The sequence below is a fragment of the Hemitrygon akajei genome, chromosome 26 (assembly GCF_048418815.1).
Source record: "Hemitrygon akajei chromosome 26, sHemAka1.3, whole genome shotgun sequence".
Taxonomy (NCBI): domain Eukaryota; kingdom Metazoa; phylum Chordata; class Chondrichthyes; order Myliobatiformes; family Dasyatidae; genus Hemitrygon; species Hemitrygon akajei.
The window spans coordinates 19360966-19867594 of NC_133149.1; the positions used below are offsets into that span (position 1 = coordinate 19360966).

At 45.8% G+C, this 506629-nt stretch overlaps 2 protein-coding genes across 8 annotated transcripts in view; both read right to left on the reverse strand.

The window, feature by feature from the left end:
• The window catches only part of LOC140716678 (CMP-N-acetylneuraminate-beta-galactosamide-alpha-2,3-sialyltransferase 4-like), a 65908-nt gene extending 2460 nt beyond the window's left edge, over positions 1-63448 (reverse strand). The window contains exons 1-12 of the mRNA XM_073029500.1: positions 63310-63448; positions 50920-50996; positions 43298-43382; positions 31391-31423; positions 30223-30264; positions 27044-27103; positions 26843-26943; positions 22675-22735; positions 20530-20625; positions 16857-17046; positions 15491-15622; positions 10003-10152 (exon numbers count right to left, since the gene is read on the reverse strand). Of these exons, the coding sequence (XP_072885601.1) occupies positions 10003-10152; positions 15491-15622; positions 16857-17046; positions 20530-20625; positions 22675-22735; positions 26843-26943; positions 27044-27103; positions 30223-30264; positions 31391-31423; positions 43298-43382; positions 50920-50935 (966 nt within the window). The 5' untranslated portion in view covers positions 50936-50996; positions 63310-63448. The remainder of the gene's footprint in view (positions 1-10002; positions 10153-15490; positions 15623-16856; positions 17047-20529; positions 20626-22674; positions 22736-26842; positions 26944-27043; positions 27104-30222; positions 30265-31390; positions 31424-43297; positions 43383-50919; positions 50997-63309) is intronic.
• A 63345-nt stretch (positions 63449-126793) lies between these two features.
• Positions 126794-422563, reverse strand: LOC140716780 (CMP-N-acetylneuraminate-beta-galactosamide-alpha-2,3-sialyltransferase 4-like). Of its 7 annotated transcripts, none has more exons than XM_073029671.1 (11): positions 421945-422316; positions 201955-202037; positions 178651-178741; positions 170026-170094; positions 169820-169920; positions 165891-165951; positions 165364-165459; positions 164094-164283; positions 158608-158751; positions 145749-145898; positions 126794-126976 (listed from the first exon to the last, which is right to left on the reverse strand). In XM_073029671.1, exons 2-11 carry the CDS (start codon positions 201968-201970, stop codon positions 126962-126964), a joined length of 933 nt encoding a protein of 310 aa, XP_072885772.1. In that variant the 5' UTR covers positions 201971-202037; positions 421945-422316; the 3' UTR covers positions 126794-126961. The 7 variants fall into 7 exon arrangements, with proteins under 7 accessions (XP_072885772.1, XP_072885770.1, XP_072885769.1 ...); XM_073029669.1 differs by lacking the exons at positions 126794-126976; positions 421945-422316 and adding exons at positions 132753-137288; positions 422359-422563; XM_073029668.1 differs by lacking the exon at positions 126794-126976 and adding an exon at positions 132753-137288 and having other exon boundaries at positions 421945-422313.
• Positions 422564-506629: the final 84066 nt, after the last annotated feature.

Consider the following 506629-nt stretch of genomic DNA (forward strand, 5'->3'; position numbering starts at 1 on the left):
GGAGTGAGGTGCCACAGGGGTCGGCGCTGGGCCCATAGCTGTTTACCATTTACATCGATGATTTGGAAGAGGGGACTGAGTATAGCGTAGCAAAATTGTATAAAATAGTATCCTCTGTACTAGCTTTGGAGGCAGTGCAGAGGAGGTTCACCAGGTTGATTCCAAGGATGAAGGGGTTAACCTATAAGAAGAGATTGAGTCACCTGGGATTATACTCTCTGGAATTCAGAAGAATGAGAGGGGATCTTATAGAAACATACACAATTTTGAAAGGGATAGATAAGATAGAAGTAGGAAAGCTGTTTCTATTGATAGGTGAGACTAGAACTAAGGGGCATTGCCTCAAGATTCAGGGGAGAAGATTTAGGACGGAGATGAGGAGAAACTGTTTTTCCCAGAGAGTGGTGAATCTATGGAATTCTCTGCCCAGGGAAGCAGTTGAGGCTTCTTCACTAAATATATTTAAGATACGGTTAGATAGGTTTTTACATAGTGGGGGAATTAAGGGTTATGGAGAAAAGGTAGGTAGATAGAGCTGAGTTTACGGACAGATCAGCCATGATCTTATTGAATGGCGGGGCAGGCTCGATGGGCCAGATGGCCTACTCTTGCTCCTGTTTCTTATGTAGAAAGGAAAGGTATAAAGGGGCAGTGGCCAAATGCAGACATAGATGGATGAAAGGGCCTATTTCTATGCAGTATAATTCTATTGACTCAAAAAGCATCTTGCTCGGGTGCCACAGTAGCGTAACCATTAGCACGATGTTCTTACAGTTCGGAATTTGGAGTTCATTTCCGGCGTCCCCTTGAAGGAGCCTCTGTACATCCTCCACGTGGAATGTGCGGGTTTTCCCCAACTGCTCTGGTCTCCTCCAAGGGTCCAAAGACATACAGGGTAGATTAACTGGTCATTGTAAATTGTTCTGTGATTAGGTTAGGATTAAACCAAGATCATTGGGAGTTGCTGGGATGGGGTGGCTCAAAGGCCTAGAAGGGACGATTCTGTGCTGTGTTGCTAAATAAAAAATAAATGCACTGTGTAATGATGTGATCTGAGTGAACAGTACACTAAGCAAGCATTTCACTGTATCTTGATACTTGTGACAATAATAAAGCAATTCCAGTACCAATAAATAAGAACAATAATAGAAACTGAAGGAGCTGGACTTAGTGCAGATTGTGCTGCTGTGTCAGAGAGGCGTCTGAGGAGTCAGTCCAATCTAACAGCGAGTGAACATCCTAGTTGCTTTTCTTGTGATTGCAAGACACCGTTGGACATTATTAATGTAGAATGCTGAAAGTCTGCTTCACTGGTTTATTGTCGAGTGGCAAGGCAGGTGGCAAAGGAGCTGCTTGGCCTCAGTCGTAGTGAGGACTGGGCCTCAAGCCACAGTTTTGCCTATTTACAGCTGCCTATGGGAAGGCATTGCATTTGGGCACTCCACAGGAGCACCGGAGGTGGTGTGGCACGGTGATCATGCTACGCTCCAGTGTTCACTCAGCAGAAGACAAGCTATATTGTGTTTGACTGCAGACTCCTGCAACATCCATGGACTCAAGGACTTGGATTATAATTTTTTTTGTGTGTGACTATACTTTACCGCTGTCTTACATGTGCCTTGTACTGTGTATGACTGTTGGTTCTGTTTTGCACTTTGGCCCCGAGGTAATGCTGTTTTGTTTGGCTAGATTGATTGGTATTCATGTATGGTTCAATGACAATTATACTTACCTTGAACTAAATATGTGCACCTAATATACTATATATTATTCAGTGCACAACTTCATTGGTATTAGTATTAGTTTATTTTAGCAGAAGGGTAGCAAAGAATAACAATGGTCCTCTTGAAGATCAGCATGATCATCTATGCATGGAGTCAAAACAGATGGAGGTGATCTTAAATGGACCTTTTGCATCTGTATTTACTCGGGAGATGGACAGAGAGTCTATAGACTGAGGCAAAACAGCAAAGAGGTCTTCTGATTACAGAAGAGAAAGTGCTTGCTGTCTCGAGGCAAGTTAGGGTATATAAATTCTTTTTTTTATATATTTTTAATTAAATTGTTAAGAGAATTACATAAAATGAATAATAGAATAATTAAAATTAATATTAGCCCTCTCCCCTCCCCTTAACCCTTCCCCCCTTAACATCCCTATCTAAAAAAAAAGAAAAAAGAAAAAAAAAGAAAGAAAAAAGAAAGAAAGAAGGAATGCCTGGATATCGGCGGATCCCCACATGCTCCATGGAGTTCAAAATAACTTTAGTATATATCTTTATTTTTTCCCCAAATAACTAATAATTTTATCTTCAAAGGACCTATATATTTAATCCTATCTTTTGTAGATAGGGGTGCCAAATTTTCAAAAATATATCATATTCATTTCTTAAATTATAAGTAATTTTTTCAAGTGGAATGCAGCTATATATTTCATTATTCCAATGGTCCATAGTTAAGTATGAATTTGATTTCCAAGTAATTGCAATAGCTTTTTTGGCTACTGCCAATGCAATTTTTATAAATTTTTTCTGATATTTATTCAATTTAGATTTCAGTATTATCCCTTCAATATCGCCTAATAAAAATAATATTGGGCTATGTGGAAGTTGTATTCCAATAGTTTCTTCCAGTAAAAAGTCTTAGATTTATCCAAAAAGGTTGAATTTTAAAACAAGACCAAGTGGAGTGTAAAAAAGTATCAATTTCTTGATTACATCAGAAACATTGGTCAGATAAATTTGGAATATCGTTGGAAAAATTGACATGTAAATTTGACCTAGGAGGGTTACAACTCCCAAATTTTAAGAATTATTATAAAGCAAATCAACTTAGATTTATCGCTTTTTTTTATGAAGAAAAACCGGCATGGATTAGAATAGAGTTAGATAAGATAGGAGAAAATATACCATAAGATTTTATATATAAATGGGAATCCAAATGGATACGGGAAAAGAAAGAATCTCTTATATTAAAACATTTGATCGATTTATGGAATAAGATAAATGTGGATGATGAGATAAAGAAATCTTTGTTAGCAAAGAGAACCCTAATTCAAAATAGACTTAATCCTTTTACAATGGATAATCAACTTCTATATAACTGGTTTCAAAAAGGGATGAGATATATAGGTGACTGTTTTGAAGGAGGTATATTGATGTTGCTTGATCAATTAAAGAATAAATATAATATCAAATAACACTCTTTTCTGTTATTTTCAATTAAAGGCCTATTTAAGAGGGGTCAAACAATGTTAATGCCAAAACCTAATGAAATAGAAACTTTAATTCAAAAAGGAAAAATTAAAAAATTTACATCTTGTATGTATAATTTGATTCAAAAACAGACAATTAAACCAGGAATTCATAAGTCAAGACAAAATTGGAAAACTGATTTGAATATTAAAATTGATGAAAAAAATTGGTCAAGACTATGTCTTGATAGTATGACAAATACAATAAATGCCTGACTTAGATTAGTACAATACAATTTTTTTTACATCAATTATATATTACACCACAAAAAATAAATAGGGTATATAAATTCATAGGGCCTTGTGGGAGACTTGTGCAGAATTTGCAGGAGCCCTAGCAGAGGTATTTAAAATGCCCTTAGCCAAGGGTAAGGTACTGCAGGATTGGAGAATAGCTAATGCTTTTCTATTGTTTAAGAAAAGCTCTAAGAATATCTGGGAAATTATAGGTTGGTGAGCCTGACATCAGTAACGGGTAAATAATTGGAAGGCATTCAAAGGGAACAGATATAATGTGTGCATATTTGGCTATACAAGGCCTGATTAGGGATAGTCAAGGGGACTATGCATGCAGGTCATGTCTAACCAATTTTATGGAATTTTACAAGAAGGTTACCAGGAAAATTGATGAAGGAAAAGCAGTGGATGTTGTCCACGTAGACTTCAGCAAGGCCTTTGGCAAGGTCCTGCATGGGAGGATGGTCAAGAAGGTTCAGTCACCTGGCATTCAAGGTGAGGTATTAAATTGAATTCAATAGCGTCCCCCGGTCCTCACCTATCACCCTACCAGTCCACAGATCCAACGTATAATCCTCCGTAACTTCCGCCATCTCCTACGGGATCCCACCACCAGACACATCTTCCCCTCCCACCCCACTCTCGGCTTTCCACAGGGATCACTCCTTACGCGACTCCCTTGTCCATTCATCCCCCCCATCCCTCCCCACCGACCTCCCTCCGGGCACTCATCCCTGCAAACGGAAGAAGTGCTACACCTGCCCCCACACTTCTTCCCTCACCACCATCCCAGGCCCCAGACAGTCCTTTCAGGTGAGGCACCACTTCACCTGCGAGTCAACTGGCGTGATATACTTTATCCGGTGCTCCCGATGTGGCCATTTATACATTGGGGAGACCCGCCGCAGACTGGGAGACCGTTTCACCGAACACCGGCGCTCAGTCCTCCAGCAGTGGCGGGATCTCCCTGTGGCCACACACTTCAATTCCACAGACCACTCCCACTCCGATATGTCTGTCCACGGCCTCCTCTACCGTCAAGATGAGGCCACACGCAGGTTGATGGAGCAATACCTTATCTCCCGCCTAGGTAGCCTCCTACCTGCCGGCATGAACATCCAACTCACAGACCTCCGTTGATACCCCTGCCCCCCCCCCCCTTACTCCATCCCTATCTATTATTTTAGTCTGGTTCTCTTTCTCTCTCTTCCCCCCCCCCACTATAATCTCCCCCCAGCCCTACCTTTCTTTCTCTTTTATTTCCCATAATTCTCCACCTTCCCCCTAGCCTATTTCCCTTCAGCCTATCACTTTCTAGCTCTCTACTTTATCCCTCCCCCCACTTCTTATCCCCCCTCGACAATCCCATGTTACTTCACTCCTGATGAAGGGTTTCGGCCTGAAACGTCGTCACTACCTCCTCCCGTAGATGCTGTCTGGCCTGCTGAGTTCTGCCAGCATTTTGTGTTTTTAAATTGAATTCACCACTGGCTTTGCAGGAGAAGTCACAGAGTGGTAGCACATGGTTGCCTCTCTGACTGGAGGCCCATGACTAGTGGTGTGCACGAGGACCAGTGCTGGATCTGTTGTTTGTCATCTACTGTATATCAATGATCTGGATGATAAAGTAGTAAGCTGGACAAGCAAATTTACAGATAACACCAAGATTAGAGACAGCGAGAAAGACTATCAAAGCTTTTAGTGGGATCTGGAGCAGATGGAAAAATGGGCTGAAGAATTTAATGCAGACAAGCTTGAGGTGCTGCACTTCAGGAGGACAAATCAGGGTAAGACTTACACAGTGAACGTTAAGGGACTGAGGATTGTGGTGGAACAGAGGGATCTGGGAATACAGGTCCATAATCCTTGAAAGTGGGGTCGCAGTTATATAGCGTCATAAGAGAGTTGTCAGCACGTTGGCCTTCATAAATCAAAGAATTGAGTACAGGGGTCGGGATGTTATGTTGAAGTTGTATAAGACTTTGGTGGGGTTTAATTTGGAGTATTGTGTGCAGCTGTGGTCACCAATTACAGGAAAGATATCAGTAAGATGGAAAGAGTACAGAGAATATTTACAAAGATGTTACCCAAGTTATAGGGAAAGGTTAGCTAGGTTAGGACTTTATTCCTGGAGCATAGGAGATTGAGATGAGATTTGGAAAAGTTTTACAAAATTATGAGGAGTATAGACAGGGTAAATGCAAGCAGACCTTTTCCACTGAGGTAGGGCGAGACTAGAACTAAAGCTTATGGGTTAAGGGGGTGGAAGATGAAAGCTTTAAGGGGAACCAGAGGGGGGGGGGGGGTTCTTCACTTACATACAATGTGATGCAACTGTGCAATGAACTGCCAGTGAAATTGGTGGATGAGAGTTCGATTTCAACATTTAAGAGAAATTTGGATGAGTACATGGATGGGAGGGGTATGGAAGGCTTTAGTTCATGTGCAGATCAATAGGACTAAGCAAAATACTTTGTAGTTCAGCATGAACTAAATGGACCGAAGGGCATATTTCTGCACTGTAGTGCTCTATTACTCCATGACTCTAGTGATCTTGCTATTTATGCTATGGCAAAACGCATTTTGCAAGTGTGTTGCCTTTCTCATTATTTAAAGGGAGGCTCTGCTAACATCAAGAAAGCTGACTAGATAGTTGATTCAATCAGCCTTCTCATCAATGAGGACAAGCTATCTCTTCTGGAGGTGAGAGCACACAGAGTTAATATAATTAAAATGCTCCAGCAATCTTTCTCCATTGGCTCTGAGATGCATTTCCTGAAATATCAATGGAAATTCAGATAATTTTAATATTTCAGAAGTGAATTAGATATATAATTGTAGGAGCGTGAGTACAGGATCTGTAGGATGAATGGATGAGTAGAACTCACTGGATATATCTTTGAGATTGGTAACACTGTGCAGCAAGAGCAGAATAGTCTCCTCAGTAAGAAATATTCAATAAAATCAAGCTTGGCAATGAATGAGCTGCCTCAGATTTTCAACAATTTGCCCTTTGTTAAGTGAACCCAAATTTCAACCTGCCTTTAAACTAATTAACATAACAAGGAGGACACTTTAAAACCAATGTTGAGAACTCAGTCACTTGAAGGAACAGTGTTTGCATTTAATAACCAGATTTAATCTCACAGTAGAAAGCATTACAGGTGATGGACCATAAAATCAGATTTTCCTTAAAGAACAAAAGTTTGCATTCCAAAGTAAACGATATCATCACACTGAGGTGTGCTCGTAGAGTATCTGAGATAAAGACCTAAAGTAGCTTATACACATGAAATTTTAGGCAGAATATTCTATGCTTTAGTGACCTGCAGAGATTTACATTTAAATTAATTATCACTGCTGTACGTGTGTAATCGTCACCCTGTTACCATCCTGCTCTTTTGTCTAGGTAGCTCACTGCAGCACCAGATCCAACCTAGACATCAGTGATTGTTTCCCTGTTCATTATCGTTCCCCATTCTCCATCTCCAAATCTTACTCAGGATCCATCATTTCAATGCTCTTCCAGTGACATCACTTATGGACATGGACTCAACTTCCACAACAGCTAACATGGATTTAATGGGGTGAAAGGCCTTCTTCATTATGCTCCAAGTGTTTTCTGGGATTCACTTTCATCCATTTGCCTCCATGATTAAACCAAAACCTTGTTCCCCATATCTTTCTTTCTATCAAATTCCAATCATTTAAATTCTCATCCTTAAGTTCACCATCTTTCCATGGCTTGATCCTCCCAACCCTTAATATTTCACTCAGCCAAATGCTACCACACACAGAGTGTCAGGAAAAAAGGGCTTCATGTGAATGCTTTCTCCATTCCTACTAACTCCAGCATCTCAGTGCAATCAACAGCCAGAGTGTTTGGACCCACAGATGATGGGAGGGGAAGAGGTGAAACAGCAGGTCTTGAATCTCCTACAGCTGCACCAGAAGATGCCATGAGAAGGGGAAAGGGTGTTAGCAGAGAAGGATGAATGCACCAGAGATTGCAGAATGAACAGTCTCTTTAGAATGCTGAATAATAGGAAAGGAAGATGTGTCTGGTAGTAGAAACTCATTAAAGTCAGTAGAAATTATGCTGCCTCATTGTTGCCAGAGTTTATATTTCCGTGTCTGTTGCTACATACATCTTCAAATTCATTTTGGAATTCATCCTTTTCAATGCTCCCTTTTGTTCCCAACCTTCAAGGTGTTATGAAACATTCTGGAGCAGGAGAGGGACAAACAGACATTCTGGTCTGTATTGTTGCCAATGACATTGATAGAAAAATGAATGAGGTTCCTTACTTGAATTTAAGAACTAGGAAAGAGATTAGGAAGCTGGCCATCAAAGATAATAACATCTCTGTTACTTCCAAAGTCATGCACCACTGACTAAAGAAATACAACAGTGAAAAAAAAATGTGCAGCTGGAGAAATGATCTACAAGTTGTGATGGTATTGAGTTCACTGTCCACAAAGCCCTTAACTCAAAAGATGTTAAGCTCTACCCAATATAGATAACTATAGTACCCTCACTATAAAATGTATACTGTATCAACCTACTCTTCAAAGACTAGCTTACATCTGTGCCTAGTTTCACTGCCAATACCCACGGTTTGAGTGGTTTGTTTCCCTCCCTACCAAGGAGGAGATACTTCCAGCTAATGAAGTATTTTAAACAGTTTGTTTTAATGGTACTCTTGGACAAATAGTTCTTAACACACCCTTGAAACTGATTTCTGATTTATAAAAGATTTCAGAATTACAAAAGATTTATAAACTTCATAGGGTTTCCAAACAATTCTTATATATCTAAAGGACATACCAACGAGTTGCAGACAAGCAAGTTGTCTGTCAGAAACTGAAGGGTTAGGAACGAATTCTAGTTCTTTCTGTCACTCAGTCTTTCCGTCATTCTTAACAATCTCTAATGCCTTCTAACATCTCTACTGTTTTCTATTAGTTGACATTATCTGCATGTGATGTTTTACAGATACCTTTGCTGGGACAAAGTAATTCACAGATGGTCTTAAAGCTTCTGGGGACAGAGATCCCAGATACTCAAAATTAATGCTCTGAGGACTGACTCTCAGAGTACAGAAACATTCCAACCATTGATTAACTATACCTGCAACCATGTCTGATGTGCTAAGACACAAAATCAGTCTGGTCTGCGAGCTTCCTTGAACTCAGTCACAATGGTGCAAACAACTTAGCCAGTGTTTGATGCAAGCCAATTAATATAATCCCATTGTCTTACATAAACATGGGCTTACAAGTCCTTGGTGTTTACTTGTTCATAACAAGAAGCTAAGCAAGGAATATTGGTTAGAAGTTTAACTTTTGTCAAAAACAATGCTGACCTTTGGAAAGGTTATGCTGTTGTGTTAGAAAGCTGAGGTTAGCAAAAGGCTTCTCAGGGCTTGGAAAGTGAATATCCTTCACAGAGGGAGTACTTTAGATGCTGTGGTATTGAGATCAACTCTAAGGAAGTGGTCTATGTGTGAGTCAGATGTATTTCACTTCAACCAAGCTGGGAGCTAAGGGTTCAAAGGAAGGTTCTTTGATACAATAGGGTGAGGACGATGGAACACGAGGTAGCACTGAAAGGGAAGGGAATAAAAAGTTGCAAAAAATTCGAGATATACGAGTACCATCAACGTGGAATAGCTTTAGGCTGAATCAAACCAAGAGAAAGTATAAGAAGCATTGAGATAGGTTTACAGTATCCATGTACTGTAAACCTATCTCGATGCTTCTTATACTTGTACGTGGATATTAATGCAATAAGTAAATTAAACAAGTTTAGTGACTTTTTGGGGCAATTGACCATATGGTGTTAATTTGTCATGGGAATTAGAGACCAGACTGGGAAAAAAGGCAGGGATCAGTAAAAACATAGTTATCAATACAAGGGATGAGAAAAATGAAATGCTAGGAATGTCTAATACTAGAGGCCATAGCTATAAGGTGAAAGGAGAAAAGTTTAAAGGGATGTATGGGGCAAATTTTTCATTTTACACAGTGTGTGGTAGGCGCCTGGAACACGCTGCCAAGTGTGACAATAAAAGTAGGTATGACAGTGTTGAAAAGACTTTTCAAAGGCAGATGAACATGCAGAGAATGGAGGGATATGGATCTTGTGCAGGCAGAATGGACCAGTTTATAGGCTATGGGTAAAAAGCATGGGGATCATCCAGCTTGATTGATCTTACATGGAGCCTATGTACACATGGGCTCTAACCAAAATGAGGATCTGTGATGAATTGGGTGACCCAATATGGAGCAAGTATTAACACTTCAGATGTTGACTCCATCTGGAAATGCTTGAGTTCTTGCTCCCAAACAAGTAAGCCCAGGTAGTTGTGAGCATAATTCAATAAACATAATGCATGCATATAATCATGAAAATGACTGAGTCCACTAAACAGAAGATGGTGACTACAAGAGATGATAATTTATGACAAAGGGAGAGGATGTAAAATCTAGGATTGCTCCTATTTGATACTTACAAACATGAACTCCATCTTCACATTATCAAAATAATGAATCAGTCCTGTTTTTTGATTTATTGGATATCCAAATCCAGCAAGATGCACTTCATCACAATAGTTCAGGGCCACTGTGACAGCTAAAAAGCCAGTGGTTGCATAAGGTGCTTCCTGTGATAGAGAAAGAAAATATTTACCGAAAAGTGCAACAATGCTAAAGGCAAATCAGACTGAGAAAGTAACAGGGGAAACCACGAGGAAAAGAGATGGATCAGTGAAGGTGAGGAGAGTAGAGGCATACGGAGACTTTTGAAATAAAAAATAACTCTTAATACTGAACAACGATGTGGAATGCGGGGCAGGGGGAAAGGAAAGGATTACAAAAAGATTAACCATTTAGCAATGAAAAAATGGCTTCACTTCCAGATTCTTGGATTGAATGGGAAAACCACCAACCCCATTAAGAGCATACAAAAGAGTCTTGATTTTGTTAGTTTGGACTTGAGGAGGAAATTAAAAGGTAAACAGACACATATGGTATTTGAGAAGGAAGTTCAGATGAACAATTCCCATGATGACAAACCGGCAAGGAAATTGTAATGAAAGTAAGTTCCATTCTAGCATAATGGAATAGCAGTGAAATCTTAGGCATGTCTGTTTTATTTATCTGAAGATATGGGAAATGGTGGGAGGCAGTATGCATCATTCATTCATTCATTTATTCATTCACTCATTTATTTGCCATTGTATTTTGTATATTAAATGTCAATTACAATGTTTGTGATAAGATTAATATGTAGGCTAGCCAAAATAGAGATGGCAGTTTTCTCTCTATGAGGGAATAAGTGAAGCAATTAAGTTTATATGACAATTAACAATCCATCAGTTTTAGAGACAGAGTCCTTCAGCCCATGTCCATGCGGACTTTTATTCCCACCTACACTAATCCCATATGCCTGCATTTAGACATTATCCTTCTGTGTCTTGCCCATTCAAGGATCAGTCTGAATGGCTCTTAAACATGGCAATTTTATCAAATTTCACTGGTGCAAGGTCCAGATATGAAAATATAAACACAAGACTCTTATAAAAGATTTCCAGATGTCAGCCACTCGCTGTGGAAAAGCTTTATGCCTCAACCTACGAAGTCAAGCATGCCATAGTCCTCCTTCACAAATTCCACAAATTACAACATTTAAATAATTCAGTTTTACAATTACTGAATGGATAAATATAACTCACTAGATAATTACATAGCAAATACTTCCATTTACATCACTGCTCAGATTCCCCTTTCCTATGTGTAACCAGCTAAAAATCATTAATGATTAATAAATGTGTGACATGAAAGAGCAATCAGGCTTTCTAAAGGATGTTCAGTAATGATAGGAGATTCTTTGAGATGCAATCAAATTTAATATTGTCAATTGTTCAGTACTGTTCAATGAAAGAGCAACATCATAAATGAAGATTAGAACTAGAGGACATAGCCTCAAGATTCAGGGGAATAGATTTAGGATGGAGATAAGGAGAAAATGTTTTTCCCAGAGAATTCTCTGCCTAGGAAAGGAGCAAAGGCTACTTCATTAAATATATTTAAGGGAATTGCAGGGGAATTCAGGGTTATGAGAAAAAGGGAGGTAGGTGATCTTATTGAATGGTGAAGCATGCTCCATGGTCCAGATGGCCTAATCCTGCTCCTATTTCACATGTTCTTATATTCTTATGAAACAGCTAGTTAAATCCATAGTGGGTTTAAAGTTCAGTAAGCCTAATCAATGTACAGCCATAGGGGTCAGACATATACAATAAATGGCCGGGCACTAAAAAATGATGCTGAACAGAGAACTCAAATCTACAGTTCCCTGAAAGTGGCATCTCAGGTTTATAAGGATGGTGACCAAGGCATGCAGCACAAACTAAACTGCTGGAGGAACTCCATGGGTCAGGTGGGATCTGTAGAGGGAAAGGTATCATCAATATTTTGGGTCAAGCCCCTTCATATAGACTGAAAGAGTAGAGGGGAGATAGTCAGTAAAAAAGGGGTGAGGAGAAGGGTTGGGGCAAGAGCTGCCAAGCAATAGGAGAGATGATGGGCAGATAGAGAAGGAAAGAGTGCAGAGTCGAATGCTTGCCCTTATAGGTCAGGGCACAGATTACAAGAGTTGGAATGATATGCTACAATTTCATAAAACAATGTCTAGGCGAAACTTGGACTATTATGTGCAGTTCTGGTTGCCACAGTAAAGGGAAGATGTGACAGCACTATAGATTCACCAGGATATTGCCTACATTGAAGGACTTTCTTCATTGGAAGAGATTAGATGGACTAGGTTTGTTCTCCCTGGTTTGAAGGAGGCTGAGGGGGTGTCCTGTTTGAAATAGATAAGATTTAGAATGGCATAGACAGAATCAAAGTTCAAAATCTTATTCCCATGGTGGGGGGGGGGGGTATCAAAAATAAGATGACAAAGGATTATGGTGTGAAAACGGAGTTTAAACAGAGGACATGAGAGTTAAATGTGTTACAAGGAGAGTGGTTGATATCTGGAACTCACTGCCAGAGGTGGTGGTGGAATCTGGTACAATCACTACGTTATGGATTATATTTACAGTATTTAGCGATGCGGCATGGAGTAGGCCCCAGCGACCCCCGACCAATCCGATTTGTCCCAAACCCAATCATGAGACAACCTACAATGACCAGTTAACCTATCTGGTACATCTTTGGCAAGATATAAAGGGCACAGTCCTAATACAGCAACTGGATTAGTGCAGATGGACTAAAAGGTCCGCGTGGATATGTTGGCTGAGGATCCATTTTGGTGTTGACCTAATCTGTCTCTATGACCATGTCTCAATAAGAACTTCACAAATATGTTAGAGTTCTTCGAGGAAGTAACAAGCAGGGTGAACAAAGGAGAGGCAGTGGATGCAATTTACTTGTATTTTCAGAAGGCGTTTGATAAGGTGCCACACATGAGGCTTCTTAACAAGATAAAATCCTATGGCATTGCAGGAAAGATACTGGCATGGATAGAGGAATGGCTGACAGGCAGGAGGCAGCCAGTGGGAATAAAGGGGGCCTTTTCTGGTTGGATGCCAGTGACTAGTGGTGTTCTTCAGGGATCAGTATTGGGACTGCTGCTTTTCACATTGTTTGTCAATGATTTGGGTAATGGCTTTGTGGCAAAGTTTACGGATGATATGGCGATAGGTTGAGGCGTAGGTAGTGCTGATGAAGCAATGTGATTGCAGCAGGACTTAAACAAATTGGAAGAATGGACAAAAAGTGGCAGATGGAATACAGTGTTGGGAAATGTATGATAATGCATTTTGGTAAAGGGAACAATAGTGCGCTCTATTATCTAAATGGGGAGAAAGTTCAAACTGCAAGTTACTTAGCAGTCCTCTTGCAAGACTCCCAGAAGGTTAGTTTACAGTTTGAGTCGTGGAAAAGAAGGCAAATGGCATTTATTTCAAGGGGAATAGAATATACACGCAAGGAGATGATGCTAAGGCTTCATAAAATGCTATTTAGGCCGCATTTGGAGTATTGTCAACACTTTTGGTCCCCACATCTCAGAAAGGATGTGCTGTCATTGGAGTCCAGAGGAGGTTCATGAGGAGGATTCTGGAAATGAAGAGGTTAACATATGAGGAGCATTTGGCATCTTTGGGCCTGTACTCACTGGAATTTAGAAGAACGTGGGGCAATCTTATTGAAACCTATTGAATGTTGAAAGGATTAGATAGGCTGGATGTGGAGAGGATGCTTGCCAATGGTGGGGGTAACCAGAACTAGAGAGCACAGCCTCAAAAATGAGGGTCATCCTTTTAGAATAGAGGGAAGAAGGATTTTTTTTTAATCCAGAGAGTAGTGAATCTGTGGAATGCTCTGCTACAGACTGCTGTGGAGACCAAGTCTGTGGATATACTTAAGGCGGAAGTTGATAGTTTCCTGATTGGTCGGGGCATCGAAGGATATGGTGAGAAGACAGGTGTATGGGGTTGAGCGGGATCCAAGATCAGCCATGATAAATTGGCAGAGCAGACTCGATGGACCGAATGGCCTAATTCTGCTCTTATGTCTTACGGTCTTAAGGTCTATGTTGCATCACCTGAACAAGTCTTGAAGCAACTGTTGGCACCCTGACATGATTTCACTTTGACCAGTGGGGTCAGTTTTATTTACCAAAACATGATAGAGACAGTCATACATTAGATGCATGAGGGAAAAGACTCATGGGCTAACAAGCAAATAATAAGAAGATAGGGAAATATCACCCTTATGTTTATGATAGGAAGCAACTTGCATTGATATTTTGGAGAATGATAAAAACTCGTAAACCACAAATCCTAACCACCACCCCCCCCCCCCCGCCAACAACTCCCTCGCACAAAAACTAGTAGATTGCCCACTCAGAAAACGACAGCTAGGACATTAACCTCCTGCCATGCAAAAAAAAGTGTCAATAACATCAAACTCCCAACCCCTCCTTCGCACAAAATCACTCTCAGATGTGGAAGGAATTTGGTTCATTGTGTTGAAGAATTATAGGAAATTTCAATCCTACCAAGACTCATCCAGCCTGGTATATCCATGCCAGGATCTGTTGTGAGCCCTTCTGAAGGGAACCACAGGCCTGCAGGAACCCTCCCGCTCTTTAGTCTGACAGTCCAAACTGAATGTCACCACCCACTTCCCCCATTGCTTCTCTCTGCATCTGTTGATTAAAAAGCTTAGCTTTCTGCCATGGTTCATTTCTGCCTCTGCAACAGTCCAACTTTCTCTGAAAGCCAGCATATCATAAGATGTAATCTTTACACCAGCAGGTCCTTCAAGAGCCAAATCCAATCCTCATTAAAACTCTTTGGGGGCTGTACTGTTTCCTAAAGCCATCCTCAGCCACCAATATCTTCCTGAACAAGTATAGCTCCAACAGTCCTCCATTAGCAACTGCTGCCCACCATATCATCCAGTCTGCTTGAACACACGATTCCCCAACCTTAGCATATTCCATCCAAAACATCACTACAATTCATCACTAGCGTTCATCTTCAGCACCTGCCAGTGCCTGATTCCTACTTCAGCATCCTGACTTACTGCTGGTTCTTCATCATCTGGAACCATTATGGGAGTAGCTTCATCAAAAGAACTACATTAGTTCAAAAAAAGATTTCATGACCACCAGAATGCAGTGTAGATGGATTAAAACTATTTTCTCATGTACCTGCTTCATGATTAAATCCACATGCTGGGCCCAGGGCAGGTCACCCAAACTGTTAGCTCCCAGAAATTCGAATATGCTTACTCTTTCTACCTCTTACTCAGTAAGTGTCATTTACTAAGAACTTTGAACCAATGAGAACTGGCATATGGCCTCCTGACAACTGAAAACTGAGGTAAACTTCCCTAATTAAGATACTTAACTGTTTCTGGTTAACTGAGAGTTCAGTAACTGTATTCCCAATTGATTTCACAAGAAACGTTAGAATCATGCCTCACCCTTGCGGTGAAATCTGCTTTCTTCAGTAATTCTGTCGTTGCTTGATATAAGTAGAAAGGGCTGAGTATCCGCAACTTAGAAATATCCAACTTCTTTATTATAGGCGGTCTCCTCCAGAATCCATTCCTTATCTGGTGGGAAAAATCAATACAAATCAAAGGGAGTCTATAGTCCACAAGGCTGTATACCTTCCTTCAACCACTTGGTTCTTGAACCAACCCGCACAACCTTAATCACTGCCTCAGTTTCAGTGACACTATGACCATTTTCTTATGAATGTCATGTCTCTCATGTAATGAGTCCATGCAAGGAAGTTTTTCATTGCATTTGTGTATATGTGTGTTTGAGCATGTGACAATAAACTCAGCTTTGACTTTGACCATCTGTCATTCAGTGTCTATCACACATCCGCTTTCTTCGTTCCACCTTCCCTCTACAGTGCAACTGTATTTTTAACTTATACCCATCCACATAAAAGATGATTGATCTGAAATGCTAACTCCATTGCTTCTCAACTTGTTGAAAATGTCCAGCACTTTTCTGCTTTTGTTGCTGGCAGAGGTCAAGGATAGAAATGGGCATGCTGATATTAAAGCATCAGCTAAAGACCATGGGGAAGATTCAGAAAATCAGTTTGGATGCAAGGGCCAGAAGGCATTGGTCAGAACTGTATATGGAATCCCAATCAGTATTGTTGATGTAGGGAATACTACAACTCAGGACACATGTCACAAAGGCAACTCCATAATCACAGGGTCTTTAATTTACATATAACCAAGGTAAGCCAATTTTAAGTCTAGTTGTGAGGGGCACTTTAGAGAAAAGTGATCATAGCATGATGAAATTTTTGGAATGGTAGGATGTAATTTAGTTCAATGTGAAAGCAGAGCCTTAAACTGAACAGAGCAAACTATAAAGATATGAGGCATATTGGCTATATGGCATCAATAATATCTCGGTCAACAAGCAAGGCAGGGCTAACAATTAAAGAGTTAATAGGTAGTTTATAATATATAAATTTTTCTGTAAGGTAAAACCCCAACAGAAGCATTGCCTAAAATGTTGCCTAAGAGTAAATATAGTGATTATATGAGATCAAATAAAAAGCTGCCAGGAAAAGAAATATCTACTAGTTCTCCTATGAATCATTCCGTCAAGATCCTGGAACTCCCTCACTAAAGACCTTATAGAAATACTTTCATTTAGAAGGACAACAAATATTCAAAAATAGCATTAAGGGAGAGGCAAAGATATGCTGGCTTTGCTGTCTGTAACCCAGTGCAGAAAAACTTTTTTTTTATGTTACGAATCTGGTTATGGGAAGTATAAGTGGTAAACAGTACAGTTCTCATGCATGATACCTACGCCTCTTTTATTATATACAAGTTCCTTCAGCCAGAGGAGATCAACTGTTTTGAAGGGTACCAACACAAAGAGCATGTCAGGATTATTTTCACCAGAGAGGTCTTCAATTGCCGATTCGGGGTAAAAGAATCTCAGAGTAGTCTTGTTGCCAACATCCTTTTCATAGCCTCTCACTGGAGCATTGTTTAATCTAAGAAGTAGAGGGAAATTGGTAGAGGTTAAAAATCATGGTGTCCAGTAAGATACCTGATTTTGAATTAACACTCTAATTTACAGGACAGATGAAGTAGTTTTGGACATGGTTTCCAATAAGGAGCACCACCATTGGGTGAATTAAACAGAAGTTCATTGAAGACAGCTCTTGCTTCATTTCATTTTTTTTAACCTTTACCTCCCAAGTGAACTATTACAAGAGAATGACACCCTTTAAGGTGCCTCTGGTTCATTCATTCAATGTGTTCATTTAACATTCCCTGACCATTCTTATATTCACCTTGCAACTATGCATAACAAACACAGCTTTTTAACACAATTACTAGAAACTTAAAGAATGGAGCTACACTCAATAATCTAGTTGTGTTGAAATCCACCTAACCGCCGATGGCATATTCTCCAAATGTGCGGGGTGGTAGTTTAATTGGCCACTGTAAATTAACTCTCAAGTGTATATGAGAAATGGAAGCTATTGATGGGAATGTGGGGAGAAAAAAAGTGAGATTAGTGTTTGATCAGTGTAAATGAATGGTGGTCAGTACAAACCTAGAGGGCTGAAGGACCTGTTTCTGTGCTCTGTGACAACGATATATTTGTGCTGTGCTTCTACGTGCACAAAGTTGTCACTACCAATGGTTCGACATAAGTGAGGAAAGGCAATGAGAGAACAACAATACAGTCGGCCATTTTCTGCTGGGAGCCAGCACTGGAGTGACAACTTGCTAAAGCTCCCCAGTCTTTAAGCTCTGGGTTCTGCTGATGGAAGTTCCACTTGTTTGTTCACTAGAATGTGGATTATAGGATTACATGAAAGAATGGAGAGTATATACAAAACATTTGTTTTTTTTTGTTTTGTTGATGTAACTTATTCAAAAATAAGTGCTGCAATTGATTTCATTTACTTTTTGAAATGCAATATCTAAAAATGTTTCAGAATGAATAATTGAAGCATTTCTGAATGTTGGAGATATCAAGAAAATCAAAAACCCATGACAACTTTGATTAATCTAATGACAGGACATGACCAGCTATTAATCTGCTGGAAGAACACAGTTGGTAAACAGCATCTGTGGCGGAATAAGAATTGTTGAAAGGGTTGGACTGTTTGCCAAAGTCTTCAGAGGAACCTGAAGGGCAAGGTTTGTTAATCCACTCTCAACATCACTCAAGTCACAGTTGTACTCAGTGTCTCCCGAATGGACTACAAGTTTACGGAAACAGAGGATGCTGGAAAAAACAGATCAATTTCTGTAAAAAACTAAACCAATTTCAAAGTACTGTAAAACAAAAATCAGAGGCTGCAGATAAGGGCAAACTCATGTTACTGCATTCAGAAGATAGGTTGTTAGCACTGACTAAAACTGACACTCAGATGGAACAAAGACACAAGAAACTGCAGATGCTGGAATTTGGAGCTAAAACCTGTTTGAGGACTCAGTGGGTCAAGCAACTTCTGTAGAGGAAGAGGGACGATTAATGTTTCAGAATGAGATCCTGCACCAGAAAGAACATAGAAGTTAGTTTGCAAGAGAGGTTAGGGTCTGATGACGCCTGTTAGATTATAAATGGAACAAGATGACATAGAGGAGATAAGTTTTTGTTTTTACATTTTTACAATTTATACAGCATTGCTATAATTTTTCTTTGTTTTACCTCAATGCACTGTGTAATGATTTGATCCGTACGAACAGTATAACAGACATGCATTTTACTGTATCTTGGTACATGTGGCAAGTACCAATGCCAATAAAGATGTGCACCTGATGTATATTAAGAGCAAAAGCAATGAACAGAATCAGCCCTCTGGGAGATCAGAGTGGTCATCTTAGCACGGAGCCAAAATAAATGTATTTTTTGCATCTGTATTTACTTAGGAGAATGATGCAAAGTATATAAACGGAGGCAAAAGAACAGTGAGGTCATGGACCATATACAGATTACAAAGGAAGAGGTGCTTGCTGTCTTCAGAAAAATAAGGGTGGATAAATCCCCAGAGCCTGACAAGGTGTTCCCTCGAATAAGTGGAGAAGAAGTTTTGTACTTTTACACTTTATTCTGTATTGTTAATTGTTTTACCTTATTCTACCTCAATGCATCGTGTATGAATTCTGATCTGTATGAACAATGACCTGTATGCAAGAGGCTGTTAGATGATTTATAAGGGGGGGGTGTGGAAAAGGCGAATAAAGGGACAGAGACACTGGGTGGACTGGCGGCTATGGGAAAGGAACATGAGGAAGTTGTGTTTCCTGAAATTGGAAAATTCAATGCACATGCATTGAACACTAAAATAGGTCGAGAGCAGAGTGTACCACCATAATTTTCTAAATGCAGAACGCGAACCCATGGCCAGCTTCAACCCTCATTGATTACAACGTCAAGCGAGATTGAAATCGACAAGCACAAGAGCGGAAGTCGAGCAGTGTTCAGCAGCATCTGCCTACATTTCACCAGCCTCCCTCTCCCTGCCACTGGAGGAAGGTGCAGGAGTCTTGGGCTCGATCGCCTTGGTGGCACAGCTCATGGCTGTGTGTCTTTGTCGGGGGAATCTGCAGGTTGATGTTTAATGTCCTCAACACTGAACACAACCCATGGACTCACTTTTTTGCTATTTGCGCAATTTGATTGAGGTGCTTTGGTGCGGAACTGCTTCTGCAGCTAAGGCCTGCAATCATTGGCACAGTTACAGTTGGTGGCGTAGTGACATCAGTGCTGGACTTCGGGGCGAGAGGTCCTGAGTTCGAATCCAGCCAGTTCCCTTGCATGCTCTCCATCCATGCCTGGGTTCAGCGTCGAGCTAGCAAATCAACCTCGTAAAAAAAAAACCTGGAGAGGGATGGGCAAGATACCCAAGGCGATGAGCAATCACCAAAAAGATTGGTGCAAAAAGCTTGTCATGACGGCGCTCCAACAACTCCACCAGGCGCGTACGTATACACGCACACACACAGAGCAAAATGGAACTGACTCAATGGTTGTCACTCTTTGACCATTATTGGGGACTCTGAGGTTTGAGGTTTAACATTCTCCATGTTATTTACTCGTTTTTTGCCATTTGCGCGATTTGTTCCTTTTTTCGCGCATTGTGTCTTTAATGCTTTCTTTTAATGGGTTCCATGTGTTTGTTTTTTGTTTAGTGGCTGCCTGCAGGAAGACAAATCTTAGGCTTGTATACTATAAACACACTTTGATAATAAATGTACTTTGAATTTTGGATTGTAGACTACCCAAGCAGAATATGAAGAGCTGTTCTTTTAGCTTGCATTTGGCCTTACCCTGGCGGTGGAGTAGGCTGAAGCAGACAGATCAGTGTGGGAATAGGAAAGACAGTTCAAATAATGCACAACCAAAGGTTCAAGGCTGGCCATTAGACATTGCATAGATGCTGTGCAAAACAATAACCCAGTGTACACTTGGTCTTGCCAACGTGAAATAAATAAGATGGCTGGACATCACTCACCGAATAACAATGTCGTATTTGTTGATAACTTCTCCAAGTAAGCTGTTCTTTAAGGTGTTTCCATTTCCGACAACAACACACCGTTTACAGACCAAACTAGCAAGAGACCAAGAGCTTAAAAAGAACTGGAGACTGATCACAGTGACTGAACATTACAAGTTAGTGATGGTGTCAAAACTGGAATTCTTACTTGGTTTGGTTTCAAGGTTTATGAACTAGTCACATGCATGTCCTTGATTAACATGACAGCCTAAGTCCTTCACTTTTAATTCCACATATTCTCCAGATTGTTATTTCAAATCTTTCCTTACTCAAGTCTTGCCACCCACCACCGCTCTCCCTTTCAGTCTCAGCTTTCTAAATCACAATCCTTCTATATTTTCTGATGTTCCAAATCTCTTGGCATTTTCCTACTTGCTACACTTCATAATGAATTTCATAGAGAGCCTGGAAATTTACATTGAGCAACCCTTCACTGCATCCTTCCTCCTCCATTTCATTGCCTGTACCCACTTACTCTGTCCAAAACCTGTCCATTCCATCTGCTCTATCCCACTCTCCAGTCATCTCAGCCTACCATACCCTAACCTCTCTGCATTCCTGTATGCACCATCCCATTTCCTCCTGCTACCAACTGCTCCATCTCAATCTCTGCTCAATCCCACCTGCTCCATCAATATCCCCATCCTCTTCCTATATATAACTGAACCCTCCTCCCCTTTCAAGTTCCCATTCTACTGTTATATGCCCACTGTCACTGAAAATGTGAATGCTGGTTTGGTGGTTAGACATCTCTAGACATGGAGATAGTCACCACCTGGTCATTTTCCTTTTATCTGCCCACGTCCCAATGTTATTGAGTTCTTGTTGTATGCAGGGAAGAATCAGTTGCCTTGGGTCTCTGATGATTGATCTCCATCAGGCACAATTATCTTTCTTTGTACAAGATATAATTCCAACCATTTGAATGCTTTCCCCAGATTGACAGGATTTCAATCAAATGCCACATTCACTTCAAGGGAAGGGTATTTTCTGGTGAAAAGCCATTACTTAGGTCACTTCACTTACTTAGGTAGAATGATAAGGACAAAGCACATATGTGTATATCATGTGCCAGTTCTCTCTAACTAGCATATCACTCAGGACTTGCTCAGCTCGGTCAATGGTGTGATTACCATTCCCGATGAAGTCCCTGACATAAGGAATATCCTGTGGATGTGCAATGTATGTTTTTATGCTTTTTCCCCTCTGCTATCAGATTTCAGAATAGAGAACAAACCCATGAAAACTACCGCACTATTTTGGTCTACTCTGTGAAAAAGACCATCTATCTTGTGTACCTCATTATATCCCAGAATAACTAAAGGAAATGACCCCTAGAAATAGTAAAGGCAATTGTCATCATCTTCCAAAGTCCTAGACACTGGAGTACTTTCAAAAGATTGGAGGGCACCAACTATAACCCACAATTTTTAAAACAAGAAAGGTAACACCATGGAATTCCAGACCATTAGGCCTAACATCAGTAGAAGGGAAAGTATTAGCATCTATTATAAAAGATGCATAACATAACACTTTGAAAACACCCATGGGATTAAATAAAGTCAACACTGGACTCTGACAATGCAAACATTCTCAATATGGAAGCAGTATTCAGCCTGCATCAATAGTAGGGCTACATCATTTGTATGTCTGATTGCAAATTCCTGAAACAAACTCAGTTACTGCAAGAAATTTCCAGGAGGACTGAAGGAAAGCCAAGAATATCCTTAAAGCTTTCTTAGGGACTCATCCTTACTGACCCATGAGAACTGGTGGAGAGTTGTTTGAGAAAGCACCAGTTTTGAGCCTCTCAAGTGAGAGCACACAGAGGGTGAGTGTAAATGGTGGGAGGCGTGCAAACAAACCAAGAACCCCTCATCCCTCCACCCAACTACCCTACCAAGCACCTCCTGTCACACTTGTGACAGAGTCTGTGGATCTCACATTGGTTTCATCAGCCACTCCAGGCCTACAGAACCCATAGAACTGCAGTGGAAGCAAGTCATCCTCGATGCAAAGAATTGGCCAAAGTAATGCCAACCCAAACAGGGAAAAATGTCCAAAACTACTAAACCCCCCTCCCCCTCAAGGTGAAGCATTTACCCGTTGATCTTTTCCGGCATGTTGGACTTTGTTTGGACGAGTATCTGTCTGACAAGATTTTCTGGAAAGATTAGAAAAATATTAGGATACAATGATTGCTTTAGAATGTGTACAAACTCTTCCACTTACTGCTACTGCACAACTGGTGATTTTCACAGAAATATTTAAAGAATAATTATTTCTATCACTGCTTTCAGTTCCCATTACTCAGGACTTGAGCTGCCGCATCAGTGTGAGGAGGTGATTTGAATGGAGATTTTCAGATCACATTTCAAGGACTCAATTAACTATTTTAGAGACCAAAGGTCTTTTGTTTATTTACTGACATACAATAAAGCCATGTAATCTACCGACCTCATAAATGATATTTGAACCTTGGCCTTGGAATTAGATAACCTGCAGCATGTAATGGAAATCAAAATCAGCAAATATGAAATAAAAACAGAAAATGCTGGAAATACTCAGGAGGCCAATCAGCATCTATAAGTATCGCTCTCCTTTCACTCCACCAACCTCCACAGTCAATGGATCATTCTTCACAATTTCTACCAATTCCAGCAAAATTCTTCTACTACACGGATAGCATTTGTCCCTTTCAGCATTTTGTGGAAACGGCTCCCTTTGCGATTCACAGTCCCAGCAACCACTTCCCACACTATGGCAATTCCCAACCAAAGCAGATGCAACAAGTCCTTACAGCTTTCCACATCCCACCATCCAGGGACCCAAACAGTCTCTCCAGGTACAGCCTCTTCTTTCAATCTGGTATACTGCATTTGGGGTTTCAATGTGATCAGCTCTAAAATAAAGAAACCAAACACGTACTAACTGATGGCCTTACAGCACACCTACCCTCAGACTGGTGTCAGCATACTCCTTCACCTTAAGCCTGACAGCCCCTCTGTTGTACTAAGCTGCTCTCATGATGTTATGCAGACAGAAGAGGACACCACGGTGATTACAATTGGACACATGTTCAAGTCCAAAGGTTATATGGATTGAAATGCACCAGATGATGATGAGCTGTTCAATGGAGACTGTGACCTGGGGATTTACTGTCAAATACACAAATTGTGAAGTTATTAATTAAGTCTGAGGCCCATGGACTGGAATTGCTCAGGATTGCTTACTAGCAGGTGGAGTGAAACTTATTCTGAAAACAGCTGATGGATTTGCTGGTCAGCACACAAAAACATCAGCAGGATTCCTCAGAAGTCTTTGACTCCATTGCTTTGTACCAATGGTGTTCAATGATGAGAAGCAGGGTAGTCATTATGCCGGGACAGAAATTGTAGATGACAAAAGATGTAGTGGCAACAACGAGCAATGAATCACCAGGAACACTCAAGACAGTTCCTGAATTCTCCTGGCTTCATTTGCTTACTCTGATGTCCAGATATCATAGTAGGAGCGTCTTCAAAGCTTTAAGTTGGCACTGGTCTCCCCGTATATTCACAAAATAATTTGTAGCCAGCTGAATCATTAACCTCAAGTTGCTAATCTTTTCCCATACAATGGCTATCCCATACGGCTAATAAACCTTTGTGTCAGCTGACTGGAGGATGGCATTGTGCGTATCTCACTTGTCAAGCAATTTATACAAAGTCTCCAGTCAAACAATATAATTGCTTGAAAATTGAAATGCAAACAGGAAAAGAGAAAGCAGAATGGGCAAATCAACAGAATCATATTCCAGGCAACACCTAGAACAGAGCAGAGTGTGCACTAGTAAATAGTGAAAACTACCCTTGAATGGTATGAAGCAACACACACAAAATACTGGAGAAACTTAGCAAGCCAGTCAGCATCTATGGAAGAAAGTACAGGACTGCCTAAGGGTCTTGACCCAAAGCGTCGACTGTACTCTTTTCCATAGATGCTGCCTGGCCTGTTCAGTTCCTCCTGCATTTTGTGTGTGTTCCCTGGATTTCCATCATCTGTAAATTTTCTCATGTTTGGATGGTATGAAATTCTTTTTCCTGATATCCTTAGAATTGTTGCTGTTCATTCTGTCAATTTCTCATCCTATTGTTGTGCATTCCTGAATCAATTGTGTTCTGTTTTGCATTCACTGAACTTTAATGCATCATAGTTGATCAGTAGTTGAATGCCAGTGTTTATCTCTGTTTAAATAGAAACACATTTTCATACCCTGTGCTTTGTATCCAATCAACTTCATTGTGCTTGTCACGTTCACTTTGTCAGCTGTGTTTGTATTGTTTACACTGAGGATTCCATTGTTTTAGTGGTGCAAATTTGCTTCTCTTCATAGTTTCAAAGTACATTTATTATCGAAGAATGTATAAGTTATACAACTTTGAGATTTACTTGCTCAGAGGCAGCCACAAAGCAAGAAACCCGAAAGAACCCAATTAAAAATAAAGGTAAACACCCAATGCGCGGGGGGGACACAAATCATGCAAACAATAGAAGCAAGCAACAACATTCTGAACCAAATTGAGTCCTTAGATCTGAACCCTGGAGCAGCCCAGAGTAGGCCCAAAGCCTCAGTATCAGTTCATCATATTACCGGGGTACAGTGTACAGCAGCCAGGGATCACAGCAGCAAATCTTAAGACTTGAGCTACATATACTTAATTGCAGATGGAAGTGTATGGTCATGTACTTTGGTAGAAGAAATAAAAGCATAGACTATTTTCTAACTGGAAAGAAAATTCAAAAATCTGAAGCACTAAGGGACTTCGGAAGTCCTTGTGCAGGATTCCCTAAAGGTCAAATGCAATGTTAAGATTCATTTTGAGAGGACTAGAATATGAAAGCAAGGATGTGATGTTGAGGCTTTATAAAACACTGGTAAGGCCTCAGAGCATTATGAGCAGTTTTGGGCTCTTATCTAAGAAAGGATATGCTGACATTAGAGAGGATTCAAAGGAGGTTCATGAAAATGATTCCAGGATTGTAAGGCTTGTTATATGAAGAGTGTTTGATGGCTCTGGACCTGAACTCACTGGAATTCAGAAGAATGAGGGGGGATATCATTGAAACCTATCAAATGTTGAAAGGCCTCATTAGAGTGGAAGTAGAGAGGATGCTTCCTATGGTGGGTGAGTCTCAGAGGACACAGACTCAGAATAGAGGGATGTTCATTTAGAACAGACATGAGGAGGAATTTCTTTAGCCGGAGAGCAGTGAATCTGTGGAATTCGTTGCCACAGGTGGGTGTGCAGGTCAAGTCACTGGGTGTATTTAAGTCAGAGCTTGATAGATTCTTGATTAGTCAGGGGGAGAAGGCAGGAGATTGGGGCTGAGAGGGAAAATGGGTCAGCTATGATGAAATAGCACAGCAGACTCGATGCGCCAAATGGCTTAATTCTGGATTAATACACACAAGAAACATTGACTGTACTCTTTTCCTAGATACTGCCTGGCCTGCTGAGTTCCTCCAGCATCTTGTGTGAGTTGTTCGGATTTCCAACATCTGCAGATTTTCTCTTGTTTGTAATTCTGGATTAAATTCCGTTTGGACTTTTCTACTCAGCTACTTAAAGAAATATAGAGTGTATGAAAAAGCTAGTCTCAGTAACTACAACATGAAACTGCTAGACTGTTACAGAAATAAAAAGCCCTTCCAGTTCATTAATGTCCTCAGGCGAGAAAACCAGCCATCTAGTCTGACCTACATGTGAAGACAGACTCATGTGATATCACCGGAGACATTAAAAAATTCTGCAGATGCTGGAAATCTGCAGGATCTCATAGATGCTGCCTGACTCTCTGAGATGCTCCAGTATTTTGTACATTGATATTACTGGGGTCCTGTTTAACAAGTGCCAGTGATGTTCCAAATAATGTGTTGAGTTACATTTAGGCAGCTATTTGATTTCTGGACTTTAGGCAGCTGTCGCAATGAATCCCAACCTATCCAATTATGTACATTTCTACAAATCTCATGAAGAACTCTCAGAATCTAACACTCCCTAGCCAAGAAATGTAAGGGCAAATGCAGCACACGTGTGGAACCAGCCTCCATCACCTCTGAGTTAATACGAACCAGGCATCAATTCTGAGACCTTCTGGTACAGGAACATCAAACCTTACAAACTAATGGTTCATGCTTACTATTCAGTTTGCAAAGAGAGAGCTCTATCAATCATATTTTCAAAGGAAAAAGAAAACAGAAAATGGAAGTCATTTGAAGGGTCCTCACCATTGCCTTTTATCCCATATGGCAAATTATAAGACACTATGTTCGGCAAGTGCCACCAGTCACCTTCAAGTGTTAAAAAAATATTGGGATTCTGAGACAACCTGTTTAAAAAGAAACAAAATCAGGTGGAGAAACATCAAAGCTCAGCAAATGCACCATTTTAGAATCATCAGATCTTGCTGTAATCAATAAATGACTTACTTTAAGATGGTCGGAGTAGTGTTCTGTGAATACCAGCTTGAGCAAGGCGTTATGGTTACTCTGTAATTATGTAGAGATAATGCAATAATAATGGAGTGTTGGTTTATATTTGGCATAGCAGAATCACTCTCCTGCCCAAAGCTTTCTGAGGCAGAATCACTCAATCCCCAATCCCCAAATGTGCTGCAAGTACCACACCAAGTGAAGTCTGGAAACGACATACCAGAACATGCTTTCACGGCCCTCACTGCTCCAGCCAAGGCCTGTATTATTTCATTGCCTTGAACCTCTTATAATACAGGGCATTATAATACAAGAGAAGAGGATTTTTCTTCTTCAAAACAGCCAATACACAAAATGCTGGAGGAACTCAACAGGCCAAGCAGCATCTATGGAAAAGAGTACAGTCGACGCTTCAGGCTGAGACCCTTCAGCAGGACTGGAGAATAAAAGCTGAGGAGTCAGAGTAAGAAGGTGGGGGGAGGGGAGGGAGAAACACAAGGTGACAGAGATGCGGTTGAGGGCGGCATTGATGGTGGAGGAACGTCGACTGTTTACTCTTTTCCATAGATGCTGCCTGGCCTGCTGAGTTCCTCCAGCATTTTGAGTGTGTGTATTGCTTGGATTTCTAGCATCTTCAGATTTTCTCTCGTTTGTGTTTGGAATACAACAGCCTAGACAACTGAGAAGCCTCACTAACCCACGGTGCTCTCCAGCATTTAAATGCAGCCTGGCTGTTCATTTTAATCGAATAGATTATTTTCAATAAAGCAAAGACCAATGTCTAAATATTTTTAACTTTATCCAATTATAAAATGCCCTGAGGCCTCTTCACAGGAATCATATTTTCACCAAAGTCTTATGCCAGCAATTGATGTTAATCGTGCCAAACTTATGATGCTGAGATGCCATTCTAATAAATGCAGGGTTGTTTACTTGCAAAACAACAGAAATGGCATGCAATGAATGGAGCAGATCAACATCACAGACAACAGAACAGATCAAGGATCCACAGTATTTTCACATCTGGTTCTGGTGGACCAACGGGAACAGCAAACATATGAGAGGCAGCTCCAATATCAGCTGTTCTCAGTGATGGCAGGGTCCAGCACATGAGTGCTAGAGAAAAGGCTGAGGCTTTCACAACTTTACTAAGTCAAACGTGACAAATAGCTGATTTAGGAAATTCCTTTCTGAGAACTTATTGACACAATCCTGGAAATGCTGCAGTGGCCATGATTTTAGTTTAACACAAGCCAACTCGGCCAATCACCAACAAAGATGTGCCGAACTTGAAGATATAATATTGAAAGTGTATTCAGCTTTCAACATTTATTCTCAGCTGGTGAATCACACAACTACACTCAAAAGTTGTTATCTATCCATGACTTCTCAATAATTGTGCAATTTCTATCTAAACAAAGGACACAAAGAAGCTAGGTGGTACAGATTGTCTGGGAGAGACTGGGGATGATATGAAAGACTATAACGATGCAGAGGCACAGGTCAACAATGGTAGGTCAATAGAAGACAATAGAAGATCAAAGACATCAGACTTGGCACAAAACCCATGGTCTACCAGGGAACAATAACCCATGCTTCTGATACCTGGCCTACAGTTGGCATTTCATTGCTGTGGAAAAAAATATACCACCTTTTCTTCTGGAATATCCTCCAAGTTCACTGGAAGAATAAGCAACCCAGTGTCAACCTCTGTTCTTGGGTTAACATTGCCAGCACAGAGAACCTAGTTACTTACCATTGGCTGGGTTGGGTAAACTACATTATTCCAATGACTGACACAGTCTCCTGAAACAGTTAGTCTGCTCCAAGCTCTGTCATGGGTGGAGTTTACCAAATAGATGGAGATTACCAAATAGATTTAAGAAAATGCTCAGAACTTTCTTGAAGAAGTGCAACATTTCAAAATCTCTCAGCATTTAAAAAATACTCAACATTTCTGTATTTTCTACTAAAATGGAGAACCTTACATGGATTCTATTCTTTATTCAGTCTTCTGTGTCCTTGCCCATTCACTTTCTCCATATTCCTTTTAAGTCTCTTTGCCTCCTTAGCACCATTCCTACTCCCACTAAGTTTTGTATCACCAGCAAACTTGTAAATGAAATATATTAACCCCCAAACAAATCACTAATAGTTGGGGTCCCAAACACTGGTCCCAATCTATCGCTATCACTATCATGTTGAATGAGTTAAGGATACCTTACTCATTTCACCAAGTATGGAAGAGACAATGATATTACCTTCAGAGGTCACTGATATCCTAGCTTCTCAGATACTTCTCCCCTACCAACTGCACTCAAAGTGGATTCAAAATTGGCTTGGAGGTAGAAAACAGAGGGTGGTGGCTGAAGGTTGTTTCTCAGAATAGAGACCAGTGGATGACTAGTGGTGTGCCTCAGGGGTCAGTGTTCGGATATTTGCTATTCATTATTTACATAAATTATCTGAATGGGAATGCCCAAAGAATGATCAATAAGTTTGCAGATAATGCAGAATTAGGTGGTGCTGTTCGTAGTACTTCAGTAACAAATATGTGTGAAGTCATGCGTTTTGGAAAGTGCGACCCATGTAATGGAAAAGAACTACCTAGAAATACAAATTCATAGCTTATGAAAGCCAGTTAGAATGGTAAAAGCAGTACAATCAAGGGAGAGCTTCTTGGTGGTTGACAGTGAATCCTTGTAGGAGCACGATAGGGTGGGCAGGTTTGTGGTTTGTGAGGTGCTGGTCTTCATTTGCCTTTTTACACAGGCCATCAGTTAAGACCTAGCTCAGAGACTCAAGGTTCTCAGAGGCAATATAAAATACTTCTTCCTTACTTTGAGCTGTCACTGGTCAGGGATTCCATAGAATCAATGGGGATATCGCATAAATTTTGATGTTGGTATTAGCTTATCATTATTACATGCATCGAGATAACTTGAAATGCTTTTGTTTTGTGTGCCATCCAGACAGATCCATGTGAGAGTTACAGGGAACATGGAGGTACTGTTCTTCCTCCTCCAATACTTTGAGATGGCAAGCAGTATGGAGTGAGAGGAATATTGATGAGTCCCCTTTCTCCATTCCAGAGACTTTACACACTTCTAATAAAATGTACAGGTGAGATTAGAACAGGTCAGGGACAGATGCAGGTATCAAATAGTCATACTTACAGATCAGCAGGATCAATAGAGCTCGTATTTGGGAATCCGAAACTAATAATAAAAAATTAACATATGAGAGACAAATCTTTAGGAATAGCTAACTTGTGAAGTACTGAACAACAATGATGGCCCACAAGACTGACTATATACTCTTGGTTCAGTTTCTGCTCTATTCCTCCCTTCACTAGGTCATTGTTTACATAATCTCCTCTGATTGTCCCTTAGTGTTTCTCTATCTGTTCTCTATGGCTAATTATTTCAGTACCTGAAAATCAGCATTACAAGACATATATATGCATCCAGTCCAGAAGCAAACTATCTAATTATTGATCAATAGCAGAAGATCAGTCACTTCTCTGTTTCTCATGCCCAGCTCCCTCCTTAGATGTAACCAGTCTGGTAAAATAAATATACCCACCTTGCAGGCATATCTTGAAAAGATGCCTGAACATGGTATTGGTCAACTCAAGTCAAGCCCTTTGCATTACATCCTCTGGACACATGCTAATGTAACAAACTGTAGAGGGCATGGCCAAGTACCAGAATTATAATGAAGTAGGAGCACAGATTTTATGTGTGATCTATACCAGGTCAAACAAGTGGCATGCATTCAGGTTTTAAGAGCAGGATTCAAATTCAAATCTGGAAGACAACAAGTTGCCATCTAAGGGAATATGCACAGGAATATGGGCATTTGCAATTTGCCCTGATATGTTGATAATATACTCAGAGTACAATGCAGCTATCAGGGCAATTGCCTCACAGTTCCTGTGACTGGGTTCAATACCGACCTCTAATACTGTTCGTGTGGAGTTTGCACACCCCTCCTGTGACCATTCAGGTTTGCCCAGACTGCTCCAGTTTCCTCCCACATTTTCTAATTCTAAACATCCGTGTGCCAGAGTAAACAACCAGAGTCTGCCCCCTCTCAGGTGATTTTAATGTACACTTGGGTATTCACAAACCATGGAGACAGGAATAACCTACGTGTGGACTCACATCTGGATAAAAAGGGCCCCAGCATCCTCTCTGTGCATAAATCTCTAGGATTCCACAATCCCATGATGCTGGTAGCATTTGGAACACAAATAATTGTGCTAGCTATTTGAAGTCTTTCAGCAGTTAAGAAAGATGAAAATCACCAACAAAAGATAACAAAAAAAATTCCTTTACTTACAGTGGAAAGAATATCTTCCTTCGAAAGGAATGCCTGAAACACAAAGAATATGAAATAAATGCATGCTGCACATGTCTATATCACTCTCAAGCTGTCAAAAGAATGCTGGTGTTGGCGCGTACCCTAGTGGGCAAGGCATCAGACTAGTGATCTGAAGGTCACTGGTTCGAGCCTCAGCTGAGGCAACGTGTTTGTGTCCTTGAGCAAGGCACTTAACAACTCATTGCTCTGCGACGTCACCAGTGCCAAGCTGCATGGGTCCTAGTGCCCTTCCCTTGGACAACATCAGTGGCGTGGAGAGGGGAAGGCCTGCAGCTTGGGCAACTGCCGGTCTCCCATATAACCCTGCCCAGGCCTGCGCCCTGGAAACTCCAGGCGCAGATCCATGGTCTCTCGAGACCGACGGATGCCACCACCATATTCTACATTTAGTGCTGGTTCTCAGAATCATAACAACTTTTAAACAGTCATAACAGAACATAAGTGTCCCAGTTCTTTAAGTCAATAAAGACAAAAGTAAAATAAGATTTACAAAGCAGGCCTTTATTGCAGAATTCATGGTATTTAGCAAAACAGGAAAATTTGCATTTGTTGGTGATTGACATTTTATAAACTTATCTCTTTTCACCCTGTCTTCTGTAAAACTGATATTCCCTTTTCTCAGTTCCTTCGTTTTTGTATTGATGCAGCCCTTACCCAAATCTCCTCCATTTTCTGAACATCCACACTCACCCCATCTTCACACTGCCTTCACAATGATAGGGTTCCTCTTGTCCTTACCTATCACCCCATGGGCCTCTGCATCCATCACAGCATCCTCTTCAACTTCCGACATCTCCAAAGGGACCCCATCACCAAACAGATCCTTACCTCCTTCATCTCTCTCCACTTTCTGCAGGATCACTCGCTCTGTGATTCCCTTGTCCATTTGTCCGTCCCCACTAATCTCCTTCCCGGTACTTATCCCTGCAAGCAGCCTAAATGCTACACCTGCCCATTCACCTCCTCCCTCACCTCCATTCAAGGCCCCAAACAGTCTTTCCAGGAGAGGCAACACTTCACTTGCAGAACAGCTAGGGTCGTCTCTCACGTCTGGTGCTCCTAATGCTTCTACATTGGTGAGACCCGTCGTAACTTGGGGGATCGCTTTGTTGAGCACCTCTATTCCATCTGCCAAAAACAGGACTTCCTAGTGGCCAAACATTTTAATTCCAATTCCCATTCCCGTTCCAACATGCGAGTCCATCGCCTCCTCTTGTGCCAACATAAGGCCACCCTCAGGGTGGAGGAGCAACACATTATATCCCATCTGAGTAGCCTCTAACCTGATATATTGAATATTGATTTTCTTCTTCCAGTTAAAAAAAAATCCCTTCCCTTCTCTCTTCTTCTATTCCCCACTCTGGCCTCTTACCTCTTCTCACCTGCCTATCACGTCCCCTGTGTTCCCTCGTCCTTCCCTTTCTCCTAGGGTCCAGCCTCCTCTCCTGTCAGATACCTTCCTCTCCAGCCCTTTACCTTTCTTACCCACCTAGCTTCACCCATCACATTCCAGCTTGTCCTCCTTCCCTGCCCCCTCCCCCCACTGTTTAATTCAGGCATCTTCCCGCTTCCTTTTTCAGTCCTGAAGAAGGGTCTCAAACCACAGATGCTGACTGGCCTGCTGAGCTTCTCCAGCATTTTGTGTGTGTTGCATTGGAATTCTAGCATCTGCAGAACATCTTGTTTTTATGATTTGGTATCATTGACAGTTTGGGTCATACTTACATTAAGACAACAACATACAAGAGCAGAATTAAGCCATTCAGCCTATCAAGTCTGCTCCATCATATAATGATAGTTGATTTCCTGCTCTCTCTCCATAACACCTTTACCAATCAAGAACCCATAAATCTCTGCCTTACATATACCAAATGAATTCATCTCCACTACCTTATGTGGCAACAGATTCCACAAAGTCTCCATCCTCTGGCTGAAGAAATGCCTACTCCTCTCAGATTTAAAGGGACATCCCTTTATTCTGAGACTGCTCCCTTGGATCCTCGACTCTCCTACAGATAGAAATATCCTCTCCACGACCACTCTATCCAGACCTTCCTATGTCCAATCGGTTTCAATAAGATCCCTGTTCATCTTTCTGAACTCCAGCAAGCATAGGCCCAAGGCCTTTCATGCCCCCGTTTTTGTAAACTGTATTTATAGTTAAATATTTATACTAAAACAATAGTCACAGAACTGAATGAAAGACAAAACATAGACACAAGAAATTGGTGATGCAGGAATTTGGCTTCTGCTTCAACACTCCCACCTCCTCCTGCCTCACCAGCCTTCATTTGACCATGAGCCCTCCATTGCCCTACACCCATATGGGTTCACTTATCACATAGCCGCCTCTTTCTTACCACTCCCTTTCACTTCTGTATGCTGGATATCTACCCTCTACACTCTCAGTCCTGATGCAGTGTCTTAACCTAAAATGTCAGCAATCCCTCCACTCCATAGATGCTGCTCAGCTCACTGAATTCCTCAAGCAGTTTTTTTTTCCTGTAAGAGGTGAAATGTGTTGGGTGCCTACAAGAAGAGGTAATTAACTGAGATCACTAATGGCAGAGTATAGGAAGACAAGTAACAGAAGTAGCAGAACATATGTACAAAATTAAGGGAGGGAAGTTTAGGGGAGACATCAGGGGTAAGTTGTTTTTTTTTAATAACACAGAAGGTTGTGAGTGCCTGGAATGACTCGCCAGGGATGGTGGTGGAGGCTAAAACATTAGGGGTATTTAAGAGCCTCTTGGACAGGCACATGGATGAAAGAAAAATAGAGGGTTATGGGGTAGTGTGGGTTTAGCACTTTTTTTTTAAGGATGATATGGGTCAGCACAACATGGAGGGCTGAAGGGCCTGTACTGTGCTGTAGTGTTCTATGGTTCTAAGTACAAATACCCTTCAGCCCTTCGTGTCTACACTGTTACTTGTCAAGATCATAACATACTTTTAGCATCAGCAGCACTTCCCTGTACTCTATATCCCTTAATTCCTCAAATATCTAAAAAATGTATCTTTATTAATACTCAGTGACTGAGCCTGCATGGCCCTTTTGGATAACGAATTCCATATACCTATACGTATGTACTTGACTCTGGGTGACTAACTTCCTTGTCATCTCTATCCTGAACAGTCAATCGCTTCTGTAGAGCTTGTGATTCCTGTTTCAAAACAGTTCAGTCACCATCTACTCTGTTGTCAAGAACATTGTATGTTTTCATGAGATCACCTCCCATTCGTCTAAACTCCAGGGAGCATACAACCAATCTGCTTAATCTCTTCTCATTCAATAAACCTCCAACCCAGAAATAAATCTCATGCACAGTATATTCATTACATTTCCTCTGGGGCTGGTATATCCCTCCTCCGACAAACAGACCAGTGCCGAAAACAACAGTCCAACCACACTCATCAGAACAAACTCAAGAGATTCTGCAGATGCTGGAAATGCACACAAAACGCTGGAGGAACTCGGTCAGCCAAGCAGCATCTATGGAAAAGAGTAAACAACCAACGTTTCCGGCAGAGATCCTTCAGCAGATTGACCTGATGCTGCCTGATCAGCTGGGTTGCTCCAGCATTTTGTGCGTGTTGCATCAGGACACAATTCACTTTCAGTAAGGTTGATTTGCTGTTGTAGTCATATTGTCTTGCAATAAAGACCACATTTTGTTTGTCCTCCTAATTGATGTCATGGCTGCATGTGAACTTTCTGTAATTTATGTAAAGGGATGCACAGGTCCATTGAAACACCAGTACACTTCAATCTCTTATTTCAAATAATGCTCTACCTGTCTAATTCATTAATCCAAAGTGGATTTCAATGCTGTATTATATTCTCTGGGAAGCTTTTGGAATATATGGAATTGTGAATATGGCAACCAGAGTAATTGCTTGCTCCAGCATCACCGCCTTCAAAACTCTGCAACAAAGCTCACAGGATTCTGAGATTTGTGGCTTTCAATCGTATTTAAGTATATGATGCATTTTTTCCCTAATGCAAGTTCCTCATTTACTGTGGACATGTTATTTTACACTCCTTTTGAATTAGTTAAGTATTCTGTGAGAAGAGTGGCTGACTGTACTTGCATTACTGGGGCTAGTACTGCACCATTTTTACCACTGCAGTTAAACTTCAACAATCCACTCTATTTTGAAATCCTGATGGTTCTGGTACACCAGGGTGTTGTTTGCCAAACTCCCTTCCCACTCACCAGAGACCTTTTACATTTCCCAAGTTCATTGGAACATTTATACAGTGTAATCAATATATATATTAAAAAAGGTTGAATTAAAGTTAGTTGCATTTATTAAAAATCAAATGTTAATAAAATTAGTTATAATAAAATCCAATAAGCCAGAATATCTGACAGATCAATGCCTCCAGAGTCCTGAGAGTGCCAAAATAACAGAGTTTACTGTATTCCAGGGGTTCTCCAGAAAATGATAGCTCTCCTTTCTATTGTACTTTGAAAGTACCAAACATTTCGAAGGCACTGAGTACAGACTATGAGAAACCAAATGGCTCAGTCACAGCCCATTTACCCAGAGAGCTTCCTTCACCATACTCTGCAAAGTAGAGAATGAATGTTGTCCTGAGAAGCTTTATAGATGCTACTTAGGAAGACTGACACACAGTAGTCATTTGTTATGTGTTTGTTAGACTTGGCTCACAGCATAAAATGCTGAAAAGTTCAAACCATTTGCTTCTCCCCTTAAAATGTGTTCCAATGTAAATACTGTACTAAAGTCATGAAATGCAACTGTCACAAGCTTGAGACAGGGAAGGAGAGTGACTAGAATTATGCGTTCAGAAAAGCAGGAGTGAGAAAATAGTGTTGGATTGAAGAGTTTCTGTGTTTCCTTTGGTTATGGCTATGGGATTTTATGTGAGAAGTGGGACACCTCAGACATAGAGATATTACAATCCAGACAGAAGCAGCAGTCAGAACAGAGTTAATACAGGAACTACATGAATGACAGGACCTACATCTGGAAGGGGGAGAGTTACCTGGATTCTCTGTTTCAGGAGGTAGTCACACCCATTAGATTAGCTGCCACAAATTCAGTCTGTGGTCAGGGTCAAGAGGGTGTGACTGTGAGTGAGGCGGGTAGTGGGATCCAAGAGACAGTGCTGGAGGAGTCTCAGCCCTTGAGTTTGTCCAACAGGTCTGAGATTCTTGCTCCCTGTGTGGATGAGAGTGGGGGCTGTAGGCAGGATGAGCAACCTAACTGTGGCACTGTAATTTAGGGAGTCATTCGAGAGGAGGGGAAGAAGAGAAATGTAGTGGTATTTGGGGATAATATAATCAGGGGAATAGACAGAGTTCTCTGTCATGAGGATAGAGTGTCCCAAAGGTTGTGTTACCTTTGGGACATCTTATTTGACCTGCAGAGGAATTTGCAGTGGGAGGGGAAAGATCCAGTTGTCATGGTCCATGTGGGTACCAATGACGTAGGTAGAATGAGGAAAGAGGTTCTGCTGAGGGAATTTGAGCAACTAGGGACTAAAATAAAAAGCAGAACCAAAAAGGTGGTAATCTCTGGATTGCTACATGAGCCATGTGAAAATTGGCATAGGGTCAAGAAGATTAGAGTTAAATGCGATGCTTGAGGATTGGTGTGGAAGAAGTGGGTTTGAATTCATGGGAAATTGGAACCAGTATTGGGGAAGGAGGGAGCTGTACCAATGGGATGGGTGTCACCTGTATTGTGATGGGACCTGGACCCTGGCGAATTGCATAACTAGAGTTGCGGATAGGGCTTTAAACTAAATAACAGGTTGGGGGGAGGAGAGGTTCAACAGATTGGAGAGGTATTGATAAAGTAAAAGAGAAAAGTGTGGAGAAAAGAGATAAAGAAAAAGCAAAAGATAAAAAATGGAAAAGCAAGGGTGGAGTAAAGAAAAGTCAAGTGCAAAAGAGAAAAAGATTACAAGATTTTAAAAGCACAATCAGTGTAAGGGCACTTTATCTGAATGCCATTGGTACAGAGGGGCATAATTTAGTGGCCATTACAGAAACTTGGCTGCAGGATGGAGAGGATTGGGAATTAAATATCCAAGGATATCAGGTTAATACAGAAGGATAGGCAGGAAGGTAAGGGAGATGGGGGTAACGCTCTTAATCAAGGATGAAATCAGGGTGATAGTGAGAGACAATATAAAATCTAAGGAGCAGAATATTGAATCCATCTGGGTCGAAAGTAGGAATAGTACACAGAGAAATATCTGACGCATGTAAGAATGGAACAGCAGTTATCGTGGGGGACTTAACTTGCACATAGGTTGAATGAATCAAGTTGGTTGAGGCAGTCTTAAGGAGGATTTCATAGAATGCATCCGTGATGGTTTTCTTGAACAACATGTTACTGAACCTACAAGGGAATGTGCCATCTTAGATCTGGTCCTGTGCAGTGAGACAGGTAAAATTAGCAATCTTGTAGGTGGGGATCCTCTTGGAAGGAGTGATCACAGTATGATTGAGCTTCTCATACAAATAGTTCGATCTAAAACTGGTGGTAAAACTGGTTTTATGCCTAAACAATCGAGACTACAATGGGATGAGGGAGGATTTGGCTAGTGTTGACTGGGAACACAGGCTATATGGTGGGACAGTTGGAGAACAGTGGAAGACTTTCAAAGAGATTTTTCACGGTGCTCAACAGAAGTATATTCCAGTTAAAAGCAAGGACAGTAACAGCGAGGAGAGCCAGCCTTGGATAACTCAGGAAATAAAAGTAGGCATCAAACTAAAAGCTCGTGCATACAAAGTTGCCAAGAGTAGTGGGAAACTGGAAGATCGGGAAGTCTTTAAAAAGCAACAAAGAATCACAAAGCGAGCAATAAAGAAAGGAAATATAGAATATGAAAATAAACTAGCACAAGATATCAAAACAGATAGTAAAAGTTTTTATAATTATATAAAGTGGAATAGAATGGCTAAAGTGAATGTAGGTCTCTTGGACGATGAGAAGGGGAGAATTGTTATTAGGTAATGAGGAAATAGCAGAGGCTTTGAATGACTATCTTGTGTCAGTCTCACAGTGGAGGATACGTCTAACATGCCAAAGAGAGATGTTATGGATGTGATGCAAGGTAAGGACCTTGATACAACAGCTATCACTAAAGAGGTAGTGCTGAGCAAACTTGTGGGCCTGAAGGTAGATTAAGTCCCCTGGTCCTGACGGAATGCATCCCAGGGTACTGAAAGAAACGACAGAAGTTACAGTGGCTTTGATGATGATTTGCCAAAACACTCTGGACTCTGGGCAGGTCCTGGCGGATTGGAAGATGGCGAATGTCACACCACTGTTTAAAAAAGGATGTAGTAGGCAAAAGGCAGGTAGCTATCGGCCAGTTAGTTTAACATCTGTACTTGGGAACATGCTTGAAGCTATCATTAAAGAAGAAATAGTGAGGCATCTGGAAAGAAATGGATCCTCCAGGCAGGTACAGCATGGATTCAGCAAAGGCAGGTCCTGTTTGTCAAACTTACTGGAGTTCTTTGAGGATATAACAAGTGCAGTGGATAGAGGGGAACAGATGGACGTTATTTACTTGGATTTCCAGAAGGAGCTCGATAAGGTGCTGCATAAACGTCATATCCATAAGATAAGGCTGCATAGAGTTTGGGGTGATGTATTAGCATGGGCAAAGAATTAGTTAACCAATAGAAAGCAGAGGGTTGGGAATCATGGGTGTTACTCTGGTTGGCAATCAGGGGTCGGTGCTGGGCCTGCGGCTGTTCACGATATGCATTAACAATCTGGAAGAGGGGACCAAGTGCAGTGTATCTAAGTTTGCTGATGACACTAATTTGAGTGGAAAAGCAAATTGTGCAGAAGATAAGGAGAGTCTGCAGGGAGATATAGATAGGTTAAGTGAGTGGGCAAGGGTCTGGCAGATGGAGTACAATGTTGGTAAATGCGAGGTCATCCACTTTGGAAGGTAAAATGGAAGAGCAGATTATTATTTAAACGGTAAAAAAAAATTGCAGCATGCTACTGTGCAGAGGGACTTGGAAGTACTTGTGCATGAATCACAAAAGGCTGGTTTGCAAAGGCTGGCAAGAAAGCAAATGGGATGTTGGCCTTCATTGCTAGAGGGATTGAATTTAAGAGCAGGGAGGTTATGCTGCAACTGTACAGGGTACTGGTGAGGCCGCATCTGGAGTACTGCGTGCAGTTCTGGTCTCCTTACTTGAGGAAGGATATACTGGCTTTGGAGGCGGTGCAGAGGAGGTTCACCAAGTTGATTCCTGAGATGAGGGGGTTAGACTATGAGGAGAAATTGAGTAGCCTTGGGACTGTACTCACTGGAATTCTGAAGAATGAGAGGAGATCTTATAGAAAAATATAAAATTATGAAAGGGATAGATAAGGTTGAGGCAGGAAAATTGTTTCCACTAATAGGTGAGACTAGAACTAAGGGACATAGCATCAAGATTTGGGGGAGTAGATTTAGGACATAGATAAGGAGGAACTGCTTTTCCCAGACAGTGGTGAATCTGGGGAATTCTCTGCCCAATGAAGCAGTGGAGGCTACCTCAGTAAATATATTTAAGACAAGGCTGGATAGCTTTCTGCATAATAGAGGAATTAACGGTTATGGGGAAAAGGCAGGTAGGTGGAAAAGAGTCCATGGCCAGATCAGCCATGATCTTATTGAATGGCAGAGCAGGCTCTGTGGGCCAGATGGCCGACTCCTGCTCCTATTTATTATGTTCAATCAGGACAATGTTACTATCAGAAGAATATAACTTTGTCAGAAGATGGAGCTAAAGTCAGGAAATAATTACTGCAGTTAAAATCCAGACTACAAGCAAAACAAGAGCTATACTCAAGAAGAGTGGCCAAGCTTCAAACTTCTGTAATCCCTCTCAATTAAATTATTGACTTCCTCAACAGGAAACCACAGACAGTATAGACATAACATCTCCTCCTTGATGACAATCAACACAGGTGCACCTCAAGGATGCATGCTTAGCCCACTGTCTCTACTCTCTCTACAGTCATAACTGTGTGGCTAGACAGAGCTCAAATGTCAGCTTTAAGTTCACTGATGACTCACTGTTGTTGTCACAATCTTAGACCACACTCAATGTTTTAGGAATAGCTTCTTTCCCTCTGTTATTAGACTTCTGAATGCTCCATAAACCTATGCACTCTACCTCGCTGCTCTTTTGCGCTATTTATTATTTTCATTGTAAATTACAGTGAGTTACACCTTCAAAATGCTGGAGGAACTCACCAGGTCAGGCAGCATCTATGGAAATGAAAAAACAGTCAACACTTTAGGCCAAGACCTTTCCTCAGGACTGAAAATGAAGGGAGAAGACACCAGAATAAAAAAGTGGGCAGAGGGTGAAGGAAGATAGCTGGAAGGTGATAGGTGAAGCCAGGTGGGTGGAAAGGTCAAGGGCTGGAGAGGAAGGAATCTGATAAGAGAGGACTCTCAGTGATAAGAGAAAGGGAAAGAGGAAGGGGCCCAGGGGAAGTGATAGGCAGGTAAGAAGAGGCAAAAGGCCAGAGTGGGGAATAGAAGAAGAGGGGAAGGGGAGGAGAAAAAAATTACCAGAAGTAGAAATCGATATTCTTGCTATCAGGTTGGAGGCTACCCAGACGGAATATAAGGTGTTGCTCCTCCATCTGCGGATGGTCTCACTTGGGCACAAGAGGAGGCCGTGGACCCACATGTTGGAAACGTGAATGGGAATGAGAATCAGAATTTATATGTTTGGCCAAAGAGAAGCTCTGCTTTTGGCAGATGGAGCGAAGGTGCTCAACGAAGTGGTCCCCCAATTTCTGACGGGTCTCACCAATAGAGAGGAGGTTGCACCAGGAGCACCAGACACAATAGACTTATGGTAAGTTGTTATGTCTGCACTGTATTGCTGCATCTAAACAACAAATTTCACAACTGATGTCTGTGACAATAAACCTGAATCTGATTCTTGTTCTTATCATTCATAGGAAGATTTCAATAGCTGGATCACTGAGGCAGGAGCCGAAGTCATGAATGTGACTGATGTTGGTAGATTAAACCCTGAAATTTTAGTGTGGTGCCCTTTACAAAAAACTCTCTGGTGAGGGCCTTGCAAATCAGGGGTATTCATTTGTCAGCCCATTGTAGAGGGCAAAGGAAATTCCAGTCCTACAATGACAGGCACAACTTATTCATTTAATATTTTGGTTACTGCTTAAAGAGTCGTAGAATCATACAGTACAGAAACAGGCCCTTCAGCCCACCTTGTCATGAGAAACTCTTTGGCCTAGTCCCATTGACCTGCACCATATTTTTTTTAAATGAAGAGGATAATTCAGAGACTTTAAGTATAGCTTGCAGTGAAGAAAATTGAGAGACTAAGTAAACTTACATACACTAAGCAGGAACTACTGGGGTCTGGAAGGAATGCTGGAGAGAGAGTCTTAAACGTAACTAAGACAAAGGAAAATATAGTTCAGTGACAGGACATAGAGAAAACTATTCATATAAAAAAGCGTTAAGTACAGAAAACTCCATCAGAAGCAGAAATTTGTTACACTCAAAGCCCAAACCTCAGGGGGACATATAGCTATTGTATGTGTTCAGAGTTAAGATGGACCAACTTGCACTTTACTTGTGCGTGGGTGATCAGCGGGCCCTGAGAAAAGATTTCCTCATCCAGAAAGAAATGAATCTTTGGAATTCTCTATCCAACAGTGCTGTGCAATTCATTGTAAGCAAAGGACAGACAGACTTTTTCCCCAAACATTATGCACATCAGGGGTTAGTGCAGAAAAGTTATGATAAGGAAAGACATGACTAAGATCGCTATATGGCCTATTTCAGTATTTCTTTGTTATGCTGACCTGATCACGAATGGTTGGAGCATTGGAGGAGTTCAGGGCATCAGACTCTTGCATGTAAAAGAGGGTTGGGTGTTGGACAAAAAACAATTCCTGGTGTTTGGTGCTGGGGAGAATCGGGGAAGACCAACACTTGGTTTGGTGAGATTGGGAAGAGACCGACAAGTTATTCAAATGAGAGAAGAACAGGATTTTTTGGGGAGGGTTAGAGGAGACCTATGCTTGGTTAGAAGGGATCAGGGGAGAGGAGACTGGAGAGTGATAAATACTTAGTTGGAGAGATAGGGGAGAGACCACCATTTGGCATTAGTGTGATCAGACCCCTGATTATGACCGGCAGTATTCCAGGGTAAGGAGTGAAACTGGGCATGGTGTACTCCAGGAGGAATGGGGATCATATGGTGAAATTTGCAGATCTAGTTGGTTGGGTGAGAAGTTGAAAATCGGTTGAAGTAGTGAGGTCTCAGCTCTTTATGAAGGGGCACTTGAGGACAAAATTAAATTATTTACTTGCGCTCTGGCCTAGCACCCACTTGCCAAGACCATATTGTTCTTGGAATGCTCAAGAACAGGTGTCCCCAAAAGTCCATGATCTCAGACAATGATCCAAAAGGAATGGTGTGAGCATTGACCTCATCCCTTGCATCCAATACGGAATCACAACAGTACCACTGAGTGATTGGTACCATGAAGTGCTCAAGGAAATTTCCGACTCCTGAATGATCTGGAAATGATTAATCAAGTGTCTCTCCAGGAGAAAAAAAACTGCTGAAATGTTTAATAGTGTTGAATTTGTTAGCATAATAAAAAAGATAATAAAAATTGGATTACAATCATTATTATCTAATTATATTGAATTGTTTCCAAACTGAATGCCTGAGAGACAAATAAAATATTCAATTTGTTATTAAGTAAAATATGACTTACAGAAAGCTAATTTCTATTTAATTCATGGAAATGATAATTGCACCCAAGGACCAGTTTGGGAATCAACACCAAACAGAAAGGACTTACCCAAGGAACTCATTCCAAAGAATAGCAAAGAAGGAGAGCAGCACTATAAAAATGAAGAGATGACTACATCCAAGGTTACTGCAACCTAAACACATGAATGAAAAAAAATTAAATTACTTAGCATAGCTGCACAACAACATCTCAGATAATTTACAATCAGAGGCAGACTATGAACAAAAATGTGCTTCAATTATTGCCTTAACTGAAAGCAAGAAAGTACATCCCTTTGGGGACCTCAAAGCCACTTTGATAAAAATATAAAGGAAATGGAAAGTGAATTGCAAGCCAGAGACCTCTTTCTAATCTGTGTAAATAAGGGTTGTGCATCTGCTTGGGGGTAGAATGATTTGCCAATAACTTTGCACTAGTCATTTGGTGTCAGGCAGTAGTGACTGTCTAATGCACACTTCCTTATGCTGGTGACCAGGGGATTGGTTGGGCAGGCAGAATGGGCCAGAATTTGGGGTCAGGCGAGAAGGCATGCATCAAATACACAAAGGTGAATTACAATCAAAGGTGCCAATTAAATTTGCAGGTAATTCAAGCTGCAAATGATCACAATTGCATTTCCTCCCTGATAACATCACTTTTCAAACGTGTAGTACAGTAAAATAAAATATTACATCTCTGACTTACTCAGCCTAACAATCAAATTCAAAATCTTCCATTCGCAACAGGCCAAAATTTCTAAAATAAAATTACTGATCTTTAAATGCAGTCACAGTGGATCGTGCTGGGTGATGGCCATTTCCTATGTATGCTGCTTGGAGTTTAGTCAAGTGTCAAAGATTTGCTGAGGAGCACTAATCCATGAAAGATAGAAATCACATCATTGGCAAATCATTCAAATTTGTGAAGTAGAAGTAGTCCTGATGAAGGGTCTCGGAAACGTTGACTCTTTATTACTTTCCATAGATGCTGCCTCTCTTGCCGAGTTCCTCCAGTATTTTGTGCACGTCACTCGGGATATCCAGCATCTGCAGAATCTCGTGTCTATTACATGAAACTTATCTATGGATTGGAAATGTCTTGAGGTTTCTGCCTTAATGAAGGAGCTATATCCAACTTCAGAAGTGTACCCAATGTGCTTAGCACTAAGAGCCAAGGATGAGTGTCTCAGCAGAGGAGCTCCTCTGTTTTAAGGTCCTGGGAATGAATGAGTTCAAAGATTTATCAATGCAGTGAGTTTTAATAATCTGTCTGCATGTTCGGTCCATGGGCTGATCACTCAGTGTCAAGTCCTTCCTGACTGCAGATATATCCAATACATCACAGCAGATCCCTCCTCACCATCAAACTTATCTACAAGAGTTTCTGCCTCAAGAAGGCAGCATCTGTCATTGACATTCCACCACCTCCCCTCCTCCCCCACATCCAGGATGTGCCATCACTTCACAGCCACCATTAGGCAGTGGGCACAGACGCCTGAAGTCCCACACCACTAGGTTCAGGAACAGCTATTTCCCTTCAACCATTTGATTCTTAAATCACCTGCACAACTATAATCACTACCCCAGTATCACAAGTGAATGGCCACTTGGACCACTTTACACGATAACAGACTTTGTATTATTTGTTCTATTTTTTATTTTTTATACTTAATTTATTATTGTCTTGTGAATATTGTGGGTCTAATGCTACACGCCTGTGATGCTGCTGGAAATAAGTTTTTCATTGAACCCCTGCATACATATACTTGCGCAGATGAGAATAAGCTTGATTTTCAAAGTCAAATGCAAGTATTTTGGATATTTTGGACCAGTGTCTCCTTATACTTCCTTGTATTTCATTGCTTGAATGCATTTGTTTGAAGCAATTTTCTTCTGCAGCCAAAACATTTCTCATTGGTGTCCTGCCAAAATTATAATCTTAAGTTATAGAGACATAGATCACTACAACACTAAACAAGGCTGTCAGCCCATCAAGTTGGTTCTAGTCTCACCCAACCTCAGTGGAAAAAGCCTGATGCTGTTAACCTATTTCTACCCCTCAAAATTTTGTATACCTCTCTCAAATCTCCCTTCATATGCCTGCACTTCAGGGAATAAAGTGCTAACCTACTTTTCCCTACAACTTAGGTCATCAAGTCCCAGCACAATCTTTGTAAATTTTCTCTGTATTCTTTCAATCTTGATATCTATCTGTATGTAGGTGACCAGAACCGCACACAATACTCCCAACTATGCCTCAGCAATGTATTTTACAGCTTCAACTTAACATCCCAACTCTGCATTTTTTCCCTCATTAGCTGCTGACCTGCCAATGTTTTCAATCATCTATTATTTCTGAGGGCTTAGGCAGTCGTAACAGCAATGCTTTTGATTCTTCTCATACTTTTGAACACTACACAAGGAAACCACATACTACATAGTCTTCCCAATATATAAACTTATGAAACACCCTGGTTTCCTTGGCTGCATAAGTCTAGGGAAGACAACCTCCAACCCCACCAAACTCGTGAGATTGAGGCGCACTCAATCCCACCCCAAACCTCGGTTTCTGTGAATGCTGTGTCATTTGCTACCCTGTTACAAATTAATGCCATGAAATAACTGACAACACACTGCATACGATTAAAGGAATTATATTTATGAATCTTAACTAAAGGGTTAGTTTGGACTGTTCCAAATGAACAGTCAAATGTGCACAAGTTGGAGCTCATCTTGAACTTCTCTGTCGCTCACTTGCTGGGTCCTCAGTCAGCGTGAAAGCTCACACCACCTTCCCAATGTTACTCGCAATCCATCTCTAACGAACAGGTCTCCCACTGGATTGTACGCTACGACCGGTTCTCCCCAACGTCTTCTCTCTTCATCTCCTCTCGAACAAAAGCCCCAAGCCCAATGTCAGTGTCCCTCAGGAGAGAAACCTCCCCTTCAATTCAACCATCCTAATTGGATGGTGCACACTTCTCCTCATCTCTTTATCTTCAGCAATAACCCAAACAGAAGCTGAAAACAAGCAGCTCTCACAGAACAGCAGAAAATGGAATACTTACAGTGCAATTGTAATAATAAATATGAACTAGGGCATTACACTTAGAAAAACAAAAATGCTGGAAATTCTTGAGAAGTTAGATCACGTCTATGAAGGATGAAACAGAGTTAATATTCCCAGTTATAAGCTTTTACTATACTGCACTTGAAGGAAGCTCATCAACTTAAAATATTTCTGTTTCATTCCTTGCAGATGCTGCCAGGCTGGCTGAGTATTTCCAGTTTATCAGAACATAGAAAATAGAGCAGTGCAGCACAGTACAGGCCCTTCAGCCAGTTATATCATGCTGATGATTTAACCTACTCCAAGATCAATCTAACCCAGGGGTTCCCAACCTGGGATACACAGACCCCATGCTTAATGGTATTGGTCCATGGCATAAAAAAGGTTGGGAAACCTTGATCTAACCCTTCCCTCCCAGGCACCCACTTAGCCTCCATTTTTCTTTAATCCATGTGCATGAAAATCTGGCTGAGTGATGCCACAGCAACAATATCAGCAAGACCAAGGATGTAATTATTGACTTCTGCAGGAGGAAACTGGAGGTCCATGAGACAGTCCTCATCAGGGGAACAGAGGCAGAGAGGGTCAGCAACTTTAAATTCATCAATGTTATTGTTTCAGAGAAACTATCCTGGACCCAGCACGCAAGTGCTATTAAAAAGAAAGCATGACGACATCTCTACATCCTAAAGAGTTTGCGACAATTCAGCATGATATAACCTTGACTAACTTCTATTGGCTGGCTGCATCACAGCCTGGTATGGAAACACCAAGCCCTTCAATGAAAAATCATGCAGAAAGTAGTGAATACAGCCTAGTCCATCACGGATAAGGATGTTGCTGGGTCTGGAGGATCTGAATTATAAGGAAAGATTGAATAGTTTAAGACTTTATTCCTTAGAACGTAAAAGACTGAGGGGAGATTTGATAGAGGTATACAAAACTATGAGGGGTATAAATAGCATAAATGCAAGCTGGGTTTTTCCACTCAGGTTGGGTAGACTTCAACCAGAGGTCGTGGGTTAAGGTTGTAAGCTGAAATGCTTAAGGGGCACACGAGAGGAACTTCTTCACTCAGAGGGTTGTGAGAGTGAGGAACGAGTTGCCAACACAAGTGGACCATGCAAGCTCGATTTCAACAATTAAGCAACGCTTAGATAGGTGCAGGGATGATGGCTATGGTCCAGGTGCAGGTCGATCGGAGTAGGCAGTTTAAATGGTTTTGGCATAGACTAGATGGGCCAAAAGGCCTGTTTCTGTGTTGTACTCTAGGACTCTATTTAAAGCCCTTCCCACCATTGTACACATCTACACAGTGTTGCTGCAGGTAATCAGCATTTATCATCAGAGACCTCCACACACAAGCCATGATCTCTTCCCACTACTGCTATCACGAAGAAGATACAGGATCCTCAGGACTCACACCACCAGGTTCAGGAACAATTACTACCCTTCAACCATTGGGCTCCCGAGCCTTCACTTGCCCCATCATTGAAATGTTCCCACAACATATGGACTCACTTTCAAGGAGTCTTCATCTCATGTTCTCGATATTTCTTGCTTATTTTTTTCTTTCATTTGCACACTGGATATTTGCCCTGTTGGTGCAGTCTTTCATTGATTCTATTATTGTTATTGGATTTATTGAAAATGCCCAAAAGAAAATAAATCTCAGAGTTGTATATGGTGACATACGTGTAGCTCGATTGTAAATTTACTTTGAACTTTGACATTTATTTAAAAGTCTCTTAATGTAGCTGACTCTACCACCACATCTGGCAGTGTTCCATGTAAAAATCCTACTTCTGACATCCCCCCTATAATTTTCTCCAATCACCTTAAAATCATGCCCCCTCGTACAGGCTATTTCTACTCTGGGAGAAGATCTCTGGCTATCCGTTCTATCTATGCCTCTTATCATCTTGTACATCTCTTTCAAGTCTCCTCTCACCCTCCTTCGCTCCAAAGAGAAAAGCCCTAGTTCACTCAGCCTTTTCTCACAAGACACGCTCTATGATCCAGACAACATCCTGTTAAATCTCTTCTTTGTCCTCTCTAAAGATTCCACATTCTTTCTATAATGGGCTGACAAGAAATGAACACTTGATATTTTTATTTCAGTTATTTAAAATCTGCAGGACTTCGTTTTAATTATATTTCCACAATGTGGAAATTTGACGGGGGTATATACAAAATTATGAGGGGTATGCAGTAGATAGGGTAAATGCAAGCAGGCTTTCTCCGTGGAGGTTTGGAGAGACTAGAACTAGAGGTCATGGGTTAAGGGTGAAAGGTGAAATGCCTAAGGGGGATACAAGGGTAATCTTCTTCACTCAGAGGGGGATGGGAGTGTGGAATGAATTGTCAGTGGAAGTGGAGGATGCAAGTTTGATTTCAACATTTACAAGAAATTTGGATTGGTTATATTGATGGGAGAGGCATGGAAATCTATAGTTCGGGTGCAGGTTGATTGCAGGTTAATAATTTGGGAAAGACTAGATGGGCTGAAGTGCCTGTTTCTGTGCTGTAGTGACTAATTTAGTCAGTTTGGAGCATTTCGTATTTTTCTAATCATGCCTTCTTTATACTCTTAGCAAATGTGTTCAAATAGCAAAGTGCCTGAACCTAACTGGTTGCTGTAATGTAGAAACTAGAGCAGTCCTGACACCAATCTCTTGGACGCATGTCCTACCCTAGCTTTACTCTTCTATCCCTCTTTGCACACTGCATCCCAAATTTTTAATCCCACCCAATGCTCCCTGAAGGTTCACAGCATTGACTTGAAAATAGCCTCATGCAGAAAGTTCTCAAATCCCCTTTGGAGGCTTGGTGAATAATGTTTACAAGCTTTAAGAAATTAAGCAGACGAACCAAAGATTGGGAAGTTTAGAAGGTCAACTATACACCAATATTAAAATCCATTGTTTCATAAGGGACTGAAATGAATGATTCTTCTGTTGTTGAGAAGTACTTTATGATTTATCTTTAGTGAACAGTTCTTTTACTTGTCTTCATTCAGTGTTTCTTCCAACCCCCCACGACACTTCACTGTTCTTCATAAATAGGACACATTCTCTATTAGCTCTCTTTGCTCTCTGATGATAATCCATTATTGCCTTTGAATTCTTACACTATATCTATTTTTCATGATGGTCATTTCATGATGGCCACTTCCAGTAGAAGTGGTAGAGGCAGGTTCAGTATTGTCATTTAAAGTAAAATTGGATAGGTATATGGACAGGAAAGGAATGAAGGATTATGGGCTGAGTGCAGGTTGGTGGGACTAGGTGAGAGTAAACGTTCGGCATGGACTAGAAGGGCCGAGATGGCCTGTTTCCGTGCTGTAATTGTTATATGGTTATATGGTCATTCATTCTACTTTGGCTGACACAACTTAGTGGGATTGTCAGTCCTCCAGGAAAACAATTGAGGATCCAGGAATTTCATATTACTATCCAGGACACTGCTTTCATCTATTCCAAAGGAAAAGGATACGGGTGTTAAACAATATCACCCTTTTGCCTGATTTCTTTGTAGGCTTTCATTTATTGATCATGAAAAGTTTGGGGACAGAACAGAACTGCAATTGAAGGATAGACCAACGACAGGAGTACAGGTCAGTGTTGTTTAAGGGAGGAAGGTCATGTAATGAAAGATCAGGTATTCACCGAGTTGTTTGTGAGTTGTTGTTATGTCTCCCCTCATGCTGTGAAACAGGGATATCTCTTTTTTCCCTTATTAGGAAGAGAGAAAGCCTGTGGTATATCAAATTACCAGGAAAACAAAACTGTGTCTTTGTTGATGTTTTAATGCACGCTTGAGTGCTCAGTGGAGGACGTCAATGCTTTTTTGCCAGTGGGGGTGGGGGGTGTGTTGCCTCGCTGCTGCTTGTGCATGGGAGGAGGGAGCTGGGGTGGGGTGTGGCTTTGCGGTTCTAATGTTTAACTGTCATTCATTCTTTGGGGCACTTCTCTGTTTTTGTGGATGTTTGCGAATAAAAAGAATTTCAGAATGTATATGTTATACATTTCTCTGACATTAAATGCACCTATTGAAACCTGTGGAGTCAAATCACAGCCAGCATAGTACAGTGGGGGTTGGGTTTCTCACAAGTTCTCTGTGAACATTTAAAAGAAATAATCTTTCAGAATGCTGTCAGCATGTCCTCATTCAGTTGCAGTTTTATTTTTAAAGGCTATAACCTCTTCAGTGACTGACTTCTTAAATCCTTTTGTAACATAAAAGATAATATATGAGACATTGCTAGCAGTTATCAGTGTCCTGATCCACAACCATAGATTGACCAGAATGAACAAACAATCTAATTATTCCCACATTAGTGTTTTCCAAGTACTTGCTTTATTCAAGTTAATGGCTCAATATTAACTACAATAAATTTGTGACTGCTTGACTCTATTCATTGTAAAGATAAGAAAAACCTTAAATGTAAATATGTTATTTATATAATTCCTCTGTTGGCCTTGATGTCCCTTAAATTTATACATAATTTTTATAACAGACTCCATTAACAGCCAACATTTTATTCTCTGTGAACTTGATAGAAAAACAGTAGTAACTAATGAAGTGATCAGAGATATTGGAATACAAGAAAACACACCTACTTGTTTTGCACTTCATCTTTGTTGGAAGAGAAGAGAATTCTCAGATTTTGGAATCTGTGCTTCCCAGTAGATTTATCCTGCAATAGAAGGAGGACATCCTTTTCAGCTGCCGTTCCATTTTATAACTTCATAATAAACCTAAAATTTAAAGTTTTCTTTCTGTTAATATACTCAGTGGCCATTTTATCAGGTACCTCCCATATCTAATAAAGTGGCCACTACAGTGTACGTCCACTTCAACATTCGATGTGTTGTGCAGTCAGAGACGCTCACCACTGTTGGAATGCATGGTTATTTGGGTTACTGTCGCTTTGCTGTCAGTTTGAACCAGTCTGGCCATTCTCCTCTGACCTCTCTCATTAACAAGAGGCTTTTGTCCACAGAACTGCCACTCACTGGATTTTTTGTTTCATTTTCACACCATTCTCTGTAAACTCAAGAGAACTGTTGTGTGTGAGAATCCAAGGTCAGCAGTTTCTGAGATACTCAAGCCATCCCATCTGGAAACAACAGTCATTCCATGGTCAAAGTCACTTAAATCACATTTCTTCCCCCATTCTGATGTTTGGTCCGCACAACAACTGAACCTCTTGGCCATGTCTGCATGCTTTTATGCATTGAATTGCTGCCACATGATTGGCTGATTAGATATTTGCATTAATGAGCAGGTTTACCTAATAAAGAAACCACTGAGTGTATATTCACAGCTTCAATATTCTCACACACTCTGCAGCATGGTTCTACAAACACTACAGTTCAAGATTTTACAGCAGAAATGCCAACAAAATTATTGGCAAGCACATTGATCATTCCTCAGAAACCAGAGAGTCATAAATTCACAGTATCAAACAGCACAGAAGTGGACCCTTCATCCCACCACATTCTTGTTGACATTTTCACCCATCTACACTAATTCCTTTTGCTCGCAATTAGCTCTAAACCACTATGTCTTGTCTATTCAAGTGCTGGTCTAAATGCCCCTTAAACATAGTGATTGTATCTGATTTCACCACCACCTCGGACAACAATTTCCAAATAAAAACCACTTGCATTGCAAGATGCCTTCCTCTAAATTCCCCTTTAAAACTTCTTCCTCTCCCCTTAAATCTATGCATCTTGCTTTTGATAATCATACCATAGGATTAAATTCTAAGTACCTACCATATTTATTGTAAAACTCTAATTAAGCAGTGGTTAAATCTGCCATTATTTTTTTTTTTTACATACATGAAAAAGCTTTTACTATCCACTTTGAGATTATTTCCTAGCTTGCTTTCATATTCCATCTTTTCCCTTCTAATGATTCTTTTAGTTGCTCTCTGTAGGTTTTTTTTTTAAAAACTTCCCAATCTTCTATCTTCCTACTAATTTTTGCTTTGTTGTCTGCCCTCTCTTTTGTTTTTTACATTAGCTTTGATCTCCCTTGTCAGCCACAGTTGTACTATGTTGCGATGTGAGTATTTCTTCATTTTTGGAATACACATGTCCTGTACCTTCTTCATTTCCCCAGAAATGCCTGCCATTGCTGCTCTGCTGACATCCCTGCCAGCAGCTCCTTCCAATTTACTTTGGCCAACTCCTCTCTCATACCACTGGAATTTCCCTTACTCCACTGAAACACTGCTGCATCAGACTTTACTTCCTCCCTATCAAATTTCAAGTTGAATTCAGTCATATTGTGATCACTCGTTCCTAAGGGTTCTTTTACCTTAAGCTCCCTAATTGCTTCTGGTTCATTACATAACACCCAATCCGGTATATCTGATCCCCTAGTAGGCTCAGCAACAAGCTACAGTACTCTAAAAACCCATCTCATAGGCATTCAACAAACTCACTCGAGATCCATTACCAACCTAATTTTCCCAATCAACCTGCATGTTGAAATCTCCCATGACTATCATAACATTGCCCTTTTGACACACCCTTTCTATTTCCCATTGTAATCTGTTGTCCACATCCCAGGTACTGTTGGCATGTCTGTATATAACTGCTTCAGGATCCTTTTACCCTTGCAGTTTCTTAACTCAACCCACAAGGATCCAACATCCTTCAATCCCATGTCACTTCTTTCTACTGATTTGATACCATTCTTTACCAGTAGAGTCACACCTCCCCCTCTGCCTACCTTCCTATCCCTCCGCTACAACGTGTAACCTCGGACATTCAGCTCCCAACTACAACCATCCTTCAGCCATGATTCAGTGATGGCCACAACATCATACCTGGCAATCTGCAATAGTGCAACAAGATCATCCACCTTATTTCTTGTACTCCACGCATTGAGATACAACACTTTGAGTACCATATTTGCTACCCTTTATGGTGGGGGGGGGGGATGTCAGAAGTAGGATTTTTACATGGAACACTGCCAGATGTGGTGGTAGAGTCAGCTACATTAAGAGAATTTTAAATAAATTTCAAAGTTCAAGGTAAATTTACAACTGAAGCATTTACATGCAATGTATATATGCAATCATATGCAATCCTGAGATTCATTTTGCGAGCATATTCAATAAATCCAATAACCATAATAGAATGAATGAAAGACCACATCAACAGGGTAGACAACCAGTGTGCAAAAGATAACAAACTGCACAAATACAAAAAGAAAGGAAAATAAATAAACAAGCAAGAAATATTGAGAACATGAGATGAAGAGTCCTTGAAAGTGAGTCAATACAATGTAGGAAGAGTTCAGTGAAGTTGAGTGAAGTCATCCCCTCTGGTTCAAGAGCCTGATGGTTGAGAGGTAATAACTGTTCCTGAACCTGGTGATGTGCTATGTGGTGGGGGTCCCCAATAATGGATGCTGCTTTCCTGCAACAATGCTCCTTGTAGATGTGCTTAATGGTGGGGAGGACTTTCTCCATGATGTACTGGGCCGTATCCACTACATTTTGCAGGATTTTCCATTCTAGGGCATTGTTTCCAAACCAGCATGCCCTTGTTCAGTTGTGGTTTTATTTTTAAAGGCCATTCACTGTGCAATCCTTACCCTGGTGTGTCCTGCCAAAGTGCAACACCTCACAGTTCTAGGTGACTTTCCTCGGCAGTCTCTCCTGAACAACCATATCCTTCCCATACATGGTGATCAGAACAGCAAACAATACTCCAAGTACAGTCTAACCAATGTTTTGTAAATTTGCAACATAACATTGCAACTCTTATAATATATAGGACTGTGCAAAAGACATAGGCACACATATATAGCTAGGGTGCCTAAGACTTCTGCACAGTACCAAAGTAATTTTATGTACTGCTGCCACAAAAAAAATTCATGATATATGTGAGTTATGATAAACCTGATTCTGGTATGGGTCTCTATTGTGGACTGAGAGTGGGAAGGGGGTAGGGAGAGGGGAATCATGATTGGGAAAAGGGGAAAAGAGAGGGAAACACCAGAGACCTTCTGTAATGATCAATAAACCAATTATTTGGAATCAAATGTCCTTGCCAGGTGTCTCAGGGCTGGCTATGTCTGCACCTGTGATACCTCCCACCCCTAGCACTCTTTCTCTGCCACCTGTCCCACATCGCTCCCAGGGTATTCCACCCTCGCTATTCCCAACATGCTTTGCTCCTGCTAGATTTACAAACTCATTCTCCGCTCAACATTGACAAATACAGTACTGTGTGCTTTGACTTCTGAAGGCAAGCATACTTTATGTCTTCTTCACCACCATGTTGTCTGTGTTGCCACTTTCAGGGAATGAAGGACTCTAGGGCAATTTTATTCATCAATGGTCTTTGCTGCCAGTTTATTTACTGTATATTTCCTACATTTATTTGACCTCTCTTACACTGTTGAGGTTAAATTCCACCTGCCCAACTTTCCATCCAATCCATAGTCCGCTATGGATTTAGACAACCTTCCTCAATATACACAACACCACCAAATTTTGTATCATCTGCAAACTTACTAATCATTCCTTCTATTTTCACAGTTAAGTCATTAATATTTATGATAAACAACAAGGGCCCCTGCTCCAATCCAGCTGGAGCACCACTGGTGACAGACTTCCAATATGGAAAGTTTCCCTGCACAAGTACCTTCTGCCTCCTATCACCAAGTCAATTTTTGATCCAATTAGCCAGCTCACCTTGAAGTCCATATGCCTACATGACTGAGAGCCAATTTGAGAATTTTCCACATGTGCAGTTTAACACAGAATTCCCATAGTTGTTGTCAATGATTTGCTGCCAGATCCACAAACTGTGCTATTTGGAGTTTTCAACCAGTGAAATCAAGGAGTTCAAAGTTCAAGTTCAATGCAAATTTATGATCAAAGTACATGTATGTCATCATATACAACCCTGAGATTTGTTTCCTTGTGCACATACACAATAAATCCAAAATAAAGTAATAAATACAACACATTTGTCCATCATGTCAAAAATGGTGTTTACTTTTGATTGTAGCTTCATTAGGAACTATTAAAATAAAGACCTTATTCACGGACATAGGCACAAGACCTGAATAAATTCAAACTTGTGATAGAAGTGGTAGGTAAATTCATGCCAGCCAAGATAGCGCCTCTACTTTCTCAGAAGTTTGCACAGATTGGGCATGTCACCAAAAACTTCTATAGATACACAGTGGAGGGTATCCTCACTGGTTGCATCACAGCCTGGTATGGAAACACCAATGTTCAGGAATGGAGAATTATACAGTAAGTGGTGGATACAGTACATCCCAATCCATCACGGGCAAAGCCCTACCCACCAATGAGTATGTTTACATGGAGCGTTGTCACAAGAAAACAGCATTCATTGTCAAAGACCCCCAAGATCCAGGCCATACTTGTTTCTCATTACTATTATTGGGCAGGAGGTATAGAAGTCCGAAGTTCCACACCACCAGGTTCAGGAACAGTTATTACCCTACAACCATCAGGCTCCTGAATCAGCATGGATAACTTCATACACCTCAACTCTGAACTGATTCTATGACCTACAGACTCACTTTCAAGGACTCTTTAACTCATGTTCTCATTATTAATTTTTATTTGCACAGTTTGCCTTCTTTTTGCTCATTGGTTGCTTGTCAGTCTTCGGTGTGTAGTTTTTCATTGATTCTATTGTGCATGCCTGCAAGAAAGTGAATCTTAAGGTAGTATGTGGTGAAATATATGTACTTTGATAATAAATTGACCTTGGCTTTGACATATCTTGATGGCAACATTTGTGGCAACAACTAAAATTAAAGCAGTCTGGCAAGACCAAATTTATCCCTCTTTTTAAATACATCTCTACCTAAGGAGGTGTAAGGTGCTCCTTCCCTCTGCTAGCCTGCAGGTGACGCTCAGGTAAGGGATAGCACCTGCTTATCAACGCCACCCACCACCCCCCCACCCCCCGCCCAAATCAGGGCCAGAGAAGCCATGGGAGCAGGCAGTGCAAATCACAAGTCCTGGTTATGCGACCACTGATGCCAGGCAGACAATCTCAGAAGAGTATTGATAATGGCCGAGGTCACCCATCTTGTAAAGTCACTGTCCAGAAGAAGGCAATGGCAAACCACTTCCATGGAAAAAATTGCCAAGAACAGTCATGCTTAAGACCATGATCACGCACATCCTACGACACAGCACAAAATGATGATGATTTTTAAATAATACTGTAGCAGCTATGGCCACAACCCTTCCTACAAGAACCAAGAATTCACCAACCCCCACTGGATGGTTTAGCCACTTAAGATACCGTCAAGCCTACTGAGTAGTTCATCTCCAGTTTTATCTGTTCTGGATTCCCTACAACAGAATTTGGAGTACTATATACATTTCTGATCACCTACATAGAGGAGAGATATCAATAAGTTTCAAACAGTGTGGAGAAATTTTACAAGGATGTTGCCAGGACTTGAGGACCTGAATAATATGGAAAGGTTGAATAGGTTAGAACTTTACTCCCTGGAGCCCAAGAGAATGGGAGATTTTACAGAAGTATGCAAAATTAAAAAGGATGCACTTAATGCATGCATTCGATTTTCCATTCAGGCTGGGTGAGACTAAAACTGGAGGTCATAGATTTAGGGTGAAAGATAAAATATTTGAGAGAACCTGAGGGGAAACTTCTTCATTCAGAGGGTGGTGTGAGTGTGGAAAGAGCTGCCAGTGGCAGTGCTAGATACAGGTTTAATTGTAACATTTAATATAAATTTGGATAAGTACAGTACTGTGCAAAAGTCTCAGGTTCATATATATAGCTAGGGTGCCCAAGACTTTCACACAGTACTGTAGTAATTTTATGTATTGCACTGTACTGCTGCCACAAATAAAATAAAAACAAATTTTATGACATGTGAGTGATGATAAACCCAATTCTGATATGGGGCTCTGTTGTGGACTGAGTGGGAGAGGGGAATCATGGTAGGGAAAAGGGGAAGGGAGAGAGGAGGGAATGGGAAGCACCAAAGAGACGTTCTGTAATGACCAATAAACCAATTGTTTGGAATCAAATGACCTTGCCTGGTGTGTCAGAGCTGGGTGTGTCTGCACCTGCTCCAGCCCCTGACACTCCTTCCCTGCAACCTGTCCCACATCCCTCCACGGTGCTCCACACTCACCATTCCCAACATCCTTTGCTCTCGCTCTGCTCCATGTTGACAAATACAATGCTGTGCAAAAGTCTTAAGCAGCCTAGACATCACACACACACACACACACACACACACACACACACACACACACACACACACACACACACACACACACACACACACACACACACACACACACACACACACACACACACACACACACACACACACACACACACACACACACACACACACACACCTACCTACGCCATTGACAAAGTTCTCTCCTGTGGTAACTGCCAAATGAAACAACTAACTTAGCAGCTCAGCCTTCTCCTCACAGTTCATCAGCAGATGTCCAAGTTATCTCGAATCAGTCCCACTGCTCTTCCAATAACTACTGATTCACTCCGTTAGTTAGGCACAAACTAACGGAGATGGGAGTAGACTCTCACATGGTGGATTGGATAGTGGACTACTTGACAGATAGACCTCAGTATGTGCGGTTGGGAGACTGTAGGTCTGACACGGTGGTCAGCAGCACAGGAGCGCCGCAGGGGACCGTGCTCTCTCCGGTCCTGTTCACCCTGTACACATCAGACTTCCAATATAACTCGGAGTCCTGCCATGTGCAGAAGTTCGCTGATGACACGGCCATAGTGGGGTGTGTCAGGAATGGACAGGAGGAAGAGTATAGGAAACTGATACAGGACTTTGTGATATGGTGCAACTCAAACTACCTGCGTCTCAATATCACCAAGACCAAGGAGATGGTGGTGGACTTTAGGAGATCTAGGCCTCATATGGAGCCAGTGATCATTAATGGAGAATGTGTGGAGCAGGTTAAGACCTACAAGTATCTGGGAGTACAGTTAGACGAGAAGCTAGACTGGACTGCCAACACAGATGCCTTGTGCAGGAAGGCACAGAGTCGACTGTACTTCCTTAGAAGGTTGGCGTCATTCAATGTTTGTAGTGAGATGCTGAAGATGTTCTATAGGTCATTTGTGGAGAGCGCCCTCTTCTTTGTGGTGGCGTGTTGGGGAGGCAGCATTAAGAAGAGGGACGCCTCACGTCTTAATAAGCTGGTAAGGAAGGCGGGCTCTGTCGTGGGCAAAGTACTGGAGAGTATGACATCGGTAGCAGAGCGAAGGGCGCTGAATAGGCTATGGTCAATTATGGAAAACCCTGAACATCCTCTACATAGCACCATCCAGAGACAGAGAAGCAGTTTCAGCGACAGGTTGCTATCGATGCAATGCTCCTCAGACAGGATGAAGAGATCAATACTCCCCAATGCCATTCGGCTTTACAATTCAACCGCCAGGAGTAAGATATGTTAAAGTGCCGGGGTTAGGACTCAATGTATTTAAGTAAACTACTTAAGAACTTTTTAAAAGCTATTATTAATGCTTTTTGAGAGGGTGATTTTAGATGCATATCATATTTTTACTGAGTTAAGTATTGTATGTAATTAGTTTTGCTACAATAAGTGTATGGGACATTGGAAAAAATGTTGAATTTCCCCATGGGGATGAATAAAGTATCTATCTATCTATCTTCAGTATTAGCATTTCTTCTTTTATGAAGAACTTTTACAACTCTATTTCCGAACATGGACAATTTAATTGGAAACAGGAAACACAGAAAAGCATTTAATATCTTTAACAGGGTCACTAATAAATTGCCACACTTAATAGAGCTCCCCTAAACATCAGCAATCATAATTTGAGGAAAGCAAAAAAAAAATAAAAGCACATAGCTGTTGTATTGTGGAAATATGGCTAAAACATGGAGAGGATGCTGATAACTAGAACTAATTGCATACTGTGGGGAGGACTGCACTTCCAAGTTAAAAGTTCAAAGCAAATTGATTATCAAAGCACATATATGTTACCATAGATGACCTAGAAATTCATTTTCTTGCAGGCATTGACCAGAAAAAAATGAAGATAATCAATAGAATTTATGAAAATCTATACATAATCAAAGATTGACATAAATAACCTGTTGGTGTGGAACCTAAGGCTCCTGTACCTTCTTCCCAATGGCTGCAAAGAAGAGAGCATGGCCTGGTTAGTGGGGGTCCTTGAAGATGGATGCTGCTTTCTTGTGATGGCACTCCTTGTAAATGTGCTCAATACTGAGGGCAGCTATGCCTGTGATGTGCTAGACTGTGTCCACCACTTTCTGTAGGCTTTTCCATTCTTGGAACTTCTATACCAGGCCACGATACAACCAGTTAGGATGCTCTCCACTGTGCATCTACAGAAGTCTGTCAGGGTTTTAGATGACATATCAAGTCTGTACAAGCCTCAAAGAAGGTAGAGGCATTGCCATGTCTTCTTTGTGCTGGTCCCAGGACAGATCCTCTAATATGATAACACCAAATAATTTAACATTGCTGACCCTCTCCATCTCCAATCCCCTGATGAAGACTGGCTCATAACCTTTGGTTTCTTTCTCCTGTAGTCAATAATCAGCTCTTTGGCTTTGCTGGTGTTGAGTGAAAGGTTATTGTTACGGCACCATTCAACCAGATTTTCAATTCCCCTCCTGTATACTGATCCCTCAGCACCTTTGATTCGGTCAATAACAACGGTGTCAACAGCAAATTTAAATATGGCATTGGAGCTGTACTTAGCCTCACAGCAAAGTGAGTAGAGCAAGGGGCTAAGCACACAGCCTTGTGGTGTAACTATGTTGCTGGTGATTGAGTAGATGTTGCCAATCCATACTGACTGGGGTCTACAATTGATAAAAGTCAAGGATCCAATTGCGTAAGGAGCTATCAAGGTCTAGATCTTGGAGTTTGTGATTAGGTTTAAGAGGTTGATATTATTGAATGCCAAGCTGTAGTCTATGAAGAGCATCCTGATGTATGCACCTTCGATGTCAGGATGCTCCAGAGCAGAGTGAGAAGCCATTGAAATGGCATCAGCTGTTGACCTATTGTGAAGGGAGGCAAATTGAAGTCACTCCTCAGACAGGAGTTGATATGCTTCATGACCATGCTCTCAAAGCACTTCATCGCAGTGGATGCAAGTGTGACTAGATGATAGGCATTGAAACAGGTTACCTCAATCTTCTTGGGCACTGGTATGATTGAAGCCTGCTTGACACAGATAAGGCAAATTCAATACCTTTCTCTGGAGATGTGTACATCATGTTTCTCTGCAAACAAAATCTGTTTTGTTCCTACAGATGAAACGGAAATTAGCTTGCTTGACTGTCACAGCTCAGAAGCAGGATATACACCACACCTGAGCCACATACAGCAACACTGAGAGTATTTTGCACAAGACATCAGGTTCACTCCCATGATTGAGTAGGAGCACTGTTCCCACATTCCCAGTTTCAGTTTTAGCTTGGCTGTTTGCTCCTGAAAGTCCCTGCTGCATGCACAGGCTCCTCCAAGTTAGATTTTCAGCAACTTCTGGTAATTTGACAGCAAAGAGAAACAAATAGATTAGCTTATGCTGTGATAACCCCATGAGGTCAATTCCAGTTGATTGCAGCTGCTACATGCAGGAATAGATGGCTGGATTACATCAATTTTAAAGCAAGAAGCCTGACAAATAAAACAGCTGAGGATATTATTCAACAGATGAGAATGTGATAATATGGTAGCTGCAGTCATGGATGCGTGATTGAATTAAAGGCAGCACTGGCAAATCAACATTCCAGGGTACAGATGGATTCACGGACATGAAGATAGTGATGCTAGTGTGGTGCAGGGGATTGTGGGTGGGGCTACAGAATGTAAAGGAGGAATGTATAGAGTACACTGAAGACATTGGCATACAGTAGATAACAACCCTTTACATTATACCTTATCATTTGCAAGTCAATGCAAGCATAAAAGAGGGAGTATTCTTAGAATCAAATTATGTGGTTGAGGTATTAAATCTGTATTTACCATAGAAAATGACATTGTGAGATTAGTATGGTGCATGCTAACATGCTTGGGCATTTTGAAATCAAGGAGATGGTGACACTGAGTCTTTTGAAGAGCAGCTGGATAGACAAGTCCTATGGCCCCAATAGGATACATCTCAGGTTATTGAAAGATTGACTAGCAGTCTCGTGAAAAGGAGAGCAGAATGTGTAAGTCTCTCCCTGCAGTACACAGCCTCCCCAACAGCAAGCCTCCTCGCTGGCGACACACGGAAACTGATCTCCTTTCCGACTCAGGCTGAACTACAGAGGATGGGGAAGAGGTCTGGTCCCCACACTCGCAGCAGTGGACATGCCCTGGTGCTCATGTACCAAATCCCTAGCTCTGGATAAAAAGCCCCACTGCCTCGTAGGCAACCTCAGGAGAGACGAAGGCTACGGGAGTAAACCCAGAGTGGATCCCCTAAGGCAGCTGGAAGTCACTGAACATCCTCCTGGCAGCTCCTGCAGCCAAGCTGGTGCCAAACGTATCGCTTCACTTTCCTTTGGACTACACCGGTGAGGCTGAGAGGAGGATCGCGACGACTGGGCATCTCTAGATCTCCACACTTTCTGCCCAGGCTTGTGCCCTGGAAAGGTCACCCCAGTACAGACTCCATTGTCTTTCAAGACAGGCAGATGCCATCATTGAAAGACTGAGTGTTTTGAGGAGGTGATAAAAGTGATTGATAAGTGTAGAGTTATGGATGCTGTCTATAAGCATTTTAATAAGGAGTTTGACAAGGTCTCTCAAGTTAGACTGATTAGGAACATGGGATCCAAAGTGACTTGGTAGTTTGGATTCAGAAATGGCTCAGCCAAAGATGGCAGATGGTAGTAGTGGAAGGGTATATGTGGCTGGAGGTCCATCATCAGTGGTGTTTGACAGGAATTGGTGCTGGGCCCTCTGTTATTCGTGATATATACAAATGACTTGGATAAACATGTGGATGGGTAGGTTAGTAAGTTTGCAGATAACACAAAGCTTGTTGGAGCTGTGGTCAGTGTTAGAGGGCTGACAAAATGTGTAGTGGAACATAGATTAGTTACAGATACAAGTAGAAAAATAACAGCTGGAGTTTAATCCAAGCAAGTGCAAGGTGGTGCACTTTGAAAAGTCAAATATAAAGGGAAAGTACACAGCTAGTGGCAAGTATTGATGTACAGAGGGATCTTAGAGTCCAAATCCAAAAATCCCTGAGTCACACAAATGAATAGGGTAACAAAGAAGGTTGTACTATTCTCTGATATCCCCCCCCCCCCCCAACCAGGGTTGAAACTGAACTCAGGAACAAAATAATAGCAAGGGAAGATAGCTACACCTCAATACATCAAAGCATCATCCAAACCTCCAGCACAAAACAGCAACTCCAACATCATCTAATATCATATAAAACCATCCAATAACATTCAACATCACTATAACCATACCACATCCAACATCATAACAATAACTATCTAAACCCACTACACCATCCAGGACCACCAATACCTTTCAACATTTAAAACACCACCTACCACACCAGTCAACAGCACCAACCCCACAAACTCACCAAAACTTTAAGCGTCATCCAGTGCCGCAACACTGTCTCCACCAGCAAACAATCCCCAATTAAATTAGGTACTACAAAGTCCCTTTATTTGCTATTGAGAGAAGTATTTTGATAATAATCTACTTTCGTTCGGAAATTAAAGCAATTAGCCAGTAATGCACGGTTCAAACCGGCTTCACTCAGAGACAACCTATATACACAAACCGTCCGTGCCTCTGTGTCAGGCTGACAAACAAACCTTTTGCGTCTTACGCAAATATAATTGTTTACGGAGATGCATTAATAAAAGGTTTGCTGTCTTTACAGTTAAAATATAAGTTTCCGCGCATTTTAGATTATTAAACTAAAATAATGCAACTTTACCAACTCCCTCGGTACCTGTCCATATTGAGAATCCGATTTTAATTATCTCGATCATTTAATTACTTGGTCAACTGTCTCTGAACGCAAAATGTTTTTTCAAGCAAATGGAAAAGGTGTAAAGTTTAAGCGGCTTTTAACACCAATGACAATAGTCCGGAAATAAAATATGGTAAAATACTTCAAAAGCTGACTAGCAAGTGTAATTCCAACGCATAATCTCCTGAAATAAAGGGGCGGGAAGAAAGACAGGTGAGTATTAATGATCTGACGGAGTCAAAATTAACCTGCTTTGTTAACGAAATGATCGGCTTGAAACCAGATAGCTATGGCAGATCGCCAACTGATTACTACCGATTTACGTACTTATACACCTCCCTACAGGACGAGTATAACGTAAATATAGTCCAGCGCACTTTCTTATGTGCTTTCATCACACATTGATGGTTGTTTATTTTTGATTTATGAGTTAGGAGATCTGAGTTTGTATTGTAGCACTCGGGTTGATGGTTGACAACCCGCCCCTCCCAGCATTCCTGGCGGCCAGCCCTATTTATTATTCATGTTTTAAAATGCGTTCGTGGGATAATGGTGGGATGTTCAAGTTCATCTGTTGTTACATTTTAGCTTGGATTTTACAGTTATTCGCTTGTGTGTTTATGGATCACCCGGGCCGTAACTGGGGTGATTGATCATCGCCTCCTCCGTCTCCCCCACCGAGTGGTTCTCACCGAGCAATGACGCTTGGTCTGTCATCGCGCTTGTCGCAATGAAAACATCGGTTACGTTAAATGAGCTCACTTTGTCTGTCGTCATCAACTGGGTGCTCGCCGTTTCATGTCCTTATTATAATAAAAAAACAAAACGAATAGTTTTGGGTAACCTTATTTTCCTTAGTTGCATTGAAGCACTGGTTAACGAAAAGGAAGCGCATACAAGCGCATCCTGTGAGGGAAACGGTTTGGACCCAGGTGCTCTTTAAATAATCAATACTTGGCGCCCAAGTGGTTGGGTGTGTCTCGAAACAAAGACCAAGGAATACCAGGTACTTGAGGAGTAAAAAACATGCAAGCGAGCACTCAAAGGGAATTCAGGAGGGCTAAAATAAGGCACGAGGTTCCTCTAGCAGACAAGGTGAATAGAAATTCCTAAGGGCTTCGACAGTTACATTAAAGGTAAAGGTAGGAAGGGGGGAAAAAAACCTGATCTACTTGAAGATCAGTCTCGTCATCAGGAGCCAAAAGAGATGGGGGAGATCTTAAATGGGAATTTTTTCAACGGTATATACTTGTGAGGTGGACACAGAGTCAAGAGAAATGAGGTAAAACAGCAGTGATGTCATGGACCATATACAGTCTATGCAGAAGGACTTGTTTGCTGTCTTAAGGCAAATTAGACATAAATACCCAGGACCTGACAAGCTGTCCCCTCAGACCCTGCGAGAGGCTTTTACAGAAATCGCAGGGGTATTTAAAATGTCCTTAACTACAGTTGAAGTACTGGTGAACTTGGATAGCTAACATTGATCCGTTGTTCAAGGAAGGCTCTAAAAATAAACTGGGAAATTATGGGCTAATGAACCTAACATCAGTAGTGGGTATTTTATTGGAAAGTATTCTAAGGGACAGGATATTTAAGTATACATGACAGCACACAATTAAGGATAGTCAACATGACTCTGCATGGTAGGTTGTGTCTAACCAAACATATGGAGATTTTCAAAGAGGTTACCAGGAAAGTTGATGAATGAAAGTCAGTGGATGTCATCTACGTGGACTTTAGCAAGGCATTTGACAAGGTCTTTTATTGGAGGCTGGTCAAGAAGGTTCAATCACTCGGCATTCCGGATGGGGGATTAAATTGTATTCAACATTGGCTTTGTGGGAGAAGCCAGAGAGTGGTAGTAGATGGTTACGTCTCAGATTAGAAGCCTGTGACTAGTGGAGTGCCGCAGTGATAGATGCTGGATCCATTGTTGTTTGTCATCTATATCAACGATCTGGATGATGTAAAATGTATCAGCAAGTTTGCAAATGACACTCAGACTGGACACATTGTGGATTATGAGGAAGGCTATTAAAGCTTGCAGCAAGATTTGGACCAGCTGGAAAAATGGACTGAAAAATGGCAGACTGAACTTAATACAGACAGGTGTGAGGTGTTGTAATTTAGTGGGACAAGCCTGGGTAGGACTTGTGTAGTGAGTGGTAAGGCACTGAAAAGTGCAGCAGAGCAAAGGGATCTGAGAATGCAGATCCATAATACCTTGAAAGAGCAAACACGAGGAAATCTGCAGATGCTGGAAATTCAAACAACAACACACACAAAATGCTGGTGGAACACAGTAGGTCAGGCAGCATCTATAGGGAGAAGCGCTGTCGACGTTTTGGGCCGAGACCCTTCGTCAGGACTAACTGAAAGGAAAGATAGTAAGAGATTTGAAAGTAGTGGGGGAAGGGGGAAATACGAAATGATAGGAGAAGACCGGAGGGGGTGGGATGAAGCTAAGAGCTGGAAAGGTGATTGGCGAAAGTGATACAGAGCTGGAGAAGGGAAAGGATCATGGGACGGGAGGCCTCAGGAGAAAGAAAGGAGGGAGGAGGGAGCACCAGAGGGAGATGGAGAACAGGCAAACAATTAAATATGTCAGGGATGGGGTAAGAAGGGGAGGAGGGGCATTAACGGAAGTTAGAGAAGTCAATGTTCATGCCATCAGGTTGGAGGCTACCCAGCCGGTATATAAGGTGTTTTCCTCCAACCTGAGTGTGGCTTCATTTTGACAGTAGAGGAGGCCATGGATAGACATATCAGAATGGGAATGGGACGTGGAATTAAAATGTGTAGCCACTGGGAGATCCTACTTTTTCTGGCGGACCAAGCGTAGGTGTTCAGCGAAACGGTCTCCCAGTCTGCGTCGGGTCTCACCAATATATAAAAGGCCACACCGGGAGCACCGGACGCAGTATACCACACCAGCCGACTCACAGGTGAAGTGTCGCCTCACCTGGAAGGACTGTCTGGGGCCCTGAATGGTGGTGAGGGAGGAAGTGTAAGGGCAGGTGTAGCACTTGTTCTGTTTACAAGGGTAAGTGCCAGGAGGGAGATCGGTGATAGGGATGGGGGGGACAGGTGGACAAGGGAGTCGCATAGGGAGCGATCCCTGCGGAAAGCAGAAGGGGGGGGGGAGGGAAAAATGTGTTTGGTAGTGGGATCCCGTTGGAGGTGACAGAAGTTACGGAGAATTATACGTTGGACCCGGAGGCTGGTGGGGTGGTAGGTAAGGACAAGAGGAACCCTATCCCGAGTGGGGTGGCAGGTGGATGGCGTGAGGGCAGATGTGCGGGAAATGGGAGAGATGCGTTTGAGAGCAGAGTTGATGGTGGAAGAAGGGAAGCCCCTTTGTTTAATAAAGGAAGACATCTCCTTCGTCCTGGAATGAAAAGCCTCATCCTGAGAGCAGATGCGGCAGAGACGGAGGAATTGTGAGAAGGGGATAGCCTTTTTGCAAGAGACAGGGTGGGAAGAGGAGTAGTCCAGGTAGCTGTGAGAGTCTGTAGGCTTATAGTAGATATCAGTAGATAAGCCGTCTCCAGAGATGGAGACAGAAAGATCAAGAAAGGGGAGGGAGGTGTCGGAAATGGACCAGGTAAATTTGAGGGCAGGGTGAAAGTTGGAGGCAAAGTTAATGAAGTCGAGCTCAGCATGCGTGCAAGAGGCAGCACCAATGCAGTCATCGATGTAGCGAAGGAAAAGAGGGGGACGGATACCGGTATAGACTTGGAACATGGACTGCTCCACAAAGCCAACAAAAAGACAGGCATAACTGGGACCCATACGGGTGCCCATGGCTACACCCTTGGTTTGGAGGAAGTGGGAGGAGCCAAAGGAGAAATTATTGAGAGTAAGAGAATACCTTGAAAGTGTTGTTGCAAGTTGATATAGTTGTAAAGAGAGCTTTAGGCACATTGGCCTTCATAAATCAGAATATTGATTACAGGAGTTGGGATGTAATTGTATATGACACTGGTGAGGCTGACTTTATAGTATTGTGTGCAGTTCTGGTCAACCACCTACAGGAAATATATCAATAGTACTGAAAGAATAAAAAGAAAAGTTTAAAGGATGGTTGGCTGGACATGAGGACCTGAGTTATTGGGTAAGATTGAAAAGGTTATAACTATACTCTGAAGCGTAGGCGAATGAGGGAAGATTTGAGAGAGGTATGCAAAATAAGGGGTAAAAATGGGGTAAAAACAAGTAGGCCTTTTCCACTGAGACTAGAACTAGGGTGAAAGGTGAAATATTTAAATATTTAAGGAGCACCTGAAGGGGAACTTCTTCACTTAGAGGGTGGTAAGAGTGTAAGATATGGATGCGTGTTTGATTACAACATTTAAGAGAAGTTTGGATAAATACATGGATAGGAAGGGAATGGTCTAAATGCAAATCAATGAGACTAAGCAGAATAAAAGTTCAGCATGGAATAGATGGGCCAAAAGTCCTAATTCTGTGTTGTAGTGCCCTATGAGACTTTAATTCTATATGTTTTGCTTTCTCTCCATGAAACCTATTCCTAATTTTGAACATCATCTTCAGATTTGCTCTTAACAATCTTGAAAACACAGTTTCAGCACCTCTGAGAAAGCCAAAGCTTCGAATCCATAGTACCATCTTAATGGACCATCTCTCAACAGATGCTGCTTGACCCGCAGCAGATTGTTTGTTGAGGAACTCATCTGATTATTTATCTAATAGATAGCGTGCAGAGCAACCCACCTATTCAACGCTAGCCGAATCACAGAACAACTTACAATGACAAATAAACATACTAATCAGGATTCTTTGGACTGAGGGAGGAAAGCGGGACACCCAGAGGAAACCCACACAGTCATGGGGAGAACACACAGACTTCTTATAGATTGTGCCAGAATTGAACTCTGAACCCTAATGCCCTGAGCTGTAATAGAATAGCGCTAACTGCTACACTACCATGATTATTTCCTATAAATAATTTAATAGTTGTCATCTAGAAATGAACTCTGTATTTTTATGTAATAACTCTGGTTTTCCTCTCTATTTAAATAATATTGTTCTTGCTTAACCATCTAAGAATTGCCAGCAACAGTCTTGGTACATAACAATTCTGTCTTCCATTCAAGAAACTGCTGTAGATTTCTTTCTGCTCCATCTTGGTAACATTAGAGGAAGCACAGTACATTTGTGTAAATAAAGTCTCCACTAGTTATACAGTCAGAACTGAAGAAATTCACCCTCTCCACCCTCATTTTGTCATGTTGGAGCATTCTCCAATTCACCACCACCCTCTGTTCCCACAGTTCATTCTTCTTGCTAACTTACCATGCTCTCAACTGGTTATTCTGCTATTGCTGATGTTTATTGAAGTTTACTCTCATGACTTCTGTCTCCCTGGACTCAATACAGTGATTATCGCTTGTTGAGGTGAAATTTAACACTTTCCCTGCTCTAAACAAACATTGATTAGTACTAATGGTAAAATATTCAGTTGATCTCCCTTTCTAGTTCCCAGGATACAATTAGCACTTAATCCACTTTTGTGACTGCAAAGGTAACACTTAACAAGACCCTATTGTTCACTAAAATATTAACTGCATTTGACTTTAAAGGAACCTCACTTCTCCTGAGTTACTGAGGCTCTTCATGTGTACTGTATACCTTCAAGGGGCTCCTAACCTTTTTTAATGCCAATGAGCCTTGCCATTAACTGAAGAGATTGTGGAGGCAGTAGTAATGATCTTTCAAAAATCAGTGGACTCTGACGTGGTGTCAGAGGGGCAGAAAATCGTAAATGGCACTCATATCTTTAAGAAAGGATAAAGGCAGCAGAAAAGAAATTACAGACCAGTTAGCCTGACCTCAGTGGTTGGGAAGATGTTAAAAGTCAATTGTTAAGGATGAGTTTCTGGAGTACTTGGTGACACAAGACAAGATAGGACAAAGTCAGTATGGTTTCCTTAAGGGAAAATCTTGCTGACAAACCTGTTGGAATTCTTTGAGGAGATTACAAGCAGGATAGATAAAGGGATTGCAGTGGATGTTGTATATTTGGACTTTCAGAAGGCCTTTGACAAGGTACCACACATGGGGCTGCTTACCAAGTTAAGAGCCCATGGTATTACAGGAAAGTTACTAACATGGTTAGAGCATTGGCTGATTGGTAGGAGGCAGCAAGTGGGAATAAAAGGATCATTTTCTGGTTGGCTGCCAGTGACTAGTGGTGTTCCACAGGGGTCGGTGTTGGGACCGTTTCTTTTTATACTGTATATCAATGGTTTTAATGACAGAATAGATGACTTTGTTGCCAAGTTTGTAGATGATACAAAGATTGGTGGAGGGGCATGTAGTGTTGAGGAAACAGAGGGGGGCTGCAGAAAGACTTAGAAGGATTAGGAGAATGGGCAAGAAAGTGGCAAATGAAATACAATGTTGGAAAATGCATGGCCGTGCACTTTGGCAGAAAAAAATAAATGTGTAGACTATTTTCTAAATGAGGAGAAAGTACAAAAATCTGAGGGGCAAAGGGACTTGGGAGACCTTATGCAGAACAGCCTAAAGGTTAATGTGTAGGTGGAGTCAGTGGTGAGGAAGGCAAATGCAATGTTAGTATTCATTTCAGGAGTTCTAGAATACAAGAGCAGGGATGTGATGCTGAGGCTTTATAAAGCACTGGTGAAGCCTCACCTTGAGTATTGTGAACAGTTTTGGGCTCCTTATCTAAGAAGAGATGCGCTAGCCTTGGAGAGGGTTCAGAGGAGGTTCACAAGGATGATTCCAGGAATGAAAAGGTTATCATATGAGAAACGTTTGATAGCTCTGGGTCTATACTTACAGGAATTTAGAAGGATGAGGGGGAATCTCGTTGAAACCTTTTGAATGTTGAAAAGACTGGACAGAATAAATGTGGAAAGGGTGTTTCCCATGGTGGGGGAGTCTAGGACAATAGGATACAGCCTCAGGATAGAGGGGTGTCCATTTAAAACAGAGATGTGGGGAAGTTTCTTTAGCCAAAGGGTGGTGAATTTGTGGAAAGGCAGCTGTGGAGGCCAGGCCGTTGGCTGGATTTAAAGCGGAGCATGATAGGTTCTTGACTGGACATGGCATCAAAGGTTATGGGGAGAAGGCCGGGGAGTGGGGCTGAGGAAGGAAAAAAAGGATCAGCCATGATTAAAAAGTGGAGCAGACTCGATGGGTCATATTCTGTTGGAAAAAGAGAGAGAGATACCACTTCTACCTCTTCCAATGATTCTGAGTGAGGCACAGAGAGATCTGTATTTACTGACAATTACCTTTATTGTTCAAACTAACTAATACGTGAATTTATACACTAAATACCTTGTGCGCACACCTGCTAAGTACCCCTGACTCTCCTGGATAGTCAAAGAATAGCAAAGGTATTACCCGGGCAGAGGAATTTACGCTGGCCAGGCGCTCCTTGTTCCTCGTGGTCCCGATTCACTCTCCACGTGCTTCACGCAGGGTTCTTCTCGCTTGTATCTGCGATGGTTATTCTTCAAAGTTACCGCCACCGGCACACACAAAGCATCCACTTTTATATCCATTGCTTATCAATTCAAATGTCGCATTCCCATGTCATTGGCCGCAGGTCATGTGTCTGGCCTTTAACACCTGGTCATTGGCTCTGGTCCAAGCAGCCTCCATCTATTGTCCTCTTCCCATCAAGGGACAGTTGCTGACTCATAGCTCTTTGTTCTCAGTCAGCAATGAGCTTGAATCACCTCAGGCATTCACAAGTCTGCATGTTATAGCCAACCAAAGAACACCTCACAAACAACTCCTTATTTGGAAATGACCTCCAGTCCAGCAGATTACCTGGTCTTTGTGTCTTCTTTAAAACACTAATCAAGTCCAGCATGTCAAGCTCACAAAATGGAGAATCGAGTGTCTTCACAAAATGGCAGCCCCCATCCCCCAAGCACACGACAAGAACAAAAACTGTTTCCACTGTCCTTGATTCATTTGAATTCACTGATTTGAAGATTGTCATTCTTTCTGGCCAACATATCCCTCCTCTTGATCCAAAGATTTATCTTAGGATCACTATCCTCCTCTATTCTATTGACCATCCACTGGATTGCCATGGATCCCCAGCAGGTGTGCTGCACTTACATTATAACTTTTACTCACTAAATTCATACAATTTTTATACCGGCCATCATTTTTTCAGTAGTGCAAAATCATTCCCCCTCTACCTTTTGCATAATTTCAGCCTTCCATCTTCTGCGTTGATACACATTAAATAATGCAATCATCAGTGTACAAAAAATTAATATTACTGCAACATGTGAGATTATTCTCACCCATGGATGTATTTGAACATTTGATCCCCGATTCCAAAATTTACCCCAAAAGTCTAAGTCACTCAACATTTCATTTGCCTTCTCAGCATGTGTCTTAATAACTTTTGAATGTTCAGCCCACTGATGAATTATTTCCTTTGCCTCCTCCACCACTCGTGTCCAGTCTGCAGTCAAATGAGGAATCGGTGGCAACTCAGTTACAACATAGACCCACAAATATCGATCTGTATCAGTTCGTTGGATTGAAAGACTTTCCTCCACTACCTTTTCCACTGCTGGTTTAGGCAAAGTTTGTCCTCCAATAGTCAAATTTAAAGTCACATCAAGTGCAACACTGTGACTTTCCACTCTTTCCATCTTTTGGTATAACTCATAACTGATGTCACCCACATAAAACCTCCCTTTATCATCATCACAAGTACCCAGTACCCTATGGAATATTTAATGTTTTATCCACACACATCAAACCATCTACCCCAGCATAATACAAATTCGAGTCTTCCATTTCTTCCACATGTGCCCGTATTACCCGTATCCGTTTGAGAAAAGTTTCTTTTGATCACCAAATAGTTTGCATATAATGACGTTGTTATTGACAAGTTCATCGGCAGTAATGGTTCAGAAGCACAACCAATCATGACCCAAGTCATGGTCAATTCCATCACCATAAGATGCATTATTCTCTTCATATTGAATTAAACCTGTAAATACACAAAGGGTAATATCTGCTCTTATTTCCAGTTCCAATCTTGAATTACTTTAAATCCACATTTTCTATCTGGTTTTCCAACCCATGCAATCTAAGCTCCCAATCACCTTTGGACTCAAGTCATCCATCTTTTCTCACCCAATTTCATTTCAAGACAGGGGAGGCAGCAACCAATGTATTTCTCCTCCTTATTTTATTTACACATCTCCCCTGCTTTTCAAACTAAGAAAATGGAAAAACTCCTCCTTGGTCAGATCTGTTGCCATATTCTTGGAATAACTGTTCCAAATTCAGATCTTCCAAATCAGAACTATTGTGTACATCAATTGCCAAGTCTCCAAAATTGGGACTATCATGTACATCAATTGTTACATGTCGATGATGATAATTTTCCTGTTTCACCCCCACCAATTTCAACTGGTTGATGTGGTACCATCCACTTTTATCTGGAGAAGTTAGCACCCTGTATACTGATGGACTTGCTTTGTCTATGATTTCATAGGGCCCTGCAAACCTTGGATTTAAAAATGAAATGGGTTGGTGTTTTCTAATCATCACTCTTTGTCCTGGGCTTAATTCTATGGGATTGACTTTTGAGTCAAAGTAGGCTTTACTCTGCTTCTTCTTCTTTCCTATTTGATGATCCGCCACATAATTGGCCTCTTTCACTGTCTCTACCAACTGTTGTACCCACTTTTCTGACACAATCCCATCTATTTCAGGTTCTGACAAATCTAACCCTAACAACTCCTCTAACCCTCTCATGTTTCTTCCAGTCATGAGTTTACAAGGGGTGTAACCTGTTGAAGATGCCACTGTATTCCTTATTACCATCAACACATAAGGCGGAACTGCTTGCCATGTTGTTCGATGTTGTTGTACCATTTTGGCCATCATGTTTTTTAAAGTTCGGTTCATTCTTTCCACAATTCCACTAGACTGTGGTCTATAGGGTATATGAAATCTCTGCTTAATTCCTAAAAGTGCCATGGCATCTTGCGTTATCTGGGCTGTAAAATGTGTGCCTCTATCTGACTCTATACTCTGAGGTAATCCCCAACGAGTAAAAACCCTTTCCAATAAGATTTTTGTAGTAGCTTTGGCTGTGTTAGTCTTAGTTGGGAAAGCTTCCACGCATTTGGTGAAAGTGTCTACTACTACAAGGATATATTTGTACCCTCCCGTGGTTGGTGGCAAGGGTCCAACATAATCTATCTGCAAATTAGTCCAAGGTCCTTCCACTGGTCAGGTATGTCAGAGGGCTCCTTTCTTTACATTTCCGTCAGGATTATATTGTGCACAAACCAAACATTTCTTGACATTGTGCACAAATCCTCCTTCATCCTAGGCCACCAACATACCTCCTTGATTTTTTCCAAGGTTCTTTCAGCTCCCAGGTGTCCCCATAAATCTTGGTACCAGTGGATCATCTGATTTCTTCCTAACTCTGGATCCACAAACTTTCCTTCATATAGGACTACTCCATCTTTAACATGTGCACCCTTGTATTCTTCATACATTTCTGACCTTACTCCTTCTATTATTTTTTTAATTATTTATCCTTCTTCTGCTCCTCGGATAAATCCATAACCTTAATCTGCTGTTCCTTCTGCCTTCCCATCTCCCCAATCTGTGGTTGCCATTCCTGCCCATTTAAAGCACCTTGCTTTGCTAACTCATCAGCCTTCTTATTCCCCTCAGGGGACAATTTAGAGTGAGCTTTCACCTTTACAACTCCATATTCTTTCCCCTTTGCTTCTTCAAATATATATTGCAGCCGAGCAGCAGATGGAAGGGGCTTTCCGTCAGCTGAAACAAACCCTCTTGCTTCCCACAGAGGCAAATGTTCTGTAAGGCTGTTACAAACATACATACTATTAGAGTGTATGACTGATCCAGGTGGAAAATATTCTGGGTGGCTAACCACGTATGCTACAGCTGCCAATTCTGCTGCTTGTGTGCTCATGGTTTTGGATAGCTTTAAGGCTATACTATACCTTTCCTGTCCCTGTTCATCCTCTATGTAAATGCCACACCCAGTTCTCCTCTCACCATCCTGTACTGATGAGGAGCCATCCACAAAAATTTCAAAATAGGGTTTTCCCTTCTCCTTTGTGTCTTTGGTCTCAAGCATTGTTTTGTCTGATTTGTCTCTACCCCCTCCTGTTTGTTTTGATACAAATGATCCCTTAGAATCATTTGCTATCAGAACCTGACACTCATGTTCACCACCTTGGTACACCAGGTTGTCAGCTAACATAGTGGCGGCACTTACTCGTTTTACAGTTATATTTCTCCCTTGCAACAGCAATGTCCACCTGGCAATCCTGTTTTGGCTTACTGAGCAGTCTTTAATCCTTCCATCTAACAGTAATTGTATGGGGGTATGTTCTGTCAATATCGTAAGTGGATTAAGTCCCACTATGTAGTTGAAATGTTGTACTGCCCAGAAAACCGCTAACAAATGTTTTTCACATACAGTATACCCCTGTTCTACTGGTGAGAGCATGCGTGATGCATACGCTACTGGTCTGAACTTCCCATGCGTCTCCTGTAATAGGACTGCTGAGAGGGTGGTATCAGTTGTAGCCACCTCCAATGAGAATGGTTCATTCGGATTTGGGGTTTTCAAAGCAGGCGCCATGGCCAGTGCTTGCTTCAGGTCTGCGATGGCCTGGGTGTGTTCTGATTTCCATTCCCATGCCACTTTCCTTTTCAGTAATTCCATTAAGGGAGCAGGCTGCCTTAGTGGAAAATCCATCAATGTGATCCCTACAGTAGCCTATTAGCCCCAGAAAGGACCTCAGCCCTTTCACATCTTGAGGAATAGGCAGTTTCATAACTAATTCTACTCTTCGTTTATCAATTTCTCTTTTTCCCGGTGTCAAGGTCATTCCCAAATAACGAACTTCTTGTTTCATCACCTGTGCTTTTTTAGGATTTACCTTTAGTCCCAATGCATGTAATAATTGCAACAGTTCTGTCAATAGCTGATAATGTTCGTGCTTAGTTTCCGTCTGCAGGAGTAAATCATCTACATATTGGACCAAGCATTCAGGCATTGTGAACCTCTTTAAGCCTTCCTTTAAATGCTGGTGAAATATCGATGGGGAATTATGGAACCCCTGTGGTAGGGCCGTCCATGTATATTGCTGTCCCTGAAAGGTAAATGAAACTTGTACTGACACTCTCTTTCTAATGGGATAGACCAAAGTCCATTGTTTATATCTAAAACTGTAAACCATTGCACTTTTTCATTCTGTTTGACTACTGTTTCTGGGTTAGTTGCTACAGTTGGGGCTGTTAAAGGGGTTACTTTATTCAGCTCTCGATAGTCTATTGTCAATCTCCAACTACCATCTGGTTTCCTCACTGGCCATATGGGTGAGTTAGTAGTTGAGGCTACGGGCCTCAGTACCCCTTGTTGTACCAAACTCTGTATTACCTTACCCACATCTTCCTCAGCTTTCTTTGGAAATCCATATTGCTTCTGTGGTTTGGGGTCTGGACCTCGTATGTACACACTGCCAGCCATCTTTCCGCAGTCGTGCTTGTACCGTGCAAATGCCCCTAAGTTTTGTGTAATGATTTGCTGTACCATGTGATCATTGCTCATCTCCTCTGGTTTTATCCACATTTCCCCCATGGTGCAGATTCTATCCTGATATCCACCTACTGGAATCTGTCTGTGACATGTATCATTCATACCGGTTGGCATTCGCCAAATCATACAGTTACCTAGATCAAAACAAAGTCCTGCTTTGGCCATGTAATCACTCCCCAGTATATGTTCCTGTTCCCGGGGTAATTCAACTAGCACTATGGAATGTTCTAACGCTATGTCTCCTATTCTAACTTCTAAGGGTGCACTCACATGTCCCACTTGTGAATGACCTGTAAATCGACTTAAGATAATTTTACCTTGTATTTCCCAGTTTGCATTAGTTACGTTAGTGGTGTTGACGGTGGTTCGGGATCCTCCAGTGTCCCATAAAAAGGTAACAGGGCGGCCTCTGACCCAACCATTTACTAGAGGTCTTCCAGTGTCGTCCCACCTTGTGTCACACACCCATGTTAGTGAGGCCTGACACCGTCATTGAAGCTCGGGGTACAATCCCCCAGATGGCAATGTCTCCACCATATTGTTTTGTGGGCTTGTTCTGTCTGGCCCCTCCAAGGTCACACCTCCTTGCCCTACTCTGACACTTCTTAGGTTTGGACATTCTCTCTTGATGTTTCCCTCTCGACCACAGTTATAGCATTTAAACACTCCACCTCCAAGTCTCCCTGTTCTCGACACTGTTTCATTTCCTCTGGTTCTCCTCGTCACTTGATAGTGTGGTGGGGTGATATTTGGAGTGGGTCCCCTACCCTCATTTCTCCAGGCAGTTGCCTTATCTCCAACAGACAGCAATTTCCCATTAGCGGGTTTATTTGGCCTTTGTGTCTCCTTTTCCCATGCTCTACTCATTTTCCTCAGTATCCATGCCTCATTATGTGTAGGGTCAGTGGGATCAAACATGTCTAATACCTTTTTAGATTCATCGGTAGAGTGAGCCACCAATGTCCTTAACCATCTATTTAAGGGCTCTGGTCCTAAATGGTCTCGATCTACTGTTGTTCCATATACTCCTTGGAACACCGTCCACAAACGGGATGCAAACGCCGTGGGATGTTCACCTCTCCTCTGGTAACATATGGCTAACGCCTCTACAGGATCGCCTCTGTTAATACCCATAACCGTCAATATTGCCGTCTTTAATTCCTCATTTGTGCCCCCACCTTGTTGTTGTATATTTGGCAAAGCCGAGTGTATATTTGGATGCAAACACATTATAATCAATTTCCTTTCCTCGGCGTCATCTAGACCGTGTATTATTCTCTGATGATTAGTGGCTTGAAACAGTTCCCGAGGATCATCTCCGAACCCACAAATTCCGATATCTTTGGCAATATCTCTGAGCTGCTGTACTCCAAACAGAGTAGTGCATGTTATATTCTGGTTTTGATTTCCTGCCCCAGCTCCCCCCCCTCGAATAGTAACTACGGGGGCTAGTGGTGCCGTTGGCACCGGCGATTCCATAGTATTGTATGCGGGCGGGAGATCCTCAGGAAAAAGTGCTTCGTCATTATCAAGACCATATCTAGTCGCATCATCGGCTAAACCGTTACAATCTATATCTACATATTCACTCTCTTCCCCTCTTTCAGATCCAAAAGCGCATATTATTCCCCTCTGTGCAGAGAGTTGGTCCTGCAGCTTTTGTATCTGCTTTAAACACTTTGTATGGTCACTAGTAATACTTCTCTTTTCAGAAACTGATTTCTGTATCACATTTATAGCTGTTTTTAAATCACTGCACTGTTTCTTTAATTCTTCTGCTTGGCTCTTGGCTAAATTAGCTTCCTTTTCCAGTTTACTCTGTTCTTTAACGAGTTTCTCACATTTCAGCTGAAAGTGATTCATATACACCAAATCCATGCTTCTTTGTCCCTGTAAATCTGTAAAATTTCCCTTGAGGATTTGTAACTCCTTTCTGAACATTTTGATTTCATTTTCTAACTCCTCTTGGATTCTTTTGTTTTCGTCTGCTAACTTATCTCTCTCAGCATCGGCTTCTATTAATTCCTCAATGAGGCAGGGTAACTGCTACTGGCTTCAGTAGTCGCTTAAATTCCTTGTCCGACAATTTCCCTCGGGCAATTCTAAACAACACTTCGCCGCCTTTACCGCTGGTGTGTCCAGCACACTCCCCATATTGTGGCCATTTCCCCAATATGTACTTCTGGAGGAATTCCCTCCAATCAAAACTATCCAAGTCCTTCGGACTTGCAGATTTCCCTAAATTCTTCATCCCGGGTCACTACCAACCAGTTACCCAGCCCCAATTTCTCTGTTTCTCACCCACGTGGTCCGGCTCGAGTCTCGTGCTGACTCAACAAGAGATTTAACCTCGAGCCCACCCAGGGACGCCAATTCTGTTGGAAATGTTACGTACCCCGTAACTGGGTCACTTACCAGCAAAGATAGAGAGGTCCGTTGAAGTCTGATGGTACTATTTTTAACAGTATTTATTGATAAAATACACAAAAATAATATCAATGCAAACATACAGATAATATACATAGTCAATACTAAATCTAAAAGCGCGGGTATAATAATAATCAATAAGAAATAGCTCTATCATTGTCTAGGGGATAATGTATTGTCCGATGGAAATATAAAAGTCACTTTAGTTCAGCCAAGCTGTAGGCTGCAGCCTTTTTGGTTGGAGAGAAAGACGGAGGTTTAACTTGCCCATTCCTTTTATGATGTCAATCCTTCGAGAGTCGTTGGGGGACTGATTTCCCCTTCGAGGTTAGCTAAAGCCGTGCTTCCGTGGCAAGACCCACCAATTCCGAGGCAAATGGAAAAGGACGCACGTGGGCTGGTTCCACCGGCTTTCGCTGTTACAGGAGTTCTAGCATTTCTTCTGGTGCGTCTGAAGGGGCTGTTCCCCAGACCCTCTTTTATCCTGACTCACAGGGTCTCAGATGTCAATCAGGTTGGGATGATGCAATCCCTCCACCAACCCCCCCCCCCCCCCCTCGGTTCATTGCCTGGGGGCTTTGATGCATCGTACAGGATTCAATACACAATCCTGTCTCCAAGAGACAATAGCCGCTATCCATGGTTCCGCCTTTCGGAGGCCAAGACACATTCCAAACTCTTTGTGGATTCTGCACGTCTTTCTCTCATTTCCTGGGTCTCCTGAACTGACTTAATAGTGATCTTGCGATCCTCAAAAAGGAGGGGGCCACGGACGTAACAGAAAAAGAGAGAGAGAGAGATACCGCTTCTACCTCTTCCAATGATTCTGAGTGAGGCACAGAGAGATCTGTATTTACTGACAATTACCTTTATTGTTCAAACTAACTAATACGTGAATTTATACACTAAATACCTTTTGCGCACACCTGCTAAGTACCCCTGACTCTCCTGGATAGTCAAAGAATAGCAAAGGTATTACCTGGGCAGAGGAATTTATGCTGGCCAGGCGCTCCTTGTTTTTCGTGGTCCCGACTCACTCTCCATGTGCTTCACGCAGGGTTCTTCTGGCTTGTATCTGCGATGGTTATTCTTCGAAGTTACTTCCACCGGCATACACAAAGCATCCACTTTTATATCCATTGCTTATCAATTCAAATGTCGCATTCCCATGTCATTGGCCGCAGGGCATGTGTCTGGCCTTTAACACCTGGTCATTGGCTCTGGTCCAAGCAGCCTCCATCTATTGTCCTCTTCCCATCAAGGGACAGTTGCTGACTCACGGCTCTTTGTTCTCAGTCAGCAATGAGCTTGAATCACCTCAGGCATTCACAAGTCTGCATGTTATAGCCAACCAAAGACCACCTCACAAACAACTCCTTGCCTCAGATTATCAGTCCAGCAGATTACCCGGTCTTTGTGTCTTCTTTAATACACTAATCAAGTCCAGCATGTCAAGCTCACAAAATGGAGAATCGAGTGTCTTCACAAAATGGCAGCCTCCATCCCCCAAGCACACGGCAAGAACAAAAACTGTTTCCACTGTCCTTGATTCATTTGAATTCACTGATTTGAAGATTGTCATTCTTTCTGGCCAACAATTCCTAATTCTACTCCTATGTCTTATGTTATTAACTAGGTATGCCTTTTGTAAGGGGTTCTCAGAAACATATTTTGATAGTAGCAATTACCATAAGACATAACTCACACAGTTGGCATCTTCACAATTTACCCTATAATTAGTTTCTAATAATAATATAAGCAGGCCAGAATGTAAGAACACAACATAGTGTCGGAGTGGACTGTTAGAAACTTTCAGTTTAGTCACTATTTAGTGTGATCTCATCCACTCCTAAGGAGTGCCTATAGCAGATGCCATTTCATTGGCTCTTTACTCAGCTCTGGGGCATTTAGACAACAAAGGTGCATACATCAGGATGCTCTTCATTAACTACAGCTCAAACTCAACACTATCATCTTCTCCAACCGCATCACTAAACTCCAAGACCTAGGTCTCGATATCTCCCTGTACAACTGGCTCTGCTATTTCCTGACCTGCAGATCCCCATCAGTTCGGATTGGCAACAACATCTCTTCTCCGATCTCCATCACCACAGATACACCACAAGGCTGAGTGCATGGCCCTCTGTTCTATTTGCTTTATACCCATGATCATACAGCTCCAATGCCATATTTATGTTTGCTGATGACATCACTGTTGCTGGCTGAATCAAAGGTGGGGATAAATCAGCATATAGGAGGGAGACTAAAAATCTGTTTGAATAGTGCCATAACAAGAACCTCTCACTAAACATCATCAAAACCAAAAGAACTGCTTATTGACAGCAGGAGGAAGAAGCCAGAGTCCTCATTAAGGGATCAGGAGGAGTGCAGGCTTGTCCTTGCAAAGTACAATGCCTCACACTTGTCTGTATTAAGTTCCATCTGGCATTTTGCAGCCATTTTTTTCCCAGCTGGTCCAGATCCCACTGCAAGCTTTGATAGCGTTCCTCCCTATCCACTACATCATCAGTTTTGGTGTCATCCACAAATATGTGAATTAGAGGCAACCATCTACTATCACGCTCTGGATTATCCCATGAAGCCAATTTTGAATCCAATTTACTCCCTTTTAACTTGCATTTTTATGTTCAGAATGTATCGTCAGAAGTTTTTCATTGATGATCTAAGTTAAGGGTCAGAGGGAGTTTTGAACCCTTGGCCTATCTTCGTGTTTGTTGCTGCTGTTGTGTGAGGAATGGACAGTTACCTTACGCAGTTCTTGTAGAGTTTTTTTTAAATTTCACAGACATAAGGACATGGCATATCCAAGCGAAAGTTACCAATTACATAGTGTCTGTCACCATTCTTTTCATATTCTCTGAAATATATTTGTGTGTGTACCCCCAGATCTTCCATTCATCAGGTCCAAATATAAGAAGCAACAGAATCTAGAACAAAACACAGAATGCTGAAGAACTCAGTGAGTTAAGCAGCATCTATGGAAACAAAGTACACATTCAACAGCTCTAAGTGAATTTATTATTGAAGTACATATTTGTTACCATATACAAACCCTGAGATTCATTTTCTTATGGGCAAACTCAATAAATCCATAATAAAGCAATAACCATAACAGTGAAAGTCAATGAAAGATTGCACCAACTTGTGCGAAAAAACAACAAACTGTGCAAATACAAAAATAAATGATAATAAATAAATAAGCAATAAATATCAAGAACATGAGATGAAGAGTCCTTGAAAGAGAGTTCATAGGTTGCAGAAACATTTCAATGATGGAGCAGGTGAAGTTGAGTGAAGTTAACCTCTTCAGTTCAAGAGCCTGATGATTGAATCTGGGGATGAGAGTACGTTGAAGTTTCAGGTAGAGACCTGAGTGTATTTATCCTACATGTGCCCCTCTTGATTTTGTTTACCTATTTAATATCACCTCTCACTCTCCTATGCTCCTAGGAATTAAGTCCTGGCCTGTCCAACCTCTCCCTATAACTCAGTCCCTCAAGTCCTGGCAGCATCCTTGTAAATCTTTTCTGTACTCTTTCCAGTTTAATAACATCTTTTCTAAAGCAAGATGACTGAAACTGAACACAGTACTCCAAGTGCAGCCTCACCAGTGTCCTGTACAACTAAACATTAGCCTAGTCTTTAGATTTATCCTATTAATTGTTAAAGTTACTTGTTCCCTCCATTTTGGGATACTTCCAACAGATGTGACTGTTGACTCTTAATATTCCATTCTGGTTGATTTAACATGCTGTCACGGAGGCCTTTGAGAGAAGATTATGATGGCAATTGTTTCAAAGTTTAGAGTTTGGGGAATAAATCTCCCATTGGATCCAAATAATCATCATAGATATCAGTAGCATGGTCCTTATTAGTGAGTGGGAATTGAAAAGTTTCCTGGGCAGTCAGGAAGCTCTCAAGATTGCCTCTTTTCTCTGCATTGTATTGGGTCCATCAAACAGTCCACAAGAAAGTAGAGGGTAAAGAGAATTAATGCTCCCAGGCAGCTGAGTAATTCGGGCCAAATCCTCTCTGAGCATAGATGACATCGGCACTCAGGGGTGGATCTGGTAGAGCCACTGCCACACAACTCCAGACACCAAGGTTTAATCCTGATGCCTACTGCTGTCTGTGTGGAGTTTGTATATTCTTATTGTAAACCTGAGAGTTTCTTTTGGGTGCTCTGGATTCCTCCTTTATCCCAAAGATGTACAAGCTGGTAGGTCAACTGCCTGCTGTAAGTTGCCTCTAGTGCATGGGTGAGAAGTAGAATTTGGGGTAGGGGTTGCATGGTGGAGCCGATGAGAATGCAGGAGAATAAAAGATGTGTTGAATGTAGGACTGATAGTAACGGATGGTTGATGGTTAGGCATGGATGCTGTGGGCCAAAGGACCTACTTAAATGCTGTTTCCCTCTGTAATTCCATGATCACTCTCTCCTACCTGGATTTTCTGTCAGAACGTTTATGAACTGGCTTGTGATTCATGGGTTAATCACAGTAAAAGTGATCCCATATTCAATGGCCACCACTTTGTTCCTTTTCCTGTCAAGTCTGGTTAAGTAATGGGAAGATGGTTCAGAGGAGTCAAGCAACATGAACCTGGGTCTGTGGGATCAGCACCTGCTCTCATCTTTGCATGAAAGAATGCAACCATTAGTTGCAACGTGCTGTCTGAGATTATGGTCAGTCAAACAAAAATGGCCCAAACTCACAGTTGACAAACTATTATCCAGTTTATCTGGCTCACTTTTGGAAACTATCCAGTTTAATTTCCTTGGTCATTTTACTGAAGAATACATATATTTGTCCTAAAGTGGGGCATATTAAATGTTCACAGAAGACATAAGAAACTTCAGATGCTGGAATCTGGGGCAAGGAGCAAAATGCTGGGGGAGCTCACTGGTTCTCGGTCTTGATGTAGGGTCTTGAATCAAAATGTGGACATACTTTCGCCTCCACAGATGATGCCTGACACACTAAGGTGCCCAGCAGTAATTTTTTTTTTACTGATTTAAAATATTCTGGGGAGACAGAGTATAGGAACAAATTTGGTACATTAGACATTTACTGAAAATTCTGAAATATCTTAGAGGATAGAGGCTGCTATGGTGTTGCCAAGGTTGGATATGCTATGACTAAATGTTTCAGCTTCAAAATAGGACTGTAATTACCAGTTACCATCGGTTACCAGTGGTGTTCGACAGGAGTCCATGTTGGGGCTGCTTCTTTTTACATTGTATATCAACGATTTGGATTATGGAATAGATGGCTTTGTGGCTAAGTTTGCTGATGATACAAAGATAGGTGGAGGGGCCAGTAGTGCAGAGGAAACAGAGAGTCTGCAGAGAGACTTGGAGAATGGGCAAAGAAGTGGCAAATGAAATACAATGTTGGAAAGTGTATGGTCATGCACTTTGGTAGAAGAAATAAACGGGCAGACTATTATTTAAATGGGGAGAAAATTCAAAGTTCTGAGATGCAACGGGACTTGGGAGTCCTCGTGCAGGATACCCTTAAGGTTAACCTCCAGGTTGAGTCGGTGGTGAAGAAGGCGAATACAATGTTGGCATTCATTTCTAGAGGAATAAAGTATAGGAGCAGGGATGTGATGTTGAGGCTCTATAAGACCTCACTTGGACTCAGTGTGCAGTTTTGGGCTCCTTATTTAAGAAAGGATGTGCTGACATTGGGGAGGGTTCAGAGAAGATTCACTAGAATGATTCCGGGAATGAGAGGGTTAACATATGAGGAACGTTTGACCGCTCTTGGACTGTACTCCTTGGAGTTTAGAAGAATGAGGGGTGATCTCATAGAAACATTTCGAATGTTAAAAGGTATGGACAGAGTGGATGTGGCAAAGTTGTTTCCCATGGTGGGGGAGTCTAGTATGAGAGGGCATGACTTAAGGATTGAAGGGCGCCCATTCAGAACAGAGATGCGAAGAAATTATTTTAGCTAGAGGGTGGTGAATCTGTGGAATTTGTTGCCACGGGCGGAAGTGGAGGTCAAGTCATTGGGTGTATTTAAGGCAGAGATTGATAGGTATCTGAGTAGTCAGGGCATCAAAGGTTATGGTGAGAAGGCAGGGGAGTGGGACTAAATGGGAGAATGGATCAGCTGATGATAAAATGGCGGAGCAGACTCAATGGGCCAAATGGCCGACTTCTGCTCCTTTGTCTTATGGTCTTATGGAGATGAGGAAAATATTTTTCATGGAGTTGGGAATTGTCAGAATTCAGACACCAGGGGCCAGGTGATATTTATGCAGACTTGAAATCTCTCATATTTTTGGATACTAAAGAAATTAATGATGGAATTTGAGTTGAGTCAACAACAAATGTGATCAAAGTTCAAAGTAAATTTATTATCACCATTTATTCACAAACTCAAGAAAATCTGCCGAAGCTGGAAATCATCTGTGTATGTGTTGCCTTGTCACCATATACTGCCTTGAGATTTATTCTCTTGCAGGCATTTACAAGAAAATAAGGAGATACTACAGAGTTTATGAAAAACTATACAGAGCAAAGCCACATCTCTCAATAAAAATCAAGGTCAAATAAAAAAAAATAAAAGTCTGACAAACATCCAAAAGAGAACAAATAGAGCCAATAATAAATAAAACTGAGAACATGAGTTGTAGAGTCCTTGAAAGTAATTCCATAGGTTGTGGAATCAGTTCTTCATTGAGGTGAGTGAAGTTATCCACGGTGGTCTAGGGGCCTGAAGGTTGAAGGGTAATAACTCTTCCTGAACTTGATGATGTGGGAACTCTGTACCTTCTGCCCAATGGCAGCTGTGAGAAGAGATCATGGCCTGGATGATAGATGCCACTTTCATATGGCAGAGATTTTAAATGTGCTCTTTGATGGGGTGGGCTGTATACATGACTTTATGTACTCTTCTCCGTTTCTCCATTCCTGGACATTGGTGTTTCCATACCAGGCCATGATGCAACCAGTCAGGATGTGCAACCACCGTGCATCTATAAAAGTTTAGATGACATGACTAATCTATGCAAACTTCTAAGGAAGTAGAGGGGCTGTGCGCTTTTCTTGTGATGGCAGTTACATACTGCTCCCAGGACAGATCCCTTGATATGGTAATGCCAAGGAATTGAAATTTACTGACCCTCTCCCCTGATGAGGTCAGACTCATGGATCTCTGTCTTCTTCCTGCTGTATTCAATAACCAGCTCTTCAATTTTGTTGACGTTGAGTGAGAGGTTGATGTTAGAGCACAATTCTATCAGATTTTCAATCTCCCTCCTATATGCTGATTCATCACCACCTTTGATTCGGTCATCAATAATAGTGTCATCAGCAAATTTAAATATGCCAATGGAGTTGTACTTAGCAACACGATCATGTGTATAAAGTGAGTAGAACAGAGGGCTAAGCACACAGCCTTGTTGTGCACTTTTGCTAATGGCATTTATGGAGGAGATGCTGTTGCCAATCTGTACTGACTGCGGTCTGCAGGTGAGGAAATGGAGGATCCAGTTGCACAGGAAGGTATTGAAACCTAGTGCAAGTCTAGGAGCTTAGTGATTAGTTTGGGGATGACGATAGCATTGAATGCTGAGCTGTAGTCAATGAAAAGCTTCCTGAAGTATGCATCTTCATTGTCTAGATGTTCCTGAACTGAGTGACTAGCCAATGAAATAGCATCTACGATGGACTTCTGGGTCAGCAAGGGAATGGCGATGTAGGGAGAGGTCTCTTGACAAAAAAGAAGATAAACTGCCCCAAAGCCGAAATTAGACAAATATTTAAAATTGAATAACTATATTAATAAAAGGGGCAAGGATGTTGTCTAAGAACAAGCGTAAGAAGTCTGCTCAGAAGGTTGATAAAAACAAAGAGATGCAGTGAGACGACAGGCCTAGCTCCCCCACGGCTAGCCTAGACGGAGATAATGAAGAATCAGTGAATTTGACTTTGATTCTCAGAGAGATTCGCGAGTTCCGACAAGATAACAGCAAACAGTTGGAAGATATTAAAGGAGAAATAGCAAACACTAATTTGAGGTTAGACGAAGCCGAAGCGAGGATTGTAGCGACTGAGGAGAGGCTGCAAAAAGCAGAGGAAGTGATAGCAATAATGCTAAAGCTGCAAGAGCAGCTCCAGTGGAAGCTAACAGACCAAGAAAGCTGCTCAAGAAGGGAAAATGTGAGGATCTACGGAGTTCCCGAAGGAGCTGAAGGTAAACCCGGATTGATGATTCCCTTCATGGAGAAGCTGCTTAGAGCGAATCTTGATATACCGGATGCAGAAGACCTACGGATAGAAAGGGCTCACTGTGCGTTAGCTCCTCTGCCCCCGGCAGGCGCCCATCCCAGATCAATTGTAGTCAGATTCCTCAGCTACAGAATGAAGGAAGAGGTGCTTAAACATGCATGGCAAAAGAAAGGTTTCATGTTGAGCAACTGTAAAATCAGTTTAGACCACGATTACACACCGGAGATCCTTGCCAGACGGAAGGAATATGCGGAAACACGGAGAGTCCTGAAGGAAAACAATATCAGATTCCAGACCCTGCATCCAGCTCGGTTAAGAGTCTTTTACAACGAAGGGATAAAAACCTGCGCTACAGTAGAAGAGGCAACGTTGGACATGGCGGACCGAGGACTACCTCTAAAAGTTATCACCCAACCGGAGTCGTTACTGGAGAGGATTCGGCAAAAGTCATGGCAGCCAGCGTGCGGAGGACGCTACACGAGAACCAGAGTGTCAAATTACAAGGAAAAGCTGCAAATATTCAGATGCGAACATACAGAGAATATAGATTAATTAAGAGAAATGACTGAAAAGAGTAAATCGGACTTGAAGGTAGAATGAAAGTTGGTATCTAAAAATAAACTAGACGGAATATAGCAATATGGTCGAGACATAAAAAGGAGAGAATTCTCTATGATTATTCACACTGCGGAGGGCCCTCTAACACAGGGTGAAGATAGAGGTATTCCCTCTGAACTGGTTAGGGTTAGGGTTAGGGTTATACACATACTATAACAGGTTACTAAGAGTGGAACGGAGACAATGATAGTGGGGCTAGACGCTGAGAAAGCTTTTGATTCAGTTAGTTTGGCATTCCCATATTGGGAGGATTTGTCTTTCAAGAAAAGTTTATTAAAGTAATCCAGACTTTATATGACAGTCCCACAGCTTGGATTAAGATAAATGGGGACCTCTCTGACTCCTTTATTTTAGAGAGAGGAACTAGACAGGGATGCCCAATTTCTCTCCTTTTTGCGCTACACGTTGAACCGCTTGCCCAACTAATAAGACAGAGCGAAATTGTAAAAGGTATTATGGTGGCAGGGATTGAGCAGAAAGTGGCGTTATTCGCAGATGACATTTTAGTTTATAGGATTGTTTACACTGTTGGATGAGTTCGGGAAAGTATCAGGTTATAAAATAAATGTAAAGAAAACGCAGGTTATGTCTCTAAATTATACAGTATCCAAAAAACTGCAGGATACATATGATCTTAAGTGGGAAGCTAAATCATTAAAATATTTAGGAATAACCCTGCCAAAGGATCTTTCAACGTTATCACAGGTAAATTATGGGCCATTAATTTTCAAAGATAAAAGCAGATATACATAGATGGAATTTTATACCCTTTTTAAGTTTAAATTCAAGGATAAATACTATAAAAATGAATATTCTCCCTCGGTTACTCTATCTTTTCCGGACTTTACCTGTAGAGGTGGACGATAATCAAATCAGGGAATGGGACAAATGGATTTCCCGCTTTATCTAGCAAGGAAAGAAACCTAGAATTCGATTTAACACCTTACAGTTAGGGAAGGAAGGAGGAGGAATGGCACTTCCTTGCTTGAGAAATTATTTTTATGCTTCACAGATAACCCCTCTGTTATACTGGTGTAATAAGGAATATAAGGCTAGATGGAAGGAAATAGAATTTGGATTGATTGACAGTTTTCCTCTGCAGGCCTCAATAGCAGACAAAAGATTGATAGCCCAATTGGAAAAGTCATAAACAGCTGGATAAATCTTACATTAAAAGTATGGCAGAAGGTGGCTAATTCATGTGGAATTAATAACATGTTAAAACTTGTTAGATGGTGTGCATATGATACCGAATTTCTTCCCAACAGAGTAGATAAAAGATTTGAACTATGGATAAAGAAAGGTCTTACAACCTATCTCTCATTTACACAGAAAAGAGTATTACAAAGTTTCCAATCTTTACAGGACAAACATGGCCTAGAACATAATGACTTTTTTAGGTACCTTCAAATACGACATTATGTTAACCAGAGTTGTAGATATATGATTTATCAACAGTAGAATTAGAATTTTTCAAGATTCTGAATTTGGCTTACAGTTCAATGCCAAGTAAATTAATTTCTCGATTATACAATGTACTCTTACATGCTAAAAATGAAAACACGTTGTATATTAAAGAGAAGTGGGAGAAAGAAGCGGGGTTGGTACTTTCAGAGGAAGTTTGGGGGAAAATATGCAGCTTTCAGTGGTCTTCGACTAACTCTTTGATTTGGAGAGAACATTGTTGGAAAAACATTATAAGTTACTTCAAGACCTCATATCAGGAAAAATATAAAGACACAAATGTGACGTGTTGGAGAAGGTGTGGCTCCAAGGAGGCAAATCATTTCCATATTTTCTGGGACTGCCCTAAATTAAGTTTATATTGGAAAGGTAGTCATAGAACTTTAGGTCAGGTATTTAAGACCCAGATACCTCTGAACTTAGAGACGCTCTATTTGGGACATGTACTGTTTTTGGATCAGAAGAAAGACATGAAGTTGCTACAAGTCCACTTAGCGGCAAGTAAGAAATCAGTCACCAGAAAGTGGCTAAATCCAATATCACCTACATTAGAAGATTGGCATGAAATTATCTTGGAAATATTTAAAATGGAAAAGATGACCTACTCTTTGAGAATTCAAAAAGAAAAATGTAATCAAATTTGGAATAAATGGATTGAATTTACAACCCCAAAGCGAGCAGACTTTGGAGGACTCTCCTAATGATTTATACTGCTTTTCTCATCAACACAGTAATATTGCTAATGTAAGCACCCTTGGTTCGATTGTTTACTGTTGTTTTTTGAAAATAGGGAATTAACACAAGTAAAGGTAAAGATTTGGGAAAGGGGAAAAATATGAAAAAATTAAGTAAATAAGTACATAGGGATTGGATAATTATGTTTGGGGGTAAGAGCAAACATGAACAAGTTAGGATATAAAATCCTACAATGGTAGTTACATAGGGTTACATATAATATTTTGGACCAGAAGTAATGCTTCAGAAGAGATACATGGAAATTATTATTAATCCACTATTATTACAATTTTTCTTAACAATTATCGTCATTGCTTAGTCTAATAGGGTGGAATTACAACTGCACATAATTATCTATTTAAGTGCCTTATTACTTTTTATATTATCTCAATGTGTACTTATGAATGTATACAATAGATTAAAATTAAATTTTTAAAAATTTTAAAAAAAGAAATAGCATCTACGATTGATCTGTTGTGACAGTAGGCAATTGGAGCAGATCCAAATCATTACTCAAACTTGAGTTGAGGAGGTCACTCTTAATGGTGATCAGACTCGCATTTCTAACAGGCACCTGCTACACTATGCTGTGCCCTAATATTCTGATGATGTTGTAAGAAACTAACTGCAGAGTTATTTGTCATCTGTGTGAGTAATATCCTTTCGTGACACCTATCATTCAATGCTTTTTTCCATGACACAATCCACATCGTTAAGCAATCATAGTCAATAAATAAGGAATATGGCACATGATCAGACTCTGAGGAGATACATTCACAAATGCAGGAAAAGTCAAGAACCCCAGTGCGATTATAAATATAACCACAGCAATATTATTAAATGGTGTCTGTAAAGGTCTAGATGGCCATTTATTCCAGGGGAAATCAGAAAGGGTCTAGAATGTTCCAACATGACAAAATGAGGGTGGAGAGGGTGAATTTCTTCAGTTCTGACTGTATAACTAGTGGAGACTTTATTTACACAATTGCGAAGTTAAAGCATTTCAGGATGTATATTGTATGTACCTTTGAAACAATTGTACCGTGCTTCCTCTAATGTTACCAAGATGGAGCAGAAAGAAATCTACAGTTTCTTGAATGGAAGACAGAATTGTTATGTACCAAGACTGTTGCTGGCAATTCTTAGATGGTTAAGCAACAATATGATTTAAATAGAGAGGAAGACCAGCAGTAATACAGAGTTCATTCCTAAATGACAACTATTAAATTATTAAATGATTTGAGTGAATTAAGTGATACCTGGTAATTGGATAGTTGAGTACGGCAAGAGGAATAGATTGAGCATGGAATGGCACACTCAGTCCTGGAGAAGTTGTGGACAACATTGGCCCAAAGCCAAAACTAGGACCATTCCCACAATAGAAAATGGCATAGGCCCAAAGTTAAATTTGGATATACAGTACAGAAAAAAACAGCTTCTATTTAGCCTAACAACAACACACACAAAATGCTGGTGGAACACAGCAGGCCAGGCAGCATCTATAGGGAGAAGTGCTGTCGACGTTTCGGGCTGAGACCCTTCATCAGGACTAACCAAAAGGAAAGATAGTAAGAGATTTGAAAGTAGTGGGGGAAGGGGGAAATGTGAAATGATAGGAGAAGACCGTAGGGGGTGGGATGAAGCTAAGAGCCGGAGAAGGGAAAGGATCATGGGACGGGAGGCCTCAGGAGAAAGAAAGGAGCGGGGGGGGGGGGAGCACCAGAGGGAGATGGAGAACAGGCAAACAACTAAATATGTCAGGGATGGGGTAAGAAGGGGAGGAGGGGCATTAACGGAAGTTAGACCTGGTCCATTTTCGACACCTCCCTCCCCTTTCTTGATCTTTCTGTCTCCATCTCTGGAGACAGCCTATCTACTGATATCTACTATAAGCCTACAGACTCTCACAGCTACCTGGACTACTCCTCTTCCCACCCTGTCTCTTGCAAAAATGCTGTCCCCTTCTCACAATTCCTCTGTCTCCGCTGCATCTGCTCTCAGGATGAGGCTTTTCATTCCAGGACGAAGGAGATGTCTTCCTTTTTTAAACAAAGGGGCTTCTCTTCGTCCACCATCAACTCTGCTCTCAAACGCATCTCTCCCATTCCCCGCACATCTACCCTCACCCCATCCACCCGCCACACCACTCGGGATAGGGTTCCCCTTGTCCTTACCTACCACCCCACCAGCCTCCAGGTCCAACATATAATTCTCCGTAACTTCCGCCACCTCCAACAGGATCCCACTACCAAACACATTTTTCCCTCCCCCCCTTCTGCTTTTTGCAGGGATCGCTCCCTATGCGACTCCCTTGTCCACTCATATCCCCATCCCTTCCCACCGATCTCCCTCCTGGCACTTATCCTTGTAAATGGAACAAGTGCTACACCTGCCCTTACACTTCCTCCCTCACCACCATTCAGGGCCCCAGACAGTCCTTCCAGGTGAGGCGACACTTCACCTGTGAGTCGGCTGGTGTGGTATACTGTGTCCGGTGCTCCCGGTGTGGCCTTTTATATATTGGTGAGACCCGACGCAGACTGGGAGAACGTTTCACAGAACACCTACGCTCTGTCCGCCAGAAAAAGTAGGATCTCCCAGTGGCCACACATTTTAATTCCACGTCCCATTCCCATTCTGATATGTCTATCCATGGCCTCCTCTATTGTCAAAATGAATCCAAACTCAGGTTGGAGGAACAACACCTTATATACCAGCTGGGTAGCCTCCAACCTGATGGCATGAACATTGACTTCTCTAACTTCTGTTAATGCCCCTCCTCCCCTTCTTACCCCATCCCTGACATATTTAGTTGTTTGCCTATTCTCCATCTCCCTCTGGTGCTCCCCCCCCCCACCCCCCCTTCTTTCTCCTGAGGCCTCCCGTCCCATGATCCTTTCCCTTCTCCAGCTCTGTATCACTTTCGCCAATCACCTTTCCAGCTCTTAGCTTCATCCCACCCCCTCCGGTCTTCTCCTATCATTTCGCATTTCCCCCTCCCCCCACTACTTTCAAATCTCTTACTATCTTTCCTTTTGGTTAGTCCTGACGAAGGGTCTCGGCCCGAAACGTCGACAGTGCTTCTCCCTATAGATGCTGCCTGGCCTGCTGTGTTCCACCAGCATTTTGTGTGTGTTGTTGTTTGAATTTCCAGCATCTGCAGATTTCCTCATGTTTGTTCTATTTAGCCTGTAACTTTAACATGTCAAAGCTCTCAAGAGTATTAGTGGAAGTCTTAGACGAAACATGACAGCAATCCTCATACTGACTTGCATTGGCTTAGCTACAGTTGAGTTTGTATTTGCTGGTAGGCAACTTGCTTTAGGAAAGATGGCCCAAGCACGGAGAGGGTGTGAAAGCTGTCTCCTAAGATGTCACTAAGGAGGAGAAGCTTTGGCTTTCTCAGAGGTACTAAAACTTTGTAATCAACCTTGTTAAGAGCAAATCTAAAGATGTTCAAAATTAGATTTTAAAGGGAGAAAAGGGAAAACAGGTAAAATCTATTTCCCCCAATAGTGAAACACTAAGTCACAGATAGAGCACTCAGCACAGAAACAGGCTGTTTGGCCCATCTAGTCCATGCTGGACTGTTATTACATATTCCCATTGATCTGCAGCTGGACCATGGCCCTCCATGCCCTTCCCATACATGTATTTATCCAAACTTCTTTTAAGTGTTGCAATAGATAGGGTGAAAAAAACTCAGTGTTTTTTCCAGTGTTAGGGAATCAAGAACTTAGAGGGCAAAGTATTAAAGTGAGAATGGAAAGATTTAATAGGAAAATGAGGAGCAACTTTTTTAACACGATGAGTGGTATATATGTACGGGGAATGAGCTGGCAGAGCAAGTGGCTGAAGCAGGCCAAATAACAATTTTTAAAACACGGTTGGACAGGAACATTGAATTGAAAAGATCTGCATTTTTGAGTCAAAATCCTGTATCAGGACTCTCAAGGTCTCAATCCAAAACTTCAACTCACTCCTTGTGTTTCCACAGATATTACTTGACCCACTGAGTTCTCCAGTGTTCTGTTTTTTGTTCTAGGTTTTGGTGTCTGCAGTCTCTTTTGTCCTCTTATATTTAGACCTAGTGATTGGAAGATGTGGAAGAGCGCACACAAATATATTTCAGAGAATATCAAAGGGTGAAAGAGAAAACATAATTGGTAACTTTCACTTGGATATGCCATGTCCTTGCTCCTTTTGCCTGTGAACTTTTTTACTCTATGACTCTGTGTCTATTCCTCATACATCAATAGCAACAATCTGAAGGTAAGCCAATGGCCCAAAAAACTTACTTAAAACCTAGTGTATTTAAGTTCATTGTCATGAGCATACATATCCATAGTATACTGTAAATACCACAAAATTAGCTTTTTGCAGCAGCAGCACTGTACATTGCACAACAAGATGAACATAAATTACATAAACCTAAATTAATATGAATTATACATAAGTTATACAATTCAATAAACAAAACTTACATAATGGCACTGTTGCAAGCTGAGGGTAATATAGTCCAAGGTTGAATTACAGTGTTTCAGATCAGTTCAAGAACCTGATGCAGTGGGGAAGAGCTGTTGTTGAACTTCAAAGTGTGGGTCTTAAAGCTCCTGTAACTCCTGACTGATGGTAGCATCAAGAAGAGAGCATGGCTCAGATGGTGAGGGTGTTCAACAATGTCTGTCACCGTCCTGGGACATCGCCTGTTGAATTTGCCTCAGTGGTGGGGAGAGGTAAACCCATGATAGAATTCACTGAGTCCACCTCTCTGTATAACCTTTTGCATTCCTGTGCCTTGAAATTCCCACACAAGGCTATAATGCAACCAAAATGATTTCCACTGTGTGTCTGTAGAAGTTTATCAGATAATTCAGTGACATGCTGAGTCTCCATAAAACTAGAAGGAATTTGAAGATGCTGATGCACTTTCTTCATGGTTGCTTCCATGTTCTAGACCAAGATAGATAGAATATAGAAAACCTACAGCACAATATAGGCCCTTCGGCCCGCAAAGTTCTGCCGAACCTGTCCCTACCTTAGAACTACCTAGGTTTCACCCATAGCCCTCTATTTTTCTAAGCTCAATGTAGCATTCCAAGAGCCTCTTAAAAGACCCTATCGTTCCTGTCTCCACCGCCGCCGCCGGCAGCCCATTCCATGCACATAGAACGTAAAACAGTATATCCCAGGAACAGGCCCTTCAGCTCACACTGTTGTGCCAAATCAATTAAATTAGTAATCCAATGCCCAACTGTTATAATCCCTTCTGCCTACACAATGTCCACATTCTTCCATTTCCTTCACATTCATATGCCTATGTAAACAACTCTTCAAAGTCTCGAATATATCTGCTTCTACTGCTACCCGAGGCAGCACATTCCAGACATCCACCACTCTCTGTGTAAAAACTTTGCACTGCACATCTCCTTTGAACTTAAACCCTCTCACCTTAAATGCATACCCTCTGGTATTAGACATTTCAATGCTGGGAGGAAGATACTGTCTGTCCACTCTATCTGTGTCTCCCATAATCTTATAAACCTTTATAAGATCACCCCTCAGCCTCCTCCACTCCAGAAAAGACAACCCAAGTTTTTCCAACCTCTCATTATATTTCATACCCTCTAATCCAGGCAGCATCCTGGTAAACCTCTTCAGCACACTCTCCAAAGCCTCAATATCCTTCCTATAATGTTTTGAACAGACCTGTATGCAATACTCCAGACATGGTCCAACTAGAGTTGTATAAAGCTGCAACATAACTTCCTAACTTTGAACTTAATGCCTCAACAAGCATTCATATGCCTTCTTAAACACCTAACAGATCCTCTGAGTTGTTAAAGCCCAGAAACTTGACCGAGGTCCTCTGATGATTTCTTGAACGCCATCCAGTCGACCAAATGGAAGAACTCCTGAATTTGCTCCTCCACCTCTGCTATCCAGCTCGTTGTAATCCTCTTCACCAGTGCCATGCTCGTCAATCTCTGCGCACAAGCAAAAACAACACAACTAGTCACTTGGTTGGAGGTGAGTGAGCATAAGAATTAAAACGTGAGTGGAACATTTCAGCAGGTTTGAGATAACATGATTTATTAGGCACTTGGAATAGGCCTATCAAAAGAAGTGAGGTATAAGCAGAACAGCCATTATGGGAGTAAACAGCGTTAGAGTGGGGAGCCTCAGGCTTTGGTTCAAGAGGCTTCGGCGAAAAGAGGTGAGGGGTAAGGTAAGATTCTGGTCAGTTTTGTTTCTTTCATTGTCTATTAGGCCTGGCTAATGGGAATAGATCTGGGATCAGTGGTATGTACTTCATGTCAGACGTGGGAATTCTGGTTGACCTCCAGTCTCCTGGATATCTAGATCTACATGAAGTGCATCCAGCTGCAGCTCCTTACAGACCGCATTAAGGAACTGGAGCTGCAGCTTGATGATCTGTGGCTCAAGTGAGAAAATGAGGATGTGATAGATAAGAGCTTCATGGAGGTCATCACTCCAAAGTTGCAGGAGGCAAGTAGCTGTGTGACTGGGAGAGGGAAAGAGAGTAGGCAGAACGTGTAAAAAGCTCCTGAGGCAATATGTAGACAGGCCAAATAGAGGAGAGGCCATACTGGATCTAGTGCTAGGCACTGAACAGGGTCAGGTATCAGATCTCTTGGTGGGAAAACATTTCAGAGACAGTGACCGCAACTCACTAACTTTTAACATGGCCTTGAACAGGGAAAAGAACAGATGGTATGAGAAAGTATTTAATTGGGAGAGGGGAAGTATGATGCTATTAAGCAGGAATATGGGAACATAAATTGGGAATCCATGTACTCAGGGAAGTGCACAATGGAGATGTGGAGGTTGTTTAGAGAGCATTTGTATGGGGTTCTGGACAGGTTTATCCCATTGAGGCAGGGAAATGATGGTAGGGTGAAGGTACTATGGTTGATAAGAGATGTGGAACATCTAGTCAAGAGGAAGAAAGAAGTTCACTTAAGATTTAGGAAGCAAGGATCAGAAGGTGGAGAATTAGAAGGTAGCCAGGAAGGAGATGAATGGATAGGAGAGATAGAAGGGCACATGAGAAGGCCTTGGTAAGTAGAACTAAGGAAAACCCCAAGGTGTTCTACACATACAGTATGTGAAGAGCATGAGGATGACTAGAGTGAGGGTAGGACCAATTGGGGACAGAAGATAAAACATATGCCTAGTGTTGGAGGAGATAGGAGAGGTACTTAATGAATACTTTGTTTCAGTATTCACCAGTGAGAGGGACCTTGACGTTTCTGAGGGCAGTGTAAAACAGGCTGATATGCTAGAGCATATCATTAAAAAAAGAGGATGTGCTGGAACTTCTGAAAAGCATGAGGATAGATAAGTTCCTGGGGCCAGAGGGAATATACCCCAGGATACTCTGGGAAGCGAGGGAAGAGATTGCTGCTACTTGGGCGATGATCTTTGCATCCTCACTGGCCACAGGAGCAGTAACAGATGATTGGAGGGTGGGAAATGTTATTCCTTTGTTCAATGGTAATAAGGATAATCCTGGGAATTATAGACCAGTGAGTCTTACTTAAGTGGAGTGCAAATTATTGGAGAAGATTCTTAGAGACAGGATTTACAAGCATTTTAAGAAGCATAGTCTGATTAGGGATAGTAAGCATGGCTTTGTGAGGGGTAGGTTATGCCTCACAATCCTGTTTGAACTTTTTCAAAGATGTGACAAAACACATTGATTAAAGTAGAGCACTAGATGTGGTGCATATGGACTTTAGTAGGGTGTTAGATAAGGTTCTCATGGTAAGCTCACTCAGAAAGTCAGGAGGGATGGGATCCAGGGAAATTTGACTATGTGGATACAGAGTTAGCTTGCCCACCGAAGGCAAAGTGCGGTAGTAGATTGTGCTTACTCCGCCTGTTGGTCGGTGTTCTGCAGGGATCTGTTCTGGGAGCCCTGCTCTTTGTGATATTTATAAGTAACTTGGATGAGGAAGTAGAAGGGTGGGTTAGTAAGTCTGCAGATGACACGAAGTTTGGTAAAGTTGTGGATAGTATGGAGGGTTGTACATTGAAGTGGATCACTGACAGGATGCAAAGCTGGGCTGAGAAATGGCAGATGGAATTCAACCCAGAAAAGTGTGAAATGATTCATATTGCAAGGTCAAATTTGAAGGCAGAACATAGGATCAATGGCAGGATTCTTGGCAGTGTGGAGAATCAGAAGAATCTTGGGGTCCATGTCCATAGATTTCTCAAAGTTCCTGTGCAAGTTGATAGGATTGTTAAGATGTATAGTGTATTGGTCTTCAGTAGTTGGGGGATTGAGTTTAAGAGCCATGAGGTAATCTTGCAGCTCTATAAAACTCTGGTTAGACCACACTTGGAATATTGTGTTCAGTTCTAGTTTCCTATTATTGGAAGGACATGGAAGCTTTCTAGAAGGTGCAGAGGGAATTTACCAGGATGTTGCCTGGACTAGAGAGAATTGTCATAGGTGGACATGAGACTGGACCCAAATGCAGGACACAGGCACTGAAGTACTGGGGGCAGGACAGGACAAGCTAAAGGATAGGACAAGATGTGGAGACCATGGCATGCATGAGGGACATGGCATTCAAGGTGATCCTGGGGTTCAGAGAGGATCCCAGAGTTCAGGGATGATCACAAGGCTAGGCTACAGGATGGGTTTTTGGGACTAGGAATGCTGGGAAGATAGCCCCCTGGGCAGGCCACAGAACTCCTGGGCAGGGCCCAGACCTCCCAGGCAGGAAACAGGGGCCTGGGCAGGTCACAGGGCACAACCCATAGGAGGCAAGGGATCAGAAGGGGCAGAGTCCTCCACCAGGCAACAGCAGTCCAGCCTGGCTTACCCAACAGAGGCAAGGAATAGGAAGGGAGCTCAGTTCAGGGTGACTTCCAGACACACTCACAGAACTCATCCAAAACAGTCAGTACTCCAAGCCAGGACGACGACAACCACCCCACCCAACTATACTCCGTCCCAGAGTTCCTTATATACACCGCCAACCGATAGGCATCAGGTGCGCCTCCTTGAGCCCAAACAAGCCAAGATGATCCTCAGGTGTGACTATTTGAGCTCAAGGCGAACCGAGGAACAGTCAAAGGACCCAGAGTCCGGAGTCCATGGACCGGATCAAGAACTGGAATGCGGGCTCTGGACCGGACCATAACAAGAATGTCTTGTGAAGATAGGTTGAGTGAGCCAAGGCTTTTTGCTTTGGAGTGAAGGAGAATGAGAGGTGATTTAACAGAGGTGTACAAGATGATAAAGAGGTATAGAACAAATGGATAGCCAGAGACTTTTTTTTCCCCCAGAGGTGGAATGTCCAATATAAGATGGCATAATTTTAAGGTGATTGGAAGAAGTTTTGGGGGGGATGTCAGAAGTAAGTTCTTTACACAGAGTGGTGGGTGTGTGGAACACCCTGGTAGTAGAGACAGATACATTCGGGACATTTAAGAGACTCTTAGACAGGCACATGGATGATAGAAAAATGGAGGGCTATGTAGGAGGGAAGGGTCAGATTTAACTTAGAGTAGGTTACTAGGTTGGCACAACTATGTGGGCCGAATGGCCTGTACTCTGCTGTAGTGCTCTGTGTTCTACTTCCCATATCTTCCTGCTAACTAACTTGTGCAGAGTGACTCATTGGGAGTGTGTCCAAACAGACTCAGATTCAGCTATGAGGACTCTCGCAGTCAAGTCTAATGACTTAGGCTGACATGGGTTAGGTATCTGAGGGCTGCCATTGCCTGCCAAACAAATCTGAAAGTGACTGGGAAGTGAGGAAGGAATAACAGGTGCCACAGGAGCCATCGATCACCATCTTCTACATCCTTGCCCAAAGAGCAGGTTAGTGAATTCCTGTCGAGCAGGTACTGAGGTCAAGTGTGGAATCTCAACAGCCGTCCAGGTCAGACAACACAAATCAGCCCAGTGCCAAACCTGGCACAGTCCTTTAGATAATTAACGACCAAACCTTGGTATGATTGAGGTTTCTATTGTGAGATGAAACTAACTCAGGCATCTGGACTAACAATATAGACAGTTCCTAGCCTAGGTTATAACTGGGCTCTGTTCCTTGGGGACATTTTCTGCACAAGTCAGATGCATCTATATTCTGTAGTAACCCATACTGTATCATTCCACATACACTGAATCACCCTAACACTACTTATAAATAATCTAATGGAATATACACTGTAGACAGTCTCTAATGAATATCACAAAACACTCTATTGTTATTATTAGTTGATTGAAAAATGATTTTAAGATGTCTGGGAGAATTTGCATGAAGTTGGATTTCCATACACCAACCCTTTCATAGCCCGGAGACACCGTGTACAAAGAGGTGAGCAACTCAGGCTCCACTGTCCACATCTCCACTTCACCAAAGCCACACATCTGCAGACGGTCACACTGTCCCCTGACACATTACCGCACAGTTGCTCTCCTGCTAGGTGACAGCTCTTTGGAATTGGAGATACACTTTTACATATCAGTCCTGGCAACATAAAAGGTTTGTTTAGTATTCTTCTACCTCTCTGAGCAAATGAAAAGTCAAGCTAACAGGTTCTGCCACATAATACTTGCTTTGAATAAGTAGATGCTGTGGCAAACATTCGGTCCATGATGATAGAGGAGAAAAGCTCGTTTATCTCAACTGACGTCCTTATTGCGACAAGCACAAAAAAATACCACAGACTGGGCACTATGACCCGGGGAGAAAACCCACTCAGTCACGTACAGACAGGGGGTGGTGGTTATCACACACCCAGCTTACAGTCAGGGTGACCCATAAGCACACAAGCGAATAACTCTGTAACCCAAACTAAAATGTAACAATAAATGAACTTGAACTTCCAACCATTATCCCACAAAAGCATTTTATCACAATAACAATAAACAGTGCTGCCACTAGGAATGGCTGTCGACCACCACCATCCCCCACACCTCCGCTACAATACTATATGCTAACCAGTAATCAGAACATACTGATTCTCCATATGGTGAATAGCACTCTTTTTAACATTACTATTGATACATCTATACTCAAATGGTACTCCAACGTGTCCCACCTTGCAGTGCCAACTAATCAGCTCTCACTGTGTGTTCATTTCACTAACCAGTGTGATCTGCAATGTTTCTTTTGTTAATTAGCACCGTGACCCCTTTACAAACCTGCACCATCCAGCATTAACTCTGTTGGTTTCTCTAGTTATAATTAACTGCAATGGTTCTTTGACCAACTGGTACTAACTGTGATGCACCCTTCAATAAGCCCCACTTTCAGTGTGGTCTGCTTATTACCCAGAACTGAATACAGTGCTCCCACTACCAATCAATGATCACTGTGGTGCATCGTTATTATCCGGCAGTAACTAAAATGCTTGCATTGATGCTCCATTTATGTAACAGCTGTCTGTAAGACACTCCATTTCCTAACTAGCAATAACTCCAATGTTTACTTTTCTTAAACATTGCCCACTTTAATTTTCCCTTTACTAACCAGCACCAAAAGCAATGATCACTTTATTAATCCATGCTCAATCAGATGTTCCCTTGACCAGCCAGTACTAATTGAGATATTACCTTTACTGTCGAATGGGTTTTGAAGAGTTCCCATTTACATCCTAGTGTTCATTGTGGCCTCAGTTTACTAACCAGTTCTACATGAGATGCTCCGTTTACTAGGTAGTGTTCACCACAATATTTGCTTACGAGCTGTGATGCTTTCTTTACTGGCTAATGCACAGTGGTTCTCCCTCAAGTAACTGCAGTGTTTCTTAAACAAACTGCTGCCGATTGACATACTCCCTTTGTTCACTAGCACCGACCGGAATCCACTCTTTTAACGGACTGTGATGCACTCTTTCCTAACCAGTGCCCACGGAGATGCCAGTTTGATTAACCAGCAGCAACGAAGAATTTCTGAGAAATATCGCTCCGCAAGACCCCCTCCGCTCACCGGCATTCACCGCGAAGCCCTATTTAATTAACCGGCACTTAAAGCATCTTCCCGGCACGACTGCACAAAATCTCCAGTGAGCTGCAGGTGTGCCTGGGCTGCGGCTGATAGGTCTACACCTGTCTCATTGCAGCACTTTCAGTCAGGTACCTGGGAGCAGATCAGGGGAAGGGATGAGTATTAAGTGCGATGCTTGTTAGTTTTATTTTTATTTAATTAGGAAGTCATAATCAGAGCAAACACAGCATATTTACAAAGTGCCTTGTCAAATTGGTCTCAACAGAACAGAGCAATAAATTACATAGAATCACAGACAGTCTACGGCACTGTCTGGAATCTGTTAACTACTGCTCATATCATCTTGACTGAGGTGTGGGCTCCCATATAGACACCATTTCACGTGGCCCCCGTACATAAAACCTACACGTGTACACAATCCCTCAAGGAAGGACTTCTGCCATCCTTATCTGCTGAACCTAAAACGGAAGGCCAGAGATACTGGTGTGAGCGACTCCTCAGTCAGGGGCATTTAGGGATGGCCAATGAATGGTGGCACGGACACTCACCCCTATCCTGTGAGCAGATGTAAAAGTGCGTTTGAAAATGCCTTCACTTACTGAGCACGGTCAGTCGTGCTGGCTGTGATCTGAGGGCGGCGTGTGTAGCCTGACACTCGTACACGGCGTCATCGATGAGCTGGGCTTTCTCGATGCGGAGGTTGAATTCCCCAGCTGCGTGGTCCCCCACGATGGAATAACGTGGGAAGCCTGCAAGAGAAAAGTAGCCAGCTCAGTGAAACTCTGTACTCTGAGGAAGGGTCTCGGCCCGAAACGTCGACAGCGCTTCTCCCTGTAGATGCTGCCTGGCCTGCTGTGTTCCACCAGCATTTTGTGTGTGTTGCTTGAATTTCCAGCATCTGCAGATTTCCTCGTGTTAACTCTAAATAGGATTGGCTCATCAAAGTGATCACTTCATCAACTACATGGACATTTGGTACTGTTTGACATGTTTATATTGCTAGACTACATGGAACATTGAACATTAAAGCACAGAACAGGCCCTTCAGCCCATGGTGTTGTGCTAGCCTTTTAATCTACTCTCAGTTCAATCTAACTCTTCCTTCCTACAAAACATACGAGGTTATCATTCGAGGAACATTTGATGACTCTGGGTCAGTACTCACTGGAATTCAGAAGGATGAGGGGGATCTCATGGAAACCTTTCGAATGTTGAAAGGCCAAGACAGAGTAGATGTGGACAGGATGTTTCCCATGGTGGTGGAGTCTAGGACAAGAGGGCACAGCCTCAGGATTGAGGAGCGCCCTTTCAAAACAGAGATGCGGAGATTGTTTTTAGCCAAAGGGTGGTGTATTTGTGGAATTTGTTGCCACATGCAGCTGTGGAGACCAGGTTATTGGGTGTATTTACAGCAGATATTGATAGGTTCTTGATTGGACATGCCATCAAAGGTTATACGGAGAAGGCCAGGAACTGTGTTTGAGGAGGAGAGTTAAACAAAAGATCAGCCATGATTAAATGACAGAGCTACTCGATGGGTCAGATGACCTAATTCTGCTCCTATCTCTTATAGTCTTATAACCGTCTATTTTTCTATCCTCCATTTTCCTACCTAAGAGTTTCTTAAATGTCCCAAATGTACTGTATCAAATTTTCCCCCACCCTTGGCACAGCATTCCACACATTTACCATTCTCTGTAAAAAAAAAAATACTTACTTCTGATATCCCCTTTATGTTTTGCCAATCTCCTTAAAATTATGCCCCTCGGGATTAGCTTTAGTTTGATTCCCTTTGTTACTGGAGCTTCCCTCTGTCTCCTTGAGTCCAACTGGAGTTGTGGATACTGTAGAAAGTTGTCGTATAGAGGAACAAAAAGATCTTGAGATCCATGTCCATAGATCCTTCTAAGTTGTTGCACAAATTGATAGGGTTCTTAAAAAGGCATATATGTGTTGGCCTTCAGTAATTGAGGGATTGAGTTCAAAAGCTGTGAGGAAATGTTACAACTGGCACTGTAATGTTACACTTCACTGCCAGATGTTTCAGGTCAGGGTAAGTGGAATAGGGCAAGACTGCCACACCCATGCATCATGCCAAGTTTATCATAAAGCAGGTGCCACTGCCTTTTCCCTTACCAAATCTGGTCCATGCAGTGGACCAAAAAGCCCTCAGACTGGAGTGCTGGAGAGATGTGTACGATATATGTTTCTGTGTCTTCAAACCAGACTAGAGCAACCAGGTAGGCAACTACTTAGCATTTTGTACAGTTATTAGAGAACAAGATAGAAGGCTTAAGGGCAAGATTGCTGCATCAGAGGGAAATGAGGGATTGCTGTGTTCTCTTTCACTGAGACATGGCTCACCTCTGACACTCCAGGCACAACATTCCAGCCCAAGGGCTTCTCGATCCACCAGATGGACTGAACTGCTGCTTCATGATAAACCCATTGAGGTGCTTGGATTTAGCAGTCTTTTCTTACTCTTGTTCTCCCAACCTGGAACATCTAACGCTTCAGTTCTGACCATACTACTTACCAGGTTTCTGACCACGCTTCATGTACTGCCAAAGGCAGCTGTCAAGCAAGTACTCGATGTATTGAGTGCCATGATTAAGAAACAGTCTACCCTGCACATTTCACATCCTGCTTACTTTAGTCCACATTCTGAGAAAGAAGATTAGTGATTTAAATAGATGCTGTTAAGGAGGCAGTATTAATTTAGCTCTAGGCGACTGCTTTTGAGCAACAGTGATGATGTTGGTGTTTAGTTGGTTTGAGAGTTTTTAATTAGTGGCCTTGCTAGCCTAGCTGTTCTGTATTTAATATTTCAGTAATGCAGTAAATATATTGTTTGATTAAGCATTTTTGTTGATTACTTAATGCATTGCAGGTTAACTGTAAAATTACGTAAATAGCATATGTTATCATGCCACTACATGCTGTGTGCATGGCTCACTTAGACTCGTATTCTGGACTGTCCATGTTTTCCTTCCAATTAGTTTTATGCTTTGGAGTTACAATACTTAACTCCACTGATTATTATTTTCCTTTTCTCTGTACAGTTTTTATTAGAACTCTAAACTGTTCATTCCATGTCTGTGTCTCTCTCGCCGCACTAGGGCCATCACTGAACTCTTGTCAGTGAGGCTAAGTCCAGTGCCATATTTAAGTTTGCTGATGACACTGTTGCTGGCCGAATCAAAGATGGTAACAGATCAGCATATAAGAGGGAGATTGAAATGTGGTTGATTGGTGCCACAACCACAACCTCTCACTCAACATCAGCAAAACCAAAGAGCTGATTATTGACTACATGAGGAAGAAACCAACAGTCCTTCATCCAGTCCTTATTAGGGGATTGGAGTGGAGAGGGTCAGTAACTTCCAATTTCTTAGATGTTTTCACAGATTCAGCATGTCCTCTAAAACTTTGACAAACTGCTATAGATGCAGATACAGTGGAGGGTATCCTAACTGGCTGCATCACAGCCTGGCATGGAAACGGCAAAGCCCAAGATTGGTAAAGCCTACAAAAATTGGTGGACACACAGCCCCATTGAATACAGGCAACCATGGTGTGCCAAAAGGAAGCTGCATGCATCATCCTTCATGTTGCTGCTATTGGAGAGGAGGTACAGGAGCTTGAGGTTCAGGAACACCACCAGGTTCAAGGACAGGTATTATCCTTCAATCATCAGGCTCCTGAACCAGCATGGATAGCTTCTCTCACCTCAACTCTGAACTGATTTCATAACCTACAGACTTGCTTTCAAGGCCTCTACAACTCATGTTCTCGGTATCATTTATTTACTTATTTCTCTTTATTTGTATAGTTTGTCTTATTTTGCAGGTTGTTTACGTGGCATTCTTGGTGTGTAGTTTTTCACTGATTCTATTGTATTTCTTTGTTTTAGTGTAAATGCTGCCAAGAAAATGAATCTCAGGATGGTGTGTGCTGATATATTTACTTTATCTGCGAAACAGTATACACAGCAATTCCTCATGTCACTCTGATAAATCAGTCTTGCTCTGAGGTCCTTAACCTGTTTTCTAATGATTGCACATTAGCCAGGAGGATGCTAGGGAGATCAGTGGTCTTAGGACACTGTACTTGAGCTTTACTTGAAAACCACCCAGTGACCATATTTTCTGAGACAATGGTGGCTTCCCCTGTGCTTCCATCGGCAGTGTTTACCTTTTGGATTGCCTATTCCAATTCTGTTAGTTCTGTCTAGGGTTTCATCTAAATGGCTTAAAATCATGTTGTTCACTACAGTCAGTCCTGCCGAAGGGTTTCAGCCCGAAACGTCAACTGTACTCTTTTCCATGGATGCTGCCTGGCCTGCTGAGTTCCTCCAGCATTTTGTGTGTGTTGCTTGGATTTCCAGCATCTGCAGATTTTCTCATGTTAGCAGCTTCCCCTGTAGTTTACAGGTTTAAAAAGTGAGATTTCAAGTATAAAACTACGTTGCTGCCAGCAAATTGTAACCTCTCTACAGTGCCATGTTTTGGGTCAGTACTGAGAGTAAAGTCCTGTACACTGGTCAGATCTAGTACAATAGATCCATTATAATGGTTGTGGAAGAAAATTAAGCCTGAGAATTAAGGGTTAACAAAATAATGAGAACAGCAGGGTGAGAAGCAGATGGGATCTGTCTATTCATTCTAATTAGCATAAGCCCTGTTAGAAATGAAGAACTGATCATTTACAGATGCTGTGTGTAAGGAGGAACCCTTAACCCTTAAGACTATATGACTAACAGCTTGTTTTCTTCTCATTAATGGGGAACTGATTGTAATGGGTATGTTCCTTCAGCTTTCAAGACAATATGACCAACAGCTTGGTTTCTTCTGATTGTGTTTGTGGGGACCCCATGTCTAATTTTGTGTAAGATATGGACATCCTGAACCTTGTCGATAAGTTCTAAGCAGGAACTCTTGAACCCTGAGAACTGCTGAACTGCATGTACTTTAAGGCATAAAAGACCGTGCTTGTGCTCACTTTAGTGGAGTCTCTTAGTGGGCTCTCCGTGGTCACATAATAAAGTAATTAAACCAAATACCAGGGTCTGTGCCTTTGTTCAAGTCTAATTGGCGATAGCAAATTTCTCTGAAAATCTGGCAACAAGGATGGGCTTCTGATAGATACGGGATCCAAGTGAACCCTGACTGAGAAATCAGAACCTCTGGAAGGGGAAACCGTCCCGTGAGACTTCCTTGAAAGACAGGAATCAAGATTGGGATGGGGGGGAGAGAGTCATCCCAGACCAGCTGGTGACCAGTCCTTGAGTTCATATAAGGAACAAGAAGACACTCGGAAGAGAGGACAAAACTTGTTATAGATTAAATTAGGGACCTTGATATTTGGTATTTGTTTGGCCAAGCAAGGGGGAGTTTTAGATAAGAAAAAGTATGCACAGTTAATAGGACAAATATGATGTATACAAACGAACGAGAAAAATCTGCAGAAGCTGGAAATCCAAGCAATTATAAGACAATAGACAATAGGTGCAGAAGTAGACCATTCGGCCCTTCGAGCCTGCACCGCCATTTTGAGATCATGGCTGATCATCTACTATCAATACCCGGTTCCTGCCTTGTCCCCATATCCCTTGATTCCCCTATCCATAAGATACCTATCTAGTTCCTTCTTGAAAGCATCCAGAGAATTGGCCTCCACTACCTTCCGAGGCAGTGCATTCCAGACCCCCACAACTCTCTGGGAGAAGAAGTTTTTCCTTAACTCTGTCCTAAATGACCTACCCCTTATTCTCAAACCATGCCCTCTGGTACTGGACTCTCCCAGCATCTGGAACATATTTCCTGCCTCTATCTTGTCCAATCCCTTAATAATCTTATATGTTTCAATCAGATCCCCTCTCAATCTCCTTAATTCCAGCGTGTACAAGCCCAGTCTCTCTAACCTCTCTGCGTAAGACAGTCCTGACATCCCAGGAATTAACTTCGTGAATCTACGCTGCACTTCCTCTACAGCCAGGATGTCCTTCCTTAACCCTGGAGACCAAAACTGTACACAATACTCCAGGTGTGGTCTCACCAGGGCTCTGTACAAATGCAAGAGGATTTCCTTGCTCTTGTACTCAATTCCCTTTGTAATAAAGGCCAACATTCCATTAGCCTTCTTCACTGCCTGCTGCACTTGCTCATTCACCTTCAGTGACTGATGAACAAGGACTCCTAGATCTCTTTGTATTTCTCCCTTACCTAACTCTACACCGTTCAGATAATAATCTGCCTTCCTGTTCTTACTCCCAAAGTGGATAACCTCACACTTATTCACATTAAACGTCATCTGCCAAGTATCTGCCCACTCACCCAGCCTTTCCAAGTCACCCTGAATTCTCCTAACATCCTCATCACATGTCACACTGCCACCCAGCTTAGTATCATCAGCAAATTTGCTGATGTTATTCTCAATGCCTTCATCTAAATTGCTGACGTAAATGGTAAACAGCTGTGGTCCCAATACCGAGCCCTGTGGCACCCCACTAGTCACCACCTGCCATTCCGAGAAACACCCATTCACCGCTACCCTTTGCTTTCTATCTGCCAACCAGTTTTCTATCCATGTCAATGTCTTCCCCCCAATGCCCTGAGCTTTGATTTTACCCACCAATCTTCTATGTGGGACCTTATCAAATGCCTTCTGAAAATCGAGGTATACTACATCCACTGGATCTCCCCCATCTAACTTCCTGGTTACATCTTCAAAAAACTCCAACAGATTAGTCAAGCATGATTTACCCTTGGTAAATCCATGCTGGCTCAGCCCAATCCTATCACTGCTATCTAGATATGCCACTATTTTATCCTTAATAATGGACTCTAGCGTCTTCCCCACCACCGATGTCAGGCTGACAGGTCGATAGTTCTCTGTTTTCTCCCTCCCTCCTTTCTTAAAAAGTGGGATAACATTAGCCATTCTCCAATCCTCAGGAACTGATCCTGAATCTAAGGAACATTGGAAAATGATTACCAATGCATCCGTAATTTCCAGGGCCACCTCCTTTAGTACCCTAGGATACAGACCATCTGGACCTGGGGATTTGTCAGCCTTCAGTCCCATCAGTCTACTCATCACCGTTTCCTTCCTAATGTCAATCTGTTTCATTTCCTCTGTTACCCTATGTCCTTGGCCCATCCATACATCTGGGAGATTGCTTGTGTCTTCCTTAGTGAAAACAGATCTAAAGTACTCATTAAATTCTTCTGCCATTTCTCTGTTTCCCATAACAATTTCACCCAATTCATTCTTCAAGGGCCCAACATTGTTCTTAACTATCTTCTTTCTCTTCACATACCTAAAAAAGCTTTTGCTATCTTCCTTTATATTCCTAGCTAGCTTGCGTTCGTACCTCAATTTTTCTCCCCGTATTGTCTTTTCAGTTAAGTTCTGTTGTTCCTTAAAAACTTCCCAATCATCTGTCCTCCCACTCACCTTAGCTCTGTCATACTTCCTTTTTTTTAGTGCTATGCAATCTCTGACTTCCTTTGTCAACCACTGTGGCCCCTTTCCCCCCTTTGAATCCTTCCTTCTCTGGGGGATGAACTGATTTTGCACCTTGTGCATTATTCCCAAGAATACCTGCCATTGCTGTTCCACTGTCTTTTCTGCTAGGCTATCCGTCCAGTCATCTTTGGCCAGCTCCTCCCTCATGGCTCCATAGTTTCCCCTGTTCAACTGCAACACTGACACCTCCGAGCTGCCCTTATCCTTCTCAAATTGCAGATAAAAACTTATCATATTATGATCACTACCTCCTAATGGCTCCTTTACTGCAAGATCGCTTATCAAATCCTGTTCATTACATAACACTAAATCCAGAATAGTCTTGTCCCTGGTCGGCTCTCGTACAAGCTGTTCCAAGAATGCATCCCGTAGGCACTCTACAAACTCCCTATCCTGTGGTCCAGCACCAACCTGATTCTCCCAGTTCACCTGCATGTTGAAATCCCCCATAACTACTGCGACATTACCTTTGCCACATGCCGATGTTAACTCCCTATTCAACTTGCACCCAATATCCATGCTACTGTTTGGTGGCCTGTAGACAACACCCATTTGGGTCCTTTTGCCCTTACTGTTCCTCAGTTCTATCCACACAGACTCTACTTCTCCTGACCCTATGTCCCCCCCTTGCAAAGGACTGAATCTTATTCCTCACCAACAGGGCCACCCCACCCCCTCTGCCCACATTTCTGTCCCTACGATAGCACGTATACCCTTGTATATTCATTTCCCAGGTCTGATCTCCCTGCAGCCACGTCTCCGTTATCTCAACAACATCATAGTTACCCATTCGCACCTGAGCTTCAAGCTCATCCGCCTTATTTTTGACACTTCGTGCATTCAGATATAGAATTTTTAGCCCATTTCTCCTCTCTCTGTTTGAATCGCTGCCTATTGTGCTTAACCCAGCTCCCCGAACTCCCATCCCTAGAATTTTGTTGTCCTTCCTAAATTTACTTATTCTTTCAACACATTTAACTTCATGTTCCGTCAGACCATCCCTCTGTACATGTGTCCTTCTTATCACTTGTTCCGCCTCACCTTTCTGTACTACACACTTAATATTCCGGAACCGTGTAGTCCCCACCTGTCCTTTATTCTTCATCTCGCTATCCTTTCTCACATTCTGGATCCCCGCCCCCTGCAAATTTAGTTTAAACCCCCCCAAGAAGTACTAGCAAACTTCCCTGCAAGAATGTTAGTACTGCTCCAGTGCAGGTGTAAACCGTCCCTTCGGAACAGATCCCACCTTCCCTGGAACAAAGCCCAATTATCTACAAACCTGAAGCCCTCCCTCCTGCACCATCCTCTCAGCCACGTATTAATCTTTATAATCTTTCTGTTCCTTGCCTCACTCACACGTGGCAGTTCTTAAGAAGATGAAATAACTCCTAGGTAACCCGTTAGTTCCCCCAGGTTAACCCGCTGACAGGGTTTGGTTAGAAATGAAACAGCGGACAGATACTCTGTAACTAGTGAGTTATATGGGTGGAGTTGTGGTGATTGGCTATATGGTGGGTCTTTTGATCTAAAGAGAATTCAGTACTGGAAATACAAAACAGAAGTTGGAAATGGGGATCCAAACTGGGACTTAAAATATACGATGTGGTGTTTTAATAAATGGGGAAATGGCAAGACAATATCAGCCACCAAAGGTTAAACCTAAAAAGAGAACCAGGTCCCTCTGAAGGCAGAGGTATCCCCCTCGGCTCTGACTGCCTCGGGCACAGGACTGTACCCTTCCCCAGTGACACGGAGATGGCTGTGGGCGAGTCTTAGTATCATTACCGTCAGCAGCAACAGCTGCCACGGGGGGGGGGGGGGGGAGGTGGGGGAGCTCAGAACAGGAGCAAGCGTCAGAACCACACGAGCCCGGGACAGGTAGGGAGAAACCAGGTATGGCCGGGCCCTCCGCCCCCCAGAACTCAATCCAAGACAAAGGAGGAAGAAATGGCCGCCTACTCCACAGAGCAGGGGATGGGTCAGCATCCCTGTGTTATAGTGGAGATGTGGGAATATTAAAACACTGGACCCCAGCTGAGGTAAATGAAGCCCTGACCCACTACAAAATCCACTGGCTGGTCCAGACACGTCAAATTTTTAAACCTTTGCCGGGAGACATTCAAGCACTGTTAAGGGTGGCATATGAGACCTTGTGACAGGAGGTAAGGAGTAGATTTAGGAGATGCCCAAAAGATTGGATTGGGCCCCGTGGCAGGGGGAATGATAGGAATGGGGATACGGATGTAGAGAAACTCACTGAGGAAAGAAACAAATGGCAAGAAAAGAGCAAAGGATGTCATTCTTGCTGGAGCTAGTCAGCATAGCAACTTTGGAGAAGTCACTAGGGCCACCAGAAAAAGGGGGAGATTTATTACCGATTTTATTGCGAGATTAAAGACACCTGAGAGTGCAGTCTGCGGATACCACTGGCCAAGAATGGACCGCTAGATATAGCAACTGCCCTCCCCACCACTGGACACACTAACACAAAGCAGCATCCATCATCAAGGACCCCCACATCCAAGGGAAACCTTATCAAACACCTGACTAAAATCCATCTGCAACACATCCACTAATTGACCTTCATCAACATACTTTGTTACATCCTCAAAGAATTCATTTGCGAGGCCCTGACAAAGCCATGCTGATTATCCCTAATCAAACTATATTTCTCGAAATGCTCGTAAATCCTGTCTCTAAGAATCTTCTCCAATAATTTGCCCACCATTGAAGACTCACTGGTCTATAATTCCCAGGGTTATCCCTACTCCCTTTCTTGAACAAAGGAATAACATTTGCCACCCTCCAACCATCTAATACTACCCCTGCTACCAGCGAGGATGCAAAGATCATTGCTAAAGACCACAACAATCTCTTCCCTTACTTACACCAGTAACCTGGGGTATGTTGTGTCTGGCCCCAGGAATGTAGTTATCCTAATGGTTTTTGAAAGTTCCAGCTCATCCTCTTTCATAATATCAAATCTTCTAGCATATCAGCCTGTTTTACACTGTCCTCAGAAATGGCAAGATCCTTCTCATTGGTGAACACTGAAGCAAAGTATTCATTAACTACTTCCCGTACCTCCTCCGACTGGATCTTTCCTGTTTTGTCCCTGAACGGTATACTTCCACTCTCATTATCCTCCTGTTCTTCACATATGTGCAGAACACCCTGTGGTTTTCCTTAATCCTACTTGCCAAGGCTTTCTCATCCTCCTTTGCAGCTCTCCTAAGTCCATTCTTCAGCTCTTTCTCTCATGCACTTTTCTACTTATCGCAAGACCCCTTTGGACATTGTTAATCTGATGTGCTGCAAATTCAATTTGCTGATTTAGTGGATGCAATCAGGGACAGATGGAGGGGGCTGAGTCCTTGGTTGTACCAAGGATTAGGCCTGAAGCCACGGTGTTGACTGTTTGCAGTCATCCAAAGTGAGGGGGCGAGGTCGGTGCACTTTCCTGGGGACGGTGTGGCACGGTGCACAGAACGGAGTCGAAGCTGCTCTCCTAGAGTTTCACTCGACAGAAGACAAGCTCTGTTGTGGCCGCATGCAGATTTTTTTAGTGGCACTCAATGGACTTGGCCCTCAGGGTGTGGGGTCACTTGCTTTTCAGCATTGTGCTCTACCAGGGGCGGCGTAGCACAGTTGTGGCAACTGTAGATTTAAAATGGACAGAGGTCTGGACTATGTACATACATATTTGTCTGGTTGTGTTTTTACTAATATTCTCCATGGGCTTGTATATGTGAGAACTGGGCCTCAAAGCCACAGATTCATCTAGCGGGAGTCAGGCGTCGGGGCGAGGAGTGGGCCATAAAGCCTCAGGTGTTGCCTAGAGGATATCAGGGGCCGGACAACAGATTATATCGGCGGGCTTGGGTGGGTGTCCTGACTATAGATATACAGACATATTCTGGGTCATTGTATTTTTAATGATATTCTATGTGGGTTAGTTGACTTTTATGCATCAAGTTGCAGGGTGGGGGGAGGTGAGCCTCGGGACTCCTATTACATGATTGTGATCGTGTGTCCACAAATCGTACACTGCATACAATTATAAACAAAGTACATATATGAATGTTAACTTAACCAAAGCGTTATTAAAGAAAAATAAACAAAAAGGGCCCATTATAATTAAATAGTCAAATGTCCACAGGTGGAGCTCAAATCTTCCAAAAGCCATTGTTTCCTATGCACCAATTCCTATTAACCACTGCCCGGTAAAAGTTCTCCTCTTGGGCTCCATTGGCTCGCACGTTCCCAGCTGATTGAATCCTACACTGGTTCTCTCCAGCTCCTTCTGTCGCCATCTCCTGCCAAAAACAAACTTGACCCACCTCAGTGTCCCCAGTGTTCTTCTAGACCCTTCTCCCAGTTCCACCCTCCTGACTGGATGACACACACCTTCTTAAGCATCCCTTACATTTAACGGTAACCCAAACGCTACCAGCAGACCACCTTGCCTGGATCCAACTTAATGAAAGAGTTAATTGTGCATAGTAATCACTCAATTAACATTAACATTCATACAATCCACTGACAGGGTCTGTTTAGGTGACAGACAGACAGGCCACTGAAAACTTTGACAAACCTCTATAGATGCACAGTGCAGAGGATCCAAACTAGTTACACCACAGCCTGGTAAGGAAACACTAATGTATAGGAATGGAAAAGTCTAGACAAAAATGGTGGATATAGCCACTGCATCACAGGAAAAACCCTCCCCACCATTGGACACACTTTAACACAAAGCAGCATCCATCATCAAGGACCCCCACATCCAGGCTATACTCTCTTCTTGTTGCTGTCATTGAGCAGAAAGTACAGGATCTTTAGGTCCCACACTCTCAGGTTCAGGGGCAGTTATTACCCCACAACCATTAGGCATCAGAACAGCAATAGATAAATAATTTCACTCACCACAACATACAAAGTAGTTTACAATGAATCTACAATTCACTTTTTATTTTGTGCAATTTGTTTAAATTTTCATATTGCTTGCTTGTCAGTCTTTGTTGACAGAACATAGAACAAAGAACACTACGATGTTGTCAACCATGTTGGGGGAAACTTTTAATCAATCTTTAGATCAATCTAAACCTGCCCTCCTACATAGCCCTTCATTTAAGAGTTTCTTAAATGTCCCTAATATGTCTGCCTCAACTACCACCCCTTGCAGGGTGATCCATACACCGACGTTTCTCTGTGTAAAATACCTTTCTCCCAATACTTTCCTCCAATCACTTAAAATTATGTCCCCTGTTATTAGTTACTTCTGCCCTGGATAAAAAAGTTTCCGGCTATCCACTCAATCTATGCCTTTTAGCATCTTGTACACCTCCATCAAGTTGTCTCTCATCCTGCTTCAGTCCAAAGAGAATATTCCCAGCTCGCTTAACTTCTCTTCATATGACACGGAGAATTGTAATATGTTGTAATTCAGACAACATCCAGGCAAATCTTCTCTACACACTCTCTAAAGCTTTCACATCCTACCTCTAATGAAGTGTCTCAAACTGAACACAATATTCCAACTGTAGTCTAACCAGGGTTTTATAGAGCTGCAACATTAGCTCACAGCCTTTGAACTCAATCCCCTAACAACTGAAGGACAACACACCATAGGCCTTAACAACCCAATCAACTCATGTGGCAACTTTGAGAGATCTATGGATGTGGGCCCCAAGGTCCCTCTGTTCCTCTACACTGATAATCCTGCCATTAACCCTGTATTCAAACTACAAATTTGACTTTCCAAACTGAATCACTTTCATGCTTCTCTGGTGCTGAACTCCATCTGCCAGTTCTCAGCCAGGCTCTGCATCCTATCAGTGCCCCATTGTAGCCTACGACAACCTTCTACACTATCCAGAACTCCACCAACCTTTGAGTCATCTAAAAACTTACTATCGCACCCTTTCTCATCAAAATCATTTATAAAAATCACAAAGAGCAGGGGTTCCAGAACAGATCCCCGTGGAACACCACTGGTCACCATCCTCCAGGCAGCCACGGTGTTGACTGTTTGCAGCCGCTGGGAGTGAGGGGACGAGGCTTCATCAGGGACGGTGTGGCACGGTGCCCAGAACGGAGTCGGAGCTGCTCTCCCAGAGTTTCACTCGACAGAAGACAAGCTCTGTTGTGGCCGCATGCAGATTTTTTTAGTGGCACTCAATGGACTTGGCCCTCAGGGTGTGGGGTCACTTGCTTTTCAGCATTGTGCTCTACCAGGGGCGGCGTAGCACAGTTGTGGCGACTGTAGATTTAAAATGGACAGAGGTCTGGACTATGTACATACATATTTGTCTGGTTGTGTTTTTACTAATATTCTCCATGTGTTTGTATATGTGAGAACTGGGCCTCAAAGCCACAGATTCATCTAGCAGGAGTTGGGCGTCGGGGCGAGGAGTGGGCCATAAAGCCTCAGGTGTTGCCTAGCAGGTGTCAGGGGCCAGTCATCAGATTATATCAGCAGTCTTGGGTGGGTGTCCGGATGTTACGAAATGTAACGTTTTAGAAATGAACCAGCAGCAATAGATTACACACGGAGTCTGGGTTTGATGTTAAAACCACTAGCTTTATTAGTAACTACTTATAATATAGCAACTTAAACAAAATAAACAGAAGTCAACAGTGTTATGTGTATATGTGTGTGTAAATATAACTCCCAAACTATTGAGCTTGGGGGAACAAGGCTTAGAGTCTTGAGATGGTAAAGTAGGAAAGTTCAGTCATCCACGAAATAAATGATGGGAGAGAGGTATTTGTAATCAATGTTGTAATGGAGAGAGAAATAAGTACAAAGTATTCCACAGGTTCCATGCTGATAAATTGAGATAATCGTCGCCATAGATTTTGTCCAACGTGACATTCCTAACCCACATACAAATTATCACCGAAAGTGACCTGTCACAGGAATATCATCTTCCAGGGGTTACCGCACAACAGACCCAGGCAAGGGTTAACACAAGTGGTCCCACAAGATATCCCAAAATCCACTCCTATGGATTATACAAACAGACAGTCCCATATTCGTTGTGCACTGTGTGCTGATGTTCAACCCAATCTTTTGGGCATGGAAGAGTTCCAAACCATAGCAGTGACAAGCTGAAGTTTCAGCTGACCTGTCCAGTCTCCTCTCTTAAAACTGAAGGTCTCTCTCTGTCTGCATAAAAATCCGAAACAAACTGCTTCAGCCTGTGACTGATGTCATAGTTCCGCCTCACTCAGGTGCTTAAAGCGACAGTCCACAGTAAACGAAACCTGCGGGTTTGTAACACTGGACTATAGATATACATGCATATTCTGGGTTGTTGTATTTTTAATGATATTTGATTTGGCTTGGTTGACTTTGTAGCAGTTGGCGTCTTGGACCTCCAGATGTGGTCCACAGCAGGGGTAATTAATAAGTCTGTGTCCTAAGGTGGAAGGAGATGGGTTATTAACTTCAAACTTTCTGCATTTTCACTCAAAGAGTTGAACTGCACGTGCATGTAACGGGAGCTGTGTAACTCATCTCCTTCTACCTTGGGCCACAAACTTATCAATCACCCCTGCTGTGGACTACTTCTACAAAGAAGGGATCCGTATGCTCCACGACGCTGGACTAAGTGTGTACTGTAAGAGGGGACTATGTTGAAAAATAAGTGTGCTAGGTTTTCTAAAATTGACACCTTCTACCTTAGGCCACAAACTTATGAATCACCCCTCCTATATCTGACTTTTCATTCAAGTATGTCAGGGAAAGCAAAACTGGTCAGAGGACAGCGATGATTGTGACTCACAAAGTACATTGCCAAAATGCTGGATGTGCCCTGATTTTGATGTTACTGAAGTAATTTTTGGTGTGCATTTCACAACACCACATCAGCTCTTTCACATGAAAGAGCATAAACGTCAGAGAAGCTTGACTCCATGGAGAATTCTTGGAATTGGTTTACTACTGTCATATGGTATTTGTTATTATCTTATACTCATAGGAAGAGCAGTTGCCATACCAAGTTGTGATGCATCTGAAAAGGCTACTTACAATGGTGCATCTATAAAATTTAGTGAGGGTCAACAGGGACATGCTAAATTTCCTTGAACTTCTGAGGAAATAAAGATATTGGTGTGCTTTTTTTCTGAATCATTGGACCATAACAGGGCTGTTGGTGATACACCTAGCAACTTGAAGCACTCAACCATCTCCACCTCAGCACCATTGAGACAGATAGGGTATGTGCTCCACTTCACTTCTTGAAGTTAATGATCAACTATTTTATTTGCTGACATTGAGGGAAAATTGTTTCCCTGACACCAGGTCATTAGGCTCCCTATCCCAGATTATTGGTGATGTTAAAACTAAGGAAGCTTTCAACTAACTCCACCTCAGCACCATTGAGAATGACAGGGATGTGTGCTCCACCCCACTAACTGAAGTGAATGAATAAATCTTTTACTGAAATTGATGGAATATTTTTGCAATGACACCATGCTACTGGGCTATTACCTTCCTGTACTCCATTTTGCAATTATTTTGCAATTTGGCCTACTACAATAGTGTCATCTGCAAACTTGAAGGTGGGGTTAAAGCAGCCTCAGACCACACACTCATGAATACACAGGGAGTAGAGGGCTGAGGACAGAGCTCTGTGAAGCATCAATACTAAGGATAATTGTGGCAGCTTATCCTTACTAGTTGTGTTTTTTTGGTCAATAAATCAATGATCCAGTTGCAGAAGAAGGTGCTGAATCCAAGGTCCAGGAGTTTAAAGATGAGTGCGTTTAGATTTTTAAGGCAACACATACAAAATGCTGGAGGAATTCAGCAGGTCAGGCAGTATCTTTGGAAAAGAATATGCAGTCAATGTTTCAGGCCAAGACCCTTCATCAAGAATGTCCCAATGAAGGGTCTTGGCTTGAAATGTCAACTGTTCCTTTCTATAGATGCTGCCTGACCTGCTGAGTTCCTCCAGCAGTTTGTGTGCTGTGACCTCTCATGTTTGTGTTGTTTAGACATATGACGTTGAAGGCAGTGCTTTATCAGTGTATCTGGCGTTGGTGTCTTTGTTGTACAGATGCTTCAAAGCAGACAGTAGGATCAGGGAAATGGTTTCCACCATGGACCTATTTCGGGGAGAGGAACCAATGGGAGAAGCATGTGAATGATAGGCAAAAGGAGTAGGCGGAAGAAGGAAACAAGGCTAGTCTGAGTGCAACTGGGTACACCTCCCTTACTTTGTTCCATGGTCCACCTTCCTCTCGCATCAGAGGTAACATCATTTTCAACCCTCTGTTGCTACTGCCAACCACCTCCCACACTTTGTCACTAATTCAAGGATTAAATTTAATGTCAGAGAAATGTATACAATATACATCCTGAAATTGCAATTTCCCCTCCTTAACTGAATCCACCAATCACCTGCCAGCTCTTGCTCCACCTCCATTTCCCACTACAGTTGCTGTCTGTCCCTTTGTGTTTCTCCAACATCTTATTTGCTTCTTGATAAACGAACTTGCCTTCCTGATGACTGGAGACCTTGTACTGTATGTTACTGGCACAGAACATGATAAGCAACATTCACAGGAAAAACATACACTATACAAAATTTTTAGATGAAAGAACACAATTAGAACAAAATATCAATTTTATTGCAAAGTGTTCAAAGTAGTTTTATTTTCCTTCATTCTCTGGTATACAGTATGTGTTCATTTTGGAAGTTAACTCTTTATTCCAACTTTTATAGTTATTTGCAAAGGTATTGAAGGAACAAAAGCGTAGGAATGAATCTTAATTTTTTTCTTACTCATTGTAAGTTTGTGTTCCTTTCTTTTAAACAGGAATCATGACACTGACAGGATACAGAGCTGGGCTGAGAAGTGGCAGATGGAGTTCAACCTGGTGTGAAGTCATTCACTTTGGTAGGTCGAATTTGAAGGCAAAATGCAGGGTTAATGACAGGATTCTTAGCAGTGGGGAGGAACAGAAGGATCATGGGGTCTGTAGTGCATTTAATATTTCAAAGTTCAAAGTAAAATTTATTCTCAGAGTACATACAGTTTGTGAATCCTGTAGAATTTTCTCTGTTTCTGCATAAATATTACCTGAAGTATCCCAAAACAGTAATCCAAATGTATAATTTTTCTCAACAAATAAATGAAAGAGTATAATGTTTTGTGTTATTTACTTAATTGGGTTCTCATTATCTAGTTTTAGGACTTGCGTGAAGATCTGATCACATTTTAGATCATAGTTATGCAGAAATAGAAAAAATTCTACAGGGTTCACAAACTTTCTAGCACTACTGTATCACCACATACAACCCTGAGATTCTTTTTCCTGCGCGCCTAGAGAACAGTAGCTGTAAATGGGATCAATGAACAACAAAATGTGCAAATATAAATAAACAGCAATAAATAACAAGACCATGAAATAACAAGATAGAGTCCTTAAAGTGAGACCCTTGGTTGTGGGAACACCAGAAATACAAACTTTTGTAGAATGAGTGTAGTTATCCCCTTTTGTTCAAGAGCATGATGGTTGAGGGGTAGTAACTGTTCTTGAACCTGGTGGTGCGCGTCCTGAGGCACTTGTACCTTCTGCCTGATGGCCGCAGTGAGAGAAGAGCATGGCCTGGATGGTGAGGATGTTTGATGAAGGATGGTGCTTTTCTACAACAACATTTCATGTAGATGTGCTCAATGGTTGCAAAGGTTTTACCTGCGATGTACTGGGCCAAATTCACTACTTTTTGAAGGACTTTCTATTGAAAGGCACTGATGTTTCCATACCTGGCTGTAATGCAGGCAGTCAATACACTCTCCACTACACATTTATAGAAGTTTGTCAAAGTTTTAGATGTGATGCTGAATTTCTGCAAACTCCCATGGAAGTAGAGGCACTACCTCCCAATTGCAGTTACGTGCTGGGTCCAGGACAGGTCCCCTGAAATAGTAACCTCCAGGAATTTAGTTTGTCTGGTGGCCTGGGATAGATCAACAAATTGAGCAGCTCCCATGCACTGTTTGGGATGCCAACACATCCAGAAGAAAGATGTCCAGAGCTGTCAGAACCACTTCCTGCAGTCCCAGAGTCAACTCCTACAACCACCAGAGAGGAGGTACTACCAGAACCCGAGATTGCTTCACAGGCACAAGTCTCACCTGCCAAACAGATTGAGCCACTTGTCAGGAAAGACGTCATCCCACAAGAGTGAGACATCCTCTTCAGCAATTAAATCCAAAACCCCAATGTAAGTGCTCTCTAACCAATCCCTGCATTTCCGTTGTGCATTTCCCTGACTACACCCATTCCCAATTTGTGTTTGCAAGCTCCTACCTAATAGCATCATAATTTCCCTCTGCCCCAATTAAATACTTTCCCATACCTTCTGTTCCTATCCCTATCTAAGGCAATGGTAAACATTAGGGAGTTCTGGTCACTGTCTAATACCCGACCTGGATCATTGTCCAGCACTAGATCTAGGAAATTCAGGAACACCTCTCTGATAATGACCACCAGCGTATGTAGCCAGACATCGAGGGCATCACTGACTACGCAAGGAAAAACAGCATCGACTGCACCAGTGATGCCTCCCTCCCTGATGCTCTAAACAATTGAAACCCCTTTTTAGATTCTTAGGCCACTGGGATCTGTTTTGGGGTAAGGATGAATTGTACAAAAGGGACGGGTTGCACCTTATCAGGCAGGGGACCAGCATTCTGGCAGGCAGGTTTGCCACTGTTACACGGCTGTGTTTAAACTAATAATTGGGGGGGGGGGGGGAGACGAACTGTGAATCTAAGGATGGAGTTGAAGGGAAAGAGAGAATAAGAAAAGTTAAGACAACAGAATTGATGGGGCAGAAAGCTCAGGAAGGGATCGGAGAGTATGGCCAAGTGCAATAGGGACCGATGTGAGAAGCGAGGGGAGTAATGGATTAAATGTATTATATATGAATGCACGAAGTATAAGAAATAAAGTGGATGAGCCTGAGGCTCAGTTGGAAATTGGTAAGTAGGAGTAACAGAGACATGGCTGCAAGAGGAGCAGGGCTGGGAAATGAATATACATCCTATCAAAAGGACAGACAGGTGGGCGGGGGGGGGGGGTGGGGTGGCTCTGCTGGTGAGGAATGAAATTCAGTCCCTTGTGAGGGGTGACATAGAATCAGGAGATGTAGAGTCAGTATGGATAGAACTGAGAAATTGTAAGGGCAAAAAGACCCTAATGGGAGTTATCTACAGGCCCCCAAATAGTAGCCTGGATATAGGGTGCAAGCTGAATCAAGAGCTAAAATTAGCATGTCACAAAGGTAATACTACGGTTGTAATGGGGGATTTCAACATGCAGGTAGACTGGGAAAATCAGGTTGGTACTGGACCCCAAGAAAGGGAGTTTGTGGAGTGCCTCCGAGATGGATTCTTAGAGCAGCTTGTACTGGAGCCTACCAGGGAGAAGGCAATTCTGGATCTAGTACTGTGTAATGAACCGGATTTGATAAGGGAACTCAAGGTAAAGGAGCCATTAGGAGGTAGTGACCATAATATGATGTTTTAATCTACAATTTGAGGGGAAGAAGGGAAAATCGGAAGTGTCAGTATTACAGTTGAACAAAGGGGACTATGGAGCTACGAGGGAGGAGCCAGCCAAAGTTGACTGGAAGGATACTCTCGCAGGGATGACAGTGGAACAACAATGGCAGGTATTTCTGGGAATAATTCAGAAGGTGCAGGATCAGTTCATTCCAAAGAGGAAGAAAGATTTTAGGGGGAGTAGGGGGTGACCATGGCTGACAAGGGAAGTCAAGGACAGTATAAAAATAAAAGAGAAGTATAACATAGCAAAGATGAGCGGGAAGCCAGAGGATTGGGAAACTTTTAAAGAGCAACAGAAGATAACTAAAAAGGCAATACGGGGAGAATAGATGAGGTACGAAGGTAAGCTAGCCAAGAATATAAAGGAGGATAGTAAAAGCTTCTTTAAATATGTGAAGAGGAAAAAATTAGTTAAGACCAAAGTTGGGCCCTTGAAGGCAGAAACGGGTGAATTTATTATGGGGAACAAGGAAATGGCAGACAAGTTGAACAGGTACTTTGGATCTGTCTTCACTAGGGAGGACACAGACAATCTCCCAGACATAATAGTGGCCAGAGGACCTAGGGTAATGGAGGAACTGAAGGAAATTCACATTAGGCAGAAAATGGTGTTGGGTAGACTGATGGGACTGAAGGCTGATAAATTCCAAGGGCCTGATGGTCTGCATACCAGGGTACTTAAGGAGGTGGCTCTAGAAATCGTGGACGCATTGATAATCATTTTTCAATGTTCTATAGATTCAGGATCAGTTCCTGAGGATTGGAGGATAGCTAATGTTATCCCACTTTTTAAGAAAGGAGGGAGAGAGAAAACAATGAATTATTGACCAGTTAGCCTGACATCAGTGGTGAGGAAGATGCTGGAGTCAATTATAAAAGATGAAATAACGGCACATTTGGATAGCAGCAACAGGATCAGTCCGAGTCAGCATGGATTTACGAAGGGGAAATCATGCTCGACTAATCTTCTGGAATTTTTTGAGGATGTAACTATGAAAATGGACAAGAGAGAGCCAGTGGATGTAGTGTACCTGGACTTTCAGAAAGCCTTTGATAAGGTCCCACATAGGAGATTAGCAGGCAAAATTAGAGCACATGGTATTGGGGGTAGGATACTGACATGGATAGAAAATTGGTTGGCAGACAGGAAACAAAGAGTAGGGATTAATGGGTCCTTTTCAGAATGGCAGGCAGTGACTAGTGGGGTACCGCAAGGCTCTGTGCTGGGACTGCAGCTATTTACAATAAACATTAATGATTTAGATGAAGGGATTAAAAGTAACATTAGCAAATTTGCTGATGACACAAAGCTGGGTAGTAGTGTGAAATATGAGGAGGATGTTCGGAGAATGCAGGGTGACTTGGACAAGTTGGGCGAGTGGGCAGATGCATGGCAGATGCAGTTTAATGTGGATAAATGTGAGGTTATCCACTTTGGTGGCAAGAACAGGAAGTCTGAATGGTGTCAAGTTAGGAAAAGGGGAAGTAAAACAAGATCTAGGTGTCCTTGTTCAATCACTGAAAGTAAGCATGCAAGTACAGCAGGCAGTGAAGAAAGCTAATGGCATGTTGGCCTTCATAACAAGGGGAGTTGAGTATAGGAACAAAGAGGTCCTTCTTGATTATACCTCTTCCCACCCTGCCAAATGCAAAAATTCTATTCCCTATTCCCAGTTCTTCCGTCTCCGCCGCATCTGCTCCAAGGATGAGGTTTTCCATTCCAGGACATCCCAAATGTCCTCTTTCTTTAAGAATTGTGGTTTCCCTTCTGCCATCATCAATGAAGCCCTCACCCCATCCTCCCGTCACCACAACAGCATATTATCCGCCGCAACTTTTGCCACCTTCAACAGGACCCCACCACTAAGGACATCTTTCCCTCTCTGCTTTTCACAGAGATCGTTCCCTCCGTGACTGCCTGGTCCACACGTCTGTCCCCATAGATCTCCCACCGGGCACTTATCCCTGCAAGCGCAAATGCTACACCTGTCCCTACATCTCCTCTCTTACCACCATTCAGGGCCCCAAACAGTCCTTCCAGGTGAGGCAACACATACAATTTACAATTAAAATGACTGTCCTGCCCAGATTCTTATACATGTTCCATAGCCTCCCAATTTTTCAAACAAAGACTTTATTCAATAACCTAAATAGTTAAATTTCAAGTTTTATTTGGAATAAAAAACACAGCCCAGAGTAAAGGAAAAAATACTACAGTGGCTTTGTAAGATGGGGGGTTTGGCACTTCCAAATTTTCTATATTACTACTGGTCAGCTAATATAAGAGATGATATTGCTGCTCCTAGCTGGGTGATTATGAAGAGGTCATCCTTACAATTTACCTCTTGGTCAGTAATACATGCTAAACTACCACTGTCACAACCTGTATCTAGTTTCACACTGAATCCAGTTGCGATGTACTCCATTAAAATTTGGTTCCAATTTAGACATCATTTTGCACTTACTAACCTCTCACTTGCTGTACCAATAGCAAAAAATTACATGTTCACCCCAGCAATAATGGATGTAGCATTTGATATTTGGTCTAAACATGGTATCACTTCGTTGTATAATCTCTACATTGACAGCTACTTTGCCTCTTTTGAACAGTTAGTTAAGAAATTTGATAGCCCTAGGACACACTTCTATAGATATTTACAACTCAGAAGTTTTATGGCCTCTCATATTGAGTGCTTTCCCTACTGCCCCCCCACATCACTCTTAGATTCAGTCCTTTAAGTGCAAAATTGATGTGAAGCAATCTGTAAGCAAAATCTATTTTTAGTTTATATATTTTTGAAGAGCCTTAAAATAAAATCTTTTTTTGAAGTCTTTTTTTATCCCACTCCCTACCTCCCACAATGCATCAAGCAGTTATTTCATTAATTTTGAAAAAGGGCAAAGAATGTAGTTCGTACCAACCAATCTCCCTTTTAAATACGGATACCAAAATCCTTGCAAAAGTCCTGGCACACCGAATGGAGAAGACTCTACCATTAATTATCTCACCCCATCAAACAGGTTTTATAAGAAATCTGTACTCTTTTTTTAATATAAGACGTCTTCTAAATATATGATTCCTCTGCAGCTAGTACCCTAGAGATTATTCTCTCACTCAATGCTGGAAAAGCATTTGACCGGGTGAAATGGGACTTCCTTTTCTATACTCTCCAAAAGTTGGGTTTTGGTTCTACGTTCATCTCATGGATTGAAGTACTTTACTTGTCTCCACTGGCAGCAGTACGTACTAATAACCATCCTTTTTTGAACTGCAACGTAGCACAAGACAGGGGTGCCCTTTATCTCCACTCCTTTTTGCTGCGGCAATTGAGCCACTCGCCATAGCCCTGAGAATATCGGCTAGTATCAAAGGTATCCAGAGGGGAACTTTGGAACATAAAGTGTCACTGTACACAGATGATATGCTATTGTATATTTCAGATCCAACTCGAAGTCTCCCAAATTTATCAATATTGCTCACTAAATTCGGTCAAATCTGGTTATAAAGTTAACTTTCAAAAGAGTGAACTAATGCCAATTGGGGCCACATGTTTGGACATTTCTTTAAAATCTATGAGCTACTTAATGTAGTTAATCCTGAGAATTTGGATTTATTAAAACATAAATGGGAAGAGGATATTGAGGAACAAATTCCAGATGACATATGGCAAAAAACAATTCACAGAATTTATTCATCCTCTGTGTCTTAGTCATGTTGTTCAGTTTAAAATTGTGCACCATTGTCATTGGTCTAAAGTTAGATTGGCTAAGGTTAATAAAAATTTTGACCCAATGTGTGACAGATGTAAACAATTCCCGGCTACACTCTGCCATATGTTTTGGTCATGTTCAAAATCAGTAAATTTTTGGGGTTTGATCTTTGAAACTTTTTCAAAAATTTCTGGACAATTAATTACACTATTTGGTCAATAGCACTATTTGGAGTGCCTTCTCAGAATATTAACGTCAGCAAATTACAAGCCGATCTCATTACTTTTTGTTCACTTCTTGCCAGAAGGCTCATCTTGTGCAATTGGAAAGACTCTTCCCCTCCAACATATGGACGTTGGATCAAAGATATTGTGTACTTTATAAAATTTGAGAAGATCCGCTATTCGGTCAGGGGGCAGTTGGCAAGATTTAACACCACTTGGCAACCTTTTTAAAGTTTTGTCAAAAATATGGATGCTGAAAAAATTATTTGAATGTGTAAGGTGCTCTATCTTTATATGTACACTAGGCCTTTATATCTATTTTTGACTGGTCTGGCTGCTTCTATTTGTTCTTGTTTATTGAGCGGTGGGGGTGTTCTTTTCGTAACAGGTTGGTTGTATTATAACATACATTCTGCTATTTTTCTTTGTTAATAAAAATACTTTAATCAAAAAAGTAAGGAGATAATCAAAAACAAACACCTTGGGTGTTTGTTGTAACAGAATTAGTTAAATTCCTGAAGGTTGAGTTGGGTGTTGTGGTTGCCCAAGGCATTGTCAGCAGTTCCCTGGTTCCACATTCCTATTTACTAGTTACTAACCCTCACTATTCTTTCCCCTACAACACTCAATAATTACTAAGATCCTTTACTTTATTATGTACAGTATGTGCTAACCTCATAAGTACTTCCAAAATGCATCACCTCACATTTGAATTACACTGCCAGCTTCACCCATTTCACCAGCACATTGATATCTCTATATATCATATAGGATAACTCTATATAGGAGCCTAAGGCTCCTTGTTATACAATCAACAACCCCACCAATCTTCAATGTCATCCATGTATGCATCCTTACTTTTAGAGCAAGCTGTCAAAGTGGTTGAGCCAGTTACAATAATAATATTGAAAGATATTTGGACAGGTTCATGAGTAGGCAAGGTTTGGAGGTATATGGGCCAGACACTGGTAAAGGGGATTAGTTTAGATGGACATCTTGGATGGCATGGACAAATTGAGCCAAAGGTCCTGTTTCCATGTCATGCGACTCTATGACATCCACATCCAATTCAGTACGGACCGAATAAATATGGAGGTTTCCTAAAAATATGGCACTCACTGGGAGGAAGTCTTCTGAAGGTCTATAACAACCTGTACACTGGAATGTAAAGTTTCTCTTGTGATTAAAAGTTCCAAGTTATTAATGGGAGCCATTAATGGGCGTTGAGTGGAATGGACAGTTGGCAGTGATCACAAGAAACCTGCAGAAGTCAAAGTCAAGTTTATTGTCATGCGCACAAGTACATGTTTACACAGGTCCAATAAGAAAATTACTTGCAGTAGCATCACAGACACATACTGTCAGATGCACAGCATTTCCAAGCAGTACCTAGGATTCCACCACCTTGAGGAGATTGGAAGTACAGGATAATTTAGTTAAACAAAACCTGTGAAACAGATAAATATTAAGTGCTGATCTGAGAGAATAATGGAACATTTAACCCTGTTTTAATGAGTAAAAGCAGAGCAAGCTCCTCACTTCAACAGAATGCATATCCTGTGCCATGTGGCAATTCAAAATGCTTCCCACACTCTGGACTACTACATGCAAGATGTGGAGCCAAACAGAAGAGCTTAAAATGCGAACTGTAGACTTTGAGCAGCAAGTCATAAACACAAGAGATTCTACAGATACTGAAAATCATGTGCAACATACAAAATACTGGAGGAACTCAGTAGGTCAAGCAGCATCTATGGAGGGAAATGGACAATGTTTCAGGTTGAGACTCTCCATCTGATCCAAATGAAAAGCATTAATCCAAGATGTTGACTGTCCACTTCTCTCCATAGCTGCTGCCTGACCCTCTGAGTTCCTCTGGCAGTTGCTGCAGATATCTTGTGTTTGCTTGTTGTGGCTCAAATAATAATGGGCTCTGTAAATTCACTGCCTGAAGGGATGGGAGATTAAGACACAGCATTGAAATGATACCAGGATAAACAACTTATTAACTTAAGCTGCAGAAGAAAGAGAGCTGGAAGTAGGTCTTGGACCACTCAAGACAGTGGGAGATAGGTCGCGCTATAGATATTCAGTGTACACCACAGGGTGGCATCAGTGAGGCTGGGGTTGATGAGTGTCACCCTGTGGTGTAGACCAGATACTGCTACAGTCATGTTGTAAAGGAGGGACGGACTCTTCCATTTCCAGTGTGGTCTCTCCCAGCTCTCTCAAATCACATTTACTGTTCAATCTAGTTTCCAAGACACAGAACAGGCACATAAATAGGAAAGGTTTAGAGGGATATGGGCCAAATTCTTGCTTAGATGACCCTCTTGGGCGGAATGAAGTGGTTGAGCCTGTTTTTGTGCTGAATGACTCATTTCGACCTGTGTACAGTCAGGAACTACACATGATCAGGTGCATATACCTTCCTCTCGGTCACTTTGTTCACACAGTTTGTGCATTCACAGGGCCTTGGTTCTCTTGGGATGTGAAAGAATGATTACACTGCACAAGCTTTTTCAAAAATGTTGCTTCCTCAGAATTTTTTTTGTTATGACAGACTACTTGTATCACACAGGAATTTGGAAAAAAGAAATTAACTTTTATTGAATATAATGCATTTAATTGCATAATCGTGCTGATGCTTTGCAATAGTTCAACTGAGCTAAAAAAAAGTCTTGATGATTTTCATTTGTACTCAGTATCTGAGGCCTCTCACTTAAGTGTCCAACAATAATCCGCCAGCACTGATGGATTCCAGTTGCCCTGATACTGTTTCTCCATGACCGCAATGTCCTGGTGAAACTTTTCACCATGCTCGGTACTGAAAGGACCAAGATTTGCAGGGAAGGAGTTTAAATGGGAATGCAGAAAATGAACCTTTAGTGACATGTTGCACTTCATGGTTTTGTATGTTTGAAGCATGTTGTCAACCAGCTGCATGTAGTTTGGTGCTTTGTAGTTGTCAAAAAAATTTTCAACAGCATTTTTGAACGCATTCCATGTGACTTTCTCCAGACTTACTAGATGTTCTTCGAATTGCCTGTCATTGATGGCCGGTTTGATTTGTTGATGAATGAAAAATGCCTTCCTTAATTTTGGTATCACTTATTCTCACTTGAATTATGAATTGAAATAACAAGAATAGCAATTTTTAAAAAAAATGCTGCATGATTGGAAAATTTCACGATGATTGTCATGATCAGCAGCCCAAAATCCATAAGATACACCCAAAAGTATTTAGAAAGCAATATCTTTGTTGGCCACTATTATTTAGTGGTGTCTGCCTGTACTGTTCAGCTGCCTACAGAGCCATCCAGAGCTGTTAATGTAGTCACTACCACTTCCAGCATGCATTGCTGCAGGAGCAAATCCTTCATTTTGTGTGTGTTGCATCTGCAGGGTCTCGTGTCTTTGTATTGCTACAGGAATATCTTCTTTATGTACTTAAAAGATTCAAAATGCAGGTCACTACCACCTTCGAGGACAATTAAGAACTGAGCACAAATGAGAAAATGTTTAAATGTTAAATGAGAAAATGTTTAAATGTTAAATGAGAAAATTAACTAATGCCTACACAATAAGACATGAAGGTGGGTCTGGGATGTGGGGGGGTTACATGGAAAATATTGGCCAATGCACATTGAATTCAGTTTGACTAAGGATGTGGTTATTACAGAAACTCAGTCATATTAATGTCAACCTGCTTTGAGCAATATTACCATGACCATTGTTTTTATCTAAACACACCAGTGGCACAATGGAAATTATCACATTAGTAGAGAGATATCTGAACTCATCAACGTGGCTTTGTAAGGGACAGGTCATGCCTTACAAGCCTGACTGACTGTTGAGGAAGTGACAAATCAAATTGAAGGCAGAGAAGTGGATATAAGAACATACATCAGAAATTGGAGCAAGAATAGACCATCTGGCCCATCGAGCCTGCCCTGCCATTCAATAAGATCATGACTGATCTGTCCGTAAACTCAGCTCCATCTACCTACCTTTTCTCCATAACCCTTAATTCCCCCACTATGTAAAAATCTATCTTAAATGTATTTCGTGAAGAAGCCCTTCATAACTTGACATATTTCATTCTGCACCCATTGCTTAAACACATCATTCCACATAACGTCTTGGTGAATGTCCCCTACACCCTCTCCACTGCAAACAGGTCCTTTCTGTAGTACGATAACCAAAATCATACATAGTACTCCCAGCTGTATCATAAACTCCTTGCTCTTTTTTCCCCCTATGCTGCAATTAATATAGACCAGCTTTCCATGCCTTATTTTGTCATCTTCACAGATCTTTGGACATGTACACTAAGATCCTTGAGTTCTGCCATACTCCTGAGAGTCCAATCCATTAAGAATATCATCTTATTATCCTCTCAAAATTGATCACCTCATTTTTCAACATAAAGTTCCATTAGCTACTGCTCTCCAACTTACCAATATCTTCCTGAGACTAAAGACCACTATCCTCAGTAGCACCACTGCAAATGGTTCTCTGCATTTCTCCTAATATTTTGTAATGTTTATCATTCCTCTAAATATTTCTATCAATCAGTGGACTAGGGTTGCAATCTATAGGAACTATTCTACAATCTCTAGTACTTTATAAAACAGAAACCTGTGGATCATCATCTGTAATGACACTTCCTTCAAAAACAGACAACCTAATATTTGGGCATTTTATTACCTTTACAGTTTCAGGAATATCTCCAATAGTATTGATGGAGGTAGAGCAGTAGATGTAGTGTGTATGGATTTCAGCAAGGCATTTGATAAGGTACCCCATGCAAGGCTTATTGAGAAAGTAAGGAGGCATAGGATCCAAGGGGACATTGCTTTGTGGATCTAGAACTGGCTTGCCCACGGAAGGCAAAGAGTGGTTGTAGATGGGTCATATTCTGCATGGAGGCTGGTGACCAGTGGTGTGCCTTAGGGATCTGTTCTGGGACCCCTACTCTTCATGATTTTTATAAATGACCTGGATGATGAAGTGGAGGGGTGGGCTAGTAAATTTGCTGATGACACAAAGGTTGGGGGTGTTGTGGATAGTGTGGAGGGCTGTCAGAGAAAACTAGAAGGAAGCTTCTGATATGACGAAGGAAGCCCTGAACACCACCAGCAGCATTACAGACAGTAAGTAAATCATTAAGCACATCAATTCCTACTTGATAAGTGCCTACTGTCACAACACATCAACAGTAGATGTCATTTCGTTAGACCTTTACTCAGCTCTGGAACATCTGAACAGTGAAGATGCGTACACCAGGATGTTCTTCATTGACAATACTTCAGCATTCAACACTATCATCTCCTCAAAACTAATCAATACACTCCAATACCTAGGCCTTGATACCTCCTTGTGCAACTAGACCCTCAATTTCCTCACTTGCAGACCCCAGTCAGTACAGATTGGCAACAACATCTCCACCACAATCAACATCAGCACAGGCTGTGTGCTTAGATACCTACTCTACTCAGCTCCAACACCATATTTAAATTTGCTGGTGACACCACTGTTGTTGGCCAAGTCAAAGGTGGAGACAAACTAGATCTTGGAGGGAGATTGAACATCTGGTTGAATGGTGCCACAACAAAAACCTCTCACTCAACAGCAGCAAATTCAAAGAGTTGATTATTGACTACATGGAGAAGAATCCAAAGATGCAAGTGCCAGTCCTCTTTCGGTGAATGGAGGTGGAGAGGGTCAGTAACTTTAAATTCCTTAGCATTATCATTTGACAAAATCGGTCCTAGGACCACTATGCAAGTCTCATTACAAAGGCGGCACAAAAGTGCCTCTACTTTCTTAAAATTTTTGCACAGATTTGGCATGTCATTTAAAACTTTGCAAACTTCTATAGATGCACAGTGTAGAGCATCCTGACTGGTTGCATTACAGCCTGATATAGAAACACCTATGTCCAAGAACAGAAAAGCCTACAAAAGTGGTAAATATAGCCCAGTCCATCACAGGAAAAGCCCTCCCTGTCATTGAAGACATGTGCGAGTAGTGCTACCACAGGAAAGCATCCAGCCTCAAGGACATCCACCACCCAGAACATCCCCTCTTCTCACTGCTGCCATCTTGAAGAAAATATAGGAGCCTTGGGATCCAAATTACCAGGTTCAGGAACAGTTGTTATCCTTCAACTATCAGGCTCCTGAAACAGCATTAGCATCTTCACTCACCTCACTGAGCTGATTCCACAAGCTATGGACTCTGTGAAGGACCAGGGTAAGCATAAAACTGGGAGAGAAGGTGCAGGTGAAAAAACAGGGGTTTTATTTACCCAAAAAGTTTACAAACTCACTAGAACTGTTCTAGAGTCCAATCTTGAATCAACTAATAGCCAAGATCTTGGTTCCAACAACATAGTAAATGCTCCTCAAACCAAGAGACACCACTCATCTCCTGACTGTGAGTTTATATTCGATGCTGACTAGTCCATAGTAAATTGTAGGGGAGAGAAAACATTCCTCTCCTTAAAAAGATACAGCATAAATGAAGCAGCTCCAGAGAACACCCCTCTGGCTGTAGCAGAATGGCACAATCCAATTATCCAGCCCCATCTACCGTACTTAGGCTGGTGTAACACAACAGCTCAGTTGTTTGCCAGATTATCAGTACAGGACACTTTAATATGCCCGGTTGATGGTGCGCTCACTTTCAAGGACTCAAGTGTAATGTATAGATCTATTTTTTTCAGAGCAATGACCCCCCCCCCACCCCCATTGATCTGTTGGCTGTAGATTGCTCTCTCTCGCTGCAATGTGAATACACCAGTTAAAACCATCTCCCGTGTGGGCTTTTATTTAATTGGTATGTAGTTGTGCACAGACACAACATCTACAACTCATGTTCTCAGTATAATTAATTTATTCATTCGTTTCTTTATTTTTGCACAATTTGTCTTGTTTTGCACATTGGTTATTTCTCATTGTATGCAGTTCTTCATTAGTTCTATTGCATTCTTCTGTCCACAAGAAAATGAATCTCAGATTTGCATATGGTGATGTATGTACTTTAATAAGTTTGCTTTGAATATTGAACTTTGTTCCCATGTTACTCTTTCTGTGAAGTCTGCCAAAAAAATATTTAATGCCCTTGTATTTCCTTACTGACCAGAGACATAACCTTAAGTCTATCTGTTCCCACCTTTAGAAACAGAGGAGCCAAATAAATGAAGCACAGAGAATCAGTATGATTCATAGACTTTACTGATTGGCAATTATTAAATACAGTCAATTGGTAAATTTCTAATATTTTCAATTATAAGTGCAAACTATCATCAGTATTTAATTATAAAAAGAAAAAACATGTAGTTCAGTTCAACTGAAGACAAAATCAACTTCTACCCATCCAAATAGTTGGAAGCACTCTTTAACATTTAATCACCAGCACCAAATAGACTACACAGAAACTTTCTGAATGATGTTAAATAAACTTTTCAGTTCAGTTCAATTGTATTCAATGACTGTATTTTTAAGGTTCATTAGAGCTATGTCAGTGCTCTAAATACCTAAAGGGCAATTCTTTCTGCATTAATTGAACTCTGCTAATCCTTGGTCACAGGACGGTGTAATTATACTCTCTTGGGCACTGCTTCAATTCTGGTATTTCACTCTTCATTGCAAGCTTTCAAGACCTTGAGAGGTATCTGTTTGGCTGGCTTGTGTTTTACAGCTCACACATTTCTTATCCATATATCATCATAGCAAAGTGAACTCCACATCCCTTTAGATGGTATCTAAACATGGGGGACCCCTCAGCTCTCTGCAGCTCAGCTGCTGAATAAAACCTTTGAGCCATAAGGTAAAATGTGTGGCTCACTACGAATGGTCACACATGTAATTGGGTGCATGGCTGATTTTACGGCTTGCCAATACTGACATTGAATTGATAAGGATGGGTAAAAGCAAACCCACTGATCCGGCCTATTTATAAATGAGCGGCTTTGGTTAACATCTAAATATTGCTTCTACCATTACATCACAAAAAATATTTCTGTGTAAGTAGCTAACAACGATACAGATAATATGAAATTATTTTCAGACCATCCTCAGAACTTGCTTATTAAGAATTCACCAATTCTTAATGTGTACAAATTTACTCCTCCAGCTGCTGAAAAATTGTTTTTCTTTTACAAAGAATCAAAAACACTTCTCCGATGATCCCATGCTTGTATCCTTCAGTTCATGTGATGGACAGCTTTTGACTTGAGCAGGATGTTATGGATGAAATTCAAAAGGGATATTAATGGTCACTTTCGACAGAACTACTACAGCGTAAAGGGGACCAATTTTGGTGCTGGTGTCTACTAAATGGGACATTGTTAATGCATTGTTCATTCCATAATTAAGATTATTGATAGTACAGACAGTAACATAATAATTGACATCATTCCTACCCTGATTCAAAGGCCATATTTTCTTCTGGGATGAACATCATAGGACTTCACAGGCTCAGAGGCTGCAAAGAATATTGACCAAAATGAAGTTGAATTGCAAAACCAAAGCTGTTGTAACACGCCAATAACTTGAATCCTTCAAATGGCAACAGCAGGCAGCCAGAGCTAACCTTTGACCTACTGAGACTGAAGACCATTCTTCAGAATACTGCTGAAAGGGATATGGAGAGAAGGCAGGAAAATGAGACAAAAAAAAGTCAGCCGTGATTGAATGACGGAGCACATTAAATGGACCAAATAGCCTAATTCTTCTCTTGTATCTTTTGGTCTAAAGGAGAAACACAGCCTGCTTACTGCCAGGAATGATCCACCTGAGTACTGCTCCAATTTGCATAGGGAGATGGGGTAGATAAATATGATTCAAAACTTGTTGATTGAGTAGGCCCATAAGAAAATGAACCTCTATGGTTGTATATGGTGATATATGTATACTTTGAACTAGGGAAGCAAGGAAATGAGATGGTTTGATATGGAAAGCGCAGTAAAGATTGTAGCTGGATTGTACAAAGGAAAGTAGCCCAAAGCGAAGTTTGTAGAGAGAAAATTTTAAAATTATGCAATAAAATTGGACTTGATGGGAACTGCACAGAAGTCTTCCCACTGGCTGAAATCACACCTTGGATATGAACTATTCCAGGTGTAGCTTTTGGAATTTAGAAGCTTAGCAATAATTTAAGTTTTCCAGGTATTAAGGAGGCATTATAGGAAAGATGGAAGGAAGCACCTTATTGGAGTGTTAAGGTTTTTGGTCATTGACTTTCAGTATAAAACAGGAAGATATATCATCATTGGTACTAGCCTCCATGGTATCCAAGACATCTTCAAGGAGTGGTGCCTCAGAAAGACAGCATCCATCATTAAGGATCCCCACCACCCAGAACATGCCCCCTTCTCATTTTACCATCAGAAAGGTTAAAAAAAAAGCCTGAAGGCACACACTCAGTGATTCAAGAACAGCTTCTTCCCCTCTGCCATCCAATTCTTAAATGAACATTGAACCTGTGAACACGACCTACTTTTTTCATTTGTGTTTTTTGTAATACTTATTTTAACTTAACTATTTAATAGACATACATATATATATATATATACTTAATGTAACTTAGTATTTTTCTCCATATTTATCTATCATGTTTTTCATTGAAATTAACAAATTTCATGACATATGCCAATGATATTAAAGCTGATTCTGAATATATCTATGAGCATAGAGAGATAAAAGTTAATCTGACATTAATATATTTCTGTTAAATTATAATATCAAGACAGATTAATAGAGATGGTGTTAGATCACAGGTCAGGCTTGACTCATTGAAGTGGTGAAGAACAGCTCACTCCTTCTCCATTTTTCAAATTTTCAGTTTTTTCCCTGATCCATAAGATCAAAGTCTTTCACCGTTCAACAAATTTTTGAAGGCTAGTACCAACTTCAACTACCCATCCTTTTGGGTCATATATTCTAGATCACAGCACCACCAGTTTCAACAAACAAACCATAAGACATAGGAGCAGAATTAGGTCATTCCACCACTGATTTATTATCCCTCTCAACCCTATTCTCCTGCCTTCTCCCATAATCTTTCACACCTTTACTAATCAAGAACCCATCAACCTCCACTTTAAATATACACAATACTTGGCCTCTACAGCCATCCATTAAATGAATTCCACAAATTCACCACCCTCTGGCTAAAGAAATTCCTCCTCTCTGCTTTAAAGGAACATGCTTGTGGTGGAGGGAAATTAATTTTCAGTAGTATGTCGCCTATGAGACTCTCAGTTGTGTGCCTTGGAAACTTGAGCAATTCAGAGTCAAAAGGTGTATCCGCTACTTATCAACTAAGTTTCCTTGGAGTGCACTGGCTAATTGACCAGAGATATGGAAATGAGGAAAGAATAGATGAAAGCTTACAAGATATTGGTCTTCAGCAATCAGGGGAAATCTTGCCTCTTAAATCCAGCAGCGAGATTTGAATCATCAGGGGGATACTGAGGTGGAAAGGTGGGAGAACTGGGAACTGTTAACGGGCAGGAGGACCATCTTACGAATGTCTTAAAAACTACAAAGAGAATTCATGAACTGAGGGATCCCTGATAGGATGAAATTGGTGAGGAGAATACAACATTGAAAGCTCAGATTACTCCTTCAAAATACATTCGGGTGCTTCCAAACCCCATGCCAAATTAAAGTTCTTGTAGCACGATACCAAACCCTAGGCAAAAAAACACAGGAAGTCACTTTGTGCCTCCAAATTCACTATCTTACATCCACAATGTGTATTCTCCCAGAACAGCAGAATTCATCCTGAAAAGTTGAGGGATTTGTACAATTTTCTACAGCGTACCCAAAAGAAGGCTGATTGAAGATCAGTCATTTTTTAAAAATTGAGTTCTACTTTGGAAAATGTCCGTACCATGAAAGTCTGTCTTTATTTTTTAAATGGAGAATTTCAAAATACATTCACAGATGGAAATAGAGTAGAAATTTCCACTCTCAAAACATTAAATTAACAGCAACTTTGTGCAGTGCACACAGCAAAAACAAAACCCTCAACGTGAGCAGAACAAATGGGAAAACTGGTCAGAGCAATCTTACTCCAATGGAACAAACACAAACAAGTTGCAATCGTTTGAATCACAGCTTTCTCTGGTGAATCAATGTAATTTCTAAGGTACGAACACATTCAGCACAACTTTGTGGGCCGAAGGGCCTGTATTGTGCTGTAGATTTTCAATGTTTCTATAAGAAAGGGAGGCAACAAGGTTATTAAGATAGCCACAGCTGAATGCACATGGCAACAGTGGACATCTGTATTACTTCAGTTACATTGTGCACCACTTTCCCAATTACAACCAATGTAAGCCAATCATCCTGTAGTGAAATGCGTTCTTGCATGACGAAAACAATGGGATATCCTTCTTTCAAATCAATACTTAAGTGCTGCCCCATTCCTCCCATTCATATTCACTGTCATATTGGACAAGGTAGAACCTCCTGCTTTTATTGTAGTAATTTTAGCAGTGCAGAGGGCAGCATTCACCTCATATTCTGTCCAGCATACATCAGAAGGGAAATCAAGCGGACTCTGGCAAAATACCACATTAGCAACTGAGGAGAAACCTCAATCATTTTAAAATGAATAAAAATCAAACCCGTCACTCTGTCCAAAACAGTAATCTACAGCAAAACAGTGAGGTATTTTATTGCTCCCACATCCACCAGTTTCTTCAGAAACAGCTGCTCATGGGTGATATTATGTTCAGAGTTCTGTAAAAGTAAAGAAAACAATTATGAAGCAGAAGAAAACACATACTTATTTCCCTTAGATCTTTTTGTCATAAGACAAGTTTCATTTGTCACATTCAAACTTGGTTCATGAGGTGGTGTCACAACCACAGACTCTGTCGTGGGGTCTACATGCCCCTGCAAGTGGGTTGTGCAACGAGTTCACCAATGCTCTTTCGAGCATGCGCATTCCAACTAATTACAACATCACTATGGTGGCATTTAACTTGTTCCTTTTCATTCTAGTCTTGTTGAGGCTTGACGAAAAGCACAGCAATGTGTTTATATTCCCTGCTTAACCTTTATCTGGGTCTTTCAGTGGGCACTGGTCTGTGCAAGAAGGAAGTTAAATATCACCATAACAGAGACAGCAATTAGTTGGAAAATACATATTCATAAGCTCAATTGCTGATCCTGCTTCACAACATGCCTGTGGAGGCATCTCGTTCCCACAGCAGAGTCCATGGTTGTAACGGGTAGGAAACAAATATCCTCGTAGGGTCAAGTTAACAGAACCTTTCCAGAGAATTACTTGTTGGCAGGAATCTACAGATCTTATTTTTCATTTTAGTTATCCCCTTTCTGATCCAGAAAACTGAATGGCTTATGACATGTTTCAATGAGACAGTGCCAAAATTACAGCCGCTGTCAGAGAGTGAAGGATGTTCCACTCTAAAGGAAGTGGCAAAGGCATTTGTTGTAGTAATGACAAGCAAAAACAGTTCCAGTTCATGGTCATACATAGGTTATAAATATCGTACAAAAAGAGGTGGCACAAAATTACATGCTCACACTAAGGCTATGCCACCCACATATGTGTCTTCTGCCGACTAATATCCAGTTAGTCTCACTCCATCTACCATTCCCTTAAATAGAATCCATTCACCTCAACCCCCCAAGAATAGAGTCTGATGTGAAATTACTAAAATTCCATCAAGTATCTTTCAGTGTAAAGAAAGGACCACAATACTATTTAAAAAAAAGTCTTCACCAGACAGTAGAAACTGTGTTGATTACACCGGACGACAAAGATTTTGCTTCCTGAATACTTTGGAGTGTATCATATGGATTTTAGGCTGCTGACCATAAAAAATCACGATGAAATTTCCCTATTATACACTTTTTTCTTTTAAAAAAAATCACCTATATTTGTTGTTTCTAATCAAAATTCAAGTCGATTAAAATGTTGCCCACAATGCATGCTGAAAGGTTTGTGACCTTGTCCAGGCTTGCCTGGGCATGCTTAGTCAGGGCAGATGCTGCGCGGCAGGACAGGTTTTAGAAAGGTTATTAAAGCATTTCGCACACGCCGTTCTCTGCATTGCGTTTACATGTATATAGGTTTGCGATCACATTGATGCGCATGCTCTATGCACATAGCATATTGTGTGTACTCAATATAATAAAGTAATTGTATTCTCGAGTATTTGTGATAGCAAAATGTCTCGCCAATGTTGCGACAGATAAAACACTTTGTTATATTTGTGGCAAATATGCGCTTAAATCTCAAATATAGTGCATAACTCCTCTTACTAAAAAAGCCTACGAGCTCTACTTAAGGTGTAAAATTGGCGACCAAGATAAAGCCTGGCTCCTCACATTTGTTGCGCAACATGCACTGTCAATCTTTGAGCTTGGTTCAGAGATACTAAGAAGTCAATGCTGTTCACTGTCCTAATGATACAGCGAGAGAAAAAGGATCATGTGACAGACTGCTACTTCTGTCTGACCAGTACAAGATTTCTCTACTAAAAACAAGTAGTCCATCAAATACCCCAAACTCCCTTCAGCCATGAGACCAGTGTCACATGATGATAGTCTTCCAGTACTGAAGCCACCAGAGACATGGAGACTAGAGAAAGCAGGCGAAGATGTCATGATACACAAGACAGGAGTGAAAAATAATATTGATACTGATACAGATTTTGAATTCTTTCTATTGACTGAGCCTCATCTGATAACTCAATTTGAATTAAATGACCTGGTCAGAGACTTGGGTTTGTCAAAGGCAAAAGCAGAATTACTGGGTTCAAGACTGCAAGGATGGAATCTGCTGTCACCGGGCACAAAACTTCCACAAAGGATTTCGATATTGGAGACAGATGTTTCCCCAGAATAAATGATGCCAAGATTAAGGAAGGCATTTTTGTTGGTCCAAAAATCAAACAGGTCATCAAAGGCAGGCAATTCAAAGAATTTCTAGTGGGACCAAAGAAAATCACGTTGAAGGCATGTTGAAGGATGTTGAAAAATTTCTTGGCAATTACAGAGCACCAAACTACGTGCAGCCGGTTGAAAACATGCTTCAAGCATACAAAACCATGAAGTGCAACATGTCACTAAAAACTATTTACTGTATTCCCATTTAGACTTTTTCCCTCAAACTTGGTGCTGTCAGTGATGAGCATGGTGAAATGTTTCAGCAGGACATTGCAGTCATGGAGAAACATTATCAAGCTAACTGGAATCCATCAATGCTGACCGATTATTGTTGGACACTTAAGCGAGAAGTCTCAGACACTGAGTACAAATGAAAATAATCAACAGATCATTTTTTCTCAGTTGAATTATTGCAAAGCATCAGCACCATCATACAATTAAACACAGTATATACAATAAAAGTTAATTTCTTGTTACTCAAAAATCCTGTGTGATACTTGTAGTCTGAAATTACATCTGTATTCTGCTTCAAGTGGCCTAACATAACCAGAAAAACTTTGAGGAAACAACACTTCTGAAAACATTTGCTGTCCAGTGTTTTCTATCAGCTTTACTGATTAACACAGGCAGAAAGATGCACAAGGAAAGTAAAGGACCAAAGTGTGCATTTAAATATTTAAGATGTGTTTTTATTTACACAATCCTTTCACAGGCATAGAGTTGATGGTGGTTCAGAATCATTTATTATCACCAGTACGTGTCATGAAATTTGTTAACTTAGCAGCAGCAGCAGTTCAATGCAATACATAATATACAAGAAAAAATAAAAATAAAACAGTAATGATAAGAAATAAATCAATTACAGTATACATATATTGAATAGATCAAAAATCATGCAAAAAACAGTAATATTATATATTTTAAAAGTGAGGTAGTGTCCAAGGGTTCAATGGCCATTTAAAAATCAGATGACAGAGGGGAAGAAGCTGTTCCTGAATTGCTGAGTGTGTGCCTTCAGGCTTCTGTATCTCCTCCCTGATGGTATCAGTAAGAAAAGGGCATGCCCTGGGTGTTGGAGGTCTTTAATAATGGAAGCTACCTTTCTGAAATACCACCCCTTGAAGATGTCCTGGGTACTTTGTAGGCTACTACCCAAGATGGAGCCGACTAAATTTACAACTCTGTTGTCAGAACGCTGGTGCAGGGATCCAATCGCAGACCCAGTACTGTGCACACAGTGATATTAATTGAGTAACAAATCCCTAGGTGCAAATGAAGTCGGCCTCAAAGTTCAGGCAGAGATCAAAACATCCAGAGAAATCCAAAAACCAGAATTGGGAAACAGGCAGAGTCGATATTCAGATGGACAGAGTACAGATATGAATGCTGGAAAGGCTCAGGAAAATTCACTGGCACGATCTGGCAACAAACAGGTGAAAACACAGGACTGAAATACACTGAGCAACAAACAGAGAGGCAGATGATAGGTGGAGCACAATGAGACAGAAGTGGCAGCAAAACAGATAATAATGAGAAACAGGTGAGAGGCGGAGTACTCAGTGATACAGGGGCCGGAGTAGAGCAGGAGCGGGGACAGGACCACATGGGCATGAAAACAAACAAAAGCACATGGCAATACAAAACCACAGACTGACGGCTAGGGGGAAACACACAAAAAGACAAAATTCAACTGGAGGTACTGACACCTCTGCAGCTTTTTTTGGTTCTGTGCAGTACCCCCCACCCCAATCCCCCATTCCGGACAGTGATGCAGCCTGTCAGAATGCTCTCCACGGAACAACTATAGAAGTTTTTGAGTGTATTTGTTGACATACCAAATCTCTTCAAATTCCTAATGAAGTATAGCCACTGTCTTGCCTTCTTTATAAATGCATCGATATGTTGGGACCAAGTTATATCCTCAGAAATCTTGACACCCAGGAACTTCTGATCCCTCTATGAGGATTGGTATGTGTTCCTTTGTCTCACCCTTCCTGAAGTCCACAATCAGCTCTTTCATCTTACTGATGTTGAGTGCCAGGTTGTTGCTGCGACACCACTCCACTAGCTGGTATATCTCACTCCTGTACACCCCCTTGTCACCATCTGAGATTCTACCAACAATGGTTGTATCATCAGCAAATTTATAGATGGTATTTGAGCTATGCCTAGCCACACAGTCATGTGCGTATAGAGAGTAGAGCAGTGGGCTAAGCACACACCCGAGGTGCACCAGTGTTGATCGTCAGCGAAGAGGAGTTGTTATCACCAATCCGCACAGATTATGGTCTTCGAGTTAGGAAGTTGAGGATCTAATTGCAGAGGGAGGTACAGAGGCCCAGGTTCTGCAACTTCTCAATCAGGATTGTGGGAATGATGGTATTAAAAGCTGAGCTATAGTCGATGAACAGCATCCTGACATAGGTGTTTGTGTTGCCCAGGTGTTCTAAAGCTGTGTGAAGAGCCATTGAGATTGCATCTGCCGTTGACCTCTTGTGATGATAGGCAAATTGCAATGGGTCCATTGAGGGTTTATTGGGCATAAATGCCCTTTGAGCCCTTAAAATGGGTGGATGAAAAGCTGGGATTGTATTAAAAAAAACATTCTGTAAATGTATAATCATTAAAGCTATAGAAATAAAGCCAAGAAAACAGTGGTGTATAGACTTCCCTGAAGATAGCTAAAAAAGTCTCCCAGTACAGTTTCCAACCCTTAATTTCCCTGTTTACAGTTTCAGAAACAAAGTTATAGTAGCTTAACCAAACCTGCCTGTCCAGGTAGACCCATTGTTTCTGCTTGTTCCTACCCCACCAAACTTATATCTGTATACCTCGACTCTGTTTTATCCCCCTGGTTCAGACCCTTCCAACCTACATCCATGACTCTTCACACACTCTGGATCTTTTCAGTGACGTCAAGCTCCCCAGCCCTGATCACCTCATCTTCACCATGAACATCCAATCCCTGTACACCTACATCTCCCATCAGGAGGGCCTTAAAGCTCTCTGCTTCTTTCTAGATAACAGATCCAACCTGTTCCCCTCCAGCAGCACTCCCCTCTGTCTGGGGACTGGATCTCACTCTCAATAATATCTCCTTCGGCTCCTCTCACTTCCTTCAAAGCCAAGGTGTAGCCATGGGCCCTCACATGGGTCCTATCTATGCTCACTTTTTGTTATCTATGTGGAACAGTCTATGTATAAGGTGCCTCTTGTCCTCACCTACCACCCCACTTGCCTCCATGTCCAGCACATAATTCTCTAGAACTTCCGCCATCTCCAACAGGATCCCACCACCAAGCACATCTTTCACTACCCCCCCACCCCACTTTCTGCTTTCCACAAGGATTGCTCCCTATGTGACTCCTTCATCCATTCATCCCTCCTCACTGATCTCCCTCCTGGCACTTATCCTTGCAAGCGGAACAAGTGCTACACCTGCTCCTACACTTCCTCCCTCACTACCATTCAGGGCCCCAAACAGTCCTTCCAGGTGAGGTGATACTTCACCTGTGAGTCTGTTGGTTCATCTACTGTATCCAGTGTGGCCTCCTGTATATCAGTGAGATCCGATGTAGATCGGGAGACCACTTCACTGAGAAAAAGCGGGATCTCCCGGTGGCCACCCATTTTAATTCCACTTCCCATTCCAACATGTCAGCCCATGGCCTCCTCTACTGCCTCTAGGCCTCACTCGGGTTGGAGGAGCAATATCTTATATTCCACCTGGTGGCATGAACATTGATCTCAAACTTCCATTAATGCCACCCTCTCATCACCATTCCCCATTCCTGTTTCCCTCTCTCACCTTATCTCCTTACCTGCCCATCACCTCTCTCTGGTACTCCTCCCACTTTTATTTCTTCCATGGCCTTCTGTCCTCTCCTATCAGACTCCCCCTTCTCTGAACCTTTATTTCTTTTACCTATCAACTTCCCAGCACTTTACTTCACCCCTCCCCGTTTTACATATCACCTACCAACTTGTACTTCTTCCTCCCCTCCCCCCACCTTCTTGCTCTGAATTCTCATCCTTTTTTCTGGTCCTGAAGAAGGGTCTCGGCCCAAAACGTCAACTGTTCACTCTTCAATAGACGCTGCCTGGCCTGCTTAATTCCTCCAGCATTTTGTGTGTGTTACTTGAATTTCCAGCATCTGCAGATTTTTTTCTTGTTTATAGTAGCAAGACTTGTAGAGACAAATCCAGAAACATAATTTCATTTCCCACAATACCATCAAGACAACACACATAAAATTTTGGAGGAACTCAACAGTTAGGCAGCATCTCTGGAAAAGAGTAAACAGTTGATGTTTCGGGCCAAGATCCTTCTTCAAGACTGAGAGGGAATGGGATGAGATGCTTGATTAGAAGGTGAGGAGAGGGGAAGGAGGGTAACTGGAAGGTAATAGGTGAAGCCAGGTGAGTGGGAAAGATCAAGGGCTGGAGAGGAAATAATCTGATAGAAGGGAAAGTGACCAATAGGAGAAAGAGGAAAGAGAGGGGAAATAGTAGGCAGGTGAGAAGTAGTAAAAGGTCAGAGAGGGGAATAGAGGGGGGAGGTCCATTTGAGTCACTGGAAGGAGAAACCAATATTCATACTATCAGATTGGAGACTACCCAAATGGGGGTGTTACTCCTCCACCCTGAGCGTGGCCTCCACTTGGCACGTGAGGAGGCCATGGGCCGACATGTCAGAATGGGAATGGGAATCAGAATTAAAATGTTTTGCCACCGGGAAGTCCTGCTTCTGGTGGATGGCGCGGAGGTGCTCGACAAAGCAGTCCCCCAGTTTATTCAGGAGTCTCACCAATGTAGAGGAGGCTGCATCGGGAGCACTGAGCACAATAGACGACCCCAGCAGCTTCACAGGTGAGGTGTTGCCTCACCTGGAAGGACTGTTTGGGTCCCTGAATGGAGGTGAGGGAGGAGGTGAATAGGCAGGTGTAGCATAGGCCGCTTGCAGGGATAAATGTCAGGAGGGAGATTAGTGGAGAGGGACAACAGAATCACAGAGAAGGCAATCCCTGTGGAAAGCTGAGTGGGGGAGGAGGGGTGGGGGAGATAAAGATATGTTTAACAGTAGGGTCTGTTTGGAGATGGCGGAAGTTGCGGAGGTTAATGTGTTGGATGTGGAGGCTAATGGGGTGGTAGGTAAGGACAAGAGGAACTCTATCATTATAACAACAGTGAGAAGATGGGGTGAGTGTGGATGTATGGGAAATGGTTGAGATGCAGATGAGGGCAGCATCAATAGTAGAGGAAGGGAAACCCCATTCTTTAAAAAAAAGGAAGACACATCTCTGATGTCCTGGAACGGTAAGTCACATCCTGAGAACAGATGCGGCAGAGGCAAAGAAACTGAGAGAAGGGAATAGCAACTTTACAGGGTGGGAAGAGGTAAAGTCAAGACTACTATAGGAAACAGTAGGTTTATAAAAGATGTTGCTTGGTAGTTTAGAGATCAAGAAAGGGAAGGGAGGTGTCAGAGATGGACCAAGTGAATTTAATGCCAGGGTGGAAGTTGGAGGCAAAGTTGATGAAATTGACGAGCTCAGCACCAATGCAGTCATCAATGTAGCAGAAGAAGAGTTTGGGGAGTATGACTGTGGAAAGCTTCGTGCATAGACTGTTCTACATTGCTGACAAAGAGGTAAGGCATAGCTTGGGCCCATGCAAATGCCATGGCTACAGCTTGGGATTGGAGAAAGTGGGAGGAGCCAAAGGAAATATTGTTAAGGGTCAGGAGGACCAGTTCTGCCAGACGGAGGCGGTGGAGAGGGGTTGGTTGGTTCTTTCATTCAGAAAAAAGCAGAGAGCTTTGAGGCCTTCCTGATGGGGATTGAACATCCATGGTGAAAATGAGGCAGTCACGACCAGGGAATTGGAAGTTACTGAGAAGATTGGGGGCATGAGAAGTGCCATAGATGTAGTTGGAAAGGGACTGAACCAAGGATACTAGCCAAGATACTGAAATTTAATTATTTAAATAAACCCAAAATAGTCACTTGTAATGGGGACTTGAAACAAACAACAGTCATTAAACTGCATCTCATTCCCTAAAATATTTTAGGACGGGGTCTCAATGACTCCAATAATAACAAGCTGGAAGGGCATTATGAATGAGCAATAAACCCGCAATCCACCATTAATTCCATGCCTTTGAAAGGATTGAAAAATACTTGAAAAATATATAAAAATACTTGGACTTAGCAACCATTCACTTTAAAATCAGAGATATAAAATGTAAATATCCCAGTAGAATTTAAATCCGCAGATACTTACAGTCATCGCTTTCATTGTAGTTTTGTCATAGTAGTGTATGGGAGTATCTTGTTGAGCTATTGGATATCCAAAGCCAGCAACATGTACTTCATCACAATAGTTCAAGGCCACTGTAATAGCTAGAAAGCCACTGGTGGGGTGCACTGGTTTCTGCAGACATTAAAATAAGAAGTTGAAATTTTGCAATTGACAAGCAAGAGCTAGGCTGGGACTGCTTTGGATGAGTTCTTTACCACCCCAGTCAGCTTGAATTACTACTCTGCAAAATACACACCCAACGTAAGCAACCCACCATAGGCAGTAAAGAAAAACACAGACTCCTAACAAAACTGGAAACATTGGGTTCCAGAATAAGTAATCCTTAGTCAAGTGAACAACAATTCTGTACACTTACAAGAAGCTCCCTTATCATGAGGGCAGGTAGAACATGTGAAATAGCAGGGTGAACAAAGCAAAATGCAGTGTTATTGAAGGATGGAAGGAGCACCCTGACTGATTGCATTAGGGCCTGGTATGGAAACACCAATGCCCAAGAACAGAAAAGCCAACAAAAAGTGATCGATACAGCCCAGTCCATCACAGGCAAAGCCCTCCCCACCATTGAGCACATCTACAAGGAGTGCTGCCACAAGAAAAAAAGCATCCGTCAGCAAGGACACCCATCATCCATGACCATGCCCTCTTCTCACTGCTACTGTTAAGTTTTCTAACTTCAAAACATTCAACTAATTCAAAGAAATACACAGGAGTCGAAGGAATGTGGGTGTTACTTTGTCTTTAAGTGAGCCACGCGCGTTTCCTGTGGTGACATGATGACATATGCAATTAATGGATTCTTACATATAACCAGTAATGAATTATTTAAACAGACAAGAATACGTAATTAACCAATATATACACACACAAAATTACTCAAATATTACTGAAATATTAATTTCACAACACCTTAGTTATAAAATCCAACTCAATAGATAATGCATCTCAACTATAAAAACAGAAAATTATATATTACAACTACTATATACAGACATCCACGGCATAGTAAATTTTAAATTGTCCCATTCAGGTCTAAAGATTTCAGCGCTGTAGAGACTTTGTGGGATAACATCTTTCCTGACAAGGGGGATTCTTCTGCTTGGCAGGAGAGACTTGTGGCTGTGGAAACAATCTCAGGATCTATGATCTGTGGTGACTGTACGAGTTGACTCTGGAACTACAGGAAGTGGTTCTGACAGCGGTAGTCAACTTTCTTCTTCTAGTTTGTGCATCTTGATCTTGGGAAAGTGCATTTCACTGGAATATTCTCTTACTAATTTTTTTACTCCCTTTACAAAATGATCTCGTGGTTAATCTGCTAATTAAATTTGCCGACGGCACTACATTGGTTGGCCTAATCTCAAACAATAACGAGGAGGCCTACAGGGAAGAAGCCATCTCTCTGATGTAGTGGTGTCAAGAAAATAACCCCTCCCTCAATGTCGCAAAAACAAAGGAGCTGGTTGTGGATTACAGGAGGAATGGAGTTGGGCTAACCCCTATTGACATCAATGGATCTGGGGATGAGAGGGTAAACAGCTTCAAGTTGCAGTCACCCCAATCACAATCTATTCCAGCTGCTACCATCTGGGAAACGGTACCGCAGCATAAAAGCCAGGACTAACAGGCTCCGGGACAGCTTCTTCAAACAGGCCATCAGACTGATCAACTCATGCTGACTGAGTGTATTTCCATGTTAGATTAACTGTTCTATTTATTATAAATTATTATAATTTACTATGATTGCATATATGCACATTTAGACAGAGACGTAAAAATTTTTACTCATGTACGTGAAGGATGTAAGAAATAAAGTCAATTCAACTCATTCAATTCATCCACAATATCATCTGATGAATCCTCTGTTATCGTATCTCCATTGACTCCTTTCTTTTTGACCTTCCATTCCTCCAGCTGGGATTCAGTCTTTGCATCTACTTTTACAAGCAGCTTTTTGTCTCCCTGATGCACCATCAATAACTCACTCTGAGACGTAAGAAGCGAGATATCAGCTTTTATTGACTGGAAGAATGAACAACACTACATCCTGGAGAATGAGGCCGGGCTCAGGCCTCAATCGCCTTTATACAGGGGTCAGTGGGAGGAGCCACAGGAGCAGTCAGCAGGGGTCAGTGGGAGGAGCCACAGGAGCAGTCCAGCCAGGTATATGTAGTTCACCACACTCCCACTTGAAATTCACTCAATAACCTTAATGCACGTAGAGTAGATTTTGGTTCTTTATACTCACAAAAACCAAATGCCTGCAACTTTCCTGGAGCTCCTTGAACTCTCTTCCAGATTAAAAGCAAGCCACGTGTCACAAGTAACTGACATGGTGCTATTGATCACTGCTTTCGTCATTTGCATGATTCATTTGAGCAGTAAAGCCCTTCCTTGGGCCAATATGCTTTCCAACAGAGGTTTTACCTTTCTTAATTCACTTTCAGTTGGCTTCATCGGCTTCACTTTCAAGGACTCTACAACTCATGTTCTCAGTTTTATTTATTTATTATTATTGTTACTTGTTTCTTTTTGCATTTGCACAATTTGTCAGTCTTTGCATGCAATTTTTCATTGATTCTATTGGACTTCCTTGTTCCACTTTGAATGCCTGCAAGAAAATTTTCTGACACATACATAACTTTGATAATAAATTTTACTTTGAACTTCGAGGGGAAGCACAAGGCTATATAGTTCCTACCTTTAACACTGATGCTCTGGGATGTTCATTCATTAAAATCCCTTGTTCAGGTCGTTCTATTTTAACCACTTCATGTGTAGAGGGGGCAATGAGGGAAGGTTTACAAAGATAGCCCATGGTGAAATGCTTTTTCTCCATTGCTCATTACTGTGTTTGAAAGAAGACATCTTGTAGAGACCACTATTTGGTTCAGCACATACAAATTCAGGGAGAGTCTTGGCATTTCTCTTCAACAGTGTAAGGTGTGCTGAACTTTCAAAGTTTAAAGTACATTTATTATCAAGGTATGTCAACTACCTATAACCTTGAGATTCATCTCCTTACAGGGAGCAGCAAAACAAAGAAACCCAATAGAACCCATTGGAAAAAAAGACTGTCAAAGACCCAATGTGCAGAGAGAAATAATATTAATCGTACAAACAATACAAGTAAGCATATAGCATTCAGAAAAGTGAGTCACAGATACGAAGGCAGCAGCCAGCCAATTCAGCAGCCCATTAAAAGCAGGCCACAGACTCAGTCAGTGCAGAGACAAGTAAACCTGGCAGAGCAGCAAGCTGAATCAGCCTGACCCACTCCTCTAGCCCCAACCTTTTCCATCTGGCTCACCGCTTAAATCATCCAATCCTGGGTCGTTCCTTCCCTCACACCTGGGCGATGAGCACTCAGCCCTGGGCTCCATCACTTTGATTCAACCCAGTGTTTAAATCGATCAAACCTTGAGTCTTATCTTACTCTTGGGCCCAGGTTCCGCCTCAACTCTGCCTCATTGAATTGCCTGCAAGTCCATTCCAGCTATAGACAAACATTGGCTCATTCCTCGCCCTTGTGCCCTGGGGAAGCCGCCTTGAGTTGACCTGTACATGCCACATCGCAACTGTCCTGCATCTTCGAGACTTCAGTTCACACAACAATAATGCCAGATCATAAGGCCATAAGTTATAGGAGCAAAATTAGGCCATTTGGCCCATCGAGTCTGCTCCACCATTTCATTACATCTGATCCAATTTTCCTCTCAGCCCCAGTCTAATGCCTTCTCCCCATATCCCTTCACGCCCTGACCAATCAAGAATCTATCAACCTCTGCCTTAAATACACATAAAGACTTGGCCTCCAGTTACCTATGACAATGAATTCCACAGATTCACCACCCTCTGGCTAAAGGTATTCCTCCTCATCCCTTCTATTCTGAGACTGTGTCCTCTGGCCTTAGACTCTCCCACCATAGGAAACATCCTTTCCACATCCACTCAATCAAGGCCTTTCACCATTCAATAGGTTTCAATGGGGTCACCCCTCATTCTTCTGAATTCTAGTGAATACAGGCCCAGCGCCATCAAATGCACTTCATATGACAAGATTTCAATCCTGAAATCATTTTTGTAACCTACCTTTAAACCTTTTCCAGTTTCAGCACATCAATTATACTCTAGGATGTGCTGAAACTGGAGAGGGTTAGCATTCACTTCCTCTTGAAATTAATGCTAACATTGCATTTGCCTACCTCATCACAAATTAACCTTTAGGGAATCCTATACAAGGACTCCCAAGTCCCTTTACACGTCAGTTTTTGTATTTTCTCCCAACTTAGAAAATAGTCCACCCTTTCATTTCTTCTACCGAAGTGCATGACCATATACTTCCTGACTGTATTCCACCTGTTATTTCTTTGCCCATTCTCCTAATCTAAGTCTATCTGTAGCTTTGCTACTTCCTTAAAACAACCTGCCCTTCCACCTATCTTCATAACATCTGCAAACTTTGCAACAAAGCCACCAATTCCATCATCCTAATCATTGCCATATAACGCAAAAAAGAATCGGTTCCAACACAGACTCCTGTGGAACACCACAAGTCACTGGCAGCCAAATGGAAAAGGCTCCCTTTATTCCCACTCTTTGCCTCCTGCCAATCAGACACTGCTTTATCCATGCTAGAATCTTTCCTGCAATACCATGGGCTCGTACCTTGTTAAGCAGTCTTATGTGTGGCACTTTATCAAAGGTGTCTTACAGGCAGTTCAAAAGTTCAACTCCAAAAGGGGAGTTACAGGCTATTGATTCCAGTGATAATTTACCAGAAAATGTGTGATTAATAAAGTAGTTAATAGTTTTCTTTGTTTTGCTTGCAACTGCCAAGTAGTTGCTGAGCTTCACCAGCACCATCTTAAACCAGAACTTTCTGGCAGATGTTTGCAAAATAATCATCTTCAGCAAGAGCGTCATCATTACTTACATGAGCCAGAGGAATTTCTGCTCTTTGCTTTTACAGGAGCCATTCCATTCAATGGAGAACCTTATGCAGGATGTCCACTTGGATCTTCACTATTCAGTTAGTAAGAGATAGACAATAGTAGAATAGAGCCCCAGGTATGAAGGTATAATGAAAGCGAAGTAATCAGTCATGCCTAGTACAGGAACTCAAAGCAATTAGATATGGAGGACTTTAAGGCCAGGTATTTGCAGAGTCTCTTTTCCCATTGGACACGCAAGCAAGTAAAATCAAATACTGAAATATGCAATGTTCAATGGAACTTGCAAGTTTCTTTGTTGGTCCTGACTTCAGAGTCCCAACAGAAATTGATAGAAACATAGAAAACCTACAGCACAATACAGGCCCTTCGGCCCACGAAGCTGTGCCGAACATGTCCCTACCTTAGAACTACCTAGGCTTTACCCATAGCCCTCTATTTTTCTAAGCTCCATAAAGCCATCCAGAAGTCTCTTAAAAGACCCTATCGTATCCACCTCCACCACCGCCACCGGCAGCCCATTCCACTCACTCACCACTCTCTGAGTAAAAAACTTACCCCTGACATCTCCTCTGTACCTACTTCCAAGCAATTTAAAACTATGCCCACTCATACTAGCCATTTCAACCCGGGGAAAAGCCTCTGACTATCCACATGATCAATGCCTCTCATTATGTACACCTCTATCAAGTCACCTCTTATCCTCCGTCGCTCCAAGGAGAAAAGGCCGAGTTCACTCAACCTATTCTCATAAGGCATGCTCCCCAATCCAGAAAACATCCTTGTAAATCTCCTCTGCACCCTTTCTATGGTTTCCACGTCCTTCCTATAGTGAGGCGACCAGAACTGAGCACAGTACTCCAAATGGGGTCTGACCAGGGTCCTATACAGTTGCAACATTACCTCTCGGCTCTTAAACTCAATCCCACAATTGATGAAGGCCAATGCACCGTACGCCTTCTTAACCACAGAGTCAACCTGCGTAGCAGCCTTGAGTGTCCTATGGACTCAGACCCCAAACTCCTTCTGATCCTCTACACTGCCAAGAGTCTTGCCATTTATGCTATATTCTGCCATCATACTTGACCAACCAAAATGAACCGCCTCATACTTATCTGGGTTGAACTCCATCTGCCAATTCTCAGCCCAGGTTTGCATCCCATCAATGTCCCGCTGTAAACTCTGACAGTCCTCCACACTATCGACAACACCCCCAACCTTTGTGTCATTAGCAAATTTACTAACCCAACCCTCCACTTCCTCATCCAGGTCATTTATAAAAATCACAAAGAGGAGGGGTCCCAGAACAGATCCCTGAGGCACACCACTGGTCACCAGCCTCCATGCAGAATATGACCCATCTACAACCACTCTTTGCCTTCCGTGGGCAAGCCAGTTCTAGATCCACAAAGCAATGTCCCCTTGGATCCTATGCCCCCTTACTTTCTCAATAAGCCTTGTATGGGGTACCTTATCAAATGCCTCGCTGAAATCCATATACACTACATCTACGACTCTATCTTCATCAATGTGCTTAGTCACATCCTCAAAAAATTCAATCAGGCTCATAAGGCACGACCTGCCTTTGACAAAGCCATGCTGACTATTCCTAATCACATTATGCCACTCCAAATGTTCATAAATCTACCAACCACTTAAGTAAGACTCACTGGCCTATAATTTCCTGGGCTATCTCTACTCCCTTTCTTGAATAAGGGAACAACATCTGCAACCCTCCAATCCTCCAGAACCTCTCCTGTCCTCATTGATGATGCAAAGATCATCGCCAGAGCCTCAGCAATCTCTTCCCTTGCTTCCCACAGTAGCCTTGGGTACATCCCTTCCGGTCCTGGTGACTTATCCAACTTGATGCTTTCCAAAAGCTCCAGCACATCCCCTTTCTTTATACATTCTCAAGCTTTTCAGTCCACTGCAAGTCATCCCTACAATCACCAAGGTCCTTTTCAATAGTGAATACTGAAGCAAAGCATTCGTTAAGTACCTCCGCTATTTCCTCCGGTTCCATACACACTTTTCCATTGTCACTCTTGATTGGTCCTATTTTCTCACACCTTATCCTCTTGCTCTTCACATACTTGTAGAATGCTTTGGGGTTTTCCTTAATCCTGTCCGCCAAGGCCTTCTCATGGCCCCTTCTGGATCTCCTAATTTCATTCTTAAGTACCTTCCTGCTCGCCTTATAATCTTCTAGATTCATATCATTACCTAGCTTTTCGAACCTTTCGTAAGCTCTTCTTTTCTTCTTGACTAGATTTACAACAACTTTTGTACACTACAGGATCTTGTACCCCACCATCCTTTCCATGGCTCATTGGAATGTACCTACTCAGAACCCCACACAAATATCCCCAGAACATTTGCCACATTTCTTTGGTATGTTTCCCTGAGAACATCTGTTTCCAATTTATGCTTCCAAGCTCCTGCCTTATAGCCTCATAGTTCCCCTTACTACAATTAAATTGATGATGAACTACCAAGTTCAACATCCCAATCTGCCTCTGTGGTCATGTGCAAAAACGGCCAAGAGTCTTCAGTGAGTACAGTCTTCATTACCTGCATTAATTGAAATAGAAAATAGCAGGACTTTGCCATCTGCACTGTGTAGCATTGTGTTTATGTCATAGAGCTTGATGTGGCAACACTGAATGTCCACTGATTTGTTGGTCAAGGAACAGCACATATTCTATGTCTCAAACTTCATAGGGCCTCGAGAAGATGAGTGATCCCACCTGTGTACAGATAGCAACTCCACGACAACACATCTAAGTCTCCTGGCTTCATAGAATCATGGGGAATCTATGAGAATGCAGGGAGAATTTTTTAAATGGGATTAGTGTAAATTGGTGATTAATGGCCAGCATGGGCTGAAGGGCTTGTTTTTATGCTGTGTGACTCACTTTCTCTCTCAAAATTTATCAAATAGGAAAGCTAAACTCTTCTGCTCAGCCAGGCACAGTAAAGAGTAAAGCACAAGACAGAGAGAGTTCACTGCATCTTCCCTATGTCAATGTTTCGGGTCGAACCCCTTCGTCAGGACTAAAGAAGGAGGGGGCAGGGGCCTTATAAAGAAGGTGGGGAGAGGATGGAAAACCAATCAGAGGAAAGATCAAGGGGTGGGGGAGGGGAAACACGGAGGGGATAGGCAGGAGAGGTGAAGAAGGAATCTAAGGGGAAAGCACTATGGGTAGTAGAAGAAGGCAGAGTCATGAGAGGTGATAGGCAGCTAGAAGAGGAGACAGAGTAGAGGTGGGATGGGGAAGGGAGAGGGAGGGAATTACCGGAAGTTGGAGAATTCGATGTTCATACCAAGGGGCTGGAAACTACCCAGACGGTATATGAGATGTTGTTCCTCCAACCGAAGTTTGGCCTCATCATGGCAGTACAGGAGGCCATGTATGGACATATCCGAATGGGAACGAGAGGGAGAGTTGAAGTGAGTGGCAACCGGGAGATCCTGTCTGTTGTGGCGGACGGAGCGTAGGTGCTCGACGAAGCGGTCCCCCAATCTGCGTCGGGTCTCGCCAATGTAGAGGAGCACCGGATGTAATAGATTACCCCAACAGACTCACAAGTGAAGTGTTGCCTCACCTGGAAGGACTGTTTGGGGCCCTGAATGGTGGTAAGAGATGAGGTGTAGGGACAGGTGTAGCACTTACGTTTGCAGGGATAAGTGCCAGGTGGGAGATCTATGGGGAGGGACGTGTGAACCAGGCAGTCGCGCAGGGAACGATCCCTGCGTAAAGCAGAGAGGGGTAGAGGGGGAAAGATGTCCTTAGTGGTGGGGTCCTGTTGAAGGTGGCAGAAGTTGCGGAGGATAATATGCTGGTGGGGTGATAGGTGAGGACAAGGGGGACACGGTCCCTGTTGTGGTGACGGGAGGATGGGGTGAGGGCTGAAGTGCGGGAAATGGAGGAGATGCGGGTGAGGGCATCATTGATGACGGCAGAAGGGAAACCACGATTCTTAAAGAAAGAGGACATTTGGGATGTCCTGGAATGGAAAGCCTTATCTTTGGAGCAGATGCGGTGGAGACGGAGGAACTGGGAATAGGGAATAAAATTTTTGCATTTGGCAGGGTGGGAAGAGCTATAATCAAGGTAGTTATGGGAGTCAATGGGTTTATAGAAGATGTCAGTGGTTTACAGAATGTTGGTGTTACTATGTATTACCCATCCCTAGTTGCCTTGAGGATGTGGTAGTGTTAAGCCTTCTTGGATCATTGCAATCCTTCTAGTGAAGGTGCTGCAGTGCCTCTATTTTCTTAAAACTTTATGAAGTTTCAGCATGCTGAATAAACTCTTCTTGGGCTTCCAGCCAGGTACAGATATCAATTATAGCTGACGTTTCATGACCAACTCTGCCATCTTCATCAGGGATGATGCCTGGGCATGTCTAGTTTGGTGGTGTTTATACCCCGGTTGTCCGTCCCTCCTGATTCGTTAGTCCTCATCCAGTCAGGTTTCCGCTCTCCCACCTTGTTAATCAAATTCCAGTTCTTACTTGGAGCAAGACCTTCATCTTTGTTAAAATTATTTTCCTCTAGTCTTATTTCAGTGGCTTTCTTTACCAGGCGGTCCCAAAAGCCATTGGTGTGGCATAGTGGTTCTGTGCTGTCAAAGTCAATCCTATGGCCATTGCGAATGCAATGTTCTGCTACCACCGATTTCTCCCGGTAACACAAATGGATACATCCCCTATGTTCCTTCATGCTGGTTTCCACCGTGTGTCCCGTCTGGCTGATATACGCTGCTCCGCATTCACAGGGAATCCTATAAATGCTAGCTGTCCTGAGTCCCTGGTCATCTTTGACCCACATAAGCTGTGATTTGAGCTTCCTTATGAATTTGTGAATGATATTAATCCAGTATTTCTTCAGGCTCCTGACAATCCTTCCAGAAACTGTGGAAATAAAGAGAAGACAGGCAGTAGCGATGGGTTCCTCCTCGTTGTTAGGTTTCTTGTTTTTTTCCATTGATCCTTTTAGGATCCAATTAATTTCCTTCATCTTGTAGCCATTCTGTAGGAACGCCGTGCATAATTGCCTTATTTCCTCGGAGAGACTCTCCAGGTCTGAAATAGTTTTTGCACGGTTAATCAAAGTAGAAAAGATGTTGGGAGGTGTGATGGTGGCTGTTATTGTTGAGGTACAAGTCCGTGTGAGTGGGTCTCTGATAGTGGCTATCCGAGGCTACCATCCAGTTTCCATTGTATTAGAATGTCCAGGAATGGGAGGCAACCATTTTTCTCCATCTTCACAGTAAATTGAATGTTTGGATGTATGTTGTTAGGATGTTCGTGGAACTGTTGGGACTGCCTGGCATCCATGAGGCCACATTATGAAGGTGCCATCGATGTATCTGAAGAAGCACTTGGGACATAAGGGAGATGAGCTCAGTGCCCTCTTCTCAAAGTCCTCCATGTAGAAATTAGTAATAGCCGGCAACAAGGGTGATCCCATGGCCACCAAGCCCGTTTGTTCATAGTAGTTCCCATTCAAGAGGAAGTATGTTGATGTAAGGGTATGTTCAAAAAGGACAATGGTAGCCTTATCAAACTTTGACCGCAGGAGGACCAAGCTGTCCTTAATGGGAACCCTCATGAACAGGGACACCATGTCAAAAATTACCACTATGTCCTCCCAGGTCAGCTGGATGTTGGTTAACATTGTTATGAAGGCAGTCAAATTCGTGATGTGATGTTCACAGCCCCCAACAAAGGTGGGCAGCATGGTTGCTAAATGCTTAGCGAGGTAGTAAGTTAGAGAATCTATAGGCCTCGGGGGGGGGAACCCTCCTTGTGTATGTTAGGGGGCCCGTAAAGTCTTGGTGGTAATGGCGCCTGAGGCAGAAGTGTCTTGCGTATGTCTGCTGGCTGACCAGATTTCTTCAGTAGAGCAGAGGTCACCCTCACAGTTGAATCCATGGGATCCCGCTGTAGGACCCTGTAGGTGGGATCGCCCAGCATCTGTTGGACTTTCCACATCAGGCCTGTCGCATTTCCTTTGCCTGCTGGTAAAATCATGATGGCTGTGTTTTGCCGTAGTGCCTGGAGGGCCAGTCATTCTCATTTTGTAATGTTCGGTTTCAGCAAACCAGGTTTTTTGAGAGCAAGGACCGAACTAGTCACCTCGTTGATGCTTTGCCCAGTTGATTGATGACAGACTTTTCTGGGTCCAGTGGTGGGGTAGCTGCATTTTGTTTGGATAGATCGTTGTATTTCTTGACCTGCCTCGCAGTGTTCCTTCGTGAAACTAATTCACCTTGGGCAGCGGTGGACCTGTCGATGTACTCCCAGTCACTAGGAGACAAGAGGGCTGACAATCCCAGGTGAAGAGACAATTGTCTGTTCACGTTGATGTCCAGAATGGATCTAATGTAATCAATACTTGTACCTGGCTGGATGCCTGAGAAGAGTTTATTCAACATATACACCGGGAAAGCACTAGATCCTTTTTCGGCATGTCATCTAAAATTTTGACAAACTTCTATAGATGTGCGGTACAGAGTATATTGACTGGTTGCATCATGGTCTGGTATGGAAATACTAATGCCCTTGAATGGAAAATACTCCAAAAAGTAGTGGATATGGACCAGTCCATCACAGGTAAAACCTTCCCCACCACTGAGCACATCTACACAGAACGTGTCACAGGAAAGCAGCATCCATCATCAGGGACGCCCACCAACCATGACATGCTCTCTTCTCGCTGCTGCTATCAGGAAGAAGGTAGAGGAGCTTCAGGACTCACACCACCAGGTTCAGGAGCAGTTATTGCCCCTCAACCATCAGGCTCTTGAATCAAAGAGGATAACTTCATTCAACTTCACTCAACACCAATATTGAACTATTTTCACAACCCATGAACTCACTTTCTAAGACTTTGCAACTCATGCTCTCAATATCTATTGCTTATTTATTTGTTATTTTTATTTTATTTTTTATCTTTTTCTACTTGCAGTTTACTGACTTTTGCATATTTGTTGTTTGTTTTTGTTGTGTGCAGTTTCTCATTGATTCAATTGTGTTTCTTTGTAGTTACTGTGAATGTTCACTTTGAACTTTAAGAGACTTTCAGGATTTAAACACAGCAGTAATGAAAGACTGGCGATGCATTTCCATTTCAGGATGGTGTGCATCTTGTAGGGAAGACCCTAATGCTGGTGTTCCATGCATCTACTACCCTTGTCCTTAGTGAAGGCTGTGCTGTTGTCTCAGTGCTGCAATCAACAACACCAAAAACTTTCAACTGTTTTGTATCTTTCACATAATAAATTGCCCCTAGGACTTCACCAAATTCTAAGACATTTGTTACCAAGCAACGTAAGATGATACAGGGGCAGGTGACTGAAAGACTGATGACATAGAGGGAGATTAAAAAAAAATGTCCTTCAGTCCACGTCAATTGTTAACCCACCCATTTACACTCATCTTTATTATTCCTATTTTTTTTTTTAATCGACCCCTCCCCCTTTGCCCACCCCTGGGTTATACATTCACCTACACACCGAGAGGCATTTACAGTAAGAAATTAACCTACCAAGCTGTCTATCTTTGGGATATGGTAGGGAGCCTGGAGGACACCCATGCAGTCACACGAAGAACGTGCTCAACTCCGCAGAGAACACCCAAGCTCAGGATTAAACCCAAGTCCCTAGCGCTGTGAGGCAGAGGCTCTACTACCTGTGCCACCCAAGAGGTAAAAAGCCAAATTTCCCAAGGTTGAATGAAAATTTAACTGTTTCATGATAAAATCTTGGTGCAATTCCACACCAAAAAATACTAAGGGACAATGAACTACACTTATTCTTCTTGAGAAATTTCATTCAAAAATTGTAAAATGATGTCCTTACCTGGTTGGACCTGGGAGGTACCTTCAATGGGATTTTCAATAATTTGGTTGCAGCTTGGTGTATGTAATATGGGTTGAGGATTCGGATATTAGAAGGATTTGCTTCCCATACTAAGGGTGGAGGCTTCCAGAATCCTTTGCTTGTCTGGAACAGAAAGAAATTATGCAAATTTAAAGAGCTGAAGGAACAGATGGCCAATAATTAGCTAGTTAATTGATTAAGTCAGTATTTGAAGGCCTTCCTTGCAATTGTGGAGGTACAAGGAGAAAGCACAGAAATACCAACTTGGACTGGAATACAGGAATAGGATGAAACTATTCCGCTCATTGAGACTACCCCAATGTATGAGATTATAGTGGACCTGCATCTGCCTTCCAGTTACCAATGTGTTTACATGTCCCATAATACTCTAAGTTAACAAAATTGTGGAAAGTCATATTTATTGATTGAGGGGAATTAAGTTTCCATCTGTATGGTTTCCATTGAAGAGGTCCTTTATAATGGGTTAGATTATGCTCACCCAGTGGTGCCAGTGAGAGCCACCAGCACCATAGCAACAGGCAAGTCAGCACAGTACACAGGAGGAACAGGGAAGGTTTGAATGATGGTAGACTACACAACACAGCAGCAAATTAGCTGACCTGTGGCTCTACCAGCCACACCTGGCATCACATCTGGCCTGTTCCTCTTCTGAACTCAGCACTAGACCAGTGGTGGTTCCATAACGTACCAAAGCAAGAAAAAGGTACACCACCACTGGTCTTTCAGCTCTACACTAGCCATTACTGGCACATCTAGTGCTGTCCCATGCATGTCAACCTTCACTGAAGATTCAAGGGAAGGCAAGTGATCTGTTTAATTTTACTTACTTCAATTTCAGAAGAAGAATGGCACAGAAGTAGACTGCCCAGCCCCTCAAGCCTGCCCTACCATTTAATGCAATCATGGCTAATCCAACCCAGCCCTCAACTCCTCCTGTGTCAGATTCCCGTAACTCTCAATCATCCAATCTTGCAAAAATCTATGTAATTCCACTTTAAATACCTCCAGTGATTTGTTCTCCACAACCTCTGGGGTAGAGATTTCCACCACTTTCTGAGAGAAAAAAATTCTACATACTTTGATTTCAAATGACTTGCCTTGAAACTGCTTTTAAGACTGAGCCACTAGGAAAAACATCTAGCCATCATACCAGCTTATTATTTTGTACATTTCTGCAAGATCAACCCTCATTTTTCCAATTAATCATATTTAAGATACCACATTGAAAATAGATTTTCAATGAATTAATGTTAATTTTTCATTCATATTTGTTTTGAAATTATTTAAATGTTTATAAATGACTGATGATAAGTCTTGTCAGAAAGCTGTAATGGAGAGGTTCAGAGTTACTGCTCACAAGTCCCTGCATCCTCAGGAATCAGTAATAACTGGGAGACCAGCAGTCAATAGAAGGTGAGTAATTCACTGAAGGTAAGGACAAGCATCAGGTTTCCGTGAGACACATACAGGCAAGATCAGTATTTAATACCAATCCCTGGTTGCCCTTGAACTGAAAGGTTTCTGGCCATTTCAAAAAGCAACCACACTGTTGGGTCCTCATCTGATGGACATCTGCGATAACTGACCAAGTCTGACTTAAGTCAGCAACTACCCCCTACTTAGCCTTTCCACCGTCCTTGACATCTGCACAGAGTGGCTGCCTTCTCATTCCTTCCTTTTTTTTTTCAGTTTGGGGTGGTGATCTACTTAATGATGGGGCAGAAGAAACATTTGCATCTGTCAGATGGTGTGGAGTTCAGCCCAGATCTCCACAGTCCCATAAATTATCCTGAGCCAAGTCTGAGCTCAACCAAGAGCTTGAAGGAGGAACCAGATTTCTGAGTTCTCCACACCTGTTGCTTGGAGGAGCTGCCAATTCTCCATATCCCACTGGACCGTTGCAAAGATGCAAGGAGACCATAGGCTGGGGCTGGGTGCCCTGCCATCAATATTAGCCAATCAAAGTGTTTTTACAAAACACTCGGTAAACAACACAATGATTGTAGGAGAAAGGCCACAGATTTAAGGTAGATCAATTGATGCTGCTGGTTCAGATAACATATTTTATGCACCAATAGATTGGGGTTTAAACCAAATAGCAGGGCAATAAATGGAAGTTCAACACCATTTTTAGAGGAAATTAGAAAACAATTTGAAGGAGGAAAATTGCAATTAAATGTGGAAGGATTGAAGGCAAACTAACTGGATCTTTCTTCAAAACAGCGAAGGCCGACTCAAAAGGCTGAGTGGCCGCCTAATGTGCTTTAACTAATCAAAACACAAAAATACAACTGCAGATGCTGTGGATCAAAGAATACGAACACAACGCTGGAAGAACTCAGCAGATCAGGCAGCATCCATGAGAAAAGAGTAGCCAACGTTTCGGGCTGAGCCCCTTCATCAGGAATGGGGGGGGGAAGAGAGAGCTGAAGCCCAGTAATAGAGATGGGGCGGGGGTAGGGCCTAGAGGCGCCAGGTGGCTACCGTCTGGGTAGCCTGCAGCCTGGTGGTATGAACATTGAATTCTCCAATTTCCGGTAATTCCCTCCCCCTCCCCCAGGTCCCTCTCTGCCTCTCTCCCCTTTCAACTTTCTGCTTCTTTATCTCTACAAGTTCTTTCATGCTTATCCCCTCCCCCTCCCCCTTTATCTTTCCTCTGATTGGTTTTCCACCTGGCGCCTCTAGGCCCTACCCCCTCCCCTATCTCTATTACTGGGCTTCGGTCCTCTCTTCCCCCCCCCATTCCTGATGAAGGGTCTTGGCCCGAAACATTGGCTACTCTTTTCTCACGGATGCTGCCTGACCTGCTGAGTTCTTCCAGCGTTGTGTTCATGCTTTAACTGAAGTGGGCCAACCCTTTTGTAAGAAGTGGATTTCACTGACTTCTTGAGTACAGTATGGTATTGAGGCCAATCCAGATTAGCTCAATGGCAACTGAACAACTCCAAGTACAAAAGCCATATTTACAGGCGGCTCAGTACACCACACTCAACATCTGCTTGACAAAAACTGGCAGCTCCAACTGATTCTGTCCAATCTGCGAGCAGAGTGAAGGCATTGGCTAAGTGCATAAGACCATAAGACATAGAGCAGAACTAGACCATTTGGCCCATCATGTTTTCTCTACATTCAATCATAGCTAATTTATTTTCCCTCAACTCCATTCTTCTGCCTTCTCCCCGTAATTTTTGACACATTTCCTAATCAAGAACCAATCGATCTTTGCTTTAAATATACCTAATGACTTGGCCTCTACAACTGAATGTGGCAATGAATTCCACAGATTCACCAACTTCTGACTAAAGAAATTCCTTTCATTCTCAGTTCTAAAGGAATGTACTTGTATTCTGAGGCAATGCCTCTGGTCGTAGACTTCCCCACTATTGGGAACGTCCATTCTATGCTTTTGAATTCCAACTAGCGACCTTAGACCAAAGTATTTTTTTCTCTTCACTGTCTTATGTAAATAATGTATATTTCATGTATACATGACAGACAAGAGATTCTGGGGACGTGAACGGGACACCCGGATGGTATGTTGCCTCCCAGGTGCCAGGGTCAGATCGCATCCACAACATTTTGGAGAGGGAGGGGGAGCAGCCAGATGTCTTGGTACATATTGGTACCAATGACATAGGAAGGAAAAGCAATGAGATCCTGAAAAGAGAGTTTAGAGAGCTAGGTAGAAAGCTGAGAAGCAGGACCGCCCGGGTAGTAATATCTAGATTGCCGACTATGTCACGTGCCAGTGAGGGTAGAAAGAGGGTGACTTGGCAAATAAATGTGAGTGTGAGAAGCTGGTGCAGGGGGCAGGGATTTAGGTTATTGGATCATTGGGATCTCTTCAGGGGGAGGTATGACCTGTTCAAAAGGGATGGGTTGCACCTGAACCCAAGGGGGACCAATATTCTCGTGTGGCTGACAAGGGAAGTCAAAGCTATTGTAAAAGCAGAAGAGAGGGCATACAACAAAGCAAAAATTAGTGGGAAGACAGAGGATTGGGAAGTTTTTAAAAACCTACAGAGAGCAATTAAAAATCATTAGAAGGAAAAAGATGAAATATGAAAGCAAGCTAGCTAAAAATATCGAAGTTGATAGTAAATGTTTTTTCAGGTATGTTCAAAATAAAAGAGAAATGAGACTGGATATAGGACCGCTAGAAAATGAGGCTGGAGAAATAATAACAGGAAACACGGAGATGGCTGATGAAGTAAATGAATATTTTGCGTCAGCCTTCACTGTGGGAAATACTAGCAGTATGCCTGATGTTGTAGTGTGTGAAGGAAGAGAAGTAGATGCAGTTATTGTTACAAGAGAGTTAAGTTAAAGTTAAAGTCTGTCCCGAGCCTTATAGGCTCATCAGGCCAGTGCTTATGCTGGTTTCCGTGGCGTGAAGCGACTGAGAGTATGAGACTGCCCCCTGGATAGGATGCCTCCAACCTGATGGCATAAACATTGATTTCTCAAACTTCTGGTAATGTTCTCTTCCCCCCCCCCCCACCTCACCATTTCCCAGCCTTTTTCCCTCTCTCATGTTATCTCCTTCCTCGTCCATCACCTCCTCTGGTGCTCCTCGTGCACCCCACACCCACCTTTCCTTTCTTCCATGGCCTTCTGTCTCTTTCACCAATGAACTTCCCAGCTCTTTACTTCATCTCTTCCCCCTCCAAGTTTCACCTATTGCCTGCCATTTCTCTCTCCCCTCCCCCCCCCACCTTTCAAATCTACTCCTCAGCTTTTTTTTTTATCCAGTCCTGCCGAAGGGTTTCTGCCCAAAATGTCGACTGAATTCTTTTCCATAGATGCTGCCTGGCCTGCTGAGTTCCTCCAGCATTTTGTGTGTGTTACTCAGATTTCCAGCATCTGCAGATTTTCTCTTGGTTGTGTCATGATAATAAACCTGATTTAACTTGATCACTTCATTCCTTGCCTTTTGCCTTTCCCAAACTTTGCGTTACAAATTCAGTACAAGCAATGGAAAACTGCCACATCGTGGGGACTTCATGAAAGGAGGCTATTGTCAATGCCATCAGCAAGGGAAATTAAATGGGCATATTTCAGATAATGGTTGGACAGTTTCATCAGAAAGTACTCTTACAACATTTGAGAAGTATCTGGACATGCATTTAAATTTCTAAGCACAGATGGCTACAGACCAAGTGTGGATAAATGGGAAAAGAATAGATGGGTTCTTTATGGGGCAAAGGGCCTGTTTCTATGCTCTATGATGTGCTGACTTCAAGATATCATTACAGGTTGTAGGGCAAACAATACCAAAGGCACAAAACTCAGAGGATAAAGATCACTACCCTATGGTTCCTATCTGACAGTTTCCCTTGGCTTATGGGGCATATTCATGAATTGACAGGAGAAAGAAACTTGATGCTTTCAATTGACTAAGCCCGTCAACAACCGGATCTTCTTCACAATAGTTCTCACTCAACTCTTTTCTCGTTATACAGGATTGCACTGAGCCAACGAGTGTCCACTTGCTTGAAGGGTAAAAACACAAGAAGTGTGTTGGGATTGTTTTCAATCTCGGACGTGAAACCTGCTGATTCAGGGTAAAAGAAACGCAGCGTGGTTTTGTTGCCAACGTCCTTCTCGTAGCCTCGGACGGGAGCATCATTTATTCTGCAACAATGAAAAAGAGGGCAATTTATCCACCCATGTCCTCACCCCCAGAAAGCGCAGTACCTCCTGTTATCATGTATGTGCTCCACAAGCTTCTTCACCATGTTTCTCTACTGCCCCTCGTTTCAGAGTTCACATGACCGGGGAGCAACCACTCCCTGATCAGTGACAACCAAGTTGAAGTTGGTGAGAATAGCCAGCACACTCACCTCTGTAATCCCACACCCCACTCACACCCCTACCCTCACAATCCACTGCCTATCCTGGAAGATGAAGCACTGACTGGGCTCAATGTGGATTAAGATAGATTAGCAACTAAAAAGGGCAGGCATACTAATGCTTTGGTGGCAAGGTGCTATCTAACAACGCCCCTGCATCTTCTTATCTTCATTGGCTTTCTATATAACCTCAAACTTTTTTTGCCTCATGTCCAGAACCCTTAGCATATTTCTGTACATTTTCCCAGTCCTTATTGGAGTGCTACATTCATCCAGTTCTGATCTCTTGGGAGGATGTACAGGAGCCTGAAGATCCACACTCCATTTATAGTTATTTTAAAGACTTTGCACCATAACGCTTCTACAAGAACAAATTTCACGTTTTATAAGTCAGTGCTAATAAACCGGATACTGAAACCCAGTTTTCATTATTTCATCACTATTAGCACTAGTGCCTTCAGTCATCAGAGCTGTAAACTGTGAAAATCCCTCTTCGAATAGCCCCTCTACCAACATTTTTCAACCCTTTTAAGATACTCCTAAAACCTTTATGGCTCTGGCCGAACTTTCAATCTCCTCGCCTGATCTCTCCTTATGGCTTGGTGTCAAATTATGTCCTATCAGGTGCTTTGGGACATTTTTATTAAGGCGCTGTGTTAACAGAAACTGCTGCTGGAGTTTGGGCAACTAAGGTAATATATGAAGGCTTCCTTAAGAGCAAAGGCAAGCGAAAAACTGGAACTGGGACCGAGGACACTTGTACCAGTTAGCAACCAAGTGAGCAGGTAGTCTGCCAGCTCACTCATGCATAGAACCAGAAGGAAATATTATCTTGAGAAGAACCACAAGAGTTGCACCTCACCGAATGACAACATCGTATTTGTTGATTGTTTCTCCGAGGGAGCTGTTCCTCAGAGTGTATCCATTACCAATGATAGCGCATCTTTTACAAGCCAACCTGAACAAAAGACACAAGACCTACAATAAAAATTTGTTCCCCTCAGTACAGTAACTAAACAACTGAAGCCCCTACTGAGACTACAGTATGTGATGCCTCTGCTAATGCAATGCCAATCGTATCCCATCACCTTGAATTTTCCACTACTACAGCCATTTATAAATTCTTCCCCTTAATGCAATGGCTATATGTTATTAACCTGCCTTGTTAAAACTTATGTTGAACAAACATCAAATTATAGCTTCATTGAAATCTATGTGCCATTTCTGGCATCCATTATCTTTTGACTGCTTCTTGAGATGATGATATCAGTTTCTTATCAATCAATCCAGCTAGACATAGGTAAAGGCACCAATAAAAGTGGATACCAAGGCACTTAAGGGCAACAGCTATTGACTACACATGTGACTCCTCACTGATAAACAACTTACCTCTTTATATTTTCAGGCATGTCATAACGTATTTTGGCCAATATCCTGTTAATTGATTGTTCTGGAAGGAAAGTGAAAGGTTTATAATGACTCAATGATTGACTCACCTCCTGACCCACACAGCCCACCATCAACATTCTGGGGATTGCCAATGACCAACAACTCAACTGGACCCTAACACATAAATAGTGGCTAAAGAGCAGAGCAGAGGCTGGGTTTCCTTCTGTCCACCCCAGAGTCTTTTCACTGCCTGCACAGTACAGCTCAGGAGTAGGATAGCATACTCACCATTTCCCCAGACAAGTGGAGCTCTATAATGACATTCAAGAAGTTTAGCATTATCTAGGACAAGGCAGTGTACTTGAATAGCACTCCTAACAGCACTGTAAACGTTTGCTCCCACCACAGCCACTCTTGGCTACAGTGTGTATTACCTACAGCAAACAGTGCCGTTACTCACCAAAATCTCTTTCTCAGTACCTTTCAAACCCAGCGTGCAAACAGAGGAAATACTAGCTGCAGATTCCCTTCCAAGCCATTCTTCAAGTACATTGTTGTCCTTTCACTGTCACTCAGTCTAAATTCTGGAACTTCTGCTCCAGCAGCACCACAGAGGTTCCATCACTGGAAGAGTTAGGATGTTACACAAAAAGCAGCTGAACACCATCAACCCAATGGCAGCCAAGGATAAGTAACAACTTCTACCTTTGATCCTTAAATTAATTAGAAATAAAGCAGTGTTTTGCTTGTGGTCTGCAGCCCACTCCACATTATCAGATGCTTCTCACAGCTGTATTCAATGTATAATAAACATTGAGTTCAAATCATTCTCCCATTTTAGATAACCATTTGTCTGCCTCAGGACCTCTAGCAAATTTCTACAGATGTACCATGGAGAGCATTCTAACTGGTTGCATCACCGTCTGGTATGGAACGGCCACTGCACAGGATTGGAAAAAAGCTGTAGGAAGTTGCAAACACACCCAACTCCATCATGGGCACTAGCTTGCCCAGCATCGAGGACTCTTCAAACAACGATGCCTCAGAGGTCCAACATTTAGGACCTCATCACCCAGGATGTGCCCTCTCCGCCATCAGATTCCTGAACAGACAATGAACCCAGGTACCTCACCATTTTTCCCTCATTATAGTAATTTATAGCTTTTTTAAATTATGTATTGCAGCAAAACAACAAATTTCACAACATATGCCAGTAATCTCAAACCTGATTCTGAACTCCCAAGTTAATACAACAGGTCAATTCAAAGTGAAGCTCCCTCCACTACTGTAACAGACCGCTTCCATTCTATACTCAGAACAAGCAGCTCATCTAGTCCAGTAGTGTCACATCTTATCCCAGACCAACTACGCAGCTGGGATTTCACTTGTAGCAGCAAACTCAGGAACATCTTATTCTGCAGGAGCATCTACTGGAAACCATACTGCTAATGCACAAGACTTACACCGTCTTTGCAACTGTATTTAATACCTGTCTAATTGTGGCTTAGTCAGACAAAACAAAATAGTGAATGTTGACAGATTTATTTTAGACACATATTCTGCTCCTGCACAATACAGATGGGACTATTATGATGGAGCGCCCTTCAATCCTAGCCCAATTTATATATAATACCACCCCATCCCTTACGGCCATGCAAAAAGAGATATCATCTTATCTTAGTATCTGATGTGGTGCTATTCCAAAATGCAGATAATTCTGTATTAATAATTGTAAAAATAAATAAATAATGTATTCCGAAACAGGATAATGTGAATACTATGCTATGAAATGACAGGAAAATTAATGCACAAAACAAATGTAATGCCCTGGTTAAGATTTCTACTGCTATGTTGTGAGGTACTTTATTTTAGCAGTTTTCTGTAAAAGCAGTGTGTCCTGCTGGTAAGAGTGTTTTGGCTTCAGCTAAAGCCACGTTGCCCAACTTGGGAATGTTGTGTCAATCAATGAGGATTGTGGGGTATGAGAAAAGGCTCTAGAGAGCTGGGCGGGAAGATATTCCTGACGGTCAATAGTCTGGTTTGGGGTCTTTTGGCAGGAGGTGCAGAGAGAAGATACCTGGAGGATCCCATTCGAATGTGGAGACCCTTTTGCTAGGTGTGCTTTGCGAAGCGGAGGGTTCCAAGAAGGGAAGTTCTACCTCTGGTGGTGACGAGAATTCAGCGCCATGAGTAAAACGATACACCCAGCTATGTGAGAAACGAGCTCCAATGTTTATGTGCACACTTAGATCAGTTTAATTGCAATGGGTCCTTTTATATTTCCTTTTCATTCCCTGTTAACTCTTTGATAAACTTGAGAATTGGTAAATATAGTTTCTTTATAATTTTATGCTGGTGTATGATCTGTCATTCTGGGCTACCGATAACTGTGTATGGGCAGTATTTACACAACATTTGCTCAAATCGAGGTTCCCTTAATCGGAATTCCCAACATTCCTGTTTGGTTGAACCCCAAATCATACCGACCCTAGATGTGTATTGCTTAAGAAAGGTGGCCTTCTCACTACTGAGTCACATGGCTGTTAGCAGAGTTAGCTAACGAGCCAAGTTGGTGTACGAGCCCCATTGAGAAGGTATGCTTCAGACAGTGCTCCATACATGTTGGTTTCACAGACTAGCTCCCACCTCGGCTGTACAAAAGAGTCTCCTGGTGAGCCCATTTGCAGATCCATGTGCTGCCTAGAGGTCTGCAGGCTCTGTCAGACGCAAATTCACACAGGTGCTAGCAGGGATGGCATGTGTAGGTGAAAATTGCTAAAGTTGCTCATAGCTTAGAGGTGGTAGTTCAATTCTGATGAGATGGTTAGATGGGAAGAGCAATGCAGAAGAAATTTAATCCTGGGAGGGGAAAATATGGGCAGGGCATTGAATAGTAGGACCTTGGGGAGTTTTGAGAAACAAAGGGGCTTTATGTTTTGAGAAACAAAGGGGCTTTAGTATACAAGCCTGAAGATGGCAGGACAAGTAGTTAAGCTGGTGAACAAGATATATGGGATACCTGCTTTCATTAGCAGGGCACAGAATATACGTGCAGGGAGGTTATGATATGACTATTTAAAACCTTAGCTAAGCCACAGCTCTGCCTCTCCTGTAGTGTAGCAACCACAGATGTACACAACAGCATTGAGTACAGCTGTATCTGCTGCACTACAGATAGGATGCCATTGTATTGGCGAGGACATAGAGGACATTCTCCAAGATGTTATCTGGAATAGTATGTTTTAATAACAAGGACAGATTGGATAGGCTTGGTTCGTTTTTCCTCCGAGTGAGGGAGGGGGAGGATCTGATATATATATATGTTTAAAGGGAATTTGAGAATGATTTCCCCCCCTCCCCCCAGATTGTGGTTGGAACCTAAAACACACTGTCTGAGGGAGTGGTCAAGGCAAGCATTGTCACAGCATTAAAGCACCTGAATTGCCAGGGAAGAGAAGGCCATGGACAAAGTGCTGGAAAATTGAATTAGTACAGATCGGTGCACAATGATCTGTATCAATGTGGTCTCTGGGCTGCAAGACACTTAAGATTTATTTGAGCGCATCTAGTACTAGACCTGCAAAATACACCCGCAAATATCTATTAGCCATATTTTGAAATAACAATCCCTTCTCTGCCAAGCATTTTTTTCACATGGGGCAGGGAAGGGGATCTCAAGCAGAAATAGTGAACTCAGTATTCTGGATATCAAAGAGTGAAACTTGCTGCTTCAAATCCAAACTGAAAGCTATCATGAGAAATGAATTGAGTAATGTCTGAACACAGACCAGGAGGAGTAAAATACTCAGGGTGTTCATTTGTCCACCACTTCTCCCTCCTCCTCTCACCCCAACACTCACCGTCAGCCCACCCTTGGACAATTTATTCAACCATGATTAAAGGGAATAGAGTGTTGAAAGACTTCTCACCAGTGCCTTTAATTCCATACGGTAATTCATGGATGGGATTGCTTTTCTCCTTCCACCAAACATCATTTAAACTTAAGAATAACTCTGTGTTTCTTGTGAAACTGAAACAAAAATTAAGGCGGAAAATTAAAACTCCAACATATGATCAAGAAACTCCAGAGCAATGACTGAAAGAAGAGTTTTGGAAAAATAAAGAGATAACTTACTTTAATATAACATGTTGACTGTACATTGCAGAATACCCAATTTTGCAGTCCTTTTCTTCCATGCTGTAACTAAACAAAGACAAATTTTAATAGGCCAACCTGCTGCCCTTTCATAAGCAAGAGAACCTGTTTGGCAGAGAACAAGGGAATCGTGTTTCTCAGTTCTGATCGTCAATCCCACTCTTTCTGGCAGTAGAAAGTACTTCCTGATGCTGCTGCCCAAACGGTCCTTATTAGGTGTCTTTGAATGGCCTCAGTCTATCTACTATCTCTCCCCCAATGCTCCCCATCTCACAGCACTTCCCCATACCACCGTGGAAGATGCAGTACGTGACCTATTACCACTTCCCCCCCCCCATCATTCAGGAACCCAGAAACCCTTTCCAGGGGAAGCATCACTTCGTTTGCAGTTTTTCCAGTGCCATGTATTTGGTGATCATGACATGGTGTACCCTATACTGAAGAAACCAAACACACGGATTGGATTAGTGCTTTATGGAGCACCCATGTCCAGTCTGCTGGGGTTACAGTACGCTTCCATTTGCCTGCCATTTTAATTCTTCATCCTGCTCCCAATGGTTTCTTGAGCTTTGTCCTCTCACATAAAGCCCAACAGATGATTATGAAACAGAATCTCATTTTCCAGCAAGATCCTTTCAGTCCTCAGGATTCAACATTGAATTCCCTACTTTATCTACCAGGATTGACCAATTTTGCTTCTATTTGTAACGTTCCCCATTTTTTCTCTTATCATCTAAGCATTTGCAGTCTCTCTCACAATCTCTTGTACCTCCTCTCGCACAGCAAACCTGGCCTCGGTCCTGTCCACCCCTTCCTTATCTATAATGTTAATTCTGTTTGTCATTCCACAGATGTTGCCAGAACTGTTGAGTACCTGCAACATTTTCTGGCTACTTTCAATCTAATTCAGTTGACCTTCCACCTTCACCTCCTCACCAACATGCTGCAGATGTCAGGCATGAACTGCAGAGACTCACCAAGACTGCTTCTGTTGTACATCCCAAAACCAACCTCTACCACCCAGAATGGCAAGAGGAACACTTACCCAGGAATGTAAGTGGCAAAGTTTTCTTCTAAACCACACACTATGCCAAGCTGGAAATATACTGACATTCCTTCATAGACACTCAGACTAAATTGAGGGCCTCTGTATTACCTTTACCACACAGGCGGCTGTCACTATAGAATGCAACTTCTATGAGGTCAGAGTTGGAGAATAAATGCCAATGATAATCAGGATACGTTAAAGGTCCAATAGTTTAGATCTGAAATAGCAAATATATCCTTTACAATCACCAGAAATGGAAAATGGAAAACTATTTTGTCAAAGGATTGCATTGATGAATTAGAGGTAAACCCAAAATCCCTGCCATATCTTACCTATGCAAGTTTGATGAAGAAGAGTGGAGGGAACCTGACTATTTAATTCTTGTTTCACCAATTCTGGGAATGTTTGCTCTGACTGTATAGAGAAAGTTGAACTGTATATCAGCCCCATGATGTTCATGCCTTGAAGTTATGTGTTAGGACATCAGTGCCATAAAGCACATTTATAAGGTTCTAAGTGTAACTAATTTGTGTTAAAATCACTTGAGCTACTTGCTTTAAATTTGTAAATGGATAACTGCTAATGTGTTAATGTTAATTAATGAATAACATTACTTGTTGTGAAAATGTTGTCTGTTTATATGCTTTAGAATTGTTATGTAAAAGTATATTCTGAAATTTGGAACAGGATATTGAGTATGGATAAATCAACAGTATTGATTATGGAGCACTTCCATCTCAAAATTGGGCAGCAGTAAGCTGCATCACAGAAGCACATTAAGGATTTACCAAACTCATACTAATGATCAAAATAAGGCAAGAGACATTTAACAACATGTGCAAAATGCTTTTCTTGAAGTCTACATATTAAATATTGGAGTTTTCTAAAATACATTGAACCTGTAAGTGATGGTGTTTCTCATGATAAAGGGGTTACAATAAGGTCCCTTTAATTCTCCCAAGGGATAGGGAGCTCTTTAATTCTTGCTGGGGATTTTCCCAGGAAGTAGCGAATTTATGGAATTCTCTGCCCAGGGATGCAATGGAAGCTACCTCATTAAATATATTTAAGATGCAGCTAGATAGATTTTTGCACAGCAGGAGAATTAAGGGTTTTGGTAAAAGGGTTGGTAGGTGGAGCTGAGTCCATGGCTAGATCAGCAATGATTTTGATGAATTATGGAGCAGGCTCAATGGAACAGATGGCTGACTCCTGCTCCAAGTTCTTATGTTTCTTAAGTGTTAGTGACGCATGCCTGCAGCAACAGGTAGCAAAAAGCACAGGTACCACTAAAGCTGCTGACAATGAACCTCTCCAGGGATATATCAATTTGCAAGTAAATTTTCAATGTCAGAACAAGCCGACACTGAGCCAATATTTTGGGCTCCTGCTCTTGCTACAAAATCCAGACCCCAATTTCTACCGCACACTGTTAACTGACTTCAGAAGAACATGTAGATATTCCTGATCTTTTGGTATGTCCCCCCCCCCCCATAAAATGTAAAGTTCTGCTTGGGGCAAACTTATGAATATGAGATCCGGGTAGGTAAGTCAATGGATAATGAGAACATAGTGTAAACTGTGCTTGTCACAGTAGCGTTTCACTAACAAGTATTCTTGAGAAAAAAAACACACAATAATTGGCCTGTCGGTTAACATGAAAGACTCCACAGAGCCATAGACCAGCAATACTACAGATAACAGCAAGAGAAATAGAATATCTCCAATAAAATTCCTAGCTAACTAGTAAATCAAATTTGGTTTCAAATTGAAAGACAGAGTACACTATTTTGAAGATACATTGCAGCAACAGTTTGTGGGGCAGAAGATTAGGAACTGCTAGAACTTGGTGTGAACATAAGGAAATGGACAGGTGGGTGGGGGACTGGTAGTGGACACAACCCTGTCCTCATTATCTGCAGAAGTGTTTGACAGCTTCAAGATTCTAGGTGTCCATATCATCAACAGCCTCACCTGCTCTCTCCATACTGATGCAGTGATCAAGAAAGCACATCAGTGCACGTACTCTCCAAGGCATCTGAGAAGATTCAGCTTGCCCACAAGGATTCTCTCAAGCTTCTACAGATGTGTTATAGAAAGTCATCCTGAAAAGTTGCATCTCAGCCTGGTGTGGCAAGTGCTTTGCTCTGGACTGACAGAACCTGCAGGTAGTATTACACACTGCCCAGTCCACCACAGGCATGTCATTTCCTTCCATCAGGTCCATCTCCACAGAGCATTGCATCAGGAAGGTGAGGAGTGTTGTCAGTGATGCCTGCCACCCTGAACGTTCTCTCTTCTAACTTTGAGGAGCTTGAAGACCTGGATGACCAAATTCAAGAACAGCTTCTTCCCCTCTGCTGTAGGCTTCTGAACCAATCAACTGTTTCACACACCTTAGCAGTGGTGCTACCACATATTCAAGCCCTAAATTCTACCTCTTCTGTTATCGTCACTTTAGATTTCTTTTTGGACTTCTTCAGTTTGCAATACTGTGTTGTTTTGTGCTCAGCACCGAATTTATGGTTGTATTTGTTATTGCCGTGTATACCATTTACTCTGTGAGCTTCACCAATTTCTTAACATCCTGGTGTATACGATAACAAACTAATCTGATCGATCTGATCCATTACACTGGACAACAAAGGTTTTGCTTCCTGAATACCTTTGGGTGTATCGTCTGGATTTTGAGCAGCTGATCAGGAAAATCTCCATGAAATCTCCCTATCATGCAACATTTTTAAAAAAATGCCTATATTTGTTATTTCAGTTCCTAATTCAAGTCAAGTCAATTATACTGGTGCCCATAATGAAGCTGAAAAGTTTTCTAACTTGTCCAGGTTTGCTTGGGCATACTTAATCAGGGCAGATACTGCATGGCAGGACAGATTTAAGAGCAGGTATAAAAGCATCACGCGCACTGTTCCATGCATTGCGTTTACATGTATATCAGTTTGCGATCACGTTGATGCGCATGCTCTAATAGCTTATTGTGCGTACAATTTCATACAAAGAAATTGTATTTTCAGGAGTATTTGTGATAGCAAGATGTCTTGCCAATGTTGTAACAGCTGCAATACATTGTTATATTTGTGGCGAGTATCCACTTAAATCTCAAAGATAGAGCACGACTCCGCTTATTAAGAAAGCCTATGAGCTCTACTTTGGGTGTAAAATTGGCGACCAAGACAAAGCCAGCGCTGCTCACATTTGTTGCACAACATACGCAGTCGATCTTAGAGCTTGGCTCGGGGTGCTCGTAAGTCAATGCTGTTCGCTGTCCCGATGATATGGCGAGAGCAGAAAGATCATGTGACAGACTGCTATTTCTATCTGACAGTGTGTCTGGTTTCTCTGCTAAAAACAGGAAATCCATGGAATACCCCAATCTCCCTTCAGCCATAAGACCCGTGTCACATGATGATGGTCTTCCAGTACTGAGCCACGCAGAGACATGGAGTCCAGAGGAGGCCAATGAAGATGCCATGATGCACGAGTCAGGAATGGAAAACAACACTGATATTGATACAGATTTTGAACTCTTTATGTTGAGTGAGCCTTATCTGATAACTCAATCTGAGTTAAATGACCTGGTCAGAGACTTGGGTTTGTCAAAGGCAAAAGCAGAATTACTGGGTTCAAGACTGCAAGGATGGAATCTGCTGTCACCAGGCACAAAATTTCCATGAAGGATTTTGATACTTGAGACAGATGTTTTCTAGAATAACTGATACCAAGATTAAGAAAGGCATTTTTGTTCATCAACAAATCAAACAGGTCGTCAATGATAAGCAATTCGAAGAACTTCTAGTATGACTGGAGAAAAATCGCATGGAAGGCATTCAAGGATATTCTTGAAACTTTTCTTGGCAACTACAGGGTGCCAAACTATGTGCAGCTGGTTGGCAATATACTTCAAGCATACAAAACCATGAAGTGCAACATGTCACTGAAGATTCATTTGTTGCATTCCCATTTAGACTTCTTCCCTGCAAATCTTGGCGCTGTCAGTGATGAGCACAGTGAAAGGTTTCACCAGGACATTGCGGTCATGGAGAAACTGTATCAGGGCAATTGATATCTATCAATGCTGGCTGATTATTGTTGGATACTTAAGCGAGAAGCCTCAGGCACCGAGTACAAAAGAAAATCATCAACACTTTTAGCTTAGTTGAACTATGGCAAAGCGATATGGCATAGCAGTGTTATGCAATTAAACAGAATATATTCAATAAAAGTAAATTTCTTGTTTCTCCAAGGTCCTATGTGACACAAGTAGTCTGAAATTATATTTGTGTTCAGTTTCAAGCAACATATCATAACCACAGAAAGTTTCTGTGGAAGCAACATATTAGAGACACTTAAGAGACTCTTAGATAGGCACATGGATGAAAGAAAACTGGAGTGCTATTTGGGGAGGGAAGAATTAGATTGATCTTGAAGTAGGTTAAAAGCACAAGGTAGTGGGCCGAACTGTACTGTTTTATGTTTTCACCTGGGAACTTGAAGCTCTCTCTCTCTACCCTATCACTATTGATCTAGACAGGAGCATGTACACTACCCCTTCCTGAAGTTAATGTTCAGCTCTTTTGTTTTGCTGACAACATTGAGTGAAAGGTTGTTGTCATGATATGTAACATCTAATGACAGTTAACTTACAAGATGTATAAAGCAGGCATATTTTAAGTATATAAAAAGAAAGAGAACAGTTAATGTAAATGGTGGTTATTAGAAATAAAGACCAGGAATTAATACTTGGAAATACAAAATTAGTAAAGATGTTGAGCCAACATGTTGTCTCATTCTAAAAGAACCTAACTACTGGTCAAAAACTGGAGGCAAAGAGAGGGTGGAGCGAGGCAAATAGTGACAACAAATCAATGGGATGCCAGAATGAGAAGTCCCCTGAACAAAATGTTCTGGATGAAAAGTTCATAATAAAAGTAGCTGAATTGAGGTTTGGCTAACTTGAGAAAAAGTTTCCGGGTAAATGGGTTACTTTCAGATAACAAATGTAACTGTGTGTTGTTACGGGGATCAGGCTGGGGCCACTGCCACTCTACATTATTGAATGATGGGATCAATTATATTATCACCAGGTTTACTAACAATATTGAAAGGCTTAGATCAAGTGGATATGGAGTGTATGTCTCCAATAGTTGTCGACATCAGAATAGATGGATTTCCCTTCAGAACAGGGATGAGGAGGAAGTTCTTCAATCTGCAGAATTCTTTGCCATCGATGGCTGTGCAGGCTGAGTCATTGGGTTTATTTAAAATGGAGGTTGATAGGTTCTTGATTAGTAAGGGTGTTAAAGGTTATAGGGAGAAAGCAGGAGAATGGCATTAAGAAGGAAAGTAAATCAGCCGTGATGGAACAATGGAACAGACTCAATGGGCCAAATGGCTTAATTCTACTCCTATGTCTTATGATTCAATGATAGGTAGGAAAGCAAGATGTGAACACAAAGAAAAAAAAAAGAGCCTGTGAAAGGTCCATGAGCCAGTCCTCATTAGGGCATTGGAGGTGGAGAGGGTCAGTAACTTTAAATTTGTTGGCATTATCATTTCAGGGGATCTGTCCCAGGACCAGCTCGTCAGTACCATCACAAAGAACGCACAGAAGCGCAGGTTCGCAATGTCAATTAAAACTTTGATAAACTTCTATAGATGCACAGTGGATTGTATCCCAATTGGACGCATCACGGCCTGGAATGGAAACAACCATGCCCAAGAACAGAAAAGCCTACAAAAAAGTGATGGATATAGTCCAGCCCATCAGAGGAAAAGCCCTCCCCACCATTGAGCACATCTACAAGGAAGCAGCATCCATCATCAAGGACCCCCACCATCCAGGCCATGCTCTTGTCTTACTGCTGCCATCAGGGCGGAGGTACAAAAGCCTTAGGTCCCACACCACCAGATTCAGGAAGTTATTCCCCACAAAGATCAGGCTTCTGAACCAGCGTGGATAACTTCACTCACCTCAACACTGAACTGATTCCACAACCTATGGACTCGCTTTCAAGGACTCTACAACTCATGTTCTCAGTCTAATTTATTTATTTATTACTATTATTATTTGTTTTTTTCCTACTTGCATAGTTTGTCTTCTTTTGCACATTTGTTATTTGTCAGCCTTTCTGTGTAGTTTTTCATTGATTCTATTTTATTTTGTTGTTCTACTGTGAAGGCTTGCAAGAAAATGAATCTCAAGTTAGTATCTAGTGACATGATCTTTGACGATAAGTTTACTTTGAACTTTGATATAAACAGGTTAATGAGCAAATACTAATGGCACAGACTGAGTATGATTGAGTTGGGGTGGGCTGGAGAATATTTGCTAAAATTATTTTATCAATTTAAATGGTGAAAGACTGCAGAATGCTGCTGTATGGAAAAGCATCAGTATCCATGGAGATGGAACACAGGAGGTTAGTCAACTGATCCACTCAGTAATTAGGGAGGCAAATGTAACATTAACCTTTATTGCAATGGGGTGGAGTAGTAAATATGAGCCTGCTGCGGTTTTGATCTTATTTGTACTTTCGTAGGAGTAAGTTTTATGAGGGTAACTCTTGGAATCAAGGACTTGCATTATTAGAACAGTGATCACAAATACTTTAAAGTTTGGATGATTACATTGATACAAACCAGTTTGGCAGAGTAGATGCTGATTGGGTGGGAGTGAGGGTGAAATAGGATTGCTTTCCTCTGTGAGGACTGTGAATCATTAGAATTCTCTATCCCAGGCAGGCTTGGAGGTATCATCATTTATATCCAAGGGCAAAAACAGGTCTTTCATCAATCAAGAAGTTAAGAATTACGAAGATTGGGCAAGAACATGGAACTGAGGACAAGATCAGATCAGCCATGATCTAACTGGATGGTAGAGCAAGCTCATGAGATCTAATGGCCAACTTCCATTCACTGTTCTTTTTTTTTTAAAAAGAGGTTGTTTCAAAATCAGAAGCAAAGCATAAAACATTGACAGGGGTAGCAATTACTTTCTTTCTCATTACAAACTCTAAAATGACAAATTGCAGGTATTTTGTTAAAATCTGACAGAGGTTTCCATCATCCATGCTGGTCAGAGTACAGCATGTCATGGACATACTCCAATGCCATATCTTCATAGAATTATCTATCCCATTCAGACCATTCTGCATGTTGCAGTTCTTTGAACGACTGAGTTATTTGGAGCATTCTTTGCCTCTACCCACACATACTGTTTATTTCTTTCCAAGCATTTACCCACTTAATATTTGTAAATTATTACTAATATACTTCCAGCAATGAATCATAAATCTCTGAATAACAAACACATCTCGCCTCTGGTTCCATTACCATTGAATTCAGTTTTGAAAACTCTCTCCACCAAAACCTTTCCCAAGTATGAAAAGCTTGATTCAATCTCTCCTTAGCATCTTCTGTTCTGAGAACAATCACAGTTTCTTCAGTCCATTCACTCAACTTTGGTTGGTAGGGCTGTTGTGCTTCAGTTCTCAGCCTGTCTGGGGGCAATGTAATGCAAGGAAGCTCTGAGAGAGACTTACGGAAGATTTGACTTCAGTGTCATGTTGAAGAGGATCACCATTGTAATCAGACTTGCAAAAATTAACAGATACTGCATGATCTTAGAACTATCTAAAAGACAAAAGAGATAAGGGAAAATTAATTTCTGCTGTTCCATTCATCCATTTCCAATGAAGTTCCCATGATATTCAGTGAAACCACACAGGCAATCCAAAATGTAGAGTGTTGAACTTAGCTTCAATTCCAGCAAATTTCAGTACTGCAGCTTGTAGAGGCTACTGCCTCACAACCACTTGTTTGATTCTAACCTCAATGCTGTTTGTGTGGAGCCTGCATGGTCTCCATACCAGGCAGGTTTCCCCATGTCTTGCTGCTTTCGCCCACATCCCAATAATAGGTAATTTGGTTAATTTTTTTAATAGACCACCCAATAGTAACAGAGACATCGAGGAGCAGATAGGGAGACAGATTCTGGAAAGGTGTAATAATAGCAGGGTTGTCATGGTGGGAGATTTTAATTTCACAGATATTGATTGGCATCTCCCTACAGCAAGGGGTTTAGATGGGGTGGAGTTTGTTAGGTGTGTTCAAGAAGATTTCTTGACACAATATGTAGATATGCCTACAAGAGGAGAGACTGTACTTGATCTGGTATTGAGAAATGAACCTGGTCAGGTGTCAGATCTCTCAGTGGGAGAGCATTTTGGAGATAGTGATCACAATCTCCTGTACAATAGCATTGGAGAGGGATAGGAACAGACAAGTTAGGAAAATGTTTAATTGGAGTAAGGGAAATTATGAGTCTATCAGGCAGGAACTTGAAAGCATAAATTGAGAACAGATGTTCTCAGGGAATTGTACGGAAGAAATGTGGCAAATGTTCAGGGGATATTTACGTGGAGTTCTGCATAGGTACATTCCAATGAGACAGAAAGGATGGCAAGGTACAGGAACCGTGGTGTACAAAGGCTGTTGAAAATCTAGTCAAGAAGAAAAGCTTACAAAAGGTTCAAAAAACTAGGTAATGATAGATCTAGAAGATTATAAGGCGAGCAGGGAGGAGCCTAAGAATTAAATTAGGAGAGCCAGAAGGGGCCATGAAAAGGCCTTGGCGGGCAGGATTAAGGAAAACCCCAAGGTATTCTACAAGTATGTGAAGAGCAAGAGGATAAGACATGAGAGAATAGGACCAATCAAGTGTGACAGTGGAAAAGTGTGTATGGAACTGGATGAGACAGCAGGGGTACTTAATGAATACTTTGGGAGGAGATTGCTGAGTCTCTGGCGATGATCTTTGCATCATCAATGGGGACGGGAGAGGTTCCAAAGGATTGGAGGGTTGCGAATGAAGCTCCCTTATTCAAGAAAGGGAGTAGAGATAGCCCAGGAAATTATAGACCAGTGAGACTTACTTCAGTGGTTGGTAAGTCGATGGAGAAGATCCTGAAAGGCAGGATTTGTGAACATTTGGAGAGGCAAAATATGATTAGGAATATTCAGTATGGCTTTGTCAAAGGCAGGTCGTGCCTTACGAGTCTTGATATTGAATTTTTTGAGGATGTGACTAAACACATTGATAAAGGTAGAGCAGTAGACGTTGTGTATATGGATTTCAGAAAGGCACTTGATAAGGTACTCCATGCAAGGCTTATTGAGAAAGTAAGGAGGCATGGGATCCAAGGGGACATTGCTTTGTGGATCCAGAACTGGCTTGCCCACAGAAGGCAAAGAGTGGTTGTAGATGGTTCATATTCTGCATGGAGGTCGGTGACTAGTGGTGTGCCTCAGGGATCTGTTTTGGGACCCCTGCTCTTTGTAATTTTTATAAATGACCTGGATGGAGAAGTGGAGGATGGGTTAGTAAATTTGCTAATGACACAAAGGTTGGCGGTGTTGTGGATAGTGCGGAGGGCTGTCAGAGGCTACAGCGGGGCATTGATAGGATGCAAAACTGGGCTGAGAAGTGGCTGATGGAGTTCAACCCAGATAAGTGTGAGGTGGTTCATTTTGGTAGGTCAAATATGATGACAGAATATAGTATTAATGGTAAGACTCTTTTTAGTGTGGAGGATCAGAAGGATCTTGGGGTTCGAGTCCATAGGACACTCAAAGCTGTGCAGGTTGACTCTGTGGTTAAGAAGGCATACAGTGCGTTGGCTTTCATCAACCGTGGGATTGAGTATAGGAGCCAAGAGGTAATGTTGCAGCTATATAGGACCCTGGTCAGACCCCACTTGGAGTACTGTGCTCAGTTCTGGTCGCCTCACTACAAGAAGGATGTGGAAACCATAGAAAGGGTGCAGAGGAGATTTACAAGGACGTTGCCTGGATTGGGGAGCATGCCTTATGAGAATAGGCTGAGTGAACTTGGCCTTTTCTCCTTGGAGTGATGGAGGATGAGAGGTGACCTGATAGAGGTGTTTAAGATGATGAGAGGCATTGATTGTGTGGATAGTCAGGAGATTTTTTCCCAGGGCTGAAGTGGCTAACACGAGGAGACACAGTTTTAAATTGCTTGGAAGTAGGTACAGAGGAGACGTTAGGGGTAAGTTTTTTACGCAGAGAGTAGCGAGTTTGTGGAATGGGCTGCCGGTGGTGGAGGTGGATACAATAGGGTGTTTTAAGAGACTCCTGGATAGGTACATGGAGCTTAGAAAAATAGAGAGCTATGGATAACCCTAGGTAATTTTTAAAGTATGTACATGTTCAGTACAGCATTGTGGGCTGAAGGGCCTGTAACGTGCTGTAGGTTTTCTGTGTTTCAATTATTTGATCACTGTATACCGTCCTGCATGTGCGAGTCAGTGGTAGGAACTGGAGGGAGTTGATGGGAATGCCAGGAGAAGAAAATGGGGTGAATGTGGAATTAGTGTAATGAAATGACTAGTTTATGGTCAGTATAGAATTACTGGACCAGAAGGTCAGTTTGCAGTGTAACTCTATACCCTGACAGTGAACATACCTGTACTTCAAAAGACTGTTGTTAGATATAAAGTTGTCTTTTTTTTTGTGAAAATCTCGATTCACGCAAGATTCATGGAAAATTTACAACACAAACCGTTCCGACCATTGTATAATAAAAGCTGTCCGACTGATGCCATCTTTCAAGCGTTAACTCCCCAAGCCTCCAGGTCACAGGAATTCAAGAACACATCCAATTTCTTTCTGCCTCAACCACATTTTATACAAGGAGTTCCAGATTCCTGATGCATTCTGGATGACAATTATTTTGCCCCCCCCCCCCATACTACTGAATCATATTAAATCCAGACCCCCTGGCACGTGAAACTGTGGACTCAAGCTCTTCATGATTTTACACTGAGATCTTCTCACAGCCTCGGTTCCAAAAGTAATCCCAGCCAATCAATCTTTCTTCATATCTACAATTTCCAGTTCTGACAACATCCTTTTAAATCTCCTCTGCACCTTAGCCAGTGTAATCACACTTTTCCCAAAACGTAGTGCCCAAAACTGCAGACAATACCTATATTGTGACCCAACTCGCATTGTATAGTTTTCCAGCATAACTTCCCTGTGCTTATATTCTATACTTTGGACAACAAAGAAAAACTTTTTTAAACATCTGCTCTCCCACCTTTAGATTCTGCTGATATGTCCTCCATAAACCTTTGGTTTCTTTGCACCATTCAATGTCCTCTTACTTACTTAATATTGCCTTATCTCTCAGAATGCACATCCTCATACTTCATTGAATAAAATTACACTTGCCACTTTGCAACCCAGCTCTACTAACTAGTTATCTGTAATCTAAACTCTTCCTTCTATGAACCACACTGGCAATTTTTGCCTCATCAACAGATTTCTGTATCAAATACCCACATTTAATTCCAATCATTACTATGCCATTGCAAGGAGGGCACCAAATCTCTCTGGTACAGCCTTCAGGCCACAACATCTATCAGTCTTGCTTTCTACCACTAACCCATTTTGGTAAATTGCTTTTACTGTCACGTGTACTGAAGTACAGTGAAAAACTTTGTTTACAAATCATTTTATCACTCTGGTTCTTAAAGTAATACAAGTGAAAACAATAACAGAATGCAGAATAAAAAGTGTTACAGTTAGAGAAAGTGAAGTGCAGGCAGACAATAAGGTGTAAATTAGAGCAACACATTCAAGATGCTAGAGCAGTGATTCCCACCGGGGGCAGTACCGCTCCAAGGGCAAAGTTACATGTCCTAAGAGGGCATTAGAGGAAAATAGAAGTCATCAGGGGTACTCAAGATTCTTGGGGGTGGGGGGGGGGGAGCAGTAAGCGGCACCCTAACTTGAGGCACGAGACCTGACCGACCGTTAGTAGAGCAGGCACTTCCAAGAAAAAAGGATGAGAAACTGGAACACTGGAAGAACCATAACTCTGCAGGCAGTGAGCACTCGTTGTCACAAATTGTCTGAAACTCGCCAATCGCATCCGACCTTATCAACCAAACAGACAATATTGGGGATGCGTAAATTAGCAACTAGGGTGCCCAACAGTTCCCCTTGACTCGCGGTATGGAACAAGTTCATGTAATTTAACAGTTGATAAGTGAAGTACACCCTCTCAACTTTCTCTACAGATCTACGGAAAACAGGTCACACAAAGATACAGCGCTCGCTGGAACCGAATGGTGAAATAGTGTCAATCAGTGAACCTGCCAACCCCAAGTATTCCTCTTTAAGTGTTCAACGAGATTCTCTTTTGTAAAAAGTTAAAACCAAATATCAACAGAGAATCAATCTACAAGTTCAAAATGTATATTGAGGATGAAAGTATTCCAATTAGGATCACAATTTCTTGTGTAACAGATGGAGCACCATATATGACAGGTTGCCATGCTGGTTTAGTTGCATTTATGAAAAAAGAAATTCCAAGTCTGTTTGCAATCCATTGTGTAATTAATTGTCAACATCGTGCAGCCAAAAACCTCAGCCGCCAGCTTTTTTCAAGCATGACTCTTCTAATACCTGCTATCAACAAAATTAAAGCTCACCCATTAAATAGCAGAATAATTCACCAGTTAGGCCAAGATAATGACAAAGCGTTTGAATGCTTACTTCTTCACACTGAAATGCATTTGCTGTCAAAAGGCTGCTGCTTAAAATGTTTCTTTGATCTTTTTGACACTGTGGTTCAATTTTTCCTCAAAATCAACAAGAGCTTGGGAAACAAGATTGAACATGTAGCATAGCCTTTCTGTATGACAAAATGAACATTCTAAATATGAAACAGCAGGGTGAGAATTTCAATTTAGTCCAGACAAAAAGTGTAGTGCCCACTTTTCTCAGAAAATTGGAAATACATGAGCAAAACATTGGGAAAAGAATATTCTTACATTTTCCCTATGTGGAAAGTATGACACTCTCTTTCACAGATGGTGATTTACAAGAGTACTGCTTACACCTGCAGTCACTGAAGAAGGATTTTCAGAATTGATTCAAGGATTGAAATGATCTGGAAATTTTGGATTGGGTAATTAACCCATTTCTTTGCAAGGTGGAAAGACAGGAAGAGAGCTTTCAAGAAGAAATTATCGAAAAGAAGAAGCAAAAATGCTTTTCAAAAACGTTGGCTTTTGTGGTATGTGACTACACTGTCATATGAAGTTTCCTGGTCTTTAAAGAAGAGCCAAACTGCTCTTCATTGCATTTCCATCCTCCTACCTTGTTGAAAGAAGCTTCAGTGCAGTGAACCACATACAAAAAAATCAGAAACTGTTTGGACTTGGTTACACATAGGGACTTAAGGCTTTTGCTGTCATAACTTGAACCAGATATTTCAACTCTTGCTAAAAACCATCAAGCTCAAGGATCACATTGATATTGAAGCTGCTCCACAGCGCACAGATACTGTGTAAGCTAGGTTTAAAGACATATAAAAACAAAGCAGAATCATTTTTTTCATGGTAGTATATGGTCAACATGTTTTTACACCATGGGGGCACTGGAAAGTATATTGTGCCTAAGAGGGGTGTTGGGAAGTTTGAAGGTGCTTTGGGGGGGGGGGGCACTGGCAAGTATGTAAGTGCTTTAGGGCGAGAAAAGGTTGGGAAACACTGTACTAGAGAAAATCAGCAGGTCAGGCAGCATCTACGAAGAAGAATAAGCAGCCGATGTTTCAGGCCGAGATCCTTCATCTGGACTGAAATGAAAGGGGGAAGATGACAGAATAGGAAGGTGGGTGGAGAGGAAGGAGTACAAGCTAGAAGGTGGGTGGGGGAGGGGCGATGAAGTAAGAAGCTGAGAGGTAATAGGTATAAATTAGATCCAATTTACAACTCTCCTTTGAAATTTTTGGCTAGCAACGTGAAACCATGTCAAAGTCTTGCTAAAGTCCATGGTAGACTACATGAATCTCAGTGTCCTTAGCAATCTCTACATTTCTTTCTCAAAAATAATTAATCATGTTCAAGAGACATGATTCTTACAAATTTATGTTGACAGTTCCTGATTAAAGCAGGACTTACTCAATCAAAACCCACCTATCCCCAATGTTAAATAACTGGCCCATGGTAACTCATTTTATACTCTCCTTTTATAAACAGTACTTAGAACATTAGCAATCCATTGGCACCACATCACAGCCAAAAGGAAAAAAAAATTAGTTTATCATAGAACACAGAACATAGGCTACATCCACACTACACCGGATAAATCTGTAACCAAAACTTTTTCTCTCCGTTTTTACCCTTCGTCCACACTAAAACGGCGTTTTCGTCCCCCGAAACCAGAGCTTTTCAGAAATGCTCTCCAAAGTGGGTATTTTTGAAAACGCCGGATTGGTCGGATCAGTGTGGACAGGGTAACCGGAGAAATCTGAAAACGCTGTCAGACGACAGTGCGCTATTTCATTGTTTTCCTGAACGCAACCTAACAATTTCAGAACAGACGGCAACGAAACTGACGCCAGAAGAGTTAAAAATGTATTCACCAAATACTTTGACCCATAACTTACTGAATAAATAAATATACTCACTTTGCCCTGTTTTCTGTCCTTGCTCGTATGAAGGTGGTTTACCTGTTTATGCAAGTACTTCTCTGACAATAGATGTCTAACAGCCTAATGTAGCATTGTATGGAAATACAAAATAATACTGATGCAGACATGTTTTATACAAATAATAAGGTGCTTTATTAATGCAACAGAGTTAGTCAGTTTTTCAATGTTCGTCATCAGCCGGGTCAATCTGTCCGTGTCCCTGTCGGTTGTCTCCGTACGCTCCAGTATGTTTTTTTTTACTTTTAAGTTCTCCTGCATGAAAGCCAACAGCTGTCCGTCGTTTTAAGTTTTTCTAGTCTGTAACTACACAAACACACACTTTTACGGCGAGATTCGACACCAAACATGTCGTCTTTTTTCAGTAGATGTGTCCTGCGCATGCGCAGGAGGAGGAAATTCGCCGAAATCTCCGTTTCAATGTGGATGGAGATATTTTTTTAAAACGCATAGTGTGGATGCCTATCGTTTTTATGCGAAACTGGCGTTTTCAAAATTATCCGGTCTAGTGCGGACGTAGCCATAGAAACATAGAAAACCTACAGCACAATACAGGCCCTTCGGCTCATGATGCTGTGCTGAACATGTACAGTACTTACTTTAGAAATTACCTAGGGTTACCCATAGCTCTCTATTTTTCTAAGCTCCATGTACCTATCCAGGAGTCTCTTAAAAGACCCTATCTTATCTACCTCCACCACCGCTGCCGGCAGACCATTCCACGCACTCACCACTCTCTGCGTAAAATACTTACCCCTAATGTCTCCTCTGTACCTACTCCCAAGCAATTTAAAACTGTGCCTCCTCGTGTTAACCATTTCAGCCCTGGGAAAAAGCCTGTCCATCCACACGATCAATGCCTCTCATCCTCATAATATCCTCCCTTGGTTTTTTTTTACAGCGTGGGATATACTTTGGACAGTCTAGCTGATGTATCCACATTAAATTCCTTAATACCCTCTTCTATTATATATTTTTCCATCCAACGCTGCATACCTTCCTTATAAAATCAACCATCCTTCCTCACCACTCCATCTGTTTTCATCCTCTCTCTCTCTTAAATGGAGATCAAGTTGACATTCTGTTAACCATATTTCATAAAACTTAACAATATCTACTTCCACAGGCACTGGAGTGCAGTGACTCTTTATAAGCTGCTTTCAGCTGATCTAATGATTACATTTATTATAATTGTTCTATGTTTAAGGCCATCCATACTCCTTTTTATCTCTGTTCCAATATTTGTTTTCTCTCTTTTACATCCCATTAGCTTCCAGTCTTCATTTACAGTTCCATTTTTCCCTTATCTATAAATCTTTGCTCAGCCTCTCACCTTGCTGACCGTCTAACTAAAACCCTCACCAGCTATAAAACTTGCGCAGCAAGTCCCATCTTCCCAAGAAGGTCCCCCCATTGGTCTATCCATCTAAAGTCCTCACTCCTGCATCATCATTCTTAGCTCACATTCATCAGCTCTGTATCTTCCTATTTCTGTAATCACTGACAAGTGGCACTCCTTAAACCCAACATAACTCATCCCTTTCTCTATCCGAGCACAACCTGTTCTTTCACTGGTACTACTAACATTGTTCTTCCTTCAATGCCACCAATGTAATCTTTTCCCATAACCTGTACAGTACTCAAAACCAGATACTTGCTCCAAAGTATGATGCTATCAGATGTCTTCTGAACAACCTTATCTGCTCTTTTTGCTGTGTTTTGGCTCTCCCCTAATCCTGCTCCTCACACATGACTCCTTCAGAATATTCTCCATAGTGACTTGACAACAGCTGCTGCTCAAACTTATATGGACATCCATGGCGTAAGTAACAGACCAGGACATCACCTCATTCCCTCCTCGTACCAAAATCCCTCAATGATTAAAATCCATATTCAGCAGATGCAGTAGTCACAGGAGTGGACTCTGTACTGTTCTCTGCTTAAGCAAGTGAAACGCTTCTATTTTTTTTACTGGCTAGGTTGAAGAACTATACAGTGCCTGCTGACAGTTATCAGCTGGTAAACGGGAAAAAAAACAATTTGCAGGGCAAGTCACGAGTGAAGATCTTCAGAATTAGGTTGGTTATCGCTGACCTTTGAGATGCCCGTGTTGATTGTCAGCAAGGAGGAGATGTTATTTCCGATCCACCTCAGAGACACATATAGCAAGGTCTCCAGAAGATGCAAGGATTCATACAGGTGTGATTTTATTGTTGCAATCAAAGCATGCAGAAAAGGTGCTGAGCTTGTCTGGGAGTGAAGCATCACAGCCAAAGTTCGAAGTTCAAAATAAATTTTATTATCAAAATATATATATGCCACCATATACAACCCTGCCATTCATGATGTTAGATTTCATCCTGTAGGAAGCAATGGCCTGCAAACCGTACCAGGCGGATGTACATCCGATTCTGTCTCTAACTTCACTCAGAATTACTTTTTAGCTCATAGAATAACCTTCCGTATGTTGTACCTAAACTTCTTGTGGAGTTCTAGATTACCAGTTTTGGACACCACAGGTAGCCCCCAGAATACAAATTTCTTAGTTCATCAATGTCTTCTGGTTTGGGTATGTCTGCTACATTCTCAAAGGCACACACTCATCCACACAGGTCTTGATGGAGTTGGTGACAACTGTGACATATTCATTTAGATTTGAAAACAAATCCCTAAATATTGCCCAGTCCACTGATTCAAAACAGTCCTGTAAGTGCTTCTCCACCTCCCTTGACTACACCTTCTTGATTCTCACCACTGATACTGCAGTCTTTAGTCTCTGCCTGTACACTGGGAGTAAAAGTACAGCCAGGTGATTAGACTTTCCAAAGTGTGGGTGTAGAATGGCATGGTAAGCATAGTTGATGGTGGTATAACAATGGTCAAGTGTTTTGCCTCCTCTGGTTCCATAGGTGACAAGTTGGTTAGAGACTACTTCAAGCTAACCTGGTTGAAGTCCCCTGCAATGATCATGAAGGTATCAGGGCGCACTATTTTGTGCTGGTGATCACAATGCTCAACACCTCCATTGCTAGCCTGACACTGGCCGGGGTAGAATGTACATCGCAATCAGGATGATGCCAGAAAACTCCTTAGCAGATAAAGTGGATAACACCAGTCCTCCAGATGTTCCAGTTTGGGGGAGCAGAACTACAAAAGAACTGCCACGTCTGAGCATCATGATTAGTTAATCATGAGGAGAAGGCCACCGACTCTGCTTTTACCCAACGCTGTTGTCCAATCCATGCAATGGAAGGTGGAAGCCCTCGGGTTGTAGTGCTGTGTCCAGAGTGCTGGGGGTGAGCCATGTCTCTGTAAAGCAAAGTACACAGCAGCCCCTGAGGTCCCTCTAATACTGTAATCTTGCTCTGAAGTCTTCAATTTTATTTTTCAGAATCTGTCCATTGGCCAGGAGGATGGTGGGGATTGGGAGCCTCTAGCACTGCGTTTCAGCATTATTTGTATTTTCTTGAAGCAAAACTGCATTCAAGACCTGGATGGTCTGCAGTCCGGAGTCTACTGGTTTTGAGGATTGAAGGATTTTTTAAACTTCATAAAACAACATTGCTTACTAAAGTACCTATGGCTGTGACTAGAGATTCCAGCTGGAAAAGCCCTAAATGGGAATATTTGATGATTCCCATTGGAACTGCAAAGTAACAGTAACAAGATGTCTGGCACCATCTTGGATCATCTTGTTTACAACTAACAACACTACCTCAAAACAGTACACTACAAACTTATTTTTGAACTGCCATGGACTTGTCTCTGATTGTGTCTTTTTTTTGTACTAAGGTCATACTTTTGAAGTCAGCCTTTTCTCTCTTTCTTCACTGCCTTGTATAGTTTCTGTATAACTTATGTTGTGTGTGTTGTCTGTATCTATATGTCTATGATGCCACTGCTAGCAGATTTTTCATTGTACCCATATCTCACTGTACATGTGCATACAACAATAAACTTGACTTAACCTGGAAAGAAATTGTTTTAATGGCAACATTCCAAATGCTTAGATACAGTAAGTACTATCTGGCATCTGCAAAATTTAGCTTAATCTATACAATTCCACAAGCTTCTAAATTTGCAACAGTTGTAAAATCCCCACACTAAAAAGTCCCCAGTTTCATTTTCCAGACAGTCTTTCATTTAATTACTTTGGCTCATGAAACAGTGAATGTAATTCTCAAACACCCCTATTTCACCACACCACACAAACTACAAAAGGCTACATTTTCAGTTCTTGAACCTTCAGAGGGACATATTTTGATAAAATTTCATAGAATTCCCAGAAAATTTATTGCTTTTAAACTCCCAGCTATAGCCCACGACAGAAAGTATGTCAGAGCAGCACTGTGTTTCCCATGTATGCATGACTTAGGGTAGCAAGTCATATCTTGTTTCTTTTGCATACAGTGAGAGGAACAAGTCTGTCTCTGTTGAGAAAGAGACCCAGCTTGTTGTAAAAAGGAAGCTTTGTGACTTATTGAATGCTTAGCTCTGAGATTATCTCAGCTTATTCTGTATATCCTGAGCAGTTAAACAGTTTCTCTATATTTATCCTAACATATCCTCTGGGAAAAGAGGGGCCAATTTACAAACAACCTTTGACTTACAGAAAAAACATCCACCAACTACGCCTTAGCTGGCCGGTGGTGCAGTGGCATCCGCACCGGACTTCAAGGAGAGTGGACCAGGGTTCGAATCCAGCCAGCTTCTTGCACGCTTTCCATCCGTGCTGGGTTGAGCATCGAGCTAGCAACTCAGCCTCGTAAAAAAAAAAGACAAATGCTAAAGAAACGGCAATGTTGCCACCCAATGTGCCTCAAGGCGTGGAAAGGAATACAATTTTTTTTTAAACTATGCCTTGGATCCCAAAAGATGGAGTTTAACCTGGGAGAACCTCGGCGTTTCAAAAAAGAGTAGTAGCTTCATAAAGCAGCAACACATACAGAACCTTGCATTGTATAGCATCTCCAACGCAGATAAACACACAAAGTCGCTTGGGGAGTGAATCACACAAACTGATGAACAGCCAGAAATCAAGTGACAAGAAGGTTTTATGGCCACCCACTTCAACTCTGCTTCACATTCCCATTTGGATATGTCCATACATGGCTTCCTCTACTGCCATGATGAGGCCAAACTCAGGTTGGAGGAGCAACACCTCATCTACCATCTGGGTAGTCTCCAGCCCCTTGGTATGAACATCGAATTCTCCAACTTCCGGTAATTCCCTCCCTCTCCCTTCCACCATCCCACCTCTACTCTGTCTCCTCTTCCAGCTGCCTATCACCTCTCTCATGATTCTGCCTTCTTCTACTACCCATAGTGCTTTCCCCTTACATTCACAAGATCACAAGACAAAGGAGCAGAAGTGGGCCATTCAGCCCATCGAGTCTGCTCTGCCACTCCACCATGAGCTAAACTATTCTTCCATCTAGTTCCAATTTCTGGCTTTTTCCCCCATATCCCTTGATACCCTGACTAATTAGATACCTATCAATCTCCCCCTTAAACACCCTCAATGATCGGGCCTCCACAGCTGTATGTGGCAACAAATTCCATAAATCCACGACCCTCTGACTAAAAAAAAATTCTCCTCATCTCTGTTTTAAATGGGTACCCTCTAATTCTAAGACTGTGGCCTCCTGTCCTGGACTCACTCACCAAGGGAAACAGTCTTTCCTCATCTACTCTGTCCAACCCTTTCAACATTCAAAATGTTTCTATGAGATCCCTTCTCATTCTTCTATACTCTAATGAATACAATTCAAGAGCCGACAAATGCTCCTCATATGTTAGCCCCTGCATCCCAGGAATCATCCTCGTAAATCTCTGAACTCTCTCCAACATCAGTACATCCCTTCTAAGATAGGGGACCCAAAACTGCACACAGTATTCCAAATGGGGTCTCACCAGTGCCCCATAGAGCTTCATCAACACCACCTTACTCTTATACACTATTCCTCTTGAAATGAATGCCAACATAGCATTCGCTCTCCTTACTGCCAATCCAACCTAGTGGTTAACCTTTAGGGTATCCTGCACTAGGACCCCCAAGTCCCTTTGCACTTCCGATTTTTGAATTTTCTCCCCATCTAAATAATAATCTGCCCGATTGTTTCTTCTTCCAAAATGTACAAGTGTACATTTCTCAACATTGTATCTCATCTGCCATTTCTTTGCCCATTCTCCTAAACTGACCAAGTCTCTCTGCAACCTTTCCGTTTCCTCAACACTTCCTGCTCCTCCACCTATCTTGGTGTCATCCGCAAACTTAGCCACAAAACCATTTAATCCATAATCTAAATCATCCATATACAGTATAAAAAGAAGAGGCCCCAACACCAACCCCTGCGGAACACCACTAGTAACCGGCAACCAACCAGAATAGGATCCCTGTATTCCCACTCTTTGCTTTCTGCCTATCAGCCAATGCTCCACCCATTCCAATATCCTTCCTGTAATTCCATGGGCCCTGATCTTATTAAGCAGCCTCTTATGCGGCACCTTATCAAAGGCCTTTTGGAAATCCAAATACACAACATCCACAGCCTTTCCCTTGACAATCTTATTTTGAGATTACCTCAAAAAATTCCAATAGGTTGGTGAGGCAGGATCTTCCCTTCATAAAACTATGCTGGCTTGGGCCTACCTTATCAAGCACCTCGAGGTATTTCATAACCTCGTCCTTGAGGATCGACTCCAATAACTTTCCAACTACCGATGTCAGACTAATAGGTCTGTAATTTTCTTTTTGCTGCCTCCCCCCCTTTCTTAAACAACGGAACTACATTTGCGACCTTCCAGTCCTCCAGAACCATGCCAGAGTCTACTGATTCCTGGAAGATTATTTCCAATGCCTCCACAATCTCCAAAGCCACCTCCTTCAGAACCCGTGGATGCACTTCATCCGGTCCGGGAGACTTATCTATCCTTAGTCCATTTAGCTTCTCAAGCACTTTCTCTCTAGTAATCTTGACTGTACCTAATTCGATTCCCTGAGACCTCTGGCTATCAGGTATGTTGCTAATGTCTTCCACTGTGAAGACTGATGCAAAATACTCATTTAGTTCCTCTGCTATCTCTTTGTTACCCATTATAATTTCTCCAACATCCTTTTCAATAGGTCCTATATCAACCCGTCTCACTCTTTTGCTCTTAGTATATTAAAAAAAACGGTGTCCTTTTTTATGTTAATTGTCAATTTCCTTTCATAATTCATCTTTTCTTTCCTAATGACTTTCTTAGTTTCCTTCTGTAAATTTTTAAAATTCATCCAGTCCTCAGTTTTCCCACTAATTTTTGCTTCCTTGTATGCTGCCTCTTTTGCTTTTATTTTAGCCTTAACCTCTCTCGTTAGCCACATTTGTGTCATTTTTCCTTTTATGATTTTCTTTTTTCTTGGAATATATTTTTCCTGCAATATATTTTTCCTGCACTCTCCTTATTTCTTGTAGGAATTTCATCCAATTCTGCTCTACTGTTCCTCCATTTAGCTTGCTTTTCCAATCAACTTGGGCCAGTTCCTCTCTCATACCACTGTAATTTCCTTTGTTCCACTGAAATATTGATACACCTAATACCAGCTTCTCCTTTTCAAATTTGAAACTGAACTCGATCATATTATGATCACTACTTTCATTACCTCTAGCTCCCTAATCACCTCAGGCTCATTACACAGCACCCAATCCAAAACAGCTGATCCCCTGGTGGGCTTATGGACAAGCTGCTCCAGAAAGCCATCCCGTAGGCATTCTACAAACTCCCTCTCCTGAGATCCAGTACCTTCCTGACTTTCCCAATCCACTTTCATATTAAAATCCCCCATAATTATCTTGACATTTTCCTTCTGACATGCTTTTTCTATTTCCAGCTGTAACTTGTAGTCCACATCCTGGCTGCTGTTTGGAGGCCTGTATGTAACTGGATAGTGGACTACTTGACAGATAGACCTCAGTATGTGCGGTTGGGAGACTGTAGGTCTGACACAGTGGTCAGCAGCACAGGAGCGCCACAGGGAACCGTACTCTCTCCGGTCCTGTTCACCCTGTACACATCTGACTTCCAATATAACTCGGAGTCCTGCCATGTGCAGAAGTTCGCTGATGACACGGCCATAGTGGGGTGTGTCAGGAATGGACAGGAGGAGGAGTATAGGAAACTGATACAGGACTTTGTGATATGGTGCAACTCAAACTACCTGCGTCTCAATGTCACCAAGACCAAGGAGATGGTGGTGGACTTTAGGAGATCTAGGCCTCATATGGAGCCAGTGATCATTAATGGAGAATGTGTGGAGCAGGTTAAGACCTACAAGTATCTGGGAGTACAGTTGGACGAGAAGCTAGACTGGACTGCCAACACAGATGCCTTGTGCAGGAAGGCACAGAGTCGACTGTACTTCCTTAGAAGGTTGGCGTCATTCAATGTCTGCAGTGAGATGCTGATGATGTTCTATAGGTCAGTTGTTGAGAGCGCCCTCTTCTTTGTGGTGGCGTGTTGGGGAGGAAGCATTAAGAAGAAGGACGCCTCACGTCTTAATAAGCTGATAAGGAAGGCGGGCTCTGTCGTGGGCAAAGTACTGGAGAGTTTATCATCGGTAGCTGAGCGAAGGGCGCTGAGTAGGCTACGGTCAATTATGGAAAACCCTGAACATCCTCTACATAGCACCATCCAGAGACAGAGAAGCAGTTTCAGCGACAGGTTACTGTCGATGCAATGCTCCTCAGACAGGATGAAGAGGTCAATACTCCCCAATGCCATTAGGCTTTACAATTCAACTGCCAGGACTTAAGAACTTTTTTAAAGCTATTATTAATGCTTTTTGAGTTAGTGATTTAGATGCATATCATATTATTACTGAGTTAAGTATTGTATGTAATGAGTTTTTGCTACAACAAGTGTATGGGACATTGGAAAAAATGTTGAATTTCCCCATGGGGATGAATAAAGTATCTATCTATCTATCTATCTATCTATTAGTGTCTTTTTACCCTTGCCATTTCTTAACTCGACCCGTAGGGATTCTACTTCTTCTGATCCTATGTCCCTTCTTTCTAGTGATTTGATATCATTGCTTACCATCAGGGCCACGCCACCCCCTTTACCTACCTTCCTATCTTTCCTATACACGATGTATCCTTGAACATTCAGCTCCCAATCACATCCATCATTTAGCCATGACTCAGTGATGGCCACTATGTCATATCTTTTAACCTGTAGCTGTACATCAAGGTCATCCACTTTATTTCTAATGCTGCGGGCATTTAAGTATAGTACATTTAGATCAGTATCTGTTACTGATTTTGCTATATTTCTATCGCACAGCAAATTATCCTGTCTATTCACCTGCCTGTCCTCCTTGCCATCTTTGCTGCACAGTATCTGTGACTTATTATTATTTTCCTCTTCCTCGACCCTAACACCCTGGTTTCCTTCCCCTTGCCAACTTAGTTTAAACCCTCCCTAACAGCTATATTAAACAATCCTGCCAGGACATTATTATCCTTTAAGTTCAGGTGTAACCCATCGTTTCTGTATAAGTCATACTTCCCCCAAAATAGATCCCAGTGATCTAACAATTTGAAGCCCTGCCCCCTGCACCAGTTACTTAGCCACACGTTCGTCTGCTTAATTCTGCTATTCTTACCATCACTGGCACGCAACTCAGGCAGTAATCCTGAGGTTATTAATCTGGAGGTCCGGCATGTCAATTTTCTTCCTAGTTCCCAGTAATCTTCCTTCAGGACCTCCTCTCTTTTTCTGTCTATGTCATTGGTACCAACATGTACCAAGACTTCTGGTTGCTCGCCCTCTCTCCTCAGAATACTCTGGACCTGATCCGAGATATCCTGTACCCTGGCACCGGGGAGGCAACACCCCATCCGGGTATCCTTGTCCGGCTCGCAGAATCCCTTGTCTGTTCCCCTCACGATGGAATCCCCTATAACTACCGCATTTCTTCTTGCTCTTGTGATCACGGCACTGGGCAGAGTGCCAGAGTCCCGTTCGCTGTGGTCTTCCTCTGTCAGGTCAACCTCTCCAACGATATCTAAAACAATATATCGATTTCTGAGGGGGACTGTCACAGAGGTGCTGTTCACTTATCAACCTATAGGTATTAGCAATCACCTCCTCTCTTTCCCTGATTAGCTGAAAGTCATCAAGTTGTTGCTCCAGATCCCTCACACGATTCCTAAGGAGCTTCATCTCATTGCATCTGGAGCAGATGTATTCCTGGGGGAGGCTGGGAGTCTCCCAAGGTCCCCACATCTGGCACTCCAGGCACAACACTAATCCAAAATGCATGCCTCTAATGCTACTGTTAGCTCTAAATAAATAAACTTGTAACCTACCACTTAACTGTAAGACTCAATGGTCGCAGACAGCCTCTTCCCATTTCCACCTAAGTCCATTGAGCCAAAGCCCTATCACTTTGTACCCTCTCACTCCGCTGCCCGCTGGATATGGCGGTGTTCTTTTTAAATCTTCCACGCTCTGAGGTCACGCGCCTGCGCAGTCGTGCCTCTTTTATCCCAAGTTGTTTGGAAAAAAAACTGAACTTTTTGTCAAAAACCAGCGACTTACTCCGCTGCCTCCTTGCTGCGAATCAGAGGAACCGCTGAAGCTTGCTTCCCTTTTTAAATCTTCTGCGCATTGAGATCACACGCCTGCGCAGTCATGCCTCTTTTATCCCAAGTTGTTTGGAAAAAAAACTGAACTTTTTCCTGAAAATCGGCGACTTACTCCGCTATTCCTTCTTATTTATTATTCTTATTCCTTCTTTACCTTTCCAGCCTATCCCCTCCCCCACCCCTTGATCTTTCTTTTGATTGGTTTTTCACCTGGCACCTTCCACCCTCCCCCCACCTTCTTTATAGGGCCCCTGCCCCCCCCCTTCTTCAGTCCTGACGAAGGGTCTTGGCCCGAAACGTTGACTGCTCCTTTCAACGGATGCTGCCTGACCTGCTGAGTTCATCCAGCTTGTTTGTACGTAAGGTTTTATGGCAGATCCTTAAAGAGGAACAGAGTAAGGAGCTGAGTGAGGAAGGTCTCAAATTCAGGCACAGACAATTGCATGATTATCAGTCAACTAACTCAATGAGATTAGGCATGCCCCAGAAACCAGAAATGTAAAAGTGTGGGGATCCCACAGGGCTGGAAGTGATGTAGAAATATAGAATGAAGCCACAGACAAATGTGAACACAGGAATTAAACTGGATGCCTTCCTGAATAGGGACCCATTGTAGGTCAGGGGAAAACCGAATATTGTGGGAATGAAGGTATAGGAAGGAGAATTTTAGATGAGTTCAGTGTGTTATTATTTGTTACATAATAAAGAACTTCAGTTCCCAGTCTGCAATGAGGACGGTTCACCTGGAACTGGAAGTGACATTGGTGGATGGGTCACACATGATCTTGGTGGGCTGGAGTGTCCTGAGTAAAACATGGTCGAGCTGAAGCCATTCTGTAAATAAACAATGTGTTGTTTTTTTTCCACCCACGCAAGTTTATCTTTATTCAGAACAAACATAACATGGTGACAGAAGTCGGCGTGAGGTCTAAACACAGAGTGTAAATGAACACTGCGAACGACTAAGACTCTAGTTCCGAAGGGAGAAAAGTCAGGTCGGCCAAGGAGGCAACACATGTTCTGTCCAGAAGTTCACCAAGAGATTCAGGTGAAAAGAAGCCCAAAAGATTCTGTTATAGATAACCTAAGCCCTCCCGCACCTCTGCAGCTTACCAGCAATCTTAAGGATAACTGGAAATATTTTGAACAGCGGTTCAATATATATTTAGTGGCGAGTAGGGCTGGATGAAAAATTTTAAGTGTTTATCTTTCTGCATGTAATTGGCAAAGATGCTTTGGACATCTACAACAGCTTTCAAATTGATGAGACAGCCTTTACATTGGACACTCTGATGAGTATGTTGTCCCAAGTAAAAACATCATGCTTGAGAGATACAAGTTCTTTTCCTGTGACCAGAAATAAGATGTTAGCTTTGACCAATACTTAGCTGAGCTTCACACACTGAGTAAGTCCTGTGAGTGCGGAGATTTGAGACTCATTAGTCAAAGACAAAATAGTTTGTGGAATCCAAGCTAATGGGCTCAGAGGAAGCTTACTTGATGAAAAATATTTGACACTGGAAAAGGCTGTGAATATGTGTACAGCAACGGAGACCACACGAGAGCAAGCTAAGGAGATGCACAGGGCAGAAAACAACAGTGCATGCCATGAAAACAGAGGGCCAGAGCACAAGGCATTTCCCAAAGCAACAGCAAAGCAAAGAGGTAGTCTAAAGATCAAATGCAGCAAATGTGGAGGTAGGCACATGCCAAAGGCATGCCCTACTTCAAGCACAAGGGACATCACCTAAAGGCACAGCTACTGATTGTTGAAAAGTGAGTACAGTCTTGAGTGCATGTGAAAAGCTCAACCTAGTGGAAAGAGTTTTCATCATGGCCTCACAGACCAAAGGTTACCATGCAGCACTCGTGGAAGAGTATACAGATGTCTTTGAGGGGCTCAGATGCTTACCTGAGGTAACTTAAGAAATTCGTAATGGCATCCATTAGAGCTCCAGAGAGGTTATGTGAGAGAAGCACAAGAACTCCACCTTCCATAGATATCTGAACCATCTACACCAGCATGACAGTCAGGATGCCAGTGCTAAACAGAGTGATCATGATGAGGAACTTCTACATCATGCAGATTTAGTTCAAAATCTGTTCAAAAACTTCTAATTGAATGGAAATCAGAAATATCTCCATGATCCTTTCGGAAGTTGAAGAGGAAAAATAACAAGGAAGATGGGGAGACCACACAGACTCAAAGATCAGAACAACAACAACAGTTCACACAAACCAACAGGAGGAGGAGTTGCTATCTATGATACACAACCGGCAGAAGGAGCTCTGTGAATTGAGGCAGAATCAGTTGAAACTTGTGCAAAGACTCACTAGTCTACTCACTACTCACTAATGGACGTAGTCCAGGGCTCCATTATGAGGCATATGGAGTGAATAATGGCCACACAGCAAAAACAAGAACAGAGACTGAACACAGCAAATGAAAGCTATACATCTGTGGAAACAAATAGCAGACTAAAAGGGATAATTGAACCACCATCGAGGCAGATTGAAAGTGGATGAATAAATAAGGGACTGTATCTGCTCATTACAATAGAAGTTAATATAAATATCTTTGCTGGAATGTAATACTATTGTGCTTATTTTCTTTAAAGGGTGAAGATGTGTTATTATGTGTGTACATAATAAAGAACTTTAGTTCCTGGTGGGCAATGTGGGTGGTTCACCCAGAACTGGAAGTGATGTTGGTGAATGGTTCACACACACTCTTGGTGGGCTGTAGTGTCCCGAGTAAAAAATGGTCGAGCTGAAGCCATTCTGTAAATGAACAATGTGTTAGTTTTTGTACCCACACAAGTTTGCGTTTATTAAGAACAATCATAACATTCAAGTTTATAAAGAACACATGGGCACAGGATGGCAGGTCGAAAATGGACTGGTTGAATTTGGGATTAACAATGGAACAGTGTCATAAAGCACACAATGAGGAGGAGGAGAGGTGGGAGTAGGAGGAGGGGGAGGGGGGAGGGGGGAAAGAGAGCCTACCACTGGAAGAAAAGATACATGTTGACCCAGAGCCTGAGATCTCAACAGACTTGGGACTATCTGGGAAGCATAAGTTGTCTGACCATTGGGCAGCTATGCCCTATGCAGTGGAGAGTCAGATGCCAAACATACGGTTTTCTGGTTGAAACCAGAGCATGGGATGGACCTGTCAAGATTCTCCATCAGAACCACCTCCTCCCTCTGGGACAAGAAGTAGATGTTGATCCAGAGCCTGACATGGACCCTACACCTAGTAAGAGGACTCTGCAGCGATATGGGAGAACAGAAGGACAAGCAATGAAAAACCCTGGAAGGGATCTAACCACTGAATGTGGTACGGACTCAGAGGATGAGGAAATGGGGGTGTGGTATATGCTAACCTTTCCAAACTCCCCATTAACTGACAAAGAGATTCCCAAACCTCCCCACACTGATGTGGGTGAAATGTGGGGGGGGGGGGGGGGAGACTAGGTTTGCGGCAGACAATGACTGGAGACTGGGCTCTAAAGTATAGCTCAGCCAAGTGACAAGGGGTCCTGAGTTGTCGGGAGGCACAAATAATGGACAGGGAGAGGCCTCTCCATCTAGACAGGAAAGATCCCAGGGAGTGTCTGAAACTGAAGAAGTAGATGATGGGGAAGGAGGTCTCAAAGAGTCAGATAGGCTGGCCTATGTTGCACTGGAGGAACAGAGTGCTGCATCTATTCCTTTAGTGACATATGTCACTGCCATTTACACATGGATTGGAGGTCCTGACATCACTAAATTCCTTTGAAACTTTGTATTATTTCTGAAGGGGTGATAAACTATCTCAAAGTCATGAGGACATGACTATTTTTGGTGGGGGAGAGAGTACAACGTCCTGGTAAACTGCTAACGTTGTAAGGTATTCCTGTAGAAGCAGTGTTTCGGTTATTGTTAGAGGTAGCACATACTAAGGAATGTGGGCCATCCAATCAGGAGAGAAGGCTAGGAGAGCAGGTTATTTTTGTGCCTGACACTGGTGTGAGCCTTTGTCTTTGGTCAGCAGGAGATGAAGAGAGAAGATGCTGGAGAGAACCGGGCATAGGATTCAACCCGGTGGGGACCGTGATTCGATGGAGCAAGGCGCAGGAGTCTACTGAGGATCAGTGAATATGACTTTTGGAAGAGCTGAGCTCCAGACTGTGCACCTTTGACTGTTTAATTATAATGGGCCCTTTTGGGGGGGGTTTTCTTTCTTTTCCTTACTAACTCTTTAGTTAATTTATTATCATAAATATACTTCCTTTGATTGGAGTGGGTTTCTCATGCTGAGTTGGGAGACTGCCAGTGAGGGCTAACGGGTCGGTTCATGAGACGCCCGGGAAGAAAGTGGTTTCATTTGTAATAATTATTTTATTTCCTAGTTTTAATATATTGTTGGGGGCATTTTTTTGTTTTTCCTGTGAAGAAAGACACAAAGCACTTATCTTTGCTTCCTACTTCCTTTCCAGTCCTGAAAAAGACTGTTTATTAATCATCGACTACATTGATGAAACATCGACTGTTTATTAATTTCTACAGATGCCGCCTGACCTGCTGAGTTCCTCCAACATCTTGTATTTATCCCTCTGGGATTTGCAACTTCTGCAGAATCTCATATTGATTTATTTTACTCTGTCATTTCTTTTGTTTATAAAGAGTCTCTTATTTGTCTTTGCTGTTTTTTTTCTCCTTTTTACAACCCTATAGAAACCTTTACAGTCTTTTTTCTACTGCTTATCACTTGTTTAATTCTCAAAGTCCATTTTCTTGTATTTTAATCAATCATTTGGCTACCATTTGTTGAGTTGTAAAATGCTCTTAATCCTTGGTCCAACTGCTTTTTCCAGTAACTTTACAAATCATCATACTGGATTTAATACCCTCTTTAATTTAATTTCTCCTGTGGTCCAAAGTTGTTAGAGGATAAAATAGTGGCACAGCTATTACAGCAGCCACCTCACAATTCCAGTTAACTGCATTCAGTCCTGACCTCTGGTACCATCTGTGTGTTTATTCATTTTTCCTGTGAAGACATGGCTTTCTTCCAGGTGCTCCAATTCCCTACTGCATCCTAAAAATGTGCTGGCTGGTAGGTTAAGGGGCCTCTAGTGTGTCGATGAGTGGAAGGATTTGGAAGGGACGTGATGGGAGTGTGAGGAGAATCAAATGGGCTGGGGTAAAATTAATGTCAAATTGGATACTTGATGGCTGAGGCAGACTCAGTGGGCTGAAGGACTTCTTTCTATGCAGTACCTCTCCATGACTTTATCCTTACATTACTGGAAGTCATCTTCTTGAACTTGTTTTAAATTGATATGCCGCAGACTATCTTTAAATTAAAGGAGAGAAGCATATCAGAGAAGAGAGAAATAGAAAGAAAAAGAAAGTTAGAGAGATTGGGCTGGGTCAGGGAAATCAACAAAACAGAGAAAGAGAGATGGAGACCACAGACAAAGTGGGAAAGGGACATGAGATATGGTGATACACAGTGAAGTGGATGGCAATGTGAGAGAGGAAGAGAGAAGGGGACAATAGAGTGTATGGTACGGAGAAAACTGACAGAAATGGGAGAGAGGTTGAGAGAAATGGTCACCACGGTGGGAACTCAGAACCCACCTGGTACCAAGGGCACTGGGTATTCAGCAGCCTCAACAAGCCAAATGTTCACTTCTACCTACCTGATTTCCAATTCATGGTTATCACTCAGCAGACTGCTCACAGTAATCACGGTGTCATGTCTTCACTTCTGTGTCATGGCAGCCTAGGAAAATTAAAGGCTTATTTTAGAAACAGAACTGCAGATTTTTCAGCACGAAGGGAAGCCATTCAGCACGTTGAATATGTACTAGTTCCATGCAAGATCAGTCCAGCCATATCAGGGCCCCTTCAACCCTTTCCCCACAGCCTTGTATTCCCTTGTGTATGATGCTACTCCTTGCAGTCCAAACCAGATCAGAACAAGTCACTATGGGAAAATATTTTCTTTTTGCACATCAGTTTTGGTCCTGCCAATCACTTCCTTCCTCTGATCCCAATTCTTGTCCCCACAGCCAATGGGAGCAGATCCTCTCTATCTACTCTGTCGATAGTCTTCATGACTTTAAATAGATTTCCTCACAACCTTCTCTGTTCCAGGGAGAACCACAACCCCTGCTTTTCTAATCTGCTCATGAAACTAAAGCCCCTGAGCCCTGGAAACACATTGATAAATTTCTTCCACATCCTCTCAAAAGCCTTTGCATTTTTCCTATGGAGTACTGCCCAGAATAATGTCACATTATGCCAATTGTGACTGAGCCAGTGTTTAATAAATGTTCATCATTAGCCTCCTAGTTCTTGTACATGCTTCTGCTTAACTCTTTTCAATCTACATTGCACCCTTTCAACAAACTATTCACACAGATCCCTAGATGGTTCTGCTCTTTTCCCATTTTAGAATTGAATCCTGTACTTTATATTGACTCTTCAAATTCTGCCTCCCAAAATGTGACACCTCACATCTCTCAGCCTTGCATTTCATCTGTCATCTATCAGCCTGGCTGTACATTTATGAAGGCAGCTACCAAACTCCTCACTGTTCAATGCAGCATATGTTTTATGTCATCTGCAAATTTGTGAATCTGTTCAACATATTTATTAAAAGTGTAATACAGTGGCCCCACCGCCAGCCACTGGGGAACTTCACTGTACACTTTCCTCCGGTTTAAAAACTGAACTACAGCTTCTAATGACAGCTAAGTTTTTTTTCCTTACCCTGTCTTTCAATCACCATGACAAGTCTATTATATGGAACCTTACAAAATGCCTTTTGAAAGTCCATCCCAGGCACAGTAGAATTCTTACATCATTCACCTCTATTGCTTTGTCAGGTAAATTAGACAACTTTTCTTTCCAAAATCTGATGCTCTTCTAAAATAATGAAAAATGAAACTTCGCCATCACTAATTAGTTAACTGGAACCATTAAGTCTCCCTTATTAGGCTTTCCCAAACCCCTTTATAATTTTGACATTACTCTTTAATGTCATCAACTTCAGTCAAGATTGTCCTGAAATCTTGTGATTTCTTTACAATAGCACCTTCTTATTATTGCAGCCGATGAAAGGGCAGAGAGACTGGACAGAGGAGCTGGAGAACATAGAACAGTGGAGGAAAATTTCATAAACTCTATTTTATTTCTTTATTTTCCTGTAAATTCCTGCAAGAAAATGAATCTCAATATGGCATATAGTGACATATGTACTTTGATAACAAATTTACTCTGAACTTTAAAGTGCCTCCTTAACTTTACCTGCACATTAACTTTCCAGGTCTCTTGGAACAAAAACACTTATTAACCTTTCATTTGAACCCCCTTTCTTCCCGGGTGTCTTAGGAATCAGTTCATTAGCCCTCGCTGGCAGTCTCCCAACTCAGCGCAAGAAACCCACCATTCTCCGGCCTCATACATCTAGGCTGGACACTCCGGTCCCACCAAATCTGAGAGATTGGGATGGCTCTCCCACCCAAGCCCCGGTTTGTGTGAATGTTGTGTGATTTGCTGCCCTGTTACAGCTTGTTGACAGGAAATAACATCGCAGACTGCATACAATTAAAGGAAGTATATTTATAAATATTAACTAAAGAGTTGGTAAGAAAAAGAAAGAAAGAACAAAAAGAGTCCATTGTAATTAATCAAAGGTTCACAGGTTGGAGCTCAAATCTTCCAAAAGTTATATTCAACTGATGCTCAGTAGACTCCCACACCTTGCTCCATTGAATCACGGTCCCCACCAGATCGAATCCTACGGCCAGTTCTCTCCAGCATCTTCTCTCTTCATCTCCCGCCCAGCAAAGACAAAGGCTTGCACCGGTATCAGGCGCAAAAAAAACCCGCTGCCCCAGCCTTCTCTCCTCATTGGATGGCCCACATTCCTAAGCACCTGTTATCTCTAACAATAACCCAAACACTGCTTCTACAGAAAGACATGCGACACCTTACAACGTTAGTAGTAAAACCTTTACCAAGGCATTACACATTATTTTATAAACCCACCACGGTTATTTCTACCTCACATTTTCCCACAGTGCATCCCACCTGTTACATCTGCACCCATTCACTTTATTCATCCACATCCCCCTGAGGCTTCACCATATCCTCCTCACAACCCATGCTTCTACCCATATTCGTAGCATCACCAACAAAGTACTTCTCACCCTTCATCCCCTCATTCAAATCACCCAATATAGAATGTGAACAGCTGGGGCACCAGTACTGATCCATCCAGCCACTTCCTCCCAACTTTTATTCTTGCATTCTACTTTCTGTTCCTTAACTAATCCTCAATCCTCTCCAGTATACTACCTCAATACCACACACTCTGATTTTGTTGTAACCATGCCTTATGAAGCACTTTATGAAAGACACTCTTAACATCCAAAGACATCGCCACATCAACTAGTTCACCATTGGAGACCCTGCTGCCTCTAGGTTTGGAACCACCCTGAACTATTTCCTCTCCATTTGCAGAGAGCTGTTCAAATTGTATGGATGTCATTCATCTAGAAGCACAGTGGACATGATCTTCCCTGTGGGGCAACACCAAGAAAAATGCAGGAAGCAAATATCGGGTGCTGTACCTGACCTTTATCAATCTATTTCCGTGTGGGACCCCAGTGGATTTATTCAGGAAGATTTATGATTTGTTAAACATTCATTCGAGGTATTAGTAGAACAGTAGTAAGAACTCCTGATGCTTATCCTATCAAGGACCAGTTGTGATTTTGACCAAGTGGCTGAGTATACCCTTCAATGTCTCACTGTCATTACAGGCAACATTTTTACTCAGTTTGCTTTCACATTGGTGGAAAGGTGTGGATTGAATTTTGAAGCTGAAAGTAGGCTGGGTGACAGAGCTCAGCTCACATCAAGTAGGAGGCACGGCAGACTGGTCCTGGGCATTGACGGGATGGTGTCACTCAGAATGAGGGACCACACATTTTTATGGGTCACTGAGGAGACAAGAACCATACCAGAGGCTGTTGGCCTTGTCTGAAGAGATAGCTGGTTAGACAGGCTTTGGAGGCACCAAAGATTCTGCAGCTGGTGGACACTGGATATAGAATTACACCATTACACTAACTCTTCAGACTGAGTGAGTGAGCCATAGGAAACTATAGATCTCTTGTCCATACTACACCAACCGCTGCCACTTGGCTATAAACATGCAGGATAAGTGCCTTGCTCAAGGACACACACACTTCCTCGGCTGAGGCTCGAACTAATGACCTTCAGATCACCAGCCCAAAGCCTTAACCATTTGGTCGTGCGCCAACACGAATCAATGGATCCTGCCCAACCACACAGGACAGTGAGAGAAGGTCCAGCCCTGGTGAGAGCACCATGAGCATAGATGGCTGTCCTCACGTGGGAGGCTGTAGTAACCAAGCTACAGTCAGTTATGTGCTGGAACTAGCGCAGGTGTAATATGTTATCAGTCCTTCTGACGCAAAACTTGGGCTGTATAGCATTACAGAATAACAGCCATGTCATTGCAAGAGTTCATAAATAAGGGGGGGATCCAAAAGGCTCAGCATGAGATTAAGCAGAGAGCTAATACCAATAGTGTCTGCCACGGAGAAGATGTATGCACAAGTTCCAGGGAGACAGTTGTTTACAGAACTACTGCACAGATTAAATCAATGGCAAACTGAGATGGATGCTTTAAGCATTACAATGCAGTGATAGTTCCAAAACTACCAAGATCTGATACAAGATGCCACAGCAAATCTTACCATAGCTGGAGTGTGACAAGAAGGATTGAAAACTACCCAGAAAGGAGGGCTCATTGATGAGTTTGTGATATTAGAAGGAAAAGTCATGTAGCTGGAGTTGATGTCTGAATGCCAGATGGTATGAGTAGAAGCAATCAAAATACAGACATCTGTCACTGAGTTTCTGGTACCCAGTAATGTACAACTTTAACTATATCCTTAAATCATTTTGGTGACCCAGCATTTACTTGTTGAACCATTGGTGAAGATGCCCCAACATTGCTGGAGTAAGATTACATTTTCTCCAGAAGCATGCTCCTGCACTACCTCATATTCCTTGATGCCCTTCATATCCAGAAATCTGTGTTTCAAATCAACTCCATGATTAAGCCTCTGTAACCTGCAGTGAAGAAATCCAAAGGTTTACCATCCTCTGAGTGAAGAAACTTCTCCTCAGTTCCATCTTAAACAAAGGATTCCTCATTCTCAGACTGTGAGCCCTGGCTTTAGGCTCCTTAGCCAGAGGAACATTGCTCCACAATAAGTTCAACTTCTTCTCAGGAAAGACCAAACCTGTACACAATAGTCCAGGCATGCTCTCACTGAGGCCTATTGCAAGGAGACAAGTAAATTACATCCCTCATGTGGGCCAAAAAACAGCTCTATACAATGTTCAAAAGAAAAATGAGGCAAATTGAAAGCTGAAGATTACACAGAAATACAAAACTACAAAAAGAGCATGATCCATGCTGGAAATATAAACTGCAAATCTGGGTGTTTTCCATTTAAATACTTTACTACAGTACAGCAATAACTTAACTAAAAATGAAAAGGAACAGAATTAGCACTCTAATAAGTACTCAAGCCAAGCCAGCACTGACATACAAAAACACTACAATAAATTGAAGGAATGACATTTTCTGATATCTGCAAGTAACCACTCTAATATTCAAATGAACTGACCCTGTCAGGTACCTGCTTTTAATTCACTTAACAATTAGCAAAATTGTTATTAGGCAATAATTTAAAAAATGAAATTACACATGAAATTAAAGTTACGAAAATGAGGTTTTTTTTAAAAAGGGAACTACAAAATATTCATGTATGCTGCAGCAGATCTTCAACATATATTGAAAACAATAAATTTCATCATGTGAACAGAAAATGCTGGAAACACTCAGCAGTTCAGTAGAGGAAAAACAGAGTTCATTTTTCAAGTCTTCGTCACAATGAAACATTTTGGACCTGAAACATTAACTCTGTTTTTTCTTTAGAGACGATCTGCTGAGTGTTCCTAGTTTCTCTTTTATAACCTTAGATTTCCAACATCTGCAGTAGCCACCCCACACCCTGATCTTTTCTCAGTTAAGCCTCCGTGTAATGCTGAGTAGCGCTGCACAGACCACAGGCCTTTTGGCCCCTCACATCCATGCCAACCATTTTCCTCATTTACACCAATCCCATTTGTCCACACTAGGCCACATCCTTCCTAATCAACTGCCTGTCTCAGTGTTCTTTTTAAGTAGTGATTATATCTGACTACAAGATCTCCTCTGGCAGCAACAGCAGATTCCAGTCATCAACCGTTTTGTTTAAACAAAAATCTTCTCAAATGTCTTTTAAAACTCTTTCTTCTCAACTTAAAAATATACCCCTTGTGTTTTAATACTCCTACTATTGGAAAATGGCTCTGACTTTCTTCCTTATCTATGCCTCTTAGAATTGTATGTACCTCTATCAGGTCAGCCCTGAGCCTCCTCTGCTCCAGGGAAATCAAGTCCAGCCTATCCAGTCACTCCGCATAACAAAAGTCCTCCAGTCCAGGCAACATTATGGCAAATCTCCTCTGCAATCTCTTCAATGCAATCATATCTTTCTCATAGTATGCCAACCAGAACTGTGCACAAGTGTGATCTAACCACTATTTGCAACATAACATTCCAACTCTTATATCCTCAGCCTCAATCTATGAAGGCAAACATACCATGGACGCTCTTCACCACCCTGTCCACTTGCACGGCCACTTTCAAGGAACTGTAGATTAGAAACTCAAAGTCACTCTTATCATCAATTCTTGTTGATGCCCTACCATTTAGTGCATATGTCTAATGTCTACGTGACTTCCCAAAATGCAACTCCTCATACTTGTTAGAATAAAATTCCACCTACCAACAATCTGTCCAACTTTCCATCTGATCTATATCCTACCACAGCTTTATACAAACGTCCGCATTGGAGCCTGCGCAGCTTAACATTCTCGACCAACCTACTATACAAAACTTAGTCAAATGACTTACTTGTAACTTAGTCAAAGTGCATACAGAGAAAATTTACCACCCTGACTTCATCGACCTTCTTAGTCATCTCAAAAAGAAAAATTAATGTCTATAGGTCAGTTGTGGAGAGCGCCCTCTTCTTTGTGGTGGCGTGTTGGGGAGGAAGCATTAAGAAGAGGGACGCCTCACGTCTTAATAAGCTGGTAAGGAAGGCGGGCTCTGTCGTGGGCAAAGTACTGGAGAGTTTAACATCGGTAGCTGAGCGAAGGGCGCTGAGTAGGCTACGGTCAATTATGGAAAACTCTGAACATCCTCTACATAGCACCATCCAGAGACAGAGAAGCAGTTTCAGCGACAGGTTACTATCGATGCAATGCTCCTCAGACAGGATGAAGAGGTCAATACTCCCCAATGCCATTAGGCTTTACAATTCTACCACCAGGACTTAAGAACTTTTTAAAAGCTATTATTAATGCTTTTTGAGATAGTGATTTAGATGCATATCATATTTTTTACTGAGTTAAGTATTGTATGTAATTAGTTTTGCTACAACAAGTGTATGGGACATTGGAAAAAAGTTGAATTTCCCCATGGGGATGAATAAAGTATCTATCTATCTATCTATCTAGATTTCCCCTGCACATAACTATGCTGACTTTCCTTGACCAGCATTTCCAAATGTACATAAACACTATCCCTTAGGATTTTCTTAATAGTTAAAGTATCGTTATACCAAGTACTATCATAAGTTGAAAGTCATGCAAGGAAATGAGAAATCTGACAAACACACGACCTCCTCACATCACAGCTGCAGCCAGAGAACTTATTTTCTGTGTCCCTCACATTGGTCACTGAGCTGCACTTTCTTAAGCAAAAATATCCCAAATTAGCACCAATGTTGTGTTATCAGAGGTTTAATTATCAATCAGATACACTTTATCAAAAGTACAAAGTTCTCACATCAAGATCAAAAGACAAAGAAAACACTTAAATTTTCTATTTTAAAACAGTAATGTGTCCAAATATTTATTGCACTTAAATTAAAATGTGACTAAAGTTTGGGCAAGAAATCCTTCTCTTTAAAAGAGAACCAAGGGGCATATGGAAGATAACAAAGAGAACAGCATTAAAGCCATGGTTTTGTATTAGAATACAAAGTTACTGAAAAGAGAAGGCACACTGATGTAACAGGTCATGTTACCACCTCAAAGCTCAATTGACCCAGGCTGGATCATGTCCACGTGGAGCTTGCACATTCTCCCCTTAACCATGCATTTCCCACCTTTGTCCCAGGTGCGTGCTGATTGGTACGTTAAGTGGGCATTGTAACTTACACTACCCCTTGGGATTTTCTCAAAAATTGAGGCATTGCTATGTCAAATACTGTCATGTATAGATGGAGGAGGATCAGGGCAGATGATGGGTCAACTAATAAACAACCAGTTTACAGGGAAGTAAGAGGTTAATGGGATTTCTTAATAAACTGACATAAACCAGATGGGCAAATGGCCACCTTCTATGACACAAAACATACACTCTGAACAGTAGATGCAGAAAACAGGTCACAAGAAAGGAAGAGAATACAAAACAGTTTTCAAATTGTGACACATTAGAGCTAAGAAAGACTTGTGGTCAATCAGGGTTGTATAATTTTGAAAACATTCAGTAAGATTATACTTCACCAGAACAACCTTGACGGGCAGAATCATTGCCTCTTTGTAATACTGTTGTCCAATGTTGTATCTCAAGATGTTTGTTGGAAAAAAAAACTTGCAGCAGGATGGCCCTCAGACTGGAAAAGTGTTGGTCATAGTTGGTCCATTTTTTAAGCCTTGGATCACTATGACAATCACAGCCTCTGTTATATCCTTTCCAGTCCTGACCTCTGGAGCTGTATGGAGTTTGTACGTTCTCCACATAGGTTTCCTCTGGGTGGTCCAGTGTCCTCCCTCATCCCAACAACGTGCAGGTAAACTGCCTCTCAGGTGTGTGATGGAATCAGCGGTTCATAGGTAAGAATATGAGGAGAATAAATATGGGATTAATATGGTATTAGTTAAATAGCTGATGACTGGCACAAACTCAGAGAGCCAAATGGTCTGCTTCTATGCTGTATCTGTGGCAGACATGTCCAAGACCAAAGGGCTTAGGTCTGCGGTGAGAAGAGTATAGACAAATATTTGATTTGTGGAAAAGATGGGCCAAAGGCCAGTTTCCATGCTGTATGACTTTATAAAGATGGCAGATGGAAAGGAAAATAATTATAATAATCTTATACAGAATTCCGACTCTACCAGAGTGACACAAATAAAATGCTGGAGCATCACAGCAGATCAGGCAGCTTCTAAAGAAATGAATAAACAGTCAGCATTTCAGACTGAGACCCTTCTTCAGGACTGAAAAAGGGGAAATAAGTCAGAATAAGAAGATGTACAATCTAGAAGGTGATAAATGAAACCAGGTGAGGGGGAAGGTGGGATAAAGTGAGACACTGGGAGGTGATATGTAGAAGAGGTAAAGGGCTGAAGAAGGAGGAATTTGATAGAGGAAGAGAAAGGGAAGGAGGGGCACCAGGAGCAGGTGAAAAGTAAGAGTAAAAGGGCAAGAGTAAAAGAAGAGGGAAGGGGGATTCATTCTGATTCTACCAAAGTTAATTCCGAGTTGGGAACCCCTTTGTAGAAAGTAGATTAAAAGTACAGAAGAAAATGGCACCATTTCCGAGTTAAGATAAAATATTTTGCATGATACAAGGGAAATTTCTATAACAGTCAAAAGACACAGAAGTAAAATTTAAGTTCTGTTTTAAAATTAAGTTTGATAACCAATAGCACTAACTTATGTTTTCCTCTTTCAGCAAAACACCTGAAGAAATTTGAAAGGTAAAAATTATTTTTAAGTTACCCTAACCTCATTAACTCTATTAAAAGAGTTGAGTAATTTCAAACACTGGCAATGAAAAAACATAATTCAGAAGCAGTTTCTTGCCACGCAATTTGGAATACTTTGCCACTGGAAAAGGTTGAGACAGAAACTAATGGAGAGAATTGATAAAATATTTGAAAATATGGCAAGACATATAGTTCAAGGGACGATCTATAGCAACCTTGAAAGAGCAGGACAAAGGGCGGTTCAATTGCAGAATCTCCTGACATACATTGTGGTGGGAGAATACTGTAGGAACACTACTCCAAAATAAACAAACTCTGAACAGACAGACAATAAATACAAGGGATGGGTTTCACTTCTTAAGTAACAAAATACGCTCACAGAAAATCCTTGACATTATAAAGCAATCAAAAATGTTAGGGAAATGCCAGAAATATAATGCATGCTGTTAATTTTCCAGCTGAAGTAAAGAGTATAAAAAGTACATAGAAGTCACTTAGGCAGAAAAATGGTTTGGCACAGCCAAGAAGGGCAAAAAGGCCTGTTTCTGTGCTGTAATGTTCTATGGTATTTAGCCTTTTTCCCATCTTCTTATCAAAATGCAGTGCTCAGGAGTTAATGGTTTACTATCTAAGTGTTGAAGGTTTTCAATTCAGGCACTGCAAGTGCCTTAAATGGTAACTAGCAGAACCATCTGAATGATTTTTGGCAGAGCTCACTGAGGGAGACATTTTGGCCAGCATACCATGGCACCTCCCTACTCTTCAACAAACCAAAATACCGTCTTTGACAACTGGATCACGCCTCAGTGTCTAGAAGTGGCTGGTGGGGGGGAGGGAATCCTCTAAGAGAATTCAGCTAAAATCAAATTAAAACAGGAAGGGAAGATTGAAAAGCAGTGAGTGAAGTTAATAGGCAGCAAAAACTAAATCAAAGAGGGAAGGCAGTTATAGTACAGAAAAATGTTAAAAATTCCCTGTTTGCTGGAGAAATTGTGGAAATCAAAATGCAAACTATTATCATATTTTCTGGGAATGCCCCATTATCAAAGACTATTGGAGTGGGATACACAATGCCCTACAAGACATCTTTAAATGTGAAATACCCTTAGAAAGTAAGACCATATATTTTGGATATATACCTCAAGAATGGTTGATAAGAGATTAATATTTAATGAATATACTGTTGGTGGCTGGTAAAAAGACTCTTACTAGGAAATGGTTATCACAGGAGAGCCCAACCTTAAATGCACGGATGGAAATTACAATGGACATTTACAAAATGGAGAAGATAACAGCATCTGTTAATCATAAGTTGGAACAATTTGATTCATACTGGGAAAAATGGTTTAACTACATAACACCTCATAGGCCTGATTTTATTCTCACAAATCAATATGTTGAAAAAAAAAAGATCACTGCCTACTTGTACATAGTTTTCTCCTTTCGCTTGTTCTTTCTTTCCTCTCTGTAAGTGTATACCTCAGATAAATATTATGTGGAGATTTGTGGCATATATGATATATATGTACGATATCTGAAACACATTTTATGGAAATGTTTGTTTGATGATGAACTTCAATAAAAAATAAATTACAAAAAAAAATTAAAGGCACTGCAGATGAATTCTCATAGCATTCCCAATAAAGTAAATTAATCACTGGCACAAATAGAGGTGAACATTGGGCGAATAGACAGACAGACATACTTTATTGATCCCGAGGGAAATTGGGTTTCGTTACAGTCGCACCAACCAAGAATAGGTAGAAATATAGCAATATAAAAACCATAAATAATTAAATAATAATAAGTAAATTATGCCAAGTGGAAATTAGTCCAGGACCAGCCTATTGGCTCAGGGTGTCTGACACTCCAAGGGAGGAGTTGTAAGGTTTGATGGCCACAGGCAGGAATGACTTCCTATGACGCTCAGTGTTGCATCTCGGTGGAATGACTGAATGTACTCCTGTGCCTAACCAGTACATTATGGAGTGGATGGGAGACATTGTCCAAGATGGCATGCAACTTGGACAGCATCCTCTTTTCAGACACCACTGTCAGAGAATAGGATTAGAGCAGATGGGCAAAACTGTCAGCATGGACATGATGGTTTGAAGGTCCCATTTCTGTACAGTATAATTCTGACTTTCAAACACAATGTAAAATTCTGTCATATTATGATCACTCTTTCCCCAAAGGCCCCTTAACAACAGTATCAATTAATCCTTTTTATTTGCACATAAGATCCAAACTGCCTTTCCCCCTAGTTAATCCATCAACGTACTGATCTAGCAACGCATCTAGTATGCATTTCAGCAATTCATCTTCATCATTACAGTAAATCTGATTTCCCATCTCAATGTAGGTTAAAGTCTCCATAATTTCTATATTATCCTTGTTACAAGCACCTTTGGCTTTCTGCTTTATGCCAAGGCCAGTACTACAGCAGTACTACTTAGCTGTGTCATCCTGGCACAGCAAAGATTTTGACAAGCTGGAGAGGGTGCAGAATATTGTTCAAGAGATGTAGGATAGGAGTAACAGCCAGTTAATAGAAACAGGAGCAAAAACAACCAGAAACTGTTGGAGGAAATGCAAGTTAACCACTACCTATGGAGAAAGAGCAAAGGGCAGTGTTTCACGTCAAGACTCCATGTCAGCAGTAACAGCGTAGACAGAAGATAGCCAGTATAAAGACAGGGGCTAGTAAGTCATTCCTACCATCAAACCTAATCCTAAAGTCCAAGGGAACATACTCCCCCACTAACCCGAGGCACACCCCAATTAACCCTGGCCACACCCCCACAAACCCGATGACTTGTGTCAGGAGGGGCAAGATCCAGTAAAGGCAAGTGTTGGACCTGATTAATGAAGGTGTGGGCCAGATCAAAGTGGCAGGGTTGCATGACACTGAACCTCAAGTGACGAGAGGTGGAACTGGGTGAAGTCGTAGATGATTGAGAGATAGAGACAAATGGGGATGGGAGTGTTCAGATTGAGGTGAGTGGGTATTAGATGGAAACATAAAAGGAGATAAAAAGTTGGGGAGTTCAAGCCAAGTAGGGGAAGAAAGAGACAACATAGAGAAAGTGGATTAAATGGGACCATCAGAGAGGGATGATGGACAGATGGAACCAGTTGGGGGAGTGGATGAGTGGACCAAGGCAGCAGAAACCCAAGTGGATAGATGCAAGGGTGATGTACAAATGGAACCAGGTGGGGGAGGGAGGGAATTAATCTAAATAACGAGAGGGAAATGGAAAAAGTGAGCAGAGGGAGAGAGAACCTGTGTAGACTGGTGGGAGTAAGAAAGAAACAAGCATGTTTAATTTATTGAGATATTGCATGGAGCTCATCAACTGGCAAACTTTTGTGGTTTGGCACCAGTCCTTCAAAATTAGTTGAGACACAAGTCACTGTTGCAAACAATGCAGCGAGCAACACTGTCATTATTTTTGACCCCTATTAGGCAGGGGTACACTTTAGTGTAGTCTGGGGTGAAGTACGTTTTATATTTTCTTTTTGGAACACTCTGCCATGGCACTGCAGGACACTAAACTGAACTGATGGACAATGAAAGACAGAGAGAGGTCGACTGTAAAGCCCGCCCACAGAGAAAACTGATAGGTCTACTTAGCACAAAGAGAGACCGATTTGGATTTTTTTCTCTCCCTCTCTCCCTCCCCCCCTTTCTCTCTCTCCCTCCCTCCCCCTCTCCCTCTCTCAAAAAATCGATTTCCGGGATATTGTATATAATTTGCGGGTGTCAGGGAGTCACTATCAATATGCAGGAGACTCCTGGAACTTCCGGGAGAGGTGGGATGTCTGCAACTGCACCAAGCACTCAGTGAAAGGAAGCTTATAAAGTTGTTAGTAGGAGCAGTAGGCTGGGGGATTATGTGCATTTCAGAACCCAAACAAAGGCCAGCTAAGAAACTGATAAAGGCAAGAAACAATGTGATAGAAGACTGTTAAGAAAAATAAAAACTAGACTATAAAAGCTTTTAACAAGTAAATAAAAAGGAAAAGATTAGCAAGATCAAATGAGGGTCACCTACAGAGTCACTTACATTTAGAAATAAGGAACTAAATAATTATTTGACATCTGTTTTCTCAGACAATGAAACACTTAACTGTTTATATGACAGAACTAAAGATCTAGTGAAGGTGAGATGCAGGAAATAATTATTTATTACAAAATATCGCTAGACACTTTGGTAAGCTTGAAAGTTATGTCAAGGACCCCAGAATATAGTATCAGGTGAAATTTGTTGCTTTGCAGCAGTATGTTGCAAAATATTATAATAAAAACCATAAATCACAATAAGTTTATCTTAAGGTAAGAAAGTGAAATTAAATAAGTAGTGTAAAAAGAGAGGGAAGAATACTGAGGTAGTGTTCATGAGTTCAATGTCCATTCAGAAATCTGATGGCAGAGGGAAAGAAGCTGTTCCTGAAACGTAGGGTGTGTATCTTCAGACTCCTGTACCACCTCCTTGAAAGTAACAATGAGAAGACGGCATGTCCTAGGTGAAGGGGGTCCTTAATGATGGATGCCGTCATTTTTGAGGCATCACCTTTTGAAGTTGCCCTCGATGCTAGGGAGGCTAGAGCTCATGAGAGAGCTGGCTGAGTTTGTAATTTCCTGCAGCTTTTTCCAATCCTGTGCAGTGACCCCTCTATACCAGACATTGATACAACCGGTTAGAATGCTCTCCACGGTACATCTATAGAAATCTGCCAGTGTCTTTAGTGACATATCAAGCCTCCTCAAGCTACTAATGAAATATAGCTACTGTTATTTCTTCTTTGTAACTGCATCAATATGTTGGGTCCAGGTTAGATCCTCTGAAATAATGACACTCAGAAACTGGAAACTACTCAGCATTTCCACCTCTAATCCCTCAATGAGGACTAATGTCTGCCCCCTCGACTTCCACATCCTGAAGTCCACAATCAATTCCTTGGTCTGATTGATGCTGAGTGCAAGGTTGTTGCTGCAACACCACTCAACCAGCTGATCTACTTCACTCCTGTATGCCTCCTCATTATCATCTGAAATTTATGCCAACAATAGTTGTGTCATCAACAAATTGACACATAGCATTTGAGCTGTGCCCAGCCACACAATCATTGGTGTAGAGAGAGTAGAACAGTGGAGTAAGTACACACCCTCGCTGTACGTCAATGTTGATGGTCAGCAAGGAGATGTTATTTCCGATCCACCCTGATGATGGTCTCCTGATAAGGACATCAAGGATCCAGTTGTGGAGGGAGGTCTAGAGGCCCAAGTTTTGGAGCTTTTTGATTAGAATTCAGGGGTATGATTGTGTTGAACGCTAAGACATAATCAATAAATAACAGCTTAATGTAGGTATTACTATTGTCCACGTCATCCAGGGCCGAGTGGACAGCCAGTGAGATCGCATCTGCTGTAGACCTATTGTGGCGATAGGTAAATTGCAGTGGGTCCAGGACCTTGCTTAGGCAGGGGTTAATTCTAGCCACACCAAACTCTCAAAGCACTTCATCACAATAGATGTGAGTGCAACTGCGTGATAGTTGTTGAACGAGGGGGGAGAACGTGTTGGACCTGGTTTACACAAACATCCCCGACGCGTACCGGGCAGAGCCCCGCCCCACCTTGGTTACTTAGACCACATCTCTGTTATGCTAATCCCAGCATACAGACCGCTCGTCAGGCGCTCCAGACCAGTTCAGAAGCAGGTGAAAACCTGGTCAGCAGGAGCTATCTCTGCTCTTCAAGACTGTTTTGAGAACACTGACTGGCACATGTTCAGGGAGGCTGCAACCGATGGCAACTCTACCAACTTAGAGGAGTACACAGCATCAGTGACCAGCTACATCAGCAAGTGCATTGATGACGTTACTCTGTCCAAAACCATCACTACAGGCGCTAACCAGAAGCCATAGATGACTGCGGAGGTGCGTGCGCTGCTGAGGTCCCGTGACTCCGCCTTCAGAGCAGGTGACAAAGCAACCCTAACAACAGCAAGGGCCAAACTGTCCCAAGCCATCAGAGGGGCAAAGCGTGCACACGCCCAGTGAATCCACAGCCACTTCCAGGACAGCGGCGACACACAGCGCATGTGGAAGGGCATCCAGGACATCACCAATTACAGGACATCACCTGACTGTGCAGGTGATGCCTCCCTCCCAGATGCGCTGAATAACTTCTACGCCCGTTTTGAGGCGGAAAATGACATGGCGGCAAGGAAGTCCACCCCTCCTACAAATGACCAGGTGCTGTGTCTCACCGTGGCTGATGTGAGAAGAACCCTGTGCAGGGTCAACCCACAGAAGGCTGCTGGACCAGACAACATCCCTGGTAGAGTGCTCAGAGGATGTGCAGACCAGCTAGCAGATGTTCTCACTGACATCTTCAACATCTCTGAGCAGCACCATCGTTCCAACGTGCTTCAAGGCCGCCACCATTGTCCCCGTGCCGAAGAAGTCTTCAGTGTCCTGCCTCAATGACTACCGTCCCGTTGCACTCACATCCATCATCATGAAGTGTTTCAAGAGGCTCGTCATGAGGCATATCAAGACCCTGCTGCCCCCCTCACTGGACCCCCTTCAGTTTGTGTACCATCCCAACCGCTCAACAGACGACACTGTTGCCATCACCCTCCACCTGGCCCTAACCCACCTGGACAAAAAAGACACATACGTTCGAATGCTGTTCATAGACTTCAGTTCAGCATTCAACACAATCATCCCTCAGAAACTGATTGGAAAGCTGAGTCTACTGGGACTGAACACCTCCCTCTGCAACTGGATCCTAGACTTCCTGACTGGGAGACTTCAGTCAGTCCAGATCAGGAGCAGCATCTCCAACACCATCACACTGAACACAGGGGCCCCCAGGGCTGTGTGCTCAGTCCACTGCTGTTCACTCTGCTGACCCATGACTGTGCAGCAATACACAACTTGAACCACATCATCAAGTTCACCAATGACATGACCGTGGTGGGTCTCATCAGCAAGAACGACGAGTCAGCTTACAGAGAGAAGGTGCAGCGGCTAACAGACTGGTGTAGAGCCAACAACCTGTCTCTTAACGTGAACAAAACAAAAGAGGTGGTTGTTGACTTCAGGAGAGCACGGAGTGACCACTCCCCGCTGAACATCAATGGCTCCTCGGTAGAGATCATTAAGAGCACCAAATTTCTTGGAGTTCATCTGGCGGAGAATCTCACCTGCTCCCTCAACACCAGCTCCATAGCAAAGAAAGCTATGTTTCTACTAGTCTCTACTATGTCTCTACTAAAGTAGTGTCTCTACTTTCCGTGAAGGCTAAGGCAAAGTCCATCTCCCACCCTCCATCCTCACCACATTCTACAGGGGTTGTATTGAGAGTATCCTGAGCAGCTGCATCACTGCCTGGTTCAGAAATTGCACCATCTCGGATTGCAAGACCCTGCAGCGGATAGTGAGGTCAATTGAAAAGATCATTGGGGTCTCTCTTCCCGCCATTACGGACATTTACACTACACGCTGCATTCACAAAGCAGACAGCATTATGAAGGATCTTACGCACCCCTCATACAAACTCTTCTCCATCCTGCCGTCTGGGAAAAGGCTCTGAAGCATTCGGGTTCTCACGACCAGACTATGTAACAGTTTCTTCCCCCAAGCTATCAGACTCCTCAATACCTAGAGCCTGGACTGACAGCTTACTGCCCTGTTGTCTTGTTTATTATTTATTGTAATGCCTGCACTGTTTTGTGCACTTTATGCAGTCCTGGGTAGGTCTGTGATCTAGTGTGTTTTTCTGTTGTTTTTTTACGTACTTCAGTCTAGTTTTTGTACTGTGTCATGTAACACCATGGTCCTGAAAAAACGTTGTCTCATTTTTACTGTGTACTGTACCAGCAGTTATGGTCGAAATGACAATAAAAGTGACTTGACTTGACTTGAAGCAGCTCACCCTGGTCGTCTTGCGCACTGATATGATTGTTTGCCCTTTTGAAGCCAATAGGAACCTCCAACTGCAGCAGTGAGAGATTGAAGCTGTTCTTGAACACTTCTACTTATGTTGGCACAGGTTTTCAGAGCCCTACCTGGTACACAATCAGGGCCTGACACCTTGTGAGGGTTCACCCCCTTGAAAGACGTTCTGACATCGGCCTCCAAGTCAGAGATGCACAGGGATTCGCACAGCTGTAATTTTATTCTCCCTTTCAAAGAATGCATAAAAGGCTCATCACAGCCATTAATGATGTTGGCTTTCGCTTTATAGGAAGTGGTAGCCTGCAAACCTTGCCAGAGCTGACGTGCATATGATTCCAGCTCTAACCTCAATCAAATTGTTTTTCTATCCTTAAAATAGCCTTCCATAGTTCATTCCCGGACTTACTGTACAGTTCCAGATCACCAATCATGAATGCTACAGATCTAGCCCTCAGCAGACTTTATTGTTACCAAACAATTGATACTAGAGCGTACAATCATCACAGCGATATTTGATTCTGCACTTCGCGCTCCCTGAAGTACAAATCGAAGTAAATATAATAAAAATTTAAATTATAAATCATAATTAGAAAATAGAAAAGGGAAAGTAAGGTAGTACAAGTCAGGTCCGGATATTTGGAAGGTACGGTCCAGATCCGGGTCAGGATCCGTTCAGCAGTCTTATCACAGTTGGAAAGAAGCTGGTCCCAAATCTGAAAGAATCTTCAAGCTCCTGAACCTTCTCCCAGAGGGAAGATGGACAAAAAGTGTTTTGGCTGGGTGGGTCGTGTCCTTGATTATCCTGGCAGCACTGCTCCGACAGCATGTGGTGTAAAGTGAGTCCAAGGATGGAAGATTGGTTTCTGTGATGTGCTGGGCTATGTTCATGATCTTCTGCAGCTTCTTCCAGTCTTGGACAGGACAACTTCCATACCAGGTTGTGATGCACCCTAGAAGAATGCTTTCTACGGTGCACCTATAAAAATTAATGAGGGTTTTAGGGGACAGGCCAAATTTCTTCAGCTTTCTCAGGAAGTAAAGGCACTGGTGAGCCTTCTTGGCAGTGGACTCTGCTTGGTTAGACCAAGTCAGGTCATTTGTGATATTCACCCCAAGGAACTTAAAGCTTTTGACCTGTTCCACCTGCACACCACCAATGTAGATGGGGTCGTGCAGTCTGCTACTCCTTCTGAAGTCAACAACCAATTCCTTCATCTTGCTGATGTTGAGGGATAGGTTATTGTCTCTGTACCATGCCACCAGGTTCTTAATTTCCCCTCTGTACTCAGACTCATCTTTACCCAAGATACAGCCTACAATTGTGGTGTCATCAGCAAACTTATATATTGAGTTCGATGGAAACTTGGTTACACAATCATGAGTACATCAGGGGGCTGAGTACACAGCCTTGTGGGGCACCAGTGCTCAGAGTGATTGTAGAGGAGAGATTGTATTTTTCCAGCCTGGGTCCTGTCTGTGAGGAAGTTGAAGATCCAGCTACAGATCTGAGTGCTAAGCCCCAGGTTCCGGAGCTTAGGAATCAGTTTATTTGGAATGATGGCATTAAAGGCAGAGCTGCAGTCAATGAAAAGGAGCTTTACATATGCAACTTTATTCTCCAGGTGTTCTAAGGAGGAATGTAGTGCCAGAGAGATGGCATCTGCCGTTGACCTGTTGCTCCGGTAGGCGAATTGCAAAGCGTTGAGGTTGACCGGTAGGTTATGGTTGATGTGTGCCATAACCAATCGTCGAGACACTTCATAGCAATTGATGTCAGAGACACAGGTTGATAGTCATTCAGGCATGCCACCTTGCTTTTCTTCGGCACCGAGATTATCATTGCCTGCTTAAAACACGAGGGGATCTTAGACTGAAGCAGGGAGCAGTTGAAGGTGTCAGCAAACACTCCAGCTAGCTCGCTTGCACAGGCCCGGAGAACCCATCCCGGGAAGCAATCTGGGCCCGTCGCCTTCCTTGGATTTATCATCAGGAAGGCTCTTCTAACGTCTTCCTCGGTGACGATGAATCTCGATGCCACCAGGTCCGGTTCATCCGGAGGGGGCGGGACACTCCTCTTCTGTTCGAATCTTGCGTAGAACACGTTAAGTTCGTCAGGAAGAGAAGCACTACAGTTATTGATATTCCCAGCCTTTTCTTTGCGCCCAGTGATCTCATTTAGACCCTGCCATAGTCTACTGGCATCCCTCTGGTTAGCCTGGGCTTCCAACTTGGCTCGATATTGCCACTTGGTGCCCTTAATGGCATTCCAGAGTTCATGCCTGGATTCCATGTAGCGACTGGTATCTCTGGACCTAAAAGCCGTAGCTCTCGCCTTCAAAGGGACTGGACCTCATAATTCATCCAAGGTTTCTGGTTAGGGAATACCCGGATCATCTTGCGAGACACACAGTCCTCTGTGCATTTCCTGATAAAGTCCTTGACAGCTGAGGCATACTCATCGAGGTTAGCTGCTGAGTCCTTGAATACTAACCAGTCCACCGATTCAAAGCAGTCACGGAGGACCTCATCCGTTTCCTCTGTCCAAAGCGACACCACTTTTGACACCGTGACCTCCCACTTCAGTTTCTGTTTGTAAGCCGGGAGGAGGAGTACAGCCTGATGGTCCGATTTTCCAAAGTGAGGTCGTTGGACGGAACGGTAGGCATCCTTGACTGCTGTGTAGCAGTGGTCAAGTATATTCGGGCCTCTAGTGGAGCAGGAGACATGTTGGTATAACTTTGGCAGAGCCTTTCTGAGGTTGGCCTGGTTAAAGTCCCCGGCTGTAATGAACAAAGCCTCCGGATACCTGGTCTCAAGTTCACTGATGTTGGCATACAGTGTATTCACAGCACACTCCACGTCCGCCTGGGGGGAAATGCAGACCACTGTCAGTATGACCGAGGTGAATTCCCGTGGCAGATAATAGGAACGACACTTCACCGACAGATGTTCCAGGTCTGGACTGCAGGAGCTTGTCAGTGCCACTGTGCCCGAGCACCACGCAGTGTTTTAATCAGTAGGCAAACACCACCTCTCTTTGTCTTGCCCAAAGACGCTGTGTGGTCCATCCGATGGATCGAAAATCTCTCTGGTCGGATGGCACAGTGGGGGGTGGCAGGGGAGAGCCAGGTCTCTGTGAAACGGAATACACAGTAGTTCTGCATCTCCCTGCAGTAGGTGAGTCTCCCTTTAAGATCATCCTCCTTGTTCTCTATGGCTTGCACATTAGCTAGTAGGATGGTGGGCAGAGGGACCCTAACCAGCCCATTCTGGGCACTTCAATCTAACCAGCAGCCCAGCCCTTTTCCCACGCTTCCTCAGTAAATAGCACATCTTTGCAAGTTTCCATTGATAAAGTGTGTTGTCGGCAGCTCTTTGAGGTTGGTGGACACATCCCACGGGGATCGATCGGCGGGTTGCGTCGTCGGGCGCTCCAGATTGGGCCGAGTGACGGGGGAGGCTCCACTGCCACTTCCAACTGCCGGGGGCCCGGGCTGTCAATCGGGTCGGGCCCCGAAGCCAACATTTAATCCCGGAGGGCCGGGCTGCCAGCTGAAACAAGTCCGTGAACTGAGTCACGGTTGCGGAGGCCTCCGCTCCAGCCGAGCCCCAGGCTCGATTTCTGAGGTCGGTGGCGGAGGCCTCACTTCCGGCAGCTGTGGATGGCCACCAACGGGGCTCTACGGTGGTCACTCCGGGGAAGCGCCTGGGGTACCTTGAGGTCTCCGACATCACTTCTGTGCGGTTGTCTGCTTCGGAGAGGTGCTGGTCAGAATGGGCCATGTCTCCAGGCGCTCCGACATGGTAGCAGGCTACGAGTCTCCAGGAACATGGTGGACCTCAGACCAGGCCTCGATGATCGGGTCCAGGTGCGGTCTGGAATTGAAGAAGCAATTCTGTCACGTCAGTGATCTCCAGTTGGGTCAGTAGCTTCGCCAGGGTGTTGTTTATCTTGCTAGATGTAGCAAATTGGAGATTTAGAAGGGTTTCTCGGGTATAAGATAGCGTAGAAGGCAGTTTGCTCGGGAGAGCACGCAAAGAGTCGCCAGATACCGGCACCATCTTAATAACAACCAGGAGACTACAGTTCTCCTGGTTCATCCATGGCTTTTGGTTTGGGTATGTCTGGTACCCTGTAGAATTTTCTCTATTTCTGCATAAATATGACCTAAAATGTGATCAGATCTTCATGCAAGTCTTAAAACTAGATAAAGAGAACCCAATTAAATAAATAACACAAATACATTATACTTGTTCATTTGTTTATCGAGAAAAATGATCCAATATTACATGTATTTGTTGGAAAAATAATGTAAACCTTTACTTTCAGTAACTGGTGTGACCCCTTTGTACAGCAATAATTTCAACCGTTTCTGGTAACTGTTGATCAGTCCTGCACATCGGCTTGGAGGAATTTTAGGCCATTCCTCCTTACAAAACTGCTTCAACTCTGGGATGTTGGTGGGTTTCCTTGCATGAACTGCTTGCTTCTGGTCCTTCCACAACATTTCTACAGGATTAAGGTCAGGACTTTGACTCGACCATTCCAAAACATGAATTTTCCTCTTTTTAAACCATTCTGTTGTTGATTTACTCTTGCCTTTTGGATCATTGTCTTGTTGCATCATCCAACTTCTATTAAGCTTCAGGTGATGGACTGCTACCCTGACTTTCCCCTGTAAAATGTCTTGATACAATTTTGAAATCATTGACCCTTCAACGATTGCAAGCTGTCCAGGCCCTGAGGCAGCAAAGCAGCCCCAAACCATGATGCTCCTTCCGCAATGCTTCACAGTTGGGATGAGGTTTTGCTGTTAGTGTGCAGTGCCCTTTTTCCTCCAAACATAGCATTGGCAAAAATGCACATTAAGTTCAACTTTTGTCTCATCTGTCCACTGAACATTGTCCCAGAAGTGTTGTAGAACATCTAGGTTTTTTTTTGCAAACCTGAGATGTGTAGCAATGCTTTTTTTGGAGAGCAGTGGTTTCCTCCATAGTGTCCTTCCATGAACACCATTCATGTTCAGTGTTTTTTGTACAGTGGACGCATGAACAGAGACTTTAGCAAGGTTTTGAGACTTCTGCAGGTCTTTTGCTGTTACCCTTGGGTTCTTTTTCACCTCCTTCACCATTGCACATTATGCTCTTGGTGTGATCTTTGCAGGATGCCCAATCCTAGGGAGCATAGGAACAGTTCTGAGTTTCCTCCATTTGTAAACAATTTAAATATCCATTGAAGATGGTGGCACGCATGGACACAGCAGCCCCTCATGGAGCGATAAGTGTATCTAGTGTTTGTTCTGTTTGTCCTAGACGCCTAACATACAGTCGGGAATATGCTCGTTAACATCAGGGCATACTATGTCGGAAAAACTGACGAGTTCTGGTGTGACATGGACAGTTTACGCCGCTACGGACTACTATCCGCTACCAAGCCCGCTGCTTCCCGAGGGAGGAGGAAGCGAAAGTGCTGTGAGAGAAGACAGAGGAGGGGTCAGAGGGCCGGCATCCATGCTAGGCTAAAAGCTAACCCCACCAGGCCAGTGGTACCATCCCTCCTGCTCTCAAATGTCCGCTCTATCAACAACAAGCTGGATGAGCTGCGTCTGCTGAGAGAAACACGCAAGGAATTTAAAGACTGTTGTGTGTATGTCTTAATGGAATCCTGGCTCCATGACAACATACCGGACGTGGTGATACAGCGAGAGGGAATGACATCGTTTCGTGCGGACAGAGAGGCAGCTAGCTCCAGCAAGAGCCGAGGAGGGGGTCTGTGTGTTTATATAAACAAAGACTGGTGTGTGAACGCTACAGTAGCTGCTAAACACTGCTCACGCTGGCTGAATTTCTCATTGTGAAATGCCAGCCGTTCTATCTGCCGAGGGAATTCACCATCGTGCTTGTGGCAGCTGTTTACGTAGCTCCCAGTGCTAATGCTGAGGCTAATGCTAACGAAGCACTGGGAGGCCTACATGAAGCCATCAGTGAGCTACTGACTACACATCCTGACAGCTTTGTGGTGATTGCTGGGGACTTCAACCACACCAGCTTAAAGACTGTGTTCCCCAAATTCCTGCAATATGTGGATTTCAAAACCAGGGGAGACAACACACTGGACTTGGTTCATACAAACACCCCACAGGCATACAAAGCAGCCCCCCGCCCCCATCTTGGCCACTCTGACCACATATCTGTCATGTTAACACCAGCATATAAACTCTGTGTGACAGCAGAGAAAAGACAGATAAGGGTCTGGCCAAAAGGAGCAGCTTCAGCACTACAAGACTGTTTTTTGCACACAGACGGGGACATATTCAAAACAGCAGCCTCCTGTGATGACCACATAGAGATTGAGGAGTATGCGGAGGCAGTAATCAGCTACATAGCCAAATGCACGGAGGATGTCACTGTGATGAAAACCTTCACCGCACGAGGTTATAAAAAGCTATGGTTGACAACAGAGGTGAGTTCACAGAGGGTGGTTAGGGGAGCAGAGAAGGTTATTGGGGTCTCCCTAACTTCTGTCCAAGACCTCTTTCAGAGTCAATGCCTCCAGAAGACACGGTACATCATTAAAGACCCCTCACACCCTCTCCATGAACTGTTTGTTCTTCTGCCATCAAGTAAACGTTACAGGAGCATCAAAACTAAAACCACAAGGCTACTAAACAGCTTCCTCCCACAGGCAGTCAGACTGCTAAATAGCTGCTCTACCTGACTCTGCTTTGGACACTTTTAACTTGCACTGGACACTTATAACTTGTTTTTAACTGACATGTGGCTGTTGTGTTTTACTATTTATTGTTATGTTTATTACTTAGTGTTGCATTTGTTATGTTATGATTGCACTGCTCCTGGGAAACACGGTCTCATTCTGCCCTGCAGAGCTGATGTACGGTTAGAATGATAATAAAGTTTTTGAATCTTGAATCTTGAATTTCTCTTACTGTGGACTGATGAACACTCAGGTCTTTAGAAATACTTTTGTAGCCTTTTTCAGCTTCATGCGTCTCTACAATTCTTCTTCTGAAAGTTGTTTTGATCGAGGCACGGTGCACATAGACAGATCTTTCTTCAGAAGAGCAGGCTCTGTCAGTAACCTGACTTTGTGTGTCTGTTGTAATAGGGCAGGACACCTCTACAACCCACAGCTCCAATCTTATCTCATGATTCCAAATAGCTTTTGTAGGAGACATTACCCTAGAGGTTCATATACTTTTTCCAACAAATACATGTAATATTGGATCGTTTTTCTCAATAAGTAAATGAATAAGTATAATGTTTTTGTGTTATTTATTTAATTGGGTTCTCTTTATCTAGTTTTAGGACTACCTGAAGATCTGATCACATTTTAGGTCATATTTATGCAGAAACAGAGAAAATTCTACAGGATTGACAAACTTTCAAACACCACTCTATGCTCAATTGCTCATACTCATCCACACAGGTCTTGATGAAGTTAGCGACATATGTGACATATTCATTCAAACTTGAAGATGAATCCCTGAACATTGTCCAGACCACCGACTCAGAACAGTCCTGTAAGCATTCCTCCACTTCCCTTGACCTTCCTTCTTGAGCACCACTGGTGCTGATGTCTTCAGTCTCTGCCTGTACGCTGGGAGTAGAAGTACCACCAGGTGATCAGACTTTCCAAAGTGTGGGTGTGGGATAACACAGTAAGTGATCTAGATGGTGGTGTAACTGTGGTCAAGTGTGTTGGCTCCTCTGGTTCCACAGGTGATATATTGGTGGTAGTTACTCAGAGACTTCTTCAAGCTGGTCTGGTTGAAATCACCCACAATGATTGGGAAGGCATTAGGGTGCTGTTTTGTGCCTGCTGATTACATTGTTCAACTCCTCCAGAGCCGGCCTGACGTTGGCCCAAGGTGGAATGTACACCGCTACCAGGATGATGGCAGAAAATTCCCTCGTCGATAAAATGGATGACATTTGACTGCTAGATGTTCCACGTCGAGTGAGTAGGACTGAGACAGAACTGCCTCATCTGTGCACCACGATAAGCTTAATCATAAAGCATACTTCACCTCCTCTGCCTTTAAAAGACTGAGCTGTCCTGTCTTTGCGGAGAGTGATGAAGCTATCGAGCTGCAGTGCTGTGTCTGAAATGGTGGGGGATAGCCATGTTTCCATGAAGCAAAGTGCACAGCAGCCCCTGATGTCCCTCTGGTTCAGCAATCTTGCTCTGAGGGCTTCAACTTTATTTTCCAGAGACAGTACATTCATCTGCAGCGTAGTCGAGAGTGGAAGTCTAAGGACTCTGCATTTCAATTATACCTGTAGCCCAGCGTGGCATCTCCACTTCCATTTTCTTAAAGAGGAACAGCACTTGCAACCCGAGTCTGCCATCCAAGGTTCATTGATTTTGAGTATCGATAGATTTTTTAAACATCTTAAAACATATTGCTTACTGAGGTACTGATGGCTGTGACTGTGGATTTTAGCTGTAGTAAAGGAACTAACACAAGATGTTTTTATAATTGTTATATACTACTAATTGCTAATGGACAAGACAGCTAAAAGTGGAAATAAACAGATCCTTCTGAGATTGTCAAACTGTGGCTTTTGCCAACACATTACTACCTTTACCATCCTACTTTTTAAACATTGTGTCTACCAGTTCAGCCTCTAGCCTTCTAAAGAAAAGTGCTTGAACATTCAAACATCAAACCCAACACAAAGCTGAGAGTCCACTGAATAGTAATTGAGTTGAATTGAATTGACTTTATTTCTTACATCCTTCACATATACAAGCAGTAAAAATCTTTACATTACGTCTCCGTCAAAATGTGCAATGTGCAATCATAGTAATTTATAATAATTTATAATAAATAGAACAGTGAATATAACAAAGAAATACACTCAAGTCAGCGTGAGTTCATCAGTCTGATGGCCTGGTGGAAGAAGCTGTCCCGGAGGCCTGTTGGTCCTGGCTTTAATGCTGCAGTGCCGTTTCCCAGATGGTAGTAGCTGGAATAGATTGTGGTTGGGGTGACTCGGGTCCCTAATGATCCCACAGGCCCTTTTTTTACACCTGTCTTTGTAATTGTCCTGAATCATGGAAAGTTCACAACTACAGATGCACTGGGCTGTCCACACCACTCTCTGCAGAGTCCTGCGATTAAGGGAGGTACAGTTCCCATACAAGGCAGTGATGCAGCCAGTCAGGATGCTCTCAATTGTGCCCCTGTAGAAAGTTCTTAGGATTTGTGGGCCCATACCAAACTTCCTCAACCGTCTGAGGTGAAAGAGGCGCTGTTGTGCCTTTTTCACCACACAGCTGGTGTGTATAGACCACGTGAGGTCCTCAGTGATGTGGATGCCAAGGAACTTGAAGCTGATCACCCTCTCAACCCCAGATCCATTAATGTCAATAGGGGTTAGCCCATCTCCATTCCTCCTGTAATCCACAACCAGCTCCAGTAGGCAGCGCGGCACACGGCAGCAGCGGCCTTTTGGATCTGGTGCTACTTTAATTTAGTTTTTTAAATTTAATCTTAAATTAAAATTTAATTTTAAGACACAATTAGGGTTTAGGGCAATGAATAACAGAGCCATCACCAGTTACTGCTACAATACAGAGTTCGCACAAAAACAAACCTTCATGAAGATCTGCTGGGTAAATTGCACAACCTCGGCTTGCTGAGAGAATTGGGCCTTCAGTCCTCGGAGTCGCTTGATGCCGGTAGCTGGAGTTGGGGACGTCGTAGGCAGTGTGCATGGAAGCGGAAGCGAGGCGAGCGGGCAGGAGTCCATGGCAGGAAAAAAGAAAGCCCTAGCCAGCCGGCCCTCCCGTTCATTCTGCTCTCCAACGCCTGCTTGCTGAGGGAATCGGGCCTGCAGTCCTCGGAGTCGCCTCATGCCAGTGGTCGGAGGCGGGGACAGCGTAAGCGGCGGGCGAGGAAGCGGAAACGAGGTGAGTGGGCAGGAGTCCATGCCAGGAAACAAGCAAGCCCTAGCCCGCCGGCTCTCCCGTCCATTCTGCTATCCAATGGACATTAAATTGGACTACATCTGTGGCAACGAAATACTCGGCAGGAGTACAGAAACGGACGGAATCCTGGACGCCGCCATTCAGCTGTTTATTTATGTAACAGATTTTCCCCCAAGCCACCGGACTACCAACCTACTGCCCTCTGCTGAGCCTATTGTCTTGTTTATTATTTATTGTAATGCTTGCACTGTTCTGTGTACTCTATGCAGTCCTGGGTAGGTCTGTAGTCTAGTGTAGTTGTTGTGTTGGTTTACGTAGTTCAGTGTAGTTTTTGTATTGTTCATGTAGCACCATGGTCCTGAAAAATGTTGTCTCATTTTTACTGTGTACTGTACCAGCAGTTATGGTCAAAACGACAATAAAAAGCAACTTGATTTGGCTTGACTTGACTTTCTTTTTGCAACATTGAGGGAGAGGTTGTTTTCTTGACACCACTGTGTCAGGGTGATGACTTCTTCTCTGTAGGGCATCTCATTATTATTTGAGATTAGGCTAATCGATGTAGTGTCGTCGGCAAATTTAATTAGCAGATTTGAGCTGTGGGTGGTGACACGGTCATGAGTATACAGGGAGTAAAGGAGGGGACTTAGTACACAGCCCTGAAGGGCTCCTGTATTGAGAGTCAGAGGGGTGGAGGTGAGGGAGTCCACTCTTACCACCTGCCAGCGATCTGAAACGAAGTCCAGGATCCAGCTACACAAGGCAGAGTCAAGGTCCCTGCCATCCTATGTGCTACTGAGACATTCATCACAAATAGCAGGCACTCCAATGCTTTGAAAGAAAACATCAAAATCTGTTCAGAAAGCTCTAAACTATGGTAAGTGAGCCAACAACACATTGGGTGCTATGTGAAGTTTGCAACTTTTCGATATGACTGCATGGGATTCCTCTGTGCTCCAGTTCCCAAACACATGCAGGTAGATAGGTTAACTGACCACTGTTAACTGCCCTAATGTGTAAGTGTAGAATCTGGGGAAAGTCAGTGAGAATGAGGGGAGAATAACAATGGGTTTCAATGTTGGATTATTGTAAATGACGGTTGATGGTTGACATGGATTTGATACAAAGGGCCTGTTCCAGGGCTGTATCTATCCATGACGCTATAACACTGGCTTTTTATCCAGGCCAGTATCGGGGTCTAATTATACCCTGCCAGTTCTATTGGGCAGAACAAAACATTCCAATGCCCAACACCAGACTTCCAGGCACAAAAAACACTGAACAAATCTAGTCGCCGTGACTCATCAGATTGGAAAAGAACCTTTGAAGTTTTGTCAGGAGCATGCAATCCCAGCACAAAAGGTGGAAGATTGCGGCACCTCCCAAACCACCCACTTGTCCTGTGAAGCACATGCTGCCCCAACTATGCTAGAGACTGTACGTCCTGATCTCTGGCCTTTATCATCACTTCAGGATATCAGAATTGGAGTGAAAGCAAGTCATCCTCGATCCCAAAGTACTGCCAAAGGGAAGGTGTGCTCCTAAGGGTCCTACTCTCTGTCATTGGTATTGAAATGTACCATGACTTTGTCTTTTCATGCAAAATATATTACACCCTCTGACTGCCTTCATCTTAGCAACAGGGAGACAAAAGACAGTTACAGAAATAACCATGTGTCCCTCTGACTCTTCATGGTGTGGTCTGTCTCCCAATGCCAATGTCAGGAATGCACTCTCCTGAGATGATCCTACACATTTCCTTGTTCAAATTACAGCACAGAAGCTATAGAATTTAAATTCACTTAATGACCTGGAATATGGAAGAAAAAACAAGTAACTAGCTTCAGCAATAATAAGTTGCCACATAGTAATAATTAGCCTTTGTTGACTAAAGGAAGTTAATATGCCATCCTTACCTGGGCATGAGACCCCAGGACCACCATGTGGTTGACTTCATGTACAGTCCTGTGCAAAAGGCTTCAGCACATATATATATAGCTAGGGTGCCCAAGACTTTTGCACTGTACTATATTTATCAACGTGGAGCAGAGAGCAAGTCTGTAAATCTAGCAGGAGCAAAGTATGTTGGGAGTGGCAAGGGTGGAGGTCAACCACATGGTGGTCCTGGAGTCTTATGCCCATGATCACTCTAGCTTGAGAATCAAACCTGGTTCAATGAGAAGAACAGGAAACCATGCTGGACAAACGATGAGGTGCCAGTCCAGTGGGGCTATGGACAGGACTAGGCTTGTGGTAAACACCAGAATAAGCATGCAACTGGGAGAGCTATCCATTCTCATAACCAACAGAACAGATCAAAACTCTCCAGTCGTACATCTGGCAGCGAATGATTGTGAGTAATGAAATGGAGTCTCCAAGAATATCCCCATCCATCACACATGAGCACCACAGAAAATCTGATACATTTCCAACCTATATAGCCAAATAAATGATCTACCTCAGCTCTCTCCCAAGATCCCCACTATAACAGAAATCAGTCTCTAGCCAAATCAGCTCTATCCACAATATTAAGAAATGACAAGAACCAGAACCAGAACTAGGCCTATAGCAGCCAAACTGTTCCAATGCAATTACAACACTGGCATCTATCCAACAATGTGGAAAACTGCCCAAGTATGTCCAATTCATATCAAGCACGACAAATCCAGCTAATTACCAAAGAGAAGATAAAAATTAGCTTTATTTGTCATGTTTCAAAACATTGAAACATACAGTGAAATGCACCGTTTCATCAAATCAAATCAGCAAGGACTAAGCTGGGCAGTTCGTACTGTCACCACACTTCCAGCACCAATATAGCACAGCCACAACTCACCAGCCCTAACCTACATCTTTGGAATAAAGGAGGAAACTGAACAGCCCAGAGGAAACCCACACGGTCACAGGGGGTGCACAAACTCTTCATAGATAGCGGTGGGAATTGAACCCCCATCAACAATTACTGGCACTGGAACTGCATTATGTTAACCACTGTGCTACCATGCCACTCTCAAAAGTTTCGTCCAACCCAATTAGTTTACTCTCAGTTATCGACTATCAAGCAGAACATACTCATCAATGACCAGTCTGGGTTTTCCCCAAACCATTCAGACCCAGGTCTCACCACATTCTTGGTCCAAACATGGACCAAACGGCCGAAGAGCTGAATGCAGAACCCGGAAGAAATTATTGCCCTTGACGATAAGGCAGTATTTGACATGAAGTCCCAACTGAGATCAATGAACATGAAAGAGAAAATACTATGATGACTGCAATCACATCTCACAGAAACTTGTTGATTTGTTAATCATCCCAGCCCCAGGACATCACCACAGAAGTTCCTAGGCCCAACCATCTTCAACTACTTTCAAGATCTTCCTCCTTTCGATGCGTCAGAAAATGGGTATGTTGAATGACGACTGTACGAATTTTCAATTACATTTGTAAATAGTAAACAAAGCAACTTGGGCATTGGGGACAAGTGTCAAGTAACATTTGTACCACAAAAGTGCCAGGCAGACGGGCTGAGTAAGCGGCTGGACCACTCCGGGCACTGCGGAGACCGACCAGGCGCCCAATAGGTATTTTACCTTTTGTCGCTCTCCGTTAGTTCCTTTGGAGGCACGGTCCCTTGCCCAAGGCTGTTGATTTTGAGGGGATCAGGAAAGAATCTGTCGGGAGACTCATATAAGGTAGGCAAATTTTATTAATTGAGCAGGAGGCGGTACCAGGTAAATTTATTAATTGAGCAGGAGGTGGTACTGGGTAAATTTTACTAATTGGGCAGGAGGCAGACGTGCCGGGTAAATTTATGAATTGAGCAGGAGGCGCCAGCTGGGTAAATTTATTAAGTGGGCAGGAAGTGCCCAGCCGGGTAAATTTATCTGATTGTTAATTGAGAAGGAGGCTTTGTGCCGGGTAAATTACTTTGAGATCATGGGTCAGTTGCAGTCGATTGATACGAGTGGGCCAGGAACAGACCTCCACAATTCGTGTGAGAATTTTCCAGACAAGACAAAAGATTTGCGATTGTTGAGTGTAGCGCTGAATAAGAAATTAGGGAACAAAATGTGGCCACTGGGGGGGGGGGAACCTGGGATATTACCTCATGAGATCAAGCAGTAAATTTGATATGGAGAAAGAACTGTGGAAAGAAGTGGAAATTGTTGAAAAGGGAATGGAAGGAAAAGGTAGATGTAAAGTGAAACAGTATATTATTAGCAAGTTGGAGGAATAATGCATGTGACAAAGGGATAGAGGTATGTACGGCAGAAGGAACGCCTAAAGGTTGGGAGACACTAAAAGGCGGAGTGTGAATGGGTGAATGGGCGCTGAAAACGAGAGCAGGAAAAACAACGTCAGCAAACCAAGGCCGGCCTAGATAGGAGAGAAGGGCATGGACGCCAGTCTAGAGTTGGAACGAATAGGGAAATAAGGGATCTCGAACCCATGTCTGGCATACCGACCCTGTTTGAGGACAGTGACCGCGATGAGGAGTGGGCACCCGTTGTACCCCACCCCCACCTTACCAGGGGCCAAGTGCACCCAGTGCCCCTGAACTCCAATCCTCCCAGTACTCAGATACAATGACCGCTCGTGTAAAACAGCGGTGGCAGGGAAAGGGAGGTCCCTATACCGAGATCCAGAAAGGGAATACAGAGGATTATTCCGAGACAGGGAGGGAAGAATCCAATAAAACCCCAGAGTTAATGGCTCCACAGAGACAATTGCCCACCCGAATGCTGCCCAGTCCATGAGCAGCAGAGGAGGGAGAGCCCTCAGTGATTCCTGTGTATGCACCCTGGAAGCCTCAAGAAATGATAATGATCATGAATCAGGTCCCAGGTAGAAAAGAAAAACCAGCACGGTTTGCTCAGTATGTCCGCAGTACTATACAAATGATTAATGCGACCCTGCAAGACTTATTCCGTCTCTGCTGCATGATTCTCTCAGCTGATGAGAGGAGGAAATGGAAGGCAGAATTAAGATACCAGGAGTTACAGGCGGGAATCCATAATGAGAATGAACAGACAGACCAGATTATGGCCTCGGTGGGGGCTCTCCAGCAACCTGTAAACATCACTAAAGTACTTGAATGCAAACCTAAGCCTGGGGAATCAGGACCAGACTATTGGGAGTGATTTGTGGCCTGCTACAGCCCTTTCGCAGGAGACCAGGCCTTAATAATGGGAATCTGTCCCCCCAGTTTAATGCCTTACTGCTCCAATACTTACCAACCAAATTTGCCAACATGATTAAAACAAATATGGATTGGCCTGACAATGACCAAAATCGAATGCAACGAGCTTTGACATATTATTGGGACCCAGCTTTCGAATCCCCATCAACCCCGAAGGGATCTAATATTAAAAGTGAATATGTTCAACTGGGAGAAGGACACGAGCGGGCTATGTCTGGGGATCAGAACTGGGCACAAAAAACCTAGCAAGGGACAGGTGGGGACAACGACCGCATTCTCTGCCTACAACCCGTTTAGAAATTGACAAGCAGGGATGATCCCTACCGTGAGTACCACCCCTAAGGAAGAGCCCGATGTAATATTGCAAGTTGCTGGAATTTCAATTCCGTTTATGATTGATATGGGGGGCAACCACAACCACTCTCGATTAGGAAATAGTATCGGAAAAGGGATTCCAGCTATCAAACGCTACAATCACTCTGTCAGGGTTTGAAGGCACGGAACGTACGTATTCACGTACCCAGCCACTGCAGGTGGAATTCCAGGGGAACCAGTGTGAGGTTTCATTTACAGTCACCACCAGTCGGGGGTGTAATCTAGCAGGGAGAAACTTGCTCTGTCCGTTGGAAGTCGAGATTCTATGCACGGACAAGGGTATCACCCTGGAAGTAGTGAACAACCGACAGATTCCTCAATTACCGAACCCCCAGTGGTGGGCACTTAATCTGGACTCCACTTTGTTTCAACCCCCTCTGCCAGCAGTCGACCCCCATGTGACCCTGTGCAATGACCCTATGGGATGCTCCACTGAGGAAAGCCAATATTATGCATCCCTCAAGGGACAAGTTCCCAGTCACGGTGATTGGACAGGTTCAAGGAAAAGAGGGTAGTGCATTACTGGCCGAAGTTCTGGATTTCCTTTGGCGACAGACAGGACTGGTGGTTCTCCATACCATCGTTAGGGTTTGCCCTGGGTTCAAGTCAAAGAGCCTAGAGTTCCTTGCCTACACCCTGACGAAACAAGCCTCCAGCACCGAGGGAGACTGGCAAGACTTGGCCGCAGGCCATCTCCAATACTGGAAGGAGTCTGAGGTGAAGATGGGATATCTGGTAAGACACTCTTTTAATATTGACCAAATCCAGGACATTGTACCACATCTCTGGGCAATTTCAGGCTATGAAGTCAGCCGCACCAACTGCTCCCCTGTCCGGATCACCGGGAAGGAAGGACGACTCTCCCATCCATTCCGCAATTCCCCCTCAAGCCTGAGGCAACGTTTCATGAGGATGGAAGCCCTTTTGTGGATCCAGCAGGGAAACAATGCGATAGTGATGGACAGTGAAGTAATTGAGCAGACCTCTTTTGAAGCAGCTGCCTCTGCCCAGAAGGCTGAGCTGTTTGCTCTGACTCGTGCCTGTAGCGGACAAAAGTGCGAACGTTTACACAGACTCCCGTTAGGCATTTGGAATTGCACATGACTACAGGGCACTCTGGGAACATCAGGGTTTCCTGATTTCCTCTGGCCACCTTACTCACCGCTCTACAGCTACCTGGAGTTTTGGCTATCATTAAATGTGTGGCCCACACCCGCATGTCCGACTGGGTCATGAAAGACAATGCTTTAGCGGATGAGACAGCGAAAAGTGCGGCACAATCCTCAGTAGTTGTAGTCCCTTCGGGTTCCCGTCAAGCAACCCTCTGTGACTTAAGCAGAATGGGTTTGCCAGACATGCAGGAGATATGTACTTTTCAGGGGGATGCCTCTGAAGAAGAGCGCAAACTGTGGTCCCAGATGGGGTGCCAGAAAGACCCCAACCTAGGCCTTCAAACCTCCCCAGCGGGACAGGTTTCTGTTCCTACACAGTTTTTACCAATACTGGTCGATTATATACATAATTGTACACACCTGGAAAAGGAGGACTGGCTGGCAAACTGAACCCTGCACACCAGGTACGACTCCCTTGCCAGGTGGACCTTCTCGTGTCTACTAGTTGATTTTACTGAATTGCCTGAAGTACATCTCTATAGATACTGCTTAGTTATTATAGATGTGTTTAGTAGATGGATTAATAGAAACATAGAAAATAGGTGCAGGAGTAGGCCATTCAGCCCTTCGAGCCTGCACCGCCATTCAGTATGATCATGGCTGATCATCCAACTCAGAACCCTGTACCGCTTTCTCTCCTTACCCCCGATCCCTTTAGCCACAAGGGCCATATCTAACTTCCTCTTAAATATAGCCAATGAACCGGCCTCAACTGTTTCCTGTGGCAGAGAATTCCACAGATTCACCACTCTCTGTGTGAAGAAGTTTTTCCTCATCTCGGTCCTAAAAAGCTTCCCCATTATCCTTAAACTGTGACCCCTCGTTCTGGACTTCCCCAACATCAGAAACAATCTTCCTGCATCTAGCCTGTCCAATCCCTTTAGAATTTTATACGTTTCAATAAGATCCCCCCTCAATCTTCTAAATTCCAGTGAGTATAAGCCTAGTCGATCCAGTCTTTCTTCATATGAAAGTCCTGCCATCCCAGGAATCAATCTGGTGAACCTTCTCTGTACTCCCTCTAATGCAAGAATGTCTTTCCTCAGATTAGGGGACCAAAACTGCACACAATATTCTAGGTGCAGTCTCACCAAGGCCTTGTACAACTGCAGTAGAACCTCCCTGCTCCTGTACTCAAATCCTTTTGCTATGAATGCCAACATACCATTTGCCTTTTTCACCACCTGCTGTACCTGCATGCCCACCTTCAATGACTGGTGTACAATGACACCCAGGTCTCGTTGCATCTCCCCTTTTCCTAATCGGCTACCGTTCAGATAATAATCTGTTTTCCTGTTCTTGCAACCAAAGTGGATAACCTCACATTTATCCACATTAAATTGCATCTGCCATGAATTTGCCCACTCACCTAACCTATCCAAGTCACCCTGCATCCTTTTAGCATCCTCCTCACAGCTAACACCGCCGCCCAGCTTCGTGTCATCCGCAAACTTGGAGATGCTGCATTTAATTCCCTTGTCTAAATCATTAATATATATTGTAAACAACTGGGGTCCCAGCACTGAGCCTTGCGGTACCCCACTAGTCACTGCCTGCCATGCTGAAAAGGTCCCGTTTACTCCCAGTCTTTGCTTCCTGTCTGCCAACCAATTCTCTCTCCACATCAATACCATACCCCCAATACTGTGTGCTTTAAGTTTGCACACTAATCTCCTGTGTGGGACCTTGTCAAAAGCCTTTTGAAAATCTAAATATACCACATCCACTGGCTCTCCCCTATCCACTCTACTAGTTACATCTTCAAAAAATTCTATAAGATTCGTCAGACATGATTTTCCTTTCACAAATCCATGCTGACTTTGTCCGATGATTTCACCTCTTTCCAAATGTGCTGTTATCACATCTTTGATAACCGACTCTAGCATTTTCCCCACCACCGATGTCAAACTAACCGGTCTATAATTCCCTGGTTTCTCTCTCCCTCCCTTTTTAAAAAGTGGGGTTACATTAGCCACCCTCCAATCCTTAGGAACTAATCCAGAATCCAAGGAGTTTTGAAAAATTATCACTAATGCATCCACTATTTCTTGAGCTACTTCTTTAAGCACTCTGAGATGCAGACCATCTGGCCCTGGGGATTTATCTGCCTTTAATCCCTTCAATTTACCTAACACCACTTCCCTACTAACATGTATTTCCCTCAGTTCCTCCATCTCACTAGACCCTCGGTCCCTTACTATTTCCGGAAGATTATTTATATCCTCCTTAGTGAGGACAGAACCAAAGTAGTTATTCAATTGGTCTGCCATGTCTTTGTTCCCTATGATCAATTCACCTTTCTCTGACTGTAAAGGACCTACATTTGTCTTGACCAATCTTTTTCTTTTCAAGTATCTATAAAAGCTTTTACAGTCAGTTTTTATGTTCCCTGCCAGCTTTCTCTCATAATCTTTTTTTCCTTTCCTAATTAAGCCCTTTGTCCTCCTCTGCTGGTCTCTGAATTTCTCCCAGTCCTCAGGTGTGCCGCTTTTTTTTGCTAATTTATATGTTTCTTCTTTGGACTTGATACTATCCCTAATTTCCCTTGTCAGCCACGGGTGCACTACCTTCCCTGGTTTATTCTTTTGCCAAACTGGGATGAACAATTGTTGTAGTTCATCCGTGCGATCTTTAAATGCTTGCCATTGCATATCCGTCAACCCTTTAAGTATCATTTGCCAGTCTACCTTAGCTAATTCACGTCTCATACCTTCAAAGTTACCCTTCTTTAAGTTCAGAACCTTTGTTTCTGAATTAACTATGTCAATAGTTAGTTAACTATGTTAACTATTAACTATGATTGAAGCTATTCCAACTACCAATAATACTGCTATGACTGTCGTGAAAGTATTATTACAGAAAATAACTCCCACGTAAGGCCTGCCAGAGATGCTGAGCTCTGACAATGGCCCACACTTTGTGGTGAAAGTTAACGAAGAGATATAAAACGAACTAGCTATCAAGCAACAATTCCGCTATGTACACCACCCACGGGCCGTTGGTATAGTGGAAAAAGCCAATGGCACTCTGAAGAGTATATTGGTCAAACTAATGCTGGAGACTGGACTCACTTGGTTGAAGGTCCTACTGCTAGCCCTATTCCACATGATGGTTACCCCACAGGGGAAACTGTTGTTATCAGCTGAAATCATTTATGGACAGCCCATGAGGACATTCTAGGGACCAAGATCTTGTGTACCATTGCTCCCAGAAAGTCTACCAGTAAAATTGGATATGCATACCCTAGGGGAAGAGATGGGGAAATATATATGCCAACTAACCAAAATTCTCCCAGCATTACGTTCGCAGGTACGGCAGGCTTACAAGGAAGAGAACTACCCCACAGAGAAGAGTGACCATCCCACCCTAGAACTTGGGGATTTTGTCCTGATCAAGAACCAGGATCAAGGGAAACTCGGACCTTGGTGGAGAGGATCATATCAGGTGTTACTGACCACCCCCATAGCTGTGAAACTGAAGGGGCAATCTCGGTGGATCATCGAACAGACTATAAACGTGTTACTGAAGTTTTCTACTTATTGTAACTGCTGTTGTTCTTGTATTGCGATGCTTGGGGCCACTGGTGGCTAGCTGCTTCAGCTGTGGGATCCAATTGTAACCTTTGGATCCTGAGAGTTATCATGAAATGATAAAAAGGAGGGAATGAGGAATTGAAGATATAAAAAAATCATTTTGAACCTATACAACACACACAAAATGCTGGTGGAACACAGCAGGCCAGGCAGCATCTATAAGGAGAAGCACTGTCGACGTTTCGGGCTGAGAGAACGTCGACAGTGCTTCTCCCTATAGATGCTGCCTAGCCTGCTGTGTTCTACCAGCATTTTGTGTGTGTTGTTGTTAGCTTATCCAAGTCATGTTATAATAATTAACTCTCAGATTTCTTTATGGGGTCAAGACAGCCTGTTGCTCCATCTGTAAAGAGAGACAACTAGCAATGACTAGGACTTGTCAAGACTTTTTAAATCGATCAAGTTTTTAGGTACAGTGAAAGATGGGCAGGAACAGCAGTAGTGATGGGATGAAAAGCAAGAGAGGTTAAAACCTGAAGGGAAAAGAGAGGTAATGATGGCAAGTGAAGAAATAAAGGGATCCAAAGTCCAGAAAATGTTAATAACAGAAGAGATCAGTGTAACTGTTAATCATTGTTCAATTCTGAAGAATGCAATATATCTAATCAAGCGATGAGATATAACAAGGTTTAATTTGATTTAAAGTTGATGTCTGCCCAAGTGCACCTGTCTGGAGGCTCAGCATTGTAGTCATCCAATTTATTTATGATCGAAGCTGGTGGTTGAGGAAGGATTTGGTAATGCACTCTGCACAGATGATGACCCAGTTTCTGATATTTTCTGATATAGGGCAAGAACAGAAAGCTCATACTGTCACTAACGTGCTCAAAAAGATGCAAGGGAGAAAACCAGAGTGGAAGAAAGACCCACATAAACCACAGAATACATAGCATAAGAAATAAACATTTTGATGGTCATCCACCTCATTGGGCTCACTCTGTCATTTAATGAGGTCACAGCTGATCTATCCTGCACTACTTTCCCACACTAACTCCATTTCTCTTGATTCTCTTAATATCCAAAAACCTGTCAATCTCGGTCCTGAATATACTCAGCCATGAAGACTACACAGTCTGCTTGGATAGAGAATTCCAAAGATTTGTGACTTCCTGAGTGAAGGATTTTATTCTCATCTCAGGCCTGAATAGCTGACTCGTTTCTTTGAGACTGTGATCCCTGGTAACACAACATCTGCATCTGCCATGTCAAGTTCCTAACAATTTTGTACAATTGAATGAGATCACTTGTCTTTCCTTTAAACACATAAATCTGTTCAATTTTTCTTCACAGGACAAACTTTGCACCCCAGTCAAGCTCTGATGCACTCCTTTTTGTATAAGTAGATGCTTCCTTGGATAAGGAGACCAGATTTATACACAGTAGTTCTGGTCCAGCAGTCTCAGCAGGTCCTGATGTAACTGGAATCACATTGTTTTATTTTCATCAGGTATACTTTACATCTTAGAAATGAACATTAATACTTCCCTATCTTCTTGAGTACCCTATAATCACTTCCTGAATGTTTCCAGCATTTTGCTCTACTATTATTCAAACCGGTTGTTTCAAAACCTTGTGATACAGGCCATCAGTCCTACTAATCTATTCATATTGCAAAGTAAATTTATTACATACATGTCACCATATAAAACCCTGAGATTCAATTTCTTGTAAGCATTCACAGTAAATTCAAAGATACACAATAGAAAATTAAAAATTGCAAACAGCCAATGTGCAAAAGACAACAAATTGTGCAAATACAAAAAGGTTAAAAAATATATATAAAGACCCAATAAATATTGAGAACATGAGTTGCAGAGTCCTTAAATGTGATATGTTGACTAATGTCAATTTCTTTGAGCTCCTCTGGTTCTCCTCTATGTCCATGAGCTACTTCTGACTTTTCTCTGTGACTTCCTTGTTCCTCAAAATAATTTATTCTGTCTCAGCCTTAAAGTGGCTAACATTAATTGTTGCTAATCTATATTACACTAATATCGCAATTTTGGTAGTGTGTCTAAATGTCCCTTCCTTAGAAACTTTGTAAGTCTGTGCTATCTATGAAGTTGGCGCGTGGCCAAATGGATCTGAAGGTCGTTAGTTTGAGCCTCAGCTGTGTGTGTCCTTGATCAAGGCACTGAACCACACACTGCTCCTGCACGTTTAAAGCCCAGTGGCAGCGGTTGGTGCAGTATGGACAGGACAGGACAAGACAAGCACCGAAAGGCTTAACAGGAAGTGATCAGCTTGGAGACAGTGCCAGGGTGAATAGTAAATCCCTTGTGGTCATTTTGAACTCAGTGAACGTAATAAGTCTCACATGCTCACTATATTCTGCGGCTAACCATCATTCTCAAGTTATAATCCATAAATTATATTTATTATGAAATACAAGTCTTGAGTATTTCGAAGTATTTACAGGAGAGAAGCAGCCCTTTTTGTGCAGCAGGTCCATGTTTCACACGAGTCTCTTCCAGATTTTTGATTCATACTTCTTCCCTCCCAACTTTCAAGTACATCTGTACCATTCCTTGAACTGGTCACAGTGAGAGTAATACAGCATAAAAGCAGCATATTAGCCCATCGAATCTGCTCTGTCATCTAATCATGGCTGATTTATTATTATTATTATTAACCTCTACTCCATTCTTATGTCTTCTCCCCATAACTATCTAGAGCAACAAACAATCCGCTGGACTCTGAGTTCTTCAATCAATAGCCATATCCTGCCCCTCAACAAAATGTCATACCTTTGGTCAGACTTCAAGTACTGCCTGCATAGTAATTTCTTCCAATTAAACATCATTCTCAGTCCTTGTTACTGCCACTTAGCCACTAAGTCTGACTAACTGAAACTAAGACAGACATCCTAATCGAGCTACTGGTGATGTTCTCCTCCAAGCAAAGAAATTTGATAAAGATAATTCTAGACAGAGTGGGAACCCATTCCCATTACTGGATGGTTCAAGAAGCAGGTATACGGAAGTTGGAAGTGGGGAGAGGCAAGTAAAATTGTAGGGAAAATTTTGTTTTCAAGTGCAGACACTGGTTATGGTCTCGAACTCATGATCTACAAGGGAATGATCTGTATCTCAAAAGAGTATTCTAAACATTCAAAAAAAAAAATCTTGCATCGCCAAAAGGCAAGAGTTAAGAAATGCAGACCATTTCAGACAGTCTCAATGGGCAGAACTAGTATGATGGACAAAATGGCTACCCTCAATGCTGTGTAATTTCCTGATTCCAAATGCTTCTCTACTATTTAAATTTATTTACTACATTTGTCTTCATCTTACTAATTTTGGTGCTGCTGCTACAAATGGCTAGCTTCCATGCCATTTATATGCTGTGTAAATATGGTTATGACATCAATAAATTTGAACTTGAAGGGACTTCATTATCTTCCCATTTATGACTGCACTGCTTGCTGTTTCCCAGAATTGCTTTATCATTTTATAAGCAAGACTCACTCATCTGTGAGTCCAGCTAATTTTTCCAATAATTTTTTACAAAAATGTTACATTCTCTTCTGTGCCAAATTTTGTGTTTTTTCTTAAATGTACAGAGACAATTCATCTAAACCAAAGGGTTTTTTCCTCAATAGGTTTTATTCATTTAACAAAAACAATGATCTAGATGACATCATTTTATTTCTTCTAACATGTATCAACTTTTTGTTACTTATTTTTCAAGGTCCTACTGTTTCAAGTTCAAGTTTATTGTCATCTGACTGTACATGTGTACAACCAAATTAACAACTTTCCTCCAGACCATGGTGCCCCTACAAAGCCACACACAGCACTCAAAACAAATCATTATCACAAATAAGTTAACAAAATAAAATTCAAAATGCATGTGAACTGCACAGCACAGGTAAACAGTACAAAGCTATCAGCTTGCTGTCCAAGTGATGAGACCTCAGTGATGACAGGGTTTTCATTAGTCTCAGGGCCCAAGGGAAGAGGATGTTACCCACTGGCAGCCCTAGTCCTGATGCTCCTGTACCTCCTTCCTGACAGTAGCGGGTCAAAGAGTTTGTGGCATGAGTGGTAGGGACCCTCAACAATGCCTCGCACCCTGGCACAGGCACAGGTCATCCTTTATTGTTAAGGGAGTATTGAGCACTTCAGTGACTAATGCTGACCTTCTAGTGAATCTTCAAAGTTCAAAGTAAATTTATTATCAGAGTGGATATATATCATCATATACAACCCTGAGATTCATTCTCTTGTAGGCATTCACAGTAAATGCAAAGAAGCATGATACAACCAATGAAAAACCGCAAAGACAAGCAACCAATATGCAAAAGACAACAAACTGCAAACACAAAAAGAGATAAAAAACAAAATACTAATAAATAACCAATTAATATTGAGAACATGAGGTGTAGAAAGTGAGTGCATCAGTTGTGGAATCAGTTCAGTGTTAGGGTGAGTGAAGTTAAGTGAAATTATCCCCTCTGGTTTAAGAGCCTGATGGTTGAAGAGTAATAACTGTTCCTGAACCTGCTGGTATGGGAACTGGTGACAGCACTGAGAAGAGAGCATGGCCTGGGCGGTGGGGGCCTTGATGATGGATGCTGGTTTCCGGGGACACCAGTCCTTGTAGATGTGCTCGATGGGATGGAGGGCTTTAACTGTGATGGAATGCATTGCATCCACTGCTTCTACAGTGCTGTTCCAGGATTTAGACCCAGGCAATGAAGAAGCATTGATACATTTCTAAACCACGACAGTGTGAATTTTGGAGAGAATCCTACTGTTGGTAAACTTCTCTTAGTACAGTCACTGCAGGGGGACAAATGTTTGATGTGGTGGCATGGGCAGCTGCTTTATCCTGGATGGAGCTGACTTCAAGTATTGTTGGAGATAGATAGATAGATAGATAGATACTTTATTCATCCCCATGGGGAAATTCAACTTTTTTCCAATGTCCCATACACTTGTTGTAGCAAAACTAATTACATACAATACTTAACTCAGTAAAAAAATATGATATGCATCTAAATCACTATCTCAAAAAGCATTAATAATAGCTTTTAAAAAGTTCTTAAGTCCTGGCGGTTGAATTGCAAAGCCTAATGGCATTGGGGAGTATTGACCTCTTCATCCTGTCTGAGGAGCATTGCATCGATAGTAACCTGTCGCTGAAACTGCTTCTCTGTCTCTGGATGGTGCTATGTAGAGGATGTTCAGAGTTATCCATAATTGGCCGTAGCCTACTCAGCGCCCTTCGCTCAGCTACCGATGTTAAACTCTCCAGTGCCTTGCCCACGACAGAGCCCGCCTTCCTTATCAGCTTATTAAGACGTGAGGCGTCCCTCTTCTTAATGCTTCCTCCCCAACACGCCACCACAAAGAAGAGGGCGCTCTCCACAACTGACCTATAGAACATCTTCAGCGTCTCACTACAGACATTGAATGACACCAACCTTCTAAGGAAGTACAGTCGACTCTGTGCCTTCCTGCACAAGGCATCTGTGTTGGCAGTCCAGTCTAGCTTCTCGTCTAACTGTACTCCCAGATACTTGTAGGTCTTAACCTGCTCCACACATTCTCCATTAATGATCACTGGCTCCATATGAGGCCTAGATCTCCTAAAGTCCACCACCATCTCCTTGGTCTTGGTGATATTGAGACGCAGGTAGTTTGAGTTGCACCATATCACAAAGTCCTGTATCAGTTTCCTATACTCCTCCTCCTGTCCATTCCTGACACACCCCACTATGGCCGTGTCATCAGCGAACTTCTGCACATGGCAGGACTCTGAGTTATATTGGAAGTCTGATGTGTACAGGGTGAACAGGACCGGAGAGAGTACGGTTCCCTGCGGCGCTCCTGTGCTGCTGACCACCGTGTCAGACCTACAGTCTCCCAACCGCACATACTGAGGTCTATCTGTCAAGTAGTCCACTATCCAATCCACCATGTGAGAGTCTACTCCCATCTCCGTTAGTTTGTGCCTTAAGATCTTGGGCTGGATGGTGTTAAAGGCACTAGAGAAGTCAAGGAATGTAATCCTCACAGCACAACTGACCCCATCTAGGTGAGAGAGTGATTTGTGCAGCAAATATGTGATAGCATCCTCCACTCCCACCTTCTCCTTATACGCAAACTGAAGAGGATCCTGGGCGTGCCTGGTTTGTGGCCTCAGATTCTGTATTATCAGCCGCTCCATGGTCTTCATCACGTGCGAGATGCATGCATCCAAGCAAGTGGGGAAAATCTTATTGCAAATAATGCAAAAGCTTTTGAGTTTCAGAGAGCGAGTCACCCACTGCAGAACACCCAGTCCCCGCCCTGTTCTTCCAGCCAGCGTGTGTGTGACTAGCCTAGTTCTGTTTCAAGCCAACTATGACCCCCAAGATATGATGGTGAGACCCAGCAATGGTAACTCCATAGAATGCCATGTTTATATGGTCATTGACTGGCACTTTCTGGATCAAATGTTAACTGCGGGGTTTGCAGGTCATTACTTACTACAAAGCGAAACCTAACATCATGAATGGTAGTGATGCTTCACTGCCAGATGAGCTCAATGTCTTTTCTGCACGCTTTGAAAGGGAGAATAAAACTACAGCTACATATGTGGATCCCTGCATCGCCCGGTGATCCTGCAACCTCTGTCTCGGAAGTCGACATCAGACTGTCTTTCAAGAGGGTGAACAGGCCCCAATGGAGTATTTGGTAGTGCTCTGAAAACCTGTACCAACCAACTGTTGGGTGTGTTCAAAGACATTGTTTATCTTTCATTACTACAGTCAGAAGTTCTCACCTGCTTCAAAAGGGCAACAATTATATCAGTGCCCAAGAAGAGCAGGTTGAGCTGCCTTAATGACTATCATCTAGTAGCACTCACATTTATGATGAAGAAGTGTTTTGAGAGGTTGGTTACGGCTAGAATTAATTCCTGTCTCAGCAAGGACCTGGACCCACTGCAATTTGCCCATCGCCACAACAGATCTACAGTGGGTGTGATCTCATTGGCTCTTTGTGTGGCCTTGGATCACCCAGACAGTACTAATACCTATGTCAGGCTGTTGTTTATTGAATACAGCTCAGTATTTAACATCATTCCTACAGTTCAGATTGAAAACCTCCAGAACCTAGACCTCTACCTCCCACTGTAACTGGATCCTCAACTTCCTAAACAGAAGACCACAATCTGCGCAGATTGGAAATAACATCTCCACTTCACTTACAATCAACACTGGTACACCTCAGGGGTGTGTGCTCAGCCCATTGCTCTACTCTCTCTACACCCATAACTGTGTGGTTAGGCACAGCTCAAATGCCATCTGTAAACTTGCTATCGTTGGCAGAATTTCAGATGTGACAAGGGGGTTACATCACAGCAACAACCTGGCACTCAACATCAGTAAGACCACATAACTGATTGTGGACTTCAGAAAGGGCAAATTAAGGGAACACACGCCAGTCCTCATAGAGGGATCAGAAGTGGAAAGAGTGAGCAATTTCAGGTTCCTGGGTGTCAATATCTCTGAGGACCTAACCTGGTCCCAACATATCGATGAAATGACAAAGAAGGCACAATAATAGTTATATTTCAGTAGGAGTTTGAGGAGGTATGATATGACACCAAAAACACAAGTTTCTACAGATGTACTATGAAGAACATTCTGACTGGCTGCATCACCCATCTGGTATGGAGGGTGGGGGAGGGGGGCTACAGCAAAGGATCAAAATTAGCTGCAGTGAGTTGTAAACTCTGTCAGCTCCATCATGAGCAATAGCCTTCATAGTATCCAATACATCTTCAAGGAGCGATGCCTCAAAAAGGCGGCGTCCATCATTAAGGAGCCCCCTCCACCCAGCCCATGCCTTGTTCTTATTGTTAACATCAGGAAGGAGGTTCAGAAGCCTGACGACACACACTCAGTGATTCAGGAACAGCTTCTTCCCCTCTGCCATCCGATTTCTGAATGGTCATTGAACCCCTGAACACCACATCATTACTTTTTTAATTTCTATATTGTTTGCACTACTTATTTAATTCAACTATTTTATTTATATATATTTACTGTAATATATTTTTTCAATTATTATGTATTGCATTATATGGCTGCTGCAAAGACAACAGATGCATGTGATATTAAACCTGACTCTGATTGATACAAGAATATAAGATTACAAGAGGTATGGATATAGTGGACAGCCAGCACCTTTTTCCCAGGACTGCAATGGCCAATACCAGAGGTCATCTGTCTAAGGTGAGTGGAGGAAAATTTTGGGGCGATGTCCAAGTTAGTTTTTTTTCCTACTTTGTTTTTACACAGAAAGTGACAGGTACCTGGAACACACTGCCAGGGTTGGTGGTAGAGGCTGATACAATAGGGACATCTAAAAACCTCTGAGAAAGGCACATGGATGTAAGAAAATGTAGAATTACAAGCCATGTAGGAGGAAAGCATTAGATTAATCATGGAGTCGGTTAAAAGGTTAGAAACATAGAAAACCTACAGGCCCTTCGGCCGAACATGTCCCTACCTTAGAAATTACTGGCTTACCTATAGCCCTCTATTTTTCTAAGCTCCATGTACCTATCTAAAAGCCTCTTAAAAGACCCTATCGTATCCACCTCCACCACTGTTGCCGGCAGCCCATTCCACGCACTCACCACTCTCTGCGTAAAAAACTTACCCCTGATATCTCCTCTGTACCTACTCCCAAGCACCTTAAACCATTTCAGCCCTGGGAAAAAGTCTCTGACTAGCCAGACGATCAATACCTCTCATCATCTTATACACCTCTATCAGGTCACCTCTCATCCTCCTTCACTCCAAGGAGAAAAGTCCAAGTTCACTCAACCTATTTTCATAAGGCATACTTCCCAATCCAGGCAACATCCCTGTAAATCTCCTCTGCACCCTTTCTATAGTTTCCACATCCTTCCTGTAGAGAGGCAACCAGAACTGAGCACAGTACTCCAAGTGGGGTCTGACCAGGGTCCTATATAGCTGCAACATTACCTCTCGGTTCCTGAATTCAATTCCACATAATGGCTGGCAAAACGTCAAGAGCTGAAGGCCTATACTATGGTATACTGTTCTATATTTAGGTCTCTCTCCTATGGGAAAGATACCATTAAGCTGGAAAGAGTGCAAACAATATTTATGAGGATATTACCAGGACTCTAGGGACTGAGTTGCAAAGAAAGGTTGAGCAGGCTAGGACTTTATTGCTTGGACTGTAGGAGACTGAGAGGTGATCTTATCGAAATTTTAAAATTATGTTGGGCAAACATCAGGTGAATGAACAGTCATTCACCCCCTGGGTTGGGAAATCAAGAACTAGATTTAAGAGGGTAGACATTTTATGAAGAGCACTCAGTAAACACACTCCTTACACATGTGCATTTACACACATACAAACATTGCCTTGTGTGTAAACATGTATATGTTGTTTGTATACTATATTTAAGGTAAATACTTCTGGTTATTTTGTTATATGATTGTAATTACATTGCAGGGTGAATCGTATTCTGATTCATGTGTAGTCCAGTTAACTTTATGGGTAATTAAAGATGCTGTGTCCTAGTTCTGAATAAAGAGGAGCTCATCGTCCTCATTAGGGGAGAGAGATCGGGGCTGCCAGGACTTCACACTGGACAAAAATAAGTATGGGGTTATTATTGTGCTTATTTGTAGATATCTTTTTGTAAATGTTGGCTTATTTCTTTTTGTTATTTTTGCTAAGTTCGTATGTTTGATTTTAACACCTTTGCACTAAAGTGCTAAGCAACTCCAGACATTTTTTTCTTTGCTCATAACCCACATATCTAACATATGGTGGCAGCAGTAGTGTGGCCAGTCGCAAAGGGATGGGTTCAACTCAGAGGAGAGTGGAATTGCGGACTCAAGCCAGGATAAAAATGAAGCAGATGCTGGGAAACAGCATAGACCTCAGAGCAGAAAGAACTTCAGCCCAGGACCAAACTCAGTCCAGAAGTAGAAGGACCTTTAAATTGCACCACCTCCAAACCCACCCTGGAAAATCTTTTCAGTGACTTTTTGTCTGCCCAGCAGTAGAGAGATGCTGCTTTTAGAAAGGAACTCCAAAGTCTGCAGCAGGGTCCCAAATACTTTCTTATCAACATGGTGATGGTATTGGAAACTATCTCCCCACGTTCAAGAGGATGGCCCATGTATGGCAATGGCCAGAGGAGGAGTGGGCCTGCCAGCTATTGTCACTACTGACAGGTAAAGCTCTCGAAGCCTACACTGTAATGGGTGAAGAGGGGTCCAACGACTATCCTGACTTGAAGGAGGCACTGCTGGCTAATTTTGATATCTTGGCAGAAACCTATCACCATCGCTTTCAGTCCAGTACTGTACCACGGGGGGGGGGGGGGGGGGGAAGTCACCCACTGAGATGTATCATGCCTGATGATATCTACCATCCAGAGATGGATTTGACCAGAGCATAAGTCCAAGGAGAAGATTGATGAGCCCATTGTTCTCAAGCAACTGGTGCTGGTTCTTCCTCCAGACACCAGAACATGGGTCCGAGAGCATGAGCTTGCGGATAGACTCACTGCGACCTGACTTGCCCTGCAGTAGCTCAATGCCTGCAAGGAGCGCCATCGTGGCCATCATTTCGAAGTAACAAAGAGTCGAACCCTCCAAGGCACCCTCAGGGTAACTCTGCAGAATTGCGGAGTGGGAAAAGAGGCAAAGAACCTTCGGTAGATTCTCTCAAGACTTATTTGCAACCATTGTCAGCAGCCAGGTCACAAGTCCTCCAAAGAAACCCAAATTGTCAGATATGTGCTATGTAGCAAGGGAGGGAGAATGTGATGATGATTGTAATGGTTGTGAGCATGGTAATGAAAAACAAGCAGAATATGAGGGGAAACAGCACATGCTTATCATAGTCAAAGCTCATGGAAAACCTGTTAAAACTCTCTTAGATTCAGGTAGCTCATTTCATCAATTAAGAAAAGTCGTGCCCCTGCCTTTGGTGCTGACTACCATTACCAAACACCTAACCAATGTGTCCATAGTGACTAGGAGTCTGAGTCACTGGCAGAACTCACTACTGAGCTGGATGATCTTGATGAAAGGGGTGGTGCTGGAGAAACTACCATTTGACATTGTTCTGGGGAGAGATTTCCTGTGTTACATGAGATACTGAAGAAGGAAAATAGCCAGGCACACCCATCTGTTAATCCAGTAGTAGACGGTGCTGTTTCTTATATTAACATGACTCATGCCAAAACCAAAGCAATCGCCAGGTTACAGTCTCTGCCTGACTTGGATGCTAGTCTGTGCAAGGAAGGAGCCAAAAGACCTAGAAAGTCATACTGACAATGGTGCCTTAAGAAATATGCTGGTTCTCCTGTCTCTGTTGATATTTATACAGGTGATGTGCTCATTGAGGATAATATTAAGGGGGGGTGTTAAATGGGATGTACCACAGGACATAATCAAACATCAAAGAATGGATCCTTCATTAAAAGCTGGGAATAACCACAATCGATACTCGGGTTCAGGCATTGGAGCAGTGCTGGCACAAAGAGAACCTGGAGAAGAGTGACCTGTCCTTTACCTGAGCCAAAAACTCCTCCCAAGGAGTTATTCCCCCATTGAAAAGGAGGTCTGGCAATTAAGTGGGCCCTTTACACCCTCCAGTACTACCTCCTTGCCAGGGAATTTGACCTTTGCACACACCACAAAGCATTGACATGGATTCAGATAATGAAGGACCGTAACGCCAGAGTGACTTGGTGATACCTGGAGCTCCAGCCCTTCAAATTCTGTGGCCACCATAAGGCAGGGGAAGGAAATGTTACTGCAGACTACCTGCCTCAGCTGCTGAACAGCATCGCAGCAGAAGAAGAGGGTGGTAATGTAATAACGAACACTTGATAAACTGTATTTTCACACACACAAACATTGCCTGTCATTCTGCTGTCATTGCATTGAGTGTACAAACTTCAATGTCTTCCCTGGTATATTTCATAACGGTCTTAAACTAAGCTGATTTTTCATTATTTATCATTATTATTGTTATGAGCAGAGAGACAACATCTGCCGGAAGTAAATTCCTTGTATGTGCATAGGTACTTGGCGATTAAAGTCTGATTCTGATTCTGATGCACTCAAGTTGGCTTTATGGTGCCTTTCCTGCCATATACGGCAGAATATTCCATTTCTTTAGAAACAGAGATGTGCAAATATGTATATGTTGTTTGTATACTGTATTTAATGTACATAGATACTTATGTTTACTTTGTAATGTGATTATAACCACACTGCGGGGTGCATCAGCTTCTAATTTATGTGTAGTCTTAAGTTAACTTTGTTGGTAATTAAAGATGGTATGTCCATGCCGAATAAAAAATAGACCTCTTCACCTTCAGTGAGAGAGCGATAAGGGCCATCAGGAGTTGACACTGGACAAGAATAAGTACACAGCTATTACTATGTTTGCTGATAGATAACTTTTTGTAAATATTGGCAAGTTTCTTTCAGCTATTTTGCTGATTTTTGTAAGTTTGATTTTTGACCTAATATACGCACTAAGTGCTAAGTGATACCAGCCATTTTCTTTTCTTTGGTTATAACCCATATATCTAACAATATGCAATGAGCTAATAGGGGATGTGGATGAGGAAAGATCATTACAAGTTACTTGGACAGCTCAAAGTTCAAAGTAAATGTATTGGCAAAATACATATATGTCACCATATACTAGCCTGAGTTTCATTTTCTTGCAGGCATTCACAGTGGAACGGAGAAACACAATAACATCAACGAAAAATTACACAGACTAACAACCAATGTGCAAACAAATAAATAATACCAAGAACTTAAGTTGCAGAGTCCTTGTAAGTTAGTTCATAGCTTGAAGAAACAGATTAGAATTTACATGAGGTTTATAATAGCTATGTGCCAAACTCAGGCAAATGGAAGTAGCTTATATGGGCATCTTGGTCAACTTGGACCAACAGGGCTGAAGAGCCTCTTCTCCATGCTGTATGTGACCTCAAGCATCACGGAGCAACCTACTTGCACTGGAGGGTGCTATTGCCATTGGAGTGCTTTATTCTTACTGAAGATAGTGGGCAGCTTTACCCACATACTTTGCTGCCACACTCAGTCAAGTGCCGTTACCTTGTCATGGAAAGTCACTCAACACTTTGGTCCATGTTTAGACCAAGAATATGTTGGTTCTAGAACCAAGTGGTGTTGGCAAAACTCAAGTTAAGCATTAATGAGAGGTTACTGGTGGGTGCTATTTATTAACACTGTCAACAACACTTTACATTACAGTCAGCCCTCCTTATCCGCGGATTCGGCATGCGCGGATTCAGCCAACCGCGGATCAGGAAAACCCAGAAGTTTTCTCTCCAGCACTCATCATTTGAGCATGTAGAGACTTTTCTCTTGTCATTATTCCCTAAACAATACAGTATAACAACTATTTACATAGCATTTACATTGTATTAGGTATTATAAGTAATCTAGAAATGACAAAAGTACAGGCAGTCCCCGGGTTATGAAGGAGTTCCATTCCTGAGTCCATCTTTAAGTTGGATTTGAAGTCGGAACAGGTAGATCCGGTATTATTTAGCGTCAGTTAGTCAAACATTTTTCTTAGTATATAGTACATATTTTACCTTTCTATGCATATAAAACATTTAAGAAACATACGTATTTCAATAACTAAACCACTGCGTTGCTTAGTAATAATTGTAGCTTTCATCGGGGCAGGGCCTTTCACATGCTCCATTAATATTGTTCCAATCGTTGACCAACTGTAGCCTAACGCTTTTCCAATGACCGATGGCATTTCACCTCTTTCCGATCACTTTATTACTTCCACCTTATTTTCAATCGCGATTATTTTCGTGAACAGAAACACTGCGGATTCAGATCTGCGCCAGGTCCTAATGCCCACCACACTGAGACATGTTAAATAAAGTCCAGGATTCCGCTGGGTCCTAAAGACCACTGCACTGAGACAGGTTAAATAAGGGACTTGAGCATCCGTGTTTTTTGGTATCCGCCGGGGGGGGAGGTCTCGGAACCAATCCCCCGCGGATAAGGAGGACTGACTGTACTTTGCTTATGATTAAGAACACACTAACTGGTTAGATTGGAGATGAAGGCAGCATATTTGAACAATGTTATGATTCTGCACCAAGACCACAAATGGAGAGGAACTGTCTCAAGAAGCAGATGGGTCAAGAAATCAGGAACATGGAGATATGAATGGCAAAACTACTGAAAGAGATTTGAAGATTTGAAGGAATTTGTTTTTGTCTTTTTTCTGATGTAGTGATTAGGGCTGAGAATGAACTGCTGGTGTCAGTAATGATGTTCTGAGGTCTGTAGTCAATCTTCCGGACTCCCTGCACTACTTTCCCCTACCTACCAAAACCTGTGCAGCCACTTCCAATGACTGTGTTTAGCAGCAGGACAGGAGTTGTGATGGTGGAGTCCAACAGGTTGCCTCTAGGTATGATACTATGAACAACGGCCAATCAGAGCTCGGAAGCAAGAGAAGAAGTGATTCACATGGGTTGGCGAGTGCCAGTTAACAAGAAGCGCTTGGCAGGAATTTCAGCATTTGAACAGCAGCCAATCAGAGATCATGATTCATTAGTAAGGACAAATATATAAGGCAGGGCCATGCAGAGTGGCCTTTGTTGGAATGGACAGTGTGAGAGTAGGGATCTTGAAGCTTTAGTTCTTTGATGCTTGAGCAAGGAGATGCTAGAGTGAGAGAAGGTGAAATGCTGTGGGTGGATTTATCTTCAGCTTATTTATTGTTTCCTTCTTTATAATTGCAGTTGGAACAGTAGGGGCACCAGGCAGGATAGTGGAATGTTCCTCTTGTGGAATGTGGGAAGGCAGGGAGACCTTCAGTGTCCCTGACAGCATCATCTGTAAGAAGTGCATCCAGCTGCAGCTTCTAACAGACCATGTTAAGGAGTTGTATATAGGGCATATAGAGAGGTAATTATGGCCATGGTGCAGGATACAGGAAACTGGATGACAGTCAAGAGAGTGAAGGGGGAAGGGGTTTAAATCCAGTGCAGAGTACTCCTGTGGCCATCCCCCTCAACAACAAGTATACCACTTTGGATACTGTTAGGGGTGTTGACATAACAGAGAACAGTCACAGCAGTCGAGTCTCTGACACTGAGACAGCAGCCTCTGTGGCTCAGAAGTGGGGGGGGGTGGTGGTGGTGGAAAAGGGGCAAGCTGTGGTGATAGTAGATGTGCTAGTTAGGGGAACAGAAATTAGATTCTGTGGACGAGAACGAAATTCCCAGATGGTAATTGCCTGCCAGATCCTAGGGTCTGGGACATCTCGAATTTAGTCATCAGGAATTTTTAAGTGGAAGTGTGAGCAGCCAGATGTCATGACATGAGTAGGAAGAGGAATGAGGCTCTGCAAACTGAGTTTAAGAAGTTAGGTGCTAAGGTAAAGGACAGGATCGCCAGGGTTGTGATCTCAGGATTACTACCTGTGTCACATGCTATTGCGGCCAGAAATAGGAAGATCATGGCTAAGGAGTTGGTGCAGGAGGGAGGATGTCAGATTTTTGTATCATTGGGTTCTCTCCCAGGGAAGGTGGGGCCTCTGTAGAAGTGATGGTTTCCACATAAACTAGAGGGAGATTAATATCCTAGTGGGAAGGTTTGTTAATGCTGCATGGGGTGGTTTCAATTAGAGTTGTAGGGGGATGGGAACCAAACTGCCAGATAGTAGATTACCGTAGATTCCGTACTACAGAGCGCACCTGATTAAAAGCCGCAGGCTCTAATTTTAGAAAGAAAATCAATTTTGTACTTGTACAAGCCGCACCGGATTTTAAGCCGCAGGTGTCCCACGTTGTAATATGAGATATTTACACAGAAAGATATTACACGTGAGGATTTTTTAACTTTTAATTAAATCCGTATGGTAACATAAACAAATACATATTGCAAATGCTTTTTTTCGAACCGTGCCTGTAACACGGTTACTTTTAAATATACATACGTATCGGTAACACACAAATTACGTTGCGTATACTTTTTTACTGAACAGTGCACGAACAACATTCCAATATCTCCTAACGACTGGTAAAAAAATATATACTGCAGCCAACCAGGGAAAGTTATTGATCGCCTTTAACTTAAAAGCTGCATCATCGCGCGGGTCTAATGCGCTCGGCCCCCACCTTTCCGTTTATCGCAAACCGGTATTTCCCCACAAGACGCGGCGAAACCGGATGTGACGTCATAGCATCCCGGGATGTAGTACAGAAAACAAATATACTTAAAAACTTCTAACTTTAACTAGAAAATACTAACAAGTGAATTACTAAGCGAAAATATTATAAACTAAATAACTGCCATAAAGGCAGCACAATGCTTTTCTTCGAGTGTTTTCCATGTTGATGAGGGTGAGTACAAATGACTGATTTACAATAATTTAATTGTGAAAGTGCGCTTGATTTATCGTACAATTTCATTGGACCTCTGTGAACTACTCATCAATTTTATTGGTCTACTGTTACGAAGCAAAATGTTTTTGGCGGCATGAAAAAAAAGCATGCATTAGCCGCACCGTAGTAAAGGCCGCAGTGTTCAAAGCTGTTCAAAGCGTGAGAAAAAAGTAGCGGCTTATAATCCGGCATCTACGGTAGTTGTTGAGACATGTTGTTAAGACCTCAAAGTCTGCAAGGAAAAGGTTCAGTGTGGTGGGATTAATGTTCTGAGTTGCATATACAGTGCCTATAAAAAGTATTCACCCTCCTTGGAAGATTTAATATTTTAATGTTTTACAACATTGAATCACAGTGGATTTAATTTGGCTTTCTTGACACTGGTCAACAGAAAAGACTCTTTCGTGTCAAAGCAAAAACAAATTTCTACAAATTGGTCTAAATGTATTACAATTATTAAACACAAAATAATTGACTACATAATCATTCACCCCCTTCAAGTCTGTGTTTTGTAGATGCTCCTTTGGCAGCAATTACAGTATTGAGTCTGTCTCTATCAGCTTTGCACATCTGGACACTGCAATTTTCCCCCCATTTTTCTTTACAAAACTCTGTCAGATTGCATGGGGATTGTGAGTGAACAGACCTTTTCAAGTCCAACCATAAATTCTCAATTGGATTGAGGTCTGGACTCTGACTTGGCCACTCCAGGACATTTTTAACTTTGTTGTTTTTAAGCCATTCCTGTGTAGCTTTGTCTTTATGCTTGGGGTCATTGTCTTGCTGGAAAACAAATCTCCCAAGTCACAGTTCTCCTGTAAACTGCATCAGGTTTTCCTCCAGGATTTCCATGTATTTTGCTGCATTCATTTTACCCTCTACCTTCACAAGCCTTGCAGGGCCTGCTGCAGGGAAGCATCCCCACAGTATGATGCAGCCATCACCATGATTCACGGCAGGGATGGTGTGTTTTTGATGATGTGTGGTGTTTGACTTATGCCAAACATCACATTTAGTCTGACGGCCAAAGAGCCCAATTTTTGTTTCATCAGACCACAGAACCTTCTTCCAACTGACTTCAAAGTCTCCCACATGCCTTCTGTGGCAAATTCTAGCCAACATTTCATGTGAGTTTTTCCCCCCCAACAGTGGCTTTCTCTTTGCCACTCTCCCATAAAGCTGAGACTGGTGAATCACCCAGGCAACAGTTGTTGTATGTGCAGTCTCACCCATCTCAGCCACTGAAGCTTGTATCTCCTCCAGAGTTGTCATAGGTCTCTTGGTAGCCTCCCTCAATAGTCCCCCTTCTTGCAGTTGTCCTCAAAAACTGTCCTCAGTTTTTGAGGACAGACTGTTCTAGGCAGATTTACAGCTATCATTATATTCCTTCCATTTCTTGACGATTGACTTAATTGTACTCCAAGGGATATTCAGTGACTTGGAAATGTTCTTGTATTCATCTCCTGACTTGTGCTTTTCAATAACCTTTTCATGGAGTTACTTGGAGTGTTCTTTTGTCTTCATGGTGTAGTTTTTGCCATGATACTGACTCACCACCAGTTGCATCATCATCTTCCTCTGACTTTTAATGGCTGTTGGCAGTCCAATTTAAAGATGCATTACTGCCACTAACTGGACTAGAGCATGGTGTAGTGAGTTGGGAAATAAAACCCCTACTAGATCTTTATCAACTGAAAAGTAAATTACCCCAAAAACCCTATAGGTTTTAAATAACGAAAGACAATATTGTGAATTAGTCTCTTCCATAACTTAGAAAACCGACAACCCCAAAGCTAGTAGTGCAGCCTGCATTTGCTTTCTTTGAACCTTGTATGCTTCACATTGTAAAAGAATATGTTCAACTCTTTCATAATGATGACAACACCTATACATCCCAGAGTGATGTTTTCCAACAAGATACAAGGAATAATTAAGCATAGTATGCCCAATTCTAAGTCAAATCAATACAATTCCTTCCTTTCTTGTCTTACCCCCTTCTCCCAGCAATCCAACAGTTTTATGTCTTCTGTAAAGGTAACTCCTCTCATGCCCTTTATCCCACAGGTCTTGCCATAACCCCCCAATTCTTAGCCCCACCAACCCCTTAGCTTCTGATTTGCTAAGTACAAGAACCCATAAGAGGACATGTAGAAATAAAGTTTGAAGAACTTCCAGCAGTAAATCAGACCTACTGCTAGAAAAACCTTTTTAGCTCTGTAGTTAACTTAATGGGATTGATGGAGGGCAGCTGTTCCTGTTCAAATTTAAACAATACCTTGAAGTCTTTTTTTCACAAAACATCCAACCCTTCCTCTTTATTACTTGAAATCATTCCAATATTTTGTTTCTTTTTCTGCTTTCCAGAACTGGATTCAACTTCCTTCCAATTCTCTCCAGCCAACCCACCCTCACCTGAACCCTCCATTTGTGGTTCCTTTTCCAGATACTCCCCTACCTGAACCTACACTATTTCCCAACATCCCCATACCATTCACAGTCAGCGTCACCAACCGCCACTCCTCAAGCTGGCCCCCAAGTCCGACTGCTCCACAAGCCAACCTGACCAGCAGTTGCACCTTCCAGATACAGGTGTATTTTTACTGCAATCAACTGAAACATTTGACTGCACATGGTGATCTCCATTTAACTACTTATGTGACTTCTAAAACCAATTAGCTGTACCAGTGATGATTTGGCGTGTCATCTTAAAGGGGGTGAATACTTATGCAATTATTTTGTGTTTTATATTTGTAATTAATTTAGATCAATTTGTAGAGATTGGTTTTCACTTTTGCCACGAGTCTTTTCCTGTTGATCAGTGTCAAAAAAGCCAAATTAAATCCACTGTGATTCAATGTTGTAAAACAATAAAACATGAAAACTTCCGGGGGGGGGGGGTGAATATTTTTTATAGGCACTGTATATCAATGCAAAAAGTATTGTAGGAAAGGCAGATGAGCTCAGGGCATGGATCAACATATGGACTTATGATGTTGTAGCCATTAGTGAGACTTGTTTGCAGGAGGGACAGGACTGGCAGCAGGTGTTCCAGGGTTACACTGTTTTATATGTAACAGAGCAGGACAGATTCAAGGAGGAGGGGTGGCATTACTAGTCAGGGAAAATGTCACAGCAGTGCTCAGTCAGGACAGACTGGCGACTGTTACATAAGGGACAGTTTGCACCTGAACTGGAGCGGGACTATTATGCTAGCAGGAAGATTTGTTAATGCTGTATCGTGGGGTTTAAACTAGAGTTGCAGGAAATAGGAACGAGAGTGCCAACACAGTTGTGGAGGCAGATGTTGGTAAGACCTCAGACAAAGCTGGGAATCAAAAGATTCAGCATCATGAGACTAGTGTCCTGAGCTGCATATTGTATATTTCAATGCAAGGAGTATTGTAGAAAATGCAGGTTATAGTGCTGAAGATGGTTTACAAACAGAAGCAATGTGTAGAAAGGAGAGGCTGTTGAGGATAGGGCAAAGTCACGGTCAATAGGATGAGTTGCAACGTAAAAGGCAGATAAACTCAAAGGGTGAATACAGGCCAGAAGGTGATATATTTGAATGCACGCAGTATACAGAATAAGGTAGATGAACTTGCAGCACAGTTACAGATTGGCAAGTATGATGTTGTAGGCATCACTGAATCATGGCTGAAAGAAGATTATAGCTGGGAGCTTAATGTCCAAGGATACACATTGTATCAAAAGGATAGGCAGGAAGGCCGAGGGGGCCAGTGTTGCTCTGTTGGTAAAAAATTAAATCAAATCATTAGAAAGAGGTGACATAGGGTCGGAAGGTGTTGAATCGTTATGGATAGAGCTAAGGAACTGTGAGGGTAAAAAGACTCTTGATGGGTGTTGTAAAAAGACCTCCAAGGATGTGGCCTACAAATTACAACAGGAGATAGAAAGTGCATGCCAAAAGGGCAATGTTACAATGGTCACGGGGGACTTCAATGTGCAGGTAGATTGGGAAAATCAGGTTGGTGCTGGATTCCAAGAGGGGGAATTTCTAGAGTGCCTACGTGATGGATTTTTAGAGCAGCTCATGGTTGAGCCCACTAGGGGATCAGCTACTCTGGATTGGGGGTTGTGCAATGAACCAGAATTGATTAGAGAGCTCACTTAGGGTAACATAACCCTTGGGGGCAAGTGATCATAATATAGTTGAATTCACCCTAAAATTTGAGAAGGAGAAGCTAAAGTCAAATGTATCAGTATTACAGTGAAGTAAAGGGAATTACAGAGGCATAAGAGAGGAGTTGGCCAGAACTAATTGGAAAAGAACACTGGCAGGGATGATGGCAGAACAGCAATGGCTGTAATTTCGGGAAGGCACAGGATATATACATCCCATAGAGGAAGAAACATTCTAAAAACAAGATGACACAACTGTGGCTAACAAAAGAGAAGTCAAAGCCAACATAAAAGCCAAAGAGAGGGTATATAATAGAGCAAAAATAGTGGGAAGGAGAGGATTGGGAAGCCTTTAAAAAGCAACAGAAGGCAACTAAAAAGTCATTAAGGTAAAGATGGAATACAAAAGTAAACTAGCCAATAATATTAAAGAGGATACCAAAAGCTTCTTCAGATACATGAAGTGTAAAAGAGATGCGAGAGTGGATATTGGACAGCTGGAAAATGATGCTGGAGAGGTAGTTATGGGCGACAAACTGAATAAGAATTTTGCATCAGTCTTTACTGTGGAAGGCACTAGCAGTATGGTGGAAGTTCCAGGTGTCAGGGGTCATGAAGTGTGTGAAGTTACCATAAATAGAAGGAAGGTTCTTGGAAAGTCTGGTCACTGGGACCAGTTGATGTACACCCCATGGTGCTGAATGTGGTGTCTGAAGAGATTGTGGAGGCATTGGTAATCTTTCAAGAATCACTAGATTCTGGAATGGTTCTGAAAGACTGGAAAATTGCAAATGTCACTCCACTCTTCAAGAAGGGAAAGAGACAGAAGAAAGGAAACTAGAAGCCAGTTAGTCTGATCTCAGTGGTTGGTTAGGATGAAGTCTCAGGATACTTGGAGGCACATGAAAAAATAGGCCGTGGTCAGCATGGTTTCCTCAAGGGAAAATCTTGCCTGACAAATCTGTTGGAATTCTTTGAAGAAATAACACACAGAATAGACAAAGGAGAATTGGTTGATGTAGTGTACTTGGATTTTCAGAAGGCCTTTGACAAGGTGCCACACATGACGCAGACATAGCAAGTATGAGCCCATGGTATTTCAGGAAAGATTCTAGTATGGGTAAAGCAGTGGCTGATTGGTAGGAGGCAAAGCATAGGAATAAAGGGAGCCTGTTCTGTTTGGCTGCCAGTGACTAGTGGTGTCCCACAGGGGTCTGTGTTGTGACTAATTCTTTTTACATTATATAATCAATGATTTTGGATGATGGAATTGATGGTTTTGTTGCAAAGTTAGCAGACAATATGAAGAAAGGTGTAGGGGCAGGTAGTTTTGAGGATGTAGAGAGACTATTGATTAGGAGAATGGGCAAAGAAATAGCAGATGGAATACAGTGTTGGGAAGTGTATAGTCATGCACTTTGGTAAAGAAAGGTTTGACTATTGTCTAAATGGAGAGAGAATACAAAAAATTGAGGTGCAAAGGGATTTGGGAATCTTTATGCAGTAGTCCCTAAAGATTAATTTGCTGGTTAAGTCTGTACTGAGGAAGGCAAATGCTGTGTTAGCATTCATTCAAGAGGACTAGAATATAAAAGCAAGGATGTAATGTTGAGACTTTATAAAGCACTGTTGAGGCCTCACTTGGGAGTACTGCAAGCAGTTTTGGGCCCCTTATCTTAGAAAGAATGTACTGAAACTGGAGACGGTTCAAAGGAGGTTCACAAAAATGATTCCAGGATTGAATGGCTTGTCATATGAAGAGAATTTGATGGCTCTAGACCTATATTCACTAGAATTCAAAAGAATGAGGGGTGACCTCATTGAAACCTATCGAATGGCGAAAGGCCTTGATAGAGTGGATGCAGAGAGAATGTTTCCTATGGTAGGGGAATCTAAGACCAGAGGACACAACCTCAGAATAGAGGGGTTTCCTGTTAGAATGGAGATGGGAAGGAATTTCTTTAGTCAGAGTGTTAAGTCTGTGGAATTTGTTGCCACAGGCAGCTGTGGAGGCCAGGTCTTTATGTATATTTAAAGCAGACATTGATTGTCAGGGCATGAAGAGATACGGGGAAAAAGCAGGAGATGGGGGCTGAGAGGAAAACTGGATCAGCCATGATGAAATGGCGGAGAAGACTCAATGGACCAAATGGCCTAATTCTGCTCCTATATCTCATGGTCTTACAAGATTGAAAGAGTGCATAGAAAATTTATTACAATGTTGCTGGGTCTGGAGGACCCGAGTTTTAAGGAAAGATTTGATAGGTTAGAACTTTATTCCCTAGAACATAGAAAACTAAAGGGAGATTTGATTGAAGTATACAAAATTATGAGGGGTAAATGCAAGCAAGCAAGCTTTTCCCTCTGGGATTGGGTGAGACCACAACTAGAGGTCATGGGTTAAAGATGAAAGGTGAAATGTTTAAGGGGAACATGTGAGGAAATTTCTTCACTCAGAGGTTGGAGAAAGTGTGGAATAAGCTTCCAGTGTGAGTGGTGGATGCAATTTCAATGTTCAAGAGAAGTTTGGTTAGGTACATGGATGGGAGGGGTATGGAGGGCTATGGTCCAGGTGCAGGTCAATGGGACAGAGCAGTTTAAATGGCTCAACATGGACTAGATGGGTTGAAGGGCCTGGTTCTGTGCTGTAGTTTTCTATCACTCTATGAGCACAACTGACACTGCTACAAGGACAGCTCCCAACTGGGGTTGCACAGATTCTTGCGGTGTCACTTGGTCGAGGTACCGATGTACTGTTGGAATTTCTATGTATAAACTCTTGCTTCCATCTCTACATGGGAGTCTGTCGTTCCTCCGCACCTGGGTTCAGTTGTTGCCAGCACTCACCATGACAGTTCCCTCCTCGCTGTTGCCATCAGTAAGGAGGTACAGGAGCCTCAGGACCTACACAACTAGGTTCAGGAAGAGTTATCACCCCTCAATCATCAGGCTCTTGAACCAGAGGGGATAACTTCACTCGCTCCATGACTGAACTGTTCCCACAAACTATGGACTCACTTTCAAGGGCTCTTCATCTCATGTTCCTTTTGTATTTGCACAGTTTGCTATTGTTTGCATTGTGTGCAGTCTTTCATTTATTCTATTGTGCTCCTTTGTGTTAACAGTGAATGCCTGCAAGAAAATTAATCTTGGGGCTGTGTATGGTGACATATTTGTACTTTGATAAGTTTACTTTGATCTTTGGTCCTCAGGTAAAAATGCTAAATATAACCATATAAACATATAACAATTACAGAACGGAAACAGGCCACCTCAGCCCTTCCAGTCCGTGCAGAACGCTTACTCTCACCTAATCCCACCGACCTGCACTCAGCCCATAACCCTCCATTCCTTTCCTGTCCATATACCTATCCAATTTTACTTTAAATGACAATACCGAACCTGCCTCTACCACTTCTACTGGAAGCTCGTTCCACACAGCTACCACTCTCTGAGTAAAGAAGATCCCCCTCATGTTACCCTTAAACTTTTGCCCCCTAACTCTCAACTCATGTCCTCTTGTTTGAATCTCCCCTACTCTCAATGGAAAAAGCCTATCCACGTCAACTCTATCTATCCCCCTCATAATTTGAAATACCTCTATCAAGTCCCCCCTCAACCTTCTACGCTCCAAAGAATAAAGACCTAACTTGTTCAACCTTTCTCTGTAACTTGGGTGCTGAAACCCAGGTAACATTCTAGTAAATCTTCTCTGTACTCTCTCTATTTTGTTGACATCTTTCCTATAATTCGGTGACCAGAACTATACACAATACTCCAAATTCGGCCTTACCAATGCCTTGTACAATTTTAACATTACATCCCAACTCCTATGCTCAATGCTCTGATTTATAAAGGTCAGCATACCAAAAGCTTTCTTCATCACCCTATCCACATGAGATTCCACCTTCAGGGAACTATGCACCATTATCTCTAGATCACTCTGTTCTACTGCATTCTTCAATGCCCTACCATTTACCATGTATGTCCTATTTGGGTTATTCCTACCAAAATGTAGCACCTCACACTTATCAGCATTAAACTCCATCTGCCATTGTTCAGCCCACTCTTCTAACTGGCCTAGATCTCTCTGCAAGCTTTGAAAACCTACTTCATTATCCACAACGCCACCTACCTTAGTATCATCTGCATACTTACGAACCAATTTACCACCCCATCATCCAGATCATTAATGTATATGACAAACAATACTGGACCCAGTACAGATCCCTGAGGCACACCACTAGTCACCAGCCTCCAACCTGACAAACAGTTATTCACCACTGCTCTCTGGCATCTCCCATCCAGCCACTGTTGAATCCATTTTACTACTTCAATATTAATACCTAACGATTGAACCTTCCTAACTAACCTTCCGTGCAGAACCTTGTCAAAGGCCTTACTGAAGTCCATATAGACAACATCCACTACTTTACCCTCGTCAACTTTCCTCGTAACCTCTTCAAAAAATTCAATAAGATTTGTCAAATATGACCTTCCACGCACAAATCCATGCTGACTGTTCCTAATCAGACCCTGTCTATCCAGATAATTATATATACCATCTCTAAGAACACTTTCCATTAATTTACCCACCACTGACGTCAAACTGACAGGCCTATAATCTCTAGATTTACTCTTAGAACCCTTTTTAAACAATGGAACCACATGAGCAATACGCCAATCCTCCGGCACCATCCCGGTTTCTAATGACATTTGAAATATTTCTCTCAGAGCCCCTGCTATTTCTACACCAACTTCCCTCTAGGTCTAAGGAATATCCTGTCAGGACCCAGAGATTTATCCACTTTTATATTCCTTAAAAGCGCCAGTACTTCCTCGTCTTTAATCGTCATAGTTTCCATAACTTCCCGCAACACACACAAAATGCTGGTGGAACGCATCAGGCCAGGCAGCATCTATAGGGAGAAGTGCTGTCGACATTTCGGGCTGAGACTCTTTGCCAGGACTCATAACTTCCCTACTTGTTTCCCTTACCTTACACAATTCAATATCCTTCTCCTTAGTGAATACCAAAGAAAAGAAATTGTTCAAAATCTCCCCCATCTCTTTTGGCTCCACACATAGCTGTCCACTCTGACTCTCTAAGGGACCAATTTTATCCCTCACTATCTTTTTGCTATTAATATAACTGTAGAAACCCTTCAGATTTATTTTCACCTTACTTGTCAAAGCAACCTCGTATCTTCTTTTAGCTTTTCTAATTTCTTAAGATTCTTCTTACATTCTTTATATTCCTTGAGCACCTCATTTACTCCATGCTGCCTATATTTATTGTAGATAACTCTCTTTTTCCTAGCCAAGTTTCCTTTCCAATATCCCTTGAAAACCATGGCTCTCTCAAACTTTTAACCTTTCCTTTCAACCTCACAGGAACATAAAGATTCTGTACCCTCAAAATTTCACCTTTAAATGACCTCCATTTCTCTATTACATCCTTCCCATAAAACAAATTGTCCCAATCCACTTCTTCTAAATCCTTTTGCATCTCCTCAAAGTTAGTCTTTCTCCAATCAAAAATCTCAACCCTGGGTCCAGTCCTATCCTTCTCCATAATTATATTGAAACTAATGGCATTGTGATCACTGGACCTGAAATGCTCCCCAACACATACGTCCATCACCTGATCTATCGCATTCCCTAATAGGAGATCCAACACTGCCCCTTCTCTAGTTGGTACCTCTACGCATTGCTACAAAAAACTATCCTGCACACATTTTACAAACTCCAAACCATCCAGCCCTTTTACAGTATGGGCTTCCCAGTCTATGTGTGGAAAATTACAATCTCCCACAATCACAACCCTGTGCTTACTACAAATATCTGCTATCTCCTTGAAAATTTGTTCCTCCAATTCTCACTCCCCATTAGGTGGTCTATAATACACCCGTATTAGTATTACTACACCTTTCCCATTCCTCAATTCCATCCAAATAGTCTCCCTAGATGACCCCTCTAATCTATTCTGCCAGAGCACCGTTGTAATATTTTCTCTGACAAGCAATGCAACACCTCCCCCTCTTGTCCCTCTGATTCTATCATACCTGAAGCAACGAAATCCAGAAATATTTAGTTGCCAATCACACCCCTCCTGCAACCATGTTTCACTAATAGCTACAACATCATATTTCCAGGTATCAATCCATGCTGTAAGCTCATCCACCTTTCTTACAAAGAAATTCTCCACCTCTTCCTCTCTGTTTATCTCTAACAGTACAAAGAACTTTACTGTCTTCTTTTTCTTCCTTCTCCCATACATCTGTTCCTACGCTCTGGTTCCCCTCCCCCCTCGTATCCAGTTTAAATTCACTGGAGCCTCTCTAGCAAACTTACCTGCAAGAATATTTGTCTCCCTCCAGTTCAGATGTAAACCATCCTGCCGGAACAGGTCCGAACTTCCCTGGAAAACTGCCCAATTATCTATAAATCTGAAGCCCTCCCTCCTGCACCATGTCTTCAGCCACATGTTGATCTGCAGTATCTTACTATTTCTAAACCCACCTGCATGTGGCACTGGTAGCAACCCTGAGATTGCTATCCTGGAGGTCCTGTCCTTTAACTTGGCTCCTAGCTCCCTAAACTCACCTTTCAGGACCTCCTCACTCTTCCTACCCACGTCATTGGTCCCTACATGGACCACAATATCGAGCTGCTCACCCTCCCTCTTGAGAATACTGAGAACTCAATCCAAGATATTGCGGACCCTGACACCAGGGAGGCAACAGACTATCCGGGATTCTCGATCTCTTCCACAGAACCTCCTATCTGTCCCCCTATCGAATCCCCTATCACTACTTATCTCCTCTTTTCCCTCCTTCCCTTCTGAGCTGAGGGTCCAGTCTCGGTGCCAGAGATGCAACCACTGCAACTTGTCCCTGGTAGGTCGTCCCCACCAACAGTATCCAAAAAGGTATACTTATTGTTGATGGGAACAGCCACAAGGGTGCTCTGCTCTTCCTGTCTATTCCCCTTCCCTCTCCTGACAGTCACCCAACTACCTGTCTCCTGACTCCTAGGGGTGACGATTTCCCTAAAACTCCTGTCTATTTCTGCCTCTGCCTCCCAAATGATCCGAAGTTCATCCAGCTCCAGCTCCAGTTCCCTAACACGGTTTATCAGGAGCTGCAGCTGGATGCACCTTTTGCAGGTGTAGTCATCAGGGACAGCTGTGCTCGCCCTGACTTCCCACATACTGCAAACGGAGCACTCAACTGCCCTAACTGCTGCCTCCATTACCTACTCCTAAGCTAATTAGATTAATTAAAGGAGCTTACCCGGCCTTACCTCACCTGAAGTGAAGCTCGTACTCAGCCTCTGCTCGCTTTTTTAATTCCCCCGCTGACCTCAGAGACCGACTTTCACGCACTTGTGCAGTCGTGCCCCGTTCAACCTCACCTCTGCCTGTTCTCGCTGAAGCCTGATTGAGCCAAAGCCATCCCACTCTGCCTCAGTCCACTTCGACAATGGCCACTACAACGATGGCCGCTGTATATGGCGGTCTTTCTTTTCGACCTTTGGCGTGCTACGTCACGTGCCTGCGCAGTCTAGGCACTTTGCCCCGATCAGTTTAAAAAAAAAGCTTCTCTCCGAGCTTCTTTTACCTCTTCCCTCTCCGCCTCTTGCTTTGATGTAAATGGGGAAAGGCAAAATAGAAACGTATCAGAGGGAATGAGAGGAAGAGATTGATGGCATTTGTCTATTGGTATTCGATGTGTGAAGTCTTTTAAAGGCCAGTTGATTAGAGCTCAGGATTAGAATGTTCCTGAAGATGAAAGAATGGGAACACTGGAATCTGAAGCCACATCTAGACTATACAAAGGAATATTGTAATTTTAGTTTTCAAAAAAGCAAAAGAAAAAAGCCTGTGCAGGATTTATGAAGCTGAAACCAGACAAGGAGGACTTTAAGAAACATAAATAAAGCAGGAAAGAATTTCAACAAGGCTAAAAGGGTTCATGAAATACCATTAAGTGGGATTAGGGAGAATCCTGTTGGGGATTCAGGAGTTATGGAATGAAGCGAATTTAGCAGATATTAATTCTTCCCGGTCCTGATGATGGGTCTCGGCATGAAATGTCGGCCATTTATTCTGTTCCATAGATGCTGCCAGGCCTACCAAGCTCCTCCAGCATTTTGTATGAACTCCATCCACAACAACATAGAACATCGAACATAGAAATTTACAGCAAATTACAGACCCTTTGGCCCACAATGTTGTGCCAACCATGTAGCCTACTCTAGAGACAGCACAGACAGGATTTCCTGGTGGTCAACCACTTTAATTCTAATCCCCATTCCCATTCTGACATGTCAATCTACTGCCACACTCAGGTTGGAGGAGCAACATCTTATATTCTGTCTGGGTAGCCTGCAACCTGATGGTAATTTCTATCCCCTCACCCCCCTTTTCCATTCTCCACTCTGACTCCCCTCTTACCCTTTCTATTCTCCTCACCTGCTTATCGCCTCCCTCTGGTACCCCTCTTCCTTCCCTTTCCCACATGGTCCTTTCTCCTCTCCTATCAGATTGCCTCTTCTTCATCCCTTTACCCTTTGGGCTGAGCCAACCAGTGCCATTCCACTCAATAATAAGTATACCACTTTGGATACTGTTGTGGTGGGGGGGGGGGGTGCGGCGAGTGGGGAAAGACCTGCTAGGGAGAAGCGGCAGCAACTGGGTCTCTGGCACTGAGTCTGGCTCTGTGGCTCAGAAGGGGAGAAGAAGAGGAGTGCGGTAGTGATAAAGGATTCCATAATTGGAAGAGCAGACAACAGATTCTGTGGACATGAAAGAGGCACCTAACAGTATGTTGCTTCCAGGGTCAGGGATGTCTCAAATCATGTCTACAATACTCTAAAGAGTGAACAGCTAGAAATGATGGTACATATTGCTACCAATGATATAGGTAGGAAAAGGGATGAGATCCCGAAGAGAGAATATAGAGATTTAGGCAGAAAGCTGAAAAGCAGGACCAGCAGGGTAGTAATCTGTAGGCTGCGGCCTGTGCCACACACCTGTGAGGGCAAGAATAGGATAATTTGGCAAAAAGCTGTATAACTGAGGAATTAGTGCAGGAGACAGGTTTTTGGATTTCTGGAGCATTAAGAACTCTTCTCTAGAAGGTATGATCTGTAGAAAAAAGACAGGTTACACCGGAACATAAGGGGGACCAATCTCCCTGCAGGCAAGTTTGCTAGAGCTGTTGAGGAGGGTTTAAACTAATTTGGCAGGGGGATGGAAACCAGAGTGATAGGGCTGAGGATGGGGCAATTGTTATACAAACTGAGGTAGTGTGTAGTGAGGCTGGTAGTAAGGACAGGCAGTTGATAGGGCAAAATTGCAGTCAGTGGGATAAGTTGAAGTGTAACATGGTGCAAAATCGAAAAGAGAGGTGAATACAGGACTGAAGGTGCTATATCTGAATGCACACAGTATACAGAATAAGGTAGATGACTTTGTAGCACAGTTAAGAGATTGGCAGGTATGATACTGTGGACATCACTGAGACAGTTGAGAGTTTAAGCACAAAGGATACACATTGAATCGAAAGAACGGGCATGTAGGCAGAGGGGTGGGTGACTGTTGGTAAAAATTGAAATCAAATCCTTTGGAAGAGGTGATATAGGATCGGAAGATGTAGAAACATCGTGGGTAACTGCAAGAGTAAAAAGACCTTGATGGGAGTTATATACAGACCTCTGAACAGTAGCCAGGGTATTGGCTATAAATCACAGCGGAAGATAGAAAAGGCATGTAAAAAAAATATTATGACATGCAGGTAGATTGAGAAAATCAGGTTAGTGCTGGATCCCAAGAAAATTTGTACAATGTCTACGGGAAGGCTTTTTTAGAGCAGCTTATGAGTCAGTTCGCTAGAGGAAAGGCAATTCTGGATTGGGTGTTGTGTAATGAACCAGATTTGATAAAGGAACTTAAGGTAAAGAAACCTTTATAAGGCAGTGATCATAATCTGATAAAACTCACCCTGTAGTTTGAAATGAGAAGATAAAGTCAGTTCTGTCAGTATTACAGAGGCATGAGAGAGGAGCTGGCCAAAGTTGATTGAAAGGGGACATATCAGGGATGATGGCAGAACAGCAATGGATGGAGTTTCTTGGGAAATTCAGAAGGCACAGAATAGATACATTCCAAAGATGAAGAAGTATTCTAAAGAGAGGATGAGGCAACTGTGGCTGACCAGGGAAGTCAAAGACAGCATAAATGTAAAAGAAAGTGCATGCAATATAGCTAAAATTGGTAGGAAGTTAGAGAACTGGGAAGCTTTTAAAAACCAACAGAAGGCAACTAAAAGAGCAATAAGAGAAAATATGAAATATGAAGGTAAGCTAGCCTATAGAAGATTGGCTGACCAGCAGGAGGCAAAGAGTGGAAATAAAGGGGGCCTTTTCTGGTTGACTGCCAGTGACTAGGTGTGTACTATTCACGCTTCTTTCTTCTTCCTTTCCAGATGTGATGAACGGTCTCGGCCTGAACATCCACCGTTTATTCCTCTCAACAGATGCTATCTAACCCGAGTTACTCCAGTATTTTGTGTGTTAACAGGAATACAAGTTCTTTCTCATGCACACAGCTCTTTTATGTGTGTACACACACAAACACAAATTCCTACTTTGACTCAGGTAAGACTCTGTCATTCTGTCCCTTTCACTTACACTCATTTCTGAACATAAAAACCACCCCATGCCATCTCCCTGACTCATATGTACGCACACATGTGCAGAGCCCCACTCTCACTCACATGCGACTATACAGGCAGTTCCCTTCAAAATTCCCTGTTCCCTCCAAAGTTATTTTTTTTTAAAAAACAGCTGCGCAGACCAACCATTACTCTGAGCAAATGCTCAAACAGCCTGCAAACTGCACAGCACTTCAATAAATTGGTATATTTAAAGAAAATTCCAGCTGTGCGACAAGAACGGCTACATATGCAGGAGCAATTCAGTTACTGGGCAGGCGTGCACTCGCGATGCTCAGCTGGAACATTGCACCCCATCTCTCTCACACACACACGCTAATACAGACCGGCTCCCTCCCTCTCACAGTCGCTCACGCATGCGCTAATACAGACCTCCTCCCTCCCTCTCACAGTCGCTCACGCATGCGCTAATACAGACCTCCTCCCTCTCGCTCACTCACACGCTAATACAGACCTCCTCCCTCTCTCTCACTCACAGGCTAATACAGGCCTCCTCCCTCTCTCCCTCACGCACACGCTAATACAGACCTCCTCCCTCTCTCTCACTCACACGCTAATACAGACCTCCTCCCTCTCTCTCACGCTAATACAGACCTCCTCCCTCTCTCTCACTCAAACGGTAATACAGACCTCCTCCCTCTCTCTCACTCACACGCTAATACAGACCTCCTCCCTCTCTCACTCACACGCTAATACAGACCTCCTCCCTATCTCATTCACACACACGCTAATACAGACCTCCTCCCTCTCTCATTCACACGCTAATACAGACCTCCTCCCTCTCTCATTCACACGCTAATACAGACCTCCTCCCTCTCTCTCACTCACACGCTAATACAGACCTCCTCCCTCTCTCTCACTCACACGCTAATACAGACCTCCTCCCTCTCTCTCACTCACACGCTAATACAGACCTCCTCCCTCTCTCTCACTCACACGCTAATACAGACCTCCTCCCTCTCACTCACGCACACGCTAATACAGACCTCCTCCCTCTCTCTCACTCACACGCTAATACAGACCTCCTCCCTCTCTCTCACTCACACGCTAATACAGACCTCCTCCCTCTCTCTCACTCACACGCTAATACAGACCTCCTCCCTCTCTCTCACTCACACGCTAATACAGACCTCCTCCCTCTCTCTCACTCACACGCTAATACAGACCTCCTCCCTCTCACTCACGCACACGCTAATACAGACCTCCTCCCTCTCTCTCACTCACACGGTAATACAAACCTCCTCCCTCTCTCTCTCACACGCTAATACAGACCTCCTCCCTCTCTCTCACTCACACGCTAATACAGTCCTCCTCCCTCTCTCACTCACACGCTAATACAGACCTCCTCCCTCTCTCTCACTCACACGCTAATACAGACCTCCTCCCTCTCTCTCTCTCACACACTAATACAGACCTCCTCCCTCTCTCACTCACACGCTAATACAGACCTCCTCCCTCTCTCTCACTCACACGCTAATACAGTCCTCCTCCCTCTCTCACTCACACGCTAATACAGACCTCCTCCCTCTCTCTCACTCACACGCTAATACAGACCTCCTCCCTCTCACACTCACACGCTAATACAGACCTCCTCCCCCTCTCACACACTAACACAGACCTCCTCCCTCTCTCTCACACACACGCTAATACAGACCTCCTCCCTCTCTCATTCACACGCTAATACAGACTTCCTCCCTCTCTCTCACTCTCACGCTAATACAGACCTCCTCCCTCTCTCTCACTCACACGGTAATACAGACCTCCTCCCTCTCTCTCACTCACACGCTAATACAGACCTCCTCCCTCTCTCTCACTCACACGCTAATACAGACCTCCTCCATCTCTCTCACACACGCTAATACAGACCTCCTCCATCTCTCTCACACACGCTAATACAGACCTCCTCCCTCTCTCATTCACACACACGCTAACACAGACCTCCTCCCTCTCTCTCATTCACACGCTAATACAGACCTCCTCCCTCTCTCTCACTCACATGCTAATACAGACCTCCTCCCTCTCTCTCTCTCTCTCACGCTAATACAGACCTCCTCCCTCTCTCTCACTCACGTGCTAATACAGACCTCCTCCCTCTCTCTCTCTCTCTCACGCTAATACAGACCTCCTCCCTCTCTCTCACTCACACGCTAATACAGACCTCCTCCCTCTCTCATTCACACGCTAATACAGACCTCCTCCCTCTCTCTCACTCACATGCTAATACAGACCTCCTCTCTCTCTCACTCACACGCTAATACAGACCTCCTCCCTCTCTCTCACTCACACGCTAATACAGACCTCCTCCCTCTCTCATGCTAATACAGACCTCCTCCCTCTCTCATTCACACGCTAATACAGACCTCCTCCCTCTCTCTCACTCACATGCTAATACAGACCTCCTCCCTCTCTCATTCACACGCTAATACAGACCTCCTCCCTCTCTCTCACTCACACGCTAATACAGACCTCCTCCCTCTCTCTCACTCACACGCTAATACAGACCTCCTCCCTCTCTCATTCACACGCTAATACAGACCTCCTCCCTCTCTCTCACTCACATGCTAATACAGACCTCCTCTCTCTCTCACTCACACGCTAATACAGACCTCCTCCCTCTCTCTCACTCACACGCTAATACAGACCTCCTCCCTCTCTCACACGCTAATACAGACCTCCTCCCTCTCTCATTCACACACACGCTAATACAGACCTCCTCCCTCTCTCATTCACACACACGCTAATACAGATCTCCTCCCTCTCTCACACGCTAATACAGACCTCCTCCCTCTCTCTCACGCTAATACAGACCTCCTCCCTCTCTCATTCACTCACACGCTAATACAGACCTCCTCCCTCTCTCTCACTCACACGCTAATACAGATCTCCTCCCTCTCTCACACGTTAATACAGACCTCCTCCCTCTCTCTCACGCTAATACAGACCTCCTCCCTCTCTCTCACTCACACGCAAAAACAGACCTCCTCCCTCTCTCATTAACACACACACGCTAATACAGACCTCCTCCCTCTCTCTCACTCACATGCTAATACAGACCTCCTCCCTCTCTCACTCACACACACGCGAAAACAGACCTCCTCCCTCTCTCATTCACACACACGCTAATACAGACCTCCTCCCTCTCTCTCACTCACACGCTAATAAAGACCTCCTCCCTCTCTCTCATCTCACACGCTAATACAGACCTCCTCCCTCTCTCTCACACGCTAATACAGACCTCCTCCCTCTCTCTCACGCTAATACAGACCTCCTCCCTCTCTCATTCACTCACACGCTAATACAGACCTCCTCCCTCTCTCTCACTCACACGCTAATACAGACCTCCTCCCTCTCTCTCATCTCACACGCTAATACAGACCTCCTCCCTCTCTCTCACACGCTAATACAGACCTCCTCCCTCTCTCTCACGCTAATACAGACCTCCTCCCTCTCTCATTCACTCACACGCTAATACAGACCTCCTCCCTCTCTCTCACTCACACGCTAATACAGACCTCCTCCCTCTCTCTCTCTCACTCACACACTAATACAGACCTCCTCCCTCTCTCTCATCTCACACGCTAATACAGACCTCCTCCCTCTCTCGCACACACACGCTAATACAGACCTCCTCCCTCTCTCATTCACACGCTAATACAGACCTCCTCCCTCTCTCTCACTCACACGCTAATACAGACCTCCTCCCTCTCTCTCATCTCACACGCTAATACAGACCTCCTCCCTCTCTCTCACACACACGCTAATACAGACCTCCTCCCTCTCTCACACTCACACGCTAATACAGACCTCCTCCCTCTCTCTCACACGCTAATACAGACCTCCTCCCTCTCTCATTCACACACACACTAATACAGACCTCCTCCCTCTCTCTCACTCACATGCTAATACAGACCTCCTCCCTCTCTCTCACTCACACGCTAATACAGACCTCCTCCCTCTCTCTCACACACACACTAATACAGACCTCCTCCCTCTCTCTCACTCACATGCTAATACAGACCTCCTCCCTCTCTCTCACTCACACGCTAATACAGACCTCCTCCCTCTCTCATTCACACGCTAATACAGACCTCCTCCCTCTCTCTCACTCACACGCTAATACAGACCTCCTCCCTCTCTCTCACACACACGCTAATACAGACCTCCTCCCTCTCTCTCACTCACACGCTAATACAGACCTCCTCCCTCTCTCTCACATGGTAATACAGACCTCCTCCCTCTCTCTCACTCACACGCTAATACAGACCACCTCCCTCTCTCTCACTCACACGCTAATACAGACCTCCTCCCTCTCTCTCACTCACACGCTAATACAGACCTCCTCCCTCTCTCTCACTCACACGCTAATACAGACCTCCTCCCTCTCTCTCACTCACACGGTAATACAGACCTCCTCCCTCTCTCTCACTCACACGCTAATACAGACCTCCTCCCTCTCTCTCACTCACACGCTAATACAGACCTCCTCCCTCTCTCTCACACGGTAATACAGACCTCCTCCCTCTCTCTCACTCACACGCTAATACAGACCTCCTCCCTCTCTCTCACTCACACGCTAATACAGACCTCCTCCCTCTCTCTCACTCACACGCTAATACAGACCTCCTCCCTCTCTCTCACTCACACGCTAATACAGACCTCCTCCCTCTCTCTCACACACACGCTAATACAGACCTCCTCCCTCTCTCTCACTCACACGCTAATACAGACCTCCTCCCTCTCTCTCACACGGTAATACAAACCTCCTCCCTCTCTCTCACTCACACGCTAATACAGACCTCCTCCCTCTCTCTCACTCACACACTAATACAGACCTCCTCCCTCTCTCACACGCTAATACAGACCTCCTCCCTCTCTCTCACTCACACGCTAATACAGACCTCCTCCCTCTCTCTCACTCACACGCTAATACAGACCTCCTCCCTCTCTCTCACTCACACGCTAATACAGACCTCCTCCCTCTCTCTCACTCACACGCTAATACAGACCTCCTCCCTCTCTCTCACTCACACGCTAATACAGACCTCCTCCCTCTCTCATGCTAATACAGACCTCCTCCCTCTCTCTCACGCACACACAGTAATACAGACCTCCTCCCTCTCTCATTCACACACACGCTAATACAGACCTCCTCCCTCTCTCACGCACACACTAATACAGACCTCCTCCCTCTCTCTCACTCACACGCTAATACAGATCTCCTCCCTCTCTCACACGCTAATACAGACCTCCTCCCTCTCTCTCACTCACACACTAATACAGACCTCCTCCCTCTCTCTCATCTCACACGCTAATACAGACCTCCTCCCTCTCTCTCACACACACGCTAATACAGACCTCCTCCCTCTCTCATTCACACGCTAATACAGACCTCCTCCCTCTCTCTCACTCACACGCTAATACAGACCTCCTCCCTCTCTCTCATCTCACACGCTAATACAGACCTCCTCCCTCTCTCTCACACGCTAATACAGACCTCCTCCCTCTCTCATTCACACACACACTAATACAGACCTCCTCCCTCTCTCTCACTCACATGCTAATACAGACCTCCTCCCTCTCTCTCACTCACACGCTAATACAGACCTCCTCCCTCTCTCTCACACACACACTAATACAGACCTCCTCCCTCTCTCTCACTCACATGCTAATACAGACCTCCTCCCTCTCTCTCACTCACACGCTAATACAGACCTCCTCCCTCTCTCATTCACACGCTAATACAGACCTCCTCCCTCTCTCTCACTCACACGCTAATACAGACCTCCTCCCTCTCTCTCACACACACGCTAATACAGACCTCCTCCCTCTCTCTCACTCACACGCTAATACAGACCTCCTCCCTCTCTCTCACTCACACGCTAATACAGACCTCCTCCCTCTCTCTCACTCACACGGTAATACAGACCTCCTCCCTCTCTCTCACTCACACACTAATACAGACCTCCTCCCTCTCTCACACGCTAATACAGACCTCCTCCCTCTCTCTCACTCACACGCTAATACAGACCTCCTCCCTCTCTCTCACTCACACGCTAATACAGACCTCCTCCCTCTCTCTCACTCACACGCTAATACAGACCTCCTCCCTCTCTCTCACTCACACGCTAATACAGACCTCCTCCCTCTCTCTCACTCACACGCTAATACAGACCTCCTCCCTCTCTCATGCTAATACAGACCTCCTCCCTCTCTCTCACGCACACACAGTAATACAGACCTCCTCCCTCTCTCATTCACACACACGCTAATACAGACCTCCTCCCTCTCTCACGCACACACTAATACAGACCTCCTCCCTCTCTCACTCACACGCTAATACAGACCTCCTCCCTCTCTCTCACTCACACGCTAATACAGACCTCCTCCCTCTCTCATTCACACGCTAATACAGACCTCCTCCCTCTCTCATTCACACGCTAATACAGACCTCCTCCCTCTCTCTCACTCACACGCTAATACAGACCTCCTCCCTCTCTCTCATCTCACACGCTAATACAGACCTCCTCCCTCTCTCTCACACGCTAATACAGACCTCCTCCCTCTCTCATTCACACACACACTAATACAGACCTCCTCCCTCTCTCTCACTCACATGCTAATACAGACCTCCTCCCTCTCTCTCACTCACACGCTAATACAGACCTCCTCCCTCTCTCTCACACACACACTAATACAGACCTCCTCCCTCTCTCTCACTCACATGCTAATACAGACCTCCTCCCTCTCTCTCACTCACACGCTAATACAGACCTCCTCCCTCTCTCATTCACACGCTAATACAGACCTCCTCCCTCTCTCTCACTCACACGCTAATACAGACCTCCTCCCTCTCTCTCACACACACGCTAATACAGACCTCCTCCCTCTCTCTCACTCACACGCTAATACAGACCTCCTCCCTCACTCTCACTCACACGCTAATACAGACCTCCTCCCTCTCTCTCACTCACACGGTAATACAGACCTCCTCCCTCTCTCTCACTCACACACTAATACAGACCTCCTCCCTCTCTCACACGCTAATACAGACCTCCTCCCTCTCTCTCACTCACACGCTAATACAGACCTCCTCCCTCTCTCTCACTCACACGCTAATACAGACCTCCTCCCTCTCTCTCACTCACACGCTAATACAGACCTCCTCCCTCTCTCTCACTCACACGCTAATACAGACCTCCTCCCTCTCTCTCACTCACACGCTAATACAGACCTCCTCCCTCTCTCATGCTAATACAGACCTCCTCCCTCTCTCTCACGCACACACAGTAATACAGACCTCCTCCCTCTCTCATTCACACACACGCTAATACAGACCTCCTCCCTCTCTCACGCACACACTAATACAGACCTCCCTCTCTCTCACTCACACGCTAATACAGACCTCCTCCCTCTCTCTCACTCACGCGCTAATACAGACCTCCTCCCTCTCCCTCTCTCACACGCTAATACAGACCTCCTCCCTCTCTCTCACTCACACGCTAATACAGACCTCCTCCCTCTCTCTCACTCACACGCTCATACAGACCTCCTCCCTCTCTCATGCTAATACAGACCTCCTACCTCTCTCTCACTCACACGCTAATACAGACCTCCTCCCTCTCTCACACGCTAATACAGACCTCCTCCCTCTCTCTCACTCACATGCTCATACAGACCTCCTCCCTCTCTCACTCACACACACGCGAAAACAGACCTCCTCCCTCTCTCATTCACACACACGCTAATACAGACCTCCTCCCTCTCTCCCTCACGCACACGCTAATACAGACCTCCTCCCTCTCTCACTCACACGCTAATACAGACCTCCCCCCTCTCTCACTCACACGCATATACAGACCTCCTCCCTCTCTCTCACTCACACGCATATACAGACCTCCTCCCTCTCTCATTCACACGCTAATACAGACCTCCTCCCTCTCTCTCACTCACACGCTAATACAGACCTCCTCCCTCTCTCTCACGCACACGCTAATACAGACCTCCTCCCTCTCTCATTCACACGCTAATACAGACCTCCTCCCTCTCTCTCATTCACACGCTAATACAGACCTCCTCCCTCTCTCATGCTAATACAGACCTCCTCCCTCTCTCTCACTCACACGCTAATACAGACGTCCTCCCGCTCTCACACGCTAATACAGACCTCCTCCCTCTCTCTCACTCACACGCTAATACAGACCTCCTCCCTCTCTCTCACTCACACGCTAATAAAGACCTCCTCCCTCTCTCACTCACACACACGCTAATACAGACCTCCCTCTCTCTCTCACGCACACACTAATACAGACCTCCTCCCTCTCTCTCACTCACACGCTAATACAGATCTCCTCCCTCTCTCACACGCTAATACAGACCTCCTCCCTCTCTCTCACGCTAATACAGACCTCCTCCCTCTCTCTCACTCACACGGTAATACAGACCTCCTCCCTCTCTCTCACTCACACGCTAATACAGACCTCCTCCCTCTCTCACACGCTAATACAGACCTCCTCCCTCTCTCTCACTCACATGCTAATACAGACCTCCTCCCTCACTCACACACACGCGAAAACAGACCTCCTCCCTCTCTCATTCACACACACGCTAATACAGACCTCCTCCCTCTCTCATTCACACGCTAATACAGATCTCCTCCCTCTCTCTCACTCACACGCTAATACAGACCTCCTCCCTCTCTCATGCTAATACAGACCTCCTCCCTCTCTCATGCTAATACAGACCTCCTCCCTCTCTCTCACTCACACGCTAATACAGACCTCCTCCCTCTCTCTCACTCACACGCTAATACAGACCTCCTCCCTCTCTCTCACTCACACGCTAATACAGACCTCCTCCCTCTCTCACGCTAATACAGACCTCCTCCATCTCTCTCACTCACACACTAATACAGACCTCCCCCCTCTCTCACTCACACGCTAATACAGACCTCCTCCCTCTCTCTCACGCACACGCTAATACAGACCTCCTCCCTCTCTCTCACTCACACGCTAATACAGACCTCCTCCCTCTCTCATTCTCACACACTACTACAGCCCTCCTCCCTCTCTCTCACTCTCACACACTAATACAGACCTCCTCCCTCTCTCCCTCTCACGCACACACTAATACAGACCTCCTCTCTCTCTCATTCACAGACACACTACAACAGCCCTCCTCCCTCTCTCTCACTCACACACACTAATACAGACCTCCTCCCTCTCTCATGCTAATACAGACCTCCTCCCTCTCTCATTCACACACACGCTAATACAGACCTCCTCCCTCTCTCATTCACACACACGCTAATACAGACCTCCTCCCTCTCTCATGCTAATACAGACCTCCTCCCTCTCTCATGCTAATACAGACCTCCTCCCTCTCTCATTCACACACACACTACTACAGCCCTCCTCCCTCTCTCTCACTCACACACTAATACAGACCTCCTCCCTCTCTCTCACTCACACGCTAATACAGACCTCCTCCCTCTCTCTCACTCACACGCTAATACAGACCTCCTCCCTCTCTCTCTCTCACACACAAACTAATACAGACCTCCTCCCTCTCTCATGCTAATACAGACCTCCTCCCTCTCTCATTCACACACACACTACTACAGCCCTCCTCCCTCTCTCTCACTCACACACAAGCTAATACAGACCTCCTCCCTCTCTCTCACACACACACTAATACAGACCTCCTCCCTCTCTCACTCACACGCTAATACAGACCTCCTCCCTCTCTCTCACTCACACGCTAATACAGACCTCCTCCCTCTCTCTGACACACACTAATACAGACATCCTCCCTCTCTCACACACACACACTAATACAGACCTCCTCCCTCTCTCTCACACGGTAATACAGACCTCCTCCCTCTCTCACTCACACGCGAATACAGACCTCCTCCCTCTCTTTCACTCACACGCTAATACAGACTTCCTCCCTCTCGCTCACTCACACGCTAATACAAACCTCCTCACTCTCTCTCACTCACACGCTACTACAGACCTCCTCCCTCACACTCTCACTCACACACACACTAATACAGACCTCCTCCCTCTCTCACATGCTAATACAGTCCTCCTCCCTCTCTCTCTCTCTCATGCACACGCTAATACAGATCTCCACCCTCTCTCTCACTCACACACTAATACAGACCTCATCCCTCTCTCTCTCACATGCTAATACAGGACTCCTCCCTCTCTCTCACTCACACACAAATACAGACCTCCTCCCTCTCTCTCAAACACACGCTAATACAGACCTCCTCCCTCTCTCTCAAACACACGCTAATACAGACCTCCTCCCCCTCTCATTCACTCACACGCTAATACAGACCTCCTCCCCCTCTCATTCACACACACGCTAATGCAGACCTCCGCCCTCTCATTCACACACACGCTAATACAGACCTCCTCCCTCTCTCTCTCTCACATGCTAATACAGACCTCCTCCCTCTCTCTCTCTCTCTCACTCTCACGCTAATACAGACCTCTTCCCTTTCTCTCACTCACACGCTAATACAGACCTCCTCCCTCTCTCTCACTCACACGGTAATACAGACCTCCTCCCTCTCTCTCACTCACACGCTAATACAGACCTCCTCCATCTCTCTCACTCACACACTAATACAGACCTCCTCCCTCTCTCTCACTCACACGCTAATACAGACCTCCTCCCTCTCTCTCTCTCACACGCTAATACAGACCTCCTCCATCTCTCTCACTCAAACGCTTATAGATCTCCTCCCTCTCTCTCTCTCACGCACACGCTAATACAGACCTCCCCCCTCTCTCTCACTCACACGCTAATACAGACCTCCTCCCTCTCTCTCACTCACACGCTAATACAGACCTCCTCCCTCTCTCTCACTCACACGCTAATACAGACCTCCTCCCTCTCTCTCACTCACACGCTAATACAGACCTCCCTCTCTCTCTCTCTCACGCTAATACAGACCTCCTCCCTCTCTCTCACACACACGCTAATACAGACCTCCTCCCTCTCTCACTCACACGCTAATACAGACCTCCTCCCTCTCTCACTCACACGCTAATATAGACCTCCTCCCTCTCTCACGCACACACGCTAATACAGACCTCCTCCCTCTCTCTCCCTCACACGCTAATACAGATCTCCTCCCTCTCTCTCACTCACACGCTAATACAGACCTCCCCCTCTCGCTCTCTCTCACTCACACACTAATACAGACCTCCTCCCTCTCTCTCTCTCTCACTCACACACTAATACAGACCTCGTCCCTCTCTCACATGCTAATACAGACCTCCTCCCTCTCTCTCACTCACACGCTAATACAGACGTCCTCCCTCTCTGTCTCTCATGCACATGCTAATCCAGACCTCCTCCTCCTCTCTCACGCTAATACAGACCTCCTCCCTCTCTCACTCACACACTAGTACAGACCTCCTCCCTCTCTCTTTCTCACGCACACGCTAATACAGACCTCCTCACTCTCTCTCATTCACACACTAATACAGACCTCTTCCCTCTCTCGCACACACACACTAATACAGACCTCCTCCCTCTCTCTCACTCACACACACGCTAATACAGACCTCCTCCCTCTCTCTCACTCACACGGTAATACAGTCCTCCTCCCTCTCTCTCACTCACATGCTAATACAGACTTCCTCCCTCTCTCTCACTCACACACACGCTAATACAGACCTCCTCCCTTTCTCTCACTCACACGCTAATACAGACCTCCTCCCTCTCACTCACGCACACGCTAATACAGACCTCCTCCTTCTCTCTCACTCACACAGTAATACAGTCCTCCTCCCTCTCTCTCACTCACACGCTAATACAGACCTCCTCCCTCTCTCATTCACACACACGCTAATACAGACCTCCTCCCTCTCTCATTCACACGCTAATACAGACCTCCTCCCTCTCTCTCACTCACACGCTAATACAGACCTCCTCCCTCTCTCACACGCTAATACAGACCTCCTCCCTCTCTCTCACTCACACGCTAATACAGACCTCCTCCCTCTCTCTCACTCACACGCTAATAAAGACCTCCTCCCTCTCTCTCACTCACACGCTAATAAAGACCTCCTCCCTCTCTCACTCACACACACGCTAATACAGACCTCCCTCTCTCTCTCACGCACACACTAATACAGACCTCCTCCCTCTCTCTCACTCACACGCTAATACAGATCTCCTCCCTCTCTCACACGCTAATACAGACCTCCTCCCTCTCTCTCACGCTAATACAGACCTCCTCCCTCTCTCTCACTCACACGGTAATACAGACCTCCTCCCTCTCTCTCACTCACACGCTAATACAGACCTCCTCCCTCTTTCTCACTCACATGCTAATACAGACCTCCTCCCTCTCTCACTCACACACACGCGAAAACAGACCTCCTCCCTCTCTCATTCACACACACGCTAATACAGACCTCCTCCCTCTCTCTCACTCACACGCTAATACAGACCTCCTCCCTCTCTCATGCTAATACAGACCTCCTCCCTCTCTCATGCTAATACAGACCTCCTCCCTCTCTCTCACTCACACGCTAATACAGACCTCCTCCCTCTCTCTCACTCACACGCTAATACAGACCTCCTCCCTCTCTCTCACTCACACGCTAATACAGACCTCCTCCCTCTCTCACGCTAATACAGACCTCCCCCCTCTCTCACTCACACGCTAATACAGACCTCCTCCCTCTCTCTCACGCACACGCTAATACAGACCTCCTCCCTCTCTCTCACTCACACGCTAATACAGACCTCCTCCCTCTCTCATTCTCACACACTACTACAGCCCTCCTCCCTCTCTCTCACTCTCACACACTAATACAGACCTCCTCCCTCTCTCCCTCTCACGCACACACTAATACAGACCTCCTCTCTCTCTCATTCACACACACACTACTACAGCCCTCCTCCCTCTCTCTCACTCACACACACTAATACAGACCTCCTCCCTCTCTCATGCTAATACAGACCTCCTCCCTCTCTCATTCACACACACACTAATACAGACCTCCTCCCTCTCTCTCACTCACACGCTAATACAGCCCTCCTCCCTCTCTCTCACTCACATGCTAATACAGACCTCCTCCCTCTCTCTCACTCACACGCTAATACAGACCTCCTCCCTCTCTCATTCACACGCTAATACAGACCTCCTCCCTCTCTCTCACTCACACGCTAATACAGACCTCCTCCCTCTCTCTCACACACACGCTAATACAGACCTCCTCCCTCTCTCTCACTCACACGCTAATACAGACCTCCTCCCTCACTCTCACTCACACGCTAATACAGACCTCCTCCCTCTCTCTCACTCACACGGTAATACAGACCTCCTCCCTCTCTCTCACTCACACACTAATACAGACCTCCTCCCTCTCTCTCACTCACACGCTAATACAGACCTCCTCCCTCTCTCTCACTCACACGCTAATACAGACCTCCTCCCTCTCTCTCACTCACACGCTAATACAGACCTCCTCCCTCTCTCTCACTCACACGCTAATACAGACCTCCTCCCTCTCTCTCACTCACACGCTAATACAGACCTCCTCCCTCTCTCATGCTAATACAGACCTCCTCCCTCTCTCTCACGCACACACAGTAATACAGACCTCCTCCCTCTCTCATTCACACACACGCTAATACAGACCTCCTCCCTCTCTCACGCACACACTAATACAGACCTCCCTCTCTCTCACTCACACGCTAATACAGACCTCCTCCCTCTCTCACTCACACGCTAATACAGACCTCCTCCCTCTCCCTCTCTCACACGCTAATACAGACCTCCTCCCTCTCTCTCACTCACACGCTAATACAGACCTCCTCCCTCTCTCTCACTCACACGCTCATACAGACCTCCTCCCTCTCTCATGCTAATACAGACCTCCTACCTCTCTCTCACTCACACGCTAATACAGACCTCCTCCCTCTCTCACACGCTAATACAGACCTCCTCCCTCTCTCTCACTCACATGCTAATACAGACCTCCTCCCTCTCTCACTCACACACACGCGAAAACAGACCTCCTCCCTCTCTCATTCACACACACGCTAATACAGACCTCCTCCCTCTCTCCCTCACGCACACGCTAATACAGACCTCCTCCCTCTCTCACTCACACGCTAATACAGACCTCCCCCCTCTCTCACTCACACGCATATACAGACCTCCTCCCTCTCTCTCACTCACACGCATATACAGACCTCCTCCCTCTCTCATTCACACGCTAATACAGACCTCCTCCCTCTCTCTCACTCACACGCTAATACAGACCTCCTCCCTCTCTCTCACTCACACGCTAATACAGACCTCCTCCCTCTCTCATGCTAATACAGACCTCCTCCCTCTCTCTCACTCACACGCTAATACAGACATCCCCCTCTCTCTCTCTCTCTCACACACTAATACAGACCTCCTCCCTCTCTCCCTCTCATGCACATGCTAATACAGACCTCCTCCCTCTCTCTCTCTCTCTCACACACTAATACAGACCTCCTCCCTCTCTCTCTCTCATGCACATGCTAATACAGACCTCCTCCCTCTCTCTCTCTCTCTCACTCACACACTAATACAGACCTCCTCCCTCTCTCACACGCTAATACAGACCTCCTCCCTCTCTCTCACGCTAATACAGACCTCCTCCCTCTCTCTCACTCACACGCTAATACAGACCTCCTCCCTCTCTCACACGCTAATACAGACCTCCTCCCTCTCTCTCACGCTAATACAGACCTCCTCCCTCTCTCTCACTCACACGCTAATACAGACTTCCTCCCTCTCTCTCACTCACATGCTAATACAGACCTCCTCCCTCTCTCACTCACACACTAATACAGACCTCCTCCCTCTCTCTCACTCACACGCTAATACAGACCTCCTCCCTCTCTCATTCACACACACGCTAACACAGACCTCCTCCCTCTCTCTCACTCACACGCTAATACAGACCTCCTCCCTCTCTCATGCTAATACAGACCTCCTCCCTCTCTCATGCTAATACAGACCTCCTCCCTGTCTCTCACTCACACGCTAATACAGACCTCCTCCCGCTCTCACACGCTAATACAGACCTCCTCCCTCTCTCTCACTCACACGCTAATACAGACCTCCTCCCTCTCTCTCACTCACACGCTAATAAAGACCTCCTCCCTCTCTCACTCACACACACGCTAATACAGACCTCCCTCTCTCTCTCACGCACACACTAATACAGACCTCCTCCCTCTCTCTCACTCACACGCTAATACAGATCTCCTCCCTCTCTCACACGCTAATACAGACCTCCTCCCTCTCTCTCACGCTAATACAGACCTCCTCCCTCTCTCTCACTCACACGGTAATACAGACCTCCTCCCTCTCTCTCACTCACACGCTAATACAGACCTCCTCCCTCTCTCACACGCTAATACAGACCTCCTCCCTCTCTCTCACTCACATGCTAATACAGACCTCCTCCCTCACTCACACACACGCGAAAACAGACCTCCTCCCTCTCTCATTCACACACACGCTAATACAGACCTCCTCCCTCTCTCATTCACACGCTAATACAGATCTCCTCCCTCTCTCTCACTCACACGCTAATACAGACCTCCTCCCTCTCTCATGCTAATACAGACCTCCTCCCTCTCTCATGCTAATACAGACCTCCTCCCTCTCTCTCACTCACACGCTAATACAGACCTCCTCCCTCTCTCTCACTCACACGCTAATACAGACCTCCTCCCTCTCTCACGCTAATACAGACCTCCTCCCTCTCTCATTCACACACACGCTAATACAGACCTCCTCCATCTCTCTCACTCACACACTAATACAGACCTCCCCCCTCTCTCACTCACACGCTAATACAGACCTCCTCCCTCTCTCTCACGCACACGCTAATACAGACCTCCTCCCTCTCTCTCACTCACACGCTAATACAGACCTCCTCCCTCTCTCATTCTCACACACTACTACAGCCCTCCTCCCTCTCTCTCACTCTCACACACTAATACAGACCTCCTCCCTCTCTCCCTCTCACGCACACACTAATACAGACCTCCTCTCTCTCTCATTCACAGACACACTACAACAGCCCTCCTCCCTCTCTCTCACTCACACACACTAATACAGACCTCCTCCCTCTCTCATGCTAATACAGACCTCCTCCCTCTCTCATGCTAATACAGACCTCCTCCCTCTCTCATTCACACACACACTACTACAGCCCTCCTCCCTCTCTCTCACTCACACACACGCTAATACAGACCTCCTCCCTCTCTCTCACTCACACGCTAATACAGACCTCCTCCCTCTCTCTCTCTCACACACAAACTAATACAGACCTCCTCCCTCTCTCATGCTAATACAGACCTCCTCCCTCTCTCATTCACACACACACTACTACAGCCCTCCTCCCTCTCTCTCACTCACACACAAGCTAATACAGACCTCCTCCCTCTCTCTCACTCACACGCTAATACAGACCTCCTCCCTCTCTCTCTCTCACACACAAACTAATACAGACCTCCTCCCTCTCTCATGCTAATACAGACCTCCTCCCTCTCTCATTCACACACACACTACTACAGACCTCCTCCCTCTCTCTCACACACACACTAATACAGACCTCCTCCCTCTCTCACTCACACGCTAATACAGACCTCCTCCCTCTCTCTCACTCACACGCTAATACAGACCTCCTCCCTCTCTCTGACACACACTAATACAGACATCCTCCCTCTCTCACACACACACACTAATACAGACCTCCTCCCTCTCTCTCACACGGTAATACAGACCTCCTCCCTCTCTCACTCACACGCGAATACAGACCTCCTCCCTCTCTTTCACTCACACGCTAATACAGACTTCCTCCCTCTCGCTCACTCACACGCTAATACAAACCTCCTCACTCTCTCATGCTAATACAGACCTCCTCCCTCTCTCTCACTCACACGCTAATACAGACCTCCCCCTCTCTCTCTCTCTCTCACACACTAATACAGACCTCCTCCCTCTCTCCCTCTCATGCACATGCTAATACAGACCTCCTCCCTCTCTCTCTCTCTCTCACACACTAATACAGACCTCCTCCCTCTCTCTCTCTCATGCACATGCTAATACAGACCTCCTCCCTCTCTCTCTCTCTCTCACTCACACACTAATACAGACCTCCTCCCTCTCTCACACGCTAATACAGACCTCCTCCCTCTCTCTCACGCTAATACAGACCTCCTCCCTCTCTCTCACTCACACGCTAATACAGACCTCCTCCCTCTCTCACACGCTAATACAGACCTCCTCCCTCTCTCTCACGCTAATACAGACCTCCTCCCTCTCTCACTCACACACTAATACAGACCTCCTCCCTCTCTCTCACTCACACGCTAATACAGACCTCCTCCCTCTCTCATTCACACACACGCTAACACAGACCTCCTCCCTCTCTCTCACTCACACGCTAATACAGACCTCCTCCCTCTCTCATGCTAATACAGACCTCCTCCCTCTCTCATGCTAATACAGACCTCCTCCCTCTCTCTCACTCACACGCTAATACAGACCTCCTCCCGCTCTCACACGCTAATACAGACCTCCTCCCTCTCTCTCACTCACACGCTAATACAGACCTCCTCCCTCTCTCTCACTCACACGCTAATAAAGACCTCCTCCCTCTCTCACTCACACACACGCTAATACAGACCTCCCTCTCTCTCTCACGCACACACTAATACAGACCTCCTCCCTCTCTCTCACTCACACGCTAATACAGATCTCCTCCCTCTCTCACACGCTAATACAGACCTCCTCCCTCTCTCTCACGCTAATACAGACCTCCTCCCTCTCTCTCACTCACACGGTAATACAGACCTCCTCCCTCTCTCTCACTCACACGCTAATACAGACCTCCTCCCTCTCTCACACGCTAATACAGACCTCCTCCCTCTCTCTCACTCACATGCTAATACAGACCTCCTCCCTCTCTCATTCACACACACGCTAATACAGACCTCCTCCCTCTCTCATTCACACGCTAATACAGATCTCCTCCCTCTCTCTCACTCAAACGCTAATACAGACCTCCTCCCTCTCTCATGCTAATACAGACCTCCTCCCTCTCTCATGCTAATACAGACCTCCTCCCTCTCTCTCACTCACACGCTAATACAGACCTCCTCCCTCTCTCTCACTCACACGCTAATACAGACCTCCTCCCTCTCTCTCACTCACACGCTAATACAGACCTCCTCCCTCTCTCACGCTAATACAGACCTCCTCCCTCTCTCATTCACACACACGCTAATACAGACCTCCTCCATCTCTCTCACTCACACACTAATACAGACCTCCCCCCTCTCTCACTCACACGCTAATACAGACCTCCTCCCTCTCTCTCACGCACACGCTAATACAGACCTCCTCCCTCTCTCTCACTCACACGCTAATACAGACCTCCTCCCTCTCTCATTCTCACACACTACTACAGCCCTCCTCCCTCTCTCTCACTCTCACACACTAATACAGACCTCCTCCCTCTCTCCCTCTCACGCACACACTAATACAGACCTCCTCTCTCTCTCATTCACAGACACACTACAACAGCCCTCCTCCCTCTCTCTCACTCACACACACTAATACAGACCTCCTCCCTCTCTCATGCTAATACAGACCTCCTCCCTCTCTCATTCACACACACGCTAATACAGACCTCCTCCCTCTCTCATTCACACACACGCTAATACAGACCTCCTCCCTCTCTCTCACTCACACACACTAATACAGACCTCCTCCCTCTCTCATGCTAATACAGACCTCCTCCCTCTCTCATGCTAATACAGACCTCCTCCCTCTCTCATTCACACACACACTACTACAGCCCTCCTCCCTCTCTCTCACTCACACACACGCTAATACAGACCTCCTCCCTCTCTCTCACTCACACGCTAATACAGACCTCCTCCCTCTCTCTCTCTCACACACAAACTAATACAGACCTCCTCCCTCTCTCATGCTAATACAGACCTCCTCCCTCTCTCATTCACACACACACTACTACAGCCCTCCTCCCTCTCTCTCACTCACACACAAGCTAATACAGACCTCCTCCCTCTCTCTCACACACACACTAATACAGACCTCCTCCCTCTCTCACTCACACGCTAATACAGACCTCCTCCCTCTCTCTCACTCACACGCTAATACAGACCTCCTCCCTCTCTCTGACACACACTAATACAGACATCCTCCCTCTCTCACACACACACACTAATACAGACCTCCTCCCTCTCTCTCACACGGTAATACAGACCTCCTCCCTCTCTCACTCACACGCGAATACAGACCTCCTCCCTCTCTTTCACTCACACGCTAATACAGACTTCCTCCCTCTCGCTCACTCACACGCTAATACAAACCTCCTCACTCTCTCTCACTCACACGCTAATACAGACCTCCTCCCTCTCTCGCACACACACACTAATACAAACCTCCTCCCTCTCTCTCACTCACACGCTAATACAGACCTCCTCCCTCTCTCTCACTCACACACACGCTAATACAGACCTCCTCCCTCTCTCTCACTCACACGGTAATACAGTCCTCCTCCCTCTCTCTCACTCACATGCTAATACAGACTTCCTCCCTCTCTCTCACTCACACACTAATACAGACCTCCTCCCTCTCTCTCACTCACACGCTAATACAGACCTCCTCCCTTTCTCTCACTCACACGCTAATACAGACCTCCTCCCTCTCACTCACGCACACGCTAATACAGACCTCCTCCTTCTCTCTCACTCACACAGTAATACAGTCCTCCTCCCTCTCTCTCACTCACACGCTAATACAGACCTCCTCCCTCTCTCATTCACACACACGCTAATACAGACCTCCTCCCTCTCTCATTCACACGCTAATACAGACCTCCTCCCTCTCTCTCACTCACACGCTAATACAGACCTCCTCCCTCTCTCACACGCTAATACAGACCTCCTCCCTCTCTCTCACTCACACGCTAATACAGACCTCCTCCCTCTCTCTCACTCACACGCTAATAAAGACCTCCTCCCTCTCTCTCACTCACACGCTAATAAAGACCTCCTCCCTCTCTCACTCACACACACGCTAATACAGACCTCCCTCTCTCTCTCACGCACACACTAATACAGACCTCCTCCCTCTCTCTCACTCACACGCTAATACAGATCTCCTCCCTCTCTCACACGCTAATACAGACCTCCTCCCTCTCTCTCACGCTAATACAGACCTCCTCCCTCTCTCTCACTCACACGGTAATACAGACCTCCTCCCTCTCTCTCACTCACACGCTAATACAGACCTCCTCCCTCTTTCTCACTCACATGCTAATACAGACCTCCTCCCTCTCTCACTCACACACACGCGAAAACAGACCTCCTCCCTCTCTCATTCACACACACGCTAATACAGACCTCCTCCCTCTCTCTCACTCACACGCTAATACAGACCTCCTCCCTCTCTCATGCTAATACAGACCTCCTCCCTCTCTCATGCTAATACAGACCTCCTCCCTCTCTCTCACTCACACGCTAATACAGACCTCCTCCCTCTCTCTCACTCACACGCTAATACAGACCTCCTCCCTCTCTCTCACTCACACGCTAATACAGACCTCCTCCCTCTCTCACGCTAATACAGACCTCCCCCCTCTCTCACTCACACGCTAATACAGACCTCCTCCCTCTCTCTCACGCACACGCTAATACAGACCTCCTCCCTCTCTCTCACTCACACGCTAATACAGACCTCCTCCCTCTCTCATTCTCACACACTACTACAGCCCTCCTCCCTCTCTCTCACTCTCACACACTAATACAGACCTCCTCCCTCTCTCCCTCTCACGCACACACTAATACAGACCTCCTCTCTCTCTCATTCACACACACACTACTACAGCCCTCCTCCCTCTCTCTCACTCACACACACTAATACAGACCTCCTCCCTCTCTCATGCTAATACAGACCTCCTCCCTCTCTCATTCACACACACACTAATACAGACCTCCTCCCTCTCTCTCACTCACACGCTAATACAGCCCTCCTCCCTCTCTCTCACTCACACACACTAATACAGACCTCCTCCCTCTCTCATGCTAATACAGACCTCCTCTCTCTCTCATTCACACACACACTACTACAGCCCTCCTCCCTCTCTCTCACTCACACACACTAATACAGACCTCCTCCCTCTCTCCCTCTCACGCACACACTAATACAGACCTCCTCTCTCTCTCATTCACACACACACTACTACAGCCCTCCTCCCTCTCTCTCACTCACACACACTAATACAGACCTCCTCCCTCTCTCATGCTAATACAGACCTCCTCCCTCTCTCATTCACACACACACTAATACAGCCCTCCTCCCTCTCTCTCACTCACACACACTAATACAGACCTCCTCCCTCTCTCATGCTAATACAGCCCTCCTCCCTCTCTCTCACTCACACACACGCTAATACAGACCTCCTCCCTCTCTCTCACTCACACGCTAATACAGACCTCCTCCCTCTCTCTCTCTCACACACAAACTAATACAGACCTCCTCCCTCTCTCTCACACACACACTAATACAGACCTCCTCCCTCTCTCACTCACACGCTAATACAGACCTCCTCCCTCTCTCTCACTCACACGCTAATACAGACCTCCTCCCTCTCTCTGACACACACTAATACAGACATCCTCCCTCTCTCACACACACACACTAATACAGACCTCCTCCCTCTCTCTCACACGGTAATACAGACCTCCTCCCTCTCTCTCACTCACACGCTAATACAGACCTCCTCCCTCTCTCTCACTCACACGCTAATACAGACCTCCTCCCTCTCTCATTCACACGCTAATACAGACCTCCTCCCTCTCTCTCACTCACACGCTAATACAGACCTCCTCCCTCTCTCTCTCACTCACACACACACTAATACAGACCTCCTCCCTCTCTCACACGCTAATACAGACCTCCTCCCTCTCTCTCTCTCTCATGCACACGCTAATACAGACCTCCTGCCTATCTCTCTCTCACTCACACACTAATACAGACCTCCTCCCTCTCTCTCACTCACACGCTAATACAGACTTCCTCCCTCTCGCTCACTCACACGCTAATACAGACCTCCTCACTCTCTCTCACTCACACGCTACTACAGACCTCCTCCCTCACACTCTCACTCACACACACACACTAATACAGACCTCCTCCCTCTCTCACATGCTAATACAGACCTCCTCCCTCTCTCTCTCTCTCATGCACACGCTAATACAGATCTCCACCCTCTCTCTCTCTCACTCACGCACACACTAATACAGACCTCATCCCTCTCTCTCTCACATGCTAATACAGGCCTCCTCCCTCTCTCTCACTCACACACAAATACAGACCTCCTCCCTCTCTCTCAAACACACGCTAATACAGACCTCCTCCCCCTCACTCACACACACGCTAATACAGACCTCCTCCCCCTCTCATTCACACACACGCTAATACAGACCTCCTCCCTCTCTCTCTCACATGCTAATACAGACCTCCTCACTCTCTCTCAAACACACGCTAATACAGACCTCCTCCCCCTCACTCACACACACGCTAATACAGACCTCCTCCCTCTCTCTCACTCACACGCTAATACAGACCTCCTCGCTCTCTCTCTCTCTCACGCTAATACAGACCTCCTCCCTCTCTCTCACACACACGCTAATACAGACCTCCTCACTCTCTCTCAAACACACGCTAATACAGACCTCCTCCCCCTCACTCACACACACGCTAATACAGACCTCCTCCCTCTCTCTCACTCACACGCTAATACAGACTTCCTCACTCTCTCTCACTCACACGCTACTACAGACCTCCTCCCTCACACTCTCACTCACACACACACACTAATACAGACCTCCTCCCTCTCTCACATGCTAATACAGACCTCCTCCCTCTCTCTCTCTCTCATGCACACGCTAATACAGATCTCCACCCTCTCTCTCTCTCACTCACGCACACACTAATACAGACCTCATCCCTCTCTCTCTCACATGCTAATACAGGCCTCCTCCCTCTCTCTCACTCACACACAAATACAGACCTCCTCCCTCTCTCTCAAACACACGCTAATACAGACCTCCTCCCCCTCACTCACACACACGCTAATACAGACCTCCTCCCCCTCTCATTCACACACACGCTAATACAGACCTCCTCCCTCTGTCTCTCACATGCTAATACAGACCTCCTCACTCTCTCTCAAACACACGCTAATACAGACCTCCTCCCTTTCTCTCACTCACACGCTAATACAGACCTCCTCCCTCTCACTCACGCACACGCTAATACAGACCTCCTCCTTCTCTCTCACTCACACAGTAATACAGTCCTCCTCCCTCTCTCTCACTCACACGCTAATACAGACCTCCTCCCTCTCTCATTCACACACACGCTAATACAGACCTCCTCCCTCTCTCATTCACACGCTAATACAGACCTCCTCCCTCTCTCTCACTCACACGCTAATACAGACCTCCTCCCTCTCTCACACGCTAATACAGACCTCCTCCCTCTCTCTCACTCACACGCTAATACAGACCTCCTCCCTCTCTCTCACTCACACGCTAATACAGACCTCCTCCCTCTCTCACACGCTAATACAGACCTCCTCCCTCTCTCTCACTCACACGCTAATACAGACCTCCTCCCTCTCTCTCACGCACACGCTAATACAGACCTCCTCCCCCTCACTCACACACACGCTAATACAGACCTCCTCCCCCTCTCATTCACACACACGCTAATACAGACCTCCGCCCTCTCTCATTCACACACACGCTAATAAAGACCTCCTCCCTCTCTCTCACTCACACGCTTATAGACCTCCTCCCTCTCTCTCTCTCACTCACACACTAATACAGACGTCCTCCCTCCCTCTCTCTCTCACGCACACGCTAATACAGACCTCCCCCCTCTCTCTCACTCACACGCTAATACAGACCTCCTCCCTCTCTCTCACTCACACGCTAATACAGACCTCCTCCCTTTCTCTCACTCACACGCTAATATAGACCTCCTCCCTCTCTCTCACTCACACGCTAATGCAGACCTCCCCCCTCTCTCTCACTCACACGCTAATACAGACCTCCTCCCTCTCTCACTCACACGCTAATACAGACCTCCTCCCTCTCTCTCACTCACACGCTAATATAGACCTCCTCCCTCTCTCACGCACACACGCTAATACAGACCTCCTCCCCCTCTCTCACACACACGCTAATACAGACCTCCTCCCTCTCGCTCACACGCTAATACAGATCTCCTCCCTCTCTCTCACTCACACGCTAATACAGACCTCCTCCCTCTCTGTCTCTCATGCACACGCTAATACAGACCTCCTCCTCCTCTCTCACGCTAATACAGACCTCCTCCCTCCCACTCACGCATACGCTAATAAAGACCTCCTCCCTCTCTCACTCACACACTAGTACAGACCTCCTCCCTCTCTCTTTCTCACGCACACGCTAATACAGACCTCCTCCCTCTCTCTCACTCACACGCTAATACAGACCTCCTCCCTCTCTCTCACACACACGCTAATACAGACCTCCTCCCTCTCTCTCACTCACACGGTAATACAGACCTCCTCCCTCTCTCTCACTCACACGCTAATACAGACCTCCTCCCTCTCTCTCACTCACACGCTAACACAGACCTCCTCCCTCTCTCTCTCACTCACACGCTAATACAGACCTCCTCCCTCTCTCTCACTCACACGCTAACACAGACCTCCTCCCTCTCTCTCTCACGCTAATACAGACCTCCTCCCTCTCTCTCACTCACACGCTAATGCAGACCTCCCCCCTCTCTCTCACTCACACGCTAATACAGACCTCCTCCCTCTCTCACTCACACGCTAATACAGACCTCCTCCCTCTCTCTCACTCACACGCTAATATAGACCTCCTCCCTCTCTCACGCACACACGCTAATACAGACCTCCTCCCCCTCTCTCACACACACGCTAATACAGACCTCCTCCCTCTCGCTCACACGCTAATACAGATCTCCTCCCTCTCTCTCACTCACACGCTAATACAGACCTCCTCCCTCTCTGTCTCTCATGCACACGCTAATACAGACCTCCTCCTCCTCTCTCACGCTAATACAGACCTCCTCCCTCCCACTCACGCATACGCTAATAAAGACCTCCTCCCTCTCTCACTCACACACTAGTACAGACCTCCTCCCTCTCTCTTTCTCACGCACACGCTAATACAGACCTCCTCCCTCTCTCTCACTCACACGCTAATACAGACCTCCTCCCTCTCTCTCACACACACGCTAATACAGACCTCCTCCCTCTCTCTCACTCACACGGTAATACAGACCTCCTCCCTCTCTCTCACTCACACGCTAATACAGACCTCCTCCCTCTCTCTCACTCACACGCTAACACAGACCTCCTCCCTCTCTCTCTCACTCACACACACGCTAATACAGACCTCCTCCCTCTCTCTCACTCACACGCTAATACAGACCTCCTCCCTCTCTCACACGCTAATACAGACCTCCTCCCTCTCTCACACGCTAATACAGACCTCCTCCCTCTCTCTCACTCACACGCTAACACAGACCTCCTCCCTCTCTCTCACACGCTAATACAGACCTCCTCCCTCTCTCTCACACACTAATACAGACCTCCTCCCTCTCTCTCACTCACACGCTAATACAGACCTCCTCCCTCTCTCTCACTCACACGCTAATACAGACCTCCTCCCTCTCTCTCACTCACACGCTAACACAGACCTCCTCCCTCTCTCTCTCACTCACACGCTAATACAGACCTCCTCCCTCTCTCTCACTCACACGCTAATACAGACCTCCTCCCTCTCTCTCACACGCTAATACAGACCTCCTCCCTCTCTCTCACACGCTAATACAGACCTCCTCCCTCTCTCACGCACACACACTAATACAGACCTCCTCCCTCTCTCTCACTCACACGCTAATACAGACCTCCTCCCTCTCTCTCACTCACACGCTAATACAGACCTCCTCCCTCTCTCTCACTCACACGCTAATACAGACCTCCCTCTCTCTCTCTCTCACGCTAATACAGACCTCCTCCCTCTCTCTCACACACACGCTAATACAGACCTCCTCCCTCTCTCTCACTCACACGCTAATACAGACCTCCTCCCTCTCTCTCACACACACGCTAATACAGACCTCCTCCCTCTCTCTCTCTCACACACTAATACAGACCTCCTCCCTCTCTCTCACTCACACGCTAATACAGACCTCCTCCCCCTCACTCACTCACACGCTAATACAGACCTCCTCCCTCTCTCTCACTCACACGGTAATACAGACCTCCTCCCTCTCTCACGCACACACACACTAATACAGACCTCCTCCCTCTCTCTCACTCACACGCTAATACAGACCTCCTCCCTCTCTCATTCACACACACACTAATACAGACCTCCTCCCTCTCTCTCACACACTAATACAGACCTCCTCCCTCTCTCTCACTCACACGCTAATACAGACCTCCTCCCTCTCACTCACTCACACGGTAATACAGACCTCCTCCCTCTCTCATTCACACGCTAATACAGACCTCCTCCCTCTCTCTCACTCACACGCTAATACAGACCTCCTCCCCCTCACTCAAACACACGCTAATACAGACCTCCTCCCCCTCACTCACTCACACGCTAATACAGACCTCCTCCCTCTCTCTCACTCACACGGTAATACAGACCTCCTCCCTCTCTCTCACTCACACGGTAATACAGACCTCCTCCCTCTCACTCACTCACACGCTAATACAGACCTCCTCCCTCTCTCTCACGCACACGCTAATACAGACCTCCCCCCTCTCTCTCACTCACACGGTAATACAGACCTCCTCCCTCTCTCATTCACACACACGCTAACACAGACCTCCTCCCTCTCTCATTCACACGCTAATACAGACCTCCTCCCTCTCTCATTCACACGCTAATACAGACCTCCTCCCTCTCTCATTCACACGCTAATACAGACCTCCTCCCTCTCTCATTCACACGCTAATACAGACCTCCTCCCTCTCTCTCACTCACATGCTAATACAGACCTCCTCCCTCTCTCTCACTCACACGGTAATACAGACCTCCTCCCTCTCTCATTCACACACACACTAACACAGACCTCCTCCCTCTCTCACGCACACACTAATACAGACCTCATCCCTCTCTCTCTCACATGCTAATACAGGCCTCCTCCCTCTCTCTCACTCACACACAAATACAGACCTCCTCCCTCTCTCTCAAACACACGCTAATACAGACCTCCTCCCCCTCACTCACACACACGCTAATACAGACCTCCTCCCCCTCTCATTCACACACACGCTAATACAGACCTCCTCCCTCTCTCTCTCACATGCTAATACAGACCTCCTCACTCTCTCTCAAACACACGCTAATACAGACCACCTCCCCCTCACTCACACACACGCTAATACAGACCTCCTCCCCCTCACTCACACACACGCTAATACAGACCTCCTCCCCCTCTCATTCACACACACGCTAATACAGACCTCCGCCCTCTCTCATTCACACACACGCTAATAAAGACCTCCTCCCTCTCTCTCACTCACACGCTTATAGACCTCCTCCCTCTCTCTCTCTCACTCACACACTAATACAGACGTCCTCCCTCCCTCTCTCTCTCACGCACACGCTAATACAGACCTCCCCCCTCTCTCTCACTCACACGCTAATACAGACCTCCTCCCTCTCTCTCACTCACACGCTAATACAGACCTCCTCCCTTTCTCTCACTCACACGCTAATATAGACCTCCTCCCTCTCTCTCACTCACACGCTAATGCAGACCTCCCCCCTCTCTCTCACTCACACGCTAATACAGACCTCCTCCCTCTCTCACTCACACGCTAATACAGACCTCCTCCCTCTCTCTCACTCACACGCTAATATAGACCTCCTCCCTCTCTCACGCACACACGCTAATACAGACCTCCTCCCCCTCTCTCACACACACGCTAATACAGACCTCCTCCCTCTCGCTCACACGCTAATACAGATCTCCTCCCTCTCTCTCACTCACACGCTAATACAGACCTCCTCCCTCTCTGTCTCTCATGCACACGCTAATACAGACCTCCTCCTCCTCTCTCACGCTAATACAGACCTCCTCCCTCCCACTCACGCATACGCTAATAAAGACCTCCTCCCTCTCTCACTCACACACTAGTACAGACCTCCTCCCTCTCTCTTTCTCACGCACACGCTAATACAGACCTCCTCCCTCTCTCTCACTCACACGCTAATACAGACCTCCTCCCTCTCTCTCACACACACGCTAATACAGACCTCCTCCCTCTCTCTCACTCACACGGTAATACAGACCTCCTCCCTCTCTCTCACTCACACGCTAATACAGACCTCCTCCCTCTCTCTCACTCACACGCTAACACAGACCTCCTCCCTCTCTCTCTCACTCACACGCTAATACAGACCTCCTCCCTCTCTCTCACTCACACGCTAACACAGACCTCCTCCCTCTCTCTCTCACGCTAATACAGACCTCCTCCCTCTCTCTCACTCACACGCTAATGCAGACCTCCCCCCTCTCTCTCACTCACACGCTAATACAGACCTCCTCCCTCTCTCACTCACACGCTAATACAGACCTCCTCCCTCTCTCTCACTCACACGCTAATATAGACCTCCTCCCTCTCTCACGCACACACGCTAATACAGACCTCCTCCCCCTCTCTCACACACACGCTAATACAGACCTCCTCCCTCTCGCTCACACGCTAATACAGATCTCCTCCCTCTCTCTCACTCACACGCTAATACAGACCTCCTCCCTCTCTGTCTCTCATGCACACGCTAATACAGACCTCCTCCTCCTCTCTCACGCTAATACAGACCTCCTCCCTCCCACTCACGCATACGCTAATAAAGACCTCCTCCCTCTCTCACTCACACACTAGTACAGACCTCCTCCCTCTCTCTTTCTCACGCACACGCTAATACAGACCTCCTCCCTCTCTCTCACTCACACGCTAATACAGACCTCCTCCCTCTCTCTCACACACACGCTAATACAGACCTCCTCCCTCTCTCTCACTCACACGGTAATACAGACCTCCTCCCTCTCTCTCACTCACACGCTAATACAGACCTCCTCCCTCTCTCTCACTCACACGCTAACACAGACCTCCTCCCTCTCTCTCTCACTCACACGCTAATACAGACCTCCTCCCTCTCTCTCACTCACACGCTAACACAGACCTCCTCCCTCTCTCTCACACGCTAATACAGACCTCCTCCCTCTCTCTCACACACTAATACAGACCTCCTCCCTCTCTCTCACTCACACGCTAATACAGACCTCCTCCCTCTCTCTCACTCACACGCTAATACAGACCTCCTCCCTCTCTCTCACTCACACGCTAACACAGACCTCCTCCCTCTCTCTCTCACTCACACGCTAATACAGACCTCCTCCCTCTCTCTCACTCACACGCTAATACAGACCTCCTCCCTCTCTCTCACACGCTAATACAGACCTCCTCCCTCTCTCTCACACGCTAATACAGACCTCCTCCCTCTCTCACGCACACACACTAATACAGACCTCCTCCCTCTCTCTCACTCACACGCTAATACAGACCTCCTCCCTCTCTCTCACTCACACGCTAATACAGACCTCCTCCCTCTCTCTCACTCACACGCTAATACAGACCTCCCTCTCTCTCTCTCTCACGCTAATACAGACCTCCTCCCTCTCTCTCACACACACGCTAATACAGACCTCCTCCCTCTCTCTCACTCACACGCTAATACAGACCTCCTCCCTCTCTCTCACACACACGCTAATACAGACCTCCTCCCTCTCTCTCTCTCACACACTAATACAGACCTCCTCCCTCTCTCTCACTCACACGCTAATACAGACCTCCTCCCCCTCACTCACTCACACGCTAATACAGACCTCCTCCCTCTCTCTCACTCACACGGTAATACAGACCTCCTCCCTCTCTCACGCACACACACACTAATACAGACCTCCTCCCTCTCTCTCACTCACACGCTAATACAGACCTCCTCCCTCTCTCATTCACACACACACTAATACAGACCTCCTCCCTCTCTCTCACACACTAATACAGACCTCCTCCCTCTCTCTCACTCACACGCTAATACAGACCTCCTCCCTCTCACTCACTCACACGGTAATACAGACCTCCTCCCTCTCTCATTCACACGCTAATACAGACCTCCTCCCTCTCTCTCACTCACACGCTAATACAGACCTCCTCCCCCTCACTCAAACACACGCTAATACAGACCTCCTCCCCCTCACTCACTCACACGCTAATACAGACCTCCTCCCTCTCTCTCACTCACACGGTAATACAGACCTCCTCCCTCTCTCTCACTCACACGGTAATACAGACCTCCTCCCTCTCACTCACTCACACGCTAATACAGACCTCCTCCCTCTCTCTCACGCACACGCTAATACAGACCTCCCCCCTCTCTCTCACTCACACGGTAATACAGACCTCCTCCCTCTCTCATTCACACACACGCTAACACAGACCTCCTCCCTCTCTCATTCACACGCTAATACAGACCTCCTCCCTCTCTCATTCACACGCTAATACAGACCTCCTCCCTCTCTCATTCACACGCTAATACAGACCTCCTCCCTCTCTCATTCACACGCTAATACAGACCTCCTCCCTCTCTCTCACTCACATGCTAATACAGACCTCCTCCCTCTCTCTCACTCACACGGTAATACAGACCTCCTCCCTCTCTCATTCACACACACACTAACACAGACCTCCTCCCTCTCTCACGCACACACTAATACAGACCTCATCCCTCTCTCTCTCACATGCTAATACAGGCCTCCTCCCTCTCTCTCACTCACACACAAATACAGACCTCCTCCCTCTCTCTCAAACACACGCTAATACAGACCTCCTCCCCCTCACTCACACACACGCTAATACAGACCTCCTCCCCCTCTCATTCACACACACGCTAATACAGACCTCCTCCCTCTCTCTCTCACATGCTAATACAGACCTCCTCACTCTCTCTCAAACACACGCTAATACAGACCACCTCCCCCTCACTCACACACACGCTAATACAGACCTCCTCCCCCTCACTCACACACACGCTAATACAGACCTCCTCCCCCTCTCATTCACACACACGCTAATACAGACCTCCGCCCTCTCTCATTCACACACACGCTAATACAGACCTCCTCCCTCTCTCTCACTCACACGCTTATAGACCTCCTCCCTCTCTCTCTCTCACTCACACACTAATACAGACGTCCTCCCTCTCTCTCTCTCTCACGCACACGCTAATACAGACCTCCCCCCTCTCTCTCACTCACACGCTAATACAGACCTCCTCCCTCTCTCTCACTCACACGCTAATACAGACCTCCTCCCTTTCTCTCACTCACACGCTAATATAGACCTCCTCCCTCTCTCTCACTCACACGCTAATGCAGACCTCCCCCCTCTCTCTCACTCACACGCTAATATAGACCTCCTCCCTCTCTCACTCACACGCTAATACAGACCTCCTCCCTCTCTCTCACTCACACGCTAATACAGACCTCCTCCCTTTCTCTCACTCACACGCTAATATAGACCTCCTCCCTCTCTCTCACTCACACGCTAATGCAGACCTCCCCACTCTCTCTCACTCACACGCTAATACAGACCTCCTCCCTCTCTCACTCACACGCTAATACAGACCTCCTCCCTCTCTCTCACTCACACGCTAATATAGACCTCCTCCCTCTCTCATGCACACACGCTAATACAGACCTCCTCCCCCTCTCTCACACACACGCTAATACAGACCTCCTCCCTCTCTCTCACACGCTAATACAGATCTCCTCCCTCTCTCTCACTCACACGCTAATACAGACCTCCTCCCTCTCTGTCTCTCATGCACACGCTAATACAGACCTCCTCCTCCTCTCTCACGCTAATACAGACCTCCTCCCTCCCACTCACGCATACGCTAATAAAGACCTCCTCCCTCTCTCACTCACACACTAGTACAGACCTCCTCCCTCTCTCTTTCTCACGCACACGCTAATACAGACCTCCTCACTCTCTCTCACTCACTCACACGCTAATACAGACCTCCTCCCTCTCTCTCACTCACACGCTAATACAGACTTCCTCCCTCTCTCTCACTCACACACACGCTAATACAGACCTCCTCCCTCTCTCTCACTCACACGGTAATACAGACCTCCTCCCTCTCTCTCACTCACACGCTAACACAGACCTCCTCCCTCTCTCATTCACACGCTAATACAGACCTCCTCCCTCTCTCATTCACACGCTAATACAGACCTCCTCCCTCTCTCATTCACACGCTAATACAGACCTCCTCCCTCTCTCATTCACACGCTAATACAGACCTCCTCCCTCTCTCACGCACACACACTAATACAGACCTCCTCCCTCTCTCTCACTCACACGCTAATACAGACCTCCTCCCTCTCTCACTCACATACACGCTAATACAGACCTCCTCCCTCTCTCTCACTCACACGCTAATACAGACCTCCTCCCTCTCTCTCACTCACACGCTAATACAGACCTCCTCCCTCTCTCTCACTCACACGCTAATACAGACCTCCCTCTCTCTCTCTCTCACGCTAATACAGACCTCCTCCCTCTCTCTCACACACACGCTAATACAGACCTCCTCCCTCTCTCTCACTCACACGCTAATACAGACCTCCTCCCCCTCACTCACTCACACGCTAATACAGACCTCCTCCCTCTCTCTCACTCACACGGTAATACAGACCTCCTCCCTCTCTCACGCACACACACACTAATACAGACCTCCTCCCTCTCTCTCACTCACACGCTAACACAGACCTCCTCCCTCTCTCATTCACACGCTAATACAGACCTCCTCCCTCTCTCTCACGCTAATACAGACCTCCTCCCTCTCTCTCTCACGCACACGCTAATACAGACCTCCTCCCTCTCTCTCACTCACACGGTAATACAGACCTCCTCCCTCTCTCTCACTCACACGGTAATACAGACCTCCTCCCTCACTCTCACTCACACACTAATACAGACCTCCTCCCTCTCTCTCTCTCACGCTAATACAGACCTCCTCCCTCTCCCTCACGCACACGCTAATACAGACCTCCTCCCCCTCACTCACACACACGCTAATACAGACCTCCTCCCCCTCTCATTCACACTCACACTAATACAGACCTCCTCCCTCTCTCTTTCTCACGCACACGCTAATACAGACCTCCTCCCTCTCTCCCTCACGCACACGCTAATACAGACCTCCTCCCTCTCTCTCACTCACACGCTAATACAGTCCTCCTCCCTCTCTCTCACTCACACGCTAATACAGACCTCCTCCCTCTCTCTCACTCACACGCTAATACAGTCCTCCTCCCTCTCACTCACACGCTAATACAGACCTCCTCCCTCTCTCTCACTCACACGCTAATACAGACCTCCTCCCTCTCTCTCACTCACACGGTAATACAGACCTCCTCCCTCTCTCCCTCACGCACACGCTAATACAGACCTCCTCCCTCTCTCATTCACACGCTAATACAGACCTCCTCCCTCTCTCTCACTCACACGGTAATACAGACCTCCTCCCTCTCTCTCACTCACACGGTAATACAGACCTCCTCCCTCTCTCTCACTCACACGCTAATACAGACCTCCTCCCTCTCTCATTCACACACACGCTAATACAGACCTCCTCCCTCTCTCTCACTCACACGCTAACACAGACCTCCTCCCTCTCTCATTCACACGCTAATACAGACCTCCTCCCTCCCTCTCACGCACACGCTAATACAGACCTCCTCCCTCTCTCATTCACACACACGCTAACACAGACCTCCTCCCTCTCTCATTCACACGCTAATACAGACCTCCCCCTCTCTCTCACACACACGCTAATACAGACCTCCTCCCTCTCTCTCACTCACACGCTAATACAGACCTCCTCCCCCTCTCTCACTCACACGCTAATACAGACCTCCTCCCTCTCTCTCACTCACACGCTAATACAGACCTCCTCCCTCTCTCATTCACACACACTGTAATACAGACCTCCTCCCTCTCTCACACGCTAATACAAACCTCCTCCCTCTCTCATTCACACACACTCTAATACAGACCTCCTCCCCCTCACTCACACACACGCTAATACAGACCTCCTCCCTCTCTCATTCACACACACGCTAATACAGACCTCCTCCCTCTCTCACACGCTAATACAGACCTCCTCCCTCTCTCTCACTCACACGCTAATACAGACCTCCTCCCTCTCTCACGCACACGCTAATACAGACCTCCCCCCTCTCTCTCACTCACACGCTACTACAGACCTCCTCCCTCTCTCTCACTCACTAACATAGACCTCCTCCCTCTCTCTCACTCACACGCTAATACAGACCTCCTCCCTCTCTCATTCACACACACTCTAATACAGACCTCCTCCCTCTCTCACTCACACGCTAATACAGACCTCCCCCCCTCTCACTCACACGCTAATACAGACCTCCTCCCTCTCTCTCACTCACACGCTAATACAGACCTCCTCCCTCTCTCTCACTCACACGCTAATACAGACCTCCTCCCCCTCTCTCTCTCACACGGTAATACAAACCTCCTCCCTCTCTCTCACTCACACGCTAATACAGACCTCCTCCCTCTCTCTCACTCACACGCTAATACAGACCTCCTCCCTCTCTCATGCTAATACAGATATCCTCCCTCTCTCTCACTCACACGCTAATACAGACCTCCTCCCTCTCTCTCTCTCACATGCTAATACAGACCTCCTCCCTCTCTCACACGCACACGCTAATACAGACCTCCTCCCTCTCTCTCACTCACACGCTACTACAGACCTCCTCCCTCTCTCACACGCACACACACACTAATACAGACCTCCTCCCTCTCTCTCACTCACACGCTAATACAGACCTCCTCCCTCTCTCATGCTAATACAGACCTCCTCCCTCTCTCTCACTCACACGCTAATACAGACCTCCTCCCCCCTCTCACTCACACGCTAATACAGACCTCCTCCCTCTCTCTCACTCACACGCTAATACAGACCTCCTCCCTCTCTCTCACTCACACGCTAATACAGACCTCCCTCTCTCTCACTCAAACGCTAATACAGACCTCCTCCCCCCTCTCACTCACACGCTAATACAGACCTCCTCCCTCTCTCTCACTCACACGCTAATACAGACCTCCTCCCTCTCTCTCACTCACACGCTAATACAGACCTCCTCCCTCTCTCTCACACACGCTAATACAGACCTCCTCCCTCTCTCTCACTCACACGCTAATACAGAACTCCTCCCTCCCTCTCTCACACGCTAATACAGACCTCCTCCCTCTCTCTCACTCACACGCTAATACAGACCTCCTCCCTCTCTCTCACTCACACGCACTAATACAGACCTCCCCCCCTCTCACTCACACGCTAATACAGACCTCCTCCCTCTCTCTCACTCACACGCTAATACAGAACTCCTCCCTCCCTCTCTCACACGCTAATACAGACCTCCTCCCTCTCTCTCACTCACACGCTAATACAGACCTCCTCCCTCTCTCTCACTCACACGCTAATACAGACCTCCTCCCTCTCTCTCACTCACACGCTAATACAGACCTCCTCCCTCTCTCTCACTCACACGCTAATACAGACCTCCTCCCTCTCTCTCACTCACACGCTAATACAGACCTCCTCCCTCTCACTCACACACACGCTAATACAGACCTCCTCCCTCTCTCACACTCACACGCTAATACAGACCTCCTCCCTCTCTCTCACTCACACGCTAATACAGACCTCCTCCCCCTCTCTCTCACACGCTAATACAGACCTCCTCCCTCTCTCTCACTCACACGCTAATACAGACCTCCTCCCTCTCTCTCACTCACACGCTAATACAGACCTCCTCCCTCTCACTCACACACACGCTAATACAGACCTCCTCCCTCTCTCACACTCACACGCTAATACAGACCTCCTCCCTCTCTCTCACTCACACGCTAATACAGACCTCCTCCCCCTCTCTCTCACACGCTAATACAGACCTCCTCCCTCTCTCTCACTCACACGCTAATACAGACCTCCTCCCTCTCTCACACTCACACGCTAATACAGACCTCCTCCCTCTCTCTCACTCACACGCTAATACAGACCTCCTCCCTCTCTCACACGCACACGCTAATACAGACCTCCTCCCTCTCTCTCACTCACACGCTAATACAGACCTCCTCCCTCTCTCTCACTCACACGCTAATACAGACCTCCTCCCTCTCTCTCACTCACACGCTAATACAGACCTCCTCCCCCTCTCATTCACACTCACACTAATACAGACCTCCTCCCTCTCTCTTTCTCACTCACACGCATATACAGACCTCCTCCCTCTCTCCCTCACACACACGCTAATACAGTCCTCCTCCCTCTCACGCACACGCTAATACAGACCTCCTCCCCCTCTCTCTCACACGCTAATACAGACCTCCTCCCTCTATCTCACACACACGCTAATACAGACCTCCTCCCTCTCTCACTCACACACTAATACAGACCTCCTCCCTCTCTCTCACACACACACGCTAATACAGACCTCCTCCCTCTCACTCACACACACGCTAATACAGACCTCCTCCCCCTCTCATTCACACTCACACTAATACAGACCTCCTCCCTCTCTCTCTCTCACACGCTAATACAGTCCTCCTCCCTCTCACGCACACGCTAATACAGACCTCCTCCCCCTCTCTCTCACACGCTAATACAGACCTCCTCCCTCTCTCCCTCACACACACGCTAATACAGACCTCCTCCCTCTCACTCACACACACGCTAATACAGACCTCCTCCCTCTCTCACACACACGCTAATACAGACCTCCTCCCTCTCACTCACACAAACGCTAATACAGACCTCCTCCCCCTCACTCACTCACACACTAATACAGACCTCCTCCCCCTCTCTCTCACACGCTAATACAGACCTCCTCCCTCTCTCTCACTCACACGCTAATACAGACCTCCTCCCTCTCTCTCACTCACACGCTAATACAGACTTCCTCCCTCTCTCTCACTCACACACACGCTAATACAGACCTCCTCCCTCTCTCTCACTCACACGGTAATACAGACCTCCTCCCTCTCTCTCACTCACACGCTAATACAGACCTCCTCCCTCTCTCATTCACACACACGCTAACACAGACCTCCTCCCTCTCTCATTCACACGCTAATACAGACCTCCTCCCTCTCTCATTCACACGCTAATACAGACCTCCTCCCTCTCTCATTCACACGCTAATACAGTCCTCCTCCCTCTCTCACGCACACACACTAATACAGACCTCCTCCCTCTCTCTCACTCACACGCTAATACAGACCTCCTCCCTCTCTCACTCACATACACGCTAATACAGACCTCCTCCCTCTCTCTCACTCACACGCTAATACAGACCTCCTCCCTCTCTCTCACTCACACGCTAATACAGACCTCCTCCCTCTCTCTCACTCACACGCTAATACAGACCTCCCTCTCTCTCTCTCACTCACACGCTAATACAGACCTCCTCCCTCTCTCATTCACACGCTAATACAGACCTCCTCCCTCTCTCTCACACACACGCTAATACAGACCTCCTCCCTCTCTCTCACTCACACGCTAATACAGACCTCCTCCCCCTCACTCACTCACACGCTAATACAGACCTCCTCCCTCTCTCTCACTCACACGGTAATACAGACCTCCTCCCTCTCTCACGCACACACACACTAATACAGACCTCCTCCCTCTCTCTCACTCACACGCTAATACAGACCTCCTCCCTCTCTCATTCACACACACACTAATACAGACCTCCTCCCTCTCTCATTCACACACACGCTAATACAGACCTCCTCCCTCTCTCTCATTCACACGCTAATACAGACCTCCTCCCTCTCTCATTCACACACACGCTAACACAGACCTCCTCCCTCTCTCTCACACACACGCTAATACAGACCTCCTCCCTCTCTCATTCACACGCTAATACAGACCTCCTCCCTCTCACTCAAACACACGCTAATACAGACCTCCTCCCCCTCACTCACTCACACGCTAATACAGACCTCCTCCCTCTCTCTCACTCACACGGTAATACAGACCTCCTCCCTCTCTCTCACTCACACGCTAATACAGACCTCCTCCCTCTCTCATTCACACACACGCTAACACAGACCTCCTCCCTCTCTCATTCACACGCTAATACAGACCTCCTCCCTCTCTCTCAAACACACGCTAATACAGACCTCCTCCCTCTCTCACGCACACACACTATTACAGACCTCCTCCCTCTCTCTCACTCACACGCTAATACAGACCTCCTCCCCCTCTCTCTCACACACACGCTAATACAGACCTCCTCCCTCTCTCTCACTCACACGCTAATACAGACCTCCTCCCCCTCTCTCACTCACACGCTAATACAGACCTCCTCCCTCTCTCTCACTCACACGCTAATACAGACCTCCTCCCTCTCTCACACGCTAATACAAACCTCCTCCCTCTCTCATTCACACACACTCTAATACAGACCTCCTCCCTCTCTCTCACTCACACGCTAATACAGACCTCCTCCCTCTCTCACGCACACGCTAATACAGACCTCCCCCCTCTCTCTCACTCACACGCTAATACAGACATCCTCCCTCTCTCTCACTCACTAACATAGACCTCCTCCCTCTCTCTCACTCACACGCTAATACAGACCTCCTCCCTCTCTCATTCACACACACTCTAATACAGACCTCCTCCCTCTCTCTCACTCACACGCTAATACAGACCTCCTCCCTCTCTCTCACTCACACGCTAATACAGACCTCCTCCCTCTCTCTCACTCACACGCTAATACAGACCTCCCCCCCCTCTCACTCACACGCTAATACAGACCTCCTCCCTCTCTCTCACTCACACGCTAATACAGACCTCCTCCCTCTCTCTCACTCACACGCTAATACAGACCTCCTCCCTCTCTCTCACTCACACGCTAATACAGACCTCCTCCCCCTCTCTCTCACACACTAACACAGACCTCCTCCCTCTCTCTCACTCACACGCTAATACAGACCTCCTCCCTCTCTCTCACTCACACGCTAATACAGACCTCCTCCCTCTCTCTCACTCACACGCTAATACAGACCTCCCTCTCTCTCTCTCTCACGCTAATACAGACCTCCTCCCTCTCTCTCACACACACGCTAATACAGACCTCCTCCCTCTCTCTCACTCACACGCTAATACAGACCTCCTCCCCCTCACTCACTCACACGCTAATACAGACCTCCTCCCTCTCTCTCACTCACACGGTAATACAGACCTCCTCCCTCTCTCACGCACACACACACTAATACAGACCTCCTCCCTCTCTCTCACTCACACGCTAATACAGACCTCCTCCCTCTCTCTCACTCACACGCTAATACAGACCTCCTCCCTCTCTCTCACTCACACGCTAATACAGACCTCCTCCCTCTCTCATTCACACGCTAATACAGACCTCCTCCCTCTCTCTCAAACACACGCTAATACAGACCTCCTCCCTCTCTCACGCACACACACTAATACAGACCTCCTCCCTCTCTCTCACTCACACGCTAATACAGACCTCCTCCCCCTCTCTCTCACACACACGCTAATACAGACCTCCTCCCTCTCTCTCACTCACACGCTAATACAGACCTCCTCCCCCTCTCTCACTCACACGCTAATACAGACCTCCTCCCTCTCTCTCACTCACACGCTAATACAGACCTCCTCCCTCTCTCACACTCACACGCTAATACAGACCTCCCCCCCCTCTCACTCACACGCTAATACAGACCTCCTCCCTCTCTCTCACTCACACGCTAATACAGACCTCCTCCCTCTCTCTCACTCACACGCTAATACAGACCTCCTCCCTCTCTCTCACTCACACGCTAATACAGACCTCCTCCCCCTCTCTCTCACACACTAACACAGACCTCCTCCCTCTCTCTCACTCACACGCTAATACAGACCTCCTCCCTCTCTCTCACTCACACGCTAATACAGACCTCCTCCCTCTCTCTCACTCACACGCTAATACAGACCTCCCTCTCTCTCTCTCTCACGCTAATACAGACCTCCTCCCTCTCTCTCACACACACGCTAATACAGACCTCCTCCCTCTCTCTCACTCACACGCTAATACAGACCTCCTCCCCCTCACTCACTCACACGCTAATACAGACCTCCTCCCTCTCTCTCACTCACACGGTAATACAGACCTCCTCCCTCTCTCACGCACACACACACTAATACAGACCTCCTCCCTCTCTCTCACTCACACGCTAATACAGACCTCCTCCCTCTCTCTCACTCACACGCTAATACAGACCTCCTCCCTCTCTCTCACTCACACGCTAATACAGACCTCCTCCCTCTCTCATTCACACGCTAATACAGACCTCCTCCCTCTCTCTCAAACACACGCTAATACAGACCTCCTCCCTCTCTCACGCACACACACTAATACAGACCTCCTCCCTCTCTCTCACTCACACGCTAATACAGACCTCCTCCCCCTCTCTCTCACACACACGCTAATACAGACCTCCTCCCTCTCTCTCACTCACACGCTAATACAGACCTCCTCCCCCTCTCTCACTCACACGCTAATACAGACCTCCTCCCTCTCTCTCACTCACACGCTAATACAGACCTCCTCCCTCTCTCACACGCTAATACAAACCTCCTCCCTCTCTCATTCACACACACTCTAATACAGACCTCCTCCCTCTCTCTCACTCACACGCTAATACAGACCTCCTCCCTCTCTCACGCACACGCTAATACAGACCTCCCCCCTCTCTCTCACTCACACGCTAATACAGACCTCCTCCCTCTCTCTCACTCACTAACATAGACCTCCTCCCTCTCTCTCACTCACACGCTAATACAGACCTCCTCCCTCTCTCATTCACACACACTCTAATACAGACCTCCTCCCTCTCTCTCACTCACACGCTAATACAGACCTCCCCCCCCTCTCACTCACACGCTAATACAGACCTCCTCCCTCTCTCTCACTCACACGCTAATACAGACCTCCTCCCTCTCTCTCACTCACACGCTAATACAGACCTCCTCCCTCTCTCTCACTCACACGCTAATACAGACCTCCTCCCCCTCTCTCTCACACACTAACACAGACCTCCTCCCTCTCTCTCACTCACACGCTAATACAGACCTCCTCCCTCTCTCTCACTCACACGCTAATACAGACCTCCTCCGTCTCTCACGCACACGCTAATACAGACCTCCTCCCTCTCTCTCACTCACACGCTAATACAGACCTCCTCCCTCTCTCTCACTCACACGCTAATACAGACCTCCTCCCTCTCTCATGCTAATACAGACATCCTCCCTCTCTCTCACTCACACGCTAATACAGACCTCCTCCCTCTCTCTCTCTCACATGCTAATACAGACCTCCTCCCTCTCTCACACTCACACGCTAATACAGACCTCCTCCCTCTCTCATGCTAATACAGACATCCTCCCTCTCTCACACGCACACGCTAATACAGACCTCCTCCCTCTCTCTCACTCACACGCTACTACAGACCTCCTCCCTCTCTCACACGCACACACACACTAATACAGACCTCCTCCCTCTCTCTCACTCACACGCTAATACAGACCTCCTCCCTCTCTCATGCTAATACAGACCTCCTCCCTCTCTCTCACTCACACGCTAATACAGACCTCCTCCCTCTCTCTCACTCACACGCTAATACAGACCTCCTCCCCCCTCTCACTCACACGCTAATACAGACCTCCTCCCTCTCTCTCACTCACACGCTAATACAGACCTCCTCCCTCTCTCTCACTCACACGCTAATACAGACCTCCTCCCTCTCTCTCACACACGCTAATACAGACCTCCTCCCTCTCTCTCACTCACACGCTAATACAGAACTCCTCCCTCCCTCTCTCACACGCTAATACAGACCTCCTCCCTCTCTCTCACTCACACGCTAATACAGACCTCCTCCCTCTCTCTCACTCACACGCACTAATACAGACCTCCCCCCCTCTCACTCACACGCTAATACAGACCTCCTCCCTCTCTCTCACTCACACGCTAATACAGAACTCCTCCCTCCCTCTCTCACACGCTAATACAGACCTCCTCCCTCTCTCTCACTCACACGCTAATACAGACCTCCTCCCTCTCTCTCACTCACACGCTAATACAGACCTCCTCCCTCTCTCTCACTCACACGCTAATACAGACCTCCTCCCTCTCTCTCACTCACACGCTAATACAGACCTCCTCCCTCTCTCTCACTCACACGCTAATACAGACCTCCTCCCTCTCACTCACACACACACTAATACAGACCTCCTCCCTCTCTCACACTCACACGCTAATACAGACCTCCCTCTCTCTCACTCACACGCTAATACAGACCTCCTCCCTCTCTCTCACTCACACGCTAATACAGACCTCCTCCCTCTCTCTCACTCACACGCTAATACAGACCTCCTCCCTCTCTCTCACTCACACGCTAATACAGACCTCCTCCCTCTCTCACACTCACACGCTAATACAGACCTCCTCCCTCTCTCTCACTCACACGCTAATACAGACCTCCTCCCCCTCTCTCTCACACGCTAATACAGACCTCCTCCCTCTCTCTCACTCACACGCTAATACAGACCTCCTCCCTCTCTCACACTCACACGCTAATACAGACCTCCTCCCTCTCTCTCACTCACACGCTAATACAGACCTCCTCCCCCTCTCTCTCACACGCTAATACAGACCTCCTCCCTCTCTCTCACTCACACGCTAATACAGACCTCCTCCCTCTCTCTCACTCACTAATACAGACCTATTCCCTCTCTCTCACTCACACGCTAATACAGACCTCCTCCCTCTCTCACACGCACACGCTAATACAGACCTCCTCCCTCTCTTTCACTCACACGCTAATACAGACCTCCTCCCTCTCTCTCACTCACACGCTAATACAGACCTCCTCCCTCTCACTCACACACGCTAATACAGACCTCCTCCCCCTCTCACACTCACACGCTACTACAGACCTCCTCCCTCTCTCTCACTCACACGCTAATACAAACCTCCTCCCCCTCTCTCTCACACGCTAATACAGACCTCCTCCCTCTCTCTCACTCACACGCTAATACAGACCTCCTCCCTCTCTCTCACTCACACGCTAATACAGACCTCCTCCCTCTCTCTCACTCACACGCTAATACAGACCTCCTCCCCCTCTCATTCACACTCACACTAATACAGACCTCCTCCCTCTCTCTTTCTCACTCACACGCATATACAGACCTCCTCCCTCTCTCCCTCACACACACGCTAATACAGTCCTCCTCCCTCTCACGCACACGCTAATACAGACCTCCTCCCCCTCTCTCTCACACGCTAATACAGACCTCCTCCCTCTCTCTCTCACACACACGCTAATACAGACCTCCTCCCTCTCTCACTCACACACTAATACAGACCTCCTCCCTCTCTCTCACACACACACGCTAATACAGACCTCCTCCCTCTCACTCACACACACGCTAATACAGACATCCTCCCCCTCTCATTCACACTCACACTAATACAGACCTCCTCCCTCTCTCTCTCTCACACGCTAATACAGACCTCCTCCCTCTCTCTCTCTCACACGCTAATACAGTCCTCCTCCCTCTCTCTCACACACACGCTAATACAGACCTCCTCCCCCTCTCATTCACACTCACACTAATACAGACCTCCTCCCTCTCTCTCTCTCACACGCTAATACAGTCCTCCTCCCTCTCTCTCACACACACGCTAATACAGACCTCCTCCCCCTCTCATTCACACTCACACTAATACAGACCTCCTCCCTCTCACTCACACACGCTAATACAGACCTCCTCCCCCTCTCACACTCACACGCTACTACAGACCTCCTCCCTCTCTCTCACTCACACGCTAATACAGACCTCCTCCACCTCTCTCTCACACGCTAATACAGACCTCCTCCCTCTCTCTCACTCACACGCTAATACAGACCTCCTCCCTCTCTCTCACTCACACGCTAATACAGACCTCCTCCCTCTCTCTCACTCACACGCTAATACAGACCTCCTCCCCCTCTCATTCACACTCACACTAATACAGACCTCCTCCCTCTCTCTTTCTCACTCACACGCATATACAGACCTCCTCCCTCTCTCCCTCACACACACGCTAATACAGTCCTCCTCCCTCTCACGCACACGCTAATACAGACCTCCTCCCCCTCTCTCTCACACGCTAATACAGACCTCCTCCCTCTCTCTCTCACACACACGCTAATACAGACCTCCTCCCTCTCTCACTCACACACTAATACAGACCTCCTCCCTCTCTCTCACACACACACGCTAATACAGACCTCCTCCCTCTCACTCACACACACGCTAATACAGACCTCCTCCCCCTCTCATTCACACTCACACTAATACAGACCTCCTCCCTCTCTCTCTCTCACACGCTAATACAGTCCTCCTCCCTCTCACGCACACGCTAATACAGACCTCCTCCCCCTCTCTCTCACACGCTAATACAGACCTCCTCCCTCTCTCCCTCACACACACGCTAATACAGACCTCCTCCCTCTCACTCACACACACGCTAATACAGACCTCCTCCCTCTCTCACACACACGCTAATATAGACCTCCTCCCTCTCACTCACACAAACGCTAATACAGACCTCCTCCCCCTCACTCACTCACACGCTAATACAGACCGCCTCCCCCTCTCTCTCACACGCTAATACAGACCTCCTCCCTCTCTCTCACTCACACGCTAATACAGACCTCCTCCCTCTCTCACTCACACGGTAATACAGACCGCCTCCCCCTCTCTCTCACACGCTAATACAGACCTCCTCCCTCTCTCTCACTCACACGCTAATACAGACCTCCTCCCTCTCTCACTCACACGCTAATACAGACCTCCTCCCTCTCTCTCACTCACACGCTAATACAGACCTCCTCCCCCTCTCATTCACACTCACACTAATACAGACCTCCTCCCTCTCTCTTTCTCACGCACACGCTAATACAGACCTCCTCCCTCTCTCACTCACACGCTAATACAGACCTCCTCCCTCTCTCACGAACACACGCTAATACAGTCCTCGTCCCTCTCTCTCACGCTAATACAGACCTCCTCCCTCTCTCTCACGCTAATACAGACCTCCTCCCCTTCACTCACGCACACGCTAATACAGACCTCCTCCCTCTCTCTCACACACTAACACAGACCTCCTCCCTCTCTCTCACTCACACGCTAATACAGACCTCCTCCCTCTCTCTCACTCACACGCTAATACAGACCTCCTCCCTCTCTCTCACTCACACGCTAATACAGACCTCCTCCCTCTCTCTCTCTCTCACGCTAATACAGACCTCCTCCCTCTCTCTCACTCACACGCTAATACAGACCTCCCCCTCTCTCTCTCTCACTCACACACTAATACAGACCTCCTCCCTCTCTCTCTCTCATGCACATGCTAATACAGACCTCCTCCCTCTCTCTCTCTCTCTCACTCACACACTAATACAGACCTCCTCCCTCTCTCACACGCTAATAGAGACCTCCTCCCTCTCTCTCACGCTAATACAGACCTCCTCCCTCTCTCTCACTCACACACTAATACAGACCTCCTCCCTCTCTCACACGCTAATAGAGACCTCCTCCCTCTCTCTCACGCTAATACAGACCTCCTCCCTCTCTCTCACTCACACGCTAATACAGACCTCCTCCCTCTCTCACACGCTAACACAGACCTCCTCCCTCTCTCATTCACACGCTAATACAGACCTCCTCCCTCTCTCTCACTCACACGCTAATACAGACCTCCTCCCTCTCTCACACGCTAACACAGACCTCCTCCCTCTCTCATTCACACGCTAATACAGACCTCCTCCCTCTCTCTCACTCACACGCTAATACAGACCTCCTCCCTCTCTCATGCTAATACAGACCTCCTCCCTCTCTCTCACTCACACGCTAATACAGACCTCCTCCCTCTCTCACACGCTAATACAGACCTCCTCCCTCTCTCTCACTCACACGCTAATACAGACCTCCTCCCTCTCTCTCACTCACACGCTAATACAGACCTCCTCCCTCTCTCTCTCACACGCTAATACAGACCTCCTCCCTCTCTCACACGCTAATACAGACCTCCTCCCTCTCTCTCACTCACACACACTAATACAGACCTCCCTCTCTCTCTCACGCACACACTAATACAGACCTCCTCCCTCTCTCTCACTCACACACTAATACAGACCTCCCTCTCTCTCTCACGCACACACTAATACAGACCTCCTCCCTCTCTCTCACTCACACGCTAATACAGACCTCCTCCCTCTCTCCCTCACGCACACGCTAATACAGACCTCCTCCCTCTCACTCACGCACACGCTAATACAGACCTCCTCCCTCTCTCTCTCTCACTCACACACTAATACAGACCTCCTCCCTCTCACTCACACACACGCTAATACAAACCTCCTCCCTCTCTCTCACACAGTAAAACAGACCTCCTCCCCCTCACTCACACACATGCTAATACAGACCTCCTCCCCCTCTCACTCACACACACGCTAATACAGACCTCCTCCCTCTCTCTCTCTCTCATGCACACGCTAATACAGACCTCCCTCTCTCTCACGCTAATACAGAACTCCTCCCTCCCTCTCACACACGCTAATACAAACCTCCTCCCTCTCTCTCTCTCAAGCACACGCTAATACAGACCTCCTCCCTCTCACTCACGCACACGCTAATACAGACCTACTCCCTCTCTCCCTCACGCACGAGCTAATACAGACCTCCTCCCTCTCTCACTCACACGCTAATACAGACCTCCTCCCTCTCTCTCACACACTAACACAGACCTCCTCCCTCTCTCACTCACACGCTAATACAGACCTCCTCCCTCTCTCTCACTCACACGCTAATACAGACCTCCCTCTCTCTCTCTCTCACGCTAATACAGACGTCCTCCCTCTCACTCACGCACACGCTAATACAGACCTCCTCCCTCTCTCCCTCACGCACACGCTAATACAGACCTCCTCCCTCTCTCCCTCTCACTCACACGCATATACAGACCTCCTCCCTCTCTCTCACGCACACACACTAATACAGACCTCCTCCCTCTCTCTCACTCACACGCTAATACAGACCTCCTCCCTCTCTCTCACTCACACGCATATACAGACCTCCTCCCTCTCTCTCACTCACACGCTAATACAGACCTCCTCCCTCTCTCACGCACACACACACTAATACAGACCTCCTCCCTCTCTCTCACGCACACACGCTAATACAGACCTCCTCCCTCTCTCCCTCTCACACACACACTAATAGACCTCCTCACTCTCTCCCTCTCACGCACACGCTAATACAGACGTCCTCCCTCTCTCTCTCACACACACACACGCTAATACAGACCTCCTCCCTCTCTCCCTCTCACGCACACACTAATACAGACCTCCTCCCTCTCTCTCTCACGCACACGCTAATACAGACCTCCTCCCTCTCTCTCTCACGCACACGCTAATACAGACCTCCTCCCTCTCTCTCTCAGGCACACGCTAATACAGACCTCCTCCCTCTCTCTCACACGCTAATTCAGACCTCGCCCCTCTCTCTCACACGCTAATACAGACCTCCTCCCCCTCTCATTCACACTCACACTAATACAGACCTCCTCCGTCTCTCTTTCTCACGCACACGCTAATACAGACCTCCTCCCTCTCTCTCACACACGCTAATACAGACCTCCTCCCTCTCCCTCACGCACACGCTAATACAGACCTCCTCACTCTCTCAAACACACGCTAATAAAGACCTCCTCCCCCTCACTCACACACACGCTAATACAGACCTCCTCCCCCTCTCATTCACACTCACACTAATACAGACCTCCTCCCTCTCTCTTTCTCACGCACACACTAATACAGACCTCCTCCCTCTCTCCCTCACGCACACGCTAATACAGACCTTCTCCCTCACGCACACGCTAATACAGACCTCCTCCCTCTCTCACGCACACGCTAATACAGACCTCCTCCCTCTCTCACGAACACACGCTAATACTGTCCTCCTCCCTCTCTCTCTCACACACTAATACAGACCTCCCCCCTCACTCACACACACACTAATACAGACCTCCCCCCTCACTCACACACACGCTAATACAGACCTCCTCCCCCTCTCATTCACACTCACACTAATACAGACCTCCTCCCTCTCTCTTTCTCACGCACACGCTAATACAGACCTCCTCCCTCTCTCTCACTCACACGCTAATACAGACCTCCTCCCTCTCTCACTCACACGCTAATACGGACCTCCTCCCTCTCTCTCACTCACACGCTAATACAGTCCTCCTCCCTCTCTCTCACGCTAATACAGACCTCCTCCCTCTCTCTCACACACGCTAATACAGACCTCCTCCCTCTCCCTCACGCACACGCTAATACAGACCTCCTCCCTCTCTCAAACACACGCTAATACAGACCTCCTCCCTCTCTCTCACTCACACGCTAATACAGACCTCCTCCCCCTCACTCACACACACGCTAATACAGACCTCCTCCCCCTCTCATTCACACTCACACTAATACAGACCTCCTCCCTCTCTCTTTCTCACGCACACGCTAATACAGACCTCCTCCCTCTCTCCCTCACGCACACGCTAATACAGACTTCCTCCCTCTCTCACGCACACGCTAATACAATCCTCCTCCCTCTCTCTCACGCTAATACAGACCTCCTCCCTCTCTCCCTCTCGCACACGCTAATACAGACCTCCTCCCTCTCTCACTCACACGCTAATACAGTCCTCCTCCCTCTCTCTCTCACACACTAACACAGACCTCCTCCCTCTCTCTCACTCACACGCTAATACAGACCTCCTCCCTCTCTCTCACTCACACGCTAATACAGACCTCCCTCTCTCTCTCTCTCACGCTAATACAGACCTCCTCCCTCTCACTCACGCACACGCTAATACAGACCTCCTCCCTCTCTCCCTCACGCACACGCTAATACAGACCTCCTCCCTCTCTCTCACTCACACGCTAATACAGACCTCCTCCCTCTCTCTCACTCACACGCTAATACAGACCTCCTCCCTCTCTCTCACTCACACGGTAATACAGACCTCCTCCCTCACTCTCACTCACACACTAATACAGACCTCCTCCCTCTCTCTCTCTCACGCTAATACAGACCTCCTCCCTCTCCCTCACGCACACGCTAATACAGACCTCCTCCCCCTCACTCACACACACGCTAATACAGACCTCCTCCCCCTCTCATTCACACTCACACTAATACAGACCTCCTCCCTCTCTCTTTCTCACGCACACGCTAATACAGACCTCCTCCCTCTCTCCCTCACGCACACGCTAATACAGTCCTCCTCCCTCTCTCTCACTCACACGCTAATACAGACCTCCTCCCTCTCTCTCACTCACACGCTAATACAGTCCTCCTCCCTCTCTCTCACTCACTAATACAGACCTCCTCCCTCTCTCTCTCTCTCACGCTAATACAGACCTCCTCCCTCTCACTCACGCACATGCTAATACAGACGTCCTCCCTCTCTCTCTCACACGCTAATACAGACCTCCTCCCTCTCACTCACGCACATGCTAATACAGACGTCCTCCCTCTCTCTCTCACACGCTAATACAGTCCTCCTCCCTCTCTCACACACTAACACAGACCTCCTCCCTCTCTCTCACTCACACGCTAATACAGACCTCCTCCCTCTCTCTCACTCACACGCTAATACAGACCTCCTCGCTCTCTCTCTCTCTCACGCTAATACAGACCTCCTCCCTCTCTCCCTCACGCACATGCTAATACAGACCTCCTCCCTCTCACGCACACGCTAATACAGTCGTCCTCCCTCTCTCTCACACACTAATACAGACCTCCTCCCTCTCTCTCACTCACACGCTAATACAGACCTCCTCCCTCTCTCTCACTCACACGCTAATACAGACCTCCTCCCTCTCACTCACGCACACGCTAATACAGTCGTCCTCCCTCTCTCTCACACACTAATACAGACCTCCTCCCTCTCTCTCACTCACACGCTAATACAGACCTCCCTCTCTCTCTTTCTCATGCACACGCTAATACAGACCTCCTCCCTCTCTCTCACGCACACACACACACTAATACAGACCTCTTCCCTCTCTCCCTCTCACGCACACACTAATACAGACCTCCTCCCTCTCTCCCTCTCACGCACACGCTAACACAGACCTCCTCCCTCTCTCTCTCTCACACACTAATACAGACCTCCTCCCTCTCTCTCTCTCACACGCTAATACAGACCTCCTCCCTCTCACTCACACACACGCTAATACAGACCTCCTCCCTCTCTCTCACTCACACACTAATACAGACCTCCTCCCTCTCTCACGCACACACACACTAATACAGACCTCCTCCCTCTCTCCCTCTCACGCACACACTAACACAGACCTCCTCCCTCTCTCTCACTCACACGCTAATACAGACCTCCTCCCTCTCTCTCACTCACACGCTAATACAGACCTCCTCCCTCTCTCTCACTCACACGGTAATACAGACCTCCTCCCTCTCTCTCACTCACACGCTAATACAGACCTCCTCCCTCTCTCTCACTCACACGCTAATACAGACCTCCTCCCTCTCTCTCACTCACACACTAATACAGACCTCCTCCCTCTCTCTCTCTCACGCTAATACAGACCTCCTCCCTCTCCCTCACGCACACGCTAATACAGACCTCCTCGCCCTCACTCACACACACGCTAATACAGACCTCCTCCCCCTCTCATTCACACTCACACTAATACAGACCTCCTCCCTCTCTCTTTCTCACGCACACGCTAATACAGACCTCCTCCCTCTCTCCCTCACGCACACGCTAATACAGTCCTCCTCCCTCTCTCTCACTCACACGCTAATACAGACCTCCTCCCTCTCTCTCACTCACACGCTAATACAGTCCTCCTCCCTCTCTCTCACTCACTAATACAGACCTCCTCCCTCTCTCTCTCTCTCACGCTAATACAGACCTCCTCCCTCTCACTCACGCACATGCTAATACAGACGTCCTCCCTCTCTCTCTCACACGCTAATACAGACCTCCTCCCTCTCACTCACGCACATGCTAATACAGACGTCCTCCCTCTCTCTCTCACACGCTAATACAGTCCTCCTCCCTCTCTCACACACTAACACAGACCTCCTCCCTCTCTCTCACTCACACGCTAATACAGACCTCCTCCCTCTCTCTCACTCACACGCTAATACAGACCTCCTCGCTCTCTCTCTCTCTCACGCTAATACAGACCTCCTCCCTCTCTCCCTCACGCACATGCTAATACAGACCTCCTCCCTCTCACGCACACGCTAATACAGTCGTCCTCCCTCTCTCTCACTCACACGCTAATACAGACCTCCTCCCTCTCTCTCACTCACACGCTAATACAGACCTCCTCCCTCTCACTCACGCACACGCTAATACAGTCGTCCTCCCTCTCTCTCACACACTAATACAGACCTCCTCCCTCTCTCTCACTCACACGCTAATACAGACCTCCCTCTCTCTCTTTCTCATGCACACGCTAATACAGACCTCCTCCCTCTCTCTCACGCACACACACACACTAATACAGACCTCTTCCCTCTCTCCCTCTCACGCACACACTAATACAGACCTCCTCCCTCTCTCCCTCTCACGCACACGCTAACACAGACCTCCTCCCTCTCTCTCTCTCACACACTAATACAGACCTCCTCCCTCTCTCTCTCTCACACGCTAATACAGACCTCCTCCCTCTCACTCACACACACGCTAATACAGACCTCCTCCCTCTCTCTCACTCACACACTAATACAGACCTCCTCCCTCTCTCACGCACACACACACTAATACAGACCTCCTCCCTCTCTCCCTCTCACGCACACACTAACACAGACCTCCTCCCTCTCTCTCACTCACACGCTAATACAGACCTCCTCCCTCTCTCTCACTCACACGCTAATACAGACCTCCTCCCTCTCTCTCACTCACACGGTAATACAGACCTCCTCCCTCTCTCTCACTCACACGCTAATACAGACCTCCTCCCTCTCTCTCACTCACACGCTAATACAGACCTCCTCCCTCTCTCTCACTCACACACTAATACAGACCTCCTCCCTCTCTCTCTCTCACGCTAATACAGACCTCCTCCCTCTCCCTCACGCACACGCTAATACAGACCTCCTCCCCCTCACTCACACACACGCTAATACAGACCTCCTCCCCCTCTCATTCACACTCACACTAATACAGACCTCCTCCCTCTCTCTTTCTCACGCACACGCTAATACAGACCTCCTCCCTCTCTCCCTCACGCACACGCTAATACAGTCCTCCTCCCTCTCTCTCACTCACACGCTAATACAGACCTCCTCCCTCTCTCTCACTCACACGCTAATACAGTCCTCCTCCCTCTCTCTCACTCACTAATACAGACCTCCTCCCTCTCTCTCTCTCTCACGCTAATACAGACCTCCTCCCTCTCACTCACGCACATGCTAATACAGACGTCCTCCCTCTCTCTCTCACACGCTAATACAGACCTCCTCCCTCTCACTCACGCTCATGCTAATACAGACGTCCTCCCTCTCTCTCTCACACGCTAATAGAGTCCTCCTCCCTCTCTCACACACTAACACAGACCTCCTCCCTCTCTCTCACTCACACGCTAATACAGACCTCCTCGCTCTCTCTCTCTCTCACGCTAATACAGACCTCCTCCCTCTCTCCCTCACGCACATGCTAATACAGACCTCCTCCCTCTCACGCACACGCTAATACAGTCGTCCTCCCTCTCTCTCACACACTAATACAGACCTCCTCCCTCTCTCTCACTCACACGCTAATACAGACCTCCTCCCTCTCTCTCACTCACACGCTAATACAAACCTCCTCCCTCTCACTCACGCACACGCTAATACAGTCGTCCTCCCTCTCTCTCACACACTAATACAGACCTCCTCCCTCTCTCTCACTCACACGCTAATACAGACCTCCCTCTCTCTCTTTCTCATGCACACGCTAATACAGACCTCCTCCCTCTCTCTCACGCACACGCTAATACAGACCTCCTCCCTCTCTCTCTCTCACACACACGCTAATACAGACCTCCTCCCTCTCCCTCACGCACACGCTAATACAGACCTCCTCCCTCTCTCCCTCATGCACACGCTAATACAGACCTCCTCCTTCTCTCCCTCACGCACACGCTAATACAGACCTCCTCCCTCTCTCTCACGCACACACTAATACAGACCTCTTCCCTCTCTCCCTCTCACGCACACACTAATACAGACCTCCTCCCTCTCTCCCTCTCACGCACACGCTAACACAGACCTCCTCCCTCTCTCTCTCTCACACACACGCTAATACAGACCTCCTCCCTCTCTCTCACTCACACACTAATACAGACCTCCTCCCTCTCTCACGCACACACACACTAATACAGACCTCCTCCCTCTCTCCCTCTCACGCACACACTAACACAGACCTCCTCCCTCTCTCTCTCTCACACACACACTAATACAGACCTACTCCCTCTCTCTCACTCACACGCTACTACAGACCTCCTCCCTCTCTCACGCACACACACGCTAATACAGACCTCCTCCCTCTCTCTCAGTCACATACACGCTAATACAGACCTCCTCCCTCTCTCCCTCTCACACACACTAATACAGAACTCCTCACTCTCTCCCTCTCACGCACACGCTAATACAGACCTCCTCCCCCTCTCTCTCTCACACACACACGCTAATACAGACCTCCTCCCTCTCTCTCTCACACACTAATACAGACCTCCCCCCTCTCTCTTTCTCACGCACACGCTAATACAGACCTCCTCCCTCTCTCTCACTCACACACTAATACAGACCTCCTCCTTCTCTCCCTCACGCACACGCTAATACAGACCTCCTCCCTCTCTCTCACGCACACACTAATACAGACCTCTTCCCTCTCTCCCTCTCACGCACACACTAATACAGACCTCCTCCCTCTCTCCCTCTCACGCACACGCTAACACAGACCTCCTCCCTCTCTCTCTCTCACACACACGCTAATACAGACCTCCTCCCTCTCTCTCACTCACACACTAATACAGACCTCCTCCCTCTCTCCCTCTCACGCACACACTAACACAGACCTCCTCCCTCTCTCCCTCTCACGCACACACTAACACAGACCTCCTCCCTCTCTCTCTCTCACACACACACTAATACAGACCTACTCCCTCTCTCTCACTCACACGCTACTACAGACCTCCTCCCTCTCTCACGCACACACACGCTAATACAGACCTCCTCCCTCTCTCTCAGTCACATACACGCTAATACAGACCTCCTCCCTCTCTCCCTCTCACACACACTAATACAGAACTCCTCACTCTCTCCCTCTCACGCACACGCTAATACAGACCTCCTCCCCCTCTCTCTCTCACACACACACGCTAATACAGACCTCCTCCCTCTCTCTCTCACACACTAATACAGACCTCCCCCCTCTCTCTTTCTCACGCACACGCTAATACAGACCTCCTCCCTCTCTCTCACTCACACGCTAATACAGACCTCCTCCCTCTCTCACGCACACGCTAATACAGACCTCCTCCCTCTCTCACGAACACACGCTAATACTGTCCTCCTCCCTCTCTCTCTCACACACTAATACAGACCTCCCCCCTCACTCACACACACGCTAATACAGACCTCCTCCCCCTCTCATTCACACTCACACTAATACAGACCTCCTCCCTCTCTCTTTCTCACGCACACACTAATACAGACCTCCTCCCTCTCTCTTTCTCACGCACACGCTAATACAGACCTCCTCGCTCTCTCTCACATGCTAATACAGACCTCCTCCCTCTCTCTCACTCACACGCTAATACAGACCTCCTCCCTCTCTCACACGCTAATACAGACCTCCTCCCTCTCTCTTTCTCACGCACACGCTAATACAGACCTCCTCCCTCTCTCCCTCATGCACACGCTAATACAGACCTCCTCCCTCTCTCCCTCACGCACACGCTAATACAGACTTCCTCCCTCTCTCTCTCACACGCTAATACAGACCTCCTCCCTCTCTCTCACTCACACGCTAATACAGACCTCCTCCCTCTCTCATGCTAATACAGACCTCCTCCCTCTCTCTCACTCACACGCTAATACAGACCTCCTCCCTCTCTCACACGCTAATACAGACCTCCTCCCTCTCTCTCACTCACACGCTAATACAGACCTCCTCCCTCTCTCTCACACGCTAATACAGACCTCCTCCCTCTCTCTCACTCACACGCTAATACAGACCTCCTCCCTCTCTCACACGCTAATACAGACCTCCTCCCTCTCTCTCACTCACACACACTAATACAGACCTCCCTCTCTCTCTCACGCACACACTAATACAGACCTCCTCCCTCTCACTCACACACACGCTAATACAAACCTCCTCCCTCTCTCTCACACAGTAAAACAGACCTCCTCCCTCTCTCTCAAACACACGCTAATACAGACCTCCTCCCCCTCACTCACACACATGCTAATACAGACCTCCTCCCCCTCTCACTCACACACACGCTAATACAGACCTCCTCCCTCTCTCTCTCTCTCATGCACACGCTAATACAGACCTCCCTCTCTCTCACGCTAATACAGAACTCCTCCCTCCCTCTCACACACGCTAATACAAACCTCCTCCCTCTCTCTCTCTCATGCACACGCTAATACAGACCTCCTCCCTCTCACTCACGCACACGCTAATACAGACCTACTCCCTCTCTCCCTCACGCACGAGCTAATACAGACCTCCTCCCTCTCTCACTCACACGCTAATACAGACCTCCTCCCTCTCTCTCACACACTAACACAGACCTCCTCCCTCTCTCACTCACACGCTAATACAGACCTCCTCCCTCTCTCTCACTCACACGCTAATACAGACCTCCCTCTCTCTCTCTCTCACGCTAATACAGACCTCCTCCCTCTCACTCACGCACACGCTAATACAGACCTCCTCCCTCTCTCCCTCACGCACACGCTAATACAGACCTCCTCCCTCTCTCTCACTCACACGCTAATACAGACCTCCTCCCTCTCTCCCTCTCACTCACACGCATATACAGACCTCCTCCCTCTCTCTCACGCACACACACTAATACAGACCTCCTCCCTCTCTCTCACTCACACGCTAATACAGACCTCCTCCCTCTCTCTCACTCACACGCATATACAGACCTCCTCCCTCTCTCTCACTCACACGCTAATACAGACCTCTTCCCTCTCTCACGCACACACACACTAATACAGACCTCCTCCCTCTCTCTCACGCACACACGCTAATACAGACCTCCTCCCTCTCTCTCACGCACACACATGCTAAAACAGACCTCCTCCCTCTCTCCCTCTCACACACACACTAATAGACCTCCTCACTCTCTCCCTCTCACGCACACGCTAATACAGACGTCCTCCCTCTCTCTCTCACACACACACACGCTAATACAGACCTCCTCCCTCTCTCCCTCTCACGCACACACTAATACAGACCTCCTCCCTCTCTCTCTCACGCACACGCTAATACAGACCTCCTCCCTCTCTCTCTCACGCACACGCGAATACAGACCTCCTCCCTCTCTCTCTCAGGCACACGCTAATACAGACCTCCTCCCTCTCTCTCACTCACATGCTAATACAGACCTCCTCCCTCTCTCTCACACGCTAATTCAGACCTCGCCCCTCTCTCTCACACGCTAATACAGACCTCCTCCCTCTCCCTCACGCACACGCTAATACAGACCTCCTCCCTCTCTCTCACACACGCTAATACAGACCTCCTCCCTCTCCCTCACGCACACGCTAATACAGACCTCCTCACTCTCTCAAACACACGCTAATAAAGACCTCCTCCCCCTCACTCACACACACGCTAATACAGACCTCCTCCCCCTCTCATTCACACTCACACTAATACAGACCTCCTCCCTCTCTCTTTCTCACGCACACACTAATACAGACCTCCTCCCTCTCTCCCTCACGCACACGCTAAAACAGACCTTCTCCCTCACGCACACGCTAATACAGACCTCCTCGCTCTCTCACGCACACGCTAATACTGTCCTCCTCCCTCTCTCTCTCACACACTAATACAGACCTCCCCCCTCTCTCTCTCTCACTCACACGCTAATACAGACCTCCTCCCTCTCTCACGCACACGCTAATACAGACCTCCTCCCTCTCTCACGAACACACGCTAATACTGTCCTCCTCCCTCTCTCTCTCACACACTAATACAGACCTCCCCCCTCACTCACACACACACTAATACAGACCTCCCCCCTCACTCACACACACGCTAATACAGACCTCCTCCCCCTCTCATTCACACTCACACTAATACAGACCTCCTCCCTCTCTCTTTCTCACGCACACGCTAATACAGACCTCCTCCCTCTCTCTCACTCACACGCTAATACAGACCTCCTCCCTCTCTCACTCACACGCTAATACGGACCTCCTCCCTCTCTCTCACTCACACGCTAATACAGTCCTCCTCCCTCTCTCTCACGCTAATACAGACCTCCTCCCTCTCTCTCACACACGCTAATACAGACCTCCTCCCTCTCCCTCACGCACACGCTAATACAGACCTCCTCCCTCTCTCAAACACACGCTAATACAGACCTCCTCCCCCTCACTCACACACACGCTAATACAGACCTCCTCCCCCTCTCATTCACACTCACACTAATACAGACCTCCTCCCTCTCTCTTTCTCACGCACACGCTAATACAGACCTCCTCCCTCTCTCCCTCTCTCTCACGCTAATACAGACCTCCTCCCTCTCTCCCTCTCGCACACGCTAATACAGACCACCTCCCTCTCTCACTCACACGCTAATACAGTCCTCCTCCCTCTCTCTCACACACTAACACAGACCTCCTCCCTCTCTCTCACTCACACGCTAATACAGACCTCCTCCCTCTCTCTCACTCACACGCTAATACAGACCTCCCTCTCTCTCTCTCTCACGCTAATACAGACCTCCTCCCTCTCTCTTTCTCACGCACACGCTAATACAGACCTCCTCCCTCTCTCCCTCACGCACACGCTAATACAGTCCTCCTCCCTCTCTCTCACTCACACGCTAATACAGTCCTCCTCCCTCTCTCTCACTCACTAATACAGACCTCCTCCCTCTCTCTCTCTCTCACGCTAATACAGACCTCCTCCCTCTCACTCACGCACATGCTAATACAGACCTCCTCCCTCTCTCTCTCACACGCTAATACAGACCTCCTCCCTCTCACTCACGCACATGCTAATACAGACGTCCTCCCTCTCTCTCTCACACGCTAATACAGTCGTCCTCCCTCTCTCACACACTAACACAGACCTCCTCCCTCTCTCTCACTCACACGCTAATACAGACCTCCTCCCTCTCTCTCTCTGTCACGCTAATACAGACCTCCTCCCTCTCTCCCTCACGCACACGCTAATACAGACCTCCTCCCTCTCTCTCTCTGTCACGCTAATACAGACCTCCTCCCTCTCTCACGCACACGCTAATACAGTCGTCCTCCCTCTCTCTCACACACTAATACAGACCTCCTCCCTCTCTCTCACTCACACGCTAATACAGACCTCCTCCCTCTCTCTCACTCACACGCTAATACAGACCTCCTCCCTCTCCCTCACTCACACGCTAATACAGACCTCCTCTCTCTCTCTCACGCACACGCTAATACAGTCGTCCTCCCTCTCTCTCACACACTAATACAGACTTCCTCCCTCTCTCTCACTCACACGCTAATACAGACCTCCCTCTCTCTCTTTCTCATGCACACGCTAATACAGACCTCCTCCCTCTCTCTCACGCACACACACACTAATACAGACCTCTTCCCTCTCTCCCTCTCACGCACACACTAATACAGACCTCCTCCCTCTCTCCCTCTCACGCACACGCTAACACAGACCTCCTCCCTCTCTCTCTCTCTCACACACACGCTAATACAGACCTCCTCCCTCTCACTCACACACACGCTAATACAGACCTCCTCCCTCTCACTCACTCACACGGTAATACAGACCTCCTCCCTCTCTCTCACTCACACACTAATACAGACCTCCTCCCTCTCTCACGCACACACACACTAATACAGACCTCCTCCCTCTCTCCCTCTCACGCACACACTAACACAGACCTCCTCCCTCTCTCTCTCTCACACACACGCTAATACAGACCTCCTCCCTCTCTCTCACTCACACGCTACTACAGACCTCCTCCCTCTCTCACGCACACACACGCTAATACAGACCTCCTCCCTCTCTCTCACTCACACACACGCTAATACAGACCTCCTCCCTCTCTCCCTCTCACACACACTAATACAGAACTCCTCACTCTCTCCCTCTCACGCACACGCTAATACAGACCTCCTCCCCCTCTCTCTCTCACACACACACGCTATACAGACCTCCTCCCTCTCTCTCTCACACACTAATACAGACCTCCCCCCTCTCTCTTTCTCACTCACACGCTAATACAGACCTCCTCCCTCTCTCTCACTCACACGCTAATACAGACCTCCTCCCTCTCTCACGCACACGCTAATACAGACCTCCTCCCTCTCTCACGAACACACGCTAATACTATCCTCCTCCCTCTCTCTCTCACACACTAATACAGACCTCCCCCCTCACTCACACACACGCTAATACAGACCTCCTCCCCCTCTCATTCACACTCACACTAATACAGACCTCCTCCCTCTCTCTCACACGCTAATACAGACCTCCTCCCTCTCTCTCACTCACACGCTAATACAGACCTCCTCCCTCTCTCTTTCTCACGCACACGCTAATACAGACCTCCTCCCTCTCTCCCTCATGCACAGGCTAATACAGACCTCCTCCCTCTCTCCCTCACGCACACGCTAATACAGACTTCCTCCCTCTCTCTCTCACGCACACGCTAATACAGACCTCCTCCCTCTCTCACGAACACACGCTAATACAGTCCTCCTCCCTCTCTCTCTCTCACACGCTAATACAGACCTCCTCCCTCTCACTCACGCACACGCTAATACAGACCTCCTCCCTCTCTCCCTCACGCACACGCTAATACAGACCTCCTCCCTCTCTCACTCACACGCTAATACAGACCTCCTCCCTCTCTCATTCACACACACGCTAATACAGACCTCCTCCCTCTCTCTCACTCACACGCTAATACAGACCTCCTCCCCCTCTCTCACTCACACGCTAATACAGACCTCCTCCCTCTCTCATTCACACACACGCTAATACAGACCTCCTCCCTCTCTCTCACTCACACGCTAATACAGACCTCCTCCCCCTCTCTCACTCACACGCTAATACAGACCTCCCTCTCTCTCTCTCTCACGCTAACACAGACCTCCTCCCTCTCTCTCACTCACACGCTAATACAGACCTCCTCCCTCTCCCTCTCTCACACACACGCTAATACAGACCTCCTCCCTCTCTCTCACTCACACGCTAATACAGACCTCCCTCTCTCTCTCTCTCACGCTAATACAGACCTCCTCCCTCTCACTCACGCACACGCTAATACAGACCTCCTCCCTCTCTCTCACTCACACGCTAATACAGACCTCCTCCCTCTCTCACGCACACGCTAATACAGACCTCCTCCCTCTCTCTCTCACACGGTAATACAGACCTCCTCCCTCTCTCTCTCTCTCTCACGCTAATACAGACCTCCTCCCTCTCTCTCACACACGCGCTAATACAGACCTCCTCCCTCTCTCTCACTCACACGCTAATACAGACCTCCTCCCTCTCTCTCTCACACGGTAATACAGACCTCCTCCCTCTCTCTCACACACACACTAATACAGACCTCCTCCCCCTCTCATTAACACTCACACTAATACAGACCTCCTCCCTCTCTCTTTCTCACGCACACGCTAATACAGACCTCCTCCCTCTCTCTTTCTCACGCACACGCTAATACAGACCTCCTCCCTCTCTCTCACTCACACGCTAATACAGACCTCCTCCCTCTCCCTCACGCACACGCTAATACAGACCTCCTCCCCCTCTCATTCACACTCACACTAATACAGACCTCCTCCCTCTCTCTTTCTCACGCACACGCTAATACAGACCTCCTCCCTCTCTCCCTCACGCACACGCTAATACAGACCTCCTCCCTCTCTCCCTCTCACACACACTAATACAGACCTCCTCCCTCTCTCTCACTCACACGCTAATACAGTCCTCCTCCCTCTCTCTCTCTCTCACGCTAATACAGACCTCCTCCCGCTCACTCACGCACACGCTAATACAGACATCCTCCCTCTCTCACGCACACGCTAATACAGACCTCCTCCCTCTCTCTCTCACACGCTAATACAGTCCTCCTCCCTCTCTCTCACACACTAACATAGACCTCCTCCCTCTCTCTCACTCACACGCTAATACAGACCTCCTCCCTCTCTCTCACTCACACACTAATACAGACCTCCTCCCTCTCTCTCACTCACACACTAATACAGACCTCCTCCCTCTCTCTCTCTCTCTCTCACGCTAATACAGACCTCCTCCCTCTCTCCCTCACGCACACGCTAATACAGACCTCCTCCCTCTCTCACTCACACACTAATACAGATCTCCTCCCTCTCTCTCTCACTCACACACTAATACAGACCTCCTCCCTCTCACTCACACACACGCTAATACAGACCTCCTCCCTCTCTCTCACTCACACGCTAATACAGACCTCCTCCCTCTCTCTCATCTCACACGCTAATACAGACATCCTCCCTCTCTCTCACTCACACGCTAATACAGACCTCCTCCCTCTCACTCACACACACGGTAATACAGACCTCCTCCCTCTCTCACGCACACGCGAATACAGACCTCCTCCCTCTCTCTCTCTCACACACTAATACAGACCTCCTCCCTCTCTCTCACTCACTCACTAATACAGACCTCCTCCCTCTCTCACACTCACACGCTAATACAGACCTCCTCCCTCTCTCACGCACACGCGAATACAGACCTCCTCCCTCTCTCTCTCTCACACACTAATACAGACCTCCTCCCTCTCTCTCACTCACTAATACAGACCTCCTCCCTCTCTCTCACTCACACGCTAATACAGACCTCCTCCCTCTCTCTCACTCACACTAATACAGACCTCCTCCCTCTCTCCCTCTCACACACACACTAATACAGACCTCCTCCCTCTCTCCCTCTCACGCACACGCTAATACAGACCTCCTCCCTCTCTCTCACTCACACGCTAATACAGACCTCCTCCCTCTCTCTCACTCACACGCTAATACAGACCTCCTCCCTCTCTCACGCACACACACACTAATACAGACCTCCTCCCTCTCTCCCTCTCACGCACACGCTAATACAGACCTCCTCCCTCTCTCTCACTCACACGCTAATACAGACCTCCTCCCTCTCTCTCACTCACACGCTAATACAGACCTCCTCCCTCTCTCTCACTCACACGCTAATACAGACCTCCTCCCTCTCTCTCACTCACACGCTAATACAGACCTCCTCCCTCTCTCACGCACACACACGCTAATATAGACCTCCTCCCTCTCTCTCACACACACGCTAATACAGTCATCCTCCCTCTCTCTCTCTCACACACTAATACAGACCTCCTCCCTCTCTCTCACTCACACGCTAATACAGACCTCCTCCCTCTCTCTCACGCACACACACGCTAATACAGACCTCCTCCCTCTCTCTCACTCACACGCTAATACAGACGTCCTCCCTCTCACGCACACACTAATACAGACCTCCTCCCTCTCTCTCACTCACACGCTAATACAGACCTCCTCCCTCTCTCTCACTCACACACTAATACAGACCTCCTCCCTCTCTCTCTCTCACGCTAATACAGACCTCCTCCCTCTCCCTCACGCACACGCTAATACAGACCTCCTCCCCCTCACTCACACACACGCTAATACAGACCTCCTCCCCCTCTCATTCACACTCACACTAATACAGACCTCCTCCCTCTCTCTTTCTCACGCACACGCTAATACAGACCTCCTCCCTCTCTCCCTCACGCACACGCTAATACAGTCCTCCTCCCTCTCTCTCACTCACACGCTAATACAGACCTCCTCCCTCTCTCTCACTCACACGCTAATACAGTCCTCCTCCCTCTCTCTCACTCACTAATACAGACCTCCTCCCTCTCTCTCTCTCTCACGCTAATACAGACCTCCTCCCTCTCACTCACGCACATGCTAATACAGACGTCCTCCCTCTCTCTCTCACACGCTAATACAGACCTCCTCCCTCTCACTCACGCTCATGCTAATACAGACGTCCTCCCTCTCTCTCTCACACGCTAATAGAGTCCTCCTCCCTCTCTCACACACTAACACAGACCTCCTCCCTCTCTCTCACTCACACGCTAATACAGACCTCCTCGCTCTCTCTCTCTCTCACGCTAATACAGACCTCCTCCCTCTCTCCCTCACGCACATGCTAATACAGACCTCCTCCCTCTCACGCACACGCTAATACAGTCGTCCTCCCTCTCTCTCACACACTAATACAGACCTCCTCCCTCTCTCTCACTCACACGCTAATACAGACCTCCTCCCTCTCTCTCACTCACACGCTAATACAAACCTCCTCCCTCTCACTCACGCACACGCTAATACAGTCGTCCTCCCTCTCTCTCACACACTAATACAGACCTCCTCCCTCTCTCTCACTCACACGCTAATACAGACCTCCCTCTCTCTCTTTCTCATGCACACGCTAATACAGACCTCCTCCCTCTCTCTCACGCACACGCTAATACAGACCTCCTCCCTCTCTCTCTCTCACACACACGCTAATACAGACCTCCTCCCTCTCCCTCACGCACACGCTAATACAGACCTCCTCCCTCTCTCCCTCATGCACACGCTAATACAGACCTCCTCCTTCTCTCCCTCACGCACACGCTAATACAGACCTCCTCCCTCTCTCTCACGCACACACTAATACAGACCTCTTCCCTCTCTCCCTCTCACGCACACACTAATACAGACCTCCTCCCTCTCTCCCTCTCACGCACACGCTAACACAGACCTCCTCCCTCTCTCTCTCTCACACACACGCTAATACAGACCTCCTCCCTCTCTCTCACTCACACACTAATACAGACCTCCTCCCTCTCTCACGCACACACACACTAATACAGACCTCCTCCCTCTCTCCCTCTCACGCACACACTAACACAGACCTCCTCCCTCTCTCTCTCTCACACACACACTAATACAGACCTACTCCCTCTCTCTCACTCACACGCTACTACAGACCTCCTCCCTCTCTCACGCACACACACGCTAATACAGACCTCCTCCCTCTCTCTCAGTCACATACACGCTAATACAGACCTCCTCCCTCTCTCCCTCTCACACACACTAATACAGAACTCCTCACTCTCTCCCTCTCACGCACACGCTAATACAGACCTCCTCCCCCTCTCTCTCTCACACACACACGCTAATACAGACCTCCTCCCTCTCTCTCTCACACACTAATACAGACCTCCCCCCTCTCTCTTTCTCACGCACACGCTAATACAGACCTCCTCCCTCTCTCTCACTCACACACTAATACAGACCTCCTCCTTCTCTCCCTCACGCACACGCTAATACAGACCTCCTCCCTCTCTCTCACGCACACACTAATACAGACCTCTTCCCTCTCTCCCTCTCACGCACACACTAATACAGACCTCCTCCCTCTCTCCCTCTCACGCACACGCTAACACAGACCTCCTCCCTCTCTCTCTCTCACACACACGCTAATACAGACCTCCTCCCTCTCTCTCACTCACACACTAATACAGACCTCCTCCCTCTCTCCCTCTCACGCACACACTAACACAGACCTCCTCCCTCTCTCCCTCTCACGCACACACTAACACAGACCTCCTCCCTCTCTCTCTCTCACACACACACTAATACAGACCTACTCCCTCTCTCTCACTCACACGCTACTACAGACCTCCTCCCTCTCTCACGCACACACACGCTAATACAGACCTCCTCCCTCTCTCTCAGTCACATACACGCTAATACAGACCTCCTCCCTCTCTCCCTCTCACACACACTAATACAGAACTCCTCACTCTCTCCCTCTCACGCACACGCTAATACAGACCTCCTCCCCCTCTCTCTCTCACACACACACGCTAATACAGACCTCCTCCCTCTCTCTCTCACACACTAATACAGACCTCCCCCCTCTCTCTTTCTCACGCACACGCTAATACAGACCTCCTCCCTCTCTCTCACTCACACGCTAATACAGACCTCCTCCCTCTCTCACGCACACGCTAATACAGACCTCCTCCCTCTCTCACGAACACACGCTAATACTGTCCTCCTCCCTCTCTCTCTCACACACTAATACAGACCTCCCCCCTCACTCACACACACGCTAATACAGACCTCCTCCCCCTCTCATTCACACTCACACTAATACAGACCTCCTCCCTCTCTCTTTCTCACGCACACACTAATACAGACCTCCTCCCTCTCTCTTTCTCACGCACACGCTAATACAGACCTCCTCGCTCTCTCTCACATGCTAATACAGACCTCCTCCCTCTCTCTCACTCACACGCTAATACAGACCTCCTCCCTCTCTCACACGCTAATACAGACCTCCTCCCTCTCTCTTTCTCACGCACACGCTAATACAGACCTCCTCCCTCTCTCCCTCATGCACACGCTAATACAGACCTCCTCCCTCTCTCCCTCACGCACACGCTAATACAGACTTCCTCCCTCTCTCTCTCACACGCTAATACAGACCTCCTCCCTCTCTCTCACTCACACGCTAATACAGACCTCCTCCCTCTCTCATGCTAATACAGACCTCCTCCCTCTCTCTCACTCACACGCTAATACAGACCTCCTCCCTCTCTCACACGCTAATACAGACCTCCTCCCTCTCTCTCACTCACACGCTAATACAGACCTCCTCCCTCTCTCTCACACGCTAATACAGACCTCCTCCCTCTCTCTCACTCACACGCTAATACAGACCTCCTCCCTCTCTCACACGCTAATACAGACCTCCTCCCTCTCTCTCACTCACACACACTAATACAGACCTCCCTCTCTCTCTCACGCACACACTAATACAGACCTCCTCCCTCTCACTCACACACACGCTAATACAAACCTCCTCCCTCTCTCTCACACAGTAAAACAGACCTCCTCCCTCTCTCTCAAACACACGCTAATACAGACCTCCTCCCCCTCACTCACACACATGCTAATACAGACCTCCTCCCCCTCTCACTCACACACACGCTAATACAGACCTCCTCCCTCTCTCTCTCTCTCATGCACACGCTAATACAGACCTCCCTCTCTCTCACGCTAATACAGAACTCCTCCCTCCCTCTCACACACGCTAATACAAACCTCCTCCCTCTCTCTCTCTCATGCACACGCTAATACAGACCTCCTCCCTCTCACTCACGCACACGCTAATACAGACCTACTCCCTCTCTCCCTCACGCACGAGCTAATACAGACCTCCTCCCTCTCTCACTCACACGCTAATACAGACCTCCTCCCTCTCTCTCACACACTAACACAGACCTCCTCCCTCTCTCACTCACACGCTAATACAGACCTCCTCCCTCTCTCTCACTCACACGCTAATACAGACCTCCCTCTCTCTCTCTCTCACGCTAATACAGACCTCCTCCCTCTCACTCACGCACACGCTAATACAGACCTCCTCCCTCTCTCCCTCACGCACACGCTAATACAGACCTCCTCCCTCTCTCTCACTCACACGCTAATACAGACCTCCTCCCTCTCTCCCTCTCACTCACACGCATATACAGACCTCCTCCCTCTCTCTCACGCACACACACTAATACAGACCTCCTCCCTCTCTCTCACTCACACGCTAATACAGACCTCCTCCCTCTCTCTCACTCACACGCATATACAGACCTCCTCCCTCTCTCTCACTCACACGCTAATACAGACCTCTTCCCTCTCTCACGCACACACACACTAATACAGACCTCCTCCCTCTCTCTCACGCACACACGCTAATACAGACCTCCTCCCTCTCTCTCACGCACACACATGCTAAAACAGACCTCCTCCCTCTCTCCCTCTCACACACACACTAATAGACCTCCTCACTCTCTCCCTCTCACGCACACGCTAATACAGACGTCCTCCCTCTCTCTCTCACACACACACACGCTAATACAGACCTCCTCCCTCTCTCCCTCTCACGCACACACTAATACAGACCTCCTCCCTCTCTCTCTCACGCACACGCTAATACAGACCTCCTCCCTCTCTCTCTCACGCACACGCTAATACAGACCTCCTCCCTCTCTCTCTCAGGCACACGCTAATACAGACCTCCTCCCTCTCTCTCACTCACATGCTAATACAGACCTCCTCCCTCTCTCTCACACGCTAATTCAGACCTCGCCCCTCTCTCTCACACGCTAATACAGACCTCCTCCCTCTCCCTCACGCACACGCTAATACAGACCTCCTCCCTCTCTCTCACACACGCTAATACAGACCTCCTCCCTCTCCCTCACGCACACGCTAATACAGACCTCCTCACTCTCTCAAACACACGCTAATAAAGACCTCCTCCCCCTCACTCACACACACGCTAATACAGACCTCCTCCCCCTCTCATTCACACTCACACTAATACAGACCTCCTCCCTCTCTCTTTCTCACGCACACACTAATACAGACCTCCTCCCTCTCTCCCTCACGCACACGCTAAAACAGACCTTCTCCCTCACGCACACGCTAATACAGACCTCCTCGCTCTCTCACGCACACGCTAATACTGTCCTCCTCCCTCTCTCTCTCACACACTAATACAGACCTCCCCCCTCTCTCTCTCTCACTCACACGCTAATACAGACCTCCTCCCTCTCTCACGCACACGCTAATACAGACCTCCTCCCTCTCTCACGAACACACGCTAATACTGTCCTCCTCCCTCTCTCTCTCACACACTAATACAGACCTCCCCCCTCACTCACACACACACTAATACAGACCTCCCCCCTCACTCACACACACGCTAATACAGACCTCCTCCCCCTCTCATTCACACTCACACTAATACAGACCTCCTCCCTCTCTCTTTCTCACGCACACGCTAATACAGACCTCCTCCCTCTCTCTCACTCACACGCTAATACAGACCTCCTCCCTCTCTCACTCACACGCTAATACGGACCTCCTCCCTCTCTCTCACTCACACGCTAATACAGTCCTCCTCCCTCTCTCTCACGCTAATACAGACCTCCTCCCTCTCTCTCACACACGCTAATACAGACCTCCTCCCTCTCCCTCACGCACACGCTAATACAGACCTCCTCCCTCTCTCAAACACACGCTAATACAGACCTCCTCCCCCTCACTCACACACACGCTAATACAGACCTCCTCCCCCTCTCATTCACACTCACACTAATACAGACCTCCTCCCTCTCTCTTTCTCACGCACACGCTAATACAGACCTCCTCCCTCTCTCCCTCTCTCTCACGCTAATACAGACCTCCTCCCTCTCTCCCTCTCGCACACGCTAATACAGACCACCTCCCTCTCTCACTCACACGCTAATACAGTCCTCCTCCCTCTCTCTCACACACTAACACAGACCTCCTCCCTCTCTCTCACTCACACGCTAATACAGACCTCCTCCCTCTCTCTCACTCACACGCTAATACAGACCTCCCTCTCTCTCTCTCTCACGCTAATACAGACCTCCTCCCTCTCTCTTTCTCACGCACACGCTAATACAGACCTCCTCCCTCTCTCCCTCACGCACACGCTAATACAGTCCTCCTCCCTCTCTCTCACTCACACGCTAATACAGTCCTCCTCCCTCTCTCTCACTCACTAATACAGACCTCCTCCCTCTCTCTCTCTCTCACGCTAATACAGACCTCCTCCCTCTCACTCACGCACATGCTAATACAGACCTCCTCCCTCTCTCTCTCACACGCTAATACAGACCTCCTCCCTCTCACTCACGCACATGCTAATACAGACGTCCTCCCTCTCTCTCTCACACGCTAATACAGTCGTCCTCCCTCTCTCACACACTAACACAGACCTCCTCCCTCTCTCTCACTCACACGCTAATACAGACCTCCTCCCTCTCTCTCTCTGTCACGCTAATACAGACCTCCTCCCTCTCTCCCTCACGCACACGCTAATACAGACCTCCTCCCTCTCTCTCTCTGTCACGCTAATACAGACCTCCTCCCTCTCTCACGCACACGCTAATACAGTCGTCCTCCCTCTCTCTCACACACTAATACAGACCTCCTCCCTCTCTCTCACTCACACGCTAATACAGACCTCCTCCCTCTCTCTCACTCACACGCTAATACAGACCTCCTCCCTCTCCCTCACTCACACGCTAATACAGACCTCCTCTCTCTCTCTCACGCACACGCTAATACAGTCGTCCTCCCTCTCTCTCACACACTAATACAGACTTCCTCCCTCTCTCTCACTCACACGCTAATACAGACCTCCCTCTCTCTCTTTCTCATGCACACGCTAATACAGACCTCCTCCCTCTCTCTCACGCACACACACACTAATACAGACCTCTTCCCTCTCTCCCTCTCACGCACACACTAATACAGACCTCCTCCCTCTCTCCCTCTCACGCACACGCTAACACAGACCTCCTCCCTCTCTCTCTCTCTCACACACACGCTAATACAGACCTCCTCCCTCTCACTCACACACACGCTAATACAGACCTCCTCCCTCTCACTCACTCACACGGTAATACAGACCTCCTCCCTCTCTCTCACTCACACACTAATACAGACCTCCTCCCTCTCTCACGCACACACACACTAATACAGACCTCCTCCCTCTCTCCCTCTCACGCACACACTAACACAGACCTCCTCCCTCTCTCTCTCTCACACACACGCTAATACAGACCTCCTCCCTCTCTCTCACTCACACGCTACTACAGACCTCCTCCCTCTCTCACGCACACACACGCTAATACAGACCTCCTCCCTCTCTCTCACTCACACACACGCTAATACAGACCTCCTCCCTCTCTCCCTCTCACACACACTAATACAGAACTCCTCACTCTCTCCCTCTCACGCACACGCTAATACAGACCTCCTCCCCCTCTCTCTCTCACACACACACGCTATACAGACCTCCTCCCTCTCTCTCTCACACACTAATACAGACCTCCCCCCTCTCTCTTTCTCACTCACACGCTAATACAGACCTCCTCCCTCTCTCTCACTCACACGCTAATACAGACCTCCTCCCTCTCTCACGCACACGCTAATACAGACCTCCTCCCTCTCTCACGAACACACGCTAATACTATCCTCCTCCCTCTCTCTCTCACACACTAATACAGACCTCCCCCCTCACTCACACACACGCTAATACAGACCTCCTCCCCCTCTCATTCACACTCACACTAATACAGACCTCCTCCCTCTCTCTCACACGCTAATACAGACCTCCTCCCTCTCTCTCACTCACACGCTAATACAGACCTCCTCCCTCTCTCTTTCTCACGCACACGCTAATACAGACCTCCTCCCTCTCTCCCTCATGCACAGGCTAATACAGACCTCCTCCCTCTCTCCCTCACGCACACGCTAATACAGACTTCCTCCCTCTCTCTCTCACGCACACGCTAATACAGACCTCCTCCCTCTCTCACGAACACACGCTAATACAGTCCTCCTCCCTCTCTCTCTCTCACACGCTAATACAGACCTCCTCCCTCTCACTCACGCACACGCTAATACAGACCTCCTCCCTCTCTCCCTCACGCACACGCTAATACAGACCTCCTCCCTCTCTCACTCACACGCTAATACAGACCTCCTCCCTCTCTCATTCACACACACGCTAATACAGACCTCCTCCCTCTCTCTCACTCACACGCTAATACAGACCTCCTCCCCCTCTCTCACTCACACGCTAATACAGACCTCCTCCCTCTCTCATTCACACACACGCTAATACAGACCTCCTCCCTCTCTCTCACTCACACGCTAATACAGACCTCCTCCCCCTCTCTCACTCACACGCTAATACAGACCTCCCTCTCTCTCTCTCTCACGCTAACACAGACCTCCTCCCTCTCTCTCACTCACACGCTAATACAGACCTCCTCCCTCTCCCTCTCTCACACACACGCTAATACAGACCTCCTCCCTCTCTCTCACTCACACGCTAATACAGACCTCCCTCTCTCTCTCTCTCACGCTAATACAGACCTCCTCCCTCTCACTCACGCACACGCTAATACAGACCTCCTCCCTCTCTCTCACTCACACGCTAATACAGACCTCCTCCCTCTCTCACGCACACGCTAATACAGACCTCCTCCCTCTCTCTCTCACACGGTAATACAGACCTCCTCCCTCTCTCTCTCTCTCTCACGCTAATACAGACCTCCTCCCTCTCTCTCACACACGCGCTAATACAGACCTCCTCCCTCTCTCTCACTCACACGCTAATACAGACCTCCTCCCTCTCTCTCTCACACGGTAATACAGACCTCCTCCCTCTCTCTCACACACACACTAATACAGACCTCCTCCCCCTCTCATTAACACTCACACTAATACAGACCTCCTCCCTCTCTCTTTCTCACGCACACGCTAATACAGACCTCCTCCCTCTCTCTTTCTCACGCACACGCTAATACAGACCTCCTCCCTCTCTCTCACTCACACGCTAATACAGACCTCCTCCCTCTCCCTCACGCACACGCTAATACAGACCTCCTCCCCCTCTCATTCACACTCACACTAATACAGACCTCCTCCCTCTCTCTTTCTCACGCACACGCTAATACAGACCTCCTCCCTCTCTCCCTCACGCACACGCTAATACAGACCTCCTCCCTCTCTCCCTCTCACACACACTAATACAGACCTCCTCCCTCTCTCTCACTCACACGCTAATACAGTCCTCCTCCCTCTCTCTCTCTCTCACGCTAATACAGACCTCCTCCCGCTCACTCACGCACACGCTAATACAGACATCCTCCCTCTCTCACGCACACGCTAATACAGACCTCCTCCCTCTCTCTCTCACACGCTAATACAGTCCTCCTCCCTCTCTCTCACACACTAACATAGACCTCCTCCCTCTCTCTCACTCACACGCTAATACAGACCTCCTCCCTCTCTCTCACTCACACACTAATACAGACCTCCTCCCTCTCTCTCACTCACACACTAATACAGACCTCCTCCCTCTCTCTCTCTCTCTCTCACGCTAATACAGACCTCCTCCCTCTCTCCCTCACGCACACGCTAATACAGACCTCCTCCCTCTCTCACTCACACACTAATACAGATCTCCTCCCTCTCTCTCTCACTCACACACTAATACAGACCTCCTCCCTCTCACTCACACACACGCTAATACAGACCTCCTCCCTCTCTCTCACTCACACGCTAATACAGACCTCCTCCCTCTCTCTCATCTCACACGCTAATACAGACATCCTCCCTCTCTCTCACTCACACGCTAATACAGACCTCCTCCCTCTCACTCACACACACGGTAATACAGACCTCCTCCCTCTCTCACGCACACGCGAATACAGACCTCCTCCCTCTCTCTCTCTCACACACTAATACAGACCTCCTCCCTCTCTCTCACTCACTCACTAATACAGACCTCCTCCCTCTCTCACACTCACACGCTAATACAGACCTCCTCCCTCTCTCACGCACACGCGAATACAGACCTCCTCCCTCTCTCTCTCTCACACACTAATACAGACCTCCTCCCTCTCTCTCACTCACTAATACAGACCTCCTCCCTCTCTCTCACTCACACGCTAATACAGACCTCCTCCCTCTCTCTCACTCACACTAATACAGACCTCCTCCCTCTCTCCCTCTCACACACACACTAATACAGACCTCCTCCCTCTCTCCCTCTCACGCACACGCTAATACAGACCTCCTCCCTCTCTCTCACTCACACGCTAATACAGACCTCCTCCCTCTCTCTCACTCACACGCTAATACAGACCTCCTCCCTCTCTCACGCACACACACACTAATACAGACCTCCTCCCTCTCTCCCTCTCACGCACACGCTAATACAGACCTCCTCCCTCTCTCTCACTCACACGCTAATACAGACCTCCTCCCTCTCTCTCACTCACACGCTAATACAGACCTCCTCCCTCTCTCTCACTCACACGCTAATACAGACCTCCTCCCTCTCTCTCACTCACACGCTAATACAGACCTCCTCCCTCTCTCACGCACACACACGCTAATATAGACCTCCTCCCTCTCTCTCACACACACGCTAATACAGTCATCCTCCCTCTCTCTCTCTCACACACTAATACAGACCTCCTCCCTCTCTCTCACTCACACGCTAATACAGACCTCCTCCCTCTCTCTCACGCACACACACGCTAATACAGACCTCCTCCCTCTCTCTCACTCACACGCTAATACAGACGTCCTCCCTCTCACGCACACACTAATACAGACCTCCTCCCTCTCTCTCTCACACACACGCTAATACAGACCTCCTCCCTCTCTCTCTCACACACACACTAATACAGATCTCCTCCCTCTCTCTCTCAGGCACACGCTAATACAGACCTCCTCCCTCTCTCTCACACGCATATACAGACCTCCTCCCTCTCTCTCACTCACACGCTAATACAGACCTCCTCCCTCTCTCTCACACGCATATACAGACCTCCTCCCTCTCTCTCACTCACACGCTAATACAGACCTCCTCCCTCTCTCACGCACACGCTAATACAGTCGTCCTCCCTCTCTCTCTCTCACACACTAATACAGACCTCCTCCCTCTCTCTCACTCACACGCTAATACAGACCTCCTCCCTCTCTCTCACGCACACACACGCTAATACAGACCTCCTCCCTCTCTCTCACTCACACGCTAATACAGACGTCCTCCCTCTCACGCACACACTAATACAGACCTCCTCCCTCTCTCATTCACACACACACTAATACAGACCTCCTCCCTCTCTCTCACACGCTAATACAGTCCTCCTCCCTCTCTCTCACTCACACACTAATACAGACCTCCTCCCTCTCTCTCACTCACACGCTAATACAGAACTCCTCCCTCTCTCTCACTCACACGCTAATACAGACGTCCTCCCTCTCACGCACACACTAATACAGACCTCCTCCCTCTCTCTCTCACACACTAATACAGACCTCCTCCCTCTCTCTCTCACACACACACTAATACAGACCTCCTCCCTCTCTCTCTCAGGCACACGCTAATACAGACCTCCTCCCTCCCTCTCTCACACACACGCTAATACAGACCTCCTCCCTCTCTCTCTCATGCAAACGCTAATACAGACCTCCTCCCTCTCTCTCACACACGCTAATACAGACCTCCTCCCTCTCTCTCACTCACACGCTAATACAGACCTCCTCCCTCTCTCTCACTCACACGCTAATACAGACCTCCTCCCTCTCTCTCACTCACACGCTAATACAGACCTCCTCCCTCTCCCTCACGCACACGCTAATACAGACCTCCTCCCTCTCTCAAACACACGCTAATACAGACCTCCTCCCCCTCACTCACACACACGCTAATACAGACCTCCTCCTTCTCTCCCTCACGCACACGCTAATACAGACCTCCTCCCTCTCTCCCTCATGCACACGCTAATACAGACCTCCTCCTTCTCTCCCTCACGCACACGCTAATACAGACCTCCTCCCTCTCTCACGCACGCGCTAATACAGACCTCCTCCCTCTCTCCCTCACGCACACGCTAATACAGACCTCCTCCCTCTCTCCCTCACGCACACGCTAATACAGACCTCCTCCCTCTCTCACTCACACGCTAATACAGTCCTCCTCCCTCTCTCTCACGCTAATACAGACCTCCTCCCTCTCTCTCTCTCTCATGCTAATACAGACCTCCTCCCTCTCACTCACGCACATGCTAATACAGACGTCCTCCCTCTCTCACGCACACGCTAATACAGACCTCCTCCCTCTCTCTCTCACACGCTAATATGGTCCTCCTCCCTCTCTCTCACACACTAACACAGACCTCCTCCCTCTCTCTCACTCTCACGCTAATACAGACCTCCTCCCTCTCTCTCACTCACACGCTAATACAGACCTCCTCCCTCTCTCCCTCACGCACACGCTAATACAGACCTCCTCCCTCTCTCTCACACACTAATACAGACCTCCTCCCTCTCACTCACGCACATGCTAATACAGACGTCCTCCCTCTCTCACGCACACGCTAATACAGACCTCCTCCCTCTCTCTCTCACACGCTAATACGGTCCTCCTCCCTCTCTCTCACACACTAATACAGACCTCCTCCCTCTCTCTCTCTCTCACGCTAATACAGACCTCCTCCCTCTCTCTCACTCACACGCTAATACAGACCTCCTCCCTCTCTCCCTCACGCACACGCTAATACAGACCTCCTCCCTCTCTCTCACACACTAATACAGACCTCCTCCCTCTCTCTCACTCACACGCTAATACAGACCTCCCTCTCTCTCTTTCTCATGCACACGCTAATACAGACCTCCTCCCTCTCTCTCACGCACACACACACTAATACAGACCTCCTCCCTCTCACGCACACACTAATACAGACCTCCTCCCTCTCTCTCACGCACACGCTAATACAGACCTCCTCCCTCTCTCTCACACACTAATACAGACCTCCTCCCTCTCTCTCACTCACACGCTAATACAGACCTCCCTCTCGCTCTTTCTCATGCACACGCTAATACAGACCTCCTCCCTCTCTCTCACGCACACACACACTAATACAGACCTCCTCCCTCTCACGCACACACTAATACAGACCTCCTCCCTCTCTCCCTCTCACGCACAGGCTAACACAGACCTCCTCCCTCTCTCTCTCTCACTCACACGCTAATACAGACCTCCTCCCTCTCTCCCTCACGCACACGCTAATACAGACCTCCTCCCTCTCTCTCACACACTAATACAGACCTCCTCCCTCTCTCTCACTCACACGCTAATACAGACCTCCCTCTCTCTCTTTCTCATGCACACGCTAATACAGACCTCCTCCCTCTCTCTCACGCACACACACACTAATACAGACCTCCTCCCTCTCACGCACACACTAATACAGACCTCCTCCCTCTCTCCCTCTCACGCACACGCTAACACAGACCTCCTCCCTCTCTCTCTCTCACACACACGCTAATACAGACCTCCTCCCTCTCACTCACACACACGCTAATACAGACCTCCTCCCTCTCACTCACACACACGCTAATACAGACCTCCTCCCTCTCTCACGCACACACACACTAACACAGACCTCCTCCCTCTCTCCCTCTCACATGCTAATACAGACCTCCTCCCTCTCTCAAACACACGCTAATACAGACCTCCTCCCCCTCACTCACACACACGCTAATACAGACCTCCCTCTCTCTCTCACGCACACGCTAATACAGACCTCCTCCCTCTCACTCACGCACACGCTAATACAGACCTCCTCCCTCTCACTCAGGCACACGCTAATACAGACCTCCTCCCTCTCGCCCTCACGCACACGCTAATACAGACCTCCTCCCTCTCACTCACGCACACGCTAATACAGACCTCCTCCCTCTCTCTCTCTCACTCACACGCATATACAGACCTCCTCCCTCTCTCTCACTCACACGCTAATACAGTCCTCCTCCCTCTCTCTCACACACTAACACAGACCTCCTCCCTCTCTCTCACTCACACGCTAATACAGACCTCCTCCCTCTCTCTCACTCACACGCATATACAGACCTCCTCCCTCTCTCTCACTCACACGCTAATACAGACCTCCTCCCTCTCTCACGCACACACACACTAATACAGACCTCCTCCCTCTCTCTCACGCACACACACTAATACAGACCTCCTCCCTCTCTCTCACTCACACGCTAATACAGACCTCCTCCCTCTCTCTCACGCACACACATGCTAATACAGACCTCCTCCCTCTCTCCCTCTCACACACACACTAATAGACCTCCTCACTCTCTCCCTCACGCACACGCTAATACAGACCTCCTCCCCCTCTCTCTCACACACACACACGCTAATACAGACCTCCTCCCTCTCTCCCTCTCACGCACACACTAATACAGACCTCCTCCCTCTCTCTCTCACATGCTAATACAGACCTCCTCCCTCTCTCTCTCACGCACACGCTAATACAGACCTCCTCCCTCTCTCTCTCAGGCACACGCTAATACAGACCTCCTCCCTCTCTCTCACACGCTAATTCAGACCTCCCCCCTCTCTCTCACACGCTAATACAGACCTCCTCCCTCTCCCTCACGCACACGCTAATACAGACCTCCTCCCTCTCTCACTCACACGCTAATACAGACCTCCTCCCTCTCTCACTCACACGCTAATACAGACCTCCTCCCTCTCTCTCACTCACACGCTAATACAGACCTCCTCCCTCCCTCTCACTCACACGCTAATACAGTCCTCCTCCCTCTCTCTCACGCTAATACAGACCTCCTCCCTCTCTCTCACACACGCTAATACAGACCTCCTCCCTCTCTCTCACGCTAATACAGACCTCCTCCCCCTCTCATTCACACTCACACTAATACAGACCTCCTCCCTCTCTCTTTCTCACGCACACGCTAATACAGACCTCCTCCCTCTCTCCCTCACGCACACGCTAATACAGACCTCCTCCCTCTCTCCCTCACGCACACGCTAATACAGACCTCCTCCCTCTCTCACGAACACAAGCTAATACAGTCCTCCTCCCTCTCTCTCACGCTAATACAGACCTCCTCCCTCTCACTCACGCACACGCTAATACAGACCTCCTCCCTCTCTCACTCACACGCTAATACAGACCTCCTCCCTCTCTCTCACTCACACGCTAATACAGACCTCCTCCCTCTCACTCACGCACACGCTAATACAGACCTCCTCCCCCTCACTCACACACACGCTAATACAGACCTCCTCCCTCTCTCTTTCTCTTGCACACGCTAATACAGACCTCCTCCCTTTCTCTCTCTCTGTCACGCTAATACAGACCTCCTCCCTCTCACTCACGCACACGCTAATACAGACCTCCTCCCTCTCTCTCACTCACACGCTAATACAGACCTCCTCCCTCTCACTCACACACACGCTAATACAGACCTCCTCCCTCTCTCACTCACACGCTAATACAGACCTCCTCCCTCTCTCTCACTCACACGCTAATACAGACCTCCTCCCTCTCACTCACGCACACGCTAATACAGACCTCCTCCCCCTCACTCACACACACGCTAATACAGACCTCCTCCCTCTCTCTGTCTCATGCACACGCTAATACAGACCTCCTCCCTTTCTCTCTCTCTGTCACGCTAATACAGACCTCCTCCCTCTCACTCACGCACACGCTAATACAGACCACCTCCCTCTCTCTCACTCACACGCTAATACAGACCTCTTCCCTCTCTCCCTCACGCACACGCTAATACAGACCCCCTCCCTCTCTCCCTCACGCACACGCTAATACAGACCTCCTCCCTCTCTCACGCACACGCTAATACAGACCTCCTCCCTCTCTCTCACTTACACGCTAATACAGTCCTCCTCCCTCTCTCTCTGTCACTCACACGCATATACAGACCTCCCCCCTCTCTCTCACTCACACGCTAATACAGACCTCCTCCCTCTCTCTCACGCACACACATGCTAATACAGACCTCCTCCCTCTCTCCCTCTCACACACACACTAATAGACCTCCTCACTCTCTCCCTCACGCACACGCTAATACAGACCTCCTCCCCCTCTCTCTCACACACACACACGCTAATACAGACCTCCTCCCTCTCTCCCTCTCACGCACACACTAATACAGACCTCCTCCCTTTCTCTCTCACATGCTAATACAGACCTCCTCCCTCTCTCTCTCACGCACACGCTAATACAGACCTCCTCCCTCTCTCTCTCACGCACACGCTAATACAGACCTCCTCCCTCTCTCGCACACGCTAATTCAGACCTCCCCCCTCTCTCTCACACGCTAATACAGACCTCCTCCCTCTCTCTCACGCACACGCTAATACAGACCTCCTCCCCCTCTCATTCACACTCACACTAATACAGACCTCCTCCCTCTCCCTCACGCACACGCTAATACAGACCTCCTCCCTCTCTCTCACTCACACGCTAATACAGACCTCCTCCCTCTCTCTCACTCACACGCTAATACAGACCTCCTCCCTCTCTCACTCACACGCTAATACAGACCTCCTCCCTCTCTCACTCACACGCTAATACAGACCTCCTCCCTCCCTCTCACTCACACGCTAATACAGTCCTCCTCCCTCTCTCTCACGCTAATACAGACCTCCTCCCTCTCTCTCACACACGCTAATACAGACCTCCTCCCTCCCTCTCACGCTAATACAGACCTCCTCCCTCTCCCTCACGCACACGCTAATACAGACCTCCTCCCTCTCTCTCACACACGCTAATACAGACCTCCTCCCTCTCTCTCACGCTAATACAGACCTCCTCCCTCTCTCTCACTCACACGCTAATACAGACCTCCTCCCTCTCACTCACGCACACGCTAATACAGACCTCCTCCCCCTCACTCACACACACGCTAATACAGACCTCCTCCCTCTCTCTTTCTCTTGCACACGCTAATACAGACCTCCTCCCTTTCTCTCTCTCTGTCACGCTAATACAGACCTCCTCCCTCTCACTCACGCACACGCTAATACAGACCTCCTCCCTCTCTCTCACTCACACGCTAATACAGACCTCCTCCCTCTCACTCACACACACGCTAATACAGACCTCCTCCCTCTCTCACTCACACGCTAATACAGACCTCCTCCCTCTCTCTCACTCACACGCTAATACAGACCTCCTCCCTCTCACTCACGCACACGCTAATACAGACCTCCTCCCCCTCACTCACACACACGCTAATACAGACCTCCTCCCTCTCTCTGTCTCATGCACACGCTAATACAGACCTCCTCCCTTTCTCTCTCGCTGTCACGCTAATACAGACCTCCTCCCTCTCACTCACGCACACGCTAATACAGACCACCTCCCTCTCTCTCACTCACACGCTAATACAGACCTCTTCCCTCTCTCCCTCACGCACACGCTAATACAGACCCCCTCCCTCTCTCCCTCACGCACACGCTAATACAGACCTCCTCCCTCTCTCTCACTTACACGCTAATACAGTCCTCCTCCCTCTCTCTCTGTCACTCACACGCATATACAGACCTCCCCCCTCTCTCTCACTCACACGCTAATACAGACCTCCTCCCTCTCTCTCATTCACATGCTAATACATCCTCCCTCTCTCTCTTTCTCACTCACACGCTAATACAGACCTCCTCCCTCCCTCTCACTCACACGCTAATACAGTCCTCCTCCCTCTCTCTCACGCTAATACAGACCTCCTCCCTCTCTCTCACACACGCTAATACAGACCTCCTCCCTCCCTCTCACGCTAATACAGACCTCCTCCCTCTCCCTCACGCACACGCTAATACAGACCTCCTCCCTCTCTCTCACACACGCTAATACAGACCTCCTCCCTCTCTCTCACGCTAATACAGACCTCCTCCCTCTCTCTCACTCACACGCTAATACAGACCTCCTCCCTCTCACTCACGCACACGCTAATACAGACCTCCTCCCCCTCACTCACACACACGCTAATACAGACCTCCTCCCTCTCTCTTTCTCTTGCACACGCTAATACAGACCTCCTCCCTTTCTCTCTCTCTGTCACGCTAATACAGACCTCCTCCCTCTCACTCACGCACACGCTAATACAGACCTCCTCCCTCTCTCTCACTCACACGCTAATACAGACCTCCTCCCTCTCACTCACACACACGCTAATACAGACCTCCTCCCTCTCTCACTCACACGCTAATACAGACCTCCTCCCTCTCTCTCACTCACACGCTAATACAGACCTCCTCCCTCTCACTCACGCACACGCTAATACAGACCTCCTCCCCCTCACTCACACACACGCTAATACAGACCTCCTCCCTCTCTCTGTCTCATGCACACGCTAATACAGACCTCCTCCCTTTCTCTCTCGCTGTCACGCTAATACAGACCTCCTCCCTCTCACTCACGCACACGCTAATACAGACCACCTCCCTCTCTCTCACTCACACGCTAATACAGACCTCTTCCCTCTCTCCCTCACGCACACGCTAATACAGACCCCCTCCCTCTCTCCCTCACGCACACGCTAATACAGACCTCCTCCCTCTCTCTCACTTACACGCTAATACAGTCCTCCTCCCTCTCTCTCTGTCACTCACACGCATATACAGACCTCCCCCCTCTCTCTCACTCACACGCTAATACAGACCTCCTCCCTCTCTCTCATTCACATGCTAATACATCCTCCCTCTCTCTCTTTCTCACTCACACGCTAATACAGACCTCCTCCCTCCCTCTCACTCACACGCTAATACAGTCCTCCTCCCTCTCTCTCACGCTAATACAGACCTCCTCCCTCTCTCTCACACACGCTAATACAGACCTCCTCCCTCCCTCTCACGCTAATACAGACCTCCTCCCTCTCCCTCACGCACACGCTAATACAGACCTCCTCCCTCTCTCTCACACACGCTAATACAGACCTCCTCCCTCTCTCTCACGCTAATACAGACCTCCTCCCTCTCTCTCACTCACACGCTAATACAGACCTCCTCCCTCTCACTCACGCACACGCTAATACAGACCTCCTCCCCCTCTCATTCACACTCACACTAATACAGACCTCCTCCCTCTCCCTCACGCACACGCTAATACAGACCTCCTCCCTCTCTCTCACTCACACGCTAATACAGACCTCCTCCCTCTCTCTCACTCACACGCTAATACAGACCTCCTCCCTCTCTCACTCACACGCTAATACAGACCTCCTCCCTCTCTCACTCACACGCTAATACAGACCTCCTCCCTCCCTCTCACTCACACGCTAATACAGTCCTCCTCCCTCTCTCTCACGCTAATACAGACCTCCTCCCTCTCTCTCACACACGCTAATACAGACCTCCTCCCTCCCTCTCACGCTAATACAGACCTCCTCCCTCTCCCTCACGCACACGCTAATACAGACCTCCTCCCTCTCTCTCACACACGCTAATACAGACCTCCTCCCTCTCTCTCACGCTAATACAGACCTCCTCCCTCTCCCTCACGCACACGCTAATACAGACCTCCTCCCTCTCTCACTCACACGCTAATACAGACCTCCCCCCCTCACTCACACACACGCTAATACAGACCTCCTCCCCCTCTCATTCACACTCACACTAATACAGACCTCCTCCCTCTCTCTTTCTCACGCACACGCTAATACAGACCTCCTCCCTCTCTCCCTCATGCACACGCTAATACAGACCTCCTCCCTCTCTCCCTCACGCACACGCTAATACAGACCTCCTCCCTCTCTCACTCACACGCTAATACAGACCTCCTCCCTCTCTCACGAACACACGCTAATACAGACCTCCTCCCTCTCACTCACGCACACGCTAATAAAGACCTCCTCCCCCTCACTCACACACACGCTAATACAGACCTACTCCCTCTCTCTTTCTCATGCACACGCTAATACAGACCTCCTCCCTTTCTGTCTCTCTGTCACGCTAATACAGACCTCCTCCCTCTCACTCACGCACACGCTAATACAGACCTCCTCCCTCTCTCCCTCACGCACACGCTAATACAGACCTCCTCCCTCTCACTCACGCACACGCTAATACAGACCTCTTCCCTCTCTCCCTCACGCACACGCTAATACAGACCCCCTCCCTCTCTCCCTCACGCACACGCTAATACTGACCTCCTCCCTCTCTCACGCACACGCTAATACAGACCTCCTCCCTCTCTCTCACTCACACGCTAATACAGACCTCCTCCCTCTCTCTCACTCACACGCTAATACAGTCCTCCTCCCTAGCTCTCACTCACACGCTAATACAGACCTCCTCCCGCTCTCTCACTCACACGCTAATACAGACCTCCTCCCTCTCTCTCACTCACACGCATATACAGACCTCCTCCCTCTCTCACACGCTAATACAGACCTCCTCCCTCTCTCTCACTCACACGCTAATACAGACCTCCTCCCTCTCTCACGCACACACACACTAATACAGACCTCCTCCCTCTCTCTCACTCACACGCATATACAGACCTCCTCCCTCTCTCACACGCTAATACAGACCTCCTCCCTCTCTCTCACTCACACGCTAATACAGACCTCCTCCCTCTCTCTCACTCACACTGTAATACAGACCTCCTCCCTCTCTCTCACTCACACGCTAATACAGACCTCCTCCCTCTCTCTCTTTCTCATGCACACGCTAATACAGACCTCCTCCCTCTCTCTCACACGCTAATACAGACCTCCTCCCTCTCTCACGCACACACACGCTAATACAGACCTCCTCCCTCTCTCTCACGCACACACATGCTAATACAGACCTCCTCCCTCTCTCCCTCTCACACACACACTAATAGACCTCCTCACTCTCTCCCTCTCACGCACACGCTAATACAGACCTCCTCCCCCTCTCTCTCTCACACACACACGCTAATACAGACCTCCTCCCTCTCTCCCTCTCACGCACACACTAATACAGACCTCCTCCCTCTCTCTCACTCTCACGCTAATACAGACCTCCTCCCTCTCTCTCACTCACACGCTAATACAGACCTCCTCCCTCTCTCCCTCACGCACACGCTAATACAGACCTCCTCCCTCTCTCTCACACACTAATACAGACCTCCTCCCTCTCACTCACGCACATGCTAATACAGACGTCCTCCCTCTCTCACGCACACGCTAATACAGACCTCCTCCCTCTCTCTCTCACACGCTAATACGGTCCTCCTCCCTCTCTCTCACACACTAATACAGACCTCCTCCCTCTCTCTCTCTCTCTCACGCTAATACAGACCTCCTCCCTCTCTCCCTCATGCACACGCTAATACAGACCTCCTCCCTCTCTCCCTCACGCACACGCTAATACAGACTTCCTCCCTCTCTCTCACACACTAATACAGACCTCCTCCCTCTCTCTCACTCACACGCTAATACAGACCTCCTCCCTCTCTCATGCTAATACAGACCTCCTCCCTCTCTCTCACTCACACGCTAATACAGACCTCCTCCCTCTCTCACACGCTAATACAGACCTCCTCCCTCTCTCTCTCACATGCTAATACAGACCTCCTCCCTCTCTCAAACACACGCTAATACAGACCTCCTCCCCCTCACTCACACACACGCTAATACAGACCTCCTCCCTCTCTCTCTCACGCACACGCTAATACAGACCTCCTCCCTCTCACTCATGCACACGCTAATACAGACCTCCTCCCTCTCTCCCTCACGCACACGCTAATACAGACCTCCTCCCTCTCACTCAGGCACACGCTAATACAGACCTCCTCCCTCTCTCCCTCACGCACACGCTAATACAGACCTCCTCCCTCTCACTCACGCACACGCTAATACAGACCTCCTCCCTCTCTCTCTCTCACTCACACGCATATACAGACCTCCTCCCTCTCTCTCACTCACACGCTAATACAGTCCTCCTCCCTCTCTCTCACACACTAACACAGACCTCCTCCCTCTCTCTCACTCACACGCTAATACAGACCTCCTCCCTCTCTCTCACTCACACGCATATACAGACCTCCTCCCTCTCTCTCACTCACACGCTAATACAGACCTCCTCCCTCTCTCACGCACACACACTAATACAGACCTCCTCCCTCTCTCTCACTCACACGCTAATACAGACCTCCTCCCTCTCTCTCACGCACACACATGCTAATACAGACCTCCTCCCTCTCTCCCACTCACACACACACTAATAGACCTCCTCACTCTCTCCCTCACGCACACGCTAATACAGACCTCCTCCCCCTCTCTCTCACACACACACACGCTAATACAGACCTCCTCCCTCTCTCCCTCTCACGCACACACTAATACAGACCTCCTCCCTCTCTCCCTCTCACGCACACACTAATACAGACCTCCTCCCTCTCTCTCTCAGGCACACGGTAATACAGACCTCCTCCCTCTCTCACACGCTAATACAGACCTCCTCCCTCCCTCTCTCTCACACGCTAATTCAGACCTCCCCCCTCTCTCTCACACGCTAATACAGACCTCCTCCCTCTCCCTCACGCACACGCTAATACAGACCTCCTCCCTCTCTCACTCACACGCTAATACAGACCTCCTCCCTCTCTCTCACTCACATGCTAATACAGACCTCCTCCCTCCCTCTCACTCACACGCTAATACAGTCCTCCTCCCTCTCTCTCACGCTAATACAGACCTCCTCCCTCTCTCTCACACACGCTAATACAGACCTCCTCCCTCTCTCTCACGCTAATACAGACCTCCTCCCCCTCTCATTCACACTCACACTAATACAGACCTCCTCCCTCTCTCTTTCTCACGCACACGCTAATACAGACCTCCTCCCTCTCTCCCTCACGCACACGCTAATACAGACCTCCTCCCTCTCTCCCTCACGCACACGCTAATACAGACCTCCTCCCTCTCTCACGAACACAAGCTAATACAGTCCTCCTCCCTCTCTCTCACGCTAATACAGACCTCCTCCCTCTCACTCACGCACACGCTAATACAGACCTCCTCCCTCTCTCACTCACACGCTAATACAGACCTCCTCCCTCTCTCTCACTCACACGCTAATACAGACCTCCTCCCTCTCACTCACGCACACGCTAATACAGACCTCCTCCCCCTCACTCACACACACGCTAATACAGACCTCCTCCCTCTCTCTTTCTCATGCACACGCTAATACAGACCTCCTCCCTTTCTCTCTCTCTGTCACGCTAATACAGACCTCCTCCCTCTCACTCACGCACACGCTAATACAGACCTCCTCCCTCTCTCTCACTCACACGCTAATACAGACCTCCTCCCTCTCACTCACACACACGCTAATACAGACCTCCTCCCTCTCTCACTCACACGCTAATACAGACCTCCTCCCTCTCTCTCACTCACACGCTAATACAGACCTCCTCCCTCTCACTCACGCACACGCTAATACAGACCTCCTCCCCCTCACTCACACACACGCTAATACAGACCTCCTCCCTCTCTCTTTCTCATGCACACGCTAATACAGACCTCCTCCCTTTCTCTCTCTCTGTCACGCTAATACAGACCTCCTCCCTCTCACTCACTCACACGCTAATACAGACCTCTTCCCTCTCTCCCTCACGCACACGCTAATACAGACCCCCTCCCTCTCTCCCTCACGCACACGCTAATACAGACCTCCTCCCTCTCTCACGCACACGCTAATACAGACCTCCTCCCTCTCTCTCACTTACACGCTAATACAGTCCTCCTCCCTCTCTCTCTGTCACTCACACGCATATACAGACCTCCCCCCTCTCTCTCACTCACACGCTAATACAGACCTCCTCCCTCTCTCTCATTCACATGCTAATACAGACCTCCTCCCTCTCTCTCACTCACACGCTAATACAGTCCTCCTCCCTCTCTCTCACGCTAATACAGACCTCCTCCCTCTCTCTCACACACGCTAATACAGACCTCCTCCCTCTCTCTCACGCACACACATGCTAATACAGACCTCCTCCCTCTCTCCCTCTCACACACACACTAATAGACCTCCTCACTCTCTCCCTCACGCACACGCTAATACAGACCTCCTCCCCCTCTCTCTCACACACACACACGCTAATACAGACCTCCTCCCTCTCTCCCTCTCACGCACACACTAATACAGACCTCCTCCCTCTCTCTCTCACGCACACGCTAATACAGACCTCCTCCCTCTCTCGCACTCACACGGTAATACAGACCTCCTCCCTCTCTCTCACGCACACGCTAATACAGACCTCCTCCCCCTCTCATTCACACTCACACTAATACAGACCTCCTCCCTCTCCCTCACGCACACGCTAATACAGACCTCCTCCCTCTCTCTCACTCACACGCTAATACAGACCTCCTCCCTCTCTCTCACTCACACGCTAATACAGACCTCCTCCCTCTCTCACTCACACGCTAATACAGACCTCCTCCCTCTCTCTCACACGCTAATACAGACCTCCTCCCTCTCTCTCACGCACACGCTAATACAGACCTCCTCCCCCTCTCATTCACACTCACACTAATACAGACCTCCTCCCTCTCCCTCACGCACACGCTAATACAGACCTCCTCCCTCTCTCTCACTCACACGCTAATACAGACCTCCTCCCTCTCTCTCACTCACACGCTAATACAGACCTCCTCCCTCTCTCACTCACACGCTAATACAGACCTCCTCCCTCTCTCACTCACACGCTAATACAGACCTCCTCCCTCTCTCTCACACACACGCTAATACAGACCTCCTCCCTCCCTCTCACTCACACGTTAATACAGTCCTCCTCCCTCTCTCTCACGCTAATACAGACCTCCTCCCTCTCTCTCACACACGCTAATACAGACCTCCTCCCTCTCTCTCACGCTAATACAGACCTCCTCCCTCTCCCTCACGCACACGCTAATACAGACCTCCTCCCTCTCTCTCACACACGCTAATACAGACCTCCTCCCTCTCTCTCACGCTAATACAGACCTCCTCCCTCTCCCTCACGTACACGCTAATACAGACCTCCTCCCTCTCTCACTCACACGCTAATACAGACCTCACCCCCTCACTCACACACACGCTAATACAGACCTCCTCCCCCTCTCATTCACACTCACACTAATACAGACCTCCTCCGTCTCTCTTTCTCACGCACACGCTAATACAGACCTCCTCCCTCTCTCCCTCACGCACACGCTAATACAGACCTCCTCCCTCTCTCCCTCACGCACACGCTAATACAGACCTCCTCCCTCTCTCACGCACACGCTAATACAGACCTCCTCCCTCTCTCACGAACACACGCTAATACAGACCTCCTCCCTCTCACTCACTCACACGCTAATACAGACCTCCTCCCTCTCTCTCACTCACACGCTAATGCAGTCCTCCTCCCTCTCTCTCACTCACACGCTAATACAGACCTCCTCCCTCTCTCTCTCTCACTCACACGCTAATACAGACCTCCTCCCTCTCTCTCACTCACACGCATATACAGACCTCCTCCCTCTGTCACACGCTAATACAGACCTCCTCCCTCTCTCTCACTCACACGCTAATACAGACCTCCTCCCTCTCTCACGCACACACACACTAATACAGACCTCCTCCCTCTCTCTCACTCACACGTATATACAGACCTCCTCCCTCTCTCACACGCTAATACAGACCTCCTCCCTCTCTCTCACTCACACGCTAATACAGACCTCCTCCCTCTCTCTCACTCACACGGTAATACAGACCTCCTCCCTCTCTCTCACTCACACGCTAATACAGACCTCCTCCCTCTCTCTCTTTCTCATGCACACGCTAATACAGACCTCCTCCCTCTCTCTCACACGCTAATACAGACCTCCTCCCTCTCTCTCACGCACACACATGCTAATACAGACCTCCTCCCTCTCTCCCTCTCACACACACACTAATAGACCTCCTCACTCTCTCCCTCTCACGCACACGCTAATACAGACCTCCTCCCCCTCTCTCTCTCACACACACACGCTAATACAGACCTCCTCCCTCTCTCCCTCTCACGCACACACTAATACAGACCTCCTCCCTCTCTCACGCACACACACGCTAATACAGACCTCCTCCCTCTCTCTCACGCACACACATGCTAATACAGACCTCCTCCCTCTCTCCCTCTCACACACACACTAATAGACCTCCTCACTCTCTCCCTCTCACGCACACGCTAATACAGACCTCCTCCCCCTCTCTCTCTCACACACACACGCTAATACAGACCTCCTCCCTCTCTCCCTCTCACGCACACACTAATACAGACCTCCTCCCTCTCTCTCTCTCACATGCTAATACAGACCTCCTCCCTCTCTCTCTCACGCACACGCTAATACAGACCTCCTCCCTCTCTCTCTCACGCACACGCTAATACAGACCTCCTCCCTCTCTCTCACACGCTAATTCAGACCTCCCCCCTCTCTCTCACACGCTAATACAGACCTCCTCCCTCTCCCTCACGCACACGCTAATACAGACCTCCTCCCCCTCTCATTCACACTCACACTAATACAGACCTCCTCCCTCTCTCTTTCTCACACACACGCTAATACAGACCTCCTCCCTCTCTCTCACGCTAATACAGACCTCCTCCCTCTCACTCACGCACACGCTAATACAGACCTCCTCCCTCTCTCCCTCACGCACACGCTAATACAGACCTCCTCCCTCTCTCACTCACACGCTAATACAGACCTCCTCCCTCTCTCTTTCTCACACACACGCTAATTCAGACCTCCCCCCTCTCTCTCACACACTAACACAGACCTCCTCCCTCTCTCTCACTCAGACGCTAATACAGACCTCCTCCCTCTCTCTCACTCACACGCTAATACAGACCTCCTCCCTCTCTCTCTCTCTCACGCTAATACAGACCTCCTCCCTCTCCCTCACGCACACGCTAATACAGACCTCCTCCCTCTCTCCCTCACGCACACGCTAATACAGACCTCCTCCCTCTCTCTCACACGCTAATACAGTCCTCCTCCCTCTCTCTCACACTAATACAGACCTCCTCCCTCTCTCTCACTCACACGCTAATACAGTCCTCCTCCCTCTCTCTCACGCTAATACAGACCTCCTCCCTCTCTCTCTCTCTCACGCTAATACAGACCTCCTCCCTCTCACTCACGCACATGCTAATACAGACCTCCTCCCTCTCTCACGTACACGCTAATACAGACCTCCTCCCTCTCTCTCACTCACACGCTAATACAGACCTCCTCCCTCTCTCTCACTCACACGCTAATACAGACCTCCCTCTCTCTCTCTCTCACGCTAATACAGACCTCCTCCCTCTCACTCACGCACACGCTAATACAGACCTCCTCCCTCTCTCTCACTCACACGCTAATACAGACCTCCTCCCTCTCTCACGCACACGCTAATACAGACCTCCTCCCTCTCTCTCTCACACGGTAATACAGACCTCCTCCCTCTCTCTCTCTCTCTCACGCTAATACAGACCTCCTCCCTCTCTCTCACACACGCGCTAATACAGACCTCCTCCCTCTCTCTCACTCACACGCTAATACAGACCTCCTCCCTCTCTCTCTCACACGGTAATACAGACCTCCTCCCTCTCTCTCACACACACACTAATACAGACCTCCTCCCCCTCTCATTAACACTCACACTAATACAGACCTCCTCCCTCTCTCTTTCTCACGCACACGCTAATACAGACCTCCTCCCTCTCTCTTTCTCACGCACACGCTAATACAGACCTCCTCCCTCTCTCCCTCACGCACACGCTAATACAGACCTCCTCCCCCTCTCATTCACAATCACACTAATACAGACCTCCTCCCTCTCTCTTTCTCACGCACACGCTAATACAGACCTCCTCCCTCTCTCCCTCACGCACACGCTAATACAGACCTCCTCCCTCTCTCCCTCTCACACACACTAATACAGACCTCCTCCCTCTCTCTCACTCACACGCTAATACAGTCCTCCTCCCTCTCTCTCTCTCTCACGCTAATACAGACCTCCTCCCGCTCACTCACGCACACGCTAATACAGACATCCTCCCTCTCTCACGCACACGCTAATACAGACCTCCTCCCTCTCTCTCTCACACGCTAATACAGTCCTCCTCCCTCTCTCTCACACACTAACATAGACCTCCTCCCTCTCTCTCACTCACACGCTAATACAGACCTCCTCCCTCTCTCTCACTCACACACTAATACAGACCTCCTCCCTCTCTCTCACTCACACACTAATACAGACCTCCTCCCTCTCTCTCTCTCTCTCTCTCACGCTAATACAGACCTCCTCCCTCTCTCCCTCACGCACACGCTAATACAGACCTCCTCCCTCTCTCACTCACACACTAATACAGACCTCCTCCCTCTCTCTCTCACTCACACACTAATACAGACCTCCTCCCTCTCACTCACACACACGCTAATACAGACCTCCTCCCTCTCTCTCACTCACACGCTAATACAGACCTCCTCCCTCTCTCACGCACACACACACTAATACAGACCTCCTCCCTCTCTCCCTCTCACGCACACACTAATACAGACCTCCTCCCTCTCTCTCACTCACACGCTAATACAGACCTCCTCCCTCTCTCACGCACACGCTAATACAGACCTCCTCCCTCTCTCTCACTCACACGCTAATACAGACATCCTCCCTCTCTCCCACTCACTAATACAGACCTCCTCCCTCCCTCTCACTCACACGCTAATACAGACCTCCTCCCCCTCTCTCACTCACACGCTAATACAGACCTCCTCCCTCTCTCTCACTCACGCGCTAATACAGACCTCCTCCCTCTCTCACACTCACACGCTAATACAGACCTCCTCCCTCTCTCACGCACACGCGAATACAGACCTCCTCCCTCTCTCTCTCTCACACACTAATACAGACCTCCTCCCTCTCTCTCACTCACTAATACAGACCTCCTCCCTCTCTCTCACTCACACGCTAATACAGACCTCCTCCCTCTCTCTCACTCACACTAATACAGACCTCCTCCCTCTCTCCCTCTCACACACACACTAATACAGACCTCCTCCCTCTCTCCCTCTCACGCACACGCTAATACAGACCTCCTCCCTCTCTCTCACTCACACGCTAATACAGACCTCCTCCCTCTCTCTCACTCACACGCTAATACAGACCTCCTCCCTCTCTCTCACTCACACGCTAATACAGACCTCCTCCCTCTCTCACGCACACACACACTAATACAGACCTCCTCCCTCTCTCCCTCTCACGCACACGCTAATACAGACCTCCTCCCTCTCTCTCACTCACACGCTAATACAGACCTCCTCCCTCTCTCTCACTCACACGCTAATACAGACCTCCTCCCTCTCTCTCACTCACACGCTAATACAGACCTCCTCCCTCTCTCTCACTCACACGCTAATACAGACCTCCTCCCTCTCTCACGCACACACACGCTAATATAGACCTCCTCCCTCTCTCTCACACACACGCTAATACAGTCATCCTCCCTCTCTCTCTCTCACACACTAATACAGACCTCCTCCCTCTCTCTCACGCACACACACGCTAATACAGACCTCCTCCCTCTCTCTCACTCACACGCTAATACAGACGTCCTCCCTCTCACGCACACACTAATACAGACCTCCTCCCTCTCTCTCTCACACACACGCTAATACAGACCTCCTCCCTCTCTCTCTCACACACACACTAATACAGATCTCCTCCCTCTCTCTCTCAGGCACACGCTAATACAGACCTCCTCCCTCTCTCTCACACGCATATACAGACCTCCTCCCTCTCTCTCACTCACACGCTAATACAGACCTCCTCCCTCTCTCTCACACGCATATACAGACCTCCTCCCTCTCTCTCACTCACACGCTAATACAGACCTCCTCCCTCTCTCACGCACACGCTAATACAGTCGTCCTCCCTCTCTCTCTCTCACACACTAATACAGACCTCCTCCCTCTCTCTCACTCACACGCTAATACAGACCTCCTCCCTCTCTCTCACGCACACACACGCTAATACAGACCTCCTCCCTCTCTCTCACTCACACGCTAATACAGACGTCCTCCCTCTCACGCACACACTAATACAGACCTCCTCCCTCTCTCTCACTCACACGCTAATACAGAACTCCTCCCTCTCTCTCACTCACACGCTAATACAGACGTCCTCCCTCTCACGCACACACTAATACAGACCTCCTCCCTCTCTCTCTCACACACTAATACAGACCTCCTCCCTCTCTCTCTCACACACACACTAATACAGACCTCCTCCCTCTCTCTCTCAGGCACACGCTAATACAGACCTCCTCCCTCTCTCTCTCACACACACGCTAATACAGACCTCCTCCCTCTCTCTCTCAGGCACACGCTAATACAGACCTCCTCCCTCTCTCTCACACGCTAATTCAGACCTCCCCCCTCTCTCTCACACGCTAATACAGACCTCCTCCCTCTCCCTCACGCACACGCTAATACAGACCTCCTCCCTCTCTCACTCACACGCTAATACAGACCTCCTCCCTCTCTCTCACTCACATGCTAATACAGACCTCCTCCCTCCCTCTCACTCACACGCTAATACAGTCCTCCTCCCTCTCTCTCACGCTAATACAGACCTCCTCCCTCTCTCTCACACACGCTAATACAGACCTCCTCCCTCTCTCTCACGCTAATACAGACCTCCTCCCCCTCTCATTCACACTCACACTAATACAGACCTCCTCCCTCTCTCTTTCTCACGCACACGCTAATACAGACCTCCTCCCTCTCTCCCTCACGCACACGCTAATACAGACCTCCTCCCTCTCTCCCTCACGCACACGCTAATACAGACCTCCTCCCTCTCTCACGAACACAAGCTAATACAGTCCTCCTCCCTCTCTCTCACGCTAATACAGACCTCCTCCCTCTCACTCACGCACACGCTAATACAGACCTCCTCCCTCTCTCACTCACACGCTAATACAGACCTCCTCCCTCTCTCTCACTCACACGCTAATACAGACCTCCTCCCTCTCACTCACGCACACGCTAATACAGACCTCCTCACCCTCACTCACACACACGCTAATACAGACCTCCTCCCTCACTCTTTCTCTTGCACACGCTAATACAGACCTCCTCCCTTTCTCTCTCTCTGTCACGCTAATACAGACCTCCTCCCTCTCACTCACGCACACGCTAATACAGACCTCCTCCCTCTCTCTCACTCACACGCTAATACAGACCTCCTCCCTCTCACTCACACACACGCTAATACAGACCTCCTCCCTCTCTCACTCACACGCTAATACAGACCTCCTCCCTCTCTCTCACTCACACGCTAATACAGACCTCCTCCCTCTCACTCACGCACACGCTAATACAGACCTCCTCCCCCTCACTCACACACACGCTAATACAGACCTCCTCCCTCTCTCTTTCTCATGCACACGCTAATACAGACCTCCTCCCTTTCTCTCTCTCTGTCACGCTAATACAGACCTCCTCCCTCTCACTCACGCACACGCTAATACAGACCACCTCCCTCTCTCACTCACACGCTAATACAGACCTCCTCCCTCTCTCTCTCTCACTCACACGCATATACAGACCTCCTCCCTCTCTCTCACTCACACGCTAATACAGTCCTCCTCCCTCTCTCTCACACACTAACACAGACCTCCTCCCTCTCTCTCACTCACACGCTAATACAGACCTCCTCCCTCTCTCTCACTCACACGCATATACAGACCTCCTCCCTCTCTCTCACTCACACGCTAATACAGACCTCCTCCCTCTCTCACGCACACACACTAATACAGACCTCCTCCCTCTCTCTCACTCACACGCTAATACAGACCTCCTCCCTCTCTCTCACGCACACACATGCTAATACAGACCTCCTCCCTCTCTCCCACTCACACACACACTAATAGACCTCCTCACTCTCTCCCTCACGCACACGCTAATACAGACCTCCTCCCCCTCTCTCTCACACACACACACGCTAATACAGACCTCCTCCCTCTCTCCCTCTCACGCACACACTAATACAGACCTCCTCCCTCTCTCCCTCTCACGCACACACTAATACAGACCTCCTCCCTCTCTCTCTCAGGCACACGGTAATACAGACCTCCTCCCTCTCTCACACGCTAATACAGACCTCCTCCCTCCCTCTCTCTCACACGCTAATTCAGACCTCCCCCCTCTCTCTCACACGCTAATACAGACCTCCTCCCTCTCCCTCACGCACACGCTAATACAGACCTCCTCCCTCTCTCACTCACACGCTAATACAGACCTCCTCCCTCTCTCTCACTCACATGCTAATACAGACCTCCTCCCTCCCTCTCACTCACACGCTAATACAGTCCTCCTCCCTCTCTCTCACGCTAATACAGACCTCCTCCCTCTCTCTCACACACGCTAATACAGACCTCCTCCCTCTCTCTCACGCTAATACAGACCTCCTCCCCCTCTCATTCACACTCACACTAATACAGACCTCCTCCCTCTCTCTTTCTCACGCACACGCTAATACAGACCTCCTCCCTCTCTCCCTCACGCACACGCTAATACAGACCTCCTCCCTCTCTCCCTCACGCACACGCTAATACAGACCTCCTCCCTCTCTCACGAACACAAGCTAATACAGTCCTCCTCCCTCTCTCTCACGCTAATACAGACCTCCTCCCTCTCACTCACGCACACGCTAATACAGACCTCCTCCCTCTCTCACTCACACGCTAATACAGACCTCCTCCCTCTCTCTCACTCACACGCTAATACAGACCTCCTCCCTCTCACTCACGCACACGCTAATACAGACCTCCTCCCCCTCACTCACACACACGCTAATACAGACCTCCTCCCTCTCTCTTTCTCATGCACACGCTAATACAGACCTCCTCCCTTTCTCTCTCTCTGTCACGCTAATACAGACCTCCTCCCTCTCACTCACGCACACGCTAATACAGACCTCCTCCCTCTCTCTCACTCACACGCTAATACAGACCTCCTCCCTCTCACTCACACACACGCTAATACAGACCTCCTCCCTCTCTCACTCACACGCTAATACAGACCTCCTCCCTCTCTCTCACTCACACGCTAATACAGACCTCCTCCCTCTCACTCACGCACACGCTAATACAGACCTCCTCCCCCTCACTCACACACACGCTAATACAGACCTCCTCCCTCTCTCTTTCTCATGCACACGCTAATACAGACCTCCTCCCTTTCTCTCTCTCTGTCACGCTAATACAGACCTCCTCCCTCTCACTCACTCACACGCTAATACAGACCTCTTCCCTCTCTCCCTCACGCACACGCTAATACAGACCCCCTCCCTCTCTCCCTCACGCACACGCTAATACAGACCTCCTCCCTCTCTCACGCACACGCTAATACAGACCTCCTCCCTCTCTCTCACTTACACGCTAATACAGTCCTCCTCCCTCTCTCTCTGTCACTCACACGCATATACAGACCTCCCCCCTCTCTCTCACTCACACGCTAATACAGACCTCCTCCCTCTCTCTCATTCACATGCTAATACAGACCTCCTCCCTCTCTCTCACTCACACGCTAATACAGTCCTCCTCCCTCTCTCTCACGCTAATACAGACCTCCTCCCTCTCTCTCACACACGCTAATACAGACCTCCTCCCTCTCTCTCACGCACACACATGCTAATACAGACCTCCTCCCTCTCTCCCTCTCACACACACACTAATAGACCTCCTCACTCTCTCCCTCACGCACACGCTAATACAGACCTCCTCCCCCTCTCTCTCACACACACACACGCTAATACAGACCTCCTCCCTCTCTCCCTCTCACGCACACACTAATACAGACCTCCTCCCTCTCTCTCTCACGCACACGCTAATACAGACCTCCTCCCTCTCTCGCACTCACACGGTAATACAGACCTCCTCCCTCTCTCTCACGCACACGCTAATACAGACCTCCTCCCCCTCTCATTCACACTCACACTAATACAGACCTCCTCCCTCTCCCTCACGCACACGCTAATACAGACCTCCTCCCTCTCTCTCACTCACACGCTAATACAGACCTCCTCCCTCTCTCTCACTCACACGCTAATACAGACCTCCTCCCTCTCTCACTCACACGCTAATACAGACCTCCTCCCTCTCTCTCACACGCTAATACAGACCTCCTCCCTCTCTCTCACGCACACGCTAATACAGACCTCCTCCCCCTCTCATTCACACTCACACTAATACAGACCTCCTCCCTCTCCCTCACGCACACGCTAATACAGACCTCCTCCCTCTCTCTCACTCACACGCTAATACAGACCTCCTCCCTCTCTCTCACTCACACGCTAATACAGACCTCCTCCCTCTCTCACTCACACGCTAATACAGACCTCCTCCCTCTCTCACTCACACGCTAATACAGACCTCCTCCCTCTCTCTCACACACACGCTAATACAGACCTCCTCCCTCCCTCTCACTCACACGTTAATACAGTCCTCCTCCCTCTCTCTCACGCTAATACAGACCTCCTCCCTCTCTCTCACACACGCTAATACAGACCTCCTCCCTCTCTCTCACGCTAATACAGACCTCCTCCCTCTCCCTCACGCACACGCTAATACAGACCTCCTCCCTCTCTCTCACACACGCTAATACAGACCTCCTCCCTCTCTCTCACGCTAATACAGACCTCCTCCCTCTCCCTCACGTACACGCTAATACAGACCTCCTCCCTCTCTCACTCACACGCTAATACAGACCTCACCCCCTCACTCACACACACGCTAATACAGACCTCCTCCCCCTCTCATTCACACTCACACTAATACAGACCTCCTCCGTCTCTCTTTCTCACGCACACGCTAATACAGACCTCCTCCCTCTCTCCCTCACGCACACGCTAATACAGACCTCCTCCCTCTCTCCCTCACGCACACGCTAATACAGACCTCCTCCCTCTCTCACGCACACGCTAATACAGACCTCCTCCCTCTCTCACGAACACACGCTAATACAGACCTCCTCCCTCTCACTCACTCACACGCTAATACAGACCTCCTCCCTCTCTCTCACTCACACGCTAATGCAGTCCTCCTCCCTCTCTCTCACTCACACGCTAATACAGACCTCCTCCCTCTCTCTCTCTCACTCACACGCTAATACAGACCTCCTCCCTCTCTCTCACTCACACGCATATACAGACCTCCTCCCTCTGTCACACGCTAATACAGACCTCCTCCCTCTCTCTCACTCACACGCTAATACAGACCTCCTCCCTCTCTCACGCACACACACACTAATACAGACCTCCTCCCTCTCTCTCACTCACACGTATATACAGACCTCCTCCCTCTCTCACACGCTAATACAGACCTCCTCCCTCTCTCTCACTCACACGCTAATACAGACCTCCTCCCTCTCTCTCACTCACACGGTAATACAGACCTCCTCCCTCTCTCTCACTCACACGCTAATACAGACCTCCTCCCTCTCTCTCTTTCTCATGCACACGCTAATACAGACCTCCTCCCTCTCTCTCACACGCTAATACAGACCTCCTCCCTCTCTCTCACGCACACACATGCTAATACAGACCTCCTCCCTCTCTCCCTCTCACACACACACTAATAGACCTCCTCACTCTCTCCCTCTCACGCACACGCTAATACAGACCTCCTCCCCCTCTCTCTCTCACACACACACGCTAATACAGACCTCCTCCCTCTCTCCCTCTCACGCACACACTAATACAGACCTCCTCCCTCTCTCACGCACACACACGCTAATACAGACCTCCTCCCTCTCTCTCACGCACACACATGCTAATACAGACCTCCTCCCTCTCTCCCTCTCACACACACACTAATAGACCTCCTCACTCTCTCCCTCTCACGCACACGCTAATACAGACCTCCTCCCCCTCTCTCTCTCACACACACACGCTAATACAGACCTCCTCCCTCTCTCCCTCTCACGCACACACTAATACAGACCTCCTCCCTCTCTCTCTCTCACATGCTAATACAGACCTCCTCCCTCTCTCTCTCACGCACACGCTAATACAGACCTCCTCCCTCTCTCTCTCACGCACACGCTAATACAGACCTCCTCCCTCTCTCTCACACGCTAATTCAGACCTCCCCCCTCTCTCTCACACGCTAATACAGACCTCCTCCCTCTCCCTCACGCACACGCTAATACAGACCTCCTCCCCCTCTCATTCACACTCACACTAATACAGACCTCCTCCCTCTCTCTTTCTCACACACACGCTAATACAGACCTCCTCCCTCTCTCTCACGCTAATACAGACCTCCTCCCTCTCACTCACGCACACGCTAATACAGACCTCCTCCCTCTCTCCCTCACGCACACGCTAATACAGACCTCCTCCCTCTCTCACTCACACGCTAATACAGACCTCCTCCCTCTCTCTTTCTCACACACACGCTAATTCAGACCTCCCCCCTCTCTCTCACACACTAACACAGACCTCCTCCCTCTCTCTCACTCAGACGCTAATACAGACCTCCTCCCTCTCTCTCACTCACACGCTAATACAGACCTCCTCCCTCTCTCTCTCTCTCACGCTAATACAGACCTCCTCCCTCTCCCTCACGCACACGCTAATACAGACCTCCTCCCTCTCTCCCTCACGCACACGCTAATACAGACCTCCTCCCTCTCTCTCACACGCTAATACAGTCCTCCTCCCTCTCTCTCACACTAATACAGACCTCCTCCCTCTCTCTCACTCACACGCTAATACAGTCCTCCTCCCTCTCTCTCACGCTAATACAGACCTCCTCCCTCTCTCTCTCTCTCACGCTAATACAGACCTCCTCCCTCTCACTCACGCACATGCTAATACAGACCTCCTCCCTCTCTCACGTACACGCTAATACAGACCTCCTCCCTCTCTCTCACTCACACGCTAATACAGACCTCCTCCCTCTCTCTCACTCACACGCTAATACAGACCTCCCTCTCTCTCTCTCTCACGCTAATACAGACCTCCTCCCTCTCACTCACGCACACGCTAATACAGACCTCCTCCCTCTCTCTCACTCACACGCTAATACAGACCTCCTCCCTCTCTCACGCACACGCTAATACAGACCTCCTCCCTCTCTCTCTCACACGGTAATACAGACCTCCTCCCTCTCTCTCTCTCTCTCACGCTAATACAGACCTCCTCCCTCTCTCTCACACACGCGCTAATACAGACCTCCTCCCTCTCTCTCACTCACACGCTAATACAGACCTCCTCCCTCTCTCTCTCACACGGTAATACAGACCTCCTCCCTCTCTCTCACACACACACTAATACAGACCTCCTCCCCCTCTCATTAACACTCACACTAATACAGACCTCCTCCCTCTCTCTTTCTCACGCACACGCTAATACAGACCTCCTCCCTCTCTCTTTCTCACGCACACGCTAATACAGACCTCCTCCCTCTCTCCCTCACGCACACGCTAATACAGACCTCCTCCCCCTCTCATTCACAATCACACTAATACAGACCTCCTCCCTCTCTCTTTCTCACGCACACGCTAATACAGACCTCCTCCCTCTCTCCCTCACGCACACGCTAATACAGACCTCCTCCCTCTCTCCCTCTCACACACACTAATACAGACCTCCTCCCTCTCTCTCACTCACACGCTAATACAGTCCTCCTCCCTCTCTCTCTCTCTCACGCTAATACAGACCTCCTCCCGCTCACTCACGCACACGCTAATACAGACATCCTCCCTCTCTCACGCACACGCTAATACAGACCTCCTCCCTCTCTCTCTCACACGCTAATACAGTCCTCCTCCCTCTCTCTCACACACTAACATAGACCTCCTCCCTCTCTCTCACTCACACGCTAATACAGACCTCCTCCCTCTCTCTCACTCACACACTAATACAGACCTCCTCCCTCTCTCTCACTCACACACTAATACAGACCTCCTCCCTCTCTCTCTCTCTCTCTCTCACGCTAATACAGACCTCCTCCCTCTCTCCCTCACGCACACGCTAATACAGACCTCCTCCCTCTCTCACTCACACACTAATACAGACCTCCTCCCTCTCTCTCTCACTCACACACTAATACAGACCTCCTCCCTCTCACTCACACACACGCTAATACAGACCTCCTCCCTCTCTCTCACTCACACGCTAATACAGACCTCCTCCCTCTCTCACGCACACACACACTAATACAGACCTCCTCCCTCTCTCCCTCTCACGCACACACTAATACAGACCTCCTCCCTCTCTCTCACTCACACGCTAATACAGACCTCCTCCCTCTCTCACGCACACGCTAATACAGACCTCCTCCCTCTCTCTCACTCACACGCTAATACAGACATCCTCCCTCTCTCCCACTCACTAATACAGACCTCCTCCCTCCCTCTCACTCACACGCTAATACAGACCTCCTCCCCCTCTCTCACTCACACGCTAATACAGACCTCCTCCCTCTCTCTCACTCACGCGCTAATACAGACCTCCTCCCTCTCTCACACTCACACGCTAATACAGACCTCCTCCCTCTCTCACGCACACGCGAATACAGACCTCCTCCCTCTCTCTCTCTCACACACTAATACAGACCTCCTCCCTCTCTCTCACTCACTAATACAGACCTCCTCCCTCTCTCTCACTCACACGCTAATACAGACCTCCTCCCTCTCTCTCACTCACACTAATACAGACCTCCTCCCTCTCTCCCTCTCACACACACACTAATACAGACCTCCTCCCTCTCTCCCTCTCACGCACACGCTAATACAGACCTCCTCCCTCTCTCTCACTCACACGCTAATACAGACCTCCTCCCTCTCTCTCACTCACACGCTAATACAGACCTCCTCCCTCTCTCTCACTCACACGCTAATACAGACCTCCTCCCTCTCTCACGCACACACACACTAATACAGACCTCCTCCCTCTCTCCCTCTCACGCACACGCTAATACAGACCTCCTCCCTCTCTCTCACTCACACGCTAATACAGACCTCCTCCCTCTCTCTCACTCACACGCTAATACAGACCTCCTCCCTCTCTCTCACTCACACGCTAATACAGACCTCCTCCCTCTCTCTCACTCACACGCTAATACAGACCTCCTCCCTCTCTCACGCACACACACGCTAATATAGACCTCCTCCCTCTCTCTCACACACACGCTAATACAGTCATCCTCCCTCTCTCTCTCTCACACACTAATACAGACCTCCTCCCTCTCTCTCACGCACACACACGCTAATACAGACCTCCTCCCTCTCTCTCACTCACACGCTAATACAGACGTCCTCCCTCTCACGCACACACTAATACAGACCTCCTCCCTCTCTCTCTCACACACACGCTAATACAGACCTCCTCCCTCTCTCTCTCACACACACACTAATACAGATCTCCTCCCTCTCTCTCTCAGGCACACGCTAATACAGACCTCCTCCCTCTCTCTCACACGCATATACAGACCTCCTCCCTCTCTCTCACTCACACGCTAATACAGACCTCCTCCCTCTCTCTCACACGCATATACAGACCTCCTCCCTCTCTCTCACTCACACGCTAATACAGACCTCCTCCCTCTCTCACGCACACGCTAATACAGTCGTCCTCCCTCTCTCTCTCTCACACACTAATACAGACCTCCTCCCTCTCTCTCACTCACACGCTAATACAGACCTCCTCCCTCTCTCTCACGCACACACACGCTAATACAGACCTCCTCCCTCTCTCTCACTCACACGCTAATACAGACGTCCTCCCTCTCACGCACACACTAATACAGACCTCCTCCCTCTCTCTCACTCACACGCTAATACAGAACTCCTCCCTCTCTCTCACTCACACGCTAATACAGACGTCCTCCCTCTCACGCACACACTAATACAGACCTCCTCCCTCTCTCTCTCACACACTAATACAGACCTCCTCCCTCTCTCTCTCACACACACACTAATACAGACCTCCTCCCTCTCTCTCTCAGGCACACGCTAATACAGACCTCCTCCCTCTCTCTCTCACACACACGCTAATACAGACCTCCTCCCTCTCTCTCTCAGGCACACGCTAATACAGACCTCCTCCCTCTCTCTCACACGCTAATTCAGACCTCCCCCCTCTCTCTCACACGCTAATACAGACCTCCTCCCTCTCCCTCACGCACACGCTAATACAGACCTCCTCCCTCTCTCACTCACACGCTAATACAGACCTCCTCCCTCTCTCTCACTCACATGCTAATACAGACCTCCTCCCTCCCTCTCACTCACACGCTAATACAGTCCTCCTCCCTCTCTCTCACGCTAATACAGACCTCCTCCCTCTCTCTCACACACGCTAATACAGACCTCCTCCCTCTCTCTCACGCTAATACAGACCTCCTCCCCCTCTCATTCACACTCACACTAATACAGACCTCCTCCCTCTCTCTTTCTCACGCACACGCTAATACAGACCTCCTCCCTCTCTCCCTCACGCACACGCTAATACAGACCTCCTCCCTCTCTCCCTCACGCACACGCTAATACAGACCTCCTCCCTCTCTCACGAACACAAGCTAATACAGTCCTCCTCCCTCTCTCTCACGCTAATACAGACCTCCTCCCTCTCACTCACGCACACGCTAATACAGACCTCCTCCCTCTCTCACTCACACGCTAATACAGACCTCCTCCCTCTCTCTCACTCACACGCTAATACAGACCTCCTCCCTCTCACTCACGCACACGCTAATACAGACCTCCTCACCCTCACTCACACACACGCTAATACAGACCTCCTCCCTCACTCTTTCTCTTGCACACGCTAATACAGACCTCCTCCCTTTCTCTCTCTCTGTCACGCTAATACAGACCTCCTCCCTCTCACTCACGCACACGCTAATACAGACCTCCTCCCTCTCTCTCACTCACACGCTAATACAGACCTCCTCCCTCTCACTCACACACACGCTAATACAGACCTCCTCCCTCTCTCACTCACACGCTAATACAGACCTCCTCCCTCTCTCTCACTCACACGCTAATACAGACCTCCTCCCTCTCACTCACGCACACGCTAATACAGACCTCCTCCCCCTCACTCACACACACGCTAATACAGACCTCCTCCCTCTCTCTTTCTCATGCACACGCTAATACAGACCTCCTCCCTTTCTCTCTCTCTGTCACGCTAATACAGACCTCCTCCCTCTCACTCACGCACACGCTAATACAGACCACCTCCCTCTCTCACTCACACGCTAATACAGACCTCTTCCCTCTCTCCCTCACGCACACGCTAATACAGACCCCCTCCCTCTCTCCCTCACGCACACGCTAATACAGACCTCCTCCCTCTCTCACGCACACGCTAATACAGACCTCCTCCCTCTCTCTCACTTACACGCTAATACAGTCCTCCTCCCTCTCTCTCTGTCACTCACACGCATATACAGACCTCCCCCCTCTCTCTCACTCACACGCTAATACAGACCTCCTCCCTCTCTCTCATTCACATGCTAATACATCCTCCCTCTCTCTCTTTCTCATGCACACGCTAATACAGACCTCCTCCCTCTCTCTCACGCACACACATGCTAATACAGACCTCCTCCCTCTCTCTCACGCACACACATGCTAATACAGACCTCCTCCCTCTCTCCCTCTCACACACACACTAATAGACCTCCTCACTCTCTCCCTCACGCACACGCTAATACAGACCTCCTCCCCCTCTCTCTCACACACACACACGCTAATACAGACCTCCTCCCTCTCTCCCTCTCACGCACACACTAATACAGACCTCCTCCCTTTCTCTCTCACATGCTAATACAGACCTCCTCCCTCTCTCTCTCACGCACACGCTAATACAGACCTCCTCCCTCTCTCTCTCACGCACACGCTAATACAGACCTCCTCCCTCTCTCGCACACGCTAATTCAGACCTCCCCCCTCTCTCTCACACGCTAATACAGACCTCCTCCCTCTCTCATTCACACTCACACTAATACAGACCTCCTCCCTCTCCCTCACGCACACGCTAATACAGACCTCCTCCCCCTCTCATTCACACTCACACTAATACAGACCTCCTCCCTCTCCCTCACGCACACGCTAATACAGACCTCCTCCCTCTCTCTCACTCACACGCTAATACAGACCTCCTCCCTCTCTCTCACTCACACGCTAATACAGACCTCCTCCCTCTCTCACTCACACGCTAATACAGACCTCCTCCCTCTCTCACTCACACGCTAATACAGACCTCCTCCCTCCCTCTCACTCACACGCTAATACAGTCCTTCTCCCTCTCTCTCACGCTAATACAGACCTCCTCCCTCTCTCTCACACACGCTAATACAGACCTCCTCCCTCTCTCTCACGCTAATACAGACCTCCTCCCTCTCCCTCACGCACACGCTAATACAGACCTCCTCCCTCTCTCTCACACACGCTAATACAGACCTCCTCCCTCTCTCTCACGCTAATACAGACCTCCTCCCTCTACCTCACGCACACGCTAATACAGACCTCCTCCCTCTCTCACTCACACGCTAATACAGACCTCCCCCCCTCACTCACACACACGCTAATACAGACCTCCTCCCCCTCTCATTCACACTCACACTAATACAGACCTCCTCCCTCTCTCTTTCTCACGCACACGCTAATACAGACCTCCTCCCTCTCTCCCTCACGCACACGCTAATACAGACCTCCTCCCTCTCTCCCTCACGCACACGCTAATACAGACCTCCTCCCTCTCTCACGCACACGCTAATACAGACCTCCTCCCTCTCTCACGAACACACGCTAATACAGACATCCTCCCTCTCACTCACGCACACGCTAATAAAGACCTCCTCCCCCTCACTCACACACACGCTAATACAGACCTACTCCCTCTCTCTTTCTCATGCACACGCTAATACAGACCTCCTCCCTTTCTGTCTCTCTGTCACGCTAATACAGACCTCCTCCCTCTCACTCACGCACACGCTAATACAGACCTCCTCCCTCTCTCCCTCACGCACACGCTAATACAGACCTCCTCCCTCTCACTCACGCACACGCTAATACAGACCTCTTCCCTCTCTCCCTCACGCACACGCTAATACAGACCCCCTCCCTCTCTCCCTCACGCACACGCTAATACAGACCTCCTCCCTCTCTCTCACTCACACGCTAATACAGACCTCCTCCCTCTCTCTCACTCACACGCTAATACAGTCCTCCTCCCTCTCTCTCACTCACACGCTAATACAGTCCTCCCTCTCTCTCTCTCACTCACACGCATATACAGACCTCCTCCCGCTCTCTCACTCACACGCTAATACAGACCTCCTCCCTCTCTCTCACTCACACGCATATACAGACCTCCTCCCTCTCTCACACGCTAATACAGACCTCCTCCCTCTCTCTCACTCACACGCTAATACAGACCTCCTCCCTCTCTCACGCACACACACACTAATACAGACCTCCTCCCTCTCTCTCACTCACACGCATATACAGACCTCCTCCCTCTCTCACACGCTAATACAGACCTCCTCCCTCTCTCTCACTCACACGCTAATACAGACCTCCTCCCTCTCTCTCACTCACACGGTAATACAGACCTCCTCCCTCTCTCTCACTCACACGCTAATACAGACCTCCTCCCTCTCTCTCTTTCTCATGCACACGCTAATACAGACCTCCTCCCTCTCTCTCACACGCTAATACAGACCTCCTCCCTCTCTCACGCACACACACGCTAATACAGACCTCCTCCCTCTCTCTCACGCACACACATGCTAATACAGACCTCCTCCCTCTCTCCCTCTCACACACACACTAATAGACCTCCTCCCTCTCTCCCTCTCACGCACACACTAATACAGACCTCCTCCCTCTCTCTCACTCTCACGCTAATACAGACCTCCTCCCTCTCTCTCACTCACACGCTAATACAGACCTCCTCCCTCTCTCCCTCACGCACACGCTAATACAGACCTCCTCCCTCTCTCTCACACACTAATACAGACCTCCTCCCTCTCACTCACGCACATGCTAATACAGACGTCCTCCCTCTCTCACGCACACGCTAATACAGACCTCCTCCCTCTCTCTCTCACACGCTAATACGGTCCTCCTCCCTCTCTCTCACACACTAATACAGACCTCCTCCCTCTCTCCCTCATGCACACGCTAATACAGACCTCCTCCCTCTCTCCCTCACGCACACGCTAATACAGACTTCCTCCCTCTCTCTCACACGCTAATACAGACCTCCTCCCTCTCTCTCACTCACACGCTAATACAGACCTCCTCCCTCTCTCATGCTAATACAGACCTCCTCCCTCTCTCTCACTCACACGCTAATACAGACCTCCTCCCTCTCTCACACGCTAATACAGACCTCCTCCCTCTCTCTCTCACATGCTAATACAGACCTCCTCCCTCTCTCAAACACACGCTAATACAGACCTCCTCCCCCTCACTCACACACACGCTAATACAGACCTCCTCCCTCTCTCTCTCACGCACACGCTAATACAGACCTCCTCCCTCTCACTCACGCACACGCTAATACAGACCTCCTCCCCTCTCTCCCTCACGCACACGCTAATACAGACCTCCTCCCTCTCACTCAGGCACACGCTAATACAGACCTCCTCCCTCTCTCCCTCACGCACACGCTAATACAGACCTCCTCCCTCTCACTCACGCACACGCTAATACAGACCTCCTCCCTCTCTCTCTCTCACTCACACGCATATACAGACCTCCTCCCTCTCTCTCACTCACACGCTAATACAGTCCTCCTCCCTCTCTCTCACACACTAACACAGACCTCCTCCCTCTCTCTCACTCACACGCTAATACAGACCTCCTCCCTCTCTCTCACTCACACGCATATACAGACCTCCTCCCTCTCTCTCACTCACACGCATATACAGACCTCCTCACTCTCTCTCACTCACACACTAATACAGACCTCCTCCCTCTCTCTCACGCACACACACTAATACAGACCTCCTCCCTCTCTCTCACTCACACGCTAATACAGACCTCCTCCCTCTCTCTCACGCACACACATGCTAATACAGACCTCCTCCCTCTCTCCCACTCACACACACACTAATAGACCTCCTCACTCTCTCCCTCACGCACACGCTAATACAGACCTCCTCCCCCTCTCTCTCACACACACACACGCTAATACAGACCTCCTCCCTCTCTCCCTCTCACGCACACACTAATACAGACCTCCTCCCTCTCTCCCTCTCACGCACACACTAATACAGACCTCCTCCCTCTCTCTCTCAGGCACACGCTAATACAGACCTCCTCCCTCTCTCTCACACGCTAATTCAGACCTCCCCCCTCTCTCTCACACGCTAATACAGACCTCCTCCCTCTCCCTCACGAACACGCTAATACAGACCTCCTCCCTCTCTCACTCACACGCTAATACAGACCTCCTCCCTCCCTCTCACTCACACGCTAATACAGTCCTCCTCCCTCTCTCTCACGCTAATACAGACCTCCTCCCTCTCTCTCACACACGCTAATACAGACCTCCTCCCTCTCTCTCACGCTAATACAGACCTCCTCCCCCTCTCATTCACACTCACACTAATACAGACCTCCTCCCTCTCTCTCACGCACACGCTAATACAGACCTCCTCCCTCTCTCCCTCACGCACACGCTAATACAGACCTCCTCCCTCTCTCCCTCACGCACACGCTAATACAGACCTCCTCCCTCTCTCACGAACACAAGCTAATACAGTCCTCCTCCCTCTCTCTCACGCTAATACAGACCTCCTCCCTCTCACTCACGCACACGCTAATACAGACCTCCTCCCTCTCTCACTCACACGCTAATACAGACCTCCTCCCTCTCTCTCACACGCTAATACAGACCTCCTCCCTCTCACTCACGCACACGCTAATACAGACCTCCTCCCCCTCACTCACACACACGCTAATACAGACCTCCTCCCTCTCTCTTTCTCATGCACACGCTAATACAGACCTCCTCCCTTTCTCTCTCTCTGTCACGCTAATACAGACCTCCTCCCTCTCACTCACGCACACGCTAATACAGACCTCCTCCCTCTCTCTCACTCACACGCTAATACAGACCTCCTCCCTCTCACTCACACACACGCTAATACAGACCTCCTCCCTCTCTCACTCACACGCTAATACAGACCTCCTCCCTCTCTCTCACTCACACGCTAATACAGACCTCCTCCCTCTCACTCACGCACACGCTAATACAGACCTCCTCCCCCTCACTCACACACACGCTAATACAGACCTCCTCCCTCTCTCTTTCTCATGCACACGCTAATACAGACCTCCTCCCTTTCTCTCTCTCTGTCACGCTAATACAGACCTCCTCCCTCTCACTCACTCACACGCTAATACAGACCTCTTCCCTCTCTCCCTCACGCACACGCTAATACAGACCCCCTCCCTCTCTCCCTCACGCACACGCTAATACAGACCTCCTCCCTCTCTCACGCACACGCTAATACAGACCTCCTCCCTCTCTCTCACTTACACGCTAATACAGTCCTCCTCCCTCTCTCTCTGTCACTCACACGCATATACAGACCTCCCCCCTCTCTCTCACTCACACGCTAATACAGACCTCCTCCCTCTCTCTCATTCACATGCTAATACATCCTCCCTCTCTCTCTTTCTCATGCACACGCTAATACAGACCTCCTCCCTCTCTCACGCACACACACGCTAATACAGACCTCCTCCCTCTCTCTCACGCACACACATGCTAATACAGACCTCCTCCCTCTGTCCCTCTCACACACACACTAATAGACCTCCTCACTCTCTCCCTCACGCACACGCTAATACAGACCTCCTCCCCCTCTCTCTCACACACACACACGCTAATACAGACCTCCTCCCTCTCTCCCTCTCACGCACACACTAATACAGACCTCCTCCCTCTCTCTCTCACGCACACGCTAATACATACCTCCTCCCTCTCTCTCTCATGCACACGCTAATACAGACCTCCTCCCTCTCTCGCACACGCTAATTCAGACCTCCCCCCTCTCTCTCACACGCTAATACAGACCTCCTCCCCCTCTCATTCACACTCACACTAATACAGACCTCCTCCCTCTCCCTCACGCACACGCTAATACAGACCTCCTCCCTCTCTCTCACTCACACGCTAATACAGACCTCCTCCCTCTCTCTCACTCACACGCTAATACAGACCTCCTCCCTCTCTCACTCACACGCTAATACAGACCTCCTCCCTCTCTCACTCACACGCTAATACAGACCTCCTCCCTCCCTCTCACTCACACGTTAATACAGTCCTCCTCCCTCTCTCTCACGCTAATACAGACCTCCTCCCTCTCTCTCACACACGCTAATACAGACCTCCTCCCTCTCTCTCACGCTAATACAGACCTCCTCCCTCTCCCTCACGCACACGCTAATACAGACCTCCTCCCTCTCTCTCACACACGCTAATACAGACCTCCTCCCTCTCTCTCACGCTAATACAGACCTCCTCCCTCTCCCTCACGCACACGCTAATACAGACCTCCTCCCTCTCTCACTCACACGCTAATACAGACCTCCCCCCCTCACTCACACACACGCTAATACAGACCTCCTCCCCCTCTCATTCACACTCACACTAATACAGACCTCCTCCGTCTCTCTTTCTCACGCACACGCTAATACAGACCTCCTCCCTCTCTCCCTCACGCACACGCTAATACAGACCTCCTCCCTCTCTCCCTCACGCACACGCTAATACAGACCTCCTCCCTCTCTCACGCACACGCTAATACAGACCTCCTCCCTCTCTCACGAACACACGCTAATACAGACCTCCTCCCTCTCACTCACTCACACGCTAATACAGACCTCCTCCCTCTCTCTCACTCACACGCTAATGCAGTCCTCCTCCCTCTCTCTCACTCACACGCTAATACAGACCTCCTCCCTCTCTCTCTCTCACTCACACGCTAATACAGACCTCCTCCCTCTCTCTCACTCACACGCATATACAGACCTCCTCCCTCTCTCACACGCTAATACAGACCTCCTCCCTCTCTCTCACTCACACGCTAATACAGACCTCCTCCCTCTCTCACGCACACACACACTAATACAGACCTCCTCCCTCTCTCTCACTCACACGTATATACAGACCTCCTCCCTCTCTCACACGCTAATACAGACCTCCTCCCTCTCTCTCACTCACACGCTAATACAGACCTCCTCCCTCTCTCTCACTCACACGGTAATACAGACCTCCTCCCTCTCTCTCACTCACACGCTAATACAGACCTCCTCCCTCTCTCTCTTTCTCATGCACACGCTAATACAGACCTCCTCCCTCTCTCTCACACGCTAATACAGACCTCCTCCCTCTCTCTCACGCACACACATGCTAATACAGACCTCCTCCCTCTCTCCCTCTCACACACACACTAATAGACCTCCTCACTCTCTCCCTCTCACGCACACGCTAATACAGACCTCCTCCCCCTCTCTCTCTCACACACACACGCTAATACAGACCTCCTCCCTCTCTCCCTCTCACGCACACACTAATACAGACCTCCTCCCTCTCTCACGCACACACACGCTAATACAGACCTCCTCCCTCTCTCTCACGCACACACATGCTAATACAGACCTCCTCCCTCTCTCCCTCTCACACACACACTAATAGACATCCTCACTCTCTCCCTCTCACGCACACGCTAATACAGACCTCCTCCCCCTCTCTCTCTCACACACACACGCTAATACAGACCTCCTCCCTCTCTCCCTCTCACGCACACACTAATACAGACCTCCTCCCTCTCTCTCTCTCACATGCTAATACAGACCTCCTCCCTCTCTCTCTCACGCACACGCTAATACAGACCTCCTCCCTCTCTCTCTCACGCACACGCTAATACAGACCTCCTCCCTCTCTCTCACACGCTAATTCAGACCTCCTCCCTCTCCCTCACGCACACGCTAATACAGACCTCCTCCCCCTCTCATTCACACTCACACTAATACAGACCTCCTCCCTCTCTCTTTCTCACACACACGCTAATACAGACCTCCTCCCTCTCTCTCACGCTAATACAGACCTCCTCCCTCTCACTCACGCACACGCTAATACAGACCTCCTCCCTCTCTCCCTCACGCACATGCTAATACAGACCTCCTCCCTCTCTCACTCACACGCTAATACAGACCTCCTCCCTCTCTCTTTCTCACACACACGCTAATTCAGACCTCCCCCCTCTCTCTCACACACTAACACAGACCTCCTCCCTCTCTCTCACTCACACGCTAATACAGACCTCCTCCCTCTCTCTCACTCACACGCTAATACAGACCTCCTCCCTCTCTCTCTCTCTCACGCTAATACAGACCTCCTCCCTCTCCCTCACGCACACGCTAATACAGACCTCCTCCCTCTCTCCCTCACGCACACGCTAATACAGACCTCCTCCCTCTCTCTCACACGCTAATACAGTCCTCCTCCCTCTCTCTCACACTAATACAGACCTCCTCCCTCTCTCTCACTCACACGCTAATACAGTCCTCCTCCCTCTCTCTCACGCGAATACAGACCTCCTCCCTCTCTCTCTCTCTCACGCTAATACAGACCTCCTCCCTCTCACTCACGCACATGCTAATACAGACCTCCTCCCTCTCTCACGTACACGCTAATACAGACCTCCTCCCTCTCTCTCTCTCACACACTAACACAGACCTCCTCCCTCTCTCTCTCTCTCTCTCACGCTAATACAGACCTCCTCCCTCTCTCCCTCACGCACACGCTAATACAGACCTCCTCCCTCTCTCCCTCACGCACACGCTAATACAGACCTCCTCCCTCTCTCCCTCACGCACACGCTAATACAGACCTCCTCCCTCTCTCCCTCACGCACACGCTAATACAGTCCTCCTCCCTCTCTCTCACTCACACGCTAATACAGTCCTCCTCCCTCTCTCTCACGCTAATACAGACCTCCTCCCTCTCTCTCTCTCTCTCACGCTAATACAGACCTCCTCCCTCTCACTCACGCACATGCTAATACAGACGTCCTCCCTCTCTCACGCACACGCTAATACAGACCTCCTCCCTCTCTCCCTCACACGCTAATACAGTCCTCCTCCCTCTCTCTCACACACTAACACAGACCTCCTCCCTCTCTCTCACTCACACGCTAATACAGTCCTCCTCCCTCTCTCTCACACACTAACACAGACCTCCTCCCTCTCTCTCACTCACACGCTAATACAGACCTCCTCCCTCTCTCTCACTCACACGCTAATACAGACCTCCTCCCTCTCTCTCTCTCACGCTAATACAGACCTCCTCCCTCTCGCACACGCTAATACAGTCCTCCTCCCTCTCTCTCACACTAATACAGACCTCCTCCCTCTCTCTCTCTCTCACGCTAATACAGACCTCCTCCCACTCACTCACGCATATGCTAATACAGACGTCCTCCCTCTCTCTCTCTCACACACTAACACAGACCTCCTCCCTCTCTCTCTCTCTCTCACGCTAATACAGACCTCCTCCCTCTCTCCCTCACGCACACGCTAATACAGACCTCCTCCCTCTCTCTCACGCACACACACGCTAATACAGACCTCCTCCCTCTCTCTCACTCACACGCTAATACAGTCCTCCTCCCTCTCTCTCACTCACTAACACAGACCTCCTCCCTCTCTCTCACACACACACACGCTAATACAGACCTCCTCCCTCTCTCCCTCTCACGCACACACTAATACAGACCTCCTCCCTCTCTCTCTCTCACGCACACACACGCTAATACAGACCTCCTCCCTCTCTCTCTCATGCACACGCTAATACAGACCTCCTCCCTCTCTCTCTCACGCACACGCTAATACAGACCTCCTCCCTCTCTCTCTCAGGCACACGCTAATTCAGACCTCCCCCCTCTCTCTCACACGCTAATACAGACCTCCTCCCTCTCTCTCACTCACACGCATATACAGACCTCCTCCCTCTCCCTCACGCACACGCTAATACAGACCTCCTCCCCCTCTCATTCGCACTCACACTAATACAGACCTCCTCCCTCTCTCTTTCTCACACACACGCTAATACAGACCTCCTCCCTCTCTCCCTCACGCACACGCTAATACAGACCTCCTCCCTCTCTCACGCACACGCTAATACAGAGCTCCTCCCTCTCTCTCACACGCTAATACAGACCTCCACCCTCTCTCTCACGAACACACGCTAATACAGTCCTCCTCCCTCTCTCCCTCACGCACACGCTAATACAGACCTCCTCCCTCTCTCACTCACACGCTAATACAGACCTCCTCCCTCTCCCTCTCAGGCACACGCTAATACAGACCTCCTCCCTCTCTCCCTCACGCACACGCTAATACAGACCTCCTCCCTCTCTCACTCACACGCTAACACAGACCTCCTCCCTCTCTCTCACACGCTAATTCAGACCTCCCCCCTCTCTCTCACACGCTAATACAGACCTCCTCCCTCTCCCTCACGCACACGCTAATACAGACCTCCTCCCCCTCTCATTCACACTCACACTAATACAGACCTCCTCCCTCTCTCTCACACACTAATACAGACCTCCTCCCTCTCTCACTTACACGCTAATACAGACCTCCTCCCTCTCTCTCACTCACACGCTAATACAGAGCTCCTCCCTCTCTCACGAACACACGCTAATACAGACCTCCTCCCTCTCACTCACGCACACGCTAATACAGACCTCCTCCCTCTCACTCACGCACACGCTAATACAGACCTCCTCCCTCTCTCCCTCACGCACACGCTAATACAGACCTCCTCCCTCTCTCCCTCACGCACACGCTAACACAGACCTCCTCCCTCCCTCACGCACACGCTAACACAGACCTCCTCCCTCTCTCTCACTCACACGCTAATACAGTCGTCCTCCCTCTCTCTCACACACTAATACAGACCTCCTCCCTCTCTCTCTTTCTCATGCACACGCTAATACAGACCTCCTCCCTCTCTCTCACACGCTAATACAGACCTCCTCCCTCTCTCTCACGCACACACATGCTAATACAGACCTCCTCCCTCTCTCCCTCTCACACACACACTAATAGACCTCCTCACTCTCTCCCTCTCACGCACACGCTAATACAGACCTCCTCCCCCTCTCTCTCTCACACACACACGCTAATACAGACCTCCTCCCTCTCTCCCTCTCACGCACACACTAATACAGACCTCCTCCCTCTCTCACGCACACACACGCTAATACAGACCTCCTCCCTCTCTCTCACGCACACACATGCTAATACAGACCTCCTCCCTCTCTCCCTCTCACACACACACTAATAGACCTCCTCACTCTCTCCCTCTCACGCACACGCTAATACAGACCTCCTCCCCCTCTCTCTCTCACACACACACGCTAATACAGACCTCCTCCCTCTCTCCCTCTCACGCACACACTAATACAGACCTCCTCCCTCTCTCTCTCTCACATGCTAATACAGACCTCCTCCCTCTCTCTCTCACGCACACGCTAATACAGACCTCCTCCCTCTCTCTCTCACGCACACGCTAATACAGACCTCCTCCCTCTCTCTCACACGCTAATTCAGACCTCCCCCCTCTCTCTCACACGCTAATACAGACCTCCTCCCTCTCCCTCACGCACACGCTAATACAGACCTCCTCCCCCTCTCATTCACACTCACACTAATACAGACCTCCTCCCTCTCTCTTTCTCACACACACGCTAATACAGACCTCCTCCCTCTCTCTCACGCTAATACAGACCTCCTCCCTCTCACTCACGCACACGCTAATACAGACCTCCTCCCTCTCTCCCTCACGCACACGCTAATACAGACCTCCTCCCTCTCTCACTCACACGCTAATACAGACCTCCTCCCTCTCTCTTTCTCACACACACGCTAATTCAGACCTCCCCCCTCTCTCTCACACACTAACACAGACCTCCTCCCTCTCTCTCACTCACACGCTAATACAGACCTCCTCCCTCTCTCTCACTCACACGCTAATACAGACCTCCTCCCTCTCTCTCTCTCTCACGCTAATACAGACCTCCTCCCTCTCCCTCACGCACACGCTAATACAGACCTCCTCCCTCTCTCCCTCACGCACACGCTAATACAGACCTCCTCCCTCTCTCTCACACGCTAATACAGTCCTCCTCCCTCTCTCTCACACTAATACAGACCTCCTCCCTCTCTCTCACTCACACGCTAATACAGTCCTCCTCCCTCTCTCTCACGCTAATACAGACCTCCTCCCTCTCTCTCTCTCTCACGCTAATACAGACCTCCTCCCTCTCACTCACGCACATGCTAATACAGACCTCCTCCCTCTCTCACGTACACGCTAATACAGACCTCCTCCCTCTCTCTCTCTCACACACTAACACAGACCTCCTCCCTCTCTCTCTCTCTCTCTCACGCTAATACAGACCTCCTCCCTCTCTCCCTCACGCACACGCTAATACAGACCTCCTCCCTCTCTCCCTCACGCACACGCTAATACAGACCTCCTCCCTCTCTCTCACGCACACACACGCTAATACAGACCTCCTCCCTCTCTCTTTCTCACACACACGCTAATACAGACCTCCTCCCTCTCTCCCTCACGCACACGCTAATACAGACCTCCTCCCTCTCTCACGCACGCGCTAATACAGACCTCCACCCTCTCTCCCTCACGCACACGCTAATACAGACCTCCTCCCTCTCTCCCTCACGCACACGCTAATACAGACCTCCTCCCTCTCTCCCTCACGCACACGCTAATACAGTCCTCCTCCCTCTCTCTCACTCACACGCTAATACAGTCCTCCTCCCTCTCTCTCACGCTAATACAGACCTCCTCCCTCTCTCCCTCACGCACACGCTAATACAGTCCTCCTCCCTCTCTCTCACTCACACGCTAATACAGACCTCCTCCCTCTCACTCACGCACATGCTAATACAGACGTCCTCCCTCTCTCACGCACACGCTAATACAGACCTCCTCCCTCTCTCCCTCACACGCTAATACAGTCCTCCTCCCTCTCTCTCACACACTAACACAGACCTCCTCCCTCTCTCTCACTCACACGCTAATACAGTTCTCCTCCCTCTCTCTCACACACTAACACAGACCTCCTCCCTCTCTCTCACTCACACGCTAATACAGACCTCCTCCCTCTCTCTCACTCACACGCTAATACAGACCTCCTCCCTCTCTCTCTCTCACGCTAATACAGACCTCCTCCCTCTCGCACACGCTAATACAGTCCTCCTCCCTCTCTCTCACACTAATACAGACCTCCTCCCTCTCTCTCTCTCTCACGCTAATACAGACCTCCTCCCACTCACTCACGCATATGCTAATACAGACGTCCTCCCTCTCTCTCTCTCACACACTAACACAGACCTCCTCCCTCTCTCTCTCTCTCTCACGCTAATACAGACCTCCTCCCTCTCTCCCTCACGCACACGCTAATACAGACCTCCTCCCTCTCTCTCACGCACACACACGCTAATACAGACCTCCTCCCTCTCTCTCACTCACACGCTAATACAGTCCTCCTCCCTCTCTCTCACTCACTAACACAGACCTCCTCCCTCTCTCTCACACACACACACGCTAATACAGACCTCCTCCCTCTCTCCCTCTCACGCACACACTAATACAGACCTCCTCCCTCTCTCTCTCTCACGCACACACACGCTAATACAGACCTCCTCCCTCTCTCTCTCATGCACACGCTAATACAGACCTCCTCCCTCTCTCTCTCAGGCACACGCTAATACAGACCTCCTCCCTCTCTCTCACACGCTAATTCAGACCTCCCCCCTCTCTCTCACACGCTAATACAGACCTCCTCCCTCTCTCTCACTCACACGCATATACAGACCTCCTCCCTCTCCCTCACGCACACGCTAATACAGACCTCCTCCCCCTCTCATTCGCACTCACACTAATACAGACCTCCTCCCTCTCTCTTTCTCACACACACGCTAATACAGACCTCCTCCCTCTCTCCCTCACGCACACGCTAATACAGACCTCCTCCCTCTCTCACGCACACGCTAATACAGAGCTCCTCCCTCTCTCTCACACGCTAATACAGACCTCCTCCCTCTCTCTCACGAACACACGCTAATACAGTCCTCCTCCCTCTCTCCCTCACGCACACGCTAATACAGACCTCCTCCCTCTCTCACTCACACGCTAATACAGACCTCCTCCCTCTCCCTCTCTCAGGCACACGCTAACACAGACCTCCTCCCTCTCTCTCACACGCTAATTCAGACCTCCCCCCTCTCTCTCACACGCTAATACAGACCTCCTCCCTCTCCCTCACGCACACGCTAATACAGACCTCCTCCCCCTCTCATTCACACTCACACTAATACAGACCTCCTCCCTCTCTCTCACACACTAATACAGACCTCCTCCCTCTCTCACTTACACGCTAATACAGACCTCCTCCCTCTCTCACTCACACGCTAATACAGACCTCCTCCCTCTCACTCACACGCTAATACAGACCTCCTCCCTCTCTCTCACTCACACGCTAATACAGACCTCCTCCCTCTCTCTCACTCACACACTAATACAGACCTCCTCCCTCTCTCACGAACACACGCTAATACAGACCTCCTCCCTCTCACTCACGCACACGCTAATACAGACCTCCTCCCTCTCACTCATTCACACGCTAACACAGACCTCCTCCCTCCCTCACGCACACGCTAACACAGACCTCCTCCCTCTCTCTCACTCACACGCTAATACAGACCTCCTCCCTCTCTCTCACTCACACGCTAATACAGTCGTCCTCCCTCTCTCTCACACACTAACACAGACCTCCTCCCTCTCTCTCACTCACATGCTAATACAGACCTCCCTCTCTCTCTTTCTCATGCACACGCTAATACAGACCTCCTCCCTCTCTCTCACGCACACACACGCTAATACAGACCTCCTCCCTCTCTCCCTCTCACGCACACACTAATACAGACCTCCTCCCTCTCTCTCTCACACACACGCTAATACAGACCTCCTCCCTCTCTCTCACTCACACGCTAATATTCGTCCTCCCTCTCTCTCACACACTAACACAGACCTCCTCCCTCTCATGCACACGCTAATACAGACCTCCTCCCTCTCTCTCACACGCTAATACAGACCTCCTCCCTCTCTCTCTCTCACGCTAATACAGACCTCCTCCCTCTCACTCACGCACATGCTAATACAGACCTCCTCCCTCTCTCACGCACACGCTAATACAGACCTCCTCCCTCTCTCTCACTCACACGCTAATACAGTCCTCCTCCCTCTCTCTCACTCACTAACACAGACCTCCTCCCTCGCTCTCACTCACACGCTAATACAGACCTCCTCCCTCTCTCTCTCACACGCATATACAGACCTCCTCCCTCTCTCTCACTCACACGGTAATACAGACCTCCTCCCTCTCTCTCACTCACACGCTAATACAGACCTCCTCCCTCTCTCTCTTTCTCATGCACACGCTAATACAGACCTCCTCCCTCTCTCTCACACGCTAATACAGACCTCCTCCCTCTCTCACGCACACACACGCTAATACAGACCTCCTCCCTCTCTCTCACGCACACACATGCTAATACAGACCTCCTCCCTCTCTCCCTCTCACACACACACTAATACAGACCTCCTCCCTCTCTCTCACTCTCACGCTAATACAGACCTCCTCCCTCTCTCTCACTCACACGCTAATACAGACCTCCTCCCTCTCTCCCTCACGCACACGCTAATACAGACCTCCTCCCTCTCTCTCACACACTAATACAGACCTCCTCCCTCTCACTCACGCACATGCTAATACAGACGTCCTCCCTCTCTCACGCACACGCTAATACAGACCTCCTCCCTCTCTCTCTCACACGCTAATACGGTCCTCCTCCCTCTCTCTCACACACTAATACAGACCTCCTCCCTCTCTCCCTCATGCACACGCTAATACAGACCTCCTCCCTCTCTCCCTCACGCACACGCTAATACAGACTTCCTCCCTCTCTCTCACACGCTAATACAGACCTCCTCCCTCTCTCTCACTCACACGCTAATACAGACCTCCTCCCTCTCTCATGCTAATACAGACCTCCTCCCTCTCTCTCACTCACACGCTAATACAGACCTCCTCCCTCTCTCACACGCTAATACAGACCTCCTCCCTCTCTCTCTCACATGCTAATACAGACCTCCTCCCTCTCTCAAACACACGCTAATACAGACCTCCTCCCCCTCACTCACACACACGCTAATACAGACCTCCTCCCTCTCTCTCTCACGCACACGCTAATACAGACCTCCTCCCTCTCACTCACGCACACGCTAATACAGACCTCCTCCCCTCTCTCCCTCACGCACACGCTAATACAGACCTCCTCCCTCTCACTCAGGCACACGCTAATACAGACCTCCTCCCTCTCTCCCTCACGCACACGCTAATACAGACCTCCTCCCTCTCACTCACGCACACGCTAATACAGACCTCCTCCCTCTCTCTCTCTCACTCACACGCATATACAGACCTCCTCCCTCTCTCTCACTCACACGCTAATACAGTCCTCCTCCCTCTCTCTCACACACTAACACAGACCTCCTCCCTCTCTCTCACTCACACGCTAATACAGACCTCCTCCCTCTCTCTCACTCACACGCATATACAGACCTCCTCCCTCTCTCTCACTCACACGCATATACAGACCTCCTCCCTCTCTCTCACTCACACACTAATACAGACCTCCTCCCTCTCTCTCACGCACACACACTAATACAGACCTCCTCCCTCTCTCTCACTCACACGCTAATACAGACCTCCTCCCTCTCTCTCACGCACACACATGCTAATACAGACCTCCTCCCTCTCTCCCACTCACACACACACTAATAGACCTCCTCACTCTCTCCCTCACGCACACGCTAATACAGACCTCCTCCCCCTCTCTCTCACACACACACACGCTAATACAGACCTCCTCCCTCTCTCCCTCTCACGCACACACTAATACAGACCTCCTCCCTCTCTCCCTCTCACGCACACACTAATACAGACCTCCTCCCTCTCTCTCTCAGGCACACGCTAATACAGACCTCCTCCCTCTCTCTCACACGCTAATTCAGACCTCCCCCCTCTCTCTCACACGCTAATACAGACCTCCTCCCTCTCCCTCACGAACACGCTAATACAGACCTCCTCCCTCTCTCACTCACACGCTAATACAGACCTCCTCCCTCCCTCTCACTCACACGCTAATACAGTCCTCCTCCCTCTCTCTCACGCTAATACAGACCTCCTCCCTCTCTCTCACACACGCTAATACAGACCTCCTCCCTCTCTCTCACGCTAATACAGACCTCCTCCCCCTCTCATTCACACTCACACTAATACAGACCTCCTCCCTCTCTCTCACGCACACGCTAATACAGACCTCCTCCCTCTCTCCCTCACGCACACGCTAATACAGACCTCCTCCCTCTCTCCCTCACGCACACGCTAATACAGACCTCCTCCCTCTCTCACGAACACAAGCTAATACAGTCCTCCTCCCTCTCTCTCACGCTAATACAGACCTCCTCCCTCTCACTCACGCACACGCTAATACAGACCTCCTCCCTCTCTCACTCACACGCTAATACAGACCTCCTCCCTCTCTCTCACTCACACGCTAATACAGACCTCCTCCCTCTCACTCACGCACACGCTAATACAGACCTCCTCCCCCTCACTCACACACACGCTAATACAGACCTCCTCCCTCTCTCTTTCTCATGCACACGCTAATACAGACCTCCTCCCTTTCTCTCTCTCTGTCACGCTAATACAGACCTCCTCCCTCTCACTCACGCACACGCTAATACAGACCTCCTCCCTCTCTCTCACTCACACGCTAATACAGACCTCCTCCCTCTCACTCACACACACGCTAATACAGACCTCCTCCCTCTCTCACTCACACGCTAATACAGACCTCCTCCCTCTCTCTCACTCACACGCTAATACAGACCTCCTCCCTCTCACTCACGCACACGCTAATACAGACCTCCTCCCCCTCACTCACACACACGCTAATACAGACCTCCTCCCTCTCTCTTTCTCATGCACACGCTAATACAGACCTCCTCCCTTTCTCTCTCTCTGTCACGCTAATACAGACCTCCTCCCTCTCACTCACTCACACGCTAATACAGACCTCTTCCCTCTCTCCCTCACGCACACGCTAATACAGACCCCCTCCCTCTCTCCCTCACGCACACGCTAATACAGACCTCCTCCCTCTCTCACGCACACGCTAATACAGACCTCCTCCCTCTCTCTCACTTACACGCTAATACAGTCCTCCTCCCTCTCTCTCTGTCACTCACACGCATATACAGACCTCCCCCCTCTCTCTCACTCACACGCTAATACAGACCTCCTCCCTCTCTCTCATTCACATGCTAATACATCCTCCCTCTCTCTCTTTCTCATGCACACGCTAATACAGACCTCCTCCCTCTCTCACGCACACACACGCTAATACAGACCTCCTCCCTCTCTCTCACGCACACACATGCTAATACAGACCTCCTCCCTCTGTCCCTCTCACACACACACTAATAGACCTCCTCACTCTCTCCCTCACGCACACGCTAATACAGACCTCCTCCCCCTCTCTCTCACACACACACACGCTAATACAGACCTCCTCCCTCTCTCCCTCTCACGCACACACTAATACAGACCTCCTCCCTCTCTCTCTCACGCACACGCTAATACATACCTCCTCCCTCTCTCTCTCATGCACACGCTAATACAGACCTCCTCCCTCTCTCGCACACGCTAATACAGACCTCCTCCCCCTCTCATTCACACTCACACTAATACAGACCTCCTCCCTCTCCCTCACGCACACGCTAATACAGACCTCCTCCCTCTCTCTCACTCACACGCTAATACAGACCTCCTCCCTCTCTCTCACTCACACGCTAATACAGACCTCCTCCCTCTCTCACTCACACGCTAATACAGACCTCCTCCCTCTCTCACTCACACGCTAATACAGACCTCCTCCCTCCCTCTCACTCACACGTTAATACAGTCCTCCTCCCTCTCTCTCACGCTAATACAGACCTCCTCCCTCTCTCTCACACACGCTAATACAGACCTCCTCCCTCTCTCTCACGCTAATACAGACCTCCTCCCTCTCCCTCACGCACACGCTAATACAGACCTCCTCCCTCTCTCTCACACACGCTAATACAGACCTCCTCCCTCTCTCTCACGCTAATACAGACCTCCTCCCTCTCCCTCACGCACACGCTAATACAGACCTCCTCCCTCTCTCACTCACACGCTAATACAGACCTCCCCCCCTCACTCACACACACGCTAATACAGACCTCCTCCCCCTCTCATTCACACTCACACTAATACAGACCTCCTCCGTCTCTCTTTCTCACGCACACGCTAATACAGACCTCCTCCCTCTCTCCCTCACGCACACGCTAATACAGACCTCCTCCCTCTCTCCCTCACGCACACGCTAATACAGACCTCCTCCCTCTCTCACGCACACGCTAATACAGACCTCCTCCCTCTCTCACGAACACACGCTAATACAGACCTCCTCCCTCTCACTCACTCACACGCTAATACAGACCTCCTCCCTCTCTCTCACTCACACGCTAATGCAGTCCTCCTCCCTCTCTCTCACTCACACGCTAATACAGACCTCCTCCCTCTCTCTCTCTCACTCACACGCTAATACAGACCTCCTCCCTCTCTCTCACTCACACGCATATACAGACCTCCTCCCTCTCTCACACGCTAATACAGACCTCCTCCCTCTCTCTCACTCACACGCTAATACAGACCTCCTCCCTCTCTCACGCACACACACACTAATACAGACCTCCTCCCTCTCTCTCACTCACACGTATATACAGACCTCCTCCCTCTCTCACACGCTAATACAGACCTCCTCCCTCTCTCTCACTCACACGCTAATACAGACCTCCTCCCTCTCTCTCACTCACACGGTAATACAGACCTCCTCCCTCTCTCTCACTCACACGCTAATACAGACCTCCTCCCTCTCTCTTTCTCATGCACACGCTAATACAGACCTCCTCCCTCTCTCTCACACGCTAATACAGACCTCCTCCCTCTCTCTCACGCACACACATGCTAATACAGACCTCCTCCCTCTCTCCCTCTCACACACACACTAATAGACCTCCTCACTCTCTCCCTCTCACGCACACGCTAATACAGACCTCCTCCCCCTCTCTCTCTCACACACACACGCTAATACAGACCTCCTCCCTCTCTCCCTCTCACGCACACACTAATACAGACCTCCTCCCTCTCTCACGCACACACACGCTAATACAGACCTCCTCCCTCTCTCTCACGCACACACATGCTAATACAGACCTCCTCCCTCTCTCCCTCTCACACACACACTAATAGACCTCCTCACTCTCTCCCTCTCACGCACACGCTAATACAGACCTCCTCCCCCTCTCTCTCTCACACACACACGCTAATACAGACCTCCTCCCTCTCTCCCTCTCACGCACACACTAATACAGACCTCCTCCCTCTCTCTCTCTCACATGCTAATACAGACCTCCTCCCTCTCTCTCTCACGCACACGCTAATACAGACCTCCTCCCTCTCTCTCTCACGCACACGCTAATACAGACCTCCTCCCTCTCTCTCACACGCTAATTCAGACCTCCCCCCTCTCTCTCACACGCTAATACAGACCTCCTCCCTCTCCCTCACGCACACGCTAATACAGACCTCCTCCCCCTCTCATTCACACTCACACTAATACAGACCTCCTCCCTCTCTCTTTCTCACACACACGCTAATACAGACCTCCTCCCTCTCTCTCACGCTAATACAGACCTCCTCCCTCTCACTCACGCACACGCTAATACAGACCTCCTCCCTCTCTCCCTCACGCACATGCTAATACAGACCTCCTCCCTCTCTCACTCACACGCTAATACAGACCTCCTCCCTCTCTCTTTCTCACACACACGCTAATTCAGACCTCCCCCCTCTCTCTCACACACTAACACAGACCTCCTCCCTCTCTCTCACTCACACGCTAATACAGACCTCCTCCCTCTCTCTCACTCACACGCTAATACAGACCTCCTCCCTCTCTCTCTCTCTCACGCTAATACAGACCTCCTCCCTCTCCCTCACGCACACGCTAATACAGACCTCCTCCCTCTCTCCCTCACGCACACGCTAATACAGACCTCCTCCCTCTCTCTCACACGCTAATACAGTCCTCCTCCCTCTCTCTCACACTAATACAGACCTCCTCCCTCTCTCTCACTCACACGCTAATACAGTCCTCCTCCCTCTCTCTCACGCTAATACAGACCTCCTCCCTCTCTCTCTCTCTCACGCTAATACAGACCTCCTCCCTCTCACTCACGCACATGCTAATACAGACCTCCTCCCTCTCTCACGTACACGCTAATACAGACCTCCTCCCTCTCTCTCTCTCACACACTAACACAGACCTCCTCCCTCTCTCTCTCTCTCACGCTAATACAGACCTCCTCCCTCTCTCCCTCACGCACACGCTAATACAGACCTCCTCCCTCTCTCCCTCACGCACACGCTAATACAGACCTCCTCCCTCTCTCCCTCACGCACACGCTAATACAGACCTCCTCCCTCTCTCCCTCACGCACACGCTAATACAGTCCTCCTCCCTCTCTCTCACTCACACGCTAATACAGTCCTCCTCCCTCTCTCTCACACACTAACACAGACCTCCTCCCTCTCTCTCACTCACATGCTAATACAGACCTCCCTCTCTCTCTTTCTCATGCACACGCTAATACAGACCTCCTCCCTCTCTCTCACGCACACACACGCTAATACAGACCTCCTCCCTCTCTCCCTCTCACGCACACACTAATACAGACCTCCTCCCTCTCTCTCTCACACACACGCTAATACAGACCTCCTCCCTCTCTCTCACTCACACGCTAATATTCGTCCTCCCTCTCTCTCACACACTAACACAGACCTCCTCCCTCTCATGCACACGCTAATACAGACCTCCTCCCTCTCTCTCACACGCTAATACAGACCTCCTCCCTCTCTCTCTCTCACGCTAATACAGACCTCCTCCCTCTCACTCACGCACATGCTAATACAGACCTCCTCCCTCTCTCACGCACACGCTAATACAGACCTCCTCCCTCTCTCTCACTCACACGCTAATACAGTCCTCCTCCCTCTCTCTCACTCACTAACACAGACCTCCTCCCTCGCTCTCACTCACACGCTAATACAGACCTCCTCCCACTCTCTCTCACACGCATATACAGACCTCCTCCCTCTCTCTCACTCACACGGTAATACAGACCTCCTCCCTCTCTCTCACTCACACGCTAATACAGACCTCCTCCCTCTCTCTCTTTCTCATGCACACGCTAATACAGACCTCCTCCCTCTCTCTCACACGCTAATACAGACCTCCTCCCTCTCTCACGCACACACACGCTAATACAGACCTCCTCCCTCTCTCTCACGCACACACATGCTAATACAGACCTCCTCCCTCTCTCCCTCTCACACACACACTAATACAGACCTCCTCCCTCTCTCTCACTCTCACGCTAATACAGACCTCCTCCCTCTCTCTCACTCACACGCTAATACAGACCTCCTCCCTCTCTCCCTCACGCACACGCTAATACAGACCTCCTCCCTCTCTCTCACACACTAATACAGACCTCCTCCCTCTCACTCACGCACATGCTAATACAGACGTCCTCCCTCTCTCACGCACACGCTAATACAGACCTCCTCCCTCTCTCTCTCACACGCTAATACGGTCCTCCTCCCTCTCTCTCACACACTAATACAGACCTCCTCCCTCTCTCCCTCATGCACACGCTAATACAGACCTCCTCCCTCTCTCCCTCACGCACACGCTAATACAGACTTCCTCCCTCTCTCTCACACGCTAATACAGACCTCCTCCCTCTCTCTCACTCACACGCTAATACAGACCTCCTCCCTCTCTCATGCTAATACAGACCTCCTCCCTCTCTCTCACTCACACGCTAATACAGACCTCCTCCCTCTCTCACACGCTAATACAGACCTCCTCCCTCTCTCTCTCACATGCTAATACAGACCTCCTCCCTCTCTCAAACACACGCTAATACAGACCTCCTCCCCCTCACTCACACACACGCTAATACAGACCTCCTCCCTCTCTCTCTCACGCACACGCTAATACAGACCTCCTCCCTCTCACTCACGCACACGCTAATACAGACCTCCTCCCCTCTCTCCCTCACGCACACGCTAATACAGACCTCCTCCCTCTCACTCAGGCACACGCTAATACAGACCTCCTCCCTCTCTCCCTCACGCACACGCTAATACAGACCTCCTCCCTCTCACTCACGCACACGCTAATACAGACCTCCTCCCTCTCTCTCTCTCACTCACACGCATATACAGACCTCCTCCCTCTCTCTCACTCACACGCTAATACAGTCCTCCTCCCTCTCTCTCACACACTAACACAGACCTCCTCCCTCTCTCTCACTCACACGCTAATACAGACCTCCTCCCTCTCTCTCACTCACACGCATATACAGACCTCCTCCCTCTCTCTCACTCACACGCATATACAGACCTCCTCCCTCTCTCTCACTCACACACTAATACAGACCTCCTCCCTCTCTCTCACGCACACACACTAATACAGACCTCCTCCCTCTCTCTCACTCACACGCTAATACAGACCTCCTCCCTCTCTCTCACGCACACACATGCTAATACAGACCTCCTCCCTCTCTCCCACTCACACACACACTAATAGACCTCCTCACTCTCTCCCTCACGCACACGCTAATACAGACCTCCTCCCCCTCTCTCTCACACACACACACGCTAATACAGACCTCCTCCCTCTCTCCCTCTCACGCACACACTAATACAGACCTCCTCCCTCTCTCCCTCTCACGCACACACTAATACAGACCTCCTCCCTCTCTCTCTCAGGCACACGCTAATACAGACCTCCTCCCTCTCTCTCACACGCTAATTCAGACCTCCCCCCTCTCTCTCACACGCTAATACAGACCTCCTCCCTCTCCCTCACGAACACGCTAATACAGACCTCCTCCCTCTCTCACTCACACGCTAATACAGACCTCCTCCCTCCCTCTCACTCACACGCTAATACAGTCCTCCTCCCTCTCTCTCACGCTAATACAGACCTCCTCCCTCTCTCTCACACACGCTAATACAGACCTCCTCCCTCTCTCTCACGCTAATACAGACCTCCTCCCCCTCACTCACACACACGCTAATACAGACCTCCTCCCTCTCTCTCTCACGCACACGCTAATACAGACCTCCTCCCTCTCACTCACGCACACGCTAATACAGACCTCCTCCCCTCTCTCCCTCACGCACACGCTAATACAGACCTCCTCCCTCTCACTCAGGCACACGCTAATACAGACCTCCTCCCTCTCTCCCTCACGCACACGCTAATACAGACCTCCTCCCTCTCACTCACGCACACGCTAATACAGACCTCCTCCCTCTCTCTCTCTCACTCACACGCATATACAGACCTCCTCCCTCTCTCTCACTCACACGCTAATACAGTCCTCCTCCCTCTCTCTCACACACTAACACAGACCTCCTCCCTCTCTCTCACTCACACGCTAATACAGACCTCCTCCCTCTCTCTCACTCACACGCATATACAGACCTCCTCCCTCTCTCTCACTCACACGCATATACAGACCTCCTCCCTCTCTCTCACTCACACACTAATACAGACCTCCTCCCTCTCTCTCACGCACACACACTAATACAGACCTCCTCCCTCTCTCTCACTCACACGCTAATACAGACCTCCTCCCTCTCTCTCACGCACACACATGCTAATACAGACCTCCTCCCTCTCTCCCACTCACACACACACTAATAGACCTCCTCACTCTCTCCCTCACGCACACGCTAATACAGACCTCCTCCCCCTCTCTCTCACACACACACACGCTAATACAGACCTCCTCCCTCTCTCCCTCTCACGCACACACTAATACAGACCTCCTCCCTCTCTCCCTCTCACGCACACACTAATACAGACCTCCTCCCTCTCTCTCTCAGGCACACGCTAATACAGACCTCCTCCCTCTCTCTCACACGCTAATTCAGACCTCCCCCCTCTCTCTCACACGCTAATACAGACCTCCTCCCTCTCCCTCACGAACACGCTAATACAGACCTCCTCCCTCTCTCACTCACACGCTAATACAGACCTCCTCCCTCCCTCTCACTCACACGCTAATACAGTCCTCCTCCCTCTCTCTCACGCTAATACAGACCTCCTCCCTCTCTCTCACACACGCTAATACAGACCTCCTCCCTCTCTCTCACGCTAATACAGACCTCCTCCCCCTCTCATTCACACTCACACTAATACAGACCTCCTCCCTCTCTCTCACGCACACGCTAATACAGACCTCCTCCCTCTCTCCCTCACGCACACGCTAATACAGACCTCCTCCCTCTCTCCCTCACGCACACGCTAATACAGACCTCCTCCCTCTCTCACGAACACAAGCTAATACAGTCCTCCTCCCTCTCTCTCACGCTAATACAGACCTCCTCCCTCTCACTCACGCACACGCTAATACAGACCTCCTCCCTCTCTCACTCACACGCTAATACAGACCTCCTCCCTCTCTCTCACTCACACGCTAATACAGACCTCCTCCCTCTCACTCACGCACACGCTAATACAGACCTCCTCCCCCTCACTCACACACACGCTAATACAGACCTCCTCCCTCTCTCTTTCTCATGCACACGCTAATACAGACCTCCTCCCTTTCTCTCTCTCTGTCACGCTAATACAGACCTCCTCCCTCTCACTCACGCACACGCTAATACAGACCTCCTCCCTCTCTCTCACTCACACGCTAATACAGACCTCCTCCCTCTCACTCACACACACGCTAATACAGACCTCCTCCCTCTCTCACTCACACGCTAATACAGACCTCCTCCCTCTCTCTCACTCACACGCTAATACAGACCTCCTCCCTCTCACTCACGCACACGCTAATACAGACCTCCTCCCCCTCACTCACACACACGCTAATACAGACCTCCTCCCTCTCTCTTTCTCATGCACACGCTAATACAGACCTCCTCCCTTTCTCTCTCTCTGTCACGCTAATACAGACCTCCTCCCTCTCACTCACTCACACGCTAATACAGACCTCTTCCCTCTCTCCCTCACGCACACGCTAATACAGACCCCCTCCCTCTCTCCCTCACGCACACGCTAATACAGACCTCCTCCCTCTCTCACGCACACGCTAATACAGACCTCCTCCCTCTCTCTCACTTACACGCTAATACAGTCCTCCTCCCTCTCTCTCTGTCACTCACACGCATATACAGACCTCCCCCCTCTCTCTCACTCACACGCTAATACAGACCTCCTCCCTCTCTCTCATTCACATGCTAATACATCCTCCCTCTCTCTCTTTCTCATGCACACGCTAATACAGACCTCCTCCCTCTCTCACGCACACACACGCTAATACAGACCTCCTCCCTCTCTCTCACGCACACACATGCTAATACAGACCTCCTCCCTCTGTCCCTCTCACACACACACTAATAGACCTCCTCACTCTCTCCCTCACGCACACGCTAATACAGACCTCCTCCCCCTCTCTCTCACACACACACACGCTAATACAGACCTCCTCCCTCTCTCCCTCTCACGCACACACTAATACAGACCTCCTCCCTCTCTCTCTCACGCACACGCTAATACATACCTCCTCCCTCTCTCTCTCATGCACACGCTAATACAGACCTCCTCCCTCTCTCGCACACGCTAATTCAGACCTCCCCCCTCTCTCTCACACGCTAATACAGACCTCCTCCCCCTCTCATTCACACTCACACTAATACAGACCTCCTCCCTCTCCCTCACGCACACGCTAATACAGACCTCCTCCCTCTCTCTCACTCACACGCTAATACAGACCTCCTCCCTCTCTCTCACTCACACGCTAATACAGACCTCCTCCCTCTCTCACTCACACGCTAATACAGACCTCCTCCCTCTCTCACTCACACGCTAATACAGACCTCCTCCCTCCCTCTCACTCACACGTTAATACAGTCCTCCTCCCTCTCTCTCACGCTAATACAGACCTCCTCCCTCTCTCTCACACACGCTAATACAGACCTCCTCCCTCTCTCTCACGCTAATACAGACCTCCTCCCTCTCCCTCACGCACACGCTAATACAGACCTCCTCCCTCTCTCTCACACACGCTAATACAGACCTCCTCCCTCTCTCTCACGCTAATACAGACCTCCTCCCTCTCCCTCACGCACACGCTAATACAGACCTCCTCCCTCTCTCACTCACACGCTAATACAGACCTCCCCCCCTCACTCACACACACGCTAATACAGACCTCCTCCCCCTCTCATTCACACTCACACTAATACAGACCTCCTCCGTCTCTCTTTCTCACGCACACGCTAATACAGACCTCCTCCCTCTCTCCCTCACGCACACGCTAATACAGACCTCCTCCCTCTCTCCCTCACGCACACGCTAATACAGACCTCCTCCCTCTCTCACGCACACGCTAATACAGACCTCCTCCCTCTCTCACGAACACACGCTAATACAGACCTCCTCCCTCTCACTCACTCACACGCTAATACAGACCTCCTCCCTCTCTCTCACTCACACGCTAATGCAGTCCTCCTCCCTCTCTCTCACTCACACGCTAATACAGACCTCCTCCCTCTCTCTCTCTCACTCACACGCTAATACAGACCTCCTCCCTCTCTCTCACTCACACGCATATACAGACCTCCTCCCTCTCTCACACGCTAATACAGACCTCCTCCCTCTCTCTCACTCACACGCTAATACAGACCTCCTCCCTCTCTCACGCACACACACACTAATACAGACCTCCTCCCTCTCTCTCACTCACACGTATATACAGACCTCCTCCCTCTCTCACACGCTAATACAGACCTCCTCCCTCTCTCTCACTCACACGCTAATACAGACCTCCTCCCTCTCTCTCACTCACACGGTAATACAGACCTCCTCCCTCTCTCTCACTCACACGCTAATACAGACCTCCTCCCTCTCTCTTTCTCATGCACACGCTAATACAGACCTCCTCCCTCTCTCTCACACGCTAATACAGACCTCCTCCCTCTCTCTCACGCACACACATGCTAATACAGACCTCCTCCCTCTCTCCCTCTCACACACACACTAATAGACCTCCTCACTCTCTCCCTCTCACGCACACGCTAATACAGACCTCCTCCCCCTCTCTCTCTCACACACACACGCTAATACAGACCTCCTCCCTCTCTCCCTCTCACGCACACACTAATACAGACCTCCTCCCTCTCTCACGCACACACACGCTAATACAGACCTCCTCCCTCTCTCTCACGCACACACATGCTAATACAGACCTCCTCCCTCTCTCCCTCTCACACACACACTAATAGACCTCCTCACTCTCTCCCTCTCACGCACACGCTAATACAGACCTCCTCCCCCTCTCTCTCTCACACACACACGCTAATACAGACCTCCTCCCTCTCTCCCTCTCACGCACACACTAATACAGACCTCCTCCCTCTCTCTCTCTCACATGCTAATACAGACCTCCTCCCTCTCTCTCTCACGCACACGCTAATACAGACCTCCTCCCTCTCTCTCTCACGCACACGCTAATACAGACCTCCTCCCTCTCTCTCACACGCTAATTCAGACCTCCCCCCTCTCTCTCACACGCTAATACAGACCTCCTCCCTCTCCCTCACGCACACGCTAATACAGACCTCCTCCCCCTCTCATTCACACTCACACTAATACAGACCTCCTCCCTCTCTCTTTCTCACACACACGCTAATACAGACCTCCTCCCTCTCTCTCACGCTAATACAGACCTCCTCCCTCTCACTCACGCACACGCTAATACAGACCTCCTCCCTCTCTCCCTCACGCACATGCTAATACAGACCTCCTCCCTCTCTCACTCACACGCTAATACAGACCTCCTCCCTCTCTCTTTCTCACACACACGCTAATTCAGACCTCCCCCCTCTCTCTCACACACTAACACAGACCTCCTCCCTCTCTCTCACTCACACGCTAATACAGACCTCCTCCCTCTCTCTCACTCACACGCTAATACAGACCTCCTCCCTCTCTCTCTCTCTCACGCTAATACAGACCTCCTCCCTCTCCCTCACGCACACGCTAATACAGACCTCCTCCCTCTCTCCCTCACGCACACGCTAATACAGACCTCCTCCCTCTCTCTCACACGCTAATACAGTCCTCCTCCCTCTCTCTCACACTAATACAGACCTCCTCCCTCTCTCTCACTCACACGCTAATACAGTCCTCCTCCCTCTCTCTCACGCTAATACAGACCTCCTCCCTCTCTCTCTCTCTCACGCTAATACAGACCTCCTCCCTCTCACTCACGCACATGCTAATACAGACCTCCTCCCTCTCTCACGTACACGCTAATACAGACCTCCTCCCTCTCTCTCTCTCACACACTAACACAGACCTCCTCCCTCTCTCTCTCTCTCACGCTAATACAGACCTCCTCCCTCTCTCCCTCACGCACACGCTAATACAGACCTCCTCCCTCTCTCCCTCACGCACACGCTAATACAGACCTCCTCCCTCTCTCCCTCACGCACACGCTAATACAGACCTCCTCCCTCTCTCCCTCACGCACACGCTAATACAGTCCTCCTCCCTCTCTCTCACTCACACGCTAATACAGTCCTCCTCCCTCTCTCTCACACACTAACACAGACCTCCTCCCTCTCTCTCACTCACATGCTAATACAGACCTCCCTCTCTCTCTTTCTCATGCACACGCTAATACAGACCTCCTCCCTCTCTCTCACGCACACACACGCTAATACAGACCTCCTCCCTCTCTCCCTCTCACGCACACACTAATACAGACCTCCTCCCTCTCTCTCTCACACACACGCTAATACAGACCTCCTCCCTCTCTCTCACTCACACGCTAATATTCGTCCTCCCTCTCTCTCACACACTAACACAGACCTCCTCCCTCTCATGCACACGCTAATACAGACCTCCTCCCTCTCTCTCACACGCTAATACAGACCTCCTCCCTCTCTCTCTCTCACGCTAATACAGACCTCCTCCCTCTCACTCACGCACATGCTAATACAGACCTCCTCCCTCTCTCACGCACACGCTAATACAGACCTCCTCCCTCTCTCTCACTCACACGCTAATACAGTCCTCCTCCCTCTCTCTCACTCACTAACACAGACCTCCTCCCTCGCTCTCACTCACACGCTAATACAGACCTCCTCCCACTCTCTCTCACACGCATATACAGACCTCCTCCCTCTCTCTCACTCACACGGTAATACAGACCTCCTCCCTCTCTCTCACTCACACGCTAATACAGACCTCCTCCCTCTCTCTCTTTCTCATGCACACGCTAATACAGACCTCCTCCCTCTCTCTCACACGCTAATACAGACCTCCTCCCTCTCTCACGCACACACACGCTAATACAGACCTCCTCCCTCTCTCTCACGCACACACATGCTAATACAGACCTCCTCCCTCTCTCCCTCTCACACACACACTAATACAGACCTCCTCCCTCTCTCTCACTCTCACGCTAATACAGACCTCCTCCCTCTCTCTCACTCACACGCTAATACAGACCTCCTCCCTCTCTCCCTCACGCACACGCTAATACAGACCTCCTCCCTCTCTCTCACACACTAATACAGACCTCCTCCCTCTCACTCACGCACATGCTAATACAGACGTCCTCCCTCTCTCACGCACACGCTAATACAGACCTCCTCCCTCTCTCTCTCACACGCTAATACGGTCCTCCTCCCTCTCTCTCACACACTAATACAGACCTCCTCCCTCTCTCCCTCATGCACACGCTAATACAGACCTCCTCCCTCTCTCCCTCACGCACACGCTAATACAGACTTCCTCCCTCTCTCTCACACGCTAATACAGACCTCCTCCCTCTCTCTCACTCACACGCTAATACAGACCTCCTCCCTCTCTCATGCTAATACAGACCTCCTCCCTCTCTCTCACTCACACGCTAATACAGACCTCCTCCCTCTCTCACACGCTAATACAGACCTCCTCCCTCTCTCTCTCACATGCTAATACAGACCTCCTCCCTCTCTCAAACACACGCTAATACAGACCTCCTCCCCCTCACTCACACACACGCTAATACAGACCTCCTCCCTCTCTCTCTCACGCACACGCTAATACAGACCTCCTCCCTCTCACTCACGCACACGCTAATACAGACCTCCTCCCCTCTCTCCCTCACGCACACGCTAATACAGACCTCCTCCCTCTCACTCAGGCACACGCTAATACAGACCTCCTCCCTCTCTCCCTCACGCACACGCTAATACAGACCTCCTCCCTCTCACTCACGCACACGCTAATACAGACCTCCTCCCTCTCTCTCTCTCACTCACACGCATATACAGACCTCCTCCCTCTCTCTCACTCACACGCTAATACAGTCCTCCTCCCTCTCTCTCACACACTAACACAGACCTCCTCCCTCTCTCTCACTCACACGCTAATACAGACCTCCTCCCTCTCTCTCACTCACACGCATATACAGACCTCCTCCCTCTCTCTCACTCACACGCATATACAGACCTCCTCCCTCTCTCTCACTCACACACTAATACAGACCTCCTCCCTCTCTCTCACGCACACACACTAATACAGACCTCCTCCCTCTCTCTCACTCACACGCTAATACAGACCTCCTCCCTCTCTCTCACGCACACACATGCTAATACAGACCTCCTCCCTCTCTCCCACTCACACACACACTAATAGACCTCCTCACTCTCTCCCTCACGCACACGCTAATACAGACCTCCTCCCCCTCTCTCTCACACACACACACGCTAATACAGACCTCCTCCCTCTCTCCCTCTCACGCACACACTAATACAGACCTCCTCCCTCTCTCCCTCTCACGCACACACTAATACAGACCTCCTCCCTCTCTCTCTCAGGCACACGCTAATACAGACCTCCTCCCTCTCTCTCACACGCTAATTCAGACCTCCCCCCCTCTCTCTCACACGCTAATACAGACCTCCTCCCTCTCCCTCACGAACACGCTAATACAGACCTCCTCCCTCTCTCACTCACACGCTAATACAGACCTCCTCCCTCCCTCTCACTCACACGCTAATACAGTCCTCCTCCCTCTCTCTCACGCTAATACAGACCTCCTCCCTCTCTCTCACACACGCTAATACAGACCTCCTCCCTCTCTCTCACGCTAATACAGACCTCCTCCCCCTCTCATTCACACTCACACTAATACAGACCTCCTCCCTCTCTCTCACGCACACGCTAATACAGACCTCCTCCCTCTCTCCCTCACGCACACGCTAATACAGACCTCCTCCCTCTCTCCCTCACGCACACGCTAATACAGACCTCCTCCCTCTCTCACGAACACAAGCTAATACAGTCCTCCTCCCTCTCTCTCACGCTAATACAGACCTCCTCCCTCTCACTCACGCACACGCTAATACAGACCTCCTCCCTCTCTCACTCACACGCTAATACAGACCTCCTCCCTCTCTCTCACTCACACGCTAATACAGACCTCCTCCCTCTCACTCACGCACACGCTAATACAGACCTCCTCCCCCTCACTCACACACACGCTAATACAGACCTCCTCCCTCTCTCTTTCTCATGCACACGCTAATACAGACCTCCTCCCTTTCTCTCTCTCTGTCACGCTAATACAGACCTCCTCCCTCTCACTCACGCACACGCTAATACAGACCTCCTCCCTCTCTCTCACTCACACGCTAATACAGACCTCCTCCCTCTCACTCACACACACGCTAATACAGACCTCCTCCCTCTCTCACTCACACGCTAATACAGACCTCCTCCCTCTCTCTCACTCACACGCTAATACAGACCTCCTCCCTCTCACTCACGCACACGCTAATACAGACCTCCTCCCCCTCACTCACACACACGCTAATACAGACCTCCTCCCTCTCTCTTTCTCATGCACACGCTAATACAGACCTCCTCCCTTTCTCTCTCTCTGTCACGCTAATACAGACCTCCTCCCTCTCACTCACTCACACGCTAATACAGACCTCTTCCCTCTCTCCCTCACGCACACGCTAATACAGACCCCCTCCCTCTCTCCCTCACGCACACGCTAATACAGACCTCCTCCCTCTCTCACGCACACGCTAATACAGACCTCCTCCCTCTCTCTCACTTACACGCTAATACAGTCCTCCTCCCTCTCTCTCTGTCACTCACACGCATATACAGACCTCCCCCCTCTCTCTCACTCACACGCTAATACAGACCTCCTCCCTCTCTCTCATTCACATGCTAATACATCCTCCCTCTCTCTCTTTCTCATGCACACGCTAATACAGACCTCCTCCCTCTCTCACGCACACACACGCTAATACAGACCTCCTCCCTCTCTCTCACGCACACACATGCTAATACAGACCTCCTCCCTCTGTCCCTCTCACACACACACTAATAGACCTCCTCACTCTCTCCCTCACGCACACGCTAATACAGACCTCCTCCCCCTCTCTCTCACACACACACACGCTAATACAGACCTCCTCCCTCTCTCCCTCTCACGCACACACTAATACAGACCTCCTCCCTCTCTCTCTCACGCACACGCTAATACATACCTCCTCCCTCTCTCTCTCATGCACACGCTAATACAGACCTCCTCCCTCTCTCGCACACGCTAATTCAGACCTCCCCCCTCTCTCTCACACGCTAATACAGACCTCCTCCCCCTCTCATTCACACTCACACTAATACAGACCTCCTCCCTCTCCCTCACGCACACGCTAATACAGACCTCCTCCCTCTCTCTCACTCACACGCTAATACAGACCTCCTCCCTCTCTCTCACTCACACGCTAATACAGACCTCCTCCCTCTCTCACTCACACGCTAATACAGACCTCCTCCCTCTCTCACTCACACGCTAATACAGACCTCCTCCCTCCCTCTCACTCACACGTTAATACAGTCCTCCTCCCTCTCTCTCACGCTAATACAGACCTCCTCCCTCTCTCTCACACACGCTAATACAGACCTCCTCCCTCTCTCTCACGCTAATACAGACCTCCTCCCTCTCCCTCACGCACACGCTAATACAGACCTCCTCCCTCTCTCTCACACACGCTAATACAGACCTCCTCCCTCTCTCTCACGCTAATACAGACCTCCTCCCTCTCCCTCACGCACACGCTAATACAGACCTCCTCCCTCTCTCACTCACACGCTAATACAGACCTCCCCCCCTCACTCACACACACGCTAATACAGACCTCCTCCCCCTCTCATTCACACTCACACTAATACAGACCTCCTCCGTCTCTCTTTCTCACGCACACGCTAATACAGACCTCCTCCCTCTCTCCCTCACGCACACGCTAATACAGACCTCCTCCCTCTCTCCCTCACGCACACGCTAATACAGACCTCCTCCCTCTCTCACGCACACGCTAATACAGACCTCCTCCCTCTCTCACGAACACACGCTAATACAGACCTCCTCCCTCTCACTCACTCACACGCTAATACAGACCTCCTCCCTCTCTCTCACTCACACGCTAATGCAGTCCTCCTCCCTCTCTCTCACTCACACGCTAATACAGACCTCCTCCCTCTCTCTCTCTCACTCACACGCTAATACAGACCTCCTCCCTCTCTCTCACTCACACGCATATACAGACCTCCTCCCTCTCTCACACGCTAATACAGACCTCCTCCCTCTCTCTCACTCACACGCTAATACAGACCTCCTCCCTCTCTCACGCACACACACACTAATACAGACCTCCTCCCTCTCTCTCACTCACACGTATATACAGACCTCCTCCCTCTCTCACACGCTAATACAGACCTCCTCCCTCTCTCTCACTCACACGCTAATACAGACCTCCTCCCTCTCTCTCACTCACACGGTAATACAGACCTCCTCCCTCTCTCTCACTCACACGCTAATACAGACCTCCTCCCTCTCTCTTTCTCATGCACACGCTAATACAGACCTCCTCCCTCTCTCTCACACGCTAATACAGACCTCCTCCCTCTCTCTCACGCACACACATGCTAATACAGACCTCCTCCCTCTCTCCCTCTCACACACACACTAATAGACCTCCTCACTCTCTCCCTCTCACGCACACGCTAATACAGACCTCCTCCCCCTCTCTCTCTCACACACACACGCTAATACAGACCTCCTCCCTCTCTCCCTCTCACGCACACACTAATACAGACCTCCTCCCTCTCTCACGCACACACACGCTAATACAGACCTCCTCCCTCTCTCTCACGCACACACATGCTAATACAGACCTCCTCCCTCTCTCCCTCTCACACACACACTAATAGACCTCCTCACTCTCTCCCTCTCACGCACACGCTAATACAGACCTCCTCCCCCTCTCTCTCTCACACACACACGCTAATACAGACCTCCTCCCTCTCTCCCTCTCACGCACACACTAATACAGACCTCCTCCCTCTCTCTCTCTCACATGCTAATACAGACCTCCTCCCTCTCTCTCTCACGCACACGCTAATACAGACCTCCTCCCTCTCTCTCTCACGCACACGCTAATACAGACCTCCTCCCTCTCTCTCACACGCTAATTCAGACCTCCCCCCTCTCTCTCACACGCTAATACAGACCTCCTCCCTCTCCCTCACGCACACGCTAATACAGACCTCCTCCCCCTCTCATTCACACTCACACTAATACAGACCTCCTCCCTCTCTCTTTCTCACACACACGCTAATACAGACCTCCTCCCTCTCTCTCACGCTAATACAGACCTCCTCCCTCTCACTCACGCACACGCTAATACAGACCTCCTCCCTCTCTCCCTCACGCACATGCTAATACAGACCTCCTCCCTCTCTCACTCACACGCTAATACAGACCTCCTCCCTCTCTCTTTCTCACACACACGCTAATTCAGACCTCCCCCCTCTCTCTCACACACTAACACAGACCTCCTCCCTCTCTCTCACTCACACGCTAATACAGACCTCCTCCCTCTCTCTCACTCACACGCTAATACAGACCTCCTCCCTCTCTCTCTCTCTCACGCTAATACAGACCTCCTCCCTCTCCCTCACGCACACGCTAATACAGACCTCCTCCCTCTCTCCCTCACGCACACGCTAATACAGACCTCCTCCCTCTCTCTCACACGCTAATACAGTCCTCCTCCCTCTCTCTCACACTAATACAGACCTCCTCCCTCTCTCTCACTCACACGCTAATACAGTCCTCCTCCCTCTCTCTCACGCTAATACAGACCTCCTCCCTCTCTCTCTCTCTCACGCTAATACAGACCTCCTCCCTCTCACTCACGCACATGCTAATACAGACCTCCTCCCTCTCTCACGTACACGCTAATACAGACCTCCTCCCTCTCTCTCTCTCACACACTAACACAGACCTCCTCCCTCTCTCTCTCTCTCACGCTAATACAGACCTCCTCCCTCTCTCCCTCACGCACACGCTAATACAGACCTCCTCCCTCTCTCCCTCACGCACACGCTAATACAGACCTCCTCCCTCTCTCCCTCACGCACACGCTAATACAGACCTCCTCCCTCTCTCCCTCACGCACACGCTAATACAGTCCTCCTCCCTCTCTCTCACTCACACGCTAATACAGTCCTCCTCCCTCTCTCTCACGCTAATACAGACCTCCTCCCTCTCTCTCTCTCTCTCACGCTAATACAGACCTCCTCCCTCTCACTCACGCACATGCTAATACAGACGTCCTCCCTCTCTCACGCACACGCTAATACAGACCTCCTCCCTCTCTCCCTCACACGCTAATACAGTCCTCCTCCCTCTCTCTCACACACTAACACAGACCTCCTCCCTCTCTCTCACTCACACGCTAATACAGTCCTCCTCCCTCTCTCTCACACACTAACACAGACCTCCTCCCTCTCTCTCACTCACACGCTAATACAGACCTCCTCCCTCTCTCTCACTCACACGCTAATACAGACCTCCTCCCTCTCTCTCTCTCACGCTAATACAGACCTCCTCCCTCTCGCACACGCTAATACAGTCCTCCTCCCTCTCTCTCACACTAATACAGACCTCCTCCCTCTCTCTCTCTCTCACGCTAATACAGACCTCCTCCCACTCACTCACGCATATGCTAATACAGACGTCCTCCCTCTCTCTCTCTCACACACTAACACAGACCTCCTCCCTCTCTCTCTCTCTCTCACGCTAATACAGACCTCCTCCCTCTCTCCCTCACGCACACGCTAATACAGACCTCCTCCCTCTCTCTCACGCACACACACGCTAATACAGACCTCCTCCCTCTCTCTCACTCACACGCTAATACAGTCCTCCTCCCTCTCTCTCACTCACTAACACAGACCTCCTCCCTCTCTCTCACACACACACACGCTAATACAGACCTCCTCCCTCTCTCCCTCTCACGCACACACTAATACAGACCTCCTCCCTCTCTCTCTCTCACGCACACACACGCTAATACAGACCTCCTCCCTCTCTCTCTCATGCACACGCTAATACAGACCTCCTCCCTCTCTCTCTCAGGCACACGCTAATACAGACCTCCTCCCTCTCTCTCACACGCTAATTCAGACCTCCCCCCTCTCTCTCACACGCTAATACAGACCTCCTCCCTCTCTCTCACTCACACGCATATACAGACCTCCTCCCTCTCCCTCACGCACACGCTAATACAGACCTCCTCCCCCTCTCATTCGCACTCACACTAATACAGACCTCCTCCCTCTCTCTTTCTCACACACACGCTAATACAGACCTCCTCCCTCTCTCCCTCACGCACACGCTAATACAGACCTCCTCCCTCTCTCACGCACACGCTAATACAGAGCTCCTCCCTCTCTCTCACACGCTAATACAGACCTCCTCCCTCTCTCTCACGAACACACGCTAATACAGTCCTCCTCCCTCTCTCCCTCACGCACACGCTAATACAGACCTCCTCCCTCTCTCACTCACACGCTAATACAGACCTCCTCCCTCTCCCTCTCAGGCACACGCTAACACAGACCTCCTCCCTCTCTCTCACACGCTAATTCAGACCTCCCCCCTCTCTCTCACACGCTAATACAGACCTCCTCCCTCTCCCTCACGCACACGCTAATACAGACCTCCTCCCCCTCTCATTCACACTCACACTAATACAGACCTCCTCCCTCTCTCTCACACACTAATACAGACCTCCTCCCTCTCTCACTTACACGCTAATACAGACCTCCTCCCTCTCTCTCACTCACACGCTAATACAGAGCTCCTCCCTCTCTCACGAACACACGCTAATACAGACCTCCTCCCTCTCACTCACGCACACGCTAATACAGACCTCCTCCCTCTCACTCACGCACACGCTAATACAGACCTCCTCCCTCTCTCCCTCACGCACACGCTAATACAGACCTCCTCCCTCTCTCCCTCACGCACACGCTAACACAGACCTCCTCCCTCCCTCACGCACACGCTAACACAGACCTCCTCCCTCTCTCTCACTCACACGCTAATACAGTCGTCCTCCCTCTCTCTCACACACTAATACAGACCTCCTCCCTCTCTCTCTTTCTCATGCACACGCTAATACAGACCTCCTCCCTCTCTCTCACACGCTAATACAGACCTCCTCCCTCTCTCTCACGCACACACATGCTAATACAGACCTCCTCCCTCTCTCCCTCTCACACACACACTAATAGACCTCCTCACTCTCTCCCTCTCACGCACACGCTAATACAGACCTCCTCCCCCTCTCTCTCTCACACACACACGCTAATACAGACCTCCTCCCTCTCTCCCTCTCACGCACACACTAATACAGACCTCCTCCCTCTCTCACGCACACACACGCTAATACAGACCTCCTCCCTCTCTCTCACGCACACACATGCTAATACAGACCTCCTCCCTCTCTCCCTCTCACACACACACTAATAGACCTCCTCACTCTCTCCCTCTCACGCACACGCTAATACAGACCTCCTCCCCCTCTCTCTCTCACACACACACGCTAATACAGACCTCCTCCCTCTCTCCCTCTCACGCACACACTAATACAGACCTCCTCCCTCTCTCTCTCTCACATGCTAATACAGACCTCCTCCCTCTCTCTCTCACGCACACGCTAATACAGACCTCCTCCCTCTCTCTCTCACGCACACGCTAATACAGACCTCCTCCCTCTCTCTCACACGCTAATTCAGACCTCCCCCCTCTCTCTCACACGCTAATACAGACCTCCTCCCTCTCCCTCACGCACACGCTAATACAGACCTCCTCCCCCTCTCATTCACACTCACACTAATACAGACCTCCTCCCTCTCTCTTTCTCACACACACGCTAATACAGACCTCCTCCCTCTCTCTCACGCTAATACAGACCTCCTCCCTCTCACTCACGCACACGCTAATACAGACCTCCTCCCTCTCTCCCTCACGCACACGCTAATACAGACCTCCTCCCTCTCTCACTCACACGCTAATACAGACCTCCTCCCTCTCTCTTTCTCACACACACGCTAATTCAGACCTCCCCCCTCTCTCTCACACACTAACACAGACCTCCTCCCTCTCTCTCACTCACACGCTAATACAGACCTCCTCCCTCTCTCTCACTCACACGCTAATACAGACCTCCTCCCTCTCTCTCTCTCTCACGCTAATACAGACCTCCTCCCTCTCCCTCACGCACACGCTAATACAGACCTCCTCCCTCTCTCCCTCACGCACACGCTAATACAGACCTCCTCCCTCTCTCTCACACGCTAATACAGTCCTCCTCCCTCTCTCTCACACTAATACAGACCTCCTCCCTCTCTCTCACTCACACGCTAATACAGTCCTCCTCCCTCTCTCTCACGCTAATACAGACCTCCTCCCTCTCTCTCTCTCTCACGCTAATACAGACCTCCTCCCTCTCACTCACGCACTTGCTAATACAGACCTCCTCCCTCTCTCACGTACACGCTAATACAGACCTCCTCCCTCTCTCTCTCTCACACACTAACACAGACCTCCTCCCTCTCTCTCTCTCTCTCTCACGCTAATACAGACCTCCTCCCTCTCTCCCTCACGCACACGCTAATACAGACCTCCTCCCTCTCTCCCTCACGCACACGCTAATACAGACCTCCTCCCTCTCTCTCACGCACACACACGCTAATACAGACCTCCTCCCTCTCTCTTTCTCACACACACGCTAATACAGACCTCCTCCCTCTCTCCCTCACGCACACGCTAATACAGACCTCCTCCCTCTCTCACGCACGCGCTAATACAGACCTCCTCCCTCTCTCCCTCACGCACACGCTAATACAGACCTCCTCCCTCTCTCCCTCACGCACACGCTAATACAGACCTCCTCCCTCTCTCCCTCACGCACACGCTAATACAGTCCTCCTCCCTCTCTCTCACTCACACGCTAATACAGTCCTCCTCCCTCTCTCTCACGCTAATACAGACCTCCTCCCTCTCTCCCTCACGCACACGCTAATACAGTCCTCCTCCCTCTCTCTCACTCACACGCTAATACAGACCTCCTCCCTCTCACTCACGCACATGCTAATACAGACGTCCTCCCTCTCTCACGCACACGCTAATACAGACCTCCTCCCTCTCTCCCTCACACGCTAATACAGTCCTCCTCCCTCTCTCTCACACACTAACACAGACCTCCTCCCTCTCTCTCACTCACACGCTAATACAGTTCTCCTCCCTCTCTCTCACACACTAACACAGACCTCCTCCCTCTCTCTCACTCACACGCTAATACAGACCTCCTCCCTCTCTCTCACTCACACGCTAATACAGACCTCCTCCCTCTCTCTCTCTCACGCTAATACAGACCTCCTCCCTCTCGCACACGCTAATACAGTCCTCCTCCCTCTCTCTCACACTAATACAGACCTCCTCCCTCTCTCTCTCTCTCACGCTAATACAGACCTCCTCCCACTCACTCACGCATATGCTAATACAGACGTCCTCCCTCTCTCTCTCTCACACACTAACACAGACCTCCTCCCTCTCTCTCTCTCTCTCACGCTAATACAGACCTCCTCCCTCTCTCCCTCACGCACACGCTAATACAGACCTCCTCCCTCTCTCTCACGCACACACACGCTAATACAGACCTCCTCCCTCTCTCTCACTCACACGCTAATACAGTCCTCCTCCCTCTCTCTCACTCACTAACACAGACCTCCTCCCTCTCTCTCACACACACACACGCTAATACAGACCTCCTCCCTCTCTCCCTCTCACGCACACACTAATACAGACCTCCTCCCTCTCTCTCTCTCACGCACACACACGCTAATACAGACCTCCTCCCTCTCTCTCTCATGCACACGCTAATACAGACCTCCTCCCTCTCTCTCTCAGGCACACGCTAATACAGACCTCCTCCCTCTCTCTCACACGCTAATTCAGACCTCCCCCCTCTCTCTCACACGCTAATACAGACCTCCTCCCTCTCTCTCACTCACACGCATATACAGACCTCCTCCCTCTCCCTCACGCACACGCTAATACAGACCTCCTCCCCCTCTCATTCGCACTCACACTAATACAGACCTCCTCCCTCTCTCTTTCTCACACACACGCTAATACAGACCTCCTCCCTCTCTCCCTCACGCACACGCTAATACAGACCTCCTCCCTCTCTCACGCACACGCTAATACAGAGCTCCTCCCTCTCTCTCACACGCTAATACAGACCTCCTCCCTCTCTCTCACGAACACACGCTAATACAGTCCTCCTCCCTCTCTCCCTCACGCACACGCTAATACAGACCTCCTCCCTCTCTCACTCACACGCTAATACAGACCTCCTCCCTCTCCCTCTCTCAGGCACACGCTAACACAGACCTCCTCCCTCTCTCTCACACGCTAATTCAGACCTCCCCCCTCTCTCTCACACGCTAATACAGACCTCCTCCCTCTCCCTCACGCACACGCTAATACAGACCTCCTCCCCCTCTCATTCACACTCACACTAATACAGACCTCCTCCCTCTCTCTCACACACTAATACAGACCTCCTCCCTCTCTCACTTACACGCTAATACAGACCTCCTCCCTCTCTCACTCACACGCTAATACAGACCTCCTCCCTCTCTCTCACTCACACGCTAATACAGACCTCCTCCCTCTCACTCACACGCTAATACAGACCTCCTCCCTCTCTCTCACTCACACGCTAATACAGACCTCCTCCCTCTCTCTCACTCACACACTAATACAGACCTCCTCCCTCTCTCACGAACACACGCTAATACAGACCTCCTCCCTCTCACTCACGCACACGCTAATACAGACCTCCTCCCTCTCACTCACGCACACGCTAATACAGACCTCCTCCCTCTCTCCCTCACGCACACGCTAATACAGACCTCCTCCCTCTCTCCCTCACGCACACGCTAACACAGACCTCCTCCCTCCCTCACGCACACGCTAACACAGACCTCCTCCCTCTCTCTCACTCACACGCTAATACAGACCTCCTCCCTCTCTCTCACTCACACGCTAATACAGTCGTCCTCCCTCTCTCTCACACACTAACACAGACCTCCTCCCTCTCTCTCACTCACATGCTAATACAGACCTCCCTCTCTCTCTTTCTCATGCACACGCTAATACAGACCTCCTCCCTCTCTCTCACGCACACACACGCTAATACAGACCTCCTCCCTCTCTCCCTCTCACGCACACACTAATACAGACCTCCTCCCTCTCTCTCTCACACACACGCTAATACAGACCTCCTCCCTCTCTCTCACTCACACGCTAATATTCGTCCTCCCTCTCTCTCACACACTAACACAGACCTCCTCCCTCTCATGCACACGCTAATACAGACCTCCTCCCTCTCTCTCACACGCTAATACAGACCTCCTCCCTCTCTCTCTCTCACGCTAATACAGACCTCCTCCCTCTCACTCACGCACATGCTAATACAGACCTCCTCCCTCTCTCACGCACACGCTAATACAGACCTCCTCCCTCTCTCTCACTCACACGCTAATACAGTCCTCCTCCCTCTCTCTCACTCACTAACACAGACCTCCTCCCTCGCTCTCACTCACACGCTAATACAGACCTCCTCCCTCTCTCTCTCACACGCATATACAGACCTCCTCCCTCTCTCTCATTCACACGCTAACACAGACCTCCTCCCTCTCTCTCACGCACACGCTAATACAGACCTCCTCCCTCTCTCTCACTCACACGCTAATACAGTCCTCCTCCCTCTCTCTCACTCACTAACACAGACCTCCTCCCTCGCTCTCACTCACACGCTAATACAGTCCTCCTCCCTCTCTCTCACTCACTAACACAGACCTCCTCCCTCGCTCTCACTCACACGCTAATACAGACCTCCTCCCTCTCTCTCATTCACACGCTAACACAGACCTCCTCCCTCTCTCTCACGCACACACACGCTAATACAGACCTCCTCCCTCTCTCCCTCTCACGCACACACTAATACAGACCTCCTCCCTCTCTCACGCACACACTAATACAGACCTCCTCCCTCTCTCCCTCTCACGCACACACTAATACAGACCTCCTCCCTCTCTCTCACACACACGCTAATACAGACCTCCTCCCTCTCTCCCTCTCACGCACACACTAATACAGACCTCCTCCCTCTCTCTCTCTCACACACACGCTAATACAGACCTCCTCCCTCTCTCCCTCTCACGCACACACTAATACAGACCTCCTCCCTCTCTCCCTCACGCACACGCTAATACAGACCTCCTCCCTCTCTCTCACTCACACACTAATACATCCTCCCTCTCTCTCAAACACACGCTAATACAGACCTCCTCCCCCTCATTCACACATATGCAAATACAGACCTCCTCCTTCCTTCTCTCTCTCATACACATGCAAATACAGACCTCCTCCCTCTCATTCACGCACATGCTAATACAGACCTCCTCCCTCTCACTCACGCACATGTTAATACAGACCTCCTCCCTCTCACTCACACACACACACACACTAACACAGACCTCTTCCCTTTCTCTCACTCACGAACATGCTAATACAGACCTCTCTCTCTCTCGCTCACACACAGGCTAATACAGATCTCCGCCCTCTTTCTTGCTCACACACATGCAAATACAGACCTCCTCCCTCACTCTCTCAAACACGCACACATGCTAATACAGACCACCTCTCCCTCACTCATGCACTCGCTAATACATACCTCCTCCGTCCCTCACACACACTTTAGTACAGACCACCTCCCTCCCTCACGCTCAAACGCAAAGAGACCTCCTCTGTCATGCACACACTAGTACAGACCTCCTCCCTCCCTCGTCCGCTCACGCACGCGCACACAGAACCCTAATCTCGCTCACACACACGCACGTTTACAGAAATCCCCTCCAATATATATATAAGAACCCCTCCCCCCCACACACATGGGTACATAGAAACCCCACTTTCTCGCTCACAAACACATGGGTTTACAGGAACATTCATCCCCCACCCTTCTCTCACACATACGGGTCATTAGACTCTGGCATGGTACCAGAGGACTATAAAATTGCAAATATCACTCCACTCTTTATGAAAGGACAAAGTCAGTGTGGTTTCCTTCAGGGAAAATCTTGCCTGACAAACCTGTTGGAATTCTTTGAGATTACATGTAGGATAGATAAAGGGGATGCAGTGGAGATTGTATATTTGGACTTTCAGAAGGCCTTTGACGAGGTTCCACACATAAGACTGCTTACCAAGTTAAGAGCCCGTGGTATTTTCGGAAAATACTGACATGGTTTAGAGCATTGGCTGATTGGTAGGAGGCAGCCAGTGGGAATACAAGGATCCTTTCTTCATTACCAGTGGTATTCCACAGGGGTCAGAGTTAGGACCACATCTTTTTATGCTGTTTATCAATGATTTGATTATGGACTAGATGGCTCTGTTGCCAAGTTTGCAGATGATACGAAGATTGGTGGAGGGGCATGTAGTGTTGAGGAAACAGGTAGACTGCAGAACGACTCAGATTAGAAGATTAGGCAAAAGAGCTGCAAATGAAATACAATATTGGAAAATGTACTGTCATGCACTTTGGTGGAAGAAATAAATGAGCAGACTATTTTCTAAATGGGGAGAAAATCCAGAAATCTGAGGTGCAAAGGGATTTCGGAGTCCTTGTGCAGAGCATCCTGAAGGTTAACTTGCAGGCTGAGTCGGTGGTGAATAAGGCAAATGCCATGTTAGCATTCATTTCAAGAGGTCTAGAGTACAAGAGCAGGGATGTGATGCTGAGGCTTTCTAAGGCACTGGTGATGCCTCACCTTGAGTATTGTGAACAGTTTTGGGCTCCTTATTTTAAGAGATGTGCTGGCATTGGATAGGGTTCAGAGGAGGTTCACAAGTATGATTCCAGGAATGAAAGGGTTATCATAGGAGGAACATTTGATGGCTCTGGGTCTGTACTCACTGGAATTTAGAAGGATTGGGGGTGGGGGGGGGGGTTTCTCATTGAAACCTTTGAATGTTGAATGGCCTGGACAGAGTAGATGTGGAAAGGATGTTTCCCATGGTGGGGGAGTCTAGGACAAGAGGGCACAGCCTCAGGATAGAGGGGTGTCCATTTAAAACAGAAATGTGGAGAAATTTCTTCGGCCAGAGGGTGGTGAAGTTGTGGAATTTGTTGCCACATGCAGCTGTGGAGGCCAGGTGATGCACCATCAATAACTCACGCTGAGACTTAGGAAGCGAGATATCGGCTTTTATTGACTGGAAGAATAAACAACACTACATCCTGGGGAAAATGAGGGAGAGCAGCAGCCCACAGTCGCCTTTATACAGGGGTCTGTGGGAGGAGCCACAGGAGCAGTCAGACAGGTATATCTAGTTCACCACACCAGGTCGTTGGGTGTGCTTAAGGCAGAGACTGATAGGTACTTATTTGGACACAGCATCAAAGGTTACGGGAAGAAGGCCAGAGAGTGGAGCTGAAGAGGGGAAAAAAGGATCAGCCATGATTGAATGGCAGAACAGACAGTTCTGGTATACAGACCCCCCCCTCTCACATAGAAGTAACCTCATTGGAAGCCCCGGTTTTCTGAAGCTGGAGCTTGGCCATCTGGCAAAGAGAACCCCACTCTTCTCGGTCACACACACAGTTATGTAGGATCTCATTCTCTCTCTCACGCACACGGGCATATAGACACCCCTCACTTTCTCATACACACGGGTATCCAGAACTCACTCTCAGTCACACACGCGCGCGATTTTGCAGGCTACACTCCGCCGCGCTCTCTCTCTCCCTCACAGGTACGCAGTCCCTCTCCCTTCCACACATGGCTATACAGAACCCCACTTTCTCCGTCGCACACCGGTATATATGTCTCTCTCACACACACTATATCTCCTCTCTCTCTTTCACGCGCGCACACCCAGTTCTAATACAGGGTCTAACACAGATTCTCTCTCACATACAAGTAGCTTTCGTTGGAAGCCCTGGTTTACCGAAGTCGGGGCTCGCTACCCCTGGCCAACCGGACCGATTCGATGACGGCTCCTCGACGTGGTGACCACCCCACCGCCAGCCCGGCATCCAGAGAACCGTCTCAAGGCCACCTATAACGGGACTCGATGTTCCCGCCCAACAACAGCCCCACCGGACTTACCAGAGCTGCAGATATGGTCAAGTTCAGCCTCGCTGGAAGCTCACGGCGTTCAATAATGTGAAAACGGCCAAGCAATTGAGTCTCAGTCACATTCGTTCAGCTCACCCTCTGGTCCCAAACCGTTAGAGGAGCGCAGCGGATTCTGGATCTGCGCTTGTTTTCATTTCCATAGAAAGTTGCCCGGATTCTTGGCGGAGGGGGGCGGGGTATGAGGGTTGGGTAGTTGGGGAAGGGTGGGCTGTAAGTTTGATAAGAGGATAGGGGTGGATAAAAAGGACCTCGGTGCAGGCTACAAGTGCGATTCCTTAATCAAACTTCCCTCCCCACCGCCGAACGCAGAAGGTTCCGGACCGATTCCGCAACAGCAATAACAAAGGAGACCCCATCAACCCCTCCCCCAGCCTCTGCACTCACCTCCCGCACCGCCTGTTCCCTTCACTTCCTGGGTGCAGCTCCAGCCGCTGCCCGTTGCCTGTGCACCGTGGGTTCTCCTCGAAAGCAGTCGCCCAACCCCGAATCAAGAAGCCAGTCCCTACGACAACGCCGTTTCATTCATCATATCATTAACACGGCGTAGTACCCGCTCACTCCGACACCTCCATAAACGTAAACACACCGCCGGCAGAAGATCAACTGTCGTGTATAAATATCAGGGAAATAAATTATATACATACAAATTATATTACATACATAAATTATGTATATGTACACCAACTCCTAAATGTAGCGAATAACAGCTGCAAAATATCTAAAACAGAAAATCTGCAGATGCTGCAAATTTGAGCAATATGCAAATGCAAATTTATGCAATATCCAAATGCAGGAGGAACTCAGCAGATTCCTGCCGAAGGGTCTCGGCCCGAAATGTCGGCTGTATTCTTTTCCATGGATGTTGCCTGGCCTGCTGAGTTCCTCCAGCATTTTGTGTGTGCTTCAGGAAATATCTATCGTACTTCAAACTGTTTTTGTATATTAGCTATCTCCAACTTGTACAAATGCAAGGTAACGTCATCACTTGCAATGCCAAAATAGATTCCCATCAACAGGGATGTGTTCGGGCATGGAGATACATTAATCTAATAGGTACTGTACACAATTAAAAAAAGTCAGAACTCAAGTCTCTGCTTCCAAGATTTAATTTCCTCATGCTGCCCCTTATCTATCCACTCCAACCGTGGACTTCACCACACCTCTTATTTTTCTAATGAAAATTATTAGAAAGACCAGAGGCTTGATCTCCAAATAGCATGTATCATGACCGCTCCCTCAAGAATGTACAGGTTGATTTTTCACTGGCAGATAGGAACAAAGACCAAGATTACACTCAGGGCTCCAGTGTTCCTCATCTACTCAAACCATCTTGCAATAGAGATAATCACACTGCCTTCCTGATGCCTGTTGCACCGATACGTCAACATTCAGGGCACCCGAAGTCACTCTGAACATCAACATTTCCAATTTTCTCATCATTTAGAACATACTCAGCCTTTCTAAGATATCACTAGTGGGAAAGTTATTGGAAGATATTCTGTATGAGTATTTGGATTGACATGGACTGATTAGGGATAGTCAGCATGGCTTTGTGTGTGGTAGTGAATGTCTAATAAATCTTATAGAGTTCATCATGGAAGTTACCAAGAAAGTTGATAAAGGCAAGGCAGTAGGTGTTGTCTACATGGACTTTAGCAAAGCCTTTGATAAGGTCCTGCATGGGAGGTTGGTCAAGAGTGTTCAGTTGGCCAGCATTCAAGATGAGATAGTAAATTGGATTGGACATTGCCTTTGTGGGAGGAGCTAGATAATGGGAGTAGATGATTGCCTCTCTGACTGCCTATAACTAGCGGAGTGCCGTAGGGATCAGTGCTGGGTCCATTGTTGTTTCCCATCTATATCAACGATCTGGATGATAATGTAATAAAATGGATCAGTGGGTTTGCAGATGGTATCAAGATTGGGATTGTAGTGGAGAGCAAGGAAGACTATCAAACCTTGCAGCAGGATCTGGACCAGCTGGAAAAATGGGCTGAAAAATGCCAGTTTGAATTTAATGCTGACAAGTGCGAGGTTTTGCACTTTGGTAGGACCAATGAGGATAGGTCTTGCACTCTGAACAGTAGGGTACTGGGGAGTGATGCCCAAAAATTCCAAAGGACTTTGGAAATACATAATTCATTGAAAGTAGCTTCACATATAGATAGGGTAGTAAGGAAAGCTTTTGGCACATTGGACAACGTATTGAGTACAGGAGATGGGATGTTATGTTGAAGTTGTACAAGACATTGGTGAGGTCTAATTTGGAGTATTGTGTGCAGCTTTGGTCACCTACCTACAGGAAGGATGCAAGTAACATTGAAAGAGTACAGAGAAAATTTACAAGAATAACACAAGAAATTTAAAATTTACCTCAAACAGTCTAACAGGAGGAGGTCATCACTTCCCTGGCTGTAGAGCCTATATAAAGCCTAATAGATACTCCTTATAGAGCCTAATGGCTGAGGGTAAGAATGACCTCATATAGAACTCTTTGAAGCAGCAATCTAATTAGGATTAGATTTAGTCCTAATCTATGACTAAAAGTGCTTCTCTGCTCTGGCATGCAGAGGGTGAGAATCATTGTCCAGAATTGCCAGGATTTTCCGGAGGGTCCTTTGTTCTACCGCAGCCTCCAGTGTGTCCAGTTTGACTCCTACAACAGAGCCAGCCTTTCTATATGATTGCACTTGAAGTCAGTTTGAGCAAAAGAAAAACAAGTCCAAAACACTGTAAACTAAAATAAAGGCAGCACTGAGGATATGAAAACTAAAGTGAACAACAAATTAGATAAAGGGATTAGTCCATCATGATGTAGTGGCAGACATTTAAGAGAATGTTTCAAAATACACAAATGGACACACATTGAGAAAGAGGTGTTCCAATGGAATCTGCAGTTAAATAAATAAAGTCTTATCAAAATGAGGTAGCACATCAGAAGATATGAAAAACCGCAAAGAATGACTGGGATTCATTAGGAAGGAAAATGACTACAAGATAAAGCTAGTCAAAAATGTAAACATTAACACTAAGACTTCATACAGTTGTTTTAAAAGGTTATCAAAACGTTAGTCCTATAGAAAATGAAGGGGTACATATAACATTCCGTAGTTCATGAATTGGGATGGGGCAAGGAATTTAGGGAAAATTACAATTCCAGGGCCATGATACCATGCAGATTGTTGGAAGTGCAGGCTAACAAGTTGTTTGGTCCTGATACATTTCATCCTAGGCTTTGAAAATAAGCAGCTAATCAGAGAGTTGATGTATTGGTCTTAATTTTCTGAAACTCCTTAGGTTGGATTGAAAGATATCAAATACCATTCCTTTGTTCAATAAGGGAAGGAATGAGAAAACAAGAAACTAAAGTCAGTTAGCTGAACATATATGAAAGTATTAGAACCTGTGAACAAAGATTTCTAAGGAGGATACTGAGAAAAATTCAAGAGGATCAGGCAAAACTAAACATGAAGAGACATGCAAGCAATTCCAATGGAAAGAATGAAATATTCCCATTTCAGACTGCTACAGCTGAAAACCACAACTACATTTGTGGATTGCACATCATTTTAAAGTGATTAAAAATATCACTACTCAAAGTAAACAAAGTCGAACAGACTCTGGTTGCAGGCACAGTTCCCCTTTAAGACGGTAGAAGAGAGGATGCTGCTCTGGTTTATAAGGGTGTCAAAAGAAGTGTAGCTTTCGACTCCCAACACTGACCATCTTGCTGGCAAACGTACAGTCTCTGGTAAATAAAATTGAGGATCTCAGAGCTAGATTGCTGTACCAGAGAGACATCAGAGCCAGTTGTGTTTTTTGTTTCACGAGTCTTAGGTGTCCCCTGGCCATTCCAGACACAGCAATGCAGCTTGATGGCTTCATAATTCACTACCAAGATAGGACTGCTGAGTCTTTCAAAGGCAGAGGAGGTGGAGTATGCTTTATGATTAACTCTGCGTAATGTACAAACGTGGCAGTGCTGTCCCAGGTCCTGCTCACCTGACCGGGAACATCTTATGATCAAGTGCTGACCATCTTACCTGCTGCGGGAAAGGTGTACATTCCACCTCAGGCCAGTGTCAAACCGGCTCTAGATAATTTGAGCAATGGGATCAACAGGCATGAAACAGTGCATCCTGGGGCCTTCCCCATCATTTTAGGGGATTTTAACCAGGCCAGCTTGAAAAAAGTCTCTAAATATTTTTTCCCAATAAGTCACTCATAGTACCAGAGGAACCAACACACTGAACCACTGTTACACCACTATCAAGAGTGCTATCCCACGCCCACACTTCAGGAAGTCTGATCACCTGGCTGTACTTCTACTCCCTGAGTATAGGCAGAGACTGAAGACTGCAGCACCAGTAGTGAGGACCAAGAAGGTATGGACAAGGGAGACGCAGGAGCACTTAGAGGACCACTTTGAATCAGTGGACTGGACTGTATTCAGCAATTAATTGTCGAGTGTGAATGAGTACACTACAACTCTCACTGACTTCATTAAACCTGTGTGGATGAGTGTGTGCCTGTGAGAACTTACTGTACACGCCCAAATCAAAAGCCGTGGATGAATCAGGAGGTTCGTCATCTGCTGAGGGCTAGAGCTGTGGCATTCAAGTCTGGCAACTCAGGTCTGTACCAGAAAACCAGGTACAACTTGCAGAGGGCTAACTCAAGAGCAAAGGAAAAATTCTGAGTGAGGTTAGAGGTGGAATCAGATGCACGTCATCTCTGGCAGGGTTTGCAGGCCATTACTTCCTACAAAGCGAAACCAAACATCATGAATGGCAGTGATGCTTCACTCCCAGCTGAGCTCATTGCCTTTTATGCTCACTTTGAAAGGGAGAATAAAACTACATCTATAAGGCTCCCTGCAGCACCCGGTGACTCTGTGATCTCTGTCATGGAGGCCGACATCAGGCTGTGATTCAAGAGGGTGAATCCTTGCAAGGCGATAGCTCCCAATGGAGTACCTGGTAGTGCTCTGAAAACCTGTGCCAACCAACTGGCTGAGCTGTTTAAAGATATTTCTGATCTCTCATTGCTGCAGTCAGAAGTTCCCACCTGCCTCAAAAGGGCAACAATCATACCAGTGCCCAAGAAAAGCAGAGTGAGCTGCCTTAATGACTGTTGTCCAGTAGTACTCACATTTATGGCTATGAAGTGCTTTGAGAGGTTGGTTACGGCTAGAATCAACTCCTGCCTAAGCAAGGACCTGGGCGCACTGCAATTTGCTTATCACCACAATAGGTCTACAACGGATGTGACCTCATTGGCTCTTCACGTGGCTTTGGAATACCTGGACAATACCAATACTTACATCAGGCTGCTATCCATTGACTACAACTCAGCGTTTAACACAATCATTCCTACAGTTCTGATCGAAAAGCTCCAGAACCTGGACTTCTGTACCTCCCTCTGCAACTGGATCAACTTCCTAACAGGAAGACCACAATCTGTGCAGATTGGAAATAGCATCTCCACCTTGCTGACAATCAATGCTGGTGCACCTCAAGGATATGTGCTTAGCCCACTGCTCTACTCTCTCTCTACACCCCTGACTGTGTGGCCCAGTACAGTTCAAATGCCACAATAAATCTGCTGACAACACAACTATTGTTGGCAGAATCTCAGATGGTGACGAGAGGACATACATGAGCGAGATATGTATATCAGCTGGTTGAGTGGTGTCACAGCAACAACCTGGCACTCAACGTCAGTAAGACCGAAGAACTGATTGTGGACTTCAGGAACGGCAAGACGAGGGAACAATCCTCATAGAGGGATCAGAAGTGGAAAGAGTGAACAATTTCAAATTCTTGGGTGTCAATATCTCTAAGGATTTAACCTGGACCCAACATAACAATGCAGCTACAAAGAAGGAACAACAATGGCTATATTTCATTAGGAGTTTGAGGAGATTTGGTGTGTCACCAAAGACATCCACAATTTCTACAGATGTACTGTGGAGAGCATTCCAACTGACTCCATTACTGTCTGGTGTTGGGTGGGGGGGTGCTGGGGTGCTACAGCACAGGATTGAAATAAGCTGCAGAGAGTTGTAAGCTTTGTCAGCTCCATCATGGGTACTAGCCTCCATAATATCCAGTATATCTTCAAGGAGTGATGCCTCAAAAAGGCGGCATCCATCATTAAGGTCCCCATCACCCAGGATATGCCCTCTTCTCATTGCTACCATCAGGAAGGAGGTACAGGAGCCTGAAGGCACACACTCAGTGATTCAGGAACAGCTTCTTGCTCCCTACCGTCAGATTTCTGAATGGGCATTGAATCCATCAGCACTACCTCACATTTCACGTTATATGCCAGTGATATTAAACCTGATTCTGATTCTGACATTTCCACATGGACCTGTCAATACTCAGCCTCGACCATTGCTGGCATGAGGCTAAATGCAAGCAAGAGAAAAAAAACCTTATATTCCGCCTCGGTAGTCTACAACCTAATGGGATGAACATTGGATAACCTACAGGATCCTAAATCCGCTCAGATTCTTCTGTTGTTTACTCATTATTCATTTTTCAGGATTTCGCATGGTTGCCAAGGTTAATCTTTATTTTCCATCAGTTGCTAGCTTTGAACTGAGTAGTTAGCTAGGTGATTTCAGCATGCAGCACATTGATGGATCTGGAATCAGACATTGACCAGAATGGGAAAGACAGGATTTCTCTGGTCTTTTAGGACATTGACGACCCAGATGGATTCTTACGAAAATCTTTGTTTTTGATCAGTTGTTTTTAAGTTCCCGGCACTTAACCGAAATGAAATTCTACCATTGCCATGGTGAGATTGGAAGGCAGGCCTCTACCTTTCAATCTCCAAGAACCATTCTGGATCCAATGGAATTTCAGAAGAGAACACCAGTGTATCCATCATCTCTATCACCACCTCCTTCAAAGCTCTCAGATGTAAGTCATCAGGCTTAGGATGACCTTTGCTTGTCAAAGTGACAAGGTCTTAAATCTGAATAAAGCCACCTTACAACTATCAGGCCTGAACCAGCATGGATATCATCACTCACCTCAATGCTGAACTAACTCCACAACCTATGGACTCACTTTGAAGGACTCTGCAACTCATGATCTCAGTATTATTTATTTACTTGTTATTATTATTTACAATTTTTTTTATTTTGAACATTGATCTTTGTTATTTATAGTCTTTTGTAAATTCTATTGTATTTCTTTATTTTCCTGTAAATGCCTACAAGAAAATGAATCTCAGGGTAATATATATAAATATACGTACTTTGATAATAAATTTACTTTGATGTTGAATTGCAATCCTTATATTAAAACTCAGTTATATTGGGATTGTGCATTTCTAACAGCTCCTACTTGCCTGATCATCAATTAACCTATTCCACACAATACTTGACCCAAAGTAGCCTTCTCCCTTGTTGAATTCTCGATGCGCAGATCTAAAAAATAATCTTTATGCACTGCATGAATTCATCGTTATATTTTTCCTGATTATACACTATTACTGAGAATTTTATTTGCCCAATATAAAGATCAACAAAGCCAAGGTCCAATATTGTCCTTATTGTGTCTCCAGCTTCCTGTTTTATGTGTCCTAGATAGTTTGGGGGCTAATAGCCAAGTTCTTGCAATATCTACTGCCCCTTGCTCCTCCATAGCTCCAACAAACTGATCCTGCTTCACGAATAAAATCTGAAAATGCTGAAAGCGCTCAGCATTCAACAATCCACTGAGTGTATCCAGCAATTCCTGTTTCAGTTTAAATCCTTATCGGCCAGGACAACCCACCCACATGTCTTCCTAACTTGTATCCGAAATTTTCAGCACACAGGCATTGGTGATTCAAGGTGTCAGTGGGAGCTAGTTTGGGTAATAGGTGATTGTATCTATGATATTGTCTGCGAATTTAATGCCAGGAAGACCAGTAGTACTGACTCTCTTCTATCTTGTAGGAAATGATACAGGATCTTAAAAGCCCAGATAGCCATTCTCAAGAACACCTTCTCACTGCTATTAGGCTTCTGAACCAATCACCCCTTTTACATCCACGTCCTGGTGGTGAAGCCACGTTCTTGAACCCTTAATTCTGCCTCTCCTATTTTCTCACTTTAACATTTCTTTCTGCACTTCTTCAGCTTGCACCACTATCATTGCACCATTCTGTTGTTCTGTGCTCAACTCTATTAATTACGTTTGTATTGTTACGTACCCGTGACACGTGACAGTGGTGTACTTGTCACGTGACAGGTGTTGAAGCTATACTGGACTTGAGGTAATGGTCTTGTGATGGTGGAGTGACGTCATTTTCCTGCCAGTAGAGGTCATGTGACAGGTTTTTTTTACAGGGTATAAAAGGAGGACCCCTCCCTGTGAGGAGGGGCAGTTCGTGGCTGGATTTGTCATTTTGACTTCATGCCACTGCGTGATCTAATATTATGACGCAGTGTGGTTGAAAGATGGAGTTTTATTTAATGCCTAAAGTTTAAAAGGTCATTGCCAGCAGTTTCTTTATAATACTGCTAGTTAAAAATCAGTGGAGAGTGAAGATCGGAGTTCGGGAGTTAAAAGATCGAGGAAAGTCGATTTCGACGGTGAAACAGGTTCGATCTTGTTTGATCCTCATTCGGATGGAATTCGTTCGCTGTCCCCGTGTTAATCCCTGTGAATAGCAGAAAGGATTGGGAACAGTTTTGTCAAGGAAAGGTCAGTGCCTTTAAGCCGTTACATTTCATCTTCGTAAATTCTCCGTGGGAAAAGTATAGTTCGACTGGGAATCACAACGACACGACGTGAAAGAGAATTTGAATCGTTTTAAAAAGTCTCTCCCTTAAATGGACTGTAAGCATTTTGAACTTTTGCAATAATACTTTGAAGAACTGTTTTTGCAACATCGCTTTAAGAACTGTTTAAGCTTCATTGCTTTAAGAACTGTTTAAGCTGCCGCACAGCAGCTGATTTCCGGTTACGTTAGTGATTTGTTTACCTTTTGGGCATTTGTTTTTCAGTGTTCAATAAATATTTTATTTGTTATAAAAACCCCTGCCTCACTCATATATTTATTGTTGCTGAATCCGTAACAGTATTACCAAGCATACTGTTTATGAGCTTCACATGAGCAAAGAATTTCATTGGAATTTGCTTATCCCCAGAACAGTCTATAACAGATCCAATCTCACTGGCTCTCCAGTCTGCTTCGGAGCACCTTGACAACAACAAAACATATGCCAGACTTTAATTTCAAACCAAACCGTTGTGCTCAGCCCTTGCTGGAAAGCAGTGATGAGGATTTTACCCCGCCTCAACCGCAAGCTTGTGGAACTTTACTGCGTGATCCCTCACTGTCCCTTTCCTTTGGCGCAGGTTTGGGAGTTGGAGGACTGCATCCTGACCCCATACTCTCTTGAACTCCAGTTGAACTCTGCCTTTTTGTGTGTTTTCCCCCTAGCTGTCAGTCTGCGGTTTTGTATTGCCATGTGCTCCTGTTTGTTTTCATGCCCCATGTGCCTCTGTCCCCGTTCCTGCTCTACTCCGGCCCCTGTATTACTGAGTACTCTGCATCTCACCTGTTTCTCATTATTACCTGTTTTGCTGCCACTTCTATCTCATTGTGCTCCACCTATCATCTGCTTCTCTGTTTATTGCTCAGTGTATTTCAGTCCTGTGTTTTCACCTGTTTGTTACCAGATTGTGCCAGTGAATTTTCCTGAGCCTTTCTCATCTGAACTCTGTCTGTCTGAATATTGACTCTGCCTGTTTTCCAATTCTGGTTTTTGGACTTCTCTGGAACTTTTGATCCCTGCCTGAACTTTGATGCTGACTTTGTTGCCTCTCTGGATTTGCTACTAAAGAAATACCACAGTGCACACAGTACTTGGTCTGTCATTGGGTCCCTACTTCAGCATCCTGACAACTATGAATTGTTGGCAGGACTGGGCTGCATGGGAACCTTGTTCTCGTAGAGCATCGAACAGTCTGAGTGGAGGTCTACCTAAGAGAATCACCATGTAAGCCATTTTGCATGCATCATCACCAAACTGACCTGCCTGGGTTTTGGAAGTCAGCTCACACTAGGTAATAAAGTTTCTGCAGCCATCGGGATCATCAGATTATCTGCCTGGTGGAGGAATACTCTACTCTGATGTGGAAACTGCTAAGGGAATTGGGGCATTAGTGGCTGAGACTGACAGAGAAAGATGTAGGAGATGCTGTGAGTGGTACTGTCCTGGCTGAAGGCAGCTGCTTCTGAATTATGGCAGCAAGAGCTGTAATGGTTGCCGCCTGATTTTTGGCTCTGTGGAGAGCTACTGAACCATCAATGCAAACACTGACACTGGTTCTTCTTGTCTGGACTGGTCTTACTGCTCTGAAAGCAGTTGTTCCACTGTGTGAGCCATCTCAGCCAAGCCAGACTCCATTGACTTTAACTTCTCCTCCATCTGACCAACAGACTTTGGTTTGCACAAGGCTTGTCACCACGTCAACCAAATCATCCCGTACTGACATTAGAAACAAAAGAGAATCTGCAGATGCTGAAAATCCAAGCAACACACACAAAATGCTGGAGGAACTCAGTGGGCCAGGCAGCATCTATGGAAAAGAGTAAACAGTCTGCATTTCAGGCCAAGACCCTTCAAACAGGGATGGAGAAAAAAAGATGAGTGGATTTAAAAGGTGGGGGAGGGAAAAACACAAAGAGGTGAAACTGGGAGTGGTGAAGTAAAGAGCTGGTAAGTTGATTGGTGAAGAGATACAGGGCTGGAGAAGGGGGAAATCTAATAGGAGAGACAGAAGGCCATGGAAGAAAGAAAAAGGGGTAGGAGCACCAGAGGGAGGTGATGGGCAGATAAGGTGAGAAGGGGAATAGGGGATGGGAAATAGAGAAGCGGGTGGGGAGCATTACCAGAAATTCGAGAAATTGATGTTGATGCCATCAGGTTGGAGGCTACCCAGATGGAATATAAGGTGTTGTTCCTTCAACCTGAGTGTGGCTTCATCTTGACAGTAGAGGAGGCCGTGGATGTCATATACACTGTGTATTCTGTCTGGGTAGCCTCCAACCTGATGGCACGAACATCGATTTCTCGAGCTTCTGGTAATGGCTCCCCCACGCATCATCATTCCCTCTCTCAACTTGTCTCTCTGCCTGCCCATTGCCTCCCTCCCTCCAGTGCTGCTTCTCCCTTTTCTTTCATCCATGGCTTTCTGTCCTCTCCTATTATATTCCCCCTTCTCCAGCCCTGTATCTCTTTCCCCAATCAACTTCCCAACTTTTTGCTTCATCTCTCCCACACCGCCCCCCCAGTTTCACCTATCACCCTGGGTTTCTCCATCACCTCTGCCAGTTTTTAAATCAACTCATCTTTTTTCTCCAGTTCTGCCGAAGGGTCTCGGCCCAAAACATCAACTGTTTACTCTTTTCCATAGATGCTACCTGGGCTGCTGAGATCCCCCTGCATTTTGTGTGTGTGGTACTGACCTTACCCTCTTTCCTACCTGCCCAGCAAAATTCAGGGCCAAGATCATCTGCTCTGCTGGGTCCATTTTAGTTGGTCAAGGCTTGCTGACACATGTGTAGTTATGGCCAAAGTGCAGAGGGAGAGAAACTGAGGCAGATGAACAGGTCACTGGATTTTAATAACAACTGTGCAGGAAAAAGGGAAAACAATAATTGCTATGCCAACAGGGCTGTTAACAAAAACTCCCAATCTGAAAGCTAATGCCATCACTGTGCCTAAGAAATAGCAACTTGTTACTAAATGAATACTGCTCCTTTACAGCGTCCATTGAAACAGCAGTCTTCTTTCCCAGAACAAGGATGAAGGTAAGCAAAGAGCATAGATGTTGCTGTGCTTTTGGTCAAGTCTCAAGACTGGAATGAGAGGGAGGGAGGGAGTTAAATAGCGCCACAGTGAAACCTTAATTGACTGGAACATGCATACTCAAGAGTGATTACCGAACCCATTCCACAGTTCACCTGCGGGAGCACGCAGGCCCCATGGCAGATTCCATGGTTGTGACAGAAGGCATGCCAGTGGCTCTACTTCATTAGGAGTTTGAGGAGATTCATTATATTCATTATCTGTAGGTCTCATACAAATTTCTACAGATGTACCCAGGAGAGCATTCTCATTGGCTGTAGAGGATGCAGAGGGTTGTAGACTCAGCCAGCTCCATCACAGACACAACCCTCTCCTCCATCGAGGTCATCTTCAAGAGGCAGTGCCTCAAGAAAGGGGTGTCCAACATGAAGGACCCTCATCGTCTAGGACATGCCCTGTTCTTCCTATTACCACCGAGACAAGGTACACCAGTCTGAGGATCAACACTCGTCAATTCAGAAACAGCTTATTCACCTCCAGCATTAGATTTCTGACAGTCAATAAATGAATAAAAACACAACCTTGTCATTCCTTTTCATTGTAGTTTTTATTAGTTTTGTAAAATAAAGTAATTTTAGGTCTGTGCACTGCATTGCCGCCGCAAAACAATTTCATGTTATTCAAATCAGTGACAGTGAATTTGATTCTGAATCTAATTCAATATATACAACAATAAACATTTCAATCTGAGTCTGAATGATCTTTGATCTGAAGCTCCCACTTTATAAGGTTATTACCCAACAAGCGGCATCAGCAAGTCTGTTTCCCACTCAGAAATTGCACAGCAAGTGGTCACATCAGGAGTTGACAGTGATTATTTGTACCATTCTTCTTTTCCAAACTACCGTAGATTCCGGACTACAGAGCGCACCTGATTAAAAGCCGCTGGCTCTAATTTTAGAAATAAAATCAATTTTTTACTTGTACAGGCCGCACCGGATTTTAGGCCGCACCGGATTTTCGGCCGCAGGTGTCCCACGTTGTAATATGAGATATTTACACAGAAAGATATTACACGTGAGGATTTTTTAACTTTTAATTAAATCCATATGGTAACATAAACAAATACATATTGCAAATGCTTTTTTTCGAACCGTGCCTGTAACGCGGCTACTTTTAAATATACGTTGCGTATACTTCTTTACTGAACAACATTCCAATATCTCCTAACGACTGGTAAAAAATATATATATACTGCAGCCTACCAAGAAAAGTTATTGATCGCCTTTAACTTAAAAGCAGCGTTTTCGCTCCGCCGCTCGCCCCCCTCCTTCCCGTTTATCGCAAACCGGCATTTTTCCCACAAGACGCGGCGAAACCGGGTGTGACGTCATAGCATCCCGCGATGTAGTACAGAAAACAAATATAGTTAAAACAGTTCTAACTTTAACTAACAAATGAATTACTAAGCGAAAATATTATAAACTAAATAACTGCCATAAAGGCAGCACAATGCTTTTCTTTGAGTGTTTTCCATGTTGATGAGGGTGAGTACAAATGACTGATTTACAATAATTTAATTGTGAAAGTGCGCTTGATTTATCGTACAATTTCATTGGACCTCTGTGAACTACTCATCAATTTTATTGGTCTACTGTTACGAGGCAAAATGTTTTTGGCGGCATGAAAAAAAAACATGTATTAGCCGCACCGTATTAAAGGCCGCAGAGTTCAAAGCTGTTCAAAATGTGGGAAAAAAGTAGCGGCTTAAAATCCGGAATCTACGGTAGTTTAAAACTACAAGTCCTCCCCAGGTTTTGAACAGCCAAGTTATAGACACCCTGTATATATGAATGAGCACTTGGAAGATTGGCTCAATTAATATGGATGTAGGGCATTTTCCTGCTCTATCACCCTTTTCCTAACTGTAAGTGAGGACCTCTTCCTGCATCTGCTCACTCTTCCATCAGAGCAGTTTCTAGCACCATCTACCATAAAATGTTGCATAAAACATACAACAGTACAACACAGTACAGGCCCTTCAGTCTTTGCTGCTGTGCCAACCTTTTGACCTACTCCAAGATCAATCTAATGCCTTCCTCCCACATAGCCCTCCATTTTTCTGTCATCCATGTGCCTATCTAAGAGTCTTGACATGAAGCCCAAGATCGCTCTCTTGTTCTTCATTTCTGACCTGCTAACAGTTTGGGTTATGAACTGTCAGAAACCCGGGGACTGCCTAAAGTCTTTCCTTCTTTACTTTTCAGAACATTTTCAAACACAACTTTGTCCAGTGGTAAATTGGATTATCCATGAAACCAGACTTGGTTATGATTATGATTCCAATGGGTACTATATGTAGGCAAGACAACAGTACTTTAATAATGATGGAAGCTATATTATTTATTAAAAGAACATTAGATGGACAAACAATTACACCCTGTGCCAGCATTACCCGCTACAAAGTTCTTTCTCTCGATTGTCAGTCCTATATTTGCATGGCAGAACCAGCTCGAGACCCCTGCTCCTAAATACTTACTAATTTTCTGTTAAGTCCTGCTTGCATGCATACGATGCTACCTGAGATCACACCCATCATTATAGACCTGTTTTTCTTCTAATTAATTGCTCAGGTACTTGCTTCAAAGTCTGAAGGATCTTGCAGACATGGACTGGGACAGCTTGTTTTCTGGCAAAAGCATCTTGAAAAATCCGAGGCCTTCTAATGTGAAAATTTGAGAATACAGAATTTGTATGTTCCTGTCAGAATACAAAGCAAGAATAACAAGTTTAGGGAACCTTGGTGTTTCAAGGATATCAAGACCCCGGTGAAGAAAAAGGAGGTTCTTAGCAGATATAGGCAGTAAGGAACAAACGAGGTGCTGAGGGATACAAGAAATGCAAGAGAACACTTAAGAGGGAAATCAGGAGACCTAAAAGAAGGCATGAGGTTGTTCTGGTGGACGAGGTGAAGGAGAATCCTAAGGGTTTCTTCAGATACTGTATATTTGGATCAAAAGGATTGCAAGGGACAAAATTGATTCACTTGAAGATCAACACAGTCATTTATGCATGCATCCAAAAGAGACGGGAGATTTTAAATGGATTTTTTGCATCTGTATTTACTTGGAAGATAGACACAGACCCTATACAACTGAGACAAAACAATAGTGAGGTCATACATTGTAGTTGGTTTACAGAAGGGGAGGTGCTTGCTGCATTGAGGCAAATTAAAGCAGGCAAGTCCTGAGGGCCTGTCAAGGTGTTCCCTCAGACCTTATTGGAGGCTAGTGCAAAAATTTCAGGGCCCTGGCAGAGCCACTTAAAATGTTCTTAGCCACAGGTGAGGAGCTGGAGTACTGGATGATGGCTAATGTTATTCTATTCTCCAAGAAAGACTATGAATAATTTGGTGAGCCTGATGTCAGTATTGGTTAAGTTATTGGAAGGTATTCTAAGGGGCAGGATATAGAAGTATTTGACAATAGGTGCAGGAGTAGGCCATTCGGTCCTTCGAGCCAGCACCGCTATTCACTGTGATCATAGCTGATCATCCACAATCAGTACCCCGTTCTTGCCTTCTCCCCGTATCCCTTAACTCCACTATCTTTAAGAGCTCTATCTAACTCTTTCTTGAAAGCATCCAGAGAATTGGCCTCCACTGCCTTCTGAGGCAGAGCATTCCAGACCCCCACCACTCTCTGGGTGAAAAGGTTTTTCCTCAACTCCGTTCTAAATGGCCTACCCTTTATTCTTAAACTGTGGCCTCTGGTTCTGGATTCCCCCAACATTGGGAACATGTTTCCTGCCTCTAGTGTGTCCAATCTCTTAATAATCTTATATGTTTCAATCAGATCCCCTCTCATCCTTCTAAATTCCAGTGTATACAAGCCCAGTCGCTCCAATCTTTCAACATATGACAGTCCCGCCATTCCGGGAATTAACCTCGTGAACCTACGCTGCACTCCCTCAATAGCAAGAATGTCCTTCCTCAAATTTGGAGACCAAAACTGCACACAATACTCCTGGTGTGGTCTCACCAGGGCCCTGTACAACTGCAGAAGGACCTCTTTGCTCCTATACTCAACTCCCCTTGTTATGAAGGCCAACATGCCATTAGTTTTCTTCACTGCCTGCTGTACCTGCATGCTTGCTTTCATTGACTGATGAACAAGGACACCTAGATCTCATTGTACTTCCCCTTTTCCTAACTTGACATCATTCAGGTAGTAATTTGCCTTCCTGTTCTTGCCACCAAAGTGGATAACCTCACATTTATCCACATTAAACTGCATCTGCTATGCATTTGCCCACTCACCCAACCTGTCCAAGTCACCCTGCATTCTCATAACATCCTCCTCATATTTCACACTACTACCCAGCTTTGTGTCATCTGCAAATTTGCTCATGTTACTTTTAATCCCTTCATCTAAATCATTAATGTATATTATAAATAGCTACGGTCCCAGCACCGAGCCTTGTGGTACCCCACTAGTCACTGCCTGCCATTCTGAAAGGGACCCGTTAATCCCTACTTTTTGTTTCCTGTCTGCCAACCAATTTTCTATCCATGTCAGTACCCTACCCCCAATATTTGGTTAGACAGGGCCTGATTAGTGATAGTCAACATGGCTTTGTGTGTGGTACGTCATGTCTAAACAATCTTATAGAGATTTTTGAGGAGGTTGCCAAAAATGTTGATGAAGGAAAGCCAGTAGGCATCATCCATATGGACTTTAGCAAGGCCTTTGATAATGATCTGCATGGGAAGCTGGTCCAGAAATTTCAATCGCTTAGCATTCAGGATGAAAAGGTAATTTGTATTCAACATCAGCTTTGTGGGAGAAGCCAGAGAGTGGTAGTAGAGGGTTGCCTCTCTGACTGGAGGCCTGTGACTAGTGTTGTGTCGCAGGGATCAATGTTGGGTCCTTTGTTGTTTGTCATCTAAACCAATGATCTGGATGATATTGTAGTTAACTGGATCAGCAAATATGTAGATGACGCCAGGATTGGGGGCAGTGTAGTGGACAGCGAGGAAGGCTATCAAAGCTTGCAGTGGGATCTGGACCAGCTGAAAAAATGGGCTGAAAAATGGCAGGTGGAATTTAATGCAGAACTGAGTTTGAGTACGCTAGTGGGACTGATGAAGGGTCTCTGTCCGAAACGTCAGTTGTTTATTCCTCTCCATAGATGCAGCCCGACCCGCATCCTCCAGCATTTTGCGTCTGTTGCTCTGTTTATATCATCTGCAGGATCCCTTGTGTTTATGATCTTCAGTATCAGATCCATTGTGACATCAACATAGTAAGAAAAAGGAGCGGGTATTGGTCATTGGATCCCTTGAGTTTGATACCCAGGTAATTGCAAACACCAACTCTTCTATTGGATTACAGTTCACAGGGGTGTCTGCCTCTATCTGGCTTTTGTTGCCTCAGATTGTTGGAATTTATTGGCAGCTGGGTGTTAGGAGTGTGCTGAATTGAACAGAGCTTGATGCAAGGGATGTAGCTGGTAAGCACACTTACTGACCTTAGATTGCCTCATGAGGTCACTGAATTTCTTAGAACATAGAAGAGTACAGCACAGGAACAGGCCCTTCAGCCCACAATGTTGTGCCAAACCAATTAAATTAGTAATCCAATGGCCAACTGAACTAATCCCCTCAGCCCACACACTGGCCATATTCTTCCAATTTCTTCAAATTCATGTGCCATCTAAACATCTCGTAAAAGTCTAACATATCTGTTTCTACCACCACCCCAGGCAGTGTATTCCAGGCATCCACTACTCTGTAATAAAACTTGCCCCTCACATCTCCTTTCAAATCCTCTCGCCTAAAATACATGAAATTCAATGTCCAGTCTTTTGAGGCTTGACTTCTGATGTTGATTCCATTTTCTCTCTGCTCCCATTACCTTCCGAATGTGTGTCTAGAAAACCTCTGACCCCATGGAGATCGGCTAACTCCTTCCTAGTGGTGGTGGAGCACAATGTTGAAGAAGTACCCATATGTGCACTTAACTTGAGAAAGCTTTGAAGGCTATGGGCCAAACAGTTGTGGGTGAATTTAGTATAACTGGGTACTTAATAATTGACATGGAAACAGTGGGCAAGAGCCTATTTAGTGATAGAGTCATAGAACTATATAAAATGGAAAGAAACCCTTCAGCCCAACTCGTCTATACTGACCTACAGGTAGTTGTCTACTTTTTCTAGTCCCATTTGCCTGCATATGGCTCTATATCATTTCTGTCCGTGACTGCATTTTAAACACTCTTATTTTATCTGCCTTTAACAGGTCAGCTCGTTCCACATATTCATCACCCTCTGTATGTAAAAGTTGCCCTTTGGATCTCTTAACATTTTCTCCTTTCAGCATAAGTATGGCCTCTAGTTTTAGACTCCCCTACCCAGGGAAAAAAAGACTGACTATTCACTTGGACGTGTAGCGGATACTTCCAATAGTGGGAAAGTCTAGTTTTGATGGTGCCACCGAACATGTGCGACAGCTCACTGGTATTTAAAAGGTTAAGAAATTCGACTAAAATCATCACTAAAGATACATTTTCTGAGGTAAATTGTGTTAAATTGTTGCCGCAAACAGCGAAGAGGCGAGCAATGACGAGGCGAGTTCAGGGGATCAGATGAGATGGTGTGTTGCAGAATTATTGCAGATGTAGTTCCGATGCCTGTACAACTGGCTCAGGCACGAGGTTGGATCACTTTGGGCACAGAGCTGATTTGAAGAGCATGAGAGCAGCTTCAGGCTGGGCAGTGAAACCTGGGCCTGGACAGAGCCTTTGGGCAGCATGGTCTGGACCCCGAGTCCTTCTCAGTTGCCAGGTAGTACTGCGAGCTACAATCCGCTGTTTAAACAATTTAAATGGCAGCCCAGATTGGAAGCAAGAGCCAATTTCTCTCATTCTCTGCGATGGTCACTCCTCTCTCCATGGCACTGAGACTATGAAGACTGCCCTGCTGCTGTGTTCCGTGCCCACTAATGTGATGAACTGATAAACGAGGCATTGGGCCTGCTCTGGGATTCGGACCTGAGGACTCAGGTTTGTGTGAAATGTTGTTGTTCGCTGCAATTGTTTGCATGATTTGTGTTTTTTTTTCTCTTGTGCATCAGGTGTTGGCTTTTATTTTTATATTTTTTCTTTAATTGGGTTCTTTTGGGTTTCTTGCTTTGTGGCTGCTTGCAAGCAAACAAATCTCAAGGTTGTATAATTTAAACATTCGTTGATAACAAATGTACTTTGAATCTTGACCAGAGGTCACATCCCTTTAGAACAGGATTTTCTTTCGTGAAGGGGTGATGAATCTCTGGAATTCATTGCTACAGACAACTGTGGAGGACAAGTCACTCAGTATATTTAAAGTGGAGTTTGAAGGTTCTTGATTGGTAGTGGTATCGAAGGTTACAGAGAGACATAGGAGAATAGGGTTAGGGGAGAAAGTGAATCAGCCATGATTATATGCTGGAGCAGACTCAATGGGCCAAATGGCCCAATTCTTTTTTTTACGATTTTATACCCTTCTAAAAAAGGGTTGCCAGCCTAGGATCCATGGACACCTTGGTTAATTATAGAGGTCCATGGTATGAGAAAAGGTTGGGAACTCCTACTCTACAAGGTCAACTCCTACACTCCAGGGGGGAAAATAAGCCTCAGCTTATCTAGTCTCTCCTTATAACTCTAACCCTACCTTCTTGAGAGGGTTTGAGTTAAGAGGAGAGACATTGTTTTTGAATCTTTGTGGAGTTATAAGGAGAGACTTATTTTGTCAATTTTTTGGTACCCTTTCTAGCTTATACGACATATTTATTTTTTTTACAGCTGGGTGACCAGAGCTACACACAGTACTCCAAATCTGTGTAGTTGTGACACAATATCCCAACTCCTGTACTCAGTAACCTGGCGCACCAAGTGTGCCAAAAGCCTTCTTCACAACCATGGTTAAGGAAATCAGCTAAAACCATGAGAATCTGGGGAGGAGCTTAGGATGATGGCGCCTAACGGCAACTCCTTTGCTTGCATCTTCGGAAACAGCTCTATTTCCATCTTTAATATCTTTATTTTTTTCCTTTCAAGGTTCTTTTGAAGACCCTGGCCTGGAGTTACACGCTGACTACGATTCTTTGCGGAAACAGGACCCACTCTCGGGGTTTCACAACTGGCCATTATTCGGCACACCAAAGGCGTGGCTCACCTTCGGAGGGCCGAGATCTCGTGGCTCTGGAGACGGGTGGATTGAATGTTGGTGTCACGGCAGGAGATCGCTGTGTTGTTGGGGGAGTCAGAAGATCTATGGCTGTGTGCCCAGAGACCCGAGATCTTTGGGCACAAAGCTCAGAAAAAGCGACACAACAGACTTTTAACATCATAAACCAGCGAGTTGTTTGTTATGTCTCCCCTGTCGCTGTGAAAACGGAGGCATCACTTTCTCCCTTATTAAGGAGAGAGAGAACCTGTGGTGTGTCAAATGCCAGGTGAAACGCAAAGACTTTGGAGTACTGCAAGTCTGTGTCTTTGCTGTTGCTTTGCTCACGTTTGTGTGCTGGGTGGCGGGTGCTGATGCTATTATTTTTGCTAGTGGGGGAGGAGGGATTGTTGCTTGCTGTCACTTATATGCGGGAGGGAGACTTTGGGGTTCTAACATTTAACTGTCATTTATTCTTTGGGGGCACTCCTCTGTTTTTGTGGATGGTTGTGAAGAAAAAGCATTTCAGGATGTATACTGTATACATTTCTCTGACATTAAATGTACCTTTGAAATCTACCTTATCAACTGTAAGTAAATTATTCGTCAGAAGACTTAGAATAAATGTTATCTTGCCCTTGTGGCAGGACTGACAGTATCAGAAGAAACTCGGGTTGTGTTTAAATGGGTAATTAACTACAAATTAGTGAACAGGTGTTGCAAGGGGGGCGACGGAGGAGAACCCAAGTGCAGGACACTGGCACGTCGACTGAGTTGGGGAGGCTGGCGTAGACCTGAACGTAGAACAGGAAACCAGAGGAATCTTGACAAGGAGACGGGATATACAGGGACTATCTAGAAACTAGAGTGGAACTTAGAACTAACGGTTCTAATCGGACTAGGGAACAAAGTATCACACGAGAATCGAGCAACAAACTGGCAACCTGTGATAGGGTCGCCATCATATTTATTTCCCAGTCTCTGATGAAGGCCAGATGTACAGTAATTGGGTAAACTAGCAGCAATTGACTGAAATTGGAGCATAAACAGGGAGAAAAGTGTTAAAGGGGAACGGCCAACCAGAACCATGACAACAGGATAAGGATGTTGATTAGGAGGGAGGCATTTAGTTGGAGTCACAGAGCACTATAGCACAATAATAGGCCCACTTAGTCCATGCTGAGCCATTTAATCAGCCGAGTCCCATTGTGCGGCACCTGGACCATAGTTTTCCATACCCCTCCCATCCATGTACCTATCCAAATTTCTCTTAAATGTTGCAATCGAACCTACATCCTGCACTTCCACTGGCAACTCGTTCCCACACTCTGAATGAAGAAGCTCCCCTTAAATATTTTATCTTTCACCCTTAACCTATGACCTCTCGTTCGAGTCTCACCCAAACTCAGTGGACACTGCCTGCTTGCATTTACCCTACGTCCCTCAATTTTGTACACCTCTATAAAATCTTCCCTCATTTTCCAATACTGCAGGGATATAGTCCTAACCATTTTTTTTTACAGCATGGTAACAAGTCCTTCCAGCCCAATGAGTCCACAGCACCCAATTACACCTATGCAACCAATAAACCCATTAACCTGTACGTCTTTAGAATGGGGAAGGAACAGGAGAACTGGGAGAAAACCCATGTGGTCACGGAGAGAATGTACAAACTCCTTATAGACGGAGGTGAAGTTGGGCCTGGGTTGCTGGTGCTGTAATAGTACTACTATGGCATACCTAACCTATTCAACCTTTCCCTATAGTTCAGGTCCTCAAGTCCTGGCAACATCCTTGTAAAGTTCATCTGTACTTTTACAATCATATTGAAGATCTTTCCTGTAGGTGGGTGACCAGAACTGCACACAGTAGTCCAAATTTATAAGACCAATGTCTTATAAAACTTCAACATAACATCCCAACTCCTGTACTTAATACATTGATTTTTGAAAGCCAATGTTCCAGAAGCTTTCTTTATGACCCTAGAGCACCTTTGATGCCATTTTCAAAGAATTATAAGACCATACGATATAGCAGCAGAATTAGACCATTTGGCCCATTGATACTGCTCCATTTTATCATGGCTGATCCATTTTCCCTCACAGCCCCAATCTCCTGCCTTCTCCCCATATCTCGTCATGCTCTGACAAGTCAAGAATTCACCAACTTCTGCCTTAAATATACCCAAAGACTTGGCCTCCACAGTCACCTGTGGCAACAAATTCCACAGTTTCACCACTCTCTGGTTAAAAAATGTTCCTTTTCATCTCCGTTCTAAAAGGACAACCCTCTATTCTGAGGCTGTGTCCTCTGGTCTTAGACTCTGCCACCATAGGCAACTATCTCTCCACATCCACTCTATTGAGGCCTTTCAACATTCGATATGTTTCAATGAGACTACCCTCCCGAATTCCTCTGAATTCCAGTGAGTACAGGTCCAGAGCCATCAAACTCTCCTCATATGACAAGCCTTTCAATCCCGGAATCATTTTCATGATCCTCCGAGATGATGAAATTCCTGGTACGTTGGGAAGTCAAACAGAAAGCCAAGATACAACTTCAAGTTTACAGCTCAGCGTTCAACACCATAATCCCCTCTGTACTAATCGTCAAGCTTCAAAACCTGGACTTCTGCAACTGGATTATTAACTCACTCATTGGGAGATCATTATCAGTGCAAATCAAAGACAACATCTCCACCTCACTGACAATCAATACTAGCGCACCTCAAGGACGCATGCTTAGCCTACTACTCTACTTTCTCTCTAGACCTATGACTGTGTGGCTGGGCACAGCTCAAATGCCACCTATAAATTTGCCTATGACTCAATTATTGTTGGCAGAATCTCAGATGGTGATGAGTTGTACAGGAGAGAGATAGATTGGCTAGTTGAGTGGAGTTGCAACAACAACCTTGCATTCAACATCATTAAGACAAAGAAATTGGTTACGGACTTCAGGAAGAGGAAGTCAAATGAACACATACTGTACCAACAACACACACAAAATGTTGGTGGAACACAGCAGGCCAGGCAGCATCTATAGGGAGAAGTGCTGTCGATGTTTCGGGCCGAGACCCTTCGTCAGGACTGGTCATGATCAAGGGGTAAATAAGAGGAGGTATCAGAGAGTTGTCGCTGTACCTCAGCCAGGTAGAGGTCAGTACGCCAGACAACAACAGCTCCTCCCTTATCAGCGGGTTTTATAGTGAGGTTGGGATTGGTGCAGAGGGAGTGGAGAGCAAAGCGTTCGGAAGGAGAGAGGTTGAAATTGGAACACGGTGTGGTGAAGTCAAGACGGTTGATGTCCCGTTGGCAATTAGCAATAAAGAGATCCAGAGCAGGCAGAAGACCAGAGCGGGGTGTCCATGAAGAGGAGGAGGGTTGAAGATGGGAGAAGGGGTCATCGGTGGGTGTAGGAGAGTCCTTGTCAAAGAAATAAGCTCGGAGACGGAGCCGGCGGAAGAAGAGTTCGGCATCATGGCGTACGCAGAACTCGCTGAGGTGTGGGCGAAGGGGGACAAAGCTGAGGCCCTTACTGAGGACAGAGCGCTCTGCCTCAGAGAGTTGAAGGTCGGAGGGAATGGTAAAGACCTGGCACGGATGAGAGATGGGATCAGTGGGGGGAGGGAGGCTGGTAGTGTCAGTGGAGAGGGAAGGGTTGGGGTGAGAGGAAGATGGAGCCTCTGAGGGCCCAGGAGCTGCCCATGGGATCTGAGGGAGAGAGGATGGCAGAGTGGTGGTGGGGGAAGGGGAGACGGGAGTCACAATCGCAGTATGTGAAGACCCAGCCTGGAGTTCAAGGCTGGAGTCGCAGTCGGTGGTTGCACAATTGCTTTGAAGCTGTCCGTGGTCGTTGGAACACACGGTGACGGTGCTGGAGTCCGGGTTTTGAATATGCCAAGGGTTGCTGGGGCAGCCGAGATCGACGGCCAGGCCCGGGGCCACAATACGAAGTCCATGCTCTGGGGTCTGCAGATGGAAGATCTTGTGATCCTTGCAGGACGCGATAAAGTCAAAGAAACGGCGATTGCATGCATGGATCTGATGGAGGATGAAAGAACGGACAGGTCCATTGCAAACTGAGAAAAAGGTGTCCTGGAGGCGTGGAAGGGATTGTGATAGGGACGTCAGTCCTGATGAAGGGTCTCAGCCCAAAATGTCAACAGTGCTTCTCCTTATAGATGCTGTCTGGCCTGCTGTGTTCCACCAGCATTTTGTGTGTGTTGTTTGAATTTCCAGCATCTGCAGATTTCCTCGTGTTTGCTCTTTAAACATACTGTACCAGTCCTCATCAAGGAGTCAGCAGTGGAAAGGGTGAGCAGTTTCAAGTTCCTGAATGTCAATACATCTGAAGATCTATCCTGGGCCCAATATATTGATGCAATGATGAAGAAGGCACACCAGCAGTTATACTTCATTGGAAGTTTGAGGAATTTTGGTCTGCACCAAAGACTAGCAAATTTCTACAGATGTACATGGAGGGCGTTCTGACTGGGTACATCACCATCTGGTGTGGAGTTCAACATAACATTGGAAAGAGCTCCAGAGGGTTGTAAATTCAGCCAGCTCCATCATGGGGCACTAGCCTCTCCACCATTGAAGACATCTTCAATAGACAATCCATTGCTAAGGACCCTCACAATCCAGGACATGCTCTCTTCTCATTGCTACCATCAAGGAGGAAGCACAGGAGCCTGAAGACACACACTCAATGTTTTAGGAACAACTTCCCCCCCCCCCCCCCACTGCCATCAGATTTCTGATCAGACCATGAACTCATGAATACTACCTCACTCTTAGCTTTATTTGTATTTGTTTTTTAAATTTTTCTCATTGTAACTTGTAGTAACTTTTTATGTCTACAAATTTCACTACATGTAATCCATGATAATGAACCTGATTCTGATTCTCCTGAAGTGATGTGGACAGAGCATTCAGCTGGCTTCCATTTGTCCAGTTAGAAGACAAGGGCAATTTCAAGACCCACTCATGATGCAGCATCTGATACTAATGCTGCAGTTTACAGTTAGTGGCCACTTTATTAGTTACCTTCTGTACTTAATAAAGTGGATATTAAGTATACGTTTGTGATCTTCTGCTGTTGTATCCCATCCACTTCAAGCTTCAATGAGTAGTGCATTCCGAGATGCTCTTCTCTATACTACTGTTTAAACATGTTTATTTCAGTTGCTATTACCTTCCTTTCAACTGAACCAGTCTGGCCATTCTCCTCTAACCTCTCTCATTAACAGGGCACTTTCATCCACAGAACTGCAACTCACTGGATATTTGTTTTGTTTTTCACACCATTCTGTAAACTTTAGAGACTGCTTTGCATGAAAATCCAAGATGATCAGCAGCTGCCGAGATACACAAGCCACCCCGTCTGGCACCAACAATCATTCCACGGTCAAAGTCACTTAGATCACATTTCTTCCCCATTCTGATGTTTGGTCTAAACAATAACTGAACTCTTGAGCATGTCTGCATGCTTTTACAGTAGTGCTAGAAAGTTTGTGAACCGTGTAGATTTTTTCCTATTTCTGCATAAATATAACCTAAAATGTGATCAGATCTTCACACAAGTCCTAAAACTAGATAAAGAGAATCCAATTAAATAAATAACACAAAAACATTATACTTGTTCAATTATTTATTGAGAAAAGTGATCCAATATTACATGCTTTTGTTGGAAAAAGTTCGTGAATCTTTGCTTTTAATAAATGGTGTGATCCCCTTGTATAGCAATAACTTTAACCAAATGTTTCCTGTAACATGTTTAACCAAATGTCCTGCACATCGGCTTGGAGGAATTTTAGGCTATTCCTCCTTACAAAACTGCTTCAACTCTGGGATGTTGGTGGGCTTCCTTGCATGAACTGCTTGCTTCTGGTCCTTCCACAACATTTCTACAGGATTAAGGTCAGGATTTTGACTCAGCCATTCCAAAACACAAACAAGAGAAAATCTACAGATGCTGGAAATCCAAGAAACACACACAAAATGCTGGAGGAACTCAGCAAGCCAGGCAGCATCTATGGAAAAGAGAATTTTCTTCTTTTTAAACCATTTTGAAATTGATTTACTCTCATCTTTCAGATCATTGTCTTGTTGCATTATCCAACTTCTATTAAGCTTCAGGTGATGGACTGCCCTGACATTCTCCTGTAAAATGTTTTGATACGCTTTTGAATTCGTTGTTCCCTCAACGATTGCAAGCTGTCCAGGCCCTGAGGCAGCAAAGCAGCCCCAAACCATGATGCTCCTTCCGCAATGCTTCACAGTGGGGATAAGGCTTTGTTGTTGGTGTGCAGTGCCCTTTTTCCTCCAAATATAGCAATGTACATTCCTGCCAAAAAGTTCAACTTTTGTCTCATCTGTCCACAGGACATTGTCCCAGAAGCATTGTGGAATATCCAGGTTGTCTTTGCAAACTTGAGACATAAAGCAATGTTTTGTTTTTGGAGCAGTGCTTTTCTCCATGGTGTCCTTCCAGGAACACCATTCTTGATCAGCGCTTTTCTTATAGTGGACACAAGAACAGAGACTTTAGCAAGTTGTAGAGATTTTTGCAGGTCTTTTGCTCTTACCCTTGGGTTCTTTTTCACCTCCTTTAGCATTGCATGTTGTGCTCTTGGTGTGATCTTCACAGGACACCCACTCCTAGGAAGAGTAACAACAGTACTGAATTTCCTCCATCTGGAGACAATTTCTCTTACTGTTGACTGATGAATGCTCAGGTCTTTCGAAATGCTTTTGTAACCTTTTCCAGCTTCATGCGTCTCTACAATTCTTCTAAGGTCCTCTGAAAGTTGTTTTGGTCGAGGCATGGTGCACATAAACAGATCTTTCTTGAGAAGAGCTGGCTCTGTCAGTATCCTGACTTTGTGTTTTTTTTAAATCGAGCAGGACAGACCTACAATCCACACTGCCAAGCTTATCGATTGGAACATCTGACTCCAAATAGCTTTTGTAGAAGGCTTACCCCAGAGGTTTACTTCTTCCAACAAATACATGTAATATTGGACCATTTTTATCAATAAATAAACAAACAAGTATAATGTTTTCGTGTTATTTATTTAATTGGGTTCTCTTTATCTAGTTTTACGACATGTGTAGATCTAATCACATTTTAGGTCATATTTATGCAGAAGTAGAGAAAATTCTACAGGGTTCACAAACTTGCTAGCATCACTATATGCATCGAGTTGGAGCCACATGATTGGCTGATTAATGAGCATGTGTACAGGTGTACCTCATAAAATAGATACTGAGTGTATATTACAGCATAAACAACAGTCTTTCAAAGATCTGAGCGCAGCAGTGGAAAAAAATCAGACTTCTGCCAAGCAAACATAGCTTGATGCCAACATGTCTGTGGAATACAGTTCAAATCATCCTTGCTCTGCTTTCCACTTCATCTGGAAAGTTCCCTGCTGGAGTGAAGCTAATCTACAGGATCAAAGGGTAACTGCTCCACTTACATCACCCCCTCCCCCTCTCCTGTTCAAGTCAACTTCAAGTTTATTTTCATGGGCATACAAGGGTATAAATGCCACAAAAATTTTTTTTATCGTAGCAGCACTGTACATTACAAACAAGACAAACACAAGTTAACAAACTTCAATTAAGATAAATTGGACGGCTTGCAAAACAAATATTCTCTGTATTTTGTACATGTGGCAATAATAAACCAATTACAATTTCAGCATAATTTGCATGTGCACAAAAATGTACAACAAAATAAACATAATGACGCCAGTGCAAGTTGAGAGAGGAGAGAGAAAAAGAAGTGCAGTGTGAAGTAGTGATAGGGTCTTTCAGGTCGGTTCGAGACCCTGATGGCACTGGGGAAGAAGCTGTTTTTGAACCTTAAGGTCTGAGTCTTCAATCTCTTGTACCTCCTACCTGCCAATGACAGCACCGAGAAGAAGATGTGACCTGGATGGGGGTGGTGTGGTCCTTAATGATAGATGTTCTCTTCCTATGACATCATTGTTAGGGCATTTTTGGGGTTAGCACATAGCAAATAACTTCATCAATTAACTTCAGCCACCGATCTTCAGATCTGAATATGAACTGTAGATTAAATTTAAAATGCAACTCTGAACAATGGGCCATGAACCACAGTTAATTGGAAGATCAGACAATGCTGATTTGAAATTTATTTGAGTGTCTGTGGTGTGGGTGCAAAGTGGGAGGTGTGATGGTTGTGTGTAGTTCAAAGTAGTATTGTGGATGTATTGCAAATCTGGAATTGTCCTTTGATCGTTAGCCATAAAATGCTGTGTAGTGTTGGTTCAAGCAGGTTTCTTCCTCCGAAAGGGTCTCAATATGATTCCTGCTGTGTCTCATTTTGTCAAATAAAGAGACTGTTTAATTTCTACCAGCTACTTCTCTCCAGTGACTTTATTCACACAACAAAAATCACCTTTTCTAGATATCCTTCATGGTGGGGAGAGCTGTGCCTGTGATGGAACTGGCTGAATCCACAACACTCTACAGTTAATTTCACTTGGGAAAATAAGGTCCCAAGGGTTAATAAGCGCACTCTCCAAAGAGGTTGTGACATAGGTGGACTGGGCCTTCCTAGCTTTATTCATTATTACTGGGCATTGAACATTCAAAGGGTATTATTTTGGCTTCATCAGCCAGATATAAACTGGTGCCAGCTTGAGACACGATTTTGCCACTCCTCATCTCTCCCAGCTTTAGTGTATTCTTCCTTGTCACTGAAATCCTCTCAATTCACATCTAACCCAGTCGTGCTCTCCACCCTCAAAATTTTTAATCAATTTCGCTGCCACTATAAGTTCACATCAGCTTCAGTTTTGGGTCCCATTCATAGAAACCATCTATTTCTTCCCTCCACGCTCGATTCAGTTTTTAGACAATGGGGTTAGAACAGTCTTAAGTGCATTAAGGAGTTGTACACTGGTAATACATTTGATAGTTCTGATAACCTGTGTAGTAAATATGGCCTTCCGCATAATCATTTTTTAAATACCTGCAGATTCGCCACTTTGTCAAGGAAAAGTTTCCCTCTTTTCCTGATCTACCACCTGCTATGTTGTGGGAAAAACTCACTCTTAGCTTTAATAATAAAGGGCTGATCTCTGTTCTATACTCTCTGCTGATGTCTTTGGGAGTTCAAGATCTAAACAAAACTAAGACTAGATGGGAAGATGACCTTGGTATGGATCTGGCTGAGGAATATTAGGCAAAAGCATTGAATAGGGTTCATTCCTCGTCATCGTGTGCTAGACTGGGGCTCATACAATTTAAAGTTTTACACAGGGTACATTTGAGTAAAAGCCAGGCTTGCTGACATATATCCCAGGACAGACGCTGGCTGTGACAGGTGTTCCTTCTCTCCGGCTGGTTTGGTGCATGCATTTTGGTCTTGCCCTCGGCTTGATGGCTACTGGGCACTGGTTTTTAAAATTATCGGTGAGGTTTTGGGGGTGACACTGAGACCTTGCCCGCTTATAGCTGTATTTGGTGTGGCAGATGATGTTTTGGGTTAAAATGCAAGCCAGTCGGATATCATTGCATCTACATCGCTATTGGCCCGTAGGAGAATCTTGCTGGTCTGGAAATCTGCCACTCCCCCATCTGCTGCTGCTTAGTTAGAGGACGTAATGTTTTTTCTGAAATTAGAAAAGATTAAATTCACTTTGAGGGGGTCTGTGAAAAAGTTCTATTCAAAATGGGGACCTTTCTTGTCATATTTTGGGAGTCTTAAGGAATTACCTACTAGTTGAGGGCATTTAATTGTACTTGGGAAGTTACCTCCCTTTTAACACACATATGATTTACCTCACAGGGTGGTTGATGAATTGTAATATGAGTGTATTCTGGATCATCTGACACATTGTGGATGTGTGTGGGCCTTCGTCTTGAAGTAGTGTGGGGGTGTGGCTGTGAAATGTTCATACTTGTTGTGAACTGTAAATTGTAAATACATTAGCTGCCATGGTATGTTCAGGAAGGGAGGGTGAGGGGAGGTTTGTTTAGGGGTAAGATATAAAAGCAAAATGGAAGAAAATGTAATCCATTATGTATTCTGTATTGTGTCATTCCTTCAATAAAATATATTTTTTTAAAAAGAACTCCCAAGTCCCTTTGAACTTCACATTTTTATATTTTCTCTCCATTTAGAAAATAGTCACCCCTTTCATTTCTTTGACCAAAGTGCATGACCATACACTTCCTGACACTGTATTCCATCTGCCTCTTCTTTGCCCATTCTCCTAATCTGTCCAAGTCTTTCTGTAGTTTCTCTACTTCTTCAAAACTACCCATCTCTCCACCTATTTTTGTATTATCTGCAAACTTTGCAACAAAGCCATCAAATTTGTCATCCAAATCATTGACATTGTGGTGAACTACATATACCTGTCTGGACACGCCCCCCCCCCCCCCCCCCACTGACTGCTCCTGTGGCTACTCCTACAGACCCCTGTATAAAGGCGGTTGGAGGCACTGCTCCTCCCTCAGTCTCCAGGATGTTGTGTGATCGTTTCTTGCAGCTAATAAAAGCCTGTCGTTTGCCTCCCGTCTCCGAGAGTTATTGATGGTGCATCAGACATATAATGTAAAAAGAATCTGTCCCAACACAGACCCCTGTGGAACACCACTAGTCACCAGCAGCCTATCAGAAAAGGCTCCCTTTATTCCCACTCCTTGCCTCCTGCCAATCAGTCACTGCTTTATCCATGCTAGAATCCTCCCTGTAATATCATGGGCTCATAGCTTATCAAGCAACCTTATGTGTGACTCCTTGTTAAAGGCCTTTTGAAAATCCACAACATCAACTGATTTACCTTTGTCTATGCTGCTTGTCATTTCTTTGAAGAATCCCAACAGATTTGTCAGGCAACATTTTCCCTTGAGAAAACCATGCTGACTTCAGCCTATTTTATCATGGCCTCCAAGTACCCTGGAACCACATTCTTAATGATTGTTATGAACCAGCAGCAATCGATATGAACCTGAGACAGGGTTTATAAACAAATCCCGATATTTATTAACCTCGGCTCAAAACAAACGACTAACTTAACTGGCGGCAATATCTAACAAATAGTCAAATGTAGAAACTGGTCTTAACGAGTTCTCATCCAAGCACAGACTTAAAGTGGTGAATTCAAAGGTCCATGTGATTTATACAGTCATTAAGGAGAAACTTCCCCGAAACAAGGATTCCTTTGAAGTAACGACGATCTGACGATCCCACAGCCGAGAGATGCCTTGTTCGAAGAAATCACAAGGAAATAAAAGGAACTGACCTATGACTGGAGGGTGGTCACTGCACAAACCTTCCCGACCTTGCAGGGGTTCAACTCAAATGTACATGCTGTGGTGACCCACTTCCCAGCGCACTCGAATCGGCTCACAAAATGGTGCGCGCTGGCAGAGTCCGGTCCCAAAAAGGGCGCCAGGCCTTCTTCACCAGCAAGGGGAAAAGCCCGCACACGGGAAGGGACTGTGACTATGCGCCCCCTACAGCATTCCCACCCGGGGAGGGCGGAAACGGGAAGGCTTAAAAGCGAGGCCGCCAAGCTTGAATAAATCTTTTACGCAACTGCAACTCACCATCTGCGTGTCGTTATTCCAGCGCTGCGTGTAGCACACCGCTACAATTGGTGACCCCGACGGCCCAAACGATATTTGGACCGAAGATGAACGACGCCGCATCTGTTCATGCAGTTTTGTTAAAACTGCCAAGCTTCTGGACGCTGCGACCTCACCTATGGTTCCAGCAAGCAGAAGCCCAATTCCACATTCGGCAGATAACCTCGGAGGACACACGTTACTACTACGTGGTGAGCTCCCTCGACCAGGAGACAGCCACCCAGGTTGAGGAGTTCGTACAGTCGCCCCTGGAGGACGGCAAATACACAGCATTCAAAGCCCTGCTCATAAGGACTTTCGGACTCTCACGGCGTGAGCGGGCTGCCCGCTTACTGCACCTGGATCGTTGGGGGACAGGCCACCGTCGGCTTTGATGAACAAGATGCTGTCCCTGGCCAGAGGACACAACCCCTGCCTCATGTTTGAGCAGGCGTTCCTAGAACAGCTGCCTGAGGACATATGCCTGCTGCTGTCCGACGTGGATTTCAGCGACCCCCGGAAGGTGGCAGCCCGGTCAGACGTGCTGTGGAAAGCCAAGAAGGAGAGTGGGGCATCTGTCACACAGATCGCCAAGCCACGCGCCCAACAGCAGACCAGACCAGGCCCGGCAGCAGAGCCCACAAAACCCAGAGGCAGGAGTGCGGAGGCTAACGAGCAATGGTGCTTCTACCACCAGCGGTGGGGCGCAGAAGCCCACCGCTGTAGCCCGCCCTGCAAGTTCCCAGGAAACACCAGTGCCAGCCGCCACTGATGGCTATGGCAACTGGCCATCAGGATAGCCTCCTGTATGTCTGGGACAAACAGTTGGGACGCCGCATTTTGGTCGACACCAGAGCCGAGATCAGCGTCTTACCTCCGACGAGTTACGACACCTGCAACAGAGAACCGGGACCCACCCTGCAGGCCGCAAATGGCAGCGCAATACGGACCTACGGCACCCGCACGGTGCAGCTACAGTTTGGCTCCAGCCGGTTCATGTGGGACTTCACACTGGCTGCCATGGCCCATCCACTCCTGGGGGCGGATTTTTTGCGGGCTCACAGCCTGCTGATCGACCTGCAAGGGAAGAGACTAGTCCACACCAAGACTTTTCAAACGTTCTCCCTGGGTGAAGCCAAGTTGCCAGCCCCACATCTGGACTCCACCATGCTGTCCGACAACGACTTCACCAGAGTCCTGGCGGATTTCCCATCGGTTCTGGCATTGCAGTTCATGGCAGCCATGCCCAGACACGGAGTACAGCACCACATCCCGACACAGGGACCACCCCTCCACACCCGTGCTCGAAGGCTTCCCCCAGACAAGCTCTGACTGGCGAAGGAGAAGTTCAAGAGGATGGAGGAATTGGGGATCATACGGCGGTCCGACAGCCCATGGGCCTCCCCCCTGCACATGGTACCCAAGGCGACAGGGGGCTGGAGACCGTGCGGCGACTACCGCAGACTGAACGAGGCTACAACACTGGACCGCTACCCTGTACCACACATTCAGGACTTTGCAGCAAACCTGCACGGCGCAAGGATCTTTTCCAAGGTAGACCTCGTCCGGGGATACCATCAAATCCCGATGCATCCGGACGACGTCCCCAAAACAGCACTCATCGCTCCGTTCGGCCTTTTCGAATTCCTCCGAATGCCATTTGGCCTAAAGAATGCCGCGCAGACGTTCCAGCGGCTCATGGATGCAGTGGGACGCGACCTGGACTTTGCATTTGTCTATTTGATCGACATCCTCATAGCCAGCAGTAGTCGTCAGGTACATCTGTCCCACCTCCGTCAACTCTATGCCCGACTGAGTGAATACGGCCTGACAATCAACCCGGCCAAATGCCAGTTCGGGCTCGACACCATCGACTTCCTGGGCCACAGGATTACTAAAGACGGGGCAACCCCTCTGCCTGCCAAGGTAAACGCGGTCATCCACTTCCCCTGACCCAACACACTCAAAGGCCTGCAGGAATTTGTGGGTATGGTGAATTTCTTCTTTTTTTTTAATTAGTTTTCTTATGCATTTTCTACATCGCTACAGATTTTAAAAAAAACCCAGATCAAAATGAAGAACCTTAATACAGTGCAAAAATAAACATACAATAATAATATAATACAAAGAAAGATAGTTGAGAAAGCACCCAAATTGAAGACATGTAAAATTAGTATCCTCCCCCAAGCCCCGTAACAATAAAGAGCTCCAGACCAACCACAACACAATCTAGAGAGTATACATCAGGACATTCAAACCCCCAAAACTGTAAGTACACTTAAAAACAGAAGGTATTAATGCCTACTACCAAAAAAAAAGGAGCTGGAAGCAAGGGACCGAAAAAAAAACCTTAGTTAAGAGGAAGGTTATGAAAGTACTCAATAAAAGGTCCCCAGACCTTATGGAACTTTATATCCGAATTAAGAACTGAATAATGAATTTTTTCAAGGTCTAAGCAGGACATAATATCATTAAGCCATTGAGCATGCGTGGGCGGGGCAACATCTCTCCATCTAAGGAGGATTAAACGTCTAGCCAGGAGAGAAGCAAAAGATAATATTCGACACTTAGTTGGACTCAAACGTAAATCTGTCTCACCCAAAAAACCAAACAGAGCAATTAAAGGGTTAGGTTCTAGGTGGTGATTCAGAATATAAGATAAAGTTATGAAGACATCTTTCCAAAATTTCTCCAAGCTAGGACAGAACCAGTACATATGAATAAGAGAGGCCTCGCCCCTTTTGCTTTTATCGCAAAGAGGACGAATATTAGGGTAAAATCGAGATAGTTTAGATTTAGACATATGGGCTCTATGAACAATCTTAAACTGTAAAAGGCAATGGCGAGCACAAAGAGAGGTTGAATTAACCGATTTGAGAATCGAGTCCCAAGTCTCATCAGATAAGGAGATATTTAAATCATGCTCCCAAGCCATTCTAATTTTATCCGCAGGGGCACGTCGTAAGAGTGCTAATTTATCACGAATAAATGATATTAAACCTTTACCCAGTGGATTAATAGAAAGAAATAAATCCATAACATTTTTCTCAGGCATTTCAGGGAAGTTAGGAATTAAAGGATTAATAAAGTGTCTAATTTGGAGATATCTAAAAAAATGAGCATTAGGCAGATTGAACTTAGCAGAGAGCTGTTGAAAGGATGTGAAGCGATTATCAATAAAAAGATCTTCAAAATGTCTAATGCCCTTCCTATACCAATCATGGAATGCTGAATCATACGTAGTAGGTAAAAAAAGGTGATTATGTAAAATAGGGCTAGAAAAGGAAAAACCATAGAAACCATAAAATTTCCTAAACTGAGCCCATATACGCAGAGTGTGTCTAACAAGAGGATTAACAATTAATCTGGACAAACTACTAGGGAGTACAGAGCCAAGAAGTGCAGAAATAGATACATCTTTAGTGGAACTCAACTCCATTGCCACCCATTTAGGGCACTCGGGTTGGCCATGGAAAAAAGACCAAAAGGTAGCACAACATATATTGGCTGCCCAATAATATAAACGAAAGTTAGGTAAAGCCATGCCACCCTCTTTTTTAGATTTTTGGAGATAGACTTTATTAATTCTAGAATGCTTATTCTTCCACAGATATGACAAAATGATAGAGTCTAAGGAATCAAAAAAAGATTTAGGAATAAAAATTGGGATTGATTGAAATAAATATAAAAATGTAGGGAGAACATTCATTTTAACAACATTAATACGACCTACCGAAGACATAGATAGAGGTGACCATTGTAACAGACTCTGTTTTATAGTATATGAAAGACTGGCAAAATTTTCTCGAAAAAGATCTTTAAACTTCCTTGTGACTGTAATCCCAAGATAAGTAAATTGATTATGAACTACTTTAAAAGGGAGATCACGAAATGTTAATTCTTGTGCTTCTTTATTAATTGGGAAAAGTTCACTCTTATGTAAATTAAGTTTATAGCCAGAAAACTGGCTAAACTGATCAAGAAGTGAAAACATTGGAGGTAAGGACGTAGACGGATTTGAAAGAAAAAGTAATAAGTCATCAGCATAAAGAGAAACTTTATGCTCAACACCCCCCCTCCAAATCCTGGTCAGTTCAGGACAGTTTCGAAATGCTATCGCCAAAGGTTCTATAGCCAAATCAAAGAGAAAGGGACTTAAAGGGCATCCCTGACGAGTGCCACGTTTGAGGTTAAATAACTGGGATTTCTGAAAATTAGTCAAAACAGAGGCAGTAGGACACAGATACAGCAATTTGATCCAAGAGATAAAACTTTGACTGAGGTCAAATTTTTCTAAAACTGCAAAAAGGTAGTTCCACTCTATACGATCAAATGCTTTCTCCGCATCGAGGGAAATAACACATTCAGGAATCCCAGTTGAAGGTGAATATAAAATGTTAAATAAATGCCGAATATTTTAAAAAGGGAGACGGTTTTTAATAAAACCAGTTTGATCATCAGAAATAATAGAGGGAAAAACAGTTTCTAATCTATAAGCCAAAACTTTGGCCAAGATTTTAACATCAACATTAAGCAAAGAAATCGGCCTATACGAGAAACATTCTGTTGGGTCTTTACCCTTTTTTAATAAAAGAATAATAGATGCCTCATTAAAAGAGGGTGGCAATTTACCGTAATTAAACGAGTCAGATAATACTGAGAAAAACTGAGGAGAAAGAAGTGAAGAGAATGATTTATAAAATTCTACGGGGAACCCATCAGGTCCAGGAGATTTCCCTGAAGACAATGCAGAAATTGCAAAAGATATTTCTTCTGATGATATAGGCGCATTAAGTTTGGCTTTAAAATCAAATGAAAGCGAAGGAATGTTCAGATTATTTAAAAAATGATCAACAGAGATATTCTCATTCAGAGATTCAGAGGAATAAAGTCGAGAATAAAAATTTTTAAATGTGTCATTGATTTCTAAGTGATCCGATGTAAAGTCTCCATTCTCCTTCCGGATCTTTGTAATATGTTGTTTAGCTTTGGAATGCCTCAGCTGATTGGCTAGAAATTTACCAGATTTGTCACCATGAATATAAAAGCGACTCTTACTTTCAAGAAGTTGGCGTTCGACAGGTTGAGTAGACAGAAGATTAAATTTAGTTTGAAGTTCTACACGCTTCTTGTATAATTCAGGATTCTTAGTTTGAGCATACAGTTGATCTAATTCTTTAATCTGATTAATGAGGTCTAATCGATCTGCACAGGACTTTCTATTAAGATTTGCTGTATAGGAGATTATTTGACCCCTCAAATATGCTTTCATGGCATCCCAGACAATCTGGGATGACATTTCAGATGATGTATTGGTGTTAAAATAAAAGGTTATCTGATCCAGTGTTTGTTTATGAGGGAGACCAGGAAAGTTTAAAGACAAAGTAATTGGGGCATGGTCAGAAATCAGTATACTCTGATAATCACAAGAATAGACAAATGGAATAAGTTGATTATCAAGTAAGAAGTAGTCAATTCTAGTAAAGGTATGGTGAACATGTGAAAAAAAAGAATAATCTCTCTCAGTAGGATGAAGGAAACGCCATATATCAGAGATACCATAATTAGAGAGAAAAGAGTGAATAGCTAAGGAAGATTTAGTAGGTAATCTAGTAACAGAGGACGATCGATCCAAATTAGGATCTAACCAACAATTAAAATCGCCACCCAGTATAAGAGAGTATGAGTTTAAATCTGGTAGTGAGGAGAAAAAACGTTCAAAAAAATTAACATCAGCAAAATTGGGAGCATACAGGTTTGCTAGTACAACTTTAGTATTATATAATTTACCAGAAACAATAATAAAACGGCCATTTGTATCAGATATCTTATTATGGTTCAAAAGGAATATTTGAATTAATAAGGATGGAGACCCCCCCTAGCTTTGGCGGCAAAGGATGAATGAAAATGCTGACCCGCCCACTTTGACAGAAGCCGAGAATTATCAAAACTATGAATATGAGTTTCTTGAAGGAAAGCAATGTCAGCTTTGAGTTGTTTAATATGCGAGAAGACCTTCCTTCTTTTAACAGGGTGATTCAATCCCTTTACATTCCAGCTCACAAATTTAAGTGTATTAACCATTATCAATTGTTAGTGCATAGAAGGCAGCAGGCATATAAAAAATCAAGCAGTACAGTAACAGTCTGGGAGCAAAAATGTAAACATAGATCCGTAGAATCAAAACAGAGACATGTCCTGAATAACAAAGGAAAACAAAAGAAACAGTGAGTAGTGTTGGAACTGGAGAATCCATGCCACCCTCGCAACCCAAAATTAGACGGCTACCTAAAAAAGCAGCTAGCTCTACCAAAAAAATTAACCCAAATATGACTTCCAGTTCCGTATCGTTAACAAAAGTTCCGTATAGATAATATAGCAAATAATAACTAATTTATGCACCAGAAAACAGAATTACAAATAAGAACAACTTCAACAGAAGTATAAAACTTAATACAAAAAAAATCAGAAGACTAACCTACCCGCGAAAAATTATAAACGATTAAAAGAAAAGCAAAAAGGAAGGGGGAAAAGGGGGAAATTATAAATTTAAAGAGAGTACTTATCAACCATTTACAGAAAAAAAAGCAAAACTTAAACTATAAATCAACCAACAGGGAGGCCTTCAATAAAAACTCCAAACCTCCAAAACAAGTTAAAGTCAATTGTAGTTCTCTATAGATAAAGTTATACAAAAATAAGATAGATTACACAAGTAAAATCTAAAAGTTCGCAGGGAAACATTAAACTCAAATTGTCTATTTAGAAAAAACGCATCAAGTCCAGGGAGAGATTGACTACAGCCCTTAGACCTTCAAGTAAAGTCTGAGTTCGGAAAAAAATAGTTTTACTTCGAGAAGTACTTATCAACCATTTTAGAAGGTCAGGCCGGTTCTGAAGAAGACGAGGTGGCTGGGCGACTTCCAACAAACGCCTCAGCCTCCTTCACTGATTTAAACTACTTATAATCTCCAGTAGTAAGCGTAATTCGAAGATCGGCTGGATTTCGGAGAGAGGGTCTGAGTCCGCGATCAAAAAGCACTTTCGTTACACCTTTAAACTCAGCACGCATCTTCAGAACCTGGGGGGCATAATCCTCCACAAAACGGATGACCGTATTTTGAAAAGCAAAAGTACCTCTGCGGCGTGCCTCCATAATCAAACGGTTTTTCACCTGGTATCAATGAAAGCATAAAATAACTGGCCATGGACGGGAACCCAGAGTTGCACGAGGGACATAAATCCTGTGAGCCCTTTCAAGCTCAGGTGGAGTCGGAAGAAATTCTTTCCCGAAAATCTCACAGAGAAAATCAGAAAAAAATTCAACGGGAGAGCCCTTTTCGGTGGCCTCTGGCAAACCTAGAATTCGTAGATTGCAACGTCTGCTCCGATTTTCAAGATCCACCATTTTGGAAGAAAGTTTACTGTTCTTCTCCTCTAGGTTGGAGCAGAAAGTTTCAAGATGTTGAACACGGCGTTTCAAGTCTTCAGAAGTTAAGTCAATGCGAGACAAATGTTCAGCATGTTCATCCACTCTAGCATTAATCCGATCCAATTTGGAATCCAGCTGGTTGAAATAAGTTCTAAGTCCAGTTCTAAAATCCATTAAAGTATCTTGTCGATGTTGTTCCAAAACAGCGAGAATCTCAGCCGGCAAAGCCGTGGAAGTTTCCTTTTTCCCGGTTTTAGTACTTTTGGTAGCCATTATAAGATAGATGTGTTCGCAGGCAGGTAAAAGAGAACTAATAAAATACCTAACTAAGGTTTAAGAAGGGAGACATGGTGCAAAGATAAAAAGAATAATGGAGCAAAAGTTCGGAGCGACTAAACAATCGCCATCTTACCGGAAATCCGGGTATGGTGAATTTCTTCTTTTTTTAAAATTTTTTTATTAGTTTTTCAAAACATTTTACAAAATTAAAAACCCCAAATCCCAATGAGGAGCATTAATACAATGCAAGATTAAGCATACAATAACAATATGCTACAAAGGAAGAGAGTTTAACAAAAAAGCACCTGAATTGAAGACAAGTGAGCTTAGTGTCCTCCCCAAGCCCCACAACACAAGAAAAAAAACAACTCCAGACCAACCACCACACAGTATAAAGAGTATAAGTCCAGACAGTCAAACTCCCAGACTGTAAATACACTTAGTAACAGAGGATAATAATGCCTACTACCAGAAAAAAAAGGAGCTGAAAGCAAGGGACCGAAAAGAAGAAAAAAAAAACACGAAAAAAAAACCCTAGTCAAGAGGAAGGTTATGAAAGTACTCGATAAAAGGTCCCCAGACCTTATGGAACTTTAGATCCGAATTCAGAACTGAATAATGAATTTTTTCGAGGTCCAAGCAGGCCATAATGTCGTTAAGCCATTGCGCGTGAGTGGGCGGGGCAACATCTCTCCATCTAAGGAGGATCAAGCGTCTCGCCAGGAGAGAGGCAAAGGATAGTATTCGGCATTTGGTCGGACCCAGACATAAATCTGTCTCGCCCCAAAAACCGAACAGAGCAATTAAGGGGTTAGGTTCTAGATGCTGATTCAAAATACCCGATAATGTAGTGAAGACATCTTTCCAGAATTTCTCCAAGCTACAATAATAAAATGGCCATTTGTATCAGATATTTTATTATGGAGTTCAAAAGGAATATTTGAGTTAATAAGAATGGAAACTCCTCTAGCTTTAGCGGCAAAGGATGAATGAAAATGCTGACCCGCCCACTTTGACAGAAGCCGGGAGTTATCAGAACAACGAATATGAGTTTCTTGGAGGAAAGCAATGTCAGCTTTGAGTTGTTTAATATGTGAGAATACCTTCCTCCTTTTAACAGAGTGGTTCAGTCCCTTTACATTCCAGCTCACGAATTTAAGTGCGCTAGCCATTATCAAATACTAATGCATAAAAGGCAGCAGGCATATACACAGTCAAGCAGTACAATAGCAGTCTGGGAGCAGAGATGTAAACATAGATTCGTAAGGTCAAAATATAAACATGTCCTAAGCAATAAAGAGATGTTGGAACTGGAAAATCCATCCCACCCGCACAACCCAAAACTAGACGGCTATCAAAACAAGTAGCTAGCTCTACCAAAAAAATTAACCCAAATACAACTTCCAGATCTGTGTCATTAACAACAGTTCTGTATAAATACTATAGCAAATAATAACTAGTTTATGCACTAGAAAACATAACTACAGATTAGAACACCTTCTGCAGAAATATACAGCTTAATACAGAGAAAATCGGAAGAAAACCAAAACTAACCTACCCGTGGAACATTATAGAAGAATAAAGTAAGAGAAAGGGAAAAAAAAGGTAAGAAGCAAAAAGAAAAAAGAAGAGGAAGGGGAAAATTATAAATTCAAGATGAGTATTTATCAACCATTTACAGAGAAGAGAGAGAAAAATTCAGAGATTAGAAAAAGGGTGAAGAAAAGAAAAAGATAAAATAAATAAATATTTAAAGCAAAGGAAAAATAAATCAGCAGTTGAACTGTGAACCGACAAACAGGGAGGCCTTCACTAAAGACTTCGAACCTCCAAAACAAGTTAGAGTTAGTTGTAGAACTCTGTAGGTAAAGTTATACAAGAATAAAAATAGGTTACACACACACCAAATCCCGGGAGAGATTGTCAACAGCCCTTAAAGTTTCAATGAATAATGTCTGAGTGATTCAAGTGAATTCCGAGTCCAGAGAAAGTAATTTTCCTATGAGGAGTACTTATCCATCATTTTAGGAGGTCCGATCAGATTCCGAAGATGACTGGATAGCCAGAAGACTTGCCACAAACGCTTCAGCTTCCTTTGCTGATTTGAACCGCTTGAATTCCCCGGTATTAAGCTTGATTTGTAGATCAGCAGGATTACGAAGGGAAGGTTTGAAACCACGATCAAAAAGCACTTTCATTACGCCTTTAAACTCAGCGCGCATCTTTAAGGTCTGGGGTGCAAAATCTTCCACAAAGCGAATGGTTGTATCCTGGTAAGAAAAAGAACCTCTGCGACGTGCCTCCACAATCAGACTGTGTTTTACCTGGTATTGATGGAAACACAAGACTACTGGTCGCGGACGGGAGCCCAGAATTCCGGGGGGAACGTAAACTCTGTGTGCCCGTTCGAGCTCGGGCGGCTTCGGAAGCAGATCCTTCCCGAATATCTCACAGAGAAACTCGGCGAAAAACTTCACAGTTGATCCCTTGTCAGTCGCCTCTGGTAATCCCAGAATTCTGAGGTTGCAGCGCCTGCTGCGATTTTCGAGATCCACCATTTTGGAAAGAAGTTTATTAGATTTTTCCTCTAAGCTGGAACAGAGAGTCTCCAAGTATCGAACACGACTTTCTAAATCTTCAGAAGTCGAATCGATGCGAGATAAGTGTTCAGCATGTTTGTCCACTTTATCATTGATCCGATCCAGTTTGTCTTCTAACTGTTTGAAAGCGATTTTAAATTCCTTTAAGATTTTGTCTCGGAGCTTTCCCAGCGCAACCAGCGTCTCGTCCGACGCGGTCATAGCTTCTTTTCTCCCGGATTTAGAACTCTTGCTAGACATTGTAAGTTAGATATATTCACAGGCAAGTAAGAGATACCGAAATAATTCCTAACTAAGGTTTAAAAAAATGGAGACATTTAGTGCAAAGGTAGTGACAGTAACGGAACAAAAGTTTGGAGCAACTAAACAATCGCCATCTTACCGGAAGTCCGGTATGGTGAATTTCTACCACCGCTTCCTCCCCTCAGCAGCCCAAATCATGCGCCCCCTGTTCGCCCTGATGTTGGGTAAGGGCAAGGACATTACCTGGGACGAAGAGGCTGCAGCCGCTTTCGTTAAAACCAAAGAAGCCTTGGCAAATCCCGCGATGCTAGTGCACCCCAGAACAGACGTCCCTTCCGCCCTCACAGTGGACGCATCCAACACAGCAGTCAGTGGAGTGCTGGAACCAACTCATCGAGGGCCGCTGGCAACCCCTGGCGTTCTTCAGCAAACACCTACGACTACCCGAACTCAAATACAGTGCTTTCGACTGGGAGCTGTTGGCGCTATACCTGGCAATCCGGCATTTCAGGTACTTCTTAGAAGGTAGGCCCTTCACTGCGTTCATGGACCACAAACCGCTTACCTTTGCATTCATGAAAGCATCCGACCCCTGGTCGTCCCGCCAGCAGCGACATCTGTCCTACATCTCCGAATACACGATGGACATCCGGCATGTCTCAGGAAAGGACAATGTCGTGGCAGACGCACAATCCAGACCAGCTGTCCAGGCCCTGTCCCTGGGGGTGGACTATGTAGCACTGGCGGAGGCGCAGCAGGCAGACAATGAGATCCCTAGTTACAGAACTGCGGTCTCGAGTTTGCAGCTCCACGACTTCCCCGTAGGCCCAGGTGAGAGGACCCTACCCTGTGACTTCACCACCGACCAACCCCCCCCCCCCCCACCCCCCCCCCCCCCCCCATCGTCCCGGCAGCCTGGCGGCGGCGAGTTTTCAACTCCATTCACAACTTAGCACACCCCTCCATCAGTACAACTGTCCGGATGGTCTCCAACAGGTTCGTTTGGCACGGACTCCGCAAGCAGTTCAGTGAATGGGCCAGAACGTGCCTGCACTGCCAGACGGCCAAGGTGCAGCGACACACCAAAGCCCTGCCGCAGCAGTTCCACCCCACCCACCGGCGTTTCGACCACATTCATGTGGATATCGTGGGCCCCTGCCAGTTTCGCGAGGAGTGCGGCACCTCCTGACTATCGTGGACCGGTTCACCAGATGGCCAGAGGCGATCCCGCTCACTGACACCACCTCCGAATCTTGCGCCCGGGCACTGATCGCCACCTGGGTAGCACGCTTCGGGGTACCGGCCCACATTACCTCCGACAGAGGCGCCCAGTTCACCTCCAGCCTGTGGTCAGCTATGGCCAGCCTTTTGGGGACACAGCTGCACCACACTACTGCCTACCACCCACAGTCAAACGGACTAGTGGAGCGTTTCCACCGTCACCTGAAGTCGGCTCTCATGGCCCGCATGAAAGGGCCTAACTGGGCGGACGAACTTCCTTGGGTCCTGCTCTGAATCCACACAGCACCCAAAGAAGATCTACACACTTCGTCAGCCGAGTTGGTGTACGGCGCACCCCTGGTCATCCCAGGAGAGTTCATACCAGCCCCAAGGGGGCGAGAGGAAGAACCCACAGCAGTCCTGGACAGACTACGCGAAAGGCTCGGCAACCTGGCCCCCGTACCGACTTCACAGCACGGACAGAGCCCGACCCATGTACCCAAAGACCTGCAGCACTCTAAGTTTGTTTTTGTACGATGGGGCAGACATCGGGCACCGCTACAGCGGCCGTACGAGGGGCCGTTTAAGGTGATCAGGAACAACGGGTCCACGTTCGTGCTGGACATTTGGGGGAGAGAGGAGATTTTCACGGCGGACTGACTCAAACTGGCCCATGTGGACTTGGCGCAGCCGATCGGAGCTCAGGCACCGCGGTGCAGAGGCAGACCTCCCAAACAGTGTCCGACTCAGACTGTGGACATTGGGGGGTGTATCGCCAGTTCTGGGGGGGGGGGGGGGTTATGTGGTGACCCACTTTCCAGCGCACTCGAACCGGCTCACAAAGTGGCGTGCGCCGGCATTGAGGCCAGCCCCAAAAAGGGCGCCAGGCCTTCTTCACCAGCAAGGGGGAAAGCCCGCGCACGGGACGAGACTGTGAATATGCGCCCCCTACAGCATTCCCGCCCGGGGAGGGTGGAAACAGGAAGGCTTAAAAGCGAGGCCGCGAAGTTTGAATAAATCTTTAACGCAACTGCAACTCACCATCTGCGTGTCGTTATTCCAGCGCTGTGTGTAGCACACCGCTACAATGCCACAATTCCCGAACGAAGATTCAAAAAAGTCTATCGTTCCCCAAAACACTGAACGACATTAACTTTATCCAATCCTTTGAACTCGGATAACTCCAGTAATGCCTTCACTCTCCGATACTGGACTGTGAGGGAAAAATAAACGTGCAACAAACAAAACCGGTGGAGTCTCCACACCTCCGACCGGCAACAACAACGTTGCATCAAAAATAAAAATGAGAACTGCGTCACAGACCGCGGGCATGGTTTAAATACCGTTTGGAACATGCCATCATGTGACATAACATCACCCCACGGTCATGAGACAATTACATCATCCTACTCACAAGACCATTACATCATCCCACTGTCCCGTGTTCAAGCTGTGAGTTTGTAACACAATCAACTGTAACATCACTGAGGTCAGACTAACTGGCCTATAATTCCCTTTCATTTGCCTCTCTGCCTTCTTGAAGAGTGGAATGACATTTGCAATTTTTTCAGTCTTCTGGAACTATTCCTGAATCTAGTGAATCATATCTGCAACTCTGCTTTTATGTCAAGCAAGATGGAGCCTGAGAACCACGGTGATGTGTTGCAGGTCGCTTACAAAGTTTCTAAATGTACCTCTATTACTGTCACTGCAATGTGCAGCCTGTAATTTTCCTTAAGCAATGACCTTTTGAACCCTCTTGATGAACTAACAATTTCATGATCTTTTGCAGGACTCAGCAGACTTAACTCTTAAACATGCAGGTATGGCACCTTTAAACGGACAAAGGGACATTGCTATGGCGGAAAGAGGGAGTGGGGAGGGGTCTCCAAGCCAGGCTAAAACACAAAGAAATGAAACTTCCTCTACTCAGTATTTTGATACCAAATGTACAGTTGCTGGAGAACAAGACTGAGGATCCAAGGGTAAGATTGCTGTATCGGAGGGAAATGAGGAATTGCTGTGTTCTGTGGTTCATGGAAACATGGCTCACTCCAAACATGCTGGATGTGTCGGTAAGACCCAAAGGCTTCTTGATACACAGAATGGACACACCTGCTGATTTGGGGACGGCAAAAGGTGGGGGTCTGTGTTTCATGATAAATTCTTTGTGGTGCTCAGACATGGCAGTTTTGTCATACCGTTGTTCCCCCAACCTGGAACATCTAAAGATCAAGTGCCAACCATTCTATTTATCAAGATCATCTCCTCGATAATCCTGAATGCAGATTACATACTGCCAAAAGCCGATGTTAATTAGACACTCGAGATACTGCATGATGCCATGTCCATCAGTCAACAGTCCACCCTGAGGCATTTTAAATCATTGTCGGGGACTTCTACCAGGCTTGTTTGAAGAAACTTCTGGTGGATAAACATCAGCATATAACCTGTAGCACCAGGGACCCAACCCACTCAACCATTGTTACACTACAATAAGGAATGCCAACCTTTCCATGCCCAGACCACATTTCAGTAAATCTGATCACTTACCTGCCCTTCTCCTACCTGCATACAGGCAGAGGCTAAAGACCAAAGCTCCAGAGATTAGGACAACAGAGGTGGTTGTGGGAGGAAGAGGAGTGGCTGCAGGATTGCTGCAAGCTGGTGGACTGGACTGTGTTCAAGAACTCATCTGTGGACCTGAATGAATACACCATTTTCGTCACGGACTTTATTAAAACAGTCGTAGACGAGGGTGTCACCACAATATCATTCAGAGTCTCCCCAACCAGAAGCCCTGGATGAACCATGAGATCCACAATCTGCTGAGGACCAGATCAGTGGCGTTCAGGTCTGGCGTCCAATTACGATACAAGAGCACCAGATACAGTCTCCGGAAAGCTATCTCACATATGAAGTGGCAATTCCAGACCAAACTTGAATCACTGGGGGATGCTTGACAGCTGTGGCAGGGCTTGAATGCTATCCCCTCCTACAAAGTGAAACCAAGCAACAGAGGTGACAACAAGGCAGCAACGTAGGTGACAACAAAGCTTCGCTCCCAAATGAGCTCAATGCCTTTGATGCTCACTTTGACCGCCAAATCATGGAGGAACATTCATGAATTTGCACAGCCCCAATGACCCTGTGATTTCTGTTTCTAAGGCCAACGCGAGAGCACCCTTCAGGAGGGTGAACCCATGGAAAGCATCCAGCCCAGGTGGGGGTACTGGCTGAGTATTAAAGACCTGTGCTGAGCAACTGGCTGGGGTATTTACTCATATCCTTAAATTCTTGCTTCAGCAGATGAGATGCTTCACCTGCATCAAGGCTCACACTTGGTGCTAGATTACGCCAAGGAATTCAGGATTCTGTCGGAGTGCTGCTGGCCCTTTACAATCAGGGCCTCTCAGAGGGCTTGAAAGACAGGCTGTCTACCCAGGAGATGCCCAACAACCTTGAAAGCCTTGTCACTCTGGCTCTCAGAATTGACATGTCTTATGGAACAACCCTTCAGATCATCAGCTAGAACCCTAGTTCTATTCCCAGAACCTTTTGAGGCTGCAGGAGCCTCTTCATTTACACCTCAAGAACCCATACAGTTAGGGAAGCTCCCTTAAACCCCCCAAGAGCATGAGTGTTGGTGGAGAAATAACATGCACTTACTGTGGAGCTGCCGATCACCCACACATCAAGTGCCTTCAGCATCCAGGAAACAGCACCACCAGGTAGAGATAAGGGGCCTTCTATCTGGTAAACTACCCCCAGCCTTTCGTTCCAGCACCACAGACCGAATCATTCTCTCTGTACTCCCACACCCTGATGTCTCTCCACACACAGGAGGCTCTGGTGGATTCCGGTGCAGCAGGCAACATTCCAGACTGGGCTCTGCGTGTGCAGCTTGGTCGCCCTACAGAGCCTATCTTTCACCCCTTCTGCATCATGGTCATTGACTGATGTCTCTTGGGGTCTGGGATGGTCAGAGCACACACACGCAAGCCATCCAGTTCCTCCTGATTGACTCATCCAACGCTTCTCTCTGCCACATCCTGTTGCTATGGTGACATTTTGAACTATGCATAATGGTGCTGTACCATTTTGACTACAGGATGAATCAATTCCTGAAAGGGATGCATTCCTGGAAAACATTCTGTCAAGTAAAAAAATTGGTAAATCGAAAAAGCTGGGTAAAGTGCATTGTGGTAAGTTGGCGCTCTTAAATTTCTGGCATATTGCTGGTGTCTTCCACAATGAAGAAAAATGAAAAATATTTATTCAGTTTATCTGCCATTTCCTTGTTTCCCCCCTCCATTAATACATCTCCATTATCATTTTCCAGTAGCCCAATATCCACTCACGCCTCCCTTTTACACTTGATATATCTAAAAAATCTTTCAGTATCCTCTGATTTTATTGGCTAGCAATCTTCATATTTCATCTTTTCTGTCCTTGTGCTTTTTTAGTTGCTTTTTTGTTGGTTTTTAAAAGCTTCCTCATCCTCTAACTTACCACTAATTTTTACTCTATTATATACCATCTCTTTTGCTTTATGTTGTCTTTGAATTCCCTTGTCAGCCACATTTGTGTCATCCTCCCTTTAGAATACTCCACCTTTGGGATACAGTTATCCTGTACCTTCCAACTAGCTCCCAGAAACTCCAGCCATTGTTGCTCCCTGTTAGTGCCCCCTTCCAATCAACTTCGGCTAGCTTCTCGCTCATGCCTCTATATTTCCCTTTACTCCACTGTAATATCAATACATCTGATTTTAGCTTCTCCCTCTCAGACTGCAGGGTGAATTCTATCACATTATGATCACTGTCTCCCAAGGCTTCCTTTACCTTACACTCCATAATCAAATCTGGATCAGTACTCGACACCCATCCAAAATAGCTGATTACCTGATAGGATCCCCACTCTAAAAAGCCATGTTGTAAGCATTCTACAAATTGCCTCCTTTGGGATACAGCACCAGCCTGGCTTTCCCAATCTATCTGCATGTTGAAATCCACCACGACTGGTGTAACATTGCCCTTTTTACATATCTTTCCTATCTCCCGCTGTAATTTGTAGCCCACACCCTGGCTACTGTTCAGAGGCCTGTATATAACTCCCAACAGGGTCTTTTTACCCTTGCAGATTTTTATTTTTATTTGCAGAATTATATGCTTCCCGATTCTATGTCACCTCTTTCTGAGGATTTGATGTAATTTTTTACCAACAAAACCACTCCACTCCCTCTGCCTCCCTGCCTGTCCTGTATCCTTGGATGTTAAGCTCACAACTATAATCTTCTTTCAGCCACTATTCAGTGATGCCCACAATGTCATACATGCCAATCTGAAACTGTACTGCAAGACCATCTACCTTATTCTGTATACTGGGTGCATTCAAATATAACACCTTCAGTCCTGTATTCATCATCCTTTTCAATTTTGCACCCATGTTACCAAAAGTTAAATTTTTATCCCTTCACCAACTTTGTCTTTTTTATTTATTTGCGGGAACTTTATAACTTCTTCTGCACTCTCCTTCCTTTTTACTTTATCCTCACTTTTCCAAACGATTGAATTGTTGAACCTACTACTTAGTTTAAAGACATATTTCATCCCATCCCACTGACTGCAGTTTTGCCCTATCAACTGCCTGTCCTTCCTCACAGTCTCACTACACGCTGCATCGACTTGTATGCCAACTGCCCCACCTACCGCCCTATCATTCCGGTTCCCTTACCCCTGCCAAATTAGTTTAAACTCTCCCCAACATCTCCAGCAAACCTGCCCACAAGGAGATTGGAACCCCTTGGTGTAAGCCATCCTTTTTGTAGGTCATACCTCGGCCAGAAGAGATCCCAATAATCCAGAAATCTGAAACCCTGCCCCCTGCAGCAGTTCCTCAGCCATGCATTCATCCACAGCTTACCTTTCTCTTACTGTCACTGGCACATGGCACAGGCAGCAATCTAAAATACTAACATGCGTCCAAAAGAGGAAGGAGCTAAAATAACTCCATTATTAATACAAGTAGGAAGTGAAAACAGAATAGACCAACACCAATCGTTGAAAAGTAGTCTAATAATTAAGGAAGTAGTTACAGAGCATTTGGTTGGGCAGATTTTATATTGATTTATGAAAGAGAAGTGATGTTTGGTAAGTATTGAAATTTGAGCAATATAGGTAATTCAGTCAGACAATGGTTGTATTTGGAGGTATAAAAAACCTTTGCAAAGGCATAAGAAAGGAGGCAAGGTAGAGTCCATTATCCAGGAAGTAACATTGACATGGGCAGAGGATCAGATAGTGGACAGAAAACCGAGGAAGAACAAAAAAGTTGCCAGCTATACTCCTTCCCCTGCCCCCCTACTCATTTTGGCTTCTTACCACTTCCTTTCCAGTCCTGATGAAGGGTCTCGGCATGAAAAGTCGACCATTTGTACTTTTCCATAGATGTTGCCTGACCTGCTGTGTTTCTCCAGCGTATTGTACTTCGTCCTCTGGATCTCCAGCATTGAGAATTGCTTGTGTTCAAAAGAAGCTCCCCCCAACCACTGGAGTTTCTGTGGAGTGCAGTCTCTCAGTTGCATTAGTGACCTGATTAAGGGAGGAGATCAAATGCATAAATTCTGAGTTTTCTGATGACATAAACGCTGCATGGAGGATAAGGAGAAGACCATAAGATAAAGGAGCAGAATTAGGCCATTTGGCCCATCGAGTCTGCTCCAGTATTTAATCATGGCTGATCCAATTCCCTCACAGTTCCACTCTCCTGCTAATTTCACGTAATCCTTCACACCCTGACTAATCAAGAATCCCTCCTCCTCTCTATTATAAATGGGAGTCCCTCTATCCTAAGGATGTTTTCTCTGGTCTTAGACTCTCCCACCATAGGAAACACCCTTTCCACATCCACTTTTCCAAGGCCTTCCACCATTCGATAGGTTTCAATGAAATCCCCCCCCTCATTATTCTGAATTCCAGTAAGTACAGGCCCAGAGCCATCAAATGCTCCTCATATGATAAGCCTTTCAATCCCTTTCTGCCCAGCTAACTGGACCTTTGATCTCCTCCTGCATTCTAATCCAGGACTATTTTTGTGAACCTTTGAACCCCCTCCGCTGTGAGCACATCCTTTCTCAGAATCCCAAAACTGCTCGCAATACTCAGTGCCTGGTAAAGTCTCAGCATGCCATCCACTATTTAGTAAATAGTCTGTTTTTATTCCTTCTACCAAAGTGCATGACCATTAACCTACAGACATTGTATTCCATCTGCCACTTCTTTACCCAATCTCCTGATCCAAGTCCTTCTGTAGCCTCTCTACTTCCTCAACACTACCTGCCCCTCCACCTATCTTCATATCGTCCATAAACTTGGCCACAAAGTCATCAACTCCATTATCCATCATTGACATATAACAGAAAAAGAAGTGGTCCCAACACAGACCCCTATGGAGCACCACTATAGTCTCCAGCAGCCAACCAGAAAAGGCTCCCTTTATTCCCACTCTTTACCTCCTGACAACCAGCCAATGTTCTTTCCTTGTTAGTACCTTTCCTGTAATACCATGGGCTCTGATCTTGTTAAGCAGCCCCACACGCAGCATCTTGTCAAAGTCCCTCTGAAAATCCAAGTACACAACATTCACTGAATCTCCTTTGTCTGTCCTGCCTGCTACTTCCTCAGAGAATTTCAACAGATTTGTCAGGCAAGGTTTTCCCTTGACAAAACCATGCTGACAACGACCTATTTTATCATATACCTCCAAGTATCCCGAAACCTCATCCTTAACAATCGACCAACATCTTCCCAACCAGTGACATCAGACTAACTGGCCTATAGTTTCCTTTCTTCTGCCTCTCTCCCTTCTTGAAGAGTGGAGTGACACTTGAAAATTCCAGTCATCTGGAATCATGCCAGAATTCCTTGATTCTTGAAAGATCATTACTAATGCCTCCACAACTTCTTCAGCTACCTCTTTCAGAACCCTGGGGTGCAGACCATCTGGTCCAGATGATTTACCTACCTTCTGACCCTACAGTTTCCCCAGCAACTTTTCCCTGATACAGTAATGGCAACTTCACTCACTTCTGCCCCTGACACACTCAAACTTCAAGCATACTGCCAGTTTCTTCCACAGTGAAGACTGATGCAAAATACTGATTCAGTTCATCTGCCATCTCCATGTCCTCTATTACCTTCTCTCCAGCATCACTTTCCAGTAGTCCAATATTTACCATGGAAACCTATGGCCTAATTAGGAAGAGCCAGAATGGCCGTGTGGGGCAAGTTGTATCTGACCAACTTGATCGAGTTTTTTGACAAGGTGATGAGAGAAATAGATGAATGTAGAGCAGTGGACATTGTCTACATGGATTTTGGTAAGGTGCTTGATGAAGTCCCTCATGGGAGGCTATGCCAGAAGATTAGGACACATGGTGTCCACAGCGAGCTCACTATTTGTATTCAGAACTGGTTTGCGCATGGAAGTAATAGCGTTTGCAGAGACTTATTCGAGCTGGAAGTCTGTAATTAGTGGTGTTCTGCAGGGATCTGTGCTGGGACCTCTGCAGTCTGTGATGTATACAGGTGACCTGGATGAATATGTAGGTGGGTGGGTTAGTAAGTTTGCAGATGAGACCAAGATTGGTGGAGTTGTGGATAGTGTAGAAGACGGGCAAAGAATACAGTGTGATATAGATCAGTTGCAGATATGGGCTGAGAAATGGTAGATGGAGTTTAACCCAGATAAATGTGAGGTGTTGCACCTTGGTAGGGCAAATGCAAGGAGACAGTGCACCGTTAAGGGCAAGGTCCTCAACAGTGTTGCTGAGCAGAGAGATCTTGGGATCCAAGTTCATAACTCCTTGATAGTGGCTACACAGGTTGATAAGGTGGTTAAGAAGCTCATGGAATGCTTGCTTTAATTAGTTGAGATATTGAGTTCAGAAGTCAAGAGGTTAAATTGCAACTTTATAAAACTCTGGTTAGGCCATATCTGGAGTATTGCGTACAGTTCTGCTCACCCCACTACAGGAAGAATGTTGAGGTTTTGGAGAGGGGGTAGAAGAGGTTTACTAGGACGCTGTCTGGTTTAAGGGGCATGTGCTGTCATGAGAGGCTGGACAAACTTAGATTGTTTTCTCTGGAGCAACAGAGGCTGAGGAGAGATCTGATAAAGATTCAGAAGATTATGAGGCATAGATAGAGTAGACAGGGTGTATCTTCCCCCCTCCCCCAACCCAGATTTAAAATGTCTGATACCAGAGGGCATGCATTGAACATAAGATGGGGTAGGTTCAAAGGGCATGTGAGGGGCAAGTAAAGGATGCTTGGAATGAACTGCCTGGTAGGCAAATATAGTAAAGGCTTTTAAGAAACATTTAAACAGGCACATGAATATGAGGAAGATGGAGGGATATGGACACTATGTATGGAATGATTAGCTGTTGTTTTTTTTAATTACTTTTTGCTGGTTCAGAACAACATTGTGGGCCAAAGGGCCTATTCCTGTGTTGTTTATGTTCTGTGTAAGGGAAAAGGCCCGATCAGGAATCAAACTCAGGTCACTCAGATGAAAATCCAATCCTCCACCAGCGACTGCGAGTGAACCCAGTCGCAGACTGGAGTTGATGTACAGATTCAAAAGCAAGTTTAACTTCCTTTTAGCCAAGAAAGGCAAAAAAAAACAAGCAATAAGCCCACCTCAAAAATGCAATAATCCAAACACAAATCCAGTAATCCAAGATCTTAATGCACAAGTAATATCCAGAAATGGCAGGCAGTAAGCAGGTATAAAAACACAGAGGCCCTTGCTACTTACAAGATCACGCTTTAAAACTGAGCAAAGTATGGTACAGGAAGCAGGGTTTAAATACACAGACATTAATTGGGAATGTGCAGTCAATGATCAATAACAAGAGAGTCCAATCAGTTCTGAAAAATCCTTTAGGGAACTATGACAGCTCCTGCTTGCCAACCCTGGAATAGACCGGATCCTAACAGTACTTGCCTCTCTTCTATTCTTTATATATCTGAAGAAACTTTTGGTATCCTCTTTAATATTATTGGCTAGCTTACCTTCATATTCCATCTTTTCCTTCTATCTGACCTTTTTAGGTACATTCTGTTGGTTTTTAAAAGCTTCCCAATCCTCTAACTCCCCACCAATTTTTTCTCTATTTGGCTTTTATGTTGGTTTTGACTTCTTTTGTTAGCCACAGTTGTGACATCTTGCCTTTAGAATACTTCTTCTTCTTATGTGTCACAGTTACTGCCTGTTATGCCACTGGGTTTTAGGGCAGTAGTGAAGGTCCTCCATCTGTCTGTCCAACCATCACTCACAGATGTAGGAGGGTTCTTCACTGCTGTTTCCATAACAATGTTTTTGACCTGTCAGGGTTGTTAGCCCTGAGCTGAACCACTCTTAGTCTGGCCTCTACCCTTTGACCTGTTTAGCATGGGTGACCCTACCAAGAGCCAAAGCACAAGGCCCTGACTCCAGCCAACATACCTCTCTGAGTCATTGAGGGCCTCTAAACCCTACAACAAGGCTGTGATCCTCAAGGAAGTGTATCTATCCCATGTCTTCTGAATTGTTCCCAAAACTCTAGCTATTGCTGCTTTGCTGTCATCCCTGCTAGTGTCCCATTCCAATCAATTTTGGCCAACTCCTCTCTCATGTCTCTGTAATTCCCTTTACTCCACTGTAATACTAATACATCTGACTTAAGCTTCTCCTTCTCAAACTGCAGGGTGAATTCTATCATATTATGACCACAAACTCCTCAGGGTTCTTTTACCTTAACCCCTCTAATCAATTCTGGTTCATTGCACAACACCCAATCCAGAGTAGCTGATCCCTTGGTGGGCTCAACCATGAGCTGTTCAACAAAAGCCATCTTGTAGGCATTCTACAAATTCCCTCTCTTGGGCTCTACCCCCAACCTGATTTTCCCAATCTATCTGCGTATTGAAGTCCCCCATGACTATCATAACATTGCCCTTTTGACATACACTTTCTATCTCCCATTGTAATTTGTAGTCCACATCCTGGCTACAGTTCAGAGGTCTGTATATAACTCCCATCAGGATCTTTTTAACCTTGTGGTTTCTTCACTCTACCCAAAAGGATTCCACACTTTCTGATCCTATGTCATCTCTTTCTAAAGATTTGATTTCATTTTTTACTAACAGAGCCACCTCACCCCCTCTGCCTACCTGCCTGTCCTTTCGATGCAATGCCTTGTATGTTAATCTCTCAGCTGCAACTTTTTTCAGCCACAATTCATTGATGCCCACAATGTCATACATGCCACAAACCCATCTACCTTATTCTGTATACTGCGTGCATTCAAATATAACACTTTCAGTCCTGCATTCACCCTTTTCGATTTTGTCCGCCTCTTATATTGCAACTCATCCCATTGACTGCAATTTTGCTGTAACATCAGCCTGTCTCACTACACACTGGCTCTGTTTGTAAACCAACTACCCCATACTCGACCCAATCACTCCGGTTTCCATTTCCCTGCCAAATTAGATTAAACCCTTCTGAACAGCTCTAGCAAACTTGTCCGTAAGGATATTGGACTCCCTTGGGTTCAGTCTCCCGTCTCTTTTGTACAAGTCATACCTTCCCCAGATGAGATCCAAATGATCCATAAATTTGAACCCCTGCCCCTGCACCAGTTCCTCAGCCACGCATTCATCTGCCAAATCACCTTATTCTTGCCCTCACTGGCGCAATCCAGAGATTACTACCTTAGAGGTCATACTTGTCAACTTCCTACCTTGCTTCCTAAATTCCCTCTTCAGGAACTCCTCTCCTTTCCTACCTATAGTCATTAGTACCAATATGTACAAGGACTTCTGGCTGCTCACCCTCCCCCTTTAAAAAGCCGTGGACATGATCCAAGACATCCCTAACCCTGGCAGCTGGGAGGCAACTTGCCATCCAAGCGTCTATATCACACCCACAGATCTCCTGTCTACTCCTCTAACTATGGAATCCCCTATCACAAATGCATGCTTCTTTCCGCATCCCATCTGAGCAACAGTGCCAGAGAACTAGTCGCCTTGGCTCCCTCCGGTAGGTTCCCCACCCCAGCAGTATCCAAAGCAGTATTCTTATTAATGAGTCAAATGGCAACAAGGGTACTCTGTACTGGCTGCCCATTTCCCATCCCTCTTCTGACCGTCACCCATTTACCTGTCTTCTGCAACTTAGGGGTGACTACCTCTCTGTTGCTCATATCATCATCATCTCTTCATTTTCCTGTATGAGCCGAAGGTCATTGAGCTGCAACTCCAGTTCCTTGACACGCTCTCTGAGGAGCTGCAGCTCAGTGTACCTGGTGCAGATGTGGTTATCCAGGAGGCTGAAGGTCTCCCAGAATTCCCACATCACACACAAAGAACACAACACAGCCCCGGAGCCATCATCACCAGTCCTAACTATACACTAACAGATGAAGAATGCAGTTATAGTTGAATATATTTGAAAGATTACTTACAACTGCTTGTGACCTTTCCAATGGCACAGGCAGCAATCCAGAGCTTACTACCCGAGTGGTCCAGTGTTTCAGCTTTCTTCCTGGTTCCCTAGAATTTCTCTTTAGGACCGTCTCACCTTTCCTGCTTGTGTTGTTGGTGCCAATATGTTCCAAGACATCTGGCTGCTCCCCCTCCCCACTTAGAATGCTGTGCATCTGATCTGAGACGGCCCTGACCCTGGCACCTGGTTGAAAACATACTATCCAGGTCTGTCTATCGCGTTCACAGAATCTCATCTCTCTTCCTCTAACTATGGAATCTCCTATCACTACTGCAATCCTCCCCCCTGACACCCCCCCCCATAGGTTGTCCCTCTCAACAGTATCCAAAGTGGTATATTTATTACTGGGGGGGGGGGGGGGGAATGGCCACAGGGGTACTCTGTACTGGATGCCTATTTCCTTTCGCTCTCCTGACAGTCATCCATTTACCTGCTTCCTGCAACTTAGGGGTGACTGCCACCCCGTAGCTCCAATCTATCACCTCCTCAGTCTCCCGTATGAGCCGAAGGTCATTCAGCTGCAACTCCAGTTCCTTGACACGCTCTCTGAGGAGCTGCAGCTCGGTGTACCTGGTGCAGATGTGGTTATCCGGGAGGCTGAAAGTCTCCCAGAATTCCCACATCACACACAAAGAACACAACACAGCCCCTGGAGCCATCTGCACTGCTCTAACTATGCACTAACAGACAAGGAATGGAAAATAAGGGAGAAGAAGAAACTTACCAGATACTCACCTTGCCCAAGCCCAATCTCCCCGGAACCTGATAAGCCAAAGCCACACAACGGCCACTCCACTTGTCCCCGCCTTATTTTTCTTCGCCCTTTTGAATGAATCCCATTCACCGATTGGGTGCAGTCGAAACTCTGAAAACTGCTGCGAAGCGTTGCTTTTTTAATCTTCAGTCACGGAACAACGAAGTCTCCGCTGCCTCTCGTGCTCCTGTTCACTGATTGGGTGCACTCCTAAAGTCCGCAGAGATAATTATACAGGTTGAGTGATCAGGTCGGGACATGGCGGAATGTAGATGAAATGCAAGTAGGCCTAGGTATTCAGACTCTGGTCCTAGCTAAATTCCTGCAAGACCTGCCCCACAGACACAGCTCCCTCGACAAAGCACAAGTTAGGAGTGTGATGAAGCGCATTCCATTTGCCTGGATGAGTTCAGCTCCAAAAACACCCAAGAGATTTAACACCAGAGGGAAAAGCATCCCATCCACCACCCTAAGTACTGATATGCTCCACCATCCAGTGTACAGTGGCTGCAGAGCATTCTGCCTGCAAAATACACTGCACTTAGTACCCCCAGGCTGTTCTCCCAGATCCAGCCTCTGACAAAGGTAACAAGCACATGAAAACATCTCCAAATGATAACGCCTCTCCAATTTGCACACTATCCCTATGTATAATTTATTGTTAGTCCTATACAACTGCATTGTCAAGAACCCCTCCCACCTGTCCCACTGTGCATTTGACCTCCTCCCATCAGGTCCTGCTAGACTAGGTAACACCTTCTTCTCCCAGGCTGTGAGTCTTCTGAACACACTACTACCACCAAGTAGACGTTACATATGACAGCATTACACTGTTGTGCTGTACACTTAAGCACCTTATGTCAATATGTATGTCTACAGAATATTTTTATTATCTGTTAATATTATTGTGTTTTATGTGCTGTGCGTGATACACTGTGTTTTGCACCTTGGTCCACCTTGTTTCATTTACATGCGTACGGTTGAATGACAATAAACTTGAACTTGGACTCCCTTTCCAAAAGCATCCTTACCAGGACAACAGCGGCCCGAGAAGGTAGCTCACAACCACCTTCTTAAGTCCATTTAGGAATGTGTAAGAAATGCTGGCCTTGTTAACAAAGCCTAGGTCCCACCTTCAGGAATTTAATAAAGGACGCTTTAAAAAAAACTATGAATCAGAGAATGTGGACAAGGTTCTTGATGAATTTTTGTTGTCCTCAGGGTAAAAGAAGGATGTTACTGATAGCATAGTTAAGGAGCATTTGAGAAATACTGGAAACAGGAAATATTGCAATGAGGGGTTTATCACCTTTGAAAAGGATACAGTGCCTGGCTTTGGCAGAATACTTCTTGGGCTAATAAACAGCAGTTAATTGAAGACTGTCCACAACCTTTCAGTCTTTGAATTTTCCCTGGCTACGTAATGATCCCAGAGGACTGATAAAGTATTATTGTTCCAATAAAAATGGAAGAATAACCTGAGATATAACCCACATTAGTTTAAATTTGATTGTGGTCTAATTATTGCAATCAGTTCTGAGGAATGACATAAGCCTTCATTTAGAGAGGTACAGGCTAAGCAGGGATTTGTGTAGCTTCTGTGGGTGGTTGCTGACGGCCTTGATTGGATTGAGATCAATCAGAGCTCGGCACTGACCTGCAGGGCCCCAAACCAAGTTGTGGTAAACAGGTGGATCAATTTATTATTGTCACGTGTTGAGGTGCAGTGCCAGGCACTTCGACCATTTCATCACATCATTGCTTTTTGCTTATTGCACGTTATTGCTTATTGAAGAAAGCAATAACAGAATGCAGAATAAAGTGTAACAGTTATCAAGAAAGTGCAGTGCTAACAGACAATAGGGCCTAAGGCCATAACAATGTAGATTGTGAGGCCAAGAGTTCATCTTATTGTACTAGAGAACCTTTTAGCAATCCTATTACAGAGGGTTCGAAGCTCTCCTCCAGTCTGGTGGTGCGTGCCTTCAGGCTACCGTTACTGCTGCCTGATAAAAGAGGGGAGAAGAGAGAGTGTCTGGGATGAGCAGGGCCTTTGGTTATGCTGGCTACTTTCCCAAGACAGCAGAAGCATAGACAGAGTCCACGGAGGAGAAGCTGGTTTCTTTGATGTGCTGAGCTGTCCACAGCTCTGCAGTTTCTTGGGGGAAGGTGAGGTTGGCTGGATAGCCCTTTGCAATGGACTCCACTGGCCAGACACCTTCCTCTAGTCCTGTACACTGCACAGTGTTGCAAATGCAGGAATTGTTTGCAATGGCCTGCTCCCTTGAAGGTCTTTCTGAAGCTCTGCCTTGTTTTGGGGGTCAGTGAAAGTACCATGTGGAGAGGATGTAGTCTTTCTGAGATCCTGACTGCCCAGCTGCATGATCTTCTCAAAAAATCCACACACCACACAACATATGGTTCAAAGTAAACAGTCAAAGACTAGACAAAGTGTAAAAGAGATTAACTAGGTAGCAACACTTGGGCAGCTGTGGTTTTCCAGACTTTGTAAAATCCAGTCTTGATTTGGTGCTAAATATTTAGAATACCATCAGCGTTATTTGTTGAGAAGAGGAGATAGGGAGTGAGACAGGTAGTGCAGGAGGAGCCTCAGCTCTTGATTGCCCAAAGGTTCTGAGATTGTTGCTCCCTGTGAGGATGTGCGTGGGGTCTGTAGGAAGGATGAGCAACTGAACCGTGGTACTGTGGTTCAGAGAGCCATTCAAGAGGGGGAGAGAAGAGAAATGCAGTTGTGATTGGGGTTAGTACAGTCAGGAGAATAGTCACAATTCTCTGAGGTAAGGATTGAGAGTCCAGAAGACTGTGTTGTCTGCCTGGTGCCCAGATTCAGGACATCTCATCTGACCTGCAAAGGAATTTGGAGTGGGAGGGGAAATGATCCTGTTGTCGTGGACCATGTGGGAAAACAAGGAAAGAGGTTCTGCTGAGGGATTTTAAGCAGCTGGGGGCTAAATTAAAATTCAGAACCAAAAAAGGTAATCATCTCTGGGCAGTTACCAGAACCACGTGCAAATTGGCACAGGGTTAATAGGATCAGAGAGTTAAATGCGTGGCTCAAAGATTGGAGCGGGAGAAGTGGGCTTGAATTTGTGGGACAATAGCACCAGTTTTGGAGAAGGAGAGCATTGTTCTGATGTGACGGGCCCCACCTGAACTATATTGGGACAGGGCCCTGGTGAATTGCATAACCAGGGCTGAGGATAGGGCTTTAAACTTAATAGTGGGGTGGGGAGGGGTTGAACAGTTTCAGAAAGTATGGATAGAGTAAAATGGAAGGAGAGTGCAGGAGAGGTTACTTTCGGTCAAGATGGTGCCTGCATACAACACACCTTGGTCAACATCTTCTAGGTATATCATGAAACCATATATCTCACTTATTTTATGTATTTTACACTTGTTTTTCATCTTGAATGTTCTGGGACTGTTGGAGCCTGTGATTTGCAGTTTGAATATCGTTCAGCACTGCAGTCTCTGAGAGGATTCCAGGAGGCAGAGGCAGTGTGCGGGAACTTCGTGGGGCATGAGCTGACATTCAACTCCATTGTCTGTCGATTAAAGTGACGAGGGAGACTGAAACATTGAGGTGAATGCAGAAGGTGTGCACCGGCTGCCTGCCTTTTTATCGCTGGTGAGATCGCTCTGCTACAGAAAGGGAAAGGCCTGCCACTGAGCCCGGAGAATGTTACCCAGGTTTTCTGCACTTTGGATATGGACTTGGACTAGAGACTTTCTTCAGTCCTATAGGTTTTTTTTATATTCCGTGTTTCTCGCCTGATCTTCTTTGTGTTTTTGTGTGGGGGGGGCGGATTTGGGGACCATAAGCCTGTTCTGTTTTTGTTCATTTTTTTGTGCGGGGAGGAAGGATTTGGAGGGGGTTGATGATCGTGCTGCTGTTCTTTTCTTTTTTGGTTTCGTGGCTCTCTGGAGAAGAAGTATTTCAGGGTTGTATACTTTGATAATCAATGAACCTTTGAACCTTTGAAAAGTCTCTAGAATAAAGAAAAAAATTAGAAAGGGATTTTAACTTCCGTTAACATGGAGACAAAATTGAAAAGGGTGATGAATAAAACACTGAAGGTGTTATATATTTGAATGCACTCCGTTTTCAAAAGAAGGTAGGTGATCTTGTAGCGCAGTTTGAAATTAGCTGGTATGACATTGTGGGCATCACCGAGCCATGGCTGAAAGAAGATTACAGTTGGGAGCTTAACATCCAAAAGTACACAAGCAGGTGGGTAGCTCTGTTGGTAAAAATGAAATTTAATCCTTAGAAAGAATGCCATAGGATCAGAAGATGTAGAATCCTTGTAGGTAGAGTTAAGAAACTGCAAGGGCAAAAATAAACCCTGATGGGAGTTATATACAGTAGCCAGGATGTGGGATATAAATTACAACAAGAAATAGAAAACACATGTCAAAAGGACAATGTTATGTTGGTCATGGAGCATTTCAATATGCAGGTAGATTTGGAAAATCAGGTTGCTGCAGGACCCCAAGAGAAGGAATTAATATAATGACTATGAGATGGCTTCTTAGAGCAGCTTATGGTGGAGCCCACTAGGAAAAAGGCAATTCTGAATTAGGTGTTAGTTAATGAACCTGAATTGATTAGGGAGCTTAAGATGAAGGAACCCTTGGGAGACAGTGATCATAATATGATCAAATTCACCATGCAGTTTGAGAGGGATGAATCGGTATTACAATGGAGTAAAGGAAACTACAGAGGCATGAGAGAAGGGTTGGCCAAAGTTGATTGTAAGGGGACACTAGCAGGGATGATGGCAGGTCAGCAATGGCTACACTTTCAGTGGGTAAATTGGAAGGCGCAGCATAAATTCATCCCATAGATGAAGACGTATTCTAAAATGAGGATGAGGCAACCATGGCTGACAGCATAAAAGCAAAAGAAGGGGCATATAATATAACAAGTAAAAAGCATAAGGAAAGAAAAGATTAAATACAAAGGTGAGCCAGCCTATAATATAAAAGAGGATAACAGACGTTTTTTCAGATATATTAAGTGTAAAAGGGAGGTGTGAGTGGATATTGGACTACTGGAAAGTGATGCTTGGGAGGTAGTAATGAGGGAAAAGAAATGTTGGATGAACTTAATAAGTGTTTTGCATCAGCCTTCACTGTGAAAGACACCAGCAGCATGGTAGTAGTTCGAGAGTGTCAGGGGGTAGAAGTGAGGGTAGTCACTATTACTAAAGAGAAGATGAAAAGTCTGAAGGTAGATAAGTCAACTAGACCAGATGGACTACACCTCAGGGTTCTGAAAGAGGTATCTAAGGAGATTGTGCAGGCATTAATAGTGATCTTTCAAGAATCACTAGATTGTGGAAGACATAAAAATTGGACATAAAAATTGCAAATGCCACTTCACTCTTTAAGAAGGGAGGGAGGCAAAAGAGAGGAATTATTGGCCAGTTAGCCTGATTTCAGTGGTTGGGAAGATGTTGGAGTCCATTATTAAGGCTGAGATTTTGGGGTACTTGGATGCAAATGATAAAATAGGCCAAAGTTAGCATGGTTTCTTTAAGGGGAAAACTTGCCTGACAAATCTGTTAGAATTCCTTGAGGAAACAGCAGGCAGGATAGACAAAGGAGATTCAGTGGACATTGTACACTTGGATTTTCAGAAGGCCTATGACAAGGTGCCGCACATGAGGCTGCTAAACAAGATGAGAGTATATGGCATTACAGGAAAGATATTTGTATGGATAGAAGATTGGCTGACTGGCAGGAGGCAAAGAGTGAGAATAAAGGGGACCTTTTCTTGTTGACTGCCAACTACTAGTGTTGTTTTGCAGGGGACGATGTTGGGACCACTTCTTTTCAAATTATATGTCTGTTATGAATGCAGCAGCAATGAATATGAAACTGAGACAGGGTTTAAAACAAATCCTGAGATTTATTAACCTCTGCTCAAACCTTAGAAAAATAAACAAACGACTAACTTAACCAGAAGTTAACAATTAGGCGGCAATATCTAACAAACAGTCAAACTTAGAAACTGTTCTTAACGAGTTCTAGTCCAAGCACAGACTTAAAGTGATACACTCAAAGGTCCATGTGATTTATACAGTCATTAAGGAGAGACTTCCCCGAAACAAGGATTCCTTTGAAGTAACGACGATCTGCCGATCCCACAGCCAAGAGATGCCTTGTTCGAAGAAATCACGAAGAAATAAAGGAACTGACCTTTTGACTGAAGGGTGGTCACTGCACAAACCTTCCCGACCTTGCAGGGATTTAACTCAAATGTGCATGCCACAGTTCCTGAACGAAGTCACTAAGGTCTATCATTCCCCAAAACGCTGAACGACATTAACTTTATCCGATCCTTTGAACTCGGATAACTCCGGTAATGCCTTCACTCTCCGATACTGGACTGTGAGGGAAAAATAAACGTGCAACAAACAAAACCGGTGGAGCCTCCACACCTCTGACTGGCAACAACAACATTGCACAAAAATAAAAATGAGAACTGCGTCACAGACCGCGGGCATGGTTTAAATACCGTTTGGAACATGCCATCATGTGACATAACATCACCCCACGGTCATGAGACAATTACATCATTCCATTTACAAGACCATTACATCATCCCACACCCCATGTTCAAACTGTGAGCATGTAACATGTCAATGATTTGGATGATGAAATTGATGGGTTTGGTCATGTTTGTGGGTGATACAAAGGTAGGCTGAAGGGGAAGGTAGTTTTGAGGAAGCAGTGAGTCTACAGAAGGACCTGGACAGATTAGGAGAATATCAGATGGAACACAGTGTAGAGAAGTGTACGGTCATGCACGTTGGCAGAAGGAAGAAAGGCGTAGGCTATTTTCAAAATGGGGAGCACATTCAAAAATCAGAGGTGCAGTGGGAGTCCTCATGCAAGATTCCCTAAAGGTTAACTTGTAGGTTGAGTTTGTGGAAATGAAGGCAAATTTTGAGAGTGTTACGTACCCGTGGGTATCTTGTACTTGTCACGTGACAGTGGTGTTGAAGCTATACTGGACTTAAGGTAGTGGTCTTGTGATGGTGGCGTGACGTCATTTTCCTGCCATTAGAGGTCATGTGACAAGTTTTTTTTACAGGGTATAAAAGGAGGACCCCTCCCTGTGAGGAGGGGCAGTTCGTGGCTGGATTTGCCTTTTTGACTCCATGCCACTGCGTGGTCCAATATTATGATGCAGTTTGGTTGAAAGGTGGAGTTTTATTTAATGTCTAAAGTTTAAAAGGTCATTGCCGGCAGTTTCTTTATAATACTGCCAGTTAAAAATCAGTAGAGAGTGAAGATCGGAGTTCGGGAGCTAAAAGATCAAGGACAGTTGATTTCGACGGTGAAACAGGTTCGACCTTGTTTGATCCTCATTCGGAAGGAATTCGTTGGCTGTCCCCGTGGTAACCCCTGTGTATAGCAGAAAGGGTTGGGAACGGTTTTGTAAAGGAAAGGTTAGTGCCTTTAAGCCGTTTCATTTCCATCTTCGTAAATTCTCCGGGAAAAGTATAGTTCGACTGGGAACCGCAGCAACACGACGTGAAAGAGAATTTAAATCATCTAAAAAGTCTCTCCTTTAATGGACTGTAAGCATTTTGAACTTTTGCAGTACTACTTTGAAGAACTGTTTTTGCAACATCGCTTTAAGAACTGTTTAAGCTGCCGCACAGCAGCTGATTTCCGGTTACGTTAGTGGTTTGTTTACTTTTGGGGGTTTGTTTTTCAGTGTTTAATAAATGTTTTATTTGTTATAAAAACCCCTGCCTCACTCATATATTTATTGTTGCTGAATCCGTAACAAGAGGACTTGTCACAACCATGGACACTGCGCGCAGGGTCTGCATGCCCTCACAGGCAGGCTGCAGAACAGGTTTGGTGATCACACTTGTGAGTAAGCATATTCCAGCCAATTAGTATTTCATTATGGTAGTATTTAACTCCCTTCATCTCATTCCGGTCTTGTCGAAACTTGACCAAAAGCAGAGCATCTCAATGCTCCCTGTCCCGTTCCATGAAAGAAAACTACCATTTAGTCTGGTGTGGTTAAGGAGCGGTATTTTTTTTAGTATTTAGCTAATACTGCCGAGTTGCTTATCGGCATTAGCTTTAGTTTGAAATTTTTAGTTAACGGCCCACCTGGCCTAGCATTTTTCCTTTATTTCTGCATAGTCCCTTTTAAAAGACAGTGAACTCTTGATCTACTTCAGTGTCCCTCCCTCTGGACTTGGGCCATAACCACACATCCTGTCAGGACTAGAATATAAACAGATGTAATGTCAAGGCTTTATAAGACATTGGTCAGAATGCACTTGGAATATGCTAAGCAGTTTTGGGCCCGATATCAAAGAAAGGATGTGCTGACTTTGGAGAGGATCCAGAGGACGTTCACGAGAATGATCCCAGGAATGAAAGTGTTAATGCATGAGGAGCATTTGATGGCTATGGATCTGATTGAAAAGGCTAGGTCAAGTGGATGTGGAGAGGATATGTGGTCCTATAGTTTAGCACCAGAAGGCACGGCCTCAGAACAGAAGGATGTCCCTTTAGTAAAGAGACGGGGAGGAATTTCTTTAGCCAAAGAACAGTGAATCTGTGGAATTCATTGCCACAGATGACTGAGGAGGCCAAGTCATTGGGTATATTTAAAGCGAAGGTTTCAGAACCCTGGGGTGTAGTCTATTTGTTCCAGATGACTTACCTACCTTCAGACTTTACAGGCTCCCAAACACCATCTCCTTAATAACAGCAACTCACTTCTGTCCCTGACACTCAAATTTCTGGCATACTGCTGGTGTCTTCCACAGTGAAGACTGATGCAAAATACTTATTAAGTTCATCTGCCGTTTCCTTGTCCTCCATTACTACTTCCCCAGCATAATTTTCAAGCAGTCCAATATCCACTCTCTTCTCTCCTTTACTCTTTATATATCTGAATATACCTTTTGCTCTCCTCTTTTATATTATTGGCTTACTTACCTTTACATTTCATCTTTTCTCTCCTTGTGGTTTCTTTAGTTGCCTTCTGTTGGGTTTTAAAAGCTTCCCAAGCCTTGAACTTTTCATTTTTTTTTCTTTATTATATGCCCTTTCCTTTGCTCTTATGCTGTCTTTGATTTCCCTTGTCAACCTCATCCTCCCTTTAGAATACTTCTTCATCTTCGGGCTGTATCTATCTCATGTATGGGACATTGGAAAAAAAGTTGAATTTCCCCATGGGGATGAATAAAGTATCTATCTATCTATCTATCTATCTATGTCTTCTGAATTTCCCCCAGAAACACCAGCCATTGCTCTGCCGTCATCCTCTTCCAATCAATACCTCTTGAATTCTTATCCAGATCATTAATGAAAATGATAAAAGGTCTAAGCACACACCACTGCTAACAGGTAACAAGCCTTCAATTCCAAAGCAATACACACAAAATGCTGGAGGAACTCAGCAGGTCAGCCAGCATTTATGGACGTAACAATGCCACCCTCCACCATCACCTTCTGCTTTGGAGCCATTTTATTAACTTTCCTCAAATCCTAGCTGGACCAGTTTCTCCTATAGGATGCTGTCAAATGCCTTACTGAAGTTACCAAAGTCTGTGCTGATTACATAAACTACACTGCCCTCATAAATATATTTTTAAATCAGGAAATGCAATCAAATTTGTCCTTTCCCTAAGAAAGTCATGCTGGCCATGAGTAAATCCTTGCCTTCCCAATAACTGACATTAGATTTGTAATTATCCATATTGCCTTTCTTGGTGTTGCTTTCTGTTAACATCAAACTAATTGAAAGAAAAATACGAGAGCCCAGGATACACGTGCTTAGTTTCATTTTTACTTTTACGAAGAGCGCACTTACGATGTGGCGATGTGATAACGTATGCCATTCACATAATTTTGCAGATAATATGCGATGCCTTATAAAGGCAACAAAGAATGCTTAATCAAACAATATAGTTACAATATTATTGAAGTATTAAATACACTAAACTCCTCCTTGCTTAGCTGTGTAAACTCCAACTCATTGTAACATATTGCTCTCTAATCATTCGTGCTTAAAGAATTAATCACAATGGAGGATTTCTTACTCTTGTGGATAATGCCTTTCCTGACCAGGGAGATCACTCTGCTTGGTAGGTGAGACCTGTGGCTGTGAAATTATCCCAGGTTCTGGGGCCTCCTCTGTGGTGGTGAACAGGTTGAGACGGGACTCCAACGAGTGGTTCTGACAGCTCTGAATACCTTTCTCCTGGATGTGTTGGCATCCCGAACAGTACATGGCAAGCTGCTCAATCTACTGATCTATCCCAGGCTATCAGACAAAGCTTCAAGCCAATGCTTTCATTTTGACCAAGCCTAGATGACCAGCATGTAGCTCCTCCAACACAATAGCTCTCAGCTTGGATGATACAACAACTCCCAATTCCTACGTAAGGCAACCCCCCAGATGAAGCGCTGATAAAACTTTGCAAACCCCATGAAGCCCCGCACCTGCTTGACCGTAGATGGTTTAGGCCACTCTGTGACCACCTGAACGTTACTCAGGTGCATTTGAACACTGGAAGTATATAACCCAAGAAAGACACCGGGTCTTTAAGGAACTCACACTTTTCCAGCTTGGTGTACAGGTTATTCTCAAGGACCCATCTGAGAACCCTCCGGATATGCTGAGCGTGTTCCCGGTGAGAGCGGGAGTAGATCAGAACGTCGTCCAATTACACACAAAAATAAACTGATTGTTGACGAGGGCCTGAAAAACAGCAGGAGCATTGGCCAGACCAAAGGGCATCACAAGATGCCAGTGGAGGTGTTGAAAGCTGTCTTCCACTCATCCCCTTCTCTGATATAACCAAGATTTTAACATTGCTCAGATCCATCTTGGAAAATATGATTGCCCCCAGAGATGTTCAAACACAGAGGCAAGCAGAGGAAGAGGGTAGCGGTTATTCACAGTGATGTTGTGCAGGGGCCAATAATCGATGCAGGGACGGAGCTTGCCATCTTTCTCACTCACAAAAACGAAGCCGGCTCCTGCCGGCGAGGTTGACGGATGGATAAACACCATGGCCAATGCCTCCTTGATGTACTCCTCCGTGGCCACCATTTCAAGACGAGAGAGGAAAAGAGCCAGCCCCGGGGAGGACTAGTGCCGGGTAGGAGGTCTATGGCACAGTCGTATGGCTGGTGTGGGGGCAGGGTGGTGGCCTTTCTTTTACTGAAAACCTCAAGGAGATCTGCATATTCAGCCAGAATCCCAGACCAGCCCACATCCTTAACTGACAAGGTGGGTGGGGGGGGGGGATTCATGGCACGGAGCTTGAGCTGGACCCAGACAGGTAGACAGACTTGCCCCACTCTTGAAGTACCTTCAGAGACCAATCGATCCATGGGTCATGTTGGGATAAGCAGTGAAGGCCAAGCAGCAGTGGCAGTTCAGATATATCAACAAGATAGGAGAGTTGTTCCCTATGGTTGCCTTTGAGCACGTTGGAGTGTTTCGGGGAAAAGGTGAATCTGGCCAGTGCCCAGAGTTCAACCATCCAGCACCTTGACTCGGATTTTTTCTCTCAATTTCTGAGTCAGAGCTTCCCATCTTTGAACCAGAGAGATGGCCATGAGATTTCCGGCTGCACCGGAGTTGATGAGTGCCTTCAGTTCGTAGATTTAAGACCCTCATGACAAGGAAACTGGGAACATCACACAACTGGGGGAAGCCAATCGTAGGGAGAACCAACCCATCAGGACTCCCCTCCCTGCTTACAGGTTATCCTCTTTTACTGGACACTTGGGACATGACACCCAGAAATGTCCTGATTGCCACAGTAGAGGCAGGAACCTGTTCTCCTGTGCTGATCTTGATTCTCCTAAGACTGGTGCATAGGTTCGTCTGTGGACTGTGTGCTACATGATGAGGGAGAGGCTGAAGAGAGACTGTGATCTAAGGATAGGAAGCTTGAAACATTCTTTCTGTGCGCCATTCATCAAATCGAATAGTCAGATTAATCAGGTCATCCAGACTATCCTGCTCATCACAGACGGTGATCTCGTGCTGCACCCCTGCATTCAATCCTCGCTGGAAGGCAGTAATGAGGAATCTCTTGTCGCATCCCGTCTCTCTCTACCTCAAGCATGCAGAGTTTAACTGCATAGCCCCTCACTGTCCCTCTACCTTGGCACAGGTCCAGGAGTCAGCGGGCACTCTCCTGACCCCATACTAGAAGGTCAAAAACTCTCCTTAACTCGGCAACAAAATGTCAAAACGACTGAGCTGCAGGGTAACCTTGCTCCTGTAGAACATTGAAAAGGCTGAGTGGAGGTCCATCCAGAAGATTTACCATATAAGCTAGTTTACGTAGATTATCACCAAACTGACCAGGCTGGGCTTGAAAAGTCAGCTCACACTGGGTAATGAAATCCCTGCAGACATCAGGATCACCAGAGTATCTGCCCAGTGGAGGAATACTCGGTTCTGTTACAGACATGGAAGTCGGTGCATTAGTGGCCAAGGTTGTTGGGGCAGCTGCAAGATGCTGGAAGTGGGACTGTTGTGGGTGAGTTGTGCTTGCCAGAATGCTAATGGTTGTCAGTTGATGCTGCTGTCCACTGTAAGTTTGTGGACTGTGGCTGTGAGAGCAGAAATAGCAGTCACTTGATTCCGATTATCTGCAGTGAGCAGCTGGAGCGTTTCTGCGAGGAATGACATCTGTACTTCCAGCTGAGACTAGGCTTGTTGAAATGAGATTATCTGCCACATTGCCTCAGTTACTTTTCCCAAAAAAGTTTTGATTGCCTGTAACTTCTCCCCTACCTCCTTAATGAATCTCAGGACCAAGGTCGGCTGCTCTCTCTCTGCTGGGTCCATTTTCGTGGTTGAGACTTGTTGTCAAATCGTTCAGATATGGCCCAAAGTGCAGAGAAAGGGAGACACTGAAGCAGGTCGACAGTTTACTGACTTTAATGAGAATTGCTGCAGAATTTAAAGGAAAAGGAAAACAATAAATGCTAGGCCAAGAGGGCCGTTAATTAAAACTGTAAAACTGAAAGATAAATGCCGACACCATGGCTGAAAACAATACCTAAGTACTAAATGAATTCTGCTCCTTTCTAGTGTCAGTCGAAGAAATAGTCCTCTTTCCCAGACAAGGAATAGGGTAAACAGAGTGCATAACATTCCTGTGCTTTTGGTCAAGTCTTCACAAGACAACAACGAAAAGAAGGGATTGAAATATCGCCATAATGAAACAGTAATGAGCTGGAATGTGCATGCTCATGAGCACAATGGTCAAACCTGTTGTGCAGCCCACATTGACCCCACTGCAAAGACTGTGGTTGTGACACAGTGCATTGCCCATGGCTCCATTCAACCTTGGAAGGAATTCCTTCAGCCTTCGTGCAATCTCACTCTCTTGCTACTTAATCATGGATGCTATAAGGAACTGGATGGACTTTGCAAAACTTGGGTGTGGCATTTTTATTTAACACTATTTTACCCTTGATATGTTTGAGTTTTCCAGTGCCATGTGGCAGGGATTGGATCTCCAATCAAGTTGTAGTTGTCTCAGCCACTCATGACCGCACAATGCTGACCCTCCTGTTTTTACCACATACAAGCCTAATGTGGCTTGTTGGCTGTTGTATTTCACTGCTATGAGTGTCATTCCCACAGGAGTCATCTTATCTCCAGTATGTGTTCTTAGTTGGGTATCTGCAGGCTTCAGTTCAGTATCTTTGAAATGCCATTCAAACTCATTTTGTGGAATGACTGAAGCAGCCGAGCCAGCGTCCAATTCCATTTTAATTAATTTGCCATTCACTTCAGATGTAAGCTGTAGCAGGCCAGGTGAAGGAGAATCCTAGGGATTCTACAGATATGTACAGAGCAAAAGGATTGCAAGGGACAAAACTGGTCCTCTGGAAGATCAGAATGGTAATCCATGTGTGGAGCCAAAAGAGATGGGGGAGATGTTAAATGACTTTTTTGCATCTGTATTTACTCAGTAGATGGACACAGAATCTATAGAAGTGAGGCAAAGCAGCATCAACCTTATGGACCCTACACAGTTTACAGAGGAGGAGGTGTTTGTTCTCCAGTCTATCCTGACTGAGCACTAACCGGATAGGCCACCCCTCCTCCTTAATCCTTACCGTGGTGTCGCATCTAAAGGAATGGAATCATGGAATATTGAGCTGCCAGTCCTGGTTCTCCTGTAACCAAGTCTCACTAATGGTTGCGAAGTAAAGGTCTTTCCAGGGGCCCAATCAGTGGCAGGACCAGTGCACAGCGAGGAGTAAATAAAAGTACAGAAGGGACAAGCGGAGAGGCCATTGTTGGGAATGGGCCAGTGGTGAGTGTGGGATTGCCAGGCTTTGGCTCAAAGGAGGCTTCGGCTCAGAAGAGGCATTGGCTCTGGACAAGTTGTCCTGGTAAGTTTCTGTTAAGTTTCCCTTTTTTCTTACTGTGTCAGGGTACTTAGTGTAGTTTAAATGGCCATTGTGTGTTCTTCGTGCTGGATGTTGGAGACCTGGGAGACCCACAATCTCTCAGGGACATCTGTGTGAAGTGCATCCTGCTGCAGCTCCTTGAAGACTGTGTTAAGGATCTGGAGCAGCAGCTGGATGACCTTCGGCTTGTATGGGAGAGTGAGGAGATCATCGATCAGAGTTACAGGGAAGTAGTCACCCCTAAGTTGCAGGAGCCGAGTAGCTGGGTGACTGTCAGGAGAAATGGAAATATGAATAGGCAGTTAGAGCCCTGTGGCCATTTCCCTCAATAATAAGTACACCATTTTGGATACCTGTGGGAAGTGACCTCCCAGTGGAATGCCACAGGGACCGAGTTACTGGCACAGAGCATAGGTCCGTGGTGCAGAAGGGAAAGAGTGTGAAGAGAAGAGCAGTAGTGATAGGGGACTCGATAGTCAGGGGAACAGACAGGAGGTTCTGTAGACGTGAACGGGACATCTGGATAGTATGTTGCCTCCCAGGTGCCAGGGTCAGGGACATCTCAGATCACGTCCATAGCATTTTGAAGGGGTAGGGAGAGCAGCTAGATATTTTGGTACATATTGATACCAATGGCATAGGAAGGAAAAGCAAAGAGGTCTTGAAGAGAGAATTTAGAGAACTAGACAGAAAACTGAAACAGGACCTCCATGGTAGTAATTTCTGGATTGCTGCCTGTGCCACGCGCCAGTGAGGGTAGAAACAGGATGATTTGGCTGAGAAGCTGGTGCGGGGCAGGGCTTCAGGTTCTTGGATTATTGAGATCTCTTTTGGGGGAGGTATGACCTGTACAAAAGGGATGGGTTGCACCTGAACCCGAGGAGGACCAATATTCTTGTGGACCGGTTTGTTAGAGTGGTTAGAGAGAGTTTAAACAAATTTAGCAGGGGAGTGGGAACCGGAGTGAAGGGCTTCACAATAGGACAGATGGTAAAAATGCAAAGATAGCATGCAGCCAGACTGTCAGGAAGGGCAGGCAGATGCTAGGACAAAATTGCAGCCAGCAGGGTGAGGATCAGTACATTAGAGATGCAGAATCATAAGGGGTAGCAAATACAGTACTCAGTGTTATATCTCAATGCGCGGAGTATGAGAAGTAAGGTGGATGATCCTGTTGCACTATTGCAGATTGTCGGGTATGATGTTGTGGCCATCACTGAATCTTGGCTGAAGGATAGTTGCAGTTGGGAGCTGAATGTCCAAGGTTACATGTTGTATTGGAGGGTTAGGAAGGTAGACAGAATGGCGTAGCTCTGCTTGTAAAGAATGATATCAAATCAGTAGAAAGATGTGACATAGGATCAGAAGATGTTGAATCCTTGTGGGTTAAAATAAGAAATTGCAAAGATAAAAGGACCCTGATGGTAGTTATATACAGGCCTCCCAACAGTAGCTGGGATGTGGACAACAGATTACAATGGGAAATAGAAAAGGCAGGTCAAAAGGGCAAAGTTATGATAGTCATGGGAGATTTTAACATGCAGTTGATTGGGAAAATTAGTTTGGTAATGGATCTCAAGAGAGAGAATTTGTTGAATTCCTACAAGATGGCTTTTTAGAGCAGCTTCTTGTTCAGCTGACTAGGGGATCAGCTGTACTGGATTGGGTGTTATGTAATGAACTGGAGGCGATTAGAGAGCTTAAGGTACAGGAACCCTTAGGAGTCAGTGATCACAATATGATTGAGTTCAACTTGAAATTTGACAGGGAGAAAGTAAAGTCTGCGGTAGATGTATTTCAGTGGAGTAAGGGAAATTACAGTGGTATGAGACAGGAGTTGGCCAAAGTAAATTGGAAGGAGATGCTGGCAGGGATGTCAGCAGAGCAGCAATGGGGTGAGCTTCTGGGGAAAATGAGGAAGGTGCAGGATAGATGTATTCCAAAAACAAAGAAATACTCAAATGGCAAAATAGTACAACCATGGCTGACAAGGGAAGTCAAAGCTATTGTAAAAGCAAAAGAGAGGGCATACAACAACACAAAAATAGTTGGAAGATAGAGGATTGGGAATCTCTTAAAAACCTATAGAAAGCAACTGAAAGAATCATTAGGAGGGAAAAGATGAAATATGAGAACAAGCTAGCAAACAACATCCAAGTGGATAGAAAAAGCTTTTTAAAGTATGTAAAAAATAAAAGATAGATGAGAGTGGATACAGGACTGATAGAAAAAGAGGCTGGAGAAATAATAACGGGGTCAAGGAGATGGCGGATGAACTAAGTGAATACTTTGCATCAGTCTTCACTGTGGCAGTGTGCCAGGTCTTGAAGGGTGTGACGGAAGAGAAGTGTGTGCAGTTATTATTACAAGGGAGAAGGTGCTCAAAAAGCTGAAACACCTAAGGGTACATAAGTCACCCACTAGATGAGCTCCACCCTAGGATGCTGAAAGAGGTAGCGGTAGAGATTGTGGAGGCATTAGTAATGATCTTTCAGGAATAATTGGACTCTGGCATGGTGCCAGAGGACTGGAAAATTGCAAATGTCACTCGACTCTTTAAGAAAGGAGGGAGGCAGCAGGCAGGAAATTATAGGCCAGATAGCCTGACCTTAATGGTTGGGAAGATGTTAGAATCAATTGTTAGGATGAGGTTAAGTAGTACTTGGTGACATAGGACAAGATAGGATGAAGTCAGCATTATTTCTTTAATGGAACATCTTGCCTGACAAACCTGTTGGAATTCCTTGAGGAGATTACAAGTAGGATAGATAAAGGGGATATAATGGATGTTGTATATTTGGATTTTCAGAAGGCCTTTGACAAGGTGCCACACATGAGACTGCTTACCAAGTTAAGAGCCCATGGTATTACAGGAAAGTTACTAACATGGTTAGAGCATTGGCTGATTGGTAGGAGGCAGCAAATGGGAATAAAAAGATCCTTTTCTGGTTGGCTGCCAGTGACTAGTGGTGTTCCACGGGGGTTGATGTTGGGACCACTTCTTTTTATGCTGTAAATAAATGAATTAGATGCTGGAATAGATGGCTTTGTTGCCAAGTTTGCAGGAAGTGTCACAAATAAGGTCACAACAAGAGCAAGTGGGCAAGTGGGACAAAAAAAAGCACAACCAAAGAAAAAACCACACAATGAGAAGTTACAAATACAAAACTAAACAAATGGATAAAATGACTGAATGTGAAACAGAATCGCACAACACAGAGTATGACAAGGTGAGCTGGCATGCCTAGGGCTGCATAGTATTACTGAAGTAGATCAGAAAATCATATGGATCACAATGGATGTGTCTGGTGTAAAACTGAAAATGGAGCTGGATACAGGATCAGCTTTGTCTACAATTTCAGAGGTTGACTACAACAGATTGTTTGCTGAGCTACCATTAGAAAAGTCCTCAGTGGTGCTAAAGATGTACATAGGTGAGAAGAGTCTTCAAACGCAGACTGAGAGTAAATGTGATGTATGCAGGCAATACACAGCAGGTAAGAGTTTTATGCATTGAAAAGTGGAGGGCCTTCTCTCTTTGGACGTGAATGATTGAGAAAAATTCAACTGGACTGGCACATAATCAAAGGTCTCAATGTATCATCAACAGGCAACTGTAGCCCAAACGGTAGTATTAACTAGAGACGGGCATAGCTGCCTAATGCTAATGAGAAGGTGTCTGAGAAGGGGATTGGTAAACTCAAAGGCATGAAGACCAGAATTAAACCTCATGAAACAGCAACACCAAGATCCCATAAAGTGTATCCAGTGCCTTACGTCCTAAAATGGATGCTGAACTGCAGAGCTCAGAGGCTTCTGGCATTTTTTCCCAAGGTTGACAGGAGTGATTGGGCCATGCCCATTGTCCCGGTGATCAAGATAGGGAAGGCTGGAACTGTTCGCGTATGTGGGAACTTCAATGTCAGCACCAACCGTGTGCTGCGTACTATGCACTATCCCTTGCCACAAATAGAAGACATCTTTGGTAAATGGGGAGAGGTTTTCAAAAATTGACTTGTTGCAAGCCTATCTGCAAATGGAGATTGAGGAGTTAAGCAAGAAGTTCCTCACAACCAATACTCACAAGGGACTGTTCTAGTACAATCGTCTTGTCTTTGGTGTTGTATCAGCTCCAGCAATTTGGCAAAGAGCAACGGACCAAATGATCCAAGATATCCCAGGAACACAATGTTACCTTGATGTTACTGACAAGAATGATGAAGTGCACCTCCAGAACCTTGGTAAGCTGCTTACTGGGCTGACTGAGTAAGGTCTGCAGGCAAAGAGAGGGAAACGCGAGTTTTTCAAGAATGAAATCTCATATTGCAGGAATGCCATTGACAAGCAGGGCTTACATAAGTCCCCAGAGAAGATTGAAGTAGTGCTGCAGGTACCCAAACTGAAGAACATGTCACGACGCAGGTCATACTTGGGCCTGGTAAACTACTACCACCAGTTTCTCCCAAATCTTGCTACAGTGCTCCACCCATTAAACACACTGTTGCAGACAGGAGCAAAGTGGAAATGGTCAGAAAGATGTGAAAGATGTGAAAGAGCATTCAAGGAAACAAAAGCCTAATAACATCAGGTGAACTGCTCACCCATTGCGATCCATCCCTGCTCATCAGACTGGCATGAGATGCATTCCTTTATGGAATTGATGAAAAACTTTACACAAACAAAGACTGGCAAACAACCAATGATGGACTTTGACCAACTTCAATTGACTAGTCAAGGAAGTGCTTCAGAACCTAAGGGAAAAGCAAGGAATTGATCAGTGCCAGACACAAGAGATGGCAGATGTTGGAATCTGGAACAACAAATCAACCGCTTGAGGATCTCGCTGGGTTGTACAACATCTGTGGAAGCAAAGGAATGGTCGAGGCTCAGGGTTGAGACTGAGAGGGCAGAGGAGAGATGGCCAATAGGAAGAGCTGAGAAGGAAGAGTGAAGCAGGGGCTGAGGAGGGAGACGATGGGCTCAACACATGGAAAATGATGAAAGAACTCTGCAGGCCAGACTGCTTCTGTAAAAGAAAGTAAACAGTCGACGTTTCAGGCTGAGACCCTTCATCAGGACTGGAGATAAAAGATGAGAAGTCAGAGTAAGGAGGTGGGGGGAATGGGCAATTACTAGAATTTTGAGAAATCAATGTTCATGCCATCAGGTTGGACGCTACCCAGACGGAATACAAGGTGTTGTGCCTCCAACCTGAGTGTGGCTTCATCTTGACAGTGGAGGAGGCCATGGACTGACATGTCAGAATGGGAATGGGAAGTGGAATTGAAATGAGTGGCCACGGGGAGATCCCGCTTTTTCTGGCGTTGGTGAAGCAGTCTCCCAATCTACATCAGGTCTCACCGATATACAGGAGGCCACACCAGGAGCACTGGATACAACAGATGACCCCAACAGACTCACAGGTGAAGTGTCACCTCACCTGGAAGGACTGTTTGGGGCCCTGAATGGTAGTGAGGGAGGAGATGTAGGGGCAGGAGAGGCACTTGTTCCACTTGCAATGTTAAGTACCAGGAGGGAGATCAGTGGGGAGGGATGAGTGGACAAGGCAGTCATGTCGGGAGCGATCCCTGCAGAAAGCAGGAAGTGGGGTGAAGGGAAAGATGTGCTTGGTGGATGAAGAGGGCTCCAGGAACTAGTAGTTCCTCTGCAAAGGGAGGAAGTGGGAGATAACAAGGAAACAAAATGATGGATATCTTGGTGAAACGAAAACAGTTGACTGGCTCCTAAACATGTAAATGAATGCAGCAAGGAGATTGTGAAAATCAGGTTGGCACTGGATCTCAAAAGAGTCTATGAAATGGCTGCTTAGAGCAGCTTCTTGTTAACCCTACCAGGAGAACAGCTGTACTGGATTGGGTATTATGTAATGAACCAGAGGTGATTAGGGAGGTTAAGCTACAGGAACCCTAAGGAGGCAGTGATCACAATATGATTGAGTTCAATGTGAAATTTGACAGGGAGAAAGTAAAGTCTGATGTAGCAGTACTTCAATGGAGAAAGGGAAATTACAGTGGTATGAGACAGGAGTTGGCCAAAGTAAATTGGAAGGAGATGCTGGCAGGGATGTCAGCAGAGCAGCAATGGGGTGAGCTTCTGGGGAAATTGAGGAAGGTGCAGGATAGATGTATTCCAAAAACAAAGAAATACTCAAATGGCAAAATAGTACAACCGTGGCTGACAAGGGAAGTCAAAGCTAATGTAAAAACAAACGAGGGGGCATACAACGACACAAAAATTAGTGGTAAGACAGAGGATTGGGAAGCTTTTAAAAACCTAAAGAGAGCAACTAAAAGAATCATTAGGAGGGAAAAGATGAAATATGAAAGCAAGCTAGAAAACAATATCAAGGTGGATAGTAAAAGCTTCTTCAAGTATATTAAAAATAAAAGAGATGAGAGTGGATATTGGACTGCTAGAAAATGAAGCTGAAGAAATAATAATGGGGGACAAGGAGATGGCAGCTGAGCTAAATTAGTATTTTGCATCAGTCTTCACTGTGAAAGACACTAGCAGTGTGCCAGATGTTGTAGAGTGTGAAGGAAGATAATTGAGTGCAGTTACTATTATAAGGCAAAAGATGCTCAAAAAGCTAGAAGACCTGAAGGTGCATAAGTCACCCGGACCAGATGGACTACACCCCAGGATTCTGAAAGAGGTAGCGTTAGAGATTGTGGAAGCATTAGTAATGATCTTTCAAGAGTCATTGGACTCTGGCATGGTGCCAGAGGACTGGAAAACTGCAAATGTTACTCCACTCTTTAAGAAAGGAAGAAGGCAGCAGAAAGGAAATTATAGACCAGTTAGCCTGACCACAGTGGTTGGGAAGATGTTGGAGTCAATTGTTAAGGATGAGGTTATGGGAGACTAGGTGATACAGGACAAGATAGGGCAAAGTCAGCATGGTGTCCTTAAGGGAAAATATTGCCTAACGAACTTGTTGGAATTCTTTGAGGAGATTACAAGTAGAATAGATAAAGGGGACATAGTGGATGTTGTCTATCTGATTTTCAGAAGGCCTTTGACAAGGTGCCACACACGAGGCTGCTTACCAGGTTAAGAGCCCATGGTATTACAAGAAAGTTACTAACATGGTTAAAGCACTGGCTGATGGTAGGAGGCAGCGAGTGGGAATAAAGGGATCCTTTTCTGACTGGCTGCCAGTGTCTAGTGATGTTCTACAGGGGTCAGTGTTGGGACCGCTTTTTTATGTTGTACATCAATGATTTAGATGATGGAATAGATAGCTTTGTTGCCAAGTTTGCAGATGATACAAAGATTGGCGGAGGGGTAGGTAGTGTTGAGGAAACAGGAAGACTGCAGAAGAACTTGGACAGATTAGGAGAATGGTCAAGAAAGTGGCAAATGAAACACAATGTTGGAAAATGTATGGTCATGCAGTTTGGTAGTAGAAATAAATGTGAAGACTATTTTCTAAACCGGGAGAAAATCCAAAAATCTGAGATGCAAATGGACTTGGGAGTCCTTGTGCAGAACACCCTGAAGGTTAACTTGTAGGTTGAGTTGGTTGTAAGGAAGACAAATGCCATGTTAGCATTCATTTCAAGAGGTCTAGAATACAAGAGCAAGGATATGATACTGAGGCTTTATAAGGCACTGGTGAGGCCTCACCTTGAGTATTGTGAACAGTTTTGGGAATCACAAGGATGATTCCAGGAATGAAAGGGTTATCATACGAGGAACATTTGATGGCAGGAAGATACTAGGAAAGTCGATGAAGGTAAGGCAGTGGATGTTGTCTACATGGACTTTAGTAAGGCATTTGACAGGGTCCCGCATGAGAGGTTGGTCAGGAAAGTTCAGTCACTGGGCATTCAAGATGAAGTAGTAAATTGGATTAAACATTAGCTTTGTGGGAGAAGCCAGAGAGTGGTAGTAGATGGTTGCCTCTCTGACTGGAGGCCTGTGACTAGTGGAGTGCCACAGGGATCGGTGCTGGGTCCATTGTTGTTTGTCATCTATATCAACAATCTGAATGATAATGTGGTTAACTGGATCAGCAAGATCAGAGGTGTAATGGACAGCAAGGAAGACTATCATGGCTTGCAGTGGGATCTGGACCAGCTGGAAAAATGGGCTGAAAAATGGCAGATGGAGTTTAATGCAGACAAGTGTGAGGTGTTGCACTTCAATAGGACCAGTGAGGGTAGATCTTGCACAATAAACAGTAGAGCACTGAGGAGTGCTGTAAAACAAAGGGATCTAGGCCCATAATTCATTGAAATTGGTGTCACAGGTAGATAGAAGCATAAAGAAAGCTTTTGGCATGTTGAACTTCATAAATCAAAATATTGAGGTCAGGATATGGGATGTTATGTTGAAATTGTATAAGAAGTTGGTGAGGCCTAATTTGGAGTATTGTGTGCAGTTTTGGTCAATTGCCTACAGGAAAGATGTAAATAAGGTTGAAAGAGTACAGAGAAAATTTACAAGGATGTGGAGGTCTTGAGTTATAAAGAAAGATTGAATAGGTTAGGACTTTATTTCTTGAAATGTACAGTAGAAGACTGAGAGATTTGATAGAGTTATACAAAATTATTAGGGGTATAGATGGGGTAAATGCAAGCTGAGGTTTGGTGGGCTGCAACCAGGGTCATGGGTTAAGGGTGAAAGGTGAAAATTTTAAGGTGAACATGTGGGGAATTAGAGGATCATGAGAGTGTGGAATGAGCTGTCAACACAAGTGGTGGATGCAAGCTCGATTTCAATGTTTAAGAGAAGTTTGGATATGTACATGGATGGTAGGGGTATGGAGGGCTATGGTCCCAGTGCAGGTTGATGGGAGTAGGCAGTTTAAATGGTTTTGACATGGACTAGATGGGCCAAAGGGCCTGTTTCTCTGCTGTACTTTTCTATGACACCCTCTTCTTTGATGTCACACATCCTGGTCTGTTGACCTCTGTATCCATTTTACCTGCATTGTCCATCCTTCACACAAACCATAATGCAGCTTCCCATCCTGTGCCTCATATCCCCGCTCTCTATTCCTTTTTCATACTCTTTCAAATCAGAACTGCTCTTCTCACAGATTGATCATTCTGCAATACGCTTGCCATGGAGTGTGTAAAGGTGGGATGAGATATGTGATGCAAACCCCCAGGACTTCCAGAGCATGATTAATATTACTCACCTCATTATAAATTAAATTGCAGGCTCACGTGTAACACCTGATAGCTGACGCACTTTTAGGCCTTTGAGACACAATCAACCAATGCCAAATTAAAAAGCAGTGATTTTTGACACTACTTCATGCAGGAAGGCAATGAAAGCGGTCCATTATTTGTACTAGGTTTCTGCACTGATTTTAAGTTACAGTCAGTGAAAAGAACACAGCAGCGTACACTGGATGAATTCCTCTGTTGATAAATATTAGGAACTAATACATCATTTTATAGTACTGTAGTAATATTGGTAGCGTTCTTATTTGTTTTGTTTCATTTAAATACATAATTTGTTACTCAGTTAAACAGTAGTTCATCTTTTTAAACTATTTCCATGAAACTTCGGCTCATTGGGGCAGCCACTTAATTGGGCCAAAATGTAATGATCCGATGAGTCCCAATTAACCAGGATCCATTGTACTACCTTGGGATTCATTTTCTTGCAGGCATTTACAGGAAAAAAATAGAATTTGCAAAAAAAACTATATATAAACAAAGACTGACAAACAACCAATGTGCAAAAGAAGACAAATAGTGCTAATAAAAAACAATTGTAAAGAGTCCTTGAAAAGTGAGTCTATAGGTCACATCAGTTCAGAATAGTGGTGATTGAGTTTACCCACGCTAGTTCGGGAGCCGAATGGTGTGGGTAATAAGTTTTCCTGAACTCAGTGGTTTGTGACCTAAGGCTTCTGTACCTCCTGCCTGATCGCATTATAAACTAGGCTCAATAAACTGATTAGAAAGGCTGGCTCTGTTATAGGAGTCAAACTGGACACACTGGAGACTGTGGTAGAACAAAGGACCCTCCGGAAAATCCTGGCAATTCTGGACAATGTTTCTCACGCTCTGCACACCATCTTGGCTGAACAGAGGAGCACTTTCAGTAATAGACTAAAACAACTACGCTGCTCCAAAGAGCACAATATGAGGTCACTCTTACCCTCCCTCGGCTATTAGGCTCTATAATGAGTCAACCTATAGCTGGGGAAGTGATGATTCCCTCTTGTTGGACTGTGGTAACTTATTTTTTATTCTTTCTACTCCTTTTCTAATATTTGTATTTCTGTGCACTTGTAATGCTACTGTGACACTAATTTCTTTTGGTATCAATCTATCTATCTAGTAATGAGAAGAGCGCTTGGCCTGGATGTTGGGGGTCTTTGATGATGGATGCTGCTTTCTTGTGGCAGCACTCCATTGAAGTGTACTCAGTGGTGGGGAGGGCTTTGCCTGGGACTGACTGGTCTGTATCCACCAATTTCTGTAGCTTTGGTGTTTTCTATACCAAGCCGTGATGCAATAATTAGGATACTCTCCACTGTGCATCTATACAAGTGTGTCAAAAATTTTTTTGACATTCTGAATCTGCACAAACTCCTACTGAAGTAGAGATGCTGTTGTGTCTTCATCTTTGATGGCACTTGGGTGCTGGTCCCAGGACAGATCCTCTGCTATGTTAACACCAAAGAATTTAAAGCTACTGACACTCTCCAGCTCCACTCCCCTAATGATGACTGGCCCATGACCTCCAACTTCTTCCTCCTGTAGTTGATTACCAGCTCTTTGGTTTTGCTAATGTTGAGTGATTTGCTGTTGTTGGGGCACCATTCAACCAGAGTTTCAATCTCCCTCCTATATGCCGATTTGTAGTCACCTTTGATCCAGCCAGCAATAGTGCTGTCATCAGCAAACTTTAGTACAGCATTGGAGCTGTACTTAGCCTCGTGGTGATAAGGATGGATGTGGTCCATCGCTTCCAGTCAATTAATTCCTCATGTAGATCAAACTAGAACCCAAAAGTCAGTTTGGTGAATTTCTGTTGCATTCCCTCAATTGCAAGTATAGTTCAAGTTTATTGTCATTCACATACATACTGTCAAACAAGACAACGTTCCTCCAGACCAAGGTGCACAACACAGTCCATATAACTCACACATATAACACATAAAGGGACATTACCACAAATAAATTAACAAATAAGATGCATTTACAATACAAGTTAAAAAGTAAACAGAATAACGCTACTGGTGCTTCATGTGTGATGAGACCTGGATGGTGGCAGAGAGGTCAGTAGTCTCACAGCCTGGGGGAAGAAGCTGTTTTCTATCCAAACAGTTTTCGTCCTAATGCTACAGTACCTTCTGCTTGATGGTAGGGGGTCAAAGAGATTGTTGGACGGATGGGAGGGCCCTTAGATAAATATACCGGTATATATTTATATTTAAATTAGGTTTGGGTAGATGGAGCTTGTCAGCCTGGGAAGGCAGTCCATCTAAGAGAGGGAAAACTGATTTCAAACCTCTGCTGCCTTGAGGCCATACCCACTCATGGGAAAGGCTTTGGGAGTAAACCCTGAGGACAAATCTGGAGCTGGAATACCTAAGGCAGTCTGACGTTGCTTTCAACCTCGTTCTGACAACTCCTGCGACGTCACTGGTGCCAAGCTGTATCGGCCCTTGCCCTTCCCTTGGACATTGGTGGCGTGGAGAGGGGAGACTCACAGCATGGGCAACTGCCGGTCTTCCATACAACCTTGCCCAGGCCTGCGGCCTGGAGAGGCTGAAGCAAGACTTTCCAGGCGCAGATCCATGGTCTCGCGAGACTAATGGATACCATCAATCCATTTAAATTGGGAGTTAAGACCTGAACATAATTTTACAGGAAAGGCTATATACAATTTCAGCATGCAACACAATTTAATTAAAGGCCAGTATACTGGTCCCCTTCCTAAATGCTGCACTTGTAATTTAACTTTCAATGATGTGTAATACAAGGAAACTTACCCCCTATAAACAGTCTCCCCATCTGAAATTACACTATCAAACATTGCAAGAACAAAAAAACAGTGAAAAGATAATTTTTTGAGTTTTGTTTTATGGGGGTAGGATGTGAAAATTTCCTGAAATTGAAAAATTCAATGTTCATGGAGCTGTAGATTACCCTGACAGAGTCATACCGGTCACACCTTCCCCTCCCCACATCTTGCTGTTTTCTGTAGTGCTCTCTCCATGAAGTCCTGGTTCATTTATCCATCCTCTCATCATCCATTTTCACTTTTCCCTGCAACAGCAGGATGTCTAACACTTGTCTCTACACTTCCTCCCTTCTCACCATCCAGACCTCAATAGTCCTTCCAAGTCAGGTGTCATTTGTTGTATTCTGTGCATCTAGATTGGTGTGATCTGATGCAATTTTAGGGGTTGCTTTGTTGAGCACCTTTACTCTGTTCATCGCAAGAGCGAGGATCTCCTGATGGCCCACATTTTAATTCCACTTCCCATTCCCATACTAACATAAATGTCCATAACCTCCTCTACTGCTATTTTGAAGCCAGATGCAGAACACCTCATATTCCAACATGGTAGTCTCCAATTGATTTCTCTAACTTCAGGTAATTAGTATGGTTTTTATTTCCCCCTCCCTTCTGTTTTCCCTTATCCCTGTGGCCCTGGTTCCACTTTGCTTCCCCCTCCCCACCCTCACAACCTGCCCATGATCTTGACCTCCCTCCCTCTGCTTTTCTTGCCTCCTTCCCTTATTCCATGGTCGACTGTCCCCTCCTATGAGGTTTCTTCTTCTTCAGCCCTTTGCCTTCCTCAGCTCTCACCTCCCAGCTTCTCACATTAGTCTTCTTTATTTTACCCTGCTACCTTCCCCTCGCACATGGATTCACCTATCATCTGCCAGATCCTGCTCCTTCCCTCCCCCTACTCTTTTATTCTGGCTTCTGCCCTCTTCTTTGCCAGTCCAGATGAAAGGTCTCAACCCAAAATATTTAAATTTGCCAATAACACCCATCAGCATACAGGATAGAGATTGAAAATCTGGTTGAATGGTGCCACAATAACCTTGCATTGAATGTCAGCAAAACCTAAGAACTGATTATCGAGTACGGAGAAAGAAACTGTAGCCGCATGAGCCAGTCCTCACAGAAGTGGAGAGGGTCAGAAACTTGATGGATCCGTCCCAGGACCAGCACACAAGTGCCATTACAAAGAAGGCATGGCAGCGCCTCTACTTTGCTACAAAATATGCGCAAGTTCTGCATGTCATTTAAAACTTTGACAAACTTCTATAGATGCACAGCAGAGAGTATACTGACTGGTTGCATCATGGCCTGGTATGGAAACACCAATGTCATTGAGCAGAAAGAACTACAAAAAGTAGTGGACACAGCATTAGCCCATCACAGGTAAAGCCTTTGTCACTTTTGAGCACTTTTACAAGGAGTGTTGTCACAGGAAGGCAGCATCCCAAAGATCCC

What these genes read in the sequence shown, in the direction of transcription:
- LOC140716780 (XM_073029669.1), bottom strand. An exon ending in TACCTCCCAGGTCCAACCAG is followed by an intron (nt 145,899 to 158,607) that starts GTAAGGACATCA and finishes TAATGTCTGCAG; the next exon opens with AAACCAGTGCACCCCACCAG. An exon ending in CTACAATGAAAGCGATGACT is followed by an intron (nt 137,289 to 145,748) that starts GTAAGTATCTGC and finishes TTACTTTTACAG; the next exon opens with AACTCTGAACATAATATCAC.